The 576716-nt window shown below is 42.2% G+C and overlaps 14 protein-coding genes, 2 long non-coding RNA genes and 2 pseudogenes across 32 annotated transcripts; 10 read left to right on the top strand and 8 right to left on the bottom strand.

The window, feature by feature from the left end:
* Nucleotides 1-13607: 13607 nt before the first annotated feature.
* Nucleotides 13608-20862, bottom strand: LOC116893921. The gene is made up of 2 exons (XM_032895642.1): nt 20819-20862; nt 13608-14144 (listed from the first exon to the last, which is right to left on the bottom strand). The coding sequence occupies exons 1-2, from the start codon at nt 20852-20854 to the stop codon at nt 13635-13637; spliced, it is 546 nt and encodes a 181-aa protein (XP_032751533.1). The 5' UTR covers nt 20855-20862; the 3' UTR covers nt 13608-13634.
* A 134-nt stretch (nt 20863-20996) lies between these two features.
* On the top strand, nt 20997-55557 carry Acsm1 (acyl-CoA synthetase medium chain family member 1). The gene is made up of 14 exons (XM_032895641.1): nt 20997-21090; nt 25008-25213; nt 30118-30328; nt 33912-34119; nt 35532-35672; nt 37018-37177; nt 46696-46775; nt 48491-48614; nt 49555-49635; nt 50120-50221; nt 52041-52168; nt 52347-52446; nt 53567-53686; nt 55260-55557. Exons 2-14 carry the CDS (start codon nt 25022-25024, stop codon nt 55344-55346), a joined length of 1734 nt encoding a protein of 577 aa, XP_032751532.1. The 5' UTR covers nt 20997-21090; nt 25008-25021; the 3' UTR covers nt 55347-55557.
* Nucleotides 55558-90211: 34654 nt separating this feature from the next.
* Nucleotides 90212-111439, top strand: Acsm4 (acyl-CoA synthetase medium chain family member 4). Its single transcript, XM_032892791.1, has 13 exons — nt 90212-90444; nt 91234-91444; nt 95016-95223; nt 99831-99974; nt 100289-100445; nt 102510-102589; nt 104902-105025; nt 106532-106612; nt 106731-106832; nt 107460-107587; nt 107690-107789; nt 109804-109923; nt 111161-111439. Exons 1-13 carry the CDS (start codon nt 90244-90246, stop codon nt 111245-111247), a joined length of 1743 nt encoding a protein of 580 aa, XP_032748682.1. The 5' UTR covers nt 90212-90243; the 3' UTR covers nt 111248-111439.
* A 507-nt stretch (nt 111440-111946) lies between these two features.
* On the bottom strand, nt 111947-118032 carry Thumpd1 (THUMP domain containing 1). The gene is made up of 4 exons (XM_032892790.1): nt 117753-118032; nt 116457-116631; nt 114954-115202; nt 111947-113967 (listed from the first exon to the last, which is right to left on the bottom strand). The coding sequence occupies exons 1-4, from the start codon at nt 117981-117983 to the stop codon at nt 113564-113566; spliced, it is 1059 nt and encodes a 352-aa protein (XP_032748681.1). The 5' UTR covers nt 117984-118032; the 3' UTR covers nt 111947-113563.
* Nucleotides 118033-150740: 32708 nt separating this feature from the next.
* On the top strand, nt 150741-169241 carry Acsm3 (acyl-CoA synthetase medium chain family member 3). Its single transcript, XM_032892789.1, has 13 exons — nt 150741-151008; nt 151619-151829; nt 156225-156432; nt 157054-157197; nt 157391-157547; nt 157779-157858; nt 159359-159482; nt 160475-160555; nt 161649-161750; nt 162745-162872; nt 162955-163054; nt 168170-168289; nt 168631-169241. The coding sequence occupies exons 1-13, from the start codon at nt 150808-150810 to the stop codon at nt 168715-168717; spliced, it is 1743 nt and encodes a 580-aa protein (XP_032748680.1). The 5' UTR covers nt 150741-150807; the 3' UTR covers nt 168718-169241.
* Eri2 (ERI1 exoribonuclease family member 2) lies at nt 157291-178025 on the bottom strand. Of its 2 annotated transcripts, XR_004386851.1 has the most exons (10): nt 177955-178025; nt 176140-176373; nt 175155-175282; nt 174485-174641; nt 172143-172243; nt 171789-171884; nt 171029-171117; nt 169089-170872; nt 157931-158055; nt 157291-157570 (listed from the first exon to the last, which is right to left on the bottom strand). XR_004386851.1 is itself a non-coding variant. In XM_032892787.1 (9 exons), the coding sequence occupies exons 1-9, from the start codon at nt 177975-177977 to the stop codon at nt 169541-169543; spliced, it is 2064 nt and encodes a 687-aa protein (XP_032748678.1). In that variant the 3' UTR covers nt 168146-169540. The 2 variants fall into 2 exon arrangements, 1 of the variants encoding a protein (XP_032748678.1); XM_032892787.1 differs by lacking the exons at nt 157291-157570; nt 157931-158055 and having other exon boundaries at nt 168146-170872; nt 171803-171884; nt 176140-176223; nt 176306-176373; nt 177955-177977.
* Nucleotides 178026-178095: 70 nt separating this feature from the next.
* Rexo5 (RNA exonuclease 5) lies at nt 178096-234420 on the top strand. 3 transcript variants are annotated; one of them, XM_032892785.1, is made up of 19 exons: nt 178097-178560; nt 181170-181282; nt 182876-183002; nt 184193-184289; nt 187821-187964; nt 198480-198568; nt 199502-199617; nt 202988-203126; nt 203276-203370; nt 204465-204567; nt 207996-208072; nt 208789-208903; nt 216934-217038; nt 218288-218425; nt 228414-228506; nt 229029-229245; nt 229456-229643; nt 230562-230680; nt 234138-234420. In XM_032892785.1, the coding sequence occupies exons 1-19, from the start codon at nt 178444-178446 to the stop codon at nt 234208-234210; spliced, it is 2265 nt and encodes a 754-aa protein (XP_032748676.1). In that variant the 5' UTR covers nt 178097-178443; the 3' UTR covers nt 234211-234420. The 3 variants fall into 3 exon arrangements, 2 of the variants coding, with proteins under 2 accessions (XP_032748676.1, XP_032748677.1); XM_032892786.1 differs by lacking the exons at nt 203276-203370; nt 204465-204567; XR_004386850.1 differs by lacking the exons at nt 203276-203370; nt 204465-204567; nt 229029-229245; nt 230562-230680 and having other exon boundaries at nt 178096-178560; nt 234138-234215.
* On the bottom strand, nt 216576-216754 carry LOC116895101 (annotated as a pseudogene).
* A 2957-nt stretch (nt 234421-237377) lies between the features above and the next one.
* Nucleotides 237378-280343, bottom strand: Dcun1d3 (defective in cullin neddylation 1 domain containing 3). 4 transcript variants are annotated; one of them, XM_032892773.1, is made up of 3 exons: nt 280146-280343; nt 245103-245639; nt 237378-243367 (listed from the first exon to the last, which is right to left on the bottom strand). In XM_032892773.1, exons 2-3 carry the CDS (start codon nt 245531-245533, stop codon nt 242884-242886), a joined length of 915 nt encoding a protein of 304 aa, XP_032748664.1. In that variant the 5' UTR covers nt 245534-245639; nt 280146-280343; the 3' UTR covers nt 237378-242883. The 4 variants fall into 4 exon arrangements, with proteins under 4 accessions (XP_032748664.1, XP_032748665.1, XP_032748666.1 ...); XM_032892774.1 differs by having other exon boundaries at nt 280219-280343; XM_032892775.1 differs by lacking the exon at nt 280146-280343 and adding an exon at nt 279845-280054.
* Nucleotides 251664-254310, top strand: LOC116891593. The gene is made up of 3 exons (XR_004386849.1): nt 251664-251811; nt 253765-253838; nt 254088-254310. It is a non-coding gene; the product is annotated as an uncharacterized LOC116891593 (long non-coding RNA).
* On the top strand, nt 279877-301225 carry Lyrm1 (LYR motif containing 1). 7 transcript variants are annotated; one of them, XM_032892784.1, is made up of 5 exons: nt 281268-281377; nt 294165-294355; nt 298344-298436; nt 299588-299619; nt 300326-300403. In XM_032892784.1, coding segments are annotated over exons 1-5 (354 nt in total). In that variant the 5' UTR covers nt 281268-281340; the 3' UTR covers nt 300327-300403. The 7 variants fall into 7 exon arrangements, with proteins under 7 accessions (XP_032748674.1, XP_032748673.1, XP_032748671.1 ...); XM_032892783.1 differs by lacking the exons at nt 281268-281377; nt 299588-299619 and adding an exon at nt 279877-279951 and having other exon boundaries at nt 300326-301225; XM_032892782.1 differs by lacking the exons at nt 281268-281377; nt 299588-299619 and adding an exon at nt 280430-280488 and having other exon boundaries at nt 300326-301225.
* A 2898-nt stretch (nt 301226-304123) lies between these two features.
* Nucleotides 304124-473788, bottom strand: Dnah3 (dynein axonemal heavy chain 3). The gene is given in 61 exon segments (XM_032892767.1): nt 304124-304589; nt 306777-306914; nt 308319-308523; nt 310519-310661; nt 312155-312322; nt 313701-313855; nt 318452-318568; nt 320410-320654; nt 325100-325325; nt 332283-334424; nt 337708-337906; nt 344424-344606; nt 347646-347862; nt 348305-348470; nt 349593-350259; nt 352741-352884; nt 353132-353288; nt 353384-353507; nt 356608-356787; nt 358439-358733; nt 361230-361333; nt 381207-381452; nt 390032-390161; nt 392187-392292; nt 393489-393589; nt 394988-395229; nt 396914-397025; nt 398929-399063; nt 400078-400297; nt 401963-402054; nt 404539-404715; nt 405398-405511; nt 405718-405826; nt 408130-408328; nt 411513-411627; nt 415242-415352; nt 416803-416895; nt 417903-418104; nt 421475-421611; nt 423004-423183; nt 424217-424333; nt 426753-426867; nt 429484-429575; nt 433771-433982; nt 435414-435558; nt 436280-436433; nt 443626-443749; nt 444894-445078; nt 445556-445734; nt 445917-446022; nt 447634-447770; nt 452194-452373; nt 454507-454702; nt 455641-455766; nt 459551-459746; nt 461579-461768; nt 462437-462611; nt 462972-463044; nt 467762-467990; nt 468477-468581; nt 473759-473788. Coding segments are annotated over 61 exon segments (12216 nt in total). The 3' UTR covers nt 304124-304235.
* On the top strand, nt 412833-497695 carry Tmem159 (transmembrane protein 159). 5 transcript variants are annotated; one of them, XM_032892769.1, is made up of 7 exons: nt 479177-479313; nt 479686-479728; nt 479866-479984; nt 481460-481659; nt 491821-491989; nt 492475-492613; nt 496905-497695. In XM_032892769.1, the coding sequence occupies exons 4-7, from the start codon at nt 481564-481566 to the stop codon at nt 496984-496986; spliced, it is 486 nt and encodes a 161-aa protein (XP_032748660.1). In that variant the 5' UTR covers nt 479177-479313; nt 479686-479728; nt 479866-479984; nt 481460-481563; the 3' UTR covers nt 496987-497695. The 5 variants fall into 5 exon arrangements, with proteins under 5 accessions (XP_032748662.1, XP_032748660.1, XP_032748663.1 ...); XM_032892771.1 differs by lacking the exons at nt 479177-479313; nt 479686-479728; nt 479866-479984 and adding exons at nt 412833-412914; nt 460869-461042; XM_032892772.1 differs by lacking the exon at nt 479866-479984 and having other exon boundaries at nt 496908-497695.
* LOC116894734 lies at nt 469171-469617 on the top strand (annotated as a pseudogene).
* A 7034-nt stretch (nt 497696-504729) lies between the features above and the next one.
* Nucleotides 504730-507000, top strand: LOC116891587. The gene is made up of 3 exons (XR_004386848.1): nt 504730-505068; nt 506197-506349; nt 506729-507000. It is a non-coding gene; the product is annotated as an uncharacterized LOC116891587 (long non-coding RNA).
* A 1744-nt stretch (nt 507001-508744) lies between these two features.
* On the bottom strand, nt 508745-526720 carry Zp2 (zona pellucida glycoprotein 2). The gene is made up of 18 exons (XM_032892766.1): nt 526699-526720; nt 520237-520325; nt 519224-519307; nt 518792-518886; nt 517049-517198; nt 516452-516496; nt 515592-515753; nt 514381-514477; nt 514091-514275; nt 513292-513418; nt 512208-512389; nt 512031-512122; nt 511808-511932; nt 511479-511668; nt 510216-510351; nt 510047-510134; nt 509657-509734; nt 508745-508907 (listed from the first exon to the last, which is right to left on the bottom strand). The coding sequence occupies exons 1-18, from the start codon at nt 526710-526712 to the stop codon at nt 508762-508764; spliced, it is 2085 nt and encodes a 694-aa protein (XP_032748657.1). The 5' UTR covers nt 526713-526720; the 3' UTR covers nt 508745-508761.
* Nucleotides 526721-541052: 14332 nt separating this feature from the next.
* Nucleotides 541053-550730, top strand: Anks4b (ankyrin repeat and sterile alpha motif domain containing 4B). Its single transcript, XM_032892765.1, has 2 exons — nt 541053-541290; nt 548917-550730. The coding sequence occupies exons 1-2, from the start codon at nt 541127-541129 to the stop codon at nt 550001-550003; spliced, it is 1251 nt and encodes a 416-aa protein (XP_032748656.1). The 5' UTR covers nt 541053-541126; the 3' UTR covers nt 550004-550730.
* A 2496-nt stretch (nt 550731-553226) lies between these two features.
* Nucleotides 553227-568482, bottom strand: Crym (crystallin mu). The gene is made up of 8 exons (XM_032892764.1): nt 568234-568482; nt 567553-567703; nt 565696-565758; nt 564163-564264; nt 562707-562890; nt 557200-557321; nt 556492-556576; nt 553227-553590 (listed from the first exon to the last, which is right to left on the bottom strand). Exons 1-8 carry the CDS (start codon nt 568401-568403, stop codon nt 553526-553528), a joined length of 942 nt encoding a protein of 313 aa, XP_032748655.1. The 5' UTR covers nt 568404-568482; the 3' UTR covers nt 553227-553525.
* Nucleotides 568483-576716: the final 8234 nt, after the last annotated feature.

Raw genomic sequence — 576716 nt, 5'->3', positions numbered from 1 at the left:
CAGTCAACTATTCTGCATAATGCGTCCCTTTCTGGACAGTATTTGTCCGTAGATGAATTGAGGCAATTCTTGCCCAGTGGCTGTCTCACCACAATTGGAGCAACTCCACTGATGCTCAATTTTCTTCTTTGAATCCAGGAAGGGGTGCTGTCGGGAGCAGACAGTTCTCTAGTCAAATGATCTTTAATAAAGAAATGTCCATAAATGTCATATTCTGTGGACTTCTCACACCTTTGAAGATTATCTATCTGTGCAAAGCATATCTAAACTCTTAGGCCTTGACTACTGTTGGCCATTTCTAATTGAACTATCCCCAAAACACCTTTTTAATTACTCAGAACCATGAGTTTGTTATCTGTCTCTTAACTTGTATTGCTAATCATCTAAAAACAGTTTATAATGGCAGTTATAGGACCGAGTCTAAGCCTTGTACTTTAAAATTTTTTGTAGCAAATAAATTCTATACCAAGGTAAATAATATAACTTTAGCTTAGTTACCAAATGAGATTATGGCCTCATGAATCAATCTAGCTAATTCCTCTCTGTTAAATTATGACCATTTCTGAATTCCTCATAAAAACAACTTTAAAATCACCACTTTCAGCCCTCCAAAGTCCAGGGAATCAGGGCAACAACTCTTCAATAACTTCTTCAAGCTGTACCTAGGTGTTGAGAAATCCTTGTGGGGGTAGGGGGTAGGGAAAATGGAATGAATCTTGTAGCCTGATGTGTCTGTCTTGGCTGGACCCCGCTGAAAGTCCTTGAGATCAGGAATCCAAGCAGGTACATTCTCCAATATATAATTCTCAAGACAAATGTTTTATCATCGAGATAACTTTTTGTTTGATTCTCTTGAATCAACTGTTTTTTAGGCAGTCTCCCTCTATCAAATCTGATCCATATAACTCTGGAAGGTGTCCAGAGCCTAATCACCCTTTTAAAAAACACAAAGACAAAACCTTTCTCCCAAAATACTGTGTTCTTTAGTCTGTAACCAGAAAAGCTTGTGTCTTGTACTCTCTCTCCCAGAGGAATAACATAACAAGAGCCAAAATCACACCCATTATGAAAATTAAAACTATTTTTATAAAAGAAGTAAGCTAAACAATAGTGTATGAGCCTGTTAGGCTTTTCTAATCTGTCATGCCAGGAAATTAACCCAAAATTCCCATGGAGCCCATGTTAAGAGAATCTGAGCTTCCTGTTGTGGTAAATGTCAAAAATAACCACAAACCCTCACTAGCTGGCATCATCGAGCCCTATGGCCTTTAACGGCATAATTCATAAAAAATTCAAACACCTTCTATCAATTCCAATACCAATAAGAAGTAAGCAACTTATCAAACCAGGACTTTAACCCAAAATACATCGATCTGCCAAGCTGTCTACCTGGAGTGTCAGATTTTTATTTATTAATAACTTTCATAATATATATCTGTGTTCACTCTGCCTGGTGTACAGATTTCTTTTTAATAACCTTATTAACTTGTAAATATCACCACTCTCTACTTTGAGTCAGCGACTAATTTTCCTTAAGTTCTGAACCATGGGTGAAAATCTCTACATGATTTGGATAAACCCTGTACTCTTTTAACTATAAAAACAAATTTAATCATATTTCTGTCATTAAGAAGAAGGCAACTTGTCAAACCAGGATTTTTAACCCAAAATTTCCATGGAGCCCACGTTAGAAAGAATATGAGTATCTTGTAAAACTTATTAGAACGTTAATGCTTTTTACTATCTTTATTTTTTTTATTTATTTATTTATTTATTTTTATTAACTTGAGTATTTCTTATTTACATTTCTAATGTTATTCCTTCCCGGGTTTTCTTTCGGGCAAACATCCCCTAATCCTCCCCCTCCCTTCTTTATGTATGTTCCCCTCACCATCCTCCCCCCATTGCCGCCCTTCCCCCAACGATCACGTTCACTGGGGGTTCAGTCTTAGTAGGACCAAGGGCTTCCCCTTCCACTGGTGCTCTTACTAGGCTATTCATTGCTGCCTATGAGGTCAGAGTCCAGGGTCAGTCCATGTATAGTCTTTGGGTAGTGGCTTAGTCCCTGGAAGCTCTGGTTGCTTGGCATTGTTGTTCATAAGGGGTCTCGAGCTCCTTCAAGTTCTTCGAGTTCTTTCTCTGATTCCTTCAACGGGGGTCCCGTTCTCAGTTCAGTCTTTAAAGCAATTAAACCAGACCTAAATTAAACCATTTCCCAAACAACTTTTGTTAAAGAAGCAGGCAGCTTTTAGTCTCTAACTCTCTGAGCTGTCAGTAATTATCACAGCCGGGGACCTACAGCATGCAATCCTAGCCTGCCTCTGTGCTTCTTTGTTTAAGGTTCCTGGGCTTGAGACATCACTTGACTCAACATGGTGCTAGCCCCCTCTTAGAAAATAAAACTTTCTCTCTAACTCTTAGGCTGATAATCTTAATTTTCTAGTGGATTCTTGCCCAACACGTTGGTTCATCACCTATTACGATAAAAATTAGAAAAAAAAAAAAAAAAAAAAAAAAAAAAAAAAAAGACCGAACCAGTTCCCAAGTGTCCTCACTCAGTGCGGATTTGCAGGAGCCACACACTCCAGCTGTTTCTCCTCAGCCACTTTCACACACTGTCCCCTTAGCAGGTAAAAATCAAAGTTCCAGAAACTTGTAATTTAGCAATTAGATTTATATGTTAAATATTCAATCCACAATACATCCACAGAATAAATTTGCTGCCAATTGATAAAGATAGAAACGGCTCACCTAGACAACCTGGATTGGAATTATCTTCTTCCGTCATCTCTGTCTTGATTCTTCCCTGGTTCCTCCTCCTCCTCTCTCCTTCCTAGACTTTTATCCTGCCTACCCTTTCTTCTCATTCAGAGATAGGCTTTGCCTTATCCTTGCTGCATAATGACGTAATCCTACAGCTCACAGCCATTCTTAACTCCAATTCCTCATGTACATATATGGTGCACACACATACGTGCAGGCAAAACATTTATACACATAAAATAGAATAAATAACTTTATACATCAGTAAAACTCTTTGTTTTGCCCAGTAATACCTGGTGACAACGAGCAATGATTGACAAGCTCTACCTTTGGAACTAGGGGAGCTTTATGTATAAAGCAAGGACATGCGCTTGTATATGTGTTGATAGTGTCAAGTTTCCCAACCCCATGAATGTGATTGAAGGTGCATTTCATGTCTTCACTGCAGCAAAGACTCTGAATTAATCAACTTATAAAGAATAAAAAAAAGGTTGGTTTGGATTCACAGTTTCAGAGTTTTCAGCCCATGGTGGGCTGGACTCACTGTTTTAATCCTATAGCGAGGCAGCCAACATTCAGCTGATGACATATATATATATGAGCAAAATGTCACCTCACAAGCCAGTAAGAAGAGAGGGAATTAGGAAGGGTCAGAGTCTCATATCCCTACTGTGAGTATGTCTTCAATGACCAAAAATGTCCCACTAGGCTACCTCCAGGCTCCACCTCCTCTCAAGAGTATAATCCTATAGCTCCAGCTTTCAATATGAGGGTCTCCTAGGACTGCCAGTACCCAAGCTGAAGCATTTTGTCCAGATTTGCTCCCAGCACATGTTAAAATGAGAACACGAACACATGAACCAGATCCCCAGAGAAGATGAATCACTTTATTAGAGACTGTGTTGCTTAAGAACCATGGTCAGCTTGTACGGTAACTGAGGAGGTCACTATTACATGGTAAGGAATTTGCACCTGTTCTGCAGAGTGATTTCATTAAAGTAGTTAATGCAAAGCAAAAGCTCAGTCAACTATGCATTTTTTTAAGTTATTTTGCTGACTGAGGGTAACTGTGTTAAAGGGGAAATCGGGATGTGCTTACAGAAACATCTTCTTAGTGGAATTTGGCCGATTAATGACTAAGCAATGGAGATAGGGTTGGAGGGAAGGGGATGCTGAAGGGTGACTTCTGGGGTTTTTAACCCAGCAAGCCGTAGGTCTATGCTTTCAGCACTTGCTGAGCAGGACGAATTTGGGGGTGGGAGTACTCAGTGGTCGTGTTCATTCCGATTAACAGTGTTAGTGGCTAAATATTAATTTCTAGTATATCTAACATTAATATGTAACACTGATCATTAAGTAAGATAGTTAAGTTTGAGCTCAGAGAGAAATCAAGACTTCGAATGTAGCTTAGTTAATTATCAATTCAGGAGAGTGTTAAGGTAGGTGAATGGGTTACTCAGGACATGTTCTTGAAAAGACATAACACTGAGGAGGGAGACTCCACAAACACTGAGGAGAAAGAACGCCAGTGCAGTATCAGAAAGAAGAAAGGGAACAATCCTAAAAGATTTGCACAACACTGCTATGAACAGCCACAGTGGGAACTGAAGAGAGCCCATTTAGTGGCAGAACATTTGGGCACTTGTCTCTCTCACCCCGCCAACATTCAGTAGAGCATGTGAATCAGAGCACTGATAATTGTTGGCTGAGCCATGGCACACGGAAGGATAGAAATGGATTTTGCCATCTACACTTTCTAAATATGAATGGGAAAGAGGATGAAGTTGAGTGGTGGTGGTGCATATTCTTTAAAAAAAAAAAACCTTGTCTCAAAAAAACAAAACAAAAACAAACAGAAAAGAAAAGAAAGAAGGGAAAGGAAGGAAGGGAAGAGGAAGAAAGAATGTGGGAGAGAAAGGTTAAAGATTCAAGGTTGTAGCCTATGAAAGAGAGAGGTACTTGAGCAGTGTGACAAACTCTTTGTATTCTACCCAACAGTCAGTTCCCTCTTTGCTACCCATCCCCACCCATTGCCTGGTTAGAATTTGCCGTGAGAGCCCAGTACTGAACCACAAGCATCTGCCTCCAGCCAGTTAGGAAGCTTCACTTTGTTCCTCGTAGGTTTTCTATGATAGACTCTGTTGTTATTCAGCAGCTCTCACAGCTTCCTCTACCTCAAGAGAAGATTACAGATTTCTGCTTCCACAAAGTTGAACACTTGTCTGATCCACAGAAATGTAAGGAGGCATGATGGCAGCAGGCTTCAGTGTGTCTTACCTGGTTTGACTTGATCTGTGGCCATCTGCCACACTGACAAAGAGAGCAAATGCTAGGGAGCCATTGTCATCCGAGTCAAAGCCTAACAGAGTAGAAACCTGGAGCTACCCCCTGCCCAGAACTGGCAGACCCAAGGAAGGAAAACACAGGTTGGTTTAAGTTCCTGAGATTTGAAAGTCATTTATACAATGTTACCATAGCAACAAACAACTAGTGAAAATAAGATCTCCCTCTTAGCAAAACTAGCCTTCAATACTTGGCAGCCAACTATGACCTAACAGGATTTGCTAATGCTAACAACTTGTGTTTTCATAGTATTTAGTTTTGTTTGACATAGCACTTAAATTCATTTTAAAGCTGGGGTGGAGATAGAGGATTTCATGTTGAATTATTACTATGTTTATCGGAGGCTTTGGGAAATAGTCAATGCTAGAGTACTCCTTCAAGCCAGGTATAGTGCTTTCCATCTGTAGCACAGAAAAAGGACACAGGTAGTGTAACGCAAGGAGCAGGAGCAACAAGCAACAAGCAAGCACTGAGCAAGCTCTGAGCAAGCACTGAGAAAGCACTTGAGCAAGCACTGAGAAAGCACTTGAGCAAGCACTGAGAAAGTACTGAGCAAGCACTGAGCAAGCACTGAGCAAGCACCAAGAACCAAGCAGCAAGCAAGCATCAAGAAGTGATACAAAGGTGAGCTGTCTGAGCCAAAGTTTCAGAAATAATTAAATCAAAATAGGTCAAGGTAATTGATGAGGGAATGAGGAAGAGCCAACAGGTTCCGTAGGGCAGGGCATGTGGTGTTGCCTTACCTAAAAGGAGGCAGATGGACCGTTTGTGAAAGTCACTCACTTTCACAGCTGAAGGTAATGAGTCTAGTTCTTTTACCGTGAAGGGTACGCTACCCACCTGGACTCCCTTTTTCCTCATCTGTGAAAAGCAAGTGTCACAGTTCCTGCACAGTTTCAGGTAAGCAAGTAGGAGGAAGTAAATCTCTGAGAGATATATGTGCAGGGGAAAGGCAAGGGAGCACATGAAGCTTCCTCACCTCTCCTATATGGGAGCACTATACCTAAAATATTTACCATGGAGGCGCTCCCAGAGGACAGAGCACCTTTCTTAAAGCAGTGTGATTGTTTTATCATTTATTTACCTTTGCAAATATATTATAATGAAGAATATAGAAGCTAGAGTAATGTTTTAAACCATTGCCTGCTGTCAGCTCTCTCCACCTAAAATTAGTATGTCAATATTTGATGCCCCTTTCTGACAGTATCAACAGGGAGGTGAATCTGAGGGGTCCAGTTGGTGGGAGGCAGAATTGGCCTTCTTCCTTCTTAGTGGGGCACACTACCCATGAGCTCCCTACTGGAGCTCCCTCTGGCCTCCAAGAAAGTTCATTATTTCTTTATTTCCTAGCAAGTAGGTGGAACGAGGTCCCAGGAAACCCCATACATTGACAAACCAGTTCTGCACTGTTACAAAGCCAATCTAGGAATAGTGAAAGTAAATAGTATAAAGGCAGAATTTTCTAGAAATCAATTTTTTTCCTCAATTCTATGGTCTACCTTGGGCTTGCTTGTCTAGTTTACATGAGCCTACTTGTTTCCAAGTTCTCCATCAGACAAAGATTTCAGTTGTCCAGGGCAGGAGTGTGTCTGGATTCAGATTATCTGCCTTATCGCTGTTGCTATGTCCTCAGGCAGAACCCAGGCTAATCCAGAGGGAAAGGCAGTGAGGCTCAAGGACAATGATTAACAGCTAGTCTGACTACCAGGTATCAATCAAGTCCTCTCTTTTGTTTATTCAACTGCCAATAAGTGGTTTTTAGTTCTGAACATTGTCCTGTGCCTCAAGGGGACTGTTTATCAAATAGGGCTGGCAATATGGCTCAGTTCTTAAAAGTACTTACTGGGTAAGTCTAACAGCAATCCCCAGAATCCACATAAAATCTGTCTAGGGTATACAAATGTAATTCCAACATTCTTGTTAAAAGATGCTGTTGTGCCCAGATTGTAAAAACCCCAAAGAGACCACCAGGAACCACAACTCTGATGTAAGCATGCGAGAGTCTTTATTTAAGTTTGAGCTTGGGCCACAAACCTTCCTGATGGAACAGGAAGGAAAGGGACCCCGGGCTCTAGGTGAAGGGGATTTATAAAGGAAAAAAACACAAGTGGGGCTTTCAAGCTTTGGAGTTACATGATTGGGTAAATGAGTAAATGAATGTTAACTTTTAAACTGATAGCATTTGTTCAAACCACAAGGAGAGAGAATACTTCCAAAAAGGAGCATCTTGACCTGGGAAAGACACGTTTTCTTAGCCCACTCTGTTGTTATCAGCTAGCTATAGTTGCTGTGTCTATTTTGCAACTGTCAGGGACATTTCATGATTTTTCTCAGACCTCAAGGGTGGGGGTCATATCACTGTAAGGACAGGAGCTTAAAATAGAGTTTACAGGACAAGATGGAATCTATCCTATTGCTTTTGTCTCTTTATCCCCCCACCTCCTTCTATTAGTGGCTTTAGGGGGCCAATCTTGGGCTCTTTGAGATCTGGATCATCTGTGTTAATTTGTTGATAATGTGACCTCATTATCATCAGTTGAATAGTCTCTAATCTCTATCTTACATATTATAAAAGCTTATTTATAACGTGTGGTCTAAAAGTGAGGAGTAAGAGAATAACTCAGGGTCTCATGAGTAGAAATGAGAGTTGCTAACCAGGGGGAGGAATTAAACAGTGAGTGGTATCAACTTTCAGAATTTTCTCATTTCTTTGGGAATCTATTTATATTTTTTTTAACTTTAGTTAATGATTTTCTAGTAACTTTAGAATGGTTGGCATAGAAACAGCATTTCTTGTATAAGGTGTCATATAGCCAGTCCTACTTGTTGAAGGAAGACTAAGTCTAATCTCTTTTGTTTTGTAACACCACTTTAGCCAGAGAATGTACATTATGTTCCAGGTGGGAAGTGAATCTTTCTAGGTGTTGGATATCTTTAACTATGTCTGTCTTTAACTGTCATAGTTCTTTTCCTGTAATGTTAGCACAGTTACCTCAGTTTTGACCCCAGCCAGCCCTGTCCCTAGAATTAATGTTAAAGTCAAAGAGATAGGTTCTTTCTTTTGTCTCTTACGGTCTCCCTCAATTTGTCTTATTAAGGTTCTCCATATCATTTTCTCTGAATAATAGGTTATGTGGGGCACTAATTGAACCAAAATATAGAACCCACCTGGGGTAGAATTTGAATTAAAATCCACTCCATTCATGCAAGAGGACAGTCCTGTGGAACAGGCCCACCATGTCTGTTCAGGGGAAATAATCTATTGGGAAAGAACTATGGGAACAGTCTGATTGTAGAGGTGTTGATATAACAAGGAAACTTTTCTCAGACAGACATCCCATTCCAATATAGTCTGGATGGTTAAAGTTGGACCTTTTGTGACCATCTATATGGAGAAACATTATATTTAGCCATTAACCCAATGTCTTTATAAAAGGGGGATGTAATGCACACAATACACATAGTTAGCAGGGACAACAACTCAGAACAGAGACTGAGTCAACTTTAACTTGAAGGGGTTAGTCTCCTTTTTGTACCCTCCATTCTGGTACAGCTGGAGCCAGGTAGTCTTCTTTAGTGGAGAAACAGGTCTGGCGTGAGTGAGTTTAGTATACCTAGGCAGTGATTCTATCTACTTTGATGGTAGTTGGCATGGTCAACAGGATGATGCAATGTCCTTTTTTCTGGGTTTAACCATGTCTTGTTGAAATCTCTCTCTCTTTTTTTGGAGCTGGGGACCAAACCCAGGGCCTTGCGCTTGCTAGGCAAGCGCTCTACTGCTGATCTAAATCCCCAACCCCTTGTTGAAATCTCTTTACATAGACCCAGTCTCTTTGACCTGTGGGTTCTGGAAGTGGGCCTGTTTCATAGAGGGCACATAATTTAGGTCAAAGATATTTATGAGCCCAAAGGGTAGGCTCTAACCCTAAATATTAAATCATCATCTTTTAGTTTTGTAATAGTTGTCAACTGTAAGCTGGGAACAATGGGAGCTGGGATATCATATATAATCGAAGGGCTTCATCTGGCAAGGAGAATTTCTCACCTGATATAAGGCAAAGAGAAAGAATATCACCCTGTCCCTGCCAGTCTCTAAGGCTAATTTAGTTAAGGTCTTTTTTAATGTTTTTTTTAACCTGTCCTGAACTTTGGAGTTGGGGGGTACAATATAATTTTCAATCTGTCCCAATGAATTTTGTTATATTTTGATTTACCTTGTCAGTAACATAAATGTCAGCCTATTGTCTGACCCTATCATATGAGCAAATCTATACCTGGGTAAGATGTTCTCTAGTGGCCATTACCTTTGTTGTCTCAGCCTTGGTTGGGAACACCTCTGTCCATCTGGAGAAAATGTCCACAAATACCAGCAGATATTTATAGTCATATCTTCTCAGCTTGATCTCATAAAATCAATTTTCCCAGTAGGCCCCCAATCTCTTACCTTGAAGTCAGGAACCTGGATATTTGGGATTGTTAGGAGTATTGGTCAGCTGGCAAGCTTTACAGTTTGTCACTACATCTTCAAGAGTGGCCTGTATATCCTTGAAAGTCACCTTAGATTGTTTCACTGGGTCTATCATTTGTTTACTCTCATATGAGTGCCTGTGGATCTTCCTGAGAACAGTTCTTGCTAAAGAGGTTTTAATTGATCACCACCAGCCCATTTAATTTTTTCTTCTGTATATATATATCATTTGTCCTGGGTGGTTCAGGTAGGGCAGTGGCTAATCCAGAGATGGCTGTTTCTTTTAAGGCTACCTCTTTAGCATGTTTGTCAGTCAGGTTGTTATCTCTAGCCATTGGTATTGTTTCCCTTTTCTGTCCTCAGCAATGAATGACTGTCAATTTTTTGACAGCCAGAGAGCTTTAAGGAGTTGTAGAATTTTATCTTTAATTTTGACAGGGTTGTTGTTGTTGTTGTTGTTGTTGTTGTTGTTGTTGTTGTTGGGAGCTCTCATTCTTAGTAGATGGCTGCATGTACATGAGCAGTTGTAATTGTATATCTGACAGTCCCTGTAAATATTAACAGTCAGTCTTTTTCCTATGATGGGAGCCTGTGTTGATATTATTAATTTGGATCTTTTAGTTGAAGTGCCTGGAGAAAGAGACAGTCTAGATTATCTCTATTTCTGTAGTCACTGTCGTCCCTGTTTTTCTCTGACCCTTATGGATGAAGCTGTTTCCATCCATAAAGTACCCTCAAGTCAGGTTAGGTACTGTGTATCTGGGCCAGAGCCTTGTCACATTGATGGAATGGACAGTTTAAGTCAGGATCAGGTAGGAGAGTCTTGGAGTTTAAGAAAACAGGCAGCTGGAAAATAAATAACTTAGCCAGGGTTGATTAGTAAAGTCTGATAATGAATCATTTAGGCATTGCTGAGTCATCAATCAGAAGGCAGTACCCCTTTAATTGCATGGGGGGTAGTCACAATGAAATTTTGTCCCAAAGTTAATTTATCTGTATCTTTAATCAACAGTGTCATGCTACAATAATACACAGGCAATGTGGCTATCCTGCTGCCACAGGGTCCAGTTTTGTGATAAATAAGCTTCTGGCCATTTCTGTGGCCCTAGAGTTTGGGTCAAGATCCCTTTATCTACTCCTTGCCTAGCAATCTTTCGAAGCTTGGTCTCCTGGATCCGAGGCCTTGTTGGCTAGAAGGACTCTAACAAAATCTCTATTTATGTCTTTCTTGTCTTAATCTGCACTCTTCTGTACTCTCCCTGAAACTTTCATTACATCTTTTAACGATTTTTTTCTTAATCTTTTTTGAATCTGTAAGTTCTCCTTAATGTTCAGCACTAACTAATTGATGAAAGCCCCTGCTAAAATGTTCTGTTTTCTCAGGGTCTATGTGTGTATAGCCTTACACATATAACCTTTATGACCTGTTCAAAAAATGTCACTGGACTTTTATCAATTTTTTTGTCTACTATCCTTATCTAAACCTTAGCCAAATTATTGTTGAGACCTGCTAAAAGAGCCTGCTGGTAAATTTGGTGATGTTCTCTACCTGGCGTTGAAGTCCCAGTCTGTGTGGATTCCCTGTGGGGCCAGGGGTGAAGAGAACCCATAGGTATCTGCACTGAGTGCCCTAAGGAGCATGGAAAGGAGTGGTTGTTGCTTCTCAGTGGGCTGAGTGTGGCAGAATAGTCAGTCTTCACAACCTAGAGACCACATCTGTTCAGACCAGGAGCCAGCACTTCTCCTGGCAAGGATAGCCATTTACTGAGCAAAATGAGTGACTAGGAGTCTTTTCTAAGCTCTGGTGAGGGATGCATCTGTCCACTTGGGGCCTCTCCTGTCCAGTCATCTAGGCGTGGGGCCCTGCTCTCTGGAAACTCACCTCCCAACTCAGGGAAAGACTGGTTAGAGCCTCAGGAGACCCCAGACTTAAACATTTTTAGGGGCCCTGGATGCCTGTGCACTCTGTGCCTGTGCTTGACAGAAGGGGAAAGAAAGGGGGATAAGCCTGTGTGAGCTATAAAACATAGAGCAGGTCCTGAGAAAAAAGGGAATCAGCAAGTAATTGAATTTAGGACCTCTGGAAGATCTCAGTGTTCTTAACCTCTGAGCCATCTCTCCAGCCCTAAAGCTGATGTCACCAAGAAGGGTGGAGCTGGCTGTTGGGCTGGAGCTGGCTCCATTCCTGTTGTCTTTTTGGTATAGCACACTTAAAGCAGGATACGAGGGATGGGAGAACAACAAGGAGAGTGAAAAGTATAATATAGAACCCAGAATTTGCAACAATGGCCACCCAATATCTGTAAGCCATTGAGAAGTTTGGGTTTAATTAAGTTTATATTTAATATTGGGTTCACCTTGAAACTTTTTAGTGTTGTTGAAGCATAACTGATGAATTTATATATAGTGTATATGAAGGGTATATACAATATATTTCAATACAGATATACACTATTGATTTCTACAACCAAGCTAATTAGCATATGTAACACTTTACATAGTTTCCCTCCCTGTGTGTGTGGGGGGGGATCGCTGTCTATATGCAGGTAAAGGCAGACACAAGAGAAGGCAAGGCCTGTGATTTGGTTAGTGAAAAAGTAAGGTGGGCACAGAGTTTTGAAGAGAGGAGGGAGAGAGAGGGGGAGGAGGAAGAAGAGGAAAAGGAGGAAGAGGAGGGAGAGGAGGAGGAGGAGGAGAATCAAGATAGAGGAGAAGGATGACCTAGATCTGTGTGGACTTAAAAGGCCACAGGTAGTTATGAATATTTCATAAGGGATGGATTTTTATAGGACAATTTGTCTTATCTAGGTGGGCAGTTTGTATCATTATCAATTGACTGTGTGTTTATTGTGTGGATGTGGATGTTTTGTGGAATGAGACTTAAGATAGAAATCTGTTTGATAAATTACAAGCTTACTGAGTTTTGATTTTAATAGGTTACTGGGAGTTGTGACTATAACCATAGGAGGCAGATGCTGGGACTGTGAGCAGAGTTCTCAGCAAGAGGAAGGCTGCTGCCAGGATCAGAGAGTAGCCAGTGACAGTGTGGGATCCATAAACCTAGGATATATTTTTATTTATTTATGTCTTCTGTGTTTTTCCATCTCTATTTTATTGTATACAGTACATGGATCTGTTACCTCTATGGTTAAGTTGATTTTCAAGTATTTTATTTATACTCTTAAACTAGTATGAATGGAGTTATTTTCTTTGTTTTCTTTTACCCCCTATGACTTATTTGGATAATTTTGTTGGTAGCACATAGGAATACCAATGATTTCTATAGTTTAAATTTGTACCCTATAAATTCATCAAATTAGTAGTCCTACAAGTGTGGTGGGTGAGTCTTCACCACTTTCTATAGAAGTCCCATTATTTTCAGAGTTCATTTTCCCATCATTTCTTATTTGGAGTCTCTGTGTTCTGTTAGCTGGTTTTGGCTAGGACATCATCCATCACTATATTGACTAGAAATATGAAAGCATCCATATATTCTTTTGTTCATTACCCTCATGCATTTTATTTTCTGCTATACCTCCCAGTTATCAGGATATGAACCATAATTTTATTGTGAATACAGTAGAATTCACAGCACAATGGTAGCTTATTGACACAAGTTATCTACATCATTTTTTCAAATTATGTATAAATTCTAACTCAGTCCATAAACTAATTTCTGCACAAATTAAATTACAATTTCATACTTCACAATTTCTGCCTATGATTGTCTCTGGAAAAATGTTTAAATTTTATTTAATGATAAATATGTTTACTTTCCCCCTCAAATTTCTTTACTTTTCTTCTTAAATGTGTTTCCTTCTACCTCACTGAACTTCTGTAATATGAGCACTTTGAATTCTCCTTCCTGCAACTCATGGGTCTCTAATTTCTGTGGTAAACTGCTACAGCCTTGTTATTTTTCTTTAACAGTTTACAGGTTGCCACATTGCTTCTATTCCTTAGAAAGTGTTTTTACCCCTGTAAGGTCTTCTTTTAGATCTCTGAGATGGCGGGGTTGCCTTGGGATTGCAGTCAAACATTCTCAGAACGAGTCTCATGGCTACTCAATGGCATCTCTGTTTAATGGGCCTGATGAGGAGTCCAGCAGACTCTGGGTTCTGAAATCAGCCACTTTAACTTTTCTGCCCTCCTTAAGAAAGAATCTCTCAGTAAAAACAGGTGTTTGGGTGTGGTTTATGCCTAATCTGAGGTCCCAGGAGGGAGCCTCCTCTGTGTCTTTCTGTGTGGAGAATGCAGGGTGGGTGTGTCCTTCATGGATGGTGGTCCATGGTTGAACTAGATGGTCTCCAAGACCTAAAGCAAGGAGATTGGAGTTTGCTCCGAGGTACGAAGCAGATCTTTCACTTGACCTGCTGATGACTGTAACATCCTCACATCTCAGCAGGACTGCTGCTGAAACTACACGGGTCCAACAGTACCAATGCGATCTGAGGCTGAGAGGGCCTGTGATCAAGCTGCAGGGCTGCTTCAAGATCGAAGACAGAGTCCAAGTCTCTGAGCCCATCTCTGATGCATACATCCCAGAGTTGAGTCCACTGTCAACCTGCATCTGAAAGAAAGTGAAGCCAAGATTAGAACTATTCCAGGATCCTCTGAGGAACTGAGGTTGGCAAGCCCGCCCTGAAGAATAAACTGGGTGTGTCTTCTGCTGGCCCTCATATGTCAGAACTGCTCTCAGACTACAGATTAGGGGTTGAGATCTAGGCCTTTGAGTCTGTTTTGTGACTGGAGTTGGTAAATATACCCCTAGGAATCTATTCAGGCAGGCCTGGGCTGTTTTGTATTGGAATAGAGACAAGCTTTGGGGCTGTTTCAGAAACTACTGCATTGCCAGGGTTGACAAACATGCCCTAGAGACCAACACGGGCACATTTTCTTCTGTGTTTATGTGCAATAAAAAATTATGTCGCCATACAGCTGAGATGGGCTGTGCTGAGAGAGTGTCATTTCAGGATCTGCAATTGAGACTAGGTGAGACAGACCTGTCCCCTAATGTGCTAATGCATATGAACTCTTTGCTGGTCCCTTGGCAAAGCTTTTGGCATTAAAACAAAAGCTACAGAAGGCCTCAGCCAAGGCTACCCAGGGCATGGAACCATTTCTAGGTCTGGCACCTGAACCCATGGTCTGGCACTGGGAAAAAGTATGTTCATTGAATCCAGAGGTCTAGTCTCAGAGCTTCTGGGTGTTGCAATCTTCCACTGAAGCACTTCTGTCCGCAGATTACCTGTGGGGACATGAAGGGGGGCTACCTAATGAACCCCCTTGCTGCGGTATAGCCTTCTGCTTCTGGTAATACTCAGGGGTGACTAGAACCATTGTCTCCTTGTGTTGTATAAGTACTTAAAATACAGTTAGAAGTTATGGTGGCTTAGGAAACTGGGAGAAGTAGCTTCTCCTCTAAGGTCTAAGTACCTCATCACCCATGGGTAGTTGGCAAGCCTTAGAGTACTAGGCTCAGATTCACTCCTACTAAGTAGGACTTAAGTCCATCTTGACAGCTGTTAGTCAGGGGAATCAAAGAGCCCCTCCAAATAATGTAGGCTGGTGCCATTGCCCTTGGTTAGCACCACCCGACCAGAACTTGAAAGTAAGACCCTGTTGCTGAGGATACCACATCTTTCAGACACAGAGTGTCTTGCTCCCAAGACATATAAGTGCCACTACTGCAGCCTTGGGCGCATCCTGCTATGTTAGCTATTGCTGTGGCTTGAAGGGTGTGACTACTGAATGCTTTCCTTCCTTGGCAGTTGGCAGAGATTCAGATATTAGGAAAGCTAGGCCTCAGGGAAGAGTCTTTCAGATCAGTTCCAACTCAATTCCTCCAAAATTGTGTTTGAACCATGAGCATATATACAGTGTTTGTATGGCTGTGGTGTGGCAAATAGAATCCAGGACCTTGCTCTTGCTGGGAAAACACTCTGCTACACAGTTGGCTGTAGTAATTTTTGGATTTTTGTGCTGAACCTTATCATTAATAGTAAAGATTTTAGGTTTCATTTTGTTCTTCTGAGTTAATCTCTATATCTCTCTGTATCTCTGTCTCTGTCTCCCTCTCTGTCTGTCTCTGTCTCTCTGTCTCTCTGTCTCTCTGTCTCTCTCTCTCTGTCTCTGTCTCCCTCTCTCTTTGCCTCTTTCTGTCTCTCTCTCTCTGTCTCTCTCTCTCTCTCTGTCTCTCTCTCTCTGTCTCTCTCTCTCTCTCTCTCTCTCTCTCTCTCTCTCTCTCTCTCTCTGGTTTAAACAGGCAGCAAGCTTGGTCAGACCTATAGTTCAAAAACAAGTCATTTCCTTCAGTGTTTAGCAACTCAAAATTATATTTTATTCCTTCAGACCAAGGCCACATAAAGTCTATGCACATCAGGAATCAACTAGAAATTTGTGCAAAACTTATTCACAGAAGTTTAATTTTCTTTTTCTCTCCCATTCTGGGTTTTCTCCGTGCAATGAGACATCCACTTAATGCTGTTCTTTCCTTCCACATAAAAATTACTCAAATTTCTGTTTGCTTTAGTTGCTCACTAGTATCTTCTGATAATAAAAAAGCAGGTCAAGGATAGTTAATCATTTATATCTGTTAGAGTGTTGATTTGCTTGTTTGCTTGCTTGCTTGGTTTTTTGAAGTTTTTTTTTCTTTTTTGTTTTTGTTTTTTTGTTTGTTTTTGTTTTGTTTTTTGTTTTGAGAAAGAGGGTGTGGCGGTTTGAATGAAAATGGCCCCCATAGACTCATAGGGAGTGACATTATTGGAGGTGTAGCCTTGTTGGATGAAGTGTGAAATTTGAGGTCTCAGGTGGTCAAACTAAGCCCAGTTTCTCTGTCTCTCTCTGCTGCCTGCTCATCTGGATGGAGAACTCTCAGCTACCTCTCCAGTATCATGTCTGCCAGTGTGCCACCATGATGACGAAACCCTAAGTCACAGGGTCTCACTATGTGTCCTTGACTGCACAGAGCTTACTCTATAGACCAGGTTGGCCCTTAACTCATGAAGGTCTTCCTTTCTCTACCTGCTGAGTGCTGGAATTGAACATGTGCACCACCACATCTGGCCCCAGAATGCTGACCTTACAGCAATCACTCCACTGCCATGGTTTTGTTCAAAGCTATTAATTGTTTGATGAACATCTTCCAAACGTTGGTGTGTACTATCTATGTAAACATTTTAATTAAGTTAAAAAGTAACTCCCCAGATGCTGTTCTATAACAAAACATCTTAGGAGTCCTCAGAGACATATAAGAGGGTACTTTGGATTTATGTCAGAGTACAAAGTCCTGTCCGAGCTTCGTTCTGCCTCAGACCATTGCTGAGGGCTGGAACCAGACATATGGACAATAGGAATAAAGACAAAAGAGTTTCAAAGAGCGTGTATTCCTTTAGTTGGAGCTGTTCCCAGGATGAATGTATGACAGTGAGCATAGTGACTAAGAACTTACCCAGGTAAAACTAGGTTCCAATGCCTTTTCTGTCGTTTGCTGTCTGTACTGAGCATGGTCGTCTAGTTGGAATTCTTAGTGTCAACATTCATACTGGTCAAATGGTGATGATAGTGGTAGCTTCCACATAGTCTTTTATGTTGTGACTTGACTTACATAAAAGGAATGAAATATATCGAAGTCAATATTACCTGGTCAATGTGATGGTTTGAATGAAAATGGCCCCTGTCTTAGTTAGGGTTTCACTGATATGAACAGACACAATGACCAAGGTAACATAAGAACAACATTTAATTCGAGATGGCATGCAGGTTCAGAAGTTCAGTCCATTGTCATCAAGGTGAGAGCATGGCCGCATCTGGGCAGGCATGGTGCAGGAAGAGCTGAGAGTTCAACATCTTGTTCTGAAGGCAAACAGGAGAAGACTGGCTCCCAGGCATCTAGGTTGAGGATCTTAAAGCCCATGCCCACAGTGACACTCCTACTCCAATAAGGCCAAACTTTCTAATGGTGCCACTCCCTGGGCCAAGCATTTACAACCCATCACTGTCCCCATAGACATGTATTTGTATGATTGGTTCCCAGTTGGTAGAACTAGAACTATTTGGGAGTATAGTCTTGTTGGAAGACGTGTGTCACTGGGGTAAACTCACACCAGGACCAGTCTATCTCCCAACTCCTCTCTCTGCCTCTTTGTTGTAGATCAGATGCAAACTCTTAGCTACTTCTTGAGCACCATGCCTGCCTGCCTGCTGCCATGCTCACCACCATGGTGATCAAAGATTCTACTACTCTCTGGAACTATGAGCTCCAATTTAAATCCTTTAAAATAATAAGCTGCCCAGGTCATAGTATCTTGAATACATACATGCATGCATACATACATACATACATACATACATACATGCACACACATACACACACATAAGACAGTCAATGAAAAGAGAAAACACATGCCATGAGATTTTACTATATGTTTAAATAAGGCTATCTTCACAATTTCTTTGGAATAAGTGGATCTTCAGAAGTAATCAGGTTAGGGGTGTAGCTCCAGTATTAAAGAAAGAAGAGAGAGAGAAGGAAAGAAAAACAGGAGAGAGGAGAGGAGAGGAGAAGAGAGGAGGAGGAGAAGACAGGGAGAGGGGAGGGGGAGAGGAGAGAGGGAGAGAGGGAGAGAGAGAGGGAGAGGGAGAGAGAGAGAGTGCTAAAAATCATGCAGAGCCATCAAGGCAGCTCAGTGAGTAAGGGTGCTTGCCATGCAAACTTGATTGCATGAGTTTGATCCTGGAACCCATATAAAAATTCAAGATCTGGGGTCATGCATCTGTAATTCTAGAACTCTTAAGGCCAGATGGAAGGCACAGACAAGGAAATTACCTGAAAGCGTGGAGGCCACTTATCCAGAAACAAGAGACTCTGCCACATAAGAGATGAGAACTGATTCATGATGTCATCTGTCATGCACATCCCTTCATACACACATCACACACACACACACACACACACACACACACGCACATACATACATACATACATACACACACATACATACACACACACACACACACACACACACACACACACACACATACAAAGAGGAGGGGGCCTTACCACGTGCTAAGTGTTGGAAATTCTCTTCCAAACTTTATTCTATACCAAATATGAGGAGAATGGGGAAGCCATTGATGCCTTCTACGGGCCCAACAAAAAACCAAACTACAGGAAGATTTTATACCATTCCAGAGACAATTTTTCCAGATCTGATTAATAAGAATGACCAGACAATGGAAAGACAAGTGAAAGATTTTTTTTTTCTGTCCAATCAAAACCCATTTCCTCATGGGTGAAAACAACTTCAGTAATCCAGCTCATAAATATTTCCCTAGGTAAAAAGAAAAAAATTCAAAGGAGAAACAGGCTTATCAGACACTTGTAGAAGCAGAATATTACTGAGAGAACTGAGTGGCAACTGAGTGAATATTAGCTTAGATAAAATAAGATTCAATCCTGTCCTGTATTGTATAATGTCCTCTGTGACTTTGGAAGTGTTCTAGGGTAGCTTCTGCATCTGTTTCTTTGTCTATAACTCATGACCCACTGTGCATGTCATTGCAGAACACAGAAGTCTGAGGTTTTGCTTTGTTTCTTTTGCCTGTCTGTCACGGGGTATGGAAAGTTGTAGCGAACAATAGCCTTGTCTTGCACATTCGAAGCCACATCTACACCAAAAAGATGCTCAGTGAGTGTCTCTAATGAGTGAGTGAATCCTAGGCTCTATACAGAATTACAGAAGTAAGTCTGTAAAAGTTCAGGGTGGAGATTCCACTACACAAGGCTATCTAGAAAGGATGACTGACAGAGTGTCTGCCACTTTGTGATGTCATGCCTCAGCACAGCTTCCAGCAGAACTGAATCAGAAGAGAGTACAGATTAGTTCACGATCCTTTACATGCCCAAATGTTCACTCTGGAGTTTACTGTCCAGAACTTTCGTTCAGCAACTTTGGGCTAACTGCAATCAAGACTGATGTCAAAGAAGACTGTACATGGAGTCCTCAGAATTGTCCTTTCTCTACTGCAGACCCACTTGTAATGGAGGCATAGACAGTGCTGCTGAGCTGCTAACTGGTGAAATCTAGACTCGGATTCAGACTGTCAGGCCCAAGGGCCTGTCCTTTTGGCCATGGATTAGTGTGGTAACTCAGCAGACACTGCCAGGTTCAGGAGGCATCTCTCAGCTTTTAATTCCCACTCCTGCTTTGTTTTGCAGAAGTGGCCACCCGTCTTCCACTGCACTCTTGGGTTTTTGCACTTTGACAGTTTGGGTATTTAATGGATAGCTTACCTCGCTGTCTTCGTATCTATCCTTCTCCCCAAAGCAACTCCTACCCTGTGTTTAACATTTTAACATAAATCAGTCAGCCAGGAAACATGAGGTCTGCCAGGCTTGCCCTCCCCCCCTCTTCTTTAGCGATAATTTTAAACCAAAGTATTTTTATCCCAGGTTCAACAGAGACTAGAAGGGTAAGAGTGTTGAAAAGCCCAGGCCCAAACCCTGGAGGTCCTCCACTCTTCAACAATCCCCCAAAATCGAAGCAATAGAAAAGAACTACTATGTATTGTCTCCTTCATTAAACGATGCAACATCAGTATCCAGTCTGTGGCTAAATTCCTGGGTCGGGTTCTCTACTGACTAACCCAATCTAGTCAAAGATCTCATAGAACAAAGCTTGCAATAACCTGCTCAACGTCATTTATTGATGAGCTGCCCCAAATCCAGGACCAGATGGCTTACCCAGGATTTCTTCTTACAAGTGGCAGATCCAGGATTTAAGCATAAACCTTTGGAACTAAAAAGGTCTTACCTTCTGCAGAATCGTTTCTGTTAGCTAGAGTTAAAGAGCCAACACACTCTATCATTGCATGTTAGGGGCCTCTCAAGAGTCATCTGGTCTAACACTAACAAACAAAATCCCTAGACTTTGACATTTTCGTTTTACAAATAAAGTGAGGAATGGAGCCAGGGCCTCACACGGGAAGGGATAGGTTTTGTGGGCAAAGCTGAGGCTTCTGCTGAGATCTCAGTGTCTCATTCACCCAGGAAGAGACAGGTATTGCAGGTAAAGCTGAGGCTCATGTTGAGATCTCTGTGTCTCCGGAGTGTGGGTCGTAGCTATGAAGCTGTGTGGCTCTTCAGCTGTCATATAGATGAAAATAAAGGGTCCAGACTGGGAAAGGGGAGCAGGTTAGCTGCCAAAACATTATGAAGACCCCATCTTTCTTATCCTGTCCTACCTTGAGTAGCCCATGAGAATGGGGAAGGTTCTTCATGGTCCTTTTCTCTATCTGACTGTCCCTGCTCGAAGTCTGCACTGCTTTTTGCCCTCCTGACTAAACATCTCCTCCCCTCTGCTGCATCATCCAATTTCTGAAGTTCTCTGCTCAACATTCCCTGCATCCAGGAGCCAAGTTCCACGGCTGTGTTCCCAGAACTGGAAAGGATTGTGCACAGACCCTACAAGCTTCCTCTCCTAGCTATAGTCTACCTGTGTCCTTCACAGTACCAGGTAAGACCAAACCCTTCCTCTCCCACATTCTCCCACCCTAGCCCTTGACCCTACCCCGTGTGTGTGTTTGTGTGTGTGTGTGTGTGTGTATGTGTCTGTGTGTCTGTGTGTGTGTGTCTGTGTGTGTGTGTCTGTGTATGTGTGTTGCCATATCTGGGCACCTTGCCTGTTCTAAAAATGAGCTGAGAAAGCCATAAAGCACAAGCCAGCAGATGTCGTTTCTCAGTAGTTTCTGCCTGTGCTCATGCTTATGTTCCTGCTCTAATGTCTCACAAAGATGATCAGGACATGTAAGCCATAGACCACTTCCTCTCCAAGCTGCTTTTTGGTCATGATGTTTATCACAGCAATGAAGAGCAACCTACACGGTCCCTATAATCCCAGTGCTGGAAGCAGATAGAAGGATCCCTGAGACTTGTTGAGTCTAGCCAAATCAGCTACCACCAGGTTCAGCGAGAGACCTTGTTCCCAAAACTAAAGTGGAGGTGTTTGGGGGGAAAACCCTTGACTTTGCCCTCTGACTTTCACATGTGTGCATTCAAACACACACACACACACACACACACACACACACACACACACACACACACACACACACATGGTAGAGGGGCAGATTCATAATTGTTGATAATTGAAAGGTACCTCAACATTTCAAAATTCTTGGTATTTTCTAGGTTCAGTGCTGCTAAAGTGATTATGCCACTAGTTATGGGGATTGGGGTAGTAGGTATCATCTTTGTACCCTCAAAAATAGTGCCCCAAATCACAGAATTGTTAGGTGGTAAAGTCTAAGCCAAAAGTCAAGTCCTGACTCTGCTGCTCTGAGTTCCCCTAAGACACATTAAACATGTCAATCTGTTAAGTAACATTTGTGTCCAAGGGTTTACTGAACACACTCTCAAGGCACTGCATATATAAGTCTACAGTCCTGAGCCCAGCCCACCTCAAATACACATGGCCAAATTGCTTCCAGAATATACTTTAAAACACCTCAAAACATTGGGCTCTAAAATCATTTCGTAGAGCCATCAGAATATTTTCTCCAAGATGGCAGACCTTCCTCTAGTTGATAGGATCTAAAAGCACAAGTGGAACCCTGATAGTATAGTAAGTGTCTCATAAATGAGAGAAAAATTGTTGTATGATTCAAATATTTTACAGACATAATAGATTTTTCTCTTTCCAGCTTTCACCTCCCAGATTTTTTAAATGTAAGAAGGGAAGAGTCTAACATTACACTGAATACTCAGTGTCTATCAATGAACACTGTGATGGATAGATAGATATTGAACTATATATAGAATATCATGATGTAATTGTTGCTATGTTGAGTGATATAGAGAGGTGTAATTTTAGATATTGATACTTAGTTACAGAAATAGACACAGCTATAGAGAGAGATCTGCAGCTCAGGAAGACAGACAAATACATGGATATTGGTGTCCCTGAAAGCTGTAACATGCACTGTGGCACATGCTGTGTCTGTATGTTTCAGTGCAAAAGCTGCCTTGCATAGTCTATTTCAGGCGCCAATCCCCACTTCTTTCCTCTACTCCTGTTATAGAAGTTAAGACACCATGTCTTTGTGTCAGGCTTAATTACTGCATTTCCCTGGAGAGAGAGTTAGCTAACAGTAGCTCCTATTTCTTGAGTCCTTACCTGTGTTGAGTCTTGCAGAATGTCAGTCATCTTTCACCACCTTTGCTTAGGCCAATAGGTACTGTGAGTCCATCTGTGTTGTAAAGGGAGGTTAAGGAAATTGCTCCAAGTTACACAGAGGGTAAGTAGAATTTGAACCTGTGCTGTTGGATTTCTCAAGGCTACCCTCCCAGCTACCTACTGCTGACCCTTCCAGGTACCACTGTGTTTGCCAACTCACATGACAAACATTAAGTCAGAACTGCAAACAATTTGTAAGATAGTGTCAACATGATTTTTTTCTTCTTTGACCAATAACATTGCCGTGGAAATGATCGCAGACTGAGAGACTTAACAGAAATTTGTTTTCTCAATTTTCTGAATGTTGAAAGTCCAAGATCAAGGTTACTTATTTGAGGCTTGTTTCTTTATATTCACATGGCATTTGCCTCATGTCTGAATGCTAATCTATTTTTAAACCATTTTTATACTGTCCCTATGTATCCTTATCTGGCCTCTTATTCACAGAGATCCACCTACCTCTGTATCCTAAGCGCTAGTATTGAAGGTATAGATCACCGATGCCTGCTTCCTTTATGAGAAAGGATACTATTCATGTGTTCTGGTATGCTCCAATGATCTCATATTTAACTCAGTTATGAAAGTGCCTATGTCCAATTACAACCACATTGAGAAATATTTGGATGAATAATCAGACATGCACTTCAAGAGGGGGTCACAGAATCAGCCCATGATAAAGGGCTACTATACTTCCTCACTCTAACTCACCCATTTGTTTAACTCAGTAAGTAGCCACAACTTCTATATTTGACTATTTCTTTTGCAATTCTAGAGACTGGACCATGACTACATGCACAGACAAGGGTCCTATCATTGAGCTACGTGACTAGCCATTTCATTTACTTATGAAATGTCTGTTTACTCTGCCTAGAAGAAAAGCAGTTAATATTTAAGGGAGACACTGAGGTCATGCAGAAACCTATGTAAAAATTTAGCCATTGTAGAAAAAAATTGGCCAGCAGGAGTTTGCACCTAAAGCCTGCCCTTGTACCACACCCAATTCCACAGTGGATATAAAGGCTGCTGTGCTTTCCAAAACCCAACAACCTTGTGTTGTTATCAGCCCAGACTACCCCATCCAGCCTTTAACATTTAATTCAAACCTCTAATTACGTGGTCTTTCAAATATAGGATTCAGATTTGGTGGTGAGGGCTTTGGAGAGGGGATGATGCACAGGGTATTCTGAGATTAGTTTTATCGTCTAGGTTTTCCTTGAATTCATAATTTCACTGAAATGTCAATAGTGCCTCATTCCCTGTGCTGACTCTGGTGGACACTGTCCTAGGAAGGATCTTGGGGCCACCCAATATCAGCAGGAAGAAGCTGAGACACTAGCACTGTCTAATCTGAAGGTGGGTGTGTGGTTGTGGGAATCCATACAGAATCCCACAGAACTCAGGGGAAGGTAGTAGTAACAGAATAGCTGAGGAGCAGAGGGCAGAGGGCAGAGGGGCAGACAGGTAGAAGGGCAGAGAGGCAGAGGGCAGAGGGCAGAGGGCAGACGGCAGAGGGCAGAGCAACAGGGGGCCTTGGCAACACTGTGAGCCACAGACTGAATAGCTCCCAGACTCTGGCAACCCTCCTCTACTTGTCCCTGATCATCTGCTTCATTTACTTCATATGATAGAAATCATAACCTTGGGAATTTCCTCCAACTTTTCACTTTATGACTGTTCTACTTGGAGACATCTGAGCTATGTTTTGATAACACACACACACACACACACACACACTTACTTTTGAGAGGGATTGTGATCACTTTAGCTCGTGTTCAAAAATCACAGGGATGACTATTCAGATTTTGATCTGCCATCAGCTTTGGGGGCAGGAGTTAGATGATAATATGACAGTTTCCATGGAAACTGCATTATAGGCCTTGATGGAAAGAAAGGTTTCTAGAGTAGAGACCATCTGATCCCTGGGACAGGATTTGCAAAAGGGATGGCCACATGGCTACCACCCTAGGATCAAATCAGAGGGACTCGTAAGAATCCTCCAGGAATGTGCCTTAATTTAATACAGCAGCAGCAACAGCTGTGCTCCTCAGCCGTGTAGAGAAATCCCCATCTGAGATAATTTTAGCAACGGAACATGTTCACTCGACTCTGTGCAGAGAAGGTTCCTGCAGGTTGACTGGCCTGTAAACCATGTCTTCTCAAGGCAACTAGTGACTTGAAGGTTCTGTGTCTCCTACCAGTGGACTACCTAAATATGCAGTGGCTGAGGAGGTTCCTGACTCCACTGGGCATCTGCAAATCCTTGCACAGATTCTCCCTACACTGTTCACAGCTGCACAGATGGTTGATTTCAGGAGTCGGAGCTCAAAGATGGAATGACTATGATTCACCTGAGGAGTTTAACTTTGCAAGTCATGTCCTGGACTACTGGGCTCAAATGGAAGCGGTAAGAGGGTATTGTGATGGCGCTAAAGGAACTGAAATGACCTAGTGACTTCCTTGCTCTAACTTTGTAAAGAAACACAGGGCAATGCATAGATTCTCTAGAGACACAGAAGGACCTGCAGCTTCTTCAAGGCATCTGTGTAGTGGGAAGGAATCACCTGAGGGCTTGATGCCTAGTCGGCCTATGTTCTCACTTCTCTGCTGCTGTTGCTGTTGCTGCTGCTGTTGTTGTCGTTAGTGTTGTTTTCTTTTATTTTCTTTCTGTGAAATGGGTTAATTTATTTTTAAAACTCACTTGTACAGTGGGTAAAAGTATCTGCTCCATATTTATCTTTCCATAACAATGAGCTAGTGAAATGTTCTAATCAGTAGGTTCATGGAAGCCTGAGTCCTCACCCTCAGTTAGTGGGAGAGTCTAACTAAAATTCAGTTCAGCACACGGACTGTAAGCCATACCACGAGAAGGAAAAGACTTTTCAGAATGTGCACAAGAACATCTACCACATTTATATAAACCAAGTAACCCATGATCCTATGACGGTGGCAAGTTAGGGTTCATGGGGTCCTCCATGCCAGCTACATTCTTGAGAGTGACTTCAGAAAGATTTTTCCAGAGAAGTAGTCTCTGTGGCCTGCAGAGGGTTCATGTGTCTCTGTAGAGAATCCACCTTGGTCTGTCTTTTTCCAAGACATAGATGGATGATGGAAAAGTAGTAGTGGCATTGGGCACTTCGGTAGACAGATGTGAGGTTGTGAGCCACTCAGCCCTAGCTGAACCCACCCAGAACTAGTCTCTGTATGGAGACAATTCACCTGGGGGGAGTTGTAATTCAATTGGGGAGGAGTTGTAAATGTTAAGTTCCTCATAAGCATGCACTCACATGCTACTGTTAAAGGCCAATATTGCATCCTCTACACCTTTCTATCCACCATCTTCTTGTCTCAGAACTTTCATAATAATGCAAAAACAACAACAAAACCAACCAACCAACAAACAAACAACAAAAACCACAGCCCTGTCGTGGAGAAAATACTTCTGTCCCTTGTCAGCCATTTTGCATTTGATTTTCTTCTTTTCCCATTTTCTCATTTTTCCAGATGAGTAAACTGGGGATCTGATAGTGAAGGTGGCCTGCTTAAATCTCCTAAAATCTTCTTAAATCTCCTTAAATCTATCTAAGACCCAAGAGAAAAGGTTTGGATCCAGGTAGCCTGATTCCACAGTTCAGCATTTAGCCTAGTCTCACATCTGAGAGGCCAAAGCACCTCTGCCTCAGAGAGAAATGGGCTTTCTTCATTGCCCTGACCATACATGGACATTGGAAGCATGATCTATGTTGGGAAAGAAGAACATGGTGATAGAGACAGTGGTGTTAGCCTGCTCCATGTTTTCTCCATTAATGTCTCATTAGTCAGCTCACACACCGGCTTATGGGATTGACAACCGAGGAAGTCATCCTGTAGGAAAGTCCAGGGTGGCTGGATTTCATAGCATCATAATCGGCCATTACCATTTCATCTGTATCTCCAACCCCCGTCTCATTTACAAGCTCTCCTATCCTGTTAATAATATTCAAACAGCTTGGATCTGTCTGTGTCAACATTTCTAATTGCTTCAATCAAGATCACAAATTCAGACCCATTCACCAAGATCACAAATTCAGACCCATTCACCATTACCCCGTAGTGGCCTTTGGAGCCTCATAGGTAATAGCCTATTAGTAGACACTCATGGGGTGAGTTAGCACTCCTTGTCAGCACTCCAGTGAAGCCTCTGCTTTCTGCAGCATCTCTTGTGAGTCACTAGCAAGCACCACTCAGAGACTGATCTGTGATCCAATCAAGAGCACTGCCCAAAACCGACAGTGCATCTATGCATGCATTTCGTTAGTGAGCTATAGTTAGGGCTACCATTGCAATACATAGTTAATTAGATATTTATGATTACAGTTATACTTACAGTTGTTAGAGTCAGACTTGGAGTCCAGAAGCAGCCACATCCCCATCAGTTTGCTTTTTATTCTATATCTTGCACACTGCACTCATTTGTCCATTCATAGAATTAAAACTTGATAGATACCCAGCATGGGGATAGGACAGTAAATGAGATACACAAAGCTCCATTTTCCCTGCCATTTTCTGTTCCTTTCTTCAAGCCGTTACTTTATGTTAATTGAGTGTTCTGTGACAACACTCGTGTCCTTTTCCCCACTTCTTTCATGTGTATTCTATAGATATTTTCCTTGTGCTTACCATGAGAGCTGCATATAATATTTTATAGCAAGAACAGTCTATTTTTAACTTTGAACAGCTTGGCCTCAACCACACTGGAAACCCTACGTGTCCACAGCTCTACCCCATTTGACCCCAACCTTATATTCCTGATGTCACGAATTCCACTCCTTTTGTGCACACTTTAACGTGGCTTTATCGTTGTCTTTTAAATATAACTAAAGAATAAAAGTAGAGGTCAGTGAGATGACTCACCAGGTAAAGGTGCCTGTTGCTGCCAAACCTAACAACCAGAGTCAAGTTCTCAGGATCCACATGGTAGAAGAGCATCCAGTCCTGAAAGCTGTTCTCTGAAATTCATGTGCATGCTGTAGCATGCACAACTGTAATCACCTAAGCATGCTCACATGTGCGTGCACACACACACACACACACACACACACACACACACACACACACACACACAAATAATTATATGGCATTATTTTAAATAAGAGGTGAAGTTACAAAACAAAACTATAACGATAATGGTATCATAGTCTCCATGTTAATAAGAAAGCATTCTGTTTTCCTGTTTGTTAATGTTCAGTTCCTTCCATTTCAAAGAATATCTTGTAAAGCAGGACTGGAGTTGATGGACCCCTCCTGTTTGAACTGTCTGAGAATATCTCAATTACTCCCTCACATTTAAAAAAAATGTTAATTAGTTGTTGTTGGGACTCCTTCCTCCCCTTTCTCTCTCTCTCTCTCTCTCTCTCTCTCTCTCTCTCTCTCTCTCTCTCTCTCTCCCTCCCCTCCCTCCCTCTGCACTTCAAATATATGATCTCATGTCCTCTCCCCTTGTAAACATCTGCCGACAACTTGATGACAGTCTCCTTGAGGGTCCCTTAGTATTGGACACCATGAGATCAGTCCTGTGCCTCCAGCTTCCATTCATTAATGACAACTCCCACAGGCCTCTTTGGGCTTCCCCTGGAGTTGTTGGACTGTTTTTATTAGATTATATAGGTCTTTCCTTAAATTCATCAGTTTGGGGCCATTGTTTCTTCAGATAAGCTGAATGGCTGTGTCTTCTCCTGAGACTCCCAGACGGTGTACATGGGTCTGGAAACCCTGGGTGGTTCTTCATTCTTGCTCTTCATGAGCAACACTTTCAAATGACCTACACTCCCCTTCACCCTATTGTTCCTTATGCCTGTCGGAGCTCCTGGTGAGCCCCTCTACTGCATGCTTATTCAATTACTCTATTCTAGATTTTAACGTATCTCTCTTTTAGAAGGTTACCCCTCTATTGATAATGCCATTGAATTCATTTGGAGTGTTTCTGAACTCCTTTCAATTTTTGTGTTTTTCTTTAGCTGTTTGAACAAATTTAACACAGATATTAAAAACAAAAACAAAAAAGCCATTGTCTAATAGACAAAGTCCATACACTTTGCGTTTCTGTTTGGGAGATCTATTTTGTCCCTTTGAATAAATGGTATCTTTCTTGTTTTTGTTTATTTGTTTGTTTTTGTATGGCTGTGGTAATTGACTGAATGTTGGACATGTGGGGGACGAAGCCCCCCTTTTTTCATTCATGAAGGAAGACAGTTGCTCATGTGGCTAGGTGGTAGCTTCATGTCATCTGAAGTCTTTCTGACATTTGCCTTCCCTGGTACTATCTGTGTCCTCTCTACTGTGCCAGTTTTTGCATTTACATGGCAACTGTTACTAACCCCAGTTCCCTTTCAGAAATTCACTTGTGCTTCTTCTTGTGACCTTGGCAGTTCTCTTATGTTCCTTGCTGTATCTTCTCTTGGCCATAGGTGCCCATCAATCTTTAACACCACAGATCCTACTACCCACACAGAGATCGACAACCTGAGAGTCAAACTGTGATGGTATTCCCCTGTGACCTTCAAACCAGGCAAGAGAGAAATCAGTTCATCCAGTGTCTCCTGAATAGGCCAGGACCCTGAAAACAAGTTCCGTGAGCCTGGAATGGCTTCCCCTTGATTGGGCTGTACCACACCGCAGGCATAAGAACAAGGGTAGAAAGAATGACACAAACTGCCCTCCATTCTGAGTGTGGCTTTAATTGCTAAAATGTTGTAGGGCCTTCACTGATTTCTAGGGTTCTTACCAATCTACTTTGGCCAATCTGTTATTGTTTGGTATTTCTGAGAGGAAACAAGGACCAGTAGGTTCCTTCTATTCTGTGTTCATATGCTAACTACTAGTTATACCTTAATTTTAAAATGTTACTTAAACATTTAGCCATGACTTTAACCTCTTTCCTTTTATGATGATACCATTTTATTGAGCAACTACTTTGTGCCAGACACTGTTAATATGGTTTATTTATTTGAAGTTTACTGCTGTTTAGGCAATATTGTTGTTCCCATTTGATAAATGGAAAAACTGAGGTAAAGAGAAAAAAATCACTGTCTAAATGAACCTAGGACAAACAAAAGGAGAAGCAGAATTGTTTGCCTTCAGTGGAATGCTGGAAGAGTATTTGTCACATGTGACTTAGGGGTAATCCCTAATTCATTCCCTACTTCTCTGGAGTTTGTCGATGTATTAAAATGGGATCTCACTGTACTAAACTGACACTGGAATGTGACTATGGAAATGATTTGTCCTCTCCTTTGAAATCAGAAATGATCCTTGATCTCTAATCTTAACTAGGAGGGCAAGAGAGGATCAGGTCCAGCCTTTTGGTGGGTGAATGGCCAAGGAGATGAAGTAAAGTGGAGCTTCAGGGAGCTGAGGGACCTCAGCAGCCGTGCTGCCAACGTCTTTGAGCAGACTTGTGGCCTGCAGCATGGAGATCGCCTGGCCTTGATTCTGCCTCGAGTGCCGGAGTGGTGGCTGGTGACACTGGGCTGCATTCGAACAGGTCAGTGATTCATACACAGGACCCATCAAACCTCAGTGCTGGGACAGTAGTTGTTCTGGATGCAGCCTAGTATATACAGATGAAGCTCTGGGACTCCAGTATTGGCTTCTATGCTGGAACCACAGAGAAAGCCTCTCTCCCTCCCTCTGAGGGTAGGCAGCTCGGTTGGAGACAGAACATTGTCTCTTCTTCATATCTTCCTTATTCTTCAAGTCTGTCTTTCTCCCACTTGCATGTGTTCACACACCTACTTTCTCTGCCCCTAACACTCTGGGATTACTATGCTCTAAGCATAATGTCATGCATCCCTCCTGTCCTCTCTGAGATTCTGTTGTGGATATTGTGAAGCCTACAAGTACCAGGCAAGTATCTGTGAGTACAGGAACATAAAACTCTGCTAAAACCCAAGATGTTCCCTTCACAAACTCATGGGGGAGTTGTGACGCGGCTAGCTTCAGTGCATTATAGTTGCCCATACACTAATGACAAACTTTCTTCAATTATCCAAACAATATCCTTTAGAGCCAGTTTCTCTTTAATACAGAGAAGAGATGTGGGGGGGGGAATGGCCTGAGTTTTATGAGCATAACGTGGTAGGGATAGTCAGAACAAGGTATCTAGTAAGGATGTGATTTTAGAGCAGATTCTCCAACTGAGAATTGTGCACTATATGTAGTATTCAGATCTGCTCCATTTCCTTTAATGCTTCAGACTTTTCTGCATGGCAATGACATTTTTGAAGTATCCAAGACAGTTTTGCAGAATATAGCTCAATCTTTGGATTTATGATTCTTCCTTTGTAGTTCTTCTCCACTGAGCTGCGTTTGACTGCAGTCCTACAAAGCAAGGCTATGCCTTCCTCAGTGCACATGACAGAGTGTGTGGAGTGTGCTTTCCCTGCACCAGAGATATTTCATCACTTAAGTCAGGCAGTATCCACCTGCTTTCCCCCGCATGATGCTGTGACTTTCTTTTCCCCAGTAGACTTTTATATGATTAGTCTCTCCATCAATAGCTCTTAACTGCATCAAGTGCTACTATAGTGGCCTTAAAGGTAGGTCTTCCATTCGTATCATAACATTGACATGTTTTTAATTAAAAATCACACGTAGAGATTTCCCTTCCTTTTACAGTTACATATCCACATTTATGTACAATTCAGAGTTCACATGGGGCTTTGAATTTCAGGCTTTCATTACTGTGACCAATAGTTGAGGAAGCATCAGTCTAAAGGCAAAAATGGTTGCCGTGTCTCATGATTTCAGCCCATGGCTGCCTGACTCCATTGCTGCCTAAGGCAGAGCATCATGGGTAAATTTGGTAGAACAAAGTATTGTGGCCAACTCATGGAAACAGGAAACAAAACACAAGAATCAGGAAGAGATAAGGAACATGATAAACTTTAATGACTCACTTCAACAAAGAGCCCCCCCACAGCAGTTCATCCAATTATGAGTTCCTCTATAGGTTCGTCTGTTCATTAGCTCACAGGCCTTGTCATCTGAGCACCTTTCAACACCTATCATCTACCAGCTGGGGATCCAACCTTTAACTTATGAGCCTTTTAGGGGGTGTTTCATATGCAGACTGTGGCAGAACTCCTGGATTCTGTTCTTGCAGTCACCTCATCTCGGCATACATATTCTGTAACACGTCTTTTTTCTCTCTTGCCCTCCATTCCTGATTCCTTCCCTTCCTTTTTTTCCTTCCCTTTCATTTATCTAATAGAGTACAATATGGAACCAAGAACTAATAGCATAGGCAAAGAGAACATAGAGAAGAAAAACTAGGCTTCTATAACCAAGAAATAGATAATGGGAAGCCCAGGGCTATACAGCTGAGTTATCTGAGGTGTGCAGAATTAAAGAAGGCTACAATCAAACCCTTTCAGTTCCTTCCATCTTTTCTCTAACTCCTCCATTGGGGTCACCTTGTTCAGTCCAATGGTTAGCTGCAAGCATCCTCATATGTATCAGTAGGGTTCTGGCAGAGCCTCTCAGGAGACAGCTATATCTAGTTCCTGTCAGCAAGCACTTCTTGGCATCAGCAATAGTAACTGGGTTTGGTGGTTGCATAAGGGATGGATCCCCAGGCTGGGCAGTCTCTGGATGACCTTTTCTTCAGTCCCTGCTCCACTCTTTGTCCTTGTATTTCTTCCCATAAGTATTTTGTTCTCCCTTCTAAGAAGGAATGAAGCATCCACATTTTGGTCTTCCTTCTTCTTGAGCTTCATATGATCTGTGAATTTTTTCTTAGGTATTCCAAGCTTTTGGGCTAATATCCACTTACCAGTGAGTGTATATTATGTGTGTGTTCTTTTGTGACTAAGTTACGTCACTCAGGAGGATATTTTCTAGTTTCCTCCATTTGCCTAAGAATAGGGAGAACAACAATATCAATCAACCAGACCCCACCAGAGCTTTCAGGGACTAAACCACCAACCAATGAGTACACATGGAGGGACCCATGGCTCCAGCCACATATGGAGCAGAGGATGGCACTGTCCAGCATCAATAGGAAGAAAAGCCCTTGGTCCTGCAAAAACTAGTTCCCCCAATATAGGGGAATGCCAGGGCATTGAATGGTTGGGTGGGAGTGGGAGCACCCTCATAGAAGTAGGGGGAGGGAGGAAGAACTACAGGAGACGGGGGAAAGGGATAACATTTGAAATGTAAATACATAAAATATCTAAGAAAAATAAAATTTAATAAAATGAAGACTGCAAGCAAAGAAAGGTGGTCCAATAATGGATTCCCCACATGCAAAGAGTCGTAGTCAGAACTAGCACACACACACACACACACACACACGCACACGCACACGCATACACACAGCCATTTTGAAAGAGATAAATAAAGAGAAAGAAAGGCAGATAAAGAGTGGGAGGTGCCCTCAAGGTCAGGATAGGGAGTACGGTGTCTTCCTAGAGACAGAGGGCACTGGTGTTTCCGCAGAGAAGAGATGCGGAGGGAAATGGGCTGTGCATTGTGGACTTGAAGTAGAAGGGAATTCAGGACAGGGCATCTATTAAGGATGTGATTTTAGTGGAGCAGCCATGCTTTAACTCACTGGTGGTAGTTATGCTGGTATTGATAAAGATAACATAGAGGAACATACAGAGGACAATGTGACTAAACCTGAGGTAAAAGAAACAGAGGATATTCTAGATGACTTCAAGAGGCTAATGGGGAAGAAGAGGAAATGGAGCAGCGAGTACGGAGATGAAACCAGTCACCCACCCTGAATGTCAGCAACGCTATCTGCATAGCTCCTACTACATAATCTGGTCTAATGCGTGCAACCTCAGGCACATCTAGCCTCTCTTTGGACTCATCTAGTATAGAAAGGATTAAGGAAGAGCCCACAATTCTTATGTTTGTAGGAATCAGTTGCAGATATTAAGATTCCAATTATGAATGTGCTATTATGAGGATAAGATTTGGCACAGGATGCAAGACTCTCTTCCCCCCATGGTGTAGATGATTGATAGGCCATACTTTGCACAGCATTGTGGGAATTTTCAGCAGATGAGCCAGGACTAAGCACATGGATGTGAAAGCAAGCCATCCTTTCTCACCCCCAGGAGTCATCTTCATTCCTGGGACCGCCCAAATGAAAGCCAAGGATATTCTCTACCGAATACAAATGTCTCAAGCCAAAGCCATTGTGACCACAGACAGCCTTGTCCCAGAGGTGGAATCTGTGGCTTCTGAGTGTCCTGGTCTGAAAACCAAGCTGGTGGTGTCTGATCACAACCATGAAGGGTGGCTTAACTTCCGGACACTGCTTAAGTGAGTTTCCAATCTGATAAGTGTGGTTTCTGAATATAGAATAGGGGAGGAACCGTCTACTTCCAAGTACGGGGAAACGAATAACTAGTACAAGAGGATTTTACACTGGATGCTAGAAACTCTCTTCCTAGCCATGGCATCCATTTGCTGTATAACCCTGGGCTTCTTGCTTCTCCTCCTCAATTTCCTTGGCCCTTGGTCCCTTGTCTGAAAAGCCAAGACGCTGAACTTCCATGTTTTTTCATTAAAGTCCATTTATCCTAGAGGTTGAGCAAAGGAGTGTTGTTAAAAACAAATGTATTGTATACTCCATGTAGGCAAAGAAACTTTTTACATATAAGATGCATATATGAAGAAGTTTTATGAAAATGAGTTTTCGAGGTGAAATGGGAAGCTTCAAAACAACTTGAACGGTGTGGTAATGTACAACTTTAATCTGAGCACTCGGGAAGCAGGAACACGTGGATCTCCGCGAGTTCACAGTAGGACTAGTCTACAAAACAAGTTCCAGGACAGCCAGAGCTACACCTTGAGATCATTTCTCAAAAATCAAACAAGAATAAGAATAAGAAACTAAATTTCTAATTTCACTGGGATAGCAGAATGGCAACCCTGGGGGTCACTATCTCCTACATCCTGAGTACCTTTGGGGACACCTTACCAGCAAGCCTAAAATAGGACTGAAGATTCTCTCCCTCACCCCTGTAGGAAAAACTTCTGTTAATGTTCAGATTCAGACATATCCAACAATAATCACAGCATAGGCAGGAACAGTGCAAGGATTGTCTCCTAGAGGCAATGTTTCCATGTCTGAAGCCATTTGTTTCAATAGTAAAGCCAAGTGGCCTTTCATAAAGTCAGAGACTTTACGGAAAGCAGTTTAAGATCAAGAAAATGTTTGGGAAATCAGTCAGATTACCCAGTTGGTGTGATGCCATGACTTGCTTAGGAAGGCCAGCAATACTGGTGTTCCTCAATGATAAGCAGCTGGCACAAGCTTATTTTCAGGGGAAAAAACAATTAGAAAAGGCTCAGAGCACCCTTTGGGAAGATGCTCCTGAGAACAAGCAGATCAAAGGGATGAAGCTTCCCCTGCTTCCTACCCAGAGCTGATGGGAGCGTCCAATAAGTTCCCATTTCCAACTCACTTTAAGTGGTGCCACGGTAGAGACAGTACTAGCTAAGTGTTATGTAATGCCTTTGTCCATATATATTTTCAAATTTTTCTATTAAAGACACACCAGGCCCTTTGTCCAAATCATCCCAGCCAGTGGGAAATGTCTACTGCTCGTCCTCCAGCCATGCAGATCTCCAGGTTCCCTACTTGATACTTCATGGACGTTGTTGCATCAGTAGAAGATGGGAAAGCAACAGTGTGGTTTTTACTTCCATTGCCATGAATCTCTCTGCAGATCAGCATCCCCAGACCATACCTGTGTTAAGTCAAAGATGAAGGACCCCATGGTCATCTTCTTCACCAGCGGGACCACAGGTTACCCCAAGATGGCAAAGCACAACCAAGGACTTGCTTTCCGGTCTTCTGTGCCTTCATGGTAGGGAAAGAACACTTATTTAAAGGCTGGGCCCCAGCTCGGAGGCAAGGGGTGTGTACTCACGTGCATTTTGAGGTGATGGCACTCTGAATCGAAGTGTCTCCATCTCCTTTTCCTGCTTCTGTTCTCTGCTTTAGCCTCTGGGGATCTGAGAGATGAAAGTCAGAGACCTGAAATGCTACCTGACATGGACTCACGGTGACACCAAGATTCCTCTGGTTCTGCTGGGCACTCTTATAGGAAGGCATTTTACAAGCCACCAAAGTGATAAGTCACTGTGTCTCTGAGAGTGGATGAAAGACAAAATGTTCTCTAAGTGTCACCTGCACTACCTCCTCCCTCTCTTTTATGGGAAAAAATATACTTGGCATTTCTCACTAATGATGTGCCTAGAACTGAGCTACAACAGGTCTGACCTGAAAAAAATATATATGGAGGTGGCTGGGCAGTGGTGGCAAATGCCTTTCATCTCTGTAATTGAGAGACAGAGGCAGGTAGCTCTTCATAAGTTTGAGGCCAGCCTGGTCTACAGAATGACATCCAGGACAACCAAGGCATAAAAACTCTGTTTCAACACACATCATAGAGAGAGAGAGAGAGAGAGAGAGAGAGAGAGAGAGAGAGAGAGAGAGAGGCTCGCAGGGAGAGAGGAAGAGGGAGAAGGAGAGAATTGAGGTGAGGTGTGGGGCTAAAACTAAGTCTTGGTGAATCATTTCAATAATGTTAAGCCCATCACCTCCATTCCTTATCCTCTTCCTCTCCAACTGGTAATATTGAGAACAGACTGACCATCATTCTCTCGTTTATTAACCAACATAGGAGCAAGAGAAGGCAGATAAGCAAGAACCTCCTCCTTTTCATCTTCTGCCAATTACCCTTTGACTAATTGCCTCCTCATTGCAAACAATGGAAAGCCCAAACCCTTTAACCCCAAGTGCAAATAGGAGACTGATTGGCTCATGACCTAGAACAGTCCAAGGTTAGGCTTCAATCACTTCTGGTTACGTTAGTTTTTCACCATGCCATATCACCACTGTTTCTGCTGTATGGATGCTTCCAGAATCAGCAAGTCTTATATCAGTGACTGATCCAGACACAGCAAGACAGCAGCAGAGGGCTCTGCCCCAGCTTTGCTAGCAGGCAATTAACTTCAGTGACTTGTGTTGAGGAAGTACGACACAGTGGGAAATCTTTGGTGTTTGGAAGCCCCCATACAAATCACTTAAAATGAATGGGAAGGTTGCTTCCTTGGCTGAAAATGTCTCCATGGCCCCTGCTAACATAGCTCCCATAGTGCCGCAACTGAGGTCATTGGGTTTTTTTTTTTTTTTTTTTTTTGAGTTAGCAGAAAATTTTTGAAGCTGAAGACATCTGACGTCATTTGGTGCATGTCAGACCCAGGATGGATTCTGGCTACTGTGGGATGCATGTTTGAACCCTGGACAGCAGGAGCTACAGTCTTCATCCACAACCTCTCTCAGTTTGACCCCAAAGTCATTGTAGAGGTAAGAAGACCCACTTCCTGGAATCAAAATCCTCTTAGAGGAAATGGGTGCTTCCTAAAGCTGGCCTCAGCTGAGAAAGATTCAGTTAAAGCCAAGAAGGCTGAATAATTAAAGTGACTCTGGTTCTGAACTTTTCACCTTGTGGGAACCTGAATCGGAGTCATGGTATCAGGACTGGATCATAACGTGAGCTGGTATAGATGCATCTTTATGGGCTACTCCTCAGATCTATGGATCATGCTTTATGGGTAGGAAACCCGTAATATGGATGTTGAGAAAGTAAAGCAATGAGGCTAAGCCCAAATTCCTGGTTCCTAGCTCTGCTGGGCCATGTAGCAGGTGTGGATATGTGGGAGTAGGGGTTAGAGTATCACTCATTATAATAAAATGTTCAAAATAAGCCATTGGAATCTGACAATCTAGCCTTTTATTCCACCTTTGATATTGATTAGCATGTTAGTCGTCAATCACAGCCTTAGCTTCCTTATCAGTCAAGGAAATTTATGAAATATATTTTTATTTATTGCTTGATAATACCGTACATGTATACAATGTATTTTGGTCAAATCCTTGTCCCTACTGCCTCCACTCCAATGTCCTTCACCACTTCTTGATTTCAACCATGTATCCTCTTTTTTTTGTAAACCCACTGAGTCCAATTAATCCTGCCAGTGAATGATAGATGTAGGGCCATTGCTACAGAGACTCACAACTGGTCAGAATGTGGAAAATAAAAATATCATGAAGTCTTCAGTCCTAGATGGAACATCTATAACAGCTCAGAGATCATCATGGAAAAGAAGATAAAATGACTACCTTCTTAATTGCCTTACATTGTTGTGATAAAACACCACGGTTTCTTTGGCTTACACATTCTGTTCACAACCCATCGTGAAAGGAAGACAGGGAAGAAACTTAAGTTAGGAACTTGGAGGCAGTAACTGAAGCAGAGACGATGGAGGCACCCTGATTGCTCCCCATGGCTTGCTCAGCCTGCTGTGTTTTACAACCCAGAACTGCATGCTCAGGTTTGGAACCACCAGATTGAAAGAGCCAAAGATGGTGGAAGGGTGCAGTGGTCTGGAAACTAAGAAGCTTGTGGTGTCCCTTTAAGAGAAACTTATACTGATGATTAAGCAGCTTGCTGTCACCTTGATTCACTGCCAGAAGTGGGGCTTTTTTCCACCAGTGTTCATGTCCTAGCTGCAGATGCAGGGCTTTTAAGAGCAACACTAGTTTAGAAGTCCCTGAGTTAAGACTGAGTTAAGGAGCATCTTTTGGGTATATGCCCATGAGTGGTATAACTGGGTCCTCAGGTAGTACTATGTCCAATTTTCTGAGGAACCTCCAGACTGATTTCCACAGTGGTTGTACCAGCTTCCCATCCCACCAACAATGAAGGAATGTTCTTCTTTCTCCACATCCTTTCCAGCATTTGTTGTCACCTGAGTTTTTGATCTTAGTCATTCTGACTGGTGTGAGGTGGAATCTCAGGATTGTTTTGATCTGCATTTCCCTGACTAAGGATGTTGAACATTTCTTCAGCTGCTTCTCAGCCATTCGATACTCCTCAGTTAAGAATGCTTTGTTTAGTTCTGTACCCCGTTTTTAATAGGGTTATTTGATTCCCTGGAGTCTAACTTGGGTTCTTTGCATATATTGGATATTAACCCTCTATCGGATGTAGGATTGGTAAAGATCTTTTCCCAATCTGTTGGTTGCTGTTTTGTCCTGTTGACAGTGTCCTTTGCCTTACAGAAGCTTTGCAATTTTATGAGATCCAATTTGTCTATTGTTGATCTTAGAGCGTAAGCCATTGGTGTTCTGTTCAGGAAATTTTCCCCTGTGCCCATGTGTTCAAGGCTCTTCTTCCCCACTTTCTCTTCTGTTAGTTTCAATGTATCTGGTTTTATGTTGAGGTCCTTAATCCACTTGGACTTGAGCTTTGTACAAGGCAATAATTGGAGGAGAAGCCCTTGGTCCTTTGAAAGCATGATGCCCCAGTGTAGGGGAATGCCAGGGCGGGGAGGCTGAAGGGAGTGGGTGGAGTGGTAGGGAGGCAGGGGGAGGAGGAATGGGCTAGGGGGTTTCTGGAGGGGAAACTGGGAAAGGGGATAACATTTGAAATGTGAATAAAGAAAATATCCAAAAAAAAAAAAAAAGACTGAGTTAAGCGTGAACAGCAAGCAGATTAAGTTTGGCTCATGTCTTTGTTGTACACTTATCCTACTCCCATTGGTTAGGATATTCAACTGTGGCCAGGGATTTGCCTTATCTAATATTCATGTTCTAACTTATCTACCAGCATGGGACTTGTCTAATATCCATATCTTGCCAACCAGGATGTCAGTTACCCACATACATGTAGACCACTACTAAAAATGGAAATCTTATTCCTAATAGTTTCTGTATTGGTACAGGTGTCTCTCTTATGTTGGGGTTGATCACAGGGGCAATTTACAAAAGCTTATGTGTAGGTGCAGAAAATGCTATCGGGTAGGTAGTTTGGCCTAAGCTTATCAAGGGTAAACTATACAAAACAGTTCTACTTCCATTGTGATTTGTTCCCAAGGGTACAGAACATAACGGAGTATGTAATCAATCTTGGCATTAGAAAGTTTACTAGTAATAGCAGAAACATGAGAAAGTTTCCCTGACCCCTCTAGTTCCTCTGGTCCTTCCTCCCACTCCTCCACAGGACTTGTCAAGCTCCACCTGAAATGCAGCTGTGGTACTCTGCATCAGCTCCCATCAGTTGCTGGATGAAGTCTCTCTGATTTCTCTGATGATGGTTATAGAAGGCTTCTGTCCCAGAACACTCTGCAGGCAGAACAAACGATTTGTCAAAGGTTTTGTGACTGGTTTGATGTTATAGCCCCTCCACTTGAGGACTTGCCTGGTTACGGAAGATGGCCAGTTCAGGCTCTGTGTCCCCAATTACTAAGGAGTTACTCTCATACATACCATGGAGTTTTCATTGCACCAGGTTTTTACCTCATCTCCAAAATGCTCCCCCAACCTATTGTAAATAGGTTGGCTATTGAGCTTTTTTTTTAGTTAATTTCGTATTCAGCTACTTTGAAGAAGGTATTTTTCAGCTATAGAAGTTCCCTGGTAGGATTTTTGGGGTCAGCTATGTATACTATCTTCAAATAGTGATAGTTTGACTTCTTCCTGTCCAATTCGTGTCTCCTTGATCTCATTCAGTTGTCTTATTGCTCTAGCTAAGACTTCAAGTACTGTGTTGAATAGATATGTAGAGAGTGAACAGATTTGTCTTATTCCTGATTTTAGTGGAATTGCTTTGAGTTTCTCTATTTAATTTGATATTGGCTATCGGCTTGTCGTATGTGACATTTATCATGTTTAGGTATTCCCTTGTATTTCTATTCTATCCAAGAGTTTTCTCATGAAGGGGTTAAAATTTGTCAAACCTTTTTCAGTGTATAATGAGATGATCATGTGAGTTTTTTCTTTCAGTTTGTTTATTTGGTGGATTACATTGACAGATTTTCATTTACTGAACTATTCTTGCATTTCTGGGATGAAGCCTACTTGATTGTTGTGGGTGTTTTATTTGATGTACTCTTGGATTTGGTCTGTGAGTATTTTCATTAAGTAATTTTACATCAATGTTCATGAGGGAAATTGGTCTCTAATTTTCTTTTTTGTTGAGCCTTTGTGTGGTTTGAATATCAGGGTGACTGTGGCCTCATAAAATGAGTTTGGCAATGTTTCTTCTCTTTCTATTTTGTGAAATAATTTAAGGAATATTGGCAATATCTCTTTTGTGAAAGTCTGGTAGAATTCTGCACTAAAACCATCTGGCCCTGGAATTGGGGGGGGGTGTTGGGAAACTTTTAATTTCTGCTTCTATTTCCTTATGTGCTTTAGGTCCATTTAAATTGTTTATCTAATCTTTTTTCTTTTTATTAATCATTTTATTTGTTTTTATCTCAAATAATATCCCCCTTTTTGGTTAGCCCACCACAAAACCCCCCATCCTATTTATCTGATCTTGATTTCCTTTGGTAAGTGATATCTATTGAGAAGATTGGTCATTTGTTTTAGATTCTCCACTTTTGTGGAGTACAGGTTTCTGACCTAAAAACTCTTCGTATTTCCTCAGTGTCCCCTTTTCTTATTTTGTTTATTCAGATATTCTCTCTGCCTTTTGGGTAGTTTGGATAAGGGTTTGTCAATCTTGCTGATTTTTCTCAAAGAACCAACTCTTCATTTCATTGATTCTTTGTTCTTCTCTCTTTGTTTCTATTTTATTGATTTCAACCCTCAGTTTGATTATTTTCTGCCAGCAACTTCGAGTGAGAGTATTTGCTTCTTTTTGTTCTAGAAGTTTCAGATGTGTTGTTAAGTTGCTAGTATGAAATATCTCTGATTTCTTTTTTAAAGCATTTAGTGCTACAAACTTTCTTCTTAGTCACCACTTTCATGTGTCCCTTAGATTTCATTTTCTTTGAATTCTAGGAAGTCTTTAATTTCTTTCTTTATTTCTGCCTTGATCCCACAGTTGCTCAGTGGGGAGTTGTTCGGTTCCCTTGAGTTGGGGAGCTTCCTGTTGCTTCTGTGGTTAAAGTTCTGCTTTAATCTGTGGTGGTTTGATAGGATACAAGGGAATTATTTTCATTTTCTTATGTCTGTTGAGACTTGCTGGAATCAATCTGTGAGAATGTTCCAAGAGGTAGTGAGAAGAAGGTATATTCTTTTGTGCTTGGGTGAAATGTTCTGTGAATATCTGTTAGGTCCATTCATAACCTCTTTTATTTCCATTATTTTTTCTATTTAGTTTTTGTCTGGATGACCTGTCCAATGGTGAGAGTGGTGTGTTTAAATCTCCCATTATGAATGTGTGAGGTTCAATGTGTGATTTAAGCTTTTGTATTTTTTTTTAATTTGGGTACCTTTGAATTTAAGCATAAATGTTCAGACTTGAAACATTATTTTGGTGGATTTTTTTCTTTGATTAATACGAAATATCTTTCTCTATCTCTTTTGATTAATTTTTGTTTGAAACCTATTTTGTTAGATATTAAAATGGCTACACCAGCTTGCTTCTTGGGTCCATTTGCTTGTAAAATCTTTTCTCAAGCCTTTAACTTTGATGTTAAGGTGTATTTCTTGTATGCAGCAAATGGATAGATCCTGTGTTTGTATCCATTGTATTAGCTTATATCTTTTTATTGTGGAGTTGAGTTCATTGATATCGAGAGATTTTAGTGAGCAATGACTATTAATTCCTGTTATTTTGGGCTGGAGAGATGGCTCAGTGCTTAAGAGTACCAACTGCTCTTCTAGAGGTTCTGAGTTCAATTCCCAGCAACCACATGGTAGCTCACACCTATCTGTAATGGGATCTGATGCCCTCTTCTAGTGCGTCTGAAGACAGCTACACTGTACTTATATACATCAAATAAATAAATAATTCTTTTCAAAAATGCCTGTTATTTTGTTGTTCTTATTGTCGTTGTTGTTGTTGTTGTTGTTGTTGTTGGTGGTGGTGGTGGTGGTGGTGGTGGTGGTGGTAGTGGTGGTGGTGGTTGTAGTGATGGTGATGGTGGTGGTGTTGGTAGTGGTGTGTGTGTATTTCCCTTGAGTTTTGCTGGTTTGAGATTATTTATTGCCTGTTTGTAGGTGTAATTAACTTCCTTGGGTTGGAGTTTTACTTCTAGTACTTTCTGTAGAGCTACATTTGTAGATAGATTTGCATTTAAACTTGACTTTGTCATAGACTATCTTGTTTTTCCATCTATGGTACCTGAGAGTTTTGCTATATATAGTAGTCTATGCTGGTATCCATATTGACTTAGAGTCTACAAAACATTTGCCCAGGCCCTTCTGGCTCTGAAGTCTCCATTGAGAAGTCAGATATTAATTCTAATAAATCTGCATTTATGTTTCTTGACCTTTTCTCCCTGCAATTTTTAATATTCTTTCTTTGTTCTGTATATTTAGTGTTTTTATTGTTTATGTGGCATGGGGATCTTTTTTTCTGGTCCAATCTATGGGGTGTTCTGTAAGCTTCTTGTACCTTTGTAGCCACATCCTTCTTTAGGATAGGAAGCTTTTCTTCTATGAGTTTGTTAAATATATTCTCTGGAAAAATAAATCTATTTCTGTTATTCTCAGATTTGGTGTTTTCATAGAGTCCTAGATGTCTTTTTTTCTTTTCTTCGATTTCTTTAAGGAATTTTTTTATTTCCTCTTTCAGGACCTCTATCATCTTCATGAAGTTGGTTTTAAAGTTGTTTTCTTGGGCTTCATCTGTGTTAGGATATCCAGGGCTTGCTGTAGTAAGATAGCTGGACTCTGGTGGTGCCATATTGTCTTGGTGGTTGACTGTGTTCTTACTCTGGTAATTAAGTGTCTCAGTTTGAAATGTTTATATGTCCAAATATTGATTTCTGAGTTTGTCTTTGTTGGATGGTGTGGAGGTTTGAATAGGTTTGATCCCTATAGTCTAATACGTTTGAATGAGTGGACCACTGGAAGTGACACGATTAGAAGGTGTGTCCTTCTTGAAATAGGTATTGCATTTTTGAAGGAAGTGTGCCACTGTTGGGTAGGCTTTGAGGTCTGATGTTCGTGTCCCACCCATTGTGGAGGAGAGCCTCTTTCTGACAGCCAGCAGATCAAGATGTAGAACTCTCAGCTCCTTCTCTGGCACCATGTCTGCCTGGGTACTGCCATCCTTCCTGCCATGGTGATAAAGGACTGAGCCTCTGAAACTGTAAGCCAGTCTTAACTAAATGTTTTTTTTATAAAAGTTACTTAGTCATACTGTCTCATCATAGCAACAAAACCCTACCCAAGACAGAAGTGTATTTTGTTCCTTGGTTTTTATTTCCTTTGGTCTTCTGGTCATTGTGGCCTCTGTTTCTGGGGCCAGTGTAACGTCTGATCCTGTAGGAAGTGTATGGCCAGGTTGGGGGCTGGATATCTGGTGGCTAACTGGACAGGGAGTCCCTGTTCTTCTGACTGGTGTAGCCTGCACCTTAGCACCTGAAGTCTTCTGGAGATGGGAGTTAGGGACCCAGTCATGGAGAGGGCAGTAAGGTGTTTGTGATGGATCTTTGGGAACTGAATCTAGGAAATGGGGCAGTTGAGATGGCAGGTGAGTTACTTACCTGTTCTGACAGGTGTGGTCTTCACCTGAGCAGGTGATATCTGCAGGCCTTTTATGAATTTTTAATAAAAATTTTTATGTATTTTTAGTCTCCTGTTGCAAATTGGATATAAGGATAAAAGTAAAGCTATTTACTCTTCAAGTTCTGGAAATAAAATGTTTTTGTCTCTGCCAGCCTCACTCAGCTAAGCTCCTTCTTGCTAGGGGCTGTTAGAAGACAGGCCCGCTCCCCATCCAACAGTCCACCAAGCACCACAGTTTTACTCAGCCTACTCTTGAGCCCTTCAGTCCCTCAAGGTTATGTTCCTAAGTTTCTTTCCCTTCTAAGTCAATCTCATTTCACTTCCATTTCTCCAGTAAACATAGTAGATAGTAGTACATGGGGCCATCAAAACTCTGGGCAGAGTCCAGTCTTTTCCTTCCAAGATCCAGCATAAATAAATAGAGACCACATTGGAGTCAAAACTGCATATGGAACTTTCAACTTGGATCTTCCCCTGAGCTACTGGAATACAGAATAATAGTCTTTCACAAGGCTGGACAGTCGCAGTAAGCTCAACTCCTAGTCACCCCACGACTAAAAAGGGTTTGATGAAGGGGCATGATATTGTCAATGCATCTCCAAATCAGAGCGGCTGTGACTACCTGCACTTATGAGACCCTTGTATAATCTGGCTATTCACATTCCTTGGTAAAAGGAGTTGGGAAAAGGACACCAGAGCCCTGCTTTAAGTAATAGCCTCATGCTCTCTCCTGGGCCTCCAAAGTTGCATATAATCCTGTCCAACTGCAGACAGTGTGAGGAAGTGCAAGTGTACATTCATAGGAGGTAGAAGGCCAGTTGAAGGGACATTTCTTCTATGCGACTTCAAGAGGTCACCATCATCCAGTGTAGGACTTTCCAGTTGATGTAGCTATTTAGAGGTCACTCACATTCCTCTAGGTAACCCCTCAACGATAACCCTGTATGCACACCCAATAATTCATCAGTAATTCAAGCTGGACTTGAATTGAATCTTTTGTGGGGGTGGGAGGGTCTGTTTCATCAAACACAATTTGTTCACATCTACTCAGGAAAAAGTAGTCCAACAAAGAGAAACAAATGAAGGTCTAAGATAGACTGTGTTGCTAAGCTAGGGTTGAGTAGTTAGGTAAGTTAATTCTCATATTTAAATGCATGATGGGCTTATTAGAACTCAACATCACCCTAAGTCTAGGAACACCTGTATTCTATTTTCCACTAAGAAGTTTCCACTAAGTGAGTTTCTGTCCCTGAGAGCCAAGGGCCATTCAAAAGACAAAGATTCTAAATGACTGTGTTAGAATCATTTTTGGAGATTGGTGCCTAGTAGATGTTCACCATATGTAATCTCTGGTTATAAATAATCTATGATTTATCTCAGCACTTTGTCTCATCTACCTAGAGTAAAATCAGATACACACTGGTTGCCTTTTGGGTGGAGCAGGGTTCGGGGAAGGAGATGACACTGTTTGTGATGAAGGCAATGAGCACTGGTGTGAGTCAAACTCAGATTTGCAGAGAGGATGTGAACATGAGACATTACTCAAACAGAAGCCAAAAGGTCAAACCTGATTGGTTCCAGTGAGGTACTACTTGGAGTATACGCTCCCAAATGCTATGCTTCAGTTGTAGTGTCTTGGAACACATGACCATTCTCACGTTACTGGCCAAGAGAATGTTGCAGAGGAACCAGGCACCCACAGGCACTTGCTCTCTTTGATGCTCCTCACTCTTTCAGATTACCTCCATCCCCAATCTGGAATTCTTTTGACCCCTTCTCTAATGAATAACAATGAGAATTGAATACTTTAGATCCTCAGGTTTGTAGCTCCTCCCTCAGTCTTCCTGTACATACCTCTTGTTCTTTGCTCTGCATCTAAAGTGATGTTATTCTGTTCTACCAAAATGTTTGTTTAGTTCCTGAGACATTTCCCCCTGTGAACCCTCCTGTCTTTTTGAGCATCCCCAGCTCTCTGTCTGTAGACATGCTGTTAATATCCTCCTAATGCCACCTCCTTCATAAGCTCCTTGGAGCATCCAACCCTCTGATGCCCTCTGCTATGTACTTGACAGAACTCTACATTCTCTCATGACACTTACCAACTTCTACCTTATCACACATGTCTTTTTATCTTTTCTGTTAGTATCTAAGTTTTATGCTATCAAGAACATTGATTTGCTTTTTTTGCATTTGCCCCTGCCATGAATGAAATCCATGTATAGTGTGCATGTATGAAAATAACCACAAAATAAGTAGCCTTACCTGGAGGAGAGATCATAACCTAAGTGCTAATCATTGGCTGACATTTTTAACCTTAACTACAAAAGCAAAATTCTTTATCTCTTCATTTCCAGGCACTGTTCAAATACCCTATCACTCAATGCCTTGCTGCCCCAGCCGTGTATCGAATGGTTCTTCAGGAGAATATCTCCAAGTATGTAGCAATAGATTGTAACTGCAGTCTTTGGGTAGGATTTTAATGTTTCTGCTGTGCCAAGATTTGTTTTTCCTTTGTTTCCTTTGTGAGTGTGTATATGTGTTTGTTTGTGTGTTGATAATTATTAGTCTAATTATCAAGACCTGGACTTTTAGCCTTACATTTTTATAGATGTATTCATTTGTATGTGGGTTTATTATTTGTGACATACAAAAACAAAAATACAAAATTGCCTATGGTGAAAATTTACAAAATGATGAACTATTAAAAATGCCCTTGTAATCACTCAATCACTCACATGTCAGAAAAAATAAAAACTGCCCATGCCTCTGAGGCTTCATGTGCCTTGTGTCCCCTAAATAAAGTGGCTGTGTATTTTCTTGGTGGTAAGAAATATTCCTAAGAAAATGGGTCTGCTTTTCATACTTTCAACTTTTATATATTCAATCATACATTATTCTGTGGCATCTGACTTCCTTTTCCAACATCAAGTGTCTGTAATTTATTCGTGTTGTGTATTTTTACAGTTAGTTTGTCTTCATTGCTATATAAGTATCACAATTACTTTTATCATGCTATCATTAATGGAGATGTGGTTAGCTTTTGGCTGGGAGATGTCGTTAACTAGTACTGCACTTACCTGTGGTACTTGAAACCCAAGTACCGGTAAATATGTTTTCTGACATTTTTCTAGGGCACAGGTTTCTAGGTTATGCTACAAGCAATTTCAATATCTTCCATAGTATTAAACTAAGTATTAAACCACAGTACACTCTCTCTGTCAAGACTGAAGGATTTCCCTTGTTCCACATAATTTTCACATCTGCTCCTGTCAGTTAAAGTTTGCAATCCAACAGATGTGAAGTTTTAGTTATCATATTATAGTTTTATTTTTGTTCTCTGAGTTTGGGGTTGGTCTTTAGCTAACTTGAAATCTGCCCTTTAAAGACTCTGGTTATGTATACATATTCTGATATTCTGATATCAGTACCTCTCAAACCCCAACAGGTAGCTAGGTTCCTAACTAAGCCAGCTAAATCAAACCTCAGTCATTTCCCTCCCATTTTCTTCAAAGAATAAAATTTTGTAGGCCCTATCTTTCCATGAGGGAAATGGGAGAGCAATCTCTCATGATACCCCTCCTCTCTTTCTCTCTCTCTCTCTCTCTCTCTCTCTCTCTCTCTCTCCAATTGACCCAACCTGCCTTAATGTTCTGCCCAACCCTTTTCTAGCCCTGACTTTCAACCCTCACATAGAAATAGAAAAGGCTCTCAGTGAGCACAGCCCATCCCTCACAGAAGGCTGTAGAGTTAGTTCTGTTACACCTAGCTTCCCTTGGGATCTCTTCCCTTAGCATTTGTAGTTTATAAAGGTGTCCCTCTTGGACACATAGGAAGGTTTTCTAGGGTGGCTTCTTATGACTCTTATGAATTCTTGTCTCCCTCTTGCTACATCAGCATCCAAACTTAATCAAAACATCAGTGATATAACCCATCCTCTTCACCATCACTCACTCCCTGCCAGAAAACACTAACAGGGATTTACTGAGAGGAATGGCATCTGTCTGGCTGTGACCATCAGTAAAAGGGCAGAAAGTAGATTTAAAATGAGAGCACAGACCACTGAATGATCAGAATGACAAGCTATATGCTCTTGTTGTTTTATATTTTCTGCAAAGCATCCACAGCGTGACATATTTGTCTTCCGCTAAGTCTCAGGTTCCCCACCCTGGAGCATTGCGCAACTGGTGGAGAGAGCCTGCTGCCTGAGGAATATGAGCAGTGGAAGGAAAGGACAGGCCTTTCCATTCATGAGGTCTATGGACAGTCAGAAACGGTAGGTGTACAGGCCCCTTCTGCACCATTGCTGTGGGCTCAGCTACAGAGTACAACCAGTGAGCCAACATGACCCAGTGTGTGCTGATGTCTTCTTTGTGCACAATACCACTGAAAGCCAATGGGGTGGGGGGCTTTGGGGTTCAAAGGCAAGTTATCCCAAATTTGCAGAAAGAAAACATACAGTTCATCAACTCATTGAGAGACTCATCAGCTGAAAGCTGTGAGGCAAAATGTAAAAAGACATTACACCTGACATTGTTAGCCCAGGGTTGTCCCATGGGGGTAGTGGGCTAGAAAGGTCTCATCTGCAATATAGAGAACACTGTCAGCAAAACTGACAATTCCACCCTCACAGCCTAGAGTAGCCACATGAAGAGAGCTGGCTTTCAAAGTTCACATCTGGGTGTCGAGGAGAGCAAGGCGTGTTAAAGTGAGATTATAGCGGTAGCAGATGAGTAAACAAGGAGTTTCTGTATATATCACACACACAAGCATACAATCATGCTCACATACACATACATACACTTAATGATATCCCAAAGTGTCACTGAGCTTGCAGATTGTCAGGGCATTTATAGTATCAGTCGCCTTGTGAACCTCAAGGACTTCATTCATGGTCATCTCCTCAGACATTTGCAATTAAAGTCTAATGATTGGATGGAGCCACTTCCTGGCATTCCTCTAGCTAATAATGTCTGCTATTTCAGGGCCTATAATACACTGAATATTTTAGGTATTAGTCACAAACTTGTCTGCTGTTTTTACCAAAACAAACAGTCCATGTAGCATAGATCTAGCACATGCTGGGAATAACAAGTGTCCTTTGAATGGAGTTGGGTCAGTGTCTTGAACCTAAATCCTACTCTTAACAATGGCCTCTACCAGAGGTCTTGCCTGTGGCTTTGCTTTAGCCAACCTTGGTCTTCTTTTGTAAACAGGGGATCACCTGTGCCATCTTCCGGGAAATGAAGGTCAAGCGAGGCTCCATAGGGAAGGCCGTTTTACCCTTTGACATACAGGTCTGGTCTCAGGGTGCTGATGGGGAGCACTTTAGAGCTCACTGGGGTTGGAATCTTGTGTGATGGCCTGTGGTAGGGCCAGCCACACCATCACCTCTGTCAGTCTACTCCTTGTTCCCTGTTTCCCCTGACATCTGTGTAAGCTTCAGGTGAGAGGTACTTTGGCTACCAATGCAGCTCACTTAATGGAGAAATCATCACACATGGTGCATGAGAAAGAAAAATAAATAATTCTCTTAGGTGACATTGTTTTCCAGTTTGGAGACATAGAAGTAACATCTGCATTCCCATAAAGCAAAGAGCCCCTTGATTTGGGTTCCATATTGACTGACTTCAAAGAATTTGAGAGTTTTATTCTATTTTCTGACAGTTTCTCCATGAGTAGGTCCCAATTACCTTACAAGTGTCTTGTGATGAGCCAAGCAGTGGCGCAGAGGGCTGGGAGAGCCCCCACACTGTGGAATTCACAGGCTTCTTGTTCCAGATCATCGATGAGAAGGGCAACATCCTCCCACCCAACACGGAAGGATACATTGGCATCAGGATCAAGCCCACCAGGCCGCTAGGCCTCTTCGTGGGATATGAGGTAACAGCGCAGCACCCGGCTGAACCTGAAGAACGTGTACAGGTGGCCCTGTAGTCTGAGCTTCTTTGAATTGTCTTCTCCTCCCTCTAGCCTAATGCAGTCCATTACGCCCATCTATACTCTTGGTACATTGTCACAGCCCTTCTGTCCAAGCCCACTTGGGATTTAAGAGCTAAATGAAGGGGTAGAAAGAGGATTGACCTCAGTGTCACCAGACTTAGCCTCCAATAAGCCCAGCCGTCCCTTCTCAGAGAAAACTGGAAGTGTTGTGCGTCTTACCCATGCCAAGTGATCAGTGCAGGTCTAGGAGCTACGTCTTTTAGGAGATCTGCAGAAAGCTGGGTTGAACTATCAGAAAGCCTGCTGAAGTTGCCGATCAAACAAACTCTGACCCTCCTGGTTAGTGGTGATCCCAAGAGGGGCTTCTTGGGCTACAGGAGGACCATGGAAAGGTGACCAGACTCTGAAACTAACCTCAGGCTCCATCCCCTTTCTCCACGCAGTCCTTGCCTGACTTTATCACTGGCTTCACACCACCACCTCGGGGAGCATTTCCTGCGGGTGTGTTTATAAATCCCAAGTAATTGCAATGGGCAGGTATGAGAACCACGTGCACATCCACGATCCCCAAACTTCGGTATTATATATTAGTTATAGCACATAATGTCTGCGTGTGTTCACTTTTCTTTTCTCCTCCTTGAGTTTTGTTTCTGAGAATTAAGACTAAGATCCACATAGTTGTTTTGGTAACCGTATCACAGAACTCAATGCCCCCTGGAAGTCACAGTGAAGGACTTCTCTAATGAGACCTGGTCTTTGTTGTTTGTTTTGAAGTAAAATAGAATAGAAAATTCACTCCACCACTTTCAAATGTGCACCTCAGTGGCATGGAAACAATTCATGACAGAGTAAAACCCTCACCATCGTCTGTCTCCAGAAAATTGACACCCTCCAACCCTGTACCAGTTGCACAGCACACCCAGCTCCAGCATCTGGCTAGCTTTCCTCTGCATTCTGATTTTATGAATTTGCCTGTTTCGTATCATTTGCATCCATGAGATCATGTGAAGCAGCTTGTTTCACTTACCTCACATTTGGAAGCTTTTTCTGCCATAATGCATTTGAACTCTACCCCATCCCTTCCCCCTCCTTGTGAGCCTCTAGCACTGCATCTTTGGGGGCCTTGGGATGTCCCTTACGCTCTGTGGTGGCATTGCTCTACAGGCTAGTGGCTGCTATAGTAAGAGGATGAGGAATCTTGTCTGTGATCAAATTTCATAACATCTATGTGCCCACATGCCACACGAAATCTGAGAGAGGTCATAGAATGGATCAATGTCTGTATCCTGATTGGAATATTGAACAATAGTTTTGAAACATATTGCCATTGAAGGAAACTAGATAAAAGACCTATGGGATTTCTTGGTATTGTTTCTTATTCTAATTAATGTTCTTACTTTACATTGTTTTATACTGTCATAAGAAAAGCTTAAGTTATACAGTGCCTGTGTCATAGGACTCCTGTGATGATCAGATTAGGTAGCACTTGGCAAAGGGGATTCACTACTACTGCTGTTCTTCCCAGCCGTCCTAGCAATGAACGCACTGAGCATATAGCTCAGAATGGAAACTTTATTCTGGTAGAGAGTTGCATAAAAGTAAGATGTTATTTTTTAATACCAACTGAATGATGTTCACAGATGGCGCCGCAGCCCACAGTGTTTGGGCTTGTCCAGGTGCCATGTGCAGAATTCAAACTCAGACATGACCCCCAAGCTCAACTCTAAGCTTCAACAAAGACATTTTGTTCTCTTTGCAGAATAGCCCAGAGAAGACATCTGAAGTGGAGTGTGGGGACTTTTACAATAGTGGGGATAGAGCAACTATTGATGAAGATGGCTACATCTGGTTCTTGGGGAGGAGTGATGATGTCATCAATGCTTCCGGGTAGGTGTGGCTTGCCCTGGTCTGTTTTTTGACACCCTCAAAGGCCTCATGGCACTTTGCCTGCCTGATATTCCTCCATGCCTTGATGATGGGACCCTCACCCTGACTCTCAAAGTACAAGGTGTAAGGGATGGTTCTCTGCAGCCTTGGCGTACACTCAGAACTGTTGCTTCTCCAGGTACCGCATCGGGCCTACAGAGGTGGAGAACGCCTTGGTGGAGCACCCAGCAGTGTCAGAGTCTGCGGTGGTGAGCAGCCCTGACAAGGATCGAGGAGAGGTAAGGAGGAGACAGAAGCGTGTTGTTGCATGCAGAAGCTGGAGAGATAGAGGTCAGGAGACTTCCAAGGCCTTAGCATAACCTGGGAATCTAGGATGGAACTCGGGCCCCTGGTGTTCACATGCACTTACACGGACGGTGTGGACTGAAAAAGCCTGAAATTGAATGAGCTGCATTGTGCCAAATCATTTCACCCTCAGGGAACCCAGTAGCCTGAGGTTGGAGATGTGGCAAAAGAATTAGTAACTAAATCAAAACCCCGTGCCCCAAGGACTCGTCTCACATTCTCAGTAGTTTCACATTCTCAGTATAGGAAAGGATGGTGCAGGGAGTTTAAGTAACTTACCTAAGTCCTGCAGAGAATAAAGGGGGAGAGAAAGCCATGCTGATTTCTAAAATGCATGCTCTGGACCTAAGTATAATTCAGTGGGTATTTTAGTTTCCTTCCTGTTTCTGTGGTAAAATATCCTGATAAAAAGCAACCAAGGGGAAAGGAGGTTTATTTTGCAACCTGGTTACCATCTTTGCAGAGAAGTCTCACACACACACACACACACACACACACACACACACACACAAAAATGCAAATTTTAGAACATGCATTCATTGGCTCAACAATGTCTAGTGAACACTTCTGTGCACCAGGACTTGTATAAGAAAGTGGGTAAGTGGGGATATAGTTAATGGTGTAAAATAAAAATTATCACAATATTGTTAAAAAAGTCACTGCTGTTTTAATTTATTATGATGATTATTATTGCCCATTGAGTTCTAGACACAGAACAGTATACATAGTGAATGCATATTGATGTTAATAATGGTGATGGTAGTAATAACAGATTTCTCATGGACCTTTAATAAAAAATAAAAAGAAAAACACCGTTAGGAATGAATTTCTTTTGTACCTACTTCACAAAGAAGAAGGTTAAGAGTAGGAGAGACCAGGTGTTTTCCAACATATGCAGTGGAAATGGGGAGAACAGAGATTTGAACCTGGTTCTTATGCATAACCCCTAGCCTCAAACATCAACTCAAGCCTATAGTGAGTTTTGCCCGTTGACTTATAGAGCTGTGTATGGAACAAGTTGCCACGCATCTGACCTCCGCTTTCATTTTGCAGGTGGTGAAGGCTTTTATTGTCCTCAACCCAGAGTTCCTGTCACATGATCAGGAACAGCTTATCAAAGAGCTACAGCAGCATGTGAAGTCAGTGACTGCACCATACAAGTACCCAAGGAAGGTGAGCCAGGCTAGCTGGGCTCTCACTGGCTGCCCCACCTCTCAGAGTGCAGCCATGGGGTGGGGGTGAGGAGCAGTTCAGTCCATCAAAAGGTTTTGTTTCTTTGGGAATCTCTACCCTATAGCAAAAATTCAAAATGAACACAATGATACACATTAAGCAAAAGGAAAAGATTAGGAGAGCACCCAAAGATTACTTTTTAATGTTATTCATTATTCTGTAAATTTTAAGAAGAAATCAAAATCAATACTTTTCAATGTGACCCATAGTAAGAAATAAACCTATTTATCAACCCCGATAATATACATACATAAAACTAACAAAAGGAAACAGAATATTTATTCTTAGAGCCCCAATACATTTTGAGGTGCTTATTTTGTTACATCTGTTTTAAGTGACATGTGCAAGCATGAGACACTGTCCAGTAAGAGTGAAATGAACTAGTCACAAAATTGAAAATTGTCCTGTAATTTAAGCTGGTTATAGAGTTGTTTTTATGTTCTTTTTTCTTTGTTTTGTTTTTGAGACAATGTCTCTCTGTGTAACCCAGGCTGTTCTCATGCTGGCCTCAAACTAACAATCCTCCTGCCTTGGTCTTCTGGGTATCACAATCACAGGCATATACCATTATGTCCAGTTTCAGATTATTTTACCTTTGACATAAAATGCCTTATCAGTATATTAAGAGAGAAAACAAGCTATGAAGGAATATGCCTAGTATTCCCCTGCTGGTTTAAAATAAGAGGGAACAGACAATCGTGTCAGAAAGTCATTTTTTTCCTATTGTAGTACATTCTTGTACCATCTGCACATTCACCGAGGCACACATGTTAGGAAGCTGCAGGGCTAACATGTACTGTGTACTAAAATACTTACTGTACGTGCCAGGCTCTAGCCCCAGTGCCCTATACTTTAAGCCTGCCCGCAGTCTGAAGAATATGTATGCATGTTTTATAGAGATGAAGCTGTGGCTCAAGTTGCATAAGGTTTCACTCAGTAAGAAGACTGCTAAAACTCAAAATTCTGTGTGACAACAACATACCAACCCTTTGTATTAGTCAAGGCTCTTGCCCTTGCAGGGAGCAGAAAACCTTACTTCTAATCAGAGAGAGTTATAGATACATACATACATACATACATATATACATACATACATACATACATACATACATACATATGTAGTACAATGCCCCAAACAATGGAGGCTGATAACCATGAAGGTCTCTCACTCAAGTCTATTTGTCTCTTCTACTTCTGCCCCATATCCCTCATCCTGGGGTGAGGATGTCACAGAGGCACCTACCTTACTCTGTAAGAGACAGAGAACATAGTGACCAACATTAGTGACCCCAAACTCTTCTGCATGAAGAGGACACATTCTGCTTTCTGGGTCAAAGTTAAGATACATGACCACACTCTCCTCCAGAGGTCAGGAGAGACCTGCAATGCTCAGGGGAGCCCATGGGGTCACCACAGGTGTCAACCTGTGTAGGAAAGTGGGGTGAAGCAGGGAATGGGGACTTGGAAAGAAACCATGGAAACTGTAAGTCAGGATGACTTTCTTCTCTACCAGGTGGAGTTTGTTTCAGAATTGCCCAAAACCATCACAGGCAAAATCAAAAGAAAGGAACTTCGAAATAAGGAGTTCGGTCGCATATGAACAACAATCAACCCAAAGCATCCTGTGACCTGAATCCTTCGCTTTAGGGGGTGGGGGTGGGGTGAGAATGGAATGCAGGAAGGGGAAGTGTGAAAAAGAAAACCAAGACCCCAACATTTTTGGTGCTTTTTTTTAATTCAGTTGCTACCCTTCCTGAAAGGTCACAGTGCACTCTCATACTGTAGGCAATAAAAATACAGATTAAATATCACCCTGTGTTATCCACCATTCTATGGATGGATGCCTGCCCTCCATAATCATCCCCAGTTGTCAATCTGAGATACTCCAGGGTCAGACTCTCCCTCTGGACAGCAGTTTCTAGAGGAGCCCTGAGCATGCATTCAGCAACCAGTTACAGAAAGACTACCCAGAGCCTGCATCAGATTAGGCTAGACAGGAAGTCCACTGAGCTCAGCTGTGGCTTATTAGCAACACTAAACTTGCCACACCATCCTGTCCCTCTTGCTTTGGATGAGTTCACCATCATTTGACCCTACCTCCACTAATGCTGGTGCTACTCCTGTGCCCTAATTTAAATCCACCATGAGTGAAGGAAAGGTCCAGCCTCCAGGAACCCAGGAGGGTCCCTCTATCTCTACCCATGGATCACAGAGCCTTAATTCCATGGGGGCTTTTCTCCACAAGGAATCCATATGTATTCCTGTCCCAAGGACAAGAACATGACCCTCCAGGGATCCCACTCACTGTAAGGGCCCAGTAATCTTCAGCCAAGATTCCTCTACAGATAGACCCTTGTTTTCCACTGTAATCTCCTTGGAGGGAGTCATTATTGAGAAATCCCTTTAACATCCAGCTGATTCTTGGGTAGATACACACACTCAGGGGAATAAACAAATTCAGCAAGCTCAGAGCCAAGCAAAACACACATTAACCCCAGGCTCACTTGGGAATACCTCCATAGCCCCATATAGTGACCTGCCCCCTTTAAACTCTTACTGAAGGTGGTATCTTATGGACTCTAAATATAGTATTGGGCATGACTAGGGGACTCTGTAGGGCTATGGCTAGATCCCAAGAAACCAGAGAATATCTAATTAGAATGATCCTTGTGGAAAGGGTGAAATAGTCAGGTTGGGAGTACAGTAATAGGTGGGCATTTTGGTTTAGGAGATTTAAAAGCCAAGATAAAAGTGTGCCCTAAGATCCTGCACATAGGAGTATAGTGGAACTCCCCAATCCCAATAATACTGCTGAAGTATTAGATGGAGATTTGGGGGGAGAAGTATTAGATGATATCATTGTCATCATTAAAGTTGTGACTAACCATGTAAGTGACAAACAGAGGGGATGGGCTACCAATAAGGATACTGGCTCCGTCTTCCCTCCTGGTCAACTATAGAATCTGAACTATGATCAAAGTTTCTCTTATTCTGCATCCTTGCAAGACTCCCCCACTGTTGAGGCATAAGTCTCTCTGTGCCATTTTTCTCCCTAGATACATTTCTGGCCCCTGTGCCTGATTCTCCATCTATGCTTCAGGAGTGGAGATGATACTAGGCCAAGAGACACTATTTGCAAGTGGGTCAAAAAATAATTTCTACATAAATTTTAAGCACATTTATAATGTGCTCAAGCATGTTCACAACAGGGATTATTTAGGGTAAAAATGACCTGGATAGAAATTTTCAACATGGCAGCAATAGAAGGCTTCTCAAAAAAGCCAACAAAATCAGACCCAGGTTGAAAACATTATGGAGAACATGGATCAACAGTGATGATGGTGTTATTCTAAGTAATAAAAGGACTTAATATAGTTAGAATATACCAGCTACAAAAATCTCAACCTTCATAGGTCTGCATCAGCCCCTGAGAGGATGACAACCCTTAGCCAACCCATTAGATGCCAGTGTTCCAAGAAAGAGGAAACCTCCAGCCTCTTGCCTCTCACATGGCTAGAGTATTGTTGGCCTTGTGCATGCAGGTGCCTGTATGGACTTAGATTTTTCAAAACCTGCTTTTAATAAGAGCTCTTAAATGCTTTAACATCCCTTCTAGCCCACCACCCACCAGAGGTAGTAGAAAAAAAAAGGTTAATAGAAAAAAAGGAGGATATGGACCTGTTTAGGAATATTTCCTTGGAGCAAATCCAATCTGTGTTATCAGGATATCAGCAGTTCAGTTCGCACGAGTCAGAAGTGGTAATTCAATGCACATGTAAACATCATTTACAACAGCAGGTCCATCCAATCCAGAAGAAACCCCAAGGCTCTGCCGATCAGCCCTAATCCTTGGAAGTGGCAAGAAGCCATCTGAATACCACCAGAAGTTTTTTGGTGCATTTCTTTCTATAAAGTCATGACAAATGATGACCAATGAAGAATGGTAAGGCATGCCAATACCACCCAGCGAAGTCAGTGAAAACCCATCAAAGCCCAATGATGACCAGCAAAGAATGACAAAGTGTGCCAATACCACCCAGCATCATCCACTGTCCACTGGGCTACACTTATATCCCTTCCAAACATCACGTGTTGTCCCAAGCATTCACTCTATCAAAACATCCTTTTTCCAGGCTGCCTCCAGAAAAACACCATGTGTCTCTTCTTAGCAAAATATCCTCCCACATGTCCATATCAGCAAAAACATCCTCTCATAAGACAGTTTTCAGAAAAAAACACCACATGACACAATTGAATATCCAAGGAAACCAGAAATTTCTACTTCATGCCTGTGTGAAGTGCAATTTCTAGCTCATCATGTCCCTACTTGTTCTTGGATCCAACACTGTGTAGCAATGGCTCTGAGTAACCTAGACTAGGTAATTTTTTTACCATTTAAAGATCAGTAAACATTCAAAATATACAAAGGAGGATGACCTTGTTCCAAAATAATCACATCTTTGAATCTCAGTCCTTAAAGAAATCCAAGAGAGAGATGGATAGACATGAATTGTGTGAGACATTTCTGAGTTTCAGGATGTTAATGCTTTGAGACTCTAAAATGATGAGTGAAGACAATTCCCCTGGGTAAGTTCCAGAAACTCTGATAATGCCCTCCATGGTTGCTCTTGACTTGTCCATAAGTACTTTCTAAATAAGCTGATTCTAAACAGCTTTCAAGACCGCAAGTTCAACAGAGATAAACATTCAATGGACAAGACTTAGAGTCAGAAGTGGAGATGAATGGCTACTGGTATGCTTAGAAATGTGACTGCATAACCACAATGCAGAGCAGAATAAGGCAGATGTGAAGACCATACACATGTGGGTTATAGTAAGATCAACCCATGATGATAGCATGTTGACCAGGATAAGGGTGAAACCACTTTGTGTGGTACTGTAGCAGGGTAGATGCTGAAAGGTCTTGAGTTAAACTGATAAATAAATTTTTCACACATAATATATATTAAAGGTTTGTGAATTTTGTTGCATGGTTTTTATAGTATAGATAATGATAGACATAATTAACTACTTAAGAAGACATATACTTTCAATTTAATTTGAGATGTACCCCAAATAAGACATGCAATGCATGAATAGAGGGAAGAGAAGAGGGAGAGGGAGAGAGAGGGACAGTCATGTGTTAAAACATCTACTGTGGTTTATAGGTGAAGTGCCCTTCTGTATTAGTCAGGGTTCTCTAGAATCACAGAACTTATGAGTAGTCTCTGTATAGTAAGGGAATTTGTTAATGACTTATAGTCTGTAGTCCAACTCCCCAACAATGGTCAGCAGCAGCTGTGAATGAAAGTCCAAGGATCTAGCAACTGCTTAGTCCCACAAGGAAGGTAGGCAAAGAAGAGAGAGAATCTTCCTTCTTTGAACATCCTTATGTAGGTCTCCAGCAGAAGGTATGACCCAGAATAATGGGGTGTATCACCATTCCTGGATCTGGGACTTGTTTTGTCCCAGATGACCTTGAACTCAGAGATCTCCTGCCTTAGTCTCCTGGGATTCATAGCCACTATGCCTCAAGATCTCCATGCCAAGATACAGGTCAGAAACTTGTATCTCCAGCCTCAAGATCAGGATCACAAGTGAACCTTCCAATTTTGGATTGTGGTTCATTCCAGATATAGTCAAGTTGACAACCCAGAATAGCCTCTACATGCCCCCTATAGATTCACCTGTTTGAGTACTTGGTCTCCATTTGGTGATGCTGTGGAACTTTTAGGAAGTAGAGGCTGACTGGTTGAAGTAGGTTACTGGGAGTGGGTCTTGAGACCTCATATCCCAGCCTTGCTTCCTATTCATTCCCCATCTTCCAAGTGCAGATGCACTGTGACCAGCTGTCCTTGTGGTCCTTACACCAAGCCTTTCTTGCCATTTGCTATGTCTCCCTGCCACAGTGGACAATGAAGTTGTTCTTATCAGGATCTTTATTTTATCACAGCAATGGGAAAGTAGGACAATGTCATTGACTCAAGCCTGATTGAGTTAATGATGTAAGCCTGGATGTTTTCATAGTAAGGCACAAGTGATCAGGAAAAGTAACCAAAATGCTTCATGTGGTGACCTTTGTCTTTAATAAGAACTCTAAAAAAGCTGTTAATTTTCTAAAGTTTGAGTAAATGTGGTTGCACCTAAATTGGATGGGGATTTTTTTCCCAAGTCAGTTCAGATTATAGAGATCTGATGGGAAATTTTGCAGAGGGGTTAGTGCACCAGCTTCTATTGTGAATATAAAAAGCCATGGGAGATAAAGCCTCGCATCTCTATATAAGATGGGAGAGGAAATGTGTGCTATTCAAACTGGTGGCTCCATCTGCCATCTATGAGATGGATCTGACTGTTGATATACAAGCAATTATGTATCAATCTCAAAATTATGATAAATTATGATACTGACTCTTGATGTACAGAATAAGAGACTCACCCTCACAAGAGTCAGAGATGTGTGTGAAAGGTAATGACTGATTTTTATTGTGGATATAACAGAGCAAAACAACCAGAGGCGTCTGGGAGAATCCAGAACAAAGAAAGAAAAAGTAGACTGAGTAGACTGAGTTTAGTCAGCAGACTGGACATGGCCATGAGAGAAGCAGGAACAGAGCAGGCAGATAGATATGGGTGAGGGAGAGGGGGGGAGAGGGAGAGAGAGAGAGAGAGAGAGAGAGAGAGAGAGAGAGAGAGAGAGAGAGAGAGAGAGGAGGAAGAGGGGGGGAAATGGAGGAAGAGAAAGGGGTCATCATAAAAATTAACAGGGCTATAAAGAGAACTCTTAGTGAGGGGAGGGGGGAGTTTAGGGAGTTTAGATAGGGAAGGTGAGGGTAAGAAGAGTCCAGATACTAGCATGGGCTTTGAAATATATAACAGGTTCCCGTGCTACTGAAGGATCCTGGAGGCCAGCATGGGCTCTGACATGCTAATACAGAGCCATTTGTCCCCTCTGCCTTTTGGAACTTGGGGAACTGGAGTTGCCTTTGACCAGGTACATCAGCTTTGGAGATGGGCCATGGGAAGAACACAGACAGACAGGAAACTGTTGTGACTGACATATGTGACCCCGTCCTGAAAGGGTGACTCATCGCTGTGCCTATAAGTATAAAATAAATAATGGGTACTCTTAAAAGGTGCCGTTTACCACACACTTTCCATATAAAATATAGAGCCCAAAATGTTCATTTTTCAGTTTCCTGCAAAATATAAGTAAAAATAATATTTTAGGGTTTGCTTGCTTGTTTGTTTGTTCGTTCAGTCAGGGTCTCATGTAGCCCAGGCTGGTCATATGTAACTGAAGATGACTTTTAACTTCTGCTCCTCCTGTCTCTACCTCCACATAATGAAGTTGCAGGTGTGCATTCTTGGTCTTTGTGGGGCTGGTGTTTGGACCCAGAGCCTTGTGCATGCTGGGTAAATACTCTACCAACTGAGCTGCATCCCCAGCTCCACAGTGTTAAAACTCAAATACAACTTTATTCCCAAGTTTAAAGATCACTTAAAAACTGAGAAACAACAAATATAAACTTGCAGTGGATAAGGAACCCTTATGCTGAATCTCCACGAATAGTCTGCTTGAGAAAGCATGCCCACACAATGTGAAAGACTGAGAGAAAACACATAATAAAATGTGACCAACGCATGTGACAGTAGCGTACAGAAAGACGCTTATGCACAGGCACGTGACTAAAAGAAATGGGCCCCTGCTTTATAATAGCCAGGATATTAATCCAACAATATTTATGCACAGAATATTGCTTAGCACAAATTTCTAAACGTATTGAAGTTTTCTTTCAACCTCCATGTCAGTTCTAAAAAAGACACTTAAGGTCATACCTGTGAAGGACATACAAAATGTGTGTCAAAGTAACCATGTACATTAGTAAGAATATGATTTCAAGTAATTAATAAAAATTCACCTTCATATTTCATAAAAGGACCCTTAAGCCAATCAATGACAATAGTGCAAGTTAATATGTAAATGAACAGAGAAATTTGGAAATGTATGGTATGACAACAAATATAATCATCATTTTACAAAATTGATATTTATGACCATTCCAAGAAGACATGAATGAAAATATAATTCCACCTAACCCAGACACCTAGTCTTAGTTTTGTGTAAAACAAACAAACAAAACAAAACATCCTCTCCCAAATGAGTTCTGGAACATTTTCCCTTTGATCCTCAAACCTCAGGAAAGAACAGAGTGTGCCTCTTGGGAGCAGCCATTACCTGACAGGGAGCAGTAACCTGAATTGCCAGGGTCAAAGACACAAGTCAAATATGCACAAGAACAAAGTCTGTCCTACCGCTAGCTGGTAAAAGGCCTGAGTCACGGACATTCCAGTTTCAGTTGGTGGCTGGCAGGACATTGACAGTGGTTATGTAATCAGACCTAAATGAAACCCAACAGAGCCTCTCTCTGAAAACCGAGCTTCAAGAGTGGATGGGCTAGAACAAGCAGATAGGCCACTTAACTGCTCAGGGGAGAGGAAGTCTCACTGACCTATGTAAATTTGGCCAAAGAGAAAAGTATAATAAAATAAAGTAAAATAAAATAAAAATAAGCATGTTTCATCAAGGTTCGCCATGGCCTTTCCTCTTGTGGGTGTGGATAAACAAGTAGATGTTACTTAGTTGAAGTTGTGTAAGTGGGACGATTCTGCCTTCGCCAGAGTCTGTGATCACTAGAGATTTCTGGAGCCCTTGTCCAGTAAATCTAGGACAGGTCAATCAAAACCAATGCAACCATATCTATGAGATGTTCTCTCCACCTCTTCTACCCTCTCCTTCTCTCCTTCTCTCTGTCTTCTCAACAATACATACATACATACATACATACACATAAATACACACACACACACACACACACACACACACACACACTATGTGTCTTGTAATGGAGGGTTTGTGTGATATTTCAGTAGTAAAGTGAATACTCTCACAATAAGAAATGAGCCTCTGCTATTCCCAACATTCCTAAGGCCTTTTCCACTTTGGCTATATTATCACTCTGCCCAGGACAGATTCTTCAAGACACAGGACAAAAACTCCCTTTCTGATAAAGTCACTCTTACGCAGTGGTTGGCCCTAGTAGTTTTTCCTCAATAGTCAAAGTCTTTGAAGCTCCTAACTCAGTCATAATCATCCATGCACATTCTGCATTCTATTGCCTGGTTTATCCACACGTTTTAAAACAAAAGGCAAAACAATTTCCAAGTCAAATAGGAAAACATGGTGCCGTGAGACAATGTCATATTAAAAAATATCACCATCCCTTCAGAAAACGCATATTACTTGTTCAACAAATGCTGTTAACTGACTTCTGGTTGTTATGCTTCAAATATAGGCCCTGCCTCTAAAGTCCATATGTTCAAGGCTGGTCCCCTGCACAGCACCACTGAGAGGCCCTGTGACGCTTTGAAAGCTGGGCCCTTCTTGGGGGTCCTGACCTCAAAGGGACTGTGAGATCTGGCCCCGCTGCTCTCTGCTGTCTCTGGCCTGCTTCACTTCATGTTCTTTTTTTATGGAACAGTCTCTCTCTCTCTCTCTCTCTCTGTGTGTGTGTGTGTGTGTGTGTGTGTGTGTGTGTGTGTGTGTGTGTGTGCATGCACTCATGTAGAGGGCAGGGGTCAATGCTGTCTGTCTTCCTCAATTGCTCTCCACCTCATTTTATAAAACAGGGTCTCTTCACTGAACCTGAGGCTCACTGTTTTGACTAGATCGGCTGACCAGAGAGCCCCAGGACCTACCTGTTCCCATCCTGGAACTGGAATTACAGACGTGCTGAGGGTGTTGTGGATCAAAGCACAGATACATGCTTGCAGAGCGCAACTGTCACTGTTACTCACTAGGCCATCTCCCCAGGCCCTAGGACCACTTTGAATCACCAATGACATGCCGTGTGATTGGAAGAAAGGGTCATCTCATCCCTTCTCGTCTCTCCCCTTCTGCCTTCCTCCCTCAATCCCCCATCCCCATGTGTATCTTACAACTGCACAGGCTGCAGCATAGATTGTCTCTGTCCCCACTCATAACTAGAAATTTGCTTAATGACCTGGTAAATGGCTTAAGTAGGGTGACTTGACTTTACCAAAGGTGACCTTGCCACAAAGATGTTGCTATGTTTTATAACAGAATCCCTCCTGGAGGCTGGAGACCAACTGGGTCTGCATGATAATGGTGCTGTGGGCCATGGGCCATTCCTTTCTCCTCATGCAACTACTGCTTTTGTAAATCCAATTGTTTCAGCATGGAGGAGGCAATGGGGGCTGCCCGACTCATCGAAAAAAGAACTGGATGACAGGGAGGGATCAAGATCTTCAGAATGAGCCCATTTTTTAAGCTTCATCTATATCTTGACATCACAGTGAAGGCCACCTGACATGTGCTCACAAACTAGGCCCACGTTAATGGCATATAATTGGTATAACTCGCGTTTCTTTGGTGATTATCAGGGTAGGCAGCAAGATGCAGTCAGACAGAGCTGCAGCTCCACGATTAGTCACAAGATGGCAGTAGGGAGCTTCAGGAGCTGGAACTCAGTACAAGGGCCTGTACCTTACTGCTTATTAATGGTGACTCACTGAAGGGCTCTCTACAGTCTTTTAAGGTGCTACCATTGGATAATCTGAATGCTACAACTTTTCAACCCAAAGTGGAATCTCCACGCCAGAGGACATGCACTGAATTAGCTTTTCATTTAAAAGGGCACCACATCATTTCCAAACTTAGGAAAATTCTGTTTGTGACTCCTTCCTTGATTTCTAATTCAACTGATACAGACCATCGGCCCTGCTGTTTATTTTCTCCCATATCCTCAACAGCAGAAGACAGAAGGTGCCCTTCCTGAGATGAAAACTGACAAGCAATTCACCAAGAAAAGGTGCATTGTATCTTAATTGGAAAGGGAGTGCACGCCAGCACTACTGAACTGGAGGGTGGGAACAGGGACTGAGAGGGGATGCAGCAGGATCTTGGTTGTTGGTGAATGTGTGGGCAAGGAACACGCACCTGGGAACAGCTTTGGAGAACTTAATTCAGTTTAATGATGGGGCAGGGAGGAGTATTTACATCCCTGGGGAGGTAGCCAGGGTCTCTGGGACAAGGTTTGTGTGACTGAGGACCATTCACAGGACAGGGGTGTTGGAAGATGCTTCGTCTGCATACTCAGTGGCTGTAGGGTCTGGGGAACAGGAGAGCCTTATAAGGTCAAACAAGGAGTGAGGCCTGGTGATAAATCAGGGTGATAAATTCTTACTACGGTTGATGGTGGGTCAGACTACTCTATGGCACCAGGTTAGAAGAGGGGAGGGAGCTGACAGGGATGAAAGTCTCCTCGATCCATCCTTCCTCCATAGTCCTGGGCCATTATGGGTCCACAAGGGAGAAGTAAAACTCTCTAGTCCCAAATACAATCGTATACATTCTAGAAAACATATACTAGCATTAGAGTTAATAAAGAAGTTCACTAAACAAACAAACAAATAAATAAAAGTTTGCTTTTACACTTGAAAATTTACCACCACTAAAGACCATAGGTCTGACCATACTTCTATAATAGGCCCAAAGCATCAATAAGAATGATAGGTTAAAACATGTGGTGTGCCATCTGGAGGTGGCACAGCCCTCAGAACTTCCTGGAGCTCAGCACATCACTTCAGGGCCCTGCCATGATTGTATGTAAATAATAAAACACCTCAGCAAAAATGGCTCAGAACTTTACAAGATTCATTGTATGTGCATGGGTGTTTTCCTGCATGTCTGTGCACCAAATGCATGGCTGGTGCCTATAGATGCTAGAATATGCTGTTAGATCCCCTGGAACTAGAGTTACAGACAGCTGTAGTTTCCATACAAGTGCTGGGAATTGAACCCTGGTCCTCTGGAAGAGGAGCCAGTGATCTTAACCACAGAGACATCTCTCTATCCCATATTCAATATTTTAACCCATGTTTCATTTACTCAGATCTTCCCTCTATTCCTTAATAAAAAAAATCCACCTCCAAAACTGTTAAAACCACTGGGTCTCTGTTTTGTTTTGTTTTTAACCCCCCTGTTCAATTTCTCAAGCATTGGATGAATGATTAAATATTCTGGCTTAAAACACTTTTCCTAGGGACTCATTTTCTTATTGTTTTTACTAAACGGGCCCTGGGGCCTTACCCGTGTCTACCTGTTTCATCCTGTGAAAGGGGGCACTGTAGACACACTTTCAAACAATCAAATGATTGATGAAATAAAGAACTGGTTCTTCAAAAAGATATGCAGGGGCAAGTCAGATGGCTCAGTGGGTAAAGGCACTTGGCATCAAGCCTGAAACCTGAATTTGATCTCCAGAACCCACATGATGGATAGAGAAATCCAAGACCCATGAGTCTTCCTCACCTCCACATTCACACAGTGGCCCATGTGTGCAGACACACTCTAAATCTTAAAATGTAAGTATTTTTTAAAATTAAAAGAAAGGATAAACTTCTTAAACAACTGAATTAACCAAAAGAAGTAAGGAAGGTGTTACTTGCATATAAGAAAATGTATATGCGAATTTGGAAATATATGATGAGATAGATATTTCTGTACACACATTACCTACCACAATTGCTTCAAGTGGTAGAGGAGAGGCCAGTGTGACCTCTGATTTCCCCGCTATCTTCCTCAGAGACAATGAGCATGGCCAACTCCAGATAAGTTCTGAACAAGTGTGAAAGGAATGTTGGTGGGAGGGTGAACAGAGGAGCTGCAGCGAGGGGAGAGAGAAGTGAGAGAGAGAGAGGCAATGCCCATGAGCTCAGTACCACCCTCTCCCTCGCTCCTCCTCTCTTTTCTAAAAAGGAAAGAAAAAGAAGGAGGAAAGTCAGATACATATTCTTACTTTAATCATCTCCTTTCAGTCTGATAAAGAATGATGGCAGCCTGCCATCTCTTATCCATGGTTTTAACTCTGAAAACCTATTGTTTTTCACAATTCATCTGACAGAAACCCTGACTCCACAGGCTATGAAACTAAAGTCTTTATACAACCCTATTAGTGAGGACATTCATATATCTCATTAAAAACCTTTTGCTATGTTATGACTCCGGGATGGTTCCTTGCTGGAGTGAGTTGGTTTTGTATGCCATGTGCTTCTGAGCTCTGAAATATTTCAGTCATATAGATTTTAGATAAAAGGAAAACATAAGCTTTGAAGATCTGCCCAATGGTGCAATTAGGTAAAGGCTCACACAGAACCCTCACAGCCCCCCGGAAAGCAGGGGATCTGTTTCCATCTCGGTGAACAAGGAGAACTTCTCAAAAACCTCAGGCTGGGGAGCTGAAGCCAGACACTGTGAATGAAAGACTGACTAGGAAGTGTGTATCTTGCACAACAAGTGGAAAGCCAATAGCCTGGGTGGTTATGTAAGTTTCTAAAGGAGGAAAAGGCTAAACTGGGGGAAAGGGGCAAAATAAATGGCTGGACTGCTCACAAAGAATGCTAAGGAAATATGCCGAGCATGAAAAAAAATGTTGATTAGAAAGTATATGCATGGATTCTAGAGGAAAATGCCTAGCATCATCTGGGCCCCCTGTGCACAGGGACCCCAGAGAAGGAGGGACAGGCCCTTCTGGTTGCTGCCCTCAGGGAGAGCTCAAACAGATTCCCCTAGGAGCAACATCAGCCCTGAGACCATATAGAGGTAAGACGAACTTTTCTGCTCCAAGTGACCTGCCAGGTGGACTCAGGACACAGGCCCACAGGAACAGCTGAACACCAGTAGACAGGAAAGACTACATGCCTGAAAGCAGAACACTCTGTTCTCATAACTGGCACAGAGAACAAGAAAACCGGTCTACAGCACTACTGACACGCAGGCCTATAGGACGGTCAAGCCACTGCAGGAAATAGCAGAACAAGGTAATACCAGAGACAACCTGATGGTGAGAGGCAAGCACAGGAACCCAAGCAACAGAAACCAAGATTACATGGCATCATCAGAGCCCAATTCTCCCACCAAAGCAAACACTGAATATCCAAACGTACCAGAAAAGCAAGATCTAGATTTAAAATCACATTTGATCATGATGATGGAGGACTTCAAGAAAGACATAAAGAACTCCCTTAGAGAAACGGAGGAAAACACAAGTAAACAAGTAGAAGCCATTAGAGAGGAAACACAAAAATCCCTGAAAGAATTACAGGAAAGCACAAACAGGTGAAGGAATTGAAAATAGAAATAGAAACAATAAAGAAAGCACAAAGGGAGACAACCTTGGATATAGAAAACCAAAGGAAGAGACAAGGAGCTGTAGATACAAGCATCACCAACAGAATACAAGAGATAGAAGAGAGAATCTCAGGAACAGAAGATTCCATAGAAAACATCGACACAACTGTCAAAGATAATGTAAAACAGGAAAAGCTACTGGCCCAAAACATACAGGAAATCCAGGACACAATGAGAAAATCAAACCTAAGGATAATAGGTATAGAAGAGAGTAAAGACTCCCAACTCAAAGGACCAGTAAATACCTTCAACAATATCATAGAAGAAAACATCCCTAACCTAAAGAAAAGAGATGCCCAAAAACATACAAGAAGCCTACAGAACTCTAAATAGATTGGACCAGAAAAGATACTCCTCCCATCACATAATAGTCAAAACAGCAAATGCACAAAACAAAGAAAGAATATTAAAAGCAGCAAGGGGAAAATGTCAAGTAACATATAAAGGCAGACTGATCAGAATTACACCAGACTTCTCACCAGAGACTATGAAAGCCAGAAGATCCTGGACAGGTGTCATACAGACACTGAGAGAACACAAATGCCAGCCCAGGTTACTGTATCCAGCAAAACTCTCAATTAACATAGATGGAGAAACTAAGATATTCCAGGACAGCCAAATTTACACAATATCTTTCTACAAACCCAGCCCTACAAAGGAAAATAAATGGTAAAGCCCAACACAAGGAGGCAAGCTACACCCTAGAAACTAAAACTAGAAACTAAAGCAAGAAACTAGTCGTTTTGCAACAAAACAAAGAGAAGACAAGCACATAAAAACATAATCTCTCATACAAATACGAATATAACAGGAAGCAACAATCACTATTCCTTAATACCTCTCAACATCAATGGACTCAATTCCCCAATAAAAAGACACAGATTAACAAACTGGATACGTAATGGGGACCCAGGATTTTGCTGCCTACAAGAAACACACCTCAGAGAGAAAGACAGATACTACCTCAGAGTAAAAGGCTGGAAAACAATTTTCCAAGCAAATGGTTTGAAGAAGCAAGCTGGAATAGCCATTCTAATATCGAATAAAATCGATTTTCAACCAAAAGTCATCAAAAAAGATAAGGAAGGACTCTTCGTATTCATCAAAAGAAAAATTCAGTAAGATGAACTCTCAATCCTAAATATCTATGCTCCAAATACAAGGGCACCTACATACATAAAAGAAACCTTATTAAGCTCAAAGCATACATTGCACCTCACAAAATAACAGTAGGAGATTTCAACACCCCACTCTCATCAATGGACAGATCATGGGAACAGAAATTAAACAGAGACATACACAGACTAACAGAAGTCATGAACCCAATGGATTTAGCAGATATTTATAGAGCATTCTATCCTAAAACAAAAGGATATACCTTCTTCTCACCACCTCATGGTACTTTCTCCAAAATTGACCATATAATCGGTCACAAAACATGCCTCAACAGATACAGAAAGATAGAAATAATCCCATGCATCCTATCAGATGACCATGGGCTAAATAAAGCTGGTCTTCAATAACAATAAGGAAAGAACGCCCACATATACATGGAAGTTGAACAATGCTCTACTCAATGATAACCTGGTCAAGGAAGAAATAAAGAAAGAAATTAAAGGTTTCTTAGAATTTAATGAAAATGAAGGTACAACATACCCAAACTTATGGAACACAATGAAAGCTGTGCTAAGAGGAAAACTCATAGCTCTGAGTGCCTGCAGAAAGAAACAAGAGAGAGTATATATCAGCAGCTTGACAGCACACGTAAAAGTTCTAGAACAAATAGAAGCAAATACACTCAGGAGGAATAGAAGGCAGGAAATAATCAAACTCAGAGCTGAAATCAACTGAGTAGAAACAAAAAGAACTGTACAAAGAAGCAACAGAACCAAAAGCTGGTTCTTTGAGAAAATCAACAAGATAGATAAACCCTTAGCTAGACTAACCAGACGACACAGAGAGTGTTTCCAAATTAACAAAATCAGAAATCAAAAGGGAGACATAACAACAGAATCAGGGGAAATTCAAGAAATCATCAGATCCTACTACAAAAGCCTATATTCAACAAAACTGGAAAATCTGGAGGAAATGGACAATTTCCTAGACAGATACCAGTTACCGAAGTTAAATTAGGAACAGATAAACCATTTAAACAACCCCAAAGTTCCTAAAGAAATAGAAGCAGTCATTAAAAGTCTCCAACCAAAAAGAGCCCAGGTCCAGATGGGTTCAGTGCAGAATTCTATCAGACCTTCATAGAAGACCTCATACCAATACTATCCAAACTATTCCACAAAATTGAAACAGACAGAGAGACAGAGTACTACTGAATTCCTTCTATGAAGCCACAATTACTCTTATACCTAAACCACACAAAGTCCCATCAAAGAAAAAGAAATCAGAAAAATTTCCCTTAGGAATATCATTGCAAAAAAAATGCTCAATATAATTCTTGCAAACCGAATCCAAGAACCCATCCAAACAATCATGCATCATGATCAAGTAGGCTTTATCCCAGGTATGCAGGGATGGTTTCATATACAGAAACCCATTATCATCATAATCCACTATATAAACAAACTAAAAGATAAAAACCACATTATCATTTCATTAGATGCTGAGAAAGCATTTGACAAAATTCAACACCCCTTCATGATAAAAGTCCTGGAAAGAACCGGAATTCAAGGCCCATACCTAAACATAGTAAGAGCCACATACAGCAAACCAGTAGCTAATATTAAACTAAATGGAGAAAACCTTGACGCAATCCCACTAAAATCAGGGGCTAGACAAAGCTACCCACTCTCTCCCTACTTATTCAATATAGTTCTGGAAGTCCTAGCCACAGCAATCAGACAACAAAAAGAGATCAAAGAGATACAGATTGGAAAGGAAGAAGTCAAAATATCACTATTTGCAGATGATATGATAGTATATTTCAGTGATCCCAAAATTTCCACCAGAGAACTACTAAACCTGATAAACACCTTCAGCAAAGTGACTGGGTATAAAATTAACTCAAATAAATCAGTAGTCTTCCTCTAAACAAAAGAGAAACAAGCCGAGAAAGAAATTAGGGAAACAACACCTTCATAATAGTCCCAAATAATATAAAATACCTCAATGTGACTTTAACCAAGCAAGTGAAAGATCAGTATGATAAGAACTTCAAGCCTCTGAAGAAAGAAATTGAAGAAGATCTCAGAAGATGGAAAGATCTCCCATGCCCATGGATTGGCAGGATTAATATAGTAAAAATGACCATTTTACCAAAAGTGATCTACAGGTTCAATGAAATCCCCATCAAAATTCCAAACCAATTCTTCAGAGAGTTAGACAAAACAATTTGCAAATTCATATGGAATAACAAAAAACCCAGGATAGCTAAAACTATCCTCAACAATAAAAGGACTTCAGGGGAATCACTATCCCTGAACTCAAGCAGTATTACAGAGCAATAGTGATAAAAAAAACTGTATAGTATTGGTACAGAGACAGGCAGATAGACCAGTGGAATAGAATTGAAGACACAGAAATGAACCCACACACCTATGGTCACTTGATTTTTGACAAGGGAGCCAAAACCATCCAATGGAAAAAAGATAGCATTTTAGCAAATGGTGCTGGTTCAACTGGAGGTCAATATCTAGAAGAATGCAGATTGATCCATTCTTATCACCCTGTACAAAGCTTAAGTCCAAGTGGATCAAGGACCTCCACGTCAAAGCAGATACACTCAAACTAATAGAAGAAAAAGTGGGAAGAATCTCAAACCCATGGGCACTGGAGAAAATTTCCTGAACAAAACACCAATGGCTTATGCTCTAAGATCAAGAATCGACAAATGGGATCTCATAAAACTACAAAGCTTCTGTAAGGCAAAGGACACTGTCATTAGGAGAAAATTGCACCCAACAGATAGGGAAAAGATCTTTACCAATCCTACAACTGATAGAGGGCTCATATCCAAAATATACAAAGAACTCACGAAGTTAGACTGCAGGGAGACAAATAGCCCTATTAACAAATGGGGTTCAGAGCTAAACAAAGAATTCACAGCTGAGGAATGCTGAATGGCTGAGAAACACCTAAAGAAATGTTCAACATCTTTAGTCATAAGGGCAATGCAAATCAAAACAACCCTGAGATTCCACCTCACACCAGTCAGAATGGCTAAGATCAAAAAACTCGAGCAACAGCAGATGCTGGCGAGGATGCGGAGAAAGAGGAACACTCCTCCATTGTTGGTGGGGTTGCAGACTGGTACAACTATTCTGGAAATCAGTCTGGAGGTCCCTCAGATAATTAGACATTGTACTACCTGAGGACCCAGCTATACCTCTCTTGGGCATATACCCAAAAGATGCTCCAACATACAACAAAGACACATTCTCCACTATGTTCATAGCAGCCTTATTTATAATAGCCAGAAGCTGGAAAGAAGCCAGATGCCCTTCAACAGAGGAATGGATACAGAAAATGTGGTCCATCTACACAATGGAATACTACTCAGCTATCAAAAACAATGACTTTATGAAATTCATAGGCAAATGGATGGAACTGGAAAATATCATCCTGAGTGAGGTAACTCAATCACAGAAAAACACACATGGTATGCACTCATTGATAAGTGGTTATTAGCCCAAATGCTCGAATTACCCTAGATGCACAGAACACATGAAACTCAAGAAGGATGACCAAAATGTGGATGCTTCACTCCTTCTTTAAAAGGGGAACAAGAATACCCTTGGCAGGGAATAGGGAGGCAAAGTTTAGAACAGAGGCAGAAGGAACACCCATTCAGAGCCTGCCCCACATGTGGCCCATACATATACAGCCTCCAAACTAGATAAGATGGATGAAGCAAAGAAGTGCAGGCTGACAGGAACCGGATGTAGATCTCTCCTGAGAGACACAGCCAGAACATGGCAAATACATAGGCGAATGCCAGCAACAAACCACTGAACTGAGAACGGGATCCCTGTTGAAGGAATCAGAGAAAGGACTGAAAGAGCTTGAAGGGGCTTGAGACCCCATATGAACAAGAATGCCAACCAACCAGAGCTTCCAGGGACTAAGCCACTACCCAAAGAGTATACGTGGACTGACCCTGGGCTCCAACTGCATAGGTAGCAATAAATAGCCTAGTAAGGGCACCAGTAGAAGTGGAAACCCTTGGTCCTTCCAAGGCTGGACCCCCAGTGAATGGAATTCTTGTGGGGAGGGCAGTAATGGGGGGAGGATTGGGAGGGGAACACCCATATAGAATGGGAGGGGGAGGGTTAGGAGGATGTTGGCATGGAAACTGGGAATGGGAATAACGTTTGAAATGTAGTATTGTCCTCACACATAAAAGAGGGGAATGAGGCTAGAAATAAGGGAAATCAAAAAGGCTTGAAAATGTCAGTGAGGGTTTAGAAGATGGAATTTACTGTAAAGACAGGAGAATACAGACAACACAGGACACTAGCAGATATGCATACTAAAGAATAGAGAGGTGACATGAACCCATGGTTGCCAGGAATGAGAACCTCTATTCACAAAAACATTGCTGAGGGAAGCAGAATGTGTTCATTCATTCAATCAGCATTTCTAATCACGTATGTGCTGAGAATGATGTAAACCTTACAGACACAGTAATAAACAATAGCAGATAGAGTCCTTCTTGTGTGTGGAAGGGTATATGGAAGGAGTTTTTTGGAGGAGGAAAAGGAAAGGGAAAATACCGTAGTTAAAATATAAAATCAAAATATTAATTTAAAAAATCCTTGAGTGACCATTCTAAGAACTGGAGACTAATGGAATCCAAGAATCATTCAGATGAATTTTCAATGTGCTCATTGGCTATCTGGATGAAGAAATTCAAGAAACAGGTAGAGACATGGGTCTAAACCATTGACATAATATGAAACTTAGAGATAGACCTTGGCACACTTCTGTATATAAATAGTGACTAGATTGCTGAACTTGATTACAATCAGCCATGGACAGAATTTTATGCCCAAAGAACAGGCTGAAGATGAAACCCCAGAAAACAGCAACACTCAAGAGAAATTGGAAAAGTCAGACAGGTGAGAATAAACCTGCATAAAAATGATGGACACTCTCAGTGTGGATATGAAATGTCCTCATGGACCCATGACCAGGCACTTGAATCTACATACAGATGATGGTAGTAGACGGGAAGGCTTTTAGTAAGTTGTGCCTCACTGAAGGAAATAGGTCATGAAGTCCATGCGATTAGGGTTGTAGTGACCCCACTTCCTTCCTCTTTCTTTGTTTTCTATCTGTTATGAGATAGAGACACTTCCCCATCACACACCTGCCACCACAGAACCCAAAATCATGGACCAAACCCCTGTGGAACCATAAGTTAAATGCTTTCTCTCTTAAATGGTCTATATCATTCATTCTGACATAAGAAAGCTCCTGGGAAAGAGGAGAGTTGCAATAGTGAGTCAAGATGCAAAAGTCAAGAACATCCAATGTTGCTGCCGTGAATGAAGGTGGATGGGAAAGCATTGAGTTCAACACAAAGATGGTCTCCAAGGTGGCCAACGCAGTCTCGAGAGAATTCTGAGGCCAGAAGGACAGCAGTGGGGAGGAGAATCAAGAATGCTCCATTCAACTTTCCAGTTTCAATGCAAAGGAAGAGAAGAAAGAAGAGATCCAGCTCAGCTCTAAGTCAGCTTTGAAAATTGGAAACAATTCAGAGTGTTTAATGCGTTCATGGAAAGAAGTCACTGAGGGGGGAGGGGGAAGGGGGAATAAGAGATTTTTTAATGCAAGAGTCATCTGTGGAGACAAAGAAGCAGAAACCAGAGCACCATCATCTTGCCTCTTCCCTGACTCTGGAACAAAAACCAGATTTTGGAAAAAAATCAACTCAAGGACACATCTACAATACACCTCCTTCACCTGAGGCTAAAGGGTCCTTGTGGAAGAGGACAGAACAATTGTTAGAGCCAGAGGATCAGGAACTTTGTGTAACAGGCCCCCAGACCTTAGCACAGCTGACTCCATGATGGAAATATCATTCAGGCCATAAAATTCAGTACACATGCAGCATCCCCTGGAAAAGTGAGATAAAGACCTACTCCATCAACACCTAGACTTCTGGGAATTGACTTCCAAAGTTCCAGTTCTGGTTCACTGTTCTTGTTAACTAAAGTGTGTCAACCCAGGATAATGTTTTCGTGTTTAACAGCTCACCCAGAAAAAGACTTAGGACTACACTGGGACCCTAATACCCAGTGTAGTCACCACAAAATTTTCTGTTGGCTTAACCCCTTGTTTGAGTAGTCTCTTCTGTTGGGGGCCCCACAACATTGGCTGCAAAACTGTGTCTGCTAGTAATATCAGAAGTCTAACCACCATGCCTGCCTAATCGTAAGCTGAGCAAGGACAATAGACACGCCAATGAGGACAGGGTAAAGTCTACTAGGCCTTACCCCTACACAAAGAACCACAGGTGACGAAGCAGTAATGAGTGGGAGACCTAGTCTTCCCCGGGGAAAATTCACCAATTAGTTTTCCGCCACTAAGGGTTGGCTATAAAAGCATATCTATAAGTAACATTACACAGACTGAGCAGATTGTATTTATGTATTCAGGGATATGTGTATATAATATATATGTACCTATATAATACATATTAGATATATATTATATATAAACAATTAATGAAAAGAGAGGCCACAAATTTGAAAGAGAGCAATAAAGTTTGTATAGGAGAGCTTGGAGGGTGGGTATGAAGTGATATAATTATATTGCAATATCAAAAAATAGAAGAAATAATTTTCATATTTTTTCAGCTCAAAACACCTAAATGAAGGATCTTAAACTACTAGAGGGGAAAAAAACATATAGGAACCACTTTAAGATATTGTTACAGACAATGATATTCTGGTTTGGACCACCCTCCCCCAAATCACAGGAAACAAAGGAAGCATTGAAAAAAGAGATTCTGTGTAACTAAGAAACTCTTGACAGCAAAGAAAAAAAAAAAAAAAAAAAAAGCTCAGGTGAGGAAAGAGACAACCAAAGACAGGGAAAACCAGCTGCCAGCTCCATATCTAGCAGAGTTGAAGCTGAGGGAGACTGGAGGCCCTGATGAAGCTGCAGGTGAGAGGAAGAACAAGCTTCTGGGGTCTGCAGAATCTCGGTGCCTTGCACCCCCACCGCCCTCTACACACCACCCCAGCATGGAAACAGTGACTGAGTCTTTCTGAAGCAGGACTCAGGCTCAGGTGAAATTGAAATCTCCCTGCAGGATTATTCAGCTAGCCAAGGTTGATACTCTCCTAGTATGAGACTTGCAGAGTCTGTGGTAAAGGCAGAGGAGAACAACCATGTGCGGAGTCAGATTCCCTGGGAGTGAAATCATTTCAGAGAACGTTCCCCTGCAGAGAAATTTGAGCAACCTTAATTGCCAGACCTCCTGAGAACACGAAGGCTTTGCTTGCCAAGAAAACTTGGCCCAAGAGACTCCAACTAATAAAATATCAGTCTTTCCATCTTCCAAGCTAGCAAACATTCTGGAGCTGATGGATGTGTCTGGCCGTGTGTGCTGTGCCCATCTTCTCTTCCTCCAACGTCATCCTATGGTGCAGCGGACCCAGCATATAGGAACTGCTATACCTGGAGACATCGTGGCTCTGTTCCTCTGAAGTATTAGGGATGAAACTACAAGCCTAGGCAGGCACTCAACCCTGGAACTGCAGCTCCAATCTGCCACACAGTCTATTACACATCTGGAATTTGAAATAGGTTTCCTGACACCAAAAAGCCTACAATCATAGCTGCTGAACTGTATGTAGGACCAAGGTTGCTGAGGTTACAAAGACCTCTTTGAGGTGTTAGGTTTTTGTTTCATTTTGTTTTTTCCTTTTTAATCAGGATCCAACAGGACTTAACACTATGCTACTGACCTACACCTGGGCTTCACAGTATAGTGGTTTGTTTGTTTGTCTGTTTATTTTTAAATACTGCCTCTACAGGAAGGTACCTATTCTGAAAAACTTCTAAAAGCTGAATGGACGTAGAACATTTGGTAAAAATCCCTCTCACAGTTATTGCCTGTCTATACTCCACACAACGTGGTGGGGTTCACTCCCAGGCCACACATAAAGCACTAACTAATGGGTTGTTACCTGGAGCTGTGAGGTACACAACAGGGTTAGAGACACAGTTCCAAGTTGTCACTCCCAGCAGCTAGAGGCATTCTCTTAGTTGTCTGTCATTAAGCTGTAACCTTGGACTCTGTGCAGATAAGAATTGCATGTGGAACCAGCATGAGGCAGAGAGAGTTGGGGGTGGGGTATGAAAGTGTGCCTGTGCATGTGTGCATATATGCTCTGACAGTCAGAGGACAACCTCCAGTGCCATTTCTCAGGTGCCGTCCATCTTGGTTTTGTTTTCCTTGGTAGTTGGGGTGGGGGGGTTGAGGGAGTTGTTTTGTTTTGTTTTGTTTGTTTTGAAGCAAAATCTCTACTTGCCTATAGCTCACCAAGTAGACTAGCCCAGCTGACAGAATCCCTCTGTCTCTGCCTCCCCAGTGCTGGGATTGAGCACGGGCCACCATATTCACCTTATTTACTCCTTCAGGTCACCTGAATGCTCACACTTCACCAGGTCCTAAATGACATTTTAAATAAGTGTTTTAAGCATGAAAGTTAAGGGAAAGAAGACACCTGGGAAGAAAGTAAGACACTCCTAAGAACGAGGGGTTCTCTGAGAGAGAATGGCACTTGAGCATCTTACAAAACGCGCATGCACCATTTAGGTGAGCCTGGAGCCATTTTATTCATTTATTTGTTTGTTTGTTTATTTGTGGAGGGCATGTGTGCTTGAGAACGAGGATGGAGGTCTGAGGACCACCTTAACGAGCCAGGTCTCACCTATCATGATGCCAAGGATCGAACTCAGGTTGCCAGACTTGGTGGCAAAATTCCTCTACCCAGTTAGCCATCTTGCTAGGTCCTGAAGCAATTACCTTTCAACAGTTGCCAGGGAACCTGCATGAGATCACTGAGACCACAGGGTGGTTCTTGGGAAGCACTTAGCAAGATTGCAATTGACAAGGTAAAGTCTAGGCATAAGGGATCTGGGAAGGCAGGACATCACCCAGTGAAGTCTTATTTGAGATTCCCAGACAACGTCTAAGAGAAAAATGCAGTCTTACTCAATCAGGTACATTCTGGCCATAAATCTAGCTGACTGGTCTTTTAACACAAAAACCTACAGATGAGCAGAACACTAACTCTGTGTCTGTAATGTTGCTAATTATGTTAGGATTCTTATCAGCTGAGGGTCCAGACAAACGCTGGAGTAAAGGGCTCCTTTTCCTTCCTATGTCCCATTATTGTTCATGCCTTTCTATCCTGCCTCAGAATGTCATATCTGACCTACAACATACACACGCACATGCACACATGTGTGCGCACATACACAGTTTTCCACACTTACAAGTCCAATCCATAGTTGTCCCTTCTCCCAGGTCATCTGGACTAGGCTGCAAAGCAGTGAAAGCAGGAAGTGGTGTTTTATAGAACACAAGCATCCAGAGACTTCTTTATTTTGAGTCATAGCATGATTTATTCTGACTGATACACTACGGCTATAGACACTTCCCATATGTGACCCAGGTGACAGAAAAAGGAAGGTCCCTCAAGAACCTCCACAGATCAATGTTGCTGTGGGAGAAATATGTTCTCAATTAGTGGCTATTACTTAAGGGCTCTGGTTTGTGCATTTTCCAATGTGTTAAAGATAGAATAGCAAACAGAGTAAAGTCCCTCCTTTCTGCTTTGCGTTCCACGGAGAGAGAAAACGTGATAGCATGGCTCTAAGTGTGATTATGGTGCCAGGAGAGGCTCCACCCATTTCCCATGAGCTGAGCGTCCAGCTGAATAAACATGGAATGTGCCAAGCCAACAGCCACCCTCTCCACAATATTTAGGGCAATGCCTAAAGCAGTAAATGTGGTAACGCAACCTCCAGCACCTGGTGGCATGGAATGTAGAGCTTTTGATTGCCTTAAATACTTAAACACTGGTTTCTAAATTTCCATTCATGGGAAACAACAGCTCTTTCTTCTGCTGCTTGCACCTGGAATACGGCCCAGGTGCCTGGAAAAGAAGTGGACTTGGTGTTTTGATGAATTAATGTAGCATCTCAGAGTCCCCTCCTCCCTTGAATGTCTTTGACAATATGAGAATAATGATTAGGAACATTCTGTCCTGGGGAATACATCACTAAGGCCAAGAAGGCTCACCAGACAGAGCTGGAAGTCTGGTACCACAGACCTTGACTGGAACTGATCTATCTGAATAAAAAAATGAAACTCAAATACTTGACTACTCTGTGTCATTTAGTCCCAGAGGGGACAAACACAGGACTTCACAGATCTCTTCCATTATTCCAGTCACCGTAAGCTGTTATGTCTGTCTCTGTGTCTCTCTGGAGCACACAGTCTGGTTCAAAGTATATTAATTTGTAAATATCTGGGGCATAATGAATCCTAAATAAGATAAATCTGCCTGTCCTTTGGATCATTTCTACACCATGGGCTAAAATGTCACTTGCCTAGCTGGATATGGGGCTGCATCCCTTTAACCCCAGCATTCAGGAGGCAAAGGCACGTGTATCTCTGTGAGTTTGGTCTACACAGTGAGTTCCAGGCCAGCCAAAGCTACACAGATTGACCGTCCCAAAAAGAAAAAGAAAAAGGAAAAGGAAAAGGAAAGAAAAAGAAAAAGAAAAAAGAAAGTAACATTCCTAACACCACAAGACCAGACCTGGTTAGTCATTTTTTTTTATTCATTTTGTTTGTTTGTTTATTTCCTTTTGGTTTTGGAGACCAGGTCTCATTGTGTAGACTGTCATTATTATACATGTCATTATATAGGTGTCATTATATAGTCCAGATCTATTATGTAACAGGACTTGAACTCACAATTCTGCCTTTGTCTATCAAATGCTAGAATTATATGACATGAGCTACCTTGTCAAGCTAATCATTCATATATAGAAAAGCATTACAACAAATGATAGTTGATTAACTCATTACCAAATACCATTTTCCACTCCAAGAACCCATGGTGGTATGCTCCAGGCAGCCTAGGCTACAGGGTGAGGCTTGTCTCAATTCTGACCACCACTCCAAAACTGTATTCTTCAAAGAAAGAGCATATTTTAGTACTGTGATGGAAAATATACAAAATGAATCTGGGACATCTTTTCAGGAGAGAAAATAAGTTTTCAAAAGTCCATGGGATTGTGTGAAAAAGACATGAGGCCATACTAGGAAGACTTTTGAACAATTTGAGCATTTATAAAATGCACTACATTTAAATATTGAGTAATATATATAAATATATGTATATACATAATAATCATACTGATGAACTAAGAATCATAATTTTAAAAATTATTAATTATAAAAATCACTAATTAGGACTGGCAAGATCATTCAGTGGTTAAAATCATTTCTGGTTCTTGCACAGGATCTAGGTTCAGTTTGCAGAACCCATATGGTAGCTAATGATCATCTGTAACTCCAGTATTGGGGGTTCAAATGCCCTCTTCTGACTTCCTGAACACCAGACACATACATGGTGCACATACAAACATGCAGACGAAACACTCATCCATGTGAAATAAATGAATGTGTTATTATTACAAGCCACAGGAGCACCAACCAAGCTGAAGACAGATGAAGAAAACATAGAGAAAGAATCATGGGTTAAGATAAGTGGCTATTAGCCCAAAAGCTTGAATTACCCTAGATGCACAGAACACATGGAACTCAAGAAGGATGACCAAAATGCGAATGCTTCACTCCTTCTTAAAAGGGGAACAAGAATACCCTTGGGAGGGAATAGGGAGGCAAAGTTTAGAACAGAGGCAGAAGGAACACCCATTCAGAGCCTGCCCCACATGTGGCCCATACATATACAGCCACCAAAACTAGATGAGATGGATGAAGCAAAGAAGTGCAGGCTGACAGGAACCGGATGTAGATCTCTCCTGAGAGACACACCCGGAATATAGCAAATACATAGGCGAATGCCAACAGCAAACCACTGAACTGAGAACGGGACCCCTGTTGAAGGAATCAGAGAAAGGACTGGAAGAGCTTGAAGGGGCTTGAGACCCCATATGAACAACAATGCCAACCAACCAGAGCTTCCAGGGACTAAGCCACTACCCAAAGACTATACATGGACTGACCCTGGGCTCCAACCTCATAGGTAGCAATGAATATCCTAGTAAGAGCACCAGTGGAAGGGGAAGCCCTTGGTCCTGCCAAGACTGAACCCCAGTGAACGTGATTGTTGGGGGGAAGGCAGTAATGGGGGGAGGACGGAGAGGGGGGAAGCCCATATAGAATGGGAGGGGGGGGGTTAGGGGATGTTGACCCAGAAACTGGGAAGGGAATAACAATTGAAATGTAAATAAGAAATACTCAAGTTAATAAAGATAAAAAAAAAAAAAGATAAGATGTGTCTCCAGACAGCGTATGAGCATCTAGGAATCTACTTCTTTACATAAATAGCACTGCCTGGGTTAGCGTCACAGGATTTTTTGTAAGCATTACAAGAAGCAATATGAGATCCCAGATAACTGAAAAATAGTATATCCATGTAAAGGATAGCTGCTATTTCTATTGACACTTCCTAAGGGAGGCGGGTATTTAAGGACTGGTTAGTGCTGCAGAACTAGGGTTGACTCAGGCCCTCAGTCCTTATCAGAAGATGAGTCACCTTCAGGGGTAAGGGTAGATTCTCTATCTGCCATAACTTACCATCTTCCCCTTGCAAGCTAAGCTGGCTTATGAATACTGGAGATCCACCCTTGCCAGAAATGGAGGCCACTCCCTGGAGCTCAGAGAATGATCTAAACTCTGTCCTGTCTGCTCCCTAGGCTGGGCTGCATAATGAGGTCCCTGTGGCCCAGCATCACTGGGAGAAATCTCAGCTCTTTCAGATGCTACCTTGAGGGCTGGCCTCTATCCAACTGTGACTTATTATCTTACCTTCTTACTTGAAGTAAGAAGTCCCTGCCCAGCAACCGTGTGGCCAGAGAAACAGAACCCGACCTGTCCTTTGTAAGGAGGGAGAATCAAGTCTTAAATCCAGAGCAGTCATTCAAAGATGTGAGCCACAAAGAGTCTAGAAGATGCCAAGCTGTCTCAACCCCAGGGATGTACGAGAGTGAGAAAATGCACAAGGAGTTGAATGTTTAGGAGTAAGTTGCTCAAGTCTTAGGGATATTTTCATGATCCCCCTGAGAGAGAAAATGGGGCACTGTCTCATATCCCCATCTCTTTGACCAGAGTGTGTCATACATCTGTCATTGACTGACTGAGCCGTATGCCTGTGCAGTAACTAAGCTCATGAAAGAGTGTGTTGTCGACAGTATAATCACCATGGTGGCATCTGCACTGTCTTAATCCCGTCCTCATCTTCTGCTCCTGCTCGCCTCCTCCTCATCCCCTTTCTCTTGACTGGTCTTGTGAGTGGCACTTAACCTCACTCCCTAGTCTTCTCCAGACTCTTCCAAATTACAGACAGAATAGCCGACCTCATTAAGGGTAGGGGTCTTAAATAAAATACACACATACACATATACACATATGTACAAAATGTACACATATAATATATAGTAACAAGAGCTTGTGCTTTTTGTTATGTAAGGAAAACCAATTCTCAGGGTAGGTCAATTTAGTCAAGCTATAAGGGGGAAAAAGGCCCAAAAGGACTCCTGATAACTGAGCTCTGTATGTCCTAAGACCCACCTGGACCCTGATCATCCTACGATGTGACCAACCAATACATCCTTCAGTTGGCAAGCCAGTAAGTCTCTTTTCTCTCCTAAGCCATAGTATAGCCTGGGGTTCTATAACTTAGAGTCAAACAAATGTAATTAATAAAAGTATATGTTTTATTTATTCATTTTCTCTAACATGGATGATGTTTTGCTTGTGTGTATGCACTATGTGAATGCCTGTTACCCACAGAGGCCAGAAGAAGGTGTCGGGTCCCTAGGAACTGGAGTTACAGCACCATGTGAGTACTGAGTACAAAACCCAGGTCCTCCCCAAGAGCAGCAAGTACCCTTAATCGCTGGACATCTCTCTGGTCCCTTAAATGATATATTATTCATTACTAGATTATCAGAAATATCATTTTATAAGGGCAGAAATGAGAAAAATGGAACTCACTAGCCAACTAACCTTTTTACTTAACCTTTGTAACAATTCCTAACTCTCTCTCTCTCTCTCTCTCTCTCTCTCTCTCTCTCTCTCTCTCTCTCTCTCTCCTCCCTCCCTCCCTCCTTCTCTCCCTCTCTCTGGACTCTTCATCTGTTACGCAACCTCCATGTCCTTTGCCAGAGTGATTGTCTTTCACTGTTTATGACCATGCCACCTGAATGTGTCTGGTTATGCCTAAATGCCTCTTTTTTGAAAGATACTTTGTCCCTCATACATTCATCCCTACCTCCACTACACTATTCGTCCATAAACCTGCTTTCCTAGTTATCACAACACATACAACAATTCATCCACTAACTTCTTTACAAATCTCTCTCCTGCCAAAATGTAACACATGACTTACTCATCTGCAGCACCCCAGTTCCTCGTGCATTCCTGAAATACTGCAGCTGTCCACAGGCTATTCACTCCCTTGGCATATAGTCACTATGTAGTCAATACAGTATTTGCCAGACTTACCTTGACTTTCTACAGAGAACTGAACCCCATGTCAGCAGGGCATTTGACCTGTATAGATGTCACCCACCCACCCCTCTGCTCCTAAATCCCCATAGAATGTGCATTTCTCAAGATATTTTGCTGCAGAGTTCCTAATAGCCTAGGTACAACAGTAAAAGACGCTTGTTCCTGGGATGGGGAGATGGCTCAGTTGGTAAGTGCCTGCCCAGCAAGCATGAGGACCTGAATCTGGATTCCTACAACCACATAAAAAGCCAGGCATAGTGGCACGCACCTGTTGTTCCAGTGCTGGGGAACTGCAAACAGACAGACGCCTGGAGTTCATCGGTCAGGCAACAAAGAGGAATCAAGGTTCAGTGAGAGACACCTCTCTTAAAAAATAAAGTGAAGAATGATGGAGGAAGACACCCAACTTCACTCTCAGGCCGATACATGCTCTCACACACAAGTGCACACACATGCACAGAAAGTACAAAAACCATACATACACAAACAGGCACAGACACATAATCCATTCGTCACCCTAATTCCACAAATATGAGTTTAGTCATAATTTTTATCTTCATTTTAGACTGACGGGAAAGTTGCAGAAACAGCGGAAGAGTTCAATTAGTTCCCTTACCCAATGACATCATCCTATTTTACCATCGGACATTGCTCCTGGACAAAATGGCAGTTTTCTCATCCTTTCTAAGTAAATCTACATTTTGTTGCTATTTCCTTAGTTTCTCCTGGATATCCCTGCCCTGCTCCAGGATCCTATCTAGGAGATCACATTACATCTGTCAGGCCTGAAGACTTAGTTTCTTCTGGTCTGTGACTTTCATTGTTTCTGATGGCCTCTAATGTTTTGCAGGGTTTTCTGGGGGGAGGGAGGGTGAGGGGTAAATTTTATTTATTTTTATTTTATATGTATTAATGTTTGTCTGAATATATGCCTGTTTACCACATGCATTCAGTGACCTTAAAGGCCAGAAGAGGATGTTAGATTCCCTGGGACTGGAGTTACAGAGGTTGTGAGCCACCATGTGGGTGCTGGGAATTGAACTCTGGTTCTCTAGAAGAATAGCCAGTGATCTTAACCACTAAGCTATCTCTCCATGCCCAGTCTCTGTTTTGAAGGAGAGTTGGCTTTGTATTTTGTACAATATCTGTTGATTTTGTTTTGCCTTGTGTTTTTCTCTTGTTCAAACTGACTTGGCTTTAACAGTGCTCAAAATCTCCTTCTCCAGTCCATGGGACCACACTTCATGCCTCATTGTAAAACTACCTTCTTCTCCACCCCCACATTCTACCCTTCAGAAACAAATCATTACACCCTGGAGTGGGACTATCTACCTCCTCTGGAACATCACTACACAAACTGTTTAGAACCCATAAATCCATGACTTTGTTTTCCTTACAAAAGTATGCTGGGTTGATTGATAGATGAAGATCCTAGAGTTCCGAAATGTCCTCCTGAAATTTTAACAGCATCAATCATCTTGAAAATAAGGCGTGCAATTGAAGAGCCAGCTCTGTACAAACACAGAGTGTCTTTGTGACACAAGGTATGAGAAAACCATCCAGATGATTAGCTATGAATCAAAAACACTAAGACCCTGGATAACTCAAAGTACAAGGTGAGGGAGAGTGGTGTAACTATGTAGAAATGTTTATTCTGCCCCAAGGAACGTCAAGGTTAACTAGAAGGTGGTGTGGGATGGTCCAATCATCTGAATAGAGTTTATTTACAGAAGACTGTCTGAGAAAGGACTCTGTCCCTAGATATTATGGTGTCAGACACTCCTAAAGATGATGAAATAGGCAGGAAGTGAAAAGCTCTGAGCCTCCCTTGTGGGGTGAAGACCAAAAGAAACACACCAGCATTCAGCTACTGAACCATGGCATAGAAAAGTGTCTGAAACATGCCACCAAGACCCAGAAAAGTGTCTCAAAAATGTACTAAGAGGAGTTCAGAAGTAGCTTAGAGAGGATCGGAGGATTGGGGCTGCCCTGAAGAAGGTCATTGACCTTGGTGGCCATGGAGTAGGTCATTATATAAATGTCTCAACATGAATACAGCCAGAGGGTGTGGGGACCACAGGCCATCAAAGATAAAACATCTCAGTGTAAGCCACCCATAGACAAATATTAGTAACTATGGACCAAAAATATTTATGATCAGATCCTGTTCCATGATCCCAGCACAACATATCAGCCATGTGAAATATATTCTATCTCCAAGGGTATGAGAAGAAGAAAATGATTTTTTAAAAAATGAATTCATCTTTAAAATTTAATGTAATGGAGCCTCCCAGCAGTGGCTATATCAAATCCTTTATTATCAAGAGTAAAAGTAAAATCTCTTTCGTAGAGAAGAAAGACTATTTTTTCACATGTGTGACTATTAACTATGTATTTCATGCCCACTAGAAATAATTTATAATTTTATTTTAAAAATTAGCAATTTGTACTTGTGATAGAAAAGATGTACCATTTTGGGAAATATAAAATATGAAGTTCGTGCATATACATCAGTCAATAGCATTGTTTAAAGATGATTTTTAAGTGAGACAATATCAGGACATCTCATAGAGGTTAGCATACAGTAGGCGTTTAATAGCAGCAAAGAGTTTGAAATAGTCCTTATAATCTATCAGTTGAAGGCTCTAAAAAAATTCTTTAGCCTATATTAAACTGGCAGGTCTGTAAGTCAGACCTAGCTATGTCAATGTCCTGAGATGCTTGGTAATCACATCAAGGGGCACTCTGGGATGGGCATTACAGATCTTGATATCAGCTCTGGGAATGGAAATAATCCGCTAATGAGCAGGTTTAGTTTTTCTTTGGCACTGAGTCAGGGAGGAGGGTGCCCTGCATTTGCTTCCTTTCTCCTAGATGTGTCTTATAGGTGTCTGTCCCTTTAACCACAGGTTATCCAGAGAAACAAAAACTCTCCTCCCAGGGGATTATGATCCTCCCAACAGTACACTAGAGGCTCAGGCCACAGTGACATAGATACCATCAAAAGAAGAGAAGGCAGGAAGGAAGCAACTTTGTGGCAGAAACAGCCTTTGAGAAGGAGCAGGAGGCCTTTCTAGATCCGCAGGACGGCTTGCTGGTAAGACTGATGCATATGGCAGCATGGAGGGGACAGTAGCAGAGCAGCATCAGGGAGGCAGGCTGGTCACCACGAGGTAGGCTACATCCACAATAAATGGGTGCAGAGCCAAGGCCAGATGACTGCCTTCGATAGTTTCACTTAGTAAAAGCTATCAGCCATGCAGGGCAAAAATAAAAACATGGGAGTTCTTTCCCTTAACTGGGCCACAAGGACGGCCCCTGAAGCTAGAATTGTTTGCTGGATGAATGGCCATTGGTAAATTATTCTGTCGATGCCTTTATTTCTTGGTGAGCAAGACAATAAATTCTGTAGCTGTGAAATAAAATTCAGAATTCAGTAACATATATCGTAAAAGGAGTTCACCTGAGTGGCCAACTGTTGCTCAACAATTTCCCCAACTATTAAATTTACTTCTTAAACTCTGGAAATCACAAAGGGTTTAGAAATTACTCAGTTCAACCCTCTCACTTTCACAGAGATTTTTTTTTCTGGAGATATTTTTAAAGCATGTTTATATATCAATTTCTCCAAAGATGTTGTTTTAATTTAAAAACACTGGGCAGCTTTTGGATTTGACCCTGGAACTGCATATGCTCCCCCGCCCCCAACCTGGAATCCTGAGTCGGGAAATGGCTCTATTCAAAACAAAATGGCAAAGCCTCAGAGTTCTGTGTTCTCTTTAAGGGCCCGTCTGCACGAAAGTCAACTCCAAAATCAAACATAAGCCAAAAAGATGGGAACAAAGAAATGTTGCTGGCAAAAGATATCTCAAGGTCAAGGAAGAGACCTACATGCTCATGTGTGCACTTGCTAATCGTGTGTGCATTTGTAGTATTCACTCTGCTTTATTTGTGCTCAGAATACATCAAGACAGAGAGGCAGTTCAGACATATTTTACAGCATGTAGATTTAGATCATTATCTTTTAACTTGGAGGAAGGATGAAGATGAGAATTTGTGTTTTTCAAGATCAGTACTATTCAGAGACAGCAAGAGTGTTCTGGGTGTCCGTGAACATTCCGGGTGTCCATGTCTTGAAAGGCAAAATGAAAGTAAAGGCGGGTATAGTTTTGGGTAGTGGAGATGGAGTCGATCCCAGAGATGCCGAGTTCAGCGTTAGAAGAGTAAGGGATAAATAAATCTTAGTGGTTCTAATTCATTAGCTTTTGTCTTTTTCATTTTTTTCCCTTTCACTGAATTCTTCCAGCAGAAATGGTATTGAGGGTCAAATTTTGTTTTGTTATGCTTTTGGTTTCATTGAGATGGGGTCTCAAATAGTTTTGGCTGCTCTCAAATTCACGAAAATCCTCCTGTCTTAGCCAAGTGCTAAGATCAAGACATGGGCCACCATATCTGTGTGACGTTCGATTGTTCTTATGCAGCGCTTTTGAGTCTTAGCTATCTGTGTCCCAGGCAACAGGCAGGAGCTCACAGAAGCCCTACAGCCAGTCAGCAAAGACTTTATAATCATTACTGCAGGGCACAGAGGAGAGTGAGGAGGGAGTAGGCTACGTAGAGAAAAAAATTATGAATTTGTGCTTACATGTGTGTGTGTCTGTGTCTATGTGTGTGTTATAAAGTTGTGGATGCAATTATGTGTATATGTACTATATGCATATGTGTGTGTTTGCACATGAATGTGCACATGTGTGCACATCTGTGCATGTATGTTAGGAAAGGGGAAAAAGCAGCTCAATTCAGCAGCATGCAAAACCATGAGCATAGCCCACTCTGCCTTCTTTCCTCTCTTCTTTACTCTGATAACTCCACCACATCTCCAGAAAATTGCCTGGGAAAAGCACAATCTCTTTTCCATTGTTGTTTCTTCTCTTTTTAAAACATTTTGATGATTAGCACTATGTGCTAATTGTACACGTTAATGCGTTTCATTGTAATGTTCCCATGCATGATCCTTCTTTTCACATTGACACAGAAAGTTTAATACCAACATTACTAACGGATAGCTCTTCAAGACTGTGGCAAACATTTTTTGTACCAAGGAAGTCAGACAGCTCTCTGAGCAGCAAAGCGGCAGGAAAACACCAAGGAGAGGGAGCAGCACCCTGAGCCCTCAGTTCTGTGCCTGTTGTCGCCAGGCTGCAGACTGGGTTCCCTTTGCACCTGCATATTGTTCCACTGTATGCAAACTAACCTTCTAGAACTAAAAGGCAGACGGGTGGAGGTGCTCACCATTCACAAAAAGGCCTATTGAGAGGAAAACACAAAGGACAATGTCCACAGGTTGAGGACCCCATGGCACAGGAGCTCCTAGCCTTGCTTCTGCCGCCATAAGCAAAACCATCTTGGGCAAGCTTGGGATTCTGCATCAGAGTCCATGTCTTCACCCGCCAAATAGAAACAGCAGCAGCTCCAGCTTCATGGTGCTGGCCCCTCTACACAAGAGCTTTGCGAACAGTGGCTGTTTTTATTAGCTCCAAGTCGTACTTAGTGCTAAGAATGGAATGCGCAGCTACATAGCTTCTATCCACAGCAGCTAAGTTAAACAGCTGGTGCTCGTGTATAGAAATGAGAGCACACAGAAGACTTAGAATAATACAGCGTGCAAGCTACAGAAGGTCAAAGGAAGAAGTAACTATAGAATTAAATAAAAACCTACAAGTGGAAGAAAAGGTAGGCAAGTTTACTGGTATCACAAGCTACTTTCAAAGAATGGGAAATAAACTCCAGACCTCCTGATCCACACGCTGAGAACAATCCATGAAGCTGTCTCATGGCACTACCCCAAAACTGAAGTAATTAGCAACCAGAAGGTCCAAAAGTTCCACATTTTACATGTATTATCTTATTAAATCTTCATAATAACCAAGAGTGAGAGATTATATTTTCTCCACCATTCCAATGACAGCATTGAGATATGGGAAGATGAATAATTTTCCCATAACGTATGTTGTCCAGGGCTTCAGTGACTTGTAATAGAAGGATAATGGACAGAGGAGAGCAGAGCAGCTGGAATCAAGGGCACTGTCAGGCTGCTTCTTTGTGGATGTTCTCAAAAGAAAATGGGCTGGTTTTAGTGGAAGAGGAAACCCAAGAGGAGGAGTTATCATATATGGTAAGACTTTGAGGTGAACAAATCCAGATGGCAAATATTTCCTTCCTTTGTGCTGTCCTCAGAGAGGAGGTAGGTGCTGAAGTTGATAATTTGACAATTTTACAGTTTGCCAGGTTGTTAGGGTTAAGCTGGTGACACACAGTTAAGAAGCATCAGTAGTGGGGACACTGATCAGTGGCTAGTGCTGGCAGATCTACGTGAGGGCGGAGCGCTCTTCAGGAAACCACTTCCCGATCTTCAGCTGACACTCCCCCTCCTCTCTCGTCCCCACAGACATTGCTCACTTGGTATCAGAAAACAGTTTTTCAGGAATTATGAAGGTTCTCCTCCGCTGTCAGAGACTTAGATTCATCTGGCTTGCCAAGCCTGCTGGCCGACACTTCCACAGAGACCCCCAGCTCTGGGCACCTCTGACGTTGGATGACTTTGAAGCCATCAATCGCTGTGAGAAGCCGTTACCCAAGAACTTTAACTTTGCTGCAGATGTTCTCGACCAATGGTCCCTAAAGGAGAAGGTATCAAAGAGCGGGTCTCGAGCATTCCTGTAGCCCACCCATCTCTGTCTTCCTGGTCCTCTCACTGTGCTCTATCTGTTAAATTTAAATCAATTCTTTATCTCAGTGAGGGTAGGAACCTGGATGGCTCCATGGAGACTCATAAGTACCAAGAACCCATAAACACCTTTCATGCCAATCAGTTTCTGTCTTTTGATTCTTCTCAGAAAACTTAGAGTCGAGGGAGATGAATTCAGATTAACTCTACCTTGGTATATGTTCATCCCCTCTTGAAAAAAAAGGCAAACCACACAAAAAGGTGAGTCTCCAAGACTATTCAAATGGAGAGGAAGATTTTTTTTCCCCAGGCACACTGGGGGAGCAGGTGTGGAGAAGGAGTAGCAGTAGACCTCCTGTCTGCCTTCTGTGTTAGTCAGCATTCCATCACCGTGACAAAATACCTAAGACACGCAACTTCAAGTGGAGAAAGGTTTGCTTTGGTTCATGGGTACAATGATTTCAGTTTATGTTCAGTTAGCCCTGTGGCAGCCCAGGGCATCATGGGAACGTGCATGGTGAGGAAGGTTGCCCACTCCACTCCAGGGCATCTTAGAAAAGGGGGAGGAAAAGAGTGAGAGGAAGGGCCTAGGCTCTGATTATTCTCTTCTTTATGCTCTAGTGCCACAGGTGAGGGGACCATGCCTTTTAACATCTTGGTCTTTAGGGACCATGACTTTAATATGTGGGTCTTCAGGTGATACTACTAAACCAGAATACATTATTTTCTCTTTCCCATGTGTTCCTCGCCAGTCTGGAGAGAGGCCAGCCAACCCAGCCCTGTGGTGGGTGAATGGCAAAGGAGATGAGGTGAAGTGGAGCTTCCAAGAACTGGGCTCCTTGTCCCGAAAGGCTGCCAACGTGCTCACCAAGCCCTGTGGCCTGCAGAGGGGAGACCGGGTAGCTGTGATTCTGCCCCGCATCCCTGAATGGTGGCTCATCAACGTGGCTTGCATGAGAACAGGTCGGTATCACAAATGTCACATGAAAATCGTGCAGAAACACAAAGAGACAAAACTTGAGAGTTTTGTGAAGTGCCAGACTTGACTAAAGCAATCCTTACAGAAAGTAGAGAAAGAAAGTTAAAGCTGGGAGCAGTTGTGATGTAATGACAACAACTTAAGAAATTGGGGTCAGCGTGATAACCATTTTGCAAGAGAGGAAATCAAGGCACAGTAATGAGCCATTTGCTAAAGGTCACACCACTTGAAAGTTTTGTAATTGGGGATCTGAGGAGATGGCTCAGTGGGTAAAAGTGCTTGCTGTGCAAACATGGAGAGCTGCGTTCTCACGTAAAAAGCTTGGCATGGAGAGACAGGTTCCTATGATCCCAGCACTGTTGGGCAGAGACAGGCCTATCCCCAGGGCGCACTAGCCAAACACAGCTAGTCAAGACAAAATCTCAGGCTCACACACATACACCCATACACACAAACAAAAAATGAAAAAGAGAGTTGCGGTATTCAGAGTTGCACAAAAAGCAACTGTAAAGGCAAGTACAAGTGTGAGTGCTTTTCCACAGCACAGGGTGTGCGGGTTCCCCCACCCCCAACCCACAGCTCTCTCTGTGTACATCTGGATTCTCTGCAACACAAAAATACAGGGGAAGAGGAAGTCTTTGGGGATGCAAAGACTTGTAAAAACATTTAAGGACGAAGGATTAATGTATCCGATTACACATTTTCCCCAAAGTAATATTAATGTACCCCAAGTAAAACACATGTCTTTCAGACAGGGGTCTGTAAGCCAGGGACTATGGTTCCAGCTGTTTGGGTAAGTAGAACTGTGATAGAATACAGCTGGCTCCCTGTGCTCCACAGCGAGCATGCGGACTGAGACCAAGAACAATCCTACAGTCCACAGAGTCTAACACTTACCAGGTCTTTTACCAAAAGATTCTCTGATTTCTTGTCTAAAAAATATCTTCAGACATCTATTAAAATAAATAAGAATGCCAAAGGATTAGAGTACTACAGAGAACAGAGAGATATTTGTGCAATGTTATTAACAGGTATACAGAACCAGAAACAACTTAAATAGAAATGCTTAATAATGGATAACCTAGATAAGGTGTAAGTTTAGTTGAGATGTCGATTGACGATTGAATATTTGGCTCTTAAGGGGGTATTGCTTAAAAACAATTTATACTAGCAATGATATAATATCATCAGGAGAATTTCATAGAATTGAAGATGCTCTTGCTGGCAATAAAATAGTTGAAAGCAAGAATATAAAAATGTTTAAATTCACTATATAAAAAGGGAGATATAAATTGGAAATCAACTGTGGTTGTAAGAACATTAAGGATGGTTTATCTGTTATAAAATATACCCTTAATATTATTCAATATAAATTATTTAAATTAGGAAATCTGTGAGTACAAATATACAAGCTAGTGTTCAAAATTATAAAATAAAACAACAACAGAAGAGCTCACTAAGTGAAGAAAAGCAGCTTCAGACCTATTTACTCCCCAAAATGTCAAATCCTTTATGGGAATTTTTTTAATTGCCTTCACTCACCACATGGCAAACTATTTTGATTTCGCTGGAAGGCATGTGCAAGAAAGCCTAAGCTACTTGCCATCCAACAAATATTTGCTGTTCCTGTGACTCCCAAGATGGTAATCTACCCATTGAATACACTCATAAATCCACCACAGACTGTAACTGTGAATTATTAGGAGCAAATGACTTGTAAGAGAATTATTTTATATTTTTATATTAATTAATCCTTCTGAGATCCTCTAATGTGTTTTCTTAAGGGTTATAACAGCTAAGTTGGTTAAAATATAGTCAGTAAATTATCCTTGGGACGGCAAGATGGCTCTGCAGGTAAAGGTGCTTGCTATGCAAATCTGGCAACCTGAGCTTAGTCCCTGGGGCCAACCTAGAGGTAGAAGAGGAGCACTGACATTACCTAAGTTGTCCTCTGCCCACATGCACACCCCAGCATGAGAGGCCCCCACAGTAACACTAATGACAATAAAGAAGGGCCTCCTTCCTAGGAATTCAACTCCACAACTTCCTATTTAGCTGATTTTGGAATATGCAGCAAGGAGTACATATTCATACAGCACAGGTCTTGGGAATATGGAAATTTCTCTGGGGACTGGCTTTGCTATTTGCGTTGCCTTTTACTGGCATTGTGACCCTTAGGTGAATTAGAGTTCACTGGCCTGTGATACGTGCTCAGTGAAAGGCAGTGGCTATCTGTAATGTTTGGAGTGCCACTGCCCTCCCAGGGATTCACTTTAGAGAGTCAAACCACCTGCGTACATCTTATCCTTACATCTAATCCTTACATGTAATCCTGCCCCATGCTTCTTCTCAGAAGGAACTTTGAAATTCTGCCTTTGGTTAGTGTTTGGAATGAAGGGGGATAAATTAAGCTGGACCATGGTCATCTAGGAAAATCTTGGTGGTGCCAGACCACTGTATCAGTGAACTTCAGACTGGCTCTGACACTCACCAGCTATCCCCAAAGACTGCATGCACCACTGGGGATGCTTAGAACAGTAGTCTCATGTTATTGAGATGACTTGGGTACTAAAGATGCTTACTGCATGAGCCTAGCTACACAAGTTCAATTCCCAGGACCCACAGAAAGGAACAAGGAAAGAACCACATCCACAATGGTATCATCTAACCTCCATATAAAATAGAAACATGCCCGCATGTTCAGTGAAGAGACCCTGCTTTATAAAATGAGGTGGAGAGCAATTGAGGAAGACAGACAGCATTGACCCCTGCCCTCTACATGAGCACATGGACACACACACACACACACACACACACACACACACACACACAGATAGAGAGAGAGAGAGAGAGAGAGAGAGAGAGAGAGAGAGAGAGAGAGAGAGAGAGAGATCTTTTAAAGTTTTTGAAGAGTAGTCTCTAAGCACCTGGGCATGCAATCTATCAAAATTTTAATGAATAGGCATTTTCCTATCTGCATATATTTTTTTCACTCTGTCCTGTTGCACTGATGTAATATGTATATTATAAAGCATTTGAACAAAGGAAATAACACATGAAAAGAATTCTAGTGTCTCTGTACCTTTTGTATCTTCCTATTATTTTCTTCTCTCATTGCCAGTGGATTATCTTGCAAAACTCACCTTGGTTGAAAGATTGAATGAAATGATGTTCACAGAAACCATGCCATAGAATATAGCGTGATGACTACACAATCACCTTTCAAGCATGACATGAAAATGGTTCTTACTACTAGCCCATCATTGTCAACCAGGTGCTGTCATTATTCCCCACAATAAAAGTAAAGAAGTGAAGGCCAGGGAGACCCAAGTAATAAGGCTAGCGGGTTGCAAGGCCAGGACTAGACCCACAACCTGTCAGATTCGGAAGCCAGAGCTCTCCTGATGCCTCATGCCAGGGTCCAGTGGGATATCCCAGGGAACCAGGGCACAGGTGGCTGAGGGCTGAGATCTGAAGTTCTTATTCATCCAGACACAAGACCCGCATTTCCCCATAATCTCCAGAGGTTAGCTCAGGAATCGCTTTCTGTTCCAGGGCTTGTCTTCATGCCTGGAACAATCCAACTGACCAGAAAAGACATCCTCTACCGGCTGCAAGCATCCAAGGCCAAGTGCATTGTGGCCAGTGAGGAAGTGGCCCCTGCAGTGGACTCCATTGCGTCAGAGTGTCCCAACTTGAAGACTAAGCTTCTGGTGTCTCCACACCGCTGGGACGGGTGGCTCAGCTTTCAGGAATTACTTCAGTGAGTATGTGGGTGGGAGGCACTAGCAACAGCACCAATCACAGCTACAGCTACAGCTCTGATCTGTTTGACCAAAGACTCAGCAGATGCCAGAGTTGATATTAGGCCCCTTACCCAGAAAGAATTATTTTTAAATATATGAGTGTTATGTCTACATATATGTCTGCACATCACATGCATACTGCCCAAGGAGACCAGAAGAGGGCATATGAACTTCTGGAACTGGAGTTTCAAATAGTTATGAGCTGCCCTAAGGGTGCCAAGAATTGAACCTATGTCCTCTGTAATAATAGCAGGTGGTCTTAGACACTAAACCGTCTCTCCACGCCCTGAAGAGTCATTTAATGAAATTATTTACAGATGGAAGAAAGAAATACAGCTCCACTCTGTCCTTTCTGTTTCCTCTGCTGTGATTAGTGTGCTATGGGGACAGGCCTTTGCCCAGCTTCTGGGCCACAGAATCATGGTCTCCGTTTTGTTCCTTGAATATGCTTTAGCTCGGGGCCTTTGCATCCACCGTCTCTCCTGCCTGGAATGTTCTTTCCTAGTCCTTTTCATAGTTGTTCTATCTCATCGGTTCCAGTTCAAATGTTTTATCGTAAGTGATGCTACTCCTAGTTGACGGAAGCCATAAGGCTCCTTTTCCTTTCATGGGTTGTTTCTTCATGTTGCTGGTCCTCTGAGTGATCAGGCTAGCCTCTTGTTCTCTTAGATTCAGTTTTTCTACTCCAAGGTTGGGACTGGAAAATTAGGCTCCGAAGTCAAGGTAGGTGCACCACTTGATTTTATAAATAAAGTGTTATTGGCATACAGAGGTGCTCATTTGTTTGTATATTGTCTATGGCTATGGCTGCTTCCATTTAATAATCGCATGCCTGCCATCTGGCCCTTTGCAGAAAGCATTACAGCCCCTGCCTTAAATTAAACTCTCCAAGGATGCCGAGGGTTTTCTTGCATGTTTTAGTTGATACCTTTATCTTTTAATACCTAACAACACACATCTGCATGCTGAAGGAATATTTAATAAGCAGATAAAAAATGGATCACCCTCCATTTTCTTCATATGTAAAATGGAGATAATTATACTGCAAGTATCTAGTGGCATTTGAGGACAAAATAAGCTAACATGAGAGAGCATTTCATAAGTTATTTTAAAAATGTGAAAACCATTGATTGGCAGAATAATATTCATTTAAGTAGCCAATGTTTTATAAAAATTTTAAAAATCCAACTTATATTTTATGTGAGTTGTAAGCCTGGGTGAGCTATGTGACATTTCCGAAAGACTGCCTCTTAATCTATGAGATCAGAACACTGACAGTTTGGGGTTGCAGAAGAAGCGAATGGGATAAAGTAATATGACATGCTCGACACGATGGCTAGAACAAATGGCACAGTGATTGCATTGTATTTGAGGCTGACTCACAGGGCAGACGAAGGAGCAGGAGTTGGTGTGGTTGACTTTCGTTGGGAGATGGATGGATGCAGTACTGTCATTTGAGGGAAGATGAGACCAGCGATACAGCTCATCAGGACAAGGCTTGGTACTGACTGAATGATAAGGCCTTGGTCTTCAGTCCCAGCACTACAAACATGGGAATTAAAACTAGGCATGGGGTATATTCAGAAGGTCAAAGCGGATCAAATTCAGAATGAAGAACTTAGAAGCCAGTTTAAACTACACAACAAGACATTATCTTTAAAGAAAGGAAGAAAGAAAGAAAGAAAGAAAGAAAGAAAGAAAGAAAGAAAGAAAGAAAGAAGGAAGGAAGAGAGAAAGAAAGAAAGAAAGAAAGAAAGAAAGAAAGAAAGAGAGAGAGAGAGAAAGAGAGAAAGAAAGAGAAAAGAAAAAGAAAAAAGGCAGGCAGACAGAAAGGGAGGGACAGAGGGAGGGACAGAGAGGGGAAGATAACCAGTAGAGACTGCTATGAAATAGTAAGCTTAGTTTAGGGGCCGGAGTAATGACTCAGCTGTTAAAAGCACTGACTACTCTTCCAGATGGTCCAGGTTTGAGTCCCAGCACCCACATGGCAGCCCACGACCATCTGTAAGTCCAGTTCCAAAGGATCCAATGCCCACTTCTGGCCTTCATGGGTACTGCATGCATGTGGTACACAAACATACATGCAGGGAAAGCACCCATTCACATTAAACACACACCACACACACACACACACACACACACACACACAGTAATTCACATGGAGATCAGGGGTCTGAGAAGATTTAGATGTCTTACAAGTGGAGAATATGTGACTCTTTGGTATAATGAGAAAAAATCTTAAAGTTACCAGGATAGAATTATCTCTGAAAATCCAGAACTCAAAACTTAGAAAGCAAGAAGAGAGGAAAACCAGACTTCAGCATCACCCCATGAACGTCTTCCTGCCTCTCAGAAAGTTCAACGTCTCTTCTTTCAATGAAAAGTAAACACAGGGATGAAAGCCTTGTGTTAACAAGTCCCTTACTTAATGGAGAAATGGGAGATGTCCCCTAACCTAGGATGTTAGGTAAAGTAATCTAATCACCCTCTCTGGAACCCAAAACATCCAACTTCACCCAATATTTGTTCTGAAAGAAAAAACAATCAATGATCTTTTTCTATCTTAAAGAGAGTTGCCAAAATGTCTCAGTACTTTGTGAAACTACTTTTGGCATTATGGACTGAGTATGTTTGTTACCTAGTGAGCTCTGTCTTAGTTTTCGGTGGCTTCATTCATCATTGAAATTAGCCGAGTGTTAGAGACGTAGCTCCAATGATAGAATCTGCTTAGCACTCGTGAGCCCCTGGGCTTCTCCAGTGCAGCATCATTTAGAGGTGGTTGCACAGGTGTGTAATCTCAGCACCCAAGAAATGGCAGCAAAAGGAAGTGCACAGTTTCCAGGCAGTCTGGACTCTGTGAGACAATGCCTCAAAGTAAAACAGTAACAAAATAAAGTTCACCGAAATAAAGCCTGTTACTCGGAGTTTTTTCAAAAAGATCAGTTAAAAAATAATACACGAGGCTTATATATATATACATATAATACAGGGCGCGGTGGTGCATGGCATTCGTCCCAGCACCCAGGAGACAAAGGCGAGCAGATATCAATGACTTTAAGGCCAGACTGGTCTACATGGTGAGTTCCAAGACAGTCATGGGCTACATAATGACTTCCAGCAGAAGTATGTCAGTTCACCTCCCATGGCCTCCTCTGTCACACAAGACAATCTGAATCCGCAAATCCCTGCCACACAGTGTGCACCCCATTGAATCATAAGCCTCACCCAGATCCCTCAGTGTGGGAATGGCGTGTTTGCCCAGGGTTGAGAGGAATTGGAGAGCCGTGTACACTGACAGTCTTTTGCTCTCACCTACAATAAATGCTTTCTGGTTTAGTAATCAAAGTACAGTTGATGCAAACAGTGCCGATGGTGGCCTAGGTGGCTCAATGAAGTTAGCACAGACCCGAATTCAGCCGTTCTTCATTGCCAGCTGTGGTATGATGCCAGTGTGACTAAAATTCCAGACATGCATAATGGATACATGTATACATCCTATACAATGACAGTGTTTATGGGCTGTGACACAGGATGAATGGGACGGGAGAAAGACAGTGCTATCCTGTCTTCATTACTCTTTTTTTTTCTCATAGTGTGTGTGTGTGTGTGTGTGTGTGTGTGTGTGTGCGTGTGTGTGTGTTCCCATGTGCATAGGCACATATATGTGTGAGAGTACACATGTACATGATTGCATGCAAAGGCCTGAGTCTGATGGCAGGTGTCTTCTCGATCTCTCTCCACCTGACCCATTGAGTCAGAGGCTTTCCTCGAACCCATCACTAGTCTAGAATGTGATCTTGTGCTAGGGACCTAGTCTCTACCTTCCAAGCAATGGAATCACAGGTGGGCCTCCACAGCTACCTGACATGCTGGGTCCAAACACTGGTCCTCATCCTAGCCCACATCACTCTTCTTAAAACAAGCAAATGTCTCCTATAGGACTTTATATCTGTTGACTATAATTCCCCCAGGTCCATTTCTAAACCAATCACTGAAAAGGAAAGAGAAGACCATGATTGGCTTAGCTTAATTATAAGTAAGTGAGAAGCATGTGGCTCCCTAGTACCTGAACAAAACCAGACTTTTATTAGTTCTGGGAAAGAATGGGATAGTTATTTGGTCAGCTATTAGCTGTTTATATCAGAGATACGGAAGATACTGAACAACAACAGAATTTTTAAGTTTGCTCTCAATGTATTTGACTTTTAAATCTAAAGGTCTTTCTCTAATCCCTAAATCATGAAATGGTATTGACTGAGAAAGATTCAGATCTGTTTTTGAATTTTTTATAAATTGCAAAGACATTGAAATAAAGTATTTGCTCTTTTGTTATTGATGTGGTGAGTACCTTGGTTGTCTATTTGTCCTACAGAGAAATGAGCTTTAGAATGAGGGCTTTACCCTGCTCTTTAGAGTCCCTCTAAGATTCCTGAGAGTTCCCCTCAGGGGAGCTCTGTGGTAGGTTCAGTCCATTGTTCCCTGTGGCAACTGGGAAGCCAGCACAGAACAATGGTACAGAGTCAACTGATCTCTCCTCGGTCTCTATCTTGGGATTCACCCGCAGATCAGCCTCTGAAGAGCACAATTGTGTGCAGACAGGAAGTCAAGAGCCAATGGCCATTTACTTCACCAGTGGGACCACAGGCTCCCCCAAGATGGCTCAGCACTCACAGAGCAGCCTTGGCATTGGGTATGCCCTTTGTGGAAGGTAGGAAAGAAAACCACGGTTTTATTCTTATTTTGACTGCAGCCTGGTCTCACACCGAGACTTGCTTCCACTGTGGTGTAGGGCAAGACTACTCCTCAAAAACACTAGTGCTTGCTTTTCGTTTTGGTTTTGTTTGTTTGTTTTATTCTGTTCCCCACCTCACACCACACCTCCCCCCTCCCCATCCTCTTCTGAGAGAATGGAGCCCCTCCCCCTGGGTATTTCCCCAACCACAGCACATCAAGTCTCTGCCGGTCTAGGCTTATACTTTTATGTTTTATTTTTGCTTTGTTCTGTTGCTTTTCTGTATGTAGGTACTGGCTGGACTTGACATCATCAGATATCATGTGGAACATGTCAGACACTGGCTGGATCAAGGCTGCCATTGGCAGTGTGTTTTCCACGTGGCTTCGAGGTGCCTGTGTTTTTGTGCACCGGATGGCCCAGTTCAACACTGATACCTTCTTAGATGTAAGTCTTGAACCCACAAAACCATAAAGAAGGGATTTCTCAGACTCCAAGGCTTCCCAAGTTTTTGGAAATCAGGGTTGTTTTGTTTTGTTTTTTAAGCAGCAAAGTCTCAGAGAGTTGACTTCTGAGTGCTTGTGAGTGAAGGGAAATTACCCACCATGCTCTCAGCAGGAAAGCCAGGCTGTAGCTGTAAACCACTCAGGGCTCACTAGTGGATAAAACTTGACTGCTTATAAGCCTAGTTCTAAATAACAGAAGACTCGAGTTTAAACACATATTTTGATTCCGACCTAATGGTCAGAGGTCAACAGCCGATCTCAGGAGGTCACCTCTCTCTTAGAGCATCCCTTTCTATCCCCCTGTCTCTTCCCCATTCTGTGTTTTTCATTGTAATTCCTAGGCCCCAACACTCCAGCAAACTCGGTATGCAGTTCTTCCACTAGAGATGACTGCATTAAGATGTCTGATAGCACAGCAAGCTAACTGTAGCCTAAAAGATATCTCAAAATAACTACGGGTTTGGATATTATCAACACATGGAAGTGATTATATTAGAAGATATGTACATATTAATTACCTTGATTTGTTTATATAGAACACATACGTGCACACACACACACGCACGCACATATGCACATGCGCGTATGTTGTTATGCTCCATAAATCAGGGCTTCCTAGTCATCAACATGAAGACCTTTCTTCACCCAGGAAATTTTATATAACCCTACAGTCTTACAAATCCAACATTACAATAAATCATAAGAAATTATTTTAAAATAGTTTTTACATATATGTAACTTCATAATTCATTAAGAACAATGCAAACTTAAATCCCAATAAAATATCTGGCAGCTTTGTCTAAATGAAAACATAATTAAAGCCAAGTATTTTTAGCAGTAAAAAAAATGATTTAATCGTTATGAGATTTGTAGTATTAACAAAGCAGCACACTGTGGGTAAGTAAAAGCAGCATTCAGTCTGTGACTTTTTAAAAAATGTTTTAATTGTTTTTCGCTAACTGGTCTAACAAGCTGGCTTGAAGGCCTTAAGTGAAATACGATGAGGCAATGGAAGCAGACTGTGCATCAAGTGTAGCTAGTGCCCTGGAAAATACACCGTTTATCCAGTTTCAAACCTTCCTTTTGCATGCTGGGTGGTGGTGGCACACAACTTGAATTCCAGCACTCAGGAGGCAGAGGTAGACAGATTTTTTTTTTGAGTTCGAGGCCAGCCTGGTTCACAGACAGCCAGGGCTCCACAAAGAAACACTGTCTCAAAAAAACAAACAAAACTTTCTTTTGTAGCTGTAAAACTCTCTAGAGGACTTGTGCTGCTCTGAGAAGTACATAGTACATACTGCCCTTACTGAGAATTAAAGCCTCTGAAGCAGGGGCATAGAGAGAAAGGCTGCTGCATGAACTAAGAGTTATTCTTGACCTTACAACAGTCCAGCTGGCCCGCATATATCTGGACAACACTGTCCGGAACGCTGATGTTTAATACCAGCTGTGAACACATTGGACAATACAGTGAGGTCTGTTCCTCCATTATGGGTACCCCTAAAGCATGAGAATTGCACAAGGTTTGACCTGAGGAACCCGAGGTATAGGCAAATGTTAAGTCCTTTAGAGCGGCTGTTTCTGCAATGACTCCGTGTTCTCTGAAGGTGGGCTGGCCCTCACAGGAATGGTAGTGAAAGGTCCTAATAGGTTAGTTTATACAGCCAGGCTCAATGCAACACAGAACATATGGGGAAATCTGGGTAGCTTACAAGAGTTCACCATACAAAGTCCTGAAGTTGAGTAAACCAGTTCATACTTGGGATTGTTCTCAAACTCAGCAATTCACCTACTGAATCCAACAGCAGATGCCTTTTTCTAAAACATGTACATTTCTCCATTAACCAGGAACCCCACAATGTCACTAATGACAACTGGTAGATGTTTACTTCCTTATTCCATGTGATTAGCACACAATAATGGAAAAGAAAGGTTGTAGATGTCTTCTATAGCCTTGGCCTCTAGCTGACCACTACTGACATGTCTGTCTTTCCCTATCATCCAGACGCTTACCTCATATCCCATCACGACCCTGTGCAGTGCTCCTACCGTGTACCGGATGCTTGTACAACAGGACCTTAAGAGGTACTGGGCAGAACTCTTCGTTTGAACCACAAGCAGAAGCTGTCCTCCGACATCACAGAGCTTCTTTTACCACACAGGGTGGCCTGAGAACCTGAATCTCACTGCACTGACTTTCTGGACACTGTATGATGCTGAGCAGATGCCATTAGCATTGTCCTCTTCTTTTCCTTCATTCATGACAAGCAAAATGTCCTAAGATACTACCTGATACCTTATGGGGACAAAATCGTATGCCATCTTAAAATCCATGGGAAGAGCTGGGAGATAGACCAGTCAGTTACCACTCAAGCATAAGGACCTGAGTTTGATCCCCCTGAAGCATGAATATCCAGGTGTTGTAGTGTGTAACACTAGGGAAACAAAGACAAGCGGATCCCTGAGGCTCACTGGCAAGCCAGAATAGCCTGCTTGAGGAGTTTGAGGCCTATCTCAAAACACAAGGTGATAGTATCTTTTGGAATCACACCTAAGATTGCCTTCTGACCTACACAGACATACAGACATGGGCATCTAAGCACACATATACACCCACACCTATAGGAGCACACACATGTGCGCACACACACACACACACACACACACACACACACACACACACACACACACACACACACACACACACACACTTTAGATTCTTGCTTTAGAATCAGCCCCTTCAAAGCAAGACAGGCAAACAAAAACCACACATATGCATCCTTGAACAGAAGCGAATGAAATTTATAACCCAGGATTATATATCTTTTAGCCAAATCATCCACCACCTGTCAGGTAGAGTTGATACATTTTTATATAATTAATTAAAATTTAGCACACGGTGTTGTGTAATAAAACTTTTCCTGGAAAAACACAAAACACACATTGACTCACCCTAGAGAGATAGCCAATGACCGACCAAAGTACAAATACCACCCAAGTCCAACTTGGTGAACCACTGGGTTGTATTGGGGTGACTTACTTTAGTAGGGTGAGTGGTTACTTGCAGGAGTAGAAATGACTCAAAAACAGCAGCAGCATCAAAGTCTATTCCAACTCCACTGACAGCTCACAAAATCTGGGAACCTAGAACTCACTGCACAGCCTGCATGCAGCTCAACAGATTGGAGAGAGTGTCCCTTCCGGGTCGCTGTCGTTTTAAACCTCTTGCAGAAAGCTGGGCTATTTTCTACTACTTACTTTCAGGCAGCTGGTCTAGTTTCAGAGTCTTCTTTGCAGATTGGTTTGTCTGAGTCTTCTTTCCAACTTATAATGCTTACTCTGGGAAGGAGGGGCCTAGTGAGACCTGGTGAGTTTCAGTGACTTCCTGAAGCTATTTTGAGTTGTTTCGTTCCAGTTTGAAAAAGCTTTCTTGTAGGACGAGAATGTTTCAATCTTGGAGGGAACAGTTACACACACACAGAAAGAGAAAGACGAAGAGACTAACTTGAGTCCTGTAGGCCTGACCATCTTCCTTTCCCACTAAGGTCTGGATGCCCAGGGAGGACGCACTATAAGACAGTGACACGGATAGGCACCTCCTCTTTTCTTGTCAGCTTCATCTCCTTGTGGCCGTCAATGTGAGCCTCTTGCCTCACATTTCAAGCATAGTCCAAAGCTATATAAGGGTTGCTTGAAGACACAGAGTACATTTTGCCCATGTAGCCTCCTGCTTGTTTGGGGCCACTACTCTCACAAGAAGAGTCAGACTGTGCCATGCATCCATGTCTTGATCCATCGGCCAGTAGTTAAAAGTGCAAGATCCAAAGTCAAACAGGAAGGACTTTGCTATTTGGCCTCGCTAAATCCCCATTAATTTCATCTACGACACTGTGACAAGGATTCGGTGTGGGTGACATGCTTGGGAGTTTGGTCTGATAAGTTCACATTACAGAGTATCCTACTTGATGCTCTATTACTGCAAAGGCTTTTGCAGTTTCTTTAACCTCTCTAGACCTTAATCTCCCCATCTATAAATAGGTACTGTGAGAACTCTAAGAGGGTTCCTAGAGTATCACAGTCGCACAGCTACCACCCAGTCTGTGTTGTCTTCTTTATTCATAATTATAATACTTTGTATTATTATTATTACCATTCTGAGCTACCCCTTTTCCCTCTAAGCTCCACACTTGCCAAAACAGTTTCTTCAGAAATATTCTTTTCATCACTCATATGCCTCATACAACTAGAAGCTATCCAGCAATACAGGGGGTGCTCAGAAAACACGTAGGTTGTGAGTGTTTCTACAGCCTGCTCTCCTAGAGCTTCTCTTGCTTGAACATCTGAACGTGTGATGAAATGTCCCCCCCACCAAAGCCCATGCAACTCTGCCTCTCCAGGTATCAATTCAAGAGGCTGCGGCACTGCCTGACAGGAGGGGAGCCACTGAACCCCGAGGTGCTGGAACAGTGGAAGGCACAAACTGGGCTGGAGCTATATGAGGGCTACGGACAGACTGAAGTGGTATGTCTGAGGGACAAAGTTTGTGTACAAGTCTTCCCTCAGTGGCTGTGGGAGATTGGGTCTAAGACCCTAGACAATACCAAAATCCTCCAAAGTTCATGCTCTTTATATGAAATGGGACAGGATTTGCACAGAATTTAAACATATCTTCCTTTATGTTTTAAATCGCTAGATTACCTAAGGTACCAAATCCAATGCAACATTGCTATTTAAAACCACTAATTAAATAGCTGCGGTCTGTGTCACTGGGATATAATGGGGAAGCAATGCTTGTATATACAATAGAGGTTCAATTTTTAAAAACCACACACTTTAAGTCCTTGATTAGTTGATCCCAAGGATGCAGAAACTATGTATATGGTGATCTGGCTGTCTGTTGGGGTTATTCAGCCCTAGGGTTGAGCACTTGAAGTGCCCCACTCATACTACAAATCTTCATAGAACTTCTCAGAACACCTTGCTGTTAACAGTTATCATCATTTGACAGTTGCTTAGCTGGGTATGGCTTAAGAAGAAGTGCGATTGGCCTTCCTGCCTCCTCACTGCACAACAGCTATCTCAGGAATTTAGGGGTTGATGAGTCTGGACCTGAGGGCTTTATCTTGCCATTGCATTGAGAAAGACCTCCTTACCCCCAAGAGTCTCAGTAGAATCTATTCCAATGTGTACCCAGTGGAGCCTAGAAGGCATGGTGCTCAGCTAAGCAGTCGTCTGTAATCCCAGTACACAGGCAGTTGAGGCAAAGGGACACACATTCAAGGGTAGCCTTAGCTACATCATGGGTCTAAAGCTAGCCTCCATTATATCATAATAAGATCTTTAGACCTTGTCTCAAAGTCCAGACAGCAACAATAAAAAAGAAGTATGGTCCTTTAAACAGCAGTGTGGATGCCATAGAGAAATGTGGTAGAAAGCACATCCTCAGATCCTACCCAACATCACTAAATCAGAACCTTGGGGGTGAAGCTCAGCCATTTGTGTTTTAACAGTGCACTTGGTGACTCTGGTACACAGATCAACTACTGCAAAAACTTCACCCCAGAAGAATGACCCTGCATTCTGGGAAGATTGGGGGGGGGGGGGGAGGAGAGAGAGAGAGAGAGAGGGAGAGAGAGAGAGAGAGAGAGAGAGAGAGAGAGAGAGAGAACATGCCTGCCTACCTGCCTATGAGTTCAGTTAAACAGCCCCTCCACTATCTTTTATTTTTATTTTTATTTTTATTTTTTTTTGAGACAAGTTCTCTCACTGGACCTAGCATTCATGGATTAGGTTAGACTGGCTTGCCAGTGAGCCAAGAATCTACCTGTCCCCACCTCCCTAGCACTGGCTTACATTTCATAACCACCAGGCTTGGCTTTTTGCATGAGTGCTGGGAATCAAAGCTCAGGTCCTCGTGTTTGATGACAAGTACTTTATTGACTCAGCCATCTCCCCAGCCCCCAAAGCTGAATCTTAAGTTTCATTGTCAGAATTTGTACACTTATATAAAACATGTCCTTGTCATAGGGAATAATTTGCGCCAATCGCAAAGGAGAAGAAATTAAACCAGGCTCCATGGGAAAAGGAGTAGTGCCCTACGATGTGCAGGTGGGTTGAGAAAAGATCTGATTGGTTCAAGAAAAAAGAGTGCTTTCATGTTCTCCCCTCTCATGGCCTGTTTTCATTTTATACATAAAAATGAAAGACATTATTTCTTTTATTCCAGATTATAGATGAACATGGAAATATCCTACCATCGGGCAAGGAAGGGGAGATTGCCCTTAGGCTGGGGTCTGATCGGCCCTTCTGCTTCTTCTCTGAATATGTGGTATGAACAAGAACATGCTAGCCATGCCCGAATTCAGAAACGGGCCCAAATTTCATATCTACCATGTCTTGCTGGCTCTTGGGCAAAGTGGGGAGAAAAACATCCATTCGGTGAAAGCACTCCTAAGAGAAATTCTACAAATAAGAAACCATTTGTAGGGGTTGGGGGATTTAGCTCAGTGGTAGAGCGCTTGCCTAGCAAGCACAAGGCCCTGGGTTCGGTCCCCAGCTCCGAAAAAAAGAAAAAAAAAAAAAAAAGAAACCATTTGTAGTGGCTGTCCTCAGAGAGGAAGGTGGACCTGCTGAGGCAGAAGAGGTTGCATGCAAACCCAAGGTTCATAGGAGAGGGTTAGTTCTTAGAGCTTAGAGCTTTTGTGCTCTATTCTAGGACCTGTCCTATCAAAACCCAGACTTCTTTTAGAAGTAAGATGTGTGGGTTGGGGATTTAGCTCAGCGGTAGAGCGCTTGCCTAGCAAGCGCAAGGCCCTGGGTTCGGTCCCCAGCTCTGAAAAAAAAAAAAAAAAGAAAAAGAAAAAAAAAGAAAGAAGTAAGATGTGTAAGTCATTCAGTGGGTGTCACACCTCTGTCTGTTCTAGCAGACAAATTCCCAAATGCCTTTGATCGGTAGGACAATCCAGAGAAGACTGATGCCACAATAAGAAGAAATTTTTACATCACTGGAGACAGAGGAGTGATGGACGATGATGGATACCTTTGGTTTGTCGGCAGAGCTGATGATGTCATTATATCCTCCGGGTTTGTATGTTTGCTGTTTGTTCTAAGAAACTGATGGCATGGCAGAATGGGAGAGTTCCGATTTGGAGAATGTGATGATCAAAGGCTTCCTTCCCTCTGCAGGTACCGAATTGGGCCGTTTGAAGTAGAGAGCGCACTGATAGAGCACCCAGCAGTAGTTGAGTCAGCTGTTGTCAGCAGTCCAGATCCGATCCGAGGAGAGGTAGGGTGGATGTCAGAACTAAAGCAGCAATTTCATTTTCAAGTTCTGTTCATGTATCCATGGCAAAGGCCAACTTAAGGTAATTTGTTTAATTCTCAAAGGTACATGTATGCCAGGTAATCTACTTTACAAATGACTTCTACCTCCCAAAGAGGTCTGGTATTCTTTGGGTGGCCTGGGTCAGAAATGCCCCTTAATTCAGGGGTTCAAGCTTCAGCCCAGCATACCTGCGATGTCATCAAGGCTGTCTCCCTTGTCTGCCTGAGATCCTAAGTTCTAGTTCCTCTTATCACATAGCAATCAGCTCAAGACACAAATAAATGTAACTTGTCTCCTCTCTACCAGAAAGGAGTGGATTCTTTTTACACCCGTTTCAAGAAAATTCTACCACATCTCTAGCCAGTGTGGCCCAGCAACTTGTATAGGCCAAATGGCCAAGCCTGGATGATATGGTGGTCTCGGGAATTAGAAAGACACGAGGGGAATACTGCTTAGACAACTCATGTGCTGTTGTTCCCTGTGTAAGCAAAAGCATCAGATACAACCGTTACAGCTCGAAATACATTCCTTTTTTTTTTTTTTTTAATCTTTATTAACTTGAGTATCTCTTATTTACATTTTGATTGTTGTTCCCCTTCCTGGTTTCCGGGCCAACATCCCCTAACCCCTCCCCCCCTCTTCTACATGTGTGTTCCCCCCCCATCCTCCCCCATTATGGCCCTCCCCCAAGAACAATCACGTTCACTGGGGTTCAGTGTTGTCAGGACCAAGGGCTTCCCCTTCCACTGGTGCTCTTACTAGGCTATTCATTGCTACCTATGAGGTTGGAGCCCAGGGTCAGTCCATGTATAGTCTTTGGGTAGTGGCTTAGTCCCTGGAAGTTCTGGTTGGTTGGCATTGTTGTTCATGTGGGGTCTCAAGCCCCTTCAAGCTCTTTCAGTCCTTTCTCTGATTCCTTCAACGGGGGTCCTGTTCTCAGTTCCGTGGTTTGCTGCTGGCATTAGCCTATGTATTTGTCATATTCTGACTGTGTCTATCTGGAGAGATCTACATCCGGTTCCTGTCTACCTGCACTTCTTTGCTTCATCCATCTTATCTAATTGGGTGGCTGTATATGTATGGACCACATGTGGGGCAGGCTCTGAATGGGTGTTCCTTCAGTCTCTGTTCTAAACTTTGCCTCCCTATTCCTTCCCAAGGGTATTCTTGTTCCCCTTTTAAAGAAGGAGTGAAGCATCCGCATCAAAATACATTTCTTAGAGATGGGAACAGGAAATCGTATCCAAGGTTGGCCCAAAATTCCCATGGGTCTATTTAGGAGGCACATTTCCCTTTCCTCCTCGAAGTTTTCTGAAGACTCAGCAAGCAGAAAAATGTTGAGCCAGTGTGGCTATCAGTTCTCTCCGTCCCTTTATCTGTGCCTCCCTCTCACACACCAGTGGCCTTCCACAGAGTACTCTGAATGACATCTTCCCCCCTCTGCTCTTGATCTATTCCAATCTGCAAAACATTCTTCTCCTGCTGCTACAGCCTCATCTTTTCAATATAACTGATTTCAGTCAAATGCCAGAAGCAAGTGCCAATTAGAATCAGTGTAGTGTTTTTAAGCAGTTTTCCAAATGAAGGAAAAACTGGGAGGACAGCAACCCCTTACGGATACACCCTTCCTGATTCTGTACTGTCAGATCTCCTACAGACTATCCTCTTTAGAATCTCCATTCAACCTGCTCAACATGCCTCTCACTGTAGAGGTGCCATGGCATAAATGTGCACCTCAAAATCAAGGACTGCCTCATACAAGTGTTAAGTCCATGGGATATATAAACTGAACCCAGCATTCCTCATAATCACAGTCCATTGCCCCGGGAAGAGATCCTCAAATATTCTTTATAATTTGTACCCAAGCTTCATCCAATCTCTGGGGTTTGCACTGCTATCAACAGTCAATGCCTGCGTTCAGCAATAGTTCCAAACCCTTGATGTGTCTTACAAGTAAATGGTTTTTCTGCTGCAGGTGGTGAAAGCGTTTATTGTATTAGCTGCACCCTTCAAGTCCTCCAACCGTGAGAAGTTAACTGCTGAACTTCAGGATCATGTGAAAAACTCAACAGCACCTTACAAGTACCCAAGAAAGGTAGGTGCAAGTTACCGACGACTGTGTTGGATTTTCACTTTATACTTGCTGTGTATCCTAGAAGATACCTCTTGAATTTAACTTTGGAAGTTTTTGTTGTAAAGTATTTTATATTTACAATACTACAAACGATCGTTTGCTGCGGGGGCTGGGGTATGACTAAAGTACTTGCCATGAAAGTGTGAGGGCTGGAGTTTAGATTCCCAGAACCCTGGTATATGTGGGCTGGGTGTGCTGGCTCACCTGTCTTGGAAGGCAGAAGTAGAACACCAGAGGAAGCTGACTAGCAAGACTAGCCATATCTGAGAACTCTGGGTTTGACTAAGAAACCTGGTTTCTTAGGTGGAAGAGTTAACTGAGGATGTGCATGTGTACCCATATAGGTGTGTTCACACACATGCAAAGAAAATGCATACACACAGATGGAAAAAAAGAAAAAAAAGAGACTGCAATACTAAGAATGTTTTCAGGACTAGTAAGGGCCTGGGAAGGGGAGTGAAAGTTAAGAATCACCAAGTTCCTAATTTTAGACATGGCACCAGACCTACAAAGGAAAATGGGCTATGATACTACTCTAAGCCCAAGGTGCTCAAGTAGTCCTATCTAAACCTCAGAAGTGTACACATACACAGAGAGACCTCTTTCTGCAAAGGCTGAAGGACAGAAGCACATATAAAGACAGGATGGTTGCTGTACCTTCTGGCTCTGGAGGACTGCTATCAGCTGCTACTGGTTAATCACCAATACATCATTTGAGCAAAAATGTGACTCATGTTAGTGATCTGACCCAACCATCTTCACACTTTCTCCATTGAAATAAATTGGTAACTGTGACTTTTAGAAGAGATGAGAAAGCATTTAAAGGTGCACAGACTTAAACATGTTTGAGAGAAGAAATCAAAGACAAAATGTATGACTAAGTCAGGGTGTAAGGTTAAACCCTTACCAACTCTATAAATCATCCCTAAGATTTTCCTCAGATTCTTTAGGTCCCAGCTCTTAAAAGACTGGCATTTTAAGAGGTCTTTTCTCTGAACCAGGTATAGTAAAAGGCAGTTGGATTCTAGGTGTAAACAGAGGAAAACCAAAGGATGAAGAGATTATTTACTTTTGAAAGGACATCCAAAGCCGGGAATCTCCGATTTTAACCCTTAGCCCAGGGTTTCTGTGATTGCACTGACTGCGAGGGTGAGACACATGGCATCTAGAGCCTCGTGATGTGTTTTTCTGTCATCAGGTGGAATTTGTTCAAGAACTCCCCAAGACAATCACCGGGAAAATCAAACGCAACGTGTTAAGAGACCAGGAGTGGGGACGGGCATAACTGGATAAGAACCGAGGTGGAAGAAGTGATATGGTTGGTTTCAGTACTTGCTTCCTGATAGTTCAGTGACTATACTCTTTCCTATTTCACTCTTAAAACGCTTTGTCTTTCCTGTTTCACTCTTTAAATGCTTTAACATGTTTTTTCCTATTTGAAAAGAGTTGTATCTAGGAAAACAATAAACAAGCAAAATCTAAACATATTTGAGAAGGGTACTGTTGCGATGATCAAACAAACACAGAGAATGAAGTATCAAAGGTCAAATAACTCCAGAGAAAAGGGCAGCATACCATGAATCTGTGTTTTATACATCTTGTCCTGACTAATCCAAAGATGAATTGTCCTAAGACTGACCCCTCTGCATAACAAGTCTTTATGAAGTCACCCCTTTCAAGCAGAAGTATAAATGATTCAAAGGCCAGTTAATGACTTTAACAAAACTCAGTATGAGATAGGTGCTTTAAGTAAATCCTGCAAGATATTTTAAACTTGTATTCTTTGAATATTAGTTACTCAGGAATAAATTTTGTATCTTTACTTTTTAGGAATGATGAGCCCGGATTTTTGATACATAATCAAGCATATAAGCATTTTTACAGTAAACACACTATACCATAGAAAGACATGTTTATAATAAACACACTATACACATCAGAAGACATTTAATATGGGGCATAGAAAAAAATAAGAATGCCAAACTACAGAACAAATTCATTTTTATTTTTTAAAATATCAGTAACTTTGAAAAGCTGAAAGTCCAGCTGTACCAAGAACGAAATACAGTAGAAATATCTGAAAACTGTATTCAGCTTTGAACAAACGTGTCCTACAGGACCAGGCTTAACTCCTTTGTCTGCAGAGCAGGACCAGCATGCTGACCCTCAGCACAGGGATTTGGTTTCTGCGTCTTTATTTCTGTCTTAATTGCTATGGTTTAAACTGACCAGTAAGCTCCTACCCTGCGATCACCTGTAAACTAGCACACTGAGAAGTCAGTGACGACAAAGTCAGCCAATCTGAAAGCAGAGCAAAAGTAGCTGGGAACTTAGATCCTAAGAGCATAGCACTGTACAACTGGCAAATAGCCAGTCACACGTGGGACTCAGTGGAGACAAATAAAAAGCCAATCACAGCAAAGTATACATCAAACTCTCAAGTGCAGCGACTTGCCAAGTTCCAGAACTTCCTGTCTGAGCAAACGGTACTTTATCCTCAGGCCCTTTGTCACAGTCTATTAAAAGAAAAGTCCCTCTGTCTCAGAGCAAGCTACAAGAAGGCACCGTGATCTGTTCCCCCTAAGTGATACTAAGGCGTATCCTTTTAAGATGGTTTCAATCTCAGACCTGAGTTAACATGTCAAACACTCAAGGATGGTCTAGCCTCATCTATATTAGCAAGGTAATGCATATTCTCCTGCTTCTCCCATATCCTCTTGGTCTGTCTTACCAAGCAAGCCTCTAGCTGTGACAGGAAATATATCCTCTCGTGTCACTAGCTCTTTACTTAACCAACTTAGCATTTATACTACTTTCTAACATGTATTAAGAATCAAGCACAAACCCATTTCCCAGCCTAATGTTAGAGGCCCCACCTGGATAGCTTGTTTTACAATAGTCACTGGTCCCGTCTACCCTTCCAGTCTCTCTCTGCCTATGAGGAAAACTTGAAAGCACCACAAGCTGCTTGGATACAAGTGCAGCTTGGATACAAGTCCAGAGAAACCCTGGTATGGTGGCTTTCTTTCCTGTTTTTGTACTAGGATATGGAAGTGACCCAGCAGTGATTCCTCACCCCTAACCTTATCATAAGCACCCATGGGTCTACACCTAGAGCAGTCCTGTTCTACCTCATACCTTCTCTAAAAAACCTGGAGCAATGAGCCATCAGATTTGCTCTTAACATAAACAAAACAAAACAAACCCAAAAACATAAACAAAAAAAGCATCCCAAAGCGATTCCCACATAATCCACAGTGCCACTTCTGTGTGTAATAGAACGGCAGGGACAGCTGAGCCGTAGAACACACCTTCCTCAGTGTCCTGCTCATTTCCCACTCAGATATTGTTCAGTTCCACATCAGTTGGCAGTGCTTAAGAGGAAACTAGAGACAGTAATGAGGAGCAGAGGCCAACACCATCCATCCTCCTGGTGCCCTCCCCTAGGAACCAGTACATGGTCTGCACACACCAACAGGCAGGCCTGGAAGGGCTTTAACAAAACTGACAAGGGGGGTTGTGAGATCAGCATTGAGTAGCACACAAAAGTCAAAATACATTATCACAATTCCACAGTTGAGACCACCTCCTGCAGAATGACCTAGGAGAGCTCATTTTCCTTTGCCTTGGGTCCTTCTGAGCCTTGACTTTCAGGTTCAGGTTTAGCTCCTCCACTCCCTGCCTGGGTTTTGGACCCTGGCTCTGTCTGCCCCAGCTCCTCGCTACTCTCCGGTGCCGCCTGTTGGTTGTTTTTCCCTTTGGGGGGATCACTTTGACTCAACTTACTATCAGGTTCCAGTTGTGCTTCTTTGCCATTTCCCAGCTTTGGGGGAGGCCGTGAGTCTTTTGCACTCTTCACTACTTCTTGGAGGTTGTATTTTCGGAACAGCACATAATCTTTCACAACACTCAGGCAACACACAGCTTTGATGATTTCTACTACCACCGTGTATTCTGGATTAGTGAGATCCACTTTGTTTTCTGAATTGAGGCTGCCTACTATTCCTGAAACAGAAATAGGAGAATGGGCTAAGAAGGAAGGTATCATGAAGCCTGATGGAGTCAAATGAGGCTTTCATCCCTTACTAGACAGGATTTGTTAAAACTAGGTTTATAAAAATTCCTTGTTCTTTGTGACTGTCAATCAAATTCCATGAATACTTTTTTGTTTTATTTCAAGACAGGCTCTCTATGTATCCCTGATTGTCCTGGAACTCACTATGTAGACCAGGTTGGCCTGGAATTCATAACAACAGCCTGTCTCTGCCTCCCAACTGTGGGATCAAGGGCATGGATATGCAGCTCTATCAATGCTTTTAATAATGAAACTTGACACATTTAATAAGAGCACAGTTGGCAGAGTACAGAGATGACTCTGTGGAAATGCATGCACGGCTCTTGCAGAAGACCTACCTGTTCCCAGCATTCATGTTGAGAAGCTAAACAATCACCTGTTGGCCCTAGCTCAAAAGGAAACAGCAGCCTCTTCTGGCTCTGTGGGCACTGCACTCATGTGCAAACCCAAGTAAGTGTGAATCAAAATTCTTCAGAAAGAAAAGGATATCTCCACTTAACAAGAATAGACTGATTTTAACTGTCATTATCTCTAAACAAGACGACTATTTCAGAGGTTCCAACAGACTTAGTATTCTAAATAATCTAAAAATGATATAAATATAGAAGAGAACCTGTGTAGGTTATATGCAAATATCACACCAAAACAGCCAATTTTATGTAAGACTTACCTGAGCGCTCACAGGTTTGGCATCCCTGGGGCATCTAATGACAATCACCCATGGGTATGGACAGACCACTGTATTTTCCCAAATATTCAATTTTGATTTGCAAAGACTTCTACCAGAGAATCTACCTCACATGCCGTATTAGTGAGAGCTGATATATAAGCTGAAGAAAAAATGTACTAAACTTAAACATTTTTAAGCCTAAGTTTTAACCAGAGCAGGCTATATAAGATTACTCAGTGAACTTACCTGCCAACTCTTTAATGACTTCTTCTCTATTCATATGGCTGTTATTTCGAGATTTGTATACAATCTGAAATGTCCCTTTGTTTGGGGCTTTAAACCAGGGTTCCAGAAATGTTTCTGCATATTTTTTCATATCTTCTAAAAATGCTTTACATGTACCCGAGACAGGTAACATTCGCAGAATAACCCGGGTCTTCTTTTTCTTGGTTTTGTACATATCCTGGAGAATATGATGCACTAATTTCTCAGGTTCTAAGAGAAAAAGAAAAGAGAAGAAGAAACACACACAAAAAAACAAAAAACAACAACAAAAAAAAAAACCCCAAATTTTTTTTGCTTGTTTGTTTTTATTTTGCAACTAGTAATTCTCTGGGACCTACCATATATAACTGGATAGTCTCAGAATCAAACTTAAACCACAACGCCTTACTGTTGTTTTCTTCTAATACAAATCAGAGTAACAAGCATTGCATAGCATGAACATTATCTGTACATCACTGAAGAACCTAATCCAATAATTAATGAGTACAGACGGCCAGCTCTCAGCTGGGGAAGAATCCTAGAACCACATAGCACAGCACGACACAGTGATTCACTGGCTACTTCCCAACTAAGACAGCTACTGAGACAACAGTGTTAATATTTTCAAATTAGTGATCACATTTGAAAGTCAAAGGAATTCTATTTCCAGGTCTTAAGTGGATCAGGCCCTCCATTCCTAAATGGTAACTGCCTGGTACTAAGCGCAGACAGAATATACACTTCATTCTACCTTAAGTTACCGAAGGAGGGGTCCAGCACGGCCTGGTCCCTGCTTTTAAGCCAATGCTATGCTCACCACCCTCCACCTCTCCACATTTTTAGGAACCTAAAATAACACCACTTCCAAACTGTGGAATAAGAAGCAAATTCTCCCCAGGGCTCCAACTGTATGTGTAGCAGAGGATACCCTTGTTGGGGCACCAGTGGAAGGGGAAGCCCTTGGTCCTGCCAAGGTTGAACCCCCCAGTGCATGGGAATATTGGGGGGGGGCAGTAAGGGGGATGGATGGGGGGAACACCCGTATGGGGGAGGGGGGGCTTATGGACAGGAAACCAAGAAAGGGAATAACATTTGAAATGTAAGTAAAGAAATATATCTAGTTTAAAAAAAAAAGAAAAGAAATGAAATGAAAAACTATGTTCAGAAAGAAAGATGAGGGCTCCAAAAGGACCTGGATTTCAGAAGATCTTAAATCCCTACATTCAAGCATTCTTTAATAAATGCATTCAGCTTCATAATTGGAAAAAAAAAAAAAAGCAAATTCCCTGAGTGTGGTATAAGTCATCTGAAAATGTTTTCAAAAACCTGCTCACACTGATACACTGCTAATGGAATGTGTAGTAGTTCCACAGAGTAATTAACAGTCATACCCACGAAACCATTGTCTGACCAGCATCTGCTGAAACAGAAATGCCCAGACACAATGGGACTGATGGTCTTTGGGCTGTTGTTACTCAGACATACCTATCCCAAGTGTCCTGATGAAGACTACATTATTTGCTCCGCTCTCCACTGACTGGAATCTTCTCAGCCTCTTCTCTGTAGAAGCCTTAATGTCACCAACTTCTTTTTTCAAGGCAGCCTCTGCATCATCATCTTCTCCCTCACTTCCAGAGGGCTGCTGGTCCTTGTCTATAAACTGTTTACATAAAAACCAACAGGCAAAAATTACAGAACAGCTCATGTTCAAACACTGTAATTAACTACTTATGTGAAACCCCCAGTGGCAGAGGTCTCAACGTTGTTGACAATAAATTTTATTAGATTAATATAATACTACTTCCAGATGTACATTAAGAAATAAATTCCCTGTGTGCAGTGTCATCTCACAGGCAGGCAATATGGCTGTCGTAGGATTAGAACCAAATGTATAAGAGAACTAAACCCCTTACTTCTGCTATAAGAAACAGAGCACACGGGCTGGGGATTTAGTTCAGTAGCAGAGCGCTTGCCTAGCAAGTGCAAGGCCCTGGGTTCGATACCCAGCTCCAAAAAAAAAGGAAAAAAGAAACAGAGCACACAATATGATGGCCAGTGCTTGCAATCCCTACAGCTAGGAAGCAGAGGCCAACTAGAGGTAGCCAGCAAAGTCTTCTCTCAAAAACAAAAGGGGCTCTACAAAAAGAGAACTTGAACAAGGCACAAGCAATGCATGAGCAAAGACAGGACATATGCCTACTGCCCAGTTCTCTTTCCTGACAAGGGGATTTTCAATCAGGTAATAAAAATAACTGAGCTCACTGAAGGAGCCTTTGGATTCCTATTCTGCCCCCTTCTCTCAAGTAATGGGGCCTGCTAAACTACCTTTCTCCACACTACAGAGTGTGCAGGTGTATTCGGAGTCAAAGTAGCAATATCACGGCTGCCAAACTACCATAGGATAAGATCTGGGGTTCATAAGTTTTATTTTCTGAAATGTATTTTCAAGTGCACTTGGAAAACAGCATCCCTATCACTACCTCGGAGAGATCTTAGCTTGTAGCAACTTCGCACCGACTCAAGATCTGCACAGCCTTTAGCACACTACCTGGTCCACAAAGGCAATCAATACGTGGGAGCCACTGTCATTAGTCATTAAGAGAGCCTAAAGAGCCACCCTGGAGGCACACACCCACCAGGCAGGCGGCGGCAATAGCAGTCACACCAGGGGCGGGAAGGTAAGCGAGGTCGTGCAAGCACCGTACAGGCGCAGCGAAGCAACTGCCGCCTCCGCTCCCCGGAAGAGGCCCGCGGGCGGCTCACTCTCCCCCAGGCCCGTACCTTTTCGGGTCCGTACATGTCGTCGCCATACTCGTTGAGCAGGCTGTAGGCCTCCTCCACGCACTTGCGCTCGTTCATGTTGCAGGTGATGAGGATGCCCTGCAAGCCGGGCTCCAGCTGCCGCGGTCCGCCTGCGTCACAGCGTCGGGCCCGCTTGGCCGGCAGGAACTGGGATTTGCCTTTGCGCTTTCCGCCGACCGACGGAGGGGACTGCTGGGCTGTGGCCGCCATGCTACCTACAGTCCACGTTCCTTGGCGTCTTCGTCGGCGCGGACGCGGGGTGATTGCGTCACACGTACGCGACAATTTGCCAAGCAGTCGGGCAAGGTGCTTTCCGATGGCTCAGATCCCGCCCGGTCCTCTCACAGAGTGACAACAGCTTCAAGGTGAAGCCAGGATTAAAACGTAGATTTTGGACTCCAGCAGGGTGTAAAACGTGCTCACAAGGAAATGGTTTATTTACTCATTCATATTTATTGATTTTTTTTAAAGTTAATATTTATTGTGCTAGTCCCTGTCCAAGGAGGTTGTGCCATCAGAGGAACATGACATTTATTGTCCTTATAATAAGGTTTCTCAGGAGTCACCGAAGTCTACCATATCACCACGAGGAACAGAAGGGACTTAGTGAAGGCAGACAGACCCTGGCACCATGGGAACATTAAAAACTAAGTTGTAAAATCTGTCTATATTAATACTAGAGCTACTGTATTAATAATCACCTTCTCCATGCTTCTGTTAGGCACAGATGTCCTAACCTAAGAGTGACATTGTGGTAAGATGTTCTGCATGCCCTTGGTTTTGACAGGAAAGTTACATTGCTTGCTTCTGAACAAAACGATTGGGACAAAAGTAATTTTGTTCCAAAAAGATTATCTAATACACACACACACACACACACACACACACACACACACACACACACACACACACACACGCACGTGCAATGTGGGGTGGATTGTAGAAATAACTCAAGAATTAAAAAACAATAAACAAATAATAAGCCAACTCAGCTGGAAAAGACATTTGCTCCCAGGTCTCAGACTCCCAGGACCACACACGGTGAAAAGAGGGAAGCCAACTCAACAACCGTCCTCTAATGACCATGTGTGCTCACACACACACATATGCATGGGCTTAAAGGTTCTGTAACGTGTTTTCCAGGCACGACAAGGACAGTGTCCATATGAACTCATAGTGACTATGACTACATCCCCAAGACACATCCAAGATCAAGCCAACAAATATCCCAGCGTGGATGAGGGAGAGGTTTACAAAGTAACACCCCAGCTGAGAATTGCATACTACAAATCGATGGCTGCTGGAGTAGAAATATCAGTTTTCTTCAGTGATGTGGCTCCTTAAGGGTTACCCTTGTTGGACTCTACAATCATATACATGCTGGCCGCACTAAGTAGACCTTTTCTTTTAAAAGAAAGGATACATGACATTAGCAGAAAGTAATGGTTTGTGGGTAAAGGAAAAGAATTAGAGAAAACTGAATGGTTATGGATTTGATTATAATACACCATATGTATGTAAAAAATATCAATAAAAATTATAAATCTGCAAAAAAAAAAAAAAGTTCTGCAACATCCTGGTTCAGGATGCAGTTTAGCTCCTGTGTCCCTGATCCATCAGTAGGGGACTGAGTACAATACATTGTGCTGTCTGCTTGCACCCTCACTGAGATGGACATTTGAAGACGCAGTCAGCTCCCCAGTCTGTGCTGCTGTCCCTGCCTAGTCGGTTCTTGCTGCCTAATTCAAATAAAGACCATGCTTTGCTGGACTCTTGTGCCTATTCGGGTTGTTTTGAATTTTAGAACCCTCACAAGACAGAGGGTTAATTGGAGAAGTGACGTTCTTGATTAGGAAAAGGAAGAATGGTGTCAAGTGCCCAGTGGAAAGGTCGCCCAGACAACCCTAGGTTGGTGGGAGTACTGGGGGATCGTGAAGGGTGCTCTCTTCCCGTTTACCTTCAAACCTCATCCAAGTAAAAGAGGAGAAGAAAAGGTAAAGGTTTAAGAAAAATAGGGAAAGTGTGACATACCTGCCTGGATCTTAGTATAGTTTAGATGGTATAGTATAGATCTCAGTTATAGTATAGGTATAGTATAGTATATAGTCTAGTATAGATAGACCTTGGTTAGTTTTTTAGAGTATTTAAGTGGAAAGCCTAACACTCAGGTCCCCATATGGGAAAGTTGACGTCTAGAACTTGGGATTTAGAGGAATAAGAATAAGCTCAGCGGGGTTGGGGATTTAACTCAGTGGTAGAGCGCTTGCCTAGCAAGCGCAAGGCCCTGGGTTCGGTCCCCAGCTCTGGAAAAAAAAAAAAAGAATAAGCTCAGTCCACCACAAGCAGTCAACTGGTCGAATTAGAGTTATGCTGTCACTTTCTGTTCCTGTCTCCAAGAAACCCCAGAAAATATGACAAGATTTGTTCAGCTCAGAGTTTAGAGGTCTCACTCAATCCAAAGCCACTTGCTCTTATGCCTTCTGACTGGATGAGACAATATACATTATGACAAGAGCCAATGCAAGGAAGATTGTCATCTCCTGGGGACCAGAAGGTGAGACAGGGTTTAGGGTAGGGCCTGGGTTTCTATTAGTCCTATAAGGTCCCATGTCCAGTGGCCTAACTTCATCTCACTAAGCCTTACCTCGTGGTTTTGTACTAGGGATCTGACCCAGGAATGAACCAGACCACTAAACTATATCCCAATTGTTTTGTTAATTTTTATTTCAAAACAGAGTCTAACTTAGTTCCCCAGGCTCCACCTCCTAAGTAACTGGAATTACAGGGTTATACCACAAGACTCAATTTCCCTCAGCTCTCAATAGTTCCACACTCCCCCAGCAGCATCACATAAAGATAATAAGCTTTTAATACATGGTGCTAGGAAGGCACTTAAGACCTAAACCAAGTACACTGGTTTGCAAGTGCACTGCCTTCAAGAGGAATAGTCCAGATAAAGCAAGGAGTTGAACACCAACCATGAAAATGATCTCTTTGCTTGTTTTCATATTTGCCAGATGAGGGGTTGGGGATTTAGCTCAGTGGTAAAGCGCTTGCCTAGCAAGCATAAGGCTCTGGGTTCGGTCCCCAGCTCCGAAAAAGAAAAAACATATTTGCCAGATGAAAACTTTCCACTCAGACAAAGAAGACTTAACAACTTACCATGTGCACTGGCCTAATTCAGGAAGCGCTGGCTCAGTGGTTCAGAGCATGAACAGCACTTGCAGAAGATCTGAATTCCCAGCACTGGAATCAGGTGGCTCACTACCCCTTATAACTAACTCCGGGGGTATCCAGTGCCCTCTCCTGGCCTTCATGAGCCTTTCTTATGTGCACATCATAGCACACACATGCACACACTCACGTACACCCACACACACATTTTAAAATAAAAGAAGTCTTAACAAAATAAAATAGTTATGTGCTTTAGTTAATGTGTTAACAGGTGTAAGCATCAAGTTCAGAACCACCATCAGCATCCTGAGAGCATTTCAAGCTTCTTTTGAAGGTGGTACTATGACAAAAATGGAGGTCATTGGGAGAAAGGAACCCTCTATATACATGGATCATTCCTAGCAGACATTGTACCAAATACATTGAGAAAGATCAGAGAGTACAACAATAACAAAAACAATCCTATTGGAATAAAAAGGCACACACTGTGTCCAGATATAATATAGAACTAACACCAGCAAAACATCCCTGGCTGACATAAGATAATGGCATAAGTGAACAAAGAATTACACAATGCTCAGACAGGTGAGACTGTCACTGGAATACTGCAATACAACTCAGTTACCCTGTGTCGGGATTGCTTTTGGCTCCACAGCTTTAAGGACACAGTCACCAACAGGATTGCAACTACATACTGGCTACAAGTTTCCCAGGCCATCCACCCATCTGACCAAGAGCTAGCTGACTTTCAAAAGAACAACTCACAGGACTCCAAAAAGGGCTCTAGATATTGCTTTACAAGTTTATAAAAACAACAAGAAACACATAGGGCAAGATCTGTAAGTACCCCAAACGCAGGGCTGCAGCGTCCTGTCCTCCCGGAATCAGCTACTTCCCCCTCCAGGAGCACCATGTGCTCACTAAGCAGAATGTACGCCTGAGTCTTGATCGGATTTTGATTAGATGGTGCTGATGGCTTGAATAATTGGCCTGTTGGCTATATTTTACCTTCAAACTTTCTTCCCCAGAGGTTAGGCTGGCAAGAGTACCAGGAGAGAACTATACCCTATAATGAAGCAGCAGTACAAGAGGGGAATAACAAATAGAATGAATGCCCAGGGCCAGGAATGAATTACCCCTTTGGAGTTGTTTGCCAGTGATGTCTCATAGACCCCCCAACACTGCAAGCTATTGCCCTACTTAGTTTGTGTCCTGGTGCTGGGGAGTGGGGAAGAATAAAGCACTATGGTCAAAGGTAACTTGAGGAGGAAATGGTGTATTTCACTTACAGCTTATAATCCATCAAGAAGGGAATCCAGAGCAGGAACCTGGAAGCAGGAACTGAAGTAAAGGCTATGGAGGAACACTGTTCACCGGCTTGCTTTCCAGGCTCACTCAATTTGCTTTTTTTAAAATACACCCCAGGACCACTACCCCCCCCAGGGCACCAAAATAAGGTGGACCCTCCCAAATCAATCATGAAAATGTTTCTCGGTTTTGTTTTTCTGTGTGCTGGTTTTATATTTGCAATGTGTTTAATGGTAAAGTTTAAAATGAAAGAAGGAAAGAAAGAAAGAAAGGAAGGAAGGAAGAAAGCAAGAAAGAAATTGCCTCCACAGACTTGCTTATAGGCTAATTTGATGGAGGCATTTCCCCTATTGAAGTTCCCCATCCCAAGTAACTCTGGCCTTTGTAAAGTTGTCAAAATTAACTAGTAAAGTTACTGTCTAGAACTTTACAGTAAAATTTATTGCCAAAGACACCACATACTTGAGTCTTAGAACTCAGAGAAATCTAACTGGTGTTGACATGAAAATGCCATCACTATAATGACATGAAAATAGCTGTCATAGACTGCAAAGATGGCGTGCACACTACTGAAGAAGACTGATCCTCAGTCTCATCCAGGCTTGAACCCTGCAAGTTGCAATAACATACTGGCAAAACATATAATAGTGGCATAGACATCATGGAAACAAACAAGCTCTTTCTAATTGGATTTAAATTCACTCCACGAGATGAAACCCATACAAATTTACTCCTTATAACTTATTGTTATACCCATAGATTAGTAAGGAAAAAAAGTGGCCCAGTTGGATTGTTGCTACTTGACAGGCAGAAAGGTGATTGTTTTATAGTTGTACTGTTGTGAACAGACACCATAACCAAAGCAACTCTTGTAAGGACATTAAATTGGGGCTGGCTTATGGGTTCAGAGGTTCAGTCCACTGTCATTAACGTGGGAACATGGCAACATCCAGGCAGGTATGGTGGAGAAGAAGCTCAGAGTTCTACTTCTTTATCTGAAGGCTGCTAGCAGAATACTGACTCCAGGCAGCTAGGATGAGGGTCTTAAAGCCCACACCTACAGTGACACACCTACTCAAAGGCCACACTTACTCCAACAGGGCCACATGTTCTAAAAGTGCCATTCCCTGAGTCTCCATATGCTTGTTTAAACATATAAGTCTATGTGGGCCATTCCTAAACATAGCATAATGCAAAAGTACACTTAGTCTCACTTCCAAAGCCCCCATAGTCTATAGCAGTCTCAACAATGTTAAAAGCCCAAAGTTCAAAGTCTCTTCTGAGATTCATTCAATCACTTAACTGCAATCACCAAAGCAAGACGAGAAACCAGCTAGGCAAACTCCAAACCGTGCATCTCCATGTCTGATGTCAAAGCGGTCTTCAGATCTCCAACTCTTTTTTTCATCCTTTTTTTTTAAAAAAAAGATTTATTCATTTATTATATATAAGTAACTGTAGCTGTCTTCAGATACACCAGAAGAGGGCATCGGATCTCTTTACAGATGGTTGTGAGCCACCATGTGGTTGCTGGGAATTGAACTCAGGACCTCTGGAAGAGTAGTTGGGTGCTTTTAATCGCTGAGCCATCTCTCTAGCCCCCCTTTTTTTTCGTCTTTGTTGAATACAACAAACTTCTTTTTCCTGGGCTGGTTCCACTCGCTGTTAGCAGCTTTCCTCAGCAGATAGCCCATGGCTCTGGCTTCTCGTGCATCTTGGGCTTTTCAAGGAAACTTCAATATTACAACTTCTTGTTTCAATGTCTGAGATCCACACATGATCTTCTGGGCTCCTTTTCCTAATCTGTTGATTGCCATTTTGTCCTATTGACAGTGTCCTTTGCCGTATAGAAGCTTTGCAATTTTATGAGGTCCCATTTGTCGATTCTTGATCTTAGAGCATAAGCCATTGGTGTTGTGTTCAAGAAAATGTCCTCTCTGCCTATATGTTCAAGGCTCTTCCACACTTTCTTTTTTATTTTATTTATTTTCTTTTTTTTATTAGTTTCAGTGTATCTAGTTTTATGTGGAGGTCTTTGACCCACATGGACTTGAGCTTTGTACAATGAGATAAGAATGTTTCAATTTGCATTCTTCTACATGCTGACTTCCAGTTGAACCAGTACCATTTGTTGAAAATGCTATCTTTTTTCTACTGGATGGTTTTAGCTCTTTTGTCAAAGATCAAATGATCATAGGTGTGTGGGTTCATTTTGGGCCTTCAATTCTATCCCATTGATCTACCTGCCTGACTCTGTACCAATACCATGTAGTTTTTATTACGATTGATCTATAATATTGCTTGAGGTCAGGAATAGTTATTCCCCCAGAACTTCTTTTATTGCTGAAAAATAGTTTTTGCTATCCTGAGTTTTTTTTTTTGTTATTTCAAATGAGTTTGCAAATTGTTCTTTCTAACTCTATAAAGAATTGAGTTGGAATTTTGATGGGGATCTCATTGAATCTGTAGATTGCTTTCAGCAGGCCGGCCATTTTTTACTATATTAATCCTGCCAATCCATGAGCATGGAAGATCTTTCCATTTTCTGAGATCTTCTTCGATTTCTTTCTTCAGACACTTGAAGTTCTTGTCATACAGATCTTTCACTTCCTCAGCCTGTTTATCATTTGAGTAGAGGAAGGCTACTGATTTGTTTAATTTTATATCTAGCCACTTCGCTGAAGTTATTTATCTGGTTAAGTAGTTCTCTGGTGGAACTTTTGGGGTCACTTAAGTGTACTATTATATCATCTGCAAATAGTGATATTTTGATTTCTTCCTTTCCAATTTGTATCCCTTTGACCTCTTTTTGTTGTCTAATTGCTCTGGCCAGGACTTCAAGAACTATATTGAATAAGTAGGGAGAGAGTGGGCAGTCTTGTCTAGTCCCTGATTTTAGTGGGATTGCTTCAAGTTTCTCTCCATTTAGTTTAGTGTTAGCTACTGGTTTGCTGTATATGGCTTTTGCTATGTTTAGATATGGGCCTTGAATTACTGATCTTTCCAGTACTTTTATCATGAAGGGGTGTTGAATTTTGTCAAATGCTTTCTCCACTTCTAATGAGATGATCATGTGGTTTGTTCTTTGAGTTTGTGTATATAGTGGATTATGTTGATGGATTTCTGAATATTGAACCATCCTTGCATCCCTGGGATGAAGCCATTTTGATCATGGTGAATGATCATTTTGATGTGTTCTTGGATTCAGTTTGTGATAATTTTATTGAGCATTTTTGCATGGATATTCATGAGGGAAATTGGTCTGAAGTTCTCTTTCTTTGTAGGATATTAGTATGGTTTAGGTATAAGCATAGTTGTGGCTTCAAAGAATGAATTGGGTAGTGTTCCTTCTGTTTCTATTTTGTAGAATAGTTTGGACAGTATTGGTATTAGGTCTTCTTTGAAGATCTGATACAATTCTGCACCCAACCCTTCTGGTCCTGGGCTTTTTTGATTGGGAGACTTTTAATGACTGCTTCTATTTCTTTAGGGGTATTGGACTGTTTACATGGTTTATCTGATCATGATTAAACTTCAGTATCTTGTATCTGTCTAGAAAATTGTCCATTTCCTCCAAATTTTCCAGTTTTGTTGGGTATAGGTTTTTATAGTAGGATATGATGATTTTTTTTAAATTACTCAGTTTCTGTTATGTCTCCCTTTTCATTTCCGATTTTGTTAATTTGAATACTGTCCCTGTGCCCTCTGGTTAGTCTGCCTAAGGATTTATCTATCTTGTTGATTTTCTCAAAAAACCAGCTCCTGGTTTTGCTGATTCTTTCTATAGTTTTTTTAATTTTGTTTCTATTTGGTTGATTTCAGCTCTGAGTTTGAAGATTTCCTGCCATCTACTCCTCTCAGGTGTATTTGCTTCTTTTTGTTCTAGAGCTTTCAGGTGTGCTGTCAAGCTGTTAGTGTATGCTCTCTCCAGTTTCTTTTTGGAGTCACTCAGAGCTATGAGTTTTCCTTTTAGCACTGGTTTCATTGTATCCCATAAATTTGGGTATGTTGTGCCTTCATTTTCATTAAATTCTAAGAAGTCTTTAGTTTCTTTCTTTACTTCTTCCTTGACCAAGTTATCACTGAGTAGAGCCTTGTTCAGCTTTCATGAGTGTGTGGGCTTTCTGTTGTTTTTGAAGACCAGCCTTACTTAGTCCATGGTGATCTGATAGGATGCATGGAACTATTCAAATCATTTTCTTATGATTTATTTTTTTGAGGTTGGAGAGATGGCTGTGCAGTTAAGAGCACTTGTTGATCTTGAAGAGGACTTGGGTTTAATTCCCAGGACCCATATGGTGTGGCTCAAAAGCATCCATAACTCTAGCTTTAACCCTATCCTCTGACCTCTACAGGCTCCAGTCATGTACATGGTACACAGACATACACATGTGCAAAACACTCACATACACACAAATAAAAGCGCAAATAATATTTTTATTTCTTTTGGGAGCTGAAAAGATGGTTCAGTGGTTAAGAGTATACCCTGTTCTTTAAGGAGATCCTGCTTTTAGTTCCCAGCACTAATGTTAGGTAGTTCAAAGGTGTTCCAGGGGACCCAAGCCCTCTGCTGAGAGCACCTACCCCTTAATGTGCACATAAACTCATACAGACACACATATACATGTTTCTAATAAATGACTTGTGTTTGCTTTTTATTTATGTATATGTTTGTCTGTCTGTCTGTATATGCACGTACGTATACATATCCATGAAGGACAGAGACTATATACGCTGTCCTGGAGTAGGAGTTACAGGCAGTTGTGACCTGTCAGACAAGGGTGTTAACCTGGGTCCTCTGTAAAGGCATCAAGCACTCTTGATTGCTGATCTACCTCTCCAACCCCTAAATTCTATTATTTAGCAAATTCTACTGGGCCTATGACACACACTTCAAGGAATTCTTCAACAGAGTTTCTTTGTTCAGCTTTAGTCCAAGGAACTCACACTTCCCGAGGTTCCACTAGATCTGCTTTGTTTAGAAAAGTGCAGAAAGGACAGGGATCAAATAGGACTTTGGGATGGTTCTAGCTTACAGCAGGCATTGCATTTTGAGGAGGAGTGGGGACCTGTTATAGAAGTGAGGTGCAGGGCTGGTATCAGATGGACGAAGAAGATGGAGAAGTAAAGTGATGTGTGGTCACTGTAGTCTTCGTGAGGGGCTTAGGAGATGGCTCTTTGACATAGGCTGGAAGTGCAGACATGGGAGAATGTAAGGGGACTACAGCTGCTGACTAACATAAGTGTTCATTAGCAGCCGTGCCCAGGACAGGGGAAGAGTCAGCCAGCCAAAGCAGCAACAGAGGGAGCAAAGTGGCCACCAGTCAGCAGCAGACGCCAACGCATAGAAGAAGCAGCAGCTTAGGTCGCTTTTACTTCAGAGGTCATCTGTCCCTTGTTTATGATCTGTGGGAGAACTTTATTTTTTCTGAGCTGAATTTCAAAACCTTTAAGATCCATCACAAAATAAACTTTCCCTTATGTTTTTGTCCTATCTTAGGAACAACTTAGGGAACCCAAAATGATTTTGAGTTAAAAGAGTGAACATTCTTTCCCCCCAAAATGATTTTGAGTTAAGAGCGAACACTCTTTCCCCCCAAAATGATTTTGAGTTAAGAGTGAACACTCTTTCCTCTATCCGGAAGACTGATGTACATAGATTGATTGGACAGAGATATTTTAGCACAATGAGAAGCAATTTTTAAAAATGTATTTATTTACTTTTACACTCCAGATTTTATTCCCCTCCTGGTCCATCTCCCCTCTTGGACATTTCCACATCCCCTCCTCACCACCCTACCACTGTGTCTCCACAAGGATGTCCCCACCCCACCTACCCCACTTCCTGGGGCCTCCAGTCTCTTGAGGGTTAGGTGCATCTTCTCTGAACCCAGACCCAGGAGTCCTCTGCTGTGTATGTGTTGGAGGCCTCATCTCAGCTGGTGTGTGCTGCCTGTTTGGTGATCCAGTGTCCAAGAGATCTTGGGAGTCCAGGTTAAGTGAGATTGCTGGTCCCCCTACAGGGTCGCCATTCTCCTTAGCTTCCTCCAGCTTTCCCCTAACCCAACCAGAGGGATCAGCAGCTTCTATTCATTGGTTGGGTGCACATATCTGCATCTGCTTGTTGGGTCTTTTGGAGGGCAGTCATAGGTCACTTATTGTGAATGCCCCATAGCCTCAGTAATGGTGTCAGATCTTGGGGCCTCCTTAAGAGACCCCTTGAACTGGATCCTACTTTGGCCCTATCGCTGGACCTTCTTTTCCTCAGGCTCTTCTCCATTTCTATCCCTGCATTTCTTTCAGACAGAAAGAATTATGGGTCAGAGCTGAGACTGTGAGATAGCAACCCCATCCCTCACTTGACGCCCTGTTCTTCTGCTGAAGGTGGGCTCAATAAGTTCCCTCTCCCCATTGTAGGACATTTCATCTAGGGCTCCCCTTTGAGTTTTGAGAGTCTCTCACTTACCAGGTGTCTGGTATATTCTAGAAGGTCCTCCTAACCTCCTTCCTCCTGAGGTCACCTGTTTCCATTCTTTCTCCTGGCCCTCAGGGCTTCAGTCCTTTTCTCTCACCCAATACCAGATCATGTTCCCCTCTCTCCCCACTCCTATCCTTTCCCTTCCCCTGTCCTTCCCTCCCTCCCTCCCCACTTGTGGCTGCTTTCTTCTCCCTCCTAATTGGGACTGCAGGAAAGCAATTCTTAACAATAAAAGAATAGCTGGGGGAATCACCACCCCTGACCTCGAGCTCTAATACAGAGCAATAGTGATAAAAACTGAATGGTATTGGTACAGAGACAAGCAGGTTGATCAGTGGAATAGAACTGAAGACCCAGGAATAAAATCACACACTTATGCACACTTGATCTTTGACAAAATATACAATGGAAAAAAGAAAGCATCTTAAATAAATGGTGCTGGTCTAACTGGCTGTCTATATATAGAAAAATGAAAATAGACCCATATTTTGTCACCATGCACAAAGCTCAAGTCCAAGTGGACCAAGAACCTCAACATAAAACCAGATATGCTGAATCTAATAGAAGAGAAAGTGGGAAAGAGCCTTGAACTCATTGGCACAGGGAGAAATTTCCTAAACAGAACTCTAATGGTTCATGCTCTAAGATCAAGAATTGATAAATGGAAGGGGCTGGGGATTTAGCTCAGTGGTAGAGCGCTTACCTAGGAAGCGCAAGGCCCTGGGTTCGGTCCCCAGCTCCGAAAAAAAGAACCAAAAAAAAAAAAAAAATAAGAATTGATAAATGGGACCTCATGAAACTAGAAAGCTTCTGTAAGACAAAGGACATAGTTGTTGGGAACCACGACCGGACTGCCGGACTAGGCACCCTGCCCTGAGCAGATTCCTGAGAAGGGCTTGACCTTTTCAAAGAAAGAACTTGTCCCCGGAAGACTGTGGCCTATTTGTCTAAGGAGGATATCTAGCAGTTTAGTGATTCACCTTATGTCCTTGGGCACTTCCCAGTACCCCCCCCCCCCGCCCAAGCTTCAGTTCCTGCTTCAATTCCTGCTTCAGAGCTTTAAATGCTGTACATTCCTCTCAATAAACAGACCTTGACAAGGACACTGCTTTGTCTCACTCCTCTTCTCGCCCATTCTCCCGCAGGTATGGGTCCCCCTTGACCCTGACAAATAACTGGATCCCCGCTGGCAGGGGCACATAGTCAATAAGACAAGTTGGCATTCTACAGATTGGGAAAAAAAATCTTCACTGACCCCACATCTGATAGAGGGCTAATATCCAAAATATATAGAGAAGCACTTTTAAGCCTACACTTAAATAAACAACCAAAGAAAATTTAAAACATTTTCTTAGACCTTTGTAACTTGTATAAATGTTTAACCTTTTTGTATCTAATCATTTACTGTAATGAGACACAGGTGTTTGATCATTGTGCAGTCACTGTAAAGCGAATTCTTTCAAATGAAGGAATAGGGAAATATTCCTTTGGCCCCTGTTTTGTGAGTTTACCTCCTTTCAGAGTCTATCTTTCTTACTTGGAGGCCTAGAAAAGTGGGGCTTAAGGCCTGGTTTGTACATAAGAGGAGAACCAAGAAGGGAGCTGAAGCCACCCCACCCCACTCTCTACGCCTGCTGCAGGGAAAGCTACAGCTCGTCGGTCAATATCAGAGACTTGAAAAGGATAAATTACAGCTAGAAGTATAAGCCAAATGATGGCTATCAATTAAAATGGCAGAGACTTCCTCACTACCCAGAGTAGTTACATTGGCCTGTCTAGGTTCGTTGGAGCAGACATGATTGGTCTTTAACTGTGATACAGGACATTTAACCTTCAGGTGTCATACAGAGCAGTGTAATAGGCTTTGCCCATCAGACCCAGGTCTGAGAGATTTTTCCTGTAGTGAAACTTCGGGAAGCTGAGCTTACTTTGCTTGACTGGACAAAGTATAGCAATCAACCCCCAAAATGTCTACTTTGTGCCGAACTCTGGTGGCAGATGAGGCACAGAGCAGTTTTACCCGGTGGTTAGCATTACCACAATTCATGTGGAGTTGTTATGCTCTGTTGCTGTAAAATTAAATAAAAAGGCTTCTTTTACCCTGCTTTCTGCCATCTCATATCACACTGCCAATGGCTATTCTCTGAGCCTGGCAACAATCTCTCTACTCATCTAGTTCCCAAGGCAGGTTGCCACCATGTCAGATATACACATCCCAATTTCGTGGTAGTCCAGTGTGTCCAACTACCACATACTCTCTTGAACTCAAATCGCCACATGACATAACACACAACACAATAACCTCTGATCCAATTGATTCTCATCTAGATACACAAAATCCTGTACACATCCGTCCCTTAAAAATATTTGTAACAACCAGTAAATGTGCAGAGAGGAATCTTAACATCCATCTCCATGTTCTCTCTGCCGCTCCCTCTCTCTAGTCTCCTCCTCCTCTAAAACTTTTCTCCTGTCCATCCTTCCTTCTTGTCCAATAACAGGCCTTGTTCTATCTTGTTCCTGCCTTCACCTGCATGTGTCTTATTTGAAAACGTTAAGGGTTTCCACTAGGAAGGGGCAGTTCTATTATGGGAAATTCTTTTTTTTAAGATTTTATTTTATTGTATGAGTACACTGTAGCTGCCTTCAGACACACCAGAAGAGGGCATCAGATCTCATTACAGATGGTTGTGAGCCACCATGTGGTTGCTGGGAATTGAACTCAGGACCTCAGGAAGAGCAGCTGGTGCTCTTAACCACTGAGCCATCTCTCCAGCCCCCAGGAAATTTTTTATTAAGTATTTTAATATGCCATATTCAGCAAGTCCCTGAAGAGTTTGAGAACTATCTATCCATCAAATACATCTGATCTTAGGCTTAACCTTGAAAGCAATAGAAAGCTAAATAAAGCTTGCTATTAAATGAATTACATAATAGATTATAAGTTAGTGGCTTTTATAATTAGGAATTAATAACTTTATTCCTGCTAAGTTTGAACTTTAAAATTTTGAGTTAAAGATTTAATTGAATTACCTTTAGCATCAAAATAGAATAATCACAGTTTTCTGCATGGCTTATTTTATCCAAATAACTAAAGCTTAACTAAGTGAAGAGAAACAAAGAAGCTAGAAAAATATTACTGTGAACCTCAGCAGATCTTAGGAATTTATAAATCTTATTTATCAAATATACCTTGTTTGTTAAATATATTTTACCCAAATTTTCTAGAAGTCTGGTGTTGAACAGTTAGCAAATACATAATTAGATAGACATCTTAAATCAACTTTTAGTAATTTGAGTAAACATTTATAACCTTACATTTTTATCATCATACAAAATTCATATCAATCCCAAATATTTGAGACCTGTTGTTGTGTCCTTAGTCTAAAATGAAACACAATGGTAAGCAGAGGACCCAGTAGGACTAAGAAGTTTTATAATTGTTGCTTTATACCATATGGTCTTCTTAAGATGGAGAAATCACATGGCAGGTACTCTTTAACCTTAGTAAAGAAGGTTACCAACGATGTGGTTGGTGTTTAAAATATACAGTTTGCTAAACAAAGTTGAATCTAAGTTATATATACAATATAGTCTAGAACATCTGGGAGGATCCAGAATGGACATGACCCTAGGTCATGTGAGGAGAGCAGGGATGGGGGAGAAAGAGAGGAGAGAGAGAGGAACCATGAACAGCAGACAGGAAGTCCTAAGAGTAGACAAAAAAGACCAGGTTACCCAAAGGGTTGGATTATATAGGGAAAGACAGATGGGAGAAGGGCAGCCTAGGTCTTGAGCTGGAGAAGTTTAGGGTAGACATCGGGTATGCCAACCAGGAGGACCTCTTAACAGAGACTCAGGGATGCTGAGAGAACTTGGAGGCCAGAGTCTGCTTTGATATGTTAAGTAGGCACCTCAGAGGTTCCGGGTTTGAAACCTAACAAACTTCTCTTCCTTTGAAGAGACAGCCCCCAGGTGTTTAAATTCCTGGTTTCCCCAGTGCTACTCAGTGAGCACAAGGCACTCGGTGCCCTCTAGAGGTACTGAGCATCAAATTCAAATTGAGTACCAACAATTTAAACAGAAGAAAACTGACTTAGTCAAGAACGTTTAAAAATGACATTTACTTAAGACTAATAATGATTTCAACCTGGGAAAACACAGATGTATTCTCAAACTTTAAATTGGTAGTCATATTTATAGTTGAAACTACAATAAAAGGAGAGAGAGAAAAAACATTTTCTGCTGTTGGACACATTTGGTGGGCCAAATGGACTCATTCAGTTAGGGCCTGCCCTCCCAACCTCCCAACTAGAACTCAAAGTCCTTGTCATTGGGGTAGGGCCTAGATCAGATCTGGGAACAGTGTCCGGTGCAACACCTAAGTTCCAAAGAATGTCACCTCACATGGGCTCTGCTGCCAGTATCATGAGCTAGGTCTCAACTGTCAGATCTTAGGTGTGTGTTTGCTTGTTTTCCCTCACATGGGGAATTACTTAATACAGACTGGCTAATAAGTCCCTTCATGGGAGAAAAAGTAAAAACAAGCCTAACTGGGGGCTGGAGAGATGGCTCAGTGGTTAAGAGCACCGACTGCTCTTCCTGAGGTCCTGAGTTCAATTCCCAGCAACCACATGGTGGCTCACAACCATCTGTAATGAGATCCGTTACCCTCTTCTGGTGTGTCTGAAGACAGCTACAGTGTACTTATATATAATAAATAAAAAAAAAATCTTAAAAAAAAAAAAAACAAGCCTAACTTCTAACACAGAGACAATTGCAAACAGGACATAAAGTACCTAAGCCAGGGCTGGTTAAATTTCCTGAGTTATTGGTCATTCATTACATAGATTATTATATGACATTTTCTTCTCCTGCTTACCTAATCAATATTTAAATTGATGCTTAATTTTCATGGTTAATAAATTCAAGAGAAAATTTAAATTTTTGGCCCACATCAGTTGGCTATGTCTTTATCTGCTGAGTCCTGTATGACTGTGGAAGGCACAGCATGACACAGTTTCCCTCCCCAGGAGCAAAGCCAGCAGAACACGGATCTCCACAAGTGCTGATGGTTGCTATGGGTATGAAGCTTCTTTGTATAATAATGTACATAATTTACTTTCTGTTCCTCTTTGGGGGAAATGGACTCTGGCCAAGGTTAATGACTCTGTAATACTTAGAACCAGCATGAATTTGGGAGGTAAAGGTGTGCCTAATGTTCCTTAGCAAAATGGTAAATGCCGTGACCTTCAGGACAACTCTGAAGGTCATGGGAAAGAACTCTGAAAACATAAGTTGAGAATATATAATTTCTCAACTATACAAAATATAAGGATACAATATGAATTATATGAGGGGCTTCACGGACCCAAAAGAACAGAGGCAGCTGCACTATGAGCCAGCTTGCCAGAAAGATATAAACACAGGCAGATTTTTGTTCAAGGTCAGTCTTGCACAGAGCAAATGTAGGCACAGGTGTGGTGGGAGTGGTGCTCTCAGAGCTGGAGCCCACCTAGGGAGCTTATTTTCTATGCTTACAAAGGCAGGCAAATCTCTGAGTTCATTTGCTATGTTATTTCTTTTTTTTTTTTTTTTTTTTTTTCCGGGGCTGGGAACCGAACCCAGGGCCTTGCCCTTCCTAGGCAAGCGCCCTACCACTGGACTAAATCCCCAACCCCCATTTGCTATGTTTAAAAAAAAAATTGTCCTTGCTGTCTCTAAGATTCAAGACCCTAGGGTCATAAAATTCTGATTCACGGGGTAATCAAAAGGGAACCTGGGTAATGATTGAATTGATATGTAAATAAAAAACTAAGCTCTGGTCTCCAAGAGCTGAGCAATCTAAACAGCTCTCTGGAGAGCCAGCTCAAGCAGAACACAGAGCTATCAGCTTGTGCCCAGGATTGACTTGAGTTGTTTCCTCCACTGCTCCCAAACACCCCTTCCTCAGGACTCTTCTCCAAGCTGAGGCTTGTCCTTGGCACTTATCTGCCTATCACTAGTAAGGATTTGGCTGGTCTCTCTAAGTGGCTTTCTGGAGACTCTCAGTTAAATTCTACCAGAAATGTAACTGTTGGGTTCAGACCCAGGGCAAGTGACTGAAATATAAATTTAACATACAAAAGGGGACCTGGCCTCCGGGTTCTCCCAGCATGCCTCAGTCCTTACTTGTTACAGAGCATGGCTAGCATAGGCCACCTTCTATGCTGAACTTTCCAACCCAGGAGCTGGGTTTTTGCTCACCCAGCGGCTCTTCACTATATAATCCAGATACTTTGGTTCTCTTCTCTTTCTGCACTTCTCTTAGTGCACACTTTCTTTCTCCATTTCTCTTCTCCCTCCCCTCTGTCTTCCTCTGTATGTCCACTTCATTGATCCTCCTCTTACGGAGTCTATGAGCTTGCCCATAAGCTACCCCCAATAAATCTGCCTTTATACTTTAATTAGGCTTGGATTGACCTATTTTGTCAACAAGGTAACTTACCGGTGACCCCTAAAGCAGAGTGGGATATTAGATTATTAAATAATGCTGGTGGTTAAAGCAATAACTCAGAGAATTAATCCCTTATTCCGTTATCAATTACTTCTCCTTCCTTCCTCTACATTTCCTACTGGAATTACACACTAATAAGATAATGGTATTACAAAAATGTATTCATGTCAGTGATCTGTAACTCCATATCTACAAGAAAATATACACTTAATAATGATGGGGAAAGCATGTCTTAACTTACTGATAAAGGGCATATGAAAATGATTGTGCCACTGATTATTTGATTATTTGATCTATGCTGATAATAATTGGTCAGATCCCAGCTCAAAAACACAGAAAATACTTTCAACAAAAGTACAGAATAAACATCTTGTAACATAAAGATGATGGCTATAAAGGTACAAGAAGCTTACAGAATACCAAATAGATTTGGCCAGAAAAGAAAATCCTCCTGCCACATAATAACACAAAATCTACAGAACAAGGAAGACTTAAAAGCTGCAAGGGAAAAGATCAATGACATAGAAAGACAGAGCTATCTGAATTACACCCAACCTCTCAACAGAGACTCTGAAAGACAGGAGGGCCTGGGCAGATGTCTTACAGCCTCTAAACAACCACAAAAGCAAACCTAGACTCCTATGCCTAGCAAAACTCTCAATCAGCATAGATGGAGAAAACAAAATATTATATGGCAAAACCAAATTTAAGCATTATCTATCCACAAACCCAGCCCTAGAGAAAATACTAGAAGGAAGACTCCAACTCAAAAAGGCTAACTACATCCATGAAAACAGAGGAAATAATCTCACACCAGCAAAACCAAAAGAAGGGAAGTATGAAGGAGCAAGCACACGTGTGTGAGCATGGGCACACACACATGCCTTACTACCACTAGTACCACAAACATTAAAACAACAGGAATTAACAATCATTAGTCACTAATATCTCCCAACATTAATGGACTCAGATCCCAATAAACAGACACAGGCTAACAGAATGGATGAGAAAAAAGGATCCATTATTTCATTGTATACAAGAAACACATCTCAACATCAAAGAAAAACATTATGTCAAAGTAAAGGGTTAGAAAAAGATATTCCAAGGAAACTGAGCTAATGAGCTCGCTGATGTAGCCATATCTATAGCTAACATCTAACAACATAGACTTCAAACCAAAATCAAACGAGATGGAAAAGGACATTTTATAAGCATTAAAGGAAAAATCTACCAAGATGACGTCTCAATTCTGAACATCTACACTAAAATAGTAAACCATACAAACAAACGAACAAAACCCCCAAACCAAAAAGAATCACTAAAGCTTAAATCACACATCAATCCCCACACATGAATAGTAAGAGACTTCAACACCCACTCTCACCAATGGTTAGGACATCCACACAAAAACTAAACAGTAAAAGACTGGAATTAACAGAATTATGACCCAAATGGACATAACATATCTACAGATTGTTTCAAACAAGCAAACTAACAAACAGAATGTGCCTTCTCTTCAGCACCTCACAGAACTTTTTCCAAAATTGACCACATACTTGGTGAAAAAGCAAGCCCTCAACAGATAGAAGAAGATTGAAATAGCCCACAGTATCCTATCAGACTACAAAGGATTAAAGCTTTATTTCAACAACAATAGAAACAAAAGAGAGTTTACAAACTTATGGACACCAAACAATTCTCTGCTGTTTATCACTGGATCAAGGCAGAAATAAGGAAAGCCTTCCTGGAATTGAATAAAAATTAAGGCACAGCATACAAAACTTATGAAACACAATGAACATGGTGCTAAGAGGAAAGGTCATAGCGGTAAATGCCTTCATAAAGAAAATAAGGAGATTTCATAAAAGCAGCTTCATAGCACACCTGAAAGACCTATAACAAAAAGAAAGAACACACCTACAAGGAGTAGAATGCAGAAAATAATTAAACTAAAGGCCAGAATCAATAAAAATAGAAGCCAAGAGGATAATATAATAATATAAAGAACCAGGGAAACAAAGAGTTGGTTCTTAGAGAAAATCAAAAAGACAAACGAAGCCTTATCCAACTTAAGTAAAAGGAGAGAGAACATCCAAACTAACAAAATCAGAAAAGAAAAGAGGAAATAACTACAGATGCCAAGGAAAGCCAAAGAATTATTAGGCCATACTTTAACACAAAATGAGAAAATCTAAAAGAAATGTACAATTTTATTGATAGATATCACTTAGCAAAATTAAATCAAGATCATATAAACAACTTAAAGAAACCCATAGATCCTCAGGAAATAAAAAGTAGTCATCAAAAGTCTCTCAACCAAAAGAGGCTCAGAGCCAGACAGTTTCTGTGCAGAATTCTACTAGACTTTCAAAGAAGAGCTAATCTAGCACTCCCCAAATTATTCCACAAAATAGAAACAGAAGAAATATTGCCAAATTAATTTTATGAAGCCACAGACACCCTGATAGACAAACCACACAACATGCAACAAAGAGAATTACAGACCAATTCCCCTCATAAACAGAGACAGAAAAATACACAGTAGAATAACCAAACTGAATCCAAGAACATCAAAAAGATCATCCACCATGACCAAGTAGGCTTCATCCCAGAGATGCAAGGATCATTCAATATATCAAAATCTGCTAGTGTAATCCACTATATAAACAAACTGAAAGAAACACACACACCACACACACACACACACACACACACACACACACACACACAAAATCATCTCATTAGATGCTGAAAAAGCCTTTGACAAAACCCAATACCCCTTCATAATAAAAGTACTGGAGACATCAGGGATACAAGGTATATACCTCAATATAACAAAGACAATCAATTTATATCAAACCAATAGCTAACATCAAACTAAATGGAGAGAAATTCAAGTAACTCCACTAAAATCAGGAACAAGACAAGTTCTCCATATCTATTCATTATAGTACTTGACGTCTTAGCTTTAGCAACAAAAACAAAACCAAAATGAAATAAAAGCTACATACCACTTGGAATTAAATTAATTCAGCGTTAGGAGAAATGATATCCCCTCAGAAGACCACTAGAATCCTGAAAAACTCAGAAGAGTGCTACAAACATAAAGGCCAAGAGTTGCAACTCAGTGTGAGGTGCTCACCTAGGATGGGGGAAACCCAGGGTTTGACTTCCGGTTACTTTTACAGAACTAATAATGTGACTCACTGTCTTTATTTCTGTGAGACTGGATTTACAGATTACACTTCTGTGAAACTTTAGAGTTACCAGCCTAGTTTCTGTTTCCATGGTGAATTCAAGTCTGCACTATTTCTTGCCTGTATGTGTTAAATCTTCTCACTAGATAAGCTCGGTCAGTCAGAACCTCCTCTCCGTTCTGCCCCCACAGTGCAGAGTTGTGATAAATGCTCAGTGCCTCAGAAGTTCATTGTTGAGCTCAGATTTGCAACTCTCTTATCAGGTTCAAGTTGATGAAGGAGTCCCCCTGAAGATCTGCTTATCTCAGTTCTGTAAATGGATTCATAAGCTTCAGCAGCAGAAGAAAATCAGTTTTGCTACTGGGGACTCAGAGCCTTCTCCTGAAGTGAAGCCCTGTGCTTTGTTACCTGGTCAGGTAAAGCATGAGCTATGCCTGTAAGTCACTCTGGGTGGCGCTAAGGCTGAGGAGGTGGCTCAGCAGGCACAGTGCTTGTTGAACAATCCCAAGGATCAGGGTTGGCATCCTCAGACCCCGTGTAAAAAACCGCATGGACATAGTGGTCCGTCTGTACTCCAAGAACACTAGGCAGAGACAAGGAATCCCAAGAGCATGCTGGCTAGCCAGACGAGCTAAAACAGCAAGGCCTAGGCTCAGTGAGGAATACAGTCTGGTCTCAGGCGATAAGGTGGAGAGCAATTGGTTCCTAATGTCAGTCTTGGACTTCTGCATATATGTACACATGTCTGCATATATGTACACATGTCTACATACACATACACATGCATGTGCACACACACCTGCACTGCCACCCTATGACTATGTGGCACATACATACCACCCATACATACGCTCTACCCACCAAAAAAGAGTAGAGTAGCACTTGTACTATTTAGTCCCTTATTTCTGGTTTCATTCTTTTCTCTTTTTTTCTTTTCTTTTCTTTTTTTCAGAGCTGGGGACCGAACCCAGGGCCTTGCGCTTGCTAGGCAAGCACTCTACCACTGAGCTAAATCCCCAACCCCTGGTTTCATTCTTGTTAACCTAGAATTATGTTTGTTAGCCTAATTGACCAGAGAAAGAAATCAAGGGCCACATAGATCCTAGCCAAGAAAAGCCAATTCATTCCTACTTTTAAAATCATGATTCTCCAGGCCAATAAGGAGCCCCGTCTCAAAGTAAGATGGGTGGTGCGTGAGTAACAATACCTGAGGCTGTCATCTGACCTGCACACTGACCCACTTGCACCAGCACACATGCACACCCACACATATGCACCTGTACATACACAGAAGATAGTATTTTAAAACGATCATAGAAATCATTTCTTAATGGTATGTTCTATAAGATGTAGGGTAATATAAACCATATGAACATTCATTATTAGCACAGCAATTAAATTTTACTTCTTTACTGTATCTCATTTTGTATAATGCATATGTAGTATGCATAAGCAACTCCAAAATTTCTACCAGTGAACTCCTATAGTTTATAAACACCTTCAGCAAAGTGTCTGGATACAAGATTAGTTCAAAAAAAATGGTAGCCTTCCTAAAGACAAATGACACGTGGACTGAGAAGAAAATCAGGGAGACAACACCCTTATCAATAGCCAGAAACAATATAAAATAAATTGGAGTATCCGTAATCAACCAAGTGAAAGACTCATATGATAAAATCTTCAAGTCTTTGAAGAACGAGACTGAAGAATATATCAGAAGATGCAGAGATCCCAGGAATTGGCACAATTAACATAGAAACAATGGCCATCAGATCAAAAGCAATCAATCTATAGATCCAAAGCAATCGCCATCAAAATGCCAACACAATTTTTTTTTTTTTTTGGTTCTTTTTTTCGGAGCTGGGGACTGAACCCAGGGCCTTGCGCTTCCTAGGTAAGCGCTCTACCACTGAGCTAAATCCCCAGCCCCAATGCCAACACAATTATGTACAGACTTTGAAAGTACAACGCTCACTTTCTTATGGGAAAACAAAAAAACTCAAGATAGTTGAGACAATCATGAACAATAAAGGAACTTCCCGAGGCTTCAGAATCCCTCATTTCAAACTCTACAGCAGATCAATAGTAATAACAACCGCATGATGGTATTCACATGAAAACAGATACATTAATCAGTGGAATTGAATTGAGATCCAGACAGAAGTCCACACACCTATGAACACCTGATGTTTTATAAAGAAGCCAGAAATACACAATGGGGAAAAAAAGCATCTTCAACAAATGGTGCTGGTCAAACTGGATATTGGCATGAAGAAGAATGCAAATAGATTTGTATCTGTCACCCTGCACAAAACCAAGTTCAAATGCATCAAGGACCTCAACATAAAACCAGATACACCAAACCTGATAGAAGATAAAGTATAAAAAAGCCTTGAACTCATCGGCACAGGAGATAGCTCTCTGAACAGAACTCTGACATAGCATGAGTACTAAGATCAGTAATTACAAATGGGAACCTCGTGAAACCGTAAAACTTCTGTAAAGCAAAGGACTCTATCGACAGGACAAAACAGCAGTCTATGGAATGGGAAAAGATTTTTACCAACTATACATCCAATAGAAGGCTAATATCCAAAATATATAGAATTTTAAAAGCTGGATTTCAAGAAAACAACCTAATTTAAAAATAGAATACACATATAAACAGAGAATTCTCAATAGAGGCAACTTATGTGGCTGAGAGACACTTAAAATAATGTCCAGTGCAGGGTCTATCTCAAAAGCTGTTGCCTATACATGGGATATACTCTTCTAGCTGGGCTGCCTTGTCTGTCCTCAGTGGGAGGGAAAGCACCTATCCTAGAAGGGACTTCAAGTACCAGGGTCGGGGGATACCCATGGAGGTCCCCATCTGATCAGAGGAGAAGGGGAGGGGGAAGGATTGTGGGATGGTGGCAGTGAGCAAGATGTAAAGTGAATAAGTAAAAAAATAAAATTAAGTTAAAAACTAAATAAAATAGTAAAAACAATAATATTAAACATCCTTATCTATCAGGGAAATACAAACCAAAAGCCTCAGTTAAGGTTTTATTGCTGTTAGGAGACACTATGACCAAGACAGCTCTCGTAAAGGACATTTAATTTGGGCTGGCTTACAGTTTCAGAGGTTCAGTCCTTTATCACAGTGGTGGAAAGCATGGCAGCGTGCAGGCAAACATGGTGCTGGAGAAGAAGCTGGGCTCTACATTTTGATCTACACTTAGCAGGAGACTGCGTGCCTTACTGGGCATAGCTTGAGAACAGGCTTGAGACCTCAAAGCCTACCTGACAGTGACAAACTTTCTTCAAGGAGGCCATTTCTTCTAATAGAGCTACTCCCTATGGGCCAAGCATGTAAACACATGAGTCTAAGGGGCCATACCTTTTCAAACCACCACCAGAGTCCATGTTACCTATACCTGCCGGAATGACTAAGATCAAGAACAGCTCATGTTGTCAGGAATGTGGAGCAAAGGGAGTGCTCCTCCAGTGCTGGGGAGAGTGCAAACTTGTATGGCCACTTTGAAATTTAATAAGGCAGTTTTTCAGAAAATTGGGGATTCACGTGCCTTAAGACCCACCTATACCACTCTTGGGCATACACCCAAAAGATGCTCAACTATGTTCATAGCGGCTTTGTTCATAGTAGCCAGAAACTCGAAACGACCTAGTGTCCTTCAACCAAAGAATGATAAAGAAAATGTGGCACATTTACACAATGGAGTAAAACTCAGCTGTTAGAAAAAAAATGACATCATGAAATTTATAGACAAATGGATGACACTAAAAAAAAATCAACCTGATAGGCAACCCAGACCCAGAAAGACAAACATGGTGTGTACTCACCTGTAAGTGGATATTAGCTGTGAAGTAAAGGACAGTCATGCTATCACAGACCCAGAGAGGCTAAGTAACAGGAAGCGCTCTAATGGGCACACATGGATTTCCCTGGGAAGGGGAAATAAAATAGCTTTTGTGGGTGGACTGGGGGTGAATAGGAGTTATCAGGTGGTAGGAGGAGATGACTGGAATTGGAGGGCATTGGGGGTGAGCTTTGCAGAAACCTGGTGCAGTAGAAGCTCCCAGCGAGGACTATTAGTAATGGAGGATGTGGAGCCTGAACTGGCCATCCTTTGTAGCCAGGTAAGGCTTCCAGTGGACATCAACCCAGCCTCCAAGCCTTCAACCTACTGCTCTGTCCTGCCTGCAAGAAGCTGGGGCAATAGAGGCAGAGAACTCATGGGAGTGGCCAGCCAATGACTGACTGGTCTAATTTGACAGAGCCACGAGAGGGAGCCCATGCCCAATACTGCCCGACAGGAGCCTGGAGAGCCCAAAGACCTAGGATAGAAAATCATCTTTTTATATAAATAAATCATTCCTAATGATAGTCTGCTTTCCTCATAGATTCAGTGGGAGTTGGGGTGTCTCTGACTCTTTTGCCTGCGGCTGGGACCCTTCTCCTCTACAGGGCTGCCTCACTTAGATCTGATGAGGTGTGCCTGGGCCTCCTGCACCTTGGTAGGCTGTGCTCTGTGGATATCACTGGGAGGCTGTGCTCTGTGGATGTCGCCGGGAGGCTGTGCTCTGTGGATGTCACCGGGAGGCCTGCACTTTTCAGATGGAAGCAGTGGCCCTGGAGAACAGGGGAGTTTGTGGGGAGGGGGATACTACTGGGAGGGAAAACTACAATTAGGATGTATTGAAAACAGAAAAGAAGAAAAAGAAAAAAAAAAGAAGCATTAAGGGTTACGTTGAAACCGAAATATCAGGAAAAGAGAGAAAACTGAGTAATGAGGATAATGTGTAGAAAACAAAGCTATTTTGACAAAGAAAAAGCATATAAAACAATAACAACAACAAACCAAATTTCATAGCTTTCACCCACAGACTGTCAATAACAAAGCCTCAGTACATCCTGCTTTAGGAAGGCGCCTAGAACTCCACTTCACTACTCCAGAGTGGATGCCAGTCAGTGAAATAAGGCAAAGCAAAGCAAAGCAAAACCAAACAAAACAGCATAGAGATCGGAAAGATGGACTAAGGCTCACTCTTTACACACACTGTGACTATTTACAGAGTAAATTCTCAGAAATCAAATTTTAAAGACCAATTTTCTAAAGGGACCAATCAATTCTTTGCCTGCCTGCTTGATTGCTTGCTTGCTTGTGTGACAGGGTCTGTCTGTGAAAGCGATTACTGTCCTAGAACTCACTATTTAGACCAGGCTAGCCCCAAACTCACAGAGAGCCACATGCCTCTGCCTCCCAAGCACTTGGATTAAAAGTACGTGCCAACATGCCCAGCTTATTAATTCTAGTATTTAAATTTGAGTTGGATTTTTATCACATACAATTGGATGAGTCATCTATTCACATATTCTATGAAACTTTTATTGAATGGCTAACATTTGCTACTAGTTAATATATACACTGATGATCCATCAGTAAATGAAACAAAGCTCTTATTTCAAAGTCTGCAATTAGGAATGCAAAAAAGTTTAAAAAAAAAACAGCTAAAAGCAGGGGGGAAATGAAGAGTACTATGTTAGAAAAGATGGTGAAGAAAATGCCTGGGATAGGATATCTCACCAATGAGGATTTGGCCATGGGAGGAGTTAAAGGCTGTGGGAGTTCAAGGATCTCAAGGCTGGAACACGCTTGTGTGTTAGGCAAGCCGCAGCGCTGCTATGGTTTCAGCACAGGAAGGCAGAACAGTGACATGTGCGTCAGAAAAGACACCATAGCTTGTTACGGTCCTCTGAGACACCAGCAAGCTGAGACACACCTCCACCTCTGAAGGGCTGGGACAACATGTGCTTAGATTCCGGTTGCTTTTCAGCAAGTCTCTGGACACTTTCCCTCCAACTAAAAGCACACACATCGCCTTCCCAGCCTACTAAAAGCTTGTTGTGTATAGATCATTACTTGTTAAGAAGGTTAATAGGAGAGGCCAGGGTTAAGTAAACATTAATGCTCCTCCCTCCTATGTATCCACCAATCAAGGAAAGGCACTCCAGGCCAATCTGGCTCTCTCTGCAGGTCAAATTCTGTCCACTTTGATCTACTGGCAACACTAAAGCAGAGGTGAGAAATTGGCTTTCTCTCCCATTAAGCAGGTCTACTATCACTCCAGCTGTGGGAAGCAGTATCTTTAGTGAGTATCCTATTTCTTTTTCCTGTGTAAGACTTCCTGCAACTGTGCAGGCTTTCTTTATAAATGTTTAGCAAACAAAACCGAGCAAGTCCAGAAAATGCTCTGTGAATGCATGATGGCAGAGCTGTTTCTCTCAGAATCTTTCAGCTGCCATGGGAACAGAGGAGGAGGTGGGAAGAGAGCACCCACAGGGCACTGCAGGCAGAGAGGCTGAGTTTTCACTTTAGGCTTTTGGGTGGGATTTGGGTTTTAATGCTGGGTTCATGATAAAACGTTTTGGGAAGAAAATTAAGTGAGTAGGGGCCAAATGTTTTCTTTGTTCCCTTCTTGTTTGACTGTCCCCTGCTCAATGACAGATGAAAGTTCATCTCCTAAGTATCCAAAAGTACATAGATTATCTCCTAAAAACATCATCTCTCTAGCACAAGGGTCATTCTAAAACAGTATATTGATGGTGGGAGGGTGGGAGTTAAGGTAAGGATTTTTTGTGGATGAGAACCATGGCGTTTTACTGTGCTTTGAGGCTTTGTATTTGCCAAACTGCTGTTGTTATTTGGACTAATCGGGGGAAGGGCTTCGTGGAGATGTGGGAAGGTGGAAGATCCCTCTGCCCTGCCATCTCTATGGACCCGAAGTTCATATTTCAGATGAGATTTTAAATTCTTTCAAAAGCATATCCATCCAGACAGCGGTGCCTTTCTTAGAATTTTTCTTAGCAACATTTCGAGCTTGGTGTAAAGTGGAGATTTACCATGCAGAAATGATCTTTTCATCCACCTGCGAGGGGTTTTACAAATCTGGGAAGTGGATGCTGTAAGAGGATAAGAGCATTGTAAAGGCAGGGACTGACAGCCTTGTTGGGAAGAAAGAAATATTATGGGTTTGATGAAGGGGTGCTGATATTCCTTTTTTATTTAAAATGTGCTTAGGACCATTTTAAGTTCCAATTGACTGGTCAATTTTCTGTTCTTTTAAAAAATATTGTGAATTTTAATGTTCATTTGCAATAAGTTCTTAGTATCCCCATTATTGCATACTTACCCATGTATTTTGATCATGTCACCCTTTATTACCCTCTCCCATCTCCCTCCAGCTCCTGCCAAGCCCCTGCTTCTCCCTGAGAAGCCCCTCCCACTCTCAATCTGTCCTGTACTGTTCCGTGAGGGTTTTGCATGAGCATGGGTGGGTGGCTATTTACTAGAATGTTTATGAATGAGTTATCAGTGGCTACATCAATGTACTTGTCAAAGATTCTGAATGGGAGAGTTTTGTATGGGGTTAGGGGAGGAACAACAAACACTGAACTCTGATTCTGCTTGGCATCGGCAAGGTGAAGATACTGTATTTATCCCCCGGGGTAAACACTCGCACAGTTGTTTAATAGTCTATAAACTTGGGGAGGTTGGTGGTCTTATCATGTTAACAGAAATATTCTCAGCATTTGATATAGGCCTGTCTTGGGATGAATGAACACACTGTTCAGTGGGTGTGTGTATGTTTGAGGGTGGTGTGTTTCTCTGGAATGTAGAACCATAAATCAATCCAAAATGCTTAGCACGTTGTAGCCACTTGTCAGATCTCAGCAAAACTGGTGCATCCCTAGAGACATTTTCCAAAATAGCCTTGTTTTCTCCTGCTTAGCCTATTTTCCTTTTCACATAACATTGTTTATTCTTTTTACTTCATTTACATGTGCCAGCCATGATAGTAGGCAGGACTGTGTCTCTATCCCCCAATATGCTATTTATATCTGCAACATTTTAAACACTCAAGCAATATTTATTGAATAGATAAATGAATCATAGTAACCTACAAGTAATATGTCTGAACCAGACCAAATTCTTGCCTGAACCAGGAACTATTTCTTCTTCTTCTCCTTCTTCTCTTCCTCCTCCTCCTCCTCCTTCCTCCTCCTCTTCTTCTTCCTCCTTCTCTTCCTCCTCCTCTTCTTCTTCTGTAGGTCTTCACTTTCTCATTTCCCCCACCACTTTCTCACTTTTTAATTGGTTACTTTATTTACATTTCAAATGTTATCCCCCTCCCAATTCCTCTGCCTTGAAAACCCCCAATTCTACTCTCCTCCCCCTGCCTCTCTAAGGGTGATACCCTACCCACCCACTCCTGCCCCACCATCCTATCATTCTCCTATGCTGGGGCATCGAGCCTTCCTTCACAGGACCCAGGACTTCCCCTCCCATTGATGACAGAAAAGGCCATTCTCTGCTATATATGCAGTTGGAGCCATGGATCCCTCCATGTGTACTCTTTGGTTGGTGGTTTAGTCCTTGGGAGCGCTGGGGAGCTTGGTGGTTGATATTGTTTTTCCTCCCATGGGGCTGCAAACCCCTTCTGCTCCTTCAGTTCTGCCCCCAACTTCTCGATTGGGGTTCCTGTGCTCAGTCCAATGTTTGGGTGCCAACATCCACATCTACATAGGCAAGGTTCTGACAGAGCCTCTCAGGAGACATCCACATCAAGTTCCTGTCTGCAAGCACTTTCTAGCATCAGCAAGTATTTGGGTTTGGTGGCTGCACATGGGAAGGACCCCTAGGTGGGGCAATATACTTGTTAACTATTTTTAAATAACATTTGTATTAGGAGAAATGGCTTCAATTATTCATTTAAATTGTAAAATGATAGGGGCAACTCAAGGGATCATCAATGATTAATGAAATAATATGGCAGCTGTTTAGTACAATTCAATATAGCTATTTTTTTAAGGACTGAATAAAGAGCTCTATGTACTGATATAAAAAGACCTCCAAAACCACATTAGTGAAAACAGATTGGATGTGTTGATAGTGAAAATCTCAGGTTACCTACTGTACACAGCTGGAGGGAAAACAGCTGGTGGTCATATCTGAGAGGCCAGGAAGAACAATGGCTCCTGGGAGCCATTACAACAAAATATAAAAACTTCAAGACAGAAGGGGCATTTTTAAATGTATATCTAAGGCTTTTGAGCCATTTGAAGACATTGTACCAAACAGTAAAGATGGGTCTGCTCCTGAGAACGTGTTGTTGGTTACCTCCATCAGTCCAACTTTCAGTCTTCTGCACCAGGACAGAAAGGCAAAGTTGAAAGAAACCGAATCCTAAGTCTGTTAAGAAGATGGAATGCAGCCAAATAAGCAGCCTTGAGGCCTTAATCCTGGGGAAACAGCCTCAGAGAAATACCTGCTTTAAAGATCAGGCTGCTTTTTTAGCCTTGAATTTCTGTCATTGCTTTTTCTCCACAACTATTAGGTCAAAGAACGTTTTGGGCAGCCCTTTCCCAACCCTGAACCTAGAAAAAGCTCTTACCTTGAGAAATTTCCTCCTTATTTTTCCTGTATTTTAAACTTCCTGTTTTGTGTGAGTTCAGTTCTGAGCCCTCAGCCAGACAGATCCTCAGTAGATTCTGCAGCAACAGAAAGGTACTACGCCAGCTCTTACCAGTGCCCAGTGCCGGTGACCAGAGCCACACATGACCGTCAAGCATTGAAGTACACTCACTGTAACTGAGGAGCTGAGTTTTCTTTTGTTTTACTTCCTCACTTTTATTAGTTCTTTGAGAATTTCAAACAATGTGTTTTGATTATTTTTACCACCAGCAGCCACTCCTCACAAATCTATAAGGAAGCACTGTTTCTTGGACACAGTGGGGCAGGTACACAGGAACTCAGTAACTTACCACATCAGGCACAAGGTCTGAGCAAGCTCAAAAGTCCCAGCAGAGGGAGGAAGGCGGGCACAAAGCTCCAAACCTTAGCTAAGGTATTCTTGGCAATGAACTGACTTTAAACTTGTATTTATATTAATGGAAACTGCCTCATGTGGATAATGCATGTAGTCATATAATTCTTGTTAAGGCAGTAGATGCACCTCTTAAGTCAACTGTAACTCTGCAGTTAAAAATTCCCTCTTCCGAAAAAGCTGTTTAGTCAGTCAATAAGTATTTACACACACACACACACACACACACACACACACACACACACACACACACACACACAAACTCAAAGAAAGCTGCGTGTCTCTGTCGGCCAAGTTTTGGGTTTAAAGGCTAACATTATTTTTCAGTTAGTTTTAACTTCAATTGGATCAGAAAACTGGATCAAAATGCATATACTACAAGGCAAAGGTGGCAGGACTCGTCGGGATAGAAGCCTGAGTGTAACAGACGAGAGGTCTGGGTCCTCACAGAATTTATAGGCTTGCACCACCAGACCACCATAGACCATGACTTATCCAGCCTCCTGCCCACTTTTAACAGCTTGGTGAATTAACAGTGGCTCTCCCATCTTTAAATAGTTGAGGGGGAAACTGGAACAATACTGTGTAGCACTGAAAAGTGCATGCCAGTCAAGTATCCATGGTCACAGAAGGCGTTTGGAAGAATTTGAGCACATTTTCTTACTTATGTACCACCCACATCTATGGGGGAGTCAGGTATCCCAAGAGAGACAATATGGCCCAGGAAGTCACCATTTACCAACCCTCATTCCATTGAAAAGCAGTAGGCCAGGTGCTATGAGGACAATTTTGCATGGCTGAGCTCAGGTTTCGGTTAAGCACTCCTCTCTGACAGAGGTTCTCTCAGTCTCTGTACTAACAAAAGGTGAAACTGAGAGTTGGCTCACTCTTCAAATATGGTTGCAGTGACTAGGTGGCAAACACACCCTACTCCATGATTGTCTGACTCAACAGGCAATGGACTTAGCCAATATCCTAAAGACCACTGTTTCTCACTTGAACACAGAAACTTGTTGTGTGGCGAATCTTGTTAAAAGATTTAAATCCACTAATTCAACCGATCTTGAGTGGGACCTAAAGATTATGCACTTCTGACAAGTGCCCAAGTGGATCAGTGATTCATAGGTCCCAGGCTCTGAATGAGTGGATCTCAACTTGGGTTACATTACAACTCTGAGTAAAATGTTAAACATAGCATAGGCCCACTCCCCAAGCGCTAACTTAATTGGCCAATGATCCAGGCATTAAAATTTTTATAAAAATCTTTCCAGGTGATGCAATGCATAAACGGGATATCAAGTCACTGCTTTGCTGGAATCCTGCTGGCCCAAAGTAAAGCCATTCAAATAAGAGTCTAAAGACCCAAGTTCAAACCCTCATGCCATAGGGTAAAGTCTGCTGCTTCCTTTGCTTAAGGTTCACTTTCTTTGCAGGTGAAAAACAAGGAGGCTCAAGAAGAGCTCAAGATCACTGACTTGTGAGCTTCTCACACAAGGAGGTGGACACCAGGAGCGCCTGGGTTTCAAATGCATCCAGTTCATCAACACGATGCCTAACCACCAAATCCATGTAAGATAAAGCTTAGCTAACATCTGGTATTTTTGTCCTGTTTGAACACTTCATCATTACAGAAATGATTCTGCATAGCCAGGCTGCCCTACCACACAGCTAGAATCACTGTTAAAATTATGGTTCAGTGATTGTGAGAGTTAGTTATGTTTTACTGTAGGAAAATCGTGGGAAGCTTAAAGAGCAGAAACTCAGTTACAGTCCTGTAACACTAAAGCTGTATTTTTATAGCCTCAGTCAAGTAACTGCATTTGTGATCAAATTATTTCCCACAGAAGAAAGGAGGAGTGGGTGGCTGGGAGCATCTCCCCTCAGAAGCCCTGTTATTATATCTCCAAGTGTGGACTCGATGGTAGTGTGGGCTCCTATGAGGAGCATGGGAACCACAGCCTATAAACCAGACAGACTCTAACATGGACAGTGCTCTCAGGCCCAGCTGATACTAGCTACTCTCAATTTCTTCATCTGTAGATAGTCTGTGGTGTTTTCATATGACTGTAGGTCAGAAGACTGCAGAGTCACAGAACATTGAGACCTGCATGGAGGATGCAACACTGGGTTAGTCAGGAGAATGGGCAGATAGATGTGGATTTGAATCCAAGCCAATGGCTCTGGTTACTTTCTCTATCTGTATACAAAGATAGCAACAGTACCTCCTTTACAGGGTTTCTCTAAGGATTTAATGACAAGAATAACAAAGCATCAAAGTACAGTGTTTGGCATGTAGGGATACCCAGAAAATGATGTTGAGAGAGTGCTGAACAATTACAATAAAACTTAGCTGCACTGGGGGTCTTACTACTTTGTAAACAAAAGACAAATACATGTCATTTTTACCTGTCTTTTAGCTGGATTAGTCTGCATGGAAATCTCACATTCCAAAACAATTAATAATACTGATGCTAGCTATCTCTTGTCACCATGGCGATGTTACTTCATGCTAGGTGTTTTCACCGCCTAGCAATTCCTGATCCCAGGAGAATCTTGTATAAAGATTACAGAACAGCGATTCCTCAGAACTTTTCCAACTATGAGTCCATGAAACATGACTTCAAAATAGAGATTCCAGAGTATTTCAATTTTGCAAAAGATGTTCTGGACCAATGGACCAATACGGAAAAGGTATGGAGCAAATGCCACTTAGACTACAGTGTTTCAGCTGCAAGCATTCATGGCCCCCTGGGGTAGTCAGCAGTGGCTACAGAGAGTTTTGCTGCCAGGAGGAAGTGATCAGTGGAAGTCAGTAGCTGCGAGTGACATTTGAAGGTAGAAGGGTACTGCTGAAGTCCCATAATGTACAGAACAGTCCCCAAACATGGACTTGTCTGGCCCACAATGCCAGTGGTTCCATCATGGATGCTTGAGAAAGCCTAGGTTATATTAATGCATTCTTTTTGTTTCTTTCCCACTTTTAAATAAAAAGGGAATAAAAAGTGACTCTGAGAGTCAAAGTGTCAAGAAATGAAGTATAGATACATCCATGAGGGAATGATGGGATATAAGAATTCTAACTGTGGGGTGGGGAGGATCATGATAAATGAGAAAGGACCTGGTCTCAACGAACTGACATGGCTCCCAGCATGTAGAAATAGGAACCTCTGAGTGATCTCCACTTACTTCATGTATGTCCTGACCTCTGAGTTTTCTGCAGAGAATGTGTTTCATTGAGTCAGCTGAAATATAATTTAACTATATAACAACCTCAAGTCCATGACTGCTCTGCTTTCCTCAGACTGGAAAAAGACTTTCCAATCCAGCCTTCTGGTGGGTAGATGGAAATGGAAAGGAGGTGAGATGGAGTTTTGAAGAACTTGGGTCTTTATCCAGGAAATTTGCCAACATACTCACAGAAGCCTGTTCCCTGCAAAGAGGAGATAGAGTAATGGTGATTCTGCCCAAGATCCCAGAGTGGTGGCTTGCAAATGTAGCCTGTCTGCGAACAGGTTCGTATGCTCGCACTCCTGATCACATTTCAACAAGCCAGGTTTATCCACACATCTAAGTAACCATGAGACATTTATCTGGGCACAGTGTGTTTTGGCAGCATTTAGTAACTCTGCTTGAAGACATGCTCCATGGGTCTTAGGTACATCTTGAAAGGATACAGCTATTTCTCCACCATTCCTTTCATGTCTCTACCATTAGGCTTCCTGACCCTATCATGGCAAATGCTTTCTGCTAATGTTTGTGCTCATTCCTATCTCCTGACTTTTCTGCATACCGTTTTCTATGTGTGGTACTTCTTTCCCTCAAAACTAAGTTCATGTCCAAGTCTTACTCAACTTTCAAGTGTCCAACTTTTTTTTTGCTGTTTGTTTTTTAAGATATAATTATTTATGTGTATGAGTGTTTTCCCTGTATGTGTATCTGTGTTTTATGTGTATGCCTGGTGCCTACAGAGGCCAGAAGAGGGTATCATCACATTCCTGGGGAACTAGAGTTAAAGATGGTTGTGAACTCCTTTGTTGTTACTAGGAATAGAACTTGGGCTTCTGTAAGAGCAGCCAGTGCTCTTTAACCTCTGGGCCATCTCTCCAGCTTCCTCAATCCTCAGTTTAATGTTGCCTTCTCAGACAACCTTACCCTGATATCTCCCCGTAGGTGCTATCTTCTCTAAGCACCTGCTTTAGTTACTGTTCTATTGCTGAAAGAAACACTATGACTTGTGAGGTTTGAACTGGACCTCTACCAGGACCTGAAATGAGGCTCACAGAGGTGGTGATCAATGCAAAAGCAAGAGGAGTTTAATCATTCGGGGTTGGGGTCATCTCACTTCAAGGGAGAGACAACCCCGAGCACATTTTAACAGGGGATTATATACCTTGCAAACAACTGGGGCAGAATTTGCACAATGGTAACTAGGCAGCATACTATGCACATTTGGTGGAGTGAAACAACCATCAGGTCGACTCAGTGTATCATTCAGGACTTGGGCTTCTGTAATCTTCTTGTGACTCCTTTGGGAGTCACAGGTAGCTTTGTGTGATAGTTTGGCTTGCAGCTGTTCCAGGAACTAAACAAGATTTTTTTTTCTTCCTGGAAGGGAAGGGCCCTTGTGCTCGGAGGTTTGTGGTGGGAATTTTCCCACTGGCCTTAGATTGACCCCAACTCTGGCTCTTTCAGACTAAGTCAATTTATATATTAAACAAGCATTTAATTCACAGCTTGCTTATAATTCCAGAGGCTCAGTTTATTTTCATTATGGTGGGAAGCAGGCAGGCATGATGCTGGAACAGTAGCTGAGATCTTACATCGGATCCACTAGTAGGAAGCAAAGAACAGGCATGACTGGACCTGGCATGTTTGAAATCTCAGAGCCCACCCCAATGACATACGGCCTCTAGCAAGGCCCCAACTCCTTCAACAAAGCCACACCTCCTAATCCTTCCTGAATGTTCCACCAACTGAGAGCCAAATATTCAAATATGTGGGCCTATAGGGGCATTTTCTGTTGCAGGATATTTGATCACACTGTGAGCCCCGAGACTGTGTTATTTACTGAAAAACAAAACAAAAACAAAAACAAAAACAAAACCGTTTCTAGTTGTGGTGTGGCTCAGCCCTTAGCACACGCCACTAATTCCTCTGGCTGGAGTACAGAACACCCTTAGTACACAACTTTAACACCAAACAACTTAGGTAAAGTTAATTTGTGAAGGAAGCACTCATAGATAAAAGTGATGTCTAATTGAGTGGCAGACAAAGAGATGGATTAGAGAAAGATTTGACAGAATAGACCATGTCCAACTCTCTCAAGAAGACAGAGGAAAGAGAGGCAGTGTAAGAGTGAGCAGAGCAGAGGGAGAAAGAGGAGGAGGCAATTTTACCAGGGCAGTTAGAGAGGGGCAGGTCGTAGAGAGGAAACAAGCAGGACACAGGTGAATGCAGAAGGAGCCAGAGAATGGGAAGGAGCCAGAAGATTAGAGCAGATTGCAGAGTTAGTCTGAGGCCAAGCATGGCAAGAGAAGCCAGACTGAGTCAGTCATCTGGGAGAGCGGTTTGAGCCAGAACAGCTGAGCTGAGCCAGCCAGAGCTCAGAAAGAACTAGAAAGGACTGAGCTTATTCAGCAAGTCTCAGAGACTGAAAACATTTTGGGCCTAAATTAGCCTGTAGGGAGGATAGAAGCTTCCAGGACTAGGCCTAGGTTAGCAGGTGGGCAGTAAGCCTCGGGATGATAATTACATAATTACATCACATGAATAAAAGCTACTTTTACAATTTTCATTCAAACTACCACAGCACCCTAAAATCATATTTGTGTGTGTGTGTGTGTGTGTGTGTGTGTGTGTGTGTGTGTGTGTGTGTGTGTGTTACTATTTAAACATTTGGGACATAGTATTTGCCTATATATAACCTGCAAATCCCATGAGGCTAAGTATGCTCTTAAAAGGCCATTACTATAGTAGCATATCTCTGTAACTAAGTAATTATAGTAAATGTTCAATAAAATATCTGCTGAATTAATGTTCTGATTGTCATAATATACCACAGTATTTAGTGGCACTCTTTCATTAGAGGATAGCTAAACTATTCTATTTCATATAAACATATAGATTATATGCTGAAAAAGCAGAGCCAATTTTCAGATACCTTTCATATTAATTCAATAAAGGGAGGCAATTGAATGGCAATTGAATGGCAATTGAATTGCATTGTAACAACCAGGATTCTCTAGAGAAACAAAACTGATAGAATGAATCTCTATTCATATATAAACAGGACTTACAAGAGTGGCTTATAAGTCTGACTATGGTCTGACTATGTCAACAATGCCCAGCTTGCATTGGAAAGTCCAAGAAACCAGTAGTTGCTCAGTCCATGAGGCTGGAGTCTCTGTTCATCTTCAGTATGTGCTGGAGTCCAAGAGAAGTAGGCTCTAATGCCAGAGAAGGCTTGCTGGAGAGTGACAGCAAGCAGGCACACAACAAGCACTTTCTTCTTCCTCATCCTTTGTCTAGGCTGCCACTAGAAGGTATGAGCCAAATTTAAGGTGGTTCCTCCCACTTCATATTTAGGGCCAGTCTTCCCATGATTCAGTCAAGAAAACTCCCTCACAGGTGTATTCAGTCACTTGGGTTTTAGTTAATTCCAGATGTGATCAAGTTGTCAGTCAAGAACAGTCATCACATATATCTTAATTAATACATAATTAATTTCTTCCCCCTTTTCTTTCCTTCAGCCCCTCACATATTCTCTCCCTCCAATGCTTCACACTCCTCAACTCATGTTGCTAGCTTCCTTTTCTTTTGTTACTGTTACATATATGATGCACAAACACGGAAATGCAACCTGCTGACCCCTGTTTGTGTTTGTGAAGGTACAGTTTCAGAGTGACCACTTTGTATTAGATAATAATTTGGGTGCTCATTCCTGGAGGGGCTAATTCTCCGTCTCTCTGCAGTCATTAGTTCCCTACAATTCTTTGTCTAGGAGTGGGAACTCATGAGATTTCTCCTCCTTCCATGTTAGCATGTCTATAACTCAGGCAAAATATCCATTCATTCTTTGAAAACAGAGCTAATAGCTAAAACATTAAGTTTTATTCTAAACTCATTATATGCATTCACTCATTTAATCCTGGGATAATTCTATATGGGATATATTTTATAATTCTGACTTTATAGAAACAGAATCTGAGGACCACAGAGGTAAAGGATTTATTTGAGGCCCAAGTTATGGGTGTCTGGCTCTGGGACACCAACATACTATATACTTTGTAATTTACGACAGGCAAGAGTAGAACCCACAGAAATGATACATATCTCAGGAAAAAACAAATAATCTGTGCATTGTAAGAGGCCCTGGACTGGAGTGGTGACATGTCCAGGTCTGGATTCCAGCTGCGTACTCTGAGTCCTGCAGTTTCACTGACATTCGGAAGCTAGAAGGCAAGCCATGGAAAGCTGCTCATGCTAGGCATGTTTGGACAGGGACTGAATGAGTTAAAATATACAAAATAGAATAATATCTGGCGCTCGAGCACACCACCAGTGCTGCATACTAGTTTTCAACCAAGATTCCTTCAAGCTCAGTGTTATGGGTGAACTTCAAATACAAGACAGTCAGTCAGTCTCAATACTCTCACATTAGGGCCAAGGGTCACAGACCTCAAATACGAGACAGCCAGCATTGATGCTCTCATGTTAGGGCAAAGGGTCATAGACTTGGAGACCCCTTGAAAGGCATTGTCAGGACAATGAAAGACAAACAGATTTCTCCCCTGGTTAATTCATAACTCATTCAGAGACACATAGAATGTGAATATATTAGTTACACTACCCTATCACAATAGAAGTTAACCTTGCTTTTAAACATTATTTCTTTTCTATTCCTTTAGGGACAGTTTTAATTCCAGGAACCACTCAGCTGACCCAGAAAGACATCCTCTACAGGCTACAATCTTCAAAATCAAAGTGCATTATTACTGATGATACTTTGGCCCCAGCAGTAGATATTGTAGCAGCTAAATGTGAAAATCTCCACTCCAAATTAATTGTGTCTCAGCACTCCAGAGATGGCTGGGGGAACCTCAAGGAGATGCTGAAGTGAGTCCACTTAATTTTAGAACAGTGCCCTACAAAGAAAGGCAGTAATGAAAAGACTATCCAACTCAGTGAGGTCAACAAAAAGAAAAGCAGTAAGTAAGGAGAATATTCAGTGATTGTTACAGAACTAACAGATGGCAGTGCAAGCTTCTGGGTAAGAAGGGGTGTGGTTGAGATAAAATAAATAAGTCAACACAAAGCATTCTCTGAGGTAGAGAATGGTGTATAACTGGCTTATTAAGGAGTTCTCTTGTGAAAGATAGAAAGGGTGAAGAATTGGACAGAGGAAGAAATTCTATGTATTCCCTATGTATTCTATGTATGAAGCTCTGGGCTAACACACTGGGAATTCTGGCCTTTGGATGGATCCTCAGGGCTGTGACAATCTACTCACCCACAATGATCAGTTTTGGATGAGAGCTGTCTCTAGAAGATGCACAATCTTGAAGGTGGCTGCTCATATCTCATAAGTCAAAGGATGGAAACAGAGGTAGCTTTTATCTTGGGGCTGAATCCAAGTCACTGATTCAGACGCAGAAAAGGCCCAAAGCAGATGATGGGTTTTCAAATCCTCCTCAGAGGTCAGTCATGCATGAAAAACAGTGTAGTTGTCCTTTGCAGATATGCCAGTGATAGCCATACCTGTGTGGACACAAAACACAACGAGTTGATGGCCATCTACTTCACCAGTGGGACGACTGGGCCTCCGAAGATGATTGGACACACCCACAGCAGTTTTGGTTTAGGACTATCTGTCAACGGAAGGTATTTTCCCAGAACCGTGCCTACAGTACACAATCTGCAGAAAGAATGATCTGTAGACTGGCTTTTAAAAAAATTGTTTTCCAACAAATTAGACACTTTTGTAAATTTATATATTTAAACTTTATACACATTTATATGCGTGTAATTCCTACCAATTCAACAAATTTATAAGACGGTGCTATTTGTATTCCAGGTTCTGGCTGGATTTGATAGCCTCTGACGTGATGTGGAATACGTCAGATACAGGCTGGGCAAAGTCTGCATGGAGTAGTGTTTTTTCTCCGTGGACCCAAGGAGCATGTGTTTTTGCACACTATTTGCCCCGTTTTGATTCAACTTCCATCTTGCAAGTAAGGCAGCACAGAGGAGGTTCCTGGGTAGAAACATGTTAGCATTAGTGGTACCACTGATGGGATTGGCAACTAAAGTAAACACGGAGATTGGGAGGTTTTAGATGTTTGCAAAGCCCACAAAGACAGGAGAAGCTACATTTCCATGAAAATAAACAATTTTACATTGTGCTGTGCCTCTAGCCAATTAACACTGCAGTTGGGACAGAGTTTGCTATTTCTCAACCGCAGACCCTCTCCAAGTTTCCCATCACTGTCTTCTGTTCTGCACCAACTGCCTACCGGATGCTTATACAGAATGACATAACCAGGTAAGACATGTTCATAAAAAGATACTCAGTCAAGGGAGAGAGGAAGAGGAAGTTAGAAAATGAAAGACCCACCTGTCCAGAACCTCAGCTCTCACTAGTTAGTACAGTTCAGTTCAGTGTCTTCTTTCTCTTTCTCCTTTGAGTTCTTCCTGACATTTTGTAGATGGCTGCTGTGTCCAGAGCAGGTTCCTCTAAACCTGGAGAGGGGAGGGGAGATTAGACCATGTCTAGAGCTCTGAATGCAAAGGTTAGAGTTTTTAAAGAAGAGGAGGGCCTTTAACTTTGGGTTGATAGCTATTACGTAAGCTGAGAGAGTAGACAGGTTGCTCCTTGCAAATTCTCAGAAAGAACAGAAGAATGAATGCTTTAAATGTACTGATTCCATTTTAAATGCTTGAGTGTTGCTCTGAAAAGAAGATTCTGTTACAGCGTTCACAGCTCAGCAATTCTGGTCTCATGTGTTGAAGAAAAGCACAGCTCTTTCTCCAAAGAGAGTAATATACAGTTTATTCTGAGCCAAATGTGCTTGTCAATGGGTCGAGGCCGTGGATTCAGATGTGCAAGCGATTATATAAACTTTCTAGTCACAGAACAGAAGGAAGGCATAAATCAACGCATTTGCCCATCACTCCTATGAGGGAGTCCAGAAGGAATTTCTTCTTTAGGTTTCTAGTATTTATAATAGTCTTGGTTTTAGAGTTTGTGCAAATCAGTAGTCTCCTAAGTTTAACAAAATATTCTTCCAAAAGTTTTACCTAATAAAATGAGAATAAGATTAAATATACAATTTAGTAATAAATGACTATTAAGTGTCCCAGGGATAATTTTGGCCCTTCATGAAATCATCTCACCACACTCATAACATGCTGCTGTCCAGCCTGTAAGGTCCTTCACAGAGACGTGACTTGTCTTCAGAGGACTTTAGTTCACAGTTATGAGGTAATTTTTAATTAATGATTTAAAATACCATCACTGAGCCATGTGTAGAGAGGCAGAGACTGAATTCAAAGCTAGCCTAACCTACACAGCAAGTTCCAGAGCTACATGTCTATAGGGGTGTGTGTGTGTGTGTGTGTGTGTGTGTGTGTGTGTGTGTGTGTGTGTGAGAGAGAGAGAGAGAGAGAGAGAGAGAGAGAGACAGAGAGAGAGACACACACACACAGAGGGGAGGAGATAGGCAATGGGGGTACCTTCTTTAAAGATGGTGTTTCTTTGCAACAAGTGATTCCCCCCTACCAGGGAAGGAAAAAGAAGAGAAAAAAGAAATCTGGCATTCCAGCAGTCTTCTTACTTTGTATTAGAATGGTCTGCTTATGGTATCAGGTATTACTTTATATCAAAATGATCTGCTTATGGCCTCCAGTGTTACTTTCCATTACAGCTATCTGTTTCTGGCATCAGGTGCTATATTGTGTCAGAGCAGTCTGCCTACTCTGTACTAATTCCCATGTCTCGCCATTTTTTCTTTGCTACCTAACTCACTCCCTGTTTTTGGAGAAGCTATAAGTTCAACAGTTTGAAGCACTGTGTGAGTGCCGGGGAACCCATCAACCCTGAAGTGATGGAACAATGGAAAAAGAAGACGGGACTAGACATCTACGAAGGATATGGACAGACAGAAACGGTACCTGCCCCACTGAACTCAGGGCTAGACGGGAATTATATAAATAAAAGCCAAAGTTTCTAATATGTCCTTATGATTACTGAAGGGATAATAAAAGGTGTGGTTAGGAAACTATTTCTTAAAAATAAACACTTGAGAAAACCTAATTGAAAAAATATTTGTGTAACATTTTTAAGAAGAATGATTAATTGATCAAGGTGAGAATGTCTCAATGGTTTTAATGAGAAAAAGGTATTGGATCTATGTGACAGGCTGTCTAAAGAAAAAAGTTAAAGCTGTGAGTGAGCTTCTGGTTCCCTGGATATTCCTTACAGAGCAGCGGCTAAAACATTCCTGTAAAGCCTGCACACTAAAGGTAGAGGAAGGAGGAGCAAGGTTGTTTTACATTGTGAGTTCAAAACCATCCTGAGCTGTGTGCATGAGCAAATACATAAATAATAAGGTAAAATAAAAAATGGGCTTTTTAAAGAGCTCATCAGATAAACAATTGTAGGAGGTTGCATGGTCTAATGGTAGTTTGCTTTCCTAGCACATGCGAGGCCTCAGTTCAATCCTCAGCACCAATAAGAAGCTCCAGAGATCAACAAAGTAAGAACGAAGTGGTTGTTTTGTAGCAGAAAGGGAGACAAGATGATCAGAGAAAGGGAAAAGTGGGACATTTTTCACTGGCTGTGCCTTATTTTTAACGTTTGAACTTTTAAACTCTGAGAATTATTACCTGAAAACATTGAAATTTCAAACTTAAACAACTATGAAAATGGACACATTTTTTAGACACACCCAGCATAGTGATCGTTGTGTTAATCTACATGAAAATGTTAGCATATTCATGTAGTTTCTTTTCTTACATCTCTATACTCCATGAGAGCAGAGTTGATGGGTCTTAGTTGACCCTGCTGCACTGCTGAATTCTCTGTGGACTGAATGCACAATAGATGGAGGCATAGTTTACATTGCTTAAAGTGTTACTGTACTTTGTTCTCCTTGCCTAGGTGCTGATCTGTGGAAATTTCAAGGGGATGAAAATTAAGCCTGGCTCAATGGGAAAGCCCTCTCCTGCTTTTAATGTGAAGGTTTGCATGTCCCCTTCCAGGAGACACCATACCCACCCTCCCTCTTTAGATGTGAAATACCTTAAATTCTAAACCAAAGAATTGGGTGAGAAATGTTGGCTTAAACATCTATATCATGCCATGAATTCTGGGCATTTACAAGATTTGACCCATTTAATTTCTAGAAAAATCTCAAGATTTACTAGTAATAAGACCACTTTGCAGAGAAATGAAAGAACCCAGCCAAGTGCATGCAGCTCAGACCCCTGGAGTGGGAACATAATCTCAAGCAATCGGGTTCCAGTGTTTGCACTCTTGGGCACAGTATGTAGAGGCAGGATAGGGCCTGCTGAAGGGTTAACCAGGTCCAAAGTGGCATGAGTTCATAGTGGCTGCAACACACACTCCTCTCTCTGCCTGCCTGTGTGGTTCCTCCAGCCTTTCTTTAACTGTGGTCCTTAGTACCGTCTGATGCCTGAGAGGGAGAAGCGTTCTATTTCCCCATCTGTACACTTTAGGCAGGGTTAAAATTTTCTCAGGTCAAGATTCAAAACTTAATGTAGACAAAGGATTTACACTAGTATTTATATTAAAAAAAAAAAGCCACAGTGGCGAAAGGGATCAATTTCCAGAGGACAAGGCCCTACACTTAATTGGAGCTCAGTTGTAAGATGGGAATCAATGTTTCCCAAGTTTGTGAAAACACACAAATGACAAGGTTACTTGTTTGAAACATTCTTTATTTCTCTTCCCTATGACACAAGCCACTAGAATCCCTGTGTTACAAAGACATATTGCTCAATGACAAAAGCAGGTTACAAAACTTAAGTGATCCTAATTTTTTCTGTCTATAAATGTCCCAAAAGACATTACCTAAACATGATTACTGCTGGGTGGTAGAGGTAAGGAAAATTTTTACTATTTCACATTTTGGCAATTTGCATCTTATAACTTTTGTGCAATGATAACTTGGGTAAATAATACACTTAGAATTTTAAAGCATATATAAAATGTTTTTTAAGCTTATATTCTGGCCCAAAAGATTCAAAGCTAAAATTTCAGATGTGGTATTAAATTAAAATTTCCTTAAGTAAACTGACATGTTTTATTCTAGATTTTAGATGAAAATGGCACTATTCTTCCTCCTGGACAAGAAGGGGATATTGCTGTTCAAGTTCTTCCTGATCGACCATTTGGCCTTTTTACTCATTATGTAGTAAGAGCTTTATTTTTAAAATATGTTTTTTATTTATTCTTCAAAAGTGTAATTCCAGCATTTGGGACACAGAAGCAGAAAGGCCACAAATTCAAATTCATCCTCAGTTACTACAAAACCAGTTTGAGGACAGCCTTGAATACCCGAGACCCTATACCAAATGTATTTGGTCACTATTCCTATTTTTATAAAACACACCTAGGAATTTTCCTGACAGATTTATTGCTCTGAATAATAGTCCCATAGACAGGTAATCAAAGAAACAATATCCTTGCCAAATAGCACACCGATGCCCTCTCCTTGGAAGTGAACATCACAGGTAGCTCTTAGCTATGCTTTCCCAACATCCACACATCCTTTTCAACCAGGAAACGCACACACCTATTTTTCTGAAGTCTAATTAGCTCTCCTCCACTCCAGAGGAACTAGAGAAACAAGAAATAGGGCCACAGGATGAAGTAAATTCATTTCACTAGACACTTTCTCATCTCTAACCATGGTATACAAATTAGAACAGCATCTATATCAATATTCTAAGAGGTCCAGATCATACCTGCCAGTGACCTTTATGGAAGGTAGCAATATTTTGCCAGTTACAGAACTGGTCTCTTCTTATGCAAACAAAACCAAGCCAAAGAACACATCTGCTCTGGAATAAGCACTGTGCTTAATTCTTTTAACTATCTCTTTCTATGCCAATGTTAGGTATCATTTTGAAAATGGCTTAATTGTGCCTATGCTTCAAATCTCAAGGATGCTGCAACATTTACCTTATGATCTACATAAAACAGCCTCCAGGAGTTGTACCAAGTCTCTGTAACTACGATTTATTCCTTTTACGTTGGGCTAAATCAAAGCTCGAAATTCATTCCTACTTGACCCTGGCCCCTCTTCATTCTGAGGATGCTTTTTCTTTGAACATTTAAAAAATGACTGGACAAAAGAGTCATGTTCATACTAATATGAACAAAATGATCCTTTTTTTTTTTTGCAGGATAATCCTTCGAAAACAGCTTCAACTCTACGAGGGAATTTCTACATCACTGGGGACAGAGGCTATATGGATGAGGATGGCTATTTCTGGTTTGTTGCAAGATCAGACGATGTCATATTATCCTCTGGGTAATTTTCTATGCATGTCTATTTATAAGCATTCTGGAGTCAATCTAGCTCATCCTTATGAGTTCCTGTCATATTTTCCTAGTTACCGAATTGGACCATTTGAAGTAGAGAGTGCTCTCATAGAACATCCTTCCATTGCAGAGTCAGCTGTTGTCAGCAGCCCTGACCCCATCAGAGGAGAGGTAAGCAAAACAAAACAAAAAAGAAAATCTCAACGTACATCTTCATTGACCTAAGAGCATACTTCAGTCCTGTGTGTTACATGCATGTTTGTGGGTTTGATTTCCCTCTGTGGGCACAAGTGGATGTTGGGATACATTCCTCAGTCACTTCTTCACCCTATTCTTTCCAGACAAGGTCTCCCCCTGAAACTGGAGCTCAGTGTTTAGGCTGGATGGTGGGCCAGTAAGCCCTTGCTCCTCGTCTCCTCCCCCACTACTGGGGTGACTTGTACAATGCCTGGCTCCCCCCAGCCCCTGCTCCTCGGGGCTTGGGATATGAACTCAGGGTCTTATGCTTAAGCAGCAAGCACTGTTGCCTTCATAGTCCCTAAAAACATACTTTAAAACAATATTTCACTTAATTACTCTACTTATTAATGTTGCCTTAAAATAAGGACTGGTCTCCTTCCAAGATTGCTTTTCCCAAGTGATCTTTGATGCCAGATGATAGCCCACTGTGTTCATGGATGACCCTGAGCGGTTTTAGCTCTTGAGCAGTGCTTATGTTTGCCCTATTTTACTATGAAAGGGAGACAGGTGTGTGAGAGGAGGGAGCAGATAGTTTTTAAAGCATCTCTTCACTACATCTCACTCACAGGGTCTTAGCTCTTCCCTCACTTTGCTCTCTCTGTCAATTCTATCTGCCTAGGCAAACGTCTATTTGGAACAGGGTGAGTGTGAAGCCTTTAGGACCAGAGTTGGCTTGGCAGTCACCAGGTATCCCAGAATATGATACAGTCAAGATCTGTTGGTGGCTTACAGTTTCCTCTAGTTATGGAGTCTTGGTATAGTGTTGACCTTAGCTGGAGTGAGGGGGAAAGTTTGAACTTCCCAAGACTGGTGGGCTGCAATATTTCCTGGCGGAGGATAGAGATGGATGCCTCAAGATATCCACGCACGAAGCAGCAATGTGTGCTGCACGCCACACGCAGCCTATTGCTTTCTGTGGCAGGCCTGTTCTAGTCAGTCTGGCTCCTTCTCTAGGAAAGGGCTAACCAGATCTTTGATTGGGTAGCAAGTTCCAGAAAGACTGATCAGAATCAGCTAAAATGGAGACCTAGGGATACTATCCCAAAGAGAAGTATCTTTTGTCCGCCCCTGACAGTCCTTAAGCTTACTGTGCACTGCTACTGTTGCTGTTTCTAAGGACTCCTAATACAGTTAAACCAAACTACGTTTGACAACCTTCCTAATTTCAACTTATTCTCAGGTGAATACTCTAAAAGCAAGTAAGACTTTAGATGAGCATTTTCTTAACTGCTACATAATAGTTTCTCAGGTTATTTTTGCACTTTAATTTTTTAAGGAATTTCAGGCTACTTTGCTTTGAATTTTTTATTTTCCTGGAAGATATAACTCAATGGTGGAGTTTGCTTACTACGTGCTTAGTATGAGATATGATTACTAGTAATTCCCTGCCCACCCACCTCCACTGTGTGTTTAAAATTATATTTTTCTTCTTTTTAAATGATTTTTGTTTTTATTGATGCATTGCTGATTTGCCTGCATGTATGCCTGTGTGAAAATGTCATATTCCCCTGGAACTGTAGTTATAGGCATTTGTGAGAGCTGCCATGTGGGTGCTGGGAATTAAACCGGAGTCCTAGGGAAGATCAGTGCTCTTAACTGCTGAGTCATCTCTCTAGCCCCTAATTACTTTTTCTAAAAATTTAAAATGTGTCCTTTGTCTAAGCTATTTTTAAAGTTATCTGTCCACTTGATTGAGAAAAGGTCATGCTATGTAGTCCTGGAAAGATCCTCTTACCTCTGGTTCAGAAGTGCTGGGACTGGCCTTGCCTAGGGTAGGCAAGCTCTATCACCCAGCACAAGCCTGCTCCTGGTCCCTAACCTCCGGTATTGATGAGGAAGGTGATTAGGGTCACATTACCCCATGAGACCAACATATGTATTAAGAGTAAAACAAATTTTTATAAAATATGTATAATCATGTAATAAAAATAAGATCTGAGCTGTGATATAAGAAATATCACTGTCACAAAAGAAAGCAGAAGCCTGGGGGTTATTCTAAATGAAAGGAGATAAAGGCATGACAACAACAAATGCTGGGATTACAAGTGCACACTGCTATGCATGGCAGAATATTTTTTAAAAGACAAGATTTCCAATAGGGATAAAAGGACTAGATGAGTTTTACTATTCCTGAAAATAATGTTTAATATTTTAAGTGCTATTTTTAAAATATTGAAATGTGGAAGGAAGGAAGGAAGGAAAAAAGGAAGGAAGGAAGAAAGAAGGAGCAATATGAGGAAGAGAGACAGGCAGGCAGGCAGGCAGGGGTTCCTCAGAGGTTAAGAGTACCTACAGAGCACACTGGGTTAAATCACAGGGCCCACCAATGGATGTGGGGTGTATGTGTAATGGGGATTCTATAATCCCAGTTCTACAGTATCTGATCCTTCTGGTCACCATGGGCACCAGACCCACATACATGCAGACAAAACACTCCTATGTACTAAAAACAATAGGTAAATTCGTCCCAATAAAGAAATAAATAAAGGAAGGAAGGAAGAAAAAAAGAAAAGAAAAGAAAAGAAAAGAAAGAAAGAAAGAAAGAAAGGAAGAAAGAAAGAAAGAAAATAAAGGTAGGTAGGTAGGTAGGTTTACAGAGATGGCTAAGCCATTAAATTCCTTGGCTGGCACAGCTCTAACAATCTGACAAAGGCTACAGGTCCTGAATGGACTTGGACTTCCACAATGATGAAAATGCTCTTCAATGGCATCCTTTAGGAAACAAACACACAGGGCTACCAGTCACATGTAATACGATGAGACTGCCCAAAGCAACCTAATTTCAATAGTCGGACATTGTTAGTGGCTGCTACACAGACTAGCCCAGCCACAGATACCGCACCCCTAAAATCAGAGATTTTGTATAAAAGTTCAGAGAAACTTAGCTCAAATGATATTTTTTTTCCAAAATTACATTTACTCTTACTTTTATGATTAAGTACCCTGTACTTTGGGAACAGAAGTCTTGTTTTCTTTACTCCTTAATCTGAGAGAAAAACTTAAATCAAAAATTACTTGAAACAGTCACTTAGAAAAGCCATTTGGTGAGAAGTGACAATTGTAACCAAATTTTTTCACATTGAAAATTGTTTAACTGTGTGTGTGTGTGTGTGTGTGTGTGTGTGTGTGTGGTGTGTCAGACTCTGAAGCAAGTGCCTTTCCCCACTGAGCCATCCTGCTAGCCTTTATGGGTTAAAAAAATACCAAAGCAAAGCAAGTAAATGCAAACATCCTAAGTCCTAAGTATTTGTACTTTTTGAAAATTTTGTTTCCTTTTTCTTTTTTTATTGGCTATTTTATGTATTTACTTCTCAAATGTTATCCCCTTTACCCCCCTTTCCATACCCCATTCCCCACCTCTATGAAGATGCTCCGACTCCCGAACAGTATCTGAGATCATGTCTGATGACTTCTGATGCTCCACACATTATTCTAAGCTTTATATTAGACTAGCTTTCAAATCCTTGCTTCTTTTATAGAGAAAGAAACAGAGGATTAGAGAGATAATCTTAGTTTATCAGGATCACACAACAGATTCCCTTCGGTCTGGGTTGTCTGACTTCAGTGATATTATTTTTATTTTGTTTTGTTATTTTTGTCTTTGGCTTTTTCAAGTTAAGGTTTCTCTCTGAGCCCCAGGGGTCCTAGAACTCACTCTGTAGACCAAGCTAGCTTCAAACTCAAGAGAACTGCCTAGTCTGCTCCTTCCCGAGCGCTGGGATTAAAGGTGTGCACTGCTACCAGCTGCTCTCCAGCCCAGGGTTCACACTTTTTACCATAATGTTTTTTGTTAAGTTAGTATTTTCTGTAATGGCTTATAGGAAGATAAAGTACATGTTATCAACGCTATAAAAGTTAACATGTGAACTAATGCCTATAGACAGTTTTAATTTTTCAATTAATAAAAATTTTGCCAACATAAAATGATTGTAAAGTTGCAAAAATAAAATAAAAATAGGATAAAATTCTACCTACAACAAACACAGGCACAGCTACATAAGTTCCTGATGATGTCAACATATTAATTAGGAATATTCAAACTTTTTAAAATAAAGACAAAAAAAGGGTAATTGGTCATAAGTGTTAAAAAAAAATGCCCTCTGCTAAACAATTTTCAATGTGAAAAAAAATTTAAGTTACAAGTTGTTACTTCTTACCAAATGGCTTTCCTAAGTGATTCAATCCTAGCCTGTGTTAGGAACCTGGATTTGGTGCTAAATACTGCTTGCCTCAGCCAGAGGTATGCCGACTGAGGGAAGCTGTGAGTGATAGTGCTGGCAGTGCCCAGGGAGGAATCAAGGAGACAGGATCCCACTCAGATTTCTCCCTTCTCCATTAAAGGTCCTCAAACTCTTGGTAGATCTCCTCATAATAGTTCTGGGTAGGGCTGACTTCAGGGAAAGGATTTGTGGGCATAGCAGCACCAGCCCTGGTCACTTTTCCTGCTTCCTGGTTATGTAAGTGGGTCAGAACAATAGCAGAGCCTTGTATAAAGAATGCAGGACAAAGACTGGGTATGTCTCTGGGTTCAGTCCTTACTGAGGAAATAAAATAAGCTAAGTGTAGCAGTGTAATCCAAGGCCGGCCTGATATATATGTCAGGATTCTGTTTAAAAACAGAAACCCAGAAGAATGTATGGTCTGAGTGAGCTGTTCCCTTCAACAAGGGCTGAGCTGAGTAGGGCCTAGAACCTGGGCTGTTACAATAACAGGTTGTACTTAGTGTGCTGCCGTGTTTCTAAGTGCAAGCCAAGGACAGAGGTAAACACTCAGATCAGAACACACAGTTCAAAATGTGGTCAGAGCAGGAGTTTAAGGGTGATCCCAAGCAAAGGAGGCTGCACCAGCTCTCTGGTACTGAGAAAGACTGAGATATGGACCATCGGGGAAGCTTAGGAGCATGAGCATTCAGCTGGACTAAACTACACCATGATTCCCACCACAATGGTTCACTCCACCAGACAGATTCCCACTCAGAGAAAGCAGACAAGACATACCAAGGTATCAAACACATAACTTGTCTGATGTTTTACACATTTACTTTAGGTAGTAAAGGCCTTTATTGTCCTGAATCCTGATTACAAATCCCATGATCAAGAACAACTGAAAAGAGAGATTCAGGAGCATGTGAAAAAGACTACAGCACCTTACAAATACCCCAGGAAGGTAGGTGTCCTTGTTACAACTGCTACTTGTTTAGTGTTTTGGAAATTTTTCTATTTGTTTTTTTCCTTTTAAATGATCTTTCTCCTTAAATATGCTGTGCAAGAGGTTCCAAACAGAGCTAATGACAATAGTTAATCAAAAAATTCTAAGGTTAAAGTGAAGCCCCTAACATAATTCAGTCAATTAGTTCATAATATTAATGTAACAAAACAAACAAACAAACAAAAACCCAACTTCATCCTTTTACCTAGAATTTGAAACAGAGATATTGGGTAACTGGCATGACCTGAATGAAGTCTACAAGTGATGAACTAATTTCTTCCTCCCCTTAATACCAACAGATAGAATTTATTGAGGAGCTGCCAAAGACTGTCAGTGGGAAGGTCAAAAGAAATGAACTGAGGAGAAAGGAATGGACAACAACTTAAACTTGGCCCACTAATCACCTGCATATCTACAAGTAAACACAGTGTCTCTGAGTCTGCAGGAACCACAGATCACATGGGCAGACTGCTTTTAAATTGGATTTAAACTATTTTGTAGAATGACACCATAGGCTGAATATGAAATCATATAATCACTGAATCCTTCTGCGTTCACACCAATGTTCCTGTAATTTGCAACATAAAATGAATGTTATCAGATGCCGTGATGCCTTAAAATTTACTTTAGGAGCTGTTTCTAAACCAAATCTCTGCCCCATGGGTTTTCAAAACTTAACAATTCCAATATGCCAATATACAAATCAGAACAAATCTCAAGCTTTGAAGGAAACTATCATAATTCTTAGAAAACTTACCTAAAAGTTGAGTAGGAATTTTACTAGTCATAATTTTATTCAAGTAATTTAAAAATAGTCTGAAATTTGTTTCAATGTCAAGTATAAGAGACAGTGGTCATATTCTATGGTTAGTTATTAAATTTAACCTAATAAATATGGTTTATAAAAATAGTTTTTCCTTGTAGTTCTTTAGGATAGTTTGATAAATTCAGCAAATATTAATGTATGAAATATATGACTACCCAAATGCTCATGTTTGGAAATCTAGGAACCAGGATTGCCACGTGAACAGACAACTACTTGGCAAGAGTGCACGTCATCCATTTCCCTTCTGTTCGTGTGAACCACTCCAGAGTAGTTGCAGTGCTCAGATATGCTGAGACTACATAATGTAAACCTATTGCTATCTTTCCTGTGTGAACGTCAGATAAAGCTTATACTGAAGTAAAAGTCAGCTTAGAAGAGTTTTATCAATTTCTCATTGAAGGTCTGAGTCGTAAAGAATTTTTAGTAGGAAAATTTAAACTTCTGTCATGAATGTGGCTTGTGTCTGGAGAGCTGAAAGTGAGCCCTGAGGAATGAGGTAGAGTTTTGCCATTGGTTCTTTCCTTCTGAAGTGTTTGTTCCCATTTAAAATAACTACAGCATTTTTTGTCTCCTTGGTATTTCCCAACAGGGCAACAATAGAAGGCTTTCCCATGGTTTGGCCCATTATTAGAAACAATAAGCCGCTTAGATCTTCTGCCACACTTGCATAAAGGGGGGGTCATCTTTCCAGTCTTCCAAGGCTCTTGTAGATTAACTGTGGATGTTAACACAGAGGGAGGAACTTTACAAGAAGTTGTTCCTGGGGAGCAGAGAGATGATGTTGACTTTTCCTCATGAATAGCAAAGGTCTGCTTTTTGGCTCGTGGAAACATTGGAGGACTAAATGAATTTCTTTTAGTGCCACCTGAAAGAAGAGGTTGTTTCCTCAAAACTGAAGGATGTGATGATGCATTGGCATGAGCACTGGTGAAAGGAAATGGTTTGCATTCGGGTAACTTAAATGCAGAGGCATCTGAACCTGGGTGTTTGGCTCCCTTTACATTATAGACTGTACTGTGAGGACTCTTATACACAATAGACTTAGGTGTCTCAGAATTTTGAGGAGTTTCCTTAAGGTCGTCAAAGTTTTCATAACTAAGTGTTTCTGGTTGTTCTGAAACCAGTGTTCTCTCTGCAGAATTAAATGAAGTATCCACATTTGTGTCACTAATAGGGGGCATACAGTCTGTGTCTGGCTCAGCCTGAGATGCTGGCAGTAAAACTACATCTTCCCACTCAGCCAACATCGGTAAACAGTCAAAAGTATGACCCATTTCTACATCAGAAACAAGGTTAACAGACGGGATGGTTGTAGACACAAGCACCAAGTTGGAGTCAAGTGCTGAGGACTTTGAGCGGCCACTTGATGCAAGCTGCTCACTTTTACTTGGCTTCTGTATATAGAGAGCTGGGTTCAAGGTGGGAGAACGAAGTTGTTGCATAGATGTCGAGGACTTGGTAGTGAAAAGAGGAAAGCTATGCTTGATATTGTAAAGATCTGCTTTCACGTTGCTTTTTAATTGTAATTGGTCCTTTATGCAGGAATTCACACAAACTGAATTCATTTGAGCGTTTTCCTGGGGATTTCCTGTACTTTGGAGCTCCTTTTGGTTTACACTGGGATCCTGGATGCTAATGTTGCAGGCAGATGCTTCTTCAACTTGATCTGAACCCAAATTTCTGGCCAAAATCTTGGGATTCTTCTTAGTGAGAACCTATGATTCCACAGACAAATCCATTGCTTTAGGAACTGTATTTATAATTTCTTCCATAGACATTATATATGACAAAAAAAGGAAAAATGTCATTGGTGCATAAATGACTACTCGAGGCCTCAAAATGACAGAAGAAAGCAATAAGACACCACTAACCTTGTTCAAGGACCTAGTAATTTTCATTAGGCAACCATCCCTGATCATTTTCCAAGCAAGAAGAGCAGTGTTCCGAGAATCATCTAAGCCTGAGGAAATAAAAGTATCAAACACTGAATGCCATGGTACTACCATAAAGAAATAACAGAAAACAAATTACATTTAAACAGAAATTGGGGCATACTGCTACTTTTATGACCACTTGCTGATTTCAATTATCATAAATTCATCTGTGGGAAGTTGTGAAAGCATTACCAATAAGAGATAAAATGACTTGTGTTTGCACAGGTGAAAATTTGTCACCCAGCTTTCATGATTGTGACCAGTGACCTGTACAGACCATCATTTGTGAAAAATTAGTCATGCTCAGTTTATTTCACTAGTTCTTCATGTTATCTAGACACTTGTATTTCTAGGTGATGTGCTCATTATTTTCATTATTTACTTTTTTTTTTTTTTTTTTTTTTCCCGGAGCTGGGGACCGAACCCAGGACCTTGCGCTTCCTAGGCAAGCGCCCTACCACTGAGCTAAATCCCCAACCCCTATTTACTTATTTTTAAACCAACCAGAACCACTGGATGGTGATCTTTATCTAAATTCAAGAGACCGGTAACTCAAAAATCAGAAATAATTTGAGTTATATAGGTTAAGAACATTTTTTTTTAGCCTGCAAGCTATTAATAATGACACTACCCCCTAAATGAAACTAATATGAAAAATTTTACAAAAGTTAAATGACTTATATAACGAAATAATTACCGGTTTATACGAACCAGAATGTTCTCGTCCTGAAAATTCTATTCCCACTTCCTGCAAGGCACCACTTAGTCCTTTGGGTTTTCTGTTATAAAAAAGCTAATGAAATAAAATAAAGATATTTTTAAAAATACAATGACTACTACAGAGGTTACAAAGTTATTTCTCATATCTTTTAGTGCTATCAGGTTTGGAAATTATTACTGCTGTGCTGTCTCAAATATTTTAAGATACATATTAATGTGAACATTCCAAAAGAAAAACACCTTAGTTATAAAATTTACACCAATAAGATACAGTGTAAGCACTTTCAACAGAAACAAAGTGAACACACTCCCTCCCATCTTTGATTCTTACCTTGTAAGTTGCTCTGAGATCGATCCAAGAATTTAAGAACACAGGTTTCAACAGCTGCTTTCTTTTACACTCATACTCTAGGCAAACGCCCAAGTCCCAGTCTGCATTACGGATATTAAAAGAAGAGTCAATAATGTCAGTGCGTTCCCATTTTCCAATAACATATCAAAACAAGATACAATAGAGCAGTAAGATTTAATTCCTGCGCTAGAAACTGATGCTCATGTATTTTATATTACCTTACATCTTATAGAACATACCATTAAGAAATTATGTTGAAGACTGTTTCAAAATACTATCTTCTGTGTATGTACAGTGCTTATGTGTGGGTGTGCATGTATGTTGGTGCAAGTGAGTTGGTGTGCAGGTCAGAGAACAGCCTCAGGTGTTGTTACTCAAGTGCCACCCATTTTACTTTGAGACAGGGCTCCTTATGGGTCTGGAGTGGCAATGCCAAGCGTCCTAAAGGCATGGTTTGACAAAGTTCCAGTGCTTGAATAACCTGGGCTGACCCTTCACTGCCCCTGGTGGATACTCACTGCACATCTTTTGCTACACGTATGCTTCTTACTATTAAAGGCCTCTCTCTGAAAGCTAAAGCTGGGATAACTAAAAGCTGGGTAATCACGAAGGAAATTAATGAAAGTTCCCTGGAAAAAAGCAGTTATGCAGAAAACTGAGTCTTTCCTAAGAACTTATACTTAAATAAGTATTCAGATCACTAATGACTGTTGTTAGTAAGCATGAGCAAGAGGATTTGAGAAGAGTTATGGAAGAAGAAAAATAGGGAAAGTTTAGAAACTGACAAGCTGTAATTGAATTGCCAGGGTTTTAATGTTCAAGTTTAGAAACAAGGAACTTGTATGTCTAGGAAGAGATTTTGATCATGAGAGTTTATGACAAGCCTTGGTACCTTCCAGAAGGCAAAAGCAAGCAGCTTTAGGAATCCTGATGTTCTTCTGTTCTTTACAGAATTATGATAAAGATAGGGATTGTACTGAAACAAGGGTTGAAGACAGAGAGCATCCTGGCCCAGGGAACTGCCAGCCTTCTGGACAGACTGGTCAGATCAGAACTTTACTGATAGACAGTCCTTGCTTAAGCAGAGGGGATGAACAACATTTTAAGATCAATGAAAAAGAACAGTGGTCTTATGCCAAATATAAAGGAAATACAGAGGATGGAAAGGAAGAATTAATTAAGAGTTAGAGAACGAACTTTTGTAGAAAGCCCAGTTTGATATAATAGGTAGTAGGAAATAACTTCTGATCTATTAATCTTACGCCAACTGAAACAGAATCAAACTCAAATAGAGTCATTCTGTCTAGCATTTTTGTAACCATGAGGCTTTACCACGCGAATCTTAAGGAAGAAGACGCTGAATTTAAAGAAAATAGACTCCATCATAACGTTAATTTTTAGTTTTCATAAAACTGCTGTTTACTAACTTTGTTCCTCTCTCAATATTCTTATGTAATCAAGGAGGATTTCAGAAGAAAATGTACCTTGAAAAGCTGTGTGACAAATGAATAAAATTTCTTAGGAAATGATTTTATGTATAAATAAAGTCGGAAAGAGACAAAAGTTGTCAGAATAGGGAAAGCCATAGAGATGTGTGTCCTCTCTGTCCTGCCTCTCAAGAAGCAAATGACTGTCTCATGTCTGATCCTTCCTTCCCTTAGCCGCTCTTGCATCCACCCTTCTCCAGAACCTTCCTTTAGCTGACGCTGGTCCCCAGCACTGGAAAATCATTTAAAAAAGAAAAAAAGAATGAATTGGCTTTGCTTGGTTAGGATCTGTGTGGCCCTTGATTTTCTTTCTCTGGTCAATTAGGCTAACAAACATAATTCTAGGTTAACAAGAATGAAACCAGAAATAAAGGACTAAATAGTACAAGTGCTACTCTACTCTTTTTTGGTGGGTGGGGCGTATGTATGGGTGGTGTGTATGTGCCACATAGTCATAGGGTGGCAGTGCAGGTGTGCGTGCACATGCATGTGTATGTGTATGTAGACACGTGTACATATATGCAGAAGTCCAAGACTGACATTAGGAGCCAATTGCTCTCCACCTTATCGCCTGAGACCAGACTGTATTCCTCACTGAGCCTAGGCCTTGCTGTTTTAGCTTGTCTGGCTAGCTAGCATGCTCTTGGGATTCCTTGTCTCTGCCTAGTGTTCTTGGAGTACAGACGGACCACTATGTCCATGCGGTTTTTTACACGGGGTCTGAGGATGCCAACCCTGATCCTTGGGATTGTTCAACAAGCACTGTGCCTGCTGAGCCACCTCCTCAGCCTTAGCGCCACCCAGAGTGACTTACAGGCATAGCTCATGCTTTACCTGACCAGGTAACAAAAGCACAGGGCTTCACTTCAGGAGTAGAAGGCTCTGAGTCCCCAGTAGCAAAACTGATTTTCTTCTGCTGCTGAAGCTTATGAATCCATTTACAGAACTGAGATAAGCAGATCTTCAGGGGGACTCCTTCATCCACTTGAACCTGATAAGAGAGCTGAAAATCTGAGCTCAACAATGAACTTCTGAGGCACTGCGCATTTATCACAACTCTACACTGTGGGGGCAGAACGGAGAGGAGGTTCTGACTGACCAAGCTTATCTAGTGAGAAGATTTAACACATACAGGCAAGAAATAGTGCAGACTTGAATTCACCATGGAAACAGAAACTAGGCTGGTAACTCTAAAGTTTCACAGAAGTGTAATCTGTAAGTCCAGTCTCACAGAAATAAAGACAGTGAGTCACATTATTAGTTTTGTAGAAGTAACCGGAAGGCAAACCCTGGGCTTCCCCCATCCTAGGTGAGCACCTCACACTGAGTTGCAACTCTTGGCCTTTATGTTTGTAGCACTCTTCTGAGTTTTTCAGGATTCTAGTGGCCTTCTGAGGAGATAGCATTTCTCCTAACGCTGAATTAATTTAATTCCAAGTGGTATGTAGCTTTTATTTTTCTTTCACGAGCTGACATTTTTGAGCTTCTAAAATTTGCATCATACCTGTTTTATCCCTGTCAATTCTGTGCAAAATTCAGAAAGAATTGGATGTTCTTGAGGCTGAACGTAAGCATGAAACTCAGATTCTATCTCTCCAGTTGCTGTATTCAACAAAACTGCTGGAAATTCAACTGAATAAAAATATCATGGGTTAACACAAATATATTTTATTTATTTTTATTGTCTATTAATTATATACTTATTTTGAGGCAGAGCCTTACTATATAGTCCTGGCTGGTCTAGAAATTTATACAGACCAGTAGTTCTCAACCTGTGGGTCACATAACCTTTGGGGTTCAAATGGCCCTTTTACAAGGGTTGCATATCAGATATTTATATTATGATTCACAACAGTAGCACAATTTCAGTTGTGAAGTAGCAATAAAAATGTTATGGTTGGGGTCACCAAAACATGAAGAACTGTAATAAGGGGTCACAGCATTAGGAAGGTTGAGAACCAGTGACTTAGATTAAGCTAGTTTCAAACTCATAGAGATCCACCTGTCTGTGCCCCGAGTACTGTGATTAAGGGTGTGTCCCACCACACCAGGCCTGAATATGTGAATCACCCTAAATGTACACTGCTTTCATAACAGCATTATTAAACAATTAATTCCAGCAAAGGCTTACAGAATAGCCAAAGCAGTGAGAAGCAAAGTTAGAATAAAGTTGTGCTGGAAATAAGTCAAAATGTCAAAGCATGTTTATTTTGTTTACAATTAAACATGAAGACATGAGTTAAATGTACTGTGTTATTGCAAAGCCAGTTTTTTCAGTTTTTATCTAATCAAAGTTTTAAATGTCATCTTAAAACAACTAGCTACTTTGCATAACACATTCAGGTATTTGGTATTTTATTCTTTTTTTTAGGTGAGTTTTTCTATTAAACTTCAAGCTTACAGCATCTGTTTTCTCACTGACTGGCTTAAATCTAGAACATTTAAGACTCACGGAGCACCAGCTTTGGTCATTGGCGATCCAAACTTACTTATTTCAGGGCTACTGTGGTGCTTTCCGTCATTCCAGCAGGTAGACTCAAAATCAACGACAATTAAGTAGTCATACAACTGTCCTGCAAAAGACCGTGGTGTTCAGAGGCCTGGTTGATGTTCCAAGAACAAGGCTTCAAACTGCAAAGTAAACATGGGACTTACTGAATCTGCTTCCTCCTGGATTTCCACTTGCTGGTGTAACTGACTTTCTCCTAATTAATCCAAGCTGCCTAAAAATGCAAGACACAGGTAGATTAATAAACCCATTTACACTCCAGTTAGAATGCACTATCAAACTAATGGCCCTGAATAAGTGGTGAAATCATCACTAATGTACTGCGAGTGGAATTGGGTGTGGGGGCACACACAGCTGTAAGGTCAGCAGTCAGCAGGCCAAGGCAAAATTGAATTTAAGAATAGCTTACAGCGGGGCTGGAGAGATGGCTCAGAGGTTAAGAGCACTGTCTGCTCTTCCAGAGGTCCTGAGTTCAATTCCCAGCAACCACATGGTGGCTCACAACCATCTGTAATGGGATCCGATGCCCTCTTCTGGTGTGTCTGAAGACAGCTATAGTGTACACATATAAATAAAATAAATCTTTAAAAAAAAAAAAAAAAGAATAGCTTACAGCACATAGCAGGCCCCTGTCTCAAACAACAGTTGTGTGCTGACGGAAGGAAACTAGGGATAGATTTTAAAAGTCCTGGGTCTTTGTGCTAACTGCCATCCTCTCTTGAGTTTAGTGTCCATTTTACCTGAATGAGCTTCACAAGCAACTAATCTTATTGAGGAACTCAAATGACTGGAAAGATGCACTACAGAGATTTTGCTATTTTTGCATTTTCCAAGCCTTCGCTATGTTCTAAGGGGACGGAGCCTGTTCCTAAACTCTAAAAATCTAGGGGAGGAAGTAAGATTACCAGAATACTACTGAAAGAATCTATGATAAAAGACTGCCAACAGTAATATACTGCAGTCCAAAAAAAGAAAGGTCCCAAATGTTGATGAATACAATTTTAACTAGGCAGACACCTGGAATAGCTACTTTGGCTATTTGAAAAAGACAAGATGTGCAGCCAATGTAGGGATTTGGAATGAAAAACTAATATTTACTAGTCACTTTTTCAGCAAATATTAAACTAGGATGGTGATGTCTTTTAAACAATTCTAGGTGGAAGATATGTTTGCAACATGTATTTTATGCACGAGAAGAGTAAACAATTTGCCTAAAGATAGCTATAGCGTGTTAACCTTTGATAAGACTTTTCACTCTTGAAACCCATGCTATTCATTAATACATCAGATAGGGGTTTGTTTTGGATCTGGTTTTGTTGTTTTGAGACGGTCTCACTATATAGCCCTAGCCTGCTTGAACAGCTCCATGTGGACACCGGCTGGCTTCCAACTTGCCACGCTGGTGTTGTAGCCCCCTGTTCCACTATGCCTGGCAAGTTCACACTGTGTCCACAAATGTCAAATGTGCACAGCGTATCCAAAAGACGAGAGAGTCTCTAGTAACTCTGACAATAAAACTGGACAAGGCAGGTCACTTGGACGCAGTGGGTGCGGTGGCACCAGTCTGAGAACAGTGTGCAGGGCTGTCACATACATTCCAGGCGTTCCCAGGGGCCATGAATGAACAGACCTGATAGAGCGCGCCACGCAGAGGACCGGGGTTTCTCCGACTCCTCCAACTTGGCGCGAAAGGCGAGGTGGAGCCCGAGACCGAGAAGACCAGGACCCTTTTCAGATCCAGACCAAACGCCTGCGGATGACCGCTGCCCACCCTGAGGGGAAACCCCTAGCATACCGTGCCAGCCGCTTGGTCGCCATCCCGGACCTTAGGTTTCGCAGAGTTCAACGGCCGGAAGTCGGACGCCCTCACTTCCGGTCTGTTTAAACGCGGGCGCGGCAGACGAAGCCGGTTCCTCTAGGGCAGCGGCGGCCCTCAGCAGCGGTCTGTGGGACGTAGCCTAGGGTTGGTTCGGGACCTGGGGGGCGTGGACAGTCGCTTGATGGGAGGGGAGCCCCTCGCTCTGCGCAGGACGCGCCTCAGGGAGCGTTTCGAACTCCGCTACGCCAGAGACTGAGGAAACGTGGACTTATAGTCTGCACTGAGGGAAAAGGCGTAGGTTCGCGGCTTTTTCTATGAGAGCCAAGCGTAGTAAACTGGTTTGAGCTGCTTCGAGGGAAAAATAAACGGTCACACCTCAACAGCGCTTCGCTGGAGAGCCGCTGGGACACGGTTTCCTGGTCGCTGCGGGTCCTCAGCTCCAGCTGATCTTTTCCCTACAGCCTGATGGAGCTAGAGGAGGAGGAGAACCCCAGGAAAAGGAAGGAGACCCCGAACTCGGCCTCGACTACAGAGCTGGATGGACCTTCGTGGGATGTTCAGGATTCAGAGCCTCAAGCCAAGGTGAGCAGAGGAGAGCTCCAGGAAACTTGCCCGAAGTCACTTGTGGCTAGGAGTTCCAGAAGGGTCCCTGCACAAGGATAACGGCTCACCCATTGACCTCACTGAACTCTGCTCTCTTATTTGTAAAATTGAGACAACCGGATACCACCTATCCTAGGCTCTACGGATAGTTTAAAACTGACTTAGTGTCTGGTACACAGAATATTCATTTAACAAATATTTATTAAGATCCGTATAACAGAAAATGTTCCAGGAATATTCATGTACACCTAAGCAGGATTCTCTGTTTTCATACAATATTTATGAAGAAGTAAAGTAGGAATGGTCATTTTGATGGGGAATGTATCCTGGGGAAATGATTAGATGGATGAATGATATCAGTAATAGGAATGTCCTAATATTTGTATTTTGTAATGTTTCATCAAAAAGAGAATTTTTAATATATAATTTTTATTATACATTTAAAATGTATTTAGCCTGAACCATTTTCTCATGTTAAAGTTGTGGTTATATAATCGAAAGGGAAAAAATTTAGATTAGGGTGGGGAGGTTATAAAGCAAATGGATGTAAAGTCCCTTGGGGAAAGGGTAGTACAGAGATGAAAAAGAGCTTCATCTTTGGGGTCTGTATTCCAGTTGTGGTTTTGTTACCCATTTCTTCATTTCTTTGTTATAAAAGGGAGCAATGGTAAGTTCCCACTTAAAAGTTCTAAGAAATAATTTAGTACAAATAAATTTCTCAAAACTGTGTATGGCTAAGAGTTGGCAATGTGGCTCGATAGGTAATAGAGGACTTGCCTTGCATGTATCCTGAATTAAGTCCCTAGAACAGCCACTCAAAAAAGTGGTTAATAGTAAATACTTAACCTTAGCCCAAGTTAGGGTTTCTATTGCTGTGATAACATGCCATGATCCCATGACCCAAAATCAATCTTGTTGAGGGAAGGGTTTATCTCAGCCCTCATGTCCAGATCACAATCCTTCCTTCACTAGAATTCAGGACAAGAACCAGGAGGCAGGGACTGACGCAGAAGACAGGGAGGAGTGCTGCTTACTGGCTTGCTCCTCAGGACTGGCTCAGCCTGCTTTCTTATATCATCTAAGACCATCTGCCAGGGGGCACCACCCACCATGAACTGGGCCTCCTATATGGATCATCAATTGAGAAAATGGACACAGGCTTGCCTAGAGGCCAGTTCTTTGGAAGGACTTTTCTCAGTTAAGATTCCTTCCTTTCAGATGACTAGGTTGGGTCACTTTAATATAAAACTAGCCAGCACAGCCATGAAGAAAGTAGCAGTGATAGCTGATATTGTTAAGTACTTCAGGTGTGTTGGTGCCTAGCACTGATATAGTCATAGCAATCTCTCACTGGTCCTCTCAATCTCACAAGATAGAAGTATAGTTATACTGCAGGTAAGAAGACTGTGTCTCAGAGTGGTTAAGGAGCTTGTCCAAGATACTTTATGTCAGGTAATATGATGCTTGAACCCCTAAACATAATATCTGCAGTATCCCAGAAAAAAATGAAAGTAATAATTATCTGAGTTGTATAGGTGTTTATCTATTGTGAATTTATTTCACCTTTTTCTATTATCTGAGTCTTTTATAATAAGCAAAAACTACCTTAATAATCAGGCATAAGTATAAAACCTTTTCAATTTAAAATATATAATAGACAAATATTTAAACTTATTTTAAAAATTTGGCCTATAACCACTAATAAATTGTCAAATTTAACTAAAGCTTTGGTTTTAGTTAGATGTATCTCTTTTGGGAAAGCATTCATCATCCATTCCTCAGCATCTTTTAAAATAAGTACGTGACAAAGCCTTTTTAAAGGAACCAGGGAGTTTCCCTAAATTTTCTGTTGCCACAGGATAAATCTGATTGTGATAGGTTAGGTGACACTGATCTGTGATTTAGTTACTTTGTCTCCACTCTAACTGTCATGGCTTGCAATATTACAATTTTGGTTCCAGCCAAGCCATACTAGATGGCATGGCTTGGGTCCAGAGTTTAAAGAGGCCATCACCAGAACTCTAACCCTTAGGCTACTAAAAGAAGCCATCACCAAAACTCTAAATTAGTGTTTCTCAACCTGTGGGTCCCAAACCCTTTGGGACCCTTTCACAGGGGTTGCCTAAGATCACCTGCATATCTAATGGAGTAGAATTCATAACAGTAGCAAAATTACAGTTCTGAAAATAATTTCATGGTTTGGGGGTGCACCACAACATGAGGAACTGTTAGTAAGGTTGAGAACCACTGTTGTAAACCCTAGGGCACTTGCTTCTATGTGTTTATAATAGTACTGGCCCCCTGTAGTGGTTTTCCCTCCTGGGATAGAGTTCTTGAAAGCATGAACTTGGATAGTTATATTTTAATCATCCTACTGTAAGCACACAACTATGCATAATACACAAACTGTACCAATGTTTATGAATATTCTAATAACATACCACAAGTAACTATTTTAGACCTTTATTTTCAATTCTTTAGAACAGATCTTGTGTTTGTGTCTATATTAAAATTATCAGAAACTTAATAATTGCCTTTTTACCATTTCTGAGCATTATGGCTTGCTGAATTCTAATTTGTCTTTGCAGAAAGCTCGCTTATCTACCATTTTATTTACTGACAATTGTGAAGTAAACCATAGACAGCTGTGTGAGTTGCTGAAGTATGCAATTCTGGGTAAATCCACTCTTCCTAAACCCAGGTATGAGATAAACTATGCATGGACCAGAGGTTTCACACTGGTTTCTAGGGGTCCACATGTATCTTGTTGACATAGATATAGATGGTAGTTAGATGACAGGTAGAGAGACAGATAGGGAAAAATTCAATAATACATAACAGATATAATGTGGAATTTTTGTATAAAAATCTATATTGGTGATTTCTTTAAAAAGTTAAAAAATCTAGCAACCATCTCTCTGTTTTCCCACCAGTCAACATCTTTGTCAAAGCTGAGTAGCAGTCTGTAGATAAGGGTGTGTATACTCTAGTGTCCTACCCGGTATACTTTATTCATTATATCTCTCTGGCTACTATAGATGCTGTAATTTGCTTCCCCTGATGTGAACTTGATAGAAATCACATAACATTATTTTAATTCTGGTTAGTCTTTTACTTTTCTTATAAAGAACAAAGAGACGGCATTATTTGAGTGTGTTCAGTGGTAATTAATTTATGTGAAAATTAATTTTTTTTATGTATGTCTTAGTTAGGGTTTCTTTTGCTATGATGAAAAATCATGACGAAAGTAACTTGAAGAGGAAAGGGCTTATTTGGCATACACTTCCACATCATAGACCAGCACTGAAGGAAGTCAGGATGGGAACTCAAACAGGCCAGCACATGGAGGCAGGAGAGGTGCTTGTCATGGCTTGCTCAACTGCTTTCTTACAGATCCCAGCACAGTTGGCCCAGGGATGGTACCACCACAGTGGGCTGGGCCCTCCTCTGTGAATCACTAATTAAGAATGTCTTTCAGCTAGATCTTATGAAGAATTTTCTCACTTGAAATTCCCTCCTTTCAGATGACTCTAACTTGTGTCCAGTTGACATAAAACTATCATCACAATACCCATAAAGTTTTAAATGCATAACCTCCTCCAACAACCCCACTCCCAGACCCACACACCCGCAAAGCAACCTGGTTTTATAAATTGTCTAGATTTCTTAGAACCATCTTCTTTGTCAAGAAATACTGCCATCTGGTGGGGCATAGTGGCATATATCTTTAATCTCAGCTAATTTAGGAGACCGAGGCAGGCAGATCTGTGAGTTTGAGGCTAGCTTGAATTACATAGTAAGTTCCAGGGCAGCCAGGGCTATATAACAAGACCCAATCTCAGTGGAAGGACGGGCAGACAAATGCATGCATGCACGCACGCCTGTCATTAGATTGAAGCCAGCCTAATGTGCTGCTTTTAGGAGGGGTTATAGAATATGTTAGAGATAAACCTTTGTAAAATCAATTCTGATTTAAAATAAACTTTTAGGTGGAAGGAGAGAGCCATCTACCATAGTTCTCTAATTTCCATTGTCACACAGAACAACAGTGGATTAATTAATAAATGCATTTCATTTTACTTGACATTTGATTTGAATATAACAAATATTTATTACAAAGATTTTTATTAGAATTCTTTGAAGCAAAGACTGTCTTTGAGTTACAGAGCGTTAGTGGTTGGTGAAAGGTTTCATTAGTTGTCAATCACTCTTTCGTACTTGTCTTCTGTAGGCCTCTAACTGTCTGAGAGTGTCATCTTAGCCATATTGGTTTGTTTGTTTTTTTTCTCAACAGCTGGTGCCAGCTTTTACACCAAAAACAACTAAACAACGTGGTGGTTTTTATTCTGAAGGGAATGAGTCAGCTGCATTTCTACAGGTTCTATTTGGAATTCAGATTTCTCCGAAAGACATTCAGACATGTAAGATAAGAAAAATCTGTACTAAGGGCTAAGTTAGAGCCTCCCATCTTAAGACAGGGCATCAGTCTGGGAATATATTTCTCAACAACCTAGTTAAAGCAAACAACAGGAAGTTTATATAGACAGCAAAAGCACTAAGAGCCGTGTTTAGATTAGAATTTGTCAGTGACCTTCTTTGGTTATCTAGCGAAACAGTTATTCTCCAGGTTTAGTAGATAGCTTCTAGGTTGATTCTATTTTATTTGTAATATGGAAATTTTATAAATGGCAAAATTCACATGCAATCTGTTTTGTACCTCTTAAAGCATTATGTAGGGCATGGCGGTCCATAACTATGATTGTAACACTTGGAAGGCCGAGGAAGAAGGAATGGAATCCAGCATGGGTACAAGATCCTGTTTGAATTTGAATCTAATATGATTTCTATGTCCAGACCTTGCTTAAAAACAAACAAAAATTTAAACTGGATACCATTAGAATGCTATCTGTAGTGTAACAGCACCTGCCATCTAGAAAGAGGCATGTGACTCACTCTTTTGTTGCGTGCCCTGCTCCATTTCCCACAGTCCTGTTTGTCCATATATCTGAAGGCATTTGAGTCCATGAGCAAGGCCTGATCTACATTGCTCTTGATTCTCTTGCTTTGGTCTTTGTATCCACTTTATTGAGTATTTTTTATATGACTAGCCCTTTAGTAATCATACCATGTTTATCATCGATGATCATAGTTGTGCTTTAAAAGATAATTTATTTTTAAGAAAGTGAGTAACTCACTAAAGTTAATGGCTAATAAATTATAGAATTGGAATTTCAGCCCAGATGAACCTGTAACTAGAACTTTCCACCTATTTGCCCTATTGTATCATCTGTCCTGACTATCTGGTATGCTGTCCAGTGAAATAAAGAAATATAAGTCCCTGAAAACATTTAAGTTGTAAATTTCCCTGTGTTGAACTTTTTACAATGAAGAATGAGAGGAAAACTTTGCAGTAGTGATTTTTAGAGTAAATGTAGCTCTCTTACTTTCTTACTCTCTTTCAGGTTAAGGAAATAGTTCTCATTGTACAGTTACAAACTATTAAAGCCTAGACTTTTATGAAGGTCTGAAGCAACAGTGAAAGTCTAGACCTTTAACAGTGTTTTGTCTGTTTTCAAACATTTTTGAAAAGACTTATTAATATATTTTTCAGAAATTCAGCTTGCCTCCTCCAACATCTAGTTTTCTGTTTGATATCATTGGGCTGCAAAAGAAAAAATCAGCTAGAGGTTGTCCTAGGACTGTGGAAGGTATGACTTCAATTCTTGTTTGAAGTTTGTAAAAAGATGTTTACTCTTGTGAGAGATAATAGCAAAATCCTCAATTCTGATTTACTTCAACAACAACAAAAAATGTCTTTTTCTTTTTCTGAAGTAAGAATTTTAAAGTGGGCAAGCACCCAGAGCTGTTAGACACTAGGAACCATTAGTTCATGCCTCAGAAACTGGTCAAGTTGGGTACCTAAGGATATATGGCTGTCACTAACATTGAACTTATGTAATTACTGTGAACACTGTATTTTTGTACCTCCTAGGATATATATGAGAGGTGGAATCTTCCTTTTATATAGATATTATTCACACTGAAGAGCTGATGGGAAATGCAGTTGGTCCTGGTACTTTGTTTTAACTGTACCTGTGAACTGCAGGTACAGCAGTTAGAGCTTAAAGGTGATGATCATGACCATAATAACAGTGTTTTCAGACCTGGTTATATTCTTTGAATAAGTTATAGTTAACTTTTTAAAAAATAATGTAGGCGATACAATAGGAATTATCAAAATTCAGACATAGTCAAGGTAAATCTTGTCCAATGGTACTGCTCTGTGTTCAAAATAATAGTTAAGCAACTGAATAATTGCACCAAGGAGACATAAAAAGGTAGGACTAGTCAATTGGGCTGTTCCCTGCTACTTCCTTTAGAATTGTTTTCTCGTTTTCTTTGTTGTGGTGGTTGGTAGCTTCTAATTTTTCTACATTTCCATTGTTTCCCTCTCCTTCCGATAGATTCCTACATATCTGCAGTTATATTTGATTTGACATGTACTGTCTTTTAAATATCTCTAGATAAGTCATATAGAATATCATTTTAAAATTTGAGGTTTAAACAAAGGTTCTAAATTAACTGCTGAAAAATACAGATTGCTGGTGGGGGCTGAAAGGACAGGAGGTGGAGGTGAAAGAAGAGGCCTGGGGTTCCACTTAGGACTCTGCCTTGCAGACTTGAGGTAATGGTTTTATTCTGTAGGTATTAAGGAGCCAAAGGGGCTACAATTATAGCTCTATTCTCTTAAAGATTTGATCTCATTTTTCTAGCCTAAGGCTACCCAAGTCCCCAATGCAGAGTCCATAGCACTCTCATCGTCCTTGAGTCTTCTCTTTGGACTCTTCGTCTACTTGTCAAGTTTACCTGTCAAGTTTTCTACAGAAGACTCCTGGTCTTCATCTCTAGATTTGATGTCTCAGACTATAGACTTTTATTGCAGTAGTTGCCTCCTGAATATTGTTTCTTGGATATTCTACTTTCTTCCCAGTTATAGCATGGCTAAGACCATCTTATTTTATCTGTAAACAATAGGCTTCCATCTTCAATTTCCATGTTAGTACATTTTTTCCTCTTTAGTCACCAGTCAGAATTTTAGAGTTGTTTTATTTTGGCTCCCTGTCTCCAATCTACATGGCTCATTATTCCCTTTGCTCCTGTAAATCCTACCTGGATACTGCTTCGTCAGAGAGACCATTCTGGATATACGAGCATGACCATAGCCATTTTCCTCATCCAGTAGCACCCCCCTCTTTCTTTATTTTAAACTTTTTTTTAAGATTTATTTATTTTATGTTTGAGTACATTGTAGCTATCTTCAGACACACTAGAAGAGGGCATCAGATCTCATTACAGATGCTTGTGAACCACCATGTGGAACTGAATTGATGACCTTTGGAAGAACAGTCAGTGCTCTTAACCACTGAGCCATCTCTCCAACCCAATACCCCCTTCTTAATCAGTCTTTTTTTTTTTTTCTTTTTTCTTTTTTTCGGAGCTGGGGGCCGAACCCAGGGCCTTGCGCTTGCTAGGCAAGTGCTCTACCACTGAGCTAAATCCCCAACCCCCAATACCTACTACTTTTATCCATAGTTCTTATCCCTACTTGACATATGTTTATTCATTTATTGTTCATCTTTCCAATTTGAGCTTAAATTCCATACCAAATTTTGTTGGCTAGAATAATGCCATTGTGCAATGTACATTGTACAATAATGTCAATAAACACTCAAATATTTTTTGATTGAATTATTTTATATTTAACATTGTTTTGTATACTCTCCTAACTTTTTGGCCCTCTTAATACATAGGCTTTAGTTATAATATTTTTTTGCCAGTATTACTGTAGATCTTTGTCTAGTTTTTCTCTGCTCTGTTGTTCACAGGCATTGGAGGTTGATCAGGCACTCTTTATATTTTCTTGCTTCCCTTCTCGGGAGCTTTTATTGTCTTGATTATGTATTGAATGATGAACCAAAGTTCAGACTCTTGACCCTGCCACACAAATGGAGTATCATTTATTTCATCTCCACTCTCAACTTGACTCATAGATCTGATTCTTCACACTAAACCGTCACAGCCAATCCAAGTTTTTTGTATTCCTATCTAACTTAGAGTGCCCTCTACTACTGGGATAAACAGACTTTTGGGGCTGTGTGGACCAGATGTCTATCTTAGTCAAAAAGGAGGATGATTGAAGGATGCATGCTGCCTAAAATTCCATCTGCAAGCCAAGTGCCTGCAGTGAAGAACTAGCCTGGTTCATTTTCATGGCTTCCAACAGAGGAGGTTTTCAAAGTGGTTGGTTCTCTTTGTATTTTAGACACAAATCTTTAAAATTCTAGACACAAGCATATGTGATCAGGATTATTCCTATCGTCCCATTTCAGAATGCAGTCTCAAGGTCTGCCCATGTAACCTAGTCACTGATATTACCTGGCTTGGGGAATAGGCTGATGTTGCTTAAATAGAAAGCAGGAGATTTGAGTAAAGATAAAACAGACTGTTTGATATGGGCAGGCACCACTGGGTCTAACATACCATCTGTTTCAATTCTACCTTCTCAAGATTTGGCACTTTGTTTTCTTTCTTAAGTATCTTTGACCACTTCAGTCCTTAAGTATATTTTTCCTTTCTTTACCTTTTATAAAAAGCCCTATTGTTGTTAACCCATTCCGAATTAATTGTCTCTAATCTTGGTTTGGTCATGTTGCTTTCATTACTTCGACGGGGTCTTACTTTGTAGCCCAAGTTTGTTTTGAAGTTGAGAGCTTATTGGCTCCCTCCCAAACCAAATCACACAAGTGCCTCACCTTGTCTAGCTTCTCTTTGTGTTTTTATAACTATATGAAATCACACACCACACACACACACACACACACACACACACACACACACACACACACACACTACAAGTTGAAGCTAAGTCATACTATCTTTTTACCTTTACTGTATTTAACCTATATAGAGGCATGTCCTCTTAGGTTCTTATTATTGAGAAGTAGGTGTGTGTGTGTGTGTGTGTGTGTGTGTGTGTGTGTGTGTGTGTGTGTGGTGTGAGTCAGGCACCTTTATGCCAAAGCATGCACAGAAGTCAAAAGGAATGCTTTCTTCCACAGAGGGTTCCCAGAGAGAATTCAGATCACCAGGCTTATGCAGCAAGCACCTTTATCCACTGGGCCATCCTGCTGACCCACCTTGAGATTCTAATACACATTGCCATACCTTTGTTGTTTCAGGACCTTTAATTTCTGCCACTTTAAAATCCAGCATCGACCTACAGAATGACCCCATCATTCAAAAGTATGGCTATAAGAACGTGAGCTTGACCAGATGCCTTCTGACAAAAGAGGAAATGAAAACATTTCACTTTCCTTTACAAGGTATGCTTAAACTTACTTAATTTAATATCACTAACTTCATTTAAATACCTTTGTAAGAATTATTTTTTTTCTTGATGCTTTCGGGATAGTCCGTTTCATCTTGTAATTTGGAAATATTTTTAGTGTGGAATGTGTACTATGTTAAGAAAAGTGATGATTTTTAGATTGTGTATAAAGGTTATAAATATCAGTAAAATATTTAATGCAATATATTAAATGTCTCAGTTGATGCATGAGAACCATAATTAAGATCCCTTACACCAAGGCCGCTTGCTTATAATTGCAGTGCTCTGAAGTTGGATACAAGGGACCCCTACAGCAAGCTGGTTAGTCTGATTTGCCAAATTGGCAAGCTCAGGTCAAATGGAAAACCCAATATATAAAGTAGAGGGCAATCAAAGAGTACAACATATTCAAACTCTGGACGCCAGGCACATGTGCCCACAAACAGAAATATGAATACACACAGACAGAACCATACTTGTACATAGAAAATCAACATACTTCGTTACATCAAACCCTCATTGATTTTATTTTATTTTTATTTTTAAACGTTTTTAAAAAGATTTATGTATATGAGTACACTGTAGCTATCTTTTAGACCAGAGGGCATAGGTTCCCATTACAGATGGTTGTGAGCAATCATGTGGTTGCTGGGACTTGAACTCAGGACCTCTGGAAGAGCAATCAGTGCTCTTCACCACTGAGCCAGCTCTCTACCCCCTTAATTTTATTTTTGTATTGAAAAAGTTTTTTTCTATATAGTATATTCTGATCATGGTTTCCCCTTCCCCAACTCTTCTCAGATCCTACCCTCATATATATATATATATAACTCCATGTACTTTCTTTCCCCCTCTTTAATAACTAAACAAAACAAATAAGCAACAATAATATCAAAGAAAAACTCAAGAAATACACATATGCAAAAATTACATAAAATCACAAAACTAGAAACTATAATATATAAACAAAAGACCAGTAAGACAATAAATGCCCAAAGAAAGCACTGAGAGACAAAACAGATACAAAAATTCCTCTTTTTTACTTGTTTGTTTGTTGGTATTGACCGTCAACTCCTTAGCATAGGGCCTCCCTTTAAGTGTGGTTCACATAGCCAGCAAAATTACATTAGAGCATTAGAGAGAATTAAGTTTTCCTTTTCAAGCAGATGTCACTTGAAAATAGCTTCTTGGTTGGGGATGGGAGCCCTTGTCCCCTTACCCCTGTCAGCTCAGGGACCCCATCTAGTTTGAACCTGTGCATGCTGTCACAGTCTGAGTTCATATGTGTGTCAGTGAAGTTGTGTCTGGAAGACAGTTATTTGGAGTCATCCATCTCCTTTGGCTCTAACAATCTTTCTACTCCCTCTTCTGCACAGCTCCCTGATCCCTGAGGGGAAGGGTTTGATGAAGAATGTATTGAGAGTCATCGATCAGTGTTTTGTTGATTATTTTGTTGTTGTAATGTGGGTTTCATCCTCTTGATTTACTAGGTGAATTTGTTAGCTGAAATTTTTTATTTCTTGTGTTTTCTTGGACATGGTCAACATCTTCAGACTGAAATTTTCTTCTACTGCCTTCTACAGAGCTGGATTGGTAGGTAGAAACTGCTTAAATTTAGTTTTGTCCTGTTTTATGTTTTTTTCCCTCTATTGTCATTGATAATTTTTCTGGATATAGTTGTCTGGGCTGCTATCAGTAGTCTCTGAGTTCATAGAACATCCATCCCTCCAGGCCCTTCTGACTTTCAGAGTCTTTAGTTAGAAGTAAGGTGTTTGCCTTTATGTTACTTGGTCTTTTTCTTCTGCAGCTTGTAATATTCTGGTTTTGTTCTGTACATTTAGTATTTGATTACTGTGTGTTATGGGGAATTTTTTTCTAGCCTTGTCTATTTTATATTCTGTTTGCTTCTTGTATTTTGATAGGTACCAATTCTTTAGGTTGGGGAATTTTTCTTCTATCATTTGTTGAAGAAAATCTGTCTCTTTGAAGACAAAAACCTGAGTTTTTCTTTTCTGTGTCTTGTAATCTTTTGGTGAGCCTTACCTCTAAATTTTTTATTTCCAGCTTTTTTCAGTTTAGGTTTTCTTTAGTAATTCTGTTTCTTAAATTCTGCTTCTGTGTAATGGGAACTCATGTTGTAAGTTGTTTTCATTACTTCATTCCCTTGTTTATGTTTTTATAGACTTCACTAAGAAATTTATTCATATCCTCTTTATGGCCCTTGAACATATCCATAATTGGTATTTTAAAATCACTGTGCTTCACTGATACTAGATTTCTCAGTACCTACTGTGGCTCTGGTGGAAGCATATTGTCTTAACTGTTATTAATTATGGTTTTTGTGCTGGTTTCTAGGCATCTGGAGTTAGAGAGATTGAAGTGATTCTAAGTATCGATTCTATTTGGGTCTTTGTTTAGTGATTTCTCCATTCCTTGGTTTCTGTTGCCCTCTCTGAATCTTAGGAAAGTATTGCTGTCTGGTTCCTGGAAAAGAATGCTTTCATAGGTCAGTGAATTAAAGAGGAGAATAGAAATGCAGAGAAAAGACTGGAGGGACTATAGAAAAGAGCCAGGGAATTCTGTCCAAGAGGCAGGTCCCCATGGAATTGGAAGTAGATGGGAGAAGGGGCTTCTGCAAAGAGGTTGCAATAAGACAAAGTAATCTGGAAAATAGGAATGAAAGGGTTAGGGGTACCTTGGATCTGTACCAACAGCTGGAGTCTCCAGTAAATGAAGTTGAGGTGAGAGGAGAGGTGGCAAGCAAGTTGTTACAGGGCTGAAGGTGAGAATGGGTGAGATGGTAATGGAGGAAAGGAAGGATAGGAAGAATTGTCTGAGTCCCAGTCCAGAGTGACCACTGGGTGTCAGTGTTTCACAGCTGACACAGAGGAATGAGGATGAGCCAGCAAGGCAGACAAGAGAGGGGCTTCGCAGGGAGGCCCTTACTGCTTTTAAATCAAGCAGGTGTATAGTCCACAGTTTTGGTCAATTCTAGAACAAACTTTAGAAAAAAATACTTGATTTTATTTTCCCTACTTCCTTTAATTAGTGATAGTAGTGATGATTAAATGTCTGGGTGCTGTTATTTTTTTTTTTTTGTTTTTCTAGTGCTTGGGCTCAAACACATGGCTTTAGGCATATTAGACACATTTTAAGTAACTGTACTACACCCTTATTGCTAAATTTCCTTTTTTTAATAAAAAAAACTTGGATTGGTAAGATTGCTCAGCAGGTAAAGGAATGTAATTTTTAAATTGTAAACCTTTTAGACCTAAGGAGATAGCTTAGTTGGTACTGTAGTGTTTGTTTGCCATGCAAGCATAGAGACCCAAGTTTGGATCCCCAGTATCTAACAAAAAGCCAGGTGCAACAGCATGTGTTTGTTAATTCTAGCTCTGAAAAGGTATATACAGGCCAAGCCCTGGAACTTTCTGGACAACCAACATAGCCAAATCAGTATGCTTTGGGTTTAGTCAAGATCCTGTGTTGGAAAATAGATGCTGAATGAAGCTATTTGATATTATTCTCTAACTTCTGTGCATAAGTATACACAGGAACATATGCATATATAATGCTCTCACTAAGATTTATTTTCATGTGTATTAATGTTTTACCTCCACGTATGTCTGGGCAAGAGTGCCAGATCCTCTGGAACTAGAGTTACAGATTGTTGTGATCTGCCATGTGGGTGCTGGGAATTGCAATTGGATCCTCTGGAAGCGCAGCCAGTGTTCTGAACCACTGATCCACTTCTCCAGCCTTCCCCCGTCCCACTCTCTTCTTACTGTGGTATAAGTAATAGGACTGGGTATGTAACTTTGGTAGAGTACGTGCCTAGCACTTACAAAGCCCTGTCTTGATTTCCCAGTATTGCAAAAATTACATATACATACAAATATAAAATTAACATACCACACAGTTCACTCATTTATAAAGTTTAATTCAGTGTATTTAGTATGTTCATAGAGTTATATAATCATAACTACCAAATAATTATCTTAAAAGATAAACCAGAGGTATAATTTTTCTGTCTTGCCTTAGTTATTTTCCTCTTGCAGTGAAGAAACACCATGACCGAGGCAACTTATAAAAGAAAGCATTTAATTTGGGGCCTTAGAGTTCCAAGGGTTTAGTATATGACTGTTAAGGTAGGGAGCATGGTGGAAGGCAGGCATACTGCTGAACCAGTAGCTGAGAGCTTATATATATTGAGACAACAACCATGAAGAACACCAGCTGCAGCCTTCCTTTCCCCCTGCCCACACTTCCTGTGGATCCCACAGACATTCCTTTCTAATCCCCGCTCCTACTCTTCCTGTATCCCAGCCCCAACTCAAGCAAGTACCTGTTCAAACCCAAGGGCCACAGCTCCCAGGGCAAAAAGTAAGCTGAAGGCAGACCCACACCTTTCCTACTGCTATTGAGGTCAGTCCCCTGCCTCATCCCCAGCTCTGTAGCTGGAAAGTTTTCCTCTCTAACCCTATCACCAATGGATCACAAAGACTTTATCCTCCAACCTTCCTCCCCAAATTCATCCCAGTTACCCAATCTCCAGCACCTTTAGACATTCCCTGTGAACACACCAGCTGAACAGGTCAGGAAAACCAGGCAACACACAGCCATCACATTCTTCTAAAATCCAGAGAGGAAACAGAAGCCAAGGAACAAAATACCCACCCAACAATGATTCAGCGTCTAGACCTTTAATCATCACAAACAGATGTTAATAGGCCAGCGTAAAAACACAACAGTAGCTAGGGCAGCTTCTCTCCACCAGAGCCCAGCTATCCTACCACAGTAGGCCCTGAATATTCCAACATAGCTGAAGCACAAGAAAGACCTTAAAACAACATTTAGGAATATGATGGAGGTCATTAAAGAAGACTTGAGTAAATCCTTCAAAGAAATTCAGGAAAACAGCATAAGGAAGTAAATGAAAGTGGGAAAGACCTGAAAATGGGAAAATGATCAATAAAACCCAAACTGCAGGAATTCTAGAAATGAAAATTTTAGAAATTCGAACAGGAACTACAAAGGCATGCATCACCAACAGAATACTAGAAAGCAGAGAGAAAATCTCAGGTATAGAAAATATGATAGAAGAAACTGTTAAATCTATAAAACTTCTGACACAAACATCTAGGAAACCTGGTATACTATGGAAAGACCAAACCTAAGAATAATAGGTACAGAAAAAGAAGAAAGCTAGCTTAAAGGCCCAGAAAATGTTTTCAACAAAATTGTAGAAGAATTTTTCCTAATCTAAAATAGGAAATGCCTGTAAAGGTGCAAAAAGCATACGAAACCAAGTAGATTGGGCCAGAAAAGAAAGTTCCCATGCCACATGATAATCATTAATTATACATAACAAAGAACGAATATTAAAAGCTGCAAAGGAAAAGGGCCAAGTTAAATGTAAAGATAGACCTGTTAGAATTATACCTAACTCTCAATGGAGACTTTTAAAAGCCAAAAGGGTCTAGAAACATACATTACAGATTCTAAAAGACCACAGATGTTAGCCTAGACTACTATACCCAAGCAAACATTCAATCACCATAGAGAGAAAATAAGGTATTCTATGATAAAACCAAATCAGACAACATCTGTCTAAAAATCCAGCCTTACAGAGGGAGCTAGGAAAAATAACAACCCTCTAATCTAAAGAGGTTAACTTAATCCATGAAAATACAAGATGTAAAAACATAAGATATAAATAATCTCACACCAGCAAAATCAAAAGGAGGGAAACACACCCACCCACCCACCTCCACCAGGAACAACAACAACATAACAGTAATCAATAATCTTTGGTCTTTATCTCTCAATATCAGTGAATTCAGTTTCCCAATAAAGAGACACAAAATTAAAGAATGTGTGTAAAAACATAAAAAGATCCACCTTTTTGTTTTATACAAAAAACACACTTCAAAATCAAGAATAGTCATTACCTCAGGGTGAAGGGTTAGAAAAAGATATCCTAAGCAAATGGATATAAGAAGTGAGCTGGCATAACCATTCTACAATCTGACAAAATAGACTTCAAACCAGAACTAATCAAGAGATAGGACACTACATACTCTAAAGGAAAAATATACCAAGACGACATTTCAATTTTTAACATCTATGCCCCAACTACAAGGACACCTGAGTTTGTAAAAGATATACTACTACAACTTAAATTCCCTATCGACCCTCATAAACTGACAGTAGAAGACTTTAATATCCCACTCGCACCAGTGGGTAGCTCATCCAGTGAGTACTGGAGGTAACAGATGTTAGAAGCTGCCTTAGGGTTTCTGTTGGGATGCAGAGATACCATGACCAAAGCAACTTTTATAAAGGAAAACATTTAATGGGAGCTGGCTTAGAGTTTCAGAGTTTCAGTCCATTATCATCATGACATGTGCTTGAGGAGCTGAGAGTTCTACATCTTGATTTGCAGGCAGCAGCAGAACACTGCCAATTAGGCAGTAATTGAACATAGGAGACCTCAAAGGCCAACCTCACAATGACACGTTTTCTCCAATAAGACCAGAGGCTACTCTAACACAGCCATATATCCTAATAGTGCCACAACTTCCTGAGGGCCAGACATTCAAACACATGAGTCTGTGAGGGCCATATCTATTCAAACTACCGTATAGGACAGCTAAAGCAATTCTGAACAACGAAAGAGCTGTTGGAGATACTCCTGTCCCTGATTTCACGCTGTATTATAGTGCTGTTGTCATACAGACTGCACGATATTGACATAAAACAGACATGTTGACCGATGGAATTGAAGACCCAAACATACATTCAAACATATATGGACACCTTATTTTTTTTTTAATAAAGAAGCCAAGACTATGCAATGAAAAATAGATACTTTCTAGTATCTTCAATAAATGGTGCTGGTCAAACTGGCTCTGTGTAAAAGAATGCAAATAGATCCATACCTATCACCCTGCACAAAACTCAAGTCCAAGTGGATCAAAGACCTCAACATAAAATCAGATACACTCAACTTGATAGAAGAGAAAGAGGGGAATAGACTTGAACACATTAGCATAGTAGATGATTTCTGAACAAAAACCCATTAGCATAAGCATTAAGATCAACAATCAATAAATGGGGCCTTTTGAAATTTGAAAAGCTTCTGTTAACATCAATCCGACAAAGAGGCACTCTACAGAATGGGAGAATTTTATCAACTCCATATCCAATACAGATCTAATATCCAAAATATATAAAGAACTCAAGAAGCAAGATATCAAAAAACAAAATAGTCCAGTTTAAAAAAACAGGATATAGAACTAAACAGAATTCTCCATAGAGGAATTTCAGATGGCTGTGCAACAAATGTTGAACATTCTTACCATCAGGGGAATGCAAACTAAAACTACTTTGAGATTCCATCTTAACATCTGTCAGGTCAGTAACACACATCCTGCTGGTGGGTATGTAGAATAAAGGGAGCACTTACCCATTGGTGGTGGGAGTGTAAACTTGTACAGCCACTTATGGAAATCAGTATGGGGGTTCCTCATGATCTATGTCAAGATTCCACTATAGTATTTGGGCATATACACAAAGGATACACTATTCTGGATAGAACTAGAAGAAATTCTGAGGGAGGTAACACAGGCCCAGACAGAGAAGTATGGTACATACTCACTTGTAAGGAAATACTAGCTATATATAAATAATGACCATGCCACAGTTCATAGACCTAGAGACGTTAGGTTAAGAGAAGGGATCTAGATGGTCTCCTGGGAGGGAGAAATAAAATAGATTTTACAGGTGAACTGAAAGGCAGGTGAAGATGTAGTGGAGGGAAAGAGTGCAGGGAGAGACTGTTGGATTTAGGGTGCATTTGGGAGTTGGTGTGGAAACCTAGTGCAGTGGAAACTTCCTGGAATCTATGAAGGTGATTCTCATGATGACCCCTAATAAAAGAGGATGCAGAGTCTCAAGTTTCCTTCTCTTGAAACCAGGCGTGTTTTCCAGTGGCAGGACTAGGTTACATTCAGTTGTTTTGTTTTCCAAAGGGGTCCCATGAAAGTCTCTAAACAACCCATGGTGTATGCTAAGACAACAGATTACTTTCTGCAAATGACAGCAGGGCCCTATTTCTGAGGACAATACCCACATGGAGAAGTCAAGCTGGTGCCTATATGGAGTTTTCACCCTGTGTTCTAGTCTCTGGGTTGCTTTTCAGGCTGCTGAAAGAAATATGCACACCAACCCAACCACAAAACCTTTGGCCTACAACGTATTCTACCTACAAAATGTGCTAGGGCAGTAGTGACACAGAACTTGTAGGAGCAGCCAACCAATGTCTAATCTAACCCAAGGCCACTCTGTGAGAAGAACCCATCCTCAACACTGCTTGGGGAACCAAGAACCAGAGACTAGATAGCCCAGAAGGTAAAACCAAACATTATTGGTCTTTAAAAAAAATGATTTCTAATGATACTCTGCTATACCCATATGTCAGTGCCCTTATCCAGTCATTATTAGAGAGGCTTTCTCCAGCAGCAGATAGGACCAGTTTCAGAGACCTACAGCCAGACATCATGCAGAGAGACAGTCCAAATTTGAGGTCAGGGAAGCCCAAGGAGAGGAGGCAGAAAGATTGTTAAGAATCAGAGGGCACCAGAGAATAATAAGGCCCTCTGCTGAATCAACTAAGCAAGCACATATGAGCTCACAGAGACTGAAGCAGCAACCACAAGGCTTACACCAGGTCTCTGTACATATATTGTAGCTATTAACTTAGTATTTTTATGGGACTCCTGGCTGAGAAGGAGGGGGGCCTTGACTCTGTGCCTGCTTGTTGGGACTCTTTTCCTTCTGTTGATTTGCCATGTCCAATGTCAATATGAAAGTTTTCCTTTCATCTTACTATATTTTATTTGGTCATGTTTGATTATCTCTTTGAAACCTATTCTTTTCTAATGAGAGACAGAAAGGGAGTAGATTGGGAGGTGGGGTATAGTACCAGCAATTTAAGCCTATCCCCTACTAACTTACAAATAAATGAGACTCAGACTATAGTTACTTTATTTGGCCTTGACAATTACTGGGGGTGGGGGTTTCCACCCCTAATCTACTCCTCTAACTGCTGGCCTGGCTACCTCCCCAGCAGTGTACTCCAGATTCTTGCTGTTTCTCCTGGCCATGTGCTAATCTTTCTCCTCCTCTTCTCCTCTCTCTACTGGAACTCCAAACTCACCTACCTCTAATATCTGTAACCAATTTTATTTGACCAGTAGTTTTAAACCAAGCAACAAGGTTTCCATAACAAAAGCTTGTAAACATGAGAATTCACTCATAAGCCTAGACCTTCCCTTCAGGTATAGAATTTAGCATTACAATACATAAAACAGCAGACCAAACCTCAAAAGAGGGGAGATGGGGACAAACTGGGAGAAGTGGGGAGGGGGCTATAATTAGGATATATTATATGAGAAAATCCATTTTCAATAAGACTAAATAAAATGAAAGAATATGAGCATCTTACCAGTGGCCACACTTCTGAAGAAAATGTCTCTTCTTCCCCTAGCAACTATTAACTGCCTGTAGATCTTCAGGAAGATCTTTTACTCTTTTAGTCATTTTAATTTTAATTCATTGGAAATCTCTGGGTATTAGGAAGTAGAAAATGGTCCAGAGGTTTCAAACTCTTCTTTAATTCTGTCAAATAAAATCTACATGCTACTTTCACTGCTTCATCAACTGTGTAAAAGTAGAAATCTTTAATGGCTCCAATGTTTTGGACCCCTGGGCTGTATATGCCTAGTTGTTGACTTAGTGTATATAATAGAGTTCCCAGAACCTGTATTGAACCTCTAGAGGGAATTTTGAGGTTCTGATTCTAAGAAATTGAAGAACATTTCTGAATAGTGACTTCAGGAAAATCTCAGGGATAGAGTTAGATATAAGGGAAAAGTTGCTCAGATTCCTGCCTGCTATAGTCTTTTTAGATGTGGATTTCACTAGAGTGAAATAATTCCTATTTTCACTTGCTTTATTTAGGAAAAAATATGCCACATGGAGTCATTTGCACATGTTAGTCTTTTTATCCTAGTATCTACATGGGGAGTGTCCAATAGCTTTGGATTTAATTCTCATAAGAAGAAAGAATTTTTGCTAGGTAACAAGGAATTCCAGGCCCCAGGCCCGGTCCTCCAAAACAGCGACCTACAATAGTTACTCAGTATAACAATGAATGAATGAATGAATGAATGAATGAATGAATGAATGAATGAATGAAGAACGAAAACAGCAACCTACAGTATTTACTCAATGTAACAATGAATGAATGAATGAATGAATGAATGAATGATGAACAAACGAAAACTTTCAAGAGAGGTTGCTTCTTATTTAGTCTTTATAATTCAAGTAACACAGAGAATGTTCCCAGTGCATATGTTATTTCAGTTTGTCTGGATGAATCTCCAAAGTGATATTTATTATCTCCAGTAAATGGCATCAATAAATATTTACTTCCTTTTCTTCCTAGGGTCTCCTAACTGTGAAAACTTTATCCTTCCCAAGTATAGTGGTTTCATAACAGATAGCAGTCCCCTCTTTGGACTTGACTGTGAAGTGGTAGGTAATGCTTTTGATCTTTTTTAGAGCATTTTCCAACAATAGTGTAAGATGATTTCTTGAATTCAGTGCACCAGTGAACCCGTGCCTTTCAGTTCCAGCTTTTAGTTTAAGTATCTGAAAGTAGGCCTTTTTAAACACTTGGCTCTGTATTCCAAATGAAAAATTGGTTTTAAGTTTTCTAAGTAGTTCCTGTATTTAGTAAAAAAAAATTATTATCAGAAAAGACTGATTTTTTTGAACAAATGTTCTGTACTATGACAGCTATAAAGACTCTGCCTTAATTACAATTGACCTAGATTTTGCACATTGAAGATTAGAAATAGGATTTCCCTGATAATTTAGTAACTCTTCCAAAAACAAGTACATCCTTTTCCTATAGTGCTGGCAAATAGTTCCTTAATCCTTGTTAGTTTGTATCCTGATCCTCCCTGGTGGTAGCTGTCACTTAACCCCTTTGCTCAGTTTATTCCCCTATGAGGTAGGTAATAATTAAGACTGGTCTATAATGTAGAGAGTGATTAGTATAAGTAATGCTTCTTAGCCATAATGGTGGGTATACATAGTTTATAGATGATAGGCACATTATGATTGATATTTTTATCTCCATTAAAATAAACTAAAACAGGATCTCAAGTTGACTTTGATCTTGTCTTAGCTTCCCTGGCCTTTCATTTTCCTCAAAAATAAAAAAAATAAAAAATAAATTTAAAAATTCCAGAGCAATTGTATTGCATTGCTTTCATTAATCATAATGTTCACCAAATACCCTAGCTTCAGTTTCATTCATACTGGATCCTGTACTAAGCAAACATCTTTGCAGCTGCTGGCAGGGATCCTTGTAGCTGAGAGTAGGTGGTAGCTGATACAGTGAATAGAACAGGGGAAGCAATGACTGTGGTTCAGTAGCCTGAATATATTTTTGTCTTCTAGTGCCTTACATCCATGGGGAAAGAACTAACACGCATCTCACTGGTTGCTGAGGGAGGCTACTGTCTTATGGATGAACTTGTCAAGCCTGATTTCAAGATTCTGGACTACCTTACTAGGTATTCTTTACCTCATCTGACTGGTTATTCCTATAGCTATCATTCCAGAATAGAATATGACTTAACAGGAATTGCCTGCAACGTCTGCTACTTGAGTTTTATCTCTTATTTTCAAATAAACAGCTGCTGAAATCGTATTGTCAGTGCATAATACTTTTACCCTTGTTCTTCACTTTTACTGTGATATGTCAGCAGAATATTATCTGTATTATCTTAGAGTCTTGCAGTTGTATTTGTTTCTTAGCAACTGCCACATAGCTAGAGAAGTGGTTTTGTGTTCCAGCAACATCTTTTTTGAATATCTACATACAATGATCTATCTTGACTCCCCAAATAAACATTTTTTATGACAGAAATTTGAAGCCCTAAATTTTAGTCTGCACCCCCACCCCCTTAAGTCAGGGTCTCACTATCTAGCCTGACTTGGCACTTGCTATCTACACTGATCTGGCCTTTAATACACAGAGATCCACCTGCTTCTGCCACCCAAGTGCTGGGGTTAGTCTTGTGCCATCACACCTCGCCAATTTTATTTTAATTTATTTTTTCAAGGATTAGTATACAATGTCAGACGTACACAGTGGCTGGACAAAGAGAAGAACAGTGAATCGTAACCATTTTGTTGGCTAAAGCTATGCCCAGGCACTCACGTTTTACTTAGGTGTAGAGAGACCTAATGCCAATGATAAAGGCTGTTCTAGTAGCAGACCTGATAGTTGAATTGTTTTTCTAGAAAATAGTCATATGCAGCAGAAAGATAAGTAAAAGCAGCTTTGTCATAGTATTATACAAAAGATGAAAATATAAATGTCTTTTTCAAAGACAATGCAAATATCAGTTAGAGGATTAGTTTTTTAAACTGCAAAATAGGATACTCTTACCTTTTAAAGGGATATGCTAAAATTCATTTATTGACACACAGATATAATCACAAAACAGCACATATGAAATATATCTATAAATGTCTACATACCAAAAGTATGGGAGGGGCTGAGCAGTGGTGGCACACACTGTTAATCCCAGCATTTGAGAGGCAGATGCAGAAGCAGATAGAACTTTGTGAGTTCAAGGCCAGCTCATTCTACAGAGTGAGGTCCAGGACAGCCAAGGCTACACAGAGAAACCCAGTCTTAAAAGAAAAGAAAGTGGATACTTATTAAAATATAAAAAATTATAATCTTTGGATTATAAAACTATAGCTATTTTATTATTTTTTATTGTTTACTTTTGTAATTATATATTTTTAAAATTTATTTATTTTGGTATATGAGTGTTCTATCCACATGTACACCTACATGCCAGAAGAACACATTAGGTTACATTACCGATAGTTGCGAGCCACTATGTATTTGTTGGGAATTGAACTCAAGAACGGCTGTTTCTCATGTCTGGAATTAGGGTTTTATTAGGTGGTCTGTGGCTCTTGGAGAAGGCACCTTTAGCCTAGACGAGAAAAGTTATATTTATACATTAAATGTCATGCATTATAGGTTTGTTTGTTTACATAGTTAATAGGATGATTCCTTTTTGGCCATCCATATTGTTGTTTTACCTACTTCCCGCCTTCTTGTGTATTTACCTCCCTCCCTCTCTAAGGAGCCTGCACACACCTCTTATTAGCCTGATCAGATTACTTGAACCTACTTTCTATTGTTCCCCAACCCTGCCATCCTGGCAATGCCCCTGTTTTACTTTCCTGGTTTCTCTGGTTACTACAGGCTGTGTATTCACATCTGAAGATTTGGAGCTAGGAGCTTCCAATACAAGGGGGTAGGCCACATTTGTGTTTCTGGGTCTGGATTACCTCATTCAATATCATCTTTGCTAATTCCAACCACTTATCTGCAGAGTTCATGGTTTTATTTTTCTTTACAGTGAATAGTATTCTGTAGTATTCGCCCGATATAATTGTCTGGGAGGCTTACTGCTGACTAAGCTCCCCACTTCTAGTTCTTTCTGAACTTTGGCTGTCTAGTTCAACTCAGCTTTTCTGGCCCAAACTCTTCTCTAAGCTGACTGATTTAAACTGGCTTCTCTAAACTTCCAACTGAATTATTATTCTTGGCCTCAAACTAACTCTACAATCTGTTCTAATCTTCTCGCTCATTCTCATTCTCTGGCTCGTTCTGTCTTGAATTGTATTCTGTCTCTATAAAAATTTCCTGTAAAACTGCCTCCTCTCCTTCTGGTCTGCTTTCTTAAGTTGCCTCTTTTTCCTGTCTGTTCTTGTGAAAGTTGGGCATATCCTCTCTCTTTTTCATTTTGTCAAATCTTTCTCTGATTCACCACTTTGTCTATCGATTAGATCGCACTTTAAAACATGGCTGCCTCCTTTTATAAACTAACCTTACTTACATTGTTTGGAATTGAAAGTGTGTACTAAGGACATGTCTACATTCTAGCCAGATCACAAAAACCTAGGTTCTTGCCAGATTAACCATGTTGCTGGATTAAAATTTCTCCCTATATAGTATATGTATACCACATTTTCCTTATCCATTCTCTCTTTGTTAGTACTTGGGCATTTAAATTGATTCCATTTCTGAGCTATTGTGAATATAGCAGCAATGAATATAACTGAGCAAATTATCTGTGGAGTTAGATGTCAAGTCCTTTGGGCATACTCCAAGGAGTATGGAGAATTTATTTTTGGCTTTTTGAGAATTCTCCACACTGACTTCAATAGCTGCAGCAGTTTGCAGTCTCACCAAGAGTGAATGGGGGTTCCCTTTCCTCTCATCCCCTCCAGCATTTGTTGTCTGTTGTTCACCTTTGCTATTTCGACTGAGGTAAGATGAAATCTCAGCTATTTTGATTTGTATTTTCCTAAATACAAAGGCAGATGAACATTTTTCAAGGTGTTTCTTTGCCATTAGATTAATTAGTTCTTCTGAGAACTCTGTATTGAGGTCACAGTCCCCCTTTTTTTCTTTTCAAAATGGGTATTTGTTTTGTTTTTTTACTCTGTTTTTTGAGTTCTTTATATATTCTGGATATTAAACCTTTGTCAGATATATAGATGGCGAAAATTCTCTCTTATTCTATGGGCTTCCTCTTTACCTGTTTGTTTTGACTCTGCAGAAACTTTTAGGTTTTATGAAGGCCAATTTGCCAGTTGTTGGCATACATTTGTCTTGGGCAAATGGAGCCTATTTAGTAAGTCCTTTCTTACACCTACATCAAGTAGAATGCTGTCCATATTTTTCCTCTGTTTAATGATTCATTTTTTTTTAGAATTTCCTCTGGTTATTTAGATATGGTTTTTTATGTGTTATTATGTTTTATGTGTTTAATATGTGTTGTTAAGTATAATATTTTCTTGGAGAAAAGTTAATATTTTAGTTTGTCTATTTCTCTCTTTTATTAAAAGTTTTTCAGGAATCACAAAGGAGATTCTTAACCCAGTGACAACCAAACTCAAAGATGTACAGAAGCTGTTAAGAGAACTGCTTCCTCCTGATGCTGTGTTAGTGGGCCATTGCCTAGACTTGGATCTCAGAGTATTAAAAGTGTGTATCTGCTTTAAGATTTTATTCTGTAGTCCAAAAGCATGTTCCATTCACCTAAGATGTAAAGACTTAGGCTCTTTACTCCCATCTATGCTCCCTATTTATTCCATTAGCATAAGATACATTCATTCATTCTCTTTCTTCCTCAGATAATACATCCATATGTTATTGATACCTCATTGCTTTATATTGGAAAGCAAGGCAGAAGATTTAAGCTAACATTTTTAGCCAAAGTTATTTTGGGGTAGGTTTATGTATGTTATAATGTTGTCCTGATAATTGCATGTAAGTTAATATATATTATCCAATTGAGTCTCTGTTGTCTCTCTTAATTTATAAACATTACTCCCTCCAGTTCTAACAAAATGAAGAAATAAAGGGAATATGTTGAACCTCACAAAGTGAGCATGTAATCCCAGCTATCTTGAAGGCTAGACCAAGATTCCCAAGTTCAAGAATTTCCAGGTCTATAGAGTGAGTTCAAGGCCTGCTCAAGCAACTTAGTGAGACCCTGTCTAAAAATTAAAGTTTAAAAACAGATGCCGTTTGGGTGGCAGTATGACTCAGTGGATAAAGGCATTTGCTGCCAAGCCGCATGGGAGAACTGACTCCCATAAGTTGTCTTCTTCCTATACCCCAACCAAACACATTGTACATGTGTGAAACATTTTAAAGGAAATAGAACATTTGCCTATCATGTGTCAGGCCTTAGGTTTAGTCCCCAGTATCAGAGAATTTCAAATACAGCATAATTATTATCTCTTATAGTTTTGAAACATGTAAGTACATGTTCATTACAAGATGGTTCAAAATGGAAAGAAGAAAAATGGTAGGGAACTGGTTAAATTACAGTTATTTGTGTTATTGTTCAAATGACTGAGATGGATCTGTGTATGCTAATGTGGAAAGCCCTAAGATATTACTTAGAATAAAATAGAGTTGCTGAATAGGATATATATATATATAGATAGATATAGATATTAAGATTTTTTTATAACAACCAAGGAGATACTTAAATGTATAGATACTTGTATATGAAATAATAAACATCTGGAAGGAAACTAACTGTAGATACATCTTAGAATGGCTTAGGCTAGAGACTTCATTGGCTAATCTTTGATTCATGTAGTCCACTTCCTGTGATCAAAGCCATTCCTGGTTGTTCTAGATGCCCAGTACCTCTGTTAAGGACTGGCAATTGAGTAGAAAAAAAAGGAATCTTGATTGTTTTGATGCAAATCTAATTGTTATAATGGTGAAACTTCACAAACTACATTTAAAAGAAATAACCATTTAAAAATATTCCTAGATACATAACATTTCATCTTCACTTTTTAGGAAGGATATTCAGTGTCCTAACAAGCTTGGCCATGATGGCATAGAAGATGCTAGAACAGCTCTTGAGCTGGTTCAGTATTTTCTTAAGTATGGGCCAAAGAAGGTTAGTATCTTTGACCAGTACCTTTGGCTTGCTTAATATTACAAAACTGATAGATCATTATTTCTGCTGTTAACCTTTTTTTACAGACCTAGTGATGTGATTAAGTTTAGTGTCTTAGTTAGGGTTTTACTGCTGTGAACAGACACCATGACCAAGGCCACTTTTATAAGGACAACATTTAACTGGGGCTGACTTACAGGCTCAGAGGTTCAGTCCAGTATCATCAAGGTGGGAGCATGGCAGCCTCCAGGCAGGCATGGTGCATGGGACACTGAGAGTTCCACATCTTCATCTGAAGGCTGCTAGCAGAAGACTGACTTCCAGGCAGCTAGGATGAGAGTCTTAAAGCCCATGCCCACAGTGACACACTTCCTCCAACAGAGCCACACCTTCAAATAGTGTAACTCCTTGGGCCAAACATATGCAAAGCACCACAGTTAGAATTAAGACCCATACCACTAACATAATGTACTAAGTCTATACAGCCTCTGAAGTTGGGCTTATCTATTTTTAAAAGTATGCTATACAGTATTTAGTTATATAAACTGGCAGTTACTGAACAACTGGTTTCTAAATCTTTAAAATGAAAATATATAGTTTGCTGGGTTAGTATTGAGGCAGATAACTATTATACAGCTCTTAATACAGAGCATTGGATATACTGAGTACTGTGTTGGTGATGGTGATCATCAAACTGATGCTGTGTATGATAATTATTGTGCTCTCTTGGAATAGGCACACATCCCATTGAGCAGCAATTCAGAGAATATAGATTTGAAAAGGACAGTTTGTGAAAGACTGTAAAATTATTTTTCTTGTTGGTGTTGTTGGTGGTTTTCTTGAGATACTGTTTGTAGGGATAACAAACAGTAAAGGTTGTCTTTGAATTGGCAAAGAGTTGAGTACAGGCTGTACTGTGGTATTGTTATTTTTATGAAGCATTACATATCTCTCTGTCATCTTCTGATTGGTCAATAAAGAGCTGATCAGCCAATTAGCTGGGCACTAGAGAATAGGGTGGGACTTCTGATCCCAGCCAGGGGTCCCAGGTACAGACAGAGGTAGGAGGAAAACCATGAAAAAGGAGAGGAGAGGTGGCCATGAAGCAGAAGGTCCAAGAAGAGTCATGAGGAGCAGGTTACCAAGAGGGTTGCTGTGAGGGCACACATGGGAAAGAGCAAACCAGGGCAAGGCTCAATTGTTAAGTTACACAGGGCCTGTTGCTGGGAGATAAATAGCTCAGAGGGTTAGAATGGCTCAGACCTTGCCCAGCTCAGGCTTACAGCTTATTGATGGAAAACACCAGGTCTCTGTGTCAGTTATTCTAGAATGAGCTAAAGAAGGCATAGAAACACCCCGTGGTTATATAGTAACAAAAGGATGTAGCAGCACCCCCCTCCCAAATTACCACTACAAGTGTCTTACTGTATTCTCTAGCTGGACTGTAACTTAATATGTGTGTATAGCCCAGACTGGCTTCAAATTTATAGTGATCCTACTATAAGTACTAGTATTAAAGTACCTGTAGGGACAAAATATGGGGGACATAATTTTGATCAAAGGTAAGCTGCAGGAGCAAGGTAAAGATAGAATCAGGTAACAGTACAGCCTTATCTCTCTGGAGACTGAGCCAGATAGACCCTTTCTTTAGAAGAAAATGAAAAGGGAAAGAGAGTAAGGAAGGAAAATAAGCAATATAAGAGGAACAGCAGGACCTAGTTGTCATGCCAAAATGACACTGAGTATTAAAGAAGGTTGGGATGAACGTGAGGATAGAGTTGGATGGAGCTAGGGACTATGAAAACTCTGATGGCTGGAGTTCAATTTTCACATTTCTTGGCTGTCTGAAGCCCTTGCCACCTCTGGTAGTTCCTCTGTGATAAGAAGTCCTGTTCTCCCCTCTGGGCCTGTCTTTGGATGATTGAATTACAGACATTCATTCTGAGAGCAGTACTTCACAGGAGAGAGTCACAGATGATAGTAACACCTCTGTGTGTTCTTCCAACTTTGGGGTTGTGAATGATGGTCATACCCCTATATAATTCTTCCAATGCCCGGTGGGCTGCTTGGAGTTCTAGTTGTTTATGAGGATACTGCACAAGGTTCTGTCACAAAATTTCCCTGATCATTATAGTTCCTACTGCTTTGTCCAAGGTGGAGTTACTTAGAGTTTGTCTCGACTTCAGACTCACCACACTACTGCTGTTCTCTCCATGGTCTGTGTAGCTTGGAGTCTGTTGTTCTAGTCCAGATACTACTCCGTGTTCCAAGCTCTGCCCTGTGCTCTTCCTAACATCTTGATGGGCAATGGCAGTGGTAGGAGAATGAGGGGTGTGGTGGAGTTCCTGAGATATGGGCCTCTTACCCCTCTAGAGCTGTCTGTGGGCTGCTGAGGCACTGACCAATGCTGATGGGTAAAGGAAAACTGAGCTTGGCCTTTTCCAGCTCTCTCCTATTGTCCAGCTTTCTGATCATTTGCTTCTACAGGTAATTGTATTCACAATAAGTTCTTCCTAGAGCCAGTGATCCATGACCTGCCTACCAGTCATGGTGAACTGCCTCTGCCTCCCAATGTGCCAGCTCCTGTTCGAGCACCTGACTAAACCGAACCTCCTTCATTCTTTATGAATGGTTGTGACTTTTCTAGCAGATTTTACTAGTACACATGTGCTAGTAAATCAGAGCAACTCAGCAGTGGCTCCTCTGGAAATGGTAGGACACAGGGAGACTCTAAATAGTTTGGTGATTTGTTTGCTGAGTCTTGTCATTTAGATTTATTTTATGTTTATGAGTGTTTTTGCCTTCATTGATATCTGTGCACCATGTGCATATCTGGTGACTATGTAGGCCAGAAGAGGGTGTGGGATCCCCTGGAATTGGAGTTAGAGATGGTTGTGAGCCACCATGTGGATGCTATGCACTGAACCCAGGTTCTCCATAAGAACAATAAGTGATTTTAACCATTGAGCCATCTGTTGAACCCCCAAATAGATTATTTTTAAAAAATTATATCTCACTTTCCAAGTAGACCTCCCTCTTTATAAATAAGCATCAGACTTAGCAGTTTTCTATTAATGTACTGACTTTTGATGTTGCTGTAAAGCCATTGTTTTTCATTTCTAAAAAGTTGCGCATTTTCAGAGAAATACATTTTTAGGGACTGAGTAAGGAATGATGATGAGCTAAAATTGCCTTTACTTTTCACTCCACCTTTCTTGGCTCTTTAAACTATGTTAGTAGCTGGTGACAGATTGCTGTTCTTGGCTAAGCAGCCATAAACCATCTAATACCTTTGAAGCCAGCTTGTACTTAAGGCAGTGGCATAGTCACAGTTCTAAAGAAGCAGAGAATATCACTTAAGTGGAGTTTTTCACCTCAAATGCTGTATAAAAACTTAAGGTGATTCCTAACATTTTATTTTCTTATAGATTGCAGAGTTCAATCTGGAAGCACTAGCAGCCAATCAAGAGCAAGGAAACAAGGAAGGAGCTACACACATGAGGAGGTACTTTCCATTTAAAACAAGAGCAAAGGAAAATGGAGGATATACTTTCTAGTTTTATGAATATGATCAATATCTAAAATTATATTTTTATTAAAAAAAGAACACAGAGATAATTGAACTAAGTATTATTAGAAAAGATGATAGAACCTTTAATCCCAGCACTCAGGAGTCAGAGGCACACAGATCTCTGTGAGTTCAAGGGCAGCCTGATTTATTTAGTGAGTTCCAGGACAGCCAGAGCTATGCTGAGAAACCTTGGTTGGGGGGGGGGGGGGTGGCAAATGAAGAAAATGTTAGATTTGTTGGTATTTTTACATTAAAAGATTCAGCCTTTGGTGCATTGCCCAGATTGGAGAAGCACAAACATACGTGCTCAAAAAAGGTACAATTTCAAAGCATAGTGAGTGTCAGATCCTTAGACTGTTGCTTAAATCTTGAGAGAAAGCTTTAGGTATATTCCTAAGAGGAGAGGAAATTAGGATAACATCTTCTAATTAAATTTTCTACAGTGACGAAAATATACTAGATAGTGCAACCACCAATCATCTGTGACTAAAGCAGCTGATTGACTGAGCTTTTAAAATTTTTATAGCTAAATATTGCTAGTGACTACAACAGTGGACAGAAGTGTAGGCTCAAAAGTTAACTATCAAAAGTTAACTATCAAGTCAGGATCTAAAAAGTGACTATTCTTAATCTCCTTTACTTCTTTGCAGTGTTTTAGAATGCCTGGACTCAATGGGGCAGAAACTCCTTTTCTTGACACAGGATATAGATGAGCTTTCTTCTTACAGAAACTGTCAAACTGTTAAGTGCTCTTCAAATAAAGAGGTGAGTGACCTATTGTACCTTTGTAGCATGTACTCAGAAGGGGACTTTTATACATGCAGCACTTTAAGCAGTCCGTGGATGTGCCAGGAACTTTGCACCAGTAACGCTGGCTAACATGAGCGAGTCTGACTTCTGTCTCAAATCTTTCTTGGAGCACTGTTAAGTCAGTTACCTCTTAGGAGCAGACCTGCCAGCTGTCAGCATCTGCTTCAGAGACCAGCAGGCCTGGCCTTGCACACCACTTAGACTTACGTTTCCAGTATATGGAGATACTTGTTTTGGAGCCTGGCTGTGTCTTTTTATATTTTGTCTGTTGTTGTTCTATATGCAATATGGGTATCGACATTCATTTGTTTTCCCTACCCTCCCAGCCCTGGGATTAGAAGTGTGCTGACATTTCTGGCTTTTATGTGAGGTAAAACTAGGTCCTTGTGGTTGCTCAGCAAGATGTTGACCCTCCCTGAAATATTATTTTGCTCTTTTGATATAATAGTTTTCTTTTCCTTTTATTTTTTGGAGGTGGGGTGTTATGTTTATCGGTATTTTACCTACATGTATGACCGTGCATCTCTGCCTGGTGCCTGTGAATCCTAGAAGAGGGTATCAGTTCTTAAGAGATTGGAGTCACAGACAGTGTTGGACTCTCATATGGGTGCTGGGAATTGAACCTAGGGTGTCTGGAGGAACAGCCAATGAGTGGTGTTAACAACTAAGCCACCATTTTAGCCCCATAGTTGTTTTTGTTAACTTAAAGTTCTTTTTGAGAATTTCATCTCTGAAAACTGTGTTTCTGTCTAGCCTTCAACCTATTCCAATTCCCTCATCAAATTAATAACCTCTTTATTTAATATTTTTATATATGTTTATACATATATACATATATTTAAGTGTGTGTGCATACATGCACATGTGTACATGTGTGTATCTCTCCTACTTAGTGTTGCTGATATGTGTTTAGGGCTTGACTAGTTAGGATTGGATAACCTATCAGGGAGCTTATTCCTGGAAAAGACTGATTCTGCTTCTCCCAGGTTTCCCCCATCCAGATTGGCTTGTCAACTGGCGTAATCAATATGCACATACTATTTAGGCAACCTTATTGTGGAGAATTCACAGGTATAGCTTTCGGTCATGTTTAGCAGACACTGTCTTACAGCAGGCATCCTAGTCTTTGGCTCTTGCAATTTCTCTGCAGTTTTCCCTGAGCCTTGGGTATAAGGCTATGACATAGGTGTTTGAACTGGGACTGAGACCCCAGTCAGTTGTTCTCTGCACTCTGACCAGTTGTGAATTTCTGTAATAGCCTCTATCTATTACAGAAAGAAGCTTCATTGTGAGGGTGAGACCTGCACTTACCTGAGCTAACAGAGTAAGAATTCAGTATGCATGTAGAGGTTGTACTGGTTTAGGAAAGTAGAGTAGTGGGCTCTTCTCTTGGATTCATGACTTCACAGCCATGGACAATAGACTATGTTTGTAATGCCAAATGTGAATTCTCTCCTATTGAATAGACTTTAAGTCCAGTAAAACTTCTTTAATCCCAAGATTAAAACACCACTATTAGACCAATAGGGATAGCTTACCATCTATAAGCCTAGAAACTATGATAGTAGTGAACCAAGAAAATGATAATTCTAAGTTGTGTACTTTAGTGGTTGTGTTTGGATTTATAGTATACTGACTTTGATAGTTATGTTTTGCAGTTTACCTTTACATAGTAGCACACCTTTTCATTCATGTATAAGAACCCTACACCACATACTTGTATTCCTTTCCTTCTGTCCTTATTGCTGTGGTTGTCCTCATAGCTTACTTCTGGATATATTATAGAACATACTCTATATTGTTACTACTTTTGCTTTGACTGTGGGTTATTTAAAAAATATTTGGGAGGCTGGAACACTGGTCAGTGTATCAGCAGACTGCCTGCTTTTACAAAGGACCCTGGCTCAGCACCAATATGGCAGCTCACAACCACCTGTAACTCCAGTGCTAGGGGATCTAATGCCCTCTTCTGGCCTCTACCAGCACCAGGAACATATTGTAGTGCACATACCTATATGCAGGCAAGTACTCATACACATAAAAACAAAATAAAAATAGATTTTAGTAAAAAGATACAGTAGGTATACCTGTTTACCTTGTGATTATCACATCTAATGGTATTTATTTTTTCATATAAATTCAAATTTTAATTTGGACAGTACACAGTCTGTAGGGACTAAATTCTTAACAGCTTTTGTTTATTATGTAACAGCCATTTTTTAAAAAAAACCTTGATGTTTGGAACATATTTTGGGTGACATTTGTTTTCTTTGTAGCACTTTAAAGAACTTCCTACATGTCTTTCAGCTTCCATCAGATTTCTTCCTTTAGTGTCTTAGTTTTCTTTCTGTTGTTATGATAAATAACCATGACCCAAAGCAACTTGAGGAGCAAAGGATTTATTTGACCGTATGCCTCTGACAATATGACAATGACAGCCTGTCATTGGGCAAATTAGGGAACTTAGAGGCAGGAACTAAGCATAGGGAGAGGCTATGGAGGAGCATTACTTACTGGTTTGTTCCTCATGGCTTCCTTCTTTATACAACCCAGGACCACTGCCCAAGAATGTCAGTGCTCAGGGGTTGGGAGCAGGGATAATTAGCTCTCCAATACCAATCACCAATCAAGAAAGTGCTCCAAAGATCTGCCCATGGGTCAATTTGACAGAGGCAATTCCTCAACTGTAAATGTAATTCTGGCATTTTTATCTACTTCCCCCTTGTTACCAAATAAATGACAAGGAGATCTTATATTTATTAACAAGTCGCAAGCATTAAAGCTGGGCAGATAACCAATCTATTTTAATCTGACCATGCTGGCCTGGACTACTTTTCAGCCTGTTCCCAGCCACATGCCCCATTACATGATTCTTTCCTGGGCTCTCTCTGTTCCATGTGTGTCCTAATGGCTGCTCCCTTGGCAACCTGCTCATGATGAATCTTCATGGTTTTTCTTCTTCCCTCTCTCTTCCTCCCTTCTCCCCCTTGGGACCCTGTGGGATCAGAACTCCTTCCCAGCTAATGACTGATCAGCAATTAATTAATCAACCAGAGGTGATGGAAAACCTTTACATGTCATTGAGACAGGAGATGCTCCAATATTTGGGACTACAACCAGATCTTTGGCACAGAAATCAGCGTCTGAAATACAGACTACACAAAACTATCCCCCAACACTCAACTGAGGCATCCTCTTTCTAGGTGACACTAGCTTGCATTAAGATGACAAAACAAAGCAAACAAAGAAAAACAATGTACTGAGTTTATCATATTTATAAAATTAGGAAAAAGTTACTATTCCAGTTTTATTTTTTATCAATCTACTTTTGTTTGGGGACTCCCACTGTTATTGCATTAGAATGCTGAGAGTCCCACAGATCACTGCTATTCATTTTCTCCCAGGTTTTCCCCTATTTTATTATAGATAATTTTTCATTGTTAATGTCTTCGGGCTCCATCATAAATTTAATTATATGTAATGTGTTTGTAATCACATCCAGTAAACTTTGACTTCAAACATTATAACTTTAATCAGCTCTCTTCTATCTTCCATGCCTCTAATAATAAGACTCAGACTTTCTTCTCCTTTCTTCTGGAATATAGTTATGACAACTGTTTTAACATTTTTATGTACTTGATTATCTGTGCCATTTTTACATTAGCTTTTAAGTTATTTCTTTCCTTGTGAATGTGTTTTTATCCTTCTTCATGTTCCTGGTATCTCTTGTTTGTCTTCCATGCCAGACACAGTGAATTTTATTTATTGGTATTATATAGTTTTGTGTCCTTGTTAATATTTGTGAGCTTTGCTTTGAGTGTGGTAGTTTTATGGAAACAATGTTCCTTTAGGCTTTTGCATTTAATATTTTTAGGTGAGAACCATGACAATTTTCATCCAACTTCTGATATAAAATCAAAATTAGTACTTGATGGTACAAGGATCATCAGATTTCGTGTTCTAGTTTGGGGAATTCTAGACTGTTCTTCGTCTTATGTGGGTTTTTGGAAATGTTCCTGGCAGTCCTGTAGGACTTTTTTCTGAACCTTACATAGTTTACTTCCATAGGTGCATGTAATCATGAGTAGTTGAGGGTCAGATCTCTGCAGGTCTCTGAAGCTCTGTGAGTAGCTCTTCACTCAATGACACTCCAGCCAGCAGACGTGGCCCGGACAGAGTACAGGATTCGTTGTGGTTGTTTCCCACCTCTCGAGGATTATTATTCTTCCTTTTCTAATGTCCTAGGAATTACTCTTTTTCACCCCTCTTTTCTGATCACTTCCCCACTTGGCAAAGACTTTAAGGACTATGTATTTATATGGTTCCAGGTATGTGCATACATGTGTGTGTACATTCCTGTTGAGGTCAGAGAACTTTGGGTATTGTTCTTTAAGTGCTTTCTACCTTTTAAGACAGTCTCTCATTACCTAAAAAAGACTAGTTGTCTGGTTTTCACTGCTTGTCTCTGTTTTATCTCACCACCCTAGGACTAGTTGTTGGCACTAGTGTTTTTTTTTTTTAATTTCCTAAGGGTCTGCATTGTCTTATTCCCTTTCCCATCTCACCACCACCAGGATGTTCCCCTCCCCCCTCCCCATTGCCGATGCCATTCACCACTAGTGTTTCCCTTCCACTGGTGGTCTTTGATATTCATTGCTATGGTGTTTTGATAGTGAACTTGGGTTTGTAATTGTAATGAAAGTGATTTACCAGCCGAGATATCACCCAACCATCCTTATTCTTTAATAGACTTTAATTTTTAGGTCTACAAAGTACATTTTCTGTTTATCCTCTGCCTCTATACATGCACAACCTCCACCACAGTCCACCCCAGACTGTCGCCATCACTGAATCCCACACCACCATCCCAGTCACCCGGTAATCCATTGTTTATATCAGGGCTTGCTCTTGATGTTGTATGTACTGTAGACTTTGACCAATGTTTGATGGCATCTATGTACCTATATAATATATAGTAGATTCATTACACTATCCTAAAAATTTTATGATAAATGTGCTTTGCTAATTGATTCTTTCCCCCTAAAAACCACTAATATTTTCCTTGTTGCCTTTTCCACAATGCCCCATAGTTGGAATCAATATAATATATTATATTAGGAAGCCTTTCAGATAGGCTTATTTTACTTAGTAATGCTCATATTTTCTCTATGCCTTTTCAGTGCTTTTTAATGACTTTTGTTTTTAATGTCTGAAATACTATTGTTCATTCTGCAGTTTTCATATCCATGGAGTCAACCAACCACAAATTGGAAATAATAACTGTACATGTGCAGACATTTTTCATTCTTACTGTTCCTTACCAGTGCAATAGCACAACTATTTATCTAGCATTTATATTCTCTTAAATAATATAATCTATAGATGGGGACTCAAAGTATATAATACAAATGTATACTGATCAAATGTAAATATATCATATTAAGTTGCATAAGTAGTCTTAGAAATGACAACTCAAAAATTATACAAAACAGTTTATATTAGATCAAATCCAGATTCTGTGCCATTTTATATTAGAGTCCTGGAACGTGACATGATGGTACAGTCTCAACATTCAGAAGACAGACATCTAGAAGGCAGAGGCAAGAGGTCAGGACATTCATAGACTACATTTTTCCAGACTCAGTTTATGAAATTGCATTTTGTTTACTTAAGCTGTTTCCCTGTTTCTTTGTATGCTATGTGAATTTGTTATTAAGACAGACATTTGAAAAAATAACCAGTTCTGGTCTGAGGAGATGATTTAACAGGTAAAGCACTTATCACACAAATTAAGTGCTGGCACACAGGTTTCCTTTTATTATAATTGTTGTTACTATGATAAAACACTGACCAAAACTCAGCTTGTGGGTTATAGTCTGTCATTGAAGGAAGTCAGGTCAGGAACTTAAAGTAGAAACCCTGGAGGAATGCTTCTTGGTGGTGCTCTCCAGCTTATGTTTAGCTATACATCTTGGACTATCCGCCTAAGGAATGGTGTCACTCGCAGTATGCTGGGTCCTTCTACATAAATTAACAGAACAGTTCCCCAGACATGCCCACAGGACAATCTACTCTAGGCACTTCCTCAGTGGAGATGTTCCTTTCAGATGACTGTAGACTGTGTTAAGTTGAAAATTAAAGGTAACAGGAATGCCATGTAAAAAGCATCGAGGGCAACGCAGAGAGACAGAGATAGATAAAGGTGCCTGGGGTGTGCTGGCTTGCCAGAGTAGCTGAGACTGAAACCCAGGTTCAGCACAATACCCTGCCTAAGAGTGACTGAGAGAGATAACCCTAGTGTCAACCTCAGGCCTCCACATCAGCATGCACACGTGTGCACATATAACTAACAAGCAAAAATGTCTATACGCACACATTCACTGCAGGCAGGCAGGCAGGCAGGCAGGCAGGCAGGCAGGCAGGCAACCATTTCTGGTTTTATGGTCTGCTTCATACAGCATCTCCTACACTTCAGGACTTGTGTTTTCTAGAAATCTAACTGCATTTTTTAATTGTCAAATTTTCTTGGCGGTTTGATGCTGCCCATTTCTTATACCTCATGGCATCTTCCTGTGGAACTACATCTCAAATATGATATAGTAATCATTTATTAATCATTTCTAAACAAGTCCTTTAGTTCTGTTAGTTCTCCAAATCCAGTAAGAAGAAACCAGTTTCTCAGGCAGCCCCTGGGTTCTCCAAAATATGGGGCACAGTGTCCGCTCTGTTTCCATTCTCAGAGAGAACCTCTGGAGTGGAAAGTTGCCTTCACATTAAGCCCCTGTTGATTCAGAGAAATGGGGATGGTGGGAGGAGAGGTGTGAACATAAATACTGCAGTGTCACTTTCCATTCACTAGCATGTTAGCCCCAAGTGCTAAAGTCAGAGATGTACCCTACCACTCTGTTTTCAGTACTTGGGGTTCAGGGAGGCTTGTTTGTTTGAGACTCATTTTATGGTGTTGGGGAAAAGAGATGAATTTATAGCCATTTTAGGAAAGGTTGGCATATGTCCTCTGTGCTGCATCCACAAAGGGCTGCACCCTTTTCTCTCTACACTCCACGCTGCTGTCTGGCTGCCAGACTTGTAGGCAGGGGTTATGAAATATCGACATTGTGACATTGTTTGCATTTTCTTGGGCCTTTTCTTTCTAGGGTGCTTTTGTTTGTACTTCACCGAATTCTTTCAGATCATTGATTTTCCTCCTCCCTACACACCCTGCCACCAGTGACTTAAGCATCCTTTCCTCTTTTCTGTATTCACTGACTTGCAGCAATATGTAATAACAGGAGCTCCTGTTGGAATTTATATTCTTACTTACAAGTAATCTGAAGGGTGTGTAGTAATCACTCCCAGGAATATTATGGGTTGTATATGTTGTGTATCATCTATGTGGTCTTTATGTGATAGTAGAGAATTGAACCCACCGTCTTGTGTATGGTCAGAGCTGGTCTACTAAGCTATGTCCTAAGGGCTTTTAGTTTTGATAGAGTCTCACTAAGTTGGCCAGTCCAGCTGTGAACTCAGTCTATAGTGTGGTCTTGACCTTGATACCCTCAGCCTCTGTGTGGTTGGGGTTATAAACCTGGACCTCCAGACCTGTTGCAGGCAAATCCTATATTCTTAGAAGGGGTGCATTGTTTCTGAGGTTCTGTAATACCAAGTTGATCTGTGAGGTGGATATAACAAGTTCCCTTCCATTTCAGAAATTCATTCCATATGTTGTTCTTAGACAGAGAACATAGTGTAGTAAGATGGGAAGGACAGATACTATTCGGGGTCTTAGCCAAAAGGCCAAGAAGCAGTGATTTAAAGGCTTTTCTAAGAGACTGTGCTGTTGCCATTTCTCTCTAGACCTGGAGGCCAACTATGTGTTACTTTGGTGTGTGAGTAAAGGGAGATTTTATATTACTGTGGTTCTTGGAGGGAGTGGAGTGAGTACTGGGTTCCTAACTCATCTTGTCTGTACTGTCTGTTCTCTTCAGGTGCTTGAGCAAGCCAGAGTGGAAGTCCCTTTGTTCCCCTTCAACATTGTGCAGTTCTCTTTTCGCCCCTTTCCACCCCTCTTCGCTGAAGAGATGAAAAACAATGTAAGTAGATGATTCTGCTGAAGTGTTTGAAAACTTATAGCCTCTCTTCGTTAAGAAAAGTAATGCACACTTGATTAAATTCACATCTCTTTCTCCAAATTATTTCAATAAACACCAATATTTGAAAAAACATGTTTTATAAAACAGGAATCAGACCGATTACCTTGTTTTGCAACTTAAGTTTATGTATGTGTTTAGTGTATGTGTGTATGTATGTGGTGGGTACATGCATATGCCCACGCATGCACAGGCAGAGACAAGGCCAGAGACTATCATGAAATATCTTCTTTTATCTCTTCTAGCTTATTTTTTGAGACAGAGTCTCACTGAATCTAGAGCTCACTTTCTTGGTCCTCCTGTTTCAACCTGCCAGCACTAGGAGCAGAGGCATGTGCCATTTGCACTGGACTTTGGTGTGGGTCTGGGGATCTGAACTCCAGTGGCCAAGCAGGCACTTTATCCACTGAGCTGTTTTCCCAGCCCTTCTTACAACTTATATTTCATTTAATTTAAAATACATATTCTATGTTATAACTTAGTTTATTTTTCTTATTTTTAATGTATGTAAAGTATTCTACTGGTATACCTATTATTGGAAGCATTTGCATTTTTAATTTTTTTTCTATTATAAATAATTTTTTCTATTATAAATTATTTTACATCTTTGAGCAAACTCTTTATTTTAAGATAAAGATTACTTGTTTTTTGAGATAGGGTCTTTATGTAGTTCTAGCTGTCATGAATTAATATTCCCTCCCTCCCTCCCTCCCTCTCTCTCTCTTCTTCTCTCCCTCCCTGCCTGCCCTGCCCTGCCCTGCCTGCTTCCTGCCACCCCTCCTCTCTCTGGAGACCAGGCTGGCCTCATACAGAGATCCTTCTACCTTTGCCTTCCATCTATGCCTACATCTGTGGTAACTTTTTAAGGGTTTATTGATTTTATTTTTTACGTGTGAATGTTTTCTCTGCAAGTCTGTCTGTGTTCCACATTTGTGCTTGGTGCTCTTGGAGGTCAAAAGATGGCAACAGGTTCCCTGGAACTTGAGTTATAAATGGTTGTAAACCACCATGTGAGTGCTGGGTACCAAACCAAGCTCTTCTGCAAGAGCAACAAGTGCTCTTAATCCCTAAGCCATATTTCCAGACCTTTAATAACTCTGAACTTTAGACATTTGAGAAAGTAACACAGGCTTGCCTTATGGTTTCAGTTCCTTTTCACATCTACCTCTTTGTTCTGTTATTTGTCCTACAGATGAAGACCAGGTGGACAGAGATGTCAACTATCTATGCTGGGCCATTTAGCAAAGATTGTAACGTCGGGTCCCTGAAGAAGGTGTTTAGTAGCTTGGGCCCAGTACAGTCTATAACTCTTGTTCTTGAAACTTATAGGGTAAGATGAGAAAATTAAGGTTTTTGACTTAGAAAAATCAGGTGATAGTGAGGTCTGTGTAGCTAATAGTGCAATGAGCTTGAGTGTCCCCAGTTCTGTGTGATCCACAAATAATCAGATTTTCCAGAGCTTATGTTTTTGTGTATTTATAATTTTATATTTTGTTTTGCTTAAAGAGAAATCTGCCATGTAGGCCAGACAAAAATGTGTCTACTGAAGCCAGGCAGGCGTGGTAACACATGCCTTCAATCTCAGAACTTCAGAAGGCAAAACGACAAAATCCCTGTCATTTGAATGTAGCCTTCATACCTTCTGACTGTGACCTCACTACTACATTCCTGACCACTTTTTACTTTAGACAGAGGAGCTCATTTCATATAGCTTTTGTTGGTCTAATATATGCAGTCCTCCTGATACTGCCTTCTGAATAGCTGGGATTAGAGGTGTTTGCCACCACACACTGTACCTAGCTTCAACATTTTCTTCCTTCCTTCCTTCCTTCCTTCCTTCCCTCCTTCCTTCTTTCCTCTCTCTCTCTCTCTCTCTCTCTCTCTCTCTCTCTCTCTCTCTCTCTTTTCTTTCTTTCTGTCTTTCTTCCTTTTTTTTTTTAAAGAAAAATTATTTAGTATAGTGTGAGGGTACTGTAGCCTGCTTTTCTTATTTTAATTCCCCTGTCTATTGGAGTAAATTTTATATATTGAATTTTTTTATTAATTTACTTACTTTATATCCTGATCACAGCTTCCTTCTCCCTCCTCTCCTCCTAGTTTCTCCATCTCCCCTTCCCTCCCCCATGCCCTCTTCCTTTTTTCCTCAGAGAAGAGGTAGCCTCCCGTGGCTATCAGTTCCCCTAGGCATATCAAGTTGTACATCTTCATCCACTGAGGCTAGACAAGGTAGCCCAGTTAGGAGAAAGGGATCCAAAGGCTGGCAATGGAGTCAGAGACAGGCCCTGCTCCTGCTCTTAGGGGTTCCACATGAAGACCAAGTTGCACAAATGTTACATGTGTGTAAGGAACTAGGTCTATCCCATGCATATTCTCTGGTGGTTCAGTCTCAGTGAGTCCCTATGGGCCCAGGTTAGCTGATTCTGTAGGTTTTCTTTTGGTTTCTTGACCTCTCTGGTGCCTCTAATCCTTCCTACCTCCAAATCCTTCCAAAGACTCCCCATCTTCTGCCTAATGCTTGGCTGTAGCTCTCTGCATCTGTGTCTATCAGCTGCTGAGTGAAGCCTCTCAGATGACAATCACACTAGATTCCTCTCTGCAAGTATAGCAGAATATCATTAACAGTGTCAGGGGTTGACTCTCTCCTGTGGCATGGGTCTCAAGTTAGGCCAGTCGTGGTTGGCCATTCCCTCAATCTCAGCTCCCTGACCATACTGTAGGCAGGAAAATTTACAGGTCGAAGGCTTTAAGGATGGGTTAGTGTTCCCAACCCTCCGTTGGAAGTCTTGGAGATGGCCTGTTGAGTCTCCATATCCCCATTGCTAGGAGTCTTAGCTAGGTCACCCTCATAGATTTCTGAGAGTTTCCATTGTCCTAGGTTGCTGGTTTGTCCCAGCGACGCCTCCCACCCTCACCAGTCCCAGGTCTCTCTCCCTCCTGTTTCCCTTCTACATTCCCCTCTCCCACCCAGTTTCCTCCCTCCCTCAATCCCCAATGTCTACTTTATTTCTCCTTCTCAGTGAGATTCAAGCATCCTCCCTTGGGCCTTCCTTGTTACTTAGCTTCTTTGGGTCTGTGGTTTGTGGCATGGATTATAACTGAGTACTTATGAGTGCATTCCTTGTTTGTCTTTCTGGGTCTGAGTTACCTCACTCAGGAGGATCTCTTCTAGTTCTAGCTATTTCCCTGCAAATTTCATGATTTCATTGTTTTTGATAGATAGGTAATATTCCATTGTGTAAATGCATCACATTTTCTTTACTCTTTCTTCAGTTGAGGGACATCTACATTGTTTCCAGTTTCTGGCTATTATGATTAAAGCTGCTATGAACACAGCTGAATAAGTATCTTTGTGCTGTGGTGGAGCATATTTTGAGTGTATGCCCAGGAGTAATGTACCTGGGTCTTGAGGTTAAAACTGTTTCCTGTTTTCTAAGAAACCACCATACTGATTCCAGAGTGGTTGCACGCCCACCAGCAGTGAAGGAGTGTTCCTCTTGCTCCACTTCTTCACCAGCATGAGCTGTCACCTGAGGGTTTGATCTGAGCCATTTTGACAAGTGTTAAGATGAAATCTCAGAGTCCTTTTGATTTTCATTTCCCTGATATTAAAATTTCTTTAAGTGCCATTCTTCCTAGCCATTAGAGTCCTCTGTAGAGAATTCTCTGTTTAGCTCTGTACCCCATTTTTTAACTGGGTTATTTGGTTTGTTGATATCTAATTCCTTGAATTCTTTATATATTTTTGATATCAGCCTCTATCAGATGTAGGGTCAGTGAAGATCTTTTCCCATTCTATGGGCTGCTGTTTTGTCCTTTTAGTGCCTGGGCTGTTGTTCTTCTGTTCAGGAAAATTTCCCTTTTGCCAGTGGGTTTGAGGCTGTTCCCCACTTTCTCTTCTATCAGATTTAGTATATCTGGTTTTATCTTAAAGTCTTTGATCCACTTGGACTGGAATTTTGTGCAGGGCAATAGATTTGGATATATTCACATTCTTCTACTTGTAGACATTCAGTTAGACCAATATTTGTTAAAGATGCTTTCTTTTTTTTTTTCTATTGTCTTGACTTCTTTGTCAAAAATCAAGTGTCTATAGGTGTATGGGTTTATTTCCGGGTCTTTGATTTGATTCCATATATCAACCTGTCTGTTTTTAATGCAGTTTTTATTACTATTACTCCATAGTACAACTTGAGATTAGAGCTAGTGATACCTCTGGAGTTCTTTTATTGTATAGGATTGTTTTTACCTATCCTGTAGTTTTGCTGTTGTTTGTTTGTTTAGTTGTCTGTTTTTCCATATGAAATTGAGTACTGTTCTTTCAAAGTCTATGCAGAATTATGTTGGAATTTTGATGGGAATTGTGTTGCATCTGTATATTGCTTTTGGTAGGATGGCCATTTCTACTGTTAATCCTACCCACTCATGAGCATGAAAGATCTTTCTATCTTCTGGTATCTTCTTCAGTTTCTTTCTTCAGAGACTTGAAGTTCTTGGCATACATGCCTTTCACTTGCTTTGTTAGAGTTACACAGTGATATATTATTTGTTGCTATTGTGAAGGGTGTTGTTTTCCTAATTTCGTTCTCATCCTGGTCATCTTTTGTATAAAGAAGGGCTACTGATTTTTTTTTTTTAGTTAAATTTTGTATCCAGCCACTTTGCTGTATCAGCTGTAGGGTTCTTTGGTAGACTTTTTGGGATCACTTATATATACTATCATGTCATCTGTGAATAGCAATACTTTGACTTTTTTCCTTTCCAGTTTGTATCCTCTTATTGCTCTAGCTAAAATGTCAAGTTTTATTGAATAGAGTGGACAACCTTGTCTTGTTCCTTATTTTAGTAGAATTGCTCTAAGTTTCTCTCCATTTAATTTGATGTTGACTAACAGCTTGTTATATATCGCCTTTATAATGTTTAGGTATGCACCTTGTATCCCTTCTCTCTCCCAAACTTTATCATGGAGTAGTGTTAGATTTTGTCAAAGGCTTTTTCAGCATCTAATGAAATGATCATGTGGATTTTTTTCCTCTTTATTCATATGGTAGATTACATTGATAGATTTTCATATGTTGAACCACCCTTGTATTCCTGAAATGAAACCTTGCTCATGTTGGATAATGTTTTTGATGTGTTCTTGGATTCAGTTTGCAAGTATATTACTATTTTTGCATCAATGTTCATAAGGGAAAATGATCTGAAGTTCTCTTTGTTGAGTCTTTTTTTTTCAAAACCTATTTTTAATGATGGTTCTGAAATGCTTTAACCTTCCTTGTAACCCACCACCCATCAAAGAAAGGATACAGAGTAAGTGGACCTGTCCAGAAAAGTTCTTTGGAGCAGCTCCATCTGTGTTGTCTGGAAATCAGCAGTTCAGGTCACAGGTCAGCAGCAGCAGCTCAGTTCACTCACAAGCACTTCACAGGTACACCAGCAGTCCAGTTCGGTAGAGTTGGGTTAGCAACAGTGATGACATGACATAATAGACAGCCAGGCCTCAGCCCTGACAAGTCAGCAGGAGGGACCAGGAGGGACCAGAAGTTCTCAGTGGTGCCTCTCTCAGGGAAGCAAAGGTCAGCACAGACCTCAGACCCACAAGTGTTACACAGTTAGCTGGATCAGCAAGCCAAGCCCTATTTCTGTCACTCTATGAAGTCCTGTTTATACCCTCCAAACACCACGTGTTCTCCACATGCCTTGCCTCAGCATGTGCATCCAATCACCCAGAGTCTTGACAAATGCACCTCAACTATGCAATATAAGGTAGACCAATGTGTGCATGTTTTTAGGAAACAATTCTTTATCATGTGCCCTTCCACATGTTTGCTTTAGATGAACGTCCTCTCTCTTGTCTCTGCTTCAGTGAAACGTTTCTTCACAAGTCTGCCTTACCTCTTCACCAGTGTCTACTTCAGCTAACTCTTCCTTCACATTTTTTTCACTTTATTCCTTTCCAAAATTAAATTTCACTCAGGTTGTTTTTAGGATATTTGTATACATTCACATGAAATTCTATCTTAATAAGAGCCATTTTTCAATGAGCAAGAATCTACCACCGTGTTCATATGAATATGTTTCTCATCCCTCCTCTTTTTTTCTCTCTTTTTAAAAATTGGGTATTTATTTACATTTCACATGTTATTCCCTTACCTGGTTTCCTGTCCATAAGCCCCCTATTCCCCTCCCCCTCTCCCATAAGAGTGTCCCTTCCACATCCACTCCCCTTTACCACCTCCCCACTCCGACATTCCCCTGCACTACGGGTCCAACCTTGTCAGGACCAAGGGCTTCCCTTTCCACTGGTGCCCAGGTGGAGCCCTGGTTGGCATTGTTGTTCTTATGGGGTTGCAAGCCCCTTCAGTTCTTTCAATCCTTTCTCTAATTTCTCCAACGGGGGTCCCGTTCTCAATTCAATGGCTTGCTGCTAGCGTTCACCTCTATATTGGACATGCTCAGGTTGTGTCTCTCAGGAGAGATCTATATCTGGTTCCTGTCAGCACACACTTCTTAGCTTCATCAATCTTATCTAGTTTTGGTGGCTGTATATGTATGGGCCACGTGTGGGGCAGGCTCTCAATAGCTGTCCTTTCCGTTTCTGCTCTAAACTTTGCCTCCATATCCCCTCCTATGAATATTTTTGTTTCCCCTTTTAAGAAGTGAAGCATCTGCACTTTGGTCATCCTTCTTGAGCTTCATGTGGTCTGTGGATTGCGTCTTGGGTAATTGGAGCTTTTGGGCTAATATCCACTTATCAGTGAGTGCATACCATGTGTGTTTTTCTGTGATTGGGTTGAGTCTTTATGTGACAGTGGCTTCATAGAATTAGTTTGACAGTATTCCTTTTGTTTCTATTTTGTGGATTAGTTTGAAGTATTGATATTTGCTCCCCTTTGAAAGTATGGTAGAATTCTACATTAGCATCTGGTCCTGGGCTTACTTTTTGTGGGGGAGAGGGAGGAAGATGTTTAATGACTACTTCTATTTTCTTAAAGGTTATAGGTCTATTTAAATTGTTTACCTGATCTTGATTTTACTTGGTAAAATTTAGATTTTCTAATTTTATGGCATTCAGATTTTTAAAGTAAGACCTAATGAATCTTTGGATTTCCTCAGTGTCTGTTGTTATTTCTCCCTTTTCTTTTATTTATTTATTTTTATATTTCTCCCTTTTCATTCCTGATTTTGTTAATTTTGATATTTTCTCTCTGCCTTTTAGTTTGGTAAGGGATTTGTCTATCTTGTTGGTTTTCTCAAAGAACCAACTCGGTTTCATTGATTCTTTGTATTGTTCTCTTTGTTTCTAATTTATCGATTTCAGCTCTGAGTTTGATTATTTCCTGCCATCTACTCCTCTTGGATGTGTTTGCTATTTTTTGTTCTAGAACTTTCAGATGTGCTGTTAGTTACTAGTATGAAATTTCTCCAATTTTTTTATGAAAGCACTTAGTGCAGTGAACTTTCTTCATAGCACTGCTTTCATTGAATCCTGTAAGTTTTGGTATATTGTGCATTCGTTTTCATTGAATCCTAGAAAGTCTTTAATTTCTTTATTTCTTCCCTGACCCAGTAGTCATTGAATAGAAAGTTATTCAGTTTCCATGAGTTTGTAAGCTTTCTGTTGTTGTTCAGGTCCAACTTTAATCCATGGTGGTGAGAAAAAATACAAGGGATATTTCAATGTTCTTGTATCTTTTGAGATTTGCTTTGTGATTGAGTATTTGGTCAGTTTTGGAGAAGGTTCTGAGGTACTGAGAGGAAGGTATATTCTTTTGTGTTTGAGTGAAATGGTCTGTAGATATGTTAGGTCCATTTGACTCATAACTTCTGTTCGTTCATTATTTCTCTGTTTAGTTTATGTCACCTCTCCATTGGTGATAGTAGGGTGTTGAAGTCATCCACTATTATTTTTGGGGTTTGGTGTGTGATTTAAGCTTTAGTAATGTTTATGTAGTACATTTATGTAGTACATTTAGTACAAATATAGGTGCCCTTGCATTTGGGGCATAGATATTCAGAATTGAGATGTCATCTTAGGAGGCTTTCTTAAGTATCTTTTCCCATCTCTTTTGCTTAATTTTGGTTAAAAGTCCATTTTACTAGATATTAGAATGGATACTCCAGTTTGCTTCTTGGTTCTGTTTGCTTGGAAAATCTTTTTCCAGCCCTTTTCTTTGAGGTAATGTCTATCTTTGTTGATAAAGTATATTGCTTGAATGCAGCAGAATGATGGATTTTGTTTATGCAACCGCTCTGTTTGCTTATGTCTTTTTTATTTGAGGAATTGAGTCCATTGATGTTAATGATGAATGATCATTAATTACTGTTATTTTGATGTAGGTGATAGTAGCAAGTTCATGTGTGCCTGTGTGTACATGTATGTGTGTGCATGCATGCATGCATGCATGTGTTTCCCTTCTTTTGGTTTTCTGGTGTGGAATTATTTCTGTGTTTTTGTGGGTGTACTTAACCTCACTGGGTTAGAATTTTCCATGTATCTTCTATATGGCTTGATTTGTGGCTAGATATGGTTTAAATTTGGTTTTGTCATGGAATATCTTGTTTCCATCTATGGTGATTGAAAGTTTTGCTAAGTATAGTATATAGTAGTCTTGGCTGGCATCTGTGCTCTCTTAGAGACTGTAAGACATCTGCCCAGGCCCTTCTGGCTTTTAGAATCTCTGTTGAGAAGTTGGGTGTAATTCTGATAGGTCTGCCTTCATATGTTACTTGGATTTTCCCCCCTGCAGCTTTTAATAGTCTTTCTTTGTTCTATATATTTAGTGTTTTGGTTATGGTTATTATGTGGCAGGAGAGTTTTCTTTTCTGGTCCAATCTATTAGGTGTTCTGTAAGTGTATAGGCATATCTTTCTTTAGGTTGGGAAATTTTCTTCTATGATGTTGTTGAGAATATTTTCTGGGCCTTGTAGCTAGGAATCTTCTCCTTCTGTTTCTATTAATCTTAGGTTTGTTCTTTTTATAGTGTCCCCAATTTCCTGGATGTTTTCTATCAGGAACTTTTATATTTAGCATTTTCTTTGACTGATGTATCAGTTTCTTCAATGGTATCTTTTATGCCAGAGATTCTGTCTTCCATCTCTTATATTCTGTTGGTGATGCTTGCTTGCTTCTATAGTTGCTCTTCTCTTCCCTAGGATTTTGATCTTCAGGATTCTCTGGGTTTGTGTTTCCTTTATTGCTTCTATTTCTAATTTCAGGTCTTGAACAGTTTTATTCATTTCTTTCACCTGTTTGTATTTTCCTGGGTTCCTTTAAGGGTTTATTCATTTCTTTAAAGGCCTCTATCATCTTTTTAAGGTTGGACTTTTAGGTCATTTTCTTGTTCTTCTGCCATGTTATGCTATCCAGGGCTTGCATCGCTGTGCTCTGGTGGTACCATAGTGTCCTGGATCTTGCTGATGGTGCTCTTATCCTGACTGTTTTAGCCATCTGCTTGTCTCTGATGCTAGCAGTCCTCCAGGAATACAGGTAGAGTTGTGGGCCAGAAAATGAAGTGCAGACGGCAAAATGCAGGTTGCTACTGTTTGGTATGCCCTAAGGGAACAATGGCAGGCAAAGAGCCTGGGGCAGAGTCCTACCTGATTGTCCAAGGTGCTGGCAGGCCTACTGGAATTCCAACATATGGAGCTCATAGGACAGGCTACATCTCTCCACTGCTGGGATCCAGCAGGCAGAGGATTTGGGAGTGGGGAGGCATCTCACCTGGTTGTCCTTAGTGCCTGCAGGCCTCTAGGAATGCAGAGGTATATGGGGGTGAGGGACAGACAGATGTACATATGACCAGGATTTCTATTAACATAAATATTCTGAAGGATTTTAATTAACTAAAAAATCTACTTCAATAAAAAGAAAAAATTAATTGTTTAAATACTTATATCATCTTAAAATTTATGTAGTTCAAAAGACTTAGTAAAACCCCATCTTTTTGGTCATAAATAGATGAATGACTGAAGTTGACATCTGAAATAATAGCATAAGTATAAAAGACGACATGACAAGAATTAAAACTAGAAACAGCATAACAGTATGTATAGAAGCTTGGTATGATGGCACATGGAGGCAGAGGCAAGACAGTTCCTGCATAGACAAGGCTTGCCTGATCTGTTTCTAGGTCAGCCAGGTCTACATTGTGAGACTCTTTCTATAAGAGAAAGCGATATATATAGAAAAGTATGGCAGTAAAGATGGAGGCTCCCGGGGGAGGACCCTATCAGCTAAGTAAAGGAGCAGGAAAACATGTCACTACATTTCTTTTTTGTACCTTTAGAATGTGGAACTGAGGCAATTTATAACCTGGTATAATAATAACTATGAAAGTGAAAGAAAAACATAAGAACTTCCAAAGTTAACTTTTTTTGTTCTTATAGCTAAAAATACAGATATTATCTCTGCATTATCTCTGAGAGTAGACTTAGAATTGGGAACTTTGTGGCAAGACTGTAACCACTTATTTTTTCCTGCTGTAGCTTTGTTGTTGCTGTTTGTTTTGTGTTATACACATAAGATGGAGTTCCCATTTGTGACCCTGTAAGTTCGCATCAGTCACTGATACTCTACAACCCTCAGGACTGTCCTTCTCTGAAACTTTTCATCAGTCCAAACTGAAACTCCCTACAATCTTTGAGTATCAATCTCTTATTAGATATGTGGCTTGTAGATAATTTTCCTATTTTGTGATCTGACTTTTACAATTCAGTAGTCTTATGTGTAAAAGCTTTTAATTTTGATGAAACTAGTCTCGTTTTTTTTTCTTTTTTGTTACTCACCATTGGTGTCATTTTCAAAATTTTGTCCAAAACAGTTTTTTCATAAAACTTCTGTAGGAGAACTTTTCTCCATGATGACATGTGGCTCGGATGGTTACAGGGATCTAGCTACTTTGAGTTATAAGACAGATAATTTGGAGATACAGCCTCGCCAGTGGAAGAATGGTTTCTCAAGTGGACTGGAAAGCTGTCTAGAAATCAAGTTAATCAGACATGTGGGACATATATGACTGTCCTTAGTGCTTTGTAATAAATGTAAAGAGCAAGTTAGACAGTGACGAATTTGTTGGTTTTCCTTGTACTACCCTAACAATGGACTTTGATTTTTAAATGGAAAATGAAAGTTACTGTCTTAAACCAATTCTTGAACTTTGGTGATTTTACTTAAAGTTGACTGACAATCTAGAATCCAGCACCTGTCTGGCCCATCACATTAAAATGCATCCACTATAGTCCAGGGCCCTTTCTCAGCCCCTTTCTCTAGCAGTTTGAGTTGGAAAGTGACAATGGTAAAAACCTTGTTCTCTGTGCAGCCTTACTTCTCTATACAGTATGAACTCCTGGAAGCTGCTCAGCTGGCTATAGAGACCATGAATGGCACGATATTAGAAGGCTCCTGCATCAGGGTAAGGTGGCCAAAGCTGAAAACAGCCCCTTCATCTAGGCAAGGTTTACAGCAGCCTGTAAGTAGGGATATTCTGGAGATGCCCAGGCATGAGACAGTGTAACAAATGCCTTCAGTCAAGACTCAATGTCTTTAGTTTTAGAAAACTCAGTCTGGGATAGACTAGAGTCTGCACTGTATTCTTCATTAGTTGTCCTTATCCCCGGAAGGTCTGTTCTGAGTGGCTATTATGAGTTTGACCATTCCTTTAGCTTTCAAGGAGATAAGACGGTAGGATTGTGAAGTTCTTTTGGTACACGTAAACAAAATTTCATTGGAGGGAGGAGGCAGGGAACTGAAGAAAGATATATATGAAAATATGTATTTATATTTATGTGTTTATCAATTACATCCACAAAATCATTTCTGTGAAACATTTATTGGCCCTCTTATAGATTAGGAAGCTGAAAAATTAACTTTTTGATGTACAGCATGACTGAGGGTTAGTTAAAGTGATGACTTTGTCCCATCTTTCCTTGGTTAGGTGCACAGGCTTCTGACAGAACTTACCCTTGAGTGTGACACCCTTGTAAGAGAGCTAGAGCAAGATTCTGAGAACCAAGGTACTATATATGTGGCTGGAATCGGAGAAACCTTTAAAGAACACCTGTTGGAGCAGTCCAACCTCTTTCCCGACCTAGAAGCTGTGATCCTGCCTAAAGAGCTTAAAAGCAGAAAGCAAAAAAACTACTGTTTCTTGAGTAAGTCTTTAATTAACCATTAAATGCATCCTTGAAGGAAACTGGAGATGATAATAACATGATAACACAGAAGGAATTCATCAAACAAACTCTCCTAGAGTAGACCAGGGTAGAGCTTCTAATTCTGTCCTGTCTCTATGCCTTACTTGTCGATCTGCTTTCTTATCTGATTTCCTCAATTACAACTGTTGTCATTTTTCTTTCTTTTAGAGTTTAAAACTTTCAACAGTGCCCAGGTAGCCCTTGAAGTCCTCAAAGGCAAAGAGTGGAAGTTGAAAGGCAGAAATGCCCTAACCTCCAGGCACCTTCAGGCATGGCTCAAGAACATACATCCCGAACCAGCAATGCCTATGGGGCTTCGAATTGTACCTCCTCTCTTGGAGAGGCACATCTTCAGGGTGAGTGACTGTCCTGGGGCCAGCAGGTTAGGTAACTACTTGGGTTTCTGGTTCTAGAACCTGGCCTTCTGTCTTTGGAGCACGGTTAGGAAAGGCTTGCTTGTTGGCACTATACTTCAGGATGTTTGTTTGTTGCCCTCCGCCCCATTTCGTGTCACTCTCCAGCCATTTACAGCCTCCCCCTTCCCTAGCCATATTCTCTCAGATCTCATATACTTTTGCCCTTTTAATAACCACTAAAACTCATTTTTATTCTTCAAAGTGGTTCTCTAAGGAACTTTGAGTGACCAAGGTGGGAGACTGGAGAGCTGGCTAAGTCTTTGGAAATCTAGTTCAGGGGTTCCCATAGTGTGGTTTGTATACAAGGTAAATTTTGACTGTCGTAGGTAGACTTTTATTGCTCTCTCCACTTCAGTAGTTTAGGACTGCCATTAAACTGTACAACCATGTCAGCTCTGAGATTAGGCAAGATTAAAAGCAGAAATTGACTCATTTTAAAGAAAATGTATTTATGAAGGAAGCATATGTAGAAGTGTAGAGATAGAAGGCTGCTTAAAGCTTGGGAAGCCTTGCTCTAGTATCATACTTCACAGGTGAGAGACAGACATTAGGGCTGGTCAGGGACTCATCCCAAGTCACAGAGACATTTAAGGGCAAAGGCCAGGCAGGGAAGCCTCATCAGCTTATGATAGCTCGGCTCCCTAGCTTAGGGCCTTTGGAAGAGCACTCAAAAAAATCAACAGCAGCCGCCCTCTGCCACAGTGATCCTAAGCACTTGAGGTTTTTAGAGTGGGCTGCAGTTTCAGACAGATTTTTCCCAGAGCTTCCTGTGGTTTTAGAACCTGAAAAAGTGCTGCAATTTTTCTAAAGGTGAACAGGAGGCTAAATGTTGGTACATGACTTTGGTTTTGGTCCTAGACTCTGAAAGCCAACCACCCAAAGATAGTAGCCTGGCGCTGGAGCCGGAGAATTGAAAAACTCTACCACAGCCTGAGCCCAGGCACCTTCTGCCTCATCCTACTACCAGGAACCAAGAAGTAAGATTTGATGTGTTGTCCTCATGATTCTGACCCTTGGAATTTAGCTGTTCCTAAGGAAAGACCTTTAGTTGAATGATGTCCAAGCACATAATGAGGATTTACATGGGTTCTTATCACAGTTCTCATAATCACACATTACATTCCTAAGCATACACGTATGCTTAACCTTATTGGTACTTCTGATACAGTGCATGGCCTTTCAGAGGCTTAGGTCCCCTGGTCTAAGAAGTAGGTAACTAATGTGACAACAGGACAAGGTTGTCCAGGCTTAACTGTTAGAAGTCCTGCCAACCTCACTGATTAGAAGTATGTTCTTGACTTCTCTGTTCTTTGCCTTATTGCCATCTCTGCTTTTGAAGCACAATTTTAAACGTTCTAATTTTAAGCCTAACATACTGAAACAGGCTGTGTGGTCTGGTTCTAGCTCCTATTACATATTTTTAACAAGTGGCCAAGCTAGCTGGGAAGATGGTGCACATTTGTAATCATAGCAGTTGAAAGATTGGAAGCAAGATTATGAGTTCAAAGCCAGTCCTGGGATACATTGTAAAAACATGTCTGAAAACGAAATTCTCCTGTAAGGGATTTGCAGTAAATCGGTGATCCTTCAAAACATAAAGTATGGTAAATACTTTAAAGAAAAATTAATGTTAAATCCTAAAACATAGAGTGCAGTTCTGAGATGAGTGTGTGTGCGCACACACACAGGCACACACAAGAGAAACAAAGAGAGCTTTTTGGAGTAGTAGGAAAATTACCGAACTGTTCTTTTTTTAAGTTGTTGTTGTTGTTGTTGTATTATACATTCATCTTTGGGGATTGCATACATGTACTCAGATCAACAGGCTCTTGCCCTTGAGCCATCTTGCCAGCTCAAACTATGTTGCTTTAACATAAAAAGCCTGTTTTAGTAATGCATACCTGTAATCTTAGCACCTGGGAGGTAGAGACGGGAGAATAAGGAATTGAAGGACAGCCTCAGCTACATAAGGACTGTGGGCCACAGTTAGTCCTATATCAAAGATTCTGATATTGTAGGAGATGCTGCGCTACAAATAGTTTGAGTAATATCCCCTTAATTTGAGGGAGTTTTCTTGTCTGATCTTGAATTTCTGGTCTGTGTCATTAACCTGGAATTTCTGTCCTTCATCTGGGCCTATGATTTGTAAATTTGGTCTTTTTTTGTTTTTGAGACAGGTTCTCTCTACATAGCCCTGGCTGTTGGGATTAAAGATGTGCGCCATGGGGTTGGGGATTTAGCTCAGTGGTAGAGTGCTTGCCTAGCAAGCACGAGGCCCTGGGTTCGGTCCTCAGCTCCAAAAAAAAGATGTGTGCCACGACATCTGGCTAGATGTGGACTTCTCAGAGCATCCCAAGGTTCTTTATGTAGTTTTGTTAATTTTTCATATGCTTTACATGTGTAGCCAAATTATTTTTGTATATGTGCACGTACGTGGGGGGGGGGTTGGGGCAGATCCCCTGGAGCTAGTTATAGACAGTTGTAAGCTGCTTGATGTGGGTGCTGAGAACTGAGCTTGGGTCCTCTGCAAGAGTGGTGAGTGCTCATAACCAGTGAGCATCTCTCCATCATCTTCAGGTCGTAGTTTCTCTTCTTGATCCATTCTGCTGGTAAGGCTTTCCTATGAGAGTTAAAATTAGGTATTGAGTTTTTCAGTTTCGTTATTTCTACCTTTTACCAAATTTAGTTTTCAGATCTTGAACTGACTTGTCAATTCATTCAGCCATGTGTTCTTGGATTTATTCCGGTCCTCTTTAAGTTCATTGAGTTGTTTACTATTGTTCTTCTGTAAAGTCTGAATTCTTTGATGGCATTTATGATTTTCTTTTAAATTGCATCCTAGGTAGTTTTTATCAGAGAACATTTTGTATAGGACTCGTGGGTTTGGAGTGGGACATAATGTCTTAGCCTTTGATATTATGTTTTGGCAATGTGATTTGGTCATGGAGACAGTTTTGTTGGGTATGTGTCTGATTCTAGGCCACCTCTGTTGATTGTAAGTTTTTGTTTTGGTTTTGTTGTCCAAGCTTGGTTGTCTTCAGATCAGGTATCAAGAGTTGGTCGTCAATCCTTCAGATACTAAATGTTGATTTTGGACTAGATGAACAGGGGTGATTCCAATTCAGTGGTAAGCAAGCAGTGTAAATGGGATGTTGGTGAGCCAGGGTCTTAGGTGTATAGAGTGTGTCACTAACAGTGGGCCTGAGACTTAGGATCAGGGCAGATAGGATACTCACCAGAGTTAGCCAGGACACAGGATAGCTAGGCAGTGAGGTTGAGATTGGTATAGGCAGGCAAGAGTCCTGTAGACTCAGCAGACTGGGCCAGTACATAAGATGTGTAATCCAGTCCATGCCCATAGGTTTGGTGTGGTGCAGGTGGGCAAGGATCCAGGAGACTGGCACATGGTGTTCTGTCAAACCCTTAATAAGCAAGTACTGTGCTACATACAAAGACTCTGGGTCAGAATTAAATTATTCAAATTCTTACTGAGCACAAACATTGCAGTAATGCCTCTGTTTAAGTAATTACCAAGGTCACACAACTATTAAGTGTTACTAGTCAGGCTTTGAACCATCATATCTGACTCCAGAAACATGCATAAAAAAAGGCTAATACTTACTACACAGCAAGTTAATTCTTTGCTCATTTTCTGCCTGCCTTGTATCAAAAAGCTCCATTAGCTCTCTTAAACCAGTGTCATGAGTATTCATAAAGAGGTAGCAGTGAACTAACAGGTATCAAATGACTCCTCAGTTTTAAACACTTGCAATGACAAGCATTGTCAAAGAAGTAATAGAAAGATTTTCAGATTAGTACTAACAAAGCCTTTTATGTAAAATAAAGAGACTCACACTAGTTTCTAGGGACTCTGAGGACAGATTTTCATTACTGAAACCTGGCTGTTACTTGCTACTGTATGATTTAAACAAGTTACATCTGCGCCTTCCCTTGGATGATGGATTGAATACTTGTATCATTGGGCCGCTTTTAAGTATTAAAAAGACAAGTGTTTAAAACCATCCGTACTTGATTTGAAAGAAGTGCCCAGTGGATGCAGATTACTATGCTGCTTGAAACTTGGTGACATAGTAACTTAAACATTTTAGTTTTATATTTAAAAAACTGGCTTATCTGAAATGTGCCATTGATCTCTTAAGTAGGAGAGCTAGGATGTGAAATCAGGCTTCTTTACTGTGCTTTCCAGAAGCTGCCTCGGTGTGTGGCACAGGCCTACTTAGAAACTTACTTCCTCAGCCAGGGGGATGGGGGCACTTGGGAGGCAGAAGCAGGTGGATCCCTGAGTATGAGGCCAGCTTGCTCTACAGAGGAAATTGACTGTGTAGTCAAGACTACACACACGCAGAAAACCTGACTTGGAAAAGGCAAGAAAACAAGCAAAACCCCTCATGTCTTTGTTTTTACTTATTGCAGCACCTTTGGATCCCACCCTGGCCTAGGACTGATGAAAATAAAAGAGGAAGAGGGAGGCGACACCCTGCTGTGAGAGTGTGAGTCTCCCCACACTTTCCTAGTGCTGGTGCATATGCTCTAGGCTACAGCCCTTTCAAGATGATGACCGAAAGCCTCTCCCTCCTGCAGACAGCTTTGCTGAAACATTGGGATACCCACTAAAGTATACTGACATGTTCCAAAGCCCAATAAATGCCTAAAACTCAAATCATTTCCTTCCCTTAGACATGGGAAGGGGGATGAATATTTTGTGTTTGAGTTTATTTACACAGGGACTGATTGGTTCTTGTAGCACTACCATTATATGACATATACTGAGACCAAGAGAAGAAAACCCAGCCAGTTTCTATAAGTAACTGGCTAAACTGTTGATTCCTTGGCATCTGTTATAAAATTAAAAAGAGAGGGCTGGGGGGAAAGGCTGAACAAAACATTTGGCAAGAGCAGATAGTGGAAGACTCTTAGCTTTGTAGTCAAAACCCACTCTCAACCCCATGTTTGGGATTCCCTCCTTCTTGGGATACAGCTGCAACATCATTCTTCACCAGCAGGTGTCCCCATCGGACCAGGGCACCACTTGGAAACTGGAAACTTCAAACTCAGAAAAGCAGTGCTAAGTTTAAAGGTGACTCTCACAGGTAGCCTGTGTTGGAAAGATGGGACATGGGTCCACGGTTCCTAATCTTGTAGATATTAACTGATCCAGAGAAAGTAAATTCATCAGTTAGTCACACCAAAAACCGTTGCTGTGTATACACAGATCCTATAATTCACTTGAAGAAGTGAGAGTAATAAGATGCTTATTAAGAAAGGACATAAAGTAGATGTCAAAGGGTTTTAAAGGGTCCTGTTTTAAAGAAGTTGCTCAACTTAAGTTGAATACTTGGTTCACAGACAGAGATGCTAGTATCTCATAAGATTATTACTTGGCTTTTTGAGACAGGGTCTCACTTTATGTAGCTGACCTGGTTGTCCTGGAACACTGTAGACTATGCTAGCCTCAGCTCAAGAGATCCCCGTCTCAACTTAAGGGATCAAAAGCATTTGCCACCTCACTGGGCTCTCAGAATTTACCCTGGAGATAAATGAAGTTGTTCATAGTTGTGCATGTGTATGAGTATATAGAATTGTTCTATAGGTTTGATTCCTGATGTGTAGGGGAAATATACAAAGCTATGCATGATTGGAACCCAGCCTAGAATGCTATGTGCCAGGATGTTAACAGTATTCTCTCTGATTAGTATGACTGGTAAATCATGTTTACAAAAGGCTTTGATGTGTAAGGTTGAGAGCTAAAAACAAACAAAAGAACCCATGCAGGCTTGGTGGTGCATGCATTCTGGAGGCAGAGGCAGGGGGATTGGAGTCTGAAAACCAGGCCACCAAAGCTACATAGTGAGGCCCTAGTTTTGTTTTTTAAAGTTCAGCATTGTTACTTATAGTTAGGAAAGAAAAAAAATAGTTCTGAAACTTTAAAGTTGGACACTTAGGCAGTGTTTAATCCTTAAATATAGCCTCTGTAAGTTGGACCGTTAAGTGGAACCAAGCACTAATGTTTGATGTGAAATTGACAGTTTCCTGGAGTCCCTCCACAGGATGAAACTTGTCTTGTGCTAACTTGAGTTTCTTTTCCAGCTGAGGTGTAATTGATATCTATTCCTTGAGGCTCCTGTCCTGTAAGATAGTGCCCCTCCTGGACACAGCAGGCCTGGGTTAGCTCTGGTGCTGTTTGGGCCATTCTGAGTTCATTTCCACAGCTGTATAAGATGAGGAAATACCTACTTTTAATAAGTATGAGACCTCAAAGTTCCATTTGTGGAACATGTCAAGAATAGCAGTAAAATGGGAACTATTTTCCTATGAGACCCTGCTTAAAATGGGAGACCAGAACCTACTTCATGGTTGTTAGGAAATTAAATTAGCAAAAGTCCAGTATAAGTGCACAGTAAGTGGCAAACATTAGGGGATTTTGAAAACTGTCCCAAGAAGCCATTAAGGCACTCTGAACCTCCTCTAACTCCCAAGACTCAGCAAGGCTCTCTCCTTCAGAATAGATGACGGTTCCCCTGGGCCCCAACTGCAGACTGAAGAAATGGACCTGGCCCACAAGCCTCGGAGAATTCTGCACACTGTGTTCTTCCAGCTGATGCTCCCACCTTTTGGAAACCAAAGCTGCCAACTTGGCCTCTTGCAAAACACACATTCCATTCATACGTGCGTTTGTACATTGTTCCTCCCACACCCTTCTAGGCAGCCAATGCTGAGCTGCCAAGACAGCTGCCCAAGGAGCAGTCTTAGGGAAAAGGCAACTCAAGAGGATTTTACAGAACTCAGTTTGGGTTTCGAATTCCTGTCCCTATACTGGGATTGTTCAGAATACTAAGCTACATTTGTTTTTATTGCCTTGACCCTCTGAAAAGGACTTCTTATAAAATAAATAGGAAAGTCAGTATTAAGTTTGGAAAATAAAAAGACACATCTAACTACCCAGAATCAATGACTGCCAATATTTTACAAGCTTAGGTTTTTCTGTCATTATTCAGATTTTTCAAATAACTGCATGATATAACTGTTAAAAATAGTCTAAAACACTATTTTGTTGACGCTGAAGCTACAGATATTGTCCTTGCAGTTTCTAAAAGAAGATACTGTATTAATGCGTATTAATGGTTCTTTTTAATTATAGAAAGATGTTTGTTTGCCAGCATTGTCTTAAATCTTTGCCACTGTGATGCATTAAAGAACAATTTTCATATGTTCAACTACTGTGTTCTGGAGTACCATTTAGATTGCCACCCAACTTTTCAGAAGCTTCTTGGCCATATTTTCTTCAATGGATGGTATATGTCTGTTGCCCATTCTGTTGTGAAGCCAACTGCTTTTCCATATTGACTTTAAGAGCTTCTTATGGAACAAATATGGTGCCCCTTTTGTCAGTGCTTCTAGGCTGGGGGGTGGGGGGTGGCAGCACATGCTTTTAATCCTGGCATTCAAAGGCAGAGGCAGTCAGATCTGAGTTTGAGGCCACCTTAAGTCTACATACAGAGTGAGTTCCAGGATAGCCAGGGCTACACGGAGAAACCCTGTCTCGAAAAACAAAAATATGCTTCATGTTTGCTTCTTAAGGCATGGAAACCTTGTAATTTAAAGTCCTAGTTGATTCAGGGATCAATGTAAGTGCACACTGGCCAATCATATTTCTAATGATTTGACCTTTATTCTTCCTGACACTACCTTGACATATAGCAGCTTCCTCTCATATATAGATAAATATATCCAATTATCTCCATTATTTCTTTTATAATTTGGGTCAAAACCCAGGCCTAGAGGGATAAATTCCAGAGCCAACTTAGCCATCTGCTTTGAGGAGTCTATAGAAGACACCAGAATTGAAGTGACTCTTCTCTATACCCATGGACTACATTTTAGCATACTTTCTTGGTAGAAGTCCATTCCATATGCAATTAAGCTTCTCTGGTAACTGTATAAAAGTTATTTGCCAATATTTTAGTTGAAAGTAGGATTTCATCATCTTGTAACCCATTTACCACTCTGTTAATGTCCAGTTGGCTGTCTTCCTTTCCACTCTACTATTCTCCAATCTGCAAAGTCCTATCTGTGCTTAAGGGACAAAGCACAGAAGAAACAAGCCCAGAAGTCAGTGAGAGGATTATGGAACAAGGGTAAACTACAAGTTTTCTAGGGAGTATAGTCAAGCTTAGAACCCTTTCCCAACTGAAAAGGCTTATCTAATCCCCACTCCACTAAGTGATGAAAGATCAAATATCATCCCACACACAACTGTGCCCCCAACTATCACACAATGTACTTAACATCTTTTTGATGAACTTTAAGGAGGCTTATAGTTCAGCACTATGAGGTATCATGGGTGTTTCACAGGCTTTTTCTTAAATCCTAATACCAATGGAGATGCCTTTATTTTGCAGACGAGTTAAAAAAAAAAATTAGTCATTGCAAGCCTGATTAGACCTAGGGACCATCCATACATTTAACAAAGAGATCAAAACTGTCATCTCATTTCTCATGGGAACTGCATTACTTAAGGTAAGAAAGATGATTCCAGTAATGGGCATATAAGCAAACATTCATGTGCATGGAGGTCATCATGTGTTTGGAGCAAGACTCCTATCTTACAAGGGTCATTTTCCCAAGTTGTTATATAGCATAGCATCACAATGGTAAAGGTTCCCAATGGGTTGATAAATTACTTCAGAATAAATTCACTGTTTTTTGTTTTCTGCAGAAATATCAATAGTTAGGTAAACAAATTTATTGAATCCAACAGCAGATAACCTTCAAATTTAAAAAAAAAAGAAAAATACTGTAGACATCAAAGACAAAAATGTGTATATCAAGGTAATATTCAGGGGGCTATTTGAAGAGTGCAACAGTGCAGAGAATACAAAAGTATTAACTTTTGTCAAGTTTGTACAACCTCAAGAAACGTACACTGGTCACAAACCAAGAAGGATCCACAAAGGTGTAGGGTCACATGAGCAGTGGACTCATCACCTCATTGGCTTAAGACAGGATATATGCAAGACCAATTCAACCAAGCCCTGTTTGCCTATTGCTTCAAATTCCCTCTTTAAAACCTTGAACATATTCAGTGCAGCAGGGAAGAGCAGTTAATCAGATTCTGAGGACTGGACGGGGAATTAGTATTAGAGAAAAGATAGTTCTTCTGTAGCAAATATATTTGTGCTGAGAGAAAAACAGCAGCTGCTGAATGGCTTCTTTTGGCAATGCTCAGGGTATGTGATGGAAGTAGGTATCTATGAGAGCAGGCTGGGTTCCCAAGAGAAACAGAATATGATGCCCCAACACCCGAATCAGAACTTGATTTTTCAGCTAGTCAAACCACCTCAGCATCTGTGCCCAATGCTCAAGCATCCTTCTTTGAAAAAAAAAAGGGGGGGGGGTCCTGATGAGCATCCCCAGCATGTAGTCCTAGACCAGGTCAAACTGGTATGGGCTACAACTACAGCTTACCAAAAAAAAAATAAACTCAGAATAGGAGTGTGGCAAGAAGAACCATGACGTAGAAGAAAAGATCAATGTCACATGACCTTAAATAATCCTAATCAACATCTTTTGATAATTTTGTTCTTTCACATATTTAAGCTAAATACTGCTTTAGTCCTCCAAGTAGACCTTTGTCAGTTACCAAGATGTTCAGGTCATCACTAGCCATCCTGACACACACAGGAGATTAAAAAAATCTGAAGAAGGTGGCAGGGGAGAGAGAAAAACTGTTTAACAGTAGTTTGCTTTCCATTCCATACATAACTGTATAACTAGGTCTACCTGCTGCACTGAAGACTCCACTTGAAATACAGCAAACTATACATTTCAATACACACATCTTTTGCTGTTAGTCTTTTGAACAAGTCTTTATCTTAGCAACTTCCCACCAATGTATAGTCTAATTACATAATTTATAGGGTCCCATAACCTGATCTAGCCTAGAGACCAGACCCTAGGTGACAGTACTGTTTGAAGCTAATTCTGTGTGAGGCTTAATTCTTCACTGTATCCATCCATCTAACATGAACAGTACTGCTTTGCACATTTTCTACTATCTTTCCCCTGGCCCAAAGCTTTGGCTGAAATTTGGAATTTCAGCCAGCTCTGGAGACTTCTTTATAAGATGGGTACATACAGACTTCTGGACCCAACACACATGTTGGCACATCTGCCAGTGAAGAGAGAGTTGCTGAGGCAACCCCCAGAAGTACAGCAAAGTGTCATTAAGAATGATACATTCAAGTATGGCAAGGAAGACTAGGGGAAAGAATTCAGTAAAGTAACTTTTTATCTCATACCAGCTTGCTAATGAGTTACTAAAGAAATACCATAGAAACTCAAAAAGTCACTTGCCCAAAGTAAGCAATTTTCAACATATTCTGTGTAGTAATGCTTAAACATTGCAGAATTTCAAAATGGCACCCACATATCGCACCTCCCCACATCACCCAAGTCACAAAGCTAGCTTACCTGAGGGGCAATTTGGCTCCCAGCCACTGCTCATCCACCCAGTACTCAGCAAGCCTGTCTGAGGCTGAGTGAACAGAGGCTTTTCTGTATCCCAGAAGTGTTAACTACAAACTGTGCACCTCACTGAGTCTCTCGGTAAAACAAAACTACTGCACAGAGAACCCAGAGTCCTCCCTGACGCTCCTTTCTCTGCTTTCTCAGCACAGATGATTAAAAATATAATCACAATTTCTAATGGCTGGGGGTTGGGGTGCAGGCATTGGGGTTGGAGAAACTGGGCAGTTAAAAAAAATCTACCCAGTTGGGAAGGAATCTAGTTCCTTGAGTCCATGGGGCCCTTGGCAGACTCCCTCTCTTGGCACTTCCCCGCCATACACCCACCCTTTCTTATCTGGGACAGAAAGTCTTACTTACCTAACTCCGCTTTTTCCCTCATTGGACTTCTACTAATCCTGAATTAGGAACAACTAACTGGTTTGGTGAGTTTTTATCCAAAGGCATGTAGCTGTGCCCTCAGAAACTGCTGGGCTCCTAGATTCTAACTCAAGGATGTCCTCTTATTTCAGCTAGAAGAAAGGGGCACATCTGGCCCAATAGCCACTTGTGCCTTCCAGCACTATCTTAAGTCTGTGGCTGATTTTCATCATCTCATCTCTCAAGAAAGGACAATTGTGAGGCTTACAAAAATGTTCCCTGTGTCAATACCAACTTCAAGAAATATGACTGTCATCTCCTAAAATAATCATCTTTATAGAGATAAGTGCCCAGAGCTATAAGACTCATGAAGAACTCAAAGCATGCAATTCTTACCCAGGTTGAGAAACATACCCAGGATTTGGGGCAGACTAATCAAGGAAGAAAATTCCAAATATTTAATAGACACTTTTTCATTGTATCAAGAGTATAAATATTTTTGTAGCTTTTATTTATTAAAAGATTCCCTTTTAAATCTGTTCCGAAATGTTGGAAGCTGAACTGTACAAGCTCCTGCCACCCACGTTCCAGTACATTTTTGAGGATATTTTAAAGGGGAAATTATCAAGATGGTCCTCTAATGGAACAAGGCAGGACATAGTCAGCTCTTCAGGCCCCACGGGCAGCTTGACCAAAGCTGGCCTTGTAGAGTGAGCATGGGGTCTAGAGAACTGGTTCCTCCTTCCTGCGAGCAAATTCATTCATGTTCTTTTTAGTGAAAAAAATCTAAATTAATATACAACAGCCTCCATTTATGATGCTCCCTGGCATCTTCTTAAACTACAGGTTGAAGGCAGCTCCCTCTTTCATGGCCAGTTTTAGCAGACAAACGCAGGGATATAGATACATATATGTGTATATATATATTTTATAAGGTAAAATATATACATATCTTATATATGTATATATACATGTCTGGGAGTAGGGAAAGAGCAGAGGGCCGTGTAAACCTAAACAGCCATCACGTCACCCCAGGTGAGCCTGACACTAACAAAAGACAATAAATAACTCCTGGGGTTAAGTGACAACATGGGCGCAGCAAAGAGGGAGAGGGCACACATTTAATGATTCAATACACGTGGATAATTTGTTTGGCAGAGTTCAGGCCAGCCTCAGGCTTCTGCACTTGCCAGACAAGTAAGCTAGTGATACTCAACAAAAACTAAAGAAAAGCAGTCTGGAGCAGAGCCCCATGCCACAGCTTTCTGTCCGGTCAGCTGGCAGGCAGGCAGGCAGGCACACTTTTCTCACCACCCACAACAACGGAAACTTTGGCTCCAAGGCAAATGAAAAGGGGGAAAAAGAAGTATTTCCACTTATGACATGAAAATACAAAAACATCAAAGAAAATATCAAAGAAGTCTACTTCCAGCAAAACTGAGGTAGCACTGCTTTCTCTGCATTCAATGCTTAAGTGGTTTTCAGTACAATGTGTTCGAACAAAACAAAACTGCTCACTTGACTGACAGGTACAGCATGTTGATGGATAAGTTAAACATGAAATGCAATATAGGTCAGAGAAGGAATGAGCAAGAAGTGAGGGAGATAGGGCTTTGGATAAATTAGCGTAAAGGGATGGGGTGGGGTGTCAGACTGCAAATGCTCTTGACTGGCCTTGGCCTTGGCTCTCCAAGAGCTCCAAACTGTCTGGAAATTAATGCAATGTGGCTAACAGTTAACACTGCTATATTCATATCTGTGTAAATCTTTAAAAATAATTATTACAACCTAAATTCAACCATGTAAACAGCACTACACACAGTACAGACCTGCCCTGAAAAATAATATGCAAAACTGAGATCTGGCACTGTATCATTTTGTAATGTTAATTCAACCTAACAGTCCCACTCCCCAACCCGGGTCTACACCCTCCCCCACAAAAAACAAAACAAATCTAATAAAGTTGTGCAAGAAATGGCAGGCTTATTCTATCTGAAGGCTTCAAAAAAAGGTACACAACATGTAGCCAGGTTCAAATATTTTGGGGGGATTTCCCACCCCCAAAAAGAAATAACCAAAATAACCCAAAAAAAAAAAAAAAATGAAGAAAGTGCCTAAAACATGATACAGCATTTTAGAGCCCTTTCAAATACAAGGCAGAGAAAGGTGAAAGTAGAAAATATCCGGATCTTCGGTAATTTCCAGAAAGGTCCAATTCCTCACTTGGCTGCAGGGCAGCAGGCAGATCCTCAGTGCTGCTCCTGGAACAGAGCAGCTAAGTCTGCTCTTCTGGACATAAGCCCTCGGGCCCTGAGCTGAGTGCACCTCTCCCTTCCACTTCTCTTTTCCTTCTCTCCATTTCCCACTCCACAAAGGTATCAAAGAGACTCGGCCAGGCCTCATCTTCACTGTAGTTGCTGAGGTCGGGGCCAATCACCTGAGTGAAGTTAAGAAACATGTTCCAAGTGTCCCGGGAGATGCCCTTGATTCCCGAAGGGTTCTCTGTTAGGAAATTTAGCCACTGGTCCAATACTGGAGGATTGTTCTGTGTAAATACTAATTTCCACAGGGCAATGGCTATTTCACGATGCAGTGACCGCTGCCCTTCTTCAGAGTCCAGGCCAAACTGAAATGTAAACCGGTAGAGATCCTTGAATTTATCTTCTTGTTTGGCTTCTGTTAAGAGGCTAGGGAAACGTGCACAGATCCCATCAATGCTGTCTGCACTTATTGCTTTACAGCCGTCAAAAAACTCCTTCCTGCAACAGGTAGGAGAAGGCATGATTAATAAGTAAGAGTGGTGCAGTGTATGATGAGACAAGGATATACGAGCAGCTAACACCCACCCCAGCCCCAGCTCTCGGAAGGCAAAAACAGTACCTCTTCTAGGCCAGCCTGGTCTACTAAGGCCAGCTAAGGCTGTACAGTCAGACCTGGCCTCAAAAGTAGATGGATGGGTGGGTGGGTAGATCGAGCTGAGCTTAGTTCCCACAACGTCCATGGCAACTTCAAATCCAGTTCCAGGGGATATAACACACCTTTCTGGCTTCTGAAGATACCAGGATGCACCTCAGAGATACGCAATGAGGCAAGACCCTCAAACACATAAAATAAAATGGAAAACAACAAATGTGCCTTTGGGGGCATGGCAAGAAGGCTCAGCAGGTAAATGTACTTGCCACCAAGAATAACCTGATTTTGATCCCAAGAACCTACATGGTAAAGAAAACCAACTCCCTCAAGTTATCCCCTGGTCCCTTCACATTTAAAGCATGGCACATGTGCACATGCATGTACACATACATAGTGCCGAAACTATGTAGTTAAAATTTCTTTTAACTACTTTTGTTTTTGTTTTATGAAATAGGATCTCACTATGTAACCCATACTAGCCTTGAATTCTCTATCCTTGTGCCTCACCCTCCTGGGGGCTGGGATTACAGACAGGTACCACCACACCCAGCTGCATATGTACTTTTTAACTGTATACAGCACTAACAGGGTTTCACACTGATTATCTCAGGGACTGTAGTGGTGAGGCATTCAATTTATTGAAAAGGTCATATAAATTAGCTGTGTTTTAAAGTTCCTTCTGACAGGCCAGGTATGGTGGCTCACACCTTTAATCCGAGCCCTCAAGAAGCAGGCAGAACCTGGAGTTTGAGGCCTGCTTGCTCTACATATCCAGTTCCAGGCCACTATAGTTCTTCTTCATAACCCTGCACTCTTTAAACCATGGTCTGCCATGACCCTGCTATATCCTTGTATACAAACAACCCCAATATGGATATATAACTGTGACAAATTGTGCAACTGCTACTTGATATTTGGGGCCAGCTGTCCTTGCTGCACACAGGCCTGGCTTAAAGGAACAAGCTGAGAACTCAAAAGCAGTAGAGGTATATTCCCAGAGACAGTCTATGGACACCTAAGTGCCTTGCAGACTACAGATAAATGACTAAACTGACATGTGAAGGAATAAAAAACAAGTTCTGAGCAGCTAGTTGTCAGTAGGGCTGAGCAGCAGTTAACAGAAGTGTTCACACTGCTTAGTCCTTATTTAATTTTAGGTAGAGGGTCGGTGCCCAGTAACTTGGATTGCCTCTTGGTGCTTTTGTGAATTCAAATGTGATCTATCAATCAGGCAGCACTTTATTCTGTGAGGAAAACACAGAACAGCACATATTAGACAAGGAAGCTTTACAGAGATACAAATCCCTGAGTCTTACCTACCTGGAGAGATATACTCAGTAGTTCTGCTACGAGTTTTGGACACAGGATAGAAAAATTAATTCCTTAGGAGAATCTAGGAAGTTCTCTGGACTAGAACTACAACACGATACTTAAGCTTAGAGAAAATGGCCAGAAAGGGGATGGGGACCACTTGCCCCAAACCTGTGAAGCCATTCCAATTCTGTCCTAGTGGGCACCACTACCCAGTGCCATGTTTTCCTCCTCTGGTCCCTTCCTGACATGAAAGCATCTGTAACCAACCTGGTGAATTTGCACATGGTAGCAGCCTGGAACTTCCAGGCCAAGAGCAGCACTCGAAACTCCGTAGGATCAACACATAGGTCATTGCAAAAGCGCTCCATGCCTTCCTCCAAAATTGCATCCTCCCGCTCATCCTTATAGCGCCTGAATAGTTCTTCCAACCTCTGCAAGGAAGACTCCTCAGCATTGGTCTTGGACTCCCTCCCCGCATCTCCAGAAGAAGTTGGCAGCTGGCAGGCCTCGGTGGCAGCCTCTGCTTTCTTGGTCCCATTGACAAGAATATCCCCAGCTGGTTTGCCACAAGGTGGCACCTGTTCCTCACGGTGGCTAGCCCCCCGCCTGCTGTGTGACTTGCTGCTGGGGTCCCGGTCTCCATTCTTGCTGCCCAAGGTTGATGAAGGATTCTTGCATTTGGTGACACACTGGCCCATGGTGATTGTAGCCTGGCCTTCTAGAGTGGCCCACTCTGGATCAGATCCCTTCGCTGCCACTGGTCCATGTACTTCAACATGCCATCAGTTAGAGGAGCCAGCCAACCTGGAAGGAAATTACAAAGTAGTTACCTTTCTGGGCAGAGGAGTGATGTACAGACACTAAATCCCAGAACTGCCCACCAGTGACCACTCTATTTCACTGAGCTAACAATGAGCCAAGGGAGAGAACCCCACCCCAGCTCACTGTTTGTTACCTTTCCTGTAAGCTCTGTGGGATGCTTACCCTTGGATAAGGTGTGTGTGTGTGTGGGGGGGTGTAACAGAGAACCAGCATGGGAAATTCCTAAAATCCTTAAGGCAGCATAAGTTTTAAAAGGCTGATTCATTTGCAGAACACATCAAAGACTACAGTTCTAACAGAATATTCCAGAGGAAATCTGTCTTGTCAAGTTTTGCCTTCACATAAGAGTTATCTGGACCTGAGTTAAGCCACAAGTTCATCATCTGGTTCTATACCTAATACCTACAAACTCAGATTTCAACAAAGATTGCTACAGTCTTTTCCTCTCAGCACAACACAAGCAACACCTTGGAGGATAAATTACCTTGGCCTGGTAGCCATGGCAACTAATTGAGCAGAACAATACAGAGGTAGCTAAATCTATGATAATGGTAATGGATGGAGCTGGAGACACTCCTTAGTAGGAATCAAGGAGAGTTAAAGGAGCCACACCTCACCACAACCATTCTTCCTCCCTCCCTGCCCTCTCGCAGATGCTATAGTACATAAGGAAAATTAACTGAAAGCAGGATTTCATGATGAAGCTTCCATCAAGTCCCCAGCAATAAGGTGCTGTAGCTATTTTAGGGTTACTTGTGCTCCTGAAAGTACCCTGCACTCTGTAAGGATGATTTGTCAAATTGGATTCTGGTAGAATAGAGATAAGAGACCATATCTAAGCCACCTGTAATCTCATAATGGTCTAATGGTGAAGTAAGAAATGTCAAAACTACAAGCAGGGGCCTAGCCAAACAGCAAAGTGCAATGTGCCTGTGTCTCTGGATTCACACAGGTGTACTGTCATAGCTCCACCCTATTCTACTCACCTACAGGAGCCTGTACTCCAGGTACTTTCCCAACCTAGGTGTGTCTCCACACCCAATACAACCTCTGAGAGATAAAACTGCTGGATCAGAAGACTGCACTGACACTGAGCAATATTTGTTGTAACTAAGTTTTTATATGAACTGCTAAACATTTGTGAACAAAAGCAGAAGCAATTTCCAATACTGTCTGCTTAGGACTGGTTCTTAACCGGCAACTATTTTATAACAATAGAAAATCTATTTTCAATTCAATACTTGTGAAATTCTGCTGTTAGTACAATGGCAGCCACTAACTGTTAGTATGTGGACCAGAAGTGTAACCAGGAAAGCGGAGACCAGACATAAATCAGTGTCAGTCACATATAGGCCTCTCGCTTCTAAGAAGCTTTCATGGCCCTTCATAGTGCAAATTCAGAGCTCTCTTAACAGTCTGGTAATAGGGCAAAGGGCAATTTTTAAGAAAAGCTGAATAAACAAAAAAAATTAAAAACTAGAGTGGTGTCCACCAAACAGTGCCTGGATAAACTGGACTTATCTTTAAAAGGAATTCTCTCTAAAAGGAAGCAGAGAGTATAGTCATCTAGAAGGAGCCACAATCATGCCTGTAGTTAGGCGGACTCCTGTAAGGGTGTGTCCTATTCTCCACCCTCAGAAACAAAAGGCATGTCTACACATGCCCTCAAGAGAAAGGCAGTTTCAATTTGCTTAAACCAAAACAAGACACACAAAGAAACTCTTAAAAGTGCTTTGGCTGTGAAAAGTGACAGACCTAAGCATGGCTTCTCACAGGCTATTCATACTCTGAGCATGTAGTAAGCCATAAGTGAAACCTAGTCAAATCTCAAAAGGCAAGGGGTTAATTCTTGGAGGCCATCAGACAAGAGAAGCAACTGTTCAAGCAGAATTATCTCCAAACAAGAAAGACTGTAGCATGTGGAGGGTCTGGTTTCCAGATCTGTGTTTCTAAAGACTGGATTGCTGAAAGAAACAAAAGGCCCAAACTTACACAAACCCCACATGCTCACAGACTGGCAACTCTAATTCCCAGGCTGGCTGACTCACCAATGTTTGCTGCTCAGCTCCTGCTGCAGGAGGCCCAGCACCCTGGTGAGGTAAGAGGATTTCCTGCCCTGCATCTGACCCACCTACCCAGGCCGCTGACCTCACCCCGACTGGACAGATGTTTCAGTACAGCAGCTCCCTCCGAAGCCTGGCATGCAGGTAAGGGCAGAACAGATGGGGCTCCCACAGAGGCCCAAATCTCATTTACCTTGCAGTGCCTCCATGTAAAACCATCTTTTGATGACCTGATACAGCGGAACCAGTTGAAACCTGAAGGCTTTTAACATGCTCAGCAGATGAGAAAAAGGGGAAAATCAATGTGGACAGACGATCAATCAGCCAGTGACAGAAGGTCGGCTTTCTCCCATCATGGCTCCTTTTCTTTGAAAGGTTCCCATTCTAGTGGGATAGAGCAGTAGTGTCAAGTCAGAAGCCAGTATGTTCTTCTCTGCTAGTAGGTACTGCTCCTTGGTTTACTCATTGATTTCCCCTTTTTCTGGGCTTCTCCAGGCCCAGTCACAGCAGCCAGCCCTGTGTTTAAGAGGCTGGCAGAACCTTCAGTCTTTCAAAGTCTCACTAGCTGTTAGCTAACAACAGCAACCATCAATTACTGAGCATATGATACTGGGCTAAACTCTATGCTAACTAAGCACTTTAAGAACATTAGCTCATATGCCCTCCTCAACATAACCCCATTTAAAGACAGGAAAACTAAGACTCTGCATATAGTAAACTTATCCAACATCACAGAACAAACAGAACCTGGAATGTTTAGTTCAAGAAACCAGGACCTGTATAACTGAGCCCACATCTGGCAAAATATCATGGGACAACATACTAAGGAATGGACTCTGAGGTGAGGAGCAAATACAGCAACCTCAGAATATCAGATCTTAACCATCAGCCACTAGAAAGAACATATTCTGTGCACATACACACACTAATAATAAATAATTTTAAAATTATAATAACAATAAGTCAGGCATAGTGATGCATGTGTTTAATCCCAGCACTTGGGAGGCAGAGACTGGTATATCTCTTGAGTTCAAGGCCAACTTGATCTACATAGTGAGACCCAGTCTCAAAACATAAGAACAGTCTCATGCCACATCACTCCAAAGCCCCAATGGAGAATCACATGTAGAATCAGACTCTGCACAGGAAGGGATTTCCTTGTGATTGATCCTCAATAAAATCAAGCTGTGCCTGGTGAATACTTTAAATTGCTAGCCATGCCCTTTCCTAACCTGAAGCAGGCTTTCCTGTCCTCTTCCATCCATCTCATAGGTCTACAAAGACAGGCTAGGCTCTCCAGCTTTCTAGGCAATTACACTCAGCTAATGACAGTGTCTTCCCAGGTGGCTCTACTTCCTCCACTGTCACCTGCTGACAGGCTCTGCACAATCTAGACATTCCAGTGCCAAGTTTACAAAAACAACACAATTATTAGTAATGAATACCACTTTCTATTCGCTATATTGTTATTATAACAGCAGTATAGAAACATAGCTCTCTGATACAGTTGTTGAGTTCAGGAAACTAAATGGCAGCACACTAAAGTCAAGGAGCCTATCTAGGAAGGGAGAGAAGAGTCCAGTTATCAAGAGGTTGGGTGAATCACGGTGATGGCATCTATTAACCAAACCTTACGGCAGCTTATTCCACTGCACCTCAGAGGACTGTTGAGTGGAGGAAATGAGACAATCCATGCATCTGGTGCACAGAAGCATTCAGTGAAGAGTCCGCCTCTGTAATCATTATTATTAATGCCATCTCGACGTCAGTGACAGACCAAAGCTTCCTTTATCGAAGAAATTGTTCTTCAGTAGCCAGCCCAGCTCTATCATGGCAAGTCAAATGTGTTGAACAAGTGACAGCTCTCCTGCCTTAGCTCTGTGGCACAAATGGGTCAAACAGAGCTAAGGACAAAGAGAGGTGGGGAGGGGTGGCTAAAAACTTAAGTGGAGTTGAGGTGGAACCACTCATACATACAATAACTGGGGTACCATTCTAAGCCTTTATACTCTTGGCTATGTATTTACCAGACAGGAACTTTGTTCAGCTTACAATGGGTCAACATCAGTCCGCAGCTTTTCTCCTTCAGTCTTAGCACCAATTGCTTCTGCCTCCTTTCCTCCCTTCTCTGCATATCAGCCTCCAGAATCCTCCTTCCTCTGTGCCAGCCCTGGCTGCCATTCCTAAGGATAGGCTTTGCTGCCTTCCCAGCTCAGCCCCACCCCCAGCCCCAGGCCTGAAGTAGGCTTTACTAGGCCCCAAGGACAATCCTTGCAGGATCCCTAGAGGTGCTCTAGTTTCAGCCGTGCCTGTCTCTTTGGTAGTTCATGAGGTAACAACCAGGCAAAGCTGTCTTCAAGTGGCTTGCTCTTGGTTGGTCAGCCACCCCACTGTGGAGGACCAACCCACACTGGGACCTTGGGTAAACGGAGACAGAAAACAAATGGAAAGATAAGAGAACTACAAAGAAAACTTGAGACTCAGAAGGATACTAACTGTAGGCCTGGGGCTATAGCTGCACTTTTATAAGAAGCCTAAGAAATAAATGCTATAGGCTCTATAGATTTGGAAACTACACACAATATTACAAAATAAAACCAACCTGCTGGACTTCACTGAGATTTCATAGAAAAGTAGGTCTTGTTTGGGTTCTTAATAAGAACCAAACAGGGGGTTGGGATTTAGCTCAGTGGTAGAGCTTGCCTAGGAAGCGCAAGGCCCTGGGTTCGGTCCCCAGCTCCGGAAAAAAAAAAAAAAAAAAAAAAAAAAAAGAACCAAACAGACAGACAATAAACAGAAAATGGAAGAAAGGGACAATATGGTTGGTTCATGTAATTTACATATAATAATAGCTATGTCCCTATCATTATAGGGAGCTGGGGAGATTGACCCATAGTAAAGTGCCAGCCACAAAAAGCATGAAGACCAGTTTGGGTCCCCAGCCCCCACGTAAAACCTGGGTGTGGTAACCCATGTCTATCCAATCCCAGTGCTGGAGGTGAAGACAGGGAAGTTTCCTGGGGCTTGCAGGCCAGCCAGCCTAAGTGAATCGATAAGCTCTAGGTTCAGTGATAGACCTTATCTCAGAAAATGTGGTGGAGAGAAACACCTGACATTGACTTTGACCTTTACACATAAAACGCCCACACTTCTATGTATTGAGAATGATATGAACTGTTACACTTAATTCATTACATCTCTGTAAGTTAGATAACTTTTTTTTTATTTTATAAAAGCAGGAAATGAATAAAATTTAGGAGGTTGGCTTGAAGTAACCAGTCTGACTCCACACTCTCTGATCTCTCAAGTCAGACCCCCTAGGAAGATGATGATGCACCAAGAAGAAAATGTCCTTTACCAACAATAAGTGAATTCAGAGGATGAGTCTATATGCAGAGTAAATTCCAAGGACACCTTGGACTCATCCAGGATTCCATAAGCAATGTATCCCTTCAACAAATCAGTTGGCCTCTCTGAGTTTCTATGACTCCAACAGTAAAACAAGGGATCTACACTTGTCTTTTCATATTTTTGGCATTTAAAAGAAACTGCAGTTCTAATCAGAAAAGCCTCTGAAGACAAGAACTTTCCTCCTGTTATAATGAACAGCTCCCTTGCTTCGTGCAAGGAGAAAAACAGGTGAGTCCAATTTGAACAATGGGGTATGGACACCGTGGAGTTTGCAGGCTTCCCTTTCCTTTCTCATTTTAGTTGAGCTCTTCAGGGTCAGCAAGAAGACACCACCCCCCACCCCCCCACACCCCAGTAAGCAGCCCAGACTAAGCTGGCTCTTTCCTGTAGCTAGTCAGGTCAAAAAGCTTTCTAAGAGGAATGCTGTGTTGGCTGCTGACAGGGAGCCTGCCACCCTGAGGAACAGCCTTGTGAAACAGGCAAGTGCTATACCAAAATAAAGTCTGCAAAGCATCAGATCTGCCTTAAGACTGTCTTAAACGACCACCCATGCCCGTCTCCATTTTGTTCCCATCCAGAGTTAGTTTACTCTGCAGCAAGAAGCCACCAACACTGGCATTCCCACATCATAGCAATGTGAAATACACGCTTCTGACGTCTGAAACAGTCTGGCCAGCTAGGTGAGCCCATGTTCTTACTTCCTATCAACACTGAAGACCAGAACCTGAGCACATGAAACCCTCAGGCCTTCTACAGCGGCCAGAGACTGAGGCAACCCTGGTAGCTGAAAACATCCTCTAAGCCCCGGGAGTCTCTAGACAAGACCATAGGGACTCCTGGTCCTGCCTGGCCGCATACAGGTTTTGAGTGACCTTTTAAAAAAGACTGAAAAGTGGGTACAGTCCAACTGTAAACAACTTCTAGAAACTTGCATACATCACGTGTAAAGACTGAGGGGTTGCTCCTCTCACTTGGAACTTGAGGCTTGAAGAAGATCACCTTCAGAGATTAGGTCTTACAAGAGCTACTTATTGGGGAAAGCAGTTCCCTCTGCCAAAGCAAACAAGACCCGTCTGTTTCTATGCCCATGCTTTTAACTGTGTCTCTGTCCTAAATGCCCTACACTAGGCTAAAACTGCAGCTCCAGTTAGAGTTGGGTAGGACTTGCTGCACCAAACAATCTCAAAAATGCAAAAGGAAAGAGGCATGAAAGAAAGACTCAATATTTTAAAAAGGAAATAATATATGCACGAATTATATTTTTAGAAAAATCACCTTGAGTCACATGACTAACACCATCCAACTTGACCAAAAATCATTTCTTTACTTTTATTAGTTTGTTACTGGTCCTTAGGTGTCACACTTTAAATACAATCACATCCTGTATAATGATGTTTCTATCAGTAATGAACTATAGTCACAATGGTGGTCCCATTAAGATCATTATGCAGTTCTTAGTGCCACCACAGCCACCCCAATGCTGTGGACAAAACGTTCACTTGTTCATGATGCTGCTGACACAGATAAGCACCCTATACTGCCAGCTGTATACAGTATACACAGCACATACACTTATGTATAAAATGCAACGTTTTAACACAGTTCCATTACAGCTACATAACTGCCAATGCTACTTTTCTGTTGTTAAATGGTTGCTGTAAAATGGCATGCTGTGTGACTCTGGTAGCAAGTTCATACATGTCACATGTAACATGTCCCTCGACTGCATCAACATACCACATGAAGTGAATGACCTATGTGTAAGGACACTAACGGCATCCACACAATGACAAACTCATTCAGGATCTATCCCCTAAGTAAATGACTAGATACTAGAATACTAGGTGTGTGTGTGTGTGTGTGTGTGTGTGTGTGTGTGTGTGTGTGAGAGAGAGAGAGAGAGAGAGAGAGAGAGAGAGAATGACAGAGACAGAGACAGAGACAGAGAATGTGTCTGTATGCATGCTTGAGGATGGAAGCCACTGTAGCTGGCTAGTCTGAAGGCTACTGGTCAAATACAAGCAAGCCAACACTGACACATAACACATATACTTTCCAAACACAAAATAATGAAGCATTTTAGTCTTGAGGCTTTAGAACTGAGTTGCATGTTTACCCAAAATAACCAAAACTATGCCTTCTCATATCACTGGCCCACAATGAAATTTTTTGCTTCTCCCCCCGCAATCACAACTATTTTAAAGCAAGTCTAACTACCCATACATGTGCAAAGGGGGCAGGATTTGGGGGCAGTAGATTTCTAGGTTGGCCCAGTGGATCTCTAGGTATTAGTGACTTTTCTAATTGGTGTTAGCAAATACCTAAAGAAGGAACTTAATGGGATGAAAGATTTATGTTGGCTGTTCCAGAAGATGTGGTCAGTCCACCATTGCAGCAGGATGTGCATAGACAGCTTCTCACAAAAAGGCAGATGAGGAAGCAGAAGTTAGACTGGAATCCAGAGCACCCATCACCTTGAAAACTCACTCCCAGAGACTACCTTCTGCTGCAAGACCACAGTCCCAAATGTTCCACAACCTCCCTAGTCACCAGCTAGGCACCAAATATTCAAACACATGAACCTGTAGGGGACATTTCAGATTCAAATTGTCACTCCTTTGTTTCTCCCTCAGTTTTCTCAAGGCATTCCTGGTTCAAAGGCAGAAGGCTGTCTTGAGTTTGTCCTCCCTGGAACTATAATAAAATGGTATGTCTGCTACACTGTCTCTATGTATGCAGCCTGTTTGCTTCCTTGGGATGGGACCTCGCTAGACCTCGCTGAAGGTGAACTACTGACTAGACATTAACTTCCTGCTTACAGGTACCTGCCACCCAAGAATTTAGCTGATTATAGCTAATTAGTCCTCGAACATCTGACTAACATGTGTACTGTTCACTTTTTGGTCTCCTTCTAAGGAGTTCAGAAAAAAACTGAAGATTACATTTTTGCATTTAGTAAAAGGCAGAAAAGCACACTGTGAAGTGAGTCAAAAGACGAGGAAAGAACCCAATACAATGACTGTATGACTGCCTGCAAATGCCTTGAAGGGATACGTAAATGATGCGACTACTAAGTAAGCCTCAAGTTCATCACATGGTAAGTGATCGATTTCCCTATGCTTCCTCATTCTTTATAAAGAAAATCTAGATCCATTATAAGACCACACAAACCAACTGCTTCCTAGAGGCTCGTGATGGAGGCTGACTGCTAATGGCCAGCCCACAGGAAAAAGGGGATAAAAAAAGACCTGTACAGTGAAAGAATTCCTCCTTTCAACCACACCAGTAACCTAGTCAGAAACATCCACGACTACTGCCAAATCAAAAGTACTATATTAAGTACTATATTCTAGAAAGTCCAGACAATGCAGATAAGTCTGTGTTGGAGGATGGCTTTGTGCACCGTATATTCAGATGCTGATTTCTATGCCAGGACATCTTGTAGTCCTGACATTGGCATGGCCAACCATCTCCAGTCTCAATGTTATGTAAAAATCATTCTCCATCACCTCTGATTGGTTAGTAAGTACTGATTACCCAAAAAACTGGGCAGGAGAAGAGAGTCCCAGGGGAGAAGGACCAAGAAAGAGAAGAGTCAGAAGGATTCACCACAAGGTCTGGATGAGAGAGCAGCCATGAGGCTACGCATGTAACCAGGATGCAGACTATAAGTAAAGGATCACATGGCTGGGAAGTAGGCAGCCAGAGAGGTTATAATAGGTACGTACCTGCCCAGCATAGTGCCTGTAGCTTGTTAATAAAAATACCAGATCTCTGTATCATTTATTCGGGAGATAAAATGGGTTAGAGCAGGTGTAGAAACACCCTGTTGTTACTTGAGAGCAAAAAAGGCAAAGCAACCTCCTCCCAAAAAATTACAAGTCTCTGTGTGTGTGTGTGAGAGAGAGAGACAGAGACAGAGACAGAGAGAGAGACAGAGACACAGAGAGAGAGACAGAGAGAGAGAGAGTGCAGGCAGTGTGTGATGAAGTATTCCAGAATGCCAACTAACATAAAGAATATACTTTAGGTGTTTTAGTAAGCATATGTAGATGACACATACACACAATACATACATGTAATATATACATTAAACTTATAAACAAATAAGTTATATTATGCATCCTATTCTGTAGCTATTTCCACTCAACATTCTTCATAAACATCTTTCCCTCTCAAAAAATTATGTGCTGATAAATATACAGGGAGTGTATGTATATATACACGTTCGTTCACATGAGCTCCTCAGGCACTGTCTACTTTGTTTTTGTTTGGAGGTTGTGTTTGGAGACCTTATTTTTTTATTATGTGCACTCCTGTGTGTCTGTGTGAGGGTATGTGCATATGAACTCAGGTTTGTATGGAGAGGGTGTCAAATCTCATCAAACTTAGAATTAGAGTTGGTTATAGGCTGCCAGACATAGGTACTGAAAACAGAATTTGGGTCCTCTTTAAGAGCAATATATACCACTAAGCCATCTTCTCAACCCATTTGTTTTTCAGGCAGGGTCTCTCATTGCCTTGAGCTGATCAAGGAGGCTGGACAGTGAGCCCCTGGATCTGCCTGTGTTCTCCCTAGCTCAAGGGTTAGACACACAGGCCACCATACTTGTCTGTTTGCTGTGGTTTTTAAAAATATTTATCTGTCTGGTTCATGTGTACATACATCATGTATACGGGAGTTGATTCTATTCTTTACACCAATATAGGTTCAGGAATCAAACTTAGGTCATTAGGCCTTGGTGATAAGCACTCTTTCCTTGCTGAGCCATCTTGATGGCCCTACCCTTTGATTTTTATTTTTTAAACATGGGTTCTGAGGTTTCTGAACTCAGGTCTCCAGGCTTGCATGGAAAAAGGTTACAGGACTGAGCTCCCGCCTTAACCTGGACAAAAAATTTAACTGTTGTTATCGCTGTTAATGCTCAGACAGTTCACACATACTCCATAAGGCTATTTACTATTTACATCCTACTATTCGATCTGTCAAAATTCTGCTACTGTACTCCAGAGGGAGCAAAGAGACTGAGATTCTGTGTGTTAAAACACTGTAACAGCTTACTAACTCAATGACAATGGGATTTGTTATTTTAATTTCTTATTCTCAGATATTAACTTGCTTCCTGTAATTCACTATTATAAACATACTAGGGTAATAAATGGAAAATAAAGTTTAAAAACTAGAACATTAACAATTATTTCCTGGGAATAAATCCCTAGAAGAGAAATTGATGGATCAAAGATTATGTAAAAATATTTTATATAAAAATCTATCCTAGCAATCGATTCATATTTTCAACATATTGTATGTGCCAACTAATTCAATTTCCCTTAAAACAAAACAGAACAACACCTTTTCCAGAAACATGGAAGACAAATAAGACAAATATCCAGGGAGCAAGTAAAGAAGTATCAGCTTTCCTGTGAACACAACAACTTAACAGTTGTTAAATGATGGGACAAGAAACGAGAGGTTCTAATGAACATCCTTCAATTTCATCTAAATTTCTTCGATGCATTTAAGTATTAGACAAACCTTACTCTTTCTGCCCTCCAAAAACAAAAGAGGGTATATTTGAAAAATCTAATGAGTCCTCATCCTTTTTAGCACTGGGCTGAAAGTCTAGTCTTGGACTAACCAGAGCCAGTGACTCAGCTGTGGAGCCTTGGAAGCAGCGATCGGGTTGTATTTACCCCACAGACCTGTCATATGGACTTCTGAGCTATAAACTGAACCAAAGGGCATTATAAAACATATTAGAACCATGTAAATTTCCACACCACCTAGCCTCTTTATCAGATAGTTACCCAAGTTTCACAAGTAATCCCCACCTCTCTAACTCCTGGTATAAGACTGTGCATATGTGGGATTCACAATGGAACATATGACTTAGGCCTATATGCTGCCGATATGCTCCTGGCTTCAATGACTATTATCAGGGATACACAGGCACCCAGGTCAACCAGAAAAAAAATTAGCACTGAAAATGGTCACCATGCCAGAAAGACAGTAAAATGCCTGTGGAAGAAGATGACTCTTTCCCTGGTGAGTTTCAAATCTAATGCATATAGAACTCAAGAATGAGATTCTTAGGTAGAAAGCAATATTGAGAAATTATAAACTAGGTTTTGAAAACATCATTTGCACCCTGAATCCAATGGCTTCAAGAAAGGAAATCAAAGCCTAACCTTCATGAATACGCCAGTCAGTAAATTCCCCTTTATATTCACCAGAAGTCAGCTTGTGTCCCAATGGAAAGAGTTCTCACAAAGATAGCTACCACTTCTCAGACCTCCTACTTAAGCAGCACAGAGAGGAAGATCCAAGGCTTAGACTTCCTGATTCGTTCCTGGACCAGCTTACCAGGCCAGTGTCAATATGTCACAGTACTCTCAGCTGAACAACAGAAGCAATAATCCGGGGCCCAGGAATGTTGTCAAAGCCATCAGTTACTATTTATGTAAGATGCCATGACTAACAAGCTGAAAGAACTATCCTGTCCCTCCTCTACATACAGTCAGAGTACTTACTCCTGCCTTCTACTGTGGAAACATTCTGACTCATCTTCATGCTCCCAAGGAGAACCCCCACCTCCTATTCTCACAATGTGATAGAATGTAGAGCAAATGCTTCGGGAAGCCTTTGCACAATCATGACATGACCAATCCTCTTCCAGCTCAAAAGGTAATTGATCTAAACCACATCCTATGAAACTGAAAAACCAAACACGACCAGAGTTCTTAGTTTCAATTACCCAAACAATTTCCCTTTAAGTGCTAAGACTCAATTTAGGAAGAATTCAGATTTGTAAGACAGAGGCTCATGTTTGTCTGCCTTTATTATACATATTAAATTAAGGGTTATATATAACCCATATATGTGCGCATGTATATACACATTTATTTTCATAAATGTTTATATGGCACATGGATAATTAATATGTACAGAGATAACCAGATACTTCAATCAAAATAGAGTCCAACATACGATGAATAGCAACAAGTGATGAGTTACTGCAGGCTTTGCAGAGATCTCTCTTGCTGGGAGTGGTGGTGTGTGCTTTTAATCCCAGCACTCAGGAGACAGAGACAGGTGGATCTCTGTGAGTTCAGGGTCAGCCAGGACTATACACTGAGGTTCTGTCTCAAACAATAACAGTAAAAACAAAGAAGGTTCCTCAGTTCTTGCCTATTTTTTGTCCTGCCCAAATTGCTACCACATAAGGGTCAATGCAGCGCTGTCTATTTTGGTTGCCCTGACAGGCCCTGTTTTAGAAAATTCTAAGACAGACAGTAGCTCCAAAAGCTCTTCTGGTTATACATACATTTGACAACCTGAAGGCAACTACAGGCCCAGAAAAAACCACACACATAAACACATGCTCATTTTACATCTAGAAACACAGGGTTCAAAAAGTTGCAAGCAAGACTGTCAGCAGTTTTGCACGTACTTCAACCACATCCAACCCTTTCGCTCAAAACTCAGCAGTGCAAATACTATAGCTCCTTCATCTACTCCTCAAGTCCTGCATGTGCCTTCTAGGAAGAATGGGACATGCTTTGTAGGAAAAAACAGCTGGGCTTACACATCTATCCTGACACTCTGCACCTCAGTGTTCTCACCTAATGTTTGGGGGAAATCCGAAGAGCAGTCGTACCAGACACGTCTCAGATACTGAGATGGAGTGGAGTTATGCAGCACTGTACTCTGACCTGGGACATTTATGTTTGTCTGTTTGCTTGGTTTTGCTTTCTTCATTTCGATGGCTTAGATTTTCATTTGTTTTGCTTTGTTACTGTTGATTGCTTGTTTCTGTTTTGTTTTGCTTCTTGAAAGAAGGCCTTGGCTGGCCTGAGATCTGCCTGCCTCTGTCTCCCCAGTGTTGGAATTAAAGGTATGTGCCAACCAAGCCCCGCTGCTTTGGTGTTTTGGTTTGCTTTTATAGATATAATTAGAGTTAAGGCTGACCTTGAATCCATGATCCTCCTGCCTCAGCTTCACAAGTGCTAAAATTACAGGCTTGTAACACTGGACTGGTTTTATTCTCTGAGAGTCTCGTTTGTTGACTTATCTGATCCCCCCAAACACAAATTATATCCTGTGTACCTCAGTTCTTAGACACACATTAAGTGCTTGCTAAATACCTGCTGATGAGCCACTGACAGTGTGGTGGTCTGGATAAAAATAGCCTGGCTTATATATTTGGATATTGCCATAGGCTTACACATTTGAATGCTCGGTTCCCAGTTATTTAGAAAGGATTAGGATGTGTGATCTTGTTTGACGAGGTGTGTCCCTGAGGTTGAGCTTTGAGGTTTCAAACACCCACAAGGCCCAGTCAGTCTCAGTTTCTCTCTATCTCTGTCTATAATTTACAGATCATGTGTGAGCTCTCAACTGCTACTCCAGCATCATGCCTGCTTGTCTGCCACTTTGCTCCACCGCCATAATCATGGACTAACCCTCTGAAACTGTAAGCAAGCTTCCAAATAAATGCTTTCTTTTATGAGCTGCCTTAATCATGGTATGTAGTCACAGCAACAGAACAGTAACTAAGACAGATAGTGAGTGCTCATGTTGCACTAGACACTATCTGTCACTTTACTGTTCTAACTCAAGATGAATCAGGAATGCTTAACTCTTGCTCTAGTACAACTATGCCTAACAAATCATAGTTATTTATACCAATTCTGATTAAATGCTATCAATAGCAAAAGAAACTGAATCCTATGGATGCACAACTCAATTTTAGTTCTTTTTTTTTCCCCCCCTTGGAGCTGGGGACCAAACCCAGGACCACTGAGCTAAATCCCCAACCCCTCAATTTTAGTTCTTAAGAACTGGTTCTTAAGGTCATATTTCTTTGTGACACTATAGTGACAATCCTGGAATTTTCAAGCTTTTTCAATTTTTTATAAGAAAGTTTTCGTTTTAATCTCAGGCATGGAGATATGGGGCTACTTCGAACTGACCACAGCAGCTGACTATTATGATTTGCCTCATGCTCTAGCAGAGGCATGAAATTTACCAGCTGCAGATAGTTTCTGAGATTGTGTGACACTTGGAATCCTGGGAACTTATCAGAGTGCATATAAATCCTAGGGCCCTGAGAAGCAGCAGGGGAATTTGGCTGCAGTTAGAAGTCATGCTCAAAGAAGAAACAAAAGGAAAGATATTAGATTCAGGTATATGTCTGGCTCTCCCTTCTATCCTTCTTTCTTTTCTATTAGGGGCTGGGGATTAAATTGGGGGTCAGGGTGGATAAAAGGTGTGAAAAAGAAGAACCCATGAAGTAGTAAAAGACCAGCTACCAGACCCCCTCCCCACAGTACTCTACCACCTTCTGGAGGAAAAAAAAGGGAGTGGGGAGGAATTCTCTTATTATTTCAATTATTCCCTACCTCAACGGTTTCCTAAATGTGATACAAATAGCTTCTCATCCAGTAGTAATATGGTTCCATTTCTTTACTCTGTAAGCTAATTTTCACCTCCTATAGTGAATTCCAGAATTTGAGGCTAAAAACACGAAGATCCATCTGTCTCTTCTGATCCATACACCTCATTCCCTTGAAGGAGGGAAAGGTATCAAATTATTCACAAAATCATTCCTGCCTCTTCTCTTAACAAAGGTGCCAGCCGAAAAGTTAACTGGAGCCACAGCCATAGGGCAAGAAGACCTAATGACAACATTCAAGGGCTGGGTAGCCTCCCTCGTTCATGTGTGAAAGCATCTTATTTAAAGCCTTGTTTTGAATACTATATATGCTTTTTAAAATAGGGAGTCAGCTACTTAAAAGATGCCACTTTACAGTTCTTGAGATATTTGCTCCTACTATGTTACTCACAAAAAACTCAGTGATGTCAGGCACAGTGGGACACATGATTAATTAGGAGGCAGGGGGCAGGCAGATCTTTATGAGTTAAGGCCAGCCTGGTTTACATAGTGAGTTCCAGGACAGCCAGGAGTACAGATAGCTTATCTCAAAAAAAAAAAAAAAAAAAAAAGGAATGAAAAAGGAAGGGAAGAAGGAAGGAGAAGAAATCACTGATGACAGAGTGGCTTTTGACTTATTTTACTTAAAAATGTATCCTGTCAAAGACAGTAAGAGATGAGGACAACACAGCTCTGTCTCTTCAAATCCCCTAGAAACAATGAGCTATACTGCATATGGCAGCAAGAAAAGGCCAAGAGCTAAAGTCCTAAACAAAGCTTCCAAATCCAGACATACTTGCCAAGAAGCAAAGAGCAGATTCCACCTCCACCGGCTGGCAGGCAGGCCCACACATTCTGCTTAGCCACATGAGACAGCCGGCTCTTGCTCTCCCCACCCCCAGGCTCAGTCAGGATATTTGGGTAGCAAGAGAATAGCAACACTGGTGACTTTTCTAGAATATGTTGTATAAAAATAGAGCTTCCAATTTTAGACCTAAAGTTGAAAAGAAAAATAGCCAGAATTAGAAGTTTGTTTTAACACAATACACTGAAAATTCCAAGTACTACAAGTGTAAATGCTGGTAGCAGAGATGGGGTCACACTACACAGGGCTCCTCAGTGAGTCGGCCAACAGTCAGGCTTGTTTAACAGAGCACATCCATCAGTGATAGAATTAAGAAGTGTACTGTGTGGGGTGATGGAAAACCACTCCTCTTTTGTTTCTCTGGGAAATGCCAGAGCTGACAAAAACGAATCTCAGTAGAAACTTACAAGACAAATACATTAGTAAGCCTTTTCTGAAGCTAGTCAAAGAAGTGTTCGAAACCCTAAATAAGACTCATTTTTCAGAAATTAAGTCAGTGTAACAAGGTGGGAGGTACTTCTAAACTAATCTAAACTTCAATCACAACTTCAACATTTCCAGATTTTAACCCCCATTCTTCATCACCACTCTATCTCTGAGCAAAAGCCAAATGCTTCCTTTTTATGGCAAGTTTCTAGCCCTTCAGGCATGAGAATCACTCTGGTAGGACTGGGTAAGAACTGAAGACCCAGAATGACACCTTCACAATAAAGACCTCCCAAAGGGTTTGTGGGTACCATAAATTACATAACACTTCTATGAGGCAGTCAGGATCAGCTCCCATTCATTCAAGTTGATTCAGTATTGCCAAATGAGCTTATCAAATCGAAGGCTCACTATCCACCAGAGCTGAGCAAAGGCACAGTGACTGGTTTCACTGTGAATCAGCTTGCTGTCAAGAAAAAAAAAAAAAAAAAAGAACAAAACAAAACAAACAAAACCCTGTGGCTTTTTTTTCTTCCAAGTCAGAACTAAAAAGTTTAAGAACCAAAAAAAGAAAAGATTTCATTACTCCCCCTCAACCCTAAGGAGGTTTTTCAGACTGAATTTTTAAGGATGTAATATGACATCTTACTATAACAGATGCATTAGTATGTCTATGACATGGGCAAGAATGAATGCATTATATATGATTTACTTCCATGGAGCACAAACACTCAGTTAAATGGAACCAGCCCAGTACTTAGGAAGCAAAGACAAGAAGATCTCTGTGAGTTCAAAGCTAGCTTGGTCTAGTTCCAGGACAACCGGAACCATGTAGAGTGACACTGTCTCAAAAATAAACACAATCATAATCAGAACATAGAAGAAAAAGGATGGTGTTACTGTCTTGGTGACAGCATCTTAGACTGCATGCCCAAGAAGGAAAGGGAGTATAGTACAAGACAGGGCCAAGCAAGAAAAGGCTCCTAGTTTGGGAGCTGGAGCTCTTAGGGGAGGAGTCAGGAAGAGAGCAGGAGAATGCCTTCATAGGAAGTGTATTCGCATGTGACACAAAAATGTAAAGGAAGACCACCTGGAAGGAGACAGAGGATCAACAGAGAAGGAAGGGGGTGAGGGAAAGACAGCAGTTTGGAGATAAATAGAACAGGTGTAAAATCACACATGCACGCAAAGAAAATGCCATAATGAAACCTATTACTTCCATGCTAACTTTAAACGGATAGCAACTACAGAAACAATGAAAATAAATGCTGTCTACGTATTTGGTGCACTGAACAATCTAATCTGCCTTCATGCATGCTAGCCTAGGTATTCTCCTGTGTTATAGGATACCTATAACAATACTTCCCTAAGGTTCAGTAACATTTTACACAGAACTAAACAATGATATAGCACCAGCATGAGTCCTCTGGATATTATTCTCACCTCTTCACAGATGAGAAGACTAAGGCAATGTTCTAAGTAACTGGCTGAAGGACCCCCGTTTTACCTGTTATCAAAAATAAGAGGAACAGGATGGTGGCACTTTTAACCCTAGCAGAGGCAGATGGATGGTATACAATAGCATGTTACAGGGTAGCCTGAGCTACACAGTGAGCACACTGACTTAAAAAAAGAAAAAAACTTTTCAAACAAGAGTGGTGTTTTGTCTGGGCTATCAAAGTCCCTCCACCTCTGAGGAAGGGAGCTAGAAAGTGGCTAGTAGTTTTCAAACTTTAACTGCAAAGTACAGCAAGAAATGGACTTTGGGGCTTGGGAGATGGCTCAGGGTTTAAGAGCACTCACTGGCTGCTCTTTTAGTGGATCTAAATCTGATGCCCAGACCTACATGGTAAATCACAACTATCCCTAACTCCAATTCCATAGGATCCTACACCCTCTTCTGACCTCCTCCCCTCCTCTGGCACAAAAAGCACCATGCAGGCAAGCACTCAAACATAAATATTTTAAGAAATAGACTCTGCATCCTGACCTAATACAAACACACAAACACAAATACAAAACAAAGATGCTATCGTAATGCAATGCTGACAGATTCTTGCTTCTGGGATGTGCTCTGACTGATGCTACTTCCTTTCCCGGGTTGTTTTCAATAGTTGGTTATGACTCTCTAAGGAAAAATGACCCTCAGTTTGGAAAATCTCTAGACTAGGCTATTTCCCTGTGGTATAATTAATGTGTTCAATATGGTAAGCACTTTCCAGTTATCGTACAATTTAATCTTCCCAGCTACCCACGAAGAGAAACATTTCTGCACACTCTATTTTACAGGTGAGGAAACAAGATTAGAAACACTCTTGTAATCCTAGGTTGCAAGTTCCAGGCTACAGACTTTCTTAAAAGGAGGAATGGAGGGAGGGAGGGAAAAAGGAAGAAGGGTGGAAGGAAAAGAAAAGCAGACGACTACCTTATACAAGTCCCTATTGTTTGACAAAAACAAGGGATATAATCCTACATCCATTTGTTCCCCTAGTTGCCAAGCTCCTCTCACTTATGTAAGGAAACGTGCCTTCTACTGGCCAGTATCACATAGGCAGCAATGATGGTAAAGAGATTCGGGCAGATATGATTCTTCAGTCATGACTGCCATCACCTGCTGGGGTGCGCCAAGGAAATAACCAAGGCAGCACAGATGGTTCAGTATGAGACTCCTGCAACCCCTGGATCTCTGTAGGACTGTGCAGAGCACAGTATTCTTCCCTGATGACCCTTGTGGGACAATAATAAACTTGTCAGATTACTCCAAACTTCCTCAGCAGTGCTACAGTGACTCAGTTCAGGTTTCTAACATCTCGAGGGCAGTGCCCTCACAAAGGCTTTACCTATTTCCAATCTCACTGCACAGAAGTAATCACGCACAACACAGTGTAGACATTCTTAAAATCATTCAGCAGGACTGGGGACGATGTGCTTCAGTGGTGTATAGTCCTCCCTCACTTTGCATGTGCAAGGCCCTGAGTATAGTCTCATGTACTCCCCGCCCCAAATCACAGACCCTTTTCACCTATAGACTCATCCGAACTCACCATGGCACATAAGACTCTTGAGGATCTGAACTCGGCTTCTGTCATCATCCTTCCCTTTTTATTTCAGATGCTTCTGCCAGATTAATGTACAAAGTGTTTCCCAAGGTGCCACCTTATCTCCATAGCTTTACCTTACATACTGCTGGGAATGCCTCCCCCATTCCTGATCCTCTGGTAGGACTCCTTGCTGCTGGACCCCTGGCACCTGCACTGATATCACATCTTGGAGCACCAACTTTACAAACTGTCTGGTTCTTACTGTGTCTGGCAACATAGCTCATCATTCTCTCCTAAAACATCAAGTATTCAACCACTACAGAGCCTGTCCACCAGAAAAGGGCGGACAACACATAATACCCTGGAGCAAAATGGTGAGAGCCAGACGTTTTGGAGGCCAAGATTTTCTAGCTTACAAGATTGCTTTTGAGTTTCAGAAGTCCCTTATGAATGATACACATTCCATCTGAGAAAGTCAGTCCCTCGCTCATACATCTCTAACTGGAAAACTACAAAATCTGTTTCTTCTTAAGCAGAAGTAATCTTGTATCTGTTTGGAAAGTGTAAGCACTCCTAGAGCCTTGTTCTGTTCAGCTGCTGTGACAATCAGAAGACCTTCTATTGTGCACATTTTTGACAAGTACTAAGTGCTAGGGACCGTCTAAACTTGTTTGAAGCCAAGTACTGTGCACAAATAGTAAATATGCAAACAGAAAGGAGAAGCTTAGGATGAGTTACTTACAAGGAGGGAAAAGCACTTCTTTACCAATGGGGAAAGGACAACTGGAAAGGTTTTCACCTGTTGCGTAATTTTATTAGCTTTCTGCTGGGTCAGGCAATGACTGAGAGCTGGATACTTAGAAAACAAATACTCTGATAAATTAAGCAACTCCAGTTTCTTGGCTAAGGAGAGTTCAAAGTCATAGTTAGATCTTCAATTAATGCTTTGTCTGGTTTGAAACTGCCACAATGGTTCAAGTTTCCAAAATCTTGAGAATACTTTTTTTTTTCTTCTTTTTTTCGGAGCTGGGGACCAAACCCAGGGCCTTAAGCGCTCTACCACTGAGCTAAATCACCAACCCCGAGAATACTTATTTTTAATTTATGTATTTGTGTGTGTGCACCTTGTGGTGGTCAGAGGACAACTTCTAGAGTAGCTTCTCTCCTTCGACCACATGCTGGCAAGTGTTTGTATCCATGGACCCACAAACTCATTTCAGCAGCCCAAGGCTTTATCTTAGAATGAAAAGATTATGAATAAACTGAGAAGTCTACAGTAAATGGTGCTGGAAACCAAGACATACTGATCCAATGACAATTTCCCAAGAACAGAAGAAAGTGAACAACTGTCTTCAGTCTTGTATGCTGCTGTAGAGCAAGGGCGACTGCTACAACTCCTTTCCATCCCCTTTCAGATTTATCCAGTCTCACCAGTTGTCACCTATAAATAACAACTAACTTCCCCAGGAGGGAATACAGACTATTTCAGACATGCAATCTCTACCCTCAATAAGGTGGTCTTACGACTTTCTACATTTACATTGCCTGATCTGGAATCCAAGTAAATTAAAATCTCCTCAAAGGACACTTAAGAGTAGATCTTAGTAGAAATGGAGATTTTTTTTTTTAATCCCCACAAAACACTAGTCTAGAGAAGAAGCCTTTTCCCTTTCCTAGCCAGCCCTAACACAAGTCACAACCTTTCAGAAGACAAGACAGTATAAATGACAAAATCAAAATTATATGAAAAATTCAGACACAGAACTAGATCTCACCACTGCTGGGAAACTTCTGAGTCTTTCATTATGAAATAATGCAGTGGGCTGGGGACACAGCTCAGGAATAGGGTTCTTGTGTGACAGCTTTGGCTGTTAAGTGCACGTGATAGCTAATCTTGCTTGTTAATGTGATATACCTGGAAGAAGGAATCTCAATTGAGGAACTGGCTTTATCAAATTGACCTGTGGCATTTTCTTGATTGCTAGCTGATGTGGGAGAGCCCAGATCGCTGTGGATGATGCCACTCTTGGATAGTTTGGCCTGACCTGGGTAAGAAAGGTAATGTAGCAAGCCAGTAAACATCCTGTCTGCAGAGGTTAAGCCCTTTCCTCCCCAAGATGGTTTTGGTCAGTGCTTTATTACAACAACAGAAAGCAAATTTTCTGTTGTGAGCACTTGCTGCCAAGCCTCATAGAGTGGAAGTAGATACTGACTCCCACACATTGTCCTGACTTTAACATACTCAACCTTGACTTTAACATACTCAACCTTGGCACATGAACACACACACACACACACACACACACACACACACACACACACACACACATATTCTCTCTCTCTCTCTCTCTCTCTCTCTCTCTCTCTCTCAGCAAATGAATTAATTAATGGCAGAGAATTTAAAAGAACAAGATCATTTGCAAATAGACCAGCCACCAAAGGCAAATAATTTGAATGCTATTTGAGGGTTTAAGTGGGGTTGGTGGATAGCAGCTCCCATAACGGGCTGTCGTTTCTATCAGTATACATGCCTCTTAAGATCTATGCTGAATTATGAGGATGAGTAAGGTAGATATTTTTTAACAGTGTTTAACATTTTTCAGTGCTTAAGTTTATTTTAGGGTACAAGTTACAGTGTCCCTTCAAAGCAGTCACCACCAACAAGTAATGTACAGGTCACCTTAGATGAGGCAGAGCCAAGACTTCTAATACCTTGAATCTGGGTGCCAGATCCATGGTCAAGTCTTTTCTCCTTCCCTTGTGTTCTGAACTCCTGGAACCTTAGGGAGTTCCAACAAAGGAGTGAATGACCTAGCAATCCCAACAGTGAGGGCCTACTAAACGTGAGAAGAACATACAGTCTTCACTTTTCCACTAGTTAAAAATAAGGGTACCACTTACTAAAATCTGTGATATTTAAAATTGCACATAATACCTTATTGGGATTTGGGCAACATCTTTATTTTGAATTCCATCCAACTTACCTATGTGTATTTCTGTCAAACTTGTCAGTCTGCTTAAATCTGCACAAACAAACATGGACCTGCGCTATAGTGCCAATTCTGTCAAAACATCTCGAAGTAAGACGTGGCTCTGCACTATTCATTCAATTACCAGCCAGCCATCCTCCAACGTTATTCCTCTATCTGCCCACTTATCAGCCGACACTCTTCTTAAAAGTTAAAAAGAAGGGAAGGAAGAAAGAGAAAGAAAGAAAGAAAGAAAGAGAAAGAGAGAAAGAGAGAAAGAGAGAGAAAGAAAGAGAGAAAGAGAGAAAGAGAGAAAGAGAGAAAGAGAGAAAGAGAAAAAAAAAAAAAAGAAAGAAAGAAAGAAAGAAAGAAAGAAAGAAAGAAAGAAAGAAAGAAAGAAAAAAAAAAAGCAGGCTGGCCAGCCTGCTTGGCACAGTGGTGCACTTGGGAGAGAGAGGCAAGTGGATTTCTGTGAATTTGAAGCCAGGCTGGTTTATCTATATAGTGCGTTTCATTCAAGCCTATCAAAATATGCCTTCTACTGCCCCACAGAAATTGGGCTTTATTTATTTGGTGGTTTTATTGGGTTGTGGCACAGCACCTGTCTTTTTAAAAGAAAAACAATTAGATCATGCTTAGCGCCGTTATCTCTGTAGTCAGAAGTGCTGTGTGCTGCTTACTTTTTCATACAGTACAAAGGAGAACTGACAAATGGAGAGACAACCATCCTCAAGTTGTCCCCAGACCTTCATACATGTACCGCCCCCTTCCAAACACACACAATAAATGTAAAAAAAAAAACAACTAAAGAACTAAAAAATGTATATCCAAATCTACACTTTTGAAAAATAGCAAATAATCCCTAAATCCTGTGCATCCCAGTTAAAGACAGCAACCACAGAGGGCATGTGACCTACACAAAGACACAGCAACTAGTAGCAGAGGACAGACTAGCAAAAACCACTATATGTACACCTGGGTCTTGGAGACCTGGCCTCAGTTCACCTGAAATGAGCCTGAAGGAGATCTGGACTTTTCACTTCCCCTATGAATAACAGGCACAACATGGTACTTAGCAGCTGATCTTCTCAGGTAATCTGGATTGGCTGACACAAATCTGTTTCCATCCAAAGTCCCAAGAAGCCTTGTCCAACTCACTAAACTTCAAGGCATATGGCCAAAGATAAAAATGTCCCTTGGAACAGCTTCCCAATTTTAAACCCACAGTATTTTAGCCCTTTGTCCCCACTGCTAGACTCAATACAGGCTCTGAACAGCAGTTCTCAAACTGCTGCTGGATCATAACCCCTTTAAGGAAGTCAAATGACCCTTCCACACTGGTCACATATTAGATACCCTGCATACCAGATATTTATACTACTATTCCTGACAGTAGCAAAATTAGTTTTGAAATAACAAAATAATTTTATGGTGAGGAGTAAGGGGAGGGGTCACCACAACATGAGGAACTGTATTAAGGGTTGCAGCGTTAGGAAGGCTGAAAGCAGTTTCTCTATAGGATTTCCGGAAGAAGATTTTCCATACCTAATTTTTAGGCCAGCTTTGGAAACAAGCTGGAAGCTTCCATTAGAGTCATCCATGTATTTATTTCCCAGATACCCAGAGGGCAGGTTTTATTTTCAAGTGATAACTGTGCACCTAGCAGTGTTTTATATACTCTATAGAAGGAGGTAGAATGATAGAACCCCTTCTTGGGAACTGCAATCCAGAGAAGCTTAACTATGTATGTATGCCTTGTAGCTAGTGATAATAACTAATAATAATCCCTTTTATGACACATAGTATATGATGTCATAATTGCACTAGCAATCCTTACAACTATGTAATGAGTTTCATGCTATACATTATAGACATGAGGCTTAGAGAAATAGAGCTCATCCAAGTTCAAGTGGCAAGTGAAGTTCAGACTTAAGATCAGTGTTAGCTCTAGACATGTGCTTTTAACCCAGTGATGATGAACTGCTCTGCTTGGCCTCAGACCAACGTTAGCAGTCTATGCTAATCCTCTGGTTTCTTCCCAGTCTCTGGCTTGTTCTATCTTTACATGTGTCTACCTTGCTCTCTCTCTGCAATCTGTCTCTGTACAACTGTCCCGGTAAAACCTCCTCTTTCCTTTCTCTTTCTCTCTCTTTTTTCTGTGGTGCTTTCTTAAGTAACCTCCTTTTCTTGTGACAGTAAGGCATATCCTATCTCTGACTCATTCTGTCAAATCTTCCTCTGACTTATCACTTTGTCTGCCACTCAATTAGACATCACTTTAAAACATGGCTGCCTTCTCCTACGAACTAACCTTAACTACACTGTATGGAATTAAGAGTGTGTACAAAGGGCTTGTTTATTTTCCAGCCAGAGGGATTAAAGGTGTGTGCTAAGGGCTGAGGCACACCACAACTTGAAACAGGTTTGTTTGTTTGTTTGTTTGTTTGTTTTTCAGTAAATAACACAACCTCAGGGTTCCCAGTGTGATCAAATATCCTACAACAGGGAAAGACACTTTGGACCACACCTGAGTTTTACAGAGTGATTTCAGGGTGGGCCTCAAGAGCTTTCAAGGGAGGGGCTAGTCACACCAGGAAAATGTAAGCACAGAATTTGATTTTAAGTGCTACTGTCTCAGAGATTAGCAGTGAGAAAGAAAAGTTCAACTACAATGAGCCAATAACCACGCCTGTATAATGAAATCTTAATTCTAAATCAAAGATCAGAGTGGCATCTCTGGCCATACTAGCCAGGAAACACACAAACCACACACACACACACACACACACACACACACACACACACACACACACACACACACACTACCACCACTACCACCACCAAAGCACAATACATCAATGAGACCCCAGAATTCTCAGAGAATTTCCAAGTTGGTGAGCACAGAGACTGGCTGGAACGGTGGTGTGACTGGCCTGCCTGAACCCCAAGAAATTAGAATTCCCCTAGGAATCTTAAAGGGTGTGTTATCTATAGCTCTAGGTGAAGCAAGAGGGAAAATGTTCAGGCAGAAAAGAAACGTGTGCTAGGGAAGATTTACAGCTTTTCATTTGACTGGAGTGTGAAGAGGGTGAGGAGGGATCACAGTGCACATATCTGGCCTTCTATTTAAAGTTTACCTTATCATCAGGACCAATTGGCTGTGGGGGGGGGTGAGTTTCATAGATCTCTGTCTCCCCAGTGTGCCTACATTGAATAAATCTCTTTTCTCACTATTAATTTTGATATTTAATCAGTTTATTGGTTTGTTGGGGCAGAGGATGTGAGTCCAGAAATGGTGGCACACATGTAGAGGGAGCAATAGGTCTTGCACTTCCAACTCATTTGCCCTATGTATCAACGGAGCTGGTTTGCAACACCTGAGCTCAAGCCATCCTCCTGCCTCAGTCTCCTAAGATACACAGACCAAAGCATCGGCCTGTGTTTAGAGGCCGAGGGATGCATAGGTTCAACTCATGGCTTTACATATGTTGGATAAGCACTATACAAGCTATTCCCAGCACCGATTAAGGCAAAATAGAAAGACAATAAAAGTTAAAGGAATACAGAAAAGAACTCCCAAAATAAATAAGTAGCCAGGAGTATCTCTGTGAGTTCGAGGCCAGTCTGATCTACATAGTGAATTCTAGAACAGCCAGGGTTATGTAGAGAGACCCTGCCTGAAAAAGCCAAAATAATAATAAATATCTTACAAACTAGATTAGAAGCCACATTAAAGTAAAAACATGTCTTGACTCTGGTCCTTTAAAAATTTATTTTAGTATGTGTATTGTATATCATATGTGCCTAAGGAGGTCAGAAGAGGACATGGGATCTCCAGAATTGAAATTACAGACAATTGTGAGCTGCTGTGTGTATGCTGGGAACTGACCCCCGGTTCTCTGCAGGACCAAAAGTCCTCTCAAGCACTGAGCCACCCCTCCACCCCTGACTGCTCTAAGCACTGAGCCACCCCTCCTCCGGCCCTGACTGTTTTTTTCAACCTGTTCTATAATGGTTGTTTCCATTTTTTTCTTTTACATGGATGTGTTTTGTCTGAATACATGTATGAGCACATGTGTGTCTAGAGTCCAAAGAAGCCAAAAGAAGATATCAGATAACTTGGAAATGGAGTTATAAACAGTTGTAAGTGGGAGCAATCACACCTGGGTCCTCCAGAAGAGCAACAAGTGCTCTTAGCTTGGCTGGGAGTGAGTATACCAAACATTCTTATTTAACTTTTAAATCTCACAACTATGTAATTCAAAGCACCAAATCACAGGGAGGCTTCAGGGAGACTGGAGAAATTCGTGGCCACACTTGGGTGTGTATTATCTTTTTCCTAAGTGCCCTTCCTCCTTCAATGCCAAGTATTAAGTCTACAGTAAAGTCTTTATTAAGAATCCAGCTCCGCTTGATACAAATGTGTCCTGAAATCATTTTCTCCAGCATTTGGTTTCACTTGACAAGAGACCCTTGGAGCTGCTATTGGAAGCAGGACAGGACTGTATCTACTGTTCCTGCTGCCATTGGCTGTTTCATACTTTATAACAAAACTGAAGTCCTAAGTATCATGCATTACTTGAGTTCTATGAATTGTGCTAACATAATACCAAACCTGACAGGCTGTGAGAACCCCTGAACTTGTGGTCCACAAGAAGTTAAGATAACTTGTGAATGCCACAGCTAGCATGTAAGTGGCGCAATCCTGTAAGACTGAGTCACTAGCATGTGGGCTCTGTGCTAATTCCAGGCAACATCAGAGCTGAGTTTCTGGACACTGAGTTGTTGCCAGAAAACTGTTGGAACAATGTAATCGATAACTCAGAAACAGATGCACATATTAAAACCAACTTCACCGATGCTCAGAAGATACTTTACTGCTCGATGGAATCACAGAATCTATGCCTGTCACCAGCTCAGCACTAGGAAATCCGGGCCTTTGGAATCCACAAGTACCTGATAAAATAAAAACGTTTCAGAAAAAAAAAAGCTGAAAGATGGCTCAGTAGTTAAAAGCACGTGCTGCTCTTCCACAGGACCTGAGTACAGTTCTAGCACCCACACTCGGGTATTCATAGCTACTTGTTAATCCTAATACACACACACACACACACAAAATAGTTATATAGACACACATATATAAATGAAAATGAACCATAGAGGGGGAGGGACCTAAAAACCTATTTGAACCTGCCAAAGAAAACACAGAAGTTGTAGAAATACAAGGTTTAAAACAATTTTCTTTACTAGCTTTGTCTGTTACTTCACATTTGTGGTAGTTCCCAAGAGAAAGTCAGGCAGGAATTGTCTCAAGAGTCCACAAGTAAATGTTGCCATAAGAGTAAGCCCCGCCTAGTGTCTTCTTCATTACCTGCTCTATCTAAGCACGTTGTATTTCTCATCTCACTAGCTTCTGATTTGTGAAACTCAAGTCTTAAATAACAACAACAAAAAAAATCTTTTTAAAAAACACATCAAGCCCTAAATGACAAAAAGAAAAAAAGGGGATGAGGGGTGCTGGAGAGATGGCTCAGCGGTTAAGAGCACAGTTCAAATCCCAGCAACCACACGGTGGCTCACATCCATGTGTCATGAGATCAGATTCTTGTGTGTCTGAAGACAGCTACAGTGTACTTATAGATAATAAAAAAATCTTTAAGAAAAAAAACCACTCCAGGACCCACAGGTAGCCCGTGTCAGACGGGTATAATCTCACCACCCACTGGATCCCTCTTCTGCAGCAAGAACACATGTCTTCTCATGGAGATCCAGTTCCCATGCCCTCCTGGTGAGTGATGCTCCCTAGAGTTAGGCAACCGGGCCCCTAACCCCTCCCTCCTAGTGAATGTTATTCCCTGGAGTGAGCAATTTATGAGCTTTTTCCTTACCTACCTCTGTCGTTATTAGCCTTTCCCAGCTGAAACACCGAGGATAAGTCTCTTCCCCACTATACCCTTTCCACAATACTCCTTACTTACAGTGCTGGCCACATAAAGGCTTGCTACTCCATCCACTTCACCTGAATCACTCCATGTCTCTGGAAACACCTTTACACTTCTTCTTAAGTTAGGAAGCCAAAGTAGACGTCTTTCCATGAGCATAAGCTCTACAGCAACAGTTTTGAGTAAATGATTAAATAAGCGACTAGTTATTTTAAATAAAAATTAATCAACAAGAGCCATGAAGATATTCTTTAAAATGGGTAGAACATTCACTATCTAACTTATCACCCCTGAAAACGCCATCATAGTAAGTAAAACTGTCTCCTTAAAGGGACCAAGAGTATTATCCTACCCCTGATCCTGTTTCCTATCCCACAATGCTAGTTGCAGCATCTTCTCCCAGGTGGTATCCTGACTTCCACCTCTTGTTTAAACAATATCCACTAGATATGAAACGGGTGTAAAGGGAATAGAAAGCTGTTTGGTTTTTTGTGTTAGGATTTCATATAGCCCAGGGTTCCCTCAAAGCTCTGTGTGGCTGAGGATGACCCTAAACTCCTGATCCTCCTGCCTCAACCTGAGTTGAATACTAAGAGTACAGAACTCCAAGTGTGGGACTTGAAGGCAGATGCGTATGATTTTGTTTTGTTTGAAATAGAGCCATCTTATTGTTCTACCTGGCCTGGTACTGGCTATGTCATCCAAGCTGGACTCCAAATTGCAGCAATCCTGGCTCAGCCTCCTGAGTACAGGGATTGCACTGTGACAGTATGCCTGGCTAAGGCAACTGCTTAATAGAGGCCGAATTCACTTACTATAAAAAAGATGACTTATGCAACTCCTGTAGTTATTACATGAAATTGCTTTATCAGTGAGCATACTGGACTTCCCTGTTCAGATGCTGTAGCAGGTCATTGGGGTCATTAGGAAAGCAACTATATACAATCCAGCACTTTGCACAGCTATTATTAAACCATGCCCGCTACTCATAAAAGAGTTGAGAAGCAAGGCATGGTGACACTATATAATCCCAACATCATTTTGGAAGATGAGAGAGGAGAACTTGAGTTTGAGGCGAGCCTAGCTATAAATGAAGACCTTATCTTAGAAAACTGAAAGAACTCAGGGTACTGAAGGCCCCACTCCTATCTGAATGTAATTGGGTCCCTTCAGAAAACACTCTGGAGGATACTTCAGCTTTCCTATAAAGCATTCTCCATCTCTGCTACACTAGGGTACTCTCATTCCATTATCAAACCACTGCATTATATGTGCCACACTATAAGGGATTCTCGAAGAATTAGTTGGTGAAAGGATGCATTGGGGTAAGAAAAAACAAAATGTCCTCATTTCTGTCATAAGCATACTCCTGCCTCAGAAGGGCTCCTCAAATTTTAGCTAAGGAAAACAAAAGGTGGGAGGGACATAGTGGTGGCCATGTGGTGCATGCTTTTTCTCCCAATCCCAGTACTCAGAAGGTAGAGGCAGATAGATCCCCATGAGTTCCAGGAGAGTCTGGTCTACACAGGGTTCCAAGCCAAGACAGAGCTACACTAGATACTCTATTTTGCAGGGGTCTGAGCTTTTCTTGCTTCTTCCCATACTAGATTGAGTAGAATTAACTGCTTTAAATTCAGTAAATGCCATGACCACTAAAACAGGGCAGATCTCCCCAACACACTGTCTCCTGGACTAACAGACGGAAAGAACAACAATGGCAACAGGATGCTAAACGCTCCCTGGAAACTTGCTCTCTGCAGAGTGTCATCAGCCGTTAGAGATCTGTCAGTCATCAGAGCTGGGCTAGATATAAAGGTCTCAGTGACAGCATTATTTCCAGTTACCAGGTACTGAGGTTGAATGAGAGGGGGAAGGCGGCAGGACAGGGATTAGACAGGGCACAGACACATGATGATGCTTACCAAATACTGCTTACACTGCTGTACAACCTGGGTTTCTATGCTGTATCTCGGCCCCAAATCCAACAATTCAACTCACAACTCAAAGACTTAGGCAAGGCCAAACTCAGAATTCATTAGCCACAAGTTCCAATGTATAGTGTTTAAATAAGGTCTCATCTGCATATATCTTTTTTTTTCTTTTTTTCGGAGCTGGGAACCGAACCTAGGGCCTTGTGCTTGCTAGGCAAGCGCTCTACCACTGAGTTAAATCCCCAACCCCTGCATATATCTTAAAGACTGGGCATTTCCCCTTTTTTAATATAGCATAACTCCAAAGAATCAGTTTGATCACTATTTGATGTTATCCCAACTCAAATCTCCTTTTGACTCTCCCCCCCGAAAATAAAACCTTCCATTGCCCAGAAAAATAGAAACAAGAACTAGTGAAACTAGATTTGAACTAAAAGAAATTAACTTAGTCAACCTGGTCGGTTATGGAAAGAACTAAGTACACTGTACCAACATTAGGAAGAACTGATCCTGGTACACTGGTATAAATGTCTGTAAACAGACACACAAAGTAATTGTAAGTTATCAAGAGTTAGGGAAACAGGAGTTACCACATAATTACCACTGTTTCGATCTCAGTTACTACTTCTTCACCTCAAAACAACTGCCAGCCAGTGTACAATCAACTCTCCTCACTACCGAGCACATATCAAGACAGTAGTAAAATCAGATTAACTGTAAACCAGCTACTGAAATGAAAAACAACTACCCACAATCCCAAGGGCAGTGGCACCAGCAGGTTCCTTGGGTTTTCACCTTTAATTAGAACGTGTTCAAAGCCCCCCAATCCCTAAGAAACAAACTGACTGGCACCTTAGGTCAAAGATCAACTCAGCTTCAAGACTCCAAATTCACTTAGATTTAGATTCATTTCCCAAATACAATTAGCAGTCAATGTAAGGTTTTAAGGGCTTCTCCACATGTTCAAGTCCCCCACACCCCAACACCCTACCCCTAAAGCCCCCACTCATCTCTATTCCCTTTCAAAAGTTAGTCTACAAATTGGTTGATGAAATGTCAGCCTAGGTAGTATTTTCATACTTGCATTGTAATAAATCATTGAAATAAAGAGAGACAGTAGCCTGCTTAACACCAAACAGAGCACTGTCTGCCCAGCAATAGCACACAAAGTCAAGGCCAAGCTGTTTAATACATGCCAGGTCCTAAGCGTTCACACTAGTCATTTACCTGCAAACTAAGATCTGCGGTTTGCATTCAAACAGGCTGCATCCTCCCTTACCCCAGGACAGCACAGAAAGCTTTACCCAGTTACTTCTGAGGAGCCACCTGCAGGTAGTAGAAGAGAACTAAAACATAACCAAGTGACAAGTCTACTGTTTCTGAACTGTCTAGACCAAACCACAAAAGGTTTCATTTAACATTTTAAGACTGGGCTTACTACAAACCATCTAAGCAACAGTTACGTCTCTCAACTGCATAGCTCAAAAGACTGATTCACTCAAAGAATGCTCCAGTCACTTTTGTGAGGTTGAGAGGGGAGAAAAACTCTTCTCATTTAGCCTATTGTGATGCAGCTCAAGAGGGCCAAATCCAAGCAGCATCTGACAGGGCCTCTCAAGTGGACAATCTGTGGAAGAGAAGGTTGAACTGGAGATGAATGCCCCCAACTAAAGGCAAAAGTAGGTTACATCCCTGAATTACATGCCAACCCAAAGATGATAACAGAGTGGAAATGGGCCCCACAATAGTCCTTATCTAATGTAATCCAGAGTGAACTTTAGTACCTACCAACCTACCTCTCAGTAGAATATTATTACTCACTGGGAGGCCAAGGCAAGTGCAGAACTATTGCAACACAAATGCTGCCTGCCCACAGAACCAAAAAAAAAAAAAAAAAGACTAAAACAGATCTGGATGATCATCTGTCGATCAACATATTATTAACACATGCCCATTTCTTTGACCTTGAGTTTACACCAAGATGGAAGACGTGGATACTAGCATACGTTCAGAGTACTTATTATGCATACACAGCAAAATATTTTATTAGAACAGGTGTGCCCTCAATTGAACATCCTGCGTATTTCTAAACACAAAGCCCAAGTGGCCACCACTGCGCCTCCTCTGCTACTCTCAGCTGGGTGAGCTGCTTTTGTCTCTAACAGTCTAAAAGAACGTGCAGAAATAATGATAAATGCTCTAGGAAGGGTAACCGAATGAACCAAAAGGAATATTTCTGTTTTTCCTCCTCCTTACTCAGTTTCTGTCTACCTAATATGAGCCCCAACTCCACTCTTTGGACCCTATTTCATTCAACTTTTTACTCCCTAAACACACACCCCACCCCCACTCCCTTCTCCCAGTCCCTAGAACTTGCCAAGTTCATTCCAGTGAGTCTCTGCACAAGCTGTTCCTAAACCTCCAAGAGTGCTCCCTTCATCTTTGCATGGCTGGCTTCTTTTCCTTTAAAGTTCTGTTTAAGCATCACCTCAGAAGGTCTCCCTCCACTGAATTCCAGACACACATTCTAGCCTATCACTCATTTTCTCCAGCATTCAATCAAAATCAGATTTGCTGATTTATCATCTCTGTCCTCACCTCCCACTCTCCCACTCTGATAAACTCCTTGAGAAAGGACCTCTTTTGCTTGTCTTCACCTTTTTTCACTCACTGTCTGAAGTACTGTCTGGCTAGTACTTAATAGCAGTTTAAATGAATTCTGGACTTTTCATTCAATGGCTAACTAGGTTCCAAATGAATTAAAGTGAGGCTAGCTAGGAGTAACTCTTATGTTATATTTCTATAAACCATCTAAGCATCATTACTTGTACAATCAAGGCATTAAGTCTTCTGTTTTATCGGGCCCTAATAAATATGATGGTACTCTCTTCCCACCAACAGAAGAACAACTGTTAGGATAATCCTAGTGATACTGCACAGCAAATCAATGAAAGAACACATGCACTTTCTAGTCAAAGAACCCCTAAAATCTAGTACTATGTCTTAAAGCATAAAGTTTCTTAGAAGACAGTTGCATAATCAACAGAGAATTTTTTAAAATGTATCAACACCAAAACAAGATTCATTAACACTTCACTCTGAAATCTCTGACAGGATAGAAGAGGCACTATACTCGTGGTGGGTTTTTTGTTTGTTTTTTAAACAATATGAACATCTTTCCAATTAATCTGTCTTTCTTCAGATTTCCATACCCATTATGCATTGTGTTTTGCTAAAGCATAACTATATATCCCACTGTCTCTTATAAGACCACCTTACACAAAGCATCGGCTAAAGAAGATAAAAATCAAGCTTATTATATATAAGACACACAAATCAAGAAAGGCATAAAAGAGCTATTGTCCAACTGTAGAAACAAAAACAGTAATACAGGGTTTTCTGTTCTCAGAAGTGCATCATGAAGTGTGGGTGGAGAGAAACACAGAAATCCAGAATTAGCCTAACATCAAATCATTTTTGGAAAGAGTTGACAACATGTAAATTTCTCACATATAAAGTATTTAGAGCGAGAGCCCTTGATTCCTGGGCTATGATGCCATTTATGATGCCTTGCAAGAGCTCTCGAATTCTAGTATTCATAAAGGAAAATGTTCATTATAATCGGGAGCCAGGCGGCGTTGTGAGGTACTTCCCAATGTGACACAGACCATAACTGAAGTACTACAAAGCTTGCAGTTAGGAGCTGGGATGGAGGCGGAACACAAAATTCAGAAGAGGTAACCGAGGTACTAAGTGCCACAAAGGGGAGAGGGTGACCAAGCCTACCACTCAACCACAGAGAATTAAAGTAGAAACAGGGGTGTGTATGAGGGAAGATAAGAGGTGGGGATGGAAAAAACAATACATTTGTCATCCCGTCCCACTTCCTAAACAGGATATAGGCAAAACCTCCAGCCCCATTACCTCAGGCACAGATGGTTATCGTCTACAGCCAAGGTGCACAGAAAGGCCTTCAGGTCTGAGCCCCTTAATTCCAGGGCTGTTAACGATTACAGAGAAGGATGGGGGCGGGGAGAAAAATCAGGGAGGGAGCTGCAGATTCACCCACCACCTCCCCCTTGGGCTCCTATCTCACGGCTCTTACCCTGGACTTTCAGCTCAGAGTCTGCAGACCCTCCCCGGGGATCTACAGCCCCAGGTCCCCAGACCCGGGATTGAGGGGTGCTGGCGATGGACAGGCAGGGACAGTAGGTAAGTTTTCTGAGCCTTGCGCTTGACAAGCCACAGGCTCCCCTCACAGCCTCTTCTTCCAGAGGGACCAGTCCAGACAAGGCGCTGATTTGCACTCCTCCCTTTCCACCACCACCCCTTTCTCGAAGGAACCAACCCCCGCCCTTCATCTCTCAATGCTCCCCCTTTTCCTCAGTTCCCCCCTCCAAACTCACAGCTGCTCCAGAGGTTCCTCCAGTCAAACCCTTTCTGGAAACGACGGCGGCCCGGCGGGTCCAAACTACCTACCATCCCCGCTTGCGTTTCCAGGCTCCCTACCCCCGCCGCCGCCGCCTTTTCTGCCACCGCGGCCGCCGCCTCCTCCTCATCTGCAGCCCACCGGCGGCGGCCGCCCCGAAGCCCCGCCCCCTCCATTGCCTCCTGCATCATCACTTCCGGTAACCCCGCCGGCCGCTGGCTCAAGGAGGGAGAGAATGGGAGAGAATGGGAGAGGGGCGGGGACAGGAACGAGGAAGGTGACGCCACGACGTACGCGGGGACGTCCGAAGCCGTCTCCAAGTAAGGGCAAGGCGGGGACCGGTGGAGGGTGGGCTAGGAACTGGGCCAGGCCATCTTCTGACTAGAAATGGGGGAAGGAGTTAACGAGAGGGTAAAACGGAAAGCTGGAGGAGAGGGAGGTTAGCTCAGTTGTTGAGTGCGGCGGGGAGTCGGCTAGATCTGAAAGTTTCAGGAGGTTTGAGACGACCTCTGACCTGGGCCTCATGCTGCCACAGCGGTCCGCCCGGTGGTTTGGCCCGGCCTAGCCTGCCGGACCTGCTCGATAGAGCCCGGTGTGGCCAAGGCTCGGCAGAGCTCCTGGCACCGCCTCTTCCCAGCCGACTCCTGTGGGTGGGGGAAGGCAGGAGTGACGCTGAGTGAGTGTAAGGATGGAGAAGCCGGCTCCGGTCGCGGGGGACTGGGGAAAGGGGTTGGCTTCCCTGGGGCAGGGATGAGAAGCTGGTGTGGGGTTGCTAGGAGACGCGCCTGTGTGACCCCAGCCCCTCGAGGGCAGCTTGGTGTCATCGCCACTGGCCTCGGGAGAACTGCCTAAGGGAACTGGCACGTGGGCAAGATCCTGCTCGGGACCCTTCAGACTTTCGAATGTAAATGGAAAGCGACAGGGGCAGTTCTAGGAGGCTTAGCGAGGTGCCTGCCTTGAGAAAGGCCACCCAAAGGAGCCCGGATGTAGGAATCAGACTTCAAGGGATGATGAAGGCTAGTTTGATTACCAAGATGAGCAAATGACAAAATAAAGGAAACCTTGTTCCTGAACTTTTCATTAATAAGTAAGTGAGTGCAGAGGATGGCAGCTGCCCCAGATGCTGAATGGCGTGGTTAGAAGGCCTCTTGCAGGTTTAAGAGGAAAAGAGAATGGGAGAAGGAAGGAACTGCCTACGTGGAAGCATGGGTAACGTTTTAAACAAAAGGCAGAAGACTGAAGTCTTGGAGTTGGAGAAATCGCAAGGGTTTGGCCTTTGTATTATTTGCCGAAGTGTAATGAATAGCCAAACCTTACTTAACATTTTTAAAAATTGCTGCTGGGTAAAAGTAGGTAGTTAAAGGGCTGTTGCTAAGGCCATGGGAGATGACAGTGGTGTTGGAAACATGGAAATTAAGAGAATTGATTCATAATATATTTGGGAGCTTGAACATTCCAGACTGCTGAATTGGATACAAAATGTGTGGGAGAATATGAAACCAGAGATGTCTCCCTAGAGAAAACAGTTTGGGAAGGAATATCTTAAGCTCTCTGGAACGTGTGTTGAAAGTCATTTTACAGCTTGAATGAAGATGTCCAGAAATGAGGTAGACAAGTTGGAAGCCAAATCAAATTGGGTGGAGATAATAAATGTAGAGCTTGTTCTTAGACCTTGAAATAGGTAGTAGATGAGGAAAGTTCCCAAACTCCTTAGGTCTCCTCACATTAGAGACCACCCAGAAGGGTAGAAGCCAGTAGGAAGCTCAGTAAGAATAGCACCTCAGAAATAAGGAGCCCCCCCCCTTTTAATATTTTTAAACAATAGGATCCACCGTCATCTCTGGAAGACCTCGCTCAAATCTCTTCCTGCTCTCCCAGCTGTCAGTGTTTTTGTACATAAGTAATGTATGTGCATTGTCTGATTTCTTTGATAAATGTTGGTTTACATGTTTGTGCCCATGGGGTCCAATTATTTTGTTGTATCTCCGTAGAAACACCTTATGAGATCACCAACCCTGGAATTCTTTTTTGGTTTGGTTTGGGTTATGTGTGTATGTGCATGTGCTTTTCTTTCTCTTGGTAGCAGTGGTTATAGACCTGGCTGGCCTCAAACTAAAGAGATCCACCTGTTTCTGCCTCTGGAGTGCTGGAATTAAAGGTGTGTACCACCACACCCAGCTCAACCTTGGGATTTTTACAAAGGGAGTTTTGTCCCTGCTGCTGCAAAGGCCACTACCATTATAGTGAATCTCAATGGAAAGGGTATCCAAAGGGCTGGGTTTCATTCTTGGATCTGCAGGGTGGCCTTGGAAAAGGTCCTATTCTTTGAGCTGATAGGGTTGGCCTAGATTAAAAGTTGCAAGCTGGCAAGACAGATAATGTCTGCAAGCATATTGTTCAGCCCGCAGCATGATTTAAATTCTTCTTTCTTAGAATATGCTTGCCAGTTTTTAAAAATTGAACATCAGAATCTAGACTTTTGGCTTCATTAGGAAATTCGGACAGTCTGGCAACACCAGTCTGAGGTTCCTAGAATCCCTACACAGCTGAAGCTGGAGTTGCTTATCCTTTGTGTATGGCTTATGCCCCAAGTGGGCCATAAGCATCTCCCCTCACACCCACTCCCAAGCCAACATTTGATTTGTAATTGACCTGAGAACTGTACTGTCTGTATGTAGCTGCTTAACACATGTGACTAAGTTTAACTAGTTCCTTAGATACATATTCCAGATGTTCAATAGTTGCATGTGGCTGGTCTCTGCCCTGTTGGTTATATCAGACAGAAGAGTTTTACCATAAACAGTTCTTTTGTTCAGTGTTGGATTGAAACACTGAAAGAATTTAAAGACTTTGAGTGCAAATCATTCCACACAAGTAAAGCCAGACAGACATTGTTTCTGCTCTTGGGACAGTCTAGTCAGGAGTTGGTGGCCCTAAAAATAAAGTTCCTCATTTGGTAACTAACTAGAGAGTCCTTGTAGAATGTTCTGAAAACATGGTCATCAAAGTATTGTCATCAAAGCCTTGTTTGTTTTTATTCTTCCGAGACAAAAGTTTCTCTTCATAGCCATGACTGTCCTAGGATTTGCTCTGTAGGAAGACTGGCCTTCCGCTCCCAAGTGCCAGGATTAAAGGTGTTGCAGGACACACCCAGCATCCACCAAAGACTTTTTACACCTTCTAATCCAGTTTCTTAGAAGAATGTCACAAAGGAGGGATTTAAAATAGTGTTTGGGCTCTCTGACTTTCCTACTTGCTATGAATAGTTGAAGATTCTTGCTGGAGAATCATGTGTCTCTACCATTGACTTGTTTGCAGCTCCTCCCTTATATCTGTCACACAGCTGATTTTGGATAACTGGTTTTGAACACCTCTGGCTAATGTTTTTGTTTCTTAAATCTGCTGGCACATGCTTGTAATCCAATGATCCAGGATGCTGAGGCCAGAGAATCATCACAGTTTTAAGACCAGGTCTATCAGCCAATTGAGTTCCAGTCCAGTCAGGGTTCTAGAATAAAACTTTGTCTCAATAAACAAATAGCATTCTGGTAAGGAATAGTATAGCCATTTATTTTGAATTATTATGAATTGATTTCCACTAAGAATTTCTGTCTTGAATAAGTTGCCTGATTGATGCAATATTGCAGTATTGAATTGGTCTCACATATGCATTTAATCCTGATGTGTGTTTCATTGCTGTTAAGATATACTAATGGTTCCCAACATGAAAATAATTTCTACTTTTCAATGATATGAAAATGATAACTCTCTAAAATTTATATTTTAAATTTTAATCTTTTCCTGAGCTGGAAATAGTCCCAATGTTGGTCAGCAGCTGCCAGACCCCACATCCAGTCAGCCATGAGGTTGAGGAACCAGCACTTGGTAGGGGTAGTAGCACATACCTTTAATCCCAGAGGTAAGAGCATTTCTGTAAGTTGTATTCATATTCGAAGTTTCAGGACAGCCAAAGCTAAATAGTGAGACCCTGTCTCAACAACAAGCAAATAGAACCAAGACTTACTGTGTTGCTAGGCTGTGACATTGAAAGGATTAGCTAGCTGTGTTAAATGCATGTTTTTAGTTTAGGAAACTATCAGGAGCTAGCACTGTCTGCAAGTCAAGGAACATCTGTGTTTAGGATGCATGATTGCCTCCTGTTGCTTTGCTTTAAATAGTCACTTCAGGAATCTTTCTGATATTTGTATTTTGGATTTCCCCTTTGTTCTGATGACTTCCCATGTTTCAGAATCTAACCTAATTTTATTTTCCATTTGATAAAAGTGTCATCTACATCTTTTCCTGAGTCCATCTCTGATACATCATATTCTTGGGCTTTTTGGTTTTGGGGTTTTTTTGCATAAAGTAAATGCTGTTTCAGAGAATTGTGGTGTGAAATATACTGAACGAGTGTATCCTGAGGATTGCACAACTGTGTGGTATTACTTCCCTCTTCAGATTCTAATCACCAAAAAAATCTAGGACAGGAAATTGTGTGTGTGTGTGTGTGTGTGTGTGTGTGTGTGTGTGTGTGTGTGTGTGTGTGTGTGTGTGTGCAGGGAACTAAGGGACCAGGAATCTATAGGGCACAGTTTCACTTGAAGATTGTTCAGTTGTTGTGACAATAAAATCATTCATTGTACCAGCCAGTGTCTGACAAAAGCAGGGAATAGCTCTAAGAGAAAAGAGCAGGATTGTAAAGAGTTAGAAAGAGATAAAAGAAGAGACATAGGAAGGAAAGTGGTGTCGTGATTCAATGCTGGCACCTGCATTAACATTTCCAGTAAGAACCGCGCACTGTGGTCTGAAGATAAGCAGTGTCTCCAGCAGTGTTATTTACTTATACTGAAGAACAATAGCCTTTTACTGTACAGGGATTATTAATGATCAGAGGGAAATAGCTTTAGGAAAATCCATTACTACCACAAAGCAACAAACTCACAAACAGTCTACATACTTTTCCATTCTCTGCAGACAAAGCTAACCATAGATAAAAGGCTCACTATCCTCATTTCCTCCTTTTCAAGTAAGGTATACCTTTACTTGGTAGTACTCAGTGTTTTAATGAAATATCTCATGAATAATCCTCACAACTCTGAAAACTATTCTGTGGCTGCTTATTACCATTTAAGAACCTGAACCAGGAGTGAAGCTTGGTGGTACAAACCTATAATCCCAGCTGCTCTTGAGGATGAAAAGTTCAAGGCCCTTCTTGGATAATAGAGTGAGTTCAAAGCCACTTGGTGAGACACAATCTCAAAACCAAAGTAAAAGGATGACTAGGGGATGAGGTTAGTGTAAGGTGTGTGCCTTGCTTATGTAATCCCTAGGGCTGCCAAAGAAGAAACTCTACTGAGAAACTGAGGCACAGGCTGAGCCCAGTGAACATGATTATTGGTGCTATCAAAATCATTTCAAGGCTGGGAATAGTATCGTACACCTTTGATCAGAACAGTTGGGAGGCAGGCAGATGTAGGGGAATCTCTGAGTTCGAGACTATCCTGGTCTACATAGCAAGTTCCTGGACAGCCAGCACTACACAATAGATCCTGTCTCAAATGAAACATTTCCCCAAATGACAACTGCATTAAATTATAGTTCTCTGGGTTGATTTTAAAATTAGATTGTTGGATACAATGTGCCTTTGTCCCCAAGATGATTAGTTTTCAAGAGGAAAAAAACAATTTTCCATTTCATTGATTCTAATCCTCACAGGAATAAGGCCTTTTGGGCTAGTGGACAAGCCATTAGTGGCCTTAAAAGAAGTGAGGATTATATCATAGATGTGAGTCTTAAAGAGCTCTCTTTTGAACCATAAGCCTCCCCAAAACAACACAAGAGTTGTTTTCAGTGCCCTGGAATCTTTTGTTAAAATTCATGTATTAGCTGGGTGGTGTTAGCACTCTCCTTTATTGCTAGCACTTAGAGGCAGAGGCAAGCAGATCTCTGAGTTCAAAGACTGATCTACAGAGTGAGTTCCAGGACAACCAGAGCTACACAGAGAAACCCTGTCTCAAAAAACAAAAAATCTACTTATTAGTAGGTGATGGGCTCTAGCTCATGTGTGGCTGTTGGAGGACAACTTTGTTGAGTCAATTCTCTCCTTTTACTCCTTTGAAATGAGTTCCAGGGATCAAAGTCTGATTGTCAGGCTTGTACAGCATGTGCTTTTATCTGCCAAGCCATTTTGGTGACCCAAGCTCTTAGACATTAATTGGGAACTCTCCTCCAAATGCTATGGTGTATATCTCAGGATGAGATTGAATATTATTGATGACCATTCCATGTGTATAAATTTATTCTTCTAACAAGAGATTTTCATGCCCCAATTGTATATCAGGCCTAGAAGTATAAGGAATGAGACTCTATCTGGTCCTCTATCTTTACCACCTCTCCCAATATAGTCTCAAACAATGAAAGAAGCAAGATCCAGTTAGATAGAAAATTAGCCAGCAAGATAGATCAGTGTATAAAGGCTCCTGATGTCAAAACTGGCAACCTGAGTTCCATTCCTAGGATATACATGGTAGGAAAGAACCGATTCCCACAATTTGTCCTCTGACCTATAGTTGCACAAATTGGCATGACACATATATACACAATAAGTAAATAAAATATAATAAAGTTAACCTTTAAAATTTACCAAAGAACATTAGAGTATGATAAGTAGGGGTAAGGTAGAGATGTTAGAGATGCACACAGGTGCACTGCCACAGCCCCTACACTGGAATGATGCTCCAATAGAAGGCTAGAGGGTAGATGGAGAAAGCAATAGTGGGGGCAAAGAAAGGGTATTCTGGTTGTGTGATTTGAGGACTTCTCAAGGCAAGAAGGGTGTCATATCTAAAAAGGTAGGGCAGCGGGACTGATTTTTGTTTGGATGATTTCACAGCCTTCCCCATCCCCACCCCAAATCATGGAGTACTTGAGAGAGAAATTTCGACTATAGGGAGCTATGACAAGGAGAAATGATATCCAAGTCTCAGGTCTTCCTTAAAGGGAATGGAATGGATTTTCCCCCTTTCCTTCTGTCCCTTCTTCTGTTTATGCTGCAGAAATTTTTCTTGAGGAGAAAGCAAAGCCTCAAGAGAGTCCAGCAGCTGGAATTTTGACATTCTTGAGACCAGAGTCATACTTTATAAACTTCATCTGTGGAAACAGAATTGTCTTTTAAACTCCTAAATGGGAACTAGAGAAATGGCTGAGGGGTTAAAAGCAAGTTATTGCTCTTGTAAAGAACCCAGGTTTGGTTACCAGCACCCACATGGTGACTCACAACCATCTATAACTCCATTTCTGGGGACCCAATTCTTCAGACCTCAGGCTTCTGCACTCATATTATGCACATATGCATATACTGGCTCTCCTGGACTCGATTTGTAGACCAGGCTGGCCTCAAACTCACAGAGATCTAACTTCCTTTGCCTCCTAAGTGCTAGGATTAAGGGCATATACCACCACCATATATATGTGTGTGAAAATATGTATATATTTTCATGCTTCAGTGAGCTTTCCAAGATTACCATCATCATGTTAACCTGTAGCATCTTTGACATGTCCTCATATTCACATTCTGACATTCTGTCTTGCCTGCTCCAGATCTTTGCTCCTGCTACCCTCTTCCCTGTACCACACTCCCCTTAACCTCCCATTATTAGTCTTCTTCACAGAACTCCAGTCAAATATTCTAAGCCCCCAAACATCTCCCATTTCTTTTCATTTCATTCAGAATATATGACTGTGAAATTCTTTGATTTTCTTGTATATTGTCTGTCTCTGCTACTAGAAGGTAAAATATCCCCAGACCTCCATGATCTTGGATATGGTAGGCCTGTCCAATAAATGCTGAGAGGATCAATCTATTGGTTGGTTGGCAAAGGGGACTTAAAGCCTGCAGGGTGTAACAGTGTGATGAGTCTCCTCCTCATCTCACTCTGATGTCAGCTCCCCTGAAAGTCAGAGGGGTTACCACAGAGAACTGAAAGAGTAGAGCATTCCAAGCAGGTGCACAGCCTCCATTTAAGGGTCCTGGTATATAAAATTCTTTTTGAAGAAGGGCAGGTGGGGATTTTTATAAACCATACCAAGGTGCAAAATACTTCCGTGGCTCTTTGTATGGGAAGAGAATAGAATTCTGTGGCTTGTTTTAATGGAATTGTTTCACTTCCTTTGTACTGATTAAGCTCTTTAAAGCATGCAACAGATATTAAACATTTATTGAGACCAAGCAATGTATTTAGTTACTAACAACTTGAGCTCTAATTCCAGATTAGACTTTCTAATCTCTCTTTACATCAGGTCCCTCTGTAAAATGAGAATAGAAGCAGCATCTGCCTACTGAATTGCTGTGATGTTTACAGTTATATGTAAAGTACCTTGCAGAGCTTGAAGCCCATGGTAAATGCAAAGCAAATGTAGCTGTTGTTGTTGTTGTTGTTGTTGTTGTTGTTGTTTTGTTGTTACTGTAATGAGTAGGATAAAGTTCCTGCTCTCCAGGAGCTAGGCAGAAAAATCTAGAGAGAAAAGGATGCAAAATAACTGCAGAAGAGCACTAGGTGGCTTGTGCTAGGCCCTGGGGAAAGAGTACTCTGGGAACATTGGGTAATGTATAGGTATCTCTTTTAGTAGGAGAGATGACAAGTAGAAAAGAAGCATTCTGAAGAGAAGGGTCAGCCAACACAGTCATAGGCTTCACAGTGAAGCAGGGTCTTGCTATGTACCTTTGGACATAAGTGACCTGATCACTTTGTAGACCAGGCTACCCCTAGACTTGTGGCAGCCCTTCTACTTTAGCCTTCTGAGTGTCGAGATTACAGGTATGAACATAATACACTGATTAGAAATTTTCTGAATACATTTATTCATACCCAACCCTACATCACACCAAAATCAGTATCATGGGTTTGGTGGGTCATTCTAGTATGCATTAAAGTAATGACAACTAATAAATGTGAATATTGTGTATCTGAAATCATCTCCACAATCTAATTTTGAGATATCTGCGTTAGGAACCTCTCCCAACTGAGTACCAGATAGCAAAACATACTAGCAGCAAAATGTGCCAGACTATTGTAAAATACGCACTCAATAATAAGTTTTATCTCAGTAATAAGTTTTATCTGCTCATGCAGGCAGTACAGCCTTTAAAAGAGGAGACGCCTTGCAGTCACAATCCCACCCATCACACTTGTGTTTTCTTTCTTCATCCTGAGATTTGGTTAAAGAAGTAAAAAAAGGAACAAATGTTTCAAGTAGTGCTGATCCAGAATAAATGCCAGAAAACCTTGAAAATTCCTTAAGAATAGACTTCACGACCACTTTAGACTGAAGTCCTGATTTCTGAACAGTAACTATTCCTTATGTTGCTAAAGGAAACTCCCAGTAGACCTCACTACTGTCTAAGATCAATTCTTGACCATCTGTAAATAAAGATAAAGGCTGCCTGGGTTTGCATTAATCCTGAGAGAATGTTAGTTTGAAGCCACTTAAATCCTCGGATAAGAAGACCTTCAGGAAATGTCAACTCTAGTAAATGAGGTGCTGCTTTCTAAGACGAAAAAGAAAATTCCAAAAAGCACTTTTTAAAATGTTTATGGGTGACTAATGCAGTATTTGAATCTCAAGCTTTCTGTACCATGAGATATTCTCACATTTTCAGGAAACGTTTGCTGAGTCCCTGGTAGTTCAGCAGTAAATAAGACATGTAGTAACTGTCCCTGTAAAGATGAGAGTCTATCGGAGGAAAATAGACATTAACACACCAAAACTTGAGTAATGTATCCTATAAAGAACAACTATCAATAGTCAATGATTCCTAACCCAATGTGTGTGGTTAAGGAGAATCTAGGGAGTATGAAGGCTGTTCTGAGACATCCGTGTTTTCTTGAGGCGCTAAAGGATGAATAGAGAGATTGGTCAAGTAAAAAACAGGATCAGGTGAGGTGTCATGGCACATACCTTTAATCTCAGAGCTTAGGAAGCAGAGGTAGGTGGATCTCTGGGAATCTGATGCCAGCCTAGTCTACCTAAGCCTTTTTTTTTTCCTTAGTATTTTCTCTCAAGAGCTGTATAGTGAGACCTTGTCTTAAAAATAAATAAAATAAAATAAAAATTAATGAAGAGAGGAAAATGTGAGTGTGCACCCCAAAGTCAGGAAGATCATAGTTTCCTCCCAAAGAACTCAAAGAAACCCAGAAAGAAAACAACAAAAGATACATTTTTCTCTTTTGACTTTTCTTCCAAGACTTAGAACAGGCTATACCTGTTCATATACAAAAGTGAAGATAGCTTTTGACTTTTCTCCTGGCAGTCTTTGCCACTTGGATTTTCTAGGTCACCTGATGTTGGCAAATCATCTCACCTATCTTCCTTTCTGGATTAGTTTTTCAAAACACACACTAATTAAAGTATTTTCAAAATAGTCTTACTAAGTGTCAATTGTCAGTAGTCATTACCTTGAGTAACCTAATTGCAGGTCTTGTGTGTCATGTTATAGCTTATGATCAGAGTTCTTAGAGTAATAAGAGAGAGCCAATTAAAGCGAGCTAACCCAATCACAGAAAGACATACATGGTATGTACTCATTGATAAGTGGCTATTAGCCCAAATGCTTGAGTTACCCTAGATGCCTAGAACAAATGAAACTCAAGACGGATGATCAAAATGTGAGTGCAGATCACTCATGAGAGACACAGCCAGAATACAGCAAATACAGAGGCGTATGCCAGCAGGAAACCACTGAACTGAGAACGGGACCCCTGTTGAAGGAATCGGAGAAAGAACTGGAAGAGCTTGAAGGAGCTCGAGACCCCATATGTACAGCAATGCCAAACAACCAGAGCTTCCAGGGACTAAGCCACTACCCAAAGACTATACATGGACTGACCCTGGACTCTGACCTCGTTCCTAATGAATATCCTAGTAAGAGCACCAGTGGAAGGGAAGCCCTGGGTCCTGCTAAGACTGAACCCCTAGTGAACTAGACTGTTGGGGAGAGGGCAGCAAGGGGGGAGGGTTGGGAGGGAACACCCTAAGGAAGGGGAGGGGGGGGATGTTTGCCCGAAACCGGGAAAGGGAATAACATTAAAATGTATATAAAAATACTCAAGTTAATAAAAAAAAAAAAAAAAAAAAAAAAAAAGCCAGGCTTTGAGAAATTTGCTAGGTTTTTAATATGTTTGACCTTTCCTTTCCTCTGGTAGCTGAAAGTCGTCTGCTGATAACAGGGAAGTGAACCAGTCTTTAGTTGATGCCACTGCCCCTCACAGGAACTGACTCACATGTTTTCAGATGAAACCATGGAGTTTTAGGGAGAGCCTGAAACTCAGAAACCTGTTTCCTTACCAGGAAAAATGTCATTGTGTCATCTGGGTCTTTCTTACCCACAGTGTTCTCACTTGGTTTTTAGGAATGCCTTTAAGCATTGTTTCTTGGAAGCGTTGTGGATGCTGTTGTGTATATATAACCTTAATCCTTTAAGCTTTTAGATCTGGATTGGGGAAGCAGTGCTTTCAAGCTTTTCATCAAATGGTTAAAGTTGGTTCACTCCTTATTGCTCAAGACAATTACCAGCGTCAGGAGTAAGAGGGGCAGTCAGCTTCAAATAAGAAATTCTATACAAAGTGAGTTCCATGTAAGAATTTCTATATCTATATGTATGTAGATATACAAACCTGCCATTCTTTAGCAGCTGGGATTCTCATAAACTAAGGACCATCCTAAAGCATTCCATCCCCAGGCAGGGAGTTGGGAATGGATTGTGTTCCTAAATGACAGCCTTCAACCTCCATCCCAATCCTGATAAACCTGTTTGGAAAACAAAAAACAAAAACAAAAGCTCAGGACTCATGGATGTGTTCACAGATGTGCACCACATCTGTCTTTCCTGCCTGTCCTCTTGTCTAAGGCATCATATAGCCATTATTCTAAATCTGACTAAGAACTCTAAGGATTTGTCTCCCCCTCACACATCCCCCTTCTTGGTACTTTTTTCTCAAGTTTTACACATAGAAATATATATTAAAAATTAGACTGAAGTTTTGCACAAGTTATAAAATATCCATCAGTAGAATAGACAAGTGCACTGGGATCTCTTGGTAAAGTGGATTGACCTGCAGCAGTGATGTCAGAACTAGAGCTCAGTGTGACAACGAGAATTGCAAATTCAATAGACACAAAAGTACAGCTTATAGAATATATATGAAGTTCTAAGCTTGTAATGTCTTGTATAGCAAATGTAAAGGATTTGTGGCAATGATAAATAGCAGTCAGAATGGTGGGACCTTCAACCAAAGGGGAAAAGACAATGTACACAGTGGTGCATGCCCTTAATTTTACTTAACACCCTGAAGCAGAGGGAGGCAGTTCTTGATTTCAAGGCCAGCTTGGTCTACATGGAGAATTCTAGGTCAGCCAAGGGTAAATAGTGCAATACTGTCCCCCAACCCCCAAGAGGATTGCTTTGGAAGAGGTCCAATGGGAGCATCAAGTGTTTCCACAACTTGTTCTTCAAACCATATAAGAAGCTATTATGTTATTCTCTGTCCTTTTGTATCTGAAATATTTCATTAAAACTAAGAAGAATTTACAGAAAAGACACTGCTTGAAGTTGTGTACTTAGGTCAGTTCTCATTTGGTCATATCCACTGGTGGTATTTCCTAGAAAAAGTAAGAAGGGTTAGAAGCTCTTCTGAGAAAGATACTCAGTTGTACCATTCTTATTGGTCAAGAAATTAGTTTTGAGAAATGTTTTCTAAACTAAGAGAAACTACAACCTTACAGCCTCTGGGTAAAGCAGAGCCTTGAGACTGCTTCTATTTGATTTATATGGTAACTGCGGTTTCAAAAATGAGAACTGTGATTTTAAGATTTCATGTTATAAAAGCATGTAATACCACTGTTTTTAAAGATGCATCTCAAACTCGCTGGAACTCATGATCTTCCTGCTTCAGCCATCTGAGTGCAGGGATTACAGGCCTGTGCTACCAGGCCCAGTCCTCTTACCTAGTCATAAGCTATCAAAAAAGCTGGTATCTCCAGGCCCTCATTTCAGAATGTCTGCTGCGGTCAGCACCATGTAACAAATACTATCTGCTTGGTTGGTAGAAATAGGGGGATCAAGTTAAAAGCCAGTCTGGTTTATATGAGACTCCATCCTCTAATCAAACAAGACAAGTTGTGGATCGCCTACGACTACACAGTGAGACCCTGTCTCAACAAAACAAACCAAGAATGCTTTCTAGGCATTCAGTCAGCCTTGTGTATTTACCAGAGTGGGAACTAAAATCATCATTTCTGAGGTGTTCTGGTTGGTATTTTTAAAAAATAATAAATGTGAATTTTGTCTTGCCATATTTGTAAAAGGGGACTCATAGCAAACAGCAAATTACTGCCAGTTAAGGTCTGTAAGTCTAGGACTCAGGAGGCTGAAGCAGGATGGATGAAGAGCCAATCTGGGCCAAGTATGGCTTCCTGACCAGACAGGATTAACTAACTCTTGTCTCAATAATCAAGATGATAGCAGACAAAGGTGTTGCCTTTAATCCCAGCACTTGGGAGGCAGAGATAGGTAGATCTCTGTGAGTTCAAGGCTGGCCTGGTCTACAGGACAGCCAAAGCTAGACAGAAGAAACCTAATCTCAGGGAAAACAAAACAAAACAAGAGGATGGACTGAGAAGAAGTGGCAAATGCTTTTAATCCTAACACTCTAGGAGGCAGAGGCAGGCAGATCTGTGTGAGTTCAAGGCCTGCCTGGTCTATAGAACTAGTTCCAGGATAGCCAAAGCTATACATAGAAACCAACCCTGACTTAAAATGAATAAACAAACAAAACAAGAAGATGGGAGGAGAGAGCGCAAAAGAACTATTTCACGGCTGTTTCTACTCTGCCCGCATATCTGTGGAATAGGAGCAGTTATTTCTAGACTAATTAAAAATCTTGATTCAAAAACTGTACATCTGCCTGGCTGCCTACTGTCAAACTGCATCTTTATGTAGGTCTTCCTCCCCTTACTCTGGTGGGTCTGAAGATGACAGCAGCAACCCGACAAGAAGTCCTTGGCCTCTACCGAAGCATTTTCAGGCTTGCACGGAAATGGCAGGCAGCATCAGGCCAGATGGAAGACACCATCAAAGAAAAACAGTACATACTAAATGAAGCCAGAACACTGTTCCAGAAAAACAAAAATGTAAGTAGGCCCCATCTGGACATGGCAAGGAACAGAGAATCTTCCTGTAGTGTTTATTCATTTCTTTCTTACCTTAACTGAAGACCCATCCGATTCCCATATCTAGGAAGGGCCCAGAATGCAGCTTGGGTAGGCTTGCCAGTTTAGCCAATACTAGAAAGTCAAGCCCAACCCGAGTTTCCATCTTTTGGATCAACCAGGTCTCAGTCCAGCCAGTAAAAGGCTCAGCATCCTCAGTAGACCCTGTGAGCCAGGTGACAGAAGTCATGCCAGTAAGGGCTGTTCCTCACATCCTAATGACCAGCCACTCCCAGGGTGGTGTGAATTAAAATGCTTTTTCTCAATTCATAAAGCAATCAAAGCCTTCTGGTTATAAACTCATTTTATAATGTAGAAAAAGACGCAGAGCTCCTCCCATAACTTAGCTACAAGCTCTTTGGCCATCAGAGAGGCACTGCAAAGAGCAAGGCTGCTTCTAACTAGTTTAGCACCACCAAGTACCTGGGCACCACCCTGACAGAGCACCCAGCACTGGCTAGCTTCCCTTGGGAAAACTGCCTGGCACCAGGATGAAAGGTGACTGTCCCGGGCTCTGCTTGCTCACTTCTGTTCAGTGTCCCCCAGTTTAGCTTCTCTGCTTCTGTCCCGCCGCCTGTGTCTTTCTGGCTGTTTCTCTGTAGTACCTACTACCACTCGCATTCTAGCTAAAGGGCAGCCTGGGTGTTGTAGCCATGCTTCAGTACCTGGACTTGGTTATTTTCTTCTTACATTTGTTTTTCTTTTCCTTTGTTTGATTTGTTTTGGTTTTTTTTTTCTTTTTTCTTTTTCAAAACAGGGTCTATTTAGCCCTGGCTATCCTAGAACCCATTATGTAGACGAGGCTAGACTCCCAACAACTCACATAGATTTCCCTGCCTCTGTCTTCTGAGTGCCTGTAATGAAGACATGTCACCAAGTTTGGCCCAGCCTTTGTTTCTGACCACCTACCTGCAGGAACTCACCTCAGCCTAGTTATCTGTTTATAACACCTGACTCCCTAGCTGCTCCCTCTCCCCTGCCCCTTTTTCTTCTTGTAGCTCCTGTCACCTGCTGCCAGTGTGAAAACTCTTTGTTCTTAGTTAGTCCTTATTAAAGTATCCCACCGTGTGCTGAACCCTAGACCAGGTATTTTGGATATAAATAAATTAAAAATCAAAATAAGGTCTCTCTCACAGATACTTTAGTTAGGTAAAAAGTAGAAGAATTAAAATCAAGACAAACTCACATAATCTGATGGAAACCCCAAAGCATCCACACTTTATCGTTTGGTTTTCTAAAACATATTTTTACTAAGTATTTGTTTTAAAAGCAGTGACTGTGTATAGCCATGGCTATCCTGTGACTCAAGAGAGCCACCATCCTATTTTAAGTGATGGAATTAAAGGTGTCTATGTGCCACCACACCCAGCCTTTAAAATTTTCATACATGTACACAATATAGTTCTATAATATTTACCCCTGAACTTTTCCAAGATTCACCCTATCTACCTCAACTTCATGCCCTCATTCTTACAGTTTTTAATAAAGCACCGAGTTCAGTTTGTACTGCTCATGTACTGGTGGGTGTGGAGCTGTCCACCTACCAGGGATCATACCCTTAGAGAACTGACTCACATTCCTCCAGTAGCCATCAGCTGTCAATAGCTCCTCAGCTAGGGGTGGGGCCTCATGACTGCCTCTCCTGCCTGTGCTGGAATGTGGCCTGGCTTGATCTGGTATAGGTCTTAGGCAGGCAAACACAGCTACAGTGAATTCACAAATGAAATAGGCCTGTCATATCCAGAAGATACTTTTAAACTCTGTCTTTTTGAGTGTGAGTGAGATTATAGGCATGTGCCACCCATCTGGCTTCCTCTGTGCCTTTTTGTCATCTTCATATATCAGAGGTGTTCTGTTCAGATGGTATATTTGGTAGCTGAAGGCAGAGATATGACCCCATGAGTCCAGCCTGGTGTTGGGGATACTGTGGCATATACCTAGTAAACCTGAGCAGACGAAATTGTCTGAGGACTATTTAAGATTAGGTTTTCATTTATTTCAGAATCATTTTGAGCCTTCACCTAGATTGGCTGAGAATGACACACAAGATGGTGTGTGCATATTATAAAATCATGCAGCATCCTGTGAATAGCTGAATTTGGAGAACTCTACCTTCGTATAGATGATAGTTGGAGTACTGGAGTTCTAGAATCCTCCTTAGCAATATCATTGTCCTAAAACTGGGTTTTATTATAACCCAGTTGCACAAAGACTTTAATAATAATGATCCAAAGGTATCTTATTCATTGCTCTGAATCCCAAGCAGGCCAATGGCAACAGGAGAATCCATTCCTAATGTGAATAGCAGCACTGTAGCTTCTGAGGCTACAGAGGTCAGGGAGTTGAGCCTCTGCCCTAAGGGACTCAGCAGAGTTCTCTGTGCTGCTGTTCCTGGAACTCCAAGAAGCACCAGGGGACAAGAACTCCCTTGGAATTTCCAAATCACATGGGCCAAGACTTCAACCAATTGTCATCTGTAGCTGATGCAATTCTCAAGCTATTTTGAAGCACTCACAAATGGATAGAAAATCCATATGCTGGTTTTTTGGTTGTTTGGTTTTGGTTTTGATTTGGTTTTTTACATCCTTTGAATGAAAGTTTCTCTCCCTGATTTGGCATTTTGTTTTGTTTTTGTTTGTTTGTTTGTTTGTTTTATGTGGCTTTTTTCCCTTTTTTCCAAAAATAGACATTTTATTCTTTTACTCAAAACTACATTATCACAATTTGAATGATTTGGGATTTCAACGCTTCTTTTTGAGCAAGGCAATTTATAGTTTAAAATATGAGGTAAACCATTCTCCAATATCTTATTCTTACTTAAAAGCCAGATTTCTTTAGAGCAATGGTTCTCAGACGGTGGGTCATGACCCCTTTTGGGGATCAAATGACCTTTTCACAGACATCACCTAAGACCATGGGAAAACACAGATATTTATATTATAGTTCATAACAGTAGTAAAATTTAGTTATGAAATAGCAACAAGTTATTTTATGGTGGGGGGATCATTACAACATGAGGAACTGTATTAAAGGATAGAAGCATTAGAAAGCTCGAGAACCAGTGCTTAAGAGAGTCAGTGTGGAGAGGATGTGAAATAGCTCTCTCATTTGGTGTTGGCGGTGATGTAACTTTGCAGATTGTTGATGGAGACAAGAATTGATGTAAATTCTAGATGGTAACTTGGGAATAGTGTGGAAAACATGTATGAACCTATGAAACCCCTTTGTCTTAACATTCTCTGCTCTAAGAATTCATCTTTCACATATATTGGCATGTGAGAAAAAATTGCATGAAGGAATATAACAGAAATGTTTATAATCAGAAAGGCTGGAAAGAACGGAAATGCTCATAAACAATACAATGGTTAAATTATATTAAAGCCTGGTGTTGAATTTTTGAAAGTTTGCAGGAAGAATAGCTTCTGATGTCTGAATACCAAAAGAGCCTTGAAATTATGTTAATGAAAAAGCAAGACTTATAAAGATATCTATATAAAGAAAAAGCCAGGGCCAGTGAGATGGCTCACTGAGTAAAGGTATTTAATACCCAAGCCTGACGAGCCAAGTTCAATCCCTAGAACTCAAAGACAGACAAAAGGAGGAAAACAACTCCACAAAGTTGTCATAAAAGTGTTTTATGGCATGTGCACACTTCCTGCACTATACATGCGGGATAATAAATAAAATGAGAAATGTCTTTAAAAGGCTGATTCTCTGTGTTTAGGTGTGTATATTCATAAACTAACTTTGGAGGGATTCATAAGAAGGCTAACTGGAAGATAACATGGGAAAGACCTTTATCAATATCCAGTTTCATGGCTAGTGAACTAAAAAGTTTAAGGAAGTCTACATTACATTTTATATACTACTAGAAAGATACTAAATGCCTCGCTTATTTCCTCTTAAATAGCTCACAGACCCAGACTTAATTAAACAGTGTATAGACGAATGCACAGCCAGGATTGAGATTGGACTGCATTACCAGATTCCTTATCCCAGACCGGTAAGTGTGGGCACTCACCCTTGTCAATGCAGGTCTTTCTGAGAATATGTACTATGAGGGCTAATCCTTACTGAGGAGCAAGAGCCACAATAGGAAGCACGTTGGAAGTAAGCTCTCCTTGCATGCCACCACCCCTTCCCAATAAGTCACTATGTCCACTGATGCAGTGCCTAGTCTCTTCCGGTACAGCTTCCCACAAGCTGGAAGGGGAACTAGTTCCTCTTCATAAAGCTCTGTGGGCCTTCACCCATTTTTACAGAAATGCTTTTATTTTCTTTAGTATAAAAAGGAAAGCTTTTTAGTTAAAAGTTCTTACCTTTTGGAAGAAGCCAATATAATTTTAAAATGACCAGTTTTCAACTCTTTGATGTAAAAAAGCAGTTATTTTGATACTTTATCAGTTTGATTTAATTACCTGGTAATATTAGTTTTCCACACATGTGTACACACACACACACACACACACACACACACACACACACACACACACACACACACGTTCTCTCATACATGGAATTCTAGGTATATTGATTTTATTTCATCTCTTCTGAGCTTCTTTGTATACAGTTCTACCTCAATTCTAAATGTTTGCACTGTATGATATTATAAGACTGTGCCGGGGCTGGAGAGATGGCTCAGCGGTTAAGAGCACTGGCTGCTCTTCCAAAGGTCCTGAGTTCAAATCCCAGCAACCATATGGTGGCTCATAACCATCTGTAATGAGATCTGATGCTCTCTTCTGGTGTGTCTGAAGACAGCTACAGTGTACTTATAAATAAATAAATCTTTAAAAAAAAAAAAAAGACTGTGCCGTCTTTGTACAAGTTAGGGTCCCTCAGAGAAATAGAACTAAAAAGGAGGAGATCAGAAGATCCAGATGGATGGATGGATGGATGGATGGATGGGGATGGTGGATGATGGGTGGGTGGTGGAGAGTAGGATAGATGCATGGGTAGAGATAGATTGCATAGTTATGGAGGCTAAAGACCCAGGAGAAAGCTAATGACATAATTCAGTCAGCCAGAAGGCCTAAGAATCAAAGGGGCTGATGATAGAAATCTAGAGCGGAGGCAGAGAAAAGGAGATGTCTCAGCTCAAATAAGGTGAGCAAGAAGCAAAAGAAGTGGATTCATTCTCTGTCCTTTTTCAAGCCCACTAGGTTGGAGGATGGCCGTCCACATTGGTGAGGGCAGTCTGTTGAATCTGCTAATTCATACACTGTTCTTATCTCTAAATACCCCCACACATACACCCAGAAATGATTCTTAATGAAAGTCAATCAGATTTGCTCACAAGATTAGCCATGAGAGCCATAGCATAAGCATCTTTCTACCTCAGTAGGCATCTGACTTTGCCCATCATGCACTAACCAACTTTGCACTCACTCAACTTCTCTTTTTCCTTCTTTGGGTGCCCATTTTGCTGAATCAATCTGGTAGTTCTTTTTCTGTGTCTAGGCACAGTGCAAGAGATGGGTACAAGCTCTAAACCAGATTCTGGCTTCAGATCCCACCAGTTAGGGCATGGTTTTGAACAGGCCAGTATTTAGTTTCTCTGAGCCTTCCTGGGGGGAGGGCAGTAATGGGGGGAGGATGGGGAGGGGAACACCTATATAGAAGGGGAGGGAGAGGGGTTAGGAGGATGTTGGCCTGGAAACTGGGAAAGGGAATAACAATTGAAATGTAAATAAGAAATACCCAATGTAATAAAGATGGAGAAAAAATTATTTAAAAATTGCTTAGGTGGTTCTCGTAAGGATAGATCAATGAATGCAGATATATAAACATTAGTGAGTCTGTGGTAGATTTAGCATTTCAAAACAGGAAGTCCTCGGTGAATAGAAGCTACACTAATGATTAATGATTCTTCATGTCATTATTCCCACTCAGATCCATCTACCCCCAATGGGTCTCACCCCACGACGAGGCCGGGGACTTCAAACCCAGGAGAAACTAAGAAAATTTTCCAAACCACTGTATCTGAAGTCTCATGATGAAGTTTCCTAACAAAGAAGACACTTTACTTTTTAGAATGGTGAGCCAACTCGGTTTTGAATATAAACAAGGCAATATACCCTCCTTGATTAGAAGCAAAATACTTTTCAGACCTCCAAAATTGGTCTTCACCTATGGCATGTGGCTGCAGGCATCCCTAGGGTTTTTCGGGGTCTTGCTGCTGCTTGAGCTGATGGATTTCACATCTTCCCTGATGTCATCCTTGGGAGCTGTCTGAGGCCTGTGGGGAAGACTGAAGGCAATTCCTGGGCGGCCTTTCAGCACACATCTGATGCGAAGGGATTAGCTAGTTGCCGCAAGTTCACATGGCTCCAAAACTGCTGTGCTCCCAAAATACTTTATAGAGCTTTTTCCACAAGTTATTTTCATTTGATTAAAACTGGTTTCTGTGTGGGCTTTTTCTGTGATCTCCTGACTCTTGTAATTTCCAAATTTATCCCTTTATAAAGGGCAGCTTTGGATTGATCATACTTCTTTGTTGTTTTGTTGGATTTTGTGTGTGTGGAGGGGATTGTTTTGAGACAGGGATTTCCTATGTAGCACTTGCTGGCTTAGAACTCTCTATGTAGACTAGACAAGCGTTGACCTTGTGTTGATCCTCCTGCTTCAGTTTCTCGAGTACTAAAATTATAGACACGAGTCACTAAACTGAACTGATCATGTGATCTCTTTAATGGGAATATAACACCCCTCTCCCTGATGATAAATGAAAGTACATGCCTTAATTAAACATATGTGTTTATTTTAAAATAAACTGTGATTACTTAAGATGCACTTAGGAATTTCCTATGCTCATATATCAGTAGGGTTAACATAGGGAAAATGGCCACTACCAACAGTTGAGAATTGTCTTACCAAAAGCAGTCTACAGAGTCTATGCAATCCCCATCAAAATTCTTACACAATTCTTCACAGACATTGAAAGAGTAATTCTCAACTTTATATGGAAAAACAAAAAGCCCAAGATAGCTGAAACACTTCTAAACAATAAAAGATCTTCTGGGGGGAAATCCCCGTCTCTGACCTCCAGTTGTACTATAAAGCAATAGTGATAAATGCAGCATGGTATTGGTGCAGAGACAGACAGGTCGATCAATGGAATAGAATCAAAGACCCAAGAATAACCCCATATACCTATAAATACTTGATTTTTGAGAAAGAGGGCAAAACCATAGTGTGAAAAAAGAAAGCATCTTCAATAAATGGTCTGTATGTAGAAGAATGAAAATAGATACATATTTATTACCTTGCACAAAGGTCAAGTCTAAGTGGATCAAGGACCTCAACATAAAACCAGGTACACTGAATCTAATAAAAGATAAGAAAGTGAGAAAGAGCCTGGAACTCATTGGCACAGCGGGAAAACAATAGCCTAGGCTCTAAGATCTAGAATTGACAAATGGGCTCTCATGAAATTGAAAAGCTTCTGTAAGACAAAGAACACTGTCAATAGGACAAATTGGCAACCTACAGATTGGGGAAAAAAATCTTCACTAACCCTACATCTGATAGATAGAGGGCTAATAACCTCCAAAATACTTCTAGTAACTTACTCTCCCAGCTTCTGCATGGCAACCACAGTCTGAGTCATACAGCATGTGTGTGTGTGTGTGTGTGTGTGTGTGTGAGAGAGAGAGAGAGAGAGAGAGAGAGAGAGAGAGAGAGAGAGAGATTCATTCTATCAGCTCTGTTCCTCTAGAGAACCCTGACTAATACACCAGGTTTGCCTGATGTCATCTGCTGAGCTATTTATAGCAGAGCTTGCTGCTTCTTGTCGAGTTAAGCTCTGACCATCTTTGCCCAGGACTCTAGCCTCTAACTCATCATGATTTCTGAAGAACATATTCCCTTTCCCAGGAGGAAACATCATCACCACCTTGACCCCAACTGAAAGTGACCTCAAATTTAGGGCAATCTTTGTTTTCAAAGTAGAGGAAATATTTTAAGTTTCAAAAATGTAATCCATCATACAAAAACATTTTGTCCCTTGACCCTGTAGGAATGAGGCAGGCCTTGCCTCAGCTTTTCAGTGCTAAATGAAATTGGACTTGATAACTGTAATTACAATTAATTTGCTCTCTTCACAGCCCCTCATACCAGCTCTTCCACAGCCTGCAATGTGACTGGCCTACTATCCCAAGAGTTACAGGGTTGGAGCCTGACCGTCTTTCTATCTTACATGACCAGTCTTATTTGGAATGATAAAATCATCCTATCTATTAGTGCATTCTGATTTGTCTACATATTGGGGAAAAGGGTGGTTTCTGTCTTGGAAAAACGTACCTTTAGTGACCTAGTTTGAGTAGGAGTGTACTTCCTTATTACCAGGCACTTACTCTTTCTGGGCACTTGCATAGCTTGTTCATCTCAGAGTTAGTTGACCCCATAAAGAAACCGAAACTAAAGTTTTCTGGAATACCTTTATTTTAATCTGAGGCTTGCCACACACTCGGGAATAGTCACAGGTCCTGAATCAAGGCATTTGTTTTTAGTAAAGAGACAGGAAAGCCAGACCATACACATTAAGACTCAAACAACCCATTTCTGCTCCACTCTGAATACCCCAAATAAAGCCACTTAGAGCCCAAGAGCTACATGAGAGAATCAGGGAAGAATACCTGAGGAATCTGATGTTTCTCTCTCTCTCTCTCTCTCTCTCTCTCTCTCTCTCTCTCTCTCTCTCTCTCTCTCTCTCTCTCTCTCTCTGCTTTGGGGAGAAACAAGAGTTGGACATTCCTTGGACACAGCCATGTGGCCAGCAGGCAGCACATGACAGTGACAGACATGGAGTCAAGAGCCGGAGAGCTTCCACCTGCTGTACCATGTGTGAGAGCTCTGTGGTACTCTCAGGCGAGCGTGTTCATGTCCCGGAGCCACCAGGCTGGGAGGACAGTCATTCCCAGCATATGGGAGTGAACAGGTTGGCCCAAAGCTTGGGTACGAACCCTGCACACAATAGGCACACATTTCTCCAGGAAGGAGAGATGAGAGACGTTAGCCCATTCACGTGACTGACATTGAAGCCAGGCTGAGAATGTAGCTCAGAAGAGTGCTTAAGGTCCTGGGCTCAGTCCCTGACACCAAGCAGCAGCTGGATTTCTACCTCTGACTGTCTGGAACCTAATCAGCACCAGTAAAGTAGACGTGATAATCTTCACCACCCTCTCTCTCGAAAGAGAGAGAGTTCAGCGGGTGAGCAGAGAGCACGGGTTCAGTTCCCAATACCCACACAGCAGCTCACTAAGTGTAACTCCATTTCTAGGCATTTAATACCCTCTTCAGACCTCCTTCAGTGCCTATACTCACATACTTGCACTCAGACACATACACATAAAAATGGCTTAATAAAATATACTAAGAAGTTAAAAAAAAATCAAGCCCTTCTCCATCTCTAGTGGAGTGGTGATGGCTACACAAGTAGGTCAGTCAGGGAAAGAAGTGGCTGAAATTCTGTGATCGTTACAGCCAAAGCCAAGGTAAAGAAAATAACCTCAAACAAGCTTAAGCCAAACCACCACAAGTCTAGGTGGGGAGTCACATTACCCGTATTTCAGTTCAGTAGCTATCGGATTTGGGAGCATTACCTACCTTTTTGTGGTTCCTGCAGCCATGACATGATAACGATAATGATAATGATCTACTTTACAGGGCTTCTGTGAATTGTCTGGATCAATTGATGTCATCATTAGATCACTGTCACCCCTCCCACTGTGTAACTCAAGAAAAAAGGCTACTTTGTAATGTAGAATAACACCATTTACTCCCAGTTTTGTGACACCTGCCATCAGTTATCCAGCTGGCACAGTGAGGCCACGCCTCGGTTTATCCAGTGCTTTTGGGGCATGTCTGTTGGAAGCTCAATGGACAGGACATAGTTAGTAGAGTGGCCAGTGGTAGAGAGGGTGCCTCTCCGAGCACTCGTCTTATACACTGGACACACGTAAATGTCCTGATGCAGGAATGATGCACTCTCTCCGGGTTTCAGCCAAATGATGGGCAATGGGTCATAGAGGATTTTGGGGAGAGATTCTCCAATCTGCCTGATTGTCCTGTCCCAACGGGCACCCTCAAGGAAAAGTCCTTTGATGTAGGCCCCATCTTCTGGGATATTCTCCATTGTTGTTTCTTTTGATGTTACCTGAAAGAGTAGAAAGCTATGAGTTTCATAACGTGCCAGTTTCCTTGCATGTGGTTCCAATAAGAACCACCTGGCTGCCGGGCTTGCTTCTGTGATAAGCCTTAGCAGATGTGATCCAAGTCTGGTTCCTAGACAGCTTCCTGTTCTTATATATGGTGGACACAGACAGTACAAGAAAGGAGGAGTCAAGAGGCCACACTGAAGGCAGCTGAGTGACCTTATACAACTGCTCCTCCCCTCTGGGACCTGAATCTAGGAAATGAAGGGTCAGATTCTGAATCTCAGGCAGGCTGATGAAAGAGTTGGGGGGCGGTGTATGTGAAGTAGAATAATGGATTTTTTTTATTTACTTTTTAAAAAACAAGTTTCTCTGTTTTGAAGACTTGTCCCGACTAAAGAATCAGCTCAGAGAAAGCCTGAAAAGTGAGCTGGTGTACTGGTTAGTTTTCAATGTCAACCCTGCCTCAGTGAGGGATTGAACACATTGGCCTGACCTGTGGGCACATTTATGAGAGACTTGTCTTAATTGAGGTGAGAAGGCCACTAAACGTGGCCTTTTCACGGGCTGGACCCTGGACTGTGTAAGACTAGAGAAGGAGCTGAGTACTTGCATGCCAGCAAGGATCCACATGCTTCTCTCTGCTGATGCCTTAAGTCAGCACTGCTCCATCTGTGGGTCACAACACCTTTGGGAGTCAAACTAGCCATTAACAGAGGTCACCTAAGACCATCAGAAAACACATATTTACCTTGCAATTCCTAACAGTAGCAAAATTACAGTTAAGTAGCAATGAAAATAATTTTATGGTTGGGAGTCACCACAACAGGAGGAACTGTATTAAAGGGTCGCAGCGTTAGGACGGTTGAGAACCCTTACTTTACATTCCTGCCTTGATTTCACTACAGTGTTGCACTAGGAATTGTCAGCCAATTCCTCCACTGAGCTACTCGGCTCAGTGTATTTTGTTATAGCAAAAGCAAGGAAACTACAACAGTTTCCAGATGGCATGGTTTAGACAAGAGAAGTGACAACCTTGGCTTCCTCCATGTAGAGCAGAAGATAGTATAAGGACTGTAGGGAGTAGTGGAGATTATGATGGACTGGAGGGTTACAAGCATTTAATATCATTCTAATTGTAATATTTCCATCTCTAAGGACCATCTAAAGCATCCTTCCAAGTGAAGGTGCAGAATAGACAGGGGCTAGGGGAAATCCTTGCATTTTTCTTGCCATGATGGTGACAGACTTTTCCTCTGGAAAGTTAATTTGGGGTGTGTGTGTGTGTGTGTGTGTGTGTGTGAGAGAGAGAGAGAGAGAGAGAGAGAGAGAGAGAGAGAGAGAGAGAGAGAGAATGCAAATATCAAAGACCAACCTTGCAGAGTCAGTTGTCTCCTCATATTCATGTGGGCTGCAGGGATCAAACTCAGGTTACCAGGCTTGAGTGCAAGCCCCTTTATCTGCTGAGCCATCTCGCTGGCACCAAATTCTTTTTTCTATGCTCAGAAACAAGGGCTTGGGAGCAGCACTGTGATTATATCAAGAATAGCTTCTGGATCTGATGATTTTTTGAATTTCCTCTGATTCTGTAGTTATGTCTCCCTTTTCATTTCTGATTTTGTTAATGTGTAACACTCTCTGTGTCCTCTCGTTAGTCTGGCTAAGGGTTTATCTATCTTGTTGATTTTCTCAAAGAACCAATTTTTGGTTCTGTTGATTCTTTCTATGGTCCTTTTTGTTTCTATTTGGTTGATTTCAGCTCTGAGTTTAATTATTTCCTGCCTTCTACTCCTCCTGGGTGTATTTGCTTCTTTTTGTTCTAGAGCTTTGGTCCTGAACCCCCAGTGAACGTGATTGTTCGGGGGGAGGGCGGTAATGGGGGGAGGATGGGGAGGGGAACACCCATATAGAAGGGGAGGGGGAGGGTTTGGGGGGATGTTGGCCTGGAAACCGGGAAAGGGAATAACATTCGAAATGTAAATAAGAAATACTCTCAAGTTAATAAAAAAAAAAAAAAAAAAAAGAATAGCTTCTGGAGCCATACTATGCTATGCCAAATTCTGTACGTGTTCCACTTCTGAAACATTTGTTGCTCCATACAACCAAATATTTGTATTTAGAAGGAAATGAACAATGATATTTTCTTAGGTTGCTTCCCCTGAGCTGTTCCAACCCTCAAGATTCCCTACCTCAAATTCAAATCCAATGTGGTCAATGGGGATGGTATATTTCCTGGCATAATTCTGAGAAACTCCCGTCAAAAAGGACTGTGTGAAGTAGAATCCAGAGATCCAGAAGACCACAGGGGGGCCTTTGTTGATCCATTCCTATAGACCCATACAAATCAAAATTGAGAATCTACAATACATCAATAGTAGGTTAAAACAAAGTGAGTATGGGACTGGAGACATGGCTCTGTTATTAAGAGCACTAATGCCCTTGCAGAGGACAAGAATTTAATTCCTTGCACCCATGTCAGGCAGCTTACAACCATCTCCAGGGATTCAACTCCCATCTTCTGGTACCAGCACACACGTGTGCCTAACAGGTAGACACACATACATACATACATACACATAAATTAATTTTTCCAAGACAGTTTCCCTGTGTATCCCTGGTTGTCATAGAACTTGCTCTGTAAACCAGGCTGGCCTCCAACTCAGAGATCTGCCTGCTTCTGCCTCCTGAATTCAGGGATTAAAGCCAGGTGCCACCACTACCCAGCAAAACTTCATGTGTATAAGTGTTTTGCTCACATTTATATCTGTCTATGCACCACCATATATGTGACCCAGGCTTGAGGCCAGAAGATGGTATCAGATTTCCTGGGACTGCAGTAAGAGTTGTGAGCCACCATGTGAGTGCTGACAATTGAATCTGAATTCACTGGAAGAGCAGCTGGTGCTCTTAGTCACGGAGCCATCTCACCAGCCCAGTGAAATAAATCTTAAAAGAACCAAGAGAGGTATGGATATGATAGTCTTTGCTTTTTCATTTTTCTTGACAAAACAGTCCTCTTGGTTTAACTTGCACTTTCCCATTTTTGAAATAAAGTACAAAAATAATGTATTTCTATTTTAAGCAGGGGTGCAATACTGAATTGGAGACACAGTAGGGAGAAGTAAGGACCCTAGCAGGGCAATATATGTCTCCTCTGAACTGAATAACAGCTACCGTCCCCAGCAAGAGTGGCCGTGCACAGATGGAGTACATTACTGGCTGGGGGTGGTTGCTGTTTATGCCAGACAAACATCTAGATTTATCTCTCCTACCCTGTCTGGGTTTTGTTTGCTTGCTTGCTTGCTTGCTTTTCTTTATTTTTCTCATTCTAGAGGTTGAACTTAGACCTGACAAATGCTAATCAAGTACTCTACCATAGAGCTGGAACCCAAGCCCTATGTGTGAAAACCCAATGTCTATATATCAGCTCAAAATTTTTCACATTACTACACAGCCTCAGTATATCCATTGCCCAAATATGTGCTTTGGACCTCCAGGTTGTGACATTTATCTAGTTTTTACTCCTACCTCTATAAATTAACATCTCTACGATCTTTGAAAAGTATCTCCCTTCTTCCTTGACACAAGTCTGGAAAGGCCATTCCCAAATAATCAACCTGGGATGCCACATAGCTGCCAACCTTCCTTCCCAACTTCTATTCTGCTATCTCACAATGTCTTCTCCACCCGAGTGAGCTACCAGGTATCCAATTACCCAGATTCCCAGGTACCTGGAAGAAGGCCAGGCGGGCCAATAGGTCAGCCACATAGCCCCCCAGGGGCTTCAGTGATGGGTAGGACTTGGCTGCCCACATGGCTGGCACTTTACCCACGATCATACTATTGAAGACTTCCTCCAGCTCTGAGGACATTAGGACTTGCCCTTTGATGGCTCGGCCAAGATCAATAAGGCTTCTGCGAACCACTTTGGTCAGCCTGTAAGGATAAAGCAGCAGCTGAGCCTGGCTTTGCAGGGGTTCCTTCCTCCCAAGTACACCAAATGTGTTCCTTTTATCTTTCTCCCTCTTCAGAGGTCAATGTTAGAAGAAATTCAATCACCTGTAACATTGCCACCTAAAAATAACTTTGATGTGTATCTTTGTTTTCTTTAGAAACACAACTTTGTTTTTAATGAAGTCATTCCATTTTGCCTTTTTGTAATCTATCTTTCTTAGCACATTGTGAAATCTTTCCAATTTGATGAGTCCCTGCCACAGGCTCTCAAGTGCTAGAATTGCAGGCATATGCTCTACAGCCCAGTTCCAAATTGTGCTGTTGCTGCTTTGTGTGTATGTGTTGCACACGTTCATGTAAGTATGCATGCATATATAGAAGCCAGAGGTTGACTTTGGTGACTCTTTACCTTATTGTCGTGAGACAGAGTCTTTCACTGAGCCCAGAGCTCATTGATTGCCTAGACTGATCATTGAACATAGCGGTTTTCTGCTCCCCTGGGCTGGGGTTGCTGGTGTCCACCACCAGACCTAACTTTCTGTGGGTACTGGGAATCTAAACATAGGTCCCCATGCTGGCATAGAAAACACTTTACCCTTGAGCTATTTCCCTAGCCCCCAAATTGTCCTTTATAATGACTATACAGCATTCTATTTTATCCAACTATTTCCCTACCATTGAAATATTTTTTTTAAGCTGGACATGGTGACACACACTTTTAATCCCAGGACTCAGGAAGCAGAGCCAAGTGGATCTGTGTGAACTCAAGGTCTATGTAGTTTCAGACAACCAGGGCTACATAGTAAGATCATGTTGGAAGGAAGGAAGAAAGGAAGGAGGGAAGGAAGGAAGGAAGGAAAGAAGGAAGAAAGGATTATTTGTAGGTAGTTAAACAACATTGCTAGAAAAAAATCTATATTTGCTTTGTGTAAATTTCAAATTACTTTCTTACTAATATGTTTCTGATCAATGAGTGGCTATGGTTTAGGACTTTTGATCAGCATTGCCAAAGTTGTTCTTTTTACAGACTATGAGGTATATGCCAGCAAGACTACCTTCCTCTTTCTGACCTCTCTATTCTGAGGCATGCCTCAGCCCAGAAGACTTGACAGAGTGTGCCCCTCACCCCAAAAACCTGCCACCAGAAAGAACTTGTAAAATCTCAACCAATCTGGCAAGAATATGAGCAAATTCAAAAATTCATTGCAGGAGGAATGCTTGCTAAGGAGTTGGGAGGCAAAGCTGTTGCCTGGGGATAGCATCCCAGATCTCTATTACACCTAATTACAGCTTTCTTGTTATCTTGTTCTGTTCTTGCAATGATGACCACTTTCAAGGTTTTGGTACCTAAGGAATTCTTGCCCCAGAAGACACAGTCACAGACCCCTGAATCAGAAGCTAAACTGGTACCTAACCATTTGGGACTTCCCCTGCTATGGATGGATGGACAGAAACCAGAAATGTGGAAGGATGGTAGACTCATATTGACAGTGAGGATTTGTTGCCCTCTTCTCTGGTATGGAAACAACCACTGATAAAGGCCACTGAAGATCTTGGTAGCCATCAAGGAAAAGTTCCAACTGTTAGAGGGGAAGACATGAGAGCTAGATCTAGATGAATGAGTACTTAGCTCATTTTGCTGAATTTTTCATCTGTAAAGTAGTGGTAGAAATTAGTAATGTCATATTACACTTATTGTGTCTGGTTCTAATGAGAACTATAGTGTCTGGAGTCATATCTGACACTAGTGGCTCCTTCAAAAATGCTTTGATGACTACTTCCGCTATTTAGCAGAAGGAGAGAGGAATGGGAATGATTTAATATTTGGTCAACACACTAGGGTCACTCCATTTTAGAATTCTCCCCTTGTGCAGGGCAAACAACTTTCTCTGCATAGCAATATCTTATCGAGTGTCCCTTTTAAGTACTCCCCACAGGTTCCAACTTTCAAAATCCAAGCAATATCATCAGGCCCACCTGTTGAATCTGATGAGCTCCTGCCTTAGGACGGTATTCATAGACTCCTCATAGACCACAGGGTACAACTTCATGACCTCTTCCAGGTTAAAGTCTTTGGGAAGCTTGGAGAGTATATCCTGGGCCAGCTCCTCAACCACTTCCTTTAGTACAGATAAGAGAAAGGGAATGAGAAGTAACACCAGCAGGCTTTATTTGGACACACTTGATGTAAGCATTGGCCCTTCCTGGGAACTCTGCCACAGAAGCCAGTTCTGCCCCTTAGAGGGAAGGATGGCAATTATCAGCTCACCAACCTTGGAGAGGACATTTCCCAAAATGTCAAAATAATGAGCAACAACAGCCCTGTCCTTGCAGCTGTGGCCAGACAGGGTATTCCTTAATCAGTCGGTAGCCTCAGGACAGCATTGAACACTGGCCCTATCTTCAAGGTCACTGCCAAAGAGAATCCCCACAGCTCTCAAAGTTGGAAGGTCTTTCTCAATGCCAGTGACACTTGGGAAGGTAGTAGGTCTAACTCTAGCATTGAGCAAGACAAGCCTGTGGCACTGGAATTAGCCAAGTAGGGAATGAGACAGTGGACCAAGAGGCAGAGCCTGATAGCTCCCCTACCCTGGTGGGGTTAGTTGGCTGGATAGCAGTTCCTTCCCTAGCCCTATATTAGGACACACTAACCAGACTGGTGTGATCCACACCAGTTACACTTAAAGTGAAGGAGCACAGTCAGCAAGAAACTGACAAGTGTTGAATGGGAGGCAGCTCAGAAGGAAGAGGAGAAGACAGGATGGGAGGGAGAAGGGGGGAGGAGGGAGCAAGGGATGGAGGGGAAAAGAGAAAGGAGAGGGAGAAGGAGAGGAGAGAGAGAGAGAGAGAGAGAGAGAGAGAGAGAGAGAGAGAGAGAGAGAGTGTCTCGGACAGGAGACACAGTTCTGAGTCTGGCTTTCCCATTGATTTTATGAAGGCCATGAAGCTGGCAGATCATGTCACCTCTCATAAGGTTTTTTTGATTTTGATTTTGTTTTTGTCACTTATACTCCGAATAGGATAGTGTTTCACACAGTATGCACTGGGACTGCTAGAAGTATGCCAGCCCAACTGTGGTTGTAAACAACGTTGAATTACATGGTGAGAGAATTAACCTTTTCAAGTCTTGATATCCTTCTCTTTCCATTCTTTCCAAACAGAAGGTCTCAGATTGGTGCTAATTTGACAGCTCTCTAACTCTCAAGGATCCATTTCTCCCTTTAACAAGAGGCCACCAAAGCCTCAGCTCTAGGACTTTGGCTAGCAATATCACCCCAGAAGAACTTCTTTCTTCCTTCTGTCCCAACCACAACTTAATGGAAATTATACTAAGTCTCTGCTAATAGTTTTCAGTTGCGATTTTTAAAAATTTCTGAGCCAAAATGCATTTAGTTTTAAAGCATGGATACAGAGTATAAGTGGTATGTATATAGGAAAATCCATGAAGATTTTTATAGAAATAACCAGCAGTGTGGGAGCTGTTTCCTTTGTGTTCTGTATTTAAGGACCTGGCAGTAGGACCGAAGCACCCAGCCCAGAGATAGATCCCAGGGTTCTTTGTTCCTGCCTTCACCTGTAGTCCTGAATGCCCGCCAGAGGGAAGCCTGGTTACCTGAGGAGACTTCCCACTCCCTCCAGACTGTCTTGGCAGAGTCAACAGCACTCCTTGGAAGAGCTGGTTGGTTTCCTGGTTGTCCTTGGTGATGTCAGCATTCTCATGGAGACCAAATACTCCAGGGTGTGCTGTGATGGGGAGGGTCCTGAGGTACTCAATGTATGACTGGAAAGGAAATCTTCAATTGGTATGGATGTAGATCCCCTGAGGTCCTACGGGGTAGCCCAGGGCTTGGCTAAGCCCTTCTTAAAAAGTCGGTAGCACTGCCTCTATTTCTTAGCCAGAACAGGTGAGTTAACCCCAGGCCATCCTCATGCAGTTTCCCGAAGAGCAATCTGATAGGCTTGAGCAGTTTTCTTCCCTCCTTTGGCCTTCTCTCTGTTCCTAAATTGTTGACTTTAGAGTTAACATAGATCTGGGTTTGGATCCCAGTGTTCAGTTTTAAACTAACTGTAAACTGGAGGCAGGCATCTAAAATCCCAACTCTATTTATCTGTCAATGGGGAGACAGTGTCATAAAGAAGGCTCATAGTGGGAAGAGTGGGGTCTTTTGCTGTGTTCCTCCACAGTTCTTGTCTTCATAGTTCTCTTATTTCCTTATGGAGTTGTTCTGTCCTTTCTCTTTAGTCATTTTTTTAAAAAAGGTAACACATAAATATATAGTGCAAGTTGGCTTCATATCTACAATTCCAGTTTAGCTTAGTCAGAGCTGGAATTATGGCTTTGTGCCACCATGGCCAGATTTTCTGTTGCCACCTTTTGAGCCCTTATTTCAGTTGCATTTATCAACTTGTTCACTACTAAGCCTTTACTTTCATGTGTGTGTGTGTGTGTGTGTGTGTGTGTGTAAGAATGTGTGTATTTGTCTGTGTATGTGTATTCGAGTGTGTGTATGTATGAGTGTATGTATGTGTATGCAAGTGTGTGTATGTATGCGTGTGTGTGTTTGTGTGTGTGTGCATGTGCATGTGTCGCATGCAAGCAGGCAGGCAGGCAGGCATGTGCCATGAAGTGCATGTAGAGGTCAGATGACAACCCTGAGTGTTGGTCCTCATCTTTTACCTTCTTAGAGTTAAGGCCTCTTGTTCTTCTTCACTGTGTTTACCAGGCTAGCTGGACCACAGGCCTCCAGCAATCTCCATATCTCTGCCTCCCTCCCACCATGTGTGTGCTGGTATTACAGGTGTAAAGTTCCACATTTAGTATGTGGACTCTGCATGATCCAGACTGTAGTCCTGACACTTGCACATCAAGCACTTTGTCCTCTGAGCCATCTTGCAATCCTCATAAGCCTTCACTTAACTATCCCTTTCTCTCCTCACCGCTCCAGATAGAATCTATTCATATCTTGAAAGACCCTATCTGCCCCCCAGTATTCAACATTCATTAAACAGTGACAGTATCTCTCTTGGAGGCTCCATGGAATATTAATAACAGATTATGGACCCTAGTAAGAAAGTCTGAATACCTGGGCTTTCCTTGGAAATATTGTAGCCCCTAGCTTCAGTCCCTCTGAGGGCAAAGATGGAGGCACATCCTTTACCTGGTAGGAGCCATGGGGAGGGATGAAGTAAGGCTGTCCTGGAGCAATGTGGTAGTGATCAGTCTCAATTTCCTTACAGTAGAATGTGGACAGGAGGGACAGCAGGAGACGCCTGTCTTTGTCGTCAGTCACTCTGCCTCCATAATTACATTCCCCTGGGAGCAACAGAAAGCAGAAGAAGCTAAGCGCAAGGACGGCTGTGAACGTATGCATTAGCTTTGAGCAGCAGTTTCTTCTCGCCAAGAAACCCTGTTGGAGCACAGGAGGTCCAAAGATACTGGGTTGCTGGTACCATACCCAGCCTTGGTTGGAAAGGTCTCTTGGGTATCACGGTAGTTATCAAAACCAGTACATGTTCAGATAGAGAGTTGATCTGGAAGAAACAATGGTATAATCATCAAAGATAGCTATTCATGTGACGGAATCTTTCAGGCATTTATTTTTCTGAGTATTTAAATATGTGTGTGTGTGTGTGTGCGTGTGTGTGTGTGTGTGTGTGTGTGTGTGTGTGTGTGTGTGTGTGTGTGTGTGTGTGTAAAATATGAATTAAGCTAAAGATTTTGGAATGAGATGGTCCTGAGTTAATTCTGACAGTAGCTTTTGCTTATTGGTCAGAGAGCAGTGGTGACAACTGCAGGACCCAGTGGATAAGATATGATGTTTACAAATACATATTTTAGGAAGACGAGATTATCTTCCACACATACTACTGTCTCAACTCTGAGCCACCTCTTCCTCATCAACATCATTTTATGGGACCGAGCTTTCTGTATTCAGATTTTATAAAAGGAATTAGGTCATTCATCAGGTGTGGTAGCACACACCTTTGATCACAGCACTTGGGAGGCAGAGGCAGACTGATCCCTGTAAATTTAAAGCCAGACTGGTTTATACAATGAATTCCAGGACAGCCAGAGCTACATAGAATGATGTATCTACAAATACATACATACATACATACATACATACATACATACATACATACATACATACATACAAAAACAAATTTAAAGAATTAGGTAATTATTTGAAGGGAACAGTAAACCCAGATTGTGCATGTATGCACACACACACACATGCACACATGAATGTACAGGGCACCCAGAAAAATAGGTTTATTTTCCCATTTCCAAGAAGGGAAACTAAAATCAAGTTAGAGAGGAGGGTAAGTGGTCCAAGTTCGAGGAGCCTCATTGCCTGGGAGGTGGGTCTCGGACAGGGGTTACGAGACCAGAAGCTCATACTGAGTACAGGGGCAGCTGCACTCTGAGCCTGGTCATGTGAATTTCTGTAGCTCTATGAACATCCCCAGGACTCCAGCAAAGTTCAGCTGGAACACACTGCAGACAGTTTCAACTATAAGGAGGTTTATATCAACCCTTATACTACATACAGTATTTGAAGAGAATGGGAGAGTGGTTTTTGAGCTAGGTAAGGTGGCACATGCTTTTCACTTTGAAGGCTAAAGCAAGAAGGTGGCAAGTTCAATGTCAGCCTGTGCTGCACAGCAAGATCCAGCCTCATTACAAGCAACTTACTCCTCTCCAGCAAATAAGAATAGCATCCTCCTTTCCCCATAGTCAGTGCTGGATATACCTGTGATCATGGCACCGGGTCCCATCAAACTTCCCCATCAGTGAAATTTCCTACCCAGGATACACGTACAGGCTCTGGGATTTATGTTGATTAAGGCCGGTTCAGTTCTTTATAACTGCATTTCCTTTTGTAATAAGTGCACAGGTTCCTAGAAGAGCTAGGATGTAGCTCTGTCTCTAAATTCTATATTGTCCTTTTTACAAAGTTTACCAAGTTAAGAGTAGCTCACTTCAGCTCATCTCACTTTATCTCTTTGTAGATAAACCCTATATCATCTGTTAATATGGGTGGCAAATTCCAGCGTTCACTCATATCTGATGCTGGATGATTACTCTTTTGTCTCTCCTGGTCCATAGGAAAGTTACTTTCCTCTGGACTTCAGGAAGTTGGATAGAATTGAATGACAAGTTCTTGTGCCTTAACTTCTAGTATGACCATATGATATGTATATATACTTATATATATATACATACATATATTATATATATATACATACATATATATTATATATACACACACCTACACTATGGAATATTATATGATATGTACATGTATTTGTATACATATATATTAAGATGACAGCAAAACACTGTTAGAGCTTCTACTAATTGTGTGCCCAATAGATAAGTACGACAGCAGCAGAGATCTTTGTTGATGTGCAAAGGAGCGAGCAAGAGGTAGACCTTTGATGTAATTCATCACTGAGATTTGGGGACTATTTCCCCAGCCAGGGCTGCTTATCCTCAAGAGTATGGTTGGAAAGCTGGCCCCCAAGCTGGCTGGCACAGTGATTAATTAATGACTTCAGGCAGTCTCTACAAAGACCATCTTCCAGGACAATTCTGCACTCATTCTATGGGGTTAGGAGCCCCGGGATGGCCTTCTGTACAAGGCCCACTTCTCTGAAGTTGTTTTACCAAGCTAAGAGCCACTCTTTTGTCTTAGGGGTACCAAGTTAAAGTCAAGGTAGCATTGCATTACTAAACCACTCAAATGAAGGGGTCTCAAGCTTTGCCCTATCAACATGTTGGACTGGACAATTCTATGTTGTGTTACAAGCTGTCCTATGCATATTATAGAATATTTAACTGCACCTCTGGCCTCTCCTCATTAGATATAAATAGCATTTTCCTCTTCATTACAAAAAAACCAAATCCGCCTTCAGATATTGCCAACTATCCAAGGATGTGGGGCAGAAATGCTCGGGGAATTTTAGTGCTTGGTGACAGGATCTGGACAAGCTCTTCACTCGTGAACCTGAAGGGGGAACCTGTTTAAGATCTTTAACATAACACAATCTTCCTACTGAGCTACGTGTGGACCCTTGACTAAAGTATATTAGTTAATGCAGTACATTATATTTTCTCTTCTTTCCTTGGGATTTTGTTGTGTATTCTTTGAGGACAGCGAGCAAACTTTTTCTGTCTGAATTCTTCTATATTGCAGACTAGTATATATTGAGTGATAAGGGTAAAAAAAAATCACCAAGTAATTGCTTTGATCTAATCAGCTTATAACATCCCCACTTCAAGATCTCATGTTGAAAATACTCTTCTTCCCTCCCTACCTTCTCCTCTTCTTCCTTCTTTTTATAAATCTACTACTGAGTCCTCACGCTGACCCTTCTTAAAACTTCTACAAGTTTTCCAGGATTGTCTTCCCCTACTCTGAGATGTAATTGTGGTATTGCCTTTATGTTTTAAAACGTTTCTCTTTCTTAAAATGTTTAAGAATTCTTACTTTGTGTTCATGGATGTTCTGCCAGTATGTATGTCTCTGCACCATGTGTGCAGTGCCTGAGGGGGCCAGAAGAAAGCATTGGATCCCTGGAAGTGGAGTTACAGACAGGTGCTAACCACCATGTGGGTGCTGGAAAACAAACCCAGGTCCTGGGGGGCTGAGGATCCCTGCAAGCATCAAAGGATCCTCATGGAGGTGGGAAGGAAACTTGGTTCAGCATGACTTACTTAGTAGGTGTTTGCTCAAACTTCTGGAGTGTGACACCGTGTCAGTTTATTTTAAATCCAGTACAATTTTGGGAAAGAAGCTTCCCATGAACAATAATTCCATGAGCACAGTAAAGCTTCAGATATGAAAACTCTTTTGCAGAGTACATGCGACCTCTATCTACCATGAAGATGGATTTTATAGCTTATGGATCTAGGATCTAGAGTGGTCTCTGACAGAGATAGCAAAGAGGTCACTGGGCTATAAAGTACACTCGGCATCTCCTCTATCAACCAAGAAACAAAGATAAAGGTGCACGGATGGACGGTCTGAGAGAAACATTCTGGGGTGTTGGGGTGTGCTCTACAGGTAGCAAAGGCCACCAGGTTATTAACAACATCCACTCTCAGCCTTCTGGGTAGAAACCAGGTATACATTTCCCCTACTGAGAAGACAACCTTGTGTGATTAGCATTCCTGGATTCTCCAGTACTTATCTGAGAACATGCCCACTACAGTACTGTGGAAGAGCAGCCACCCATTCAGCCCTTCTATCTTTTACATGTGCCTGTATGTGCACTTATGTGTGGAGGCCTCAGGTATCATGCCTGCTCAGGTACTGTCCACCTTGCTTTATGAAGCAACACCTCTCACTGTCCTGGTACTTGCTATTTATGCTACGATGCTGGCTAGCAAAGTCTAACCATCTTCTGCCTCTCTAGCATTGGGATTACAAGCACATGCCACAGCTCTTTATGTGTGTTCTGGGTCTTTCTAAGGGTGCGTGCAGGTCTTCACAGTCATGTAGAAATACTTGATAGGGTTGGGGATTTGGCTCAGTGGTAGGCGCTTTTAGGAAGCACAGGTCCCTGGGTTCATCCCAGCCCGAAAAAAAAAAAAAAAAAAAAAGAAAATACTTGATAGACTATCTCTTCAACCCATAAGTCCTTCTGTCAGTGTACTTAACATTGTATTGTCATATATTATACATTATTTATTTATATTTTCCTACCATCTTAGACTGTGAATCACCTGACCACACTAGCCTCATCATAATTCGGGTTTTGTTTGTATCCAACATGACAAAACCTTAACGAGAGATCAGTACCTGTTGAATGAGTAAGGGAGGGTAGGAGGCTAGGAGCTGAAGAGCAGGGACATGGAAATGGTACCAGAAGATTAGGGCAGCAAATCTCTGTCCATAAATACCTGTCAGGTAGGTCAGAGCCTCAAAAGGCACCTCTTTGTAATCATTGAGAAACATCTGGATCTGCCGCATGCTAATCCTCAGGTCAGATTCATTGAATTCATAAGGAATGTTCCAACCTGAAAGAGGCAGAGAAGAATTACAGGCTTCAGAGCTGAGAGCTCTTAATTTCCACTCAGAGACTGAGCATGTAAGGTAAGCATCATTATGGATCAAGGGCCTCTTTCAGCCCTCTGAGTATCTAGCACCCAGCCAACTATTTACCTTGATTTATTGCCAAAATGGCAGCCATTCTGCCCGAGAAAATACCCATCCTAGAATTGGTTTCCTTACGGATCTCCCCATTTGTTAAGGAAGATGTTAACATCCTGGGTTCTGTGAGACAAATTTATTCAGCCTGCCTGGAAGACTGTGGTAAAGCACAGGGCTCCAAAAATAACATGTACAGCATAGCTGAGAGCAGTAGCCATGGCTGGGTGGCAGAGCGGAGCTGGCTCAGAAATGTCTTCCTGCATCCCTGGAAGAACTGTGAACTGTGTGGCCGGCCCCACAGGAATTGCCATGGAACTTCCAGGGTTAATGCTTTCATAGAGGATTTTTTTAAAGATGTATTTATCTGTTTCATGTTTATGAGAGTTTTGCCTGCATGTATGTCTGTGCACCACATGTGTGCCTGGTGCCTGTAGAGGCATTGGATCCCTTGGAACTGGGGTTACAGATTTGTGAGCCACCCTGAGAGTGAAGCTGAGTCCTGTGTGAGAGGGGAAATGCTATCAAACATTGAACCGTCTCTCCACCCCTTGCAAAGAAAATTAATTCACTCCTAAACAATGTTATTTAAATTAAAAATATAACTTAATAAAACTCATATGATGGGAAAAACAATGAACAGTTGGTTTTGAGATAAATCATTGCATAGATTTCTAGAGTTCTGTGTGAGAGGAGTGGAAGGGGGAAGATAGGGATGGGAGAGAGAGGATAGGAGGAGGAGGGAATTGGGTGGAAGGGGGAGGAAAGGGGTGGGAGGAGAGGATGCATGAACTGCTACATCCCCCACTGTGGGTCCTCCAAATCTATTGAACAAGATCAGAAGCAGCTCAAGGGTGAGACAGGCCATGGAGGCCAGGATGACAACAGTTTGATGGTCTTCTAACAAGGTTAGTTGATTGGTTTTCATTGATAAGTAAATGCATTATGATTTTTTAAAGTACAGGCAAGTGCCCAGGTGTATTTCAGTCTTTCATCATTATGCACATGTAATGACAGTTAACTGAAATGCTGTATGTTCCTTGGTGACAAACTCTTGGAAGAATGGTTATTGTGCCTAAAATAAATATGTTCCTCTCATTGTCTACTTCACTAGGCAGAGATCCCCTAATTTTGGAATATCATTTTTATGTGTGTTTGCCTGTGTGCATACATGTGGAAGAAGAGGTTAACCTTGGATATTATTTCTCAAATACCATACATCTTTTTTTGAGTCTCTTACTGGGACTTGGAGCTCACTAGGCTGGCTATCTGACAAGCCCAGATAGTACGTGCAGTCCACCCCCCCCAACATTGACATTACAAATGCACGTCACCGTGCCAACCGTTTATGTAGGTGCTGGGATGGAAGTCAGACTCGGGTCTCTATGCTCCCCACCCCTCTGGGTATCACCATATATATCACCATATATATCACCATATATATACATACACACACATACATACATACACACACTCATATACACATACACATACATACATTTGGTTATAAGGTTGCCAGATTTTGGCAGGGGAGGGGGGATATTAAGTGAAATTTTAATTCCAGACAAATAATTCATACTTAGCATACATATTTCCTTAGTCATTCCCAGAGCATGTGAATTATCTTACTGGCCACATGCCATCTGAGTGCCAACCTCCAGATCCCATCTGTGGTCCATCCCAGACACCTGGACACACTGTCATGCCTCACCTAGGGCTCCATAGTTCCTCCTCTCCTGGACGATGGCATGGAAGAAGCAAAGTCCAAACAGCAGTTTCTGCCATATGACTGGCTTTGTACAGCTCTGGAAGAACACAGGGTCTGAGATTGGATCGTTGAGGTAGGAACGCAGAAGGTTGGCCCTGAGTCCTTTTGGGGGTTCATTGGTCATTTTGATTCCATTCTGGAGAATGCTGACAGGAAATTTCTCTGATGGATAGCTGGTTAGCCAGAGCCTAGAAATGCAAAGGGCATGTCATGGTTTGATTATGTTTGGCCCAGGGAGTGGCATTGTCTGGAAGTATGGCCTTTTTGGAATAGGTGTGTCACTGTAGGTGTGGGCTTTAAGACCCTCATCTTAACTGCCTAGAAGTCAGTCTTCCACTAGTAGCCTTCAGATGAAGATGTGGAACTCTCAGCTCCTCCTGCACCATGCCTGCCTAGATGCTGCCATGCTCCCACCTTGATGATAATGGACTAAACCTCTGAGTCTGTATGCCAGCCCCAATTACATGTTGTCCTTTATAAGACTTGCCTTGGTCATGGTGTTTGTTCACAGCAATAAAACCCTAACTAAGAGAAGATACAACCAGTTCAGAGTAACAGAATAAGTTGCATTGGTAAACTAACAAATATAATAGCTACCATTATTAACCACATCACAAATGACAGAATAATAAAGTTTAGACTTTGATTTACATAGTACCTGCTCAAGTAAACTAGACACAGTATATGAATAACTATGAGTTTTTTTCAATAAACTTTACATATGGAAAACAATTTGATTTTCATATAATGTTCATGTGTCATAAACTATTAAACTTTTAGAGTTTTTTCCAGCTATTTACAAATTAGATGGCAAGTCATGTCAGAAATGTAACAGGCTGAATTTAGCTCACAAGTCAATCAAATTCCTGGTCTGGAATAAGGCAAACCTGACTGAGTTGAAAGTAAATTTGAAGCCTGTCTGGTTCTACTGTTCAGTCTATGAGTACAATTACTATTTAAAAACTTCACGAAGTCCAGAAATACAGATTAGAGGAGTGAGCAATGGTGCTACAGCAAGTGGTACTTTCAATGATAATAATTGAATAACTTTTAAAAACAGTCTTGCCAAGTCCTATCTGACTGAGCATGATCCAAGGGCGCAGGCACAGAGTGACTCGCCTAATGCTATGTAGGTAGCATGCTCTGGGCAGTTGCCTGTGAGTGGAGGCTTAATAGGACATAGTCTCAGGCCAATCAGATTGTGGGAGGAGATGGTCCTACAACAGGACACTGCATCCAAATCCCTCATTGTGAGCCCTTAAGAACTCAGTTGTAGAACTAAGGTGTCAGTGCCAGGAGGTGGTGATGGGCATTCTAGGAGGTGACCTTGAACCTGTGTTGGCTACAGAAGGGCACCCAGGCTCTGTGTCTTCTCTCCAGTTCCTGTGGTCCTGAGTTGGACCTCACACCCCCACAGGAAGGCGTCTGCTGTCTAGGTCTGCTGGGCAGCAGGGACATGTAGAGAGATGCTGGTATGTGAGTCAGAGGTGGCCTTGGACATTGTAAACATGATTGAAGACAGTTCCCGCTAAGAGTAAAACTTCTCCCTCCAGGTCTATGTCAACTCTGCCAAGCTTGAATCTATAGACAAGTCCATCTGAGTCACTACCCACAGCACTGTGCCTCTCTGCTAAGCCCGTCATTGAGGACAGGTCTTCCTGGGTCCCACAGCTACTGCCTGGTCAAGAATTTTGCATGTGAGCTTGTTAGGACACCAGACTTTGCTGTCCACTGCTGGTCAAGGGATTCACTCTATGCAGTGAATCTGAGGTCACATGCACCATACAGAACCTCCCAGTGCTTGCTGTCCGGACACCAGCTCTCCCTTTCTTGCTGTCTTCCTCTTCAGTGGTTGTTGGTGAAGCTCCTCAAAAGGGCATGGTAAATTTCTGCCCATGTAAAATCCTCTCCTCTACTCAACCACACTGGCTGTATGTTTGCACTGACCACAAGGTGACCTCCAGAAAATAAGCCTGCACTGTTCTCTTAACACACTCTAGTAGTCTAGTGGTGATTGAACCCATTCTGACCCCTTCTTTTGGCCTCCAAGGATCATGCTGGTCCCTACCACATTCTACACTCAGATTGCTGGAGTCTTCTAGGAATCACCCTGACAGATGTCAACTCCAATGGTTGGTTGACCTCTAAGCCACCGCTTGGGGGTTTTGTCTGGCCTGAAGAGTCCCAGGTTAAAGATTCTAGGAAGCACGGGTTGGATGTTGAAGTGAAAGCACATTCACCATCTGCATGGTCCCAGGGAAGGAAGGTTATGGGATACTCCTCTGTGACCTTTCAACTACCCCCATTTCTCAGCTAGTGTTGGAGGGGGAAAGGCTATCTGGCTGGAGTTTATGCAGAACTTCTCATCCTCACCAGAAGTAAACAGGGAATTTTCTGGTAACTGTGGCCTCCTCGCCTTCCAATTGGCAGCCTTCCTGCTGCAAAAAGATCTGGCCTCCTTTAATTCTTGCTGGCCTGTGATTTTAAACACAGGGACCCCAGATGAGCCCCACCAAGGGCTGGGGCCTTCAGGGTGGGTACAATGGTATTGTGTCATCCTACCCAATATGGAAAAATACCTTGTTTGAGACAGAGTTTCACTACTTAGCTCTGGCTGTCTGAAAATTCACTATGTAGACCAGATTGGCCTCAAACTCAGAGAGATCTGTGTGCTTCTTTCTTTCATGCGCTAAGATTCAAGTCATGTGCCACCATATCAGGCACACTGTGTGATTCTTAAGCTGCAACATCCCCAGCAGCCTGTTTTGCAGCCTCCATGGCCCAGACATTTCATGTGTTCCCTTGGATGATGCAACTGCAGGTAAACTTGGGCTGCACATTGGACAGGGGTGGACATGAGTTCTTGTCTTGTAGGCCTTGGACAGAACTCTGTTGGAGATTTGAAAAGACTATGTGTCCACCTTCCTTCTGGACACATCTGGCTTGCTGTCTCTGGAGCATCTGGCTTGGTCTGGCCTGTACCCCAGCAGTGAGCAGCAGGTTGGCTCTAAAGGAGGAAATGCTATATGGCCTCTCTAGCAGCTTGGATCTCTCTTTGTCCCCTACCTCAGTTTGAACTTTCCTGTCCCCAGAATTCAGACTCCTTTTTGGCAGTAAAGCCCTAAGAGGAAATTGAGAACAAAGTGCAAGGAAGAAAGGTGACTCATCTGTCCCTGGACCATGCCCTGTCCTGGCACAGCCCCAGAGTGACCTTAACCTCTTGTCATGATGAACATCCCTGAACAAAAGCATTTTTTTAAACATCTGAAGTCACGCCCTGTTTTGACCTGTTCAGGCTTCCGTACCAAAACAAAGGAACACCTGTGACTGTGTGGTCCTTAGACAACCACCATATTTCCGGCTAAAACAAACAAATGAAACCCCAAAGCCTTTCTGACAGTTAATCTGCCTTCAAGGCATTACTTTCTCTAACAACTCCCCCAGCATGTTCCTCAGAGTCATGGGCTAACTTCTATCCTTCACTTTCAAAACAGCCATCCCTACTTACTGAAATGTCTTTCTTTGAACACTCCTATTCATGTTACCCAATCCTTCAGACCTATCCCTTTTCTGTGGCCTATGGGTTCTTGTTCAGGTATGATAAGTTTTAACAGGAAATTGACACAACCTAGAGATCTGGCCATAGTGAACGTCAGCTGAATAACTTCCTCGATCATATTGGCTTGTGGCTACATCCATAAGAGACTGTCTTGATTGGTGATTGGTGGGTGAGCACCCAATTCCACTGTGGACTACACCCAGAGGAGCCTAGGTTATAGGGAAAAGCATTATTCCTCCATAGTCTCTGCTTCAGCTCTTGCTCTAGGTTCCTGTCCAGAGTTCCTGTCCTGACTTCTTGCCATGGTGGGCTGTTGTAGGGAGAATTCTAGAATTTCATTTCTTTGAAAAAACTCAGAAATATTTTAAGGAAGTGTTGTGTTTTAATCCCAGGTGTGGAATGTGGGGCTGCTTCCCAGCAGCTGACTGTGGTGAGCCTAGCCCTCTAGCAGGAGCATGGTTTTGCCAGCTGAAGATGGTTTCTGTGATTGTGTGACTTTTAGAATCCTGGGGACTTTTCAGAGGGTAGATAAATGCTAGAGCCCCAATAGGTTGTTGGTTGTTGGTTGTTCATAGGGGTTGGCTGTAGTTTGTTAGTAGTTGTGTTCAAAGAAGAAGCAAGAAGAAATTAGATTCAAGGACTCTCTCTCTCTCTCTCTCTCTCTCTCCTCCCTCCCTCCTCTCTCTCTCCCTCCCTCCCCCTCCCTCCCTCTCTCTCCCCTCCATCCTTCCTCCCTCCATCCTTCTTTCTTTAGTGATGTTGGTCAAACTGGCAGGGATAAAGGGTGGGAAAACCAAGAACCTACAAAGGTAGGAAAGGCCAGCTACAGACTGCTACCCGGAAGTGTAAAGTGAAATAACGTTCTTGCCCATGTTGCTGTTGGTTATGGTGTTTATCATAGCAACAGAAAAGCAAAAAATACATGCATCGACATGATTCTCCCATGAGCTACCTCTTCTAGCTCAGGGTTTCTCAAGGGCAGGGCTGTTTCCCTCATTGTCCTGTCAGCCACCAGCATGCTGTCTAGACCCTGAGCTGGTCCCATGGCCTTACCCAGATGGAAGGGCATCTCACCTGAAATCCCGGTTGGTGTTCTCAGGAATAATCACCTCCTCACAGATCTTCTCTAGTGCAGGCATCCAGCTTGTAGCCAGGTGGCAGTTCTGTAGGACCACCCAGGTCCCTTCATGGATGGCTTTGTGGATCATTTTGGCAGCAATAGGACCTTGGCCTTGACCAAGGGAGATCGTCTGTGTTTTGGTACCTCCCATGCCAAGATCATCAGCAAACTTCAGCAGACCTGAGGCCAAGAAGAAATATTTTTGAAACAATAGCCAGCTAAGACCAGTTTAATAGTCATGATGCAAACTGAGAGACACATAGACATTTTGAATTTAGAAATAAATTTATCAGCCTCTGTTAACTACTAAATCAGTATTTCTTTTGGTGAAGTAGATATCTACAGGCCCTGGCAAATGGATCAACAGCTAACTCTTGTTTGGCATTTTCTCTAAACACACAGACTATTATTATTATTATTATTATTATTATTATTATTATTATTATTATTATATTATCGTGGTCATCATCGTCGTCATTGTCATTTGTTATCATCCTCATCATTATTGTTATTCAATATTTCCTGTTATGTAATCCAGACTAACTCAAACACATGACCCTTCTCCCAAGTGCTGAGATTACAAATCTGCCCCATGAAGCCTGAGGGCTCTGTCTTTGAACTCTTAAGGAGCAAGAAGCTAGAACTAAGACTTATGTGTAAAGTTAAGATCCTCAGTGGGCTGTGGTTTCAGACTAAAAAGGCCAAAACTCCGGCTCCTAGCTCATGGGAGCTTGCTACTGAATTGAAGCTGTGGTGGAAAAACTGAATAAATCTCCAGAGAGAAATCAAAACAAGATGCTTTCTCCACATGGAGATGAGGGACATGAATTCACAGTGATCTCTAGTTGGGGAGTTTCTAGCTGAGAAATTTCACATTAAATTAAATCCCTGGAGCACCAGTATCTATATATACAAAGTTGTCTTGTTCTGGGGACACTCATAAAAATTAACTTATATGAGGTTTCCACAAAGTAATATACATTTAGTTATAAAGAAATCACTATAAAAGTATATGCCTGACTAAGCCATCTATAATTTAACATGATAAGGGGTAGTCAGAGCGTAGAACAATCAGGGTTAATACTTCAAGGATTAGGTATAGCCTCTGAAGTGGGCCAAATGGTACTCTCAGCTCGTTGAAGTTTCTCTCATGTCTGTGACTACAGGTTAGTCTTTATAGAGGCAACTAGGTTAACATAACATCTTTAAGGTTGACCCTGATTCAGTATGGGTGACTGATGTCCTTCTAAGAAGAAGTGGGGGTTAGGGGAGGCATGGATGCATAGAGGGAAGATCATGAGAAAATCATCAATAAGTCAAAGAGAAGGATGGCTGTTGCACATCTGCAAATCCCAACAGTCTGGAGGCTGAGGCAGAAATATCACAAATTTGTGGCTAGTCTGGGCTACATTGTGACTTCCAAAGCAGCCTGGGCTAGAAAGACCCTCTCTTAAATTAAACAAGCAGAGGCCTGGGGAGAATGGCTCAGCAATTCAGAGCACTGGCTGTTCTTCCAGAGGACTCAGGTTCATCCCAGCATCCACACAGTCCCAGGGGATCCAATGTCTTCCTTTAGTCTCCTCGGACACAGGCACTGCACACATGTGGTACATGGCCATACATGTAGGTAAAACATCCACACATAAAATAAATTTTAAAGCAAAGCAAACAGATTCCCTAAGTCTTAAATAAATTACATTACTTTTAAATAAAAACAATGATCCAAAGTGAGAGGCCTCAGAAGAAATCACCTCAGACACCTTTGTCTCGGGCTTGGAGCCTCAGTAACTGTGAGAGGGAAAATTTTGTTAACTCATTAGTCTGTTGTACTTTTGCTATGTAGCCTTAGCAAATTAATAGCATAGTGAAATTACCATGGAAGAAATACATGTGAGAAAGAAACAACAGTGGACTATAAACCACAATGGAACTCATAATTCTACTTTAAATAATGAACAAATAGAGCTGTTAGGCTGGGCATGGTGGCTGCACACACCTTTAATCCCAGTCTGGGAGGTGAAGGCAGGGGGCGGAGGCGGAAGGCAATGGCAGAAGCAGGCAGATCTCTGTGTTAACCTGGTCTCTCTACCAATCAAATTCCAGGCCAGTCAAACAAACATCCAAACTCCAAACCATCCAACCAGTCTAAAATCAAGTGGAACTTTTAGTAGATAAAGACTCCAAGCTCTGATTGACAAAGTAGACTTGTTTGAGAAATAAAAACCAGGTGGGATGGCACACACCTTTGATCCCAGCACTTGGAAGGCAGAGGCGGACAGATCTCTGATTTTGAGGCCAGCCTAGTCTATAGAGTTCCAGGACAGCCAGGGATACATAGAGAAACCTGATCTTGAAAATCAAACCAAGGAAGGAAAGGAGAGGGAGGAAGGAGGGAGGAAGGAGGGAATGGGGAGAGGAAAAGAAGAGGAAGAGGAGAGGCAGGGGAGAGAGAGAGAGAGAGAGAGAGAGAGAGAGAGAGAGAGAGAGAGATCATTATAGTCCATTTTCAGTATGAGAGCTCATCACTGAACTACTGGTATATATTCACAATATTACCCCCCAAAAATTATTCTTAGTCTGCTCTGGAGGTTGGTAGGGCAAGATTCAGACTTCAGGTAAAGAAGAGAAAGAATGGAGCATCTGGTCTAGTGGTGACTGCACACACCTTTGATCCCAGCACTTGGAGGCAGAGGCAGAGGCAGGCCAATCTCTGAGTTCAAGGCCACACTGGTCTAAAGAATGAGTTCCAGAACAGCCTGGGCTACACAGAGAAACCTGTCTTCTTGAAACAAAACAAAACATACAAAACCAAAAACCCAAGAATGGAGCATCTGTTTTGTTTGCTTTGTATGAATTATATTCAAAGTAAACCAAAGAGTTGACAGAGGAAAATTCTTCTGAGGTTCAGCCAATGAATGTGGAGGGAAGAACTAAAATACCATGTTGCAGGCCCTAATGCAATAACAATGCCAGAAATTATTTTTAAAGTCTTCTGATGCCATTAAATTAGAGGTTCCCCCAACAGAATTACCCAAAAAGCTTTATAAAACAGGGATGCTTAGATTTTGCCCTAAATATTTAAATCTAATTAGTCTAGGGCACACCAAGACTTTTCTTAGAGCGTTCCATGTAATTCAGGGGCAACCAAGATTGAGAGTCATTCAATGAAATGAGAAGAAGATAGGAAACCTAAAGGGAAGAGGTAGAGGTTCCAAGAGCTGGCTCCTATGACCATGACTCTTCTGCCTCCAGATAGCTTATGTAATCACATCTGGCCCACAGATAGCTTATATGATCATGCCTGACTCTTCAATAGTCCTCTTTAAAATGTATATGAGTGTTTTGCCAGCTTATATGTATCTGTACCACATGTGTACCTGATATCTAAAGAACTCAGAAGAAGGTATCAGATCTCCTGGAATTGGAGTACAGATGGTTGTGAGCCACTATGTGGCTGGGGACAAAACCCATGTCTCCTCTACAAGAACAGTAAGTTCTCTTAATGGTTGAGCCATCTCTCTAGCCCCACTACCAATAGTTTTAATCAGGAAAGAGAAGACAGCCAGGGAGCAGGTTCTACCAGCCTGTCCTCTGCCTGCAGAACATCACCCGTCAGACTCTATGGTCAGACACCACTGTCATCATCAGACCTTCTTTAAACCTTGCCCTCTATTTTCTGCTTTACTTTTCTTGGCTTTACTAGTTTTCTTTTAAAAAAAAAAGACACAAAAAGGACTTTTGAGTTAAAAAGACATCATCCTATAATGGATCTATATGTTAGCCTACTAGACACCACAGGCTAACAAAAAGAGCCTACTACTAATACTGGGTTATCTTTCTCAGAGTTGTTGTCCAGTGAGGTCCCACAGATCCCCAAACATTACAGGCTGTCGATGCTATTGGTTACTTTCCAGAATTTGACAGCAAGACCCTATTGCTCAGATGACCATATACTTGAGTCATAGAACACAGATGAAACAAGTTACTAATTACCTGGAAGCTTCATTTCTACTGGCTAGTCTTAAAATGCTAGAAGGTGCTGTTTGTGATGCTTGTGATCGTGGTTATTAATTGCCATTTCCAGCTGTGAATCTTGCACCTTCACTGTGAATCTTTCAATAAAGACTGGACTGACAAAACAGGCCCAATAGTGGTTCAATAGTGGCCCAGACATTATGTGTGTAACCAATCACAGTTTTTTAAAAACTGGATTTAAGTCCCACTCCACAAGTGAAACCCATACCTCAAATCATTATCAGGCCGAGAACAAATCATGGGTCATAAGGAAGAACCTACTACTACTATTCTGACAGATGGACATAGTAATGAGCTGACTCTTAATAATTTATCATTACACCCAGAGATTAGTGGATCTCTTTTATCAGAGAAGCTTCCTTTTGAAGTAGATGGTGATTGAAACAGAGACTCATAGGTAGTCAAGGAAGAGAGAATAGGAGACTGTAGAGTACTCAGCCCTAAACGAGACATCTACATCACATCTCTTCCTTTCAAGGATCAGGGGTCATTTTGGAAGTTGGGGTCAGAATGATTTTAAGAGCTAGAGGTGGTAGAAAACAAGGAAACAGCACTTTCTGGATATAGTAGGGCAGTGGCACACATGAACATACCAAAATTGTGATGGAATGCACAAAATCTCTGCGAGCTCAAACCAGCTAAAATCTCAACACAGAGAGTGGAAGTAGGCATAAAGTTTCACTCATGACTGAGAAGCTATTGGCAACTGGGAGAGAAAGAGTCAGTTTAGCTGGTAACAATAAGCCAGTCACTCTTCAGTGAAAGGCCACATACCCAAGAATATGTGGTCAACATGAGCTGGACTTGATGGATTTATTTAAAAAAGAAAAACAGAGAACACAAAGTTGGGTGGGTAGGAACTAAGAGAAATGAAACTCCCAAAGGGGTTGGGGGAAAGAAAAGAAAAAAATCAAAACAGAAAAAAACAGACTTAGGTAATGAAAGCAGATACACTAAAAAGGGGTTGTGTGTTTTTGACATGAATGTTTGGTCACACAGGAACCTTGTACCAATTCACTTCAGCTCCCTCTATATTCCTCCCAGGACTGGGTGTGCTAAGTTTTTCCTTGTCAAAGGCACATGCCAAACTCCCCAGCTACCACAGAAAACCCCTATTTACCTCTCCTTGAATTCCTTGTACTCCTTCATTTAACAACAGAATAAACAAGAATGTGAAAATCTCCTGAGAGAAGAGAAAGCAACTCAACTCCAGTCAACAGCCTTAACAGGTCCACATGTTCAAACTGTTTCTGGAAATAAATATCTAACTACTGAAAGGAGTTTGCTCTGGGGAGGTAAAGCAGGAAGATGGGCCTCTCACCCCACATCTGGCTTCCAAACCTCAGAATGATTGCCATCTGTGGTGGTTTAAATATGCTTGGCCCAGGGAATGGTACTATTATGAGATATAGCCTTGTTGGAGTTAAGTGTGGCCTTGGAGGAAGTGTGCCACTGTGGGGGTAGGCTTAGAGACCCTCCTCTTTGCTGCCTGGAAACAGTCTTCTCCACGCTGCCTTCAGATCAAGAGGTATAACTCCCAGCTCATTCTCTAGCCCCATGTCTGCCTGGATGCTGCCATGCTTCTTGCCATGATGTTAATGGACTGAACCTCTGAAACCTGTAAGCCAGCCCCAATTAAATGCTGACCTTTATAAGAGTTGCCTTAGTCATGGTGTCTTTTCACAGTAATGAAAACCCTAACTAAGACAGCATCCTAGGCCATGCCACCTTCTGTCTAAGAAATGGTCCATGCACAGTAGGATAGTGAATATGCCTGGTCTCTTTCTTGAAGCTGCTAGCAACAACATCCCCCATCTTACTTGTAACCAGAAAAATGTCTCCACACCTTGTCAAATATGGCTACGGGAAGCAAAATCTTACCCTTGTTGAACCATAATCTTATACCTTGCTGAAATTTAAAAAAAATATATAGGGAGTATTAAAAATTTTTTTAATAAGTTTTTAAAAAGTTTTTAAAAATTTGATATGCAATAGAGAACATGCTTCAAGAAGATGATGATAAACTCAGAGTTAATGTAATCCTGGACTTGGCCCCTATCATACTAAAGAGAAATGTGTGTGTGTGTGTGTGTGTGTGTGTGTGTGTGTGTGTGTGTGTGTGTGTGGGGGTGGGGGTGGAGTCAGAGGGACAACCAGACGTTCATCCTCCACCTTGCTTCAAAAGGGGTCTTTTTGTTTTGTTTGTTTGATTGAGACAGGGTTTCTCTGTGTAACCATGGTTGTTCTGGAACTCATTCTGTAGACCAGGCTGGCCTTGAACTTAGAGATCTGCCTGCCTCTGCCTCTCATGTGCTGGGACTAAAGATGTCACCACTTCCCAGTCAGACAGGCTCTCTTCTTCACCACTGTTTATTTTAGTCTAGGTGGGAGGCCTGCCTCTGTGCATTCTCCTATCTCTGATCCCTTCTCTCCATAGGATCCTTGAATTACAGACACTTTGCACACCATCCAGCTTTATAAAAGGTTCAGTTCCTCATATATGCATGGCAAGTGCTTTACCCACAGCTATTTCCACACACCCCTTCTGTATTATAAGGAAAGTTTAAAAGAATTATCAACAGTTAAAAATGGTTAATCCCATCTCTGGATTTTTTTTACAATTAAATATGATAATATTTATTTGAATTCATCACTTTATTTTAACATCTGTATAGTCAGTCTTTCTTTTTCTTTCCATCTCTGGATTTTTTTTTCAATACGATGATCTTGTGGTTCTGAATTCACTGTCCCAGATATTGTGATCCCAGGTTGGGTTAAGGAGTGGTTGTCTCCCTTAAATGAAGTTTTTACTTGCCTTATCCAGTCCAATGCTTTGCTTGAACCAGGCCTTGTGGCATATGTCTATAAGCACAGTATTTGAGAGCCAGAGGCAGGAGGATCATTAGTTCAAGACCAGCCTAGGCTAAATATTAGAACCACAACAGCAAAAAAGGGAGGGTGAATAGGGAGAAAGGAAGAAAACAAGTGTGGATTCCTATGCTTAGTTGTCTTTCAAGAGAAGGTCAGATAGGTTCGTGACTCCTGCTATCAACCACTACATTCTAAGCATTCAGTATTTCTCATACAATGTTCTGCCCTTACCTGCCATGGGGTCTGCACCTGGAGACAGTATGAAAATCAGTGGTGCACAACAGCTGGAATCATTGTAGGATCCCTGGAGATCAAAAGTTGGGGCTTCGATGAATACCTTTCCCATGGTTTCAGAGATGAAGTCTTGAATGGCTGGGACTATCTTGTCAGGCCGCAAACATCGCAAGATTGCCATCTTTTCCAGTGCTTGAAGGTATACCCAAGGGGAAGGTAGTGACTCGTCTTGTGGCCAGGCTGAGTCATAGATTGCCTTCCATTCTGTCAGATTCCGTGACAAATCATCCATCAGACCTTTGAGTTTCGGTAAGGAGGAAGCTCGAACAATCTCACCCCATGACTTCTCTGATAACCATTCTGGAGCTGGGTTGGGGAAAGGATTATCCAGGGCCACACCTCCAGTTAAAAGGAAGTACCAAACTTCCTCATCGATTGCCTTTTTTTCCTTCAAGAGGCCAATGGTCAGGAGGAGGGAGAAAAGTAGCTTATCTTTCTCAAACAGTGAGCGGCACACATTGTTATAGATGCTGAGAGTGAAATGTTCGATGATGTACTCAATCCGCAGATCCAGTTCATCGCTCTTGTTGCTATTTGCTAGAGACAGCACATAGAGGTTGATGAACCATGTCAGAGAATACTGGTACATAGGCTCAATGTGGGCTAGGTCAGAGATGCAGAAAAAGATGGCAGCAGAATGAATAGCCACAGGCTTGTAGCCCATCCGGGTCTCATCAATTTGTGTTTCTGTCACAGAGGCTATTTCTTGCTTCTCAGAGATTTCTTCAGACAGGATTTTTGAAGAGGACAAAACTTTGATGGCTGTCTCATCTTCAAGGATGTTGCCCTCAGACAGGGATAGGACCTCTAGAATCTTATCTTCAATTTCCTTTAGCTGTTTCTTATTCTCAGCACTTTCTAAAATTAACTTGTTCTTTTTCTCTTCGAGCTCTGGCTTCTCCTTGGCAGCCACAATACCAAGAAGTTGATCTTGGAGACCCAAGGGTGTGATCATGAAGTTGAGGAGACAGACTTTCACTGCCACTTCAGGGAGATAATGCGGATTCCTCAGACGGGTGGTTATATAGAATTTAAATTCCCTTGAATATTCAATAATATTTTCACCCAGTCTCATGTACTCTACTCCTTGCTGTTTGAATGTTGCCTTGAGCAAGATGGGTTCAATAAAGGCATCCAGCTCTTCTCCAACATTTTCCAACAAGACAGGGGTGCCAAACTGCAGGGCATTTTCCAGAGTCCTCACATAATTAGTATCAGAAAACTTAATGACAGATAGCTTGTTTGTTTTCTCCATATTCTTCACCCACTTATTGGCCTGTCCCTGAGGGTCAATCATTAAAGGCCAACGTCTGGAATTGGACACAATGATGCCATTGTCAACAGAGAAGGAGTCAACAGGAAGCCCTGCTATCTGCCAGGCACGGATTTTTATGGGATCCCCTAAGGTGTTGCTGAGGCTGAAGTCAACGGAGCCTGGGATGACCTTGTCCTTACAGGAAATCAACCATTCCGTTTGGCATTGGGCCCGATAATCCACCGTGAAGGCACCCAGGTAAGCCACAGTACCAGAGGACAACAAAACGTCCCCCGTCAGGTTATCATAGCGGATCCCCAGCAGCCGGGCAGCTTCTGTCCATCTGTCCTTCTCTCCACCAAGACCACTAATCAACTTTTCTGCCCTGATGAGCTTCTGGGAGCAGATTTCTATATTTTCCTCCAGCATATTTTTCTTACTGTTCATCAGTTCAAACTCATCATTCAGAGCTTGGAGTCGGTCCTCCACCAGCTTCAGCTCTGCCCGTTTCTGGTTCAGCTTATGCATCTGTATCTCCAGCTTCCCCTCAGCCTCCCTCAGTCGCTCCCGTTTGGGAGCCACTACCTTGGCCACTCGGTCATACACTTCCATGGCCCTCACCCACTTGCACAGGCCCTCACAGGCAGATGATACATTTTTAATGACAGCTGGCTGGAAATCAGGGTGATCAATAAACCTTTCCCGGATCCGCTTCATGATCACCGGAGAGATGTTGTCTTTGTCGTACGTCTTGAGACTTTCCAAGAACTTTAGATCTCCAAGGATCTTTCTTGATACTCCCCAGTAATCTTCTATCATTTTACCTGCCCAGCGTAGGAAACAGAGATGTGTTAGGACATTTCAATTAAGATGTACTATTCTACATGCTACCTCCAAGCTCCTAGTCAGGGAGATGCAGGAAAACTTATCTTCTTCATCTGAAGAGCCCTTTGCCTACTTTATAAGTAGCAACTAGTTGGGTCCAGACCACTATCCTGTCTGTCTGTCTGTCTATCTATCTATCTATCTATCTATCTATCTATCTATCTATCTATCTATCTATCTATCATCCTATCTATCATTCTATCTATCTATCTATCTATCTATCTATCTATCTATCTATCTATCTATCTATCTATCTATCATCGATCTCTTTATCTATCATCTATCTACCTTGAGACAGAGTCTTACTAAGTAAGCCCAGGCTAGCCTTAAATTTGTTTGTGATCTTTCTGCCTCAGCTTACTGGGTGCTGTGACATAAACTGAATGAATTCCTCCTCTGATTCCTTTATCACTGGAGAGAACCACAGAAGCCACACCCAGGGGCATATGTTTATTCACAAATCTGGGAGGCAGTTTGGATGAAACATAGCCAGTTCTTCTGTAATGGACAGGAAGTGAGGAGGCAGTGGCCTTGGAGGAGGAGCTTGCTGGCTTAGATTAAGACAGGAGGCTACCTATAGTCTGCCCAGAAATGAACTCAGGCCCTCTTCTCCTCAATGCCCTTTCGGTCAACAACCAGTCAAGTGATTTTCAATCCTACCTGTGACTGTGCTTCTCTGGCTGATACGTTAGGAAGCAAATGAGAGCTGCTTTAGCTTATGCCATTCTGGGGCTCGTGACAAGAACCATACTTGAGACATAATATGGAGTATAATGTACCCATCCCTTAGTACAAGCACATCAAGGAGCCCACTACTTCCTATGGAGGACTTGGTCTGCATTCTGGAAGATTATCTGCTTCATTTAAATCCAAGGTGCTCAAAGCTCACTCAAGTGCTCTTTTTTTCTTTTTTTTTTCTTTCCAGAGCTGAGGACCGAACCCAGGGCCTTGCGCTTGCTAGGCAAGTGTTCTACCACTGAGCTAAATCCCCAACCCCTCCAAGTGCTCTTTTGTTCCATTCAATTGTAGTCACTAAGTTCCAAAGGCTTGGCAAATAACAAACATAGTGTAATGGCAGGGTCTGAGCTGGTAACTGGAGACCCACAGTAAGAACTGGCATTCATAACCAGGACACGTTCTATCTGAGTGGGTCTCAACTCCGCCTATATACCTTAGAAGCAACCAAAGGACTTAAACTGCCTGGCTTCAGGTTGCACCCAAGACCAGTGAAGTAAATGTCTTTAGAAACAGGGCGTTGCCTTCAGCATTCCTTAAGGTTACCGTGTGACTCTGTACCCCAGCAGCAGTTTTACAGGCTTCTCCAAAGTCTGATGCTGGGGAGACTGCCTGGTGAATAAAGTGCTTGCTGAACAGACAAAGACCTGAGCCTGGATCTCTGTACTCAAGTAAAATCTGAACTTGGCAGCGGGTTCTGGTAATCTCAATGTTGAGCCTATGGTTACAGGAAGATCCTGGGAGTTCAGTGACCAGCCAGTGCAGCCTAGTCAGCAAGCTCTAGGTTCAGTGAGGGACCTGGTCTCAAACAGTAAGATGGAGAACAGTTGTAGAAAATACCTTAAGTAGGCCCCTGACTTCCATAAGTGCATACAAGGCTGAGTACATTTTATGTATATGCAAGCACTCAAGCACACACACGAAGTCCAGACCTGCTCTGTCATTTCTCATCATCTATATCTTCTTTGAACAACTGTTCAAAGGACGGAGCCAGCCAGACAAGAAGGAATGCTAAGCAAAGAGAAGCAAGGCCTAGAAGCTGTCAAAGGAAGGGTTAGGGGTTTCTAGCATTTCAGAAGGAATGCAGGCTAGCAAAGTTCCTCCGGGACAGGGTGGCTCAAAGGGCAGGCAATTTTGAAACTTCACATGCCCTCTGAAGGCACTCTTTGTAACAGAAAGTCCTATATCAGAATCTCTGCTCTTTTTGGAGGAATTCTCATTATGTAGCCCAGGCTGACCTCAGATTCCCAGTCCTCTGCAGTGCAGTGTGGGGGTCATAGCCTGGCCGTCCCGCATGTCTGCCTCTCAAATTTTTCCCCTCCATCCCTTGCTGTTCTTTTCTATTTCTTAATATCTGCACCCTTTTGTTTGGGCCTCTAGCTTTTCATTTCCAATTACTGTTTCTTCCCCACTCCAACCACTGTGTGTGTGTGTATGTGTGCGTGTGTGTGCTTCCGTCTCCCTTCCTCCTGCCTCACCCCCTTTCTGTGTCTTTGTAGCCCAATGGATGGCTCTGCTTCTTTATCTCCATTTCTCTCTCACCCTCAGCATTTTTTGCCTCATTTGGTTTTTGTTGTTGTTGTTGTTTAGTTTTTTTTCCCCGGGACACTTCCTATCTTTCTGTATCTCCCCCTCCCCCTTTCCCTCTTCCGTTCTCTTTCCCTCCCCTGCTCTGTTTTCCTGTCTCTGCCCTCATTCTTCCTGAGTTCTTTCCCTTGTGGTCACATGTTTATTGATTCAGTATAATTTGTGTGCGTGTGCATATGTATGTGCGTGAGTGACCTTGTCTAAGTGATGTCCAGGTCTCTATTTCTCCTCTCTCTCCTCCCCCCTCTTTACTGTGTGTATTCTGTTTCTTGTTCTCTCAGTTTCTGACTTTCTCTTGAGTGTGATCACATACACATTTGCATCTCCTAACCTCCATTTTCAGTCTTCAATCTAGGGCACTGATGAAGTTTATCCCCTACATAGATACCTGCAGTTTTCAGTTGACTGAGTGGCTAAAGGCTGGTCAAGAAAGATTTACAAATGTGAAGCTGGTTCACTGAGTAAAATGCTTGCTGCATAAGTAAGGGCACCAGAGTCTGGATCCCAGCACCTATGTAGAAAGCCGGGTATGGCAGTGCACACTGGTATTCCCACTCACAGCTGAGGAAGCAGACAGGAGGATTCCTGGAGTTTGCTGGCCTGCCAGTCTAGCTGAATTGGTAAGCTCTAGTTTTGGTGAGATCCTTTCTCAAAAAATAAGGTGGAGAATGGATGGAAGATAGTCACTGTCAACCTCTAATCAATACACACATGTGCAGAACCACCCTCACATATACATGCATGAGCACACACTTGAGCGTGCGTGCAAACACACACACACACACACACACACACACATATCACTAAAATCTTTGAACACATATGTACATGCTGATACTTCCAAATTCCTCTAAAACACAAGGGCCCTGGAACATGATGGCTTGGATCTGGAGTAATTACCGGAGCCACTGGGGTCTGGCTTCCTCTCTGGCTTCAGCCCCTTCATGACGCAAATGCTCTCCATAACCAGTTTGACAGGGCCTGGTGGGTTCTGCATGGACTTCACCAGTGTGATGTCAGCTGGGTTCAGGGTGTCCAGGGCAGCAAGTGCAGCCTCAAGTGCTGGCATGGCCTCAGCCAGGTCTCCCTCACATTCATTCTGTGGAGAACAGGGACAAAAAGAATGGGTAATCAGTGCCTGGTACAGAGGAAACAGCAGACGGCTTCTCTGTGACCAGGTGCCCTTCAAGGTCAGGGACTCTCCCTGGGAGTTCTGTTCTTGAAGGACTGCCTGGCCTCTCAAGATTGCAGTTTGGATGTCCTGAACATTTGAGAACCTATTTTTGTGACCTTAAAAAAAAACAAACAAACGAGGCATTGCTCAAATTAGGGCAGTACATATTTATTTCAGATTTTTTCAAATATATTTTTATGTGACATGAGATGCTTAACTCTTTTAGGTAATATATATATATATATTTGTAGATTATGGTTATCTTTTTGTATAGCACTAGGATTAATTTAATTTTTTCCAATGAACCTACGCTCTAATTCCTAAAAAAAGAATTCTTTTGTTTGTGTTTTGTTTTTTTGCACATTCATGTTGGTGTGTGTGCCCATGCATTCCCGCTTACCACTGAATGCATGTGGAGGTCAATGGACAACCTCTGGGGTCAGTCCTTATCCTCTTCTACCTTGTTTGAAGGAGGTCTCCTGTAGTTAATCTGCCCTGGAACATCTGGGGGTCCTTCTGCCTCTGGTTCTCATTATGCTGGGATGCTGGGAATGTTACCGCACCTAGCTTGGCCTCAGCCTCCTAAGTCTGTATTCTTGTTCTTATTGCTGTTTTTGTTTGTTTTAAGACTCCTTCATGGGCATTCATATAGAAAACATCTAGAATGTTTGTTGATCCCATTGTTTAATTTTTAATTTTGATAGTGCCAGGGATTGAGCTCAGATAGGCACTCTACCAGTGAGCCACACCCCTGACACTTTGGTTACTTTGACAATGACTGCCACCTTTGTCACTTTTATTTTAAACCTATAATTTCTCTCTGTTGCAGATCCTCAGATAGGCTACGGACAGAGTCAAGCCTGAGGACAGGGTAGACAAGCTGAGGATGGAAAATGGGGATGGCACCTAGAGCTGTGTCGGAGTTGGAGATAGGGTTGAAGTTAGCCAAATGGTAAGTGTATGCTTTAGTCACTGTTTGATAAATTTTACCTATTCACTAACACTACCTGGCTTTTTTTTTTTTCCGGAGCTGGGGACCGAACCCAGGGCCTTGAGCTTGCTAGGCAAGTACTCTACCACTGAGCTAAATTCCCAACCCCCACTACCTGGCTTTTAATATTAGTTAATTTTTTAATTTGTTTATTTGTGTGTGTGTGTGTGTGTGTGTGTGTGTGTGTGTGTGTGTGTGTGTGTGTGTGTGCGCGCGCGCCTACCACAGGGATCGTATGCATGCTGGAGGACAACTTGCAGGAATCAGTTCTCTCCATGTGGATCCCAGGGATTGAACTCAGGTCGTCAGGCTGAACAGCAAATACATTTACCTGAGTCACCAGTCCCTGTTTGTTAATTTAAACATGAAATCAGTATAATGTAATATCATGCATTTATTAAATAAAATGAATCACCTATGCTTGCTAGAACATGGGTGAACTGAATAAACATCACGTTAAGTGAAAGAAGCCATCTGTTGTGTGACTCCATTTCTATGAAGTATTCAGAATGGGCAAATCTATGGAGGCAGGTGAGTAGTTACCTACAGTGGAGGAGAGGAGGAGTGGCTGCTAAGGGGAATAGAATTTCTTTGGGGGGTGGTGGTGAAAATGTTCTAGAGGTACATGGTATCTAATGTTTGCATGACCATGGGAATGTACAAAACTGTAATGAATTGCACAACTTTTAAGGGAGAGCATTAAAGGTATGTGCATTATATTTCAAATTTAGAAAGAAACAAAGAAACTAAGAGAAAAAGAAAGAAAGTTTGCCACAGTAGAACTTCACAACTGAGAGGGCTCTTTTGGGTTAATTAGTAACTTGAATTCTATCATAGAAAAAAAATTACAAAAACATAAAAATGAATTAGTCAAAGTCACACAGTGGATGAGTCATGAGCTGGTTCCTGGATACTCATTTAGTGAATTATCTATTAGTTCACTGAATCTTGGGTGATCATACAGTTATGACTGAAGTGGAACTTCACAGGAAAATGTCAACTGTTTATTTGTGGCATGATCTTTCTATGCATACCAAAATGTCCTTAAATGTGCTGTGTAGCTCAGGCTGGCCTAGAACTCATGAATTTCTCGCCTCTGCCTCCTGAGTGCTTGTATTATGTGTGGAAGTCTTTGTAACACACGATTTTATTGTGGATAAGCAAACAAAATAAAAGTTGTTTTTCCTTTCTCACGGCTGGCGACCCCTCCATGGAGCCTGGCACCTCTGCTCCTCTTTCTAAAGGACAACCTTAACCTGCAGATCAGTTTTGCAAGCTGGTTTGCCAGGTGGCTCTAAAGGGCCTCTTACTGTGATGTATCTGTAAAGGAGAGTCTCAATAGTGGTTGTGTGTCAGTCACCAAGCATCACCGAGGGCACCTCCACCCAGAGATTCTGAGTCACTCAGTCTAGGTGGGGTCTGCATTCTCAACTCCGTGGGCGACTCTGTCAGTGACTTTGTCAAGGAATGCTATTTGACATAGAAATGCTGAAATCAAAGAGCAGGAGGGAATCAGCTTCATTTGTGACCTCCTTCCCAAGGTCATTGAGCTGTCTCTATGAGGGGTTGGGATGACAGTGCAGTTGCTGAAGTGCCTTCTGCAAATGTGTGAGGAGCTAAGTTTGTGCCCTGGCACCCTCACAAGAGCTGGCCATAGTGGTGTAAAAGCCTACTGCCAGCAGACCTAGTAGAATCAGAGGTCTCCAGGTTCAGTGAGAAGCCTTATCTCAAAAAATAAAAGTGTAGATTGATTGGGAAAGAAATCTGATGTCAGCCTCTGGTCCCCACAACACCCATATAAAGATGTGCACATACCCATAACAACAAGCACATACACCACAGTACACACCATACACATAATAACAACTACACACACAAATGTGTACACACCCACAAAAAGTACATACACTATATAAACACACCCTACTGCACACACAAAGATGTGCACACGCTTACAATAACAAGCCATAGACTACACATACATACTACACATGAGTACACACACATACAAATGTGCACACAGCCACAAAACAAGTAGATATAATACCCAAATCCAAAAAAAGTATACATACATTAACAAGTACATATATCACACATATTCCCAAACACAGTATCTAAAAAATATCTTGGAAAACTAGTATGGTAAGATGTTAAGGTAAAACAAAGCACTGTGAAAATCACAATCATACGTAATTGCGTCATATAACCAGGAGCACGTTTCAAATTAGAGCCAAGACGTTAAGAAATTTTTTTTCAAAAAAAAGTTCATGTGTTATTGTGACCCATAATTGTATGATTAAAAACTTTATATTTAGAAATGGCCCTTGAGTGTCAGCAATTCAGGGGCTATCAGGTATTGAACAAGCATATTTTGACAAAATGAAATCTATGCTGCAGTAATTTTGGAAGATTATCCCCAGTAAGGGGGAGGATGTGATGTTGTTTCTTTGTTTGATGGTACCCGCAGCATTCAAGGCTAGCTGTCTTTGCTGTGCAAATGCCAGATGACAAACCCTTGCCATGACTGCCAAGAACCTGCCAGCAAGAAGCGGCTGCACTCGTGAATCGAGTGATGGGAGCCATCTCCATCTCACTCAGTCTCCAAGTCTCTGCACGAATGTTTGCTCTGTGGGGCCTCAGACATGTGGGGTAGGTCCAGTGTTCTGCACGCTGCCACTTTTAGAGATTGTTGAGAATGGAGAAATGTAGCAGTCCTCGTGGGGAGAAAGACCACAGCCCTGAAAACTTCAGGAAGACACTCTGTCCAAGAAAAGCCTCAGGGTAACTGTGGGGCAAGACTGAGTTTCTTTCTTCTCCTCCCTGGGTGGTTTCCTTCACCTGACTCACCTTCAGGACTTGCAGGATCTGGGCTCAGATGGCACCACATCAGACCCCGCCCTTACCACTGAAACCCAGGGCGGTGGTTTATTGACCAGGGTGTGGCGAGAAGTCCCTGTCAGATCCTCATAAACCCCATGGCATTGCTCATCTGCCTCCTGACCTAGCAGGTTCGCTGTTTTCACTGACATTCCGAGCAGAATCCTGGCTGGGATGCTCCCTTCCAGATGGTTCCTACACTTGATGAGACGCTAGGCTAACGCACTGAGTAGAGGGCGATGGACATCTGTTTCAGAGAACAACTAATGTGGACCTCAGGCACATGCTACACACTTTACATACTCTTAATTCATGTATTTACTTATTTATTTGTATGAGTATTTCCCTGACTGTATCTATGTGTACCACATATATGGCCGGTGCCCGAGGAGGCCAAGAAAGGGTGTTGGACGCCCCCTGGAATTAAAGTTACAGATACATGGGTTGGGGATTTGGCTCAGTGGTAGAGCGCTTGCCTAGGAAGCGCAAAGTCCTGGGTTCGGTCCCCAGCCCCGAAAAAAAGAAAAAGAAAAAAAAAAAGTTACAGATACATGTAAGCCATCACATGAGCCCTGTGCCTGCACAACTAGGGCTTTTAGACACTGAGAAATCTCTCCAATCCATGGGTTTCTTTGTTTGTTTGTCTGTCTGTTTTTTATTTTCCTCAGTAAACCTAGGAAGGAGCAGAGCTGGCAGTGCTCTTTGGCTGCCTGGGTACAGTACAGAATCATGAATGAGCTGTAAAGGCCCACACACCCAGGGGTCAGGGCACTGAGGCGAGAGCAGGAATTGAACTTGAAGGGGCTTGGGGAGCTAGAACGCAAAAGGTCAGTAGCTTCTTACTCCTGTGGATAGGCACAACCCAAGAAAGCAGAGCCAACGTTGCTAGAGTCCTAATTATTTTTTCCCTAAGGAAAAGCAAATATTTCAGATTTTTTTTCACTTGAAATTACTTGCATTTTAAAAGTTAACTATTTCTGATTTAGAATAAAACATCTCTGAGTGTGGTTGTCACACACACACACACACACACACACACACACACACACACAATCCTAGTACTCAGGAGGCTGAGGCAGGAGGATCATGAGCTCAAGGTCAGTTTGGGATACATAGCAAGGCCCTGCCTCAAAATGAGTCAATAAAATCTTCTATGCACCCCAGGACACATGTGGTCCCCAGCTGCCAGTCTGCAACTTCTGGATTCATGGTCATATGCCATGGTTCTGGGTCAAAGAACTCTAGGTCTGAATCATGCCACTTGGTGGCCATGCAACTTTGGAAAAATCTTGTGTCATGATTTCCTCATATGTCAAGTGGGAATGAATGATTCTGTATGGTGTGTATCATAGTGTATTATAAGGCTGTTAGTAGTCAAGAGAATGAGTACCAGAGAATATACTCTTCCATGAGGAAAATGATTTTTTTTTATCTCACTCATTCCTATTTTCCCCAACTAAAAATGAACCAGCACATAGTAGGTGTTTAATATGTTAAATATGAGGAGTGTCTAGTATAATCATTTTACCATAGAATGACAAATTGCCCATTAGAATCTGGTTCCTGGCACCTGGAAATGGCTATATTTTATGGTTTCTATTATGTCTTCTTTCTGAGCCACTAAGACCGCAAGTGAACCAACTTTCACAATCCAGGACATGGTGTTCATTGTGAATTCTGAGAACAGGGAGGGATCAGACCCTCTGAAAAACATCTACCAGAGGTCAGGTCTCAGGATTCACTGGAGAGATGCCAATTGGAAGCCCTGTACTTTTCAAGAAAATGACTCATGACCTATTTCGGACAGATGCCAGACACAGGCTGCCTCTTGCTCAAACTCATGCTTGAAAATGGCTGAAGGAATTCCCTAATGAATTCCCTAATTCCTTCAGGCACATGGACAAATGCCTTAGTCTAGGTGTCCTGAATCTTGGCATATAGTCCTGTCAATGGTCTACAGGGCTCTGTGAGGCTATTCACCCTGACCCCAATGCTAGCAATGTTCACATACTGACACCTGTCATTCATTAAGTGCCTGTAATCCTCAAATGGAATCACTTATCGGGAGTGCTCTGAGACCTATGCAATCGTCACATCAGTGCTAATGAGGCTATCTTCTGTTCTCTGAATGTGTGGTGATCCTTTCTCAGCATGCACCTACAAATGCAGTCCTCTAGGTTCAATATTCTGCCATCCAAAAGACATCTGTTCCGTATATACACACACGTTAGGCGGGAATGAACAAAAATGTGACAGAGGTGAAGAAGATGGCATGGGGATACGGATAGGCAAGGAGAGCAGCCAGTGCAAAGGCCCTGGGGAAGGAATAACCAGAAAGCCATTGCAGCCAGGGCACAGTGAATGAGGGGAAAGTTAACAGATGAGATCATACTGAGTCCCAGCTTTGACTCAGGATGGGATAGTGAACAGATGGCCAAGAACCTTCTCCACTAGCTCCTAACTGGTGATCCAGAAAACCCACTCGCCCTTTCTGAGTCTCCATTGTCTCATCTGCAAGGTGGGCACAACCACGTACATTCGTTAGCTCCTGCTGTACCTCTGTGCTGGTCATACCTTGATTGCCTGAGAAATGGCAGCAGCAGCATTAGCCTCCTTCTCATCTGCCTGCACCAGCAGTTTCTTGGCATCAGCTTCTTTTGTCTCCATTTCAATTTTCACCATCATCATCGCTGTATTCTCTGAGGTCTGGATGAGCTGAGGCTGGAGGGCGGTCAGCTCTACCTGCATGACAGCCACCTGACAAGGAAGAGGGGCAGGAGAGACAGGATCAGAAGTGCCAATGCTAAAAACGAAGTTGGTCAAGGCAAGCGTGGTTCTGTAATACAGCACAAATGCAGACAGGAAGGACGGCTGGTTTTGACATGTCACTGGACATAGACTCGTTGACCAATATTTATGTCCCTAATCTTTCAACACTTGGTTGTTGAGTCTACACTGAGTGTTGCAGTTTCTAGAGTTGTACAAAGCACAGGCACACAATGGCAAGCAAATATGTTAGCAAGATGGTTTCTTCCTCATTAGGTTTCTAGGCTACTGTTTGGTATAGGAGAGAGAGAGAGAGAGAGAGAGAGAGAGAGAGACCAAGTCATAAAACTATTAAAAGCCACTGTATGTGTGTGTATGTGTGTGTGGGTGGGGTAGGGTGGGTGTGCTCCCCCATGCAAGCCCTCACATTTGGAGATTAGAGGTTGATGTTAGGTGTGTTTTTTGGCAGATATGTTGAGGAGAGGGTCTCACAAAAGTGGAGCTGCCTAACTGACTAATTTGGCTAGCCAGCCTGGTGCAGAGATCCTTTGACCTGCTGGGGTTATAGGTGGGCTGTTATGCTCACCTGGCATATATTTGAACTCTGAGAATCTGAACTTTTGTCTTTACACTTTTGTGGTAAGTGTTTTATCCCTGGTCCATTTTCGTAGCTCCTAGGTTCTAAAGCTACTTTTAATTTGATACAACACACACACACACACACACACACACACACACACACACACACACACAGAGAGAGAGAGAGAGAGACAGAGAGAGACAGAGACAGAGACAGAGAGAGGAGAGAGAGAGAGAGACAGAAAGAGAGACACAGAGACACAGAGGTAGAGACAGAGAGACAGACAGAGAGGGAGAGAGAAATCACAGGCTAGCCTTCAACTCACAGTACAGTCAGACTCTTAAGCTCTTAATTCTCCAGCGCAGTCTCTAAGAGTCTTGAGGTTACAGGTGAGTCCCACCAGGCTAAGCAAGAGGAAACTTACAAGTCTACTTTTTCTAGTGCTGCAGACAGAATGTTTGCCTCCCAATGTATATGTTGAAGCTTAATTCAGAGATAAGGATATTTGGTAATGGGACCTTTGGAAGTCATTAGGGTTAGATGAGGTCAGGAGAGTAGTAGCCTCAAGATGGGATAAATATCCTTAGTTAGAGGAAGAAACAAGAGATCTGTCCTTTCTACAATGTAAAAACCTATCAAGATCATTGTCTGGGCTAGCAGGATGGCTCAGCAGGTAACGGTGCTCACTATACGGCTTAACAACCTGAGCTAGACTCCCCAGAATCCGTGTAAAGGCTGAAGCGGAGGGCTGGCAGGATGTCTAATATTGGGTAAAACCACTTGCCTTCAAGCCTGACAGCCTGAGTTCTAACCCGGAGTCAACGTAGAACAAGGCACAGAGTAATTCCTGCAGGCTGCCCTCGGGTTTGCACACTCAGGCTGCAGCACACACACCCTCCCCTACTCCCACATGCATGTAACAATGAAAAAAAAAAAAAAGGTTTTAAGTATAAGAAGTAAACCTGATTCCAGCAATTTGCCAACACACACATGCGCACACGCAACACATTAAAAATTAAATCACGGGGGTAAAGATGGCTCAGCAGTTAAGAGCACCAGCTGCTCTTCCAGAGGTCCTGAGTTCAATTCCCAGCAACCACACGGTGGCTCACAACCATCTGTAATGAGTTCTGATGCCCTCTTCTGGCCTGCAGGTAGAGCATTCATATACATAAAATAAATGAATAAATCTTTTTTTAAAAACTTAACTCATAATGTTCCTGTGTCATTGGGAAGAGAGCCCCCACCAGCCAGTAGATCTACCATCACCTTGGCTTGCCTTCCTGACCTCTAGAACTATAAGAAGCACAGACTTGTTGTTTTTAGGCTTTGGGGCCAGCCATCTTGTAGAGCCAATGCCCTGGAAACAGTTCTGCCACACATCCTTTGGGTCTATCTGAGTACCTTCAGTAATGGAGAACTCAACACTTTTTAGGGGATTGTAATTATTTTAGAAAACCAAATTCATTAGAGATTTTTTTTTTTTTGCCCAATGAAGTGTTAGAATTTCACTTCATGTACTTTTATCACCACCACCACCACCCCCTGCGCCCAGGAGCTTGTGTTGGAAACCAGACCATGGTGGGCTAGTCTGATCAGGAATCCACACTGGAGGTCAAGCTTCTTTGAGTTGTAGTTCAAGTGTAACTAATCACCAGGCTGAATAATGTCCTCAGGCCTCTCTGTGTTGTAGTTTCTTTGGAACAGGAGATGGTAGCAGTGTTTTCTGGCACATAGCACCAGGCATGCAACACACAAGGCTCAAAGCATGCTAACCTCTGTCATCATTCCCTTCCAGATCTGGACCATCTAGATCCCCTTTCTGCCTCTCCAACAACATAGTTTTCTCTTACTTGTCTAGAGGGTCTTAAGCTTTCAACATTAGACCCAGCAAACCTAAGACCAGAGCAGTGGAGCCGTAGTGCCACACTGACAGGTCAGACCATTGTTATTTGAGTCCAGGCCTAATCTTACAAAGCCCTGCTCTTCTCCTGCCCAAGGCCTCAGGAGGCTGCTGCAGTCGAGGTCCTAACTGTAAGGGAGTGCCAGTACTCTGCAGTCAGGATAAATGCTACTTTACTGTGTTTGTTTTGTTTTGTGGTTTTTTGATACAAGGTAGCCAGCCCTGGCTGGGCTGGAACTCACTTTGTAGACCAAGCTGGTCATGGACCCGCCTCTGCTTCCGATTCACTTCTGCTTCCAAAGGGAAAGGTTAAAGGTACACGCTGCCATGCTCAGCTTATGCCATATTTTGAGACCCAGTTAATGCCAAACCTAACCCCCCCACCAGTGAACAAGAGAGTACAATCTTACAGACAGGATCACCTGACACTGAGATTGAATGAATTAAGTGAGGTGGGATCCTGTCTTTATCTGATACCCTCTTATGTTCTGTATCTCGATGCCCAGCATATCCTGGCCCTTTGTTCCTGTTCCTTTGAAGTACTTACTTGGGAAGATGCAAACTCCAGTTTCTGCAAGCCTGCCAAGTAGCGGTTCCTCATCAGGTCCACCTCATGTCTCTTGCTATTCAGGAGCGTCTTGAAGGTTAGAATCAATTCAAGGTAGGAGGTGGGGGTCACATAGTTGTGTCTGAGAAGTGTGTTGTAGTAATCAACTGAGAGCTTTTTCGCGCTCTCCTGAAAGTACTTGCACATGGAGACGACCCTGCCAAGGAAGTCAGAGCAGTTGTTTGGGAACTTGCTTTCCAAAGAAGAGACCTAGCAGTGTTTTGGTAAGGGACACCAGGACACCAGAGGTACACACAGTGACTGGCCCGCTAGAACCTAATGGGTGAACAGAGCCAAAGGGAGAGGGATGACCTCTGACTCTTTTATGAATCTCTAGGGTTTATGCAATACTCATCAATTTTTGGCAGTTTGGAGAAGCTTCGGGAGTGTAGAGTACTTTTTAATTGCATTTTATTTATTTTCCATGTGTCTTTGTGTACATATGCATGCATGCACTTATCGTAGCATGCATATGGAGGTCAGAAGACAACTTGCAGGGGTTGATTTGCTCTTTCCACCATGTAGGTTCTGGGGGCCCCAGAGGTGTCTGGGATTTCAGCTTGGAGTACTTGAGGTGTTGAAATGAAGCTAAAGCTTACTCTGCCCGAATGTTGTCATCAAGCTGCACGTCCTCCAGGAACTTGTTGGCCACCAACTCTAAGGCATCGGTTGGCCAGGACTGGAACCAGTCAATTGTGCAGCAGTTGATAAGTGAAGGGAACATTCTCAGGCGGGTCCTGAAGGCATCCCCAATCGGACTCATGGCTAGGGAAGAATAGGCTCTGTTAGTTCCCTTCCCAAAAGCTTGGAGAAGCAAAGAGAAGGTAAAAGTTTGCAAGGGACAGGCAATGCCTCCGGCTGGTAAGTAGGGATTAGATAATAGCCATGATGAGAGCCTTGGGAACAGAGGAATCGGGGGACATTTATATGATGGGATCTCATCGCATTCTGACAGTCTGTTTCATTCATCTCCTTTGTGCACTATTATGCCTTTAGGTCCCTAAGTGGGAATAGAGCCCTCTGCTCCATTTGTCCTATTGCTGCTTTAATACAAGGCAGCTATATCTACAGACCCACAGAAGTTGTCTATGGCTTGTTTCTGACCCCATCTCTGTCCAGCCACAGAGATCTTGGTTCCACACCTCAGATTCCGTTCACTGTTTGTTTAGTGTTTGGAGGGGCAGGATGCACAGGTGAAGTGCAGCTGGAGGTCCATGACAAGAGTCTGGCTTGACATGAGGGTAGAGGATGCAGGGCTAGTTTGGTGCATGGCCTTATAAGACACAGGCAAGAAAGACTTGTCCTTTGATTCTCATTCTAATCGAAAGCGATGATTTTAATTTGTGTGTACATGTACACACGCACACACACACACACACACACACACACACACACACACACACCATTATCAGTCTTATCTGCAATACAGTAAAAAAAAAGCCACTCTGGATTAATGGATCTGAAAAGTCTATGATTAACAAGAACAGAAATGGGGAAGGTGCAGAGGTGAGATCTGAGACAACAGTGGCTGAGAATGAAGGCAGCGCGGACAGAGAAAGGTGAGTATAAGAGGACGTTAAGCACATCCTCTGGCTTTGTGGATAGTCTGGCCATTTCATTCATGGAGAACACTGGTGTTCTGTACCTGATAATATGCTAAGCTCTGATCTTTCTTGAAGAAGAAGACAAAGAACTGAAGAGATAGGAACAGGTTCAACACAGTCTGTTTGAATGAAGATTGAGGAAAATTACCAGAGGAAGTCCAGATTGTGACTAGGCCTTGCTTAGATCAGTTTTGGGGTCAGTAAAAGAATCTGACTTTGAGAAATTGAGAAGACCCTAATGACTGCAGAGGACCAAGAACAGATGGAATTTAACTGCTCTTACCAAGAACAATGTGAAGGTTCTTTCTCACTCTCTCGATGAAGAAGTTGTACATGGACAGGGGAGTGACTTCAATCTTCTCTCCTCCCGTCCTGGCTGCTGTCTGCATCTTTTCCACAAGGTCAGCCTTCTCATCAGCTGGGAAGATATTGGGCACATCACCTGTGTTCAGGAGCATGTTGATGTCTTCCACAAACGACTCGTCCTTGATCTGGTTATCCGCGAAGAGGAACACGGTGCTCTTGGTGGCCACTCCTGACTGCAACATTATCTTTTTCAGGTCCTCTCTCCAGTCATTGCCGGTATAATTCTTTGTGATTTCAATCTGGTACAACTCATAGGAGTTCATGAACGTGGACAGCTTGGTGGCGCTCTGCCGCCCACTGCCCCCAATGCCCACCAGGAGCAGGTGGCCTTTGTTCTGCTTTAGGACTCTGCAGATCCTGGAGATGTGCTCAATGGCAAACTTGAACATGACCAAAGACATGGGAGCCTTGCTGACACTGTTGAACTCATCCAGATAGTACTCCATCACCACCGTGAGGTTTCTCAGGTCAACGATCTCGTCATAGACTTTATGGTCACTTTCTGGCTTCAAAAAATCCCCAAAGAAGAGGCTACGGATGTTTTCATCAGTTATTTTGCCAGTGGGTGACAGGTGGATGAGCACCTGTGGGAAGAATAAGTGCTTTTAACTCCTGAGCCAACTCCTCATCCCTGACTACAGTGTTTTTGTCTGTTTATTTTTAAGGCAGGGTCTTGCTGGGTAACCCTGGCTGGCCTGGAAGTAACTATGTAGGTTAGGCTGTCTGGGAACTCACAGAGATCCTCCTGGAATTAAAGGAGTATGCCACCAAGCTCAGAATCACATGCACATAACAAAAGGGAAAAAAAATGAAAAGAAAAGAAAAAAGAAAAAAGAAGATTTCTGTGAGGTCAAAGCCAGCCTGGTCTACAAAGTGAGCTCTAGGCTAGTCAGGACCACTCTGTGAAACTCTGTCTCAAAAACAAACAAAAAACAAAAAAACCTCAACAAAACAAAAGGAAGACCAAGCTGCTCCTCTGCTGCATATGTGCAGGGGCCTAGGTCCAGCCTGAGCTTGCTCTTTGGTTGGTGGTTCAATCTCTGGGAGCCCCCGAGGGTCCAGGTTAGTTGACTCTGTTGGTCCTCCTGTGGAGTCCCTGTCCTCTTCAGGTCCCTCAATCTGTATCCCAACTCTTCATAAGACTCCTCAAGCTCCATCTACTGTTTGGGTATGAGTCTCTACAACTCTCTCCACTGGCTGGCTGTTGGATGGGGCCTCTCAAAGGGTGTCTCCAAGCATAATGGAGTATTATTAATAGTGTTGGGGATTACTTCTTGCCCATGGGATGGGTCTCAATTTGAGGCAGTCATTAGTTGGCCATTCCCTCAGGCTATGCTCTCTCTTTGCCCCTACACATCTTGTAGGCAGGACACATTTTAGGTCAATGTGGGTGGGTTGCTGTCCTTATCCTCCCACTGGGAGTCCTGCCTGGCTACAGAAGTAGCCACTTCAGGATCCATTTCCCCCACTACTAGGATTCTCAGCTTGAATGTCCCCCAAACAAATGAAGCAGGGGCCGTCCCTGAGCCTGTTTCCTATCTGCCTGCTTGTGGATCCTACCCCCCTAAATGGACAACCTTGTTTTGACTCAGTGGGAGAGAATGTGCCTAGTCCTGCCCAACTTAATGTGTGGGATGGGGATGGGGGGTAAATGGGGGAGGTAGAGGATGGGATGGGGGGTGTAAGAAGGTTGACACCAGAGGAGGATAGGGGGAGAACTTATATGAAGGGGTACTGGGATGAGAGGAAGGGCTGATATTGAGTTGTAAAGTGAATAATAAACAAACAAACAAACAAACAAAATGATTTACAAAAGGAAACAAAATAGACTAATAACAAAGGAGTGCTAGGATACATACTGGCACTGTAACAGAGGGGAGAAGATCGGCATAGCCCTTGCACAAGGATGGTGTGCGGGTTTGTGGGTGCTTCCCAGTATTATCTTTAAAATTACTCGGTCCTGTGAAGAAGTAACTCGTTTAAAAAAAACAAATAAAAGAAATTTTTTAAAGAAGAAAAAGATGTGGGAGCCAAGTGTAGTGGTGTACACCAAGGACTCAGGGTCAGGAGGCTCACATGTTTTAGCCTGGCAAGACTCTGTTTTAGAAAAGCAAACAAACAAGAAAACAAGCCAAGGACAACAAAAGGAGGAGGAGGGGCAGGGCAATTTGTTATCCCCTAAGTCGCTAAATATTGATGGTTAGCTCTTAAGGTCACACGGAAGACAGTGTATGGATGGCATTAATTCCCCATGGTTGGTCCTGTACTAAACAGAGGCATGGGCAATATCCCTGCTCTCTACCCTGTGTAGAGTAGGATGCTTAGCTGTTTCCTCTTCCTGATATGAGGACCTGTTAGTTTCTCTGCTTTCGGCCTCCAGATGAAGCAAAAAGACAATTTTCCCTACAGAAACATAGCTGTATTGGTGAAGCAAATTAAAATGCTAACATATAGGTTTAAGATCACTTTCAAAGTAGGCAAAAGAAAATGTCACTACTACACTTTTTATTAAATGTTTTTTGCCTGAATTTTACCAGGGTCTTGATTAAATTATAAAAATTTATGTTTTCCTCCCCAAATCCAAATGAATTGGCCTTAGGATTTATTTTAAATTAGTTTTATTTTTGTTTTTAATTATGTTTAGGTGTGTCCATGTGTGAGTGTGTGCATGTACATGTAAGTGCTTATGTGTGTGGGCATTGGCTCCCCTGGAGCTTTTGTTAGGGGTAATTGTGAGCTCCTTGATGTGGGTTCAAGGAATCAAACCTGGGTCCTTTGCAAGGGCAACGTTTTCTTTTACTCACTGAGCTATGTTTCCAGTCCCTTAAATTAATTTGAAATAAATAACCTCATATTAACCATTTTGAGTATACTGAAACTTGTGTTGCCACAGAAGTGGAGCAAAATTGGGCCAAGTAAAATGTCAACAAATCAGCTGACAAATGCATGTGCCATTTGCCATGATCCACAGAGAAGAGTGGTGGTGGATGGGGGGAGTAAAATCTACCGTCTGAATCTAATGTGGGCCCATTTCTCAGGCTAGATGAGTCTAGAATAAGGCTTACCTTCTCCACAGTCTGCTTGAAGCAATTGGAAGTGGTTTCCTTCACCAAGTTGAAGAAAGTCTGCCTGTCATCATTGTCAATCAGGCGGTCATAAAAGACTCGGTAAACTTCATGGATCCAAAGCCGGATAAATTTTTCCAAATCCTAAAGGCCAGAGTCAGTCATTTGAATGCATTAAGGATGGTACTTGTGGTGATGGTTCTCACAAAGTCTCTAAATCTTGGGGTCGATGTGAGCTATAAATTAAACAATGGATAGAAAGTACTATGCCATGCCCACCACAGAGAATAGAGTCTGTGGTTAGTAAAAGCCTATTATACTAGGTACACTAGCAGTACAGCTCCAGGAATATTGCCAAAAGATCTTCAAGACAGAAACAGAAACAACTGACCTGTAGGTGGGTGTGGGGGCACAGCAGCACTCCCTGGATCACCCGTGAGAAATCCCGAAGGTTAAAGACATAATGTGATTTGGAGGGAGTTGGCAAGAAGTTCTCCACTGCAGCTCTGTAAATGATCTGGGTTGCTTGGACCAGCATCCTCCCATACCTCAGGAGGCAAAGGGAGGCAGATCAGTCACACCGTCAAGCAGAAATGAGGACCACCCCCAGGTCAATAAGCAGGAAGCTACAGGAACTTCTTACCGTAAGAACATGACATCAAACCCTTTCCCAAAATGCCAGTCAGCGATAGAACTGAAAATTTTGGTTAAGATTTCATCCTCAAAGGCATTGATGGAAAGGAGATTTAGATGGCGAGTGAACCGTCCTGGAAACACAAACACGTGAGTTTGCACACACGCTTTCCAGACCTAGTGACCCTGGGAAGGAGCAGAGTCAATATCCCTCTGCTCTCAAGCTCTACAGTTCTGCCATCCAACATTCAGCCTCCAGCCACAGTATTTACACTGAATATGAGCTATGACATCAAGAATGGGACTCCTCAGTTTCACTGACCACAAAAGATGTGTCCAGTAGCCACACGTGGCTTGCTCAGTGCACACACAGACAAATCCCTGATCTGCAGAAGGGATGCTAACTCTGCCTCCTCTGGCACATGAGGTTGCTTTATTTTTAAGATTTCACTCTTCTTTATTTACTTAGAAATGTGTTTTACTTATTTTAATTCTATGAATGAGAGTGTGTATCAGGGCATTATGTAGTGGCCTGCAGACCGAGGGCACAGGATCCCTACAAACCAGAGTTAAAGAGGGTCGTGAGCAATCACATGGGTACTGGGAATCAAAGCCAGATCCTTTGAAAGATCAGTGATCTTACTTTTTAATTATGTATGTCCATGTGCATCTGTGTATGGCTTTGTGCATGCATGGATACCAGTGACTAAGGACTCCAGAACAGGGTATTGGATCCCCTGGAGCTGTAGTTAGTACAAGCAGTTGTGAACTGCCCAACAAGGGTGCTGGGACTTGAACTCAGGATCTCTGTAAGAACAATGTATCCTCTTAATTAAGTATCTTTTTCCTTTCAGCCCCACAACATTATTTTTAAAAACTAAAGGAAATACTTGATTACTGTATAATGGGCAAAAACATTATTATTATTATTATTATTATTATTATTATTATTATTATTATTATTATTTAAGAAAGCATCTCCTTCGCTGACTTCTCTCTCCATTCCCAAGATAACCACTATTTACTAACCCGCCCTTCTCAGGCCTGAGTCCCTTCACTTCCTCCTGCTTTCATTTGCATGTGCAGACAGTTTTCAGGTCCTGTAGCTGTCTGGGGTTTGTTGCTAATCATTAGCATTTTGAGAATTGGGGCTCTGTAAATTAGACTCACTATAACTATTGTTTAGTAAGTTTTTGGAGTTCTGTTCTCTGGTTGTCTGCATTTGTACATGGATTTGGGGAGAAGCAAAACCTGTAGTGCTGTGGCGCTGCCATTGCCCCAAATTCCTCCTCAGCTTTTCACATACTTACAGCAATACACATGTAAAGTATGTAGTTTCTGTGTATGCCTACACACATGTAATTATATGTATGCGATTGTACATATAAATATGCATATATAGGGGCTCGAGTATTCATTCAGTGGCTAAGAGCACTGGCTTTTCTTCCAAGGAACCTACATTCTATTCCCAGCACCCACATTGGGCTCACAACTATCTGTAACTCCAGTCTCAGGGGATCCAATACCCTTTTCTGGACTCAACAGGCACTGTCTGCACATGTCACACAGGCATACATGTAGACAAAACACCCACACATATAAGAATAAACAATAAAATGTTAAAGCACACACATATATTCTTGTTAAAAAAGTAACAGTAGACTAATTTTTTGTGTGTGTGCCTCTATGTGTTTGTTATGTATGTGTTCATATATGTGGGCATGTTTGTTTGGCATGTGTGTGTTCATGCATGGATGCATGGATGCCTACATATGTGTATATAGGTGTGTGTCTGTGTGTTTGGTATTCATGTATTCATGTGTGAGTATGTATATGTGTGTTATTTGTGTGTAAACCAGAGGTTAATGTTGAGCACCTTTTCTATTTCTACCTGTATGTGTGTGTATAATGTATGTACTTGTACATAGAGATGTGTACATATATATGTGTATATGTATACATGTGGAGGTAGACTTATATTTTCTACACTGTTGCTCTGTAGCCATTGATAGGCATGTGATTTTGAGAACACCATTCAGATTTGATGAAAAATAGTATTTAACATATAATCATGCTCTCTCTGTGTTAGGCAAACAGGCTACTGCCATCAATTGCTGTGCTCCCAATAACCATAACACACTGCCTTGAGCTTCAGTTTCTCCATCTGAATGCTAATAACTGTCCGTTATAAGCTAGGTTATTGGTTCCCCACTGAATACAATTTCACTAAGAATCAACATTAGGGACAAGGAGATGGCTCAGTGGTTAAGGGTACTTACCTTGAGGAAGACTCAGTTTTGGTCTCTAGCACCCAGATGGAGACTTACAACTGTCTCTAGGTCCAGGGGATCTGGGATTCTCTTCCTGCCTCCACAGGCACCAGAAATACACACGGTGCACATATAAACATACATCTAACAAAACACTCATACACATACAATTAAAAGAAATCTTTCTAAAACCATCAGCCTCAAATTCAATCATTCCCTGACAGTGATGGATTACAATAGAAACAAGATTGTTCTTGCCAACCATGAAGGTGACTCAGCATTCTCTCTCACAGCTAACAGGAGTGACTCGGCTTTTTTATCATGTGACAACCCTAGATTCTTTTCATTTTTCCAGACTTCTGGATAGAAATTAAGAAATTGACTCATCAGATCATCTTAACTTCTTGAGATGACCCACTCCAGAGCAGACCCCACAAACCCACTTAACTGCCTCAGCTTGGCATTTCCTGAGCATCTGTAGAACGTGGATGCTCTCACTGGAGCCATTGCCATGCTTGATCCCGTTACCACACACATTCCTGGCAATTGCAAGTGCTAGATTCTATACTAGAAACTTTTCAGAGATCCTATTTGTGACTGAACTTGAACTGCCCATTGCTGTGGGTTCTAGAAACGTTCCTGTTTGAAAATAGAAATATAACAAGCTCCCTATGGAGTCGAGGTACCTTAGACTTTGTTGGGCTCAGACCCGAGGCAAATGCAACCCTGTAGCTCCTCCCTTCACGTGGTACCCCCTTTTGATGAGTAGACAAGACTCTTTACAGACTCTTGTCATCTTCCCACCACACTACACACAACTTCCAACATCTGGAGCTAACTCAAACCTTCCAGCTCTCACGAAGGCACATAATCTACAATCTCTCCTGTTGAGCCAAACCAATTCATCCATGATCCCCAGCTCTGCAGGGAAACAGAGAGAAATAAACCCTCTTCCTAGACATACCAGTGATGTCATTCCTTCCTCCACCAGGGGGACCCATGGCAGTCACAAGCAGAACATCCACAATGTCCAGCCTGTTTGTGTCTTTCTTGTCAAACCAGTAGCCGTGGTCAATCCATTGCCGCAGCAGCTCAATGGGGGGCTGGGCTCCATACACCTCTTTGGCTGGCATGTTAAGGTCATCTGTAGAAAGAAGCCACAGTCACACACACTGTGAGTCTATGGGATCCTTTGGTTTTACAAGGGTCACCAATGACTGTAACCTCCATGAGAAAATCTGTTTCTGGTGACCCTGCTCCTATTCAAGACCCAGTCAGTAGACAGACATCCTGACCAGATGGGAAAGGGTTTTCTTGGGTTTAGAGTTTGCTATCTTCTTGAAATCTCTGTCCATCATGGCTATACTATACACGGAGTGACATCAACAAGCAAGCATTTAACTTTCTCCCATTTTTCTTAGTCACATTCACTGTCTACAATACCACAGACATTGCTAAGCATACAACAGTAAGGTGCCTGCCAAAAGTTTTTTGGTTTGTTGAGCTTTCAGTCTTGAGAGAGAGTCTCACTGTATTGCCCATGCTTATCTCAAACACTATAGACATGGTGCCTGCCAGCCAACATATTTTCAGTGGTGATGGGGATTGAACCCAGAGCCTCCCTACATGCTAAGCAAATGCTGTACTACTGAGTAAGAACCCCTCCTTCTGAGGAGCCTTAAATCAATTTGTAATAGCTGAACTCTGGTGGGAGCAAGGCTTTGAACTTGGGTCTTTCATGAGCAAACTCAAAATGTCAAGAGGGGGTTACAGGTTCTTTTAATTACAAGAACATGTTCTGCCTGCAACCCATTGCACAGTTGGGCACATAGGAGACACTGAATTCGGTGAAAGGGCTCTTTGTTTTATTTTCCAACAAATATTAATAGACTGATCAGTTTGTGTCAGTTAACATTTCAGGAACTTTAGACAAATTAACTGATTTAATGTAAATATGTTCGAGATTAAGGGACCAACCCTGAGATCAGGGAGGCTGACTCAAACTATACCTAGGGTTGAAAATTGATATAGAACCCAGTTTGGTTTAGTGTAAGGTTTCAACTGGCTTTGGGTATATCATAAAAATTGTGGGAGACCTGGATGAAGGGAAAGTAGAAAGGGTAGAAAATAAAGGAAAGATAAAATGGATAAGATTCCTGCCTTTCAAGAGATGATGAACATGTGTAAGGATATAAATATAACCATGAAATTTATATTATTAATACATGAGCTTAAAATACAGGGCACAAGATGATCTGAGACAGTGGGGGCGTTAGGAGTACCTCCTGGGTCAGCAGCCAGCCTAGGACATCCATATGATGATGATGAATCTCATGTGGGTATGAGGCCCAAAGGGGAAAAAAAAAAAAAGAGGAAGTGCTTTGTACAAAAGTGAATGTTGACTGTCTATGCTCTTATTTCACCAGCATTTTCTTAGCAGCTATTGGGTTCCTTCGCTTGGTGATGACCCACTTATCTGATATCTCCTAGTGAAAGCTCACTTACCTGATGCAAATGGACACAAACGTTACTTCTGGAAGTGTCAGAGTTTAGCTGCCACCACCACAATCTCCTGGGCATACTGTTCACTACAAAGAAGAAAGAGAAAGCAGAGCAGAGAGGAGGGACAGTAAGGAAGTAAGTAACAAGGGAGGGAGGAAGATGGAGGTGAGAAGAAGCAAAAAACATAGCGGTGGTAGAACTGCTAAGTCACCCACAGAGAGAAACAGAAGCTTTGGCTTACCGCAGTTTGGATACAAGAACTTGGTCTACCCAGACCTAAGCCCATGCCTTACCTACAAACACCACTGCTTTCTTCCCAATGGGAGGCCCAAAAAGGCCTTTCCTTCGACGATCCAGCTTAGACATGATGATATCCTGGGTCTGGTTGGCTGAAGTTCTGGCAGAGAAATTGATGAAGTTGGGCTGGTAGACATTTTTGGGAAGGTGGAGAAGGAAGTTGTTGGTGATGGCTGATTTGCCAGTTCCTGTGGGACCCACGAACAGTATGGGGATCTCGTGGTCCAGGTAGGTTTTTAAGAAGAAGGTCTGCCGGGCAGTCTCCGTCGTGGGAATGATGAGGTCTGATACCTGTCTCACAAAGATACAGGAAAGTCTTGGTCTTGGATCAGGAGTGAATCTTGGGATTCAAAGGATCTGGGCTTAACTGTATCCCATTCTTTGATATCTTTATGACCTTGAGCAAATGCTCAACTTTTCAAGGGACCTCAGTTTCAATTCTGAAATGGGGACAATCATGGCATTTAATACAAAGTTATCAGAGATCAAACGGGACCAACCACATAAAGGTAAGTGATTTGTCCCTGTTTTTAGATGAGGAAGGAGAGGTATAGCAGGTCTTCTTCAATAAGAAGTGGAAAGGCAGGGATTTTGGAGTCCAGCTTGTATGATTCCAAAGTTTACGTTCTTAATACTAAACCACATAAAAACCAATAGTCAAGTTCAGTGCCAAGCTTCTCTCCCTGAGACTTGCTTTTACCCAGTCTGCTTTATCTCAAGCAAGAGCCACCTTCCATGTGCCACCTAGTCTGGCTCAGAAAGTTCAGGTGTGTTGTAGTCAAAGGTTTGGTTTCTAGTGTAGAAATGTTCAGAAGTGAGGATTTTGTGAAGTAATTGGATCCTGAGGGGTTTGGCCCCATCAACAGATTAATCCCTTGATGGGTTCATAGCTCATTGGTTTATTGGAAGTTGGTAGTCACAAGAGAGAAGACACATTGAAGAGGGGTCTTTGGAGCACATTTTTCAGGCCCATATCCTGTCTCTGTTCCCATTTCTTCTTAGAAGTCGTGAGGTGAGTAGGTTTTTCTCTGCTGAGCCCTTCTGTAGTAATGTTATACCTCAATACTAGCTCTGTGACAATGGGGCTAAGTGAGCATAGCATAAAATCCTGAGCAAAGCACATATTTCCTCCTCAGAGTTGACTCTCAGACATTGTGCTGCAATGACACAAAGCTAATGCCAGAAGACTTCTCTTGTCCTTCATTTGCTTTCCCCAACCTTAAGATTCTGGGTCCCAAGACCCACAACCACTGAATCCCTCATTTTTTCCAATATGGGAATTGAATATATTCTCCTGGGCCTCATATCCTAAGTGGATTTAGAGATCCCAATCATAGCTTCTGGAATCCTTATTACTTTAGATAGAATATCTTATCTAAGTTTGAATTCTGAGTCTGAACCCTGTAATAATTTTTGTCACAACTGATCCCTTAATGAGGCAAGGCAAAGGGTAGGAAGGTGTATATTATATGTAGAGGTCTCCTTGTATCATGTCTAGTTTGGAAAAGAGTAATGACCTTGAGCTGCTGTGTTGTATGACATCAGGGAGCAATATTCACACTACAGTTTGTAAATGTTGCTCCCAAAAACCAGACTTGACCTTGACTTGGGTACCACTGAATCTATGCAGCTTGGAAGCCTTTGCAAACAAAAGCTTGGCTTCTTTCAGGAAGTAATTTGGCTAACTGAAAAGAAGCAGATGGGTATGGTCATTAAAGCAGAGAAGAGAACGATCATGTATAGTAAGAAGATTCAGACAAGGATGTCATGCCTGTATTATTCTGAGGTCTTCCCTGTAACCCTTTGAGGCAGAGGATAAAACAGGCTGCAAGCAGGCCAGGATTCTCCATGAAACCCGTGGCCTGTTAGTGATGCTTGAATGCAGGTTCAAGACTCCCAGTTTGCAGCCTAGATCAGGAACTTGAAGCCAGCTGGATTTCACCCAGTGTTATTTTCAGCTACTCAAACGATCGTTTGACAAGAGGAAAATACCCATTGGAGCTGAAAATACACTGGGCTCTTGTCCATGTGGGTTTAGTACACTTTCAAATCCTTGGAATTGAGACTACAGAGCTGTATAAGGACAATTAAAGCTAAGAATCTCAGTGCTGGGTCTTCTTTACAGAGCCCAGCCCTTAGGATGTTTGTCCTCAGAGCAGCACAATCAACCTTGTCTAAAGCATCCTTGTGAGTGTGGCTGTGGTCCCGCAATATCCTCACATTTCCATCTGCCCTCTAAAAGCCCACTTGGAAGATCTGCACAGTCATCTCAGCAGGATGAATAATGTCCACTAGGTTATCCAAATGGAGGCACAAGAGCACTCATCTTGCATATTCTCTGTAGGGCTGAAATACATGTGCATTAACCATTACCCAGGAAATCCATTGATTGGAAGTGCTCTTTCTGAGTTTTGCAGGAGGAAATTTTTAAGGATATAATATGGGTTTCTTAGGTTTAGACAAGGCAGTTATGATGCTATGAATAACAACAATGATGAGAATAACAGCAAACACCTATCTAATTCCTACTATGTGCTACTTGGGTGTATAGACTACCTTCACTCTTGGTGATCATCTTTTTTTTTCCCATCTTACAGTTGGGTAAACTGAGGTGTGGAGCTTGAAGCCTACCTATGCAATGGATCTAGGTCTCTCTAATATTAAACTTTATGGTTTTGAGGGTTTGATTTTTGCAAAACGCATCATGGAAATGCTCATAGGGAGCTGGTTGTTCTTCCATTTGGAAGGGCACTTAGAAAATTCCAGAAACCACAGCATTTCCTTTACCTTTGCGTTGGCAGGGATAGTCTCCTCCTCCTTGGTGATATATTCTGTCCACGCATTCCAGTGTCCACCCCCTTGTTTGAGGAAGTAAAAATCATAGACGCTTCCTGCACCCAAAGAAATAGAACGTGTCATTAGTAAGTTTCACATTTGAGGAATTTGACTGCCCAACTTATAGGCATCTAAAATGTTTAAGTGTCAGTCCCAGCATAATTGTGGTGACACCTGTCAGTGGCACCATAAACTGGAGCAAAAATCTTTATTATCCATATGAAATGATAAGTGAAGATTATGTAAATTCTTCTTGTTTTTAGTCTTTGGGATAGGGACCTGTTCTGTATTGAACTAGGATTCACTATGTAGCAAAACGTAGCTTATGACTCGTTTATTAAAGTACATGCATTTGTTTATGTACTTGGTGGTGGGATGGAGCATGTCACAGCATGTGTGTGGAGGATGGAGGACAATGTCAGTTCTTTCTTTCCACCATGTAAGTCCCAGGGACGGGAGGGGTGGGTGGGGGGAGGGCAAACTCAGGTTGTCAGCCTTGGCAGCATCTGGCCAGCTCCTTAGCTTTAAAGTTGTGAGCCTCTTACCTCAGCCTTCCTAGTGATGGGATCGCACTCTCAATTAAATTATTTCTCTCTCTTTCTACCCCCTCCCACGTGCATGTGTACTTGTTAATGTGACTATGTGCTTGTGTGCAAGCAGGTATGTATGTGTTTATGCACCTATGACTGTGGGGGTCAGACTTGATGTCAGGTGTCTTCCTTGATAGTTCTCCACCTTTGCTTTCATGAGATGGAGTCACTGAACCAGAACTTTATTGACTCCGATAGACTGGCTGGACAATGAACTTCAAGGATCTACCTCTCTCTGTGCCCCTCAGCACCAGGGTTATAGGCACATGTTATTATGGTGGCATTTTATGTAAATTCTGAGGATGCAAACTCAGGCCCTCATGCTTGGGTGGCAGGTATCTTATTGACAGAACCATCTTCACTGTCCCTGAAGCCAAAGTAGCTTTAATAAAAAAGCAACGAATTTTTAAATAACAAAGGAAGTAATAAGTTGTTCTAAATCTCTTGTTATGTAGCGATTTCCTCCCAGATAAAACCTTTATCTTGGAAGGAAGGTCATTAAGAGAGAGGATGTTAAAAGGGGAAGTGAAACATTTCATCCTGCAAACAAGACCCTTCAGCTCAGGAAATAAATTCAATTCAAGGGCTTCAGGAAGTCCCTGAAGCCAACAAGATACTGTGGGTCCCTCCCTTCCCAAGTATATATAAACAGTAAGGTCTGCTGAGAGATACTCTTAGACCAACTGAGCTGCCTGGAAGAGGCTCAGACCAACTGAGGTACCTGGAAGGGACTCTCCAGCCTGTTATACTGTCTGTATGCTGTGCAGTGTGCTACAGGTTTGCAGCATTTTTCAGCTGTCACCCATGTTGGGGTGGGCTTTGGTGATACAGCTGCCCTTTCTGCTCCCAAAAGTTACCCTTATAGTAATTTCTGTTCCTATAAGTGACCCTTTGCTCATATTCCTGCAAGTAACCCCAATGACACTCATTGCTTCATCAATGTGGACTTTTGTGTTATCCTTACTTTGGCCTATCACTGGCTGCCCATATAGAACAAGTAGATGCCTCTGCTCATGTCTCACTAGGAAGAATACCATACAATAATCCCACATGTACAAATAAACTTTTGATGATAGTTTTTCCAGCCCTTTCCCCAGGTGCATTAATATATTAAAAATGTTTTATAAGAATGAAGTCATATGACATAATTTTTAAACACTGATATTCAATTTAGCTATGTGTAGTGGGAAAGCCTGAATTTCTGGTGTTCATAAAACTATGACAGACAGATTGCAATTTTGAGGCAAGCCTGGGATACATATAAGATGCTGTCTCTAACAAAAAAAATTTAATTTTTCTTAGTTGTAGCAGAAGAGGATTGTGAAGCAGAAGGATCTCTTGAACTTCAGATACTCATTACTTACTGTAAGGATACTGGTTCCACATGAGTGCTGAGTGTGTGGCCCTACATTCATTCACAGGTACGTGAATGCTCTTGTGAGCACAGCTTATAGAGTCAGAGGACCAAGGATATGGGTTTGTCAGATCTCTTCTACATTGCATTTGAGACAGGGTATCTCATTGGTCTAGAACTTCACTAAGTAGTCTAGGCTAGCTCCAGTGAGCTCCTGGAGGTCTTCCTGTCTATGCCTCCCATCTTGACGTCTCTAGGATTACAAGTGTTTGTGACCACACCCAGCTCTTTAATGGGAGAGATTCAAACTCTCATCATTTTACTTAAGAGACAAGCCCTTTACAAATAGCCATCTCTTCAGCCCCCAAGGGCATTTCTTAATTAAAACAAAAATCACACCTATAAGGAGTTCAAAACATACTATGCTTTTAAGTCACTTAATATAACATTCATGATTGTAGTTTACATTGTTGTATTGTTGTTGTAAAATAAAAGTCAAGTATACAAAACAGTAATATTATGAATATTTACAGAATTAAGTATCAATTCTTTCTACAGTATTTGTTGAAGAATATTTTGTTGTGATATCGTCATGTATTAAGGAAGGATGCTTCTGTCATCCTGTGTCACCTTCAACTTAGAAGTAACTTTGGTACAGCATTTTTATTTTTAATTATTTTTTAAAGACATTTTCTCTGTATAGCCCTGGCTGTCCTGGGACTCACTTTGTAGACCAGGCTAGCCTTGAACTCAGAGATCTTCTTGTCTCTGCCTCCTGAGTGCTGAGATCAAAGGCATGTACTACCACCACCTGGCCATGGATGGCATTTTTAGAAAGCAATCTGACACTATATTCACTGGGCTAAAAACTGCTCTCTAAAAAAATACTATTTCTGGAAATTTATCATGAGGAAATAATTTATAGTGGAAGTAATCCATATGTATGGGCATGTGACACCATCTGTGATAGTAAGAAACTAGTTGAGAAGGCCTCTGTTAGGAAACCAGTGAACACTGTGCCTTATAAAATGAAGAGGATGTTTTCAGTCATGATAATGTTATTTGTAAAACCCATGTATTAACACAGAAAAAATTCCTTAAAGAAATAATCACATATGAGAGCAAGGCATGGTAGCTTACCTACTGTCTTGGTCAGGAGATAAGTAGAGCTAGGAAGATAAAGGATTCTTGGCCAGCCTGGGCTATATAGTAAGAACCTATCTCAAAAACAAAACAAACAAAAACAAAAACACCAACAAAAAGGTTTGAGGCTGTAGCTCAGTGACAGACCACTGGCCTAGCATACCCAAAGCTCTAGCTTTGATCGTCCACCCTGACGATGACAACGACGACGACGACGATGACGACAACAACAAATAAATAGAGTTTTTAAATGGACATATACCATTATAGACATTATAGAAAAGGATGATAAGAGATGACAGAGTCACAGGAAAAAGTACATTTTGAAAACTAAAATACCTATTAAAGCAGGTTGATGTAAACAAAAAATACCTTTCCATCATTTTTCTTAGGAAGTTTTTTTTAATAAGAAAATAAGAAATACTAAAAGTATGTATTAGTAACATTTTTTACCCTTCCTTGGTGGGCTAGTTTGTGGTTTCATTCAAGAACATTTAGGCCAAAGAACAAAGATTTAACTAAATGGACCTACCAGCTATGTAATTTGGCCAGCACTACCATTTTGCACATCTGTGCAGTGGATCTGAGTTTAAGATAAGCCTAGAAAATCACTAGGAGAGTGACTAAGCTATCTGTCAAGCATCTGAAAGGCCCTGAAAGGCCCTGAAAGGCACACAGGAAGCTGTCTGCCAACACTGAGTTCCAAACTTCTCCTTAGAATCACTTTTATTTTCTTTGCATTGTGCTGTCAGTCAAACTCTGGTCCAGGGAGGAAGGAGAAGAGAGCAGAAATTGAGGAGGGTAAATGCTCTGCAAACTCTGAACACTTCATCTGCCTCTGACTTCTTCCCCATCTGAAAAATAAAGCGAACGTCTCAGCTGATAAGTAACCTTTCAAAGGTCATGCAATGAAGAGTTGAACAGAGGGAAATGGCAGCATCATCTGGAAAGATAAATCCCTGCCTCACAAACAAGGATCTCACAGACATGGTTCCTAGATCATGAAAAAACAAGAAAGCAGAATCCCACGAAGTCGGAGGTGGATTTCCTGAAGTCTATTCATAGAAATGTAACCCTGGATGCTGGTGACAAGGCTATGAAAGCATTTGAAGGATCTTCGGGTGACTAGAGGGAAGTGAGACTATATGTTTCATAACTGCACTTACACGAAATGCTAAATCCTTGGAGAATAGGTTAGAGGCTGCTTTCCAGTGAGGAGAACAGAGATAAATTGAATATATGGATGAAGGATCTTACAGGGGTGATGGAAACAGCCTAAAATAGGATTATGATGATGGCCTCACTGAGTAAGCTTACTAAAAGTCACTGATTTGTGTAAATAAATGGGTGAATTTCATAGTATTTAAAGTATGACTCAATGGAGTTTTTAAATAAAAAGTACATTTAGCCCTGAGAGGCATACCCCTTTCCGGATAGGTAGGATCTGGCTAGGATCTTCTCAGTTTGCTACTATTTAGTAAAGAACAGGAGAATAAAAGGTTGGTGTCACTGTAAGCAAACATGGGAAGAATCCTAGTAGAATGCCTTTTAAGCAGAAAGTAGATGAGCTGAATGAAGAAAGTATTTGGAAAACATCTTCCAAAGGCCCATGTATTGAAGGCCTTTGCCTATGGCCCTGGTGGAAGTGGATGGAACATTTAGGAGGCAGGATCCAGTAGAAAGAAGCGAGATGATTGGACACAGGTTTATGTACACACCAGCTCTTCTTACTCCTCCTTCTGGCTTATGGGTCACCAGGAGGTGAATGGCTTTCTGTGTCATGTGCTGTCATTGTAACTAATGGGCCAACTCACTATGAGCAGAGACCTCCAAAGCCATGAGCCTCCTTTTATTGTGACCATCTCAGGTGTTCATAATTTCCAGAATGGAAAACAGACCAGAACATAACAAATCAAGTGATTACCGAAGAAAGGAAAGGAAATCTGGGTTCTTCCCAGTAGCTGCTTAAAAACTGCACTCAACATTAAGGAGCTCTCCAGCTGCCTATCAGCTACTGTTCTGGGAGGATGGTGATGTCATCCTCTCCTTTCATTTAGCTGTTTTTCCATAGTGGAGAGGTCAAGAGGGTCACTGAGCACAGTAAAGAAGGGGATGGAGAGAGTCATAACAAATGGCACTTTAAATTCAGAGAGGTGGCCTTCAAACTAAGGAGCCACAGAACCTTTATGCAAAGATTAAACAGAGAGAAAAGTCTGCTTCTCACAGATGGCATTAGTTGATCATATGTTGTCATTGGCTCTCTGCCATCCAACTGGTTCTTAATCTAGAGCATGCAGTACTTTGAATTCATTTTAAAGATATATTATGAGTATTATTGAACCTACTCATAACTTAAAGCAATGGGAAGTTTGAAAACTATCGGGAAGAAAGTAGATATTTATCACGGGGATGAAAGTAAGGTTAGACTTCCTAAAAATTTGCTCACATCAGTGACTTGAGGTTCATTTAAGTTTTACAACAGCTTTTGCTTGCTTATTTCTTTTATGTGATTGTGTGTGTGTGTGTGTGTGTGTGTGTGTGTGTGTGTGTTGTGTACAGATACATATGTGTATGAGGCCCAAAGTTGCTTTGGAAATCAAACTTGATCCCCCTTCTTATTGGTTTTAAGAAAGTTTTCTCAATCAAATGCAAGCTTTCCAATATAGCTAGTCTTGCTAACTAGCTTGCTCTAGGTATTTCCTGTTTCTATCTTCTAAGGCTGGAATTATAGATGAACTACTGCATCCATTAGGTACTTTATATGTGTTCTGGGGACCCAAGGTTTAGCCCTCTTGCATGTGAGACAAACACTGGAAGCACTGAGCCATCTCCCCAGACTACCAAAGTTCTTTCTGAATCAAAGTTATTAAGTAGTTACTACCAAAGATGTATATGAAGAAGTCAGTTAGTAGTGAATGCTGGGAATTCTGGTTTCTCGTGTGCTCTATCAGTTGATAGGACAAAGAAAGAGAAGATGAGGTCACCAGAGTGCACAAGGACATTCTTGAAGAAGTTACCTAGAAAAAGATTGGGAACACTTCATTGCACTGGCCCTATTGCTACAAAGATGAAGGAAAGATGTCATTGCTGAGTGGACCAAGAGTGGGATCAAAGGCAACTTAAGAACCACGTCTGCAGGCACAGAGAGAAAACAGACTGGCCTGGACAGCAAAGGAAAACAGAAGAACATATAGAAGTGCAGAGTAAAGAACAGCATGAGGCCAATCTGAAGGGAAGATCTCTAAAACCTGGTCAGTGTGTGACCGGCTGGCTTCAGGGGACAGTTTGGCATCCTCAGCAAGGTGTGGAAGGCAACTGTTTGAAAAAAATGAAACAGGAACAAAAAAGCACAAGGAGAAAATAGGCTGAGATGAAACAGAAAGATGAGATCAAAGGTGAGATGTTCAGTCTCTTCTGGACAATGGCAATATTATTATACTGTATCTATAGAAAACTATAATGCTATTATACTATATCTTTAGAAAACTATAACAGGAGAATCTCGTGCTCCCTGCCTCCAGCTCACTACTCCCAAACCCCGTGGTAAAGAGAATTCACCGCCGAGACAGGTGGGCACTCCTGAGACTGCAGAGCGGAAGAGACAACCAACACTGCCCACTCCTGCCCACATCCCTGGCCCAAGAGGAAACTGTATACGGCCTCTGGGTTCCCTTGGATAAGGGCACAAGAGCAGGAAATCCGCTGCATCTGAGACACCGCCGGAACCTGAAGGGACCGACCGGATAAACAGTTCTCTGCACCCAAATCCCGTGGGAGGGAGAGCTTAAACCTTCAGAGAGGCAGACACGCCTGGGAAACCAGAAGAGTCTACACTCGACCCACATCTCTGACTCCAGAGGAAAACACAAAACGCCATCTGGAACCCTGGTGCACAGAAGCTCCTGGAAAGGGCGGTTGCTCCTGGTTGCTGCCGTCCGCGGAGAGCTCATAAGCAACACCCCACGAGCAAACTTGAGCCTTGGGACCACAGGTAAGACAAACCTTCCAGCTCCAAGCGACCTGCCTGGTGAACTCAAGACACAGGCCCACAGGAACAGCTGAAGACCTGTAGATAGGAAAAACTACACACCCGAAAGCAGAACACTCTGTCCCCATAACTGGTTGAAAGAAAAGAGGAAAACAGGTCTACAGCACTCCCGACACACAGGCTTATAGGACAGTCTAGCCACTGTCAGAAATAGCAGAACAAAGTAACACTAGAGATAATCTGATGGTGAGAGGCAAGCGCAGGAACCCAAGCAACAGAAACCAAGACTACATGGCATCATCGGAGCCCAATTCTCCCACCAAAGCAAACACTAAATATCCAAACACACCAGAAAAGCAAGATCTAGTTTCAAAATCATATTTGATCATGATGCTGGAGGACTTCAAGAAAGACATGAAGAACTCCCTTAGAGAAACACAGAAAAACATGAATAAACAAGTAGAAGCCTACAGAGAGGAATCACAAAAATCCCTGAAAGAATTCCAGGAAAACATAAATAAACAAGTAGAAGCCTATAGAGAGGAGACACAAAAATCCCTGAAAGAATTCCAGGAAAACACAATCAAACAATTGAAGGAATTAAAAATGGAAATAGAAGCAATCAAGAAAGAACACATGGAAACAACCCTGGATATAGAAAACCAAAAGAAGAGACAAGGAGCTGTAGATACAAGCTTCACCAACAGAATACAAGAGATAGAAGAGAGAATCTCAGGAGCAGAAGATTCCATAGAAATCATCGACTCAACTGTCAAAGATAATGTAAAGCAGAAAAAGCTACTGGTCCAAAACATACAGGAAATCCAGGAATCAATGAGAAGATCAAACCTAAGGATAATAGGTATAGAAGAGAGTGAAGACTCCCAGCTCAAAGGACCAGTAAATATCTTCAACAAAATCGTAGAAGAAAACTTCCCTAACCTAAAGAAAGAGATGCCCATAAACATACAAGAAGCCTACAGAACTCCAAATAGATTTGACCAGAAAAGAAACTCCTCCCGTCACATAATAGTCAAAACACCACATGCACAATAATAAAGAAAGAATATTAAAAGCAGTAAGGGAAAAAGGTCAAGTAACATATAAAGGCAGACATATCAGAATCACACCAGACTTTTCGCCAGAGACTGTGAGAGCCAGAAGATCCTGGACTGATGTCATAGAGACCCTAAGAGAACACAAATGCCAGCCCAGGTTACTGTATCCTGCAAAACTCTCAATCAACATAGATGGAGAAACCAAGATATTCCATGACAAAACCAAATTTACACAATATCTTTCTACAAATCCAGCACTACAAAGGATAATAAATGGTAAAGCCCAACATAAGGAGGCAAGCTACATCCTAGAAAAAGCAAGAAACTAATCGTCTTGGCAACAAAACAAAGGGAAGACAAGCACACAAACATAACCTCACCTCCAAATATGAATATAACAGGAAGCAATACTCACTATTCCTTAATATCTCTCAACATCAATGGCCTCAACTCCCCAATAAAAAGACATAGATTAACAAACTGGATACGCAATGAGGACCCTGCATTCTGCTGCCTACAGGAAACACACCCAAGAGACAAAGACAGACACTACCTCAGAGTGAAAGGCTGAAATCAACTTTCCAAGCTAATGGTCGGAAGAAGCAAGCTGGAGTAGCCATTCTAATATCAAATAAAATCAATTTTCAACTAAAAGTCATCAAAAAGATAAGGAAGGACACTTCATATTCATCAAAGGAAAAATCCACCAAGATGAACTCTCAATCCTAAATATCTATGCCCCAAATACAAGGGCACCTACATATGTAAAAGAAACCTTACTAAAGCTCAAAACACACATTGCACCTCACACAATAATAGTAAGAGATTTCAACACCCCACTCTCATCAATGAACAGATCATGGAAACAGAAATTAAACAGAGACGTAGACAGACTAAGAGAAGTCATGAACCAAATGGACTTAACAGATATTTATAGAACATTCTATCCTAAAGCAAAAGGATATACATTCTTCTCAGCTCCTCATGGTACTTTCTCCAAAACTGACCATATAATTGGTCAAAAAACAGGCCTCAACAGGTACAGAAAGATAGAAATAATCCCATGCGTGCTATCAGACCACCACGGCCTAAAGCTGGTCTTCAATAACAATAAGGGAAGAACGCCCACATATATGTAGAAGTTGAACAATGCTCTACTCAATGATAACCTGGTCAAGGAAGAAATAAAGAAAGAAATTAAAGACTACTTAGAATTTAATGAAAATGAAGGCACAACATACAAAACTTATGGGACACAATGAAAGCTGTGCTAAGAGGAAAACTCATAGCTCTGAGTGCCTGCAGAAAAAAAAACAAAACAGGAGAGAGCATATGTCAGCAGCTTGACAGCACACCTAAAAGCTCTAGAACAAAAAGAAGCAAATACACCCAGGAGGAGTAGAAGACAGGAAATAATCAAACTCAGAGCTGAAATCAGCCAGGTAGAAACAAAAAGGACCATAGAAAGAATCAACAGAACCAAAAGTTGGTTCTTTGAGAAAATCAACAAGATAGATAAACCCTTAGCCAGACTAACGAGAGGACACAGAGAGTGTTTCCAAATTAACAAAATCAGAAATGAAAAGGGAGACATAACATACAGATTCAGAGGAAATTCAAAAAATCATCAGATCTTACTATAAAATATTATATTCAACAAAACTTGAAAATCTGCAGGGAATGGACAACTTCCTAGACAGATACCAGGTATCGAAGTTAAATCAGGAACAGATAAACCAGTTAAACAACCCCATAACTCCTAAGGAAATAGAAGCAGTCATTAAAGGTCTCCCAACCAAAAAGAGCCCAGGTCCAGATGGGTTTAGTGCAGAATTCTATCAGACCTTCATAGAAGACCTCATACCAATATTATCCAAACTATTCCACAAAATTGAAACAGATGGAGCACTACCGAATTCCTTCTATGAAGCCACAATTACTCTTATACCTAAACCACACAAAGACCCAACAAAGAAAGAGAACTTCAGACCAATTTCCCTTATGAATATCGACGCAAAAATACTCAATAAAATTCTGGCAAACCGAATCCAAGAGCACATCAAAACAATCATCCACCATGATCAAGTAGGCTTCATCCCAGGCATGTAGGGATGGTTTAATATACGGAAAACCATCAACGTGATCCATTATATAAACAAACTGAAAGAACAAAACCACATGATCATTTCATTAGACGCTGAGAAAGCATTTGACAAAATTCAACACCCCTTCATGATAAAAGTCCTGGAAAGAATAGGAATTCAAGGACCATACCTAAACATAGTAAAAGCCATATACAGCAAACTAGTTGCTAACATTAAACTAAATGGAGAGAAACTTGAAGCAATCCCACTAAAATCAGGGACTAAACAAGGCTGCCCACTCTCTCCCTACTTATTCAATATAGTTCTTGAAGTTCTAGCCAGAGCAATCAGACAACAAAAGGAAATCAAGGGGATTCAGATGGGTAAAGAAGAAGTCAAAATATCACAATTTGCAGATGATATGATAGTATATATAAGTGATCCCAAAAGTTCCACCAGAGAACTACTAAAGCTGATAAACAACTTCAGCAATGTGGCTGGGTATAAAATTAACTCAAATAAATCAGTAGCCTTCCTCTACACAAAAGAGAAACAAGCCGAGAAAGAAATTAGGGAAACGACACCCTTCATAATAGACCCAAATAATATGAAGTACCTCGTGTGACTTTAACCAAGCAAGTAAAAAGATCTGTACAATAAGAACTTCAAGACTCTGAAGAAAGAAATTGAAGAAGACCTCAGAAGATGGAAAAGATCTCCCATGCTCATGGATTGGCAGGATTAATATAGTAAAAATGACCATTTTTACCAAAAGCGATCTACAGATTCAATGCAATCCCCATCAAAATACCAATCCAATTCTTCAAAGAGTTAGACAGAACAATTTGCAAATTCATCTGAATAACAAAAACCCAGGATAGCTAAAACTATTCTCAACAATAAAAGGACTTCAGGGGGAATCACTATCCCTGAACTCAAGCAGTATTACAGAGCAATAGTGATAAAAACTGCATGGTATTGGTACAGAGACAGACAGATAGACCAATGGAACAGAATTGAAGACCCAGAAATGAACCCACACACCTATGGGCACCTGATTTTTGACAAAGGAGCCAAAACCATTCAATGGAAAAAAGATAGCATTTTCAGCAAATGGTGCTGGTTCAACTGGAGGTCAACATGTAGAAGAATGCAGATCGATCCATGCTTATCAGCTTAAGTCCAAGTGGATCAAGGACCTCCACATCAAACCAGATACACTCAAACTAATAGAAGCAAAACTAGGGCAGCATCTTGAACACATGGGCACTGGAAAAAATTTCCTGAACAAAACACCAATGGCTTATGCTCTAAGATCAAGAACCAACAAATGGGATCTCATAAAACTGCAAAGCTTCTGTAAGGCAAAGGACACTGTGGTTAGGACAAAACGGCAACCAACAGATAGGGAAAAGATCTTTACCAATCCTACAACAGATAGAGGCCTTATATCCAAAATATACAAAGAACTCAAGAAGTTAGACCGCAGGGAGACAAATAACCCTATTAAAAAATTGGTGTTCAGAACTAAACAAAGAATTCACAGCTGAGGAATGCCAAATGGCTGAGAAACACCTAAAGAAATGTTCAACATCTTTAGTCATCAGGGAAATGCAAATCAAAACAACCCTGAGATTTCACCTCACACCAGTGAGAATGGCTAAGATCAAAAACTCAGGTGACAACAAATGCTGGCGAGGATGTGGAGAAAGAGGAACACTCCTCCATTGTTGGTGGGATTGCAGACTGGTAAAACTATTCTGGAAATCAGTCTGGAGGTTCCTCAGAAAATTGGACATTGAACTACCTGAGGATCCAGCTATACCTCTCTTGGGCATATACCCAAAAGATGCCCCAACATATAAAAAAGACACATGCTCCACTATGTTCATAGCAGCCTTATTTATAATAGCCAGAAGCTGGAAAGAACCCAGATGCCCTTCAACAGAGGAATAGATACAGAAAATGTGGTACATCTACACAATGGAATACTGCTCAGCTATCAAACACGATGACCTTATGAAATTCACAGACAAATGGTTGGAACTGGAAAATATCATCCTGAGTGAGGTAACCCAATCACAGAAAAACATACATGGTATGCACTCATTGATAAGTGGCTATTAGCCCAAATGCTTGAATTACCCTAGATGCATAGAACACATGAAAGTCAAGACGGATGATCAAAATGTGAATGCTTCACTCCTTCTTTAAAAGGGGAACAAGAATACCCTTGGCAGGGAATAGAGAGGCAAAGATTAAAACAGAGACAGAAGGAACACCCATTCAGAGCCTGCCCCACATGTGGCCCATACATATACAGCCACCCAATTAGACAAGATGGATGAAGCAAAGAAGTGCAGGCCGACAGGAGCCGGATGTAGATCTCTCCTGAGAGACACAGCCAGAATACAGCAAATACAGAGGCGAATGCCAGCAGCAAACAACTGAACTGAGAATAGGACCCTCATTGAAGGTATCAGAGAAAGAACTGGAAGAGCTTGAAGGGGCTCGAAACCCCTTATGAACAACAATGCCAAGCAACTAGAGCTTCCAGCGACTAAGCCACTACCTAAAGACTATACATGGACTGACCCTGGACTCTGACCTCATAGGTAGCAAATGAATATCCTAGTAAGATCACCAGTGGAAGGGGAAGCCCTGAGTCCTGGTCATAAGACTGAACCCCAGTGAACGTGATTGTTGGGGGGAGGGCGGCAATGGGGGGAGGAGGGGAAGGGGAGGGGAGAGGGGGATGTTTGCCTGGAAACCGGGAAAGGGAATAACACTCGAAATGTAAATAAGAAATACTCAAGTTAATAAAAAAAAAAAATAAAATCAATTGAATGAATAAAAAAAGTAAAAAGAAAAAAAAGAAAAAAGAAAACTATAGCAGCATTATACTCTATCTATAGAAAACTATAACACTATTATACTGTATCTATAGAAAACTATAACACCATTATACTGTATCTACAGAAAACTATAACACTATTATACTGTATCTACAGAAAACTATAACACTATCATACTGTAACTACAGAAAACTAATACTACTATACTATATATACTGTACATATAACATCATTATAGTAAAACTTATCTTAAGTGTTTTTATATGTATTTGCTCATTTAATCCTTCCAGGAGCACCACAGATATGCTCTATTATTGTTGTACATATTTTAGAACTGTGGAAACTGAGAGGGGCTGAGGAATTCGCTTCAAGTCTGCCAACTACAAGTGTGGAGCCAGAATTCCAGCCCTGACTGTTTTATTCTGGAGTCTATGCTTTTAACTGTTATGTTAAAGAAAAAAAATGGCAGGAAGCAAAATATGCAAAGGTTGATTGAAATTATTCAAGGTGGATTGGAGGCTAATTGAAATTGAGGATGACTGGTATTAAAATAAAAACCTGCTTCAGATGGACATAAAACAAAAACAAGGAAATATGATATAATAGATACAGAAGCCAGAGAATACAACTTTGCCTTGCTGACTAAACAGAGGAATCGGATCCCAGGCAAAATAAATAAAAGGAGACCTATGTCTAGACATAGTCTGTCAAAACAAAAACAAAATACAACCTACAATAGAACATTAAATAAAGAACACATGAAAAGCAAGTTACCATTATATATAAAATTCAGCCAAAGTAAAAAGAGAAGAAATTTTAATTACATTCTGTTTTCACATTTCAGTTGTAAATAGAATGACAAAACATACAAGGGAAAACAGAGTGTCAAGAAGAAACAGGCAAATCCAGTATTATGATTGGGATAATTTGATGACCTCTATCATGAGTTGGAGAATAGTTAAAATGAACATCACCATCGCACACCAACTGGATGTAAATGACACTTACAGCTCACTATCTGAGAACAGCAGACATGCATTCTTCTTAAACTCCCATGGGATGTCCACCGTGACAGTCAGTCCACATTCCTGACTATAAAACGTTTTAATACATTTAAATAATAATAGGAACCATGCAATATATACTTCTGGAGCACAATAGACTAGAAACCAGTAAGAGAAAGACAGCTAGAAAATCTTAGTCCTTCAAGGTTAACACATGAATCAAAAAAGTACCAGGTTTTGACACACAAATCAAAAAGTACCAAGGACTAAGGAGATGGCTCAAATCTCAGAGGCTAAAGCATTGCTGCCCAACAAGCCCTGGTGAAGATGAGAGTTCTGATTACCAATACCCATGTAATGCCAGGCTGGGCTTGGTAGCTGTGGTGGCTTGAATAGAAATGGCCCCCATAGTCTAATGAGTTTGAGTGCTTGGACCATAAGTAATGACACTATTAGGAAATATGCTTTGTTGGAGTAGTGTCACTGTGGAGGCAGGCTTAAGGTTATAGATACTCAAGCTATGCCAAGTGGAACACATGGTCCCCTTCTGCTGCCTGCAGAGCAAGGTGTATGTCTTAGAGTTTTACTACTGTGAACAGACACCATGACCAAGGCAACTCTTATAAGGACAACATTTAATTGGGACAACATTTACCAGGTTTCAGAGGTTCAGTTCATCAAGGTGGGAACATGGCAGCATCTATGTAGGCATGGTTCAGGAGGAGTTGAGAGTTCTACATCTTCATTTGGATGCTGCTAGCAGAATACTGGCTTCCAGGCAGCTAGGAGGAGAGTCTTAAAGCCCACATCCACAGTGACACACCCACTGCAACAAGACCACACCTTCTAATAGTGCCACGACCTGGGCCAAGCATATACAAACCATCAGTGTAGAACTCTCAGTTCCTTTTCTAGCACCATGTCTTCCTGGATGGTGCCATGTTTGCTGCTATGATGATAATAGGCTGAACCTCTGAAACTATAAGCCAGCCTCAATTAAGTGTTTTCCTTTATAAGAGTTGCCATGGTCATGGTGTCTCTTCACAGGAATAAAACCCTAACTAAGACAGTAGTCTGTCTGTAATTTCAGCACTTAGAACTTGGAAGTAGGATTCCTACATCAAACTGGCTAGACAGACTAGCTATATTGTCAAACTCTGGGTTCAAATGAGAGACTCTGCCTCAATGAATAAGGTGGAGAGGGGTTGAACAAGACAACCAATGTTATCTGTGGGTCTCCATCTACACATGTACCCACAGACATGCATACACACGAACACACATGTGGATTGTCATCTTTATGCAGGGGAGGGCTAGCACAGGCTAGGGCAAGGCCCATGACTGGACAATAAGTAAGACAGAGACAGAGTTTTGGTAAAAGGAGAGAGAGGAGAAAGAGGAGCAGAACCAAGATGGAGGCAGAGAAGCTTGACCCAAATCTGTGTGGCTTTGAATGGTCACAGGTAGTTAGGAGTATTTCTTAAGGGCTGGATTTTTATGGTCAATTTATCTTACCTAGGTGGGCGGATTATACCACTATCAAGTGGTTGTGAGTTTATTGTGTGGACATATTGTGGATTGAGAATTTAGATATAAATTGATTGCCGAAGTTACAAGCATCATTGAGTTGGGATTTTAACGGGTTGCTGGGAGTTAATATTATAACCATTAGGGGGCAGATGGTGGGAATGTAAACAGAGAAGCAGCAGAGAGCTGTGAGAGGGTAGCAGCAGCTGGGACCAGGAAGCAGTTGCTGGGAATGGGAGCAGAGTCCAAGGCAAGAAGCCCCTGGGAATAGAGTGGGCCACGGAGACCTGAGAGGGTGAGGGTGGGGGACCAGCTGCTGCTGGGGCCTCGAGAGTCCTGATTTACCGGGCTGCTGGGACCAGAGCGTTCCAGCAGGCAAAGAGACAGTCGGGAGGGGGCAGCTAGCAATGGAGCAGAGAGGCTGCCTAGGTCATAGAGTGTCTGGGAGTGGCGTGGTATCACACTAGAACCGACCACTGCTTACATGAAAATACCCCACAGATGCCATGTGGCTCTATGGTGCCGGTACTAGTGTGGGATATTAGATTTATTTGATAATATTTACCGCAACACACACACACACACACACACACACACACACACACACACACACACACACACACACCACATACATATGAGGAAAAGGCTACCAAGAGAAATTTTAAAATATTATGACCTAAATGCAAATTAAAATTCAGCTCAATACTTGTGAGATGCAGTGAAAGCAATTCATGGAGGAGATTTTAGCAATGATTTTATGTATTGGAAAGAGACAAATGGCTAAAAATCAACCATGTAAGTACACTTTAGGACACTAGAAAACTAGGAACGCTGCCAAATGTCCATCATCTCTTCTAGAAAACACACCTCATTCTATGAGGTCAGTGTTATTCAAATGCCCAAACCAGAGATTTTACAAAATATAACTGTTTTCCATCCACATACAAATGCAATACCTCAACAAAATGTTAGCAAATTAATGAAATGGGATTGACTACAGGTATATAAAGCTGGCTCATCATTTGGAAATTTCCTAAAATCTGTTATTAACATGAAAAGAAGAAAAACCATGTTTTCATTAATATTTGATAAAATTCAACATCAACTATGCTAGTTAGTTTTTATGTCACCTTGACAGAAACTAGAATCATCTGAGAGGAAAGAACACCAATTCAGAAAATGCCTCCATAAGACTGGGCAGTAGGTCTGTGGATGATAAGGGAGGACTTAGCCTCCTTTGCTCCTAGGTGGGAGCAAGTGGTCCTGGGTTTTATAGGAAAGCCGGCTGAGCAAGCCATGAGAAGCAAGCTAGTAAGCAGCATTCCTCCATGGCCTCTGCATCAGCTTCTGCCTTTAGGTTCTTGCCCTGCTTTACTTCCTGCCCTAAATGCTTTTCACAATGAACTGTTTTCCATGGAAGTATGAGTGGAATAAACTCTTCCTTCTTTAAATTGCTTTTGGTCATTATGTTTCATCATAGCAGGAGGAAAGTAATGAAGATAGAAATTGGTACCTGGAGAGTGGAGTATTGCTTTTACAGACCTGACCAATTTGTTTTGGGGAGGATTGTGGGAGGAATTTGGAACTTTGGGCTAGAAAATCCATTGACTATTGAGCACTCAGTGAGGAGTTCTGTAGGAGCTTAGAAGACAATGCTGATAGACATGCAAATGATGGAGGCCTGGCTGGGAAACTTTAAAATCTCTCTCAGGGCCATTTATATTTTGAATAGAGAACCTGTGGTGTTTGGTCAGCTGAGACTGAAGAATCAGCTGTGGCAAGAGACCAGCACCACTGAAGGAAAACCTCTGCTTTGTCGGAACAATTGATGTTGGTTAACTGGAACTGAGAAATCAGTGGTGATAAGAGCCCAACATCATTGATGTAAAATCTGGGAAGTGTTTGTTCAGGGTCAATGTAGTCTAGAGGTTGCCTAGGTTGTAACTTGTGTTAGCAGCCTAACTTGGTAGTGTGTAAGAGTCTTTTAGGTGATATTCATTTTTGGCATAAAGGGGTTATTAGAGAGTATTTGAAGCTCCGTACCATGAAGAGGGTCTAGAAGAGGCTATTGGTAAAAGTACAGCCCAGTTGTAAAAGACCCCAGTATTTTGAAAACGCCAGTACTATGGAACAACTTCCAAGAGTAGCAGCAGCCATGCAGTCGAGCTGGCCCAAGCCTAGAAGACTGTGTGCTGCAGAGTGGAGGCAGAGAAGTGACCCAAGCACTTCGGAGGAGCCCAGCCACTGGGCACTGCGTTATTTACAGTTGGAATTTGGCTTTGCTTGGTTCAGATTATGACTGTGCTCTGCCTCCTCCCTCGTGAAATAGCATATTTATTTTTTTGACTTTGGACTTTTTAAAAGATTTTAGAGTTTTATTGAGACTTTGTATTTTAAAAGAGTTTGAATTTTTAAAGATACTGAACTTTTAAGGTGTTTGACTTTGTAAGGCTCTGGGACTTTTTAAGTTGGTAAAATGCTTTATATTATAATGTTGATATTAATGTGTGATCTTGGGGGGGAAGAACAAGAAAGGAAAGGCTATGGCTTAACAGTGATGTCTTTATGTGTCAAGTTGACAAAGGATCAATTGTGCTGACTAGTTTTATGTCAACTTGACACAAACTACAGTCATCAGAGAGAAGAGAGGCTACTTGAAAAAATGCCTCATAAGGTCAGACTGTAGCACATTTTCCTATTTAGTAGTTGATGGGGACAGCTCATTGTGGGTAGTGTCATCCTGGGCAGGTGGTTCTGGGTTGTATAAAAGAACAGGCTGAATGAGCCATAAGAAACAGGCCAGTAAGCAGTATTCCTCCACGGCCTCTGCATCAACTCCTGCCCTGCTTGAGTTCCTACCTTGCCTTCCCGCAATGGATTGTGATTAAGGATATGTAAACCAAATAAACCTTTCATCCCCAAGTTGCTTTTGGTCATGGTGTTTCATCATGGCAGCAGAAGAACTGAGACACCCACTCATGATAAGACATCTCAGCACATTAGGAATAGAAGGAATATGCTCAAAACAAGCATAGATGCCATCTTACTTAAGAGCAAGGACTAGATATCTTCCTCCTAGGTTGGCGTTTTTCTCCTTCTAGGATTCTAAGATGCCCTTTTACCACTTCTGTTCAAAGTCATACTAGGAAGTCTTGAATGGAATGAAATAAGGAGATGATATTAGGGAGGAAGAAATGAAGACTTATGACATAAAAGGATGACATGGAAGAGACTCCAAAGAAAATCTCTCAGAACTTATTAGTAATACATCAAGGTTTTCAGGTATAGAATCAGCTTCTTTCCTGCCTATCAGAAATGATCAGGTAGAACTTAAAACCCAAAGCATAATACCATTCACACTGTATCAAAAAGAAATAGTTATAAATTTAAAATGTATAGGATCTATATGGGGAAATGACAAAGGTATGATAAAAGATTAAAGGGTAATAGTATGGTAAGTCAAAGCCACATATGGAAAAGAAGATTCAAAATTATTAAATCACAATGCTGATAAAGCTTTCAATAAATGTATGCATGTATGTATGTATGTATGTATGTATGTATGTATGTATGTTTTTTCTCAGTTGTGTGTGTGCATGTGGAGGTCAGAGGTCAATGTCAGGTGTCTTGTTCAGTCTCTCCCCATATAATTTTTTTGAGACAGGATCTCTCAACTGAATTGGAATTTGCTGTCTGTCTAGACTGGATCTACCTGGCTGTCTCCCTCAGTTCTGGGGTTATAAGCCATGTCACCACATCCAGCATTTTTAGGGGTGCTAGAGATCCAAAGCCAGGCCCCCACTCTAGCACAGCACTTTGGCCACAGAGCCATCTTCCTAACCCTGAATCAGTTCATCTTAAGCAGCCACCATTTTTTTATTAAACAATCACATCAAACAATAGTTGTTTAGTTCAAAGATAATATAGCAAAATTGGAAATACTTCAAAACCTATGACATAATGACAAAGTTAAAAAAAGTATTAATGTCATAGTCACCAAACATGAAACATGTGAACATACAGAACAAGACCAGAAACCATCAAGAAGAATAATAGTGGCGATATTTCTTATTTTTACTGGGTGGTGAAATGATGAAAAGTTTTTTCAAAAATAAAATAACATCTCCCAAAATGAACTATCTTTTTTTTTATATTTCAAAAGTAATTAAATATCTGCAAAGACCTTATTTTTGGCTACTTATGTCTTACATGCAGGTGGGAGGGTCAGTTCTGGAGAGCTTAGTTTTTGATAAGAGTTTACATGTCCCACACATTGGGTTGTGTTTGGGGCACATGATTTAAACTGACATAACAGGGCATAAGTACCTCTTTCTGGAAAGATGTTGTTTTTGGTGAGTTTCACACTCTTGGGCCTTGGGTTATGATCATCCATGCCCATGATCAGGTTGCGGAAAAACACATCAAATTTCTTTCTGCTCTCGGCATTGATGGTACCTGCCACAGTCCACACCAAGGAGAAAAGAAACAGGCCTTGCAGCCAGAGGAAGATCTGCTGGCTTGACAGACCTTCATATATCTCCATTTCCTCCTCCTGGATGGCCCAGAGTTCATCTGAAAGTGAAAGAAAAGTGAAGCTTGGGTTGAGAAAAGCGCTCAGCATGGAAGAGACGAATGCTGGGTCTGTCTATGAAGGACCTGGGAAGGTGACTGCTATGGCTGAGAATTCACTCCATACACTAGACCCTTTAATCACATGCAGGTCTTCACACACACAGCAACTACAGGCTCTTATGGGTATACATGTCTGTATACAGGTTCATGTGGGCTAAATGTCTGAGGGTACAGGTGTGGTCAGAGTTGGATTCTGAGTATCTGAGGATATAGATGGTTGTGAGCTGCAATGTGGATGCTGGAAACTGAACCCAGGTCCTCTGCAAGAGCAACAAGTGCTTCTAACTGTTGATCCTTCTCTCCACCCTCATCTATTGGTGGATGTTTGGGTTAGGAAACAAACTGGATTTGTATCACAGATATATAAGTATTTGTTCAAGTCCCTGTGTTCGTTACTTTGAGTATATACATAGAAACCAGGATATTGATCATATACGGGAAGTCTATGGCTCCCTTTTCAAAGAAACCACCAAACTGCTTACTCTATTTTCACATCGATGGTCTGTAAGTCCACAACAGTTCCAACTTCTGCATCCTCTCAGACCCTTGTTATTCATTTATTGTGTGAAAAGATATAATCATCATTGTGGATCGATTTACATGTTCCCGGTGATTAGCCATTTTTATTCCTGCCCATGTGTACCTTCTTGGAGAAATGTTCATTCAAGACCTTTACCCATGTTTGTATTGTTTGTATTTCTGTGCCAAATGAATGGTTGTGGTTTTTAGTAATGCTTCTTTCTATATACTGTAATGTAATTCTTTCTATGTGTATGTGTGTGTGTTAATGTGGCTTTGAGTGCTGATGTTTGTGCACACATATTCACATGCTTGATTGAGGCCAACCACAGTTGTCCTTCCGCAGATGTTACCTATTTTTTTTTTTTTTGAAACAAAGTCTCTTATTAGTCTGGGGCTGCTGATGAGGCTGGGATGGCCACTCAGTAAATCCTTCATATCAGTATCTCTACCCCTTCAGTGCTAGGGTTACAGGCTTATGCTACTACACCCCGATTTTTCACATCATTTCCGAAGATTGAAAACTCGAGTCTTCTTGTATGTCTGACATGACTGAGCCATCTCTCCAATCTTTGATGCTAATTCTTTTATGATTTCTTTTAAGTTTGAGTCAGGGTTTTATCATACCACAGTTGGTCTAAAACTCCATAGGTAGGTCAGGCTGGCCTTGAACTCACAAAATCGAACTGCCTTTGCATCTAAGTTTCAACTTTTTTTTTTTTTTTTTTTTTTTTTTTTTTTTTTTTTTTTTTGGAGATGGGGACCGAACCCAGGGCCTTGTGCTTGCTAGGCAAGTGCTCTACCACTGAGCTAAATCCCCAACCTGCCTTTGCATCTAAGTGCTGGGATCAAAGGCTGTATCTCCATGCTTGGCACCTAATCTTCTTTATCGGTCACAAAATTTGCCAACACCTTTGGTTCTGGGTGGGTTGACCTTTTACTGTTAGTAATACCTTTTGGTGTAGACAGATTTTAAAATTTAATGACATACATAAAATTTAATGAATAGTGTGTCTATTCTTTTTAGATTTGGCCCATGTCTTTGATGCTACATCCAAGAATTCATTGCCAAGTTAAAAGTTAAGTTTTTTTTTCTCTTAAAAATTTGTAGTAGTTTTTGTTTCTGTTTAGATCTTTCATCCATTTTGAGTCAATATTTTTTCCCCACTCTACCCGTATCTATTCAATATAGTACTTGAAGTCCTAGCTAGAACAATAGGACGACAAAAAGAGATCAAGGAGATACAAATTGGCAAAGAAGAATTAAAGGTATTACTATATGCAGGTGATATGATAGTATAAATAAGTGACTATAAATTCTACCAGAGAACTTCTCCAGCTTATAAACAACTTCAGCAAAGTGGTCGGATATAAAATTAATTCAAATAAATCAGTAGCCCTCCTTTATACAAATGATAAACAGGCTGAGAAAGAAATTAGGGAAACAACTCCCTTCACAATAGCCACAGATAATATAAAATATCTTGGGGTAACTCTAACCAAACACGTAAAAGATCTGTATAATAAGAACTTCAAATCTCTCAAGAAAGAAATCGAAGAAGGAATCAGAAAATGGAGAGATATACCATGCTCATGGATTGGCAGAATTAATATAATAAAAATGGCCATCCAACCAAAGGCAATTTACAGATTCAATACAATCCCCATCAAAATCCCAACACAATTCTTCAAAGACATGGAAAGAGCAATTCTCAAATTCATCTGGAAAGGCAAAAAAACCAGAATAGCAAAACCAATTCTTAATAATAAAAGAACGGCTGGAGGAATCACCATCCCTGACCTCAAGCTCTACTACAGAGCAATAGTGATAAAAACTGCATGGTATTGGTACAGAAACAGACAGGTTGATCAATGAATAGAATTAAAGACCCAGAAATAAAAACACACACTTGATCTTTAACAAAGAACCCAAAAATATACAATGGAAAAAAGAAAGCATCTTCAATAAATGGTGCTGGTCTAACTGGATGTCTGTATGTAGAAAAATGAAAATAGACCCATATTTGTCACCATGCACAGAGCTCAAATCCAAGTAGATCAAGGACCTCAACATAAAACTAGATATACTGAATCTAATAGAAGAGAAAATGGGAAAGAGCCTTGAACTTATTGGCATGGGGGAAATTTCCTAAACAAAACTCCAATGGTTCATGCTCTAAGATCAAGAATCGACAAATGAGACCTCATGAAACTGAAAAGTTTCTGTAAGGTAAAGGACATAGTAAGACAAATCGGCAACCTACATATTGGGAAAAAAATCTTCACTAACCCCACCCCACATCCAGGAGAGGGCTAATATCCAAAATATATAAAGAACTCAAGAAGCTAACCACAAATAAACCCCAGAAAACAAAAACAAACAAACAAACAAATAAAAACAACAACAACAAAAAAAACCCCAAAAACCAAATCCAAACAACTTAATAAAAAAAAATGAGGTATAGAACTAAAACAAGAATTCACAATAGAGGAATCTTGAATGGCTGAGAAGCATCTAAAGAAATGTTCAAAGTCCTTAGTGGTCAGAGAAATGCAAATCAAAACGACCCTGAGATTCCACCTTACACCAGTCAGAACGGCTAAAATCAAAACCTCAGGTGACAACACATGTTGGTGAGGATGTGAAGAAAGAGAACACTCCTCCATTGCCGGTGGGATTGCAAACTGGTACAACCACCCAAAATTAATTTGGAGGTTCCTCACAAAATTGGAAATAGACCTACCTAAAGACCCAGAAATACCACTCTTGGGAATATACCCAACAGATGCCCTACCATGCCACAGGGGCTTGTGTTCCACTATGTTCATAGCAGCCTTATTTGTGATAGCCAGAAGCTGAAAACAACCCATACGTCCCAGGACAGAAGATGGATACAGAAAATGTGGTTCATTTATACAAAGGAATACCACTCAGCTATTAAGAATGAGGACATCCTGAGTTTTGAAGGCAAATGGATGGAACTAGAAAATATCATCCCTAGTGAGGTAACTCAGACCCAAAAGGACATGCGTAGTATGTTCTCACTAATAAGTGGATATTATCCAAAAAAAAAAAAAAAAAAAAAAAAGAAAGGAAGAAAGAAAAAGAAAAAAGAAAAAGAAAGAAAAGAAAAAGTACAGAATACCCAAGATACAGTCCACAGAACTCAAAAAGGTCAACAAGCTGAAGGGCCCAAGTGAGGATGCCTCAGTCCCTTTTGGGAGGGAGAAGAAAACAACCACAAGGTGGGAGGGATGGAGGGACAGGGGAGAGAAAGCAGATGGATGTGAAGGAAGAAGGGAACATGATCTGGTATTTTGTAGGTGAAAAAGGACTGAAGTCCTGAGGGCCAGCAGAAAGAATGGAAACAGGCGACCTCAGGAGGAAGGAGGTTAGGAGATCAATATAGAATGTACCAGAGACCTGGGAAGTGAGAGATTCTCAGGACTCAAGGAGAGGGACTAGATAAAACGTCCTACAGTGGAGAGAGGGAACTTGTTGAGCCCACCTCCAGCAGAAAGCCAGGGCATCAAGTGAGGGATGGGGTTGCTATTCCACAGTCAAAACTCTGATAATTCTCCATGTCTGAAAGAAATTCAGGGATGGAAATGGAGAAAAACCCAAGGAAAAGGTCCAGTGACAGGCCCAAAGTGGGATCCAGGTCAAGGGGAGACCCCAAGACCTGACGCCATCCATTACTGAGGCTATGGAGCGCTCATAAAAAAGGGACCTATCATGACTGCCCTCCAAAAGACCCAACAGGCAGTTGAAAGAGTGAGATGCAGATATGTGCACCCAATCAATGACCAGAAGCTGCTGAATTAGGAAAAACTGGGGGAAGCTGAGGAGGAGGGCAACCCTGTAGGAGGGCCAGCAGTCTCACTTAACCTGGACTCCCAAGATCTCTCAGACACTGGATCACCAACCAGGCAGCACACACCAGCTGAGATGAGGCCCCCAACACATACACAGCAGAGGACTCCCGGGTCTGGGTTCAGTCAGAGATGATGCACCTAACCCCCAAGAGACAGGAAGCCCTAGGAGTTTTCAGGCCTGGTGGGGTAGGTGGGGTGGGGACATCCTCGTGGAGACACTGTGGGGGCAGGGATGTATGGGATGTGGAACAGTCAGAGGGTGGACTGGGAGGGGAATAAAATCAAGTGTAAAAATAAATCTATCAATAAATAAAAGAATAATTTTTTAAAATATTAGGTAGTGATCCAACTTCCTATATAGCTATGGCTGTCTTAGAACTCACTATGTAGACCACGCTGGCTTTGAACTTGCAGAGATCTGCTTACCTCTCCCTCTGAGTGCTAAGGTTGAGGGCATGTACCACTGCTTCTGGCATCAATTTTTTTAAGATTTATTTTTAAATGATTTGTGTGTTTGTGTATGAGTGTGGGTATATGCATAGGAGTGCAGGTGTCCAGCAAGGCCAGAAGAGGGCTTTGGATTCTCTGGAGCTGGAATTACAAGCAGTTGTGAGACACTTGACTTGGGTGCTGGACCCTGAACTTGGGTCCTCCACAAGAACAGCAAACACTCTTAACCACGAAAGCCATCTCATCAGTCTGGCCCACTTTATTCTTTGGCAGTGACTATCTAGTTTACCTGGTACTTTGTATTGACAACATTGTTCTTCCCCATCGATGGTCTTAACACATATGAGTCAAAATAATTTAGCCATTTATAGGAGGCTTTGTTTCTGTGCTTTTTCTTTCTCTGCTGGCCATGTTTGTGTTAGTACAATTCTGTTTGGATGACAACAACTTTATAATAAGCATTAAAATTAGGATGAGTACATTTTTTTGGCTTTGTTCTTTTCCAATATTGTTGAGAGGTATAGAGTGGAGCTGTATGTCTATAATTCCAGCACTGAAGAGTGAAGAGGATCAGGCAGGAGGATCACAAATTCAAAGTCAGCTCTAGTCAATTCTAAGTAATAGGGTGTGTGTCTCTGTGTGTGTGTCACATACACAGACATGTGTATATTTATATACACACACCCTATTAATTATATACATACACATATATACATATGTTTATACATACAGATATATGTATATATACACATACTATTATTTATAATGTGTATACCTACACATACTAACATAATACATATATAACACATACTATAAACATGTGTGTGTATGTGTGTGTGCAGACCACATTTTTCATGTCCTTAACTCAAAGTAGAGAACCTCAATTAAATTAAGAGAAATTAACTAGCTAGTATCAAGAGGCAAAATTGTCAAAAAAAAAAAAAAAGAAAAGAAAAGACAGAAAATGTCACAGATTAGAGTAAACTGGAGGGAACCCAGCAATGAAATGCAGTGTGGTGTCAATATGTTTGGCAACATGGCACTGGTGCCCTTGCTTATTCTGACAATGATCTCTTGGTCAGTGTTAACATGAAGTTAAAGTCTGAAGCTAGGAGAATGCCCCTCCCCCCATGCCCTTCTTGCGAGTCTGGAAATATAAAACTATTTCAAAGTAAAGCAGCATTCACAGTTCTTTATCTTGAGGCCTTGATCGGCACAGTGACCACGTGCTTGCAATCTGCAGAACGGAAAGTTACGGCTTTGGAGTGAGCTACAAGCACATTCCAGCTCAGGCTCTAGTTTTTAGTAGGGAGTTTCGGGAGGTTTCACAGTGGCACGTGTGGGAAGACAGAGGATGAGGCCGTGTGGAGCTAGAGGCAATGAGCCTAGTTCTCATGCAAGTGCTTCCTCACTTGGGGGAAACTACATAAGGACAGTAGACAGAACTGGAGGAAAGATGTAGCATTTGCAAAGGAAATGCAAATATACGACACTGAATACAATTGGTGTTTCTAAAGAGAGTTCTGAACTTAAGCTTTTTTTTTTTAAAAAAAAAATCTATGTGTGATCTCTATATATGATGAATGTCATGTTCATGTGTCAGTACAGGTGTACATGTGCCATTGGGAGGGAACATGTGGAGATTGAGGAGAAGCTCAGTCCTCACCTTATGACCTTGAGATGGGGCTCTTGTTGCCCACCCCTGTGTATGTCTATCAAGCCCACAGGCATCTGTGGATTCTACTGTCTCTGCCTCTCATGTTGGTGCAAGCGCACTGGATTTACAGACATGTGTTATATGCCTGGCTTTATGTGGTTTCTGGGGATTTGAACCCAGATCTTTAGACTTACACAGCATACACTTTATCCAATGAGCTATCTCCTGAGTACCCAGAGTTTAATTTATGAAAATAAAGCAATACTTAGAAAGTCCCCACTTCACTGTTAACTGTGTCACATTTTTAGTTTATACAATGTTTTGGGGGAAGATAAGCTATAAAAACATGTTTTGGGGCAGGTTGATGTCATTATGCAGGCGAAGGCAGACAAGATAAAAGAAGGCCTGTCATTGGGTGAGAAGGAAGGGAGGTGGGAACAGAGGTTTTAGAAGGGAGGGAGAAGAGGAGAGAGGAGGTTGGAGCAAGGAACAAGGTGCTGAGAGAACATGGTGGCAGATGTAAAGATTCTTTTCTGTGAACGTATAGTTACAGGTTGTTATGAGTATTCTTAAGGGATGGCTGTGTACAGGATTTTGTGTTGTCTGGATGGGCAAATTATATCTTATCAATTGGATCAGAGGATATTGTGTGGTGTGTTCTTTCATGTGGCAACTTAATTGAGTTGAAGAGAGTATATGGTGGCAGGACGCGCAGGGCCCACCATGGAATTGGGATATGTATGCCTGGCGTGGTAACAACAGGCCCTAGGAACTGGATGGGTAGAGAGATTGCTGACGGGCTCAGAGAGTAGCGGTCAGCCATGTGAGATGGGATGGAGTGGTGAGTGAGGACAGGATGGCTTGACAGGGTGCCACGTTGGAATGGCCTGAGGACTGCCTGGGTCAAAGAGAGTACTTAGGGGCATCGTGGAGCCACTGAGATAAATTAGTGCTAGTTCCAACGGGCCACTGGAGCGGAACTAGAGAGAGAGAGAGAGCGAGACCGCCAGGGTACATGCAAAACCATACAGCTGATTTTTATTGTTTACCACAACATTTTGGTACCAAAAGTTATAAAGGAGGTTCATTTGAATTTGAGCTGTTATCTTGAAAAAGAAGAGGCATCCATTAAGAGTTCTCCAAATGCACATGTCTTTTGTCATTTGTAGTAGATGTCAGTGATATCTGATGGATGTGAAAGCAGTTACAGAGATGTGTGGTTACGCCTCAGAGGTACGTTTATCACAGAACCTTTGTCTCCTGAAGAAATTTTCTGGTTTGAAATTAATATTAGTTCTCTTCTAATGTATTTGTGTGTTGTAAATTTATATACTTATAATGTAAGTTTTCTGTGTGTGCATGTGTGTATGTGTATGTGCTTGTGCATGGAGACTAGAGGTTAACCTTGGATGTTGTTCCTTAGGTGCCATCCACCTTGTTTTTTGAGGTAGGGTCTCTCATTGGCTTGAAAGGTGATAACTTTTCTAGTCTGGTTGGCCAGTGAGACCCAAGGAAACCATCTGTCTGAATCTTCTTTGTGCTGAGATTACAAGTGTGTACCACCATACCTGATTGCTGGGGATCAAACTTCATGCTATTGTAGCAAGCATTTCTGAGTTAGCATTGAATAGGCTATCTCCCAGGCCCCATAACTTTCTGAACAAGTGAAAAACATATCTATTTTTCCAAGTAGATTTTCAGAGAAACGTTCTAATGTGTCATCAAAATCTCTGTGTGGAGGAGAGGCTCGAGAGCTGTTTCCTCTGTGCATGAGGAACTTTAGGTGGGAGAAGGAAGGAAGGGGTAAAGTTTACACAACCACAAACCAATATGAGACAAAATGCAAGGTTCTTCCCATCAGCTCCACTATCTAAACGGCAAAGCACTCAAAGCACTCTTGCTCTGGATAGAGATCAGGTCCCACAGTAACTCAAGAGGAAGGAAAGAGGGATGAGAGTGAAATCGTGAGCCAAGACACAGCCAGCCCCTGTGGACTAAGAAACACGGGGTCACTTACCAAGCAGGGAGGAGTACAGCCGCATCATTGAGAAGGCAAGATGGATGGGAGAAGTTTGCACCACAAATTTGCTATGGAGCCGATTAAAGTCCAGACAGGGCTGCACAAGCCATGTGAACATGTCCTCAACCTGAAGGAGAGAGCTTCATGAGACTGTGGAGACAAAGAGCTTGACCCACCTCAGAGGCTGGAGGTGCCGGTGCAATTGCTGGCTACTCTTAACTGCTGTTTCAAAATTTACATTTTGGGGTTTTGATCCTTTCCTGGGCTAGTCATGTGATACTCTCTCAGGATGCAGGGCTACAACAGTGAGTAGTGGCTCCCCAACTGTCACGTAGCCAGCAGGGCAAGAGGAGAATTTTTTGCAGTATACCGTGATGCTAATCCACGGGATTTGGTACTTTAGATAGACTAAAGTTGTGTTTTTAAACTTACACTATTTTCAATGTGCAATGAGTTTCCATCGTAAATGGAGTGGCATCTGTATTCGTTTAGTGAACAAATATTTATTGGGTATTTACTGGTTGCATTGTGGCAAATCTGCTTCGGATGAATATTAGAGAAGACAGACTCAGGCCCCTGCTAGGAGGAGGAGAGACAGAGCATAAGCAAAGAGCCAAGTATGTTACAGTCACAGAAAGTATCATCAGGAAGCAAAAACATTAAATGGTGAATAACAGGAAGGGCTTAAAATGAGTCATGGAAGGCTTCTTGGAGGAGGGAACAATGTTTTCCTCCTGTGGCCTTGGGAGTTAAACCCAGGAGACTGCAAGTGCTGGGGCCACATTGCCTGGCAAGGAGATTATGGGACCCAGTGACAAAGGTCTGACTTGGGCAAGATGTCTACATGAGGAATAAAAGGCACAGGTGCTTTGAGGTTGTGAAAACTGAGTTTTGTAGGAATGGAAACAAGACAGGATGGCCCAGAAATGAGACTAGGCTGGGGAGGGAGCCAATAGGTCACAGAGGCAGGCAAGGCTAGACAATAGTGGATCACAGGCTCCAATAAGGAGTCTGAGGAGGACATGGTAGAGTTCACAGGACTTAGTGGGTATGAGGTCTTGGCAGCTGCCAGTGTGTGTGTGTGTGTGTGTGTGTGTGTGTGTGTGTGTGTGTGTGTGTGTGTGTGTGTGTGTTAGTTCCTGGGAGTATATGTGAACTGGTATTTCTATAAATGCATGTGGTCATGGGATTGTCCTGTATAATCCTTCAAAGTACTCCATAGTGGAGAAAATCCAACCCTTGGCTTCTTTCACAGGAGACTCTCCTAAGGACGTTTACTCCAACAAAGAAAGACAAGAGACACTGTAAATACAGGATCTCCCTCCCAGCTTCTCTGGCCTGACAGTGTAGTCAGCTACCTATGGAGTCTGAACTTTCCTACTTCTGGTATACTGATTTGTTAATGTATGTGTATAGTATGGGTGCATATATGCAAAACATGTGCTTGGGCATGTGGAGGCCAGAGGTCACTCTGGACGTCTTCCTTGGTCATATTCCACTTTCTCTTTTGAGACAGGGTCTCTCTCTGAGCACAACTCACCAGGTTGGCTAGAATGGCTGGCAAGCCCCAGAAATTCTCCTTTCTCCTCATCTCTGACACAGGGATTATAGTTGCATGCCATGCTATCCACCATTCATTTTTTTATTTCTCAACATGGGATTGAGCCCAGCTCTCCAAGTTTAACAGCAAAGATTTTAACCAACAAGAACCATCTTTCTGACTCTCCTACTTTCTTAGGCTAGGAGGAAGGGAAATGTGACTCATTTGTTGTACCATTTGTAGGGTGACAGCACAGAGGGACATAGCTCTTCTAAGGGGTTGTCTCTAGAACTGTGGCTATAGATAATTCTGCTAGTGGGATGATAGAGTAAAAAGCAACACCATGGTCACCATCAAGAACTGTCATTGGCTCTGGTATTCTCCATGGACTGGGGGAGGTGGAACAGGAAGAAGAAATACCATGACAGGTTATACCATGTCATCTCCACTATATGAGGAAGAAAGTTAAAGATATTAGGCAGCCGGGGACAGCATAATGGGACTGTTGGGGAAGATAGACGGATGATGAAGATAGAGGTCAGCTTTCAGGGTCCAAGAGGAGGGAATTAAGAATGGGAACCACATGATGAAAGGGATGTCTCAGAGGCTTACCAGTTCCGTGTGCTCCTTGTTGAGACAGGGGGGCAGAGTATCCATGTACGAATCCTTCAAGGGCTTCCAGCCTAGCTGGTGGGGCTCCATGTAGATCATCCCACACCTGAAGGCATGGACAATTGGGTTTGGTGTGTGCTTGCACAATACTAACACTAGCTGATATTTATTGGCACCAACATGGCCATGTCGTATTCTAGGCTTTATGGGTTTTGATAATAGCCTTTATCCAGCTATATGACTCCTCTCTCATCCTATTTTCCTAAATTAACCAAGTGCTTAATCACTCTTTCCATGTAGAGAATAGTGCCATGAATCTTGACTTCTTTTCTTATTAGTCATTAACATTCTATATGTTCATAGAATGTACATATGTGTGTATATACACTTATGTACATGCAGTTTAAATCTGAGTATTCCCTATAACATTATATTTTGAATGTTGTTCCCCAGCTGATGGTGCTATCTGAAGGAAATAGGTCACTAGGGAGAGGAGGGCCTTGGAAGGTTATAGTCCCACCCTTGGTTCCTGCCTTACTCTACTTCCATGATGTGAACATTTCTGCTACTACGATATGAATTGTTCCAGCTTTCCTTTCAGCCATGATGGACTGACAGTCTATAGACTTTAAGCCAAAACAATCCCTCCTTCCCCCTCTTCTCACTTTGTTTAAAGTTTACTTTTATTTTTAAATATGTATGTGTGCATATGTTTGTGTGAGGCATATGCTGCATGTATGCAGGAGGACAAAGAGGTCAGGAGAGTGTGTTATGTCCCCTGGATATAGGCAGTTGTAAGTTTCTTACATGCATGTTGGGAACTGAACTCAAGTTATCTGGAAGGGAACAAGTTCTCGCCATCACTGAGGGGCTCCAGTTCAGCCCCTTTTGTAAGCTTTCATTCCTCCTCCTCCTCCTCCTCCTCCTCCTCCTCCTCCTCCTTCCTCCTCCTCCTTTCCTCCTCCTCCTCCTCCTCCTCCTCTTCCTCCTCCTCCTTCTCCTGCTCTCCTCCTCCTCTTCTTCCTTCCTTGCTTTCCTTCCTTCTCTCACTCTCACCCTCCCTCCTTCCTCTCTTTCTTTCTTTCCTTTCTTCCTCCTTTCTTTCTTTCCTTCCTTCCTTCCTTCCTTCCTTCCTTCCTTTCTTCTCCTCTTCCTCCTCATTCTTCTCCTCCCTCCCATTCCCCCATTTCCTCATCCTCTTTCTCCTCTTCCTCCTCCTGTTTAGTTTTACTTTTTTATTTTTCCCTTCATATCCAAGCATGTGCACCCGTATGAACACAGGCACCAAACACAGCAGCTCACCTGCTCACGGTGGCAGGGGAGGCCTGCTCCAGATCTGCTGGCTCAAAGATCAGACTCATCTTGGAGCTCATCTGTATGATCTCTCCACTCATTAAACACAGCTGTAAGCGTAAGGTTTAGGGGAGCACAAGGTTAGATTCTCCACCCATTAAAAGTGCAGGGGAGGGTTGCAAGCTAAAATTCCATCTACAAATGAAGGTCCACAGTGGAGACGAAATTAACTCAATAGATCCTACACATATGTGTAAAGCACCCACTATGTGCCAGGCATAATTCTGAGTGCACAGGATGAAGCAGACAGTAATTCCCATCTTCTTTGGGTTTATATTCTACCAAAAGGAGGAAGGTGATAGGCAAAGTATAGAGTGATAAAAAATGTTCTGGAGGAACAGAGAGCAAAAGGCTTGTAATTTTTAGGTAAAGAGTATCTGGCCTCACAGTGAATTACAGCCTGAGATAAAATTGAGGCATTATCAATGCCTATGAAGTGATTTGATCTTTCTTTGCATTACCACAAAATTGTTGTTATTTCACATTCTACTTTGAGACAGATCTCACTATGTTGCCCATCCTAGCTTTGAGATCTCCTTTCAGTCCAGGCAGACCTTGAACTGATGATCCCTGTCTCAGCCTCCTGAGTAGCTGGGATCACTGGTCAGTGTCACTAGGCCTAATGTAACATAGAATTTAGCTGCTTATCTTCACAGGCATATCTTCTACCTGTTTTATTGCTTAAGTTTCTGAGAAACCACTGATTTTGAACCTCCTACAAGGACTAACCCACAGCTGGAATGAGGAGAATTACTCCTTAAATTCCTCTTAGGATGGAATGAGAGACCACTAGAGGTCGTCTTGTTTGGCAGGCCCATCCCTGAAGCACTCAGTGAAGATGGTCATGTGAGCCTCAGAACATCCACTGAGGGGATACAGAACTTGCCACTTGGCAACACAGACCCAAGTAAGACATTTTAAAACCTGAGCCCTGGTCACTCAGGGGAGAGTGAATGTCAGCTATCCCCGTGGTTCATCCAATTTTGTGATTAAAAAACCTCTGTGTATCCTTGGCCTATGCCACTGTGTGTGTCCCCAGAGGGGTCACAGCTATTGTAGGACTAATGTCCCACCAGTTTGTATCAATTCTAAATAAATAAAATAGACTCACACCAGTGACTTAGCTTGACTCATTCATTTAGACTCTTTATGATTCTGCCTACAATTTTTATACTTTGTGTTTCTTTGTGGTACTGGGGACAGAACTTTGGCCCTATGAGGTAAGTACCCTGCTACTGAGCTACATCCCCAAACCTTTCTATTTATACTTTTAATCTCGAATCTTACTGACTATAAGTACAAATGGAATCATAATTAGTGAACTGATAATTATTATTTTTGCGAGGGGCATTTATGCTAGGGTAACAAGTCCATGACTTTGTAAGTTTTGACTATTCACAAATTAGTTTTTAATCCACCCACAAATAAGTAATGGGCTTGGTAGCTACCTTTTTATTGTCATCCAAGACAGTGTTCATATTTTCGATCCAAACAGCATCTACTGGCCCATCAAATATAATCCATTTGCGTTCATCAGTTATGGAAGATGCTTGCTCCCGGAAAGCATTGGCCAGGACACCATCTGTCCACTCATGGCTCACAGCATCAAAGTAGCCATACAGCTGCCCCATTGTGATGGCCTTGGGGTTGATGATCTTGAACTCCACAGCAAACTCCTCCATCTGGTTGGCTGGGTGAGAAAGTCCAACCCATTAGAAAGGCTTTGGTGAGATCAGGAATTAAACAAAAGACCACCAACTTGGTGAACCAGCAGTCTAATGAGAATCTATAAAATGATACTCAGTCCTTATAAAGATTGGGGTAGCTGAATAGATTAGGCCCTTTGTTGTATGTTATCACAACCATCAGTTTGTAACCACACTTTCTTCTGAGTTTTATTTCAAACTGGGTAATGTCAGATTCATAAGTAAAGAAACCTACTTTGTCTGAGAAGAACTCAAACATTAAAGAAAAGAACCAGCATTCCACCTGCTCTTCTTATGTGCCTGGGATCACAGCCATCCTTGGCTCTAGCCTGGAATGATATAACCCAATAGGTGAAATGATTCTGGGGAACAATCACTGTCTTTCTCCACTAAAGGAGAGTTTAATGAATAAGTCACTGATGTGAATCTATTTTATTCATTTAGAGATGATAAAAACTTGTAGGACATCAGTCATACCATAGTTGTGACCTCTCTGGGGACACATACAGTGGCATGGACCAAGGAATACATGGGGTATTCTTAAAGTTAAAACATTAACATTTATTCAAAAATGGTTTTACCTAGGTGGAGTGGTACATAACTTTAATCTCAGCACTTGAGAGTCTAAGACAGGAGGATCATGTATTTTAAGACCAGCCTGCTATAATAGTGAGCTTCTGTCTAAAAACTTAAATAATAGTTTAAAACTCCAAAACAAGTAATAAAGAAAACATTTTTTTGAGACAAAATCTCTCTACTTTGTAGATCTGGCTGTCCAGAAACTCACTATGTAGACCTGGCTAGCTTTGAACTCACAGAGATCTGCCTGCCTCTGCTTCCTGGGGTTGGAATTAAAGACATGTGCTACCATGCCTGGCAAGAAAACATTTTTAAATGAAACCTAGGTCCTCTGGAAGAGCAACAATCACTCTTAACCACGGGGACATTTCTGCAGCCCCCCAGCATCTCCCAATTTTAATTCAAGTTCTTATATAAACTCATGTGCAGCATAGGCATGCTTTTAAGAATGATGGGTTTGCATATTATCCAGAAACAAACATACAAATGGAAGAAAAGAAACCTCGACAGTTTGTTTAGTGGTAAACATAGCTTCTGTTTGTTGAATACCTAGAATGTTCCATGTATTTACCTATGTAATCTAATTCTCAAAGCAATCCCATCCTAGAGCTGGGAAACAAGAAGAGAAGAAAGTTAAGTTACTTTCCTAAGTTTAAGTGTTTATTCCAAAGATAAGTTCTTATCCTCTACTCTAGGAAGGAGGGAGACAAGGAGGAAGGGAAGGATGGGAAAAAGAAGCTTGGGAACACTGGGAAAGGAAAGGAAGCATGGTAATTTCTGTTTTTAAACTGATTTTGCTTAAGTCAACAACAGTAGTGCTATTCTCCTTGAGGAACCGCAGGGGAAGCCACTGTTGAGCATTCAACAGTATAGCTCAAGCTTCCATGCCATGCACAGCAAATTCCTTGTTAGAAGACCCTGTGTCCCAGCCTTTAATTTCTACCTGCAGACATTTGTGTGCTGTCCTCTGCTTTTAATCATATACTAACACCCAGGTTGACAAAGCTCATAGCCTGGCATTGTCTCCACAGAATCAGGTAACTGTGGAGGAAGTCCTGACCTCCCTGAAGCAGAGGGTGCAAGCTTTACCTGCATGTAAATCACCCAGAGCTGCAGCCAGAACCTTATAAGCTGATGTCTTGCCACCCATTGGATCTCCAACAATCATGTAGCCATGTCTTACCAGCATCATCTCATAGATCTGGGAAGAGAAGTCGTACAGGGAGTTAATTCTGGTGCATTGCCCTTTACTATAAGTGAGAGGTTAATGAAAGGCAGATAGCAGATTTTCAAGGTCACTAACTCTTATGAGCTGCAGCCCTTTCAGTGGTCTATTGTTAAGAGGTGCCTTAGATTGCCTAGGATTTAGGAGTACTTTTGTTCTTCAATCTATATGCTAATTCTCACGTGATTACTCAGTTGACCCCATTGAATGCATCTGACCCCCTGGTGGAAGGAGAAAACCAACTTTAGAAGATGCACCTAACCCTCCAGAGACTTGAGGCCCCAGAGAGTGCTGAGATCTGGTAGAGTGGGTGTGGGTATGGGTATCCTCTTGGAGGTGAGGTTAGACCGGGAGAGGGATAAAGTCTGAACGGTAAAAACAAAAACAAAAACAAAAACAAAAATTAATCCCAAATGTAGTTCCTCTCTGAACCTCAGTGCTTTTCCGGGGTATAGATTAGCTGGTATTTATGAGTCTCTGTGACCCTCTGTGACTCTGATATCAGTGCGCAGATGAGCCACAGGTTTTTTTTTGTGTGTTGTTGTAATAGTTAGTTTTACATGGAGGGTCCTGGAAGGGAAACACTTCGACTAGCATGAAGCTTTATGGATGCTCTGTAAGGTCAGGCTGTACACAGTTGAGCTTTTTGTCAGACGTCCTGTCTGTGGCCTACTGATAGTACAACCCTAGCTGTCATGAGAGGGGTGGGGCTGATTTCATTTCCACTTGGTCTAGGTTTTATCTCTGTAATTGGTTCAGAGTTGGTCATGTGACATTATCATAATCATTTACATTTTAAGACATGTATTTGTACTGTAGAGTGTGCATGTTCTGAGGAGCATGTGGACAAGTATTTGGAGGCCAGAAACTGAAATTAGGTGTCTTCTATTGCTTCCACCTTATTTTTTCCATGTCGTTTGGAACCCAAGCTCCCTTATTCAGATAGACAGCTGTCACTGAGCTCCAAGGCCCACCCATTTTTTTTTCTTTTTTTTTTTTCGAGCTGGGGACCAACCCAGGGCCTTGCGCTTGCTAGGCAAGCGTGAGCAGGCTACCACTGAGCTAAATCCCCAATCCCAGCCCACCCATTTCTGTTGGCTCCTCCCACTACTAATTCACAGAAGTGTGCAGCCACCGGACCTGGCTTTTATGTGGGTACCGGGACAGAACTCGGGTCCTTATGCTTGCACAGCAGCTGCACAGCAGCACTTTTCCCACGGAATCACCTCCCCAGCCTTGAGACATTTGATGGAGCCACTTAGAGCAGGTTGCCTTTTCTTTCTACAACAAAGTAAGTTCTGAGACTACTGGGGTGAGATGTAAGGAAGGTAAATGGTATAAATGAAGTTTAAATATGGGGAGGGAGGCTGGGCTCACAGACAAGGCTCACAGACGAAGAGAGCTATAACTCCCCAAAATAGTTATCCAGAAACCTGATCCCACTGTGCCCAAGGCTATTCCTGTGCTTTTCAGGTTGATGAATAAATACCGTTTTTTGAGGACTAAGGCAGTTGGAGTTGGTATTTAAGGCAGAGTAATGAAAAAGCCACAGTGTAACCACAAGTTTTCCCCCAGAAAGATGACCATGGAGAAGTGCTGGTATTTATCTTATTTTTGTTCTGTTCTTGTTACTGTTTTGAGATTGCAACTCTAACTCCTGGGGAATACACATGTATAAGTCTCATGCCTAGGTAAAATGTTGGACCATACACTTCATTTTGTAGACGTAAAGGCTGATGACATGATAAACTGTCAAGTGGGTGTTTTAGCTCCTTTGCTACCAGGTTTTGTTAGTCCAGCTCGCATCTGCCCTAGGTCTTTCTAGTTCCTGACTCCAGCAGACAGTGGGTACACCCCAACTCAGACGGAGGAAACTAACCTGGATAATCTTTCCAATGAACTAGGCACTGGCTGCAGGTTTCATATTTCTGGAGTTGTTGTTCAATGCTTCCAGGAAAACCTCGTAGTCTGGCTTTGGAAGAACAACTCCAGGAAACAGATCTGAGATAATTCCCTATAATACAAAAATTCAGGAGAAATGGGGCGGGGGAGATGGGGCGGGGGAGGGATACCTGTTAGGTTAGCTCACCTTTTCTTAAAAAAAAGATCTACCAACAGGAGAAATGTTAGGAAACTTGGAACACTTATTTTTTTTCCTGGAATGAAAGTTACAAATGCCAAATCTATGAACCACGATTTCCCTCCCAAATAATTCTAGAAGCCAGAAGAAATTTAACAGGCCCACGGTGCTGTTTTCTGATCATGCTACAAACTAATGAGATGGACAATTCTTGTCTTTATAGTACTCACAGCCTGATAAAAAAGAGAGGCCTTATATTAGTTATAAAAGAAACTAATTCCATTAGTTAAAAACCATGGCCCAGATCTAAAGCAAATAGTAAAAAAATTATTAAAATTTGAAACTTAATAGTGCTTTTTTGTTTTTTTAACTATTATTAACATGAAGGGGGTAGGCAAAAGGTGTGTTAGGGAAGACTATGTCATTTAACTGTGTAAGCATTAGGGCCTGATTTGGATCTTGAACACTGATGTAAAAAGCTAGATGTGGGAAGGCAAAGGCTGGTGGGGTCCTGGAGCTTGCTGACCAGCCATTCAAGCTGATTTGGTTAGCTCCAGGTTCAGTACAAGATAGGAGCTCAACAAGAACAAAAAGGTGGAAGGTCATTTGTGGTGGCTTGTGCTTTGAATCCCAGCACTTGAGAGGCGGAGGCAGGCAGATCTTTGTGAGACTGAGCATATTCTACACAGGAAATTCCAGGTCAGCCAGAGCTACATAATGAAAATCTGTCTTTTTTATTTTATTTTTTTTTGAGGAGAGCAATAGACAATGGTAGCAGACATTAACCTGGGTCGCTGCATGCACTGACACACACACTCTCCACGGTGGGTGGATGGCTAGAATGAGAAGGGGTGCCAAGAGGAGGAAGATATGAGGAGGTGCTGAAGAAAGTATTTTATTCTTCAAAGTTGAGCCTGGGTCCCTGGCCCAGGCCCTAAGATAATGTACCTGAAACAGGGGAACATCTTGAGCCAAGAACTTGGCCAGGTTGACATCCAGCAAGGCCCGGAGCAGCAGAACACTCTCATTCTCCTCAGGGTACTTAAGCTTCAGATTGCCTGCAGCTGTGAGCACAGACTTGACAGCCCGCATGCCGTAGTCATAGTGGTGCTGGGATGAGAGTTGCTCAGAGCACAGGCGGTAGGTGGCAACAATCTTCTGGGCAAGACTGTACAAGGGCAAAAACATGACTACAGTCTTCATTGCAGCTCCCTCAGAAACGAGGCTTGCCCATGGACTCAGTGAGCAAGCCTTTTACCAGAATCACCACAATGAACAAACTCTTTCAAAGATAGGATGACAGCAAGCAAGCACATATATCTAACATACATTCTAAATGAAGTCACATTATGTGTTCCATATGTGTGTATGGATGCATGCATACATGTACACACATGCACAAACTTGAAATAATGAATCAAACTATTAACTGTGTCAATCACTGAAGAGCAAAAGTAAGGTTTATTGGGGGACATTTACCTTCTCCACTTCTGTGACATTACAATATTATTTGATATCCTGTTTGCATTTTAATACAAGAATGTTAATTCAAAAGTATAATATATACATTATAGTATGCACATGACCTCATGTGCATGCATGTCTACTTCTTGGTCTGTCTGGACACACAGCTGAGAACCACATTTCTCAGACTTATGTACAGTTAGAGGAGACCATATTAATGTATTCTAGATGGTGTTGAGTGAAAAGTAACATTTGTCCAGGCTGACCCATAAAAACACTGTCCATAAGACATCCCAGGCCATGTGCTGTATAGTCTTGCTGTAAGAACCCAGGTTCCCAATTCTCCCAGTGAGGAGCAATATGCCTGCTCAGAAATATCCGTTTGCAATTTTGAATGAATGTAAAGCAATTATTTGTCATGCTCCAACATTGGAATTTGACATCAGGGTTATTCTAACTAATAAACTTAGACGCATTGCCCTTGCAATGATTCCCTATAGAAAATGGATTTACTTTTAAAAACAAAGACTTGTTCACACTGTAGCACAGGGCTTAGCATTAGGTAGATAGTGAACTGAATAGTCAAACCAATGCGATCCAGGTCTACCATAGGGAAAATATAAACCTACAGTTTGGGGGAAGCCTTTTGCCAAGGAAGGGCGATATATTTTGTGAAAAAATTCTTAGGTTACACATAAACACCTGTACACTCTGTATGAAGAATAATTGAATAGACATTTATTGCAACAACAAAATCGAGGGAAAGACAAGGTAAACAACAATAATAATAAAAACAAATGTAAAACTTGGACTGAGCCAATATAAGCCATTTTATGATTCATAGGTCTTGGTGTGTGCTGTTGTGAGTGTACATGTGTACATATAAAGACACTGATCACTGAGCGCCTTGGAAAACTGGGAGATGCTTGAATCAGAAATAACCCCATTAATTGGAGTCAATAAATGTTTTACTGCTAGCATTTAACTAAATTGTTTAATTAATTAATTAACACTAAAGTTGTCTCAGTAGCTTTGGAATGATTTCATGTTTTTACAGTCTTGTTTTAAGCTGTTTAGTAATATATGGGTAGATGTGTTAGCATGAGGGACAGGAAGGATATGAATGGCTACAGTTTTTAACAGTGTCTGGGGATGGATAAGTAGGAAGAACCTCTTTCGTGGGCATCTGGGCCTTTTCTCAGGAATGGAGTCAGGAGCAAAGCCAAGGCCATATGGTCTCAAATCAGCTAGAATAAAGCTTCTTGAGTTTTTACTCTTTTCCTCCAAAGATCTACCTCAAAGCTGTCACACATGAAAAAATTGCTTTTTAGGGCTATTTTGCACTCATTGGAAAACAAGTGTAACATACCTTCTGGAGTCCAGAAAGCCCATAGAATAGAGGGAGATTTCTCCAATAAGAGCATAATCTGGCACCATCATGGCTACTGTTCGAAATAAGGCCTGGAAAAGAAATAATCTATTAGAACAAGAGCATACAAGATGAATGCCTAGGGAAAACACATCTACAGAGACAAAGAGAAGTCATGTGATCATCTAGTCGACCCAGTGACAATTAAGAGAATGACCATAAGACAAGTTAACTCAGACAGACAACCTCTGTGCTGACTTTCACCAAGTCACATGCTATTGCATTGGGTATCATTGTTGTATGGAAGGTTCTAGATGCTGGTTTTACAACTATGTTTCACTCTTTGTCAAATGAAGACATCTTATAGCATCACTCAACTTCCCAGAATTCAGTAGGTTTGGGATGATGTCACAGGTGAAGCAGGTACAAGACAGAATGAGGCCTGTCATTGGATGAGAAGGAAGGATGGGCGGGAGAAAGGTTTGAGCGAAGGGGAGGAGACTGGAACGGAAAGGAAGAAGAGAGAGGAGGAGACTGGGAGAGTAGTCGCGGGAGAGAACATGGAGGCTGACGTTAAGATTCCATGCTGTACCTTTACAGGTTGTTAAGAATGTTCTTAAGGGATGGATGTGTACAGGGCTTTGTATGTTTAGGTGGGCAATTATATCTTATCAATTGGATCAGAGGTTATTGTGTTGTGTGTTCTTTCATGTGGCGATTTAAGTACGAGTGTGTGGCGGCTAGAGAGTCTGGGCTGCCACGGAGTTGGGATGTGTTTCTGCCAAGATATCTGCTAGATATCTTGTGGGCACTGCGGTGTCGGATCTAGTGGAGGTAAAAGACAGCATTTTATTTTTTATAATTTTACAGCAACAAATAGGATGTCAGATGCCATTTAAGAATGCAAGACCAAAACATAAGAATTCTGAAATCAAGCAAGATCTGATTTCATTTTTGTTCTGATACAGGCCAGTTTAGGCAAGTTATAGAACACTAAACTTCAGCCTTTTCTTGTCAAAATAAACTAACAGCTTTAGCTCTTTATAGAAATATCATGAGAACAAATGATAGAATATCAGTGAAATATTCACAAACAAATGTGGCCCATAGATAGTAATCAATAAATATGAGCTATTCTGTCATTGTCTTAGAACTTAGTGGAAAAGGGACTTGAATGAGTATTTCAGTTAATTAGCTGGAAAAAAGGACTAACCCAGACTTCCTCATACCATTGCTTACTCCTTCTTATAATGTCTGCCTCATGTAAATTTCTTGGGCAAGTCTAACATGGCTACTGGCTAAGGTTAGTGCAAAGAGTGGTTACAACAACTAGGTATAAAAAGAAAAAATGGAGGTCTAAATTCTACTTTGACTATGTCAGACAGACCTTGGTAAGGGAGAAATCTCAATTCAAGAATTGCCTTTATCAGATTGGCCTTGTGGGCATGTCTGTGGAGGCATTTTCTTGATTTCTGATCTATGTGAAAGATCCCAGCTCACTGTGAGAGTGCTATCCCTAGCCTGAGCTATTAAGAAAGGTAGCTGAGAAAGCAGGGAAGCTAGTAAGTAGTGTTCCTCCAATGGTTTCTGCTTCAGTTCCTGCCACTAGGCTCTTGCTTGAGTTTCTGTCCTGACTTCCCTTAAAGATGGACCATGACTTGGAGGTGTAAGCTTAATAAGTACTCTCCTCCCACAAGCTGCTTTGGTCAATGTTCTATCACAGCAACAGAAAGCAAACAAGAATGTCAACTCGCAGGGGTGGAGTGCTTGATGGATCTTCTTAATTATTTTCTACTCAGAGAAAAGTGATCTGAATAAGATTTCCTGGATACTAATCATAATGCAATTCTAGCAGGTAGAGCAACATGTACTAAAGTCTGTGCTGAGAATGTGGCCTCATCTCTCTTATTACTTCCATCTATGGGGGTGGAGCAATCCATAAAGAAGTAGGCCTAGAACTCTCTCTCTCTCTCTCTCTCTCTCTCTCTCTCTCTCTCTCTCTCTCTCTCTCTCTTCAAGCAACCAGGTAGGAGATTTTCTTTCCATAAAAGACCTAACTGCCTTATATCCCTTGGGTTTGTGCCTCCATGAAAACAGCATCCCAAGGCCATCTAGGTCCATCTCCTATTGAAGACAGCGTATTTATTTTTCATTCTTCCCCCTCTGAAACACTCTCCTACTAGCAACAGGGCTTGTGGATGTTACAGTGGCTGTAGCTCAGGACAGATCAGCAATGAGCACTGGGTACACATACTCTTGCTTTTGCTCTAGTAGGTCAGAACAGCATGCTTTCTAAAGGAAATGACTTAGGCTTTACCAGTTTAATGATAAAGGGAGTTGATAGACATGGGTCGCTCTAGGCTTGTCAGTGTTCTCTGCATTGAAATTTGGTTAGGAAGGTGGTCTAGAACAAAGTATTATCCTTAATGCCATTGTCATTCCACTAGTCTCTCACCCTTCTCATAGCTGAGAAATATTAGCCATTTCTACTATTTATGAGATCTTCAGTGGCATACTTCTAGAAACTTCCACACTGTAGATACATCTATGTTATATAAATCAATGCCAACATTTACCTTGAGGTTATCTGGAAGCTCAGCCCTGCCAGCATACCCAGGGTTCATGGTGATGAAGACGGCACAGGTTGGGTTCAGTGAGAGCTCAGTGCCTTCAAAGATGAACATCTTCAGCTTCCGGATAATGGCTTGTTGGATGCTGAGAATCTGTTGGGCTACCACCGAAAGTACTTCCACCTGTGGAGAGAATACCCAGCTAAGGTGTGCTCTGCCAGCGTGCCGCTCTCACTCACTGAGAAAGGACCTCAGACACCTGAGAACTAGAGCTTTATGCTTCAAATGAGGACCATGATTTAGGGCTATGGCAAAGAAAAGGAAAACTATATGTGTTTGTGTGTGTTCATGTGTGTATGTGGTGTGGTGTGAGGGGGTAAGAGGTTTCTATAGTACTTTATCTTTGCATGGTGCTTGGTACCTAAGAGGCATTCAGCATTTACCAGTTGAAAACGCATGCTTATATTTTTGAATTTCATTCTCCAAATAGAATCAATTACCCACTCTTTTGTAATATGTTTTTTAAAACCACGACTTTGGACTTCCATCATATTTTGTTTGTTTCCTTTAGTTTTTATTCCTTTTATTGGGTTGAAACTAGGAAGCCAGATCATTTCTTATTCATCTTTGTCTCAAGAACTCATGCAATTACTGACATGCACTAGCCCCAGTTGACTTCTGAATGAGTCAGTGACTGGATGAATAGAATAGGAAGGTCGAGTGTGTTTAAAATATGCATCTATCTCCTTCGTGGCTCTTTTTATTTAGTATCTTAAGTACCAACTCCTTGCAAGGGCCATAGAGAAGACACAGATTTTATTCCTAAGAGACCAACCCCTGTCATGTGCCCTAGAAGGAGTGTTACCTCAATCCTGTTGAATTCATCAAAACAGGCCCATGCTCCAGCTTGGGCCAGCCCCTTGAAGAACTTCCCCATGGCTTTGTAATCCAAACCATCAGAGCAATTGAAGACCACACACTATAAAGAGGGAGGATTCAGGATTAGTTTCCTCATAGCTGAGTAACCAGCACTGGAAGCCAGGATTCAGGCTTCCTCTCTCATTCTACCAAATGAACTGGAGTTCTACTTTGCCTGTTAGGCTAAATCGCCTTGATTTCATACTCTTGGGGTCCAGAGTGTGGGGTGGTAGGAAGAAACGGTAGAGATGGGGAGCACTTCCATACCTGCTTGGCCAAAGCTTTGGCCAGATCTTTGGTGGTCTCTGTCTTGCCTGTCCCAGCTGGACCCTCTGGAGCGCCTCCAAGGTTCAGCTTCAAAGCTCCCATTAGGGTCCTGAAAGGAAAAAAAAAGTCCAACAACTTAGTGTGTACATCCTGAGACACAAGAAACTGGGTTTTGTTTATTTTGAATTCTGCAAATAGTTAGATGTCCCCTTCAATTGTATGATCAAGGCATCATCTTTGTAAGAAATTGGTTTGGTTCAGTATTGTGACCTCTGAGCCTCACACAGTGCTTGGTGTATGGCAGGGGGTACCTGCATGCAGTTGCCTGAAAGAAGACTGAAGGAATAATGGGATACTTAGGAGGATCTAAATGAACCAAATAGAAATGACAAACAGTCCTACATTCCAGAGCTCATCAACATGGATGGAATGGAGACAACAAATGCATGTGTCTCATTGGGTTATGACCTGAGCTTAGGAACCACATTTTAACTCAGCTCATATCCTTAGTGGAAAGAACACAGTGCCTGGCAGGTGCAAGACAGATGTTAGAAATGAATGATGTGGAAACTGATCCCAAAGTCCTTGGTATAAAGTCTGTAACTTCAGTAACACAGTAACTTATTTTCTGATCTTGTTTCCATGGCCCTAATTAGATTTGGGGTGGGCTGATGTTATGCATGGTGCAAAGGGACCATCAGCACATGACTATTCTTCATGACTGAGCTAATAATAGTGCATGGTGGTCAGGAAATTTGATAAATGAGTAGATTATAGCTGTTCCCAGCAAGGGGGGCAGGGAGTATAAATGGTTGTCAGATGATGGACTTTTTCTACTGTCATGATCACTCTACCATGTGTGTCATTTATAATATGCTGAAGATCTGAAGGCTGTGCAGTAGAATGCATCTCCAAAAGGAAATTGCTAGATGATGAGCAGAATAAGTGAGTAATAAATTAAGTAACAAATCACAGAAAACAGGGGATTGATAATAAACAGACAAAGGAATGGACAGTACTCATTTCTCAAAATAGGTACAAGTGTCCAAAGAGGAGGGGCAAGGTAAGTGCCATTAGTCATCAAGGAAGTCCACATGGATTCACTCAAATTAGAATAACTGTCATCAAGAAACACAAACAACAGATGCTGGCAGGTTCTAATGTGGAAGGATAGGGAATTTAGCATTTATACACTGTTGGTGGGAAATGTTAAATCCGTGCAACCACTCTGGAAATTTGGATAGATGTTCCTCAAAACACTGGAAGAAAGTATGGTTGTATGATAGAGGTACAGGACTGCTGGGCATACACTTGACGGAATTGAAGGCAATGAACCTCAGAGATATTTGCACCTTCATGTTTACCATGATACTTTTTACAGAACAATGTCAGAAATCAGCCGTGGTGTCCATAATGAGTAGATAAAGAATATGTGGTATGCATAACAAAACAGAATTTTATTTAGCTATAAAAATGAAGTTTTGTTACTGGTAGGAAAATGAAAGGAACTGGACGCTATCATGTTATGCAATATAAACCAGATTTAGAAAAAACAAACACTATGTTTTTTTTCCTGTGCGTGGAATTTAGACATTTAACTAGAAAAGGGACTACTTAGAAGAGGAGAGGGATCAGAGGAGGTTGTTGGAGAGACAAGGTACTCATAAATATAGTGTATTCTTGTATGAAACTATAACAAAACCTATTGTATTCTATAATTAATATATGCTAATAAAAAGAAAACACATGATTGAGATTTTTAAAAGAATCTTAAAGGATAATACTTTGAAGTAATAGACTGTAGTTTGTACTGTAAAGAAAAATACAAAAGCTAAGAAACTCCAAGTATTAACAACATTGGAAAGTTAACAAAACACAGGGACCTAATATTAGGAATTGAAAGCAAAGTGGTCATGCACTGGCTAAGAGAATTCACTTTTCTCTATTGGACTGGATGCAGAGCCCAGAGATGCCCTGGTTTTATTTTCTTGCAGTGCTGGAAATGGAACCCAAGGCCTAGCCTGCTTGCTTAGTAAAACTCTCCCCCTCATAGCCACATCCCCAGCCTTGCTTGTCTGGTCTAATCCATGGCCGTGGACTCTCCGGACACCCCTCAGTGTTGTTATTGCTGACCTTTCTACTTAAGCACCATGTGACTACCTCTCTCACACACCAGTGTTCTGCTAACTGGTTCCAATACATTAATCCATACTGGGATTCCCACTGGGTTGCCATTTCCAGCCAATTCCATACCTGTTTGTAGTTGGTGTTAGCAACTACGGGCAAAACCTGTTGAAATGTGAGTTTGAAACAAAGAGACTAAGGAACCCAAGATACCACAACCTTCCTGCCCAGTGCCTTTCCTTCCTAGATTCTCTCCTTGGCCTTTTTGCTTGGGGCTCCAGAGTTTACCTGTAGCAGCGGTCTGTGAGAGGAGTGATCACCAGCCGAGGGGAGTTTCCCAAGTACTCGTAGCCATACAAGGCTTGCGTGGTTATCATTTGCACTTGAACATTGCTTTCCACCCAATAGTACCGTAGCTGTGAGATCCACTGGAAGTCATTTAGACTGTTGATATTATCTTGCTCCAGCTTGGCCACCACATCACGAGCTAATGGGACACCATGCAGACACACACACACACACACACACACACACACACACACACACACACACGGAGTCATCAGAATTATCTGTCCCAATAGACTTCTCAGGCAAAAGATGCTTTCAAGGTCCCCAGTCTCCATGCTATTTCAGGTTCCAACATCTTCCTGGCCTACTTCCAGCCTGCAGGTAGTAGGAGCTCTCACAAGCTGGACTTTTTTTTCCCACGGGACAAGGAGGCCTGAGCTGCCTTCTCTCAGGGAGTAGAGGTACTGCATGTGTGCACTCTGAAATCAGGTTGCCTGGTATAGTGGTTAATACTGACTGTTAATTTGACTGGGTTTAGATCCACCAAGTTTCTGGGCGTGCCTAAACAGATTAGGTTAGGTTAACTGATGTGGGAAGACCTACTTTAAACATGAACGGTACCATTCCCTGGGATAAGTCTTGTCCTGCTTTTTGGATGTGGAGGTACCAAATGCCTCCACATTTCTGCTGCTCTACGGTCCCCACCATGGAGGTCTGAACCCTCACACTGCCAAACACTTCCTCTCTTCAAATACCTGCTTTAGCCAGGTATTTTGCTGTAGCAGTGAGAAAAATAACTGATACACCTGGGTTCAAATACTGCTTTTTGGGGAAAGTTACTCAATCTCCCTGTGTCTTGGTTGGACAATCTGTATGATGTAGTATCTTTTATCCCCTGCAATGGTTATGGGGATGGTGGTGGTTTGAATATGCTCGGCCCATGAGAAGTGGCACTATTAGACGGTGTGGCATTATTGGAGGAAGTGTAGCCTTGTTAAAGCAAGATTGTCACTGCAGAGGTGGGATTTTGAGGTCTCTATGCTCAAGCTCTACTTAGTGTGGAGAGAGGCCCTCCTCCTGGCTGCCTACAGAAGACAGTCACCTTCTGCCTGCCTTCTCAAGCTATAGAATTCTCAGCTCCTCCAGCACCATGTCTGCCTACACAATGCCATGCTTCCTGCCATGATGATAATGGACTAAACCTCTGAAACTGTAAGCCAGCCCCCAACTAAATGCTGTCCTTTACAAGAGTTGGTCTCACCTCTAGTAGATAGGCACAGCTTCCAGTTGAGGGAAGGGGCCACTAACCCATCTCAAAAATTTTAACCCAGAATTGTTCCTGTCTAAAAGAAATGCAGGTGCAAAAAATGGAACAGAGGAAAGGCCTGAAAAAAAGGCCACCCAGAGGCTGCCCCACCTAGGGATCCATCCCATCTGCAGACACCAAACTCTGACTTTATTGCTGAGACCAAGAAGTGCATGCTGACCGGAGCCTGGTACAGATGTCCTTTGAGAGGCTTGCCAGCACTTGACTAATACAGATTCAGATACTCACAGCCAACCATCAGACTGAGCCTAGGGACCCCAATGGAAGAATTAGGGAAAGGACTGAAGAAGCTGAAGGGGATTGCAATCTCTTAGGAAGAACAACAATGTCAACTAATTGGATCCTCCAGAGCTCCCAGGGACTAAACTACCAGCCAAAGAGTCCATATGGATAGGTCCATGGCTCCAGCTACATATATAGCAGAGGATGGCCTTATTTGGAAACAATGAGAGGGAAGGCCCTTGGTCCTGTAAAGGCTTGATGCTGCAGCCTAGGGGGATACTAGAGCAGTGAGGCAGATGTGGGTGGGTGGGGGAGCACCTTCTTAGAGGCAAAGGGACAAGGGGAAGGGATGGGGGAGCTTGGAGAAGGGAGACCAGGAAAGGGGACAACATTTGAAATGTAAATGAATAAAAAACCCAACAAAACAACAACCCTTCCCCAAAACAAACAAAAAGTTGATTTCTTCACATCAATGAAACCTTAACTAAGACAAAGACTAAATGAAAATGTGTGTTTAGACAGTGAACATGAGAGAGGGTCAGCACCCCAGCCAACTGCCCAACATATATAAATATATAAATGTGACATCATGTAGCTATTCTGAAACTCATGAGGGTGAGAGGGGACCCAGAGACTTTGCAATATAGTCACCCTGAATGTTCATACATCTCCCACATGACCTTTGGGGTCTCATTCCAGGCTTCTAGGACACCCTAGGACAATGGTATCATCTCAACCTGAGACAGCATGAGAAAGTGCCCATGAATTCATGCTTAGAGGGTGTCTTTTCTTCCAGCCCTAATGGCCAGCGGGGCAATACATTTCTAGGCTTCTTTCTTCCTCATAGGATTTCAAGGCTAACTTACTTACAGTGATGGTCCCTGGAGTTGAAGAGTGGCTATAGGTTTATAGAAATCACTGACTGGCTTTTGTGTGCTGATGGGATGAGAGTTGTTGAGATCTCTGAGCTAGTCCACATGAGGGACCAGCTTGGCGTTGTCTTCACTATGTAGCATGTGTGTAAATGCATGTACATGTATGCATGCTTATGTTTTTGAACCTAGCCACTCAAGGAGATACTGGGTTATAATCATGCCTGCCTTCCTTACCTCTGCCAGGTGGGTATTTGGCCATGTGTTAGGAATAGATTCTCCCTCCTCTCTCTATGATTTAATAGGCACCACTCTGCCTGAAATCAGGTCGAAATGAGCACTAGTCTGAAGGGAATAGATACTGTGACACATTAGTTAGCTGGTATATGAGCAAGAAAGACCTTGTTTCTAGGCAACCAGCCTGGTCCATCCCTAGTTTCCTTGGTGATGATAGAGTCAGGGTGTGGAGGTGGTTTATTTTACATAAAGACCCCACTTCCTCCTCATCTTCCTCCTCTGTTTTCTTTTTGTTTAAAGAGCAGAAAGGCATAATCTCTCACCACCTCTCCCTGCACCATTGCCCATTTCCAGTCCCTTGGGTTTGGAAGCAGAGGGATGAACCTTTGCCACTTCCAAATGCAGTTATCTCCTAACAACTGGTTCTTAACCTGGGAAATGTTTGTGAGAATGGGAAGGCATAAACACTTGGCACGGAGCTCAGCACCTGGTGAATATTCAGCGCCAGCAGCTGTGTTTAAAACCATTCCCCAAACGGGTGCCTCTCGAGTCCTGCTTAGTGCATGGCTGTGATGGGAGAGCCTTTGGCACTGGGTTTGTCTCAGCATTCTCCTTATCCCAGATGGAGTGGGGAGCCCTGAGTCATCCTATTTAGGAGAATTAAGAGACGTGCCCAGCCAGCCGCCATTCCTGGGCTGAGCAATGCCAGGAGTCTGCATTCTTACCATGCACGTCGATGACAGTGAGGGCCCCGAGAGTGAGCCTCGCACCACTGCTCAGCTTCCCTCGCACCAGCTCAACAATCTGTGCGATCTGGTCATTGCTCTTTTTCAGAAAGTCCTGGTAGGGGCACAGGAAGAAACACTCAGTCAAAACTGGATTCTCCTCCAGCAATGCCAATGCACACCTTGTAGGTTGACATCATGTGTTCTCCAGTGGTCCAAGCCAGATCCGGATGTCATCCATCAATCCATCCTTTTCCTCACCTTATACGTTAACTTCGAGATGAATCTTGTGCTAATTAAGAGGACACACTACCTCTTCTGTTTTATTTTTATAACACTGTGGGAAAGGCAGAACTTTAGAGACCAGAATGAACAATTGCAAATGCTTGGAGTAAAGAAAAGCTAACTGTGGGGGAGTAAAGGCATTTGGGGTGAAGAGGAGCTGTTCCTCATTTTGGACACAACTGTGCATACATGATGGCATGCACTTGTCAAAACACAGACCTAGGTGTTGCAATGGCTGAGTTTTATTATATGTGAATTATGTAGTATCAGATCAAAGGAGACAGGGGGAATAGAATACGCTGGTCTTTACCTATGAGTCACAGCACCTTGTAACTGAGGCAGGAGGGGAATAACCTGGGCTACATAGGAAGACACTACCTCACTTAAAATAAGATGAGGAGGAGGAAGAGGAGAGGAAGAGGAGGAAAAAACAAAATGTAACCCTAGACAGAGTCCTGGCCTTGGGCAGAGTCTAAGCTTAGGAAAAGCTAGGCATTTAATAGGAAAACTAATTAAAGTGTCCAAGTTAAAAGGTCTATAGGCATTAATAGATCAATGTTGATCTCTTGATTGGGCCATTATATTTTGGTTATCCCTGATGGCCATATCTGAGGGAATCTAGGGACGAGTATATGAAAATTCTTCATATTATTTTTTGACATTATATATAAGCCTGATACTTCAAAATAAAGAGGCTATAAAGTAAAAAAATATATATATAAATGGATTTTAAAAACAAAATAAATAAAGGGAAATCATCTGAGTTCAGATTTCCCCATTTCAATTTTCCAGCACTGCGCTTTTGAGCCTGTGAGGCCCCAAGTGTGTGGACTCTGTATCATTACAACTAAGCCAGAAAGCTCTCCTGAGGGATGAGATGGTGTTTGAGAAGCATGGGCACAATGTCTGAGATAAATAAAGCTCCCAGTGAATAGTGATGCTATTGTTAGCAATAACGTGACCGGCATGCGGAAACACAGAAGTTCCTAATGCCTTCATTGTCCATGAACTGCTGTCTGCTGCTGCTCCAAAACTCCCCTCACCACCCCACAGCTGCTCTCCAAGCCAGGCAGCAGGTACACGTCAAGAATCGGACTCCTCGCTGCTTGTCAGCCAGGTTAGTTATGGATTCAAGCAGACTCAGCCTTCTTTACAGATCAGTGACAAAACATTCTCAGGCTTAGACAGTGCCACTGGTGGTATAGCAACTTATGTTCAGGCCCTTTATCAATATGTCAAGTAATTATGTTCCTGCGTGCTAAACTGAACGGTTATGTTAATGGACTTTGTATAAATTATAGAGTTTCAATTTGGAACTTGTACATAGCACAAGATAGGATTGTAATCTATGATACTCTGTGAGTTGAGGCAGTGGAAGGATTTAGAAAAGAAGACAAAAACCAATCAGTTAATTTTTCATGCAATATTGCTGTAAGTGATGATGTATACAGATTTTCTGTTTCCATAAACCTGTCAAACTTGAATTTCTACTGCTTTTGTGTGGAATGGTATTAGAAATAGTAAAGCAATGTTTTAAAAGGCTGCTGCGATGCACCAGGCTTTTCCTTCCTCTTCCCAGGGCTGGGGATGGAGCCCAAGCTTTGCATGTGCCAGGCAAATGCTCTACTGCCAAGCTAGACCACAGTCTGCCGTATGCTTTAGCTCTAGAGTTTCGCACATTCTAATTCCTCTCTCTGAAACAATCTTCCTTGTATTTTCTTCTTGGTCAGTTGTCACTCATAGTTTAGGTATCTTTTAGACAACCATTTTATGCGAAATCATCCCCAATTCTAGCCCCTCTCTGATTTCCTCTCTCTTCCCGCACCTCTTGCATCTCTATTCCTTCTTTATCACAGCTCTAAAACAGTGACCTTTTAACCCCCTTATTCAACTGATCATAAGTCCATGGAAAGAGTGATAGTATTATCTTATGTATCTCTAGTTACTTTTGCCTAGTAGCAATCTCAGCACAAAGCAAATACCAAACTGATGTTTATTAAATGAATAATTAATGGATATATGACAGATGGGTGAAGGGATTGAGGAATAGATAGCTGAAATAATGGATATTATAATGGATATTATGTGGGTAAATGGATAAGCGGATGGATAGATGGATGGATGGATGGATGGATGGATGGATAAATAGATCGATCAATTGATGGATGGACAGATAAATGGGTGATAGGTGGATGGCTGAATGGATGGATAGATAAATGGATGGATAGGCAAATAGCTGAATGGATGAATAGATGGATAGACAGACATTAGCAATGAATGGAGAAGTATACACACATATTCATATATATATATATATGTGAATGAATACATAAATGGGTAGGCAGATAGTTATTCTGTAACAGCATCTGATTCCTGTAGAAGACTATGTAGGGTGTGTGTGTGTTTGTGTGTGTGTTTGTGGTTGTGTTTGTGTGTGTGTGTGATGAAAAACTTGCTCTATACATGCAGTTATAAAACTCAGACATTTTCTATTTCTGAAGTATGGAATGAGGTCATAAAGCTTGCAACCCATGTACTAGGCACCAGCCACATTGATTTCCATAAATTTTAACTTTTGGTAGGTACCAATGTCTTAATTTTGATTATCTATGCAAATCATAGTAAATTAAGATATCTTTTGATCCATGGCCAGAATTCCATAGGCAAATATCAGGGGTCTGGTGAGGTAATTGGGAAATTATCTATGGTTACAAGTAGAATTGCTGTTCATTCACTAAGCATATATTTGTTGATTACCTACTATGTGCTAGGAATCTCGTTGAACCTTGGAGCTATAACGGTGAACAGAATGAGTATGATATCTTCCTTATCGAGGTCACAGCCTAATATCTAAGTACTGACCGATTCACTAGCATCTATTTAACCCTCCTACCACACCATGATGCAGTGTGACAATTCCTTGCATTTTACAGAGAAGAAGACACACACTTGGGTTGGTAAGTGCTCATGGTCACATAAACAAGTAAACTCTTGTTTTGCACTGGCATTAACTGGAAATGCATGTTTGGATCAGAGCATGTGCAGTCATGGAGCTGTACCAGGTCTCACAGAGAAAGCAGGAGGGAGAGCTGGGGGTGAACTTGTTTAGGATTGGGGATCACTAAGAAGAAAGCAGTAGCATAAAGAGAGAGGCAAACAGTGACCTTCTAGCCTAGGGAGAAGAAGTGTCGGAAAGTTTGTTAGGTAGCCCCTGGAAGCAAAAGCTAGTAAGACTTAGCATCTTGCAGATCAGAATTCCTATATAGGAAAAACCATGAGGCTAGCACTGTAGGCTCCCAGGAGATTCCCAAGTCTAGATTTCCCACTTCACTGTCTCCATGGAAACTCTGGCATCTGTGGTTCCTATTCTAAATGACCCAAATGACAACTCTATCCTAGTTCATGTTGACTCTCCTCTGCTAGCTTTAAGGTGTGCTCACTTACTGAAAGGGTGTTTTCAACTAGGGCTTCAGACACTTCCCTGGTCCAAAAGATGGAGGAGACACAGATAACGACCTGGCCAGGCCACTGCAAGACCCAGGCATTCCGAGGGACCTGGGAAAGAGCAATGGGGATTACCATAGAATCAGTTCTTCGTATGTGGTTTAAACTGACTTTCTACACCTAGCATCCTCCCCACCACACACCTCATCCAGACAGTAAAACCAGAACCATCTTCTGTTGTCCTCAAACTTACTCAGTAGATCAGACTGGCCTTTGTCTCCAGAATACTGGAATTAAAGGTGTGTGCCACCAAGCTTCCAGGCTTGGGATTGATTGATTATTGATTATCTCTGCCCCTCAAATTTGTGCAAACCTCCCCAAACAACCTCCCCAACTCTGCGTTTCAAAACTGAAACTATACTGTCTGTTTAGTCATATACAGACAGTACTCACACCTCCCTATTTAATGACTGTATAATATTGTGCTGCTTTGTCATGGTTTTCTCAGCCAAGTCCTCTTCCCATAACTTTTGTTTCTAAAACTCAAGAATAGGGTGCAGTTCCAATATCACAAATACTGGGCATGGTGGAGCATGCCTGGAATCCCAGCACTTGGGAGTTGGAAGGAGGAGGATGGGAAGTTCAAGGCTGTCCTTGGCTGCGTAGTGAGTTCGAGGCCAGCCTGGGCTCCATGAGATCTTGTTGGTCAAGTCTGCCTGAGATGTGAATGGTCTCATCAGACCAGAATCAGAACACAACCTTGCTTCTCATTCATGTGTTGTCTACGCTGCTTTTGTGCTGCAAGAGTGGCGTTAGATACTAAAGCCAGAGTGTGGCCCGCAGGTGGAAGAGTTCACTTGGTTTTATGGAAAAGTTACAGACTCCTGATTGTTAACTCCACATAGTAGCTCTTGCTCTGAATTCAGAATTAGTCATAGAAAATGGAATTTATGTATAATTTGGAACCTACCATGGGGGACAACAGGGTTGGTCTGAGAACTTTTGGGTAAAGGCATTATTGAACGTGTCTGTTTGACAGAAGGGGGTCTTGCAATGGGGTAGGGCCTGGAAATAAGACACACACTTAAAGAGGGGAGAAAACTCACACACTGCCAGTGTGAGCTTGGATGGAGGCTCTCTGCTAAAGATTTGTCACAACAGATTAGTTTCTCTTAGGCTTCCTATCCTACTTGTTCCTGTAAAGGCTTTGGGCTTTAAGAATGCCAGTCACTGGAGATCCAAGTGAATCTGTACCTGGAAGGGGTGCTAAAGGGACCTTGAGCCATCAGTCCCATGTGTTAAGAAGCAAATCCTACCCCCATTGACTCCCATAATCAAAAGGGTTCCAGCTAACCTTCCTCTTCTACCACCTGTCTACCTGCAGACTTTATTAGAAAACTGTTCGCTGCTCCAGGATTCCCAGATAAAAGGACCCTGGGGCTCAGAGAGGCCAGTTTCAGCAGTAGGCAAAGATCTAGTTCAATGGACTCATCCAATGTATTCCCCCAAAGCTTCTTTCATAGTCCCACTGCCCTGGCACAGTATGTTAAATTCTTTTTACCTTGAGATAAGCTTCAATCCCATCTTCAATAACTTGCCGCATGCTGGCCACCATCACCTGCTCCACCTGCTGCAGCCACTTTTCCACCATGCCCTGTGGGGAAGAACAAACAGTGGGAGTCAGCAACTGTCAATCAAAGCTGGGCAGAGACTGTGGGAGGAGCCCAGATCTCTCTCTGGAAAAGGCTGGTGCAGGATAAGGCTATTATTTTCCTCTTCAAGCCAGCATTCTTACACTGATTGCTATTTATTCACAGTTGTCTAGTAAGTATGTGTCTTCTCTAGAAATATTTAACTCACGTCTCCTTCATGGCAATTCCTCAAGCCAACAGCTTCTCAGGAGGCAAATGAAATCCCCATTCCAAATAATAAAATAAGCTTCTCCTTTTAACCGATATTACATTTTAAAAATTATGTATTTGCATGTGCATCTGTGCATAGGACTGCAAGTGTTTGTGGAGACCAGAGGCATGGCATCCTTGGAACTGGAGTCAGAGGCAGGTCTAAGTTGATCAACAGGGGTTCTAGGAATGGAACTTGGGTCATCTGCAAGAGCAGTCCACCTTCTTAGATGCTACTCTGTTCCATGGGACTGGAAGTCACTTCAAAGGACTTATGGCTTGGAGTCATGGCACCCACTGTAATCTCAGTACCCTGGAAGCTGAAGCAAGAGGATATCAAATTCAAGGCCAACTTGGGCTATATAAATGAGATTACTACTAACCTGCCCCCATCCTCAAAGTATGTACACATATGAAAAGCTAGGTATGATATTTCTCGTTGATTCTGTTGTCTGACTGGGTTGTTGTTTACCTGGGTTTTGAAAGTGTCACCAGGTCACCTGCGATATGATGCCTACTACTGAATCAACTTTGTGCCAGCCCTTCCCACAAGTTTTAGTTGTCCCATGGCCTCCAGTATAGTCCTCATCTTAGAAATGGGTAACTGAAGCCCAGAAAGATGGAGTAACTTTTCAAAATGACTTAGTTATTAAGTTACAAATCCCAAATGTTCCACACCCCAATCTAGAGTCCAAAAGCTTAGTCCAGGGAACCACTCTCTTCAGTTTGTTCTGCTGTGGAGAAACCACAGGAGGATTACCTTGGCTTTCACTGGGTAGATTGTCTGTATGAATGGAACAATTTCTTTTTCTGAGCTGATCATGCCCTTGATTTCCAGATTCTCTGTAAACTCCAGCTTGGCAATTCCTTCGAAGCACTTCTTCAAGTGTGGCTGTACTCGGAGTGGGTCCTTTGTCTCTGACAAGATCTCCAGAAGCTCATCATTTGACAGGAAGAAGAACCTATTTTAAAGTAAAGAGAATAGGGTCACAGGGCATTCTTCCCAGGAGGAATTTCCAATAAGGGGATGCTCCTGGCTGGTAGATCCCACCATGTGATCACTGGCAGCATCTCAAGGTCTTTCTAGGCTTGGCTCCTCTCCTCCATCGTCCTGGTGCACAAAGGGTGAAAGGGAGAGAAAGGTTGGGAGTGGGTAGGGTATGAGCTCAGTGCTGTGGGGATGGGAATGGTTGCTTGGTTCTCAGCACTGCTTATATACTTCAGAATTGCCTGAGGAACTCCTATGAACTTTAATGCCAAGGTTTCAACACCCAGAGAGTCCCATGTATCTGGTATCTGGCAAGGTCTGGAAAAATCTGTAATGTCTTAAATCCCAGATGACTCTAAGATGCAGTCAGTGTCAAGAACCTCTGGATGAGAGGAGAGAAATTCTCCCTTCTCTCTAGACATGCCAGGAAACAAAAGTAGAAATAAGAATGTGTGATTATATACTTGCGTGAAATTGCCCTTATGTAATCCAGTACCATGTAGAAAAATAGTGTTTGTAATGAACCTATGTGCAGGCAGAGACTGCTTCTGTCTTTTAAGTTGGAGGTGGAAGCCACTTCCCCACTTGCTCAGGCTCTAAAGACACAAAATCCAACCTTCAGAAAATGTTCAAGGCATGAACCACTTTTTTTTTAATGAACCCAAGCTGAAAATTCTATAAAGAAGGGGCCTGTGGGATTATGGTCTTAATACATGGATTACAATGGTCCACAGTGCGGAAGACTATAAAGTCAACCCCAAGCTAAGGGGAACGATTGATTTTGAAATCTCTTGACCTCAGCCTGTTTCTGTGTCTTGCTTTGGCTAGCAGAAACATTGGTATGTGCAAGGTCCAAGCCTAAGGCATGAGGAAACCTTGTCATTGACACTCTTTCTGCTCTTAGGAACCCTGTAACCATGTGAACAAGCCTAACTAACCTTCCCAGGGCCCTACCAACAGGAATCCAACCATCCAGCAAATGGTTCAGATCAAAGGCCAGTTGACTGTGGTTACATTGAGTGAGCTGCATACAGTAGCGCCATTCAGTTAAGCACAGCCCAATGTGCCATATCATACGATTGCGAGCAAGATGGCTGCTGCATGCTTCTAAGTTTTGGAGTGTTTTTTTTTGTTTTTTTTTGTTTTTTTGTTTTTTTACATAGCACAACAAACTGATCCACTATCAGAAGTATTGAGAAGGTAGGGAGAGTTTTTGTCTGAGTAAATAATCAGTACCTAACAAGATTTCAGTTCCTACCATTCCTAAGCTACGTTCAGATGGGTGGTGTCTATTAGTTTATGTTACCTCAATTATTATACGTAAGGCCCAAAGATGGAGTAATAATGTAAAATCATTTAGCATTTTCTATTTTTTAGGGTAAAATTAATTTATGTGACTGTCACCAATGGTTCAAAGTATTCACTAAGAGTGATTTTATTTTACAAAAATGCATAAGCCCTTGAAATATGTGTGTTTATGTGTACTTCACTTAGGTAGAAATGTAGCTCAAAGAGATTAAATAATTGAGTGTGACAAGCAGACTCCTTGGATTTGAACTGCAGTTTTTTTGTTTTTTTTTTTTCTTTGTTTTCTCGTTGGGGGAGATCATTGTTTTCTCACTTATAAAATCAAGTGGTGATGATCCCAATGTTACAGGACTATTCAAGAGTTACTGGAGTATAAAGCACCCAGTGTGGTGTCTGGGTACAAGGTGCAAACACTGTGTTAGTGTTGGCTATCAGTGTTTTTACTAAGAAGGCAGCAAAATGCTAGAATTAAAGGCCCTGGGGCTGAAGGGGTGGCTCAGGGGTTAAGCATGTACTCTTGTGAGGACCTGGCTGCTCTAAGGGATCTAGTGCCCTCTTCTGGCCGGTGTGGGAACCTGCACTCATGTGCATGCTCTGGCCTATGACACATAATGCACATAAATAAAATAAAATCTTAAAAAATATTGATGAACGCCTAGACCTCAGGCTTCCATAATCTCTTCTCAATATTATGCTTCCAAGTTACAGTTCCTTTGTTCAGGTTTTCCAAAGCAGAAGCCATTGCCACAAGTGGTTAATTATGTTAAAAATTAGTATTAAATAAATTAAAACTTTGTTTATTCAATGGTGGTCTAGAGAAATGGCTCAGCAGTTAATGGCACTGACTGTTGTCCCAAAGAATCTATATTCATTCAGCATCCACATGGGACCTCACAACTGTACCAGGGGATCTGACACCCTCTTCTGGCTTCCTTGGGCACCAGGCATGTAAGTGGTACACAGACATACATACATGCTGGCAAAACACCCATGCATATAAAACAAAAATAAAATAAAAACGTCAATGGCTATATGTGGCTAATGGTAACTTATAAGACAGAACAAATACAGAATATTTGGGTCATTGAGAAAAAAAAATTTATCAGAGAACATTGGGTTGAACAGATACCAAAGGAATTTCTCCCATAAAACAAAGGAAACCATCACCACCATAACTATAAAATCCTATACATTTTTTCCTTGGTGGAAAGTAGAGGACTAATTTTGGCTCCATATAAAGCCACATTATAATTTTTGCTGTTGTCTTTCGAGAAAAAGTCTCATGCAGCCCTAGCTGACCTCCAGCTCTGTAGCTGAGAATGACTTGGAACTCTTGGTTGTCCTGCCTCCATCTCCCAAGTACGGGATTCTAGGCATGAAACCCTACATCCCCACTGAGTTTAAAGGCATAGAGCGACAAACCACAGTGAACTTGTCATAGATGTTTAGGCGTGAGACTCCCTCAGCACTAGCCCTCTAAGCCCACATTGACTATTACAAAGAACATTAACATTTGAGGGAAAATACAGGCAAATATTTATAAAATTACTGTACTCGCAGCTATAAATGTTAATGTTAAAAAAAAAAACTAGCTGACATTGCTCAAAACTTCTGTTTTACATGGATGTCACCAATCTGACAGAAAACCTAAGAAGTAGTAGCTATTGGTGTTGTTATATCTCAGCTTCACATTGAAGAACCTGAGGGGGCTGAAGGTCTTCGAATGAATTAAGTAGAAGAAAATCTTGGATCCCAGGGGAAGATCTCTTTTGCTCTAAATACCAGGTCTTAATTATGATTACTACGCCTCATTAATCAATGGAAATCATAATATTGGCTAAATGAAGATGTAACCCATGCAGAGTCCATTTAGCTTCACTCTAGGCGATGGCTACCAAGGCCTGTTAATTCCTAGTTACTGTCTCTGGGGAACAGGGAAGCAGGAATGGGATAGAATCGAGATCTAACCTGAAAAATGTGATTCCGGCTACATGGTCTCAGAGGGTAGGTCCAAATAAAAGCGCAATCCTAGATACCTGGGGAAAAAGAGCCTCTTCTTCTCCAGGTAGTCATTCAGCCCCCGCTGGATGTCTTCCAACAGAACATTGGCTTCCTGAAGCTTCTCAGTCATCCTTGGCTGGTCAGCTGCCACCAAAACCCTTGTATCATTTACCTAGATCACACACACACACACACACACACACACACACACACACACACACACACACACACACACGAAAATCATTATGTGTACTCAAAGTTTTGAAACTGCTCGTGGTAATGATTTCATGACCAACCCACCAACTAGTGATGCTGCCTACCCAGTCATCCACTACCTAATGTTCTCCTAGTCCCACAGGGGTGACTGCTCACAGGGCATGCTTTTGTTCCTTCAATCATGGTTGGCTGGGTAGAGGCTGGGCATCCCAAACTAACTGAACCAATTTCATCTGAACATTTGGGGGGGGTGTCTAAAATACAGACCATGGCATGCTGGCCTGTGAGGAACCCTTGATCAAGGACCTTGATCAAGGACATGTAAGGATCGCCTCCTGCCATGCTACCCTACCCTGTGGTGGAGCAGGCCACTCTTCAGGGAAAGCCCTGAAAAGGCATGGAAAGAGGAGTACAGGCAAGAGTATAAAAAGAGTTCTTCTGGGTGCTGGAGGGCTTTCTGGGCTCTATTGGTCCTTCAGGAGGACTGGATGCCCTTCTGACATTGTACTCTGTGAGTCACCAATAGTCTTGCTCAGCCTACACTTAATGGACTTCTATGACATCCAACCAAAGAAAGCAAACTAACATGAAGTCTGCTCCACTGGCTGGGTATATAACGCTTTCCCCATACCTTGCCTGTATAATCCAGACCACAGGTAAGCCAAGCAGATACATTCCTTTGAGATAAATTCTCTGGTCATGTACCCCAATTAAAGGGAAAAGATATGTCCTCTCAGGGGAGAGACACCTTACATATGGTGAAATGTATCCTTCAAGACTTGGTTCTAGCACCACCTGCTCTGGAGGTCTCCTCGACACTCCCAGGCAACTGCAATTATCCTTATAATCTACACACTGTTAACATATACTACACCTAGTGTTTATTCGAGCCTGTGCTCCTCATAACAGTGAGTTGTAAGAAAGTGAAAATCATGTTCTTCTCAGGTATTTTCTGACTTCTAAGATCACATCTGAGTCATCCTAGGTACAAAAAAACCATCAAATAACCAAGTGTCAATATATATCACTATTTGAAATCTAGAAGGGTTCCCAACCTATAAACACATTTTATTGCACTGTTCCATAACAAAGTCTTCTATCTCATTAGGCATGATAAGCAAATAATGTAAGCTGCTAAGAGCTTTCTCCAGGGAGGTAAAATTTCAAAAATGTTCTCCTTTCCATATCCTATATTTTCATATTTGAAGCTTTAATAAATTATAACGATGATATAAAATGTCAAATCAAAAAAATCCAATTTACTTTGTTGTTTCAAGGGACGTCAACACAATGCATCTTCTAGTGCGTGACAATACCCTACGGGCAAGACACAAGAAATAACACTCACCGCCTGGGCCATGAGTGATTTCCAGTAACTGTCCACAATGCCAAACTTCTTGCCCTCCTCTGGCATCTGGGCTATGATATCTTCTGAGCTGAAGATTGGTTCCAGGTACAGCCAAGTGGCTTGGCATTTTAACCAGGCATCCAAATTTTCTTGTACCCGAACTAGCTTTTCTTCCCATTTCTGTGAATTTAGCATCCCACATCTCAATCAGTAACCTGCCACTCTGCAGCATTCCCCAGTGAATGAGCTTGCAGGAGGATGGATGCACTCATTCAATCATTCACTCCTTTAACAAATACTTACTGAAGTGTATCTTGTGTGGTTCCTGTTCCAGGAAGTGTAGATATAATGAAACAAAAAGTCTTTTACCTTGTGGGGCTCACATGTTAGACAGACAAACAACAATAATGATGGTCAGGTCAACCACCTTATGAGATAACTAACAAATCTGTTTGGGCTGAAGAGATAGCAATATTAATAAAGTTCTTGCATCTATGACAAAACCCAGGTTAAAAAAAATAAAACAAAAACAATAAAAACCTGGGTGTGGTGGCATGTGCTTGGAATCCCAGTGTTGAAGAGGTAGAGACAGGCAGATATCTGGGGTTCAATGGCCAGTCGGTCCAGCCTACTTGGCAAGTTCCAGACCAATGAGAGCTCTTGTCTCAAAAACAAAAGCAATAGTAAGATGGTTGGTGCCCAAAACTGTCCTGTAGGTTCCACACCTCTCTCCTCTCTCTTCCTTTCTCCTCCCCACAACACACAGTAAAATGAAGATGTTAACAAACCCCATGTTTACAGATGCAGACTGAAACACAATAGTTCAAATAGTCTCCTAAGATCACACAGCTAACACTACAGGCAGAATCAGAATACAGACCCAGAGGTCTGGACCCAGGAGGCCTATGCCAGTTTCTCATTTTCTTTTGTGCTCTACCCTAAGATCTACTCTCTACTCTGACCTATTCCACATCTACAAAGAGCAATGGAGGCACATATTCTAGATTATTAGACCTAGATACTCTAAAATACTTGGAAAGTATCTTTTAGTTTGGCATGTTCAAGCCTTGTGTCCACTCTTTACAAGACTGCTGCAGAGCTTCAGCAGGTCACGAGCTGACGTCATTGTTGCTCTCAGTCTTCCATCCATCCATCCTCTCAGTTTTCCATTCAGGGAAAGGGAAGCTAAAGTACACAATGGCTATTCTCTTACCCGGCACTCTGCTTCTATTGGCTTGATGAATACAGAGCCACACATAGTCTGGGTCTTTATCACATGATCATCGAGTAGTAATTGAATGTCATCGACTGCACACAAGATGCTGGTATCCTGCAAATAAAGATGCCCAATCAAAGTCAAATTCATGAGACCTGCTTGCTTTTCCCATCCCCTTACCTATGCCGGGTTCTAGAAGGTTCCAGAAACCCTTACAGTATAGAGCCCTCATCCCAGGGAGACAGGCATCTATGTCTCATGTGAGATTTTCTTACCAGAAAATATTTACGTATTTATATATTTATGTATTTATTTCTTTAAAGACAGGATCTCGATATAGAAGTTCCTGCTTCAGTCTTGGAAGCACAAGTGTACACCTGCCTCACATTGGTTATTAAAAATACTTATTGTCAGTGTGACAGGAGCAGTGGGCCATGCTGCTATCCCAGGACTCTGAAGGCTGAAGCTAAAGGCACACTATGAATTTGACACCAGGCTGGGATTCTTCATAAGATCCTGTCTCAATAAACAAAATGAAATTAAAACAAAAGAAACAAAATTTATTGTCTGACTCCTTTGCAAAAATCAACCTATCCCAGGGCCGTACCTAGAATCTGTAGGGGGATGCAGGGGGATTTGTCCTCTTTCCTGGGTTTCGGCCTCTCTGGCTTTTTGCTTTCCTGCTTCTCTCAAGGAGCATCAGCTTCTAATTCAACAGGTGAGTCCTAGACTCCTGTACTGCACAGCCAATTCATAGATGTTCTTGTAGTTGTTTTTAAAATAAAATTTAAAAATTATTTTTTATTTCATTCATGAGTTCTTTTTAAACGTCTGCTAACAGATGGGACACATTTATTATTTACATTTAATCCCTTCAGAAGCAAAGTGCTGTTTGCTTATTGTTTTGTTGTGTGTAAGGGTCCCATGATAAAAGTACATAGACATGGAACCTCAGCTTGGAAATTTCTATCATATACATTTGGTGAGCTCCATTTTGCTAGCACATAAGGGTACTGTGTCTTCAAAGCCAGCTCCTATGGATGGCATTGTCCCCTCTGAGTATTTGTGGCAGATACAGTGCTAAGGGTCTATTACCTACAGCAAACCTGCTCTGAGTTCCCTTCCTTCAAGCCTGCAGACACAGATGTAGATGAAGATATGGACTAAATCTGGCTTGGGATACATTCTGTCTTTTCTCAGCATGTCTACACAGACAAGCGATTCTCATAGACTGACATCATTACTGTCAGTTTGCCATTGCTCCTTGTTGATAGCTACTTCAGTCATAAACTTAGAAGATGGCTCAGGGATGGTGGGCCTGCCTGTAGGCCCCTAATTGAACTCTTCAGCACATCGCAGCAGTCTCTAGAGCAGTGTCTGATCCAGTAAGAACGCATAGCTCACAGCTCCAAGTTTATGGAACCCATGAGACCTGGCCTTGTTGGGAAAAACCCACTAATGAACTCATTTGTCTCCAGTTCTTCTGCCTCAGACTGGCCCATGGGCGGTTCTTATCCAATGGTGAAACCAAGACCATCAAACTTGAAGGGAGAAAGAAGTCACAGGAGGATGGTATGTTGATCAGAAGGGAGGGCGGTGCTCAGATTTCCAGGGTTTTGGTTCTATGCTGAATATTTGAAAAATGGAGTACTGGAAATGTGGCTAAGGTTAGAGAGCTGTCCTAACATGAGTAAGGTCCTGACTTCAGTCTCCAGCACTATGGAAAAGAAATCCAGGAGGGCAAATGCAGATGCTCAGGCACTCAGGGGTAGAAGAGCAGGGGAAAAATTTTTTAAAAGCCTCCCAAATGATTCTGCTGTGCTAAGGGCCAATGGACTGCAGTGACTATCTACTTGTACCCTCCAAAATTGACTGAGCAGCAGTCCCCATATCTACCCTATGCTTTGTCACAAGAGAAAACTAGACTTTGGGGTTTTACAAGCAAATGTATCTCCACGTTCATCATACAAACTCATATGCTATCTATCTATAAACACTGTAAAAATAAGGAAATTCACACCCTTAGAGTTCAAACTGGTGTATCTAGGGACTTGGTAGTCCTGGAGAACCTCAGGCTCTATTCTAGTCTCCAGGAATCAGTTTAAAGTGATCCCAAAGGAATTCTTGTATTTAGCATCTAGGAAGTAGAATATGTTGCTGTCAACCTCAGATATGCTTCTAAAGGACCTGAGGTGGGGTGTATGTATGTATGTGTATGTATGTATGTATGTATGTATGTATGTATGTATGTATGTATGTGTAGTTACACATGCCTGTGTTCTTGAGACAGGTCAATTTAGGAGACTCACTCCATTTCTTTGCACTAGGTCAGAGGACTTTTGGATTTCAAGATGCGTAGCTTCAGTGGAGTATGAGAGCAATGATGATGGGTCCAGGATAGGCAGGCAGAGACAATCCAGACGTGGAGGGTTGTTCTTTCATGAGGTCTGTGGCAATGCCGAGTGAGTCATGTCTAAATCTACTACATAACACACGGGGCTGCTTTTAGGGAATTCCCTCTGGAGGGACTCACCGTGTCCCTGTACTTCACAAAGCTGAAGCACATATTGACCCAGTCTGACTTCATCTTCTCCAAGTTTTTCTCCAGAGAATATTCCTTGCTGGCGGCTGCCCCGATGGGTTCCAGCCTGAGGAGAGAAGACATCAACAGCAGTAGCAATAGGAGGTGGCAGGGAAAACACCCAGGAAGGATCTCAGCTTAGTCTTAAGAGAACTCAAAATGTTTTCTCTAAGGTTTGCCAACTACTTCCAATGTGTTTCTTGCTCTAAGTACTGTTGTCTTTGGGGGTTGCTAGAAGTTGAGTATGTTTTCCCAAAATTCATGTCTAACCCCCAATTAGCCAAAATGTAACTGTATTTAAAAGAGTGTTTAATAAGGCAATTGTATTAAAATGATGCCTCGAGGGATGAGCCTAATCCAGCATTGGCTTAGTGTCCTGCTAAGAAGAGGTTACGACAGTCACATAGAAATAGAAGACCATGTGAAGACATAAGGAAAAATCTAACAGTAGAGAGGCCCCAGAGGAGACTAGCCCATGGTTTTGGACTAGAAAACGCAAAAATTATGAAAATACATTTCTGTTGCTTAAACCACCCATCCTGTGGTGCTTTGTAACAATGGCTGTAACACATTGGCACTGACTGGCTGAAAGTGAGGCCCAGAAAGCAGTAATCCAAAGCACGGTGCTTTGCCAAGAACACTAAATGAATGGAGATTGGAAGGTACCACAAGAAGATTCAAATATTAAGGCTTTCTCTAAACTCCTCCCACTCTCTAGCTTCCTCCCCCAAAACAAGTCATAGAAATCCAAATTCTTCATCCTCCAGGTACCTTTCTCTATTACCCAGCATGGGAGGCGGCCATAAGGAAATTCACTGATTTGCCTAAGAGAAGTTCAGTACACTCCTTTCAGAAGGGTCCTCTTCCCTATCTAGGATGAAGGAATTACTGATACACACAGTGAAGGTGTGGAGAATTTGAGAAGTCAGGACATGAAGGTTTTCTCTCTCCTAGTCTGTTTCCATTAGCTCAAGATCCCCTTGCCCAATCATATCTCTATATAGCCATTCATTTTCATGCTATCTAAGCATAAAACTGGATTTTTCTGGGAATCTGGGTCCTTTCATAAGGTTCCCATGGCACGTAGCTTTGGTTAAATACATTTGTTATGTTTTTCCTTGTTAACCTATCCTGCTATGGCACGTTGAATATGACCCTTCTGGGAGGTATGACCTCGTTCTGCCTGCATGTTAGATACTTGTCATGGGAGGCTGCTCTTCTGTGTATAGGACAATGTTCAGCACCATCCTTGGCTTCTTATCTACCACTAGCAAGACTTCCCAACTTCCTCCCCACTGCTTATTGGAATGTAATGCGAACTACACATGCAATTTTAAAGTTTGTTAGCCACATTAGAAGAAAAGCAAGAAAGAGGCAAAATCGTTGACAATAACCTGTTCCATTCAAATATTATCATTTTGAGCAATGAATATTTAAAGTTGTCAGTTGTCTGGATGTGGTGGCAGATACCTTTAATCCTAGCACCTGGAAAGCAGAGCTCTATGAGTTCAAGGTCAGCCTGACCTACACAACAAGTGTACGCTTTTAAAAATCCAGCCTATATTTTCAAGTTCCAATACATTGAACCTAGACTAGCTCGGTAGTGGCATTTGGCTTCACTCGTGCCTTGAAGAGCACTAACACAAAGAATTGGAAAAGGCAAAACAAAACAAACTAGACAGGCCTGTCCTTATAATTTGAGCAATAGGTAGGGTGTGACCTGGAAACATGATTTTCTACCAGCATTCCCCCACGATGAAGATGCAGCAGCCCGAGGTGCCACGCCCTGAGGACCAGGAGCGTCTTCCTAGGTACCATCCAAGTTGCCTAACAGACTTAAGTTGAGACGTAAAGCCTCTCCATCCATTGCTTTAAAGGAAATGTGGAAAGCAACTAGAATTCTGAACATCACTGATGGCAAAAATAGCAATTGAGGGGCTGGGAGATGGCTCAGTAGTAAAGTACTTGCCACACAAGCATAAGGACCTGAGACCGATCCCCAACATCCAGATAAAAACTTGTGGTGAGTTGGGGTGGAACACTCTTAAAGTCCCAGCACTGAGGTGGCAGAGACTGGAAGATCCCTGAGGCTCACTGGCCAGAGAGCCTAGCCTACTTGACTCCTAAGGAAAGACAACCCAGGTTGACATCTGGCCTTCACTTGTACATACACACACATGCATGTACACCCCATCACACATACTACATACGTCCCAAACATACTATGATCCCAGTCCCCACAATAGAAATAAAAATAGCCATTCAGATAACACAAATTCTCACACTACAATTCCAGTGCACTTGAGGAGGGAGAAACCAAAGAGATCGCTCATCATAGTGTACTTCCTGGATTTTAGCAACTGGAGAATCACTCCTTGTCTGCTGTTTGTTTCAAGAAGAGGAAATTGAGGCCCATGAAGATTCAGTGATTTCTGCTCCAAGTACTAGGAACTGGGTGGAGTCTCGGGATCATGGTTGATTTTTAGTTTTTTTTTTTGTTTTTTTGTTTTTTTTAAATAAAATCCCTGATTCCTTCTCTAGTCCCAACTACAGCATGAAAAGAGCAGGCCACTTGGCTAAGTCAGCCCAAGTGGAGTTCATTAATAGTTAATTCACCTTGAATCAGGAAATCACAGTGAATCTCTAACCCAAAACCCATCTGGAAGGGAGGATAGACCCTTACTTATCAACAAATTTGCTGAATCCAAATTCCAACATGTTTGCGAGGCACGTGGTCTCTGTGGGCTTTATCTCGTAGCCAACAATGTCACTGATCTGCAAAGAAAGGAGGGGAAACAGGGTGTTGCTGTGTAGCACAGTGCTGCCCAATAGAACAGCTATGAGGATGGGAAACTTCGTTATCTGCCCTGTCCGGTATTGTACCACCAATAAACCAGGAAGCTGTTGAACACTAAGACTGGGCTAGTGTTTGATGGAATTAAATGTTTGTGTTCAATTTGTTGTAACCAGCTTAGAGTCAATTAAATGGTCACATGGATCTGGTGGCTGTTGAGTCTGACACTGTAGGTCTGGAAGTTCCAGAGGCTGTTACAGAGCCTCACTCCTATCTGCTTTCTTCAGAGTTTGTCTTCCTATTGACTCACGAGCACCCAAAGTCTGGAACAGGGCCTCAGTTGTACTGCAGGGTCCTATGGAAAGTTCAGCCTGTGATCCAAGGCCGTGAACGTTTGCTGAGTAAGGGGAGCATCTGTCAGACATGCTCTCCAGTGCTCTGAGCTGAGAAGGATTCCCCTTTAAAAGCTTTCCCTATGCTGGGGTTGTGATCCTAGCTACTCAGGAGCCTGAGGAAGGAGAATCAAAATCTCTAGCCTAGGCTATAGAATGAGTTCAAGGCCAGCTTAGACAGCTTAGGGAGATCTTGTTTCAAAATTAAAGTGAAAAGTGATTAGTGGCACAGTAAACCATAGTACCTAGGTTTAATTCCAGGACTCTCAAAACACAACAGAATAAGAAAAGCCTTCCCTGTTCTCTCCAGGGGGCCATTTGTCAGGATCCCCACACCCCCATATCTGGCTGGTGTGATACTTCTGCTAGCTTACCTCTTCAGTATGAAGACTTCTAAGAAAGCTCTGAGCTCAATTTTGCCGCCATTAGGCTGCCAGAGGTTTAGAAAATGCCAGAGCAGAGAGGAGTGTGGGCGTCACATCACATCTTGTCTTACCCTGTGTCCTTGGCTCCTGATATTTGGTAGACACCAGTAAGGATTTATGGAGGAAAAACCTGATTAATCCAGAGAACTCCACTGGCTTCCAGTCTGGGTTCTGAGGACCTCTGGAGGATCCGTATGGTAATAGAGGGAAAATAATGAGCATCTACTGGGGGCTCACTATGGACAGTATTGTTTCAAGAGCTTCATGCACTTAAGTCTCAGAGCACCACAGAGAGCAGGATAGTGTGTTACCCTCACTTTACATCCAAGGGGTCTGAGCTGGAAGAATGATCTTGGCTAAGACCATCCAGTTAATAAATAGCAGAATTGGGATGTGGATCCAATTCTGATCAAATAAAGGTTTTCCACAAAACTCTAATGTATCCTGGAGGATTCTTGTTGTATAATTGTTTGTATTATGCTCTGGACAAAGGTAACATTTGGCAGAATTTTACAGAGTACAATCTGCAGAAGTGTTCCTGGAGGCCTTGACCTTTCACTTATTATCGAAAATCTTTAGTGTGTGTACGTGTGTGTGTGTGTGTGTGTGTGTGTGTGTGTGTGTATCTGTGTGTCTGTGTGCCTCTGTGTGTCTGTCAGTCTGTCTGTATATCACACACACACTTGGATATTGTAGTACACATGTGAAGGTCAGAGGACGATTTGTAGGAGTTGGCTTTCTTCTTCTGACATATGGATCCTGGGGATCAAACTCAGGCTGTCAGGCTTGGTGGCAAGTTCCTTTCCTTGCTGTGCCATCTTGTCAGCCCACTTACTCTTTTATACACTAAATACAGCAATGCCCTGCCTATCTCTGGGGCAAATGACAGTTACAGAAAGCACTTGGAGATTGGCAGGATTTTTAAATTCTTTTCTAAAAAAATTATAAATATTGACAAGATGTTTGTTTTTCTAATTTTGAGATCCTGGAACTATACTGTCTTTGGAGGCATTAGTCCCCTGTGGCCTCTGAGAATCTCAAATGTGGCTCATCTGAACCGAGATGTGCTCTGAATGTAGTACCAAATATTTCACACTACTGATCTCCAAGTTGATGGGTACATAAATGATAATATATACTAGTTCAGGTAGCATATATCTCTAAAATTTATTTTGCTCATTTCCCTTTACTTTTTATGTAAAGTAGGGACTGGGGATGTGGCTTAATGGGAGAGAACTTGCCTAGCATGTGTAAGTTCCTAGATTCAAACTTCACTACAGCAAAAAAAAGAAAAGAAAAAGTTGCAATATTTTAGTGTGGCTACTAGAAGCATTAGTGTGTATGTGCAGTTGGTTCTATTCTTAGGGATAGCACCTCTGAGCTTTAGGGTCAGTCTTGGTCCATAGCACTGGCCACCCCTTAATGTGATGTGTTTCCTTGTCCTGTCTTATTTTAAACAAAACCAGCAATACCTTGTTGATATTTAGAGTCTATGACTCAAACATAAGGTAGTAGTTTCTGCTGTGAAAGTTCAAATGGCCAGAAGCCACACCCCAGCTGTCCTGGTTTCCCAGAAGATCTGTCCTCAGGTCTTGAGAGACAACAGGTGGCTTGGTTTTGGGAGCCCTTTGCTAAAATCAGAGTCTATGTAAATGGGTCTCCTGACTGAGGAATTAGGACAGGCGGTGGTTTTGCCAGGCGTAGGCAGTCACAGGTGTCTCGACCCTAGTGGAGACAATCCATGTGTATCTGGTGACACACGTCCTTTCTTACTAGCTCAGCCCATTGGATATACTCTTCAGAGACTCATTCCTTCCTGCCTGGGGCCACTATTAGTTTTAGTACCTGTTTTCTTCCTCACCCCTAGGGATGTCTAACCCTCATGACCTGGTTTGACTTAAGCCAAACAGACCTGAATTCCAGTCCCCTCCTGGTCCACTAACTAGTTACATGACCAACTACTTAATATTTCAAAGGGTTGTTGAGAACAAAATGGGAGAATTCAAATAAAGTGTGCAACACAATGTCTGGGGCCTGTACCTGAGCTGAGAGTGCCTAGGGGTAGTTGGGGTTAGTGCTTACTTGAGGACAGCAGGGTAACAGAGAAGCAACAGAGACCCCTGGAGTGGTTTTTGGTTTTAATTATATTTAATATTATGGAGTTGCTGGGGCTCCAACTTAGAGGCTTGTACATGCTAGGCAAGCACTCTATGACTGAGTCCTTGGCTCTAAGGGAGGTTCTTTTAACTTTAATGAAGACACTTTGAATAGTACCACTGCAAGGAGAAATCTGACCCTCTAGGAAGACACCTGTTCACCCAACATTCTTAGGTCCCCACATAGGTCAAAGGTCTAGGCCATTCACATCCATGGGGATATAAGCCCCATGAGCAAGGCCAGATGCCCTTTGCAGATTCCCTTTAGGACAGTGACTCATGTGATGACCTCTCATCTGCCTTCTTGCATACCATCCCAATCCTTGCTGGGGTCCCAAGACATTACTCTGATATCGAAGACAGCTCCTCCCTGAAGACAGACCCTGAACTCATGTATCAAGACTCCTGTCTTCCTATAGAGATCAGCATGCTCTCATTCACAGGCTTGGGGGTCCAGTCAACATGATGTGTGTTGAGAGATTGGCTCCTTCCAGAACCAGGACCTTGGTATTATATATATTTCTGAGAGGAGAATCTGCCTGTATGGAGTTGGCCACATAGCAACTCCCCAGTGGAGCACATTTCAAGGACACTTGAATGTGACAATCACATTAGAAACAGAGCGAGCCTTCCTTTTGGGTTTAGAATTCACACCATACTTGACACCCTCACACTTCATTGCTTATAAAAATACTATTTTTAGGGGGAAAGACTGCAACTTATTTCTTTGTTTGCCTATTTGAGACAAGGCATCACTCTGTAGCCCAGGCTAGCCCAGAACCTACCATGTAGCCTATTTGAGCTTCTCAAGTACTGGGATTCTAGGAATATGCCACTGCATGCACCCAATGTGCCAAACTCTTTCTGAACTTAGCCTGCTTAATCAGGAAACCTTGCTGAAGGCAGCCTGCACCGTGATCAACTGAACTCATTCTCAAGGTAATTCTTTTTGTGTGATGAAAAGTCAATCAATGACTTTCCATTGTGACTGTAACTACTGTCTAGAATATTTATACTCCAGCAGTGGTTGCCCAACAAAAAGCATCAAACTGGTCATGAAGTTCATCTCAGAATCCACCCATTCCCTTCCTGAAGGCCAGCATGCCCAGTATAATTTCCTTGGCCTCAAGTAGATTCTATTTTCCTGCTTTCCCAGGGATCCCAGGATGGGACAGGCTAGACCACACCAAGAGTGACAAGAACCTGTTGCCAGTGCCGATCCTTCATCCCGGGATTGCAGGCAATGGTGAGGACGGGTATGTGCTGCCTGAACTTCTCGATCTTCAACTTGACGTTCTCTGCTAAGCGCCTAGGTGCAGGCACATCAATCAAGGTCTTGGTCAACTTGTAGGTTGTTCTCCACATATTCCCTATGTCCTCTGCAATTTCCTCAGCATTCAATAAAAAGAGGGGGCCTGGAACAAAGAGAAGTTCAGACTATAATGGAGATGCTTGTCATGTGTTAATTCCCTGGACTCGAGAACTGTGTCAATTGTACTGAAATGAGCTGAGGTTCTGGGCTAGGGCCTGGATTGGAAGGAAGCCTTAGCCAGTAAAGCCTTGTCCAGACCTCTACACTATTACCTGCCATCCAAGGTAACAACAAACTCCTGGAAGGATGCCTGTGACATGGCAAACGTCATGCCTGGCATATGGATGTGGAGGGGCTAGTTGTTCAGTTGGTTTTTAAATAGTCTTTAAATAGTCATTAAATTAGCTTCAAATGAAATCTCAGTAGTATTAAAAGGAGTTTCAAATTGTGAAATAACAGTTTGAGAATGGGAGCCCTCTAGACTTCTAAGAATTTTAGTAAAAGTTTGAAATCATTAAACCAACAAAGAAATACAAAGACTATGGCTCAGTGGGTAAAGTGAAGGCCTGAGTTTGGGTCCTCAACACCATGTTAAAACAAACAACAAACAAACAACATAAACAAGCTGGGTGGGATGCATGTGATGAGGTAGGGGAGACAGGTAAACTGTGGGGACTGTCTTGACAACCAGTTTAGTCAGGATGGGGAGATCCATGCTCAGTAATCCACTTTCCTTTCCCCTCTCTGTCTCCCATACCCCAGCCCTAGAAATTTTAAATGAGTGACATATCAGTACTTCAAAATATTAGTTTCTTTCAGGGGGTGCAGATAAGGAGTTTTAGCATTTGGCTTTCACATTCAACCCAAATCTTCCCATGGCACTGCTCCTACTTCCTGTTGGAACATTCTAGATTAGCATTACTTCCTGCATTATGATACAGCTAACTGACTCATAAACACCCCCAAGTCCCCAGGGCTGCTTAGATCAAATGCAAATTCACCGCTCACTTAACACATCTTTGCAGTTCAGTGTTTTTGTCAAATCACTAAAACCTAAATCTTACAAGAAAAACTAGGTGCTGGCACACTGAGTTGGTATAGAAGCCACTTCCAGGATGAGGAGTGGCCCCCTCTTCCTTCCTTATGTGTCCATTATGTTCTGTTGATTCTGCCCACACGATGCCTCCCTAGACTCCAGAGCCTAGAGTGAAGGGTAGATTTTAGATGTTCCCATGGCACTCTGACCCTTCTCAAAGCAGCACCACAGAGGAGCAATTCTCAATCTCTTTCCTGCTTCTTGTAATCATCAGTATGACGAAGACTCTGAGTGCTGATCTGATTTAAATCCCTTAATGGGTCTCTTGTTTTTTGGTTCCTTCTCTCCTCTTTTTATTACATCTAAAAATATAAACTATGGTTGTCTTCATCCTGAGGGCTGGAATCCAAATTGCAGATCTGGTTTCAGAGCTGGCTAGGTAGACTCTCATTCCCACCTCCATCCCTGCTGTCCCAGCAGCATTTGAACTTAGCATACCATTCATCCATTCCTCTGATTTGGTGCTGAACTCATAGGCTGTGACCCATAGCTGCTCATAGGGAACTTTGTTGACCATCAGGACTTGCAGAAGAGGGAAGGAGCTCTTCTCCTTCTCCAGCAGCTCCTCTTCCTTGTTGATCAACTGTGAGGAAAGGAGGAGGTTGTCTGTCGGATAGGTGGTTCTCTTGAACCCCGGAAACCTCAAACGACAAATTCCTTAGCCCCAAGAAAGCAAGTGGAGAAGGCAGATGTCATTCAATGGGCAGACTTAGCAAGAAGGTCCTTCTACTGCCTCTGAGGGCCATGGTTCCTGAGGTCTAGCTGCTGGAAACCGATACTGTGATGCTTGCTCTGTCATTGTTATTCCTAACACTCAGTAGATCTGTCGTCATGTTCATAATTTCTACACGAAACCTACTTGTTCATATGACTGTTTACAAGCCTTCTTACATTAACTTGCCTCAACGGTAAGAATTTCAGTGTTTAAAAACAAAACAAAACAACTTGTTAATTGACCTTTGGAGAAGGTAGCTTAGTGGCTCCAAGTCTCTTCCCCCTTACTTTAATAAGTGGGGTGTTGGGGTAACAAACCCCAAACTATACAAATCCCTTTCCATATCACTCAGAACATAATGGATACACAACAGGCATAAGCAGTTACCTTGCTCTAACATCTTTGGCTACTTCATGACTTACAAATGCCTGTTGAAATATAGACAACATGTTGGGAAAGGTAGCTGAACATACTTGAGAGGACAGGCCAAGCAAACAGTGCTGTGCACCTGACAGCTGTTGTGTGCATAAACTAAGAATCAGAATGACCAGCCCTTAGGGTCCCAAGTCCCTATCGTGATGTTCCAAACCTCAAATTCTGTCAGTGCCAGATCTAGGTTCTTTGAGATGTCGTTAAGCTTTTCCACATTATTCTTCATTTCTTCGGTAGTCATCACTTCACGCTTCCTGAACATTTCCAGCTCTTTGCTGTAGCCTTCGAGTCTGGTCTCAAATTCTGAGCACCTGAAAGCAAAGACAGCCCATTACATCAGAATCTCCCATTTTCTGCTCTTCCCAAGTTATCATCCTGGGAAGGGTTTCTCCTTTTGACACTTCCCTGACTCTGCACCTATCTAAAGGCAAGCAAAGAATAAATAAAAACAAAACAAGTTAAAGCACCTATGATTCATGGGCTGGACATGGGCTGGCATGAGCCAATTGGTGACTAAACATACTGAGAGAATTTCCCTGTTCAGATAAATACATGCTCAGATATATACTTTGTGCATTGTTTATTCATTCCACCATTAGATATTTATTATTAAAGCTTGATATATCCCAGAACTAGGCATCAGAAAATTATCTTTGAAGTATGCTATTAATATCCATATTCTCTTGGAACATGCATTTTAGTTGGGAGGAGATCAAAACAATAATAATGGATGAGTGAGTGATATGGCAGATGGATGGATGGATGGATGGATGGATGGATGGATGGATGGATGGATGGATAAATCCCTAGATATATAGGCAGATGAATAAATCTATAAAGATATTTTTGATAGTAACAAGGAAAACAAAACAGAGCATTGTGAGCAAACTGCCTTGTGTTATCCACTGTAGCTGGACTTACTGGAGAGATCTTCCCAGATCTCTCTACCCCATCCATATGATTAGCAAATCTGGTTTCAATTTGTTTCTTCCTTTACTCAGTTTGGTAGTAACCCATTGTTTAGTGGCTAGGATCTAGAGCCAGGATTGCTTGGCTCAAATGTTTACTCTGATGTTTAATAGCTATGTGGTCTTTGGGCACATCACTTAAATTCTCTATACTTCAGTATACAATGAAGAAAAATATGAACTTAATAATGCTAATATAACATTATTCAGCACTGAGCTTCATTTGTCACAATCACTATACAAGTATTGCCTCTCATTGACTAGAATGTAAATCTATACATTTTTCTTCATTAATTCACCATGGTCCCAACAGTTGCAGAGTGTCAGGAATGCAGACAACAATCAATATTCATTGAATGAACAAGAGCTTGTCACCAAGAATAGCGCTAATGACAGTCCATAAATTTTGCTCTTAGATACTTAATTCTATTAAATAGTCTTTTAAAATACTTTAACTTTAAATATTTTTTCTTCCTAAGAGTACTTTTAAGAGGGTTACTTTTCAAGTGATTCGGCTTGCATTTCATCTCTAATTGCATCATGTAGGAGGCAATCTCTGATACGGTCCCTACATCCTGTCTCATACACTGTATAATTGGCTCCCTCGAGTTTGGGCTAGATGTGGTAATTCACTTCTTATAAACAAAATATGACAAAAGGGATGGGTTGTTCCTTCCAAGAAAGTTCACAAGAAGGTTAGTTTCTGTTTCTTTTGCTAACTCTTTCAGTCTTACTCTGAAGGAAAACTACTCCCCTGTGGAAAGGCTCATGTGGTGAGGATTAGACCCAAGGGCCAATGAGGTGCTCAACCCTGCTAATAACCATGGAACAAGACCAGAATTAGATGTCAGCCAGTGAGACCCTCAGACCAGCGCACAGCCTGGGACAGTATTCTGACTCCAGCTTCACAGAAGACCTGGTACCAGAGACATATACCCAGGCATACAGCTGGGTGGCTCTTGGGAGATCTGCCCCAGAGGCACTGTGAAATAACTCGTCCTTGTCTGAAGATGCTATGTTGTGTTGTGTCACAAAAGATATCTAGCATATACAATTGTATAATTTCTGCTCCTTATAATTTTTTCTGAGTCCTGAAACATGGCTAATTATTAATGAATGTCTGTGGGCATCTAAGAATAGGCATTTTATATTGTAGGCTTTTTGATGCGTTGTTATGAATGAAAGCCCTTGGAAAGTCCCATCTCTCACTGACCTTCTCTGCAAAGGCGATTAACTGAAATTCCAGTGATAGTGGAGAGGTTGAGATACTGCAGGTCCCGAAGTCTAATTATAATTTCTCCTGGGCTATCTTTAGCTCTCTTGCTCACCTCTGTGTATTACCTAATGTCCTTGTGACTAAGCCTTTTGGAATGCATTAGTCTTGCAGACCACTAGCTTCTGGCAACCAAATGCTCAGACTGATGTCAGCATCTGGGCTGGCAACATAGAATTTGCTACTTCTGCTGTAAACTCAACTATATGATGTTTCTACCAAAGTGTCTGAAAAGTGCCTCAATTTATAACTTCCTTTGTTCTGCTTCCATAAAAACTGCATCAGACTTATCAGATTGGAACACAGAGTTTAGGGGTAACCCGATCTGTGCTTTCCAGACAGGGGCACCGGTTTTTAGCTGAGGGAGGAGCTGTGTTTTCATGTTGACATTAACTATTTGGGGGGAGAGAGAGAGAGAGAGAGAGAGAGAGAGAGAGAGAGAGAGAGAGAGAGAGAGACCCTGCTGGTGAGTCAAGATTACTGTGTATTCCATTACCTCCGTATCGAAGTCATCTATTTCAATTATGCACCAGAGGGAGAAGTCAACATGCTTCTGGGAAGCCAGACAGACAATGATGGATGGGATGTGTACCACTTCTTTCCGGCCCTGATATGGTGCCAGTGGATGAGTATGTAGGTGGAGTGGATAGACTTGGCCAAGTACATCTTACAGACCTGGGTCTGAAGCTACTTCTCCAAGAAATCCTCACTATTCAGGCCTACATGTAATTCAGTTTCATCTTTCCTCATCCAGCACCCCAGTGCTAACGGATCACTGCAGAGGACATTGCCCTCAGGAAGATGCCCTGGGTCCTATTAGTCCAGTATCAGCAGCTTCTAGAATGGCCTTGTGAGTCTTGCCCAAAGTAACTTTGACCCCCACCCCGAACTCCTGTTTGTTCCAGAGCCTATGTTTGCCAATCAGCTTCAGTTTCTGATTGGGATGCAATTTCTCAAACGGTCTCTGTGAGGTCATGTAGGTTTTACGGCAAAACTAGGATCTTGGCTCTCTACTAATATTGCTTAAATCTTAACATTTTCAATTTCTTTGTTTGCCTCTGTGTATGGTATGCATGTATGTTGGCACACATATGCATGTACACGTACATGTGTGTGGTCGTGCATCTGAAGCCAAGGTTGATGCAAGAAATCATCTTGGATTTCTCTTCCATATTATTCACCAAATCTGGGTTCCTTAAAAAAATCCCGAGTTTGACAATATAGCCGGCTTGCTCTGGAGAACCCCGAGGCTGAAATGAAAGGTGGCTGCCATCTACACCCATCTGACATTTTATATATGGCCTCTGGGGATCAGATACCAACAAGCATTGTAACTACTGAGACATCTCTCCGGGCTCTGAATTTTTAAAAGTGTGTGTGTGTGTGTGTGTGTGTGTGTGTGTGTGTGTGCGTGTGTGTGTGTGTGTGTGTGTGTGATTGCAGGAGTACGTGGGCATCAGAGAACAACTCCCAGGAGTTGGCTTCCTTTTAATCACATGTTCTGGGGATTGAACTCAAGTCGTTAGTTTTGTGTGACAAATACGCTTACCCACTGAGCCATCTGCCCAGTTCATTTTTCTTTCTACTGCATATGATTACAACTTAGCTACAGATTGCTCAAGTTTTCCCTGATACCCATAAAAACAGAACTATATTAGTAGCATGATTAAGTCAACTTTTAAGACTTCACGGGAAACAGAAGAAGACAGACGAGCCCAGTAAAAAGACATCTTGGAGGTACAATCAGAAAACCCTACTGTTGTTGCCAAACAATCTGGTTTCTTAAAAATATAAATTGAAAGGGATAAATAGGAGTTGAAGGTGGCCAGGAGACTCTTAGAATAAAAGAAATTGGAGAGGGAATAATGGGGTGTAATGTAGCCATTCATTATCTGGTTTCTCATTCAAGTAAGTAGAACATAAGAAAAAAATCTTATTAGATCCTTTCTGGTCCCGGGTTGGAAAATCTTCAATAACTTTCTACTGTGGTTATAAAATGAAATGCACACTCATTACTGAGACTGTAAGCATCCAATTCTCTGATTTTATAACCTCCGATGAACATCATCCTCCAAGCAAGTCTCCCCACCAGGGAGCCATTGCCCAATGCTGTCTATGATGGTGCTCAGCTCTTTCCTTTCCACATCTTCCCTCAGGTACACTTATCTCCTGAAGTGAGCCCACCTCAGGCACAACCACCATGCTGGTTCCTGCCCATTTTCTTCAAAGGGCATCTACATGTCCCCACTCTGTCTTCTGTCTTCCCTCCCACCTGTCACTCACACAAGGGCAGGGACTCTGAGACGAGTGATGGCAATGAGTCACAAAGGGGAAGACGGGCAGATGGCCTTTGCCACCTTGTCTTTTGCTTGATTAACTGAGCTGCTTAGAAAGACATCCTGCCTTTGCTTCTGTTTGTTTGATTCTTCTTCCCAGTCTTAGGGGGTTTATTTGTTTGTTTGTTTTTGTTTTTTTGCTTATAATAAGCTGTTGTTTTAGATTCTGGGAGGCATTAAACATATCCTAATTGTGAATTAATCTCACCAAAACCTCAAGCAGCTGCCACTTGGAAAGTACAGTGTTGTGTCTAAATCCTTAGGGCTTTTTGTGAACCCATTCCCTCAGCCATCTTTTTCCAAGACGCCAAAGGATCTTCTGCTATGCTCCACAGGAGAGAGTAGCTCACACCCATGTGCTGTCTGCCGTTTGTACCCACCATTAAATCTACCGTGAGCAAGATGGGGGTGGGGACAAAGTGGGTTGTGCTTTTGTCCACACAACTACAGCTGCAGCATATCTTTTTACATCACCAAATCTCTAAACACTGTATCTACATGAAAGAGAAAGATCTGATAAAAGTAGTTATGATTTTTGCTAGAGGACAACAGTACACAGACATGGTGATCACGTGAAAATATTACCATGATCATCCTTCGGGATTTTGCATAATGGCTTAGCATAATATAATTGCTGTGTTATGTTGGGGTCCAAGTGCAGGTAATAGAGGGATTTAATGGTAGTGATTGGCCACAATTCTGGCACAAGATAGAATTCACTCTGAAGAACAAAGTAAGTAGTCAGGCAGTGGTGGCGCATGCCTTTCATCCCAGCACTTGGGCAGCAGAGGAGGTGAATCTCCAAGTTTGAGGCCAGCATGGTCTACAGAGTAAGTTCTAGCATAGTCAGAGAAACCCTGTCTTGAAAAAAACAAACAAAAACCAACAATGTAAGAAACTTCAAAACTTCGACTAAGGACTTCTAACAGGAGTAGATACAGGTTGGGTTTTCTGCTTTGGGTCTACCAAGTCCAGCACCAGATGTTTTAAATTCAGATTCTCCAGCAGGTGGCGCTGTTTTGGGAGCCAGTGAAACCTTTAGAAGTCCAGGCCTAGCTGATGGAAGTAGGTATTAGAGGTAGCCTTTGAAGGTGATGGGCCAGGCCCTGGTCCCCTCCCTGTTCTTTCTGCTTCACTGTCTATCAGGACAGCTTCCACCACACACTTCCAAGCAGTTCCGCTCCATCTTGTCCCCATAATTGACTCAAATCCTCTGAAACCACATGCTGAAATAAATCTTTATCGTCTTGCATTGTTTCTGCCAGATGTGTGGTGGTAATGCAAAAGCAGCCAACACAAACAACAAAAGGTTAACTGACTACTAGCAGTGAAGGGAACTGTTATGACCGCTGTGGCCAAGGGGACAATGAGAACTGGAACCACAGAAGAACAAGCATTGATATTCAGAGGATGCTGGTAATGGTGCCCAGGGCCAAACAGGGGAAGGGAGGAGAGAGCCCTTTGATCATGCTCCAGCTTCCTGAAGGACTCATCATTGCCAGAGCCTTACTGAGCCTCTGTTGTTAGAGCTGTTGACTCCAATACAGAGTTCTTGCAGGTCTAGGGAGCAGAACCCTGCACTCCTCCCACACTGCAAGTGACATGATTTTTCCTCCCAGAGCTATTCCCCACATATGCACAGCCTCCCATCACACCTCATACTTACAATAATGATCCTCTTATTTTATTAAGGACAGGGTCTTTCTATGTACTCTGGCTGTCCTGGAACTCACTCTGTAGAGTAGGCTGGCCTCTGACTCACAAACACCCTACCTATTTCTGCCTTCTGAATGCTGGAATTAAAGGCTTGTGACACTATGCCTGGCTATTACTGTAATAGTCTAAGAGCATACCCACTATGCTTTGGAAATTAGAAAGCATTTCTCGGCCAACAGTGCTCACTTACTGTTAAAGGAGAGGGAAAGCATGTAGTTTTGGAATGCTCACACCAGATTTGATGTGGGCCTAATCTGCACATCTCACACCATCCCTTCAGCACGGGGAGGTAGACTCTAGTGTACCCTGCTTTTCAGATGACCAATGTGAGGCTTAAGAACAAAACCTCGGGGTTGGGGATTTAGCTCAGTGGTAGAGCGCTTGCCTAGGAAGCGCAAGGCCCTGGGTTTGGTCCTCAGCTCCGAAAAAAAGAACCAAAAAAAAAAAAGAACAAAACCTCATGGATTGCTCCACCTGACCATCAAAAACTGGCTTTCCTTTCTGGTTAACATTAATCGTGCAGATGGTAAATATACTGGGAGGTGCTGCCTATGTGTACTGGGATTGCTTGTGCTTGTTGCTAGGTTTTTCTGAAAATCTAAACTGCATCGAAACATAATCTATGAACTTAAAAAGAGATCGGTCTGCCCAGCAGACTAATTTTAGGATCTGAAAGATGGTACCCAGTTAGGTAGGAACAAAGCTTTAGGTGGAAAAGTATTCTTACTCGTCAGTGTTTCTCTGTTGCTGGGTTAAAGCATTCATTTCATAGCCAGATACACACTCATGTCTTGAACAGAGGACAGCACGTAGTACAAGTACATAATGAGTGCCTGTGACGTGGACTGAAGGAACAGACATTTTGCAGCTGCATTAGCACTGAGCAGGAGCAGCTGCAGAGCAGACCATGGCTCACCCCCCATACCATGCCTTTACTCTCCCTGTCCTGAAATCTCACAGGGTAAGGCTCACACTTCTGCTCTCACTCCCACTGAAGCCGTTATTACAAGCCACGGTTTCGTCTCTCTCTGTATCATTCTCACTATTCAAACCAGGGAGGAGGGGCTTTTTACAGTGAAGCAGCTTAGGAAGAGCAATCCTGATTTCCTTCTCCACCAAAAACTTCAACCATTGCCCTCACAGCTCTTTAGAGGTGGCTGTTTAGAAAGCCTGGCCTCATTCCCAAAGTAACCCCAGGCTCTGTCTGTACCTTTTGATGAGGTCCATCTCCGCCTGATCCCTCTTGCTGAGGAGTAGATTTCGGCTGTTTTCAAAGACGTCTTCTATCTGGTCAGGCCAGAGGAACAGGTTGCTGTTCAGTTTGATATCTTCATCTGCAAAAACATACAGAGTCTGCTGCAGAGTGCTTTTCAGGGTGTGCGAATCAATTCAGCAGGCCAAGTGTCATCGAAGCCCCACTTCTGTCGGGTGCCAGTAAATGAATGGGTTTGTATAGATGAATGAAAGCCAGTGTTCACTGGGCACTTACCAGGGACCATGCTAGCATGCAGACAGCATTATTATCCTTATTTTCACAAATGGGAAACAAAGCAGTAAATCTACATGGCCATGGTTGCACTGCTCCATGACAGACTTCAAGTTCAAGCCCAACCAATCCCAAGGCCTATGCTCTAACCACTCTGCCTGGTTGGCTTCTAAGAACAGAGGATAGAGTTCCTCTTCTCTACCTCTTAGCACCTCACGTCATCTGCAATAGTAACAGTTTCAGTGCTATTCAAACACTATGTCCATCATAGCTCTGCTTAATGAAAATGTCCTTGTGGACTTAGGAGGCAGAGATCCACTGAGAGTCTAATGTGTCTCCATGTAGTCAATGGCACAGCGACTGAATGTATGGGTGACTGCTTAGACAATGACCTTGCATTCCCAGTCTGTCAATGCTCCACAGCACAATACAGTTTGGACCATGGAGTTCATAACTATTTTCAGATGAAAATGATTTCTGAGGAATGGGTATTTTTCCCTTGTAATTTAATCCTTACTTTAAAACTCCAACTTGATCCAGGAAAACCTTTAAGCGGACTAAAGGGTTTTGAATTTTTTTCCTTCTAAAGTATACAGAAACAGGTTCTAGCCCTTCACAGGTAGAACCACATTAAGATTATAGACAAATGAAACAACCAGTTTATCAAAAGATTCTTCATTTGATAATAACTTCATAGACATCAGGCATTAGATGCCAATATAGGGGACTAAAAACTACAGGTCGAGCCTCTAAATGTGTATTCTTTTTGTTTAACAAGATTCCTTTCATGTGATTCAAATTCTTGTGTCTAAGAGTGTTAGTGCGTCTAAGATGTGGGCATTTGGATAGCAGCTTTCTTAAAACTAAGTAGTGGGATTGTTATGAACCTACTTTCTCCCAAGTTCTTATTCCAAAAACTATAAGTACAGCATATTTTCATATTTTATATAGGAACACGCGCATGCATGAGTGCATGTGTGGCCCAGACTTACTGGGCAAGTCTGCATAATCCATCAGGAACTCAAGCCTCTCACTTGCATCTCTGAGTTGCCTCCTGAGCTTGAACACAGTGACATCACTGGATTTCTTTAAGTATTCGATGAGGGCCACTAGCTCCGCGGTGTTGGCAGGGGTCTCACTGACTTTATCAGCAATGGTGCTGTACTGATTACAAATGCTACAGAGAAAGAAATGGTCATGACCACCATCATCACCATCGCCGTTGCTGTCACCATCGCCACCACCATCACCACCCTCACTATCATCACCACCATCACCATCATTACCACCACTATTGTCACCACCATCATCACTATCATCACCATCACCAGCACCTCTATCATCATCGCTATCTCTACCACCATCCCCCTCACCATCATCACCACCCTCACCATCATCACCACCCTTACCATCACCACCACCACCCTCATAATGTGCACATCTGGATTTACACCAATTTGGAGGCCTGTGGTTGATGTGAGTTATCCTCCATTGCCTCTCTGCCTTACTTGGCTGAAAACACAGGTGGTGTACCACACCCAGATGGCACGTATGTGGATTCTGAGGATCCAAACTCTATTTCTTGCACTTGTATGGCAAGAACATTAACCATTAAGCCATTTGCACAGCCCAAATTTTCCCTAAAATTTTATACCTGGTATTGGTTTCCCGGTTTACATCTACTTGGTACTGAATCAAACGGTCTTTAAGATTTTGGGCTCGCTCACAGAGGTCATGATTTAGTAACACGGCATCAAGACAGAACATGGCCAAGGGCACGGTGATGTGCATGGATGCAATTTCATTTTTTCTCTTTTTGATGCTGTTGATACTCTATAGAAAGAAGCACTTTCATAGTTCAATCAGTATTTGAGCTCTACCCATTGCCCAGAGGCTTCCCCTGGGGCAATCCTAGTCCAACACTAAGCTTGGTGCTTGTAACAAAACATTGATTTCTCAATGAATTGACTGTGGCACCTATCACCAGGGTGTGAACTCCAAGTGGCATCTCTTACCGTCACAAAGTCGTCAATGTCATGTTTATCGTTCAAGAATGTGCTGATGTCTTGCTCAGCCGTGTTGTCCAGTAAGTCGTCATACTTTTTGTATACATTTAAATATCTTTCATGTTGAGGAATAAAGCACACAAACACAGGTCAGTGAATTGGATGGGTAAAGGAGGAACTAGAGTAAATAATAGCATTTAAAACATGAACTCAGACCAAGAACAAAAGAATAGAATAGGAATATAACTAGAAATTCAGGATTTTAGCTTCTAATCCCAATTTTGTAACTTCCTTATTACACAAAATTTAGAGAAGATACTTAACTGGGATTGTTTTTTAAGACCAGCATTGCATTTTTATTTTAAGTGGCTATAATAAACCATATTTTATAAAGTTATCATAAATCATAGCTCTAGTAAGATACGTAGAACAATTAATGCTATGCTGACTTACAGTAACGTGAAGCAAGCATCACAACCCAACCTTCCTTATAAACCCCAACTTCTATGCCTAGTTTTCAGATGAAAATTTAGAATCAAGTAACCTATGGAATATGAAATTAGGTTCATCTGTTTTCATATCATGCTGGAATGGTTGGGCAATTCTCTCCCAATTGGAGGATACATCTAGAATGGTTTGACTTAAAATCAGTCTGGGTTAACACACAGATGGTACTGGGTGAGTATGCAGAATGGTTTGGTGGAGCCCTAGATACACGTCCAAGTGTCAGGCAAACCCTCAGATACCCCAGGACTTAAGAAAAGTCAGAGCACTGCTGTCAGTCTAGAAGGAAGTGGATGTATAAGACCCATGAGCAGGAAAGCCCCCACACATAAAATACACCAAATCAGGATTCCAAACATGAGACTGATTTCTACACAGATAAAGCAATGTTCGCAACTATGGGTTTTGCCCCACAGGAGGGTTTTGGCCACAACCAAGTCTGGAAACACTTTCAGTGTTTCAGTGGGGCACTTCCTCTTGGCGTATCATGGGTCTAACTGGGCATTCTGTCACACACCCCACTATATACAGGATGGTCTCAGCCCTCACAACAGAGAATTCTTCCCTCAGACTTGTGAACAAAACACATTTGCGTCAGATTCATTTGGTGGCAAACTGAAGAACCACGGGTTTAGGGCGATCTCATCATGTGACTTCCAAACTTAAGATGTGTATAGAGGGAGACATTTCATGCATAAAGCTGTCCTACACTGATGTGAGCCCATTGATTGAGACCATTCATGGGTTTCTCTCTGTATGCTGGTGCACACCTGCAATCCTGTTGTTCAGTATGCTGAGGCAGGAGGATCATGGTTTTGGGACCTGGATGAGCTACATAGTGAGAACCTGACTCTAAAACAATAAATAAATAAAACAAAAAACAAAAGTTTATTGTCCCAGATCTTGAAGGATATTATTTCTCTAAATCCCTGAAATGCTCAATGCCCCTGTGGATAGGGATTTAAAAAAAAAAAAAAAAACTAGTAGGATCTGCATCTTGAGTCCCAACTTTCCTATTGATTTCGGCCTAGCAGTGGGAAAGTTCCACTCTCCTGTCTGTAAAACGAAGACGAAGTCAGACAGTCAGACAGTGCGGGTAAGCACGGGCCAGTGTCCTTACCTATGTGAGTGTGGGGACAAGGACTGCTTGACGACAAGTAAAAACTAACAGTAAAAGCTCCATGGCCGACTCAGTTCTAAAGATAGAGCGAAACCAGCTTACTTGTGAGGTCCAACTTGATTTTTGTTAAATACCTCTAAAGTCTGATTCAAAAAATCTGCAACAAGGTTTTCTTCAGGATCAACAGTTCCAAGGATCATGTTGTAGCCTTTCAAATCTGGGAAGAGGATAGATTCCACCTAAAGAATAGAAGTCACTCTCAGGTATGAATGGCACACAAACAAGACAAGGCAGCCAACACAGCCGCTCACCACGGACGCAGCTCAGGGATGTGACTGTGTAGTTTTGCTTTCTTTCCTCTTGGCTAGTGGTGGAACTGACCTACTATCCCCTCTACCTCTCCATCTTCCTTCTGCCCTTCCTCTTCCCCACTCTCTCCTCTTAGAGAATCCTTCTTGGCTCCCAAGGGATGTGGTTTTCTGTGTTTCATGTTCACTGTCAGATCTACTTGGTACTCATCACTCTTGAAATTAAATGACTATGTAATACACTATTCTAGGTGACCCCGAAAGTATAAATACTATAAAGGAATAATTCATGTGTGAATGTTTGTGTGTTTCTGTGGTGTGTTCCTGTGTGGGGTGTGTGTGTGTGTGTGTGTGTGTGTGTGTGTGTGTGTGTGTGTGTGTGTGTATGTGTGTGAAGCCAGCTAGAGGTCCACCTTAGGTGTTATTTCTCAGGAACCATCTACTTTGTTTTTTGGCACAGGCACAGGGTTTCTTACTGGGACCTGACTATTAGGCTAAGAATGGCTGGCCAGAAAAACCTGAGGAAACTTCTTGTCTTTGTGACCCAAATGCACTTGGATTACAAGCATGTGTCGCCACACCTAACTTTTTACATGGGTTCTAGGCATCCAACTCAGGTCCTCATACTAAGACAGCAACCACTTTACTAATTAAGCTATCTCCCCAACCTAAATGGCTGGCTTTATTTGACAAATTCATTGTTATATTCTCAGGCCTTGCAAGAGCTTGGTGCTTAGTACGTGCTCAATAAATGGCATGCAGTAAGTGAATAGTATAGTGGTATTGCTCTCCTCCAAACTACTTTCCTCACTCCTCTAATGAGATCTGGAGACTGGGTTCAAAATATGACTATCACTAACCACTGGCCACTATAGATAGTGGTTATCTATATGTTTCAGGTGAGTGTGGGGACAGGGACTACTTGATGACAACTAAAACCCAACACTAAAAGCTTTATGGCCAACTCGGTTCTAAAGATAGAGTGAAACCAAGGAAAACACTGCTCTCTGAACCTCTCATCTGTATAAAACAGAAAGGTGCTAGGTTGCACTCTTAGCTTAGAAAAACAAGAATAAATAAAAGAAGTACATCCCCACTTCTCTGGCATATGTCTGCATTTGTGCAAATATGTGCATGTGTGTGTATCAGCTGTGAGCATATATTCCAGAGGTCAGAAGTCAATACTGAGTGTTTTCCTTGATCACTCTCAACTTTAATTTCAAGACAGAGGGTTGTTTTTTTTGTTTTGTAGCCCTAGCTGACTTAGAACTCAAAGAGAGCTACCTTCTTCTGTCCTGGGAATACAGGCGTGTGTCACTACACAGCCTGAAACAGGGCAGTTTTTTGAGTCAGGGTCTCTGACTGAACTTGGACTTCATCTATCAGGTAAGCTAGCTAACCAGAGTTTTGGAGAACCACCTGTTTTGCACACTCCCACTCCAGCTCTGTTTGTGGGGCAAACACTTTATAACTGGATTACCTCCCCAGCTCTTAAATAGAATATGCATGTGTGTCTCCAAGAGTATTTTCATGTACATGGCTCCTGCAGGCTGTAGAGACTCACTACCATCTCACAGGACCTTGTCTGCTTTGAAAATGTTTAACGGCTGGTTCAGTTAAGATCTTCAGACTGTTCTCTGACGTTCTATGCCTTATAAACGACACATCTGCCTTGGATGAGAGAGAGCAGCAGTTTAGAAAGGGTTGAAATGAGTGCATGTGATCTCGGTCCTCTTTGGGTGACCCAAAGGCTTTAGGAGGAAAACTTCTTTGTTGTGGATGTGTTGTAGGCAAAGCCTGAAAGCAAGAGACAAGACCAGCATTGATCCAGAGCCTGGGTAAAGGGAGCCCAGGAAGACATAGCTAATATCCCCCAGGCCTTTCAATAGATTCCATGTGAACGGGATTGTGGAGCCTGTGTTGGGAAGAAGTCTCCAGTCAGAGAAAGGAATTCTTCTTGTGGGGTTGAATGTGGAGATTCTCCTATGTCTTGTGGACACTTTGAGATGTACACAAGAATGATCCTATTCTATCCAGGAAACTGCTACTTTCTACCTATCCTTTCAGCTCTCTGATTCTGCACTCTTGGTCTTCCCAGCATGGTCAAGGCTTCCTCTGTGTATGCCTCTGGCATTGGTATTGTCAGCAATGCCGAGTGAAAGGATTCTGCCCTCAGGACAAAGGCTGGCCCAGCATCTCCTTGCCGTAACCATATTCTCCTCATAATGAAAGGAACGCAGGAGAGATACAGGGGATACTGAGGGTGGATAGATTATATTTCATTGTATATATCTACAGAATCCTCAAAGAATGAAAAGTTAAAATATAAAGGTAATGTGGCACCATGGGTACGACATCCACTGCGGTTCTATGTGTTACATTTCCCCTCTCATTTTGTTAATCTTTGATGTCTCCATCTTCTTCACCCCTTTCACCTGAGTCTGGATTACATCAGCCTGTCTTCCTGGCTTGTACTGCTCAGGCCCATGGCCCACCATGTTTATTTTAGTTCCCTTCAGTAACTCTCACTGATACACTTTCCTTTTTACAGCTCGAATGCTATTTATGTTTTAAATTATTACTGGGGTCTGGGGAGGTGGGTCAGTGGATAAGGTGTTCGCCACATAAGCTCAAGGACCTGAGTTTGGATCCCCAGCACCCATGAATATGCTGGGCGCAGTGATGCATCTGTGAGTCTAGTACTGGAAAGGCAGACAGGTAGAGCTCACAGGCTAAGCTGCCTAACAGAACTGAAGGGCTCCAAGTTCAGTGAGAGATTCTGCCCCCAAAATAATGTCCAGATAGATTAAAAAGACATTTGACCTCCATCCTTCACAGACATGCATGCCCACACATGTATCACATGTATGTGTACTTACATAGATATGTGCACATACCACATAAACAAATAAATACAAAACACACACATGCACACATACACACATTCACTTACACACACACACACACACACACACACACACACACACACACACAGCTAAATTTCCACTTGAAACCTTTTCAACTTATATCAGGGGCAAGGTGTAGGAGATGCCCATTCAGCTGGTTTTACATGTATGTCATAGGCATTCAACCCTAAGGGCTATAATTTAAATTTTTGCAATTAAGTTCAAAGCAAAACGCCTGAGCTTTTGGGAGGAAGGTGGTGCTACAGACTCCACTAGAAGAGAACTCGGTTCTGTGGTTTCTTTCCGTAGTCCAGTGACACCATTTGTGTGCATGCAGGGCTGGCTTTCCAACCCGGTCCAAACTGCGAGTTCTGAGTCCATCACCTTGGCAGTGTAGTACCGGTTCCTGCCGGGCTGTTTGCAGTGCTGCTGGAAGCCCAGAAGGTGACGCTCCAGCTCCAGCTGCCCGGAAACACTGCCAATCAGCAGCAGACACAGACGCAAGGGGTGTGTACTTCATGTGTCCCCAGCCTCACACTTATCTCTTCAAAGTACAGTCTTCTCTTTCATTTCCTTCATAAAAATGTTGCTTGTAGGAGAGGCGCCCACTCCTTCCCCTTCTACTCACTCATTTTCACATTGAACCAAGCTTGACTGACGTCAGAACTCCAAGCACAGGGCTTTCTGGTGAAATTTGAGTCTTCGTGTCACAGGCTTCTCTATAAATCTAAGTTCTCTCTCTCTCTCTCTCTCTCTCTCTCTCTCTCTCTCTCTCTCTCTCTCTCTGTGGGTGTGTGTGTGTGTGTGTGTGTGTGTGTGTGTGTGAAAGAGAGGCAGAGGCAGAGAGAGACACAGAGAGAAAGAGAGATAAAGAAACAGAGATAGAGAGACAGAAACAGAGACCTCACAGGTACCTTCCCTATGTGGAACTAGACATGGGTCCTCTTGCCATACTGGCCACCCAAAGGAAACTGGGAAGATGTTAGGTCATGTGGACATCTTGCCTAGTAGACAAAGTTTACTTGTTATTAATTTCACTCTGGAAAGGAAGCTCAAGGTGAAGAGCTTGAGCCAGGAAAGGAAGGGTTTTCTTCTCTTCCTAGAACTCAACAGTGGCAGACAAACTCATGGATGCCTGGAACCTTAAAACAAAACGAGGTATCTATTTTTGCAAAAAACTTTAGCAAATTCATGCCAGCTCATCTTCAATGAATTGTTAACCCATGTAGGAGGCCTTCAAATTTGTCTGTTCCTTCTGGGGCAGCATATAAAGACAGAAATTTGGGGGGACAGAGGAAAGACCTATATAATCTTCCTCAGAACAGAAGGGTGCGGTTAAACTGCCTGATGGACACCACGTGGACCATGACGCTGCAACCAGCCACTTGATTATTCAGTAACAAACTCAAATATAAAAATATAAATGAATGATTAGGCAAATACTATACCTTGGGGATCCCATTAGAATTCTTAATAATTTCCAAGAAGGATTCCTTTATTAATTGCCAGCAGTCATCAAAAGTTGGGTTGAACACAATAACAGGATCATCCACTTCAAGTTTAATCGTGATTAGCTGAGGTATAAAGAAGTCCATCTCTTGGTACGGCTCATTAAAATCGTTTCCATCCTTGAGGAGATACAAGGTACGTCAGGTGCTGCTATCCAGTCATAGCACTATCCAAGCACCGAGAAAGGATGTCAGCAGGTTACAGGTAAGTCCACCCTGTTGGGAGCTTATGCCTTCTCTAGTTCCCAAGGCCTTTCCACAGGATAGTTGATTTTAACCCAGGTCTCCTGTCCTATCTCTAAATCCTTCCTGCTCTTCAAAGTTATCTCAAAAAAAAAAAAAAAAACTCTCTTAAAAATCTCTCTGCTGAAAGAACTGGAAGAGCTTGAAGGAGCTCGAGACCCCATATGTACAGCTGCCAACCAACCAGAGCTTCCAGGGACTAAGCCACTACCCAAACACTATACATGGACTGACCCTGGACTCTGACCTCATGGGTAGCAATGAATATCCTAGTAAGAGCACCAGTGGAAGGGGAAGCCCTGGGTCCTGCTAAGACTGAACCCCAGTGAACTAGACTGTTGGGGGAGGGGCAGGCAATGGGGGAGGTGGGGAGGAACACCCATAAGGAAGGGGGAAGGGGGGGGATGTTTGCCCGAAACCGGAAAGGGAATAACACTTTCCAAAATGTACATAAGAAATACTCAAGTTAATAAAAAAAAAAAAATCTCTCTGCTTCCTTCACTTCTGAATTTCCATATTTCTACTTCTTTCCTGTTATTTTATCTTCCACTTAGAAGAATTTTTACTCTCCCTTTACCTTCTCTGTTATAAACTTGCGTGGAGGATCTATGTCTTGTTCTGATCACTTTGCGTCGAAATACCTTCGACGGATAATAATACCTAGTAGGTGCTTAATAAAAACATACTGACTGGATCCGGAGCAACGGGTAGTTACCTGCATACTTTAAATGACAATGACCTTGAGCAGCACATGGAGCATTTCAGTCAGAATGTCAACTTCCATAAACAGAAGCCTTGGTAAGGAGCTATCCATGAGGCTCTGTGAGAGCGAGTAACACAAGACCCCTTTGATAAACTACAGGGCTCAGTGTGGACCTCATAAGGCTGTTGGCTTGACAGCTTTTTAGACTGTCTGAGGGAAGACTAGAAGTGTATCGAACACTCAGACATTTCTGCTTCTCTCAAACAAACATGTTACTTCTCTCTTTGTGTGGAATTTTATCCCACACATGCAATGAAGTAGAAGTTTTTTTTTTTTTCCCTATGAGCCTCACAAAGTAGGCACACACCACTACAGATGCTACAGAATAGACATCTCAGGGTGTCATTGAAGGCCAAATGCAGCGTCATTGGCTTTTATATGTTTTGAGCAACTAACCAAGGTCTAACTGCCTGCATCTCACCTATGAAGATAAAAGGGATAAAAGGCATGGGCTTTTGGAAAAATGCTTAGAATTTGACCTTTCTATAATCAGAATAATTTATAATTAAAAATTATATTTATAATCAAAATATTCACTATACTTTAAAGGTGAAAAATGTACACAGCATAAGCTTTCGAACATTCTCCCTCGATCCCTAGGCTGTCAAAATCTAGGGTGGCATTGCAATGCTTTGAAAACCAGGGCTTCAGGGTTGGGGATTTAGCTCAGTGGTAGAGTGCTTGCCTAGGGAAGCGCCAAGGCCCTGGGTTCGTCCCCAGCTCCGAAAAAACCAAAAAAAAAAAAAAAAAAAAAAAAAAAAACAGGGCTTCGTGTATTACACTTTTATTTCTTCTTTACTGGAGCAGTTTTACAAGGCCCCAACTAGCTTTTTGTTCTTGGAGGTTCCCTCTCAAAGACCAAACAGCAAGTCACCACTGGCAACCAGCGCTTACAACAGCTCCTAAATGTTAAGACAAATGTTGATAGCAAAAGGTCTCAACTCCATCTTTGTACCAGAGATGAAAACCAGTGAAACGGGTACACATTCCATTGTTGTGTGATCATTCTTTCATTCTCTTAAGAAAAAGTTTTTGGAAATTTGCTTTCAGAGATTTTTTTTTTTTAAATCAACTTAGTAGTGGGTAATGGTTTGACAAAAGTCGTTGGGCACTTAAAAAAGAAAAAGTCACCACTGTGTGTTCAACTCAGAACCTCACCATCTGACCTGCTCACTGCCGAGGACATGCACGAGCTTGAACTGGGCTGTCTTACCTCGAGAGAGCCGAGTCTGGACTCCCCTACAAACCTTGTGAATCATGAAGAAAGAGACGAGGTCCCCGAGGGACTTAATGACCAACTCTCTGAGCTGTAGGGACATGAAGGAAGCAACGGAAGCGAAGTATTCCTCGATGTTTCGGGAGGAGTCATAGTCGTTCTTGGGAGCAAAGTGGACCCAGCGTTCCTTCTGCGTCACAAAAAGCTGGGCACAGGTGGGGATCCATCTACAGAGACAGGACAACACCCAGGTAAGTGGCTTTCTGAGGCTCTCTGAGCCTAGGAGGTTACTAAAGCACACTCCTGAGAGTGACTGTGTTTCCAGGGAGGATTGACTGAGGGGGCAGAATATTGACAGTGTGGTCCCACAGGCTGGAGGCTCAGCTAAATGAGCAAGGAGGAAGAAGTCTCTAGCGCATTCTTTCTCTCTGCTTTCTTGCCACTGTGTTGCGAGCCGCTGAACTCTTTTTTTTGTTTTGTTTTGTTTTTGTTGTTGTTGTTGTTGTTCTTTTTTTCCGGAGCTGGGGACCGAACCCAGGGCCTTGCGCTTCCTAGGCAAGCGCTCTACCACTGAGCTAAATCCCCAACCCTGCCGCTGAACTCTTAAGAGTCCTACCCCATCGTGATGGGTAGAAAGCTCAGAAAACGTGAGCTTCTTCCTACGTTGATTTTCTCTGGTATTTGTCACAGCAAAAGACAGCCTGACTGGTAAACTCATCACTTGGTAATGTTTTTGATTCTGGATATAGTACTATATGCATTTGCTAAAGGGAAGAATTTGCGAAAGGATTGCCTAATTTCTAAAGTTAGAACCCTTTTTCTAACTTTGGACCTTGAGGCTATTCATTTTGGGTCATTTCAATACGAGCCATCCCAGGACCTAGTGACTTAGCACCAAGACTGAGAGGATCACAAGGAAGACACAATGAGAGTGGTGCTCTGACCAAACATGGTTCTGAAAAGGCAGAGGGAGTATGGGAAGGAGGGGAAGAGAGGGCAATTGGAAATAAGGTTGCCAGAGGATAGGCACATGATGGAGACAGAACAAGAAGATATCGTGGGAAATCAGCAAACTTCCTGCCATTCCCAGGGGGAAATCAGTTCTCATTTTGGGGAGTTTTAAATCTTTACAATAGTATAGCCCGGTTCTGCAGGAGGCACTGACTTGGTGAGTAGAACCTGACGCGCATCTAGGCACTGCTTCTGTATCTCCTCCTGGTACTCATGAGGCAGCAGAGGCAGTTTTCCAGCCAGTAAGTCTGCTGTCCGAACGAACCTGAGGTCTTTAAATCTGCCAAAAGTGAGGAAGAAATGCCACAGTTAAAGACGTATCCATCCTGTGCGGCAAGTTCAAAGGACACATGCTCTTGTTTTTTGAATTCTTAAGCTAGAATAGCACTCCCTAAAGCTAGTGATGCTGGACAGTTTCTGTGGGTTGAAAGGGAAGTGGGGTGGGTACAGTAGAGCAGAACATAATGAAGAGCCCCGACCGCTCCATTCTTTTTGTTGTTCAAACTAAAACACTGCCCAGCGTTGCTGCATGGAAGAATGACAGAGGCACCATTCACAGTTTGCTGTGTGAATGGTGTGGCCTGAATTTGAGCAACATGTGAGAAGAAGCATAACCTGCATGTTCATGGAACACTTCTGGCTTTTCTCTGCTATAACGCAAAAGTTAAGCCCAAAGCTTCATTCATGATGGGTTCGATGAAGCTCTTTGGAATTCTCTCTCCTCTTCTCTTTCCCTTCTTCTGTCTTTCTCTGTTTCCCCTCCTCTCTCTTCCCCTCCTCTCTCTCTCTCTCTCTCTCTCTCTCTCTCTCTCTCTTTGCAAGCCAGAGGTCAACCTTGGCTGTCTTTCCTTGGGTGACATCTTGTTTTTTAAAGACAGGGTCTTTTATTGGCCTGGAACTCATCTAGTAGGCTAGGCTGATTGGCCAGCAAGCACCCGGGGGACTTCCTGTCTCTACCTCCCCATTCTTAGGATTACCAGCATGTGACTTCATGCTGGCTTTTTACCTGGGAGCTGGAGAATGAACTCTGGTCCTCATGATGTGTGCATATGCTTAACTAACTAAGCCACTTCCCCAGCCTTGCTACTTGGAATTTCTATGAGTTAGGTTGAACTCACATTGCTCTCGACCAACACTGTTCACGCTCTGGGCAGGTTCACCACACATTCACCACACAGCCCTTACGTGTCTCTGCTTGTACTGTGTAGACACTGTGAATATTTGCTGAGTGAATGGATGACCCCTCATCCCTCCTACATTGCTCCTTTTCCCCCTCCCATTTCTCTGGATCTGTGGACGCTCTGCCACTTGCCACCTCTCACGAGTTCTACCATTTCTCTTTCCAGCATCCATTCTTCTATGAGTTGCTTCTTTCCGTCATGGCTGTCTGTTATTTCTCAAACTAGATCTTTGCCCGGTGTCCTCAGCTCATCCTATTGCTGGCCTCTTGATGTCATATCTATTTTAATAATCCATCAGACACCCTTCCTTCTGAAATGCCACTGCTTGGGCTGCGTTAGGTGGAGGTAGTAAACTTAGTCTTCTTTGTGTGTAACGGAACACAAAACTCTTCTAGGACAGGTGAGCCTGAGGACCTTACCCTCCACACAGACATCTGACACTGGTTGGCTCCTTTCTCTTTAATTGACTCCTAACACACTTCTCACATCAGTGGACGCAGCTTCTCTTCATTTCCCTACAGCCCCCAAATGCACAAGCTTTACAGATAATGAAGACATCCGAAGTGAGTTTTCTCCTTTTAGAATTTTCAAAGTTGACCGGTTTGGGTCACACAGGAAAACCAGCATGTAATTTCCTTTACCCTTGCTGACTTTGTGCCCCTGATTTTTCTAATGAGCTGAAGTGATTCATTAGCCTGACCTTTCAGTAACCTTTCCCATCTGATTTGTGCCCATTTTAAAAAGCCACACTCTCTCCCCAATCCCAGAATAACTAGTAGAATGGTTAAACAGAATATGCTATTGCAAAATTATGAGATATTACTCAGTTATAACAAGAAGTGTTACTGATATTTGCTTCTCTATGAATGGATGTTGTATTCAATTCAGAAACCAAACACAAGAGACCAGGCATTACATGATTCAGTATATATTACACATCCAGAATCTGCAGTTCTACTGAGACAAAGAAGATTAGTGGTTTCCAGGGGCTGGAGGGGTGGATTGGATGTGAATGACAAAAAAAATCCTTTAATTAGATAGTGGCAAGGGTGACACAAACTTGTGACAAACATAAAAACTACTGTACATGCACTTTAAAGGGCTTGGCGTGGTGGTTTGAATGAGAATGTCTTCCATAGGTTCCTGTATTCTAACACTTGGTCCCCAGTTAATGGCACTGTTTGGGAACAATGGGGAATACCAAGGAGGTAGAGCATTGCTGGAGGAAGTACACCACTGTGCTGGATGATTTCAGGTCAACTTAACACAAGCTAAAGTCATCTGAGAGGAGAGAGCCCCAATTAAGAAAAATGCCCCCATACGATCCAGCTGTTGGGCATTTTCTCAATCAGTGAATGGTGAGGGAGGGCCCACTGTGAGTGGTGGTGCTAGCTCTCTGGGCTGTTGGTCCTGGGTTCTATAAGAAAGCAGGCTGAGAAAGCCGTGGGAAGCAAGCCATAAGCAGCACCCCTCCATGGCCTCTGCATCAGCTCTTGCCTCCAGTTTCCCGCACTATTTGAGTCCCTGTCCTGCCTTCCTTTTGCAATGAAAAGTGATATAGAAATGTAAGCCAAATAAACTCTTTTTCTCCCCAAGATGGTTTTTGGCCATGATGTTTTATCTCAGCAACAAGAAGCCTGACTAAGACAATCACTGTAGGAAGGTTTTGAGGGTTTCTAGCCTCACCCCACTTCCTCTTCCCTCTGTTCCCCATGTGTGGAGGATCATGATCAGGTGACCTCCTGATCCCGCTGCTATGCTTTCCTTGACTGTTACCATGTCTTCACTGCCTCAATAAACTCTATCCTTCCGGAACCGCAAGCCAACATAAGCCCTTTCTTCCCTGAGTTACTTTTAACTGTGACCTCTATCACAGCAATAGAAAAGTAACAGTAAGATTTATAGTTGCTCTTTCCTATCTGTGGGTACCACATCCATAGATTCAACCTATATTGTGTATAAAATTATTTTGAAAAAAAATGCTTTTGTACTGAACAGGTACAGATTTTATTCTTGAAGTTATTTCCTAAACAATCCCTGTAACATAACACTTCCTCTGTCCTGGACAGGATGATTGCTCTGGAGATGGTCTTAGCGTATGGGAAAGTATGAGACTATGAAGATGCTAGAGTATTTTATATAAAAGGCTTGAGAGATCATGAACAATAGTAGCTGAGATCCTGGAAATAATCTCTTCCTATAGCAAGAGCCAACTGTGTACCTCAGTTTTGGAAATTAGGAAGAAAAAGGGTCTCCTCTCAGTTTCATCTAGATTCCTATAATTCCTAGAGTGAATATAATTATTGATAAATAAAACTGAGAGACTATAACTTGCCAACTGAACTCCACAAAGAAAAACAGACCCAAGCCTTTAAACATCTCAAAAGGAAAGACAGATAAAAATTGTAGAATTGTAATTTAGGGTGACAAGCACCACAGCGCAGGTGATGAATTCATTCCTCTTGGGTACTGAAGTTTTATCAGGTACTAAGTACTTTGCATGTACTGTACTGAGTTACCTATTTCTCCTAATATCCCTATAAAGCAAAAACATATTATTTCAAACTTAGAGACCAAAAAGGCAAGGCCCGAAGATGCAAGGCAGCACACCCATCTACCTGCAAAACAGAGATAAGATTTGGACACAAACTGAATGACTCCAAGTGTGAGTTATTACCCACCATGCTCCAGGGCTTACAGGCAGGGGGAATGTATTTTGGGAATGCAAAGGAGGACTTCTTATGCTTGTAGGTGCTCATATCCAGAGCTCACACATTCTGTCTAGGATCTCAGTTGGTACCACACTGTGCCATACTGAAGAGGTTCACTTATGTGCTGAACAATAAAGAAAGGAGACCAAAAAGCCAGGGGCTAATTCCTTACTCTGAAAACCACAGTTCTTTGAGGGTGTACATCATGGGATTCACTGTGTGCAAATGCTCCTCATTCCACTTCTTGACATTCTGGTAGATGTTGTGCCAGGGCACAGGGGCCCGGATCACTCTGTGAGGAAACAAGCGAGGGATGCTCTGGATGAACAGCCTTTTCTTCTCCAATGGGTCCATGAGGATGTAGTCAACTAGAGTGAAGACAAAGGATGCCCAATTAGGCAGGGTCTTTAAACATCCGGAGTTCCTGGCTTCATACACTCCAGATGGAGAGGTGTCTCTGGCCATTTACACCCAGAAATGCCTCCTCATTGTCTGGGTCTGGGTAAGCTGTTAGACGTGACTTAACTGAGGGCAGTCCATTCTGTTGGTATATGTGGTTTTCTTTCTGAAGATGTGTCACTGAAAGAAGTGGGGCTTCCCAGTGTAGAGTGCTTGGATTCTAAGTGTGAGTCCTGATTTTCTTCTGACAGTGCATTAGCATTTGCTGGAACTCCATTAGTGATTAATTGAGTTCACTTACCATGAGAATTATACAAAAAATCATTACAGTAAGTAGCACCAGATACATATAAGTGGAAATTTAGACATCAAATATGTTTTGTTAGAAAAGGAAGATTGGTGAGATCTTTGTCTGGTGACGATTATGCTGCACTGGGAAGAATGATTATGAATTTATTAAAGGAAGAACATTGGGGACATGGGAGTCTCATATGGGCATAAAGTATCAGTCGGTCTGCTCAAGGAGTTGTGAGATAGACCACGGCAGACACGTCAGGTGCAAATGGCGACACTGAAGGTATGAGTCAGAAAGCAAGTTGGAGCTAGAAGCAAAATACCTTACATGATTACTCTTAGAAATGATTTCTGTGTGATAAAAGACAGCCATTACGCTGACTTCATTAGACAGTTAGGGAACAGAAATAGCTAGAGGTTTTGGTAGACATGCAATAACAAGACAGAAAAATAACAGGATCACCCTTCCCCTTTCTCTTTTATATCTCCCGTCATTAAATGCTTCCCAGTGTGGTCTGTGGTCTGTACAAGACACTGGGCTCAGGATAGAGGGGAGCAGTGATAACACGCAGGAGCTAATGGTCCAAGGAGGAGGCCAAAGCTACAGATGTGACAGGGCAACAGCACAGAAACAGAAGTTCAGGAGGACTTGTAAAGCAGGATGAAAGTAGAGGTGCCAGACTGCAGAGGATGAATGGACAACAGAGAATAAAGAAAACCCTTAGGAGAACTGACAGGTCTTGAGCTGCATTTTGAAGATACCCACAGTGTAATGTCTGTGTCTATTACGTCTGCAGCACCTGAAGCTTGTCAGTCATGAATCTTGGGATCTTCCCCAGATGCACAGCAACTAAATCAGAACCTGCTTTTTACCAAGATTGTCAGGTCATGAGAATGCCTATTTGAAGATGGTCAGTTCAAAGGTAAACCTTAGTGATAGTGCCTGGGACGAGGAAACATTTACATCAAAGGTGAGTTCAGTGAAATCAGGCTGATGACTGATAAATTGTCTGTGTGGTTGTCCATTTTGGTTGTAAGTTTGATTTGACTGATCAATGCCTGAGAGATTAGTAAGGCATGCTCCTGGGTGTGTCTGTGGGGATGTTTCTAAAGATGATTGACATAGGGGCCATTAACCGAAGAAGGAAGACCCACCTGGGTCACAGATAGAGACCATCTAATAGGATGGAAACCTGGATAGAACAAAATCCAAAGGAAGAAGCCTATTAGCACATACATGTTCTTTCTCTCCTCTTTGCTCCCTGAGTGGGATGAGGTGGCCATCTCAGTGGCACCACATGCCCCTGCTGTGTGATATTTTGCTCCATCACAACATAAAAGCAATAGAAGTAACTGCTCATGACCCCAGACCTCTGAAGCCAGGAGATAAACTGAACCATTCCTCCTTTGAACTGATTTTTCCCAGCTATCTCATATCGGCAATTACAAAACAGAGATTCAAAGACAAAAGAAAGGCAGCCCCTTGCCCACTTAAGCCCAGCCTTACCGATGCTTTTCATGAGGCTATAGTAATAGTCACTTTCCTTCTCAGACCTTAGGGAGACTTGAAGGGGTTCGAGGGCTGGAGTTGTTAGCAGCGTCTTAGGGATCAGCTTGTAAATTCGCACCATCACGTCCTCATCCTCTGGGGCAATCATGTCTTTTCGGATACCGTTGGTCAAATAGTAGTAATATCTCTTCCAGAAATAAATAAAGAAAATAATAATGAGCAAATGGCGGTGCCAGTCAATCCTCCATCAAGCAGCCAATGAGCCGTTCAAACAGCAGCCATTCACGCATTTTTCAGGTCACTTCACACACAATTCACGTGGCAAGGCCATGGGCAGGATCTTCTTACTAAAGGAGAAGAGAACTGCTCAACTCTGAGTACTTTAGTTTTCCCTTTAGGAGCTGGAGCTCCTATAGAAATTCCTCCCATTTTCAAAATGCATCCATGGGCTACATTCTGCTTATGATTGATAGGTCATCAGAAAAAAAAATATAGAGCATAATTGCCTCACTCACACAAAAGATCATCTTCACTGTTTACCTGAAGTTCAGATGTAACTGAGTGCCTTTCTTAGTGGGGTGAAAATTCAGCTACCCATCATGGGCTGCCATGTAGTGAACTATGTCCTCAGAGTCTCCATTTCCTAAGATCTGCACCTCCATGTGCCTCTCCCCCTCAAGTAGAGAAAGCAAACATACACACATCCAAATCCTCATTCGGTGCTCTGTGGTGGAGTTTGGACTTTGGTATTCTTTGAACATTCCCCCAGGTGACTCTGCCATTTGCTTTTAAGAATCCCTTAGATGCCAACATCCTATTTATCATGTCGGGGGTGGGGGTCACGGTAGGAAGTACCTCCAGGTCTAATTCAGATGGTTTGTTCTCTTTACTTTCCACTTCCATCTCCTGTTGCAACATCACATCCATCTGTTGTTCTGGACTCATGGGTCTGCTTTCTGGGTAGGTCAAGCTGGAGTCCGTGGTGTTCTTCATGTTCGAGGAGGATGAGTATTTGCAGGCAAGCGGTGTCCTGAAAAGTTATTATAGCTCATCTCTTAGGAGTCCCACTGAGGCAACTATGTTTTGTCAGCGCTACTTTTCCAACTTGAGGATCATAAGGGAAGCACCTTTCCTTGATGCCATCTCGTGACATCTAATATGTACATGTCAGAAGACCCAGCCATGTAACCCTTCACATGCTGTAAACACTGGCTTTACTCAGTTCATTAACTTACTTTTAGAGAGAGCCTTGAGAAACAGGGGAGGAAATGTACTTAGTGTGTGACCATGCTTTGGAGCCAAGAAGCAGGCTATGATTTGAATGAGACCAGATAGTGCCTTGCTTCACTCCAATCCCTTCTATTCCATGGCACCCACAGTGATACCTTACCCTGGAGCATCATCCTTGCCTTTGATGCACAACTTCATTTTCTTCTTGGAGGGCTCTGTTGAGGTTTTAGATGCTGTGGAGAATGGAGAAAGAAAGACATCAGAGATGGGCAGCCTTGAGCCATTCTCTGTCTGCAGGGATGTGGCCCTTGGGGATGGTCTTGGAGAACAGTAAGGGGAATAAATATAGTGGGGAGTGGTGAGGTAGAAAAGGTGTGCTCCGGTTACCTGTGTGGCTCTGAAGAAGCCACTTAATTACTCCTGGTCTCAGCTTCTCAGTTCTACAATGAAGATGAGTGTGCCTCCATTCATTCATACATTTAACAGAGACTAGCAATTTCCTCTTCAATTCACTGCCTAACATTCTATGTTTTATTTTCTAAGCATCAGTCATATTATTTAGTACTTGTCATGAAGTAGACCCAAGCTTTTATACTCAGTGGATTTATTTGTTAAAGGAAAATTGTATGATACTCACAAATTAAAAAACCAGTATCGTCTCTAGCAAGTACATAATAGCTTTAAATAAACCAAAGTCATTTGCAACAAAGAAGGTAACTACAGATAAATTAATATTTGATACAAAAACTATTTGAGTAAATTTTAACTGGAGACCAATACTTGATTGGCCCAAGGAAATTAAACATAGCATGGAAATATTAAAGATATACTTATAGCTAAAGCGACACTTCAAGAGATGTGGGGAGTAGATGTCCTCCCTTATAAAATGAGAACTCAAGAGATCCTTTGATTTCTTTCAACCAAAAAATTATTCTGAGAATGCAGCAATTTCTGGATAGAGTCAGAAACAATGATCCTGAGGGAGGTAACCAAGACACAGACAAATGTTGCATGCTTTCTTTTATATGTGTTTATTAGCTTTTAAGTTTCAATAACTGTATTTCCATCCAAATAACCATAGAGGTTAGATAGGTAGTAAGAACACAAGAAAAAGGAGGGAATCTTCCAAGAAAGGGGAAATAGAAAATAGTGCCATAAAGAGATGAAGAGGAAACTAGATTAGTAGGATCAAATTGGGGAGGGGATGGGAAGGAAAGGCAAAGGAGGGAATATGGGGAGGGAGAACACTACAAGACATTTGAAAAGCTACATGGAAACCCACTACTGTAGAAGCTTCCTAAGATATCTATGAAAGAAATTTAAAAGGTGTCACCATATAATAGGAGAAACAATACCTCAACTGGACTTAAAAATAAGACCTCTTGGGTTGGAAATGGATTGTATCTTGTTGAGTTTTGAACCGAAGGTGTCCTATAGACCTCCGGAGACATTGCAGCTATTGCCAAGACTACTGGTCATTCTCCACCACCTAAAAGTAAAATCCCATTGCTGAGGACACCACTTATGTCCTCAAACCTGGAGAAATAAAGCTGGTACCCAATTAGAAGCTTAGCTCATCCTGAGTAGTGTTCATGAAGCTACAAGTTACTCTGCATGCTACTGCAGGGGAAAAATCAACAGTCAGTGTCATCCAGTTGTAAACCTTGTAACATAGAACAGAAACTTGCCTACAAGATATAGTGGTGTAACAGTGGCACAAATGTCATAGAAATAACCAAATGCTTTTTAAAAGAATGGGTGTAAAGTCAATTCCATGAGATGAAACCCATTATCTAATACTGCTAAAGTGTCCAAGAACTGAAGACTAGCTAGGTCATGGGCCCTAGGGGGACAATCTGCTACTATTATTCTAATAAAGGAACATAGCAGTAAAATGTTTAATGACACATTGTTATACCCATAGATGAGTGCCTTTCTCAAGCCTCATCAGAGAATCTTCTTCTTGCACTAGATGGCAATTAACACAGAGAGACTCACAACTAGACAATGTGCAAAGAGTGAGACTTTAGAACACTCAATCCTAAATGGGTTGCTTTAATCAGACCTCTATCCTCAAGATCAAGGATCTAGGTGAAAGGTGGGGCTGAAAGGTTATTAAGAGCTAGAAGTGATGGGTGGCACACAAGGAAATAGCATCTTCCAGACATCACAGCATTAATGCACATGTAGACTCATGGGAACTGTGACGTCACACACAAGACCTGCACAGGTTCAAACCAGAAAAAAAATCCCAGCACTAATGAGGGTTGGTGAACCCAGGGTCCGACTCTAATCAAGAAGGAAAACTTGCAGTTGACTTTTGCTGGGAAACGGAAAATCAGTTTTCTGCAATGAATTGTCATTGGGTATGTAAACCACATGTTAGGGCAGTCTCCATGCCCAGGAGTAACTGGCCAGCACAAATCAAACTGTGGTTTTGTTGTTGTTGTTTTTGTTTTGTTTTATTGTTGTTGTGCATGCATACACACATGTGTATGCTTTTTGTTTTTTTATTTTTGTCTTTTTTTTTACCTTTGTTTTCATTTTTTTTGAGAGAAAGAGAACATAAAGAGTTGGATGGGTGGGAGGTAGGGAGGATCTGGGAGGCATTGGAGGTGAGCAAATGACAAAAAAATATATAAAACTTTTTAATTAAAAAAGATAGTGATTTCTAAAACAGGATGAACCCTCTTTATATACTGGATTTTTTGCTTTTTTTGGCCTAAGACTTTCCAATTTCCAGAATGTGATTAAAATATTCCTGTTGTCTATAAGTTACTCAGGTTATGTATTTCGTTATGGAAACCAAGACTTCACTTGATCTTAGCCAAAAGTCTGAGAAGTGATGGAAACTCAGACTTACAAGAATCATGGTATTAGCATTTAGAACTTGAAACCCAAGTTTCTAGGTGTTGTGAGTTGCCCTGATGCTGTTTTCTGATGTTAATTTTGCTTCCTCAGGAAGGGGTACCCTCTGACTAGCAGTTGCTCACATACTCAGAGAATATGTGAATCTTTTGCCCATTTTTACTGGTCAAATAAAGGCTAGAGCCTTTGATTGGGCAAAGGAAGTAAAAGCTGGGATGAGAGGACTAAAAGAGAAGAGAGGAATAGAGGGAGGAGGAGGGAGGAGGAGGAAGAGAAGATGGAAGAGAACCACTCGGCCAGGAGAGATTGCAGGTAGCAGGGGATAGGGTGGCGTGGTGATAGAGCCTCCCAATCCAGGCTTATAGCTTATAAATGTATGACTGGAGTGTGTATATTGATATGGGCTTATTGGGGGTGGTAATTACTGCAATATCTAGGTGTGATCTCATACACTGGGAGTTTAATGTTTGCTCTATGTCACCGAAGTGTGAATGTGCAAAGATAAGGCCCTAGAGACATGCATGTGTATTCAATCAACACACAATGCTGCCAAGGACTGCTCCCCAGAGTCCTCCAAATGATATTTACAGGGCCAGGACCATAAAACCAACAAAAAGAAACTAGAAAAAAATCACAATAGAACCTATTAGAAATCTGAAAATAGAAAGATGTCGCTATCTCTGCTGGTTAGTTTGAACTGTCAACTTGATGCTGTCTAGAATCAACTGGGAGGAGCGTCTTACTGAGGAGTTGTCTGGATCGGGCTGGCCTGTGGACCTGTTTATAGGTGCTGTCTTGATTGTTAACTGGGTGGGAAGACCAACCCTGAAGGTGAATAGTACCACTTCCTGGGCTGGGTTCTGACCTGTTCAATAGTAAAATAAGCTAGCTGAGTATGCAGCGGACAAGGACACATGTTTTATTTTCTCCTTGTTCTGTTTGTGAATGTGTTGCTTTTGGTTCCCAGTCTTGACTTCCCAATCATAATGGAGCCAAATAAGCCTTTTTTCTCTCCTAAGTTCTTTTGTTCAGGGTGCTTTATCACAGTAATGAAAATAAAGCTGTCACACACACACACACACACACACACACACACACACACACACACACACACACACACACACCCCCAAACAAGCAAGCACAGTAGCATATTTTAGACATGGAATACTCAATACTGGGCAGAGTCAAAGAGAAAATTAGTTAGAAGATAATAGCTGAGGAATTCACTTACATCACAGAAGGGAAATGAAAATTGAGACAGAGAACAGATTGAGTGACTCCAAAGTGTATCTAACAAAAATTACAAAAGGGCCCTGTAAGCAAATATATGTATACTTGGTGGGATGAAATAAGTTAATGTCTAAGGCATTGTGGTAAACAGTTTCCAAAACGCATGCCTCCCATGATCCCCACTTCCTGATATGACTTTAACATGAGCTGGACCTGGTGATTCATTTTTGACAGACAGCCTATGGTAAAAATGATGACACCAGTTTTAAGGTTAATTTTCAAAACTTCTGTGGTTTCTGGTATGCTAGCTCTGTCTTGCTTCCTCTTCTCACTGATTCCAGCAGAAGCCACAGTGTAAGCTATCCTATGTAGAGGCCATGTGGCAAGGCACTGATAGTGATGGCCAACGGTCAATGAGAACTCAAACATGGGCACAGTCCTGGGGGAGTATCCTTTCCTATTTACTGAGGTGACTATGCTCTTGGTTGACACCTTGACTTCATGTTTGTGAGAGATCTTGGCTTGAACTACCCAATTAAACCAAAATACAGAGATCTGATCTGTATGAACAGAGAGATGGTGGTTAGGATTCGTTTTAAGTTATGTCATTTTTGGGTAATCTGTGAGGTAGCCATCTGTGATGTGGTTTGAGTACATTAGGCAGTGCTGGTACTTGAAAATGATGCACAGACTCTGGCCATTATAGTAATTTCCATTTCATAGGTAGAGAAAGTGAGGTTCTAGGAAGCTATTCAAGTTTAGGTTCAACCAAGGCAGAGCCAGGATGAAAACCCAGGAGTAGAAGTTTCACTTTGAAGCCCCATTCTGCACAAAACTATAGCATGTTGTTACAAGTACCTAATGGCTGTCCTTGACTGGTCTTGTCCCTAGGGACACTGATAGTGACGGGTTGGTAGACCTTCACCAGGTCTTTCAGCTTCATGTCCCGAGCTGTCAAGGAATAGTTATTGCCAATAGAGTCACTGGGTCCACGGTGCTGGTCCTGCTCTTTGAAGGGCACAGCCAGGGTCCAGGATGTGCGTTGCATCAGTGGGGGATAGAAGCTGTGTGACATGACAGTCTGTGAGGAAACAACGTAAAGGAGACATAGTCAGAGACATCTCTGTGGACCTGAGCTCACACGTTATGTGCTGTATTTCTACTTGCCACACACTCCGAGAAATACTTTGTGCATGGATACTTCTCTGCCCAGTGGAAGATCTCTGAGGCCAAGGAAAACAGCTGACGTTGAACACCCAAGAGGTAGGCAACAATATGTTTTTATTCTTTACGAACATGGTGAAAGGCATGTAACTCCTCTCACTTTACAAGTGGAGCTGCCGAGTTTCTCTAACACAGTGTGTAAAGGGCAAGGCCAGATGCAAACACACCTTCGTGTAAACACAAACGCTTTATCGAGTAAGGCTGTAGTGTCTTCTACTGGCAAAATGGCGAGACTTGCCAAGACTATTCAAATTTACTAGAACTCGATGACTACCCCTACAGGTGAGGGGCGTTCCTCAGGTCTCTTCCCTCAGCAGAAGGGCTGGCAGCCATGGACACTAACCTTATAGATTTCAGAAGGCTCCTCATTTGCAGACGCAGGCAGAGGAGGCAGTTCTGGCCGTGCCTGGGAGTGGCTCATGTGATGTATGGAGTCACTTTTGTCAAGCTGTGGGAATGGGAACAAAGTTACTCTTCAGGAATTAGGACAGGTTCCTGGGTGATAACTGAAGAAGTTCCCAGTCGTTTTATGCACACAGTACTGCTCAGACCCCTCCATCCACCATACGTGACTGTTTCCATTTTTAAATCATCAGCCTGTCTCTTCTCCAACCCCTCCTCTTTGGATTTTCCTCTGTGGGCTATCTGTTTATTTTCCTACCCTACAGGGAAAGCCTAAGTTTTGAGTGTGTCTATTACCCAAGCTTGGATAGGATTGAAAGTGAACTTCTTTTCACTTTTAACCAATTATTACTAATATTCATAATATTATTGTTTATTCATGGTATGTGTGTGTGTGTGTGCACGATTTGGTGTGCATGTGTGAGCCATGATGTGACCTATGTTGTAAACCAGTGGTCAATTTTATGGAATTGGATCTCTCCTTCCACCTTTATGTGGGTTTGGGGGATTGAACCCATGTCACCAGGCTTGTGGGACAAGCCTTTAAAAGTTGACTCTTGCATTTCACATATACAAAGTTTTGATTAAAAACATACTCAGGCAATGGTTTGGCATCCTCTGTATATTTAACAAGCATGGAAGCAATTCTCTGTGATTCCTTTAAGAGACAGGAGTGTGAATATCATATTCTGCTTCCTGCAGGCTAAGGGTGTTGGCGGCAGCATCATTGGGCGCATAATTAAAGCGCCCATCAATGCCAGCATGTTAGCACAGCATATTGACTAGCCCACGTGCTTCGTGGGGAAGCTGGAAAAGAGTCATCCCACTGGAAAATGTTTATTCTTTCTGATGCAGAAGGAAAAAATGGGACCACTGAATTGATGAAGCCACTGAACGAAGAAATTTCTGGAATCATAGAAGTAGTTAGAAAAATCACAGCCAAGGCAGCCACACTATGTGCATCTTCTATCCGGTTTAAGGAAGATTGTAATCGCTTTGATCTTGCACTTTACAATGAAGCTGTGAAAATTATCAATGAGTTTCCTCAGTTTCTTCCTTTAGGGCTTACACAACATGCATGAGCTTCTTAAATTTCTTAAGATTGCCAGTGGGCTACATTGAAGGCTATTAAAGGACACTCCTTCAGTTTAAGGGAAAGACTCCTATAATTTCTAATATTTAATTTGATCTTTTTTATATTTTTTTGTAAATCTAATATGATAGTTTACAACTAAGTCTTTTTTATAAATTTTTTAAAATTGATAATTCAATAAAAAATAAAAATATAAAAAAAACAACCCACAAGTGTGGGAGTCACCTTTCATCAGTGAGTATACACTTGGTGTGAGCCTTGGGCGTGCACTTTTATTTTCCATAATCACTCTCAGTAACCATGTGCCTCTCATGAACAGAGCTGAAAGTGACTATGTATTGAACAGTATTGTATGAGGTTTTTGTCTGAAGACTTAGCCCCATTATGCAAGACAGGCCCCTCGGGGTTGGGGATTTAACTCAGTGGTAGATCACTTGCGTAGCAAGCGCAAGGCCCTGGGTTCGGTCCCCAGCTCCGAAAAAAAGAATTAAAAAAAAAAAAAAAGACAGGCCCCTCATCTGAGGTGTGACAGAGACGTATCATGTCATTCCCTCACTGGGGGAGAAACTGCTGTGTTGCTGGAGGGGTTCTGCTGTTCTTCACTTTCAGGATAATTTGAAGAATTTTTAAAAAGCTAATGTTGGTTCAGACTTTCGCCCTAGAATGTGACTTTGGACTAGCTCTGGTGTAAGATGAGATGCTGTGTTAGAGATTTATTTACTTGGGTCTGCAAATTATGGCTTGCAAGATTGCCAGTGCAGGCTGGGGTGGAAGAGGGACATAGGATTCCCTATTAGCCATGAATCACCACTTCTAATTAACCCCTCACTGATAACCCCTAACCTTCATTAACCCCCAGAGCTCCTATATCATTAAATAAGCAACACTGTCTACCCAAATGATTGTATGACACCATGCACGACCTTAAGGATTTTTTTTTTTTTTTTTTTTTTTTTTTTTTTTTTTCAGAGCTGGGGACCCAACCCAGGGCCTTGTGCTTGCTAGGCAAGCGCCTACCACTGAGCTAAATCCCCAACCCCAGGATTTTTTTTTTTTTTTTGGTAGCCCATTCTAACTGATCAAACCAAGATCCAGAATGACGGGTATCACATCCCAAACACACAAGAGGTAGACTTGTCCTCTAGGGCAGTAGCTTTGAAATGTGAATCACTCTTCACCCCAGAAATGTCAGGAGTGGCAAGATCCCCTTAGTTGGCAAATTAGTCTAGGAAGGTCATGGGACCATAAAGCTGAGAACATGCAAAGCCATGATCACAGCTGTACTTTCAGCTCGAGATCTTTGAAAGCATGAAACAGATTCACTGATCTCACAGCCTAAGGCAGTGTTTCTTCAAAGGCTGCTACCCGTTCATGGTTGGCCAATGGGTACTTAATCATGGTAGAACCGCTTGGTTCTTGAGAAGCAATGACCTTTCATCTTATAGAATGTGGCATCCCAATTTAGTTTTATTGTTGGGTGATTGGGTTTTTTGAGATGGGGTTTATAATCCAGGCTGGTCTCAAACTCAAAATTCTCCTCTCAGCTTCTGAAGTATTGGATTCCAATCATGAACCGCCATACCCAGCTTTAATATGCTCATCTAAGTCACTGACTGCCTCTTCGTTCTCTACCTCAATCTCAAGGACCTGAGAATTAACCAGTCCTATCAGGTACAATACCATGCAAACAAGAGTCTGGCCAGGGCGCTTTCAGGGACTGAAGGTATTCATTGTTTCCTTCAAGGTCCCTGTATGTATCAGTGAGTAGGTCAGGGCTGTCTGCGTTGTGCTTCTGCGTGCGAGAGGAATTTGTGGTCAGTGCAAAACTCTCCTTTGGCTTAGATTTTAAAATCTGTTTTAAATAAGAACTTCATTAAAAGAGCAACAAACACCACCAGAGCAGAACGTCACGAGTTACAGCAAGAACGGGAATGAGCAGTTAAACCCAGCAGCCCTGGCCTTGTGGAATCAGAGAAGGATCTTAAAATCATCGGGAATCGGGGTTAGCGGTTGTGTTTTCTGCTATGAGGCAAACTGGATTCCAGTGCCAACAGCACCTGGGATGTTGATCCTCCCACCAGAAAAAAAAAAAAAAAAGCAGACTATAGTCCCCGTGGGAAAATCTGCTCTACCACAATTTCAATCTGTGTGGCACAATGTGTCCGATCCTAGCCTCTGGCTCTGGGCATGAGACCAATCAGATGGCTCCATGTTCCTACCTATCGCGATTGGCGAGGAGGGCATGTGAATCAGGCATTTTAACAGAGTGTTCCCTCATACTTCTGCCAGAGCTACAGAGAAAGGCACACCCTCTGTCATCAGGGTCATTAACAGAGAGGCAGCGTTGCTCAGGACTCCCAAGTCATCTCTGCCTTAAAATGGAGCAAAATAGAAGCCAGCAAAGTCACCGGAAGGAGAAGCCATCTCATGGCATCAGCGGGAATCCTGTGTCTAACTTGGCCTTCTTGGTTAAAGATTCTTTGAGGTGTGGGGCACAGTAAATTATACTTCTATCTTCCTAACCTGGGAAAGGGTCAGTCTCATGACAGACACAAGGACAGTTGACTCAGAAAGCTCCAGACAGAGAAGACACACACTATATAGCCCACAAGCAGACAGAGAAGCCATTCTCCAGCTAACAAAAAAAAAAAAAAAAAAAAAAAAAAAAAAGCAAACAGTGAGCAGGTCACAGAGTATGAGGACCTCTGCAGTAATGCATGCATCCTTAAGCTAGTTCCTGGGTTCAGACTGAGACATCTGCAGAGAAGCCTGTAGGACAGGAACGCAGGGCCACGGTGAATAATCAGCACAGGCAGGAAGGAATCCATTCCGCAGCACATTTGGGAGTTTTCCTGACTAATTCTGGCTAGGAATTTTCTGAGGGAGAATTGCTGATGGGAGTAGTTGGAGAATCTTGTAACAGCATGCTCACTAGGTAAAACGGTTTGCTAACAACACGAATGTCTAGGTGTTTTCTTGGGTTCCAGGCTTGGATACATAACAGATCTAATTTACAAAGTATCTACTTTAAATGCTCCCCTGGGGACTTGAAGTGACAGCCCAGTGAGTCTTAGCATCTTGGGTTTTTTTTCCCTCCAATAGTCTTGCACCTGGATTGGGTAGGAGCATGACTTTGGGGCAGTTTGTTTTTAAGGTGGAATCCACTAAGCAGTTCAGGCTAGTCTCATCTGCTCGGCTTCCCAAGTGTGGAGTCTACTGGCATAACCCAGTGTAGACGGTTTATTTCTGAACGCACTCGATGGCTTTCGCAGAGCTGCTGCACTAGAATCCTTCCATCCTGAGTTAAAAATAGAACTCTCCGCTCTCCACCATCATGCTCCAAATCTGGATCGGAGTCTTTGAGGGTGATGGCCAGGACTCTGATGTCTGAGGTCGTTATTGTCGTTTTGAGACCATGTGGTCTATCCAGACAGCCCTGGAATGTACAGTCTAACCTGCCTCATCCCCCAAGGCCATGAGATTACAGGAGTGAACCTTCATACCTATGGGACATTGTGTTTACTAATTTAAACAATGATTTTAAAGATTATTAATGTCTGTGTCAGTGTGCATGCCCTGCACAGGTGTCAGGTGTCCTACTTGGTCACTTCTCATCTTATTCCCCTGAGATCAGGTTTATCACTGAACCTGTAACTAAGATAGTGGCCAGCAAGCCTCAGGGACTCCCCTGTCTCTAACCCTCACACCTCACTGCCCGCCGACCCCTGGGGCTGCAGTAATAGCTGTGCGCTTCCACGCCCATTTTAACATGGGTGCTGGCAGATGAGTTCAAGTCCTTGCTCATGCTTGTGTGGCAAGCGTCCTTATCCACGGAGCCGTCATCTTCCCAGCCCAAGACTATGTCAGAATGTGATGTGCAGTCAAAGAGGGGACCTGCCTGTTGAAGTATGCAGTCTAATGGCATTGGCAGGGAAGGAAAAGGACAACAGGTTCTACGTCTAAACTTCCAGAGTAAAATTTTAAAAAAATGCATTTAACATATTTTCTAGGTCAAAGGAAATCTAACGTGGCAATCTCTCTGTGTGAAACGCCCCTCCCTCCCACACACCCATTTTCCGACATGTTGGAGACACAAGTACAGAAAAACATGCCTTCCACTTCACACCCACCTTCCGAGATGAGCAGTCGGTCTGGCTCATGGCGCCTGCTCTAAGTGTGCCGATTAAAGGAAGAATGCAGAGTCCTCAGTTTCTCTGAGGGTCAATCTCTCCCATCTAACTGCTTTGAAATCTGTGGTTCCTTAGGGCAGAATGGGGACGCGAGCAGCGGAACGTTCAGGCTCTCTGGAGGTTCTGACACAGAGCTGCCTTTCTGAGGTCACAGATGTTGGTATCTGGTATCCCTGTCAAAAAGGGAGAGAAAGGAAGAAGATGAAGAGGCAACCTGGCCTTCTGCAGGAAGTCCCCCTCTAGTCCCCACTCCTCACAGCATTTCTTCTTCTTTTTCTCCTCTCAGTAGTTCTCTTGGAACTTCCCAGAACACACTGAAGCCTCTGCAAAGGGCAAAATCAAAGCACAGTTACATATTAATATGAAGAAGAGGATTTGCTGTCCCAAATAGCATCCCTGGGACTCTAGATTCCTTTCCCTTGCCCCTCATCCCTTCTAACAGCAATGGAGCCGGTGCCCAGACCTGGCAGGTAACCAGGCTTTAGCGTCTGTTGCTAAGAGGAGGGGCCTCTGCTATGCTTAAACACAAGACTGGGCTTGACCTGCTGGCTCCCTTAGTAGGAGGCTGAGCTGAGTAGCAGGAAGGATTGATGACAAGGGAGTTGGGGTGCTCAGGAAGGGCCCAGGAATGTAGCAATAAGAGATGATGACCTAGGAGAGGTCTAAAGGCTCCCAGGCTGCTGTTGAGTCCCGGAGGTCTAACCCAGACCCTGCACTGCCCATTAGGTGATGCAAAACTTGTGCAAATCCATTTATCCTTTCAGGTGAATGGGTCAGCTTTCACATTCAAATCCCACGTCCTTGTTCTTTTTTTTTTTTTGAGGGGATAATATTGAGCACCCATCAGGTTTGCTTTAAGGGTTAATAATATGTGTAAAACAGTTTGCACACTGTAAATTTATCTGAATTCGCCTAGCAGTTTTATACACACACACACACACACACACACAGACCACACACCACAGACCACACACACACACACACACACACACACACAGACCACACACACACCACACAGACCACACACACACACAGACCACACACCACAGACCACACACACACACACACACACACACACCACACAGACCACACACACACAGACCACCACACACACACACAGACCACACACACACACACACACACACACACACACACACACACGCACACACATTTTGAGACAGGGTCTGAAGATAACTTTGTACTGCTGATCATTTGCTTCTACTTCTTCACTGCTGGGGTTACGAGTGTGAACCACCATGCTCAGTTTGTGTAATATTGGAGACCAGCCCAGTGCATGATGGGTAAACTTGGTTTTAAGAGAACTTCCCCACTTTTGCCACTGTAGTCTTATGTCTTGAGAACTTTCTCTATCCGGGTCCGATGGGACAATTCTGTCACTCAATGCCACAGGCTCTTTATGGATGTTGTGGCTAGCACCGATATTATAGTCACAGGCATCCAAGCATGTATACTCTTACACACACCTACCCAAGATTCACCACTGCACCAGCATCCAAAGTGCTTATTACACTGCCGCTTTCAAAATTCTCTTGAAACCAAGTTAGATTTATGTCTTAGGGTCTTATTGCTGTGAGCAGACACCATGACCAGTGTAAGTTTTATAAAGGGCAACATTTAATTGGGGCCGGCTTACAGGTTCAGAGGTTCAGTCCATTATCATCAAGGCAGGAGCATGGCAGCATTGCAACCTTCAGGCCTCCATGGTGCAGGAGGAGCTGAGTTCTACATCTTCACCCGAAGGAAGCCAGGAACAGACTGAGCATCCTTAGGCAGCTAGGAGGAGGGTCTTCAAGCTCTCCCCCACAGTGACACACTTCCTTCAGCCAAGGAGGGCACACCTTCTAACAGTGCCACTCCCTGGGCCAAGCATATGCAAACCATCACACTTGTTAAACTTTTTCAGGATGCTGTGGTGCGTGTCTGTCTCTCCATCCAGTTTTCCCTTAATTCAATGCAGGAGGAAAGCAAAACAGAGATACATAGTGTTCCAACCTTGGCTTTTCTCTATTAGAGTGGATAAAATATGAAGCTTTTTATTACTGTTCTTCCCACAGAGCAACTGCCCAGGGCATCAATGTTTTCAGCTCCTTTAAAAAACACCAAACAACTCAAGTTTTTCCCACTTTATGCTCAGGGTTCTGCTCTCTATACTTCAAATCTGACCTTCCTCATTCCTTACACTAATATTTCTTACCATAAAGTATATAGAGGATCTGGGATGTGGCTCACATGTAGAAGACTTGCCTGGCACACAGGAGGCCAGCTTGGCTGCTCAGTACATTCATAAAGTGTATAGGATCAGTCCTTTGCATCAGTGAGACACACAGACTTGCATCCATGTGAAGCATAGAAAGAGACCAGCATGGTGCTAACAAGTCCATAGGCTCCTGGGTAAGGAGATAGGCTCTTGTTTGAAATGTAACGTGCTTTAAAAGCTAGCTGTGTTCAAAGACATTAAAACAAGAAGACCTTCTGTTTACTGAAAGATGTGATCTGCTGGTGTTCCTGCTCACGTTAGAGGACAGGTCAGCTGGATTTAGGTCATGTTCCGGCTCTGACTAGTAACAGTTAAGGTGAATGCATTGCTGAAGACCCCCCCCCCCCATTTCTTATTTTTCATAGCCAAGTGCTCAGGATAGATCTCAGAGGGGTGAAAGATTGCTTAACAAGAACAAGTATGTTAGGCCCATTGGGGCTACTATAACAAAGTACCAGAGGATGAATGGCTTATTAAAAAAGAAAACCAACAAGAAACATTTCTTAGAGTTCAAAAAGCTGGAAGTCTGAAGTCTGGGTGCCACCATGGTGAAATTACAGCAGGGGGTCCAGACGGCCAGCTTTTTATTGTGCTCTGTCCTAGTACCCTAGTAGGAAGAGGTAAGAAAGTTCTCCTCCCCTCCCCTCCTCTCCCCTTCCCTTCCCTCCCCTCCCCTCCCCTTCCTCTTCTCTCCTCCCCTCTCCTCTCCTCTCTCCCCCTCATAAAGCATTATCTTATTCATAAGGGCTTCATCTTCATGACTAATGATCTCGCAAAGGCCCCCACCCCACTACCTAATACCATCACATCAGGGGATGAAGGGATAAAAATATTCAGTCCACTGCTGTAAGAAGCTGTGGAAAGGCCTACGAGGAGCTTCACATGGGTATTTTATCAATCCTTTGAGTGTTCTTCGAGAGTCGAGTTCTTGATGCTAGATGCTAGACTCCCAGATGAGAAATACAAGCAGAGGCAGTGACACTCGGGAGAAGCACAACCTACTGACCACCAACAAGGACGCTGAGGTGGGGGGAAGGAGAAGGGGGGAAGGGGAGGGGAAGGGGGAGGGGGGAGGGGAGGGAGAGGATTAGAGGATTCAAAGAGCTGCCCCTAGATGGCGCCCTTAAGCTGAAATTCCAGAGAAGCCTCGATTTTTTTCCAAAGCAAGGTTCCTGCTGATGCTCTAAGAAAAACAAACACATCCTCCTTACCCCTCCCGCACCCCCCACCCCCGTGAGGAATGTGTCATACTGCAGCTACAGAAAGTGGGTAAAGCCAGACAAGAGTGCCTGAAACTAAAAACTTAAGGGACACACCCTTGTCTACCCATGATCCCCTGGGCGCTTCATTTCCCCTTTCTGATGTAAGTGGAGTTGGAGTGAAATCCCTTAAACTTCTTACCAACCCCGTCAGTAATCTCCAAGCTCATTTCTTTATCAGCTTATTTCTTGGGACCTTAGGTGCCTGAAGTAACATCAATTTCCCCAGTGATAGGGATTGGATCCAGAATATGCCAGGAAAATACCCTACCACTATTCCCCAACCATGAGGAATGTATCTATAAAGCATCCATCCATCCATCCATCATCCATCCATCCATCCATCCATCCATCCCATCCATCCATCCATCCATCCATCCATCCATCCATCCATCCATCCATCCATCCATCCATTTTATCTATTTATTTAATGTGTATGTGTTTTGTCTGCTCGTACACATTCCAACACATGTATGCAGTACCCATTGCGGCCAGAAGAGGGTGCCAGATTCTCTGGGATTGGAGTTAATGATTATGACCTGCTTTGTGAACCTGGGTCTTCTGGGAGAGCAAGCAGGACTCTTAACCTCTAAGCTGCCTTCCTAGTCTTCTCTCTCCTCCCGTGTAATATTTTTGAGTTCCTATTACGTGCCTGATAGGTATTCAGTCCTTTAAAGGCATCTTTTTCGTTGTCCTCAGTAAAACCCTGTGCTTTCTCTTTTTACCCAAGAGTTACTCTCCAGGATGCTATTGGTACAGGGCTCTGGGAGAGAGGTGGGTCACTCCAGGACTTTGGGTGAAAAGAGCCTGAGACCTGTTTAGTAGCAGACGAGTACCTGGGCTTGCCCTTCTCCTTATTTAATGGATGAAAAAGACGTGGCTCAGAGCACTGTGTGGTTCAGCAACATCACACAGTGACACCTAGGCTTGGGCACTGAGATGGGGACTCCAGAGGCCCTGTCCATAGTTTTCTGCTGTAAGTTCATCAGCAGTGCTTCTGCCTACCTGATGGTTGATGATCGCACCCCATCCCCAACCCCTTGGAAGCATTTTAAGTTATTGCAGCTGGGAGGGTCTGTTACTGTATTTGTTTTTATTTCGTGGGTAGAGACCAGGAATGCCACTAAGCACCCCAGTGTGCTCACAAGACATCTCAGAAGCAGACTTCGTCCCATCTCAAATGCCAGTAGGATTGATATTGAGTAACTAACGGGGTTCCTCAGGCCTAGATTTGAAACCGGGAAACATGGGTTTCTCTACCAAGCGTCCTTGAGAAGAGGATTTGTTTCTAGCTCTTTGTTTTTGTTTTTAAATCTGTAAAATGGAGATAATCCCTCTCTAAGATTCTCTGGCTGCCAACATTTGCGCCTGCATAATGGCTAGAACCTTCCAGTACAGGAGCTACCTATCTGATTGACTGGTATGACTTGAACTCTAGGGGTGGATCCAGAACTAGTTCTGCCTCTATAATCCCACCTCTAGTTGCCAATCCTCCTAAAATGTGGCCCCAGAACTTTCACTCCAAGCCAGCGGTGTAGGAAGAGACTGTCTCCAAACAGTCATTTACTCATTAGTCATCCACTAGAGCCTAAAAGTTTGTGGGGGTTGTTCCTAGAGTGTGTAGGAAGAAGCGGGCCGCCTAGCAAAGGTGTCAAGCCGAGCGGCTAGACGTCTGGATACACTACTCTTCCTGGCCAGGCTGGGAAAGCGCGGCGGGGACTTGAGCCTGGGACGAGGGCCAGGGTTGGTCCTCCGCAAGAAGAGGCGAGGGGCGGAGCCTCGGCGAGGGGCGTGACAGAAGGGCGGGGCTTCGGCCTTGGTAGAGGAAGAGCGCTTGTTGGTGAGGTTGAGCGGGTCCGGTTCCTTCCCCAAGTCAGGCCTGTGCCCCTTTTCTTCCTTCCACTTCGCTTTGCGCCCTCTGTGGCTACGGGGCGGGGTATTGCGGCAGCCAGCACCAGGTGAGAGAGCAAAGCTGGGGTGTGAAGTAGAGGACCCCGGCTGGCTGAACCCTCCAAGCTCGGCCTGGGAAGCGGGGGAGTGCAGGGGCGGTCGCGGGAGAATGCACTAGCTTCCTCAGCCTGTTGCCATCCGCCTATGAGTTGGTGATGAACTTTGTCTGTCTCCTTGAGTTGCTGGGCGCGGCTAGGAGCTCACAGGGAGATCTCATCCACCATTTCCAGCCATCTCCATGCTTACACACTGGCAGCTAGATTGGGGAGGGGACGGGATGGGGAGGAGCCACCAATGCCAACCCACCGGAGAGGCCCTACCTTCCCTCTTGAGTGGGAAGACGTGGAGTCTGGTCTGAGCATCCTCACCTTCTCCAACAGGGGTGCCATGCGCCACAGCAGGAGGGAGCTACAGGTGTCAAAGGTGGGTTTGCCCCAGGTGATCAGTGACAAGATCCCCAATTGCCCTGAGTTCCGATCTCCTAGTTTCTGTGCCCCACAGTCGTGATCAGACCCATCCGCTTCTCACCGGTTTCCTTCTCTGTGGATCCCTGGCCTTAGAATTGAAAGCCTCAACCCTCATCGGAAATGGGGACCAGAATAAATTCCCAGGAGCCCCGAAGGCCCTGCCCCCATCTGGGGATTCGACCGGACTGGCAGCTGGAACGTTCGCGATGGCGGTTTGTTTGCAAGATGCGAGACTCGGAAGCCAAAGCTTTATTTGGAACCTTAGAAGGGGCGGGGCGCGATCTCAGAGAACTTGACTAGGCCCCCTAAAACTGAGAGTAGGCGGGGCACCTACTCTCCCCCTAGGCTGGTTGGGGTGGTGCAGTCCCACCTTCCCTGTGGTGCTGCTCAGAGTCTGCAGAGGACCCTAGAAGGAGTAGATGGTCAGAAAATTGCTGACTGCGATCCTCCTCCGCATTCTTCCTACCCTTGCTTTCAGCAGACTCTCCAGACCGGTTCGGTGGCGTTTGCATGTTTCCCAGGCCAAAGAAGAGTTATAAGGGTGTAGTTTGATTTGTTGTAGCCCGCTGTGGAAATGAGATTAGGTAAACTGAAGCCTGGGGCCAGCCTATATTCAACCTTAGCGCCAGCTGCTGCTTTAACAACATAAATAATGATGCAGGCGTTGATTCTCTCCTGACCAAGGGGAGAGACTCTTTAGCTGGTGTCATGAAGGTTTGCTTACTAGACTCTGGTGTAGACACTGGTAAGGTGTGTTTCCTCATGTAATACCTAATAGGCAAGTGGTATATCCAATTATTTTGGGCACTGTGATGGAATCTACTGAGCACAGGTCTATAACGTATATAAGGCTAGCTGCAAGGAGATCCTACTTTTTTTCCAACCCAGACATATGTTCTAGGAGACATAAACTAAGAATAATACATTAATAAGAATAATATTTTTATTTGAAAACCCAACCAGTGTTAAAAGCATATTTAATTTGACACATTGTCATAATGAAAAAATGCAGAAACAGTGTGAGAAAGAGACTGTCTTATAAATTCCAGGCTGCTGTTGAGTCACAGAAAATAATTGTGCCAAGGCCTTGGGGACAGGTCTGTGAAGGCCTTACGACACATAAATAAAGTATGGCATTGTGCAAGGTTCTTAGGAGCCAAAGAAAGAAGAGAAAGTACCTCAGGTCCCTGCTATAGGAGCAAAGAAAGCCTGGAGTTACGGTAGGGTGTGTAGGGGAAGGGGTGGTGAGGTCGAATAGTACATTCAGTTTTCTTGTTTGGCATAAGTTCTTGGAGATTACTCTTTCTAGCTCTTTTTCTACAGTGTGTGTGTGTGTGTGTGTGTGTGTGTGTGTGTGAGAGAGAGAGAGAGAGAGAGAGAGAGAGAGAGAGAGAGAGACTGAAGTGTTAATGATAAATGAATTTAGTTTTTTCCTGCCATCTTACTAGTCATTTTATAATCAGGAATATGATATGCATCCTTTGGGTATGTTTTTCACACATCTATTTATCTTATTTACATTCCTGAAAAATAAATTGCTGGATCAAAGTGCGTACAGCTGAAATTTTTGATAAATATTGTCAAATTATGTCCATCTACATGCCTGCCATCGATGTATTAGGGATGGCACGAGCTCCTGGGAGATTGCTGAAAATTCAAGAATTTTTTGTCTGTTTGTTTCCTTCAGTGATAGCAAGAGCTGGGGTGACATGAGAGATTGGGCTACGTGCTACAGTAATGCAGTTCCTGGTAGAGGGTCTACTGTAGAGTGAGACTGACGAACATTTCAAGATGGCCGAGGAAGAGCCCCCGAGTGTCTCCAGAGACTTACAGGAGCTGCAGAGGAAGCTGGGCTTGCTGTTAGAGTCTTTCCAGAATAACTCAAAGGTCAGTGCCCAATGCCATACATAATGGGAAACCCCGAATAACACTGGTCTGAACAAGACTGGACATTGGTTCTTTCTCAAAAGGAATTTACAAGTAAGTCAGGAATCTTTCTGCTGGCACCCTGCTATGTCTGAGTCCTGACCTGCTTATCCATGATCATTGTGACTGCTAGAGCATCAGCCGGCATATTGACATTCAGGGCAATAGGACAGCAGGTGAGCGGGAAGAAACATTATTTTTAAGGCACCTCCAAATTAGAGAAGATTCCTGGAAGTCGGAGAATCACAAAACACTAGCTAAATCCCATATAATGCAGAATTTGGTTATAGAGTGACCCCTCGTGGTAACTGCCATTTTTGGCTGGATCTAAAGAAGCCATTCTTGGTGTATACAGCAGACACTACCCTTCTTTGAAATGTTTGGCTCTTCTGTTCCCCTAAGCAAAGAAGCCAGCCAGTGCCTAGTTTAAGATCTGAGTTTTGTGTTCCACTAGAAATCCGTCATCCAGCAGAAATGATACTTGAGCCACATGTGCACTGACATTTTCTGGTACCCAACCCTAACTACAAAAAAAGCAATGGATTAATTTAAAGAATATATCTTAGTCAATATATCAAAAATTATATCATTTTAGCATGTCATCATTCTAAAAATTAATGGAAAAGAAAATATTCCACATTCCTTTTTGTACTAACACTGAAATCTGGACTGTCATTTACCCTCACAGGATTATTGTCATGCAAATTTGCTAAGTTTTTGGTGTTCAGTCAACCAATCAGTTGGGTGGGATTTGAGATACTCTTTATTTCTTTGCGTATGTATCTTTATTGTTTTCCGTATGCCTTTCAGCATTTGAACAGCATGCTAGGGCTGGGAAGATGGTTCAACTGGTGAAGCTCTTGTCTGGCCCTCATGAGAACACAAGTCAGAATTCCCAGCATCCACCCAAAGATGTGCGTCAGGGCACATCTCTATAATCCCAGTGTTCCTAAGGCAAAATGGGAGGTGGAAGAGAGCAGAATCATGGGAAGCTTGTGGCTAGCCATCCTGTCTTAGTCAGTGTCAAAACAACAACCACCACCACCCATGGGGACCCTGTTCCAGAGAACCAGGCAGAGGAAGGCCAGGGGCAACACCTGAGGTTGTCCTCCAACCTCCACTCGTGCACCATTGCATATACACACTCACATATCTGAAAGCACATGCATGCACTTACACAGTACGTGCATATTCACAAGAAGAGTGTTTAAAAAGTAAGCAGCACTAGTTAGCCAATAATATCACCATTTTGTTGTCTATCTTCTAGACGTCTGTGCCATGTGCGCATAAAAGTATGTGTGCATCTAAAGTGATGGGAACTGTTTTGTGATTTTCTTTCCCTATCGGACAGCACAGTCTTACCAGCTTCTATAAAACACACACTTTACCATCTAAAACCATATGCTTCACGGAGGTCTTCTTTGGACTTGCGTCAGAATGCAGTTGGCACACTGCCGATTTGAGGCTATTTTTAAGGCGGACAAGCAGCTTTCTAGTTAGTTGGTTGAGACTCTTTGACGCCTTCGCTCAGTAAGGAAGGTCCTCATGACCTTTGCACATTTATAGTTCATTCTCATGACTTGTGGGAGATCGTCGTTGACACTGGATTAGCAAGTACTGAGCAAACCATGATTCTGCAGGAAGTTAGGAACGGAGGTCCTGCAAGCTTCTAAGTCACAGGGTTTTGTAAACAGATCATTGCATGTCCTTACTTTTTGTGTATTTCTGGAAAGATTCACTAATATTTGCTGTTGATTGTTGATATTGAACATAGGGCTAGGAGGAGGCTAATTCATGTCTTGGACAAACATGCATGCATTTTCTTCATAAGGAACGGTAACAAAAAGATACTGCTGCTGGTGGTGGTGGTGGTGTGGTGGCGGTGGTGGTGGTGGTGGCGGTGATGCATATTTTAAATAGTGGGATTGCCAACCAGAAGTCAACAATGTAAACTTTGTGGCGTTAAGTAGGCCACTGTGCTGTAGTTTGGCTCTTCCGTATCCTAGAAAGGCTCATGTGCTAAAGGGTGAGACCAAGGGTGAGACCAAGCGTAAGCTTGTGGGGAGGTAGTACAGTCGTCCAAGATGGGGCCTCCCAGTTTCAGGTTCACACATAACAAGCTGGGAATGTTCTTGTCAGATGACTCGATCTCGACATCAAAGATGCTCAAAGGACTGATTTTAGGTTAGAGATAAATTTAAGTGAGTAGAAAAATCTTGAGACATGGTGTTCGCAGATGATAAGAACTGACTGTGTATTTATTAACCTGATAGAGACCTTACTAAATCCCAGCCCTGTACCAGGCATTTAGCATGTCTTAGTTAATGCTTATACCTACCTTCTGAGGTAGACATTTCAAAGCAGATGAACTTTATTTTTCCTTTCAACAACTCAGCTGTAGGCAGCGGAGTAGATTTGGGCCACCCAACTCCCAGAGAGGCAGGGAAATGGTCAGTTCTCTATGGGCCAGATGTTCTTAGGTAGTCTTGAGATGGAATTATTTCTCCTACAGATTTATAGTATATTAAGGTAGGTCGATTGTAATTTAAAAAATATGTATGTGGTGTGTATGTATGTGCTGAATGGTATGTGCCTGAAGGCGTGTGTGTGCACAATGTGTGCAGTGCCTGGGGATGTCAGAAGAAGGCTCTGGGTCTCTGGAAGTGGTGGTGCAGGCAACTGCCAGCTGCCCTGTGTGGGTTCCACAAACCGAACTCAAATCCTCCTCACGAGCAGTACGTGCTCTTAACCACTGAGCCATCCGTCCAGCAAACAGATAAAATGATTTGGGAGGAGGAAGGAAAGCAAAGCCCCTATAGACTTGCATCTGTCAGACTTTCTGTTGCTTCACAAATGAATACCAGAGGAACAACGTAAGGAGGGAGGAGGCATTTATTTTTGGCTCATGGGTTTAGACCATCCTGGTGCTGAGGGCAGGATAGAACAGAGTAATTAGCTCGCATCATGGTAGCCAGCCAGGAAGCAGAGGAGTGGGGTGGGGATAGACAGACTGTATGTCTGAGGGAGAGAGAGAGACATAGAGATTGCTAGAGGAATACATAATGTAAAATGTAGCCCAAGGGGCATGTCCCCGTGACCCTCTTCCTCCAGCTAGGCTGGAGTCCCCTGCAGTTTTCACAACCACCAAGAACAGCACGACAGCTGGGGTCGGGGAGGGGGCCCTGGCTTCAGGATATGCGTCTTTAGGAGATGCTTTTGCATGTGCCACATCAACAAAGGACATTGGATTGACACCATAATTTTCAGATTGACATACCATAATTTGTATAGCCACCCCTTGTCTCTGGGAAATGTAGATAGTTTCCTTCCCCCATGTAATTTGTGCTTTTCCCTCACAGTTTAATGAGTTCTTTGAACTTCAGATGAGACTAGATAAGGATCCAGATAGAATGGGAGTGAAGCTGACCCATCCTGTCTGTAGTGTGTGGCCACGTCTTGTCTTACTTCTAAAATTGAAGAGACAGGAACCTGCTCAAAATAGTTTTTTTTTTTTTTCTTTTTTTTCGTGGCTGGGGATCGAACCCAGGACCTTGCGCTTCCTAGGCAAGCGCTCTACCACTGAGCCATATCCCCAACCCCTCAAAATAGTTTTAAGCAAGCAAACAGGTAGGACCTTCTACGACTTTAGGAGAATTTAAGACTTCCTCAGGAATCATGGGAGAAGTAAAGCAGGGCTGGCTCGAGTCTAGAATGAACCAGGCTCAGGCTGGTGACGGGGGCCAGAAGTGACTCTCAGCGTGCCCTCTTCCTTGGGCTGTGTAGCTTCTCACCTTAGCTCTCTATTTGCTTCATGACCAGATTCTGCAGCCCACTCTCCATGGTTTCCCGTTCATGTGGGCAAACGTGGTTGTCCAGCCTGGAACCCTCCTGTCCTCACCTCTTCTTTAACACCTGGTGAAGATCTAGGAGTTTCAGTTTCCTCTTCACAGAAATAAGAGTTTGGTTCATGCTCCTCCGAGGCTGTGGAGGTGGCTGGCTGTTGGTCTGGGATCTTTGATTTCATTTGCAACACACCTGGCTTATGTCCTCCTGCCCAGGGAGGGAGCAGTTTCCAGGGAGAGGAAGACAGACAGGTCACAAGTGGGCAGGTGACGAGGATTGACATCTCCTCCAACAAATTATCTGTGACAGATGATTTTCTTCTGTTAGAGCTTTCCTGACAAGGGGAACATTTTAGAATCCACCTCCCTGAGCATCTGTGCCCCATACCTGGATCACTTGCCAGCAGGTATCCCGAGCCTCTCTGGGGGAGGCTGTCATTGCATAATGCCTCCGATTTGTTAGTACTTGTGCAACGGCCCTTACTACTGCCCCTGTCCCCTGACCACAGTCAGTCAATTGTCTAACAGTTTCACTGCAGTTTTCCTGGCTGTGAACAACCTCAGTGGGACCATCCTATCACAAATCCCGACCATGTGGACCCGACTATCCAAACTCTCACGCCAGAGAACATTTATAAATAAATCAGTCTTGTCTGACCTTGGCCACGTTCATTCAGTTGGCCTCTAGCTCCTCTTATCTAGGATGAGCAACACCAGGCCTTGGGCTGCTGGGGGAATTATCTGGGATGCCATTTGAGAAGGCTCTTCACTGAGTCTGGCTAATGATGGTACTCTTTACTCTCGTTTGGCATCCTGGGTTGTTCAGTGCAGCCCATGTCTGTAAATTATGGGTAGGAGGCCCATCTCTTCCTCCAGGTTAGCCAATGAACATTGCAGGGCATGCCACTGCATGCTGAGCCCTCTCACCTCCTGTCCTCCTGCTGCCAGGAAAGTGGCAAGTGATGACCAAAGCCTTTGGTCTTGGGTATTGTTCAGCTCCTCCTCATTATCTGCCCCAAAACTTTTGTAGGGAAAACACATGAAGATCTGTGAAGTGTTAGCTGCTAAGTCAGGCAGGCACCTTTAGGGGAAAAGCCCTGTACAACACACTTTCAAAGTAGCCTTTGTTCTTCTTCAGTTAAAACTTCAGAAGAAAATGAGGCTGAGGAGGTGATTGGCAGGAAAAGTGCTTGAGGACTTGAGTTGTGTTCTCAGAACCTTCTGGAAAAGAATCCAGGAGTGACAGTTTATACTTGTGAGCGTCAGGAGGTGGAGACTGGTGGATGGATCCCTGGGCCCCCCTGGCCTACTTGGTAAGTCCCAAGCCAGTGATAGACTTTGTTTCAGAATAAAGTTGGCTAGTGCTGCTGGCAGAACAACAACTGAGGTTATCTTTTGACTTCAAATGTGTTGCCCACACATGGCACTCAAATGAGCATGCACGCCCCCCCCACACACACACACACGGGGAGGAGGCATGCCCAGAGGAGTTTATGACTGTCTGGTGTTTCTGACTTGAACTGAGCATGCTCTGGAGTGTGCTTACCTGACCAAGCCAGCTCAAGCCAGCTCAAGCCAGCTCAGTCAGTCAACGGGACGGATAGAAGATTAAAAAGAAAAAAGACAATTAGACAACACTAGCATGACCCCAACCAGTTCTGAGGCCGAGGCAGGTTTATTTTTTCACAGTCTGCTTTTATACCATTTTAAGTACATGCAAAATAATGAGATCAGTCCTAGGTCAAGGAACAGACAAGGCAATAAACACGAATAGTCAGGGAGCAAACAAGGCAGTGAACAAAGTCCCATAAACAACGTTTCTATGGGGCTTATCAGGATGACAGAGACAAAAGGAACGCCACACACACCTTGGCTGGACCCACTAGCCCAAATGTAAATATTCTTAATCTGAGCCTATTTCCTGAGTCCTAGCCCAAAGTCAGATTCCTGCCTGACTTACTTCCATGTCCTGGCCCAATGTCAAATTCCTGCCAAGTTTCTACAAGTGGCCCCAAAGCTCTCCACACTTAGCCCTATATGGATATGTGTAGGCTCTCTGACTAAAAACCCTGTGCTTCCTTTGTTTGAAGAAAGTCTTGGTTTGGAAATGGCTCCTGTGCTCTCCTCACCTGCTGCAGGTAGCAAGCCTTCTTGGCCATGCTTACTTTGGCTTTGCACTTGGCAGACAGAAGCCTATTGGGACGGGCTTACCTGGAATGTGTGTTTAATGGGTATAAGTGTTAGATGTGGATGAACCATCTCTTTCTCCTACATTGTGACCTGACCATTATCATTCTCTCTCAGAGAAAGCAATTCCTGGGTTGAACAGTTTTGTTGTAGTTACTTTTCTATTGCTATGATAAAACACCACGATCAAAGCAACTTACTGAGGAAAGAGTTTTACTTGGGTTCATGGATCCAGAGGGCTGAGAGACCTTTACAACCACATCCAGAGAAGTCTTTGGTTAGTGGTTTAGTCCCTGGGAGCTCTGCTTGGTTGGTATTGTTGTTCTTATGGGGTTGCAAGCCCCTTCACCTCCTTCAATCCTTTCTCTAATTCCTCCAACAGGGAACCCACTCTCAGTTCAATGGTTTGGTGCTAGCAGACCATCTGTCACACTCTGGCTGAGCCTCTCAGGAGACAGTTATATCAGGCTCCTGTCAGCATGCATTTCTTGGCCTCATTAATATTATCTAGTTTTGGTGGCTGTATTTAAATGGGCTGTATACCTGGAGGGGGCAGGCTCTGAATGTCCATTCCTTTTGTCTCTGCTTCAAACTTTGTCTCCTTATTCCTCCTATGAATATTTTTGTTCCCCGTTTCAAGAAGGACTGAAGCATCCACACTTTGGTCATGCTTCTTCTTGAGCTTCATGTGGTCTATGGATTTTTATCTTGGGTAATTTGAGCTTTTGGGCTAATATCCACTTATCAGTGAGTGCATACCATGTATTTTTTTTGTCATTGGGTTACCTCACTCAGGATGATATTTTCTAGTTCCATCCATTTGCCTATGAATTTCACGAAGTCATTGTTTTTGATAGCTGAGTAGTACTCCATTGTATAGATGTACCACATTTTCTGTGTCCATTCCTCTGTTGAAGGGCATCTGGGTTCTTTCCAGCTTCTGGCTACTATAAAATAAGGCTGCTATGAACATAGTAGAGCATGTGTCCTTGTTGTATGTTAGAGCATCATTTGGGTATATGCCCAGGAGAGGTATAGCTGGGTCCTCAGGTAGTGCAATGCCCAATTTTCTGAGGAACCTCCAGACTGATTTCCAGAGTGGTTGTACCAGTTTGCAATCCCAACAACAATGGAGGAGTATTCCTCTTTCTCCACATCCTTGACAGCATTTGCTGTCACTTGAGTTTTTGATCTTAGCCATTCTGATTGGTGTGGGGTAGAATCTCAGGACTTTTTTGAATTGCATTTTCCTGATGACTAAGGATGTTGAACATTTCTTTAAGTACTTCTCAGCCACTCGATATTCCTCAGCTGAGAAATTCAGGAAATTTTCCCCAATGCCCATGTATTGGAGGGTCTTCCCCACTTTTTCTTCTATTGGTTTGAGTGTATCTGGTTTTATGTGGAGGTCCTAGATCCACTTGGACTTAAGCTTTGTACATGGTGATAAGAATGGATCTATTTGCATGCTGATCTCCAGTTGAACCAGCACCATTTGTTGAAAATGCTATCTGTTTTCCACTGGATGGTTCTAGCTCCTCTGTCAAAAATCAAGTGACCATAGATGTATGGGTACATTTCTGGGTATTCAAATTCTATTCCACTGGTCTATCTGCCTTTCTCTGTACCAATACCATACAGTTTTATCACTATCACTCTGTAATACTGCTTGAGGTCAGGGATGGTGATTCCCCTAGAAGTTCTTTTATTGCTGAGGATAGTTTTCACTATCCTGGGTTTTTTGTTATTCCAAATGAATTTGAAAATTGCTTTTTCTAACTCTATGAAGAATTGAGATTAATTTTGATGGGAATTGCATTGAATCTGTAGATTGCTTTCAGCAAAATGGCCATTTTTACTATATTAATCCTGCCAATCCATGAGCATGGGAGATCTTTCCATCTTCTGAGATCTTCTTCAATTTCTTTCTTCAGAGACTTGAGGTTCTTGTCATACAGATCTTTTACTTGCTTGGTTAGAGTAACACCAAGGTATTTTTATATTATTTGGGACTATTGTGAAAGGTGTCATTTTCCTAATTTCTTTCTCAGCCTGTTTTTCCTTTGAGTAGAGAAAGGCTACTGACTTGTTTGAGTTAATTTTATACCCAGCCACTTTGTTGAGGTTGTTTATCAGGTTTAGTAGTTCTCTGGTGGAGCTTTTGTGGGGAAAGAGGCATTTTCAATAATAGCCACTGGCCTCCAATTCCCTAAGGAGCAAGACACAGGAAAGACCAACTTTTGATGGAGGAAGCCCACCCTTCCACTTCAGCTTCCACTTTTTTCCGAATAGTTTTTTCTTATTAAAAAAAATCTTTTTATCATACAATATATTTCATCCTGGTTTCCTCCTCTTCTTCCTCCTCTTCCTCTTCTTCCTCCTCCTCCAAAAGGATGAGCATCCCGCCCACTTTTCAGGACTCAAAGCTTTACTCTCCTCATTACTGGCATTGAGGCTCATTTCTTCAAAGATCCCATCATTCAAAAATCTTCCTCTAGAAAAGTAACTACCAATCCAGCTACAAAACCTGCAGTGTACAACCGTGATCTGTCTGCATGACACCTAGGTACAATAGTTGTACACATGCTGTGGCAGTGCATGCTGTGGGGTAGGGCACCCACCTACCCCTCTCAGTGTTGGGATGCTGTGAACCCATGCAGGCCCTATGCATGCTTCCCCATCTCTGAGTTCATGAGTGCATCAGTCTTGTTGTATCTGGAAGACACTGTTTCCTTGGAGTCTCCCATCCCCTTTGGCTTTTAGCTCTTCTGCACAGCTCCCTGAACCCTGGGAGGAGGAGCTTGGCTAAGACATCCCATTTAAGACTGAGTATTCCAATATCTCTTATTCTCTGTACATGTTTCAGCCGTGGGTCTTTGCATTAGTTCCAATCTACTGCAAGAGGATGTTTCTCTCATGGTAGCTGAGTGAAGCACTGATCTGTGAGTGTAGTAGAATGTAGTTAGAAGTAATTTTATTGCTGTGTTCCTTTAGCTTTCCTCAAGGCCCATGGCCTCTCTAGTCTAGGTTCTTGGTCGTGAGAGCAGGGTCAAGCATGGGCTCCATCTTGTGGAGTGAGCCTTAATCCAGCCATAGAGTGGTTACTGCCACAGCATGTGTACCACTATTGTACCTAGGTGTCATGCAGACAGATCACGGTTGTACACTGCAGGTTTTGTAGCTGGATTGGTGGTTACTTTTCTAGAGGAAGGTTTTTGAATGATGGGATCTTTGAAGAAATGAGCCTCAATGCCAGTAATGAGGAGAGTAAAGCTCTGAGTCCTGAAAAGTGGGCGGGATGCTCATCCTTTCAGGGTTGACTAAGATCCTAAGATCTGCTGTGCACTGAAGTAGCTTTCTCCATGGAGTTTGCTTTCCCATTCCTTAGCCTTTGAAGTAGGGTAGCCTGTTTATTAAAACAACACATGGTCATCATCATCAGGCTGTGTGGCCCACCAAAACATCCAGTTGGTACCATAAAAGCATTGATGTGCTGGCAAACCATTGCAGGCATTTAGCATCTGGAGTTAAAGATCTTAGCTTTGAATACCCAGGCTTGGAAACTGGGTGACTCCAAATAAAGCATTTAGTCAATTGCATCTTAAATTTCCCCATACACACAAATCACGTGGAAAATGAGATTGGGCACAACAGATGCCAGGTGGGGTCTAATGTTCTACGTCTCCATTAAGCACTTGAGTGACGCTGAACATCTAGGACTTAATCCCTCTGTTCCTTGGTAACCTCAGCCATGAAAACCTTACCTGAGGAACAGTAGGCATATTGTATATACATTGCACACATAAGAGGGTGTCTTTCTGAGAGGCCTTGTGTTAAGCAAGAGAGTAGTACCTTTCCTCCACCCACAGGACTTGTGGGTGAACCTCACATTTGCCACCCTTTCCACAGCTGCCTCTTATGCTGCCAGGTGCAAGCTCCTCATGTCTTAGGAGATGTTTTGTACTAATGCCATGGGCCTCTGACTTGCCAGAGGCCTCTGATTCTGGCTGTACTTTCCACAGCTGGGGCCGATCAACTCAACCTGAGATGTGGACCCAGCACTTAACCCTGGCTCCTCGTCCATTGCCCACAGGTGGTTGCCTTTATGAAGTCCTCAGTGGGCCGGTTCCTGGACAGGCATCCGTTCCTGGTTCTCACCGTGCTGATGTTTGTTACCATGTCAGCCATCCCTGTCGGCTTCTTCCTGCTCATCGTGGTGCTCACCTCCCTGGGTGCTCTTATGGGGGCCATATTACTGGAAGGTACTCACTCTACCCAAGGTTACTGGGAAGTAACTCAATAAGCTGGACAGTATTTATTGACCATCTGCCATTCTCATCAAAGGCTCCTCTTTCTGGTCCAAGGCAGCTTGTCAGAGGGGTTAAAACACAGGCTCTTGTGTGCATCCCTCACTACCACTGTAATCTGAGACATAATTCATTCCTTCTGAGCCTTAAATTGGACAGGCAACCAAATGAGCAGAGAGACCCCCAAGTGTAATATAGTTTATCAACGGTAGGGAACGAGGCAAAGAGAGGTCCAGCTAGTTGATGCCAGAAACCGAGGCCTACTCAGGTGTTGAACTATATAACTATTTTAAATGTCAGAAATGTAAATTTTTTATGGGAATTCTGCTGACTTCAAAATATCTGAGTCAGCTGTCAGTATTTTAGATAACCTGGGCTGGGTCTTCTCATTCTCAGCCTGCTTCAGATGAAGGCACATCCTAACCACACTCTCCTCCTAGGCCTGGTCATCTCTGTTTGTGGTCTCTCACTGCTCTGCATCCTCTGTGGCCTGGGCTTCGTATCGCTTGCCTTGTCAGGGATAGCCATGATGTCCTATGTGGTGGTCTCCTGCCTCATGAGCTACTGGTTTTCTCCAAGGTAAATACAAGTCAATGGAACAACTTAATCTTGGTCATTTGGGGGATTCACACAGATAACCAGAGATAATCCCACTTGACGTCTAGAAGCCAAATTATAAGAAACAGGTGTCCCTCACAGTTGCCCATGGACATTGCATATCAGCTACACATTTACAGTAGAGTTTCTTACTGCTACCCTCCCTAGTCCATCACCCATAGAGCTGGAGTAGCTTCCTGGGCACTTACTAATTCTTCTAAGAGGGTGTCTATTTAAATTACAAAGGCCAAATGGGGCCCAAGTTTAGGAGGGTTGGAAGGGAGGTAAACAGGGAAGAGGCTCACCTATCAGGTTGCCACGCCTACCTTGCAGGGTGATTTGGAGTTGGGAAGCTGTTGTCCTCACAATTTACCTTTGTCTCCTCAGCTCATCCCAGTGTTATCTTCCCAGCACGTTGAATATGGCTCACGTTTACTATGTGGAGTTTCCTTCCCCAGCTCTACACACAGTGTGGCTCCTGGGTCTTGACTGGGGGAGCAGTGAACTTTTTAGATGTTGGAGGGAAACCTAGTATCGCTGGAGTACCTGGGAGACAATCTTTTGTGATGTGCTCCTCCCTGCTCCTCAAGGGACTTTCAAAGGCCACTTTTTAAAAAACTTATTCATCATTTTATTCATTTACATTTCAAATGATATTCCCATTCCTGTTTTCCCCTCCACAATGCCCACTCCCCTTTGCCTCTATGCGGGTGCTCCTCCACCCACTCATCCACTCCCACATCATCACTCTTCACTGGGGCATTAAATCTTCACAGGACCAAGGGCCTCCCTTCCCATGGATGTCAGATAAGGCCATCATATGCAGCTGGAACCATGGGTCCCTCCATGTGTACTCTTTGTTGGTGGTTTAATCCCTGGGAGCTCTGGGGCATCTGGTTAGTTGATATTGTTCTTCCTATGGGGTTACAAACCCCTTTAGCTCCTTCAGCCCTTCCCCCTAGCTCTTCCATTGGGGCTCCCAGGCTCAGGCCAATGGTTGGCTGTATTTGCATCTGTATTAGTGAGGTACTGGTAGAACCTCTCAGGGAATAGCCATTCCACACTCCTGTCAGCAAGCCCTTCTTGGCCTCAGCAGTAGTGTCAGAGTTTGGTGCCTGCACTTTTTCGATACTTGATTTTTGTGCTGTGTATAGATTGTAGATTCTTAGGTTCCCATGTACTGAGTCTGTCTTGTTCTTCACCTAGGCTTCCACTAGTTTGATAACTGTGGCCCAGGCCTGTTGAGTATTTGCTTAGTGCCAGAGTCTGTGCTGAGCACTTTCCAGCCACATGGCATGTAACTCTAGGGGTGAGCCTCATTCTGTGATAGAAAGAGGAAAGTCAAGTACCAGAGCTGAGAATAGCTGAGAAGGGACTTAAATCTAAATCCATTAGGTATGGTAAGACTCAACGAAAATATAAAGTGACTGTAAAACATAGGCCAACAATCTCTGCAAAGGGACACCTAGTAAACATTCTAGGCCGTGTAGGTGATGGCTAGCCTCTCAGCTCTGTTACTGCAACGTGAGAACAGATGTTAAACAAATAAACAGGTCTGGCTGTGTTGCAATAAAACTTTATTCAGACTCCACAAAGACAGATGGCTTGCCAAATTTGCCCCCTCTGGCCTTGATTGACTTGCCAGTCCATGCTCCAAAACCCCACTAGTACCCTGAGCTTCAGTCTTCTTACAGGATAGATAGCCCTTGAGCCTCTTAACAAAAGACTCTCTCACCTCTTGTCTAGGTGTCTTTGATTCCCAGCATTTTCTCTCTCCCCAAAAAAGGTTATCTTACTGTCATTTCCACATGTTGAGTATCTGTGATCTTAAATTGCCCAGGGCTTGTTCTCAGAAGATTGCTTAACTGATAGTCCCTGGAATCATAGCCAGCTTCTCACAAGTTGCTTTGATCCCTATCAGTTTTAAAAGACACACGGCGCCCTATTTGGCATATGGAAGGCAGTGCTTTGCAAAAAAAAAAAAAAAACAAACCCTCCCTGCCTGAAACTCTGCTTTAATTAGACTCCAGGCCTAGAAGCACAATGAGGTGCTTGGGTAGAAGCTCAAGCCAGAGGTTCTGAGTCAGGAGTCCCAGAACCAACATAAAAATGCCAGACACAGTACACACTCCCAATCTCAGCACAGCCAGCCCAGCCTAATCAGAGAGTTCCAGGCCAATGGGAGACCTGTCTCAAGGGAGGTAGACAGTGTTCTTGAGGATGATACATGTGAAAGTGTACCTACACACACATGTATGTATATACACACGAGAACTCATTTAAAAAGAAAAGAGAAGCAAAATCAGAATGGTGTTTGTCAGTGGAGAGGCTTGACCTGGTTCTCCTCTTCCCAATTGACCCGTCAGGCCCTCTGTTCCCATTTGGGCAGAGATGCCCTACTTCCTCTCTGGACTCACTTTACTTTCTCAAAGTCTATTGAAGCATCCAAGGAATGGGTTCAGTACTTTGATAATAGTCCCACTGAAATTATAACAGCAACTCCAGAACTGGCTGTTCACTTAAAAGGAAGAATATTACTCATCTATAAAAAAAAAAGTATTAATGAAAAATGGTTGTATTTTACAAACAAAATGGATTTATCCAGGTCACACTGCCTTATATTTTGTCATTGACTTTCTCTATTTTTCCCACCCCCAGTTATATGGCCAGGGTTGGTATAGTTTAGGCTAGCCCCAGCCTCTCACTCTTCCTGCCTCAGCCTACTCTCCAAGTGCCAGAATGTTAGGTGCACAATGCCAGCCCTGGCTGTCATACATCTCCTAACTCTGTGCTCTGATGGAATTAGCAGTGCTGGCCCTTACACCCTGCATCTGTACCACCAGTGCATGTGCCTGAGCCCCAGCACAGCTGGGGAAGGGGAAAGCCTTCTGCAGAGGACTGTGGACCTTTCTCTGATAGTGTACCTGAACTCTGTAATGATACTTGCTTCATTTAGTGAATATGGGATTTTTTTCACTTTTTTAATATTACAGTCAACGTGTATATATGTAGCATGTGTGGTTGTGACATTATGCCTTGAAAATGAAGAGTTGTGATAAATTAAGTGCCCTTGGAGAACTCCTGTACCAGGAAAATCTTTACTCATTGATTGACTCAAAGCTCAAGAGAAGAAAGAGGGGCTAGCAATTCATTCCATGACTTAATGGGTTTGAACTGAAAATATGAAAAATGACACAACTCCTCTTCCTCTTCCCCCTCCTCTTCCTCCTCCTTCTCCTCTTCTTCCTCCCCTTCCTCCTCCTCCTCTTTCTTTTTCTTCTAGAAAAAGGAAGCAAATTTTAAGATGGCCCTACTTAGGAAGACACACTAGATAGTTTGTAAGCATTGTGATCTTCTCTGTAGATAATTTTAATGTCAAAGGATATAGAGAGACTTCTTAGAGCCTGCAGACCAGTGGAGGGAGAAGTGAGGGGCCTGGGCAGCTTGTATCATTTGCCCCATGTCACATTGGGTCTCCCAAAATAGCTAGAGTGGGCCTGGCTTCATCACACCTGACTCAACCCAATACTACAGATAGAATTTAGAATTCAGGCATCTGAGGCAAGCATTCTTCCAGTCTTTAAAATTATCATTCTTATTGCTATCATTATTAAATTTTTAGGCAAGTGCTTGATACATTGATCAGGCTGGCCTTGAACTCAATCTCCTTCCTGCCTTAGACTCCCAGGCAGCCAGGATTACAGAGTCTGTGGGACTCCCCAATGCTTCTTCATATCTTTGCTTACAAAGATGTCCTGTTTTGGTGACCAGGTAGGAATGTTTCTTAATAGCAATTAGTTAAAAACAAAATCTCTTGAGGTGGATACTAACTTAAATAGAGTTTTAAGAGATGGAGACAGTCCAGGGCTGGTACAACCACTGCGTGGTGTCACTGTATACCCAGAGCCTTGAGCCTTTCTGCACTGCTGTCTTTAGCCCATGGGTTTGCCTCCTCATGGCCATAAGAAAACTGCTACAGCTCCAGGTAGAAACCCATGTTCAGGGTTGGGGGAGGGGACACCTGTGAGACAGTACACAAGCATGCAAGGGAGCACAAGAAACTCCTTCTCTCAAGATCTATCCCTCGTTCTCCCCCAAAACACATCATTAGGCAGAACTTGGTCAGGTACCACTTCAGCTCAGAGAGAGCCTGGCTTTCTTACCTTCTATGGCAGGAGCTCACAGAAAACACCACTCAAAAAGTACTTCACATGGTCTGGGCCATTCTCAGTGTCACTCCTGAGCTAACCATTTTGTCTTTTTACTTACCCAGCAGGCCACCAACACAGCAACATGCCAACATCGACTCTCAGCTGGCTATGAAGTTCACAGAGTCTGAGAAGCTTGGCCTTTGAGGGGTGTGACCAGGAATGACAGGCAAATGGAACCAAAGATTGCTTTCTAAGCATCTAGAGGAGCTCTTCGTCTCACCTCTCAGGACTATAGTGCAAAGAGAGTGCTGAACAGGGGCCCTGCTTCTGCACTCACTGTGTCCAAACTTCTGCAGTGGCCAAGGTGGCCTCCCCACCCACCCCTCACTGCTCCCTGGTATGCAGTCTTGACTTTAGCAGAGTGGTGGGCTTCTAGAAGTTTAACCTTTAGGGCCTCTGGGTTCCAGGGCCCATCTTTGGGTACGGTAAATTGTATTTGATGTTTAGTTGCATTTTGGGGTGGGGCAGAGATGAAGAAGAGGTTTTTCCCAGTCATTTGAAATAAGAGGTTAGAATAATAATCCAAAGAGAGCCAGCTCTACTCACTGTTTATCAGAAGAGCATCAGCATTTGGAAATCCTGGCCTTTTAGAACTTGAAAAGCTGTCTTAACCCTGCAGCCAGGAGTCCTGTAGGAAAAGTCTCAAGGCCTCGTCTGTCACATGCCTTGATCTTTGACATATTTGCACTTGATATGTTAATATTGTTGAAAAGAGCTTGCTCTGTCAAGCCATTTCTTAACACACCAATAAACCAAACACACACCGTAGACTACAAAGCAAACCAAAGCCCGTGCAATGATTCCCACTCCATTTACTGTGGTATTTTATTAAATATTTATTTGCTTCTTGCTATGTTTTTTCTCCTACTTATTCCCATATGTCAAAATAGGCATTAAGCAGATTTTTGCTATCATGACAAAAGACCAGAGATAATCATACTTACAAAGGAAAAAGTAGGGCTTATGGTTTTTGAGGTTATAGTACAGAGTCCCTTCGTCCTGTTGATTTGGGCCTGCGATGGCATAACACATCATGGCTGGAGTGCATGGTGGAGGACTGCTCACCTCATGGTGGCTGCTAGGGGTCAGAAAGAGGAGGCTGGCGTCCAAACAGCCCCTTAAGGGAAGTCCTCAATGACCTAACTTCTTCCCCTTAAGCCCTGTTCTCTAAGAGTTCCTTCTATCCCACTAGCACTCCGGTCTGTTTCCATGTGGACCTTGGGGAACACAAAAAACACCACCACGATTTCTGTGTTGAATTCACAGTGGGGCAGTAATTACTTTCCCTCTTTGCTATGATCAAATACCCCCAAAGTAGCACTTTTAGTGAAGAAAGGTTCTTCACTTACAGTTCATGGGGCCGTGCCCCATCACTGTGGGGATGGTATGCAGCAAGTCATTGCTCACGTGATCAGGAAGCATTTAGAGAACTGGGAACTGAGCCTAGCTGACTCTTGAGTACTATCTTGAGTACTTTCTATACCCGTAATATGTACAAATTCTAGGCTTGGCTCTGACTGGACAGATTAGGGCCATGTGACCAAGTTTGAACTCATCACAGTGTCCAGTATTACATCTGCCCATGTATGTGTAAGAGTCTGAATGGGGAGTGGCCCAGATCAGCTGCTCTGGTCCCTCAGTTGGATGGGGTCAGAAAGAAGGAAGGAGCCTCTCAAAGAAATATCAGAAGAAAAGGAAGTTTGCTGGGGAGAAACAACTGATGTCACTGGTGCTAGCAGGGCGTAAAGCCCTCAACTTTTCCACATCCTATGCTATCTGGCTGCACTTGACCCTAAAGATCCACCCATCAGAGAACAAGAATTGTTCTCAATGTGCAATGTTCAATTATGTTATGATAGGCAGCCAATTATGCTAGTATTAAATTGCCAGTCAAAAATAAATTTAGGTAAGGGATAAAAAGAACAAATGACTAAAAGAAAAATGTAATTCAAATAAAAGTAAAGGTTTTAAAAAATGTTTATCATATTCTTCTTTATGTTATTCCCCAACATTTTATATAATGAATCTAAATAATCTTTATTAAAAGAGCAAAAAAATAGCAAACTAATTAATAGATACACAGTAAAATTTTAAAGCATATACAAATATGAAAACATTAGAGAACTTCAGCAGAATTAACAAGGGTGGATAACTCTAATACTGTCCTAAAACTAGTCAATAAATATTCATTGATTGGTAGTTTAAAGGGCTCAGGAGTTTAAAGATACTCAATAAATGAGTAGAATTTTCTCTTAACAAAACAGACAGTTGTGAATTATGTAGGCATCCAAATATTAATTAGTCATTTTATCTTACCTAACTGAAAAACTAAAATCTAGTTTGAAGTGTTAAAAAAAAAAAAAGAATTGTTCTATGCTACTGACATCATGAAGTATTAGTAGTAACAGTTGCTGTTTATTGAGCATCTCTTTACTTCACACAAGGGTCTGACCTGTGTATACTGTTGACAAGCCAGCTGGGTTCTTAGGCTTCAGTCTTGGGGAACAGAGAGGTCCCTGGCCTTGCTCCCAAGATTGGAGTAAATTACCAGTTGTATTTGTGGTTTGTTTATTTTTTTTTTACCAATTAATAACCTGTAACAACTATTGGCATGAAAGGACATACCAATTTTAACAGAGTTGCCCTGGGTTCTTCTCTGAGGTACACCTAGGAAAGGATATGCATCTAAGCATACACAGACATGGGTCACATCCAATTCCTTGAGGCTACAGAACGGGGTCCCCAGTTCCTTGTTTCATGTCGGCCTCCTCCTGCCAGCTCACACAGCAGCAAGGAAAAGAGACTTAGCAAGACATGAATTACGTTTCTTGAGTAACACCGTCATGGGTATACACAATCACATATATCCTGTCATGGTTCCTGTTCTTTAGAAGTAAGTCTTGGGAGTGCCCCTCACTAGGAAGAGGTCACACAAGGGCATGGGAACCAGAGATGGATCACGGGTTCCCCTAGAGTCTGTAAGAGACTATGTTGAGTGCACACAAGAGAGGTGAAAGGGTGATAAAGATGAGGTCACGGCAGCTACAGAGATTAGGGACTGCTCCATGACCAAAAGGATGACACACGGTGGCTGGAGGTGTTCCTGGAAGTTGGCACAGTGGCCTTGAGTCTTGAAGGCAGGAAGGAACTTAATGTGTCTGGATGTGGTAAGAACGTGTGTGGAAAAAGGACAGAAGTCCACACCACAGCACTGAGGGGAGAAACTGCAGGATCCTATATGGAAAAATGCTGTGATCAGACTTCCAGGTGTTCATTTCTTTTTCTTTTTTCTTTTTCTATTTGCCTGTCTCCTCCCCCTCCCTCTTTTCTCTTCCCTGTTTTCCTTCTCCCTCTGCCTTCCTCACTTACTCCTCCTCCTCCCTCCCATCCTCCATTCCTCTCTCTGTCTCTCTCCCTCACTCCATGCCTCCTTCCCCAGTTCTTCCCTCCTCCCTCCCTCCCTCCCCTCCCTCCCCCTCCCTCCTCCCTCCCTCCATCCCCCCTTCCTTCTCCTTCTGATAGGGCACTTCTGTAATGAACTGGAACTCTATATAATCAAAGCTGACTTCAAACTCTAGCTCCTTCTGCTCCCGCCTCCCAAGGTTTTGGATTATAGATTACATTTGGATTATATTGTAATCTATGCCCAGAACAGATTTAGGGTTGTTGGGAACAGGTGGGACACTTAAGTCTGCAAAGGCTGGGGACACAGGATGGCTGAGGCTTTGACTTACTCTAGGCTGGAGGGGATGGAGACCTTTCTTGTGTGGACATCTAGAGGTGCTTGTTGGTGGGTTGTGTAGGTGGAAAAGAAAAGGGGACCACAAAGTTGACACCTGTTCAGCTTTAACCCATCGGTAGCAGTAGCTAGTGATGCTACCTCCTGAGATGGGGACCGGGTGGGAAAACCCACATCCCACATTGCCCCTGTTAGTCCGGCTGTGTGACTCGACACCAAGAGGCTGTGTCAAGTAGATTGCTGCCTTAGAGCAGGGTCTCAGCTGGGATACAAGATTTGGGAGCATTTGCAGTGCTTTGCACAACTCTTCTGGGGAGGCTGCTCAGCTACTAGGCAAGAGCTTTTCAGAACACATTTCTGATTATGTAAACACTCTTGCTCCAAACTCGGCCAAGTGCAAGGTGCTTTCCCACAGCACCAAGAAGCACTCGACCCTTCTGTTCATGCAGAGACCAATTAGTTTCCTCTGTTTGCTCATTGTTCTTAAGCATCAGTGTTTAGTTCACAGAGAGGAAGCCAAGGTTTGGAGATTAAGTGACTTGCAGAATTCATCCAGGAAGCATGGCTTCTAATTCAAGGTTAGGTTAATTTAGTCTCGTTCCATAGAAGCTGCTGGCCTTTTATACACAGTCCAAAGATTAGCTCATTAGAAAAGCAACCAGGGCCTACCCCATGAAAACAGGGCTTTATACAGTAAATAATTTTATCTTTCTGTCCAGAAAACATCATTTTGTTCAGCTTTGGGCACTTGCCGTGTGCTGAGTGCTGTCTTCAGCCTACACGCTTCCAGTCAATCCAAGCTCCTGTCCACTTTAAAGGTGAGGAAGTGGAAAGCATGAGAGCTTCGACGGCGTAAGAGCAGTTTGGGAAGTGGGACTCAAACATGGCTTTCCTGCTTGAAAAACTCACCCCGGAACCAGTATGTTGTTATTATGAGTCCCTCTACCTTCCTCTGAGGCCTTCTGGGGTGGGCCCTGTCCCCAGGTATGGAAGGTTCGCAGGCAGCAGAGTACCCGTGACCTTTGTTGTTGTGCAGAATGGCTCCAGGGGTCACTGGCTTCATATTGTAAATGTTTAGCTTCCCATGGAGTGGTGCCCATAATAGCAGTGTAAGACAGCATCTCTTTGTGGCTTCCACTGAAGCCATGAGGAATGAGAGCCCCTGTGACCCCTGGGTGCTGGAGCTTCCACCGCTTGAGATATTAAAAAGGAAAAAAGGAAAAGAGAGAGAGAGAGAGAGAGAGAGAGAGAGAGAGAGAGAGAGAGAGAGAGAGAGAGAGATTGATTCCTCCCACCCTCCAAAGTTTGTTTTTAAGCCAGTAGAGGGAGCCAACATCGCAGCCAACTGAAGCCAGTCACCAGATACTCAGATCAGCTGTGAAAGCAGAAGTGGCTGACCCTTCTTTGACTGTGGCACTGCCTCCAGTTTCCAGGAACTCCCAGAGAAGCCAGGTGAAAAACATCTTCTCCACTATCCCTGCTGTCATCGGCAAGCCTGAGACCCAGAGAGGACAACGGTTACCCAGGGCCATGCTCAAGTCTGTGATAGCCAGTCTCAAACCCAGGTCTCCAGTAGATAGCACTGACTTTGTGTCATGTTTCCTGACTCCTGAATTCAGGAACTAAGAAACTGCTCAATAGTATTTAATCTGAACCAAGATTCTTTTCATTGTTGGTCCTTGGTACCTCTGGGTTCTGTGTCCTTGGATTCAACCAAACATGAATGAAGAATATTTGAAAGAAAAATGTGTCTGTGCTGAGCATGAACAGGCTGTTTATTGTTATTGCCTAGTCAATACAACACGCCTTTACATAGTGTTTGCATTTATTAGGTATTAGAATAGTGTAAGGAGGTGTGTGTAGGCTTTATACTAATACAGCTTCTTCTATAAGAGTGTGGTGTGGCATTTTATGGAGAAACATGAGAAAATGTCTATTCCTCCTAGATATAACATAACTGTTACATTCTAGGGGTCTGGATTGGGTTCCTTTTTTCTGCCACTTAAAAAATTAAAAGGCAGGAAAAAAAATCTTGAGGACAAACAGGAAGCAGCCGAAGAAATCTGAGAACTAGTTGGTGAAGAAAGAATTCTATTAAAGGTGAGGAAAGGTTCATGCACATTTGTGTATGCATGTTTGTACACACATACACACACACACACACACACACACACACAGAGCAAGGCACACAGAAGAATGGCCCTTTGTTGCGTATTTTTTTTTTCTTTTCTTCCCCCCCCCCCCCCCCCCCGGAGCTGGGGACCGAACCCAGGGCCTTGTGCTTGCTAGGGAAGCGCTCTACCACTGAGCTAAATCCCCAACCCCAAGAATGGCCTTTTGTAAAACAGAGTGGGAACTTGGCTGCTAAAGACTTGCCTCTCCTGGGGGGCTGGAGGCTTTAAGGGTCTTTGGTTAGCTTTCCAGCTGGAATGCTGGAATGGGAGTGGGTTATTCTTTGTTCCTTAATTTAGGGTTGGTCAGTTTAAACAAAGGGATGCTAATAGACCCACAACTTTGTTTAACCATGCCTTGAACTTATTGGCCTAATCTCAGGATGGTAAGGAAGAAGCTGGAAGTTTGCCATCCTTATTACCTATCTGTGGCCCCTCTCCTGTCTAACTACTAGTTCCCCACAATGACAGACAGAGAGTAATGATTAAAATGGCCATGCTTGGTGAACCCATGCATTTATTGGGGCCATCTACAGGAGCGAGGATGAAGGATTGTGTGCAGGAACATGGGCAATTCAAAGGCAACTTTGCCATTTAAAAGCCCACCTCAGTACGGGTGAGGAGAGTCTTGTCAGCAGCATCCCTGGAGCTCCCTGCCCAAACTGTTGTCTCTGTGAGAGAGTCTTTCTCCCCTGGCAATTGTTCTGGCTTGCACCGCCTTGGAAAGGGGCCTTTGTGATCAGTAACTTTCTGAGGTTACTTTAGCTTCTAAGATGGGACAAGCGAGCTACACTTCCCATCAAACCACTTCTTTGTAGGAATCAAAGGACAAACCCAGATAGAACTGGTTCTCTAGGCTTTGAAAGGGCTGCACCAAGAGTGAAAGCTACTCTTACTTTTGGACTGTACAAATTTCCTTATTAATCAGAAGAAACACAATAATTCAATGTTTTTATATGCATTTTCTGTGTGTTTTATGTGTATTGTTTTTAAAGATTTGTTACATGGACTTCCTTGTAAAAACACAAGTTCTTTGTTTAGACCTGAGGATAATTTTACTAGAGTTTAAAGACAAACAACAAGGTGGGCGAGCTATAAATCCCAGCAGCTTCCTGGAGGAGGAGACTGGAGAGACTATGGGCCAGGGAAGCCTTGGTTAAACCAGAGTGAAGGCTGGTCACATGGTGGACCATCAGCCACTTGGCTAGGAGGGGAGCTTTAGAAAAGGGTACCACAGTACCAGGAAAAACACACTTAGGGTTTAGCATCTGAAAGAAAAAGACAAGAAAGGTGAAAGGAATAATTATGTCTTTGCAGGTCCGGGAGTTGTGTAAACAGTAAGCATGATGTTTCCTTTTAAAATCAAGACCCCTTAATCTGCCACTAAACAGGAGACCCAGAGATGAGTGCTTCTTGGGTTGATTCAGGCCACACATGGAACTTATTAAGGATCTCAGCCCCTTGGGTTTCTGCCCCCTCATTCCCAAGAGTGTCCCTAGGTTTGTTTTTTCTTGGGCACAAGAGGGCTACTACAGTTCCAGGAATCACAATGTCCCATAATCACATTCAAAAGCAGACAGAAAAAAAGGGGGTGGGGTTAAGCTGTATAAGACATGAAGGAAAGACAGAGACACCCCCTACCACTTTCCTCTTAAGTCTTATTATATGAAACTATAGACTTCATTCACCCCTGCAGGAAGGGGGAGGGGAGCTTTATCTTAGGCTAGTCAGGAAACATCCCCTGAGGGATGCTATGCTGTGCCAGAAGTAAGACAAGCTTCTCTTAGCAGGAAAAGTCTGGCGGGGAGGGAGAAGATGCGAGCAGATTTGTTTTGATTAGACCCTACACTTTCTGCCCCAGGGCTCCTTTCTAGGGTCTTCTTTTGTTTAGTCACAAAGGGGGGGTCTTTAAGTGCTACAGTTGAAGACCCTCCAAGAGTTAAATATCAGGTAAGTTCTCTCTTCAGGGCCTAGAGGCCCGTTCAGCTTATAATGTCTACTTCTGGTCTCTGGCTACAATCAGGTTTTGGGTTAAAAGGCTACTTAGGCCTTGCCTACCTGCAACAGACTCCACCCTACCCCCATCTCAGCTGCTGTAAAAGGAAACAACAGCTACCCTATTGGGACTAACTTTAACTCTAATCCTCACTTCCTGGAAAGCTTCTCAGGTAACCAGTCCCCTGGAAAGGACAAGCCCAGCGCTGTGACCTTGCAGCCGAAAGGTTTTTCTCCCACACTCAGAGAAACCTGAGTGCACGAAGGTGCTGTGAGCTCCTCATTCAATACATACACGGGCCCTTCCCCACATTCTGAACGGTAAGAAGAGACCCTCGATTTGTTCATAGGCCTGAACTTTAGTTTTTCCATCATATTGCCTGAATGTTATTGGTACTAATAACTCTCCTAGTAAACCTTTTACTCAAAAAGACAAACTGTCTCCATGTTCCTCTCTTGAACCCAAGACCTTACAGTATCCTCTTCCTCCATCCTCAGAATGTAACACCCGTCTCTGCTCTCATTTTTCTTCTCCCCTAGCCAGACTTCCTCCCCTCTTATAGAGAATCTGTGTGGTTCTATTCATGTTCTACTTCAGTAACCCAGGTACTTTCCTCATCTCAACCTTCTTATCACCATAGCAAAGTCCTTCTCGCCATGTTGGGAACATTCACAGTTCCCTGGGATTAGCACACGGATATCACTGGGGCCATCATTTATCCTCACGTGTTTCTTAAACATGCTCAGACCAGGTCCTTACAGATTCATTTACTGGGTGAGGACAGGGCATATGTATTTTGTAAAATATCATCTAAGGGCCTCTGGTATTGCCCATGGTGTTAGTCATTCTATAGGGGTGCATTGTCTCTGAGGTTGTTCTTAGTACTGTCAGTATCCTGGTGTTTAGATGCTTCAGGCTTGGCCAGGCAGCTTTGTATCAATGCACTGATTATCTCATTGAACAAGTCCCTGGCTCCCCTACCACAAGATTAGGACATTGACATTGATTGGTAGTGTAGAGATTGTTCTGTCTGCTCAGGCCACACGACTAGCAGGATACACATCTAGAAACCCAACCTTCATATTCTGAAATTCTGTATGCCAGGTAAACTATAGTTGCCACAGAACAGGTCAGGGAAGAAAAGTTGAAGGTCTCTTTCCACAATATACAAGTCCATTCCTAGCCCCTGCACTCTTCACTATGAGAACCACCAAAGAACCTTTTTATTTTATTTCTGACACCTGTTTTACAATTACAACCCCTCACTACCCAATTAGGAAGGTCGCAAACCCAGTGTGGATGAAGGAGCAGCCTCTTGGGGTTTGAGCTCAATTCCCTGCCCACACAGTTACTCTCTGAATAGGCTGCCTCCCCCGCATACCGTAGGATGTGTACTTTCAAAAGTTGAGAACCCGACTTGAATCTATTGCTCCTTGTACTTGTTCCAGGCAACCATGGCAACAAGTGTTCATCTGAGCAGCTGCTCCAGGCAAGTTCTGCTTGAGTACTGACAGTGACAAACACTTCAGAAGGGAGTTTTCTGCACAGAAGTCTAGAAGCCCAGGAGATCTTGATGGCCACACACATGGGCCAACTAGCAGGTGAGGGTCTACCGAGAGCTTAAGGGATTGTGACATCCTGAGTGATCATAAGGCCTGAGTAACTCATGTGAGCATTTTCAGTGATGTGTTTTTTCTAACGTGTGGGTCATGAGTCATTAGAGGGTGGATTGGTTTCCCTTAGCTTCAACAACAGAAACTTAATACCATATAATGGTATAGTAGTTATAACTCTGGAGGCAAACTCGGAAGTGCAAAATGGGCTAGTACAGCGGATTCTGGAGGCTCTACCACAGTTCCTTACCCGTTCCTCTGTTAGAGGCTACCTGAGCTCCTTGGCTTGTAACCCTGTAGCACTTAGATTTTGGCTACCAGCGTCATATCTTCTCGGAGCCTAGGTTTCCTGTGTCTTCTTTACTAGGACCTTTGTGTTTGCCAACCTGCCTGCTCTAACCATAAGACGACCATCTATCACATCTATGAATTCATGTCTCCTTGGGAAGCCACCAAAAATGATGCATATTGATTTGCTCGTAGATGAAGATGTGGACACGAGGTGCCAGAGCCAGCTTATTTCTGCATTTGCTGCACCGGCTGCTATTAAAATCAGTGCTCATCTTAATGTCATTTAAAGAGCATAGCACATGGTAGTTTTATTTCTGATTCAAATGTGCAGCAGCCAAGAGATAGGTTCCACACAGAAAAGTTTGAATCGCAGATCAATTCTTCCTTGACTTTTAGAGTAACTTCTTATACCCTTATAAAATCAGGTACTAAGAATGGCTTTGATGGATTAAAACAGACAGAAGGAACACCCATTCAGAGCCTGCCCCACATGTGGCCCATACATATACAGCCACCCAATTAGAAAAGATGGATGAAGCAAAGAAGTGCAGGCCGACAGGAGCCGGATGTAGATCTCTCCTGAGAGACACAGGCAGAATACAGCAAATACAGAGGCAAATGCCAGCAGCAAACCACTGAACTGAGAATAGGACCCCCGTTGAAGGAATCAGAGAAAGGACTGGAAGAGCTTGAAGGGGCTCGAGACCCCATATGAACAACAATGCCAAGCAACCAGAGCTTCCAGGGACTAAGCCACTACCTAAAGACTATACATGGACTGACCCTGGACTCTGACCTCATAGGTAGCAATGAATATCCTAGTAAGATCACCAGTGGAAGGGGAAGCCCTGGGTCCTGCTAAGACTGAACCCCCAGTGAACGTGATTGTTGGGGGAGGGCGGCAATGGGGGGAGGATGGGGAGGGGAACACCGATAAAAGAAGGGGAGGGGGAGGGTTAGGGGGATGTTGGCCCGGAAACTGGGAAAGGGAATAATACTCAAAATGTAAATAAGAAATACTCAAGTTAATAAAAAAAAATTAAAAAAAAAAAAAGAATGGCTTTGATGACTTGAGCTTCTAACCCTTGGCACTCTGGACACACCAGATCCTCCACACAGTGTAAGCACAGGCTTTCTCATGCCAGGATCTTTTACCCTGCAAACTAACAAAATGATTTGAGAAGGAAGGCCGTGGCAGTCTGAAATATTCCCAGCTCCTATGAGCACTTGGCCCATCTGGTAACACTGCTTCTGAAAATTGTGAAAACCTTAGGATGCGAGACCTTGCTGAGCAGAACAAGTCACTTGCTGACACTTATTTCTACCATTCCCCTACACAATGGGACCATCCAGACTTGGACTTGAGTGTCCAACAGGAAGGTGGAAATGATCCCCGATAATCCCCCAAGGCCTCTTAAGTACCCCACATTTGGTATCTCACTATTGTGACAAAGTTAGACACAAGTGGTTTTCTACTCCTTCAACCCCAATCCTGTGTCTGAGTGAGGGACTCAGACCCAGAGGACTCATAAGTGTACTCTCTCTTAGGTCTGCTGCTAAGCCCTGTTGAACATAAATCCATATGTGTCAAGTATAGGAAAGAGGGAGTCACAAAATCTCAGATAGGAAACAAGTTATAAATTTACCTTTTCCTGTTCTGGTTGATAAATGCCTGTACAAGTGAACAGGTCCCAGATCTAAAGAATGATTGAAGGTAACGATTCTTAAAATATTTTCTAGTCTGAAACAGAAGGCGATAGTCTGGAAAGATGGAGATGGTTCAGCCAGAAAAGTGCTTGTCTGGCAAGCATGAGAACCTGCGTTTGAACTCCATGTGGGTTTTGTTTTGTTTATTTTTAAGGGCAGTCACAGTAGAACACACCGTATTACTGGTGCTAGGAGTCAGAGATAGTCAGAGATCTGTGGCTCTTTGATCAGCCAGTCTAGCCTACTTGGCAAGTTTCAGGCCCATGAAACCACTTCTTTTCCCTGCAAAAGAAAAGCAGATAGTGCCCAAGTACTGGCCTTACCAGAGTGAACAGGCGTGTACATCCACAGACATGCAAGACAAGAGTTTTACTGCAGCCTCTTTTATTTGCAAAAGTCCAATCAGGAATTGAACCTTACAATTCTTTTCTTATGCAGGTAACAGATGAAGCCTATGATGACTGCTGAGCCCACTAGTGCAGCCACAGCACCCCATGTTTTAGAAGCAATATCTTTGGTAATCTCATAGCTGTCAGGGTCCATTACACCTACAAAGAAAGCAGGTATGCAAGTTATAAGGTCAGGCTGAGCCCTTCTATAAAATGTAAGGCTCCTTCACTTGTTTTGGGAAGCTTGCAGTAGAATGCATCCTCACCCTATCGCCCATTCTCCTATTCTGTTATAACCATTTGCTCTTTCCATCTCAAGCCAGATGGGCCAATACCCAGAGATCCTCAAAGTCTCAGCTTTGACTAACACAACGTCCTGATGTTTAGTAATACCTGGGTGTGCGATGTCACAAGGCAGTTGGCTAGAGAATTATACGATAGTTTAATTTTACATTCTAGGCCTGGAGTTGAGGCCTTCTGGGTGAGGCTATGGTATGATTATAGGAGCATAATCTGTGGATTTCAGTTTCGCAGAAGTTAAAGGGATACGCATGTTTGTCAGCCTACTTGTATGCAACCTGTAAATATACACCAAATTTCTTGGCATGGTAGGCAACAATATTCTGAAAAGATCTAGTATGGCATTACGAATCCATTCTGACATCCAGCATGAGAACAGAGTTGGGAGAAGAAACACTATGGGTCATTAACAAGACCATGGCTAAGAGCCCTATGCAATCAGTAGGGAATGGACATGATCCTGCTAGAATGTCAAGATTTTCAGGAGTGCCCTCAAAAGGTTCAAGGTCCCCTGGAAGGGAACTTTACTTTTTGCTTAGGTTTATCATTAAGCAGAAAAAAAACCTGAAAAGTTGTATTCAGAAGAACCCCAGACTTTAAATCTCTACCTTTGGATGAAGAGTCATCTGACAACAAGAGAATAGGTCCTGGGAGGCTAACCGTCATTGTGCCTTCTTTGCTGGCCTCTGTGGTGGGAGACAGATATCAAGGTTGTGTTTGACTCAGGAGTAATGTGCCACAGGCATCATGAAGTCCCTAGCAGATGCTCCATGGAGTATCCTGTGACATGGATTCCATTTGTCTGTCATACATAGATTCTCAAAGGATCGTTCATCAGGCCAAATGAGAACCTGTGCATTCTCATGATTGCCACACTAGTAAAAGAAGCCTGGGTGGCCATGTTTGAGATTAGGTGGAGAACAAGTTATTACTATCCCAAAATGCAATTCTAGAAAATTGCAGCTTGCTTTGAGGAAGAACCAGGATTGCATTTTTACCTCGTTTGTTCCTCAGTGGTGCAGGGCAAGTCACAGAGCACAGAGGGGAGGCTTGGTTACAGATCAAGGCACTGCAGTGGAAGTAGATCTGGAAGAGGAGGAAAGAGTGTCAGGGGGAACCAAATCCAGTCACTGTCAACCTGCCCCAGGTGACTTCTTGATCACATACCAGGCTGGAGAGCCCCCGAGACTCTGACACAAAGGCAAAAGTCTTCACATCAAACCTCTGGTAGTGACCAGAATGGGCTGCAGAGGAGTTGGCTGCGTGGAAAGTAGTGCGGTAGTTGTCCAGTTCATATTCACAGCTAGGAAACAGGCACCAAGATGGGGGAATCAGTCATAGGAAACCATACATGCACATTTGCACATGGTGATCCACATGTGATTTCTCTATGCCTCAACTAGGTCTACATCCTACCAGTGCCTCAGTTTTACTTATGTTCTTACTGACCTAGCCATCGATACAAAGTCCCAAGTTCTGTAGAACACCTGTATTTTATATAATGCAAATGCACATTTGTTTATGAAGTGAACAGATTCATCAACAGATTCAAGCTGTAACCACTCCTGTTGTGTGTGTTTGTGTGTTACTTTTAAGATACCAGCTTACTACCCTAATGTGAGTTTCTATTATGTCCTAGGTAGTAACTGTTTGCAACAGAAGTTGAATCCTTGCCATTCTGTTTGACACACTAGTGGGTAATAGTGGCATTAAGGATGGAAAGAACAAAGGGCATGAAGACTTACATAGAGGGATAGAGGGATCGGGGCTGGCCTCACAGAGAAGGGATGCTCAGGCAAATCTTCAAAGGGAAAGGGATGGGTTGTGTGATTGAATGGGTCTGTATGTGCTCAAGGCAGGAGTCTATAGCTGCAGGTTGGGAGTCCTGTGACATATTCCCACAGAGCTAAGAAAGCAAATGTATAGCTCTTTGCAGGTAAGAAACCCTGGAGGAGACATTTTAGGCAGAGCTGAGAGGACAAACACTCTAGCCAAAAGCACTGTGATGTTTGTTTAGATTCAAGTGGGATTTCTGATCTGAGCTCTACCACTTATTACTGTTGAAGGAACTCAAAGCTTGGATTCCTTCAAAGTGGCAACTAGGGTTCCTCAGGTGATGGGATGCCATACATGACAGCCTGGCATGTGGTAGGCATACAGTAGGGGTTCAGTAAACAGACGCTAGGATTTTCCCTCTCCTGATAAAGGTGCAACAGAGCCAGACTGGAGACAAACCCATTCTGTACGAGTTCAGGGTGATGGAAAAGCAGCATGAGCCACCCAATTAGAGCAAGCACTGATGCCTACAAACAAGGATTAATTCAGGGAATTCATGACCAACATCACATTTAAGTCCCAGGAGGATTATTTTCAATCACTAGGAAGTTCTGATGTTCTATCCAAGCAACCCTGGTATGTAGGAGTACATACCCATCCATAATGATCTGCCACTGGGGGACAGAGGCTGGGTCCTTAAAAGTTGTTGCCCAGCAGTCATCTAAAACCAGCTTGATGTTGGGATCATTTCTATTCAAGACTGTCACTTCCATGTAGATGGGCTGGCGGAGGTACCTCACTAGAGGGTACTCACTCTTCCTATAAGGCCGTTGGTAGGATATGTCTGCAATTAACAGAAACCTCTTCAGGATTGAGGTGCAGGCTGGCTGCAACATGCATTAGGCTGATAACACTAGATGGTGCATTTTAGGGGAAAATCTCTGTAAAGGATTCGTCCATTAGCTCAAGTTGCAACACCTCACCTGGGTAGGTTTGTAGGACCAACACTAGTGGACCTGGCTTTACAGAGGCCACTGGAGAAGAATGGCTTTTGATATGGGCCCTTAGTAGCATACTGTCTCTGATGTAATGGCATCTCACGGTCATCCTGGAAAATTGTGGGTAGGTAGATATGAAGAATGTTAACAAAAACCCCTGTAGTTTAGGCTGAAGTTAAAAATAATACAAATAGAAATTGTATCACACCTGAACTCACTGTTTCTGAAAATAATGTTTGACGGTGGATTTTCCCAGAGAGCATGGATTTCATTCTCATAGATGACTTTATCACCTTCAAACTTCAATGTTGGAATATTAGGGAAAGTTGGTCAACAAAACACTTAGAAAGTAAGTCTTAACTTCTTCCCATGGGTCGCTACTCACTTTCTGTCGTGTTCCACATCCATTCAGCGGTATGTGAAATCTTGCAAGCCCCAGAGACTGAACCTTGAAAATAGGCTGGCAGGAGGAGTTTCCCACCAGGAGGGTCTCCAGGTTTAGTGCAGGTTTTGTTTGGTGGCTGTAGACCTCAAAGTCCATAAACCCATCCCGTGTACACAGTTCATCTGTGAGTAGACAGCAGCAAAGGTTTAGAGAAAATTAAGTTCACCCTGTGACATTACCTGTCAGCCTTGATGTATTACGATGAATCCGGCAACTAAGTTTGAGTTGTCTTAGGTCTCTGTTTGGGCAAACACTGGTTGACCAGCTTGAGTTACAAGAGGAATGTAAGTTACCACAATTAGTGTCACGGTCATAGAGATCAGGAGACATGAAAAGAAGGGTCACAGGTGATAAAGCCAGTGAAGACAATCCTGAGAAAGGATTCAATCTGGGTTGGCTATATACTACTAGGTTTCATTGTGTCCCTTTTCTCAAGTCTTGAATTTTAGATTCTTTTAGACCAAGGAAGTCCAACTGATAAGCTATTAAGCATTAAAAAAAAATCCAACAGAAGTCTGAAACCTAAAACTGAGTGTTCTGAGCACTTTGGTAAGTCATACTCCCAGGAAATTTGAGGAGAAACTGAGAAGGCAGCTTTTGATGATTGGCTGGACCTTTCGAGGTGAGGGAGTAAAGAGAAGTGAGGCTCAGCTAGAGAAAGTGTCCACTCAGGAATCCTTTTCAGAGTTTATAGGAGTCCAAGGAACTCTAGAAGGCTTTAACTAGAAGCTTGAAGCCTTTGTCCTTGGGTTGGGGATTCTGACATCTAACTCAGTAGGAACCAGATTTTCTAAGAATCAGCAGTTTCAGCAATAGTCTCCCCTCATGAATGTTTTAGAATGGTAGCACACTTGAGCCCCAGTACTAGAACTTAAACTGCTATTTCTGACAGGACTCATCTTAAGTCTGAGTCATAAGCACGATGCAGATCTTGAGGCCTGTTATATTTTCCCACATGCATTAAAAGGAACAAAACCAAAAAAAAAAAAAAACCCAGACAATTTTTATTACAAAACAAGCTTACCTATGGAGACCGGTGACTCACAGTGGCACTCAGGATCAATCACTGTGGATAGCATGTCCCCTTGGAAGTTAAAGGTCAGCTCGAGTGAAGAGAAGTAGAACTGGTAGAATGGACACTTTTCAGAGGGCTGGAATGAGAGAATGTCAAGTGGCCATCTCAGGAAGCAGAGTCCCTGGACACTTGCAGAAAGCACACTTCAAACTCACCCAAGTTTCCTTCTGAGCCAAAACAAAAGAGCTGCCACTTCCTCAGATCAGAACTCTCCAGGCAGAAGTTATTGCTTTAAACTTGGGTCTTAAAACACCCAGTCGCTTCATACTCTTTGTACTACTAGACACTGAAGCTTTAATTAACTAATCAACTGTAAAGAACAGTGGAATCCCTTGCCAAACCCAAGAAGGGGCTCTAAAGAACCACAGAGGTTACAAAATACCATAGCTACACACACACTCTATCCCTGCATCCATAAAAAGACTAGCCTCAGGACAATAGGGTACCCTTTTGTTTGGACCAAGTTAACCTGCCATATAGAACAGCATATGGAAGGTTCATCATTAGATGTCTCACAGGTACCTTGTACTCGTCAAATGAACTGAGAAAATCTAGGATGGTATCTACATGCAGAAGTTAAAGAGATGGTAGTAGAGAGAACGTTCTTTGAAAACTATGTAAAGTGATCAAGGTTATTTAAACCCACCACTCTAGCAAGTTGGCTTTATGGGCAAGTCATGAGTTGCATCATATTACCCACGAGGGTACCTCAGAAGGCTCTTGTGACCTTCAGGGCATGAGAACATACTTTTGTCTTCAGGAGAGATTTTCTGAAATGCAGTCTCAAGCCATTTGTTGCTTCTTTGTCAATCCCATTGGCATGCCATTGATCCTCAGGGATGTTCCTTTGTCCAAAGCCCACAGATTTTAGCTTCCCAGGAAATTCTGGTATAGTAAGACTCATGTGTGTCGCATTACAAGTCACAGAAAGATCTACAGGAAGTGGTTGACAAAAAACCCATCATCAGCCTTGATTAAACCCCAAGAACAATGTTTCCCACTGCTGAAGCTCTGAAGCTCTGCTCTCTCGGGCCTCACCTGGTGCACAGATAGCTTGTGAAGAGAAGGTGATCTTCTGCCCAGGACTTGAGAACAAGAGCTTCAGCTGTACAGTATAGAGATAGCTGCTCTCTTGCTGGAGGGTCAGGATTTTGAAGGTATTAGTTTTGAGTTGCTAGTAAGAATCATACGTTCAAGCATCGGGTGTCACTTTGGCACAAAATGAAGTGAAGGTATTTTGTTCAACCACTGTCAAAGCGCTCCGGTATTAACTTTGCTTTCTAGAATGCCTGGAAAACCAGTGCTGTCTGTGGGTATGCCCACAGCTGACCATCTCTAGAGAGACCAGAGCAAGAACTGGACGTATTCTATAATAGCTGGCCTTGTATTGTTGGTCAGAATACTTACAGAGCTCAGGAATCCCATTATGCTCAAGGTGAAATACACTGTCTTTCATTAAAACCATCAATATATGAGCACTTGCCAGCACCTGCCCCAAGTACAGTCATGCGTGGTTTAACAGTGAGGTATATCCTGAGAGATGCACCATTAAACAACTGGCCTTGCACTGGAGACCATATTGCCACCCAACCTGGCTTTGCCATGATCCACCTAACGTGTGACTGTGTTTGATGCTTTTATACTGTGGGAAGTACATGTTCACACAGCACCGCTACAAACATGGCAAAGGCATCGCACTGTAATGTTACTAGAGCTATCATAACCAGCCAATGAGACGTTTAGTTCTGCTTCAGTCTTTGAGTCCATCACTGGCTTAAACCTTATGTAGAATGTGATGATAACCGTAGAATGTAATATCAGTGTAATGTCTCACAAATGGTCTAGAAGACAAAGTAAAAAAATGTCACCCAAACAGAACACCTTAATTCTTAAGACTCACAAGAATACCCTTGTTCTATAATTTGAGTGTAAAAAGAGGGAAGCGTGGATAGCAAGGTCTGTGTCTATTCTTCACCATCGCGTTCCTATCATCCAATGATGTACTTGTTATTAGAACTTACAGGTTGTTTGTGACAGATTCTCACTATGTAGTCTAGGCTGTCCCCAAACTTGTAAGCCTTCTGCCTTAGCTTCCTAAGTGCTAGAACTACAAGTGGATGCCAATCTGCCCAGATAAATATACTTTACTTTGGCGATATAGCTCATTTGAGGACATGGTTGAGATCATGCTTAGTCTTAGGAGTATTGGTCATTTCCTTGATGGTGATATAAAGGGGTTTCACACCTACCACATAGTGAGCTACTCCGGTAGCATTGGCTGGCACATGGAGGGTTATTTTCTGGCTGTCAATCAGGAGATTAAATCCTTGTACTCTAGCATCCTTCAGGGGCAGAGTGTGGACTCTTGTACCATTGCCAATCTTAATAATCCATCCCATCTCAGATGCATTCTTTAAAATTCAAAAGACATAGATAATTGCAAGTGGTCCACTGACCTACACTTAAATGCCTACAACACTCATTCATGCACACATGCCCAAAACAAACAAAAGGTGAGCCTTGTTTAAAAGACTGGAGCTTATTTAACCATGGGAAACTAGTGTTTTATCAAACTAAAGTGATCATAAGCTTTACCATAAATGTAAGTGTTAATATGGTTCATAAGTGAAAAAATTGCATCCTTAGGATTGGAGAGGTGACTCAGTGAATACTTTCTCTTCCATAGAAACAAATTCAGTTCTCAGAACCCACCTTATGCCAGTCATTAACAGCCTTTAACTCCAGATACAGGTATCTGATACTTCTGTCCTCTGTAGGTACCACTTCACAAATGGCATACACTCAACACACACACACACACACACACACACACACACACACACACACACACACACACTGACACAGAGACCGACAGACCGAGAGCACAGAGAGACAGAGAGAGAGAGAGAACCCACACACAGACCGACCCAGAGAGAGAGAGACAGACACACAGACACCACACACACACAGACACCCACACACACACAGACACTCCCCCACACACACACACAGAGGCAGACCCCCACCCCCTGACAGGCAGATACACATACACACACACACACACACACACAGACAGACACAGACTGATGACAGACAACTCTATGCCTACCTGATTTTCATCAGCAAGCCTAGAGAAAAGTTGTGGGAAAGAAAACTGGAAAGAAAATAAAGAGATTTATGAGAGCGCCTCTGAAGTTCTGCCACTTGCTATTTTGCAGGAAACACCCAGATTAGTTGGCATAAATTAATGCTGTAGTTCCGAGAAGCCTGGTTGCTGACACACAGTAGGAAGAGCACAGGGACAGATGTATCTTCCAGTCCTGCCTTTGGGTTTTATACCTTTGGGTTTCCAGTATCAAAAGGCATCGGAAAAGCTAGACTAGTTTGGGGACAGGACATGGGATGCATTATCGGTCAAGCTTAGGATTATCAGTATGGGTGCAGATATTTGAGCCTTTTCTATTGCCAGGCACAATGTGCTCCACATGGTTTGTACTCAGTTCTTAGAGCCACCACCCTTGTCAGGCGAATGCGGTTCTTCCATTTTAGCCTTAGAAACAGCCTCCGTGTGGAAAATGCATCATGGCCACACAGTAAAACAGTAAGAACAAAATTGAAATTCAGGTGCTAAGTCCAGCATGTCTACAACAGCACTCTATTAACCCTACTACAGCCATAGGAGAGAAAGTCATCCTGCACCACTTACAGATATGAGATCCTCCATGCAGACAACAATTTCTGAGACCTCATGGATCTCTGCTTGAATAGCTGGGCAGAAGAAGTGATGCATGTCATCTTTATAGCTTACATCAGCATTGGTGTCCTGCACTCTGATGTTCACCTGGTATCCACCAATCTGTGTACACAGAACCAACGAGGTAGTCGATTTCTCAGTGTGAAAGGCAGTTCTAGAAGACCATCCCATCTGCCCATCAAGGGTGGCAACACATTTGAGTTCAGTAGTACAAGTTTCTGATGCACTTCATTCCCTTGTCAGGAGACTATAGCTAGCTCTTTTAAGATAGCCTTGTAAAACTCACAGGCTGAGAGGAGAGTTCAAGTGTTAGGAGTAGAGTCTGGTTTTCTCTTACATTTCTATTATGATCTATTGTTTGGGCAACCATGGTCATAGTCCCAAACGTCTACACAGGTTATTCAAATATGCCCACTCAGCAACTTAATTGATGCCTTGAGCTGAGAGGAGCCATCTTTGTTACCCCTGACCTCAGAGAACTTAATCTAAGGCAAGGCGATTGTTACCTAACAATTTTCTGTTTAAGTGTAAAATAGTAACTATCCTAGAATTTATGTCATCTTAACTTTAAAAACCACTCTTAATCCAAAGATCATTACATGAATGCTATGAGACTAGATTTGGCCATTCACAAGTTGCAGTTAGAAGATACTGAACCTAGAGGACAGCAATTCAAGCTTCTCGAAGTTGGGAAGGCCTGTAATTCATAGAAGGAGGACATCAGGTAGGGAGGGATGTGTGCTGGGGAATTCTGGGAGAAGTTCAAAGAGGTGAGTGAGGGGTGGCTATGATAAACACATTGTATACAATTACAAAACTGTCAAAGAATAAAGAATGGAAGTTTAAATCAGTACAAATTTTAACAAAAGGTATACAATTACTTTTCCGGGGCATCACCGAGGATCTCAGTAGGCCAGGTGAATGCTCAGTCTATGAATATACACAAAGCTTACACTATAGGCTCCAGCATCAGGGTCAGATGATGTAGCCTGTTAAACAATGAATTTCCAGGATTCACCCCACACCCACATCATCTGAAATCCTTAAGAGAACTTCTGCCTTGTGTCAGGTTTTTAAATTTTATTACACCTAATGACCCTGATTGGGCAATCCTGTTGCTTGGCAATAGAGAAAACCTTATTGCTTAGCAACTGTTTGCTTTTTAGCACCTGTTCTTGTGTTAGCATCAAAAATAGCCTTCCATCTCACACAGGGGTTAGATTAAAATAGACAAGGCAAATGCTTGGTCACAGAGCTAAGTCACATGTCCTGCCTTCACCTCTATAGTATTGTTAATCTTTATACCCTGTGGGGATGACAGCATCTTTCCTGCTTTCCTATAAGCAAAGTAGAAAGGTTAAGTAGTTTACTTAAAGTCAAACCCAAGGCTAATAGCTTAAGCACTAGGCTTTTTCCATCAGTGCTATTTCAGACCTCCTGTTCCCTGGGCCATTATAGGCTATTTGACAATATCCTTGACTTGTAGCCACATTGATGCCAGGAGTTGATGCCAGTACAGTCCATCCTATCTCCAGAACATTTCTAGGCATGATCAAAAGTATCCTCCAGGTATGTTAGTAATACAATGGAATAAGCTAATCTGGTTGAGGCTACTGTTCTGTTTCAGAGTCTAAATCCCCATCATAATGATTATGTTCCTACTCCCCAAGTCATCACCCCAAAGCACTTGCTTACCACTTTTATAGTACAGGTCTCATAAGGGAATTTCAGGATGAACTTTTCCAAGTCCAGAGCATAAGTGCAGTTCGAAATTTCATTACCAAAGGTATCTAGAGAAGACAGATCGCCAAGAAACGCATTCAAGTGGCACAGCCAACCAAAAATTCCCCAGCCAGGATTTCTCATCCACATCTAAGGCATGTCTATCACTTTTGACCCAACCTAGTGACATGATCAAGCTTTGGGTGTTGTGACTTACACCCGGAACTTTCCCACTGAATCCCAAATAAGTCATACTGCCCAGAAAGGCAGGTATTCCTCTCTGGGAGGCAACGGGAAGTCAGAGACCTTGTGGTACTAGGGAAGATGGATGCCAGTCATACCCAAATAGAGGTGTCCCTGCTTTCTACAAACTGGAATTAAGATTACACAGTATGTATTACGTACCCACCAAGGAAGGATTCCACTTTTCCATGTCAAATCTGCTTGAAAATTCTACTCTCACTTCATCTTTATCACAAACGAGAGTGCCTGGAGAACAGAGAAAGTACTTGAGAGCCAGGAGACACTTGCTACAGGTAAGTGCGGAAACACCATTTTCTACTGCTAGTTAAGGACGGGGAGGACGCTCTTACCCTCAGGGAGCTCACAGAGTTAAGACTTATAAATGCAATACAAGATACCAGAGCTTTAAGGGTGTTCCCATTCAACACCCAAGGATCCAAGGAGTAGTCCAGCTTTGAGTTAAGTCAGGTTCAGGAACCTTGACTGCCTGGTGAAGAGGCTGCCAGTCGTGAGGGTGGTGGGGTCTCAAGAGCCCAAGCTTGTTCCTTCAAATTAGAGCTTTAAGAGGAAAATCCTGGGTAAGTCCCAGGGAAAGTTTTTGTTTTTTTCATTTTTTGTTTCGTTTTTCTAGATTCAAGAATAAATCCTGCCCATGACCTGCCTTTCTGTAGCTGTTGGATCAGGGAAAGGATTTTCCCGGGCACTTGGTTTCTTTCACAAGCAGAGTTCTGGCTGGCTCTGATGTTGATGGGTTAAACTTAAAGCACAAATGAAAACTGTTGCTCCTACATGTGAGGGCTCAGAGCAGGACTTGTTTTAGAGACTGGAAAACATGAGGCAGTGAGGTGTTGGGACGCACAGACGTTCCTTTGAATTCTTGTGTTTAGCTAACATAGCAAGGCCACAGAGGACTAGAAGAACTTCTTTAATGACTAATGTAAGAAGGGAGTGAAGCTAGGCATGGAGGCACACACTTGAAAAAACCAGCTTTAAGGAGGTTGAGGGAGGTGGATTGAGACATTGGGTTGAAGCTCAACTGGGCTGCATAGCTAGTCCCTGTTGGAAGGAATAACGGAGAAAGGTAGAGGGGAGATAGGAGGGAGAACAGGGTGGAGAGCTATTCCATCTGCAGACTTCTCTCTCTGGTCAGAGGGTTCTCCGCCCAAGAGACATACCTGGGAAGGCAGGATTCTCTGACTGAGGAAGGCTTAATGAATTTACTGAAGTCACAAGGGCGAAGAAGAGAGAACGCAACCAGTAGACGCTGGATAGGAGAGAGAGAAAACATTAAGAAAAAAGTGAACTTAAGCAAATAAAGCCAAAGCATCCCCTGCCCTTATTCCCAGAATGCCTCACCTCCTGCTGCATGAAGGGCTTACAGATTCTTACCTCTGCCACCTCGCCATGTTGGAAGATACCGCCAGGGCACCCAGGCAAGGCTATGCAGGCAGCTGTGTGCTGTTATAGCCACAGTTAGGGTGTGGCCCCGCCCTTTCACTATTGGGGGCACCTGGATCTCCCAGCCCAGCTGAGGGGGAGGGATTTGGGTAGAAAGTGCCATCTGCCCTCCTTGTTCTACCAGCAGCTTTTGAGAGGCAGAAAACCAGAATGCCCCAAAATTGGCTCCAGGTGAGTAAATTAGTGGCCCACCCCATGACTTGGGGAGAAGATTCAGATCTTTTAAGCAAGATATCTACAAATTCCAATGTAGTGAAGGATGCTGGGGTTCACTAAGGGGCATCTGTTTGTACCACGAAAGCTTTGCTGTGGGTGCCACATAGGAGATGGGGGGTAAAAAAAGAATACATTTAAGCAAATAAGACCACAACACCCCTACCCTTACTCCCGAAATGCTTTGTTTCCTGACTGTTGTGGAAGTTAGAGGTCACTCCTACGATGCTCAAGAAGGACTTAAAAACCGAATTACTCGCGTCCACATATGAAAGCTTACTGAGAAGAAAATGTAGACACTTAAGTGCAGCATACCAAGTGGTATTTCTGTAATTCCAGCACTCAGGGGCTGAGGCAGGAGGACCAGGAACTGAAAGTCAGTTATACAGAGAGATGCTACTTTGGAAAACAATCCTTCCCAAAAGAGAGAAAGACATACTGACTTTTATGCTCGCTACTAATACTACTCATGTATTATGAAATGTCACAGACTTTTTCCTATAAACACCACATGCGTTGCCCAAAGAAACTCCATTTTATGCTCCGCATCCACTCCGTGCCCACTAGGGTTTGTCTCTGCCTCCAGTCCCTAGAAAGTAAGTTCCCATGACCCTTAGTAGTGATCCCCACCCAAAAGTGCACACCCGTGCCCATCTCCTTGCTATAGTATGACTAACCACTTTTATGGCTTCTGTAGCTTGCTTACGTAGATACCCTAGGATTACTTTGGGTCACTGTGACCACTTGGCAGAAAGGACCAGCTTTTGTTTGCTTGTGTAGGTATCGGACATTTTTACCTTTAATAAAAACCACTCCCAAACCCTTCCCTCACAACGTGTCTGAGATTTGGCTTTAAGGCTGTCGTCCTGCTAGCAGCTAATCAATGCATCCTTTAATTATAATTGGATTGAGTCTGCGGTCTTTCCCTGAGGGTCACAAGCTCCATAACATTGTGTTAAACAAAAAACATACTCAGAGATGAAGTTTAAACACAGTTTTGTATCATTCTGTTACCACTGACAACATTCTCGTGTCGTGTGTAGTCATTGTGAGGGTTGTGTAGTCACCTATCACATATTCTCACAGATATGGTTGTATTACATGTACTCATTCCCATATGACTTTATATTCGTTTTTAAGGGCTATATGGTCATTGTTTAGATAAACAGGTATTTATTAAACTGCTCCTTAAGTGGTTTCCAGTGTTTCATCATTTAAATAGGATGATATATATTTTTTTGAGACAGAGTCTTGCAATATAGCTCAGGCTAGTTTAGAGTCAGGGATCTTCCTGCCCACTTTTTCCACCTGGTGTGTTTATAAGTGGGTGCTCCCATACTGGCTAACACAGTGGGTATTTTTATACATCTGTCGGACGTGGGTCAAGGAGTACTGTAGTCTAAGAAGAACAGAACATCGTATAATACTCAGGCATTTCCAGGCCAGGAACCTGAGGTTAAACAGCAGTCCTAAGCTTTGATAATTTAATATCAGTGGAGAATTCAGATTTCCAGAAACTGGGTCTTTTTGGTGTCTCTCATTGCTCTTTGAGATGTCTAAATAGCTCATGTTCCCCAGCAGTGAATGTGATTGGCCAACTCTGGGCAAGCTTAGGGTGGCATTTGAAATGATTGGTGCATGTGATTCCTCCCTGGTACGTCTTGAAGGATAATCTACACTCGTCTATCTGAAGTATCAGTATAGGTTATAATCACATTGTCCCAGTGCCTTTGGCTTCTCATTAACATCATTCCTGGGTCTCACCCAACAGCCACTGAATCAGATACTGGTGGGCGGAGGCTGGGAGGTTATCTTGACAAGCACCACAGGTACTTGCTATAATTATAGACATCAGGAAAGTACCTGGACAGAGACGAGCATGGAAAGGAGTAGTTGGCAGTGGTTAATCTCTGCCTGGGAATGAACTGAGTGGCTTAGTGCCTGTGGTCAGGAGCAGATGTGGAGCAAAATGCAATCAATCAGGGATAGACCCACAGAGATGGGGAATACTCATTCTGAGTGTGTCTCCCTTAAAGCGGCATCTTTCCCACAAATGTGAAGGCGATGAGGTCCCTTACAGGCTAAGGCTGTGATGAGACAACTGTAGCTTAAAAAAAAAAACCAAAAAACAAAACAAAACAAAACAAAACAAAAAACACCTGCAACTCAGGTCTGTGGAGACACTAGTTAAGGAGGTCAAAGGTCAGTATGTTTACTTCATCACCTTGCTTTCCCCCCAACACTGTGCCTTTTCCAGAGTGGGAGGATTTTGCCTTAGAACAGTGGTTCTCAACCTTCCTAATGCCACAACCCTTTAATACAGTTCCTCAAGATCTGAGGACCCCAACTATAAAATAAATTTTGTTGCTACTTCACAACTGTTATGAATTGTAATGTAAATATTTGACATACAGGATATCTGATATACGACTCCTGTGAAAGGATCATTTGACCCCCCAAAGCAGTCACAAGCGACAGATTCGGAATTGATGCTTTAAAAGAGATCACACCTGGGAGCTGAGAGGCTGAATAGAGGACCAGAGAAAGGGCCTCCCGTGAGGCTCTGTGGAGAGCGTGAGTGTAGCCAGGAGTAAATTCATCTGCCTCACCTGACCCAGACTGATGCTGTGCCCACCTGGGGCAGCCACTGAGAAATGGCCCTAGGATTGAGGTCTGGAAGTCTTGCAACCATGCCCTGGGGAGCACATGGACTCGGTGCAGCCAGTGTTGGGAGTGAGGAATAAGACCAGGCTCCTGTAGGTCACAAAAGCTAAAGTCTTTACAAAACTGCAGATTCTCAATGGTTCACAAGGCAGTGAGCTCTGTTTCAAGTGTGAATTTTCCATGCTTTCTTCAATGAGGCTTTCAAAAGATTTATTTAAAATCGCTATTTATGGCCACAGATTTTTCTCCTCTGGATGCTTCAGTTCCTTCTGAATATCCTTCCTCTCTTCACTCCTACGGCATTTTTCTTGAGGGACTCTGAGGTCAGTCCTACGTATGTGGGAAAGCCTAGGGTATTATTGCTCCCCTCTGTGAGCCGATGCTGTCCTTGTAATGGTTCACACAAGCAATTCTAGATAACTCTTAAGGATTGAATCTCCTGTCACACCCTGTACAGTCTCCTGAAGGAGAGTCAGCCACTTCCGCTTGCAAGAGTGATTCTGTGAATTCATCAGAAGCATGGAAGATGAGTGCAAAGTGGAGTTTCAGTATAGTTACAATACAGTATAATACTATATAGAGTATAGGAGGTATGTACTTAGCATGCTTCTCTAGTTTGCTTTTATGAAAGGGAAATGGGGAGGCCTATGTTTCTCCGTATATGAGTCTGTGTGTGGGTACATGCTGTGTGCTTGCATAAGAGTCTAGACAGCTCTGCCAGAGTGAAGAGTACCCACCCCTGCCCAGAGGAGGAGACTGTAGAGTTCCAGCTCTGTGGTTTCATTGGACTTTTGCTACTACAGACAGCTCTGATGTTTGTTTATTAGTTTGTTTGAGACAGAGTTTCTACATGTAGTGCTGGCCTGGAACCAGCTCTCTAGACCAGGCTAAACCTTGAACTCAGAGATTCATTTGCCTTTGCCTCCCAAGTGGTGGGATTAAAGGCATGTGCCACCACACCCAGCCTCTGATTTGTTTTGTACATAGATCAGGCTGGCTAGGACCACTATATAGCTCAGAATAGCCTTACATTCTCAATCCTCTTCCTTCGGCCTCCAAGTGATGTTTACCTATGTGCAGCTACAACACCTGAACTTCTTCAGGTTTAAATACTGTGTAATGTTCCCCCTGGGGATAGGAGGAGCCTCTCAGAAGAGTGAGCATGGTCTCATGGGTTTTTCTTGCCACTCCTGCTTGGATTGAATCGAATCATTTGGCCTTGTTGCTGACTTCGCTTTAAAGCCTGGTTTCTATTTGAGTGAGCTAGGGAATCAAAGTCTTAGGGGTCACAATTCATCGGTGTGGTGACAGTGTGGTGTGATGATGTAATGCCCAAGAGAGTGGCAGTGGACACCAGGCTTCACACAAGTCTAACTGCCTATCGTAAAATGAAGATAGTGAATCTAAAGAGGTCCAGAGATTTGCCCAAGGTCATTTACCTCTGTTTGTATAAGGGAGAAGCCTGGCCTCCATAGTCCCTGTCCCTTCTCATTCATTTTGAGTTTCAGTTTCTATCTCTGTCTCTCTCTCTCTCTCTCCCTCCTTGTCTCTTCTCCCCCTCTTCCCCTTCTTCCCTTCTCCTCCCCTTTCTATCCTCTCCCCCCCTCTCCTTTCTCTTTCCACATGAGAAGTGTTTTAAAACTCTGTGTCTTTCTTACAGTTCATGTAGTCTTAAAAGTACAAGATGGCATTAATTAAAATTTAGCAGCCCAAGGTAAATGAAAAAATATAGAGTTATGCTAATATGGATTAAAATAGCTTTCAAATATCAAATATGAATTTAACTTGGAAAGGAAGCCAATATCAGCGAGAACATTCTTTCACAGTCTATAATAGCTTCCTAACAGCCTAGTATGTTAATTCAGGGTCCACATGGGACCTTTAGGAGGTCCAAGTTGAATCAACCTTTGACCATAGTAGATTCAGAAACAAACAACAGGACAAAGGTTGATCATCCTCTATAAATGAAAGGTAGGGTGGCTTTGATAAGTAGAGAACAGAGAAAACTTAGTTCCTCACACACGCACACACACACACTCTCTCTCTATCTCTTTTTAAAGGCTCATTTATAAACAAAGGTTAACTAAAATAATTTACACAATAAACATGAGTATAGATACACCGTTGGTAGTAGCTAGAGAGATGGCTAAAGTAATGGAGGAAAGGTTTTCTTACCGGTGTAGTATATTTCTTTTAGTTTATAGGCTACAAAATACAGTTGTTCCTGGGCATCTGTGAGGGATTAATTCTAGAACCTCCTGCCTGCCCCTTTATTTGCCTCCAAAGATATGAAAGTCCTCAGATGTTTAAGCTCCTTATATGGTAAACACTTACAGCTATACAATGTGCAAGTCTCCCAGTCCTGTGAGTGTATTAACATAATCCTGTCCCATGTAGAACAAGCATTCTGATGCCTGGGATTGGGCAGGAATGAAGCTAACGGTAACTACAGGAGTCTTTATGTAAATGCACAATATACATGTATTTGCTGATGAGCTGACACCTCAGGGGGAGCAGACCAGGTAGGACATGATTGTGTTGGAGCTACTGAGGGGACAGCATTCATGAGTCATTTAAGGTAGCTGAGAAGAGGCTCACTTGGTAAAGTGCTTGCCTTGCAAACACAAGGACCTAAGTTCACTTTCAAGAATCCAAGTAAAAGCTAGGTACGTAGTCCATCCAGTAACCCCAGTGCTGGGAGGAGACAGGCAGATCCCTGGGGCTCGGCAATCAGCTGCCCTGGCCTAATTGTTGAGCAGCAGATCCCAGTGAGAGATCCTGTCTCAAGAAAATAACCAAGGTGGATGGCTCCTGAGGAAGGACACTCAAGGTTGACCTTAGGACTCCATATATACACACATGTGCACCTCCCCTCACACACACACCACAAGACAACAGCCACAAAAGTCACCAGGTGCTGAGAGATATCACTTGTCCAGCACCAGGCCCTAAATTCAATCCCTCAGCACCACCAGGAAAGAAAAAAACCTAATTATCGTTGTGGCAAGATGGCTCAGTGGACAGAAGCGTTTGCCAATAAAGTCTGGCTTCGAGTTCAGTTCTTGGAACTGTGGAAAGAGAGAAATGATTGCTGTAAGTTTTTATCTGCACACACACACACACACACACACACATCATATACACAATAATACTAAATAAAATAGTTTTAAAATGCTTTAACTTTTATTTATCTATTTTTATGTGTATGGTGTTTTGGCTGCATATATGTCTGTACACCCTGTGCATGCCTGAAGTCCTTAGAGGCCATAGGAGGATTTCAGATCCCCTGGGACTGGAAATACCTCTGAGCTGCCATGTGGGTGCTTGGAATTGAACCCAGGTCCTCTAGAAGATAATTCAATGTTCTTAAACACTGAGCTGTCTCTCCATCCCCTAAAACAAAACAAAACAAAACCCTTTTGATATCCAATTTCTTGGGTTCTTTATATATTTTTGCTCTTAGGCCTCTATTGGATATGGAGCTGGTGAAAATCTTTTCCCATTCTGTAGATTGCCTCTTTGATTGGCAGCGTCCTTTGCCTTACAGAAGTTTCTCAGTTTCATGGCGTCCCATTTGTTAATAGTTGATCTTAGTGCCTATGCCATTGGTGTTCTGTTCAGGAAGTCCTTTCCCATGTCAATGTGTTTAAGGCTGTTTATCTCATTCTCTTTTATCAGGTTCTTTGTGTCTGGTTTTATGTTGAGGTCTTTTATCCATATCCATTTGAGTTTTGTGCAGGGTGACAAATATGGGTCTATTTGCATTCTTCTACATGCATCCATCTTGATTGACCAGCACCTTTTGTCAAAAATGGTTTCTTTTTCCCAATGTGTATATCTGGCTTCTTTATAAAAAAAAAAAAATCTGGCGTTCCTAGGTGGGTGGATTTATGTCTGGGTCTTTGATTAGATTGCATTAATTAACATGTCTGTTTTTATGCCAGTACCATGTAGTTTTTATTATTATAGCTCGGTAGTACACTTTGAGATCAGGGAAGGTGATACTCCTCCTGAGGGAGGGCTCCTTTCCCTTCTGGATCCCCTAATGTTCCTGTCTTTCGTCCTGCCTCAGTCTTGGTGTGGGTGACCTTGCTGTGTCCAGTGTTCTCTTTTCTTCTCACTGAGGCTCCCGCAGGCTCCCACTTCCTCTAGTTCTGATGTTAAACGTCCATCCTCTGGAGTCGGCTTGAGGTCTGGCAGTCCTTTGGATTACAAAATGCAGCTTTTTGTCTCCACAAATGCCGTCTGATTTCCTCCTGCAATTTTTTTCCCTTGTGGCTTTTAAATTCTAGTCCCTGGAGTTGCACCTCTTGCCTGAAGCTGCCATCAGGGACAGCAGCACTGCGCTTACCACAACAAAAATGAGAAAACAGAACCAGAATGGAAGATTATTTGGCCTATCAGGGTTGACGTCTTTCCGTTATTAAAAAAATAAACTGTTTAACTGACGAAAAAATATAAACTAAAACAACTTTTTAAAAGGCATCTGACCACTCTTCTTGATACCCCTCAGAATCTGTGTGTGAAGTGGGCTTGAATGTAAGGAGATGGCTTCCATATGGTGAGAACTGACAGTTGACTAACTGTCCCCAGAACAGGATTACAGACCAGGACAGTGGAGGCTGGAAGGCCTGGGAAGCCCAGGTGTTGTTAATGCTCAGGCATAGGTCATTGCTGTGCCCTTCAGCTTTTTATTCAAAGCCAAATACCCAGTCTATTAAATCTCTTCAATTTAAGGATTAGTGTTTTGCTTGCGTAATATCTTTAAAATCCTGTACCCACTAAACCAAACACACCCACAGGCCATGTTTAGACCACCAACCGAGGGCATTTGGTTTCCAGCCCTACGGAGACCAGGTGGATTGTGGCCAAGGTGCTAGCTCATCTAGTTAGCAGCAACAGCCCCTCCTTGCTAAGTTCTAAGTCAGGTGAGTCAGATGCTTGTAAGCTTGGTCCCAGGAGGCAGAGGCTTATCCCACAGAGGCCAGCATCATCACAGTTGCAGGTGAGACCCGGGGTGGGTGAGCTGAGGGAGGGCGGGGCTTCATGTTCTCTCAGGTTCTAGTTGTTTTAGGTTTGGGGCTTTCTAGTCTCTGCATTGCTCACGCACAGTTTCCCTTCCCAATGGCTGACTTCAGTGGTGTCTAATATCAGGTACAGGAACAACAACAACAACAACAACAACAACAACACCAGTCCAAGTGACAGGCTCTAACCCCAAGAATAAATCCCTTATCCTGGCTCTCCCAGAAAGCTCTGCTTCTGTGTTCAAGCCTGACTTCCGGACTGTGTGTGAGCCCTTTATAGCACAAGTGTGGGCTTGCAGACACCCAGGGTCACCATTGTTCCTGCAGTTTATTTAGAGTTGGAGTTCTGAGTGAGGACTCAGGTCATTGAGTTGTACAAGTGACTCGCTCCTGGAAGGCTGCTGCTGATTGAAATCTCCAGGTCATAGGGCCAGGGACAAATGAGGAAGGAGAAAAGCATGAAGGGAAGCGGGGGAATTATGTCCTGCTAACAAAGCCAGGTCATTCACTAGAATTTAAATTCACAGCCCTTGCTTAGACTAGCCAGTATTCAAATTTTAGAGGGTTTGTTTTTTGAAGCCCTTAGAAAACGCCCCACTGTTACAATGTATGCCATCTGGGATTTGGCATTTATAAAATGTGCTGTTAAGAAACGCCAAGAGATTCCTCATGTAAACCAGATGGTACAATAACAATTCTGTCTTTATTTTTTCTGGCAGAAAAAACGGGGCTTTCAGTAGCTTGAAACTTATGTGACTAAATTAAGCCCTATCAATACTTCAGGGGCACTGCAATTTCCATAGGCAACTTACCCACCTAAATATTTTCATCAGTGTTTTTATTTGCAGAAGGAAAAACAAAAATGAGGACCGTGCTTCCTCTTTATTGCTTACGTCTGTGGTTTTAAAAGCAATGGAATAATCTCACCAATGGCCTTCCCTGCATGGGATGTATGTATTTAAATCAGCAGCAGAGATGTTGAGATCTCTTTTGATTCGAGAAATCCCATACCAAATAGTTCAACTTCATTAGTGTCTAAAAGAGAAAGCCATCCATTTTCTAGGCAAGGGATTGGCTGTGCCTTTTTCTCAAGATTTCTCAGAAGCCGTTCGTAGACAAAGCTGCTGGTGACACTGTCTTTTGCGCTGGCCTGCCTCTGTGTTTCCCATTCAACAACAGCGCCTTTGTTACCCTTTCAAGTCACCTTTATCTTACTACTTTCATTTCCCCTAAAATTCGTAAGTTCCTCATTAGGAAGGGTAATCTTGTTAACAGCTGTGTTCCTCCAGTTTTTTCCCCCCTTTATTTCACAGGATGTGCTTCCCCACCAAAGCCCATTTCTTCTGTAATTAGTCATGAATAGTAATCAGTCGTGAATAGCCTCAAAGAACAAACTCACTCTGTCTGCTTTGGAAACAAGATCTCTTAGATACAGAGGCCAAGCTCATTACTGGAAATATGTGTTTCTGGGCCATGTAGCCCACTTAATTTCTTTCCCAATTAGCCACAAAATACATTTTCAAGACAACAAAGGCATTTGATTTACATTTGCTAACATGGCTTTATCTTGGGAATAGATTGGAGGTACTAAATCCCATTCATCTCTGCCTCCTTTCTCTTCCGTGTACAAGGACTCTGTTTCATAGATGGGGGAGTAGGTAAGTACTTCATGTGTGTATTGGCTCCTCTTGGCCAGGATTGGACTCCATGGAGATGGACTACTTGGTCAGCACAATCCACCGACATACAGGCAGTGGCAGGTGTGTTGGGCACGGCAGCTGAAACATGAGCACAGGGGCAGTTGACAGTGGCCAATGATTGCTCTGTGGAAGGCAGGTGCTCAACATGGTGTCTAGGTAACAAGTCTTTCAAATAACTCAGTAGTGGGGGTTCTGGATAACAGGCCACCTCCCTGCAGTGTTAAGGAGACAAAGGGCAGACACAGCAAGGAGACATGTGACCCTGGCAGTCAGGACAGTCACCCTGAGGTGAGCTGCCTGGGTGTTAGTGGAATGTAAAGAGGTGTGGTAACAGGGCGTGGCTCCCATAGGAAAGAAAGTAGAAGAGAGCTGTAATGGAGGCCACTGCTACTCACATGTCTGTTACTCAAGTCTCTCCCCTGCACTTTGCATAGGAAATATTCTTCTCCGGCTTTCCCAGAGCACCGCACTGCTGCACACTGTTGGGGCCAGAAAACATGCCTCGTTTTCTCAAGATCAGGCAGTGAATCCATAGTTGTTTGCTGTTGCAAGGCCTCCCAAGGAGTTAGTGTCTGTATGATATGCAAGTGATGTGTGTGTGTGTGTGTGTGTGTGTGTGTGTGTGTGTGTGTGTGTGTGTGTGTGTGTGTGTGTGTGTGTGTGTGTGTGTGTGTGTGTGTGTGTGTGTGTGTGTGTGTGTGTGTGTGTGTGTGTGTGTGTGTGTGTGTGTGTGTGGGTGTGTGTGTGTGTGTGTGTGTGTGTGTGTGTGTGTGTGTGTGTGTGTGTGTGTGTGTGTGTGTGTGTGTGTGTGTGTGTGTGTGTGTGTGTGTGTGTGTGTGTGTGTGTGTGTGTGTGTGTGTGTGTGTGTGTGTGTGTGTGTGTGTGTGTGTGTGTGTGTGTGTGTGTGTGTGTGTGTGTGTGTGTGTGTGTGTGTGTGTGTGTGTATAATTAACTTTTGCTCCCTTAATGTCCCTACAAGATTTTCTGTTTCCCATTCACTTTATTTTCTCTGGGGAATAAGAAAATACCCCGATCCCTGGACTAAAGTTCTTTCTCTGTCTGCTTTAATGTGTAAAACCTCACTTTATATTTTATAAGGAATTGTTCTCATTCTGTCTTCCCTACTATAGAGTTGTTCGCTGGTAATATGATTATTAGTGACATCCTCCAATTTCATTCACGAGGAAATGGAAACTTGGTCGGCTAACTCACCCCAGATCTTAAAGCCACAGGCCTTCCAGCCCTTCTCAGTCTCATCCCAGGACGGGCAATGAGGAGGAGCTTCACTGCTGTTGCAGAAATTAATTGGTGGTTTCTATCCCATCTTGAATCATTTGGTTCCAGATAAAAGACACAAAATGTTTATATTTATAATAATACCTAATAGCATTAGAGCTGAGTAGATATAAACCCTCTAGGCTATTTTTGTCTCACAATCCCATACCCCATGGCACCTTCATCTCTCCTCACACTCCTTTCTCTTCTCTTCTCAAGGCCTCTGCTTTGGACCCCAAGCCCAGAAAACAAAGCCCCACCTACCTCTTTTCTGCCCAGCTATAAGCTGTAGGCATCTTTATTCAACCAATAGTTTTAAATTAAGAAGCAGGGTTGTATAGCATCATTTGGTGTACTTGAGGATTTCCTTACCCCTGAGGCAAACAGATCTTGGGGGTGGGGGCGGTACCTACATTACAATACATAGCAACAGACCAAACCTCAACAATTACCCCTTTTTATCTAAATAAAAGGGCTATTTCTCCTTATAATAATAAACGGCACATAGTAGGAACAATTATGAAAAAAATTATAAGAGTTACATTCACAAAGTTCAGTCTGTTTGTATTTGGCAATTTAGGAGAAAGTATTCTATTAGCTATCCTATCTTGTTGAGTTCAGCATTCTGTATCTAAATTAAATTCTGTTCTAACTTGTATTAACTTAAAAACATCTTTTTAGGTCCTAAACAACTCAAACTTATAGTAAGACTCTGACTATCTAGTCTTCAATTCCATCAGAGACCTGAGAAGGAATAAATATTATTTGAATATGCAGGAAGCACAGGGGCTCACCTTCCAAAAACTATAGAAATGACAGAGACAGCTGACTATCTATCTGGTCAGCCTTCAGTATTTTCCAGAATGTTGGGGCATCTATCTTCAGCCTTTTGTCCCAGAATATCTGACAGACCTTTTGTAAAGCAGGAATTATGAAGGACTTGCTTACCCTGTCTTGATAGATCTTGGCAGTCAAGTTCCCTGCATCCATTTGTCCTTTCTGATCAGCATTCTGCCTGCAGATGAACTTAGGGCTTGTTGGTTTTGTTTTCCCCTCAGCAGTTAGCTTAACACAATCAAAGCAACTCCATAGAGAGGCCTTTGATGCTTATCATCCTTTTTCAAGCCAAATGGGGTGCTGCCAGGAGTTGACACGTTTCAATGTCAGAAAAGATCTTAAGTTAATAAAATTATGTTTAAATGACAAATCCTGTGAGTCGCTGAGTTTTGTTTTGTTTTTGAGAACCATCTGTCTATTCATAGCATATCTGAATAAACAAACTTTGCCTGTCTCTACCTACTATCTGTTCAACTCAGGATGTATACTTCTGTAATAATCCTAACTAGTATCTAACATGAACATGAGTTTGATTGACTGATTATTAACTTGCATTACTTGATTATTCTAAGCAGTTTGTAATAGCAGTTATTAAAAGGAATGGGACTAAACCTTGTATTTTTAAATAAGTTGCATAGGCATAATACTTATCTATATAAGAGTTAGAACATACATACATTATGTTGTAACAATACTAACCTTAAATTTTGTATCAGTATAGAAAGATTTATGCCAATGAAACCCTTAAATCTGTATCAATATATAACATTTTGTACCAATGTAAAAAAAAAAACACCAAAATCTCATTTGAGAATAGCAATAACTCTAAGCTGAAGAATAGATTCAATAATCTACCCTTTTATTCTATTACTTCTATATGATAAGTCTACATTTCCCCCTTTTTCTTCTCAACTCCTGTGGTTGGAGGAGTCTACAGAACTCAGACAGCATAGGCCATGCAGAAAGTGGGACTGTCTTAACTATTTTGAGGCAAGGTTTTGCTATGTAGCCCACTGGTGGTTTGAATATGGTTGACCCAAGGAGTGGCAGTACTAGGAGGTGTGGCCTTTTTGGAGTAGGTATGGCTTTATTAGAGTAGGTATGGCCTTGTTGGAGGAACAGTGTCACTGTGGGGCTGGGCTTTGAGACCCTCCTCCTGACTTCCTGGGAGATAGTTCTTCTCCTGCCTGCTTTTGGATCAAGATGTAGAACTTTTGGCTTCTCTAGCCCCAAGTTTGCCTGGATTCTGCCATGCTTCCTGCCATGATGATAATGAATTGAACATCAGAGTCTATAAGGCAGCCTCAATTAAAAGTTGTCCTTTATAAGAGTTGCCTTGGTCATGGTGTTTCTTCACTGAAGTAAAGCCCTTTATCTAAGAGAGAAAGAAGGATAAATAAAAGGGAAGGGAAGATGGAAATTCCTAAGTCTAGGTTCCCTATTTCATTTTTTTCCTGTTTAAGACCATAATTATTTGTAATCACCCCCTAAAATGACCAAAACCATCCACCCCAACTTAAGGGACTGGGATGACAGTCTTTTTATAACTGTCTTCTGCTGAATTGGGGCAAAGAATTCCTGTTTGGGGGCCCAAAGGGAAATTGGAAAAATGGTTATGTCAAGAAAGCTAGCTGGTACCATTTGTCATTCAGTCTCTATATGTTGATTAAGTGAAGTCCTGAGTGGATCAACCTGAAAGGCTGGATGAGGCAAGGTCATCTGGGATCAACAGCCCTTCCTGAAGCTATTCTGGAAACAACATCAGTCTGAAGCAGGATCAGGCGTCCCAGCATCCTCAAGGGTGGATCTCGCCAGGGCTGCTTCCTTGGCCTTCCATTCTACAACATACAAATCTTATAAGCAATATGTATTTCTATAAATACATTCATATGCAATGTGCAGCGCACACAGATCAAGTGAAGATGAATTTCTGCTCCTTGTTTGAGCAGGTGAAAGACAACTGTCTTTCTTTAGAAGTTAGTTTGATCACATAACCAAATTGTAATTTATGCCATGTAATGATAAATTAGGAGGACTGTGTAGCCAATAGGACTTTTGTCTGGATATAGCATTTAAGTCTCAGTCAGTCCCTGAGCTGTTCCCAAAGTACAGGATTACAATATACAAGTTATCTGTTTTAGTCTTGATTGGTTTCTTCTTGTCTATAGCCAAGATCTTCAGGGAGTTTCCCTCTGTCAAATCTGATTTTTATAATTTTGGATGGGATACAAAACCATTTCTCCTTTCCTGTTGACATAAGCATAAATTCTCTCTTCCAACATAGCGCATTCTTTGTCCAGCATTTTGAGTTCATTAGAAGTATAGACTGGTTCAATCTAGCAGCCTCTTTTCTATCTAGGTCTGCTCTATTTTGAACTCTCTCAAAGACAACATACCATAACATCATAACATTGAACTTATAACCACCATCATTTTGATGGTTTAAAACAATTAAAATAATTTAAAACAATATTTTTTATTGAGACAGAGTTTCTCTATGTAGCCTGGGGTGATTTAGATTTACTCTGTAGATCGGGCTGGCCTCAGACTCACAAGGAACCTATCTGTCTCTGCCATTGTCTCCCAAGTATTGAGATCAAAGGCATGAGTTTATTTATTTAGTATCTATGTACCTTTGAAAACATTTACATCAATTCCCATTTCTTTCTCTCTTCTCTGGAGATTAATATCTATGTGGATTTATTTATCTACCCCTTTCTCTTAATTTAATATCCTTGTCTGCATTCAACTTTATTAAATTTGCTTCCATTTAGTGTATGAGCATATTCCCAAGCCACATTGTATGTGCTTAGAGGTTCTGGCCTGGGCCAGGTGCCATGGGCAAGGCCAAGCAGTCACCAGTTTCCCCATGGGAGTCCATGTCCAAAGAGACCAGCTGCTCAGAGTAACTTGGCCTTTATTTTATGTTATTTTCATGAGCTGACATTAGTCTTTCTGTAGGAGCCCCATGTTTTACAGAGACTCTGTTGGCTGTTCAAGGTAGCATGCTATTTTATTTATATTAGTTCTCTATAATCCTTGGCTGTGAGGAATGCAGTCTGCTGGGAGGCAGGCCTTCATTGGCTTCACAGCACAGCAGGGGCATTCAGTGCCTGTCCAACTAGGCTCCGAAGCTGTGCCTCTGCGACAGAGCGGAGCAGCGCCCAGGAAGAGCCCAGGCTGGCATTTGAGTCTGCTGGTTTGTAGCCCATGGGCTCTGCCACCTGGTGTGTGGTTTGACTTGGGTATCGTATCTTAGCTTACTCTTTAAGCCCTGGAATCATGCCCGCCAAGCTAGTATACATTCTAACCCCTGTTAGAACCCCACAGGCTTAGGGAGAAAACCAGACACTGCTGAGGAAACATCTCTCCTTGCCTTCCTAGCTACTATCATGACTTTTATCTCAAAGGGTCAGTGTGCCTTTTTTCTGGGAATCTGAATTCTTAAATTTGGGTTAAGAGTAAGTTCTTGCCCCAAGGTGGGTGCCAAAATGTTATAAAAATTAGCTGGGGGGTTCTACCCCACTTTGTATCATTTAGTCTCCAGATAAAAGACATAAATCTTTATATTTATAAAACTTTTAATACCACTAGAGCTGGGCGGATATCAACCCTCTAAGCTATTTTGTCTACTTCCCTGTCAGTAACCCAGAAATATGACTTGCCACGCTCCACCTGAGCCGCTCTTACTCCATCTGGCCAGCCCTCATCTCATGATCCCTTAACCCACGGTGTCGTCTTCTCTCTTCATTCTCCTCTCTCTCCTCTCCTCCTTGGGGTCTTTCCTCAGAACTCAAGGCCTGGGAAGTGAAGCCATACTTACCCCTCTTCTGCTCAGCTACTGCCTGGGTAGGCCTCTTTATTTGCTCAATAGTTTTAAATGAAGGAGCAGAGCTATGTAGCATCATTTGGTGTATGTGAGGATTTCCTCATACCTGGGGGCCAGCATTTAGCATCACAGCACACAGCAACGGACCACACCTCAACACTTCACATAAGAAGGGTCTGTTTCCTGCTTCTTTCTCTTCAACACCCAATATCGCAAGGAGATTTGACTGAGGGGGTGTCAGAGGGTACCAGAGTTGCTGTCATTTAAAACATGAGTTTTTCATTCATGGATGAGTTTAAGTGGTAAGAATGGCTGAAGCCAAGCACCTCTCCTATTCCTTACCTTCTTGCCTCCTGTTTTCATTTTTCTCTTCCTCCTCCTCTTTTTCTTCTTCCTCTTCCTCTTCCTTTAGCAACACTGATTTATTACAAATGTCTGTGCTTGCATATGCCGTGGCATAGTTGATGGAGTCAGTTCTCTCCTACCATGTGAGTCCTGGGGATTGAACTTGGTCATCAGGTTTGGCAGCGAGCACCTGTACACTACTGAACCATCTCACCAGCCCTCATTTCATCGTCTTTGTTCTATGCCTTCGTTCTCATCTGGATCCTCTTCATTTTCTTCTTCATTATCATTAACACCACCTTCTGACAGCTGACTCTCAGAAGATTGACACTTAAGATCATACTGAAAGTAATTCATCTTTGAGATTTTTCTCTGGTTATACTTTTCTCTGTTATACTACACTAATGAATGGGATTGTGTCTAAATTACAGAGCCTTGGGCAAAAACTGAATTGAACAATCTGTCCTTTCTTTTTCCTCCTTTCCTCTAAAATATCCAGTTATTCACCCCATCCTCTCCTTAAAGCAAAACTTGTCTCTTATAGTTGAATAGCGCTGTCCTTCAGGTAGCTTATACAGCTTCCACTGAGGGTCACATAGAGACAGGAAAAGGAAACCAAGTCTAGTGACCACCAGAGTAGTCGATTACTGTGAAGAACCTGTAGATGGGAGCTGTGCCCTCGTGCTTAGGAGAAAAACAGACTTTGAATAAAGGTTTGGCCAAAAGAATTAAGCTCACTGTACAATTACTGACTTCGAAAATGATCTGCATACATTTTATTTTTAACAATGTGGGAAAAAACAGTGTGTGAGGAGGGGGGATATGATAAATGGTATGTTTTTAAATGAAAAATATACAAGGGAATATATATGCCTGGATTGCTACTTATGCCTTCAGAAAACATATATTTATAAAACTTTTTGTTTTTATTTTAGAAATTGTGGTGTGTGTGTGTGTGTGTGTATAACCATTCAGGCATTTATTAGGTATGAGATCCTATATGTAATTATTGGATAAAACTTGATAATTATATTAAAATCTTTTATATCACCACTAATATTTATTGCCCTATTAGAGTATATTAGAAATCTCACAGTAGTTATATATTTGGGTTTTTTTCTTGAAATTCTGCCTAATTTCCCTTTCGATCTGAAGGTTGTGTTATTAGGTATATATTACATGTGTGCTTGTTTATTTGTGTATGAGATTGTGTATGTGTCACGCTGTGTGTGGACGTGGGGACAACTTGTGGGAGCTGGCTCGTTCTGTCATGTGGGGCCTGGGAATCAAACTCAGATCTTCAGGCAGCAAAAGACTCTACCTGCTGAGCCAGCTCCACAGTCTTTGTTATTGAGTGTCTTAGCAACTTTTCTATTTCTGTGACTAAAACACCGCCACTAAAACTGTTCACAGACAAAGGAGTTTATTCTGTTCTTACAATTCCAGAGGGGTAGAGTTCATGGTGGCAGAGCAGAGGCAGAAGATGGCTGGAACAGTGGCTGGGGGTGCACATCTTGAACTACAAACAGGAGGGCAACTTGAAATGGAAGGAGTCTTTTGAAACCTGAGAGCCCAGTGCCCAGTGGCCTACAGCCTTTAACAAGGCCAGACCTGTGAAGCCTCCCGAAACAGCTACCACTGGGGACCAAGTCTTCACACTCCTGAGGCTTACAAGGGGGATCTCTTTCAAACCATCTCTTTAGGTATATAAAAGCTCAAAACTATTGTTTTTCTTTCCCTCATTAGTATCATTTTCATTATCTATGCAATTTTTTTTCTGTCTAGTACAAGTTTATCTATACCATTTTTTAAAATTCATATTTACTTTTTATAATTTTTACTTTTAGTCTTTCTGTAATTTTATGTATTAGCTTCATCTATTCATATAAAATATGGTTGACCCTTGTAACTGATGAACTTTAGACAAATTTTCAACTTAGGTGTAATAAAATCCACAAATGTTTGCCTAACTCTGCTTCAACACCCATCTTAAAAGTTTCTATCTGTTTCCCCTTTCATGCTGTCCCAAATCGTTAAGAGAGGACTTAACATGTGATCCATTGGTACCAGCACTAGAACATGTGAAAGAGATTCAAGTACCAGATGCGGGGCTGGCTGAAAAGCGCTTGAGAGCTGTTAGTGGTGGGAAGGTGCAAATGAAAGGCTCAGTGGTGCTGTTTCTCATCCACTGAGAAGCCACAAGAAAAAGCAGGGTATCACAAGAGCTGGCAAGGGTATGGAGATATTAGAGCCCCTACATATAATACCCTTTTATCATGTGAAATAGTCTAGTCAACTTTGGAGAATGGTAACCTGTGTGTGTGTGTGTGTGTGTGTGTGTGTGTGTGTGTGTGTGTGTGTGTGTGAGAGAGAGAGAGAGAGAGAGAGAGAAGAGAGAGAGAGAGACAGAAAGACAGAGACAGAGAGACAGAGATACATAGACAGAGATACAGAGACAGAGAGACAGAGAGAGAGACAGAAACAGAGAGACAGAGACAGAGAGAGAAAGAGAGACAGAGATAGAGACACAGAGAGAGCAGAGACAGAGACCAAGAGAGAGACAGAGATAGAGAGACAGAGAATCAGAGACAAGACAGAAACAGAGAGAGAGAGAGCTCAGAAAGAGAGAGAGACAGAGACACAGAGAGAGACAGAGATAGAGAGACAGAGAATCAGAGAGAAACAGAAACAGAGAGAGAGAGGGACAGAGAGAGAGAGACAGAGAGACAGAGAATCAGAGAGAAACAGAAACAGAGAGAGACAGAGAAAGAGAGAGACACACACATACACACACACACACACACACACACACACACACACACAGAGAGAGAGAGAGAGAGAGAGAGAGAGAGAGAGAATATGTGTGTGCATGGTTTTCTGTGTGATCATGAGTGCACACGTGTCCGGCATATGTGTGGAGATAAGAAACAGCCTCAGGTGTCATCCTTGCTCCTCGTTGGAGGTAAAGGCTCCTGTTCACTTCTGCACACTACCAGCAGGTTGTTCTGTGAACTTCCCAGGATTTTCCTATTTTAATCACCCTTCTTGAAATAGGAGCTGGGACTACAGACAGCTGCTTCTTTGGCTTTTTATGTGAATTCTGGGGGCCTCAAACTCTAGATTCAAGTACTTTATCTGTGAAGTTAAATCCTTATGTACAATTTCTATCATCGTGCATTTAAAGTATATTTCATTTATATTGTGAAGTTTTAATGTATGTATATAATGATCAAATCATTTATCGATCACCTAAGACATCACTTCTCTGTGCAATCCTCTCCTCTGACTGTTCTGAAGTACACAACACACCAGTCAACCTTAGTTTCCTACTGTTCTGTAAAACACTACAAGTCCAATTTGGCAATTCCTTAAAGCTAAATAGAAATTACAATAAAACCCAGAAATTCCATGCCTTGCTACATGGATGTAAAAATATATGTTTACACAGGAACATATATTCTTAATAACATTTTTCATCATTAACTTAATGGATACAACCTAAACATCCAACCAGTACGAGTATTAAATGATAAAGGGTATTTGATATGCTAGTATAGAAGAATATTATTCAACAATTAAAAAACCTTCAAAACATATTCCTTTTAAATAAAGGCCACAAAACTATATCGCAGAATTCCAGTGACATAAAGTGCTCACAACTGTAGCTATAGAGAGCGAAAATTGATTCCTGGTTTCCTAGGGTTGGGAGTAGGAATTAGTTGCTAACAAACACAAAGGACATCATTTAAAAGTTCTGTTGTTACATTTACTCATTTTTCTATGTGGTATGGGAGAGTCTGAGTTGGAGTGGGTTGAGGGATGGTTTTAGTGTGGAGAAAACATTGCAAAACTGAGTTTACAAGAGGGCAATTGGCATGTGTTTGAATTTACCAGTCTGACAAAACTAGAATTTAATAAACTCATTGTCAAAAAAAGACCACCTACATGAAATAGTGCTGTACATGAATGGGATCTGTTGAAGCTGTCCACAGCAATCTCCACCATGCAAATGAGGGTGGCCCTGATTGGCTGATATTTGATTTCCAGAGGATACTGGGTTCACATGGTATAGCCTGTGGTTCTGAGTTATACTTGGTTTAGATTGGCCTCCCTTATTTATATCATTCTACACTGGAAAGTGGTGAAGCTTTCTAGACCAAACTTTTTTTTTTTTTTTTTGGGAGTTCCTGGAGAACCACCTGTTTGTCTTCCAGCCCGCCATCAGCCTTCAGTCTGCCACTGTTATGGTAAAGATTTCACAGCTGTGAGTTTACCCAGATCTTTGACTTTATATTTCAAATGGTTAAATTCAACTTGTACAGACTATACCTGTAAAAATCTACTAAAACACCCCTTCTCCCACACCAGTGAACTTAACCAGTTCTGAGTTTTTTTGAGATTATTTCCCATATTCTGTACCTGGGTGGTCAGTATCACATCTGACACTTGTTAATGGGCACAGTAAAGATCAAATGTGCTTCATCACATGCATGAGAGATACCAGAGGCCTCAATGTTCATTGTTATGGTTGGTCTCAAAAGTAAAGGTCCAAGTCCAGGACTGTAGGCCTTCTGGATGCCTTCCAAGAAGCGAGGGTGAAGTGAGCTTTGGCCTGGAGTAATACTCCCTGTCACTGATTAACCAGCCCTGTTGGAAGACTTGTGTGACCAGCACTGCCTAGACAAAGACACCTGGACAAGCTCTGGTGGGCAGAAAAATGTCTACCCGCTATCACCAAGCAGCAAGTGACAGCTACCTGGAACTTCTGAAGGAGGCCACTAAGCGTGATCTAAATCTCTCAGATGAGGATGGCATGACACCCACTCTCCTGGCAGCCTACCACGGCAACCTTGAGGCCCTAGAAATAATCTGCAGTAGAGGGTGAGTGATCCCTGTTAGGGCATCCTGGGTGGGGAATGCCACTCTGGCAGTGAGAGACAGAGATGTCCACATAGACATTTTGCTTCTTTGTAGGTCCTCTAAGTAGTTGGCTTTTAGAGAAAGAAAGACTAAGCTAGGTATGGTTTCTTTCCCTGTGAAAACAGCCATTTAGAAGTCACTCAGGCAGAGGTGGGTGGGGTGTGGATTGTAACTATATGCCCTGAAAATCACCTCCATTGAATTTAAATGGTTAACTCTTTAAAAGGAGGTCACCATGCTTATTGGTTCAGTGATCTTCCTTGGTTAGAACATGGCTTTATTTTACTTTTCCAATCTTGTCACTAAAATCTATCTTTACAAGCACTCGGCCTTGGTGTAAACTCCTGGTTCTTCTGGCTTTCCATCTATAACATGAGTCTTCAGTCCATCTTCACACACACACACACACACTCACACACACACACACACACACACACACACCCCATCCCTTAGCTTTAGATTCCAGTCTTTGCTAACTCTTTTATTCTGCTCACCCTGCTCATTGCCAGAGAGCTAGTCAGGGTAGGCAGTTACACTTAGATGGGTCTGGGTGAGTGAGAAGAGTGGGGGAAGAGGGAGAGGTAGAGAGTAAGGGAGTCAAATGACTCCAGTACAGTGCATATTTAGCATCTGGTAGGTGACAGTCCACCTCTCCCCCTTCTCTTCCCTTCTTCCGCTTTCTCTTTCTTCCACTCCCTCCTCTTCTGATTCTTCTTCTCATATATTTTTGGTGCTGTCCAGATGGTCCCTATCAACAAAACATCCTGGTGCTCTTGTGGCACTCAGATCTGAGAGGGGAAGCCAAGCAAGCAGCTTATGGTAGATGTGACAAAGTCTGTTCCAGGGAAGGGAAATTAAGCTGGTAGAGAAAGACAGGGAGCTGATCAAGGCTGAGGGAAGTGCTTTCCCCCTAAGGCAGAGAGCACTGTGCATTCCGAGGGTAGAAGACGTTGAGTTTGGCTGGACATGACTTGCACAGGAACAGACCTAAACCATAAGACTGGACTATCAGGGGCCTTGAGACTTCTGTTCAGGACTTGAATCTCCTCCTGAGAGCCTAGAAACCACACCCTCCATTTACAGAGGAAGCAGTCACGTAGATTTATGCTTATGAATATCGTTCTGGCTATTGTACATTAGTCACAGAGAATGTCTAGGGACGTTCAAGGTAAAAGTGAACCAACATGGTGTCACTGGGTGTGAGTAGACACGGAGCTTTGAGTGACAGTTTGGATGTCAGATAGTGATTGGATGTGGCAAGTAAAGGAGGAGGAGGGTCAACATCTGTTTGGATTAAACAGATTGTAGATATGGACACCTCATTGAGCTGGGGAACATGTCAGAAAGAGCACGCCTACTCTCTATACTGAATCTCCTGAAACTTTATTCAAGATAGGTCTTTCTTCTTTTGAGTTAATGTCTCAATTTTGTTATAGCAATTAAATACATAACACACTTAATTTAATTTATAAGGATACCTTAATATTATAATCAGCAAATTTATTTCTTAGTTTATCCCCCTGTTTGATACATAATTCTTTTTTTCTAGTTTGCAGTGTTGTGGTGATTATTCCTCCACATAAGTCCTTGTCCATATTTTTTTCCCCGAGTGTAAATTCTCAGAACTGAAGTTTTTGGGTCACTTGTGCTATGATCACAAAATGCCTCGGGCAAAGTAATTTACAGAGGATAAAACTTATTCTCATAGTTTGAAGAGCAGCCAGGAAGTCTAAGATCAAGTTGGCAGGAAGTTCAGTGCAGGGAGAGATCTTTCCATGCTGGTTCCTTATTGCTGCCACCTCTGGGAGAGAGAGAATAGTAGGAGAGAGAAGATGCAAGCGAACAAAATTCTGGAAAAGCAAGTTCCTTTCTTTGACAAGGAACCCCTTTACATGGTGAAAGGCGGGGTTCCTGGTGAGGATGAAAACGCCAATGCTGAGCTGCCATGCACTTCCGTCTTTGTGAGCTGCGTGTCTGTAACATTGCTCCACTTTTATAATGGCTTCTTAAATATTGACTGATAAAATTGGCTTTCAAAGATGTGTGTGTGTGTGTGTGTGTGTGTGTGTGTCTATGTGTGTGTGTAAGTATGCCTATGTGTGTGTGTATGTCTATGTCTATGTGTGTATATATGTGTCTGTGTGTGTATGTGTGTGTGTAAGTATGTCTATGTGTGTGTGTAAGTATGCCTATGTGTGTGTGTATGTCTATGTCTATGTGTGTGTGTAAGTATGTATGTGTCAATGTGTGTGTGTTTAAGTATGTCAATGTGTGTGTATGTCTATGTCTGTGTGTGTGTGTGTGTGTGTGTGTGTGTTTAATGGTAGTGTCAGCATGCTACAGTGCACACGTGGAGGTCAGAGTATAGCCTGGTTGTCAGACCTCCACTTCCCATGGTGTTTGAAAGCAGGTCTTATGTTGCTCACAGGCTGACTGGCCCATGACCCTCCAAGGACTCTCTTGTCTCTGCCTCGCATCTTGCCAGAGGAGTGCTGAAGAAGCCTCTGATTTGACTTTAGGTGAATCTTAGGGATCTGAACTAGGGCCTTAGGCTTGACCCATTTCCACAGCCTTTAAAACACTTTTAAATTTAACAGCATCAATTCTTTGCCATATATATTAAAAATATGTTGACAAATAATATTTTAACAATGGATACTTTAATCATAATTGCAAATATATACATAACATATACTTATTGAATACATGTGTATATAATGTATATTTTAAGTGGACATAAGTCTGTCAATCTGTACTACCTAATCTAATTTCAAGATCATTCATTCCAAATTATTGACTGATAAATATCTTCCAAATTTTTCCTTTTGCCCTTATGTACAAGTATATATTTTTCTTAAAAATGCACTCATACAAGGCATAGTGAGAAGCTAATCATATATTGTTATCAATTTGCAGTTAAAAGTTGCTATGCATGCAGTTGTTTTTATGACTATGTTATATTTCCTTGTATGGCTTTATTGTTACTTATTTATTTGAAATCAACAAGTAAAAATCACACAGCCAGGCATAATGATAGTGCACCTGTGTTTCCAGCATTCTGAGTCAGGAAGATTGTAAGCCTTACTTTATAGTAAGCACTTGTCTCCAAAATCTTTCATATACTTACAGTATGGTATTTTAAATACATCTATGTTATTGAGTGGCTGGATCAAGCTAATTATATGAAACCTTATCATTTTTTGTGATGAAGATATTTAAAATATAGCTTCTTAGCAATTTTCAAGTATGGAAATTGTTTCTTGTATAGTTATCCCATTGTAGAGTGCATTGCTTGAACTTCCCCTGTTTAATGGACATTTTGGATCCCTAACCCTGTATCACCACACTTCCCTCCCTGCCTCCAACCACTGTCTACTCAAGAGACTTTTATAGGTTCCATATTGTTTAAATCCACATTTGAGTGAAACTGTGAGGTATTTGTCTTTTGGTGCTTATCTTATTTCATTGAACATAATGTCTTCCAGGCTCATCCATGTTTCCAAATGTGGACTGTCTTGTTCTTTAAGACAAAAGAGTATTCTATTGTGTGCGTGCATGTGTGTGCCTGTGCGTGTGTGTATGTATATGTGCATATGAATATATGTTTATATGTAATTCAATTAGTTACCTATTCATGACACTTAGTTCCTTCTCATTTCTGGCTTTGCCAGGGGCAGTTTGACTTGTGTCTTGTTGGCGACAGTAAGTAGAGTCAACAGGAACAACCTTGCTTATTCAGCTCTGTCCAGAGCCTCACACTTCCTTGGGATAAGTTCCTTAAAGCAGAGCAGTGAATTCTGGCGCTCCCTGATGTCAGAGTTTTGCTGTATATCCTGTTGAGCTATCTGAGCCCGAGTATGCTTTTCCCAGCATGCTCCTTTCCTCATGATCCCACTGAAAACCGACAACTGATAATTTTCAATCATTTCCTGTTGGTCGGGCAAACACTGGCAGTGTATGGTTTTAATTGGCATTTCCTTCATGATTATAAGTACAAATAATTCTTTTTTCAAGTAGAAAAACATTTTTGACAGAATTATTGTTTTCTGAGAACAGCTTTACACATATTCAAAATCAACTTCAAAAGAAGAAACTGGAGTGGAACAGATGCCCAGAGTGTTATAATTTAAGCAAATTACCCACTTAACAACAATAACAAGCCCACTTAAAAATTATTGCTTAAAACTATTGCTTACTAAAAATCAAAGGCAAAATATGGCTTATTTTAAAATTGCTTCAGGAAGTTTCTCTTTTTGGGGAGAAAATACCAACACTACATTGAATCTATCCCAAAAAACCCATAGGATATTGGCATTAGATTCTGCCTATTAAAACAAAGTGGGGTGGTTTGTAGGTGGTGGGGCAAGTATATACAGAGATTTTACTGAGAGCCGTGAGCCAGGAAACTGGGTTTAACAACGTGCGTGGAGTCCTGCACTGGAGAGGCAGGAACAGGAGCTTCTCTGGGACTTTTGGAGTAGTCAGTGGAGCTAATAGGTGAGACCTAGAGATCTAGTTTTAGTGAGATACCCTTTTTCAAAAAGACTAAAAACCAGAGGATTGAGGAAGAAAGCCATGTTAACCTCAGCCCTCTTTGTGTCTGTTTTTTAAGCATGCACACATGTACACACACACACACACACACACACACACACACACACACACACACACCAAGAGATACATGAGTCAGGCATGGTGATGCTTGCCTGTGATCTCAGAAATCAGGAGACTGAGGCAGGAGGATTCTGAGTTGAAAACCAGCCTTTGTTATATAGAAAAACTCTTTACAAACAGAAGCATGGGAGAGAGTAGGATTAGATTTAAAAAGACTTCATGATACTTGAAAATAATAATTTTTTTATATCAATTGGAAAGTTGTCCTTAGGGTTTAGATGCACTAGGGCAACCCATGGGAATTCTGCACTTCAGATTTTCTCTAAAGAAGATGCACCTCCGCCCAGTCTCGGCTTTCTCCTTGCATCTTGAAAGCATCACCCAAGAGCCACTGAGATGAGAAAACTCACTCCATTCTGCCTGAGCAGAGGGATCTCACCCAGACTCTCAACAGCCTGTTACTTCCTGCTACACCTCACCCTGCCCAGCACTCCCTCTCTTCTTTGGCTTATGCAAACCAAGGATAATGTAGTCAGATTTAAGCAGTGTGTTTTTGTTTATGTCGCGGTCACGTCTTGGCCGGTTTCCAGTACTCCTTTGATGTCTAGGTTACTTACCGGGTCCTTTGAAAATGGTGTTCAGTTAAGTAAATAAAAAGTGAAACCATGTGTTTGGGGATGAAGAACTGTGCTCCCCAAAGATTCCACTGTGCCAAGGCTGAAAGGAGGGGTCTCCTTTGATCCAAAATAATTAAATTGGGCTAACGCTAGAGCCCTCTTAACAGAGGCTGCCTGACAAAATGGCATTATTTACCATTTGCTTTCCTTAGATTCAATTTCATTTTCTTTCCCTCCTTTCTCCATTTCTTACCCATAGCTCCATGCTATCTGGTCACACTGATATATACTCTGGGTTCCTCAAATATGCCATGTGATATCAGCCATTCTCATCTGTGCCCACGCTGTTCTCTGCATGAAACAGGCAGCCAACCTATGGCTGGAACTAGGCCACAAGGGGCTTTTCTTGGATTTCACAGAGTTTTTGTTTCAAAATTGAGCCAACATTAAAAAAAAAATCCATGAAGTTCTGGAGTTCAGTCTTCATTTGAAAAATGGATGTGGTTACACTGTTTCTGCCTTCTTAGGGCATAGCCAGGGCTACCCCACTACTGCAGCTTCCAGGAGCTTGATCTTTTCTTGGTCTTTGTTGAGGAAACAAACTTGGTTTCTGTCAGTTGTGTGTCTTTGGGTAGATTTTGAGGTTTTGACTGGAAACTGCAGATGATAAAAGCAAAAGAATGCAGGCTTCTTTCTCTCTGAGAAAATTAGCTAATTGGGTCAATAGAGCATTACTACTTGATAAATAAAGTAAGTTAAGTCAATACTTAACTACAAGAACCAGGCTGGTATGGGTGCTTATACTTGCAAACCTGGTTCTAGGGAAGATGCTGCAAGAGGTTCACCCCAAGTTTGAGGCCAGCTTGGACTACATAGTGAGTTCCAGCCTGTCTGAGATACAGAATAAGATGCTTTCTGAGGGGGGGGGCTTGATGGTTCAGAGGGTAATGGCATTTAAGATTGATCCCATGGTGAACTGGGAGAACTATGCAAGTTCACCATATGCACACCGTGGCACTCATACCCAAACATACACACAGAAAACACAGACATTTAATTTAAATATTTGAATGTTACCATCATTCAAAACTTATCACACCCTCCAGAGTCTCAATTTACCCTCAGGGCGATGATTGGTTCACAACTAAGGCAAACAGAGGTTTACAAGGAGGAAACCCAAGTCTGAGTCATCAAATTATATAATTCTGGTTTTGCCACATTAGCATAGGGAGACTGTGAATCACCTAAAGATCTTGTCAAGCTCTAGATTCTGATTCAGTAAGTCTGGGTTGGGCTCCATTGCGTTTTAATAAAACCATAGGTAATCTGTTGTTGCTGCAGCTACTACTACTGCTGCTGTTGACTCTATGTTTGGGTCAAAAAACTACCCAAAGTAGACAGAATGGTGCATTATCGACCTTTGCTAGGGCATGGATTTTATTCCACCAGCAGTGGCGAGAGGCTTCTTCAATTCACCTCCCTCCTGTGCTTCAGTAGGGTCTGTACTTGCATCTTAAGGCATAACAGGAAATAGAAGCTCTTTTTTTTCAGGTTGCTTTTTCCTCTGTTTTCCACATTTGACTAAAGAGAGGGCAGAAGTGTTGGCTAGAATTAGCTCTAAGTCCTCAGAGAATATTACTAAGTTGTCAGGACAATTGAAAGCCAATTAAACACAGAAATTATTGAAATCATATAAGCTTATAACTGAACAGATGTTATTAAAATGTAGCATTCAACTTACCATTTCATAGCTAATTCACTGTATTTTTGTATGTGTACTCTGAAGTTACACATGTCTATGATATTGCTATAGTGGAAATAGAATAGCATACTATTGTCTGTGTCTTCCAATCTCTAGGTCCAGTGAAGTGATGTGGTTACATGAAAAATTTTATGATGATTATATTTATACCACCATAATGCTGTAAATAAGGCGTTTGGCTTTATTTTTCCCATGAATGAGCCCATTGTTAAACATTTACAAGTATGTCATTGGGTGATATTCCTGGCTTTGGGGAAACTTCTAATTGACCTCAATTAGAATTAGGCATGGTACTATATTTCTTTCCTCTTAGTCGAGTGACCCAACTTTGGCCAATGTGATATGCGAGTGACAGCTAGAAGGGTTTGGGGGAAGCTTTTCTTCTAAAACAGAGGCATAGGGTAGGGACTGTCTAAACTTCTCTTTCTAGCCATCTGTTAACAGGCTGTGACACAGCTAAACTCGGCAGCCATCATATGTCAATGTTAAGGCAGGATAAACATGCATTTTGTTGGTTGTTTTTGTTTTTCTGAATAGACCTTCTCTTCAGTGAAAATATAATTTAACATATATCTTTCATATTTTCTTCTCTAGTGGAGACCCTGATAAGTGTGACATCTGGGGGAACACTCCTCTCCATTACGCAGCCTCCAATGGCCACACCCACTGCATCTCATTTCTAGTCAACTTTGGTGCCAATATCTTTGCCCTGGATAATGACTTGAAGTCTCCACTGGATGCTGCTGCTAGCAGGGAGCAGAAAGAATGTGTTGCTCTCCTGGATAAGGCTGCCACCGTGCAGAACACCACGAACCCCAAAAAGGTCGCCAGACTAAAGGAACAGGCTCTAAAGAATGCGAGGAGGCAGGTGAAAGAGTGTGAACGGCTTCAGGAGAAGCACCAAAACAAGATGGCGCGCACCTATAGCAAGGAGGATTCTGGGACACTTTCCTCTTCCCGTAGCACCTTCTCTAGGTCATCCCTTTCAAATATTTCTGCTGGTGGATTTGGATCACTGTCTAAAGGCATTAAAGATACCTTCAAGCTAAAATCTAAGAAGAACAAAGATACAACAGAGCAGATGGGGACGGATGGCAAAAATGGGCAGAGGCCAGTGATGGAAGTGTTCAGAGAGGAGGAAGAAGACTCACTTCCTAAGGACTTCAAAGAGAAGCTCCATTTCTCAGCAGAAGAAGCCGGTGATGTGCAACATGAGTCTATTCTCAACCGTCCAGGTCTAGGAAGTATTGTTTTTAGTAGAAACAGAGTACTGGATCTTGAGGAAATCTCAGCGAGCAAGAGGGAATTGGAGTTTAAAATGCCCAGTGAGTTGTTCCAAAGACAAGGAGCACCAGGAGCCGATGAAGAGGAGGAGGAGGAGGAGAGAGAGGCAAACAGCACTGCAGGTGATCTTCCTTGGGATGAAGAAGAAGTAGAATGGGAGGAAGATGCGGTTGATGCCACTCCGTTGGAAGTGTTCTTGCAGTCTCAGCACCTGGAGGAATTCCTTCCCTTTTTTATGAGAGAGCAGATTGATCTAGAAGCTCTGATGCTTTGCTCTGACGAGGACCTTCAGAATATCCACTTGCAGCTGGGCCCCAGGAAGAAAGTCCTTAATGCCATAGACAAAAGGAAGCAGGTGCTCCAACACCCCGGGCAGCTGGTTGACACCAGCCTCTGATGGAGGGCATCGATTAACAGGGTAGCCTGAGCCGGGGGTCATGCTGAGTTCCCCTTGAAACCACCCCAGGACCAACCCTGTGCCTGGTTTCTGTCTAATGACAGACCACTGGGTGTAGGTGTTAAGTTTTAGAGAAGACCCTCTAAAACAGAGGCTCAGACTCTGGGAGATACTCCCTATCCAAATAACCATCAATGAGAAAAGACCTTGGGAGACCTCGGAGCCGGAAAATGTGTTTCTCTTCCAGACTTTGCATTCTGTGCAGGCCAAAGGCTCTTACTACTTTGAAGCCCAAAACTCGACTTAAATGGATCTAGTCATTTAACAGATATTTACAAACCATGGGATCGGGTTTACAGCATTCCTGTCTGAGAATCATGGTGCGTAGCAAGTAGAGGGATGGCAGAAAGACAATGTGGGGTCCTTGCTGTGGGCTGGATTCTAAAGTTCAGGTGTGGAAGCCCCAAACGCTAAGTGAGTGTTTTTGGAGATAGTACTCTAAGGATGTGATTGAGGTCGAATGAGGTTCTTAGGGTAGGTTCATACTTCTATCTGACTTAAAGGACACGGAAGATGCCCCGAGGGTTTGTTCGCACCCCGAGAGAGGACGGCAGCCGGAAGGGAGCTGCCAACCAGCCAAGGAGAGGAACCGAGAAACCAAACCTGATAGCAGTTTGGGCTTTCGACCTCCTGAGAAGTGAAAAATAAATGTCTATTGTTTGAGCCACTCTGTCTGCAGTGTTCTGTTATGGGGGCCTAGGCTGACAAGCGTGCCGTGTGCACAAGAGGACAGCGAAGACAGCACACAATTCTCTAAGGGTTCTGTGCCTTCTGAGGTGCAAAAACAGGAAGGGAAGGGTATAGTTTTTTTAGGAAGGTTGATGGTGAAAGTAAATTTTGTGCATCCATGCTTGCTATGCAAGCCCTTACTTCATTAGTGTGTTTCCACCGGCCTGCTGTCTGGCAAGTGCTTGTCATAGTCTAGACCTTAGATGTGGCCCAAAGACCTACATACTTTGACCCCCATGTGGGTCATAATGGTTTGGTCATCTGCCTGTGGAGCTATTGGGAGGAGAGAGACGTCTATCCTCCAGGGTTTATTAGAAGGAAGTTCGGTCATCAAAGCACACCCTTGAAGTAGGTATGGGATTCCAAATGCCCCTTCCTTTGCTTTCCAGCCACTTTGAAGTTAACAAGTTTCCTTTGCCATGTGTTTACCTCAGGTTCCAAAGCACCAAGGCCATGGTCATGGAGCGACACCTCTGAAGTGACAAGTTAAAACAAACCTATCTTTCTTAATTATGACAAATGTTTATTTCTCCCATATAGGCACCAGTGACAGAACAAAGGAACAATCCTACTCAAGTCGAGCTCAAAACCACAGTTGTTTTTTTTTTTTTTTTAAACAGGAGTATGGATAAAGGTAACTGTATTCGCAAAAAGCCTGCCCGTCCTAAGCAGGAGTGATGATTCACAGATCCTGGGAACTCCCTGCATAAGCTGCTGTTTGCTGCTTTTTGCAGTGCTGGGAGTGGGTATTGTGAATTCCTTAACTTTCATATACGTTCTGAGCCTGACAAATTCTCTACAGCTTCTGGAGTCTTCTGAATCTTCCTTCTCTCACCAATAGGTAATGTTTCATTTCAGAGGAAATAGAGACATAGCAGTTACACACACACACACTTAAATCTAGATTTCATATATGAGAAGAAAATATGGGATACTAGTCTTTTTGAGTGAGGTCTGTATATTTTGCTTAACAATCTTTGATTCCTGAAGATGTCTTAATTTCATTCTTTATGTTTGAATGAAATTCGGTTGTGTGATGCACTGCATTTTCTATTCATTGGTGGATGGACATCTAGGTTGGTCCTATCTCCTGGTTATTCTGAGTAGTGCAGCAATGAGCATAGATGTGCAGGCCTGGGTGGTATGTTGACTGGTGTATCTGGGCCACATGACAGTTCTGTGTTCAGCTTTTGGAGGGCTGTCAAGCTGGATCCCATGGTTTAGTTTCCCACCAGCAGTGTATAAAGTTCCTCTTTCTAAAATCTTGCCAGTATTAAAAAAAATGGTTTAAGAGGGTAATTTCAATTGAAACCACCTCCAACTAATAACTAGGTTTTGTTGGAATTTTGAAGCCAGACTACTAACCAGGTAGAATTTACCATCCGCTGTGTGTATGGTATTAGAGCCATTCTTTTAGCCCAGCTGATTTCTCACATCTGAAGTTACTTCAAGAGGCCCATCCAGGATACAGATGCTCAAATGCTTGAACTCACTCATTCCTCCACAGTGGATGGATTCAAGAGCATATGGGTTCTTGGATATGTTACAGTAAAGGATACTTATTTACGAATGCTATGTTTGGTTGTGGAATAAACTGAATTGTACTTGTCCTCAATAATGTGCACAGAAGCAATTGCCATAAGAAGGCATTCATACGTTTTGTGACCCGAGCCTGCCTCTGTCACACATCCTCACTGTGAAGGATCCTCTCTAGTTCTCTAGAAACTTCCTGAGATACTGACCCCACATCCTACCCCAACTTACATAGCAAGGGGAGGCCAGATGGGGAGGCATGAGCCTAAATGTGGGAGTCCTGGTGCTTTTGTAAGACATGTTGATCATGAGGCATGTTCTCCTGGTGGGGCCTTTTGGCTAAGTTATGAGGAACCAATGGATTCCTTCCATCATCAATTTGCTTAGACTCAAGTGACCCACACATTGTGCTTTCTACTATGCATGACCAAAGGAGCCCCCTCATCTGGGCTTCTTCAAACATTTAAAGCACACACACCCAGAGCTACATTACACATGAGTGGATGTATAAGAAAGTTCTTAAGAGGCAAATCTGTAGCAGTAGAAACTGCTAGGAAGAATGTAATGACACTGTTGAGAATCAAATTTCTTGAGGGTAGGGGATCATTCTGGACTTGATTGTACAAACTTCACCAAAACCCATTAGATTGTATGCCTTAAAGTCAGGAGCTGTGCCAGGGATGTAGCTTAGTGGAAGTGTGTTTGCCTAGAATGTGTGTAGCTCTGGGTGTGATCCCAAGCACGGAAACACACACACACACACACACACACACACACACACACACGAGAGAGAGAGAGAGAGAGAGAGAGAGAGAGAGAGAGAGAGAGAGAGAGAGAATGGTTTTATAGTGAGCTGTGCTCAATTAAAATGGAGAAAATTTTATGCCACGTCCTCTAGAGATTGAGTGAGCATTTGACACCTTTATTTCCTTCCCACGGGAAGCTGTCAAAATACACATGGAAGAACTGGAAATGATTTATTTCAGAGACATACAAGGCTAGTAAGATCAAGGGTAGGTAATGTGGCCATCACCCCCTAACAGAAGGGTTTAGCTATCCAACCACAAACATGAATAGGGATGTCAATACTTGTGAGTGACTCTCACTCCCGTTCCCTGGGGACTAGGCCTCCTTTGATCTAGACACTGAGACAGCGTTTGAGCCGTGACGTCCGTCCAGCTCAGGCACAGCTCCTTCTGCTCACTTGCCAGATGACCACGAATCGTACACTAATTTGGCTGCGACCAGGTCTTCCACTGCCATCCCTGGAATGGAGAGAAATTTGTTTCACTTGTGTCAGAATGACGTTGCCCTCAAACAACCCTGGCTATCTTCTGATGCCCTATGTGCTAAAGTCCATGGTGATAAGCACAACTGCTACTCAGAGGTTCACTCAGACTGAGCTGATCAAGGAAAGGAGTATGATACTAAGCAGGAAATGGCCATATTTTCTAATCTCTAAGGTTGAATTCAGAGGTCAGTAACATATCACATGAGGTTCGGTGAATAGTTTAAGCTCTGTAAATCATATATGCTCTCTCTTACAATGGCCCACTTCTGCCTTTATAATGGAAAGTAGCCACAGTCACAGGGAAAGCAAATGAGACTGAGTTCTGGTAAGATCTTATTTACAGACACTACAGCTTAAATTCACCGCTCTCTCCAGCCCCTCCCCGAGTGTGAGGAGGCCTATGTTGGTGTTCGTTATCTTCTTCTTCCACAGCTTAATTGTTCGTCTTATTTGGGGTTTTTGTTTGTTTGTTTTTGGTTTTTGTTTTGTTTTGTTTTGTTCTGAGTCAAGCTGTCTTGCTGAGCTTGCTGGTTTGGCTAGACTAGTTGGCCAGTGAGCCCCAGGGACCCTCATGTTTCTGCCTCCAGGACACCAGAATTATAGGCCTACCCATTTACCACCACACCCCTGGCACTTTATACAGGCCTAGGGGATCCGAATTCAGCTCTTCCTGCTTATGTGGCAAGCATTTTCCTGACTAAGCTACCTCCCTGTTCAGTCTTTCCCATCATTCTTATGTGTTCTGAGAGTGATTCTCTATTTATCCACCCCAATCATTTAAAAATATAAACATTATTGTAGCTCACGGCTCATACAATTGCAGGTAGTTGATAGGGTTGGGCCCACTGGCCTACAGTTTGCTGACCCTGTCTCTTTAGCATCCCTCATTTGTCCTTGAAATGGTGAATGTCCCTAATCTAAAGATTTGTAATCTGAAATATCACATAGTCTAAAACTCTTTAATATAATGTTGAAATTCAATTCTTTCTCTAGTTTGGAATCAGTTTTTCATATGGGGCAGAGGGCAGGGTCCTAGTCAACAATCTACAAACATTTTCCACAGTACAAAAGAGATCCAGTATGAAACACATGTGGGTACAAGTATTTCAGATAAGACATGTTCAATCTGTAATTTTTAAGACATGGGCCTTAATTTTTATACCCAATATTCTATGAGAGGCTCAGTATATATCAGCTAAAGAGAGAGCATGTCAATAAACCAGTCACCCAAGGTGGAAATACAAAACTTGTCAAATAAATGGATTACAGTATTTGTCTCTTCAGTGGGGCCATCTAACCTTCCAGACTCAACTGGATCAACGGGATGTCTTTAGATCAGATACTAGATGAAATTTACTACCTTTGCTAGTCTTTTAGTGCACAAAAATTAAACAAAAAAACTTAGCTACCTGCCAAGGCCTGGATCCTGACTGATGGTATAGTGCTGGGTGGTCAGAGCACTTTCTATCACATGTTAAGATCATACATGCATACATGTTAATATCATATATGCCTACAATATGCTCAAATCCATTCCCTCTTTCCTTGCCTTCAATTCCTTCCCATCTCCACCTCCTCTTTCTCTCCCAGCTTTCTGCATTTTTGTAGAAATAAGTCTCCTTGGTGATACTCGTTTGTGCATGGCATCCTCTCAAGGGCCACATCCCTGAAGAACACTGACTCGCAACCCCCAATCTGCCCTCAGTTGCCAACAGCCTCTAAGCTAGGGGTGGGAAATGCTGGTCTTTCAGCTGGCTTGTTCTTGTGCAGGCCTTATGCATGGGGTCACAGCACTGGGAGTTTATGCATACAGTAATCTTCTCATAGGCAGCAAATACTGTTTCACTGTAGTGGTCACGCTGCTGGCCAGAACACTACTTTTTTGGTTTTTCATGTTTTTTGTTTTTGTTTTTGTTTTTTGCTTTGTTTTGTTTTGAGACAGGGTTTCTCTGTATAATCCTGACTGCACTGGAACTTGCTATAAAGATCAGACTAGCCTTGAACTTACTGAGATCTGCCTCTGCCTTTTTAGTGTTGGGATTAAAGGTGTATGCCACCACATACAGCCATCTAGAGTAACTTTAAAACCGTGACAAATATTAAAGGTTTCTGCTGCTCAGTATGAAGAAGTATGGAAAGTCCTGTGTAATATCCACTTAGTAACCACTAATAATTAACTATAATTAAGTATAATAGCTGATTATCACTTTGATTCCCATATACATCTGCTTCTTTAAACATGGCAGAATGGGGGAGTTAATCCAAGGGCAGACTGTCCACTGGGAGCCCACCCCTCATCACACTTCCACCCCATCTCTGTTGGTGTAGTTTGGACTCCTCATGGTTGCCTGTTATTAAGCATTACATGGGAGGCAGGGAAGAGGGGAAGTGAAAGGGTCTCAGACTGTAACGTCCTGTCTCAATCTCCTTTAAGGCAGGTGTCTCTGTCATTACCCTAAAGGGGAGCTTTGTCCCTGCTCCCTTCCTCTAGTGGACATTGACTTCTGAATTCATTCATGCCTAACCAAGTGATTCGGTACAACATTGGCTGTGTGCAATTTCCCCCCTTGTATATCTCACTGGACTGTCACAAGAACTCAAGGTGACAGGTGGCAACAGAAACCATGGCTCTGGGCCATCAAGTGACTTGCCTAAGGTCACATATCCAGTGCAGGATATAGAAGGGATATAATCCAGGACCATCCAACTCCACAGTTTTTAGGCTTAATTACTTCACCCAAACATGTAAATGATTGATTCAAATAATAGGCTCTGTAATGATTCACTCTCGGAGCCTGGTAACCCATTCATTCCTCCTTTCCCTGCCCTATGCTTTGGTTGGATTTGTGCCCAGGGAACAATTCATGAGTCTTACCCAAAGACTTGAACACTGTGGTCTTCTCACAGTATGCAGGCTTCGCTCCTGAAACCACTTCTCCAAGCTCAGCAAAGATGTCAGCCTGTGAAACAAATGCATGCTAACTGGGGCTGAAACCATCATCCCATGCAGGGCTAGCTTCTGAAGCCAGTATAGGACACCCCTGAACAGGAGAGAATGAAATTAATCTTAAAAAGGACCATGTGTGAACTGGATGAGGTTAAGAAGAAGATTCCCTCTGATACCCTTTGGGGACAGCACTTGTGTCATAAACACAGAGATCACTGTGTATGGGTGGCTTCCTGCCAGGTCCCTGTCTGTGAAGAAATTGGTATGCTATTATCTGACCATGCACATTGGCAGCCTCTGCTTGCTTCCATAACCTGATTATAAGTGGCGATAGGCAGTCAGGGGATATATAGTTTTAGTAAGGTTTCCAGGTTGCAACAGACTTCCCATCCTACTGCCTTACAGCTCAGCAAACCAGAAAAAATATCAATTCTCCCTCCAGGCAGATGGACGGGAAGACACATGTCATAGCCATATGGCTATGTTTTTCTGGAATGGGATTTAAAATGCTGCAAGATGTTTGGGAATGTCTTCCTTACAAGGGGGTGAGGTGACCAAGGTCCAGAGGGGAAGGCAGTGAAACCCTGGGAACCGAGCCAGGGCCAGCCAATGGCTTTGCTGTTGAGAGAGACTCACCCCTGACAACAGAACGTCTCCTGACTCCTTCAGGGCAGCCTCCCGGGAGTCCACATACAGCACTGCTTGCTTCATGAGCTCGTCATCCAGTTCTCGCCAGTCAGGTCTACTGGCTCCAACAGCTACGAAATAACAAAACAGACTCTAAGGCCAGGAAATCCCAGGGCACATTAGTAGAAAGAGTTGAGCAGGGGGCCAGGAGGGATAGATCTTTAGACCAAAATGTCTCTCATCTCCTAGAACAAGCTCTTCCCAATAAGATAGAATACCTTTTCAAAATAGCACCTACAATTTTTCCCTTTTTATAAAAAAAAATTATTTGCATGTGTGTGTGCAGGTGCATGTATGCATGCAGATGCATCTGAAGGTCAGAGGTGGAGGGTGTTGTTCCTCAAGATGGCTGTCTATTTTGTTTTCTGAGACAGAGCCCCTCCCTGGGACACACAGCTTTCTGCTCAGGCTCAGCTGGTTTTGCAAGGCCCAGGGATTGTTCTGTTTCCACCTTCCCAGCATTGGGATTGCAGGTGCACACCTCCATGTCTGGGGATTAAACTCAGGCCCTGATGCTCCCATGAACTGAGCCATTACCTAAGCTCTTCTTTTCTATCTTGCCCCCTCCTTCATTCCTGTAAGTTCTTACGGTCACTTAGCAGCACTCAATTTTAAAAAGCCTTTTATTTTTGTTATTTTAAACGTGTGTGTGTGTGTGTGTGTGTGTGTGTGTGTGTGTGTGTGTGTGTTCAGTATGGGTATACGCATGTAAATGTAGGTGCTTGAGGAGGCTGGAGGTGTCAGATGCTCCTTAACTGGAATTACAGGTAGCTGTGGACCACCCAACATGGATGGAAGGCTGAGCTTGGGTCCTCTGCAAGAGCAGAAGTACACACAGTCTTAGGTGCTGAGCCATACCTCCAGTCCAGCATTCACTTATAAGGCAAGTAATGTCTGTTATATTTTCTACACATGCTATTCATGGACCTCAGTACTCTTCCATGTCTAATTCCATCCACAGATGCATACATGGAAGCTGTGATGAGAGAAGGACTCAACTTATCAGTGAAGCTGGTCCGAAAGAGCCCAGGTTCTCACCCTTGCTGGCAGTGATAGCTAACTGCAGAAACCACACAAAGGACCCCACTGCTCCTTATCCTCCTTATCTTGACCTGCTCCTCAGTGATTGCCTTCCTCACCTGAAACTGTTGTCTCTTCTCCTGACAAAGAGCCCAGCGATAAGGCTGGGAGGGCTGTCACTAGCTCAGCAGCACAGCATCTACCCTGCATGTGTGAGCCCCGAAGCTCAATCCCCATCCTTCCCAGGGTGGGGTGGGGACAGGGAGAAAAGAAGGAAACCTGGCCTTGAGATTGCCATGACACCAAGAAAACTGATGATGGGGAGAAAACCTAGTGGGTGAAGCACATATCATGCGCACATGACCACCTGAATCTCCAGAATCTGCAGGTCAAATGCCATAATATATATCATAACCCCAGGGGCCTATGTAGGACACAAAGCAGGGCCAGGAGAATCCCTGGAACCACGTTGGCCTGCGAGCCTGGAGAACACACAGGTGAACAACAAGAAATGATGTCCCAAACAATGTGGGGGCCAGAATCGACAGCTGAGTTTGTCCTCCAACTCCCATGTGTGTGGTGGCGTGCATGCGTGTATACCAGTGCACACAAACACTTTTAAAAGAAGAGGAAGAGGAGTCAGATAAGGAAATGAAGGGGAGGATTGGGAGGAGGAAAAAAAGTCCACCAAACGTCCCACAAAACACACTGATTAGGCCTTGACTTTGCCCCTTTGCAGAAACTGGAACAACGAATCCAATGTATCATGCCTTCTGCTCCAAGGACATAGAATAACACACAGGCTGTAACCAAATGCCTGCAGCGGCAGGAAGAAATGAACGGGAACAAAGCCAACACGGATTTGGAATGCTGCGGTCCTGGGCACACAGAAAAGAGAGTGTGCACTTCTCCAGGGGACAGCATTATCCAGCATGGCTACTACCTGTGAGTGGGCATGCGCTGTCTCCAGACTCCTTCCATCCCTACTGTTTATGAGGAGGAGCAGGAAATCTATTTGCATACGTTTTCCCTTGATTTCTCTGTGGTCCAAACAAAGCAGCATGCTGGCTGGAGCCAGCCCCAGGGTAGCGAGCTAGTCTTTGAAAATATTTTAAAGTTTTGTCCAAATACAAGGCAGCATTTATATGCCTTCTTATGTTCTCCTTCCAGTTGTTCTGAGCTCTGGTTTCCAGAGATCAGTGTAACAATGCTCACCTTGAAGTCTGTTGGGGAGGGGAGGGAGAAGGGGGAGTCTATAGAACAAATGTACTCACTAATGGAGCTAATAAATAAATCATAAGCTGGTAGGAGGAAGCCTCCAGTTTCCAGGGCTACCCCCTCCCCTGCTTTCTACAGGCAGCTGCTTCTAGCACAGGATGGGTTCTCAAGGGGCTGTGTGAGGCCACTCAGGCAGATGCATGTGGACCAAACAGCAAGTCAGCAGTCTGACCCAGATCAGAACTCGCCTTGCTTCAGTGGGGCTAGAAACAAGGAAGGTCTTGAAGAATCCTCTGTTGGGATGAATGGGTTGTCAGGACAGGAGTAAGGAGGGGTGTGTGTGTGTGTGTGTGTGTGTGTGTGTGTGTGTGTGTGTGTGTGTAGAGTCAGGCCTGCCCTTTAATGGCTCTGTGAGTATGGAAAACCTGTCCTTGGTGTTCACTGTTATCACTGGGACACACATTCATAAAGCACAATTTGAGGGTTTGTAAACACATGAAACAACTTTGTCCTAGGTCAAGGGAATATAAAAAGAAGTATCTTGATGCCATATCAGATCATCTCTTTCCAGGAAAAAATATACATATACATACATACATACACACACACATATGATAGATACATAGGTAGATAGATACTAGATAGATAAATGGGTAATGAATATAAAAACTCATTGTAGCTGTCTTTGAGGAGAGTGGGTCCCCATAGCAAGGCCTGCAGAAGGTCCTTAGGAACTGAGAGTACCCTCCAGTTCCCCTGTCCTATCGTTTAAGGGATTGAATCTCCCTACCACATGAACCTGGAAGAGGACCTCTGAGACTAGACGAGGGGATATCCCAGTAAACATGGATTTCATCCTTGGGAGACTTTAAGCAGAGAACCAGTCTAACCTTGAGTGGATTCTCAGTGTGTTGTATTAAGTTTGACAAACAAAACCAAACCCAAGTCAGTCAGATGCAGCTTCAGTCCTGCCCCAGGGCGCACATTTCACTGAGAACTGTCCGTCTGGATTTCTCAAGCTCTGCCAGGCAGTTTTGATTCCAAAAGCACACCTGGATCCACTGTTTACCTGCCACCTCAGCCGCCTCTTAGCTTCTTTCTGGACTTGTGTCACAACATTAATCCCCTGCAGACTAAGGCCTCAACCTCACTTTGGCCTAGTCCTCAGATGGTCGTGCTCACCCGCCCACCCCCAGGGGCCCTTTCCTGAAATCCTGTCTGCCTAGAACATCCTCCCTCCAGCTCTTGACACGACTTATTCTTCCTTATCATTTGGATCACAACCATAACTCACCCCAGGGCAGCTTTCAGGTGAGTGGATCAAAAGGATATGCCTCAACTTCTCCCTTCTTTTCCACTGCCAGGCTCTCCCCACAAGGAGAAGCTGCCTAAGTCTTTCCTTGTTTGGTTTATCTCCCATCCCTAGGACGACGGTAACAGGAAAGCCATATTCTTGGATGCTCCATTTCCTGTGGCTTCCCTCAGCAGCCACAGCAATGGCTGGCACGTGGTGCATTCTGTGAACATTTATAATCTCTTGACTTGACTACTGCTTCTCATCTGCCTGTGTGTGCAGGGATCTCGGCTTCTGTGATAATGTCAAATCAGAAGCCAGGCTTCTTTTCGGAGGAAAATGTTAAGTACTGTTCAAAAGCCCAACCTCTGAGGACAGACTACCTCAGTTCAAACCCAACTGTGCCCCCAAGAGTCTCTAACTCTCGAAATTACTTAATCTCTCCTAGCCTTAGTCTACCTCCTCTATAAATTAGGGGTCATGATAATTATTATTTTTGTTTTGTTTTGTTTTGTTTTGTTTTGTTTTGTTTTTTTTTTGGTTTTTTTTTTCGGAGCTGGGGACCGAACCCAGGGCCTTGCGCTTCCTAGGCAAGCGCTCTACCACTGAGCTAAATCCCCAACCCTATGATAATTATTATTTTCTATCTCCTAAGGTTGCTGGAAGGATTAAGTGACTATATCTAATATATATATATATATATATGTGTGTGTGTGTGTGTGTGTGTGTGTATATATAATATACTATATTATATATATACATATATAACACATATACCTGCCACAATTAAGAGGATTGGGGAGGTAGACTAAACAGTCAAGTACATGCTGTGAAATCATACCCAGAAAGTATGTAAAAAATGTGATCATGGTTATGCATATTTCTGACACTGTGGAGTGGGTGGGTGGGCAGCAGACAGAAACAGATGATCCCTGGAGTCCTCTGGCTAATTAGTGAGTGCTGGATTTGGTGAGAGACCTGGCTCAAAAATAAGGTGGAGTGTCACTGTGGACGGCATCCAACATAACACACACACACGTACAAACACGGCACACGTGCATGGACACATACAAATACACGCATAGAATTCAGGGCAGCTCCTACTATAGGTAAGTATTTTATACAGTCCCTCTTTTAGAGTAAGCTCTAAGATTATTTGAAGGTCTTCAGAGGCCCCCAGTGTCCTTATGTTTAGAACGCCCTCTCATCCCACCTCCTAGTACACACATTAAAAGCATCCAAATGCCACATGAAACCCATTGCACTGTAACTACTTTTGGAAATAGTACCTTTGGATAATTGCTTATCGTTTTCTTTGTTAAGAACAAATGATTCAGGCTAGGGTGAATAATTGGGTCAGGCCTGCCATGTAAATCTTGGTGGGCACAGGAGGGAGAATTAAAAGTTGAAGGGCTACACAGAGAGACATTGTCTCAAAAAGAAAAAAAAAAGCAGTATTCATTTATCCATTAGGATTTAAATTTTGTCACATTTAAGAATAAAGTTGTGGCTGACCATTTGTGGCATGTTCCATCCCATAGGACATTCAATAGTGAAATAATGACCAGTTTTACATTTAACTTTATTTTTACATTTGAGACACAGTTTTTCAGAGCATGCATCCTTCTCTCACCTTTGGGTTTTGTTGAGACAGGTTCTCTGTTTGTATGTAGCCCAGGCTAGCCTCCAACCCTCCGTCTTCCTGCCTACACTCCTAAACCATAGGCTCATGCAGATACCCTTAAAAAGAAGGTGTAGACAGGAGTGGGGATAGACAGCTATAGATAACACCTAGCAACTTTAAAGCTAGCCAGGAGATATAGTGAGACCCTGACTCAGAGAAAAACCGTTCTGTATGATGGAGAAAGCACTTTTACAAACGGAGCCTAGATCCAGTCTGGGAGTGAGAAGCCTCTCTACTTACCATTGATGTGAGCCCCGGGCTTCACCCATTCACCAAATAAAATGGGCTCCGTTGCCATGGTGACTGTGATGATGACATCAGCACCTGTCACAGCCTCCTGCACTGATGAACAGATCCGAACATCTCCTTGCACTGAGCTTGCAAACTTCTCAGCGTTTTCCCTGGTGCGGTTCCACATTCTCACCTTAGAGTGGGTGACAGAAGGGACACTGGTGTATTTCTTCCCTGCAGACGCCACACCCACCCACACTGCTCTGATGATGACAATGTTGTCTTTAAGCAATGGACACTTGATCAAGGACACAGCATTAACTGAAACAGATATCTACTCAGACAAATAAAAATGCCTCCCCCGTCTAAACAAGGTGGACACTTTTCAGTTTTAGGTCAGGACACAACCTCAATGGTTTAATGATTACAGGGAAGGTTCTGGAGCCATGTAGACTTGGCACCAACCCTTCCTTTACTTTGTATTATTCCTACAATGATTTCCCTTCATTCAGCCTCAGGTTCCACATCTGTGAAATGGGTAAAGGCAGTGTGGAACTTAGCCTGTGTTTGAAACCCTGTATCGGAGTTGCAGCAGGTACAGGATTCATGAAAAGTGTTTTATCATGGAAGAGCTTAATCAATGAAGCATAAGGAAGAATTAAAAAGCGAATAAACACTTTTTAGGTAAAAGGTGCAGCAGATGAAAAGACCAACTGTGGAAGCCACAATCAGAGTCCTGGATGGTGCTGTGGTGGAGGTGGGCGGTGCTGGCAGTGTTGAGGGCTGAGTTCTTGGGAGTTTTCTAACCAGTCTGGATCCGAGGCCACCAGCCCTCAACTAAACAAGGCCAGAAGATTCTGTCATCAGCAAATATGGTAAACAGAGAAATGAGCTTTTCATGTAGGCTCATCAAGCAGGGCAGACGGCTCAATATACCCAGTGCTAAGTCATGGCTAGCTGTGCCAGCTTTCCTGATAGAAACGGTGCAAATATGATACAAAGTTCCTGTAATCTGGAACCGTGACATTGGAGCTGTTGGTGAAGACACAGAATATTCAGCTGTTCTACCATGCAGACAAGAGAACCTTGGAACATTTCCAGTGAAATGAGGGCCACAGAGGGGGAAGGCAGCAGTGGGGGGAGGGTGTGCTTCCTGCTCACCAGGCCTCACCCCACCCCCATTCCAGATCCATAGACTCCCAGAGTCTTTTAAGAGGAGCACCGGGAGGGGCTGGAAGTGCAGCTGACAGCCAGGAGTGTCACAGAATCACTTGGGTGGCTGGTGGCATCCCCAGGTGCGTGTCCTGGGAGCCATGAGTCTGAAAACAGGTAATCAGGCCTCACAGTCCTTCTGAGGAAATCATAAAGATAAGGATGACCCATGCCAGACTCAGCCCCACTGTCCAGCCTGTACCTAGGGGCCCGTGTCCCATCTCCCTGCTCCCCAGGCCCCACCGTCACTCACCTCCTTGAAGGAGAACTGTTCTGTGAAGATCTCATAGTGACTGTACGCCTGGACCCCAGCCCCAAGGATGCACAGCACATCACCGCCTGGGGGCTTCAAAAACTGAGAGGAACAGGGGGGCGAAGGTCAGTGTTTTCAGGTAGCCAGGAGGCTTCGGCTACTGTCGAGAGTGGGTGGGCATCTTGGAGATGTCACTTTGTTTCTGCTGGCCCTCTGTAGAGAGGGCAGGAAGGAAGGAGCCTTCATTGAGCACCTACTGTGTGCTAGTGCTTAACTCTCATGATCTCATTTGGTCTGGACAGGGACCCTCCCTATATTAGATACTCCTATTGGTATGTTCCTGTGTGTGTGTGTGTGTGTGTGTGTGTGTGTGTGTGTGCGTGCCTGTGAAGGACAGCGGTCAACCTTAGGTGTTGTTCCTCAGGAACCATCTACCATCTAAACAGTCTAAACACTTGATCTGCCATGCCAACCCTCCTCTGGGCCATGGCACTCTCGCTACGCCTAGGAAAACAAGCATCCCAAGCCCTTGTCAGTCTTAAGCTAATAAAAAAATTACAATCATTCCCACAGGGCCCCATTTTCCTTTACTTTGCCTTTTGATATATGGTCTCATCATGTAAGTCCAGGCTGCCCTATAGCTCAGGGCAATCCTCCTGCCTCAACTCCAAGTGCTGGAATTACAGGTGTGCACCATCATCCCAGCTGAATACCCCACTCTAAACTTCCTTCCCTTGGCTATACCCTGTACAACTCCCCCATGTGACTCCACACTGCGGCCCACGCCGCCAGCACCGCTTGCTGCTCTTCTGCCGTATGTCTCCAGTATCTCACTCGCTGATTTCCCTCAGCTCTCCAATGTCAGGGAGGGCATTTCTGAATCAATGAAATGTCATCTCTTTAGTCAGAAGTAGCGGTGTGCGCCTGTAGATCTTGCTATGTGGGAGACTGAAGCAAGTGAACAATTTGAAACCAAATATTCAAGTCCAAACTGGGCAACATAGTGAGACCCCATTTTTTAAAAAAAGTCACTTCCATTCCTGTATTTTTTTTTACTTTGCTTCATTTCATTTTCTAACATACAATGTGGGTTTTGAAGGGTGTTATTATTTCAGCAAACTGTAAACAGACTACCAATTATTTACTAATTAATAAAAATTATAAAATAGTTAAATGTGTAATAACATTTATTAGTAATTAGTATGTAATACATTAAAGATCTATTGAATTCTTTTAAAAAGTCAAACCACATTCTACGTTTAGTTATTGTGCATTTGTGCAGCTGTCCATGCACACATGTGTGTGTGTTTGCAGGCCAGATGTTGACATCTGGTGTCTCTCTCTATCTTTTTCCACTCTATTTTTGTGAGACAGGAAGATTAGGAATTGTGCATATGAGGTATTTGGAATTATGTGGCCCATAGTCAGAATTTTGTGAATTACTGTGCTCACTTTGGTATGTGCAAAGGGACAGCTATGGGCAAAGGCAGACCAAGATAAGTTCTGCATCCCTTCCCTCTCCTCTGGTCTTACCTTGGTGGCGATGGCAGACACGGCTGCTGTCCTCTTTGCAGTTATGACATTTCCATCCATGACCTTGGAGGAAGGAGAGATAGTGAGGAAGGTGCCCTCCCAGGACTGAAACTCAGAAAGGCAGCTCTGTAGAAACTACAGTGCACTCGGGGCTCAGCGTCCCTCTCAGATCTCATTCCTCACTTACGAGCTACCTGGCTTTGAGCACTAATATCTGCACTGGATTCTTCAATCCGTAAAAGCGAAGGTGATGCCAACAGTGCAGAGGGTACTGAGAGCATTGAATACAGCTCCACGAGGGAAGCCAGTGCATACAGTAAGCGCTCAAACATCACCTATCTTGTTTTTGTGCCCTGGGACTCTCAGATCTCCAAGCTGAGGTGAACTTCAGGGATATGAACATCACTTCCCATCTCAAGAGCTTTGGAAAGACACTGTCCTCAGATGTCACCTTGAGAAGGACTCAAGCTGACTCTGGCTTGGGATGTGCAGTTCAGTGGTTTTCGAACCTGTACTGGTACAAGGAAAACCAAGAAAATGGAATCCCTAGGTGGGAATCAAATTATCCTTGGCTTCCGAGGATCCTAGGAGGTTCTGGCGTCCAGGATGCTCTGAGCATTTTGTGAACCCTTTTATTCATCTCAGCTGGGGCTCCAAAGGTGAGTGTTCTTCTCATTTTGCAGGGGAGGAGCTGAGTCCTGTAGCTACGGAGCACCCAGCACAGCCCCAAAGAACCACCGTCTGGTGTGAAGGAAGGGCTGATGCTCGAGGAGCAGGGGCTCCTCATAGGCAGCACGGCTGCTACTGCCTCTGGGTGGGCGCAGGGTGAGAAGAGCTAGACCCTCGTCTCTAGTAGGGTAACGGGCAGCTGGATTTCTTAGTGAATTGAGACACTCGGAGGGGAAGGAGAGGGGGTGAGAGTCTGAGAGCCAGTTTGAAGGACTCTAGGTGGTAAGAGTATCAACACCAGTGTCAACCAAGTGGACCTAGGAGAGCTCTCACTGACCGGCTGTGTGACCTCAAACCAAGGGTCTCACCTGAGCTTCAGGGATCTCGACAAACCTTTATAGGAAATCAATCACCCAGTTCATACTCAGCATTTGGCAGGCTGAGGGAGGAGGATCTTGTGTGTGTGTGTGTGTGTGTGTGTGTGTGTGTGTGTGTGTGTTGTGTCTGGCCTAGGACACACAACAAGCAAGCAAGCAAACAAACAGATAAGTCAGTAGAACTTAGTCTTAGACTGGATACACCACTGGCTTAGACTGTAGAGGTTTCAGGTCCAGCCTTGCCTCTTACTAGAGGGTTCAGCTGAGCACAGCTGTTGTATGACTCGCTCCACATGCCTGAAGTGGGGATAACAGTATCATGTACATCCTGGGTAGTTTTCATTATACAGGTAATGTGCTTAGAACTCCACATCTCTCCCCTCCCCAATCACTCAGTAAATGTGAGCTATGGCTCCTTTTACACCTTGCTAGATGATAAAGAGATGTCAGGAAGACACCCACAGGTTACTGTGTCTTCCGCTCCACACAGGGGGGGCTTCAGTGAATGCATGTTTCTTCAGCTTTAGTTCAAGCTGTGCATTTGCTGTATCTGAATGTGTGACCAGAACATAATAACACGAACAACAGGATCGCGATTTCTACTGCCACATGCTCGCCACCGCTGTCAGCACAAGAGGCCCTAGAAACAGATGCTGCCTGGCACAGATCACCATTGATGGCTCCTGTCTGGTCGCTTGTGATCATATTACTTCTCACTAGCTTCTAGGCTTAACTTCGAGCCCAAGGGACACTCTATTCCAGGGGAGAATTACTCTACCCTCCCTGCCCCAGAGGAGAAGAGGCTGCTCACCGCCAGCAGGGAACCATTGCTGGGATCAAAGAGAAGCACTGATGCCTGGTGGGAGGGGACAGCATTGTTGCTGTGGCCCTCATAGAAGGTGACTAACTTGGTGGTGAGTGCATCCTCAGCGGCACTGTAGGCTGGCATGACTCCCAAGAAGCTGAGAGGAGAGAGAGAGAGAGAGAGAGAGAGAGAGAGAGAGAGAGAGAGAGAGAGAGCAGTTTCAACTCCTTCCAATTAATGCCGAGTGTTCAATGAAGTCCCATTCATCTCCCCTCCTCCATTACTGCTCGGCTGGCACGTTATCCCATTTGAGCTCATTCCTCTGCCCTTCTGCCCTTCCCTGAGGCAGGACTCATGGTCTGGCTCTGGACCAGAAAGCCATCACAACCCTGCCACTTCTTGGCTCTGTAAGCTTCACCAAGTCGTTCTACCTCTCAGTTTTCCACCAGCAGAGCGACAGCCTTGGTACTTCCCTTGCCAAGGACAGCGAGTTGAATTATAGCAGGTGACACCTGAAAAGCGCCCTCTTGGCAGATGCCGGTGGGTTAGTTCCCTCCCCTTAAGCAGCAGCTGTCATTAGCAGAGATCAAACAAATCCTCTCCTCCCTTCTCCTATCGCTTCCTTCCGCATTCCTTCGCTCCTTTCTTTCCCGTTTCTCCCATCCCCTTCTGGTCCCTTACACTCACCCTCGGTGCTTGGCCACAGGCACCACGGTGCGCACTGGTTGCATGACCCCTCCGTCCGGACCTTTGGAGAAGTTGGCCAGTGCGGCCTCCAGGGGCGGGATGAGGAGGCTGGAGCTGCGGAGGTGGTCCTGCACCTCGTCGGCGCTCAGAAACGCTGGCGCCCGCCTCATCTCGCCGCCTGCTTTCGAACTCGGGTCCAGCACACACTCCACTTCCAGGAGCTGAGCCCTAAATGAGCGCACTGCCTAAGTAGCAGTGCTGGGCGGGCCTCCCAGGGCGGAGCATCGTCGCCCCGCCCATCGGGCCCGCCCCTCCCCTGCCGCCCACCACAACTCCTTGGATTCCAGGGCATTTCGCCCTAGATTGGAATCAAGGCGACAGGCTGGGAGTGATAATTCTTGAGTCTGCTGTTCCCATTCCTGTAATTAGCCATCTCCACATTCCTGAGCACACTTTGTGTGTGTGTGTGTGTGTGTGAGGAGGACTTTCTGGTTCCACCTTGACCCTCCACACCAGATCCCCTGGGGCTAGTATTGTGAGAAAGGCAGATGAGGTGACAGGGTACTCTCAGTGCTCTGGTTCGTCTATTTCTGGAGTTTCTTCTATTCCCAATCTTCCTCCGACACCATCCCTAGTCTCTAGCTGTTGTGTTAAACATATAGTTGACCCAGGTTAAACAAAACAACCTTCACCTTGAAGTCTCAGACAAGGGTAATGACCTCAGTCATATAAAGAGCCAAAATGCAGTTTATATATTTGTTTTCCCTAAGGAGTTCATATTGTATTTAAAGAGCAGGCAATATGCAATGATACCTAACGTTCCACCATTGATGGAGTAGTGACACCTCACCCTTGACCAGTGATGGAGAAAGTGAGTGCTTCTGGGAACGCAAAGAAAAGAGGGACTATTCTGACCCAGAGTAGGGCTCGAAATAATAATAGCGGGAACAGTCTATCTCATTTGACGACACCAGCAGCCACTGAGGTATGGAGATGCTCTTGTTAGCCTTACTATTTATGCTCTGGGATTTGTCCAAGGTCATCCAGCGAGTCAGAAGCAGTTAGGTTTCATTCGGTATGTGTGTGTGTGTGTGTGTGTGTGTGTGTTGGCATGTGTGCACATTTTCAAGGAAGCCAGAAGAGGGCATCAGATCTCCTGGAACTGGAGGTTACAGGTGTAAGCCACCATACACGGATGCTATGAACTGAACTAGGGTCCTCTGGAAGAGCGCTAACATCAGAGTTATCTCTCCTGACTATTTTGTTTTGTTGAGACAGAGTCTTATGTAGATCACACTGGCTTCAAAATTCCTATATAGTCAAGGCTTGTCTTGACTTCCCAAATGCTAGAACAGCAGGTGTATACCACCAGAGCCCGCTTTAATTTTTATTATTATTAAAACAATACAACTATTATTAAGTGTCCTAATGACTTAAAAAAAAGACTACTATTAATAAACTCACTAGTAATGCAGGGGAAGCTGCTGTGTCTCTCCCCTGTCTTCCCTGAGGCAGTATCTCTGCCTGGGGAAATTTTCTGCTGACCCCTACAGATCTAGAAAGAGGTGGGTCGGTTGCTGCTCCCTAGACGGATGCCAACACGCTGAAGGTGACAGCAGGGCACTCCCGTCCAGTCCCTAGGCTGCAGCAATATTGACTCAGCAAGATTTACTGGACAAACATAGTAAATAAGTCAATGCTCAGAGAAATATTAAAACCGCAAATTTTAAAAAGATAAAAATTAACCAAGGGAGAATAACAATGAACAAATTTAAATAGAAGTCAGAATAACGGACTTTAGACAGTGCCAATGACTCTAAAATAGCTTCTAAATATTTATTCAAAAACTTGGAAATGTACGAAAGTACATTTATCTGGACCTTTGAGTTCTGCTATCGCTTCAACGGTCTTGCTGACTTTACTACGAATCTCTGGTTCTAAAGGAGCAAGTGTGCCAGCCAAGCTCCAGGGTGCACTCGGAAGACACCCAGGCAGCTCCTTCAGGCGCGCGCCGGTTCCCATCGCACACCCCAGTCCGGATTGGATCTGCGCCGCCAGGCGGTTGGCTAGAGCGTTGAGAGGAGGAGCGGTGCCCGGGCGACGCGCGCCCCCTCGTGGCCGTGGTGGTGGCTGTGGCTGTTGTGTAGTCTGAGAGGTGTGTGTCAAGTCTGGACCTGCTCCGCAGCTGCCCTTAGACTCCTCCACGCCCACCCACAGGGACTTAGGAACGAATTTTATTGTGTATGTGTGTTGCCAGCCTAAAAGAGAGAACTGACTGTCTAAAGCAGGGGTTCTCAACTTGCCTAAGGCTGGGACCCTTTAATACAGTTCCTCATGTTGTGATGACCCGCAACCATAAACTTATTACTACTTCACAACTATAGTTTTGCGATTGTTATGAATCATAATGTAAACATATGTGTTCCTGTGAAAGGGTCGCTGAGAACTGCTTGTCTAAAGAGTTAGTGTCTGAGCAGAGCATGCTGTGGACACAAGGCACATCAATCTCAAAGATGGAGGCGGGACACGTCTAAGGGCAGAAGTCCACCGCCCTGGGTTTTGAAACAGAGCTTAGGGCTGACAAGGATTTGTTGCAGGGGTTGACTGCAGTTCACTAGAGGAGACTGTGACGGTGACTTCCGTAGCAAGAGGCAGTGTGCGGAGTGTATGTGCGTAAGTAATGTATGTGGGAGTGTATGTGGGAGGCTGAGGCAGGAGATAGAGTATGTTCAACACAAGACCCTGCCTCAAAAAGCAAACAGAAGAAAAGAGCTCTTAGGCATTCTTGGGGCTAGTGTGCAGTATGTGCCTGTGTTACCTTCTGAACCTCCCAACTCTTGGCGTGGCTGGTTTGATTATGACCCCTTCTCTTCTCTTCCCTCCCCTCCCTGCCCCTTTATTATTTTTAAGACCTGGATAACCTGTACTCATTATATAGCCAAAGCTGTCCTCAAATTCATGGCAATCCTCTGGCCTCAGTCCCCTTAGTGCTGGGGTTAACAGCACGCACCATCCCACCTACCATGACTCCATTTTGATAAGGACCATTTTCACAGTTTTGGGGCTAGAAGGAAGAATTCTAGGATCCAGAATTAGTGGCTTTAGTCTTAACCTAACTTGAGGCAAGTTACTTGACTTCTGTGTCTCCTCTACAGTGAGAAATAGTTCTTTATTAATCTCACTGGCTTAAAATATTACAGTAACATACAACATAAGTTTAGCCATATTTTTGAGTGCCCTTTACCACACTTGTAATGTCTGTCCTAATTCCAGAATATTTCCTCACTCCCAAAATAAATCCTGCACTTATTAAGCAGCCGCTCTCCACTGCCTACTCCCCGCTGCCCCGGCAACTGCTGCTCTTTTCATGTGTCTGGATCAGTGGAGCCCGGACATCTCATATGAAGGGAATCATATTCGCCTTGCTTAGCACAGTGCTTTCAAGGTTCCTGCCTATTATAACATACATCATTCCTTATATGGGCAAACAAGACTCCATGGTAGGGCATTACCTCATCATATGTAGTTGTTAACCAGTTGGATGGACTTTGGGGTTGCAATGACATTGTGAACATTTTTACATGTTTTATTTTACATTTATTTACTTAATGTGTGTGCACACGTGTGGAGGTCAGGGGATAACATGTGGGAGTCAGTCCTCTCCTTCCACATGTGGGTTCCAGGGATCAAACTCAGGTCATCAACCTTGACAGCAAACGTCCTCGCCTGCTGAACCATCTCACTGGTCTACACATTTTTGGGGGGAGGAGTGACAGGGTATGGACATATTTATATTTTCTAGGAGTGAAACTGGAGGGTCATATAGAAATTGGACAATTGGCTCTTTGAGAAGTAAGCGGCCGACCTGCTCTCCAATATGCTCTGCCCCACCCACCACCACTGGGCACAGATTCTTTTCTGTTTTCTCCTTGATACGGAATGTAACGTGGATGGCAGGGGAAGCAGAGGCCTACTGAGCATTTACTTTTCATTTTTCTGAGTACTAATGTGGGGATCTTTTAACGAGGCCTTTGGCTGTCTGTTTCTTCATGGAAATGTCCGTTTAGAACTAATTTTTATTTAGCCTCTTACTTATTTGTTTTGTCTTTTGTTGCATTTTAAGGGCTACTCTCTGTGTCCAGGATCTGATTTGGCAACGCTTCCTTCCTTCCACTCTTTGTCCCAGCACGCATTGTTAAGTGATGACTCACAGCCTCTGTTTATTCTCAAAGTCTGTTATTGGTGCCACCATTCCAAGTCACTGACCATTTTGTGAACAGCACACAAGATTCAAACCCAATTTCACTCCCCTGCCCTGGGATTGTTGGTTAAGCCCATTTGGTGAAAATCGTGTCCTTTCCCCGGCGAGTGAGTGAGTAGGATGTCCGTTAGGCGTGGTGCGTGGAGCGATTCCAGACTCTGCCTGTGCTTTTCTCAGTTTTGATCTATGCCGAGGGTGACTGACAAGCTGCAAAAAGTGTTGATATCAGGAAGCATGGGCCTGCCAACTCGATTCCTTCCCCTCATAGTTCTCCATTCAGCATTCCTAGGACCAGCCTGTTCAAGGCAGCTGGGGTTTGAGCTGAAGACCAAATTTGGGGCATTCCTGGTGTGACCGTGGTTGGTCTCTCAGTCTGTGAATACAGGATTGTCCTTTGCTTCTTTTGGTCTTAGCCTTCCCTTCCCTTCCCTTCCCTTCCCTTCCCTTCCCTTCCCTTCCCTTCCCTTCTTGTTTTGTTAAAGCCATGTGTGCAAGTCTCATGCTCTCTCAGCTTAATTTATTCTTAAGTATTTTACTTTCTGATGCCCTTGCAAATGTAATTGGATTTTTAAGACTGTTCAATACTAGTAAATAGAAACAAGGATTTTTGTTTTTGTATGTTCATCTGTTTCCTTCAACTTGTCTGAGAGTATAAATTTGATCCAGTAGTTTATTTTGCCAGCTCATCAGTGTTTTCTATATGTGATATTATGTGTAAACATCTCTAAAGGAAGTAAAGTTTATTATTTTCCTTTATAATTTCAGTGGCGATTTCTTTCCCTTCTTCTCTCTTTCCTTCCTTCTTTCCTCTTTCTTTCTTGCCTTCTCCCTTCCCCTGTTCTTCTTTAACCCAGTTTTCCTTTTGCCCGGTTGCTCTAGTAACCACTCCCATGACTATATGGAGTGAGAGTCAATGCAGACAGCCTTATCTTCTTGTAGTCTGAGGAGGTTAGTCACTATTGAATAGGATGCATCTGTCATATTGCGGAACTGCACTTCCGCTCCTCATGTGTCAACTGTCCTTAGCCGATGCCTCTTCTACTTCATTTGAGATGCTCACCATCGGGAGTGGAAGAGAGGCCAGGAGTGGGCAGAAGCCAGGAGAGCGCCTGAAAGGCTTCAGTTAGGGGTCCTGTATGCCTTTATTTTATACCCTAAAACTACAAGGCGAGGTGAGCAGGCAGGCAGGCAGGACACGGTATTTATCTTTTTGTTTTTCAGGTGTAAGTGCCAAGTCGCTAAAGACAATAGCCACCGGGGGCTGGAAGTTTTCAATGGCATTGACCCCTGTCCAGGTTGCTCTGTCTAGGTAACAGGGTGAAGCGTTGTCTGGTATTAAGGACAAGCAGTGCCTTCAACAAATAAAACAATAAATTGACATCTGACAATCAATCTACTTCACTGTGACCAGATGTTGTATTATAAGGATGCCTAGATATTTTTCTGGATTCTGTTAATCCAGAGCTCTTAAGTACTGCTAAGGGTTCTGCGTTCATATTGTTAGGTGGTATTGGACTGTAGTTTGCTTCTGGTGTTTTTCCCTGGTTTTGGGTACAAGTAATGGAGTGAGTTAGAGAGCGTTCCCTCCTCCACTGTTTGCAGGAGCTGGAGGTGGTATGTATGTCGATATTATGTGTTTATAAACATTGTTCCTGGTCCCCGGCTCAGAGATCTCCAACACTCTTTGGAACCCTGATAGTAGGCATATCTTTTGCCATTCATAACCAGCTGCTTTTGATTTTCCCGTGAGTTTAGCCTAACACACTAACTCTTGGCATTAGGCTGTAGCTTGCCTCAGGATAGGGCATGTTGCCCATGGAATAAACTATTAGGATCAGAGGCTTGGGGCTGTCATCTCTAAGACAGAGGAAGGCTGCAGACCAATTGAAGCCCCAAGGTCTATTGACTTCATCCATCATAATTGCATAGGAACCTGGATTGGAAAATCTCATGAACTGAGAGCCTCTGGTGAACAGGTTGCTGTACAAGGAGGCACTCTGGGAAGGGGATGGAAGCACTGGGGCCCCATCCCCTGGCTCTGAATGCCTCTCGTGTACTGTTCATCAGTAATATACTGTAATTGTCAGGGTGCTCTAGTGAAATATGAAGCCAGAAGAACTGTAGATGCCCTAACCTGTGAAGGTCCTCAGTGCAGCTGTATCTGGAGTGGAACATTACTGTGGGCCTGAGTCTTAACCTAGGAATTAGCCTACTTACTGGGAAAACCAAGTAAGAATCAGCATAAATTTTTTCCCACTTCAGATACTCTCTAATCCTGTCTTTTCTTTGTTGAAAGGTTGTTATATTGTTGATTTGATCTATTATAAAACGTCTGTTTAGATCTTCTATTTGTTCTTGAAATTTGTAATATTCTGTGTTTCTAGAATTAGTTGTATCTTGGTTGACAAAACCACTGGCCCATAACTGTTCATAGAATTTTCTTACAATCTCTTTTATGTCGAAAAGGTTGGTGATGTCTTCTCATTATACAAACTATGCGATAGAGAGAAGAAACAGAGGCGCCTGGAAGAGTCCAGAGCAGAGAGAGGAAGAAGTAGACTGAGCATGGCCAGCGGGCTGGACCTGACCATGAGAGAAGCAGGAGAGTGGAGAGGGAGAGAGGAAAGGGCAGGACAGGGGGAGCACTTGGGGCAGCAGAGAGAGAAATGGAGGAGGACAGCCAATAGCAGGGTTGTGAGGAGAATGAGGAGCTGTGGGGGGGGAAGCCGATGAGCTGGGGGAGAGTGTAAGGTAGGGGAGGTGAGGAGAACTAGGTACTGGAGACCAGCGCGCACTTTGGTATGCTAATAGGCACCACACATAGCCATTGTCTCTCCTGTCAGTGATAAGGGAAATGGTTCCTTTGGTAGAGCAGAATCAGCTTCACAAGTTTCTGAGCACTGCTGGCTTTTCTCCAACTACTAAAATTCGGGGAAATAGTTTCCTTTGGACCTGACACTCACTCCTTGTTTCTAGATTTTAGTAATTTGTGCTGTCTCCTCGTCTTGATCAATCAAGATTCTTCTTGTTTGAGTTCCTTTTATTTTCTTCTCCCATGTATGTTTGTGTGGGGTGTATGCATATATGGCATATATTTGAAGTGTAGATATGTCTGCATTATTATTTGCATGTGTTTGTTCATGTGTGTGTGCGTGCCTGTGCATGTGCGTGTGGGTGCCTGAAGTTGATGTTGTGAATCTTCCTCAAATTTGAAGATTCTCTGTGGCAGGGTCTCCCAAATAAATGCTGAGCTCACAGACACTGCTCATCTTACTTGCCCAGGCTGCTCGGGGAATCCTCACCTTTCTCAGGATCTATTCTTCTCTGAGGCTTCATATCTCTCAATCTCATTCTTTTTACCTCCAGAGAGCTTTCTTTTTAATTTTTTTTCAGATCAGACCCACTAGCTGTGAAGAAGTCTCTCTGATTTTCCTTCATCTGTGAATGCCTTTATTTCACAGCTTAATTTCTGAAGGATTCTTTGGAGAATATCCATTTCAGGGCTAACCATTTCACTCCCCACTCCCACCCACCAGCCTCAGAAGTAAAAAGGAATGTTAGCCAGATGTGGTGACCCAGGCCTGCAGCATCAGAACTCAGGAACGAAAGGCAAGAGGATCCCAAGACCTAGGTTAGCCTGGGTTGCATAGCAAGACTCCATCTCAAACAAACAAATACATGCACATTTGTTATTTCCTCTGGTCTCCCTGATTGCTTTGCCATTTTCCAAATATTTTCTTCTGTTTTTAAAATGTTTTTCTTTATTATTATTATTGTTGTTGTTGTTATTAAAGTTAATATGTAATTGCTTCATTCCTTCCCCCTTCCCCTGCCTTCTTCCAACATGTTCCCTGCCCTGATCTCTCTTAAATCCTTGGAGTTTGTTTCATTAACAATGTTACTTGTATGTATATGATTTCAGGACTGGCCTCTTGGTATTGGATAACCAACTTAAGGCAACTTAAGGGCTCTTCCCCAGGGAAGAGGATTTCTCCTGCTCTCAGTCCTTCTTTTCGTCGTTGTTTTGTTTTTTTGCTTTTTTTTTTTTTCACAACAGGGTTTTTCTGTGTAGCTCTGGCTGTCCTGGAACTCGCTCTGTAGACCATGTTGGTCTTGAATTCACAGCAATGATCCTGGGATTAAAGGCGTGTGCTGTCATCATCCAGGGTCAGCACTCCTCAGGCGCAGGCAGTCTAGGGTTAGGACCTTGTGAGCTTTCTTC

The sequence above is a fragment of the Rattus rattus genome, chromosome 2, assembly GCF_011064425.1.
Source record: "Rattus rattus isolate New Zealand chromosome 2, Rrattus_CSIRO_v1, whole genome shotgun sequence".
Lineage (NCBI taxonomy): Eukaryota > Metazoa > Chordata > Mammalia > Rodentia > Muridae > Rattus > Rattus rattus.
The sequence above is the reverse complement of the archived record's forward strand: the minus strand, read 5'-3'. Positions and strand labels throughout refer to the sequence as shown.

Bases quoted from the DNA above. Each gene is read 5' to 3' on its own strand.
- LOC116893921 (XM_032895642.1), bottom strand. From the start codon at position 20,854: ATGAAGAACCTTCCCCATTCTCATGGGCTACTCAAG. The intron at 14,145-20,818 runs GTAGGACAGGAT...ACTTTCTTTCAG, and splicing joins ATTCTCATGGGCTACTCAAG to ATGCAGGTTGACAGTGGACT.
- Acsm1 (XM_032895641.1), top strand. From the start codon at position 25,022: ATGCAGTGGCTGAGGAGGTTCCTGACTCCACTGGGCATCTGCAAATCC. The intron at 48,615-49,554 runs GTAGGTGTACAG...TTTTGTAAACAG, and splicing joins TCTATGGACAGTCAGAAACG to GGGATCACCTGTGCCATCTT. The intron at 52,169-52,346 runs GTAGGTGTGGCT...TTGCTTCTCCAG, and splicing joins GATGTCATCAATGCTTCCGG to GTACCGCATCGGGCCTACAG.
- Acsm4 (XM_032892791.1), top strand. From the start codon at position 90,244: ATGAAGGTTCTCCTCCGCTGTCAGAGACTTAGATTCATCTGGCTTGCC. The intron at 90,445-91,233 runs GTATCAAAGAGC...GTTCCTCGCCAG, and splicing joins AATGGTCCCTAAAGGAGAAG to TCTGGAGAGAGGCCAGCCAA. The intron at 105,026-106,531 runs GTATGTCTGAGG...TCCTTGTCATAG, and splicing joins GCTACGGACAGACTGAAGTG to GGAATAATTTGCGCCAATCG.
- Thumpd1 (XM_032892790.1), bottom strand. From the start codon at position 117,983: ATGGCGGCCACAGCCCAGCAGTCCCCTCCGTCGGTCGGCGGAAAGCGC. The intron at 115,203-116,456 runs GTATGTCTGAGT...TTTTTCTCTTAG, and splicing joins CATCAGGACACTTGGGATAG to AACCTGAGAAATTAGTGCAT. The intron at 113,968-114,953 runs GTAAGTTCACTG...TTTCTGTTTCAG, and splicing joins AGTCATTAAAGAGTTGGCAG to GAATAGTAGGCAGCCTCAAT.
- Acsm3 (XM_032892789.1), top strand. From the start codon at position 150,808: ATGGCGATGTTACTTCATGCTAGGTGTTTTCACCGCCTAGCAATTCCT. The intron at 151,009-151,618 runs GTATGGAGCAAA...TGCTTTCCTCAG, and splicing joins AATGGACCAATACGGAAAAG to ACTGGAAAAAGACTTTCCAA. The intron at 163,055-168,169 runs GTAAGCAAAACA...CATTTACTTTAG, and splicing joins CTGACCCCATCAGAGGAGAG to GTAGTAAAGGCCTTTATTGT.
- Eri2 (XM_032892787.1), bottom strand. From the start codon at position 177,977: ATGGCGACCAAGCGGCTGGCACG. The intron at 176,224-176,305 runs GTAAGTCCCATG...GGTCTTTTGCAG, and splicing joins TCCAGGAGGAAGCAGATTCA to GACAGTTGTATGACTACTTA. The intron at 174,642-175,154 runs GTATGATGCAAA...CTCTCTTATCAG, and splicing joins AATTGACAGGGATAAAACAG to GTTCAAGTGGATGAAGGAGT.
- Rexo5 (XM_032892785.1), top strand. From the start codon at position 178,444: ATGGAGCTAGAGGAGGAGGAGAACCCCAGGAAAAGGAAGGAGACCCCG. The intron at 228,507-229,028 runs GTAAGGTGGCCA...TTCCTTGGTTAG, and splicing joins TAGAAGGCTCCTGCATCAGG to GTGCACAGGCTTCTGACAGA. The intron at 230,681-234,137 runs GTAAGATTTGAT...TACTTATTGCAG, and splicing joins CTACTACCAGGAACCAAGAA to CACCTTTGGATCCCACCCTG.
- Dcun1d3 (XM_032892773.1), bottom strand. From the start codon at position 245,533: ATGGGCCAGTGTGTCACCAAATGCAAGAATCCTTCATCAACCTTGGGC. The intron at 243,368-245,102 runs GTTGGTTACAGA...TACCTGTTGCAG, and splicing joins ACCATGTGCAAATTCACCAG to GAAGGAGTTTTTTGACGGCT.
- Lyrm1 (XM_032892778.1), top strand. From the start codon at position 281,341: ATGGGAGAAGGAAGGAACTGCCTACGTGGAAGCATGG. The intron at 281,378-294,164 runs GTAACGTTTTAA...ATCTTTATGTAG, and splicing joins CTGCCTACGTGGAAGCATGG to GTCTTCCTCCCCTTACTCTG. The intron at 298,437-300,325 runs GTAAGTGTGGGC...ATTCCCACTCAG, and splicing joins AGATTCCTTATCCCAGACCG to ATCCATCTACCCCCAATGGG.
- Tmem159 (XM_032892771.1), top strand. From the start codon at position 481,564: ATGGCCGAGGAAGAGCCCCCGAGTGTCTCCAGAGACTTACAGGAGCTG. The intron at 481,660-491,820 runs GTCAGTGCCCAA...CATTGCCCACAG, and splicing joins CTTTCCAGAATAACTCAAAG to GTGGTTGCCTTTATGAAGTC. The intron at 492,614-496,904 runs GTAAATACAAGT...TTACTTACCCAG, and splicing joins AGCTACTGGTTTTCTCCAAG to CAGGCCACCAACACAGCAAC.
- Zp2 (XM_032892766.1), bottom strand. The intron at 516,497-517,048 runs GTAAGTGGTGCA...TTTTCTTTCCAG, and splicing joins GCATGGAGGATCTCATATCT to TTTTCTTTCCCACAACTTTT. The intron at 514,276-514,380 runs GTGAGGCCCGAG...CACTTCCTGTAG, and splicing joins ACAAGCTATCTGTGCACCAG to ATCTTTCTGTGACTTGTAAT.
- Anks4b (XM_032892765.1), top strand. From the start codon at position 541,127: ATGTCTACCCGCTATCACCAAGCAGCAAGTGACAGCTACCTGGAACTT. The intron at 541,291-548,916 runs GTGAGTGATCCC...TTTCTTCTCTAG, and splicing joins GAAATAATCTGCAGTAGAGG to TGGAGACCCTGATAAGTGTG.
- Crym (XM_032892764.1), bottom strand. From the start codon at position 568,403: ATGAGGCGGGCGCCAGCGTTTCTGAGCGCCGACGAGGTGCAGGACCAC. The intron at 565,759-567,552 runs GTGAGCAGCCTC...CCTTCCTCCAAG, and splicing joins GCAATGGTTCCCTGCTGGCG to GTCATGGATGGAAATGTCAT. The intron at 553,591-556,491 runs GTAAGACTCATG...TCTCCATTCCAG, and splicing joins CACAGTGTTCAAGTCTTTGG to GGATGGCAGTGGAAGACCTG.